The 576716-nt window shown below is 39.8% G+C and overlaps 11 protein-coding genes across 40 annotated transcripts; 3 read left to right on the forward strand and 8 right to left on the reverse strand.

The window, feature by feature from the left end:
- Positions 1 to 11987: 11987 nt before the first annotated feature.
- agpat4 (1-acylglycerol-3-phosphate O-acyltransferase 4 (lysophosphatidic acid acyltransferase, delta)) lies at positions 11988 to 25650 on the forward strand. Its single transcript, XM_026943011.3, is given in 11 exon segments — positions 11988 to 12536; positions 12634 to 12746; positions 13814 to 14039; positions 19931 to 20100; positions 21398 to 21559; positions 22338 to 22491; positions 22636 to 22738; positions 23640 to 23715; positions 24238 to 24294; positions 24296 to 24437; positions 25208 to 25650. Coding segments are annotated over 10 exon segments (1269 nt in total). The 5' UTR covers positions 11988 to 12536; positions 12634 to 12662; the 3' UTR covers positions 25303 to 25650.
- On the reverse strand, positions 25629 to 124399 carry map3k4 (mitogen-activated protein kinase kinase kinase 4). Of its 5 annotated transcripts, none has more exons than XM_034301375.2 (27): positions 123880 to 124026; positions 122427 to 122685; positions 110384 to 110574; positions 101535 to 102847; positions 93887 to 94144; positions 83941 to 84093; positions 81639 to 81796; positions 81321 to 81437; positions 81095 to 81194; positions 57148 to 57231; positions 54349 to 54618; positions 45387 to 45536; positions 44669 to 44830; positions 44392 to 44525; positions 44191 to 44269; positions 43948 to 44014; positions 43665 to 43758; positions 37854 to 37945; positions 35765 to 35845; positions 35340 to 35531; positions 35188 to 35258; positions 34056 to 34172; positions 33769 to 33928; positions 33560 to 33682; positions 33209 to 33315; positions 27798 to 27977; positions 25629 to 26634 (listed from the first exon to the last, which is right to left on the reverse strand). In XM_034301375.2, exons 2-27 carry the CDS (start codon positions 122489 to 122491, stop codon positions 26614 to 26616), a joined length of 4539 nt encoding a protein of 1512 aa, XP_034157266.1. In that variant the 5' UTR covers positions 122492 to 122685; positions 123880 to 124026; the 3' UTR covers positions 25629 to 26613. The 5 variants fall into 5 exon arrangements, with proteins under 5 accessions (XP_034157266.1, XP_034157265.1, XP_053087121.1 ...); XM_034301374.2 differs by having other exon boundaries at positions 43936 to 44014; XM_053231146.1 differs by lacking the exons at positions 122427 to 122685; positions 123880 to 124026 and adding an exon at positions 124194 to 124399 and having other exon boundaries at positions 43936 to 44014.
- Positions 124400 to 124580: 181 nt separating this feature from the next.
- Positions 124581 to 146417, forward strand: LOC113544300 (uncharacterized). 4 transcript variants are annotated; one of them, XM_053231149.1, is made up of 3 exons: positions 124581 to 124900; positions 128608 to 128942; positions 145510 to 146417. In XM_053231149.1, exons 2-3 carry the CDS (start codon positions 128649 to 128651, stop codon positions 146074 to 146076), a joined length of 861 nt encoding a protein of 286 aa, XP_053087124.1. In that variant the 5' UTR covers positions 124581 to 124900; positions 128608 to 128648; the 3' UTR covers positions 146077 to 146417. The 4 variants fall into 4 exon arrangements, with proteins under 4 accessions (XP_053087124.1, XP_053087122.1, XP_034157268.1 ...); XM_053231147.1 differs by having other exon boundaries at positions 128608 to 129020; positions 145510 to 146413; XM_034301377.2 differs by having other exon boundaries at positions 128784 to 129020; positions 145510 to 146407.
- A 681-nt stretch (positions 146418 to 147098) lies between these two features.
- LOC113544297 (5-hydroxytryptamine receptor 1D) lies at positions 147099 to 151676 on the reverse strand. Its single transcript, XM_034301376.2, has 3 exons — positions 151514 to 151676; positions 150298 to 150458; positions 147099 to 148790 (listed from the first exon to the last, which is right to left on the reverse strand). The coding sequence occupies exons 1-3, from the start codon at positions 151674 to 151676 to the stop codon at positions 147429 to 147431; spliced, it is 1686 nt and encodes a 561-aa protein (XP_034157267.1). The 3' UTR covers positions 147099 to 147428.
- An 80-nt stretch (positions 151677 to 151756) lies between these two features.
- Positions 151757 to 210601, reverse strand: tarbp1 (TAR (HIV-1) RNA binding protein 1). 4 transcript variants are annotated; one of them, XR_008301213.1, is made up of 31 exons: positions 209587 to 210601; positions 209410 to 209504; positions 192546 to 192615; positions 192311 to 192459; positions 183738 to 183998; positions 182028 to 182080; positions 181728 to 181825; positions 181434 to 181569; positions 180588 to 180684; positions 180245 to 180334; positions 179923 to 180055; positions 177944 to 178210; positions 177746 to 177843; positions 177493 to 177651; positions 176921 to 177144; positions 173176 to 173383; positions 172166 to 172351; positions 171720 to 171913; positions 171511 to 171582; positions 171247 to 171367; positions 171025 to 171135; positions 170731 to 170883; positions 170011 to 170097; positions 165104 to 165324; positions 164707 to 164788; positions 164363 to 164534; positions 161529 to 161708; positions 160040 to 160164; positions 154121 to 154257; positions 152759 to 152974; positions 151757 to 151895 (listed from the first exon to the last, which is right to left on the reverse strand). XR_008301213.1 is itself a non-coding variant. In XM_026942989.3 (30 exons), the coding sequence occupies exons 1-30, from the start codon at positions 210497 to 210499 to the stop codon at positions 152812 to 152814; spliced, it is 5055 nt and encodes a 1684-aa protein (XP_026798790.1). In that variant the 5' UTR covers positions 210500 to 210600; the 3' UTR covers positions 152592 to 152811. The 4 variants fall into 4 exon arrangements, 3 of the variants coding, with proteins under 3 accessions (XP_026798790.1, XP_026798791.1, XP_053087119.1); XM_026942989.3 differs by lacking the exon at positions 151757 to 151895 and having other exon boundaries at positions 152592 to 152974; positions 209587 to 210600; XM_026942990.3 differs by lacking the exons at positions 151757 to 151895; positions 183738 to 183998 and having other exon boundaries at positions 152592 to 152974; positions 209587 to 210600.
- A 5803-nt stretch (positions 210602 to 216404) lies between these two features.
- On the forward strand, positions 216405 to 248591 carry haspin (histone H3 associated protein kinase). The gene is made up of 18 exons (XM_026943008.3): positions 216405 to 216607; positions 217192 to 217394; positions 217534 to 217662; positions 223817 to 224044; positions 224317 to 224401; positions 228698 to 229263; positions 233521 to 234310; positions 234406 to 234580; positions 234676 to 234818; positions 234931 to 235116; positions 236829 to 236914; positions 237265 to 237327; positions 237451 to 237542; positions 237669 to 237748; positions 239227 to 239315; positions 239615 to 239757; positions 240441 to 240543; positions 243157 to 248591. The coding sequence occupies exons 2-18, from the start codon at positions 217231 to 217233 to the stop codon at positions 243359 to 243361; spliced, it is 3327 nt and encodes a 1108-aa protein (XP_026798809.1). The 5' UTR covers positions 216405 to 216607; positions 217192 to 217230; the 3' UTR covers positions 243362 to 248591.
- Positions 248592 to 255680: 7089 nt separating this feature from the next.
- fam184b (family with sequence similarity 184 member B) lies at positions 255681 to 372511 on the reverse strand. Of its 4 annotated transcripts, none has more exons than XM_026943005.3 (19): positions 372166 to 372511; positions 362966 to 363142; positions 362188 to 362838; positions 356383 to 356518; positions 354430 to 354581; positions 352552 to 352776; positions 348719 to 348814; positions 326406 to 326612; positions 326064 to 326170; positions 300812 to 300929; positions 300546 to 300737; positions 299185 to 299401; positions 298265 to 298395; positions 297933 to 298099; positions 273617 to 273808; positions 273372 to 273480; positions 273185 to 273289; positions 271919 to 272148; positions 255681 to 256337 (listed from the first exon to the last, which is right to left on the reverse strand). In XM_026943005.3, the coding sequence occupies exons 1-19, from the start codon at positions 372304 to 372306 to the stop codon at positions 256247 to 256249; spliced, it is 3444 nt and encodes a 1147-aa protein (XP_026798806.1). In that variant the 5' UTR covers positions 372307 to 372511; the 3' UTR covers positions 255681 to 256246. The 4 variants fall into 4 exon arrangements, with proteins under 4 accessions (XP_026798806.1, XP_026798805.1, XP_026798808.1 ...); XM_026943004.3 differs by having other exon boundaries at positions 352552 to 352815; XM_026943007.3 differs by lacking the exon at positions 352552 to 352776.
- A 10028-nt stretch (positions 372512 to 382539) lies between these two features.
- tasp1 (taspase, threonine aspartase, 1) lies at positions 382540 to 449585 on the reverse strand. Of its 14 annotated transcripts, none has more exons than XR_008301173.1 (17): positions 448975 to 449566; positions 448093 to 448310; positions 446400 to 446464; positions 445229 to 445296; positions 442407 to 442475; positions 436950 to 437070; positions 426317 to 426401; positions 426021 to 426100; positions 425181 to 425287; positions 415415 to 415555; positions 415172 to 415250; positions 414877 to 414987; positions 398441 to 398548; positions 397733 to 397806; positions 396106 to 396186; positions 390084 to 390236; positions 382540 to 388526 (listed from the first exon to the last, which is right to left on the reverse strand). XR_008301173.1 is itself a non-coding variant. In XM_053230844.1 (17 exons), exons 2-16 carry the CDS (start codon positions 448260 to 448262, stop codon positions 390220 to 390222), a joined length of 1353 nt encoding a protein of 450 aa, XP_053086819.1. In that variant the 5' UTR covers positions 448263 to 448310; positions 448975 to 449567; the 3' UTR covers positions 382540 to 388526; positions 390177 to 390219. The 14 variants fall into 14 exon arrangements, 11 of the variants coding, with proteins under 11 accessions (XP_053086819.1, XP_053086814.1, XP_053086817.1 ...); XR_008301171.1 differs by having other exon boundaries at positions 382540 to 389982; XR_008301172.1 differs by having other exon boundaries at positions 389496 to 390236.
- A 10151-nt stretch (positions 449586 to 459736) lies between these two features.
- On the reverse strand, positions 459737 to 480573 carry memo1 (mediator of cell motility 1). 4 transcript variants are annotated; one of them, XM_053230847.1, is made up of 10 exons: positions 479553 to 479978; positions 476359 to 476391; positions 475826 to 475907; positions 475477 to 475545; positions 475283 to 475395; positions 474003 to 474114; positions 472701 to 472843; positions 465784 to 465860; positions 465504 to 465608; positions 459737 to 460287 (listed from the first exon to the last, which is right to left on the reverse strand). In XM_053230847.1, exons 1-10 carry the CDS (start codon positions 479611 to 479613, stop codon positions 460156 to 460158), a joined length of 927 nt encoding a protein of 308 aa, XP_053086822.1. In that variant the 5' UTR covers positions 479614 to 479978; the 3' UTR covers positions 459737 to 460155. The 4 variants fall into 4 exon arrangements, with proteins under 4 accessions (XP_053086822.1, XP_053086821.1, XP_026798692.1 ...); XM_053230846.1 differs by having other exon boundaries at positions 476359 to 476559; positions 479553 to 479977; XM_026942891.3 differs by lacking the exons at positions 476359 to 476391; positions 479553 to 479978 and adding an exon at positions 480457 to 480573.
- A 14514-nt stretch (positions 480574 to 495087) lies between these two features.
- On the reverse strand, positions 495088 to 497323 carry LOC113544402 (E3 SUMO-protein ligase ZBED1). The gene is made up of 3 exons (XM_026943212.3): positions 497052 to 497323; positions 496236 to 496817; positions 495088 to 496147 (listed from the first exon to the last, which is right to left on the reverse strand). Exons 2-3 carry the CDS (start codon positions 496404 to 496406, stop codon positions 495761 to 495763), a joined length of 558 nt encoding a protein of 185 aa, XP_026799013.1. The 5' UTR covers positions 496407 to 496817; positions 497052 to 497323; the 3' UTR covers positions 495088 to 495760.
- Positions 497324 to 502196: 4873 nt separating this feature from the next.
- Positions 502197 to 541829, reverse strand: thbs2a (thrombospondin 2a). The gene is made up of 23 exons (XM_026943022.3): positions 541656 to 541829; positions 541411 to 541448; positions 541070 to 541141; positions 540195 to 540748; positions 538213 to 538297; positions 535955 to 536148; positions 534758 to 534898; positions 534577 to 534670; positions 533683 to 533853; positions 530188 to 530364; positions 529126 to 529299; positions 528634 to 528761; positions 528222 to 528374; positions 521634 to 521852; positions 521431 to 521538; positions 520965 to 521124; positions 520156 to 520274; positions 517108 to 517342; positions 507691 to 507918; positions 507339 to 507610; positions 504269 to 504366; positions 504008 to 504147; positions 502197 to 503692 (listed from the first exon to the last, which is right to left on the reverse strand). The coding sequence occupies exons 3-23, from the start codon at positions 541134 to 541136 to the stop codon at positions 503685 to 503687; spliced, it is 3525 nt and encodes a 1174-aa protein (XP_026798823.1). The 5' UTR covers positions 541137 to 541141; positions 541411 to 541448; positions 541656 to 541829; the 3' UTR covers positions 502197 to 503684.
- Between the last annotated feature and the right edge of the window lie 34887 nt (positions 541830 to 576716).

Genomic DNA, 576716 nt, shown 5'->3' on the forward strand with positions numbered 1-576716 from the left:
AAGCAGAAAAGAACATACAGCATTATCTTATAAACATGGAACAAATAACAGACAACATCTCTCAAAGCTTGTGTATCTTTTCAATTGCAACGAAAATGTACAAAAACCAGAACAATTACTGTAGAGAATATACAAATGAATTTTCAAAGAACCATGGAAATATTTAAACTGGTAAAATGTCAATAAAATAACAAATCAACCAGAAAAAAAAATTCTATTAACTATTTATGTTAGAGAAGTGTAAAAACGAAGGGATCTATGTACAATTATGAAAGAAAATAACTGCTGTTCAAAAAATCATGGAACTGTTTAAACGGGCATAATTTCAGAACAAATGAAACATTTTTATGGACTATTATTTGATTGATTATTAACTCATTTTTTGCAGAAACCATTCCAAGAAATTCATTAACCAAAAATTGTAGTCCTCGGTTGAGAAAAATATAACAAATAGGTTGTATTTTGGTTTTTGCTGAAACACTCTCACCCAGATGATCATATTTTTCCCAGCCAAGAGAGGTTCTTCTGCAGTAAGCCACATAATCTGAGCAATCTTGGGGTAATTTTTTATGGCTTCAGACACTTGGATCTTTTGAAATATAATCCATCTTCCAGTGCTGCTTGCAAACTTTGCAGTGCACCAATTTGTTTGAATATCTAAGTTGACTGGAAGGAGAGAGATGTTCTTAGAAGATTCAACTGCAGTATGGAGAAGAACATTCAGTTGTAATTGTTGCACTTGTTGATGTGATTATGTAAGCAATATTGCAATCTGCGTTGACCTGCCTCACACCTGATTTTAGGGGAACACATTGAAATGTTACCAACAGCATTTTTGCCCTGTTTGCATAAGCATCTTTTCCAACTCCGTTTGTGACAATGGTCTTCACCAAATCAAACATTTTAGTTTTTGTGCGCTCTTTGTTGAGATATTATTTACACTTACAAGCATTTTGTCAACAGTGATGGGCATTTTAGCCTGGTAGTTGCCATGTTTCAAGATATTACTTTTGGGGTCAGGTAGGACAGCTGCTTTTTTGGAGAAACACTGAGGCCTTTCCAGTTTTCAACAGGGTCTTCTTCCACTGATTGTGACTTAAGCTCTGTATCCTGCTCGCTATGGGCAGTTTTGGGCTCAGTCTTCTCATTCTTTGTCTCAGTGTGCTCTGTTGTCTTCAGAGGTTAATGAGTTTCTTGGACTGGTTTCTGCAAAAATGAGTTAATAATCAATAAAATAATAGTCCATAAAAATGTTTCATGGAAGGAAGGAAATGTAGAAGTCTCATGGTGCCCTCAAGGAATTCAAGGTGGCGTATCTTTGCATGTTTCTGAGATAACACATATACCTTTGTCATCATTCCCTTCTGATTCACTGAAGGCAATAACCGCAATTGAATTAATTATCTCCCTCACATCTTCCAGTGAATAAGATTGTAAATGTTGTGCCATAGAATTCTCTAACTCTGTTTCCTCTTTGTCTTAGGCATTCCCACTGGCTAATGAGCTTGATGCAGTATTCAATGTCTACTCTGATGAAGCAAGGTGGTAGCTTGTCAGTATGCCAAAGCACTGATGGACATATGTTTTCAAGTCTGGGTAAGGAGTGAAGGCCTTAACCAATGCTCCAAGCAAAGCCAAGGAGAAATCATAGACTGCCTCTTTGTGCACAGCAGCACCTGTTTGTTGACATTCAGTGAGTCAGTTTGCAACAGAATTGATGGTGTGGTTCTCTGGTAGCATTTCCATGGAACATGATCTTGCTGTGAACACAAAACTCCTTGGTACAGGAAAACATGCCCAGAATTGCCACAGGTTCTTCTCAGTCTTTTCACAACTGTATCTGTTGCATCAAAACTCACAAAAAAGTCAAAATTGAGAAAAATAATGTTTAGAAAGTTATTATTTATCAAATATCCTCTAATACACCGTTTTCTTATAAAAAAAACTTTATATGCTAACAGGAGTGTACAGTTTAGGCACTGAAAACACTATTTAGGCAGTTTCAAGGCCCTTTAAGCCTGGTAAAGTGGTTTTTCTAACAAACGCATATAAGCACATGCATGTATTTCAACAACATTTTCACATGTTTATGATGAAAAATGATACAAATATTATTGTTTATATTAAAATATATAATTTGATTGTAAAATTATATTATGAAAAATAATAATTAGAATCTCATTAATCGTCATAATGAGTTTTTTGGTAGTTTCATGGTGCTAGAAGCTTGAGAAAATGGTTTTTCTAAGAAATACATATATGCACATGCTTGAAGTACTTTTCAATGGCATTCTTATTTTTTCATAATGAAAAATTATACCAAATATGTTTATGTTAAAATGTATAATTGATACGAAAGTGTTAAAAAGTCAACTTTGTGAAACATAATAATTGGAAAGTCATTCATCAATTATATTCTAACAATGTTTTCTTAACAAACCTCTATGTGCTAATACGATTGAGCATTTTAGGTGCTGAACACACTATATAGGCAGTTTCAAAGCACTAGGAGCTTGGGAAAGTGGTTTTTCTAACAAACACATGAAGTACTTTTTAAAGACATTTTTCCCATGTTTGTGGTGAAAAATGATCCTATATATGTTGGTTTACATTAAAATGCCTAATTTGATAATAAATTGTTAAAAAGTCAAAATTGTGAAAAATAATGTTCAGAAAATCATTATTCATCAGACATGATCTACTGCTTTCTACTATGATCACACTGTCCATGGAGGCCTCACCTCGCAACTTAACACAAAGGATCTGCCACTACCGTCTTGGTGTCAGATACCACAGCACACCTTCAGAGGTCTTGTGGAGTCCATGCCTCGAAGGGCCTGAGCTGTTTTGGCGGCACAAGGGGGACCTACACAATATTAGGCAGGTAGTTTTAATGTTATGGCTGATCAGTGTAAAGACATTGTCAATGGGTCACCAATTTCAGGAGTCACCATGGAAACCCAGAGTGAGAAAAAGCGAGCCGCATACTTCAGCGAAGCAGATTTAAAGGTTTTAATTCATGCTTATGAGGAATATAAGTCAATTATAACAAAAATGTAATACTGCTGTATTGGCGAAGGACAGAGAGTTGGCTTGGCAAAAAATAACAGACTGAGTAAATGAGTGAGTTTATAAGTTCATAAATATATGAAAAGCTCCCTTTCATTATGATGCAAAATTGAACAATGATCCTATTAGACCCATGTCATAACATTTATTAGATAAGCCTTTACTTTTTGCCCTCCATCAATTTCTTAACATTGTACATATTACGTACATATTGCATTGGAAAAAAAAAAACAACTCACATTCAGCCAAATGCTACAAAACTGATAGGATGCCGCTTCACAGTGCAGGTGGATAATGACCCTAAACATACTGCGAAAGCAAATCAACCCAATAGAGCATGCTTTTCACTTACTGAAGACAAGACTGAAGGCAGAAAGACTCACAAACAAGTAGCAACTGAAGGTGGCTGCAGTGAAGGCCTGGCAAAGTATCTCCAGGGAGGACACTCAGTGGAAACTTGATGATGTCCATGGGCTCCAGACTTCAGGCAGTCAGTGACTGCAAGGGATTTTCATCCAAGTGTAAATATAGCCATAATTTTAATAATTATGTCACTTTGTCCAAATACCTTTGAGCCCCTGAAAATGGAAGTACTTTGCTTAAAATGGCTGTAATTCCTAAATGGTAAATGCCATATTCTTGTGGAACCTCTTAAAATAAAGCTGAAAGTCTACACTTTGATCATATCTTGATTGTTTTATTTCAAATCTATTGTGGTGGTGTATAAAGGCAAAATCACAAAAACTCTGTCATTGTCCAAATACTTCTGGGCCTAAATGTATATGAATGTAGCTGCTCTCAATAGAAGGGGTGTCCACATATTGGCCATTCAATCAGCAGTTTGCCCCTATAGCCATTATAGTTTTTTGGCTATATTGTTGTCCAATATAGTATTTGTGACTTAGCAAACTGATATCCAGTTTATTTTCACATTAGCTTTAGGACTTAAGTGTAACCACTTTGTAATAGTGTATGAAGGAATTTGCAGTTTGAGCTATAGAACTCACACAGTTAGCCTGACACAGTTTAGCTAAAGATTGACACAAGATTGACAAAGATTGTGAGTGAGAAGTGAACAAAAGAATTTTGTAAATTGTGTTCAGTGAATGGTATTCAAGCAAGGAAGAAAATGTTCGCAGTTTGCTGGGCTGACTGCATGAAGAGTTTTGAAAAAGTACTCAGTACTGAAAACTGTACTGAATACTATAATGAAAAAAAGTAACACATGACCCTAGATTTTATAGTATTCCGTCGGTTATATTACCCCTAGTCCTGCTCTATTGTATTCTATGTATGGCAAAAATACCTTGCCTAAAATGGCCCAATATTAACTGTAAAATAAAATCACATTAAATAAAACCACAGTCAGGGCCGTTTCTTATTATAAACTGTCACTTAGTGCCCTGGACCACAAGGATAGTGGAAAAACACATAATGAAAAATTTAAAAGAGGACGAAACAAACTCATAACACCAGTAGGAAATTAACACTAATTAATTGGATTTAAATGATTTGTCCTCTTTCGTGCTTCCCCTTGTTGATGTAATTGTAGTAGTAAGTGTTAGTATCTAGATTACTTTAGATAAGATATGCTTCTTATGTTAACTTGCTAACTATAATAAGCTTTAATTTGTTGACTTTAATGACAATCGCCACTCAGGTGGTAGAAAGATCAATCACCTACAATTCATTTCAGAACTATAGCAACTCAGACAATTCCTGATTACAAACGTATCACCATGGTAAGTAGCTCAGGTCATTCTCAGGAATGAGGCTTGTGTTGGATGCAAAGGTCTTCTTGATGAACACAAACCAGCAGTCTGTCTGGATAGCAAAATCATAAAACAATTTACAAATGGTACATGGTAAAGTTAGTTTCATATTCAGACATTCGGGGATTTCCGGACAATATCACACGAAAGGCACACCAAACTATTGTAGGACTAAATTTTTTTCAGAAGAAGAGTCGACCACAACCATTTCACCAAGTCAAGAAACTCCTCAGGGCTGTATCACAAAGCAGGATCGCAAGCTTAATAAGCTAATTTTGGGTAAAATTCTGGCGTGAACGTTAACCCTTTAGTGTTTTTAGCGATGGCTTCACCGTTTATGGAGAATCCTCTGGAGCTCGGAGTGCAAATAATAAGGGCACTTCGAAGGGATGGAATCTTTAGGGGAAGACACAATCCCCTGGATTTTCCCGATGACAGTACGAAAGATACTGATATTCGGCAGATCTATGCCGGCTTCTTGAGCAGCACATTAAAAATCTGACACGCCGAAACCACACCCTTACTGTACCGCAAACTGTATGTATTGCTTTGCGGTTCTTTGTGAGTGGTACATATTTTTATACGGTGGTATTATTCCTGTCCTAGTATATTTTCACAAATTGATATACATTTTATTAATATTTAATTTACAAAGAAATTTATATTAAATGAAATTACATGAAATATGTTGGTTATACGTTTTCAACCCGGTTATTCTCATTGTGAGCCTATAAAAGTAAACTTTTAAAGCATTTACACAATCAGCATAAATGCTTGCTGGAAAAGCTGGAGATCGAGGCTGTAAATGTTACGGCGGAAAAACAAACAATTATACATTCTTTTAGATAATTAAAATATGTAAATATATAAACACTACATAACACATATAAATAGATAATCACTACACAGCACCATCTTGGGGTCAAATGACACCAATGTGGTCCTCAGCACTTGGTCCTCAACATAGTTTTCAGTCGATACAAAGAAGCACAGTAGAGATATGGGGGGTATTCCAGAAAGCAGGTCATGCGACTTACCCGAGGCCTGTTGCACGAAGCGAGCTGAACAAACTCAGAAACAAAAACAAACAAAAGTTTTGAGTTGACAAAACCAAACAAATTAAACCCGGGTTAATTAAGGTTAACAGGTTTCTTGCCGCTAGTTATCAACTTTCTCAGTCACCCCAGGTTTCAATCCTGAATCAATGTTTACTCATTGTGCGCGTGGAAAAGCCAGATGTTTGCCGCAAACAGCCAATAGCGTTCAACATGGAAAAAAGCAGGTGTGCAGACTTCCGGCTGAAGAGCAAGAAATTACTATGCGGAAATATGAGGAATTTAGACCTACACTGTCCCCAAAAAGATGCCAAGCCTCGGGAAAATTGCTGATTGTGTAAATGCGTAAGTTTACTTTTATAGGTTCACAATGAGAATAACCGGATTGAAAACTTATAACCCCAACATATTTCATGTAATTTCATTTAATATAAATGTTTTTTTTTTCCAAACAATAATACATTAATAAAATAAATATAAGTTTTGTGAAAATATTAGGACAGGAATAATGCCACCGCATATAAATATGTACCACTCCGCAAAGAACCGCAAAGCAATACATACAGTTTGCGGTACAGTAAGTGCCTGGCTGCGGCGTGTCAGATTTTTAATGCGCGGCTCGAGAAGCCGGCATATATAAACTATGCTATCTGCCGAAAATCTATATCTTTCGTACAGATGGTAATCGGGAAAAGCCAACATAAACGTTAAAGGGTTTGATGCATCAGATTTAGCTCACTTTACTCTCAGCTGATTGGTCCAAGTTGGGTTTGCGTTCTCTTGCCCAGAATAAAACCTGCTCCGGAGCAGGTTAGCCGTGTAGCGTAAGTTACCATGGCGATGAAAACTGCTAAAAACCAATCCACCTTGTTAAGACCGAAAAAACAGAGTTTGCTCAAACTAAATGCAAACGAAACCAGCTTCATGCAACAGACCTCTGGGTAAGTTTACTCAGAGTAAACGAATAACCTCAGACCTGTACTATGAAGCCGGTTTAGGTGGCTAGCCAGGTAGTCAGTTTAGTTTGTGGCAACCCTAAGTTTTAGGTACCATGAAAGTGGCTTGGCTTTTACCGGTGTTAATCGCCGTAGGATTACGCTCCACGGCTAACCTGCACTGGGGCAAGTTATGTTCTGGGTAACAGAACGCAAACCCAACTTGGACCAATCAGCTGTGGGCAAAGTGACAAGTAACGCAACTAATTCAGCTTAGTGTCTGTTGCAATAGCTTCAACATTTCTTCGTAATCCTGTGGACATCTCAGTGCAAATTGCAAGAAGAGCACTTCGCAGAGACAGTTTTTAAGGATAGACAAAATCTCCTGGCTTTCCCTGATACTTACTTTCATGAAAGATATCGATTTTCATCGATCGGATGGAATCTCATATCTTTGTCAACTTCATGAGCCGCACATGAAAAATCTGACACGCCGAAACCACGCTCTTACTGCACCGCAAACTGTATGTATTGCTTTGCGGTTGCGGTCTTTGCGAGTGGTACATATTTCCATGCGGTGGCATTATTCCTGTCCTAATATATTTTCACAAATTGCTATTTATTTTTAATATTTAATTAAAACAATTTACATTTATATTAAATGAAATTACATGAAATATGTTTTCAATCCGTTTATTCTCATTGTGAGCATATTTTTTAAGTAAACTTAAACGGATACAATCAGCAGTGTTCCGCCAGCAATTTTCCCGAGCTTTGGCAGCCGCAGTGGTGTTGCTTTTTTGCAGTTAGTTTATGTTTAATTTCCTCATATTTCCGCAGCATAATTTCTCGCTCTTCAACCGGAAGTATGCTGTTTTTTATGCATGTTGAACGCTGTTGGTTGTTCGGTGCCGGCGTCACGCTGAGTTGACAGAGAACGTTGATAACCAGCGTCATGGTACCAGTAACGCCTGATTGGATTGATTTGGTTTTGTCAATTAGAAACTAATCCCATAACCCTGAGTTTGTTCAGGGTTCAGGTACAGGCCCCTCAAGTTTCCGTTCCAAAAACGGGGGTAACTTTCAGGGTATTTAAGTAGCCATAGCAACTTTCTCTCTTCACTGATTCATTTGTTTCAGAGAGCTAATGGAGCATGGCGTGTCCTTTTGAAGAATGTCCACTGGACGTGGAGGTACAGATTATATGAAATCTACTTCGCCTTGAGAGGATGAGATAGATTTTTGCCTTGAGATAGGTGTGTTATATCCACATTAATATTTACGGGAGCTTTATCGTTTTTCACGAAAATCATTAATTTATTGAAAAAATCCTTTGAAACCTTCCATCGCCAACGTGACACATTGTGAATCACCGAGCACATTTATGCATTGCCCTTTGTGGTTTTTTTTTTTTTTTTTTTTGCTATAGGGAGTTTTCTGTATAACGTGGGGGATGCAGAGCATGGGGTAAAGGCAGCTGTGTGTAGGGCCGTTCGTACAGCATGCCTTGCACTCAAACGGTTCCTACAATTTTTTTTTTTTTTTGCAGTTCCGTGGCCATAAACCTGTTAGACTCAAAAAGAAGACATTATTAGACACTTAAAGAAGAGTTCCACGGTGGCGGGTTTGTCCGTTCTGTGATATTCTACGAGACTTTTTTAGTTGCATATAGCACTACTTCATCTATCTATCCATACATATGTACACAGAAACAATAACTTTAAAATTTATCTAATCATCTAACTTTGAATTTCAGGGCTCCCAAATGGATGCACTGATGGAACCCACATTCCTATTAAAGCTCCTTCAGTCAATGAAGGAGACTATGTTAATAGTAAGTCATTCCATAGCATCAATATGTCAGGTAACAGAATACTGGGTGCTAAATCAAGGTTTAAGGAATTAAATGAGACCACCCATTACTGGTGTCCACTAACCAGTGGAGATATACCCAATAGAATATTGGGTGCTAAATCAAGGTTTAAGGAATTTGGCCTGGGTCTGTACACGATGCCAGAATATTTTGGGAGTTATCATTGTGCCATAAATTCGAACAGGGTATGTTTTGCCTTACACAATAATTTTTTTTTAAATCCTAGATGTTTTATCTAAGTATACATAAAATATTGTACCTGTAATTACAGGAAACCTCAGTGGTTACTTGCTGGGGGACAAAGGGTACCCCTGTCTGCCCTATATGATGACCCCCTATCCTGAACCTGAGCCTGGACCACAGGCACGGTAGAACACAGGCCAAGGTGGAGATGACAATTGGAATCTTGAAGGCCAGGTTTCAGTGCCTGCATGGGCTCAGGGTCAGTCCAGAAAGGGCCATAACAGTGGCATATGTTGCACTTCACAACATCACCACAATAAGAGGTGAGAGGACCCCCCCCCCAGAATGATTCAATATGATCATCATCATTGTCTATAATACATACACAGACCAATTATTTTTAATCAGAACAGCTGCAAACAATTTCTTACACTGCCAAGATTCTGTGTGGAGGTAGATGGACCCTTCTCTGTATAGGAAACTAGCCATAATCTTTAAGGGGACAATGACAAAGATTTAATATCATAGAACATTGTACATTTAAAAAAAAAAGGGAATGCATTACATGTTATCCCTGCATCTTCATTTTCTACCTCTGTCACAGCAGAAGTGGTCTCTTCATCTTCATCCTACAGTGCAAATTACTAATGATTTTTGGTCAAACAGAAAAAATAACTGAAGACAGTAATCGCTTATAACTGTGGCAGGTTGTGCTATTGCAGGAAGGTCAGTTAATACAATGTGTCCAGCAAGTGTAAGAAAATGAGACCAGTAAGATGCTCAGTGTACATTCTCAAACAAATACAATTAATATACAAAAAGGAACATCTAGTAGAGGCACTACAATTAACAATTAACACTACAATAGTATGATACAGTACACAACTTATGCAGTAAAATAAGCATGCATAATATACAACTGAAACATTGACAGTAAAGTGTTATTTCAAAATGCCTTTTTCAAACGGTGGCAATTATGGTCATCTTGAGTGGTTAAGGATAAATTACTTACAGCACTTAAATTACTGGAAACTTAAAAAAAAAATTGTAAGTACTAATATGCTACACCTAAATTTTACCAAGCCACTTGTATCATGGGAGGTAGCTGACTGATGAACTGCCCCCTGGAATCCCAGCTCCTCAGCCAGAGTGAGTGTTGGCTATATATAGAACAGTCAGAAAAGTAATTATAGTAGATCTCCCACCCGTTTTACGGACCTCAGGTGGGAGACCTACTATAATTACTACTATAAATCCTTTTGGCTATGTAGAACAGAGAGAAAAGTAATTGTAGAAAGTTGGGCCAAATAGTTAGGTTACAATAGTTAGGAAGTTTATGAAATATTAATTTTTTGGAGAATGTTATTGTGTTTCATTTTGACTTGGCTCCAAGTTCTTCTGGGTCCAGAAGGATTACAACTGATAGTTTATCCAACTGATAAAGAACTTATCAACTGATAGCGATATACACCTCAGAATTCATCTTGCTACTTCTGTCAGCAGTCACATCATCAATAAACACCAGCCATACATGCCCATGCCATAACACTTCCTCCACCATGTTTGACACATGATGTAGTATACTTTGCATCATGAGCTGTTCCTTTCTTTTGCCATACTTTTCTCTTCCTGGTACAAGTTAATCTTGGTTTCATCAGTCCAAAGAATCTTATTCCAGAATATGGGAGGCTTTTTTAGATGTTTTCTGGCAAAGTCTAATCTGGCTTTCCTGTTCTTGAATGTTACCAGTGGTTTGCACCTTGTTGTAAACCCTCATTCATGAAGGCGTCTCTTGATTGTAGATTTTGACAATGATACTTCTCCAGAGTATTCTTGACTTCTGTTGATGTTGTGAAGGGGTTTTTCTTCACCAAGGAAAGGATTCTGCAATCATCCACTTTAGTTGTCTTCCGTGGTCTTCCAGGCCTCTTGGTGTTGCTGAGCTCGCAAGTGCATTCCTTCTTTTTAAGTATGTACCAATTTGTTGATCTGGCCACTCTTAAAGTTTTTTCTATCACTCTGATAGGTCTTTTTTGTTTTTTCATCCTAATGATGGCCTCCATCACTTGCATTGAGATCTCCTTAGACTTCATATTGGTAGCTCCAGTCGAACAGCTGCCAAATGCCAACTCAGTAGCTGATATCAACTCCAGACCTTTTATCTGCTTCATTTGTCTTGAAGTAACGAGGGAATGGACTGCACCTGGTCAATTAACTTCTTGTCTGTCAATTGTCCAAATACCTTTGAGCCCCTGAAAATGGAAGTACTTTGCTTAAAATGGCTGTAATTCCTAAATGGTAAATGCCATATATTTGTGGAACCTCTTAAAATAAAGCTGAAGATCACATCTTCAGTAAAGTTTGTTAGAGGAGGATAATGGTCTGGGGCTGTTTTTTCAAGTTTTGGGCTAGGCTTCTTATTTACAGTGAAGGATAATGTTAATGCCACAGCGTACAAAGACAGTTAAGGCAACTGTATGCTTCCAACTTTGTGGCAACAGTTTGGGGAAGGCCCTCACCTGTTCTAGCATGACTGTGCCACTGCACCCCACATGTTCACGTCACGCATGAGTCAGATGATCACGAGCACCTGAACCACATTTACGCACAATGAGCACCAGTATACAAGCATTTAATGTTTGCATAGCACTCTTGGTCTAGCATCTGTTGTGAGTAGCGTTATGTTGTTGTATCCATGCCATCATGTATATTTCATGCTTGTCTAATTTATGTTTATGTTATGTAGGCCTAGTCTTTGTTCGCGTGTTTCGCACACACACACTTGCATCTGTCTCCAACCAATGTGTGACATCCACATACTTTTGGCCAGTAGTCGGCCAAACACAGGTAGCAGCCGTGTTCATGCTTGTCTAGTTTATGTTTGTAACAAAGTGCAACAAACCAACGTGCATCATCCAGTGTACATATAAAAAAAAAAATAAAAAAATAATAAAATAATAATAATAATAATAATAATAATAATAGTTATTTATTATTATTATTATTATTATTATTATTATTATTATTATTGTTCAGTACAGTGTTTCTTGTTATCCCGTGCCTTACTCTCCCACACGCTGGGCTGTGGCGTTTGAATTCTGTAGCCAATCCAGTCAAAGAACAATGGCACTGTTCTTTCTGTCGGTCTTCTCCGACTCTCAGTGGTATTGGTTCAACTATCTGGTGTGAAATGTCTGATACAGACCTTCGTATTGGCGGAAATGGTCATAACCATCATCTCTTGAGATCATTCTGAGCTCGTTTTTTAAATTTTTTTATACAGGTTCCTGTCTACAAAAAGGTATACAGTATGTATTTTGTATAAAAGTAGCCTAAATGAACGAAGGTCCATACCCCTTTAAGGGAACGCCAGGGCCTAGTAGTCTAGTTTTTAGAGCCAGGGTGTGGCCTCGGATTACATTCATCGTACCTCTTTCACTTGCATTCTGAGCTCTGAGAGATCTGATACGAAAGCTGAAGACATAGATATCTGAAAGTTGGGATCTATTATGTGTCACAGCGAAACTAAACGCGTTTGATCCCGTTTTAGCGATTCGCATTTCCGAGTCGAGTCATTGTTACCAGAAACGCTTTGCGTGTTATTATAAAGTGATTCATTAATTTTTCTACCAGCAGCGCGAAGAAAGAGGTAGGTTAAACCCTAACCCGTCCTTCAAATGTAAGCATTTTTTTTTACGTCTAAAAAGATAGCTCAACTGTCGCACTCTTCTGTGTTTCTTTCAAAGCTCCCCCGCCCCGATTGAGGGCCTCTGTGATGGTTTTCTTTAAGACCAATTGTCAGGCACAGCAGACTTGGAGAGTCTATTTTTGGCGACTATTTCGGAACACTGGAGTTAAAGTAGGTGTGTATTTGGTGTTGTAACATTTGTATGTAATTGGGTTTTGGATTTACTGTCTAAAAGGTAAAGAATTTAAGTCATAAAATGTTTATTCAGACAGCCTGTGTTGGGTGAGTACTTCCTTGACAGCTGAGCCAGAGATCAGATTGTTTAGAATCTTACGTTATACAAAGTCCTACATGAACTGATAAACTGATGGGTTTCTTCATCTTGCATAAAGGAAAAAAATGTCTCCTACACACACAGCAAAAATGATAATGGATCAGATCAGAAAATATGCTGTGATACTGATCCATTGCAGCACAGTGGTACAGCAGTCAGGGTCCCTGATTTGAACATAAACTGAGGTTACTGTCTTTGTGTAGTTTTACATTGCCTCCTTGTGTTCGCATGTGTTTCCTCTGGGTTCTCCAGTTTTCTCCCACTGTTCATAAAAATGCAGGTAGGTGGACAGGTTATGCTAAATGCAACCCCATTCGGGGTGTACTCTTCTGCCTTGTGCACAGTGTTCCTGGGATAGGCTCCAGACCCACTGCGACCCTGACTAAGAAAAAGAGCTTACTGAAGACAAAAGAATTAATGATACTGATCCAGCAAACTGATGCTCAAACTGTACAATGTTAGTCTGTTGATGAAATAACACTTTAAAAAAAAATGAATGTATGTTATCCTTTTCCTGTGACCAGTAGCACCTGTTGTCAGGTTTGTGCATGTTTACTGCATAATTCAGACCACTCCAAAACTTGTTGGTATAAAAGTGGTATCTAACAGTTGATTGTAACCTCGATAACCTTAAGAATCAACTGTGCGCTTGTGAATTTTTTTGCCACCTGCACCATCCTCTTCACTATGCAGAATTCATCTTCATACTGGGAAAATGTAAAAATATATTCCAGTAGACATTTGAATCATTGTATGTAACATTTCTTTTATACACATTTCATAATATTTTTGCCAATTTTCCTGAATGGTGTCTATTTCTGGAGATGGATGTATGTGTGCTTGTTTTACATGATTCCATTTTATCCAGAGTCATCTAGCATTTTTCTCTTTATCTCCTATGCAGGCATTTGCAGAGGCAGGGGAAGAAAGTCAGTGCTCTACACTTTTAACTATGGAACTCTTTGGGCTGTTGAAGATGCAGTTCATTTGTCATTTCTTCATCTGTTATGTGTTTCTAGTCAGTGGGCTCATAGTCAACTTCTTGCAGCTCTGCACACTGCCATTGTGGGGAATTAACAAACAGCTGGCTCGCAAGGTCAACTGTAGACTGGCATACTGTATCTGCAGCCGTAAGTACGAACAGTTGATGCTTTTCTCACATATAAAGCGGTGTTATGTGTATATTAGTCGGAAGCAGCAAGATGAGTAGACGAGTAATTGGTCTCACAGATTCAGTTAAAAGGAAGAACAGAATTAAATTGCTTTTCCCCATTATTAATTTTTTTTTTTGAAAAAAAAAAAACGCACAGTCATTGATGTAATGCACTTAAGTGGCCCCTGACTGTATCGATTTGCCTCTACACCACCGCCATCTTGTCCCTGCATGCCCTAACACCATCCCATTACATACAGTTTGACTCAACTTATTTAGTATTCTTCTGAAATGTGTACTGCTCTTTAAAGTGATCCATTTCACATCACAGTGCAGAATGTAAAATATTTTTGTCATAATACTGTATATGCTGTATATTATAATAGATTGGCATTTATTTGGCAGGCATTTTCCCCAAGGATGTTTATTATATATAATGAAACATCCAACAAAAATATCATCTATACCTCTGTTTTTGTTCCAATAGAAACTAAATAGAAAGTTAAGCCAATGGAAATTAAATAGTCAAATAAGTATTGCAGTATTACAAACCAGAAATAAATTGATCTTGAAACCAGTGACACTGGTGAGAACATGCACTGCTGCAAGATGACTAAAGGCTAAAATATAATGTGTACTGTTTAGATCATGGGTAGTCATTTAGATTTGACATTGGGCTAAATTCTTTTTTAACAATTTAGTTTGGGCCAAACACAACCCAGCTAAACACAAATAATAATAATCTATTTTAAAGGGGTTCTGCCTAAGGGTATAATGTAATTGCCTTCTTATTGCACTATATGGAGTAGGGGAGAGCTGGCACAATTGTAACATGCTTCTTTTCTGTAAATGCATGCATGCAGCTTCTTTACATATATGTACAAGTGCATCACTTCGCTGTGTCTAGATTTTTCCAGTCTTGTTGGAGATATATGTGAAAGACCCATTTTTATACATATAGGGAATAAACAAAACTAGAAATATTTTTCTAATATTATTTTTTCTGTAAATATTCAAATACTGAAATCTGTGCAGTTGTGCACACTTACGCAGTGTGAACCTAATCTGCACAAAGATGTTATCCTTTTTTTAAAAAAAAAAAATCAAAGAATTATGGCCAAACCATACTCCATACCATAGTAACCATGGTTATTGTTATGGTTGTTATTATTATGATATTTAAAAAAATTAAATAGAAAAATGAAAATAAACACAAATAAAAAGATAATGTCTTTATGAGCTTTGCATCATCAATTAATTTCAATACATGTTTAAATTGGTCATTGGTTTCATTTGCTTCTTCGCATGTGCTTAATGGATAGCCAGTGATTGACTGTAATTACCTAATATTTTTCAAGCTACCCTCAAAGCTACATCACCCAGAGTAATAAACATAAGATGGTTTAACATTGATTTTTTTTTTCCTGAAGTACACGTATGTTTGCAGGATTGTTTGACAGATGTTACAATGTGACCCAAGCAATGTTACAACTGTGCTGCTTTGCCGGTGCAGCACAATTTTCACTGAAACCAAAAGTAACACAGGATTACATTTGGTTTCAGTGAAATTGTGCAATAGTCGCTGATGATTCAGTAAAGTGGCACATGATAAAAGAAGCAGACGTGCATGACGTTACATGGGAAATATGAAATCTGTAATTTAAAATCAATTAGTAATTTAACTCAAACCAAATAATGTTACAATCTTACCAACTTTCCCCTATAAACCATTTGATATTCAGACAGAAAACTGTGGTGGAAAAACAGAACCAAATGTAATGTATTTCTGTCTTTACTCTTGCATGTACAACTTGTAAAAAGCTAAGCCACTGGTGCTTGATATATTTTACACTAAATGTTGTACTGAAATGGTCAAAATGCTGATTTATCTGGTCTAATTTATCTTTTTCAACCTAATTGCTAATGATAGCATTTTGTCTTTTTGCTCTCCACCATGGTCCTACACTGGTGAGGTCATCTGCACTCATGCACGCACATACGCTTCCAGTGCCTCATAGGAGGAACTGACATTGGGGACTGTTAAAAATGCGATCTTATAATTTTTTAATCCTTTATCCTATAACATATTATTCTATAATGGCCTGCTGCATGACCTGAGCCAAATGATTTCAAAATATCACTTAAGCCATATTTGTGGCGTGCTTCTCAGGTTGGCATCTGTAATAAAATGTTTCCTCAGTAACCAGGTTCGATCAAGTAATTTCTTGTGAAAATAAATTATTTTCAGATAACTCTTGCTGCATGCTGGAACTTGAGGCAGGGTTCCACATGGGGAGGTGTAACACACACAAATATATGTGGCCGATTTCATTAAACAGATGAGAAACAATATTAGGATATAATATTAGGAGTTATTAAGACAATTTGGAATATAGATTTATATTTCAATTGATTCTCATTCCAACTAAAAAGATTATAGATAAGGACTAATATCATTTGTTTTTTGGAAATTGGATACCTTTATTTGTAGTCTTGATATTAAAATTCTCTTAATCATTTGATCTTAAATTTATTTTTCAAGAAAGCAAAGATGAAGTTTAGCTCACCATACTCTGCTATTCATAAGAACAGACTTTATGTTATGATAAAGATTCATATTTCAGGGTTTACATTACATTTGTATGTTATAAACTTGGATAGTGGAACTTGGAAGTTCTGTAAAATGTGATGTTATGGCGATGGCACATTGAATTGAGCCATAAAACATTAGTGCTTGCATTAGTGCAGATCTGGCACATTGTCGCTACCCAATATGGGTCCACTGCCTAATTTGCACAATGCATGAGCAGGGACACCCACTTTCTTGTCATTGAATAAATTTTGTGTCATATGGCATTATTTATTTATTTACCAATAGAATCCCACCAGGAAAAGCATGGCACAGGTTTTGTGCTGAAATCTTTCTGCACCTCCACTCACCTTAAGGGCTAATTCACACTGGACACGATGCCTCAGATGTCATGTGTAGCATCATTTGTTTGTACACTACGATAATCATTTTACACTAGCATGGGGAAACAAAACAAAAACAATTCTATTCTATTTATTGTAGAGTTTTCAACAATGGATATTGTCACAAAGCAGGTTTACTGAAATCTGGATGTAGATTTAGATTTACTACCAGTTTAGTTTGATGCCATATGCGTTCTAACTTTCAAGTGGTCTGTGATTGCACCAGGGTGCTAGTCTTTTCTCTCTAAATATTCTTCTTTTTAATTGGGGCTACATTATTTATCTAGTGTAGCGGAACATCGATTCTAAGCATTCAGTCACCTGCGGGGGTTGAGGGTGAACCAATCAACGGTGATAAAGCTGGGAGATTTTTGATAAATCTGGGTATAGTAGCTGACGTGATTGGATGCTGAATGGGGTACCATATATTAAGTCATAATATACGTTTCCCGATGCATTTTAAATGAAACAAAGTAGTGATCGGAGCTAATTTCAGACTAGGGTAGTGTGACATTTTCTGTATTTAATCCAGATGTCAGTGATTGACTCCTAGACCCAGGGACTCTGAGAAAGTCTTGCAGATTATCAAAATGATTATTAAAGTCTCCAACAATTACTGCTTTTTCTGGCGAAAAAAACAGATTTGAGAGGAAGTGTGCTGTAGAAACTAAGAATATGTGGCCTGTAAATACTAATTAGTGAAAACTAATAAATAGGCTTAATTATGTGACCTATTTTCATTATGTTAGTAAAAAGTTATTCAAAAAAGTTAAATTCATATCCAGATTTCTGCGTAACACCTAGGGTATCATTGTAAATAACTGTAAAGCCTACCAGTTAAATGAGAGTGATGTATATAGCTGTATTTGGGAGGGCTAGCTTCATTAAAAGTTATGTACTCATTTGGTCTAATCCAGTTTCATTTGCAATAAGCAAATGAAACTGGATTATAAGAGATCTAATATTTAGCAGTCCTAGCTTCAGATCAAAGGTGCTGGCTATGCATATGGTATGATTTCATTTTTTGTTCATTAGATTACTAGAACAAACTTTCTGGTAATTTCTACATTTCTGTTTATGTTTAGCTTGGGGAACTGACACAGTCTCAATTTGGTGGAACCTGAGTGATTACTCAAGGGAGCTAGCAGACTGCTTTTCTAAAGCAGGTTTAGGCTGTTTGTCTGAAGTTAGGCTCTAACAGTAAGATTGATGATAGTATTCAGGAATCACAGACAGATTCCAACTATCATGATGGCTATCAGGTTGGATGATTTAAATGACATGGTGTCTGCAGCTCAACAAAAAAAATTAGCTTAGACAGAAATCCAGACTGAAAAATCCAGCTTGGTCTGACCAGCTAACAACAAAACAGACTGAGCTGCTCAAGCTGGTAGACTATCTTTGCTAGCTGGTAAGTGCTAGTAAAAAGGAGAGAGTTTTGGAATTACTAATACATGCGACATTGTAGTTCTACCGAAAATTACCTAATTTAATGTGACTGTAAGAAGAGAAAATGTGTATTATGGGCATACACTAGGATAAATGTTGTATTTCATATTATTTCTAGTTCATGTGCATGGAATAAATGTAATAATGCACTTCAAGTTTAGAAGGTCATGTTGCTTAACATGAAAGCCTTTCAAAGCGCCATTCAGTACATGTTTACTGCATCTGGTATAAATATGTGCCTTACAGATTGACATGTTTAACATTTTTAACATGTAACAAATTTATTGTTTTCACTATTATTTGCACTACTTCCTTTGCTTCCTATGCTACTTTGGCATACTAACAATAGAGAGCAACACAGAAAAGGAAGTGGTTAAGTATCTTTAACATATGTTTTCTTCTACTGGACACTTCATAAATGTTGCCTCAGTGAAGTCAAACCTGTTAATTGTAATCGATTTCCCAGACATTTAAGCACAAGTCAACACTTACGCATTTCTGTGTAAGACGTATTAAAACTTTTCACCCATGAGCCCCACTTGCAACAGCCCCCCACCCCACATTTCCCGAAAAAACCCTTGTTAAATTACTACCACTTAAGAACTGGAAAATAAAATTCAATAAAACAAATACACAGCTCTTATACACCAGAAGGAAGTGATAAACGCAGAGAGAAACAGAGTATCTTTTCAATATAATCATTTACAAGATCGCTTGTGTAATGTTCCTCCTGAAATCATACAATGTTGTAACTCACTGGCCAATTATTGCCATCAAAAGATTTGTAAAAGGTTTTACATTTGACACTTTGTTGTAGGTCTATTTTTTTTCTTGTCAAAGTTTTCACCCTTGTTTCTTTTTCAGCCGGAAACTGAAAGTGCCGTTTTTTTTTTTTTTTTGGGCCACAATATATTCCAGTAGAATACCTAATCAATACAGTTAACTGATTGATAGACTTTATTTAACAATATTGACCTCCATTTACCGTCACAGAAAGCGAGGGCGCCATATCAGCTCATCTTTCAAGCAGAGCGTTCAAAACACCTGTTGCCAATCATTGTGGATTGACGTGTCGATTGGCTCAGCTGCCGTTTTTATTAGGGGGAGAAAGAAGACTGCTCTTTTGGCAAATTTTTGCATTCTGTTGTTAAAATAGGAAGCTCCTATGCAAAATGTATTAAGGTTGGCAGGTCTGAAATGGGGCATATAAATATTTATTTTTATATTTTCCATCTTTTCCACTAAAGCCACTGTTAAGACACTACAATAAGAAAAGATGTATGCAAATGTATGCATTATGTTATTAAAGTGTGCATTATGATATTAAATACTTAGTTAATTACACTGTGTTTTTGCTTAATGGCAGTGTTGCTGTTGGCCCACAGTTGTGTTTGAATTATAACTTTACAGGGTAACATTACATTTTCCACTCCTGTTTTTGCTCAGAGATGGTGGCACTACTGGAATGGTGGTCTGGGACAGAATGTACACTGTACACTGATCCTGAATCCTACCCCTTCTTTGGCAAAGAAAATGCAATTGTTATCCTCAACCATAACTTTGAGATTGATTTTCTGTGTGGTTGGACCTTCTGCGAAAGGTTTGGTGTGTTAGGGGTAAGAATCATCCAGCATTTTTACTTACCTGTGGTCTTAAATGTTTTTCTTTGACTAAATGGACATGTAAAATTTAATGATTGCATTTACATTTATGGCATTGGCAGATGTCCTTATCCAGAGCGACTTACAGAAGTGCTTTGAAGTCTCCATCTATAAATACATCCTGATACTGGTTCACTAGGTCACGGACTAAGAGTACTATCAGTCTAAAAGCCCTGCTGGGGTACTGTAGTATGAAAAACACACAAGAATTTTTTTAATAACAAAGTGCTTATTTAAGTACTCCAAGAAGGGTAGGTTATCTAGGGGAATTTTTTTTTTTTGTTCTGGGGTTGGATTAGTTAATCAGGGGGACTTCTGTAATATTTTTACATGTCTCCTCAGTGGTCAAACTCTCATGTCTGGACAGCAATAAAATTACCAAAGGAGTTTCTAGCAGGTTGTATTTTCTAAGAACCCAGATGTTTGTGTGATGTGGTTTACAATATGGCGTCCAAGAAGTCGGAGAGGCATTGAAGTAGAGAAGAGACCCTGGCTCTTACTTCATTTTGGGGTGAAACAAAGTTTCAGGAACAATTTGAAAATACAAGTGCTTAATATCTGGGTGGGGTGGTGTTTCAAAGGTATGTGCGCTACGAGACTAAATACCCAAATACGGGTGGGACTAAAATTAGTCGCGAGGTGAAAAATGGATGCTTCTCATATACTCTGTGATTGTTTTATTGTATTGTATTACTAAACATCCGGGTTCATAGAAAATACAACCCACTAGATATTCTTGCCTCCTGTGGTAATTTTATTGCTGTCTGGATATGAGAGTTTGAAGAAACATTTACATTTTTTTAATAAACAGAAGTCCCCCTGATTAACTAATCCAATCTGAATAGGGCTTCAGAGGAGGATGGATATGGCCGCATCCACCAACATGGCCAATCCGGATGGAAATAAAATCACAGTGGATTGATTGCCTGAAGAAATTACTCCAGGATCCCATGTAAATTTAATCCTGTATGGATAGGGATTAAGTTTTGTATAATATGGTGGTTGTGATGAGAGACAAACAGTAAAATTTTTTTTTTCTATTGAGTTTTGATAATTTTATTACTGTTGTTTAAGAAAGGCATGTTAGAGGTTTACCCAAAAAATCTGAAAATGATTGACGTGACAAAAATTATCTTCTTGTGAAATAGGGGATAGAACAACTGAAATGGTGGACTGTTGGGCTCCTGTTTATAAAAGTGTGAACAATTGTAGTTTTTTAAAATACTAATAGGTAAAACTTTTTCATATACAGAGCTCAAAAGTGCTGGCAAAGAAAGAACTTGCATATGTGCCTGTAATTGGCTGGATGTGGTACTTTCTGGAGATTGTCTTCTGTAAAAGGAAATGGGAAGAAGATCACAAAACAGTCGTGCAGAGCCTTCAGCGCCTTAAGGATTATCCAGAGAACTTCTGGGTAAAGATTCTCTAATAATAATTTGCTTTGAGTTATGCTTTTACAGATTTGAGTTGATGCCAGTGATTTAATTGAAGACAAGAAAGTTGAATGCACTTTACCCAAGTTTAGCTGAGTCATCAAACATTAATTTTTGAGATATTTAATAAAGAAGTCAATTCCGTCTGTATACAAGCATATAATGGAGCAAAATCATGTACCTCCAGGATCAAGGTACAATTTACTGTATACACAACTACCTAAAAACCAAGCAGTGTGATCAGCTGCAATATTATTGAGGCTGACTGTAATGGTTTAAAAAGAAAAAAAAAGTTAAAAGCTCACTGAAGCAGTAACAAGTGTCATTTTCATAAACAGATTATGGCTCTGTCTATAGAAGAATTTATTTTTGTTATTTAGATATACATTTAACTTGAGGAGTTAGGAGCTTAATGGGACAGTAAATGCTGAAGCATTGTATTCCAGGTCCTACACACAACATTTAGTAAAACAAAGTAAACCCATAGAAAACCTATACGGAAAAATGAACAATAAAAAGGAGTTCAAGTTTGCCACCCACAGCTTCATGTACAGCTTAAGTTATGCATTAAAACAAACACATCAGCTGCCTTTGCATTTCTTTCATTACTGTAGCAGAAATCGGACCATTTTGAGTTTAAAATGAGTTAATTTCATGTTGAAAATTAACAAATTTTATAATGTGAGCAAAAGATATGTAATTTACTCACATTGACCAACATTGTATGTTCTGCCTGAGGCTCTGATTATGTTTGCTTAGTTCCTTCTATACTGTGAGGGCACTCGCTTCACTCAGAAGAAACACAAGATTAGTATGGAAGTGGCAGAGAAAAAAGGACTTCCCAAACTCAAGTACCATCTCTTGCCTCGCACCAAGGGTTTCTGTGTTACTGTTCAGCACCTAAGGGGAACAGGTGAGAAACTTACAGCAGACTGCCTGACTATTCAAACTCAGATAATCTTTAATTTATTGTTTTAAAATGTATGTGTCAGTTTCCTATACCAAAAAGTCCCCTATGTAATAGTTTTTCCTGATTCAATTTGTGTCTCCTCTGTAGTTACTGCTGTGTACGATTCTACACTCAATTTCAGAAACAACCAAATACCAACCTTAACAGGAGTACTAAATGGGAAAAAGTACAATGCTGATTTATATGTGAGGTAAGAAAGACAGATTACACAGATTAACATTACAGTTACAGTGCCCTTATTGTTCTCCAGAGAACATGAACATTTATGTTTAAGCATAAATTCAAGCATTAAATAAGCATGTATTAATGTAAGAGAATACTTGACCTTTTACTGATAAAACACTGATAAAACAGAACCCATGCATGAAGTGAAAATTAGCATTAGAGGCACTAATGCCATGGGTTTGGGAATACATTTTGCCTTGTCAGATTATGTTAGCATATAAATTCATTTCAAAATGTAATTTCACTTAACACTGTCTCAGGTGTGCAGAGAAATGCATTGAACAGAATACTGATGCCGCATACTGATTAAACTGGGGACATTAGCCCTAGATTTTCTTTAAACAGACTGGTGCAAAGTGCATCAAACAAAATGCATTTTGGCTGGTAGGTGGATTTTAGTTCAGTTGTTACAGGGTGTATGAAATTGGGTATTTTTGTGACATCCACTGAAAGGCAGAAAATGTGTACTGAATACCATTTTTCTGTGTGAATTCTTAAACTTTGTTTCCCTAATTTTTATAGTCCATTGTATTTGTTTCCATGGCTTGGTGGCAGTTTATAAGACAGTAGCTTCCCACCATGACTTGAACACTCAGTTTGTATGAAAAATAATTTTCTAGCTGGCTGGCTATCTGAATAGATGTCTGATTAACCCTCCCAAAATGCCATCATCACCCATAACACACTGTATCATGACATCACATTCCTAAGCCTAATTTTAAAACTGTAGTTTAAGTTGGTTAAGTATTATTATTAATTCCGTTTAAGGTTATAGTATGTAGAACAAATAGCACAGTCAACCTGCTGTCTGCCATGTTGTATTGATTAAGAGAAGGCATTTTGGATTTTTATGTGTTTTGATTTAGGCGGATTCCACTGGACTTAATCCCAGAGAACGAGTCTGAATGTGCCCTCTGGCTCCACAAACTTTACCAGGAAAAGGTATGAGAAACCCTTAGTAGGAAAGGTACTATGGACTAAGGTACTATGGAACTATAATTTTGAAATGCATAATGAGTTTCACACCACCTAGTAAAGAAATAGGTGGTGCAGTTATGTTTGCACACTCGGTGGCCTTTATTGTACACCTACATTTTGGTTCATTTTGTAGATACAATTACTGTTGCTACTCACAACTAGTCCCCCCTCCCCCACCCAGTGCCATCTATCCATAGAAATGGACCACCGCTGAGCAGATATTCATGGGGTGGTAGCACAAGTGTGACTCTGGTAAGAGTGCATTAGAGCATCTCAATGTCACTGGGTTGAAAGTTCACCAACCAAAATTATCCAGTAAGCAGCATGGAAAATATCATGTCCTGTTTCTGGGAAAAATAAATAGTCTTTCCCTAAGTATTTGCATCATTCAAACCATATATTCTACTTCCCTTTTGATTTGCTCTAATACTTCAACATTCAGTTGATTTCATATTTGAATGAGTGTGTTTGTCTGTTCTGCCATAGGATGAGTTGCAGGAAAAATACAGTCTGACTGGTTGTTTCCCTGGCCCCACACTGACCCCCCCCCCGCCGCCCCTGGGCCTTGCTCACCTGGCTGTTTTGGATCTGGCTTCTACTCTTTCCCCTCTGTCTAATACTGCTGCAGTTGTTCCACTCGGGGTCAGCTTTCACCGTTTTCACTACAGTTGTCCTGTGCTTTGCAGGTACTGGTGGTGTTATAAAAGTGTTATAAAGCTGAATATGGTATTCAAAGTGAGATTAACATCAAAAGCTAGTAAAGTAATTGAATTTGGATTTTTAAAAAAATTGGAATAAAACATGTTAGAGCTACTATAACAATTGTGTATGCAACTCAACTTTACATTGAATTTAAAAATCCCCATGTTTCATTCGGAAGGTGATCAAGTGGTTTGGGAGTAAGTATATCTTCCATTCTCTGAACTGTAATTTCATGCATGTCACTTGAAATATTGATCCCTAATGCTGCATGAATCAATACTGCATTAAAGGTCCTATACGTCTATTTTCTTTTTCTGTTTTCTTCTCAACAAGAAGTCACCTTTTATGTAAACTTGCAAGGGTTCTGTATCTAACTAGGAGTGTAAGCATCATTACATAATGAAAAGAAATGGGCATGGGCCTTTAAGCACAATAGCATGTGCATAGCCAAGATACAACAACAGCATGTTATTATTCATGAAATTATTGCATCTGAAGTAAATCTGAATTTAAGAGAATTGCTGTTTTGACAGAGATTGGAGTCATTTTGCTAACAAAAAAAAACAACTTTGTCTTTTTTGTTAACAAATGAATCATGGTTAAGGCAATCCAAAACTGGTCAATTAAGCTTTTGTGCTGTCCATTTTCACATAAAATTAAGATACTTATGAATACACACATTTTTGTGACTTACTAGAGAATCACAAACTGTGTAAGCAAGTTGTTAACATCCATAATCAACCTTCTTTTCCAGCCTCACTTGGTGTTCGCTGGATGATATCCCAGACAGAGATTAACAAGGGCTCAAGTTATGGAAACAAAGAGGGTCAGCTTAATAACAGTGCCTAAGGGAGCAAAGTCACCAACAAGGACAGCAGAACGTCGATAACATCAGCAGCATGTATCCCAGAGATCAAGAGCGACCAAGAGCAGTTTTCAACAAATAAAGAGGGTAACACCCAAGTGGACCAAGACATTGGCAGCTGTTCAGGTTAAGGGAGTGTGAATCCTCAAAATGGAAAAGAGAACAGGATGTAACAATTTGAAACGAGAACCAATGAAACAGAAATTGTGTGCTAATGCTGCCAAGCAGTTTTGAAATTGTTTTGAAATCAGTTTTGAAATCATTTTTGTCCTGAAAATGTTTTTGTAAAAAGATGCAGTAAGCCATTAAATAAAAACTGACCTGTTTATTAATTAATTGCTCTTTACATTGCAAACACTGTAGGAATAACAGAGGACCAGAAATATTGATGCATGGGTTTTAGTAGGTATTGGCTACTAGGGTTTAGGCATACAATTAGCATATGACTATTTCCTTGAGTAATTTTGTTGGTACATGAAGATGTTCAAATTGAGAACATCAGGTTAAAAGTGAAACATTTTCTCTCCAGATATTATACTAAGGCAGTTGTGGAGGGAGTTGATGTGTGTTCATGCTTTAGAGAGGAAGTGAAACATTTTCTCGTCAGCTGAGTACATTCTTGCACCCAAATATCAAAGGAATACCAATGGCCATTGGGGAAAGTCAACCAATACAGCACAATTTAAAGATTTACGTAAAATTTAACAATTGTCCTTGGAGAATTAAACACAAAATACAATATTTAAAAACAACAACAATAAGAAAAAAAAAACACTTCCCTTGACTAATTTTTAAGCTTCTCTTTTGCGTAAGGGACAAATAAATCCCTAAACAGCGATTTCCTCCAGCTCTCTCCCACTTTGATGATCGCATTTATTATTTGTGCTATGAGTGGGAACATGAAAAGTGCCTTCTGATCTTTTTCCCCCAAAATGTATTCCTTGTTGCTTACTAATCAAAATTGCTGTCTCCATTGAGACACAAGTGGCTTTACAATATGCTTTATACAGAAAAATAAACCTTAACCTTATTCTTACATTATGTACAATGTGCCACAGCTACCTACTACCATTCGACTTAATGCAACCAACTGGCCCTTTAAACCTGTAACTGAACATGTAAGACTTGCTCTCACACATTGCAAGAAGTACCACCACCAATCACTGAGCTATCGATAGATTTATCTTTCTTTGTTACTTGTTCCTTAAGTTCCTTGTACCACAGTTCCTTAAGAATACCATACATAGTAGTGCAAGCATTTGTAAACATAAAGAAAGCGCAGGGCCACCGCTGCATCATTCTTCATCTGTGCAGACCTGTAATTAAAAAGTAGCAGAAGAATAAAGACAGGTAAAATATGAAAATGCCAAGTTACTAATTAACCGTATGTTTAAATGACTAAATACATAGTGAGATGTTTTAAGATTCAAAATGAAAGTAGGTTATTTTACAATAATATTTTACAGCAAAGAATGGCTTGTAATGCTTTTCTAATGGACAGTGTGGCACAGCATAATATAGGTACTAATCCAAACTTAGGAATATCTATATGCTGACTGAGTACCTGGTTGTGAGGTGATGAAGCCCACCAACAGCAAAATACACAAAAATCACAAATTGGAATTGTAAGAAGAGCTAAATATCAGTGACAAGAAAACTCATTAAATCATATAATAAAATTGTTATATTGCCCTCTAAATTTCTCAGAAAAAGGACATTTGAAAGAGAAAGACATTTTGCAGATAATTACCACTACAATCAAACAGAAAAGCAATTCTAGCCAGACAGAAGTTTGAGGACAATTATTTGATGACTGTTTGTCCAAATAATGGTATGGCACCATTTCTAGCCTCACCTATTTGCTTTGCTCAGCATGCATTATATCTGGGCAAAAAAGGGGTAACCAAATTACTTAGATATGGTATGGCTCATTTGGCAATGGAAACAACAATAAAATATTGTTAATTTACTAGGCAAAACAACTGTCTGCAAAAGCTTTATTAGATGCATGTTACAGCTGAGTGGTTCCCTCAAGGCCTACATTGCAGCGATTTGCAAATTATTATTTTTTTTTATTATCTAAGGCTGTTTTTGTGGATAGTAAGTGTTACTGTGCACCCATTCCCTCCACAGCTTTTGCTGGCCAGTATGGACAAGAGACATGGTACTGTTCTGATGACATTACAGCTAGCTTTGATAAGTGGTCACAAGATGGCCATGAATTGTGATTGGTTGGGAAATATGTAATTTTAATAAAGTTTAATACCGGCTACAATTTTTAAACAGATAGCACATTTAAACAGTTGGTCAAAGCAGATTTTATAAATTATAAAATTAATTTTTAACACAGCTTCTGGGTTTTTTATGCAGCCTCCAGTTGGAGAAATGCTGCTACATGGAACATTCCTGCCAAGAGCAAATATTGCCAAGGCAATTTTAGCACTATTTCAAGGGAACTGTGTGTATATGAGATTCAGACCTTGACGAATGGGTGATCTAGCAACACACTGGCAGTCGGACGGCATTTGGGCTCACTCTCTAGACAGTGGGCCAGGAAGTCTTTCCCCTCTGTGCTCAGTTTCTCTGGAATGGGTGGCTTATGTCCCATGCCCACCTTATACATGATCTGAAAATTGTGCTCATACTCATGCCATGGTCTCTATACAGGGAGAAGGAAAAAAGTGCAAAAAAAGATCATATTGCAAGGTTATTCTTTCAGCTGAAGCATACCAGTTTGTATTAAATTTGAAATTGTGAATGTGATGTTTTTGAAAAAAGTTTTGGTTTAAAAATGAAGGTTATAAAAATTCATGTTAAAAAATTCAGTCAGAAATTCAGATTTTAAAAAATTCAGGTAGAAAAGAATTTTCCACTGCTTGAATTTTTAAGCAGTTGCAAATTCAACTAATTAAAGTTATACTGTCATTTAATTTAATTTTGGGTCAAGAAATGGTAGCACAAGCAACTTAAACCTGAGAAAATCTCACTGTGGTACTCCACCTAGCACCAGGCAACACCATAAAATATGACTAAGAAATAAAGCCCCCCTCCATGAGCCTCCCTCCACACCACTCACAGGTCTGTGATTGGCCAGGATTGAGCTTGATTAAAGCACGGCTCATTTGCCCTTTCTGAGTGTCCCGGATGTTTTCTCTGAATTGCTCAACCTCAAATTTTCACTTCTTAAATTTTTTTAACCTGAATTTTTCTTCTACCTACATTTTCTTTATCCTGAATTTCCAACAACTTGAATTTTTTAAAGTGATTTTTTTTTATAACCAGAATTTTTAAAACCTAAAAAAAAAAAAAAAAAAAAAAAAAAATCACATTTACGCATTTTATAAACCATTCGAAATTTGCTTTAAGGTTGTGCTTACTCTGATTTCATTCCATTAAATTGCAAATAGAAAAATCACCTTACATTTAGACATCAGACAGGGCCTGAAAGATGTACACTTTCACCCACCCAAAAGATGCTCTACTTAATTTCAACTCTACTTAATTTAATTGAGCATGTATCAGATTCTATAGACCTCATTTATATGGTGAGTATGCACAAATCCACAAATTAGGTGTAATAGGTGTAGTCCGAAAGTATTGGAACGGCAAGGTCAATTCTTTTGTTTTTGCTATACACTGAAGACTTTTGGGTTTGAGATTAAAAGATGAATGAGACAGATCAGAATTTCAGCTTAAATTTTCTGATAAACACATCTAGATGTATATATCAGAAAATTTAAGCTGAAATTCTGATAAACAACACTAAAGTAAACAACACTTAATATCTGGTTACAAATCCCTTCCTTGCAATAACTGCATCAAGTCGGCGACCAACTGACATCAACAAACTGTTACATTCTTCTTTTGTGATTCTTTTCCAAGCATCGACAGCTCCTTTCAGTTGTTTATTTTGGGGATTCTCCCTTCACTCTCCTCTTCAGGAGGTGAAATGCATGCTCAGTTAAGATCTGGTGATTGACTTGGCCAATCTAAACCCTTTGTCTTTTTTCCCCCCAGATGAAGTCCATTGTTGTGTTAGCACTGCGTGTTGGATCATTGTCTTGCTGCATGATGAAGTTCCTCCCAATAATATTGGATGCATTTCCCTGTAAATTGGCAGGCAAAATGTTTCGGTAGACTTCTGAATTCATTCTGTTGCTACCATCATGAGTTACATAATCGATAAAGATTAGTAAGCCCATTCCAGAAGCAGCCATGCAAGCCCAAGCCAGGACACTACCTCCATCGTGCTTGACCGATGAGCTCGTATGTTTTGGATCATGAGCAGATCCTTTCTTTCTATTTGTCTTGTTTTTGTTTGTCTAAGTGTATACAACCCCTGGCAAAAATTATGGAATCACCACACTTAGAGGATGTTCACCCAGCTTTTTTACTTTATAGCAAACAAACAAATCACAGATATGACACAAAAAAGGTTTTGTTCAATAGCTTAACATTCTGGTTTGTGAAATATACATAAAAAAAATGCAAGGACATTTTTTTTTTATTAATGGCATGTCTTTTTCCAAATCAAGTAGAGGAAAAAATTATGGAATCACTCAATGTTGAGAAAAAAATTATGGAATCATCGACAAAAAAAAACTTTAATACAATTAATACTTTGTTGCTCCTCCCCGGGCTTTTATTCTTTGAGGCATAGACCTCATTAATGAAAAACAATATTCCCCATCAATCTGGTTCCAACTTTCTCGAAGAGCAGTTGACAGATCAGCTTTGCAGGGTGGAGCCTTAACATGGACCAGTTTTTTTACTTTCCACCATAAATTTTCAATTGGATTGAGATCCGGACTGTTTGCTGGCCATGTCATTGAGTTGATATGCCTTTCCTGAAAACAAGCTTTAAAACTGTTTGCTCTGTGGCAAGATGCATTGTCATCCTGAAAAATTATTTCACTTTTTTGTGTCATATCTGTGATTTGTTTGTTTGCTATAAAGTAAAAAAGCTGGGTGAACATCCTCTAAGTGTTGTGATTCCATAATTTTTGCCAGGGGTTGTAAGTGTGCAGTGTAGGATCAGTTGATCATCAACTCAACTTATTGCAAGCAAGGGATATGTAACCAAATATTAAGTGTTATTTACTTAAAGTAAAGTCTAAAGTGGCAACAAATTCCTTGTATGCTCAGGCATATTTGGCCAATTAAGCCAAGAAAGCCAATAAAGCTGATTCTGATTCTGAAGGTTAGTGAGCCCGTTCCAGAAGCAGCCATTCAAGCCCAAGCCAGGACACTACCTCCACTGTGTTTGACTTATGAGCTTGTATATTTTGGATCATGAGCAGATCCTTTCTTTCTCTATACTTTCCATCACTTTGCTAGGTTAATCTTAGTTCCAGAACTTACGTGGCTCATCTCTGTATTTCTTTGCAAATTCCAATCTGGTCTTCTGATTCTTACTGCTGATAAGTGGTTTGCATCTTGTGGTATGGCCTCTCTATTTCTACTCTCGAACTCTTCTTCAAACAGTGGATTGTGATACCTTCAATGGCCCTGTGGAGGTTGGTGATGTCACTGACTGTTCTTTTTGGGGTTTTCTTCATAGCTCTCAATGTTTCTCATCAACTGCTGCTGTTTTCCTTGATGTCTGGTTGTCAGTAGACCAGTGTTTCCTTTCTTTTTCAGGATATTCCAAATTGTTGTATTAGCTTTGCCAATACATGATTTTTCCCTACTTTCTCAGCCTCAAAATGGCATGGCTCTAGTCTTCATGTGGTCTTTTCCTGTAACCACAATTGCAGTCTTTGCAAGCAAAACCCAGGGCTCAAACCAGGAGTAGACATTAGGAGCTATTAATTGTTTAAACATTCAATCTAACAGGGCACACCTGGGCAACAAGAAGCACCTGTCAGTCACGTTCCAATATTTTTGACAACTTGAAAAATGGATGGGTTCGAACAAAAGGTGGAATGTTCCAAGTTGTTCCAAGTTCTAGAGGCAGATGTCAGGAAATGAAAGCTGAAATTCTGGCATTGTCTCATGTTCATCTTTTGATCTCAAACCCAAATGTCTTCAGTTTATAGCAAAAACAAAAGAACTGGCCTTGCCATTACAATACATTTCGAGGGGACTGTATATTTACACACAGTTTTGATGCACATATGCACCGATCAGTCTTAACATTAAAATCACCTGCCTAATATTGTGTAGGTCCCCCTTGTGCCACCAAAAAAGCTCTTACCCGTTGAGGGACATGGACTCCACAATACCTCTGAAGGTGTGCTGTGGTATCTGGCACCAAGATGTTGGCAGCCGATCCTTTAAGTCCTGTAAGTTGTGAGGTGGGGCCTCCATGGATCAGACTTGTTTGTGCAGCACATCCCACAGATGCTCAATCTGAATTTTTGCTGCAGTTTTTTGTGGCAATACTTTACTTTTTTGCAATAATTTGCAGTGTGGAATACGCATTATCTTGCTGAAAGAGGCCATTGCCTTTAGGGAATACCATTGCCTTGAAGGGGTTTACTTGGTCTGCAACAATGTTTAAGTAGGTGGTATGCGTCAAAGTAACATCCACTTGAATGCCAGGACCCAAGGTTTCCCAGCAGAACATTGCCCAGAGAATCACACTGCCTCTGCTGGCTTGCCTTCTTCCCATAGTGCATCCTGGTGCCATCTCTTCCCCAGATAAACGACACACATGCACCCGGCCATGCACATGATGTAAAAGAAAATGTGATTCATCAGACCAGGCCAGCTTCTTCCATTGCTCCATGGTCCAGTTCTGATGCTTATGTGCCCATTTCGGTGGTGGGCAGGAGTCAGCATGGGCACTTTGACCAGTCTGCAGCTATGCAGCCCCATATGCAGCAAGCTGCAATGCACTGTGTTCTGACACCTTTCTATCATAGCCAGCATTAGCCTTTTCAGCAATTTGTGCTACAGTAGTTAGCCTTCATGTGCATTGATGAGCCTTGGGCCCCCTTGACCTTGTTTCTGGTTCACCAGTTGTCCTTCCTTGGTAGGTGCTAACCACTGCATACCGGGAACATCCCACAAGACCTGCTGTTTTGGAAATGCCCTGACCCAGTCATCTAGCCATCACAATTTGGCCCTTGTCACTCAGATCCTAATGCTTGCCCATTTTTTATGTTTCCAACACATCAACTTCGAGAAGTGACTGTTCACTTGCTGCCTAATATATCCCACCCCTGGAGAGATGCCATTGTAACAAGATAATCAGTGTTATTCACTTCACCTCTCAGTGGATTTAATGTTATGGCTGATCAGTGTAAAAGACCTTGTGACTGAAAATAAAACTGAAAATGGAATGCACTGGCTCTGAAGGAGATTTATGCAAAGGATTGTCTGCGCATACCAATAAATTAAATTACAAAAGCCATTAATGTTTTGCGCTTATTGTTAAATACAAGCTTGTTACAAACAAGCTTGTAATTTCACTCAAACTTCAGGAAAAGGCTATCAAGAGTCCGTGTCTGTGACACTGTCTATTGTTAAAATAAATGGAATGTAATACAACTGAATTTAATTGATAATACAAAATGTTGCATTTCTATGAAAGAGGTGCTAATCATCTCTTAATTTACTAATTAAATTAAATTTTAATTTTGCTAATCAGTTAAATACAGTTGTATTACATTCCATTTATTTTAACAATAGACAGTGTCACAGACACTGAGTAGAGCAGGGATCTCCAACCTTTTTAAATATGTGAGCTACTTTTTCCAGTGATAAAACCTTTTCTGAGCTCAGTAGTCATGAACTACAAACATTTCAGTACAGCATGGCCACATTTTTACATAATTAAACAATTAACATAATTACATAATTTATTTTATAAATGGTATTTTATAATCTGGTATGATCTACCCATTAACTACAACAATTATAAGAACAGAAGAAGGCAGCAGGTACCTTTCCAGTGACCATCTCAATAAGAACACAGCCAAGACTCCAGATGTCAGCTGCACGTCCATGACCTTCACCCTTTGCCCTTGTGATGACCTCAGGAGCCATGTATGCTAAGAGCAGGAGAGTGAGAAATAGAAAAGAAAGAGAGATTAAAAAAAGGTGTTTAGCAGTAGTTATGACTTTGGGTTGTAAACACTGGACTATATCAGAGCCCCAAAAATACATAGCCATATCTGTGACCACTGGACTCACTTTCATTAATTTTCTTTCTCAACACCCAGTTTGCTTGCAATTTTTTGCAAGATCAGGAAGAAACAATGACTCTAGTGTTTCAATCCGGCTACTAAGCCTCACCTGCAGTACCCAGTGTGCTGTTCACCTCTCCTGGCATTGTATGAGCATTATTTTTTAGCTTGACCGAGCAGCCAAAGTCTCCCAGCTTTATCAGGCCAGAAGATGTGAGGAAAATGTTGGCTCCTAGAATGGAAAAGATTAGACAATGCATTAGTGTGAAGCAATTTCTCAAGCAAGTTCACATGGTGTAGACATAAGGGACAACAGACCTTTAATATCACGATGCACAATGCCATGTTCATGGAGCACATTGATAGCAGTAGTGATCTGCTTGCAGTATAGTCGGATTACATGCTCCTGCAGCCCCAGTCTGGAAACCTCCTCCAGGGTCCCTTCATCACAATATTCCATAAAGATATACATCTCTTCCTGAGCGATAATAAGAAAGAGGGAGGGAGGTTGGGAGACCATGGGTGAAGGAAAGAATGAGGAAATAATATAGCTAAAGGAAGTGACTGGAAAATGAAGAAGCAATTTAAAATTCAAATTGCCTTACCCGATGTAGCTCAACTCCAAAGTAACGGACCAGGTTTGGGTGTTTAATTCCTTCAAAGATTTTCAGCTCATCTGCAGTCTCTTTTATTGTTTTGTGGTCATTAGGCTGGAAACGTATCTTTATACAAAATGCAAACATTTGTTAAAAACTGGCAGCCACATGATGCAATTTTGGCTGTTATACTTAAGCAATATCATACAAGCAAGAGTGCTGTAAAGTAATATTTCAAAGTCAAAGTCAAAATTCATTATTTGTCAGCATATCTTTCAAACACATTAAAAACTGAAAAATGCTACATTCACCCCCTTCAGTACTTGGTACTTGGTAGAACCACCTTTTGCTTAAACATTAGCTTTAAGTCTATTGGGGTAATTCCTTCCAGCTTTGCACAATGCAGCTGGATGACCCTTGTGGACTGCAATTTTCAAATAGTGCCACAGATTCTTGATTGGATTGACATCTGGACTTTGACTTGGCCATTGTAGAACATTCACTTTTTTGTTGGTCAACCATTCCTGTGTTGCTTTGACCTGTGCTTGGGATTACTGTCCTGCTGAAAGGTGAAGTTTCCCCCCAAGCTAGTTTTTTAGCAGAGTGAAGAAGGTTGTCTTGCAGTATCTCCCTGTGGACCATCTATCCATATTTCAATTTTAACAAGATGCCGAGTCCCCGCACATCCACACAACATGATGCTGCGACCCTAATACTTTACTGTTGGGATGGTGTTTGCTGAGGATAGGGCACTGTTAGGTTTGTGCCATGCATGGCATTATGAATTTTGTCCAGAAAGCTCCATTTTTTTCTCATTTGACCACACAACCTTATCCCACATTTTAGCTGGGTCACTCTGGTGTTTTCTGGCAAACTTCAGATGTGCTTTGATGCAGTTTTTCTTGGATATTATTTTTTAGCCGTTTCCTATCTTGTCCATTTCTGTAACTTTATCTCTAATTTCCTTAAAATTCCTCTAATTTCCTTAAAGGGCTGCAAACAGCTCTTACAATAAACCAGTATCACTTTAAATGAATGAATTCTAAGAAAATATGACAGCAAAACTATTAGTGTCATTTGTAATCCAGACTGAATTTTAAGGGGGTTGAATACTTTTGCAAGGCACTGTATATCACCATACCTCCTTCATAGCCATCAGTTCACCTGTGTCCACATTAATACATGTGTAGACCTTTCCATATTGTCCTTCCCCTGTGTACAGACAATAGAGACATAATGAAATAGCTAAATAAAAAAAGTGTCCATACTAGAGGGACAAATCGACTTCCATACCTATCTTGTTGCCTCTCTGCCATTTAAAGGTGACCTTGCGCAGACCCACATGCATAATGTTGTCATAGGATTTGGGTGTGCTGCACACTTGGCCAATAACATTGCGCTGCCTCAGGGCAGCATAGCGCTTCTCCTCAAAGGAGCGGATAGCTCGGTGTACCATCTCCATTGGGTTCTGACACGCATCTGTGTCTATGCAGAAAACAGGGAGAAAAAAGCAAATACTAAAGATAGGATAATTCGGTGTGGGGAAAAAATGAAAAGCTTGTATGCTTCTGCTTTTTTTTTTCAGTCTGGAAAACTAAGTCAGTGAGAGCATATCTGGTGTCAAAAACCAGAGTAAAAACAGACTGTATGAACACTTATGAACGATTAATTTCATCATTCAAAAGTAAAAACTGGCTTTATTAATTTTTAAATCTAACCTTTTGACTGGCAAATAAAGTTACGGAGTTCCCAACTACGGCGGGTGGCAGCAGTTGGATCTGCTTTTGGATATGATGGCTCTAAACAGGAAAGACAAAATAATTGAGTAATCGAACAGCACAATGACCAATTTAAATCAGCACAAGTATTCTAGGTCTATTCTATGTCAAATTTACTTGAGGACATCTTCCCATCTGTACTGTAGTTGAGCTGTTTTCAACTGTTTGCCAAGCAGATTAGGTTATATCTAAGTTAGCACAAGTCATAATTACTGTGAGAAATGACTGAATTACTGAAGTAAAAAGCCACTTGACACTTGAAAGTACTAAGTACTTGGAGATTTGGAGCATGTTGAACAATAACTGCAAGAAATATGCAATTTATGACAAAAAAAAAAAAAAAAAAAAAAAAAAAAAAAAAAAAGAACAGTCCATATCATACAACTATGTATAAAAGTGTTTGATGTGCACTTTATTTTTTACATTGACAATGTTATTGTTATTTTAGCTGTCTATCACAGTATACTGGAGTTGAAATTAAATAATGAATATTCACTCAAAGTGCAGAATTTCACCTTTAATGTTAAATTCACATTTAAATTGGGTGAACAGTGTAGGAATTACAGCACTTTTTATATGTTGTCCAGATACGCAATATCCATGTGGTAAAGGTCTTAGATAAGTATAAAAACTCTCTCAAGTTAATGCTGAAAGTCTGCACCTTGAGCTCATGTTCATTTTTTTAATGTCAACTCCAATATACTGTGATAGATAAAATAACAATAACTATGTCACTGTTCAAATGGACCAGACTGTATTACTATGCTGGCATTTTACAGGTGTGAGGAACAGTACATTACTACACATTTGAAATATCAGCAATATCAGCAATGATGCATTGTGAAATAATGAAAGACTTTCTGTTTAAACAGTGCCATATGCTAATTCATTGTGTTACCATGGCACTGCCATTTAATATCAATAAATAACATTAAAAATTTGCATTTTCTGCATTTTCAGTGTTTTCAGGTTGCACTCAACACTGACTTTTGAGTGTGATGAATTTCCGTGTATTTTTTTAATTTGTTCTGGAGGAGAAGTAAAATATTGTTGTTTAAACCCAGAGGTGGGTCGAGTAGCTTGCTGTTTGTAAAATTCAGTAAAATTTATGTTTGTGTGGTGTGACATGTTAATTGACTGCATCACCACTGTTTGAGATATCAAAATTCCCTTGCAATTTAACATCATGGATATGTTCATATCATGCTGTCCAAATTTGGTATGTCTCTGATGAGCCATCAAGAAGGAGGATTTAAAAGATTAGTTTTTAAGCCTCACTTCCCATTTACAGTGAAAAATGTCACAGGGGGCACTATAGTGTCCCTGGGCCACACCTGGGCAATCTTTTGCCACATGATGGCATGCACCTCTGACCTGTGTACCAAGTTTTGTGAGGTTTCTATCATGGTAAGCACCTCAAAAATGCCCAAAGTGTTTATTATTATTATTATTATTAATCATCATCATCATGCCAAAAACAAGAGGATCCTTTGCACCCTTGGTGCATGGACCCAAATGGTATAGTAAACAAATATAGATCTGTTTCACGGCAAAATTTTAATATATTACACATTATAGCATAATGTTTCTAGCATTTAATCTTCTCAAAGAAAGTTTTTCCCTGCTTACCATCAGTTTACCATCTCAGTTTATTTTTTCTTTTTAGTTTCATGGTAGATATTTAAAATTGGTTTGAAACAGTGGGAACTTGATTATTTTTCATTCCTGTCATTTATTACCATGTCATATAGCTGTCTACTTGGGGTCAAAATTTGAATTTGATTGAACATTTGAGTGCAGCTTCAAAGAGTAAAATGCAAGCAGTGCACAACAGCCAAGGTAGTGCTGTCTCTAGGTAAGTGTCTCTACATTCTCAACAGGAATAAAATGGCCTCACCAGTGCAAAGAGATTTTGCTGCATATCATCTGTAGGTATTTTAATCACTTATATTTTCCCTGAGCAGTGGGGTAGCCCTAGGTAATTAAATATTCTGAATATAACAGAATTGCTCTTGGACATAGATCGTACCTTCTCTGTCTTCTGTGGGGCTGGAGTGGCGACTAAGGGATCTGAAGTGCAATTCAGCTGCCACTGATGAAAGACGGTCATTCTCGTGGACACTGGAAGAATCCAAACAACACTGTATCAGTGTAGCTGCACTAAAACTGCTAATGTTATTTTTGGAAAGTTCTTTCTTACCAAAACATACAAGTTGCATGCAAACAAAGTCTAAGTATTTATAATGTGCAAATTTGCAATACATTACAGTATAAATGCATCTGATCTGATAAACTCAGTAACCTGCAACTTATAAACTTTAATAACAACAAAGTGCCTCATTTATCAGGCTGGGTATGAACACATTTATGTGTAAATTGTTAGTATGAACATTTACACAAGAAATCTGCTATTCATGAAAATCCCGTAAATTCAGAAAAATGTTTGTATCCCACTCCTTCTCCTGAGTATGTGTAAATTTATCAACTTCAAATCATTTAATTTGCATGGATTACTGCACTTTTATATATGGAATATTCTGTTGAGGTTAAATTGCTTTTTTTTATTATGTGTACAACATTTAACAGACACCCTTATTCAGAGAACCTAAAGAAGTGCTTTGGAGTCGCTATTTAAAACACATCCTCATGCTCGTTCACTAGACTCGGGACTAAAAATACTATCTAGAAAATTTTGTGCCGTGCCGTGCACGTGCTTGGTAATTTAAGGGTGATTTGCATTTGTCAGCATTTCAGCATTTCTGAAACCTTTGTAAATCTGGTAGACATTTCAGTTCAGTTTTTTTTAAACAAACTTTTACACACAACTTTACTAAAAGATTGATAAATGAGGCCCATTGACTGCAAGTAGTACAGAATGAAATTATGCAAATCTTTTAAACAATTCAGAGCTGTTTTTATGTAACTGTTAATTCATGCAAAAATATCAGATGCTTTGAATTTGAAATTTTATTTTGAATTTCTTCTGCAAGGCCTTTTACAGTTAATAGGTAAGTTATTAATACATTTTAGAAGGTCATATGAAGTGTTGCCAAATGATTATTAAAATGATCAATCAAGTGTGTGGGGTTCTAAGTACAAGCTACTGGGTGGTGAGACTTAAATCCTAGGTTCATCATATTCAGTATTGTAATGGTTTTACTAAAATAGACAAACAAGTAATAATTGAATTAAAAAACAAGTAAAAATCTGTTACATGTTATATAAAGTCTGCAGCAGTGTTGTACTCATGTTACAAGGTGGTTGCACTTTACTTTCCAAATCAAGCTGGGGTGGATCTGGCTACCTCTGCTCATTGGGAATGGTGCAGAAAGCTATGTTATTGCTGTTATAAGGGGCAGCACAGGGGCCTGGTTACACAGGTTACATGGAAAGTGGCAACTGAGCCATGTTGCTCGGAAACAACAGCCAGGGAGGGGCCAGCATCAGCCTCTGCCATCTAACAGAAACAGCTGGCAGGCTTTGGACAATTGTGTTTAAAATGGCCTGAATATAGTAAGACACTGTGGCCTAAGCCCTGAAACCAGTTATTTTACAGGCCTCATCTAAGCCATATGCATCAGGACTCACTCACCCAGGGCCCAAATATCCAGGTGCCCTGATCCACCCCATGGGTTGAGCCCTAAGTGAGGCCCACGGAGCCCACCAGTGACTGGCAGGGACTGCTGGCAAGATGTGTCATGGTCGCAAACATCACCAATTGAACAGTGACTACATCAAATGAATGGGTCCTGATGATGATGATGATGATATCCCAGGGATACAAACTCCAGTTCTGCTGTTGCCCAATCTTCTCGGGGAGCGAGGCCTCACCAATTTCAGACCCCAAAAGTATATCTGCTCTGTCTCAGGGTGAACTCACAAAAGAACTTCCTAACACAAAAGAAAATCAGATAATTTATCAGTCTAGAGCTGGATTCAGTGAGTGACCACACTCGTGCCACAGCATGATACAAATCACAGTGCTTGACAGCAAGATGTTAGCCAGCCACTACGTCCAATTGTGGCTGAAGAGGCGGGATTGTTGACCGCAGCCATGGCAGTGGTTTGCTTCAGCCTGATGGAACTAAGGGACTTTCAGAGATAGATCATCAACCATTAGTTAAACTCCAGGATTGATCAACAGACACAAACTGTGATATCAGCAAAAGGGACACAGACCTTGACCCACTGAAGACATGAAACCTTTCTCAAGAAAGGGGTATGCCTAGGAAACCAGAGATAGGAGTTCCCATTGGACAGAGACAGGTACCACAGATGCCTCCCTCACTGGATAGGGAGCAGTGTGGGGTCACAGCGGCACCACATTGCAAGCATGGACCTGCAATGTGAGCTCAAAACACATCAAGGGGCAATCCAGGAGTTAGACACTGGTCTTGGAGGTTAGATGTAGTGAAATAGAACACTGGTTATGGATGTAACGGTGGCTGAGAAAAGCAAATCATTTTGAAGCTGAGAAAAAAGGGAAAATTGAGCCAAGCCATTGTGGAATAGCCAATAGAACAATTTGGAATATGCTGAAAAAGAAAGAAACCACTGGTGTACTAACACCCAGACTCTGAACAGGTCGGTCAAGGAAACCAAACGCAGTGATGACAAACATTGAGAGAGCTGTTAAAAAAAAACGCCCAAAAACAAGAGTCAGTGACATCAACAATAACTCCCACAGGGCAGGGGTGAACGTATCACAATCCACAATTCGCAGAAGTCTTTGAGAGCAGAAATATAGAGGCCATACCACAAGATGCAAACCACTCATCAGCAGAAAGAATTGGAAGGCCACATTGGAATTTGCAAAGAGATGAGCCATTAAAGTTCTGGAACCAAGAATAACCTCTACCAAAGTGATGGAAAGGCCAAAGTATGGAGAAAGAAAGGATCTGCTCATGATACAAAACATACAAGCTCACTGGTCAAGCATGGTGGAGGTAGTGTCATGGCTTGGGCTTCCACAGCTGCTTCTGGAACAGGCTCACTACTTTTCAGAATCAGATTAAGCTTTATTGGCCAAGTGTGCCTGAGCATACAAGGAATTTGTTGCCAGTTTATATCAGTTTATATGTTGATCCTACACTGCACACTTACACAAACAAAAACAAGACAGAGTAATACAAAAACCTAATGACAGCTATCACATAACAGTTTACAGTGCAAACATAACAATCTAATGTGCACTCACACAGAACACAGTGCAAACATAAGACATTCTTAAAAAACACTCACACAGAACAGTTAACATATTGGCACATGACAGTAAAGTGATATTAAAGTGCAGTGATTGCCCAGTTTGTTAGAAAACAGTATATGTATTGCACAATAAATACTGTATATTGTGGGGATGAATTGTGGTTTATGGGAGGGTGTTTATAATCTTTGCTGCTACCAGGAAAAAAAATATTCTGGTGCCTGGAAGTTCTTGTCCTGATTAATCTGTAGCACACGCCATAGTTTTGGAATCTGAACAGGCTATGTGCAGGGTGTGAGGGGTCCTTTATAATTCTCCCAGCCTGTTTCCTGACACGGGACCTGGACAGGTCCTGGAGGGAAGGCAGGTTGGTCCTGATGATGTGCTCTGTCGACCATACTACCCTTTGAAGTCTGCTCTTGTCCAGTTGAGGGGCAGAGCTGAACCAGACGGTAACTGATGAGCACAGTTTAGACTTGATGGTAGTCCTGTAGAACTGGCACAGCAGCTCCTTGGGCAGGTTGTGCTTCCTCAGCTGGTGGAGAGAGTACAGCCTCTACTGTGCTTGATGATGTAACTCATGATGGTAGCAGCAGAATGAATTCAGAAGTCTGCAGAAACATCCTGTCCGCCAATTTACATAGAAATGCATCCCGTCTAATTGGGAGGAACTTCATCATGCAGCAAGGTAGTGATCCAAAACACACTACCAACACAACGTCATCAGGGAGAAAAGGTGGAATGTTTTAGACTGGCAAAGTCAACCACCAGACCTTAACCCAACTGAGCATGGATTTCACCTTTCTGAAGAGGAGACTGAAGAGAGAAACAACCTAAATCAAATGACAACTGAAAGAAGCTACGCTATGAGCCTGGAAAAGCATCACAAAAGAAGAATGCAACAGTTTGGTGATGTCAGTTGGTCGCCGGCTTAAACAGTGTACAGTGTACCTCCATTTAAACAGGCTCAAATGTAATTGGACAAACTATCAATCATAAATATTAGGATAATTTTTAATACTTGGATGCAAATCCTTTGCAGTTTGACTGCCTGAAATCTGGAACCCATGGACTTCACCAAATGCTGAGTTTCCTCCCTTGAGATGCTTTGCCAGGTCTTTACTGCAGGTGCCTTCAACTGCTGCTTGTTTGTGGGTCTTTCTGCTTTCAGTTTTTTCTTCAGTAAGTGAAAAGCATGGTCAATTGGGCTGAGGTCATCAGCCATTTAGATCATTTAATTTCTTTGCCTTAAGGAGCTCTTGGGTTGCTTTCGCGGTATGTTTTGGGTCTTTATCCATCTGTAGTGTGAAGCGAGATTTTATCAGTTTTGCAGAATTTGACTGAATCAGAAAGTATAGGTCTATATGCTTCATGAATTCATCCTGCTATTTCTATCAGCAGTAACATCATCAATAAACACCAGTGACCCATGCCCATGACATAACTCTGCCTCTGCCTCCACATTTTTGACAGATGATGTATGCCTTGCATAATGAGCCCTTCCTTGCCTTGCATACTCCTTTCTTCCCATCATTCTGGTACAAGTTAATCTTGCATCAGGACTGGTCAGGTTTTTTTTTTGTTTTTTTTTAAGAGGTTTTCTAGCAAAGTCTAATCTGGGCTGTCTGTTCTTGAGTGTTACCAGTGGTTTCCATCTTGAGGTAAATTGTTTTTATTTACATTCATGAAGGTGTCTCTTGATTGTAGACTTTGACAATGATATGGCTACCTCCTCTAGAGTTTTCTTGACGTGGCTAGAAAGAATTCCACGATCATTCAGTTTAGTTGTCTTCCTTGGTCTTCCAAGCCTTCTAGTGATGTTGAGCTTGCCAGTGCATTCCTTCTTTTAAATAATGAACCAAATTGTTGATTTGGCCACTCCTAATGGTTTTGCTATCTTTCTCATAAGTCTGTTTTGTTTTTTCAGCCTAATGATGGCCTCCTTCACTTGCATAGACACGTATTTGAACTGCATATTGAGAGTTCCCATGTACAGCTACCAAATGCAAACTCAACACTTGGAATCAACTCCAGACCTTTTCTCTCCTTAATTTGTCATGAAATAACAAGAAAACAGGCTACACCTGGCCATGAAACTGCTTATCAGTCAATTGTCCAATTACTTTTGAGCCTGTGAAACTGGAGGGACTCTGTAAAAAACAGCTGTAATTCCAAAACTGTTAATGCTATATTTTTTGTTAAACCCCTTGAATTAAAGCTGAAAGTCTACATTTCAATCACATCTTCACTGCTTCTTTTCAAATCCATTGGAGGTATACAGAGGCAAAATTATGAAAATTGTGACACTGTCTAAATACCTATGGACCTGACTGCATATAAAACTTTCACTTTTGTTTACTCTCATTTTAGCACTTAGATTTGTCTTTATGGAGCTTTGTGGGCGTCACCAAATGCAAATCAGCTATGTGTTTTTTTGTTTGTTTGTTTGGTTTGGCTTATGCAACCATTTGCACACAACTTTACTTAAATTTATATTATTTCTATTATATTTTTATATTTACCTTTAAGACAAACTATTGCTGACATCTTTAAATATCGGTGAACAGAATTAGCTCCTTAAAATACAGTATTGTAAAATACATAAATAAATAGGCAGAATATGTACGCCTGACCCACCTGGCTCCCTCTGTATTAGGAATGAACAGTGATGGGTTTGGAGGATCACTATGGCATCGAGGAACTTTGACAGGCCGAGGACTATTCCGAGGAGCTGGACATAAAGTATTTAAAAACGACATATTCAAAATGAAGTACTTGAATCAGTTGCTGCTGCTAAGCTACAAATATTATTATTTTTGAATGTGGAGGTAGACACAAATTTATTACACTTGACTTTATGCTTCAGGGTAGAATCACTAAGAAAGAAAGAAAGAAAAGAAAGACTAACCAAGGTACAGACCAGACACAGGGCTGTGCGGCTTCCCAATCACGTGGCCGATACACTCATTCATCAAGGCCTGAAGACTCTGAAAAACAAAAAGTTAAAAAAACAAAACAAAACAAAACAAAAAACACCCATTTTGTCTGTGTCTGTGTATAACAACCTTGAGTGCTATAAAAGCACAATATTAATGGAATGTATTGTTGATATTATTACTATCTAAAAAACAGCTGAAATCAAATTTCAGAGATCACACTTTACCAGGAAATCATCTTCAGGCAGTGCAGAGATGAAAACAGGTTCAATGGCTTGGAGGAAATCAAAGCCTTGCGTTGCCCACCTACCACACCATATACAGAGAAAGCCAACATTATCAATACACCATACATTTTTTTTTTCCCCTCAAATGACAAAATGCCTCCCACCCACCCATTTGATGCCTACAGCAGGAGAGGGGCTAACCTGGGACGGGTACCTCTTCCACTCTCACATTTTGTTAGGACATAGTTCATCCACTTCCGGGCAAAGGCAATGTAGCGTTCCCCGATCCGCTGCCTGAACTCTCCTGACATCAGCCTCACCACCTCTTTATGGTACTATAGATTAAAAAAATCACTTGCTGGTTAGTTATTTTAAGTATAAACTGGATAGATAAGTTATAAACACAAAATCAATAAAGGAATAAAATCTGCATTAATTTTTTGCAAGGAGAGATGAATTAAATCCTATACATGCAAACCTCAAAGGCGAAGTTGTAGCCCTGAATCATGGCTTCTCTGTAGTACTGTTGAAGGGTTACAGACTCAGACTCCTCTACTTCTGCCTCAAACTCAGAGGTGAACATGTATTCTACACGGTCGATGGCACTGTTAATCTTATTGCACAAGTTCAGAGCCTCATTCTAGCATGGAGAAAGACAAAGACAGAGAGGAAAAGAAGGAGAGAAAAACACCAGTATGTAGTTGGTTAAGTGGTGTCAACAATTACAGCCAACCTGAATGTTAATTTCATGCTAAAAGTCTCTTACAAATTTCTAAAATTCTTAAACACGAAAACAATGTTAATATAAAAATTATTTATTAGTAGTGTTTTTTTTTACTTAGCCAAATGTTAATTGTTTATGAATCTCCTGTATGCGTACCAATCATCCTCCATAATTATTTTTTTATTATCCATCTTGCAATACTACACAACACTAATTATCGATTGCACAGAACCATAGCACTGAAAACACTCTGTCCCAAATGCCTTGTACACTCAAGGGCTTACCTGTTGTGAGTGACCAATTGTGCAGGCCATAAAATGTACATATTTAGCACAGGCCCTAAAACACCAACTGAAATGTGAGTGGTTGACTAATTAGGTTAAGTATTGTTTAGCATAATATGGGCCCACCAAAACATTTGCTGTCGAATTCAGCACGATCACATTCTAATTTGATACAGTAACTGTAATACCTTGAGCTGCTCCAGTGCTTTGGCAATAAGGGGCTGGCTAGAAGTCTGCTCACGCCTTAGAGTTAACAGCTCCCCCATAGACTGCTGGAAGGCTTTGCGCTGGGCCACGAGGTGGCCAGACTGCATTACAATCAGTAACATATTCTCCACCTGAAGGATATTCAGAGAAACATTTGAATTCAGATGCAGAGTTGACTGTGAACACATACAAGCAATGGGGGTACATAACCATAATAGAAGTGTATTCATGTTCAGTCTGTGAGTCATTTTGAAAGGCAATAATTGAAATAGCACTGACTATATTATTTTGGGGGGGGTTGGCTCTGGGCAGGATGTCTCGCTCACCCAGAGAAAATGTATGTATGATACATCACCTCTCCTTTACCGGTGTAGTGATCGCCACGTGGCCACTGTCTGGATTGCCAGGCAGGAGGTCACTGCATATGGCCTCTCCTGCATTACTGTGTCCATAGCAACACCTTCTCATCGGTTCCCCCCATTTTTACAGAGCTTGCTACACCTGCTTTATAGGGTGCGCTAGGACTAAAGCTCGCATGCTGGAACATCAGAACTATGCTCGACTCAGCAACCAGGGGATGCCCGCAACGGCGCTCCACTCTAGTTGCTCATGAACTGTCAAGGCGATGTGTCAAGGTGACACTGAATGTCGACATCACTGCTCTCAGTGAAGTCTGCCTCCCAGAGGAAGGCAGCCTTCAAAAACATGGTGCAGGTTACACCCTCTATTGGTCAGGCAAGCCAAAGATTGAGAGATGCCTTTCTGGCGTTGGCTTTATGGTTAGGAACTCCATTGCATTCAAATTTGAAAACCTGCCAACGGGTCATGCAGACCGTATTTTATCCATGCGCTTTACACTTCAAAACAAGCAGCGTGCCATGCCCTTTAGTGTGTACTCCCTAACTCTTCAAGTGGTTCCTACGAAAAAGGACAAGTGGCGGGTGTGGAATAGAACCTAGCAGGATGTTTAAAAAAAAAATTAATTAAAAAAAAAAAAAAAAAAAAAAAGTCCTGCACAGACTTCTAGCTTGAGGATCCCAGCTGCCCTACAGACTCCTCTTCAGAATTGCTTTGGGAACACCTAAAAACCACTATCCTGCAGACCTCTGAAGAAGTCCTAGGGTTCTCTGTAAAGGAGAACAAAGACTGGTTCGATGAAAACAATCAGGAGATCCAAGAATCGCTGGCGAAAAAGAGGTCCAACCACTAAGCGCACCTTGCTCGGCCGTTCTGTCCTGATAAGAAAGCAGCCTTCCTCCATATATGCAGCAACAGCCAGTGCAAATTTTGGGAGATGCAGAACGAGTGGTGGACCAACCTCCTGGTGACTTCAGGGGCTTTTATGATGAAGGCACTGTACGGCCCTTCGCACCAGGTCCAGAGTCCCTTTCGCAGTTCAGACGGCCAAACACTCTTTACAGACAAAGTGTCCATTCTGAACTGGTGGTTGGAACATTTCCAGATTCTCTTCAGTGCCAACCGCATGGTCAAAGACTCAGCATTCCTTCGCATCCCACAACAGCCAGAGAAAACAGAACTGGGCGTGATTGCTACCCTAGAAGAGACTGTCAAGGCCATTAAGCAGTTGAAAAGTGTTAAGGCAGCAGGAGTCAATGGAATCCCACCTGAGATCTAGAAGTCTGGGGGCCCAGTGCTACACACAAAACTCCATGAGTTCTTTGCCAGCTGCTGGGAACAAGGCAAACTACCACAGGATCTCTGTGATGTGGTCATTGTCACCCTGTACAAGAACAAGAGGGAAAAGTCAGACTGCTCCAAATATCGGGGGATAACTCTGCTTTCCGTTGCAGTAAAAATCCTTGTAAGAGTACTCCTGAACCAACTGGTAGCCACCATTGCAGAAGAACTGCTCCCAGAGAGCCAGTGCAGCTTCAGAGCTAACAGGAGCACCATCATGGTATTTGTTCTCAGACAGCTCCAAGAGAAATGTAGGGAACAGAACAAGGGGCTGTACGTGACGTTTGTCGATCTTACCAAAGTGTTCAACACTGTGAGCAGAAAAGGTCGGTGGCAAATCATGAAACAACTAGGATGTCCCCCAAAGTTCCTCAACATGATCATCCAGCTACATAAGGACCAGCGTGGCCAAGTCAGACACAGCGATGATCTCTCAGAACCCTTTCGAATAGGCAACGGTGTAAAGCAAGGCTGTGTCCTCATCCCGACTCTCTTCACGATCTTCTTCAGCATGATGCTCCAAAGGATCACAGTAGACCTTGATGACAAAGACGGTGTCTACATGTGATACTGCACCATTGGCAGCCTGTTCAAGCTGAGGTGACTAAAGGTCCACACCAATACAATGGAGGAACTCATCCAAGAGCACACGGTGACAGCTCTGCAGCGCATAATATCCTTCTTTGCGGAAGCTGCCGAGCTCTTCGGACAAGAAGTCAGCCTGAAGAAGACAGTAGTTCTCCACCAGCCCGCACCTCAGGAAGATTATCACCCTCCCCGATTCACCACTGGTGTGTCAGAGCTGAAGACAGTCCACCAGTTCAGCTACTTGGATGCCAAGGTCGACAAAGAGATTGACAACAGACTGTCAATTGGAAGCAGTTCATTGGGCAGACTGTACAAAAGAGTCTGGAACAACAAACATCTGAAGAAAGGCACAACGATCAGTGTATACAGAGCCGTTGTACTGACCAGTCTCCTGTAGGGCTCTGAGTCACTTACCATCACCACCTGTGACTCGTTGAACGCTTCCATCAGCGCTGCCTCCGTACTATCCTCAACATCCACTGGATTGACCTCATCACCAGCACTGAAGTCCCTAAACAGGCAAAGGCCACATACTGAAGACACAGCTGCGCTGGGCAGGGCATGTTTCCAGGATGGAGGACCATTGCCTACACAAGATTGGGCACCAAAGAAAAGATATAAGGACTCTCTGAAGAAATCCCTTGGTGCCTGTCACATTGACTATGGCCCGTGGTCTGCTCTAGCTGCTGATTGCAAGGTCTGGAGACACAACATTCACCAAGCTGTCTCATCCTTTGAGAAAGCATGCAGGGTTGGTCTTGAGGATAAAAGGAGACAGAAGAAGAACCGTGACACTGCAGGACCAAACCCAGGACAGGCTTTCTGTTGCAGCTGCTGCTAACAGATCTACCTGTTCAGCATGCAGGAGATGTGGACAACCCCCTTCCTAAATCTTCGTTCGTGAAGTCAAGCTATGAGTGAGATGTGGGAGCCGAGGGAAACCGCAAAAGGAAAAGATAAAGGAAAAGCTAGTCTAGTCTTATCTACTATTGTTATATTTTAATTGAGGTTTTGACACACAAGTAAATTTGAATGAAATACACTATATGGCCAAAAGTATGTGTACACCTGACTATCAAACCCATATCTAGGCCTTTCCCAAAGTGTTGCCACAAAGTTGGAAGCACACATTTGGCTAGAATATCTCTGTATGCTGTAGCATTTCAATTTGCCTTCACTTGAGCTAAGTACCTTAGCTCTAGTGAAGGCAAACTGAAATGCTACAGCATACAGAAATATTTTAGCCAACCTACTGCATGCCACGCCTTCTCGTCTGACATCAGGCAACAAGCTCACTAATGCTCTTGTGCCTAAATGGACACAAATCCCCACAGCAAATTCCAAATTCCCCACATTCCAAAATCAATTGGAAATCCTTCCCGGAAGGATTAAAGAGGATTAAAGCATTAGAGGTGCGCATCCAGACTCTAGAGAGAGTTAGTGAGTGTGAGAGCAGCGTAGTTTCTGTAGGGAAAAGTCTGGATGCCTTAGGTGGAGGGGTAGCAATCCCCCAACTCCGGCATTAGAGCCCTCACAGCGGGGCGAATGGGTGACGACTCGGTGGCATAATCGCAAAGCCAAAGCTCTAAGGCTCGCCCGACGGGAGCACCACTCGTCTTCGCTTCACGTGTCTAACAGGTTTGCTCTCCTCAGTGAAGCACCCGGTGAGAAACCTGAAAGAGCTCTGGTTATAGGTGACTCTATCTCGCGGCACGTGAAATTTGCTAGGCCTTTAGGGGTACCAGCAGCTTTAGTTAGGTGTATACCGGGAGCCAGGGCACCAGACATAGCAGGTAATCTTAGGGTCTTGGGCAAGCACAGGTTTTCAAAGATAGTTATTCATGTAGGAGCTAATGATATACGCCTTCGTCAGTCTGAGGTTACTAAGAGTAACATGGTAGAGGTGTGTAAATTAGCAAAGGCGATGTCCAATGCAGTAATATGCTCTGACCCCATCCCAATGCGGCGTGGCGATGTAGCTTACAGCAGGTTATGGTTGCTGAACTGCTGGATGTCCAGGTGGTGCTCTGAAAACCATGTGGGCTTTATAGATAATTGGACCATCTTTGAGGGCAAGGCTGGCCTTTTAGGGCGAGACGGTGTCCATCTCACTCGGGAAGGTGCTGCTCTCATTTCTTGCAGCATAGCACATAGTCTCAGAACAGGCCTAGTTAATTGGTGACAATAAAGGGCCAAGGCCAGGGAGCAGACAAGCAGGCTAAACCGACCGTCTGCTAGCTGCACAGAGTCGTCACTTAGGTTCCACCGTATTGAGAGTGTCTGTTCCACGAGCTTAACAAAATTATAGACGTACTCAGACAGTTTGTTTTAGTAACCTAATTAACATAAAATTAAATCAAACCGAATGCATAGCCAGCACCGTTGATCTGAAGCTATGACTGTTGAGTATTAGATCTCTTACGTCTAAAGCGCTTATTGTTAATGAAACCATTACTGATCAGGAGTCTGACGTACTGTGTTTAACAGAAACGTGGATTAAACCAAACAAGTTTGTAGCATTAAATGAAGCTAGTCCTCCTGGGTACAGTTACATACATCAGCCCCGTCTAACTGGCAAAGGAGGAGGCGTCACAGTCATCTATAATGATAATCTAGGCATCACACAAAAACCTGGTCATAAATTCAATGCATTTGAAGTTCTTTATACTAACATAACATACGTAGCCACTAAAAAGAAGTCTACCCAGGTGATTTCAGTAATTATTATTTACAGACCCCCAGGGCCATATTTGGAATTCCTATGTATATTTGCGGATTTCATCTCTAATCTGGTTGTTCTTTAGACAAAGCATTAATTGTTGGAGACTTTAATATTCATTTTGATAATCCAGATGACCCTCTAAGAACAGCAGTTGTGTCCATTCTTGATTCAGTAGGGGTTAATCAGAATGTAATAGGACCCACCCATAGTGGTGGTCACACTCTTGATTTAATACTAACATTCGGATTAAATATAGAAAATATAGACTCATTTCCACAGTCTGAAGCTATCTCAGATCATTACCTCATCTCATTTAAAATGTGTCTTAATCATAATATATGCACCTCACCACACTACCGCGTCAAACGTACTTTCACGTCAACAACTGCACAGAGTTTTATCAGTAATCTCCCAGATTTATCAACCATGATTGGATCACCGTCTGATCCCAAAGGACTTGACCAGGCAACTCAATGCTTAGAATCAATGTTCTGCAACTCGCAAGATAAGGTAGCTCCACTTAAAAGAAAAATAATTAGGGAGAAAAAGCTAGCACCCTGGTATAGCAATCACACACGAACTTTAAAACAGACCACTCGAAACCTAGAACGTAAATGGCGTCAAACTAAATCGACAGTATTTCAAATAGCATGGAAGGAGAGCCTTTTGAGCTATAGGAAAGCTCTTAGTGCTGCTAGATCAGTGAATCTCTCCACCCTAATTGAAGATAACAGAAATAATCCTAGATTCTTATTTAATACTGTAGCAAAATTAACTAGGAATAAGACCACAACAGAAACACGCAATCATTATATAGCAGCGATGACTTCATGAATTTTTTCAATGGTAAAATTGAAAATATCAGGCAAAAAATTCAGACTATTAATTTAAAACCGGACAGTTTTATAACTAACCCTGTAGATGATAATATAATATAATAATATCAGATCAGCAATTACAGTGTTTTTCTCCCCTTGAAGAGACTGAACCAATTTCGCTAATTTCATCATCAAAATCATAAACCTGTATGCTAGATCCTTTACCTACTTGTTTCTTCAAACAGATAATTCCTGAAACAATCAAACCTCTTTTAAAGATAATCAATTCTTCCCTTAGCATTGGCTATGTACCTAAATCTTTTAAATTAGCAGTCATCAAGCCCTTGATTAAAAAACCTGACTTTGACCCCTGTCAGCTGTCTAACTATAGACCAATATCAAACCTCCCCTTTATCTCCAAGGTCATAGAAATGGTTGTAGCACAGCAGCTATGCTCATACTTACATAGGAATAACATTCATGAAATGTATCAGACAGGATTTAGGCCTCATCATAGCACAGAGACAGCACTGGTTAAAGTGGTAAATGACTTAATGCTGGCCTCTGATCAGGGTTGTGTCTCCTTGCTTGTGCTGCTTGACCTTAGTGCAGCTTTTTATACCATTGATCATGCTATTCTCCTCGATAGACTGGAAAATGTAGTAGGCATTAAGGGAACGGCCCTTTCCTGCCTCAGGTCTCATTTGACTGATCGTTATCAGTTTGTAAACGTAAATGGTGACTTCTCATACTAAGGTAAAGTTTGGTGTCCCACAAGGCTCTGTTTTAGGCCCACTGCTCTTTACTTTATATATGCTACCCCTGGGCAAAACTATTCGTAAACATGGTATTAGCTTCCACTGTTACGCTGATGACACACAGTTGTATGTTTCAGATACAAGACAAAAGTACTTGTAGTAGGACCACATGCAGTTAGAAGTAAGCTTTCTGATTACATAATAACTCTGGATGGCCTTTCTGTTTCATCATGTTCAGCAGTAAAAGACCTTGGTGTAATTATTGACTCTAGTCTTTCTTTTGAAGCTCATGTAGATAATATAACTAGGATCACTTACTTTCATCTCAGAAATATTGCTAAAATAAGAAATATATTGTCACTACATGATGCAGAATGATGATGCTTTTGTCACCTCTAGGTTGGATTATCGTAATGCCTTACTGTCTGGATGTTCCAGCAGGTGCATAAACTAAGCTGCAGTTAGACCAGAAGGCAGCAGCGAGAGTCCTTACTAGAACCAGAAGATATGACCACATCACCTCTATCTTATCTACACTGCATTGGCTCCCAATCAAATTTCGTATTGATTATAAAATACTACTATTGACCTATAAAGCACTAAATGGTCTCGCGCCACAGTACCCGAGTGAACTTTTGGTCTTTTATGATCCGCCACGCCTACTTAGATCAAAACGTGCAGGCCATTTGTTGGTACCTCGAATAGTGAGGGCTACAGCTGGGGGTAGAGCTTTCTCTTACAAAGCCCCGCAGTTATGGAACAGTCTTCCACTTAGTGTTCGGGACTCAGACACAGTCTCAGTGTTTAAGTCTAGGCTGAAACCATATTTGTTTAGTCAAGCCTTTTGTGAATAGTTTTTTTCTTAGGTACAGGGGCAGGTCTGGAGGGTTCACAGGCATAGAGTGTTGTGGTGAACTGGGATGTTTGGATGCTGTCGCCCCCCACTCTCACACGTTCACTCAGGTTTGTCGACAGTGGAGTGGCTGGCTGCCTTATGTCCCAGGGTGCCCTCATGTCTGTGTTAGCTTCTGGCTCTCCCTTTTAGTTATGCTGTCATAGCTAGTCTTGCCGGAGTCTCTGCTTGCACTCGGCACGCAAAGTACATTGTCCTTAGCCATTACAGGACAAAAGCTCACCTAACAATCTCTCCCCCTCTCTCCATCTCTCTCTCCCTCACTCTCTGTTGAGCTACAAATGCTATTTCTGAGATGCCAGTGATCCTGGCCCCTTCTGCTCCCCGGACCTGCCTGATCCTAATGACCTACGTCTGGTTGGAGTTCTCATCGGTTGAGTTCGCTCGCTGCTGCTGGGGGTGGCCCCATATGGACGGCCTGAAGAACCATTTGGATTGCTGGGGATAGTGCCACCTGGGGGCTGTGGAGATGGCTTGGGGATCACATATGGGAAGCTGTACTGTAATGGCTTGGGACTGCGATTGCTGTAGTGGCTTTGGGGCTGCAGTTGCCACGAGCGCCTTCGTACTCAGGACTCCATCAGTGGAGAGTGGATAGATTTTCACCAACCGGACTTCTTGCAAAAACTGTGATGGATTTACTGGTTGCACAATTGCACTATTTGTCCATACAGTACGCAATAATAGAAGGGATTTATTTATAATTACACTATCTGTTGCACCCAGATGAGGATGGGTTCCCTTTTGAGCCTAGTTCCTCTCAAGGTTTCTTCCTAATATTGTCTCAGGGAGTTTTTCCTTGCCGCTGTCGCCTCTGGCTTGCTCATTAGGGATAAATTCACACATTTACAATATATTTTTTGTGAATCCATTTATTTCTGTAAAGCTGCTTTGTGACAATGTCCATTGTTAAAAGCGCTATACAAATAAAATTGAATTGAATTGAAGAGTGAAGGCAATTATAGCAGCAAACTGGGGACCAACACCATATTAATGGCCATGGTTTTGGAATGGGATGTTCAACAAGCACATAGTGGTGTGATTGTCAGGTGCCCACATACTTTTGACCATATCACGTATAATAGCCTAGAAAAGAAATATGCGCCATGTTCAACTGTACAGACTCCCAAATACATACCAGTACAGTGACCTGAAAACTAGCATCTTATTAGCAGACATTAACCCAACACAGTGTATGTCTAAAACCAACATACCAGTAGAATTTTTGTAAAATTAAATACAATACAAAACAATATCTTTAAGTGGGAACATCTGAAATATAACAGGTGATTATAAAATTTTTGATGAAATAAATGCTGAATGATCTGACACCAAACACTGACACTAATCTTCAGCAGTTTTTGTACTTATATACATTATACCTTTTAGGCATAATGTATATTAGGCTTTTCAGGCAGTGTAATATCAGTTGATCTGTTAATTTACCTTCATTGCCTTCAAGGTATCTGCTGTTTCCATCTGTGGTACCAGTTTGACCACCGTCCCATCCCACAGGGCCCAGCTGGCCTCAGCAGGCACATCCCCAGCTCCATGCTTGCTCATGAGAAGGTAGGCCTCATCCTCAGGGATCTCGTCTGGTTCCTTGGAGCACTCCTTCCCTGCTGCTGCATTCAGCAGCTGCAAGATGGTGAGCCTCTGGTCCATCAGACCGCATGGGACAAAGACCTGTAGTTCATCCAAGCCTGGGATATGGACCTGCAGAGTAATGAAAAGCGCACATGCATGCATGAATACACATGTTGGTTTTATCATTGGGCCTTATTTATCAGTCTTTTAGTGGAGTCGTGTGTAGATGTTTGCTTAAGCCAAACCGGACAAAAATTTTCAAAAAGGCTGAATTTCTTCATACTCGTGTAAATATATATATCGATCACCTGTAATGTGCAAAGTACATTATGTTCATGACACAGCTCATTTACATTTAGTGACACCCATGAAACTGCACAGACAGCTGGGAGCACGAAATGAATGATTAGAGTAAAGGCTGAAAGGCAGAAATGGAAATTATTTCCACTTCTATGTCAGTAAAAATATTTAATGATAACAATAATAATAGTAATAATAATAAGTGAGCACTAAATCTTCCATCAGCTGAGGGATTTGTTTACGGACCATCCTCTGCTTATGTGGCAGCATTTTTTTGTTATAATTGAGTGATCAGTTTTATTTGTCTTAATTTATGGGTATGTGTTGTCTCACTTTCTTTTTTTATATTCTTTAATTACTGCTAATAATATAAAACAAGTGGTTTTCACCAAATTTTCTCACTGGTATTCTAAGTCCCTGTCCTACTGAACTAGCATAAGGATGTCTTTTTGATAGAGACTCTTGATGAAGTAAAAACATGTACAAACGATTTATGCATAAATATGTTCATATCTATCTTGATCAATCAGGCCCACTGTGAGGACCTTTCACTGATATACAGTCCAGGCGTATAAGTATTTGGACAGTGACAATTTTCATAATTTTGCCTCTGTACACCACCACAATGGTTTGAAATGAAGCTATCGAGATGTAATTGAAGTGTAGACTTTCAGGTTTAATTCAAAGGGTTTAACAAAAATATTGCATTAACTGTTTAGGAATTACAGTCTTTTTTTTTTTTTTTTTTTTTTTTTAACATAGTCCCTCCATTTTCACAGGTTCAAAAATATTTGGACAAAGTAACAATTATAAATATAAGGATTATTTTTAATACTTGGTTGCAAATCCTTTGCAGTCAATGACTCCCTGAAGTCTGGACCCCATGGACATCACCAAATGCTGAGTTTCCTCCCATTAAATGCTTTTCCAGGCCTTTACTGCAGCCGTCTTCAGTTGCTGTGCTTGTTTGTGGGACTTTCTACTTTCAGTTTTACCTTCAGTAAATGAAAAGCATGCTCAATTGGGTTGAGGTCAGGTGACTGACTTGGCCATTTGAGAACATTGCATTTCTTTGCCTTAAGAAGCACTTGGGCTGCTTGCGCTCTGTGTTTTGGGTCATTATCAAGAGCCGTCCTATGAATTTTGCAGAATTTTACTGAATCTGAGTGGAAAGTATAGCTCTATACACTTCAGAATTCATCCTGCTACTTCTATCAGCAGTCATATCATCAATAAACACCAGTGACCCAGTTCCATTGGCAGCCATATGTGCGCATGCCACAACACTGCCTCCATCATGTTTGACAGATGATGTGGTATGCTTAGGCTCATAAGTCCTTCCTTTCCTTCTCCATACTCTTCTCTTGCCATCATTCTGGTAGAGGTTCATCTTGGTTTCATTTGTCCAAAGTATCTTGTTCCAGAACTCCGCAGGATTTTTTTTTTTTTTTTTTCTTTATTTTTTTTTTTAAAAGATGTTTTCTAGCAAAATCTAATCTGGCCTTTCTGTTCTTGAATGTTACCAGTGGTTTGCATCTTGAACCCTCTATATTTTATTTACTCTCTTAAACCCTCTATATTTACATTCATGAAAGCATCTCTTCATTGCAAACTTGGACAATGATATGCCTACCTCCTTGAGAGTCTTCTTGACTTGGCTGGATATTGTGAAGGGGTTTTCTTCACCTCGCTTCACAACTCTTTAGACCACATATTGAGAGTTCCCATGAACAGCTGCACCTCAATTCAACACTTGGAATCAACTCCAGACCTTTAATCTCTTTAATCTGTCACAAAATAACAGGCCACATTTGGCTATGAAACTGCTTATCAGTCAATTGTCCACCTACGTTTGAGCCTGTGAAAATGGAGGGACTCTGTAAAAAAAAAAATGGCTGTAATTCTTAAATGGTTAATGCAATATTTTTGTTAAACCCCTTGAATTAAAGCTGAAAGTCTACACGTCAAACACATCTTGATTGTTTCATTTGAAATCCATACAGAGTAGAGGCAAAATTATGAAAATTGTGTCACTGTCCCAATTATTATGTTATTAGTACTATGCCTACACCTTCACCTTCTAATCCTGACCTTAGGCTCAGTAACCAAAATTCCAGTCCAAAATCCAGTCTACCCAACTCTCATCTATCCTCTTACAGAAACAGACAATACAAATAGTGATACTGAGGCCCAAATTTAAAGGAAATTGGCACAACAACTTTAATTTTTGGCAAGAATTACTGACTTCTCAATTTGTTTAGCCTTCCTTGACAGGAAGAGCAGCAATGCATCTGGTATGAGCCTGGTCATTGGCAGGGGACTGTAATAACATTAAGACAAACAAATAAAATAAAGTACCTTGACATAGTTTCTATGTTTCAGAGCTTGGAGGATGCAAGGCACTCCACTGGCTAGGATGAAGTCAGCAGCAATCTCAAGGTCCTGTAGAAAAGAAGTATACACACACACACACACACGTGTGTATATATATATATATACACACACACACACTGCCTGGTCAAAAAAAGGTCACTGTTTGGGTTTAAATAAGCAAATACTTAAGAGCCTATGATTGAATCATTACTGCAGTGATTAATATGTTTCAGCTGGCAACAGTTCTTTTAACCTTAACTGATGGAGTCTGTAGCTTCTCATTTCTTAAACAACCATGGCAGATTACGTATCCCATGGTCGTGGAAAAGATGTTACTGAAGGGGAAAATTGTTGGCCTGCATCAAGCAAAGAAAACAACTAAGGAGATTGCTGAAATCACTGGAACTGGGTTATGAAATGTCCAGTGCATTATTAAAGCCTGGAAAGATAGTGGTGAACCGTCGACTTTACAGCAGAAATGTAGTTGGAAAAAAATCTTGAATGATTGTGATCGGAGATCTTTAAAACTCTTGGTGATGTCACATCATAAAAAAAATCAACAGGAGAACTCACGGCTATATTTAATAGTGAAAGTAAGAGCATCTCCACACGCACAATGTAATGAGAACTTACAGGATTTGGACTAAACAGCTGTGTGGCCACAAGAAAGCCATTTGTTAGTGAGGCTAATCGGAAAAAATGACTTCAATTTGCTAGGGAACATAAAGACTGGACCGTGGAGCAATGGAAAAAGGTCATGTGGTCTGATAAAATCAGATTTACCCTATTCCAAAGCAATGGGCGTGTTAGGGTAAGAAGGGAAATGCATGAAGTGATTCACCCGTCATGCATAGCGCATACTGTACAAGCCTCTGGAGGCAGTGTTATGATCTGGGGTTGCATCAACTGGTCAGGTCTAGGCTCAGCCTCATTGTGCGGCAATAAAATGAAGTCAGCTGAGCACCTGAATATACTGAATGACCAGGTTATCCCGTCAATGGACGTTTTCTTCCCTGACAGCACAGGTATATTCCAGGATGAAAATGCTAAGATTCATCAGGCTTAACTTGTGAAAGAGTCGTTCAGGGAGCTTGAGGAATCATTTTCACACATGAATTGGCCACCACAGAGACCTTAACCCCATTAAAAGTCTTTGGGATGTGCTGGAGAAGACTTTACAGAGTGGTTAGACTCTCCTGTCCTCAATGCAAGATCTCAGCAAAAAATTAATGCAACTCTGGATGGAAATAAATGTTGCATAAGGTTGTTGAAACAATGCCAGTACGAATGCGTGCCATAATCAAAGCAAAATGCAGTGCAACAAAATATTAGATTGTGCAACTTTTTTTTGGCCAGGCAGTGTATGTGTGTACCTATGCACACACAAGGTAAGGTACAAGGCGAGGTAAATTTACTGTTTATTACTGTTCAATATTGTTTAGCTTCTTTTTAACCTGAGCTCAGTTCTTAGCCAATGCTCTTAATGTCATTAACATTTGGTAGTGCATTTGGTAGATCATTATCCTTCCTTTTGTGATAAGATTTCGAGTTCAGAGAGGGGGTTTATTGGTATGCATGGCTTCAGTTCTGCCAGCTCTTTTCAGGGTAAATTAAATAAGGCATGGTCAAAAAGTCGCTAGAAGTCGCCAGATGACTTCACAGACATCAGACATAGACACAGCTCTCTCGTATCATAAATCCAGCAGCTGTAGTGTGAGCTGTAGAGCTGTATTGAGTACAGTCTGCAGTGACAGCTGGCCTTCAGGGCTTTTACAGCTTGTGACATATAGGTGAGATATCAGTAGTATCCATGCTGGGAGCTAGTGAGCCAAAAGTAGAGGGCAGAGAACAGGAGCATCAGAACTGTTGGTTTTGACCTAGACCTAGACCTGTTCTAGAGTACATCTATAATAATTTTGATCGATTCGCACAGAATAAATGATCTCTGCATAAATCTCAGAGTTGGTGTCTTTACGATGTACGCATGGTTGTCACAATACAATTCCATGCTTGCTACATATATCTCATGTTAATACAATACATGAGTTTTGTTATACAGTAACCTCCCAAAGAAAAACTTGTCCAATCTGAATTGGACTTTAGAAAGACGTTCTTGAGAACAAATCTTTCATTTAAATTGCATTGTTGTTATAAGCTGAAAAAAGAATGGCATAAAGAAAAGGTGTTGCGCCGAGCCAAAAACAATAATGGGCACAAATGCATTCTAATCAGTACTTTGAAAAAGTCAACAGTGAGGTAAATGTCCAATCATACATGTGACTAACCATGAAATAATGACACCTTAACAATCCTAGTGATGGACATCACTTTGGCTTAATGGCAGGCTGGACGCCAGGGCCCTACAATGACATGGCAGGACACAAGTGGCACTACACAAGCAGCTCTGGTGACATACTTTTGGATGCTAGGCTTTCACAGTGCAGGAAACAAAGTGTCCATTTAGCACTGAGTGTCCAATCAAGGATTTGCTTGATGCATTGATGCAGCACCATCAGTGCATACTTCCACACAGTTTTTCCATTCAAGACCATTTTCCCAGAAGTAAATACTGAGACATTGAAAGCATTCTTCCTCTGTAGTTCTGGTAGACAAAACACCGTGTCTTAATGAAAACTACTGCCCCAAATGTATCTCAGAAAAATGGACAGTAAAGATGTGTTGCTAACAAATCAGTCCAGCTGCAGAGCAAAATGTGGACTTTAATTTCTGACTAAAACCTGGTACGTCAGTGCCCATATCAACATATCAAGGGCAGACGGCAGAACCAATTCCTCAGTGGTCATGAAAGCGTTCTTACACCAAGCAACATGCCTGGCAACGGATCAGAGTTGCGTAGGATTATTATTATTTTTTTTTTTGCAGTAACAGCATCAGCATTTCTTTTTCGTACTCAACAAGATTCGTGATTTATATAGGTAACTATTTGAAACCTGGGTGTAAAAGAACTGAGAAATTATACTTAAGTGAAAATATATATAATGTGTCATTCAAGTCAGAAAGTTGCTACATTTCAATTTATTCAACATCATTCAATCTTTGTAACTTTGCTGGTGGCGGCATCAACACAATATTCTGTCCCTCCTACAAGCTGGTCATGCACAACATGCATGACTAACACTATAAAGTCTGCTAATGAATCAATCAGAAGTAAAATATCCTGTAAATGACCAGAATTTACCATTATCTAGAATTTGACTTGCTACTTAGTAAATTAGGAAGACCTAATATCGGTGACAATCCAGAGCCGGGGTCAGGGAGCAGACAAGCAGGATAAATTGACCATCTGCTAGTTGCCTTGATTCGTCACTCAGGTACCACCACATTGAGACTATGTCTGTCCCCTGAGCTAAACAAAAATATAGAAATATTCGGAAAGTTTGTTTCAGTAACCTAGTGAACATAAAATTAGGTCATACTGAATGCACAACCAGCACCTTTGATCTGAAGCTAGGACTGTTAAATATTAGCTGTAATACATCAAAAGTATCAAAGCAAATGAGTATATAACATCACATACGCATCTTGCAGAACCAGCCACAGTTCTTCTGTAGACTTTGACTGTCGCATTTGCTTCTTATTTTTGCAGCAAAACCCAGCAGCCTTCATTATGTTTTTTTGTCAGAATAGTGGTCTCTTATGTAATATGCTGCTTTCTTTACTGACATACAAACATTTACAAACATTAACATTTACAAACATTAACATTTAATTTTGTGCTAGAAAACTAATATTTGGAAATGTAAAATGTTTTTGTACTGAATCAATAATGTAGAAGTCATAAAATAAAAATCTATAACAAAGTTTGTACTAAAAAAAAAATAGGGTGCCTAAGACTTTTGCACAATACTTTGTGTGCGCATACACACACACACACACACACACACACACACACACACACACACACATACACACACAAGCACAAACACACACAGTATATTGCTCTGCAGCTGGACTGATTTGTTAAGCACATCTTTACTGTTCATGTTTCTTTGATACTTTTGGGACAGTAGTTTTTGTTAAGACATGGTATTTTGTCTACCAGAACTACAGAAGACGAATGCTTTCAATGTCTTAATAATTACCTCTGGGAAATTCTTGAATGACAAAACTGTGTGGGAGTATGCACCAATGGTGCTGCTTCAATGATTGGGAGACACAATTGCGTCATCAATCAAATCCTTGATTGGACACCCAGTGCTAAATGGATACTTTGTTTCCTGCACCATGAAAGCCTAGCATCCAAAAACATGCCACCAGATCTCCTTGTATTGTGCCGCTTGTATACTGGCATGTCATTGTAGGGTCCTGGCGTCCAGCCTGCCATTAAGCCAAAGTGATGATCCACCATTAGGATTGTTAAGGTGTCATTATTTCATGGTTAGTCACGTGTATGATTGGATATTTTCCTCACTGTTGACTTAATTAAAAAAATTAAATAAAATACTGATTAAAATACATTTGAGCCCATTTTTCTTTTTGGCTCGGCGCAACACATTTTCTTTAATGCCATTCTGTTTTCCAGCTTATAACAACGATGTAAAATGGAAAAGTAATTCCCAAGAACATTTTTCCAAAATCCTATTCAGATTGTATTAACATGAGATGTATGTAGTAGGCATGGAATTTTTAGTGTGATAACCACACATACATCTCTGAGATTTATACAGAGATCATTTATTCTGTGTGAATTGATCATAATTACTACAAATGTACTCTGCAAACATTACTTAAAAGACATATTTAAAAAATCTGCAGAAAGAAAAAAAAATTGGGGATTTAATCTTTTTGTTTTATATATAAATGAAGTGAAGTGACGTGACTTGTGGCGAAGTATGGTGACCCATACTCAGAATTTGTGCTCTGCATTTAACCCATCCAAGTGCACACATACAGTAGTGAACATACACACACACAACGTGAACACACACCTGGAGCAGTAGGCAGCCTTTTTGCTGCAGCGCCCGGGGAGCAGTTGGGGGTTCGGTGCCTTGCTCAAGGGTCTCACCTCAGTCATGGTATTGAGGGTGGGAGAGAGCGTGGGTCATTCGCTCCCCCCACCTACAATCCCTGCCGGAACTGAGACTCGAATCCACAACCTTCAGGTTCACCTTCGGGTTGCAAGTCCGACTCTCTATCCATTAGGCCACGACTGCCCCATATATAATCTGATCTTGATCTGATCTGTCTCCAGGTCAGCTTTATTTTCTGTAACCAGTTCCTCCCACAAGGACCTGATTTTGGTCCTTTATCAATGATCAGAGGCAAATCCTGTTTGAACAGTGCCAAGTCTAGAATATTTCCCTCTCTTGCAGCTGACATCGAAAACATATAGTTCACGTCTCACAAACATGAAATACTCCGTCCTCACACACAGATACATAGCAGCACCACTGTATATATGCAAGCAGATATAGGTCTAACAATAACAAAAAGTAAAACTAAATAAATAAAAAATAAATAACAAAAGTAAATAAGTGAATAAATAAATAAAGAGAAAAAGAATGCCAACAGTAATCTTGAGAGCGCTCAAGAACGTGAGCTCGTCTTTTAAAGGAAATCTCTGCTGGCAAGCTTCACTTATTATTCCACTAACAAAATCACTTAATCTAGACTTGCACCAAAATCACTGAGCACCGATTGAGCACTGATTCTATTCAGCAACATACTGGTTAACAGTCTCAGGAGGCTTCTGCATACAGCAAAGAAAGTGGAACTTCTTGCGATTACCAGTGGTTTTGGCTCAAAATGGTTTATCAGAATTTCCACAACCTGGTCAAATGTTTTGTCTTATCTAATCCAATTTCAACCAAAAGTCCATATGCTGAAGCATCCATAGTATTGAGCAACATCACTACTTGCTTTTCTTCATCAACATCATTAGCTATGATGTACTGTTCGACACACTTTACATGCAGACCATGTTTCATTTTCAACTTTATATATGTATAGTCCCATAAATTTAACCATTAAACTCACTGTACCAACCACTATACTTAAAACCTCTCAGCTTTTTTTAACCTCTTCACCAGTTATTTCTTTAATGTATAGAGGGACAAGGGTTTTTTTTTTTTTTTTTTTTTAGATCAGCTCTTTATTCAATTGCACATGCCCATTACATTATTTATACTATAAATTTGTTTTTAACACAATAAAAGGTGCTTGACAAGTAAAAATCTGTTGTTTTTTTTTTGTTTTTTTTACTCCAGTAAAAAACAACTACAGTAACTACTGTAACAACAAACTGGCTTCATCAGGCAGACTAGATTTGTTTCATGTCTGGGAAGTTGAATGAGTTTTTTTTTTTTATATATCACCTGATAATACAATCTATGGGCAACTTGCACTTAAAGGAAAACAGGGAACCGGATATTGAAATGGAATACACATAATCAACTCTTTCACACGGATAATCACCAAGAGACTCCAACATTGTCTACTTAGATATTAATTCTTACATTAACTGCCTTACTAATATGAGTTACTATAAATACAATATAATATAAAAAAATATAGCTGCAAGCAGTAAATAGGGGGGCCAAGCACGTTCTTGTCCCACCACTTAGCAACCAAGAAGACATCTGAACTATCAATGCTTGATCCGATGGAGATATGTTAAATTTGAAGGCAAGAGGTCAAGCTGTTGCTGAGATATCATCTCACTTCCTGTTTTCGGTAGCTCCCCCATGTTGCAAATAGTGTCAAATCTTGTTTCTTAACTACAACTCATGTTGCTAAATATATGTGACAAAATGTACACTACTGGTCAAAAGTTTTAGAACACCCCCATTTTTCCAATTTTTATTGAAATTTAAGCAGTTCAAGTCCAGTGAATAACCTGAAATGGTACAAAGGTAAGCTCTAAACTGCCAGAGGTGAAAAAAAAAAAACCTTTAGGTTACCAAAAACTGAAAAATAATGTAGATTTCAGAGTTACACAAAAAGGCCTTTTTCAGGGAAGAAGTAATGGGTTAAACTTAGAGCTGTTCTGCAGCAATGGAAATAAATTAAACCTTGAAAGTTGATGCTAACAATTCCTACAGGTGTCCCAACGTTTGCTGATTACTTACAAACCCTCTGTCTGTATAAAAGCAGTGTTGGAACAGACTGTGTTACTGCACCATCTTAAGCAATATTTGGACAGTTTTGTACTGCAGGAAGTAGTATATTGCTCTCATAATGGTGAGAAAAAGGCAATTAACAAAGAAAGACAGACAGACCATTATAACCCTTAAAAGTATAGGTCTTTCCTTCAGGGAAATTGCAAAAAAAAAGCCAAGGTGTCAGTGAGTACAGTTTCCTGCACTATCAAAAGGCACTTGGAAACTGGAGGAAACTCTGACAGGAAGAGGTCTGGCAGAGCCAAAGCCACAACAGAATCAGAAGATGAGTCAACAGCTTGCATGATAGGTGGCTCACAGGAAAACATCTTCAAGCACAGCTCAACACTGGCTGAAGTAAGCAAATCTCAGTTTCAACTGTGAAGAGAAGAGTTCGAGCTGCAGGTTTGACAGGTCAAGTGGCAGTAAGAAAGCCATTGCTAAGATGGCAAAATAAGAAAAAGAGGCTTGCCTGGGCCATGGAGCACCACCTAGTAGGCAAAAGGATGATTCCTCGGTGTGTGACACCAACTGTCAAACATTTTTAATTAACGAAATTTTAATTAAAGAAGCGTGATGGTCTGGGGCTCTTTTGCTGGATGCGGAGTCGGTGAGTGGCACCCTGAACCAAAACTACTACCACAGCATTTTGCAGCGCCATGCAATACCCTCTGGTATACGCCTAGTTGGTCAGGGGTTCATCCTACAGCAAGATAATGACCCAAAACATACCACCAGGCTGTCAGAACTACCTTAGAAGAAAAGAACGAGACGGTAGGCTTCATATCATGGAATGGCCAGCACAGTCTCCAGACTTAAACCCCATCAGGCTCGTTTGGGATGAACTGGACAGAAGGGTGAAAGCAACGCAACCTACAAGTGCAACACTTTTGTGGGAACTTCTGCAACAGTGTTGGGAAGACCTTTCTGAACAATATTTGATTTCCGTTGCAGAAAGAATGCCACAAGTGTATTCAGCTGTTATATCTGCAAAAGGTGGCTACTTTGATGAGTCAAAAATTTAGCTTAAATTTCGTTAATTAAAAATGATTCTGTGATTTCTTTTTATGTCCAATTGTTTATTTGTTCTATGCTTTAATTTCAAGTACACTGAGCCATTAAACTGTTTAAATTTCAATAAAAACTGGAAAATGGAGGTGTTCTAAAACTTTTGACCGTAGTGTATAAAAGCGTTACTGAGATATGCCCTCACTTCCTGTTCAGCGACTCTGCCTTCCAACTTATATGCAGATTACGGATGAAACATAGATGTCAAAATTACGACAAACTTTTTTCCCCCCAGCCTGATCTCATGATGCTGTCATCCAAATTTCGCAATGATTTGACAAAATTTGTAAGAGAAGAAGCAAAAATCAAGTCTTGATTTCATGTTGAATGGTTCAAAAATTATGAGTTTTACAAATTTGCAAATTATAGTGCCACCTAGAGAAGATTTGCAAATTATGTCAAATCTTGTTTCTTAACTTCAGTTCATGTTGCTAAATATATTGACAATGTCAATATATAAAAGCATTGTTGAGATATGCCTTCACTTCCTGGTTTGCAACCTGGCCATCAAATTCATTTGCACATTATGGACGAACCATCCGTCATAACAAAAATCTGAGTAAGAAGTTTTGTTCAGGTTGGTCTCCAGATGCTTTTTTAAAAAATTTTCATGGTTATTCAACAAACATTGTAGGAGAAGTGAAAAAACAGCTGACTTCCTGTTTAAGAAATCACAAATTTCAAGAACACTTGGCATCTTCAAGAGAATGAAGAGAAACAAGAATCTGGATTTGATGTTGAGAGGTTAAAAAGTTACAAATTTGCAAATTATAGCTCCACATAGACGTGAATTTAGACAAAACTTCTTAGAGACCCTTAGGATGAGGTCCTTAAGTTATCTACAGAGTTTGGTCAAAATATATCACACGGTCATTGAAATATGTCCTCACGTCATGTTTGGTGGCTTCGCCATCAAATTTGTTTGCATGTTATGGGCAAACCATCCCATATATCAAAAATTAAATAATCAGTTTCTTTTTTGGGATAGTCTCATGATGCTCTGATTCAAATTTGGTGATGATTGGACAAAGTTTGTAGGAGAAGAAAAGAAAAAAAAAAATCCAACATTGCATAAATTAACATCATGGAGTCTGTTGAACACGGCTTGACACAAAGAATCAAAAAGAAGTGGGATCGCGTTTCTACAACATTCTGTTGCAGAGTTATTATTGTAAATGTATATTCCAATTTGCCCTCTTGGTGGCACTAGAGGACTTGTTTGGCATACACTAAAATTGTTGTGAAGAGACGGTCCTCTATACCACTGTCAAAGTTCATAAAAAGCATAGGAAGCGTTCTGTCGGCTGCCATAGGCTCCCATGTGCCACAGACTCCCATTATAATGTATAAGAAGTATAGCCGCAAGCAGCTACTAATACAGCACCACCTTGGGGTCAAATGACACCAATGTTTTGCAACATTGGGCCTCAAAATAGTTTTCAAATTTGGTCCTCAAAATAGCTTTCAAATTTTGTGTCAATACAATCAAGCAATGCAGAGATATGACCTCACTTTTTTTTGCCTATTTCACTATCAATGTCTTGCTGTATTATATTAGATTACAAAAGCAATACAAGACTTTAAAGCAGCAGTCTCCAACAAATTACATGACATTATAATTTTAGGTCAAGCAGTTGAAGAGTTATGAGCATGTTTAAATTATTTTAAAAGTCTGACAGACAAATATTTGCAGTGTTCATAAAGAATGAAATTATTCATTAATATAGGAGTTTTGTCGTTACCTTAACTGTACAATTTTGGTATGGCTGAATTTGCCTTTTTTTTTTTTTTTTTTTTTTTTTTTAAAAACAGTCTAGCAGGAAAGATTTGTATGCTGTGCACATATAAGGCCTTAACATTGCTTTTTTCTGCTTGAAAACGCACATGTGAATTTACACAAGCATGTAGACACAAGCATATACCGTTGGATTCGGTTTGATCAGTCAATGTCATTGTTAACATGTTTTTGTAAATTCACATGTTTTCAAAATATCACCTCACTTCCTGTTTTACACCTTCACTGTCAAAGTTGTTTGCATGCTATGTGCAAACGGTTTCGACTATCAAAAATCCATCTACTAACTTTCGTGCAGCTTGGTCTGAAGTTCTTGTGAGCCAAAAGTTGTGAGGATTGAACAAAAATTGAAGGCTGTGAAAAGTTTTAAAGGGTTTAAAAAAAATACAAAGGTGGCCATGAAATGTTTATATCAACTGTCCTTAGATGCTTCCAAGGAATCAGGGAAGACAAGACTCATGAATCTAACACTTCAAAAGTAATGGGGAATTTTTTTTTCCTTATTATAGCACCACCTAGTGGTCTAATAAGACAAAACCTATAAGGCTCTTTCCAGAACTCATTCTTGAGGTGTCAGCCAAGTTTGGTTCAAAAATATCACAGCCAAACTTCCTGTTTTGCGTAATGGCGGAAATTTAGAAATGGTGGATGGAAAATTTGTGCACTGACATGATGCAACATCATGATAAAAATCAAACAACACCAAAACAAACAAAATTATGAATTTATTCCAAATGGTACCAGATTAAATAACAAAAACAAAGATTTTCATGTTTTAGTTCCCCTAATGCTCAAATGATGTGAAAGTTTTTGTGGAACATGGGGGTGCCATCCCAACAGGTATTCTCAAGTTTCATGTCAATCCATTGCATGCTATTGTCAAGATATGGCTTCACATCCTGTTTGGCGGCTTTGCCGTCATAATCGTTTGTGTGTTACAGAGGAACACTTCTGAATATCAAAAAGATCTTCTGATAACTTTTTGTGGAGATTAGTCTCAAGATGATCTTAGCCAAATTTGGTGAAGATTGAACAAAAATTATGGGAAGTGAAAAACTAAAGGTTTGTCAAAAAACTCAAAATGGTGGAAGAACCAATATGGCAGAAAATGACATTATGGGGTCAGTTGAAATCAGCATGAGCCAAGGATTAATGTGGAACAAGAATTTTGGTCCTATGATAAATCCTTCAAAAAAGGTATAAGTAAAAATGTAAGTTGAAATTTGACCCAATATTGATGCTAGAGCAGCCAACCCTGCGTCTACTGAAAGCCAAGATAAACTGAATAAAGAGGTGGAATCAGATGTGGCTCCTGATTGGTTGAAACCTGCACCCACACTGGCCATTTGTGGAAAAGATTGGGCACACCTGTGCTAGAGGCTTTGAGGGGCAGAGCCCAAAATTGGTGAAATAACTAGGGGCACTATGCCCAGGCAGTGTGCCAAATTTCACAATTTTTACCATACGGTTCTAGGGGCTGCCGTAGACTTTGATCATAGAATAAATATAACAACTAGAAGTTACATATTCTGAAGAAAAAGTGAATGCTTGCCTGTGCAAATTTGACACTGACATGCAGCTGCAGACACCAAGGGTTTTGATGTCATATGTCTATGTAGCAGTAGTTTTGTGGTTACAGTCAGTTTTGTGCTGACGTGCACGTGACGCCATGTGACCCATAATACAATTCTGCACACTGAGCCAATTGTTTTAATGTATGACATGGCTGCACAAATTTGGTGATTACACTCAGTTTATGGCCTGTTGTGTCCTGCTACAGATTTCTCAATGAGTGTCTGAGGAAAATTTGATCAGGAATTTCACAACACATACGTAGGAATGGCGAGAAAAGTAATCGCACACACTTCCTGAGAATTTCGAGAGGTTTGAGGTATGATCCGTGACAGTCAAACAGTGAAAGACTTCTTACAGAGATAATCAATCTAAACAGTGTCTCTGTTTGCCCATTTGCTCCACTAGACTCAGGTTCAAACTCATGTGCATTGAACATGAAATTCCACATGACATGTCCATGGGATCAATTCCCAAATGGGATTTCCTGATTCTCTTGACCAATCCGAACACTTGGACATGCCATTCATGTCTGTGTCTCTGACGGTGTGGGAGTGGGGGGGTCCAAAATTTCCCAGAATAACACCATTTTCCAGACATTTCAGGCAAAAATTCTGAAATGTGATGCATATATGCCAGGGCTACTGCCTAAGACGCATGAGACGGTATGTGATATGAGCCTGTCAGCCGTGTTTTATTCCCCACTCATTCTCTATGCGCTGATAACCCCCATTTTCAGGCACGTGCACAAAAAGTAATAGCACAAGTGTCCCAAAGGGGCTGCACATTTTGAGGTATGGTTCTTGACAGTGGGGCAAAAACTGAGGGACTAGTTTCATGCCAAAAAAGTGTCCAGAACCTAGAAGAAGAATTATGCACAATTAGAACAGCGATGCTTGCATTGCATAGCAAGCACCACTAATAACACAAACAAAAACAGTAGGGTTACAGCACCTTTGGTGCTTGACCCCTAATAGTAAATATAGCCACAAGCAGCGATCTGCAGGGCCCAAGCACTCCTCGTAAATAGTGCCCCCAGTGGCCAGTTATTGCCAAGAAACATAGAACCATAAAAAGACCATTCGGGAACATAAGTCATCAAGTTTTGTGATGATAGTTCAGTGCTAGTTGTTTAAAATGTCTGTTGAAAGCTGATGGGCTAAAAGTGGCCATGTTTTTGATGCAATTCAGTGATGATTAAAAATCCAGTTACAGGTCAGCAGTTTCAACTGAACTTTTGGCTCCTGAGACTCAGTTCAACTGGACTTTTGGTTCCTGAGAAACAACTATTTGTACTTAACTCCAACTTTATTAATATGAATAGAGGCAAATGTAGGTTTTGCATATTATGCAAATTATCATAGATTTCAGTGAGTGTGGCTAAAGAGTCCAAAAGACAATTGTAGTTTCAGCAGTAGAATCAAGCTAAACCCAGGCATCATCAAAAATCCACTTACAGAATAGCACATAGATGCAACGTTCAAAATTTAATCTCGTTCAGACTTATGGTTCCTGAGAAACAGTTATCGGAACTTAGCTCTACCCCCTGTGTGAGACTACGTCCCAACTTCAGAATCCCCTTCTGTATACGCCCTTCAAGTTTTATGCGAATCCATGCACTCATGAGCCGTTTGAGTAAACCAGCTCTGCCTCCTTAGAATTGATTAACGTGGATCAACAAACTAGACAACAAATTTCTCTACAGCAAACAACACAGCGAGAGACGAGGGTCTGCTGCATTTTTATTTTGACAGAAGCGTGGCTCAACAACATCCCTGACCATTCAGCTAACCAGGCTATCCACCTTCCAAGAATGCTGTGTATATGCTGTGTTACTTTCTAAACACTGTTCATCGCTGGTGGAATTCACGGAGGTCAAGTGTTGGCCTTACTATCTGCCAAGGGAGTTCACGGTCATTGTTATTGTGATTGTGTACATTCCCCCCCGCGGCTAATGTTAAGGATGCGCTACATGAACTGTATGGGGCCATCAGTGAACTACAATCTGAATATGCTCACCTTGACGGCCTTCTCATTGACGTAGGGGATTTCAACTATGCAAACCTGAAAACCGTTCTTCCAAAATTATTCCAATATGACTTTGCAAACATGGGAGCAAACACACTGAACTTGGTTTACACAAACAAAAATGACTCCTACAAAGCCGCACCCCACCCCACCTCAGACTCTTAGACCATGTTTCAGTCCTGATAACACCAAATTACACACCACACCACAAGCAAGCTAAACAGAGTATGGTCATAGGGAGCTAGAGACAGTGACTGACTACATTAACAAATGCTTTGATAATGTCACAGTCACAGAAACCATCACCACATGTGCTAACCAGAAGTCATGGTTTAAAGCTGAGGTCCACAAATAGCTGAAAACCCATGACACTGCATTTAGAGCAGTAGATGAGGCAGCGCTAAAAATGGCAAGAACAAACTTGTCCCATGGCATCAGTCTGGTGAAGCTCAATCATGCAAAGAAAATCTCAAAGCCACATCACCACCACCAAAGATGCAAGGTGCATGAGGCAAGGTATCCTGGCCCTCACAGACTACAAATTTTCCACCATGTGTCACCAACACTGACCCCTTCTTCCTAGATGCAGTCAATTCCTGCGTTGCCCAGTTTGAGGCAATAAACATTGTGCTGACAAGGAAACCCATGGACAACCAGGTACTCTGCTTGTCCTCAGTGCAGCAAGATGCTCTCCAGAGTCAACCCACGCAAATCTCCGGGACTCGATAATGTACCTGGACGAATGCTCAAAGACTACAATTCAAATCACATTGTCAAGTTTGTTGATGACGCCACAGTAGTCGGCCTAAGCAGTGACAGAGACATCATACAGAGCAGAGGTGGAATGGCTCATGGGCTGGTGCAATAACAACAATCTCTCTCTGAATGTTGGCAAAACAAGAGAGAGTCTGATTTGGGAATTGCAACATCGCTGATTGCAAGACCCTACAGAGGATAGTGCAGACAGTTGAACGCATCATTGATGTGCCTCTACTCCCTGTTCAGGACATTTTCCACTCATGTAGCATTCGCAAGCACATCACCCTGTGATCCAAGTAACTCCCTCCACCCTATTGCACAGACACTTTAAATCAATCATAATTCACGTCACATTTTTCATTGCTACACAGATGTAGAGTTTAAAGCACAATGAAAATTTGACTATACTGCTTCTTTACAGTACTGCACTGTCACTTTAAATGCCATTCATCTCAGGTTTCTTTTACAAGCATTACTGCACTGACACACTGCACTTCATTCTAGTTGCAGCTTTGTACCCTGTCTTTACTGTAATGTCTTATTGTCATGTTAAGTGTATTTACGCTCTCCCTGCATGCTTCCTATTCCTGTTGCACTTTATTTATGTCCTGTCAGCACTGTGTATGTCATATATGTATACACGTTGGGTGCAAGAGCAATGTTATTTCATCTCAGTGTGTACTGCACACTGTACATGGCTGTAATGACAAAAGGTCTACTTGACCTGAGATGCAACATACCAAATTTCAACTCAATCTGACTTACAGTTCCTGAGAATCAGTTATCTGCACTTACCTCTGCCTCTATGTATGACCATACCCCAAACTTTGCATATCTCCTCTTGTATATGCTTTTCAAGCTCCATGCAAATCCATTCAAGCACTCATGAGTTACAGCTGTTTTAAGTAAATAAGGCTCTGTCTCATTAGTACTGATTGACCATTTTGCTTACAAACGTCAACATGTTTTCGATAATCATTGAGCATCACTCTCTGCAGAGTAGTTTGGCACCAAATTTGTGAAAACAGACCAAAAATCCTAGGACTAGTTCAAAAAAGTGAGTTATGCAATTTAGCAAAAAAAAACCCAAAACAAAACAAAAAAAAAACAAGCGGTTGGAGCAAAATGGTTCCTAAAAGCCTGGGAGAAACCAAGGAAACAGTGTTCCCACTGGTTGTAGGACTCACGGATCATGAGATATGCACCAAAATGTAAACACTTTCGCTCTAGCGCCACCACTGGGCTGATTGGGCCCACCTAGATTTTCTTATACAACCACTGTATTGTAGGAATGTGTCATGACTCAAACATACATGAAAAGAATTTGAAGCAAAGGTTTACATGGCAAATAAACCTTTGTTTAACTGATTATCCAATGTTTATGACGTTTTGAGGGGCCACAATAACAATTATTCATTTTTAAATATATTTTTAAATTGATTAACCTGCTCTCAAAGGAAAAAAGAAGGTGCCTATTCTGTATAAACTATTAGGTGATAACATTTGTTATGCTTTTTTTTTTTTTTAAATAAATCCGCTTTCCAAAAACTGAAAATATATAACTTTTAATAAACAGACTTATGTGTAACTAACACAACAAAAAAATGTTTGTAAAGCTGCTGATTCAGGCTAGATCAAATCACTGCAGGGAGTCTGCTTTGTAATGTCTATAAGCGAGGTATGGTTTAGGAAACAACCAGAGAGATCTCTAATCAAACTCCTTTAATAAGCTGAACTGTGGCTCTGTACACAGGCAGCATAGAAACTGATGAACTTAACATTACAAAACAACATGACAAACTGATATATAAATCTACCTTATTTTGCACTTCAGAAGTAAGAAATAGCGTGTATTTTCTCTTTTTGTGTGAGATTTCCGGTTCAATTCTTTTAAATGTAGTAATGTAACCAAAGTAATGTGAGTTATTGCTGTTATTTGTTATGATGATGCTGTTATTATTATTACATTTTTTCTGTTAAAGTGGCCTGTGGGGGGAAGACATGAACAGCTAACTCATGTCTGCAGTCACTCGTTTCCTTAATAGAAATTGGTCATTAACTGCAATAACTCTCAGTGCTTTAACTTCTGGAACCTTTCCAAGCACTTTTGTACTTTAACTAAAAATATAAAAAAAAAACTACTTTTACGCAGGTACAAGATTTTAATTCTGAACTATGAGCACAGCTATTTGACTCTGCAAGCTACTGAACAGACATAGCTAATGTTAGCTTCCTAGCTAGCCAGTCTCACAAAAAAAAATCCTGAAAATAAAAATTTAGTCCTTCTCTACATCAGCTGCTGTTTAGGGACACTGGACAACACTGGGCTATCAAACAACTAGCCAACCTCAGTAACATTTAACTTTGTTCACATGCAGTTTAACTTAGATTTGACAAGATGCCGCCTCAGAGTTTTCACTGGAGTAGCAGACCCAAACACTTCTCTGTATACGGCTGCTCCTCCGTAGGGCTTCTGACCACAAAGTGAAAAGAGCAAAAGTAAGGTTGCTTCGGTGGTTTCTTTAGATTCAAAGCTTTTAACCAAAGCTGAAGTGCTTCTTCAGACTGTTCTCAAACATGAGGGCTTCATGTGCTGACTGTGTGACTGATGCAGTGCACATGTGCCAGCTATGAATAGCGGCAAAGCTGTATATTAAATAAATATAAATGACAATATCACAAGTCATAAAAACACACTATATCTATTTACATTCTTTAAGTCAACACTACAATTTAAATACAAAGTAGCAGCAGAATTCAGCGTACCAGCCATATGAACGCCAGAAGATAACCACATATATCACCCTAACGTTATTGTATTATGCATTCGACTTAATTAAAATCAAACAATGAAGGAAAGCAAACTAACCAATCCCCAAATAAACTTAATGAACTAAATAGACTTAGCCCTCAGTGGTTCTTCAATGTCACTTGCATTGCTAATCCTCTCACAGTAACCTAGTCAACAGTAAAAATCCTTTCACAGAGTAGCATATGTTTGCAGTACAACAGATTTTAGCTTGATTGGACTTACAGCCTGAGAAACACGTATTTGTATCTAATCCCACTCCTATTAAAATCTGCAAGATGAACTGTGTTTTCTTATACAGAAATGACTCAAACACATATGCACAAGGCATACATGCTGACTGGAACGTTGAAAAGAATTTGATGCAGTTTTACATGCCCGTCCGTTTAATTATCACGCTAGGGTAATGTTTGATGAGATGGATAATTATTCTGAAACTCATTCAAACACTCAAATTCTGTCCGGCTAAGAACAAACATGTCCATGCACTCCCATCTCTCTCTTTTCCTGTTGTGGTATGCACATATGTATGCACACCCCAGGGTCCAAAGGTCTGCCATTTGCATGTATGCAGGTTTTGGTAGGCTATATTTCTGCCCCAAATGTATTAATTAGAAAAATATCTTGTAATAAAGTTTTCAAATTTTGACCAATAAGAAATTTCATCTTTGTATGTCAAACGGTTGAGAAGATATATACTTTTTTTTTTTTCCAAGTTATAATGCCCCCTATGGGCCAATTTTTGAGGGGTGGCCATAGGGCTGTCCTACTGACTATGTGTTGTAAAGTTCATAGAAATGTGACACTGCAATCAGAAGATACTGAAGATGCAATGGCCTAAAATTTCATTGACGTGTTGTGGCCAAATGGTTTGGCCAATCAAGCAGTAGTTTTACTACTACTGTTTGCTGACAGTGGAGTGGCTGGCTGCTTTATGTTCCAGGGCACCCTCATGTCTCCGTTACCTTCTAGCTCTCCTTTTTTGTTATGCTGTCATAGCTCATCTTGCTGGAGTGCCTGCTTGCACTCTGTACATATTCTTTAACCATTACATGACAATTAGCATACCTAACAATCTCCCTCCCTCTCTCTCTCCATACTACTCCTGAGATGCCAGTGATCCTGACCCCTTCTGCTCTCCAGATCTGCTTGATCCATCCTGATGCCCTACTTCTGGTTGGATTTCTCATCATTTGGAAACCACTTGCTGCTGAGGATGGCCCTACATGGACAGACTAAGGTGACCTAAAATGAGATTACTGTGGATGGTATCACTTAGAAACCATGAAGATGGCTTTGGACATCAATTGATATGAACATTTTTGCTACGATGACTTAGGACTACAATTGCTTTCGTAGCTTTAGGGCTTCAATTCCCACGAACAGTTTTGCACTCAAGCCTCCAGTGAACAGTTGATAACTTCAGCAAAACGGACTTCATATGTAAGAACTATAATGAACTTTCGTGGTTACACAATTGCACTTTTGACCATATAGTACACAGTTTAGAAGAGAATTATTTATAATCTAGTGTCACTCAGATGAGGATGGGTTCCCTGTTGAGTCTAGTTCCTCTCAAGTTTTCTTGCTCATATCGTATTAGGGAGTTTTTCCTTGCCACCGTCACCTCTTTCTTGCTCATTAGGGATAAATTCATAAATTTAAAATTTATATCCTAAATATACATATTTATATTTATATTTATTTATACATTTCTGCAAAGCTGCTTTGTGACAGTGTCCAACATTAAAAGTACTACACAAATAAAATTGAATTGAATAGTTTTAGTATGTTTTTCAGCAAACTCTACTTGCTAGATTTCATATTTTATGCTGATCAATGGCCTACGGCTAGTTTGAAAAAGAATTTTTTTTTTTGATAACTAAAGATGGCAGAAATATTAGTCAAAAGTAATTAAGCTATATGGCAAAAAGATGCAGGAGGACTCAGGAATTCTGCTAGTATAAAGATAAGTCTTACTCTCTTCCCTACAGTTGTGAAGATAAACCAAAATTAATATTCATTTGTTATAGCGCCCCCTTCTGGTGGGTATGGGTCATTTCCTTTGCCTCAGTAGGGGGTGGGATATGGGACCTAACTAACAAATTTAGCTGCAATATTTTAATGATAACCCTGTCTTATAGCTGTTTAAGTAAATGTGGTGTCCATATGGTTTACAAACGACAATATGTTTTTGATCATTAATGAGTTTCACACTTTACTGTGTAGTTTGACACCAAAATTGTGAAAATAGGACATAAATTCTAGGACAAGTTCTCAAAAGTTTTGCATAATAAGCAAATTATCACAAATTTGCATGGATAGAGCTAAAGGGTCCCAAAGTCAATTTCTTAGAGCATGAGCAAACACATTAATCTAAACTTTTCATTTGTACACTTTATTTTCCAAAAGATATGCTTATTTTTGTGTAAATAAAATATCAACCCCCAGTGGCCAACTTGAGTGAGAGTGCATCAGATAGTAGTTGGTCTGAGCCCAAACCTACCATTCATGTTTTGTGATAATACTGTCAAATGTCTACTGAAATATGACTGGCCCCTGTCGGCCATGTTTTTTTTTTTTAAGTAACAGTCATTTTCAAATATCCACTTGCAGATTAGCACAGAGATGCAGTACAGCAAGTTACAGCTTGACCTGACGTACTGCTCTTGAGAAAGAGTTCTCTGACCTTAGCACTGCCCTTCATGTATGATGTAGGAATCGAGACTATCAAACTGAAGAAACTGACTGTCTCTCCAACCACACACAGGACAAAGACATCCCTTCACACCCAACGGACCTAAGATGGCTCCAGCCTATCTAGGCTCAACGGCAGGTCGTAAAACATTAAGGGATGATAACGGTCATCGGAATGCAAAAAACCCCAAAAAAAGGGTGTAAATTACTCCTCCGTGGAACCAACCTCGAATTGACCACGCTTAACAGATGCCTTTTGTTTGGATTAGGGAACTGGTTGAGATTTATCACACTACACCCTACTCAGCTTCAAGTGACCTTTGTTCCCAACTGAACCAGTAAAAAGACTCCTCCACTTTTAAGAATGTTCTTTTCTTTCTCTGTATCTGCCTTATTTTATTTCCATATAATCGTTGAGTTTGTGTTAAATCTGTATGGGGAACATGCATTCCCACAACCTGTATTAAACCAGAGGGCAAGAGTTAACTTACACTTCAGCCACGGCGACTTCTCACATGGTGGGAAGTCCAGTGTTACCTCCAAATCACGTACTCTAACCAGCATTATATTACAACCCCACTATTAATGGAATTGTATAATATTAAGTCTGTTTCTTTCTGTAAACATGCCATTATACCCAGTAGCTAATGGCCATGGCTAATGTATGTCATGTGTGGTATCTGCATGCTTGTCTTCATGTGCTGAAGCTGTTGATGATTCGCAATTCTCAGTACCTCATATCATACATTTATTATAAACATTAAAGGTAAATAAGACCACATTACATGGGCATTAAAAAGGAGGCACCCCGGGAGGGGTCGCTTGCAAATTAGCTGGAGGGCCAGCCAAGCCACTCTCCAAATCATCTCCAAACCGGCCTGCGGTTGGTTGAAGACCGGCTCATCAAACTAACATAAAACTGCATGCCCAAGCAAGTACAACAGACACAGAGGAACACAGAAACAGGGGAACGCAACAACAAAGAACAAAGAACAGAGCCGGAGCGGGAGCTGGAGCTGGAGCTGAAACTGGAACGGAGCAGGGACCAGAACAGAGCTGGAACAGGAAGAGAACCTGCCCCAGAAGATTCCAAGACTTGCATCACCGAACCTCGCTTGACTCGACCCTTCGCCCAGCCTTCCAGACTCCAGCCTCCCTCTCCGGCGACGATCAACAACTTCTCTAACACCCTCCAACTCCGGTCCGACTAGAACCTGCTGACCCACACCAACTCCTTCCATTCACCACCTAGGCAAAGCAAGTATTGATACCTCCCAACTTCATTAAGCTGGTGCAGTAAACCTAAAACTCTTTTCACCGATTAATGCTGATTTATGTTGATGGTTCACTCAGGTCAGGATCTCATGATTTGTCAGGTTTATGTCTAAGAACTCAACTCTCTGATTATTCTCACTGGTTCTTCTCATTCCATATCCCTACACGTATGAATGTGTATGTCTTTGTGTGTGTTGGTTGTGTGTAGTAGTTTAGGATATGTGTGTAGTAGTGTAGTATATATGTGTAGTAGTTTAGTATATGTGTATAGTAGCTTAGTATAATAAAGTCTCGTCTGATGTTTAAAGGCCAGTGTCTTGTGTCTCTGTGCTTCAAATTTATTGCCTTAAACTGCCGATCTTGTTACTGTGCTCTCAATATAGTGTTTCACTATATTTAAGATATTACTGCCGGTGGCCACGGAGGTAATATCCCATGCACAATTAATAAATACACTTGTTTCAACTTATCGCTGGACGAATAGTTGATCAGCTATTAAAATTTACAAATTTCACCTTTTGAGCTGATCTGCTAATGTCCTACATTTTGGTGGAGAACACATCAGCTTAACCTAAATGAGCTAAATTTTCCCTACAATGACCATGCCCCAAACACTGCCCATGATCTCAGAATTTTGTCCTGTATATGTTTCATTGATTGACATGGTAGCCATATTGTTTACAAATGTTCACACTAATGAGTAGTTTGACACTAAAATTGAGAAGATAGGACAAAAATCCTAGGATCCTATACAAATTACCTAAAAATGAGCAGACCTAAATGGTTCTTGAGGCTTTTTTTTTTTTTTTTTTTTTTAAAGAGAGAACCCAAGGAGAAAGTATCAAAAATAATTTTCACTGTAGGACTTATGGTATTTGAGATATGAGCCAAAAGGTAAAACGCTTTGCGGATAGGGCTCATCTCTCTCGTCAGAGTAGCAGGAGGGAGTAATATGTGCCTATGGTTTGGTCTGCACAATCAGTTTTAGCAGAGAAGAAGAAGAAGAAGAAGAAATCCTAACGAACTACATGCTTGGCCCCATAATAATAAGAAAAATCTTGACAATAATAATAGAGTTCCAGGACTTCATGCATGGCCCCTTATAATAATAATAAGAATAAGAAGAAAACATACAGTCACTAAAGGGTGCTTATGTACCTAATAATAAATGACAACAAAAACAACAACAATAATAATAAATACAGCTGCAAGAGGTGATCTGTGGGGGTCAAGCACCATGTGCAGATCACACCAAAGGTAGCTAGTTCTCACCAAGTTGCATAGATCACTAAAGTAACCATAGATGAACAAACTATTACAATTGGTAGCTTAATGCGAAAAGTGTGAAGTGTGTGTGCTGTAATGTTACTGGCTAATAGCCCCAGTGTTTTTGAAGTAACCTAGACAATAGAAATCCACACAGATTAGCACAACAATGCAGTACAACAAATTTTAGCTTCACTGGACTTACACCCTGAGAAACAGTCATTTGAATCAACTCACCCCTACTGATATCTGTAAGATGAACTGATGTACTTTCTTATATGACCTTTATATTGAAGGAGTGGACCATGACTCCAACACTCATGCATGCAACTTTTACATCCGATTACTTTACAATCAAAATCATTCATGTTCTATGTAGGAGTGTTTGGGTCATGATGCAGTTATTCCCAAATCATTGCCTTTCATATTCGTTACATAAGAACATGAGAAAGGCCTCATATTTTTGTTTTAATAAATATATATAAATATATTTATAAATTCATGCAGTTTTTTGAGAAGCTATAGTTCTTCCCAAGTGTAGTAATTAGAAAAATAACTTGAGAAAGTTTTCAATTTTGACCAAGAAAAAGCATAGTAAATGCATTTTTTTAGTTATAGGGACCCCTACAGGCCAATTGTTATGAAATTTGAGGGTGGCCAGAGAGTCTCCTACTGAGCGTGTATTGTAAAGTTTGTAGAAATATAACTTTGCAATCAGAAGATATGGCTTTTTAAGTACATACATGCAATGGCCTAAAATATCATTGACCTGATGATTGGCCAAACCATTTGGCCACAAGTAGTAGGTTTAGTATGTTTTTGTCAGCAAACTCTCTACTTACTAGATTTCATATTTTATGCTGATCCAATGAACGGCCTAGGACTAGTTTAAAAAAACTTTTTTTTTTTTTTGAAAATTAAAGATGGTAGAAAGTATATCAGTCAACAGTAATTAAATCATACAGCATAAAAACGTAGGAGTACTCAGGATTTCTGCTGATATAACAAGTTTTACACTATCCCCTAGAAACTGTGAAACATTAGGGTTCCAAGCATGTAGTGTTTGGCCCCCTAATGATAATAAGTACAAGAGGAAAGATACAATCACTATAGGGTGCCTATTCACCTTTGTTTCTTGCCCCCCTAATAATAATAAGAAAACATACAATCAATACAGGGTGCCTATGCACCTTTGGTGCTTGCCCCCCTAAATAACAGACATAAAGAAACAGAAAACAATGTTTTAAGTAATTTAGGTTTCAGTACTACTCAAATTTAGTTTCAATACTCAGCCTATTCTTTCTACTCTATATCACCTGACTCAGCTAATGAAAGATTTCATAATTATCTTGTCCGTTGATTGGGGGTGGGTGGTCAGAACATAGAACATGCTATAAAACAATTTTGGTGGAAACAATAATTGATGAACAGCAACCATGGAAATTAAAAGTGGCAGTTAATTTACAAAATCAAATTGGAAGGAAGATGTGTGGTCAATAACAAACATAAAACATGATTAATTAAAGAGACTTTTGATTGTCTTACCTTACGCAGCATTTTGGCAAAGCCCAGTGCTTTAGACGCCCGCTCCCTAGCCTCATGGAAAAGCTCTTTTAGAGAGCGACTTGTCTCAATCACAGATCGCCTGTGTGGTCAGTCATAAACCATTTGTGTCATATAACACAAACCTCAAGCTGTCAATCTTTTCAAATCCAAATATTTTGTAATGAGCACATCTTGTTATGTTGCAGTGATTTGTGTAACACTCTACCTGATCTCATCCAAGGCAGTACTGCCATCAGCACTTTCCCAAAACTCGTCACAACTCTTCTGAAGGCCTGTGTCCAGAAAGTCCCCAGTTGATCTAAGCAGCATGCCAGCAATGTCACTGAAATGAAGGAAGGAAAACTTAGTTAACTCAGCTAAAAGTAAAAAAAAAAAAAAAATCATCAGAATGATTTCACAAAAAGATCAATTTAGTCAGGGCGGCATGTTTCTCCGTACAGTGGAACCTACAGTCCAACTGGCTTAGGGGTTGAAACGTGGAAAATGTTTAAAGACATTGAAAGGATTACAGACAGTAATTTACCAAAAGAGCTTCCCAGACTGAGCTTCTCCACCACGGATGTACGGAGTGATGACCTTGGTGAAGTTCCACTCCTCCTCAAGTAGGTTTTTCAGGCTGTGGGAAGCTTGTGGAAGCTGCTGCAACATCTCAATCCAACTGCGCATGTAGCCAAAATAAACCTGCATACATCATTGAGCTTTACCATTACTGTTAGGAAGTACTTGGTCATATTTGGTCAGGTTTGGTTTTTGAAATATCTTCCTTTATTCATCACAGCAGGACACAGAGAGCAGACGAGCTGCTGACACCGTCAACCCTTCCAACTTCTTGGCAGCTCAACAGTCTTCCCCCTTTGCAGATGTCACTAATCTCTCCAGTCTTGATGACATGTTCTCTTCTTATAACCTTTTTGTTTCTACTACTTTCAATGACCTTGCTACTGTTAAGACTCAACTAGTCTCATCCACTCATACCTCTCCTTGGTTTACCCTGGAACTTCGTGCCATGAAATCTGCAAGTAAGCATCTTTAGCGCTTATACAGGAAGACTGGCCACTTGCTCAAGTACAAGGAATGCTTTAAATGCTGCTTGCTCCACTCATTACTCCTATGTCATCAGCAGTGGCAGTGATAAGCCCAAAACTCTCTTTGCCACTATAAACAAACTTCTCAAGCCACATGCAGCCACTAGCTCTGTGGACCAATGTGAAGCTTTTCTTAAAATTTTCAGTGACAAAATTAGTGCAATCTACCAATGCTTCTCAGTTGTCTCTTCACCTCCTGTTCACTTAGAATCACACTTTGCTGAACACTCTCTGGCCCACTTTGCACCCACTGATTCAGACTTTCTGTACTCGTTACTAAATCTAATCCTTCTACCTACCAGTTTGAAAATGCTCCAACCTCCCTTATGAAGGCCTGGTCATCTATTATTAAACACCCCATCTCTCATCTCATCAATAACTCTCTTGAGACTGGTTCTGTTCCTCTCCACCTTAAGATTACTGCAGTTATCGCCTTGACCTTTCTGAGCTCACTAATTACAGACCTGTTTCCAATATCCCATTTCTGTCTAAAATGCAAGAATTAGTGGTAGCCAATGAATTACAAAACTATCTTGCCACCAACAATCTTTTCAAGTCATTCCAGTTTGGTTTACATCCTCTACAAAGCACTGAAACAGAATTTGTAAAAGTCACTAATGACCTCGTTCTGTCTGCTGACTCTGGTACCCTCAGTATCCTTATTCTCCTAGACCTTAGTGCAGCCTTTGACACTGTGAGCCAACATATTCTTCTTTCTAGTCTGCCTTCCACTGGTATTTCTGCCACTGCTCTAGCTTGTTTTACATCTTATCTCTCTGGCAGATTTCACTTTGCATCTACTGATAAAGGTCAGTTCCTGGTCCCCTCCCCTTCATCATGTATATTCTCCCCCTTGGTCGCATAGTTTGGCGCCATAGTCTTAGTCGCCATTGTTATGCAGATGGTACGCAGATTTACAGCAGCACTAGGCCCACCATAGCTCTGCCCCCTACATCATTAACTGCATGTCTCCATGATCTGAAAACATGAGTGGACACTAACTTTTTAAAGTTAAATCCAGATAAAACCGAGATCTTACTTGTCGGTACCAAAGCCCGTCTTACTAGAATTCCTGAATTTTCCATTGACTGTGATGACATCACTGTTAAATCCTCACCCCGTGTTTGCAACTTTGCTGTTATTTTTGACTCTGCCCTTCCCTTTGAACCCCATATTAGGTCACTAACTAATAGCGCTTTTCTAGAGCTCCGTAATTCACCCCAACTTCGACCCCTTTTCAATCTGAAAGATGCCAAAACCCTGGTCCGTGCTTTCATTATCTCATATCTAGATATCACTGTAATTCCCTCTTCATTGGTATATCTGCAAAAAACATTAATAAACTGCAACTTATTCAAAACTCAGCTGCCAGGATGCTCACATACACTAAGCAGTTGGCACATATTACACCCATTGTCCATCAGTTACACTGGCTGACTGTGTCATCCCAGGATAAATACAGACTACTACTCCTTACAATTACAGCACTCCATGGTTGTCTACCCCCCTTCCCCATTACACTGTGCTGTAATGTATATGTGACAAATAATGGCTTCTAATTCTTATACTGGCCTTCTTCTGATCATGAGCTTATGGTGGTCTGGTGGTCTGTCATATCTTCTAGTGTCCAAATATATCTAGTCATGAGGTCTCAAGTTAGTATAAAAAGGAGAGAAGACTATTATTTTTTATTAGCTGTACTGCTTGGAAAAATTGAATAAGTGACAACCCCTAACTTGCCTCTAGCATTTCATGGAGGTCTTCCTCAAACTCATCAATGTTGGCCTTGGTCTGCAGTCCTTGTGAGTCAGAAATGATGCCACGTAGCATAAACTGGTAGTACTGTTTCATCAGGAGCCCACCTTTCAGTACTTCCTTACACTCACGTACCAACTGCAACACAGTTACAAACAAATCTTCAGTTATTTCCCAGAATCACAGAAAACATGAACTATATATTGCACACTGAAGCCAAATTCAGAAGTTATATTTAATCTCTGTAATCAATTCAAGTCAGAGTAATGTCTCAAGTTTCTGCGTAAAAGTCTTACTCGTATCTTCAATCTGTAGACATACACTTTAGTTAACAATGAAATTGTTAGCTGCAGGTAGTTTACTGCACATAAGTAAACCATTGCTGAACATTTTTGTAACTGAATGTTATATTAAGGGCTTATTATCTGAAGCAGAGGTATTTCTGCATTTCTGGTATTTGTAGAGGGTCTTTTTTTTTTTTTTTAAATACATTTTACCATCTTCAATCACCATTTTCCAGTATGTGAAATCACAATTCAGAGCCTTGATAAACCCAGAATAAATCTTAAGTTTTGAACCAACATATTTTGATCAAATAGGCCTATTCAAGAGCATCTGTGAGGCACTGATGTCAGGCAAAGAAGCTTGGTGTCCAGTCAGCATTCCAGTTCATCCCAAAGGTGTTCAGTGGAGTTAAGGTTAGGGCTCTTGTGCAGGTCTCTTGACTGCTTCCAAACCAATGTTGGCAAACCATGACTCTATGGACCGCGCTTTGTGGTCAGGGGCATTGTAATGCTGGAATAGGTTTGAGTCCCTTAGTTCCAGTAACAAGAAATCGTAATGTTACGGCATACAAAGACATTCTAGACAATCATGTGCCTCCAACTTCGTGGCAAAAGTTTGGAGAACGGCTGCCAAAATTTGAAGGGATCATGGTCAGACATCCACATAGTTTTGGTTCATATAGTGTATCTGTGTAGTGAAGTGTCTTCTATTAGTCAGTTTTTATTTGACCAGTAGAATTTTACCTGCTAATCTTTTAGATGGTGTGTCTTATACTAAGGTACTGAAACAAATGCAAGAAAGACACTGAATAATTTTATCAGCCAACAAATGAGTGACAATAAACAACATTTACTGTAAGAATAATATGAAATATAGAACTCAACCAATCTATTGTAGGATAATTTTGGATATACACTATATGGTCCACAAGTAAGTGGACACCTGATCATCACACCCATTAGTGATCTTCCCCAAACTGTTTTTGCAAAGCTCACAATTGTCTAGAATGTCTTTGTATGCTGTAGCTTTAAGATTTCCCTTCACTGGAATTAAGGAGCTTATTCCAAACATGACAGTGCCCTTGTGCACAAAGCAAGCTCCATAAAGACATGGTTTACCAATGCTGGTGTTGAAGAACTTGAGTGGGCTGAGAGCCTTGTCCTCAACCTCAGTGAACGCTGTTGGGATGAACTGGAATGCCAACTGTGCACCAGGCCTTCTCTCTCCACATCAGTGCCTGACCTCACTAATGCTCTTGTGGGTGAATGGGCAAAAACTCCCACACCCATGTTCCAAAATCTAGTGGAAAGCCTTCCTAAAAGGGTGGAGGCAGCAAAGGGGGACCAACTTTGTAATGGGATCTTCAAAAAGCACATATGGATATGATGGCCAGGTTTTGGGCTACTTTTGAGGGAAGTCTGGCCTTTTAGGGTGAGATGGTATTCTGTCCCACATGGGAAGGCTAAAATAGACTCGATTTAATAATGATTCAATACTGACATTTGGTATAAACATAGAAAACAATAACACCCCCTGTACTGTTCCCTGTATAGTTCATTTTTACAGCCACTAGGTGGAGCTACTCCATGTATGTTTTTGATGTAGTCTTAGTAACCTCTAACCTTGGTAGCAGCCATCTTGTGTATTCAGTTGATACTGATAGTCACATGGTTCAAGCAGCTATACTCAGTCTATCCATCATCTTTGCAGTCATTTATAGGAGCTTTGTCTGTAAGTATTAATGTATTTACAAGATGCTTATCTTCATCTTATGTTTGGAATTGGTGACATTATTTAAAGTTAAATTTGATTTTTAGAAAGATCATTTCCGGTGCAATGGTACATGCATCTACATCACTATTGTGTTCATTAGGATATTATTCACAGCTATCCTTTAAGCAAACTGTTACATTTCTTTAATGTACAGACTTTGGAAACTTATTTGTTAACTTTTTTCTTTAGTTTCACTTTGTTCCACTTGTATTTGAAGTGTTGGTTCTAATAAATCCATCCTTCAGTTCAGCTGACTTGTGGAAGGAGTTTAGCTGTCTGCCTAGTTGAAGAAGGGGAACTCTTTTACGAGGACAGAATACCCCAACACTGAAATTATCTGATCATAAATGTGGTATTAACTTCCACTGCTGATGACACACAGATATATGTTTCAGCAGAGTCAGATGATAGACACCAGCTTATTAAAGATGAGAGTTGTGTAAAGGACATTAGACACTGGATGCTGAGTAACCTCCTCTCCTCCTCTCCTTAATTATGGATAGAAGTATTTCTACTAGGATCACAAGCAGAAAACAAAAAACATTGAGTGAGTGACTGTTCTGTGGGTGGAAATGTCTTGCTGATAAGAGAGGTCAGAGGAAAATGGCCAGATTGGTTTGAGCTGCCAGGAAGGATAACTATCTATCTCGAATAATCACTCTACAACTGTGGTGAGCAGAAAAGCATCTCAGCATGCACAAAACATCAAACCATTAGGTGGATGGGCAAACAACCACACTGGGTTCCACTCCTGCCAGCCAAGAACAGGAATCTGAGGCTATCATGGGCAAAGGCACATCAAAACTGGACAGCTGAAGATTAGGGAAAAAAAAAACAAAAAAACATCTGGTCTTTTTTCCAGTCTTCAAATGCCCAGTTTCAGTGAGTCTTTGCCCAAGATAGCCTCAGATTTTTGTGGGGTGGAACCTGACGAGGTCTTCTGCTGTTCACCTCATCTCATTCACCTCAAGGTCTGATGTGCTTTCTGAGATGCTTTTCTGCTCACCACAACTGTAGAGTGCGCTTACCTGAGTTACTACAGTCTTCCTGTCAGCTCAAACCAGTCTGGTCATTCTCCTCTGATCACTCTCATCAACAAGGTGTTTCAGCCTGCAGACCCTCAGTTCACAGAATGTTTTTTGTTTTTTGCACCATTCTGTGTAAACTCTACAGACTGCTGTGTGTGAAAATGCCAGGAGATCAGTAGTTACTGAAATACTCATCTGGTACCAACAACCACACCACGGTTAAAGTCAGAAATCACACTTCTCTAAAGTCCTCTAACTTGGGAGGTGGGGCCTCCATGGATCAGACTTTTTTGTACAGCACATCTCACAGATGCTCGATTGGATTGAGATCTGGGGAATTTGAAGGACTTGAACTCTGTCATGTTCCTCAAACCATTCCTGAACAATTTTTGCAGCGTGGCAGGGTGCATTATCCCGCTGAAAGAGGCCAATGTAATTAAAGAATACAGTTGCCATGAAGGGGTGTACTTAGTCTGCAACAGTGTTTAGGTAGGTGGTATGTGTCAGAGTAACAACCAAATGAATGCCAGGACCCAAGGTTTCCCAGCAGAACTGTACCCAGAGCATCATCCTGCATCTGCTGGCTTGCCTTCTTCTCATAGTGCATACTGGTGCCACCTCTTGGCCAGGTAAGCAGCGCACACACACCCGGCCATCCACGTGATATAAAAGAAAATGTGATTCATCAGACCAGACCACCTTCTTCAATTGCTCCATGGTCCAGTTCTGATGCTCACTTTCAGTGGTGGACAGGGGTCAGCATGGGCACTCTGACCAGTCTGCAGTTATGCAGCCCCATACACAGTAAGCTGCGATGCACTATATATTCTGACACCTTTCTATCATAGCCAGCATTAACTTTTTCAGCAATTTGTGCTACAGTAGCTCTTCTGTGGGATTGGACCAGACTGGCTACTTAGCTCCCCACACACATCAGTGAGCCGTGGACGCCTATGACCCTGTCGCCGGTTCACCAGTTGTCCTTCCTTGGACCACTTTTGGTAGGTACTAACCGCTGCATACCGGGAACACCCGGTTACTGGCCAACTGGACTATGGCAGCCTTTGCAATGTGACTACTGCACATGCAATGTCCATGTTGAAATGGCAACATACAGTGGGTATGTAGTATGTGTCATGCACAGACATGGTATGTTAGTATGCAGTCTGTGAAGAATTATGCTATGTTGTTAGCTACCTTAGCACAGAATCATGTTTTCTCTCTAACAAGAGGCATCAAACAAATTACACCGATCAGCCATAACATTAAAACCAGCTGCGTAATATTGTTTAGGTGCCCTTTGTGCCACCAAAACAGCTCTGACCCGTTGATGCATGGACTCCACAAGACCTCTGAAGGTGTGCTGTTGTATCTGGCACCAAGACGTGACCAGCAGATCCTTTAAGTCCTGTAATTTGTGAGGTGGGGCCTCCATGGATCAGACTTGTTTGTCCAGCACATCCTACAGATGCTCGATTGGATTGGGATCAGGGGACTTTGGAGGCCAAGCCAACACCTTGAACTCTTTGTCATGTTCCTCAAACCATTCCTGAACAGTTTTTGCAGTGTAGCAGGGTGCATTAGCCTGCTGAAAGAGGCCACTGCCATTAGGGAATACATTGGTGTCATGAAGGGGTGTACTTGGTCTGCAACAATGTTTAGGTAGGTGGTACGTGTCAAAGTAACATTCACATGAATGCCAGGACCCAAGGTTTCCCAGCAGAACATTGCCCAGAGCATCACACTGCCTCTGCCAGCTTGCCTTCTTCTCATAGTGCATCCTGGTGCCATCTCTTCCTCGGGTAAGTGTCACACACTCACCCCGACTTCCACATGATGTAAAAGAAAACACGATTCTTCAGACCAGGCCTCCTTCTTCCATTGCTCCATGGTCCAGGTCTGATGCTCATGTGCCCATTGTAGGTGCTTTCAGTGGTGGTCAGGGGTCAGCATGAGCACTCTGACTGATCTGCAGCTACGCAGCCCCATACACAGCAAGCTGTGTGTTCTGACACTTTTCTATCACAGCCAGCATTAACTTTTTCAGCAATTTGTGCTACAGAAGCTCTTCTGTGGGATTGGACCAGACGGGCTAGCCTTCGCTCCCCACGGCTAGGGAGCACCCATGACCCTGTCGCTAGTTCGCCGGTTGTCCTTCCTTGGACCACTCTTGGTAGGTACTAACCACTATACCGGGAACACCCCACAGACCTGCCATTTTGGAGATGCTTTGACCCAGTTGTCTAGGCATCACAATCTGGCCCTTGTCAAAGTCACTCAGATCCTTACACTTGCCCATTTTTCCTGCTTGCAACACATCAACTTCAAGAACTGACTGTTCACTTGCTGCTTAATATGTCCCACCCCTTGACTGATTATCTCGCTACAGTGGCATCTATGTTATTCACTTCACCTGTCAGTGGTTTTAATGTTATGGCTGATCGGTGTATATAGAGGCTAGAGTAAACAGTGCCTGTCTTATAAATGGTGGCTAAAATACAGTAATTGATTTAATTTACTTAACTTGAATTAATTTAACTCAGTTTTATTTTTGGAGGAATTCAGTCATACTGATAATTCTCTGGGAATTCTTTGTTTCACTGCAAAGGTAGTATGCGAAAAGGTATGCGAATGACAGGGTGGATAAAAGTTGGAGCTTCAGCACTTTTATTAGTTGGCAATGCTTGCAGGATGATGCCCCAATGCCAATTACTTTAAAATTAAAGGTTAAGTTTTTTTTTATTACAAAATTGAACACAGACAGAACATTCCTAGCAATTACCTTTAAGCCATACAATTTGACAAATAACCAGGTAGAGAACAATATAACCACATCAGTACAGTGATTAGATTCTTTTACCCCAATTAAACAGACTAAATTTAATTTCACTGATTTCCTCTTCAAAATGTACACTGCTCAAAAAAAATTAAACGAACACTTTGAAAACACATCAGATCTCAATGGGGAAAAATATCATGCTGGATATCTATACTGATATGGACTGGGTAATGTGTTACGAATGAAAGGATGCCACATTGTTTGATGGAAATGAAAATTATGAACCTACGGAGGGCTGAATTCAAAGACACCCCGAAATCAAAGTGAAAAAATGATGCAGCAGGCTAGTCCATTTTGCTGAAATTTCATTGCAGCAACTCAAAATGGTACTCAGTAGTTTGTATGGCCCCCACATGATTGTATGCATGCCCGACAATGTCGGGGCATGCTCCTAATGAGACGACGGATGGTGTCCTGGGGTATTTTCTCCCAGATCTGGACCAGGGAATCTCTGAGCTCCTGGACAGTCTGAGGTGCAATCTGGCGGCGTTGGATGGACCGAAACATAATGTCCCAGAGGTGTTCTATTGGATTTAGGTCAGGTGCGCATGGGGCCATTCAATGGTATCAATTCCTTCATCCTCCAGGAACTTCCTGTATACTCTCGCCACATGAGGCCGGGCATTGTCATGCACCAGGAGGAACCCGGGGCCCACTGCACCAGCGTAAGGTCTGACAATGGGTCCAAGGATTTCATCCAGATACCTAATGGCAGTCAGGGTGCCATTATCTAGCCTGTAGAGGTCTGTGCATCCCTTCATGGATATGCCTCCCCCAGACCATTACTGACCCACCACCAAATCAGTCATGCTGAACGATGTTACAGGCAGCATAACGTTCTCCACGGCTTCTCCAGACCCTTTCACGTCACGTGCTCAGGGTGAACCTGTTCTTATCTGTGAAAAGCATAGTGCGTCAGTGGCGAACCTGCCAATTCTGGTGTTCAATGGCAAATGCCAATCGAGCTCCACGGTGCCGGGCAGTGAGCACAGGGCCCACTAGAGGACGTCGGGCCCTCAGGCCACCCTCACGAAGTCTGTTTCTGATTGTTTGGTCACACCAGTGGTCTGTTGGAGGTCATTTTGTAGGGCTCTGGCAGTGCTCATCCTGTTACTCCTTGCAAAAGGAGCAGATACCGGTCCTGCTGACGGGTTAAGGACCTTCTACGACCCTGTCCAGCTCTCCTAGAGTAACTGCCTGTCTCCTGGAATCTCCTCCATGCTCTTGAGACTGTGCTGGGAGACACAGCAAACCTTCTGGCAATGGCACGTATTGATGTGCCATCCTGGAGGAGTTGGACTGCCTGTGGAACCTCTGTAGGGTCCAGGTATCGCCTCGCGATACAGTAGGGAAAAAAATGTCAGTGGCCTCCACCTGTAAAACCATTCCTGTTTTCAGGGTCATCTCATTGTTGCCCATCTAGTGCACCTGTTGTTAATTTCATTAACACCAAAGCAGCTGAAACTGATTAACAACCCCCTCTGTTACTTAACTGACCAGATCAATATCCCAGGAGTTTAATTGACTTGATGCTATACTCCGATTAAAAAGTGTTCCTTTAATTTTTTTGAGCAGTGTACTAGATTTGTGCACGTTCTTAAACAAATACTTCCAGAAGCAATTAAACCTCTGTTAAAAAATGAAACTCCTCCCTTAGCATTATCTATGTATCTAATTCTTTTAAACTAGCAGATATCAAACTATTGATTACAAAAAAAAAAAATTATCTTGACTCATCAGCTATCAAACTATAGGCCAATATCCCCTTTATCTCCAAGAGCCTAGAAAAGGTTGTAGCTCAGCGGCTAAGCTCATTCATGCACCAGAATCACATACAGGCTTTCGGACTTATCACAGTACACACATTCATCACATTCAGGCTTTAGGTCACATCACAGTACTGAAAAAGCACTGATTAAAGTAGTAAATCACCTATTGGCCCCTGATTATGGTTGTGTGTCATTGCTTGTGTTGCTCAAACTTTGTTGCATTCAACTTGTCTTGTAAGTGGTAAGTTGCAGGTAGGAATGAAATTGTTTTCCACCACGGCACTTTGAACCTGCAAAGTGGAAAAACATGGATGCCATGGATGTCTTTTGTTTGCAACAAGCTAGCCAGCTAACTGTGATGAGTGATGTATATTTTCCTTCTCAAACAGTGAACTGTATAGTCAATGTTTTAGATTTAACAAGGGAATATGTCTGCATGGTGATTAATCTAAAGCAAATACACTACATTACACATTTAAAGGTAAGAAGTGCTACTTTGTTTATTTCCAATGCTGTGCACAGCCATGTTGATTTGACATCACTCTGTCAATTGGGAGGAACTCAAAGTTTAAAAGACTACCTCAAGTTGTAGGTCGAGTAGGAATTTAAAGTTGAGGGGGCATTTTCTTTGGCTTTTACTGGTTTTATCTTTCCTGGCTGAAGTCTTTTTTTGACTGAACATTATCAGTTTGTAAATGTTAATGGTAACTTCTCTATGCATACAATAGTAAACTTTGGTGTTCCACAAGGCTCTGTTCTAGGGCCACTGCTTTCCCCCCCAATACCTGCTATCTCTGGGTACATTTATTTGTAAACATGGTGTTAGCTTCCACTGATATGTAGACACATAGCTGTATGTTTCAGCAAAGCCAGATGACAGACAGTAGCTGCAGAATGTGAACTAAAGCTGAACCATGTGTAAAGGACATTAGACATTGGATCCTCAGTAATCTTCCCCTACTTAATTACAAAAAGAGTGAAGTACTTCTACTGGGGCCACTGGTAGCTTGTAGTATTCTTTTTGATTATGTAGTCACAGGATAGAGTCCTTACTAGAACCAGAAAATTTGATTATATTACCCCTATTTTATATTTTTTATACATTGACTCCCAGTAAAATTTCACAGTGAGTATAAAATACTAACAATTACCAGTAAAGCAGTAAAGTTCAGATAGAAAACCTATGTGTTTAGTCAGGATTTTTGTTAAATAGCTTTTGTGTTCAGGTAAGTTGCAGATCTTCATTGGGAAAGAGAGTTTTGGTAAACTCGGATTTTTTGATGCTGTTGCCCTCCCCACGATCACTCAAGCTTGTTGACTCTGAAGTGATGGGATGCTTTACGTCCCAGGGTGCCCTCATGCCTGTGCTACATGTTCTCACACGGATACCCTAAAGATTGAAATTTCTTAAAATAGTTTATGCCTAAGACATACATTTTCGTCAGCAGATAACACCTGGATGCATACATTTAAATCTTTTGTTGTTGTTTTTAACTTGCTAGGGTAAGATTTCCCTTAAAAATTACAGGCTACAGTTTCTCTATCTCTGAGAAGCCAACATTGACTGTATTCCCAAAAAAGGCTCAGCAGAAGATATACTTCTTGTGGCAGCTGACAAAAGACCCAGTTACACACAATCACCACTGGGTCTGTGCTCGCCATCTAAATACGAGTCTGGTTTGGCTCTGCAACAAGTAATGAGCTGAACTGACTGCAGCATACTGCAGCATATCGTCTTCCCTCTAGCAGGTGCTTCAGATAGAATGTAGGACCCACCAGATACTGGAATAACTTTTCACATGCAATCTGAACAATTGATTGCCAGAAACATGGTGACAGTCATTGACAGCATTGTGCTTTTTTGTTCAAGATGAACTTTGTGTAACGTTTATCTGTGCCTTAATCTCCTCTCTGCAATACTCTTCTTTTTTTGCTTACAATGCAACAGTTTCATATAGTATGCACTACTGTTCACTGCAAAATATCTGTTATATTAAGTGCTGCCTATGTGCATTCTTTGTTATCTTTCTGTAACATGTAATGTTTATAAGCAAAACAAGAGCTCTGAGTCAAACAAATGAGGCAAATTCCTTGTATACTGTAGTATACTTGGCTAATAAAGCATGATTCTTATTCTGATTCTAAAGCAAGTGACATGACAAGTTCAGGTTTTTTAATAATAAAATAATATTGATGATACATTGACACATTGTATGTGCACACAGACATGTAAGCACCTGCTTGATGCTGAGCAGTGAGGGCTTTCCAGCAGGTCTTTGTTCCAGGCGCAGTTTGAGGCACTCATGAATGACGTTTAGCAGTACACGGCAGAGCACCAAGAAGGCTGGACGAAATGAGGGTAGGTCCATATTCTGTAGCTCCACACATGATACCCGCCCTGAAGCTGACTCCTCTTCCACATATCCAGTCAGGTGACGAGAGAGCTCAGGCAGGTAGTCACTGTACAGCAAGGAACAGTCCGGAACCTCAGACAACTGAAAAATACAAACAAAAGTCTTGAAACTAATTAAATATAATGTGTACACATGTAATAAATATCACAAATGGAGCTGAACTGAAAACCATCTACTGGTAATACAGAGCAGTGGTTCTCAACTGGTGGCTCACGACCCTCTTTATGAGTGGGTCGGGGACTGCTGGAAAGAAAAAGAAACATTGCTAAATACACAAGATAAAAGATAAAATGGAAAACCATCGAAAAATGACAATAAAGCAAATTCTAATATCAAAAAATTTATTAGCATCTTATAACAATGGCTTGTTCCCGAAAAAGCCTGAATTTGTCCGAGGTTTTGGAAGATTTATTTAGGAATGACTCAGACGAGGAATTTGAGGATTTTTAGGAGGAGGACAGCATGGATTCAACTGAGGAGCAAGCATTCCAGCAAGGTCTGAACCCAGTCCTTGAAATGTACATAAGCTATGTTGCTTTCTATTTTCAATCTTTGCTTGTAGTGTGGAAATGTCTTTTTGCAGGTAGCATGGTACTGTATGTTTGCAAATAACATGGTAGGGCATTTTCGCATGTGGCGTGGCACTGCATTTTTTCACATGTAGCATGGCATTGCATTTTTTCGCGTGTGGCATGGCACTGCATTTTTTCACACATAGCACGTGGTATGTTTGCATGTAGCATGGAAATGTTTTATTTCTTGCACTTCATGTAGCAATAAACAGCAAATGCGCCAGCATGGGCTCTGTAAATATTATACAATATTATAAAAAATATAAATATTATAGAATTATTATTACTATATAAATATAATGGCCAAGTTAGCATTTACTAATGATTTTGGGTACTTATTGTACTTTGTGTTAGTGATCATTGTTGTAGAGAAGAAGAAAATGCCCCTGATCCTCCTCACACTTCTTCTGAGGCCTCCTCCCCCAACACCCACAAGGAGCTTTCCACAGCAAAACTGACAGCTCCAACTACCCCTCCCCCAGAAAACTCAGAGAAGAGGTAGCACTTGTGTCTCACCCATTTGAGTCATTAGGAGAGCCAGTGCTCCTGCACCTGCAACACAACCTGAACAGGACAGGTGGCACAATATTAGTGAGGCTGATGTGCCTCCCATACATCACTTTTCTCCTGCCCACACTTGATAGCCACCAGCAGCACAATTCTCTCAAGCTGTCTCAGTTATTTTTTGATAAAGCCACAATCGAGTCTCTGCAACAACACAAACCTGTATGCAGAGTACAAGCAGAAGGGCATGTAGACACCATGGAGTCCAGTAACTAGCCTGAGGACGTGTAAATTCCTGGACCTAGTCATTTACGGTGGCCTGCTAAAACCTAATTAAAGCTATCAAGAGTTTGAGATTTGTGGAGAAAAGATAAGAGCCATAATTTTCCATTCCCAACCTCTGTCTTGGCAGGCTACAGATTTGAGGCAATATTCTGGAACCTGCACATGAGCAATGCCAACGACGATGAGCATTCTTCTAGAAGCGCATTTGTGAGGTCAGGCACTGATGTTGGACGAGAAGGCCTGGCTCGCAGTCTCCGCTCTAATTCATCCCAAAGGTGTTCTACCGGGTTGAGGTCAGGACTCTGTGCAGGCCAGTCAAGTTCCTCCACACCACACTCGCTCATCCATGTCTTTATGGACCTTGCTTTGTGCACTGGTGCGCAGTCATGTTGGAACAGGAAGGGGCCATCCCTAAACTGTTCCCACAAAGTTGGGAGCATGAAATTGTCCAAAATGTCTTGGTATGCTGAAGCATTAAGAGCATTCCTTTCACTGGAACTAAGGGGCCAAGCCCAATCCCTGAAAAACAACCCCACACCATAATCCCCCCTCCACCAAACTTTACACTTGGCACAATGCTGTCAGGCAAGTACCGTTCTCCTGGCAACTGCCAAACCCAGACTTGTCCATCGGATTGCCAGACAGAGAAGCGTGATTCGTCACTCCAGAGAACATGTCTCCACTGCTCTAGAGCCCAGTAGCTGCATGCTTTACACCACTGCATCCGAAGCTTTGCATTGCACTTGGTGATGGATGGCTTGGATGCAGCTGCTTGGCCATGGAAACCCATTCCATGAAGCTCTCTATGCACTGTTCTTGAGTTAATCTGAAGGCCACACGAAGTTTGGAGGTCTGTAGCTATTGACTCTGCAGAAAGTTGGCGACTTCTGCGCACTGTGCTCCTCAGCATGTGCTAACCCCGCTCTGTGATTTTACGCAGCCTACCACTTCGTGGCTGACTTGCTGTTGTTCCTATTTGCTTCCACTTTGTTATAATACCACTAACAGCTGACCGTGTAACATTTAGTAGTGAGGAAATTTCACAAATGGACTTATTGCACAGGTGGCAACCTATCACGGTACCACGCTTGAACTCACTGAGCTCTTGAGAGCGACCCATTCTTTCACAAATGTTTGTAGAAGCAGTCTGCATGCCTAGGTGCTTGATTTTATACACCTGTGGCCAAGGAAGTGATTGAAACACCTGAATTCAATGATTTGTAGGGGTGCCCCAATACTTTTGGCACTATAGTGTATCATGTGATGCTTTTTTTTCCAGGTTTTTTGCACTTTTGTTCATTGTTTGCATTTACTAGTTTAAATTTTGTACTTTCATATTTGTTGTAAATAGTTATTTTTGCCTCCTAAAATCCAACCCCACATCCATGTCATAGGAGGTGGAAACAGTACCTTCTGCTTATCTATATTACATGAGACATTGCTAACAGGGCTCTGATGCTGATTTCACTAAAGGCTAAAGGAGATGAATAGTTTTAGACCTTTAATTTTTGAAATTGCATATTTTGTATAAAATACAAAATATGTAAATACAAAATATGTATGAATACTGAAATCTGTTGTGTTTTTTTTTTTTTATCACCTGAGATTATTTGTTTATAGAAGTTGCTGAGGACCTCACAATTGTTATTTAGGCCCTGATAAATATAAACATAGAATTGAATGAGGGTGTACTTTCTTTTTCTCATGACTGTACTTACGAGGTACAATCTTGACAACTTAATATGTAAGTTGATTTATTTCCTGTTATCTCAATTAGTAAAATGAATATTATCCAACAAGGAGGATTTTGAAACAAGAGTGTCATTATATGAATTTCAGTCTTCGCCATAGTCATAGATTTTGGTTATGGGCTACACTTCCTCCACACTGCTAACCACTACAAATTATTGTATCAGTGCAGCAAACTGGAACAAACTGTCAGCCATAAACTCCACATGAAAAAGTAAATAATCTGAACTAGCTTTTTCAACCAGGTTAGTATGTGTTTAATGGCTGAAAATGCTGTTTAGAACATTTCAGAACTGTACACTGTTAGGAAATTCACTTTTCACGCCAGGTGCATGTTTTACTTATGCATGTGACATTTTTTCCACATATTATCATGAAAAATTACTTAAAGCAGGACTGTTTATACTAAAATGCATAATGAATATTATCAAAAAGTGACATCGAGTCCAACTCGGTGACTGTGTCAGTGGGGGTGCCTCCGCCACCAACATGTCTGGTCCTTCTTGTTACTAATTTGTATGCCAAAACTTCCCTTGAAATATATTTCAAATGTGAAGGAAACTATTTCCAACATTTGACCCTTCTGTGAAGTTGGCACTGTCTGGATCAATTCCAAAACCTAATCAGTTCATCTGCTCTTTTCAGTGATAACTCCATATAAACAATTATTCAACCACTCGTTCCTTGAGATATTGTGCTAAAGAGAACTTCAAATCTTGGATAAACACATGGACGGATTGATGCATGGACGAACACATGGACAGCCTGTGGAATTATGTGATTTTCCTTTACATTTGCATATTTAGTTAGACAGAAGGGAGACAAGTTGCATGACCAGACTAAAACAACTCCAACTACACCCCTGTATTATTATATCTGAGGAACTTTCTGCAAATAAAATTCATCTGCTGTGAAGATCCTGTCTCTAGATTTATCCTTCTACCCTTTGCATCTGACTAAAGCATTATTCTGGTCAACAGGCCAGACAGCAGTCCTGATGGAAAAATTGTAGGTAGCCAAATATGGGCCTTGAGTTCATGAACGTAAACATGAACATGCAAGTAACATCTCTTAAGACAACCAGGAAGGATGTGATTGAAGAAAAAAAAACTATTTCAGACATTTGACCTTGCTGTGACTGTGATCCTGTTTGGATCAGTTCCAAAATCTAATCAGTTCCTCCGCTGGTTACAATGATAATTTGATATAAATCCTATAAACATTCAACCACTTGTTCTTAAGATATCGCATTAATAAGAATCTCAGACTGACGGACAGATGGACAACACGAAAAACATAATGCCTCCACCACTCAGTGGCTGAGGCAAAGTAAAAAAAAATACCAAAAATATGTAGTCAACAAATATGCCTAACACACTATTTTATCAACAAATCACTATGCTCTGAAAAATATGTGCTTAAATGATAACAGTAATGAATTTCATTGTATACTGTTAGCAAAGTCACTTTTCAAGCAAAAAGAGACATACAGGTACGTGTGTTGCTGTAAAATTACATTTTTCACATCTTATGATGAGAAATGATTTCAAGCAGCATTGTTTACACTAAAATACATAATCTGATAAAGTGACAAATTATAAAGATAATATAGTTTATAAGTGACAAAAAATATATAAAGCTAGTAGTCTTCAAATATGCTCCAACACACTGTTTTCTCTGGCTATTTGCAGCCATTGGTGTACAATGCATTCAATATAACTGGTGTCTGACCCATGCATGAACAGTGGATATAAAAAGTCTGCACAGCCCTGTTAAAATCGCAGGTTTTTCTGATGTAAAAATTTAAACCAACATAAATCATTGTCAGATCCTTTTTCTACCTTTAATGTGATATAGCATCCAAAAAAATGAAAAGTGAAAAAACAAACAGAAACATTTTAGGAGAAAGAAATAGAAAAAGAAAAAACTTACAGTAACCTCAACTAGTCTACCAACATAGCACAACTTGATACAACTTATATTCTACTCTTCTTTGCAGCAATGCTCCAGATCTATCAAATTACAAGTGGATCTTCCTTTGCACACCCCTCTTCAAGTCATTCCACAGTTTTTCGATATAATTTAGATCTGGGCTCTGAATGGGCCATTCCAAAAAATCTGATCATCTTCTTCTAAAGCCATTCCTTTCTTGATTTGGATTTGTGCTTTTTGGATTTGTGCTCTGCTTCAGCTATTTAACAGTGGCTTGCAGTCTTTGTGCCAAAATAGATTGGTATTTGGAGCTATCCATGATTCCCTCTATCCTGACTACAGCCCCAGTCCCAGCTGAAGAAAAGGAGCCCCATAGCATGATGATTCCACCACCATGCTTCACCATTGGTATGGTGTTTTTTGGGTGATGAGCTGTTTTGTTTTTGCACCAAACATATCTTTTAGAATTATGTCCAAAAAAGTTCTACCTTGGTCTAATCAGACATCACACATTTTGCTACATGGTTTGGGGTAATTAAGCAGGCTTGGGTGTTTTTTTTCGTGGGAAAGATCCTGTCTAGCCACCCTACCCCATAGCCCAGACCTGTGAAGAACAGAGATTGTTGTCACATGCAGCAAGTGACCAGTACTTGCCAGATATTCCTGCAGCTCCTTTAATGTTGCCATAGGTCTCTTGGCAGCCTCTTTGATAAGCTTTCTTCTTGTCTTTTTGTCAATTTTGGAGGGTCATCCTGTTCTTGCTGATGATGGCCTTCAACAATATTCCATTGTACATCTAATGTTTTGGAAATTATGGTTTACCCCTCTCCTAATTGACACCTTTCAACAATGAGAGCGCGTACATGCTTTGTAAGCCCTTTGCAGACCATGACTTCGGCAGTCAGATGAAACCAAGATGATGTCAAGAAAATCCTACAGAAACAGCTGATCTTTATTATGGGTTAGTCAGAATCACTTCATTAATGACAGGTGTATGATAATTACTTTCAACCATGATTTTGAATGCAATTGGTTAATTCTGAGCACATGCCCCAGTCTAAAAGGGTGTGCAAATTTGTGCAACCAGGTAACTCTAAGTTTTTTCCCTTTGTTTCCATAAAACGTTTCTATTTGTTTTTCACTTGAATTTTGTTGGTTGCTATAATCACACTAAAGGTGGGAAAAGATCTGACATGATTTATCTTGGTTTCGTTTTTTAAAATCACAAAATCCTGCAATTTTAACAGGGGTGTATAGATGTTTTACATCCACTGTACAATGTTTGGTGTCCGATATCGCTCACCCTATGGGAATAAGGAGATGGCGTGAAGCTTTATTGACAATCCCCTCATTAGGATAAGGACCAGGAAATGCAGAAATGAAAAAACAAAGAAATACAAGAATATGCAAATCAATAAACTAATCAATTCAGGTGTAAAAAATAAAAACAAAACTAAATATAGAAAAATACATTTTAAAAATGTAAAAAAAAAAGTGTATAATTAATTAATATAATTAAGAGTATATAATTATAGTTAATAAGGAAATAAAAATAAAATAAAGAATATATACATAAATTTTTTAAACTTTAATTTTAATATATTTATTAAAATGAAAGTTAAAAAAAAAAGAATATATACATATATTTTTTTTAAACTTTCATTTTAATATATTTATTAGGTCTGGTCCTCTATAGGTACGCAGCAGACTGCAATACATTTAAGGTGGTGCATTTCTGCAGTTGTGCTACAGTAAATCATCATCCATCATGCCAAAGGACAAGGTTGCAAAAATTCTGTCAATCTATTTTTCGTCTGATTTTTTATTTTATTTTATTTTTTTTGGACAGTTGAATAATTGAGATCTTTCTCACAACGTATCTGGTAATGAAAATTAGCATTCTGGTTGCCACTTTGAACACTGTTTAGGTTCAAGATTTTGTCAGTTGCTAATAAACACCACCAATAAACTAATTAGCTAGCTTTAACAACAATTTATAGGATTTTTAATGTACATTACTTACTTTATATTTACTAGCTCACTTATCTGGAAGAGGAACAGCTACATAGTCAGGGTCCCACACACACTGCTAGCTTTTATGAATTTGTCAAAAAGGATTTGCCCATAGCAAAATCTTTCCATTCAAATCTGGGTATAATCCCAATAGCTATGAGAACAAGTACAAAAATTTACCCAATCGCCCCAACCACCCACTCCAAATATAAACCTCAAACCCCAAGCCCACATTCTCCCCCGGACTTCACCCAAAAAAAAAAAAAAAAAAAAAAAAAGCATTTTGAAACAAATGTTGTTTTTGTTTTTTTTTTAATAATAAAAATTCCACCAAACCTGCCAACACACCTTTTAAGGCCATATCTATCTGACAACCAAAAGTGAGTTGCTTGAAATCCTAGAAACTGAATCCTCACCTCTTGAGCAGGCATGTGGCTCAGCAGTGCAGTCTGGGACCTCTGTAATGAGCGGTCCATCAATTTGTGCAGTCGTAGGATAAGCTTGCGCAAACCCATCTGTTTCAGTGCCTTGTCGACAAAGGGTCTGTAGATGCCTGTTGGGCAGCTCTGGATTTCACTGCTACATACAGGGAATAACTCCTCTGATAACTGATGGGTAAACTTAGATGAAAAACAAGTCACGGGATCCCTTTTGACCCCTACCTCATCCCTATCATGGTCCCTTGTATTGGCTGTGAAGTTTGTTGTGGAGTCATTCTCTTTATTGTCCTCTTCTTCACCATCATTCTCATGAGAGCAGCGGGGTGAGGGAATCTCAAACACAGGCCAGCCAATATTAGAAAGGTCTCCAAGGCCCAGCACAGTACCCATCACACGCAGCTTTTGGTTCAGGTCCTGAGTAATGTTAAGCCATAGGCAAAGTGCCTGCACTCTGCCTTGGAAGTCCCTTGCCGCATACTTTTCATAGTCCTTCTGCAGAGTCTGCAGGGATGGGTAGAGAGCTTCTACAGACTCCAGCAACCCCATTACACCCTTCACCTGTTCAAAGGCCAGACGCTGCCTCTGCAGGTGTTCCTTGCATGTCCAACCTGGACCCAGCAAGGCTGTTGCATCAACCTCCAGCCAAGAGCCAGGACAGGTCCCATAGTTAGCCCCTTCTGAGCAACAATTTCTGTGTACTGCAGACCCAAGTTGAGTCTCGGGTGTGGCCAGGCTGCTGTAGTCCACCTTAAAGTGTAGCACCTTGTTGATAATGTCAGGGATAGCCTGGCGGGCTGTGTATAGGAACAGATCCTGTTCAGTGATGCTGCGGCGTGCATGCCAGGCTTGCAGCTCCAACCAGATCACTTCATTGTTCTGTCCCATGAAGGCAGTGTTCTCCAGGCCCCGCTGTTCCTTCTCTTTTTTTTTAGATGACATGGATGTCAGTTTGAGAAGTAGGCGCAGTGTCTCAAAGAACTTTAGGCGGTCAGCAGGACAGTCAGTCCGCGAAGTCTGGCGGTGAGTACGGGGTAGAGAATGAGACATAGTGACGGGACCCAAGCTCAGATATGGCTTCCTGGGGTCCATGTTGACTGTGCTGAAGGGACCAGACTTGGAGAGAGGACCAAACATGAAAGAGCCCTCAAAAGTCTTCTTTTTGTCCCTCTCGTTGGAGCGTAGATTGGAGCGGTGTTTCTTGCCTTGCTTGTAACTGAACTCCTCAGTATATTCATATGATTTAGCTCCTTCCTGCTCTCTCTGGGAGGATGGACTGGACAGAATTTTCTCTAAAGATGAAATAGCAGCAACAATGCTAAATTAGGCATCAGATTTTTAAAAATATAAAAGCATGCATTGAGAACACATACATTAATGACAAATTTTGCTAAACAGTTATTGTATAAAAATCCTCAAAACAGTTAGATGAATACAAGATAGAAATGGAGATCATTATTAAAAAAATATATTTATGAACAAAAGGCACAACGAAAGGCTCCTACAGTAAATGTTTCATACAATTACCATGATTGCCAACTATGGCACAGATATTTTACGCCACATACAGCTTTTATCTAGTTGACCATGCTGTTTAAAGGCTGGGATCAAAACTGAATTTGATGGAACTTTTGAACAATTTTCTATGAGTCTTGCTAATTGGAATAAATATTTCATGTGCCTCTAAAATTAACTCTGTGTAAAATACACAAACAGAGAAAATACTTAGAAGCCACTAATAACTATCATTTTTCATATTTAACTCATTTACTTAATGTCAAGAATTCAAAAGTTCATTATATATATGTGTGTATGTATGTATGTTCTATTAATGACACACAATACTCCTCCAAGAACAAATCACACAGGTCCAAATATCTCATGTATCTGATTATTAGGATCAGTACTTTGTCATTATACAGTGGATATAAAAAGTCTACACACCCCTGTTAAAATTGCAGGTGGCTGTGATGTAAAAAATTAAACCAAGATAAATCATGTCATATCTTTTTCCACTTTAATGTGATACAGCAAACAAGAAAATTCAAGTGAAAAACAAATGTTTTAGGGTGAACATAAACTTATAATAACCTGGTTGCACACGTGTGATTTATAATGCAACATGCGACTTGTCTCGGAATTAACCAATCACATTCAAACTCATGTACAAAAGAACTTATCATACACCTGTCATCAATGGAGTGATTCTGATTAAGCTCAAAAAAAGATCAGCTGCTTCTGTAGAATTTTCTTGACATCTTCCTGGTTTCATTGGACTGCTAAAGCCATGGTTCTCAAAGAGCTTACAAAGCATGTATGGGATCTCACTGTTGAAAGGTATTGATCAGGAGAAGGGTACAAAAGAATTTCCAAAACATTAACAAGTGGAGAAGGCAACAAGGCACCAGGGACATTACAGAGAACAGGATGTCCCTGTCAAGAAGAAAACTTATCACGGAGGCTGCCAAGAGACCTACAGTATTGAAGAAACTACATCACATTAAAGGTGGAAGGAGATAGATTTATCTTGGTTTCATTTTTTATATCACAGAAAACCTGCAATTCTAACAGTGGTGGGTAGACTTTTTATATAATAATCATAAAATTTTATTTATAAGTGCCTTTCACGGTACCCAAGGACACTGTACAGTTACAAGAAAAATTAATAAAATTATACAATCATAGTAGAAATTGAAACATATTTAAAATCTAAAGTGTAAATATTTAAAAATAAAACAGTCAATAGTATAGATAAACGAAGAGGGATAAATATACTACAGCCTCCTCTGAAAGTATTGGAACGGCAATGCCAAAATTCTGTTTTTTAAGTTTTAAAATGATGAAGGGAGGTGCCTGCAAAGAGATGGCAAGCGAGAGAGATTTCCACAGTTTAGGGGCAGCAACACAAAATCCTGTCCCCTCCTGTCCAAGTGGATGGGACAACAAGTAGGTGTGTGTCAGAGAATCTAAGCATGCATGCTGGTGTGTATGTGTGGAGGCTAGATAGAGTCCCTTACAAATGTATTGAAACGGCAAGGCCAATTCTTTTGTTTTTGCTATACACTGATGAATATGATAGATTGGAATTTCTTAGAACATGGCACCTTTGTTGGCAGACCACCCAATTTTTAAGTGATCAAAAGTAACCATAAATAAAATTAAAGTAAATAACACATAATATTTGGTTCCATATCCCATGATTGCAATAACTGCATCAAGCCAACAAACCACATGACATCGCCAAACTGTTGCATTCTTCTTTGTGATGCTTTTCCAGGCTTGTACCACAGCTTCTTTCAGCTGTTGTTTGTTTCTCCCATCAGTCTCATCTTCAGGAAGTGAAATGCATGCTTAATTGGTTTAACTTAACCTGGACAAAAGTTCCATTCTAAATCTTCCATTTTTTTCCCCCCCATTATGAAGACCTTTGTTGTGCTGGCAACGTATTTTGTATCAGTGTCTTGCTGAAAATTCCTCTCATTTAGTTTGGATGCATTTCTCTTTAAATTGGCTGACAGAATGTTTCTGTAGACTTTGGAATTCATTCTGCTGCTACCATCATGAGTTATATCATCAATAAAGATTAGTAGGCCCATTCCAGAACCAGCCATGCAAGCTCACGCCTTGACACTACCTCCACCATGCTTGACCGATGAGCTCATATGTTTTGGATCATGAGCAGATCTTTCTTTCTTCACAATTTGGCAGATGTCCCAAGTTGTTTAACAAATCCAGATGTAAATGTCAGGAAATTAAAGCTAAATATTTTGATCTTAAACCCAAATCTCTTCAGTGTATAGCAAAAACAAAAGAATTGGCCTTCCCGTACCAATACTTTTGGAGAAGACTGTAAGTAGGTGGGGGCCGAGACCACACAGAGACTTAAAGCTCAGAAGTATCATCTTGTCCTGTATACAGAAGGGAACAGGGAGCGAGTATAACTTTTAGAGTATAGGAGTGATGTGTTCCCAAGGTCTTGGGTGGGTGAAACCCTAGCAGTTGAGTTTGCACATACTGTAGCTGGTTAAGACCCTGCACTGGGAATCTGTAAAGAACAGCATTGCAGTAGTCAAGCCTGGAGGTAACAAAAGCATGAATATGCATCTCTGCTGAAGCCGGCAATGTTTCAAAGGTGAAAAAAAGCTGTCCTAGTAGTGTTTTTAATGTGTGCTTGATATGAGAGTGTAGAGACCAAGGACACCAAGGCTTTGAATGTGAGCTGAGGTGGATGTAATAAAATCTGGTACCCCAGATCACCACTCAGATTCCTTAAGACTCTCCAATCATTGTAAACTCCATTGAAACTCCGGACACTGCACTTTGCATCGTTACTACATGTAACATACTTGCATATTTTGTACATCCATTTTTTTGTACATTCCTGCACATACATTTCTAATTTCTTATGTTATTTTTATTCTTATATTCTTATTTTTTATTCATTTCTGGTTTTTAATTTGCCCACGTTCTCAAAACTCAAATTCTGAGGGTCCTCCTTGGAGATGCTCTGCCAGGCCTTCCCTGCAGCCACCTTCAGTTACTGCTTGTTTGTGGGGCTTTCTGCCTTCAGTCTTGTTTTCAGTAAGTGAAAAGCATGTTCTATTGGGTTGAGATCAGGCGACTGACTTGGCCATTGAAGAATATACCAATTCTTTGCCTTCAAAAAGTCTTGATTTGCTTTCGCAGTATGTTTAGGGTCATTATCGACCTGCACAGTGAAGAAGCATCCTATCAGTTTTGTAGCATTTGGCTGAATGTGAGCAGAGAGTATAGCCCTATACACCTTAAAATTCATCTTGCTACGTTTGTCAGCAGTCACATCATCAATAAACACCAGTGAGCCCGTTCCATTGGCAGCCACACATGCCCATGCCATAACACTTCCTCCACCATGTTTGACACATGATGCGGTATACTTTGGATCATGAGCTGTTCCTTTTTTTTGCCATACTTTTCTCTTCCCATCATTCTGGTACAAGTTAATCTTGGTTTCATCAGTCCAAAGAATCTTATTCCAAAACATAGGAGGCTTTTTTAGATGTTTTCTGGCAAAGTCTAATCTGTTTTCATCTGACCTTTCATCTGCTTCATTTGTCTTGAAGTAACGAGGGAATGGACCGCACCTAGTCAATTAACTTCTTGTCAGTCAATTGTCCAAATACCTTTGAACCCCTGAAAATGGAAGTACTTTGCTTAAAATGGCTGTAATTCCTAAATGGTAAATGCCATATTTTTGTGGAACCTCTTAAAATAAAGCTGAAAGTCTACACTTCGATCACATCTTGATTGTTTTATTTCAAATCCATTGTGGTCATGTATAAAGGCAAAATCACAAAAACTCCACCATTGTCCAAATACTTCCGGACCTGACTGTATATACTGTATATAACTGTGTATGTGACAAATAAATCTTGAATTTCTTGAATTTAGGGAAAGTGTCAAGGGAAAACTGTTAGCAGGTTGCAACAGTCTGTTGATGGATGAGAAAAGAGCTCTAGAGTTGTTCTAGCCATTGCTACTGACAGTGGACTAGTATTTCATCTTTGCTTTCTGAAGTGCTTCTTTGTACTTTGTGACATGGCCTCTGTAGACAAGCACATATGCTGTAAGGCCTGTCTTTAAGGTAGCGGTGACAAGGTTATAGTGGATTATCAGAGCAGTGGGATGGAGTTGGAGACAGAAGAATAGGGTTGATGGGCAAATGTTTAAGTTTCTGAAAGTGATATTGTGGTGTTTTAAGTGTTCACATAATAGAGAATCTGTCACACTCAGGTATGGTACCTATTGAACACACAATATCCAGTGTGTGACCTTGTGTGAGTGGGAAATTTACATGCTGAGTAAAATCAATAGACTGCAAGACATTCTGGAAGTCAGCAGTGAAAACACAGAAGTTCAGGGTCAGAGGGTAAACTTCAAATTGTAATACAACTTTGTAGAATAAAGATAGCATCCATTTAGATGATCAGAGTAAGATCTAAACTGATTAAGGGCAGTGAGACAGTTAAAAAAATGCTAAAACAAATACTATCAATAATAAAATAAAATTCAAGCTGCAGACAGCATTTTCAGGGACCAAGCACCCAGACACGGTGAGCTGCACATTCACAGACGTGCTACAATTGTTGTCTAAGCAATCATAGGAAAGCAGAGCCATAACTTAAGTCAAAAGGATTCAAGATTGATTTGTAGTTGCACTCATGATGTGTAGGTTTTGACCATGGACAGTGGTGGAATTCTCTGACTTTCCACCTTTGTAGGAGGAAAGTTCTAGATGAACAAATGGGCAGCAGGGTGGCATTGCTGTTGCAGCTGCCGCTAGTTCTTGCAATTTAAAAACATTTAAGGTATTTATGTTTTTTCCTCATCAGTCTGGGCCTTTTTCCCCCCACTATGTGCAAGTATCTGCACCAAACTTGTTTCTGTCATATTGTTGTTTTTTTTTAATTGAAAATTGCTCAATAAAAATGCTATTTAATATTAAACCCAGTCAGTCATGTGTTGTCTGTATAATAGCACAATGGCTAGAGTGCTAGACAGTTGTTTAGTCAGGTCTAAAGATGATGTGAGCCAAATTTGGTGAAGATTGGACAAAATTTGGATGAGGAGTAGCAAAAATGGCACTTCTATGGAAGCATTTTTGGCATTTAAGTGGCAATGTCATGAAATTTGTTGCATAGCAACAGGGCATGGTCCTGATGATGCCTACCAAGATTTGTGTCAGTATGCAAGGTCGCTGCTGAGATACAGCCTCACGTCCTGTTTGGCGGCTTCGCTGTCAGATTTGTTGGCACACTACAGGCCAGCCATTTGGAATAGCAACATTCTTTTCATAGCTTGTCTAGGTTGGTCTGAAGATGATGTATTCCAAATTTGATTTGATTGGACAAAATTTGTAGCGAAAAAGTAGCGAAAATACAGTTTTTGACAAAATCCAAGGTGGTCGACAGAAAGTACACTTGAATTTAAGATGTTGGTGTGCGTTCACTTCAGCATACTCCAGGGAATTATAGACCAAAAGAACCGTGAATTTAGCACCAAATTTTCAAATGATATAATGGGGAAAAAATGAAAGTTGTTACAGCTATTGACTGTGCCACCTTGTGGTCAAGAACTGTAACAAAAGAAGAACTGAACAAAAGTTATCAAAGGAATTTTGATCAGAGAGTTCTCAAGGTGATGTGACCCAAATATGATGAAGATTGGACAAAATTTGGAGGAGACGTAGCAAAAATGGCAGTTAGGTGTAAGCATTTTTAGCATGTTATTGTAACTTTTGACCAGTAGGTGGCACGAAATTTATTGCATAGCCTCAGGTCATGGTCCTGAAAATGCCTACCAAGTTTTATGTCCGTGCACAAGTCATTGTTGGGATACAGCCTCACTTCCTGTTTGGTGGCATCGCCGTCAGATTCGTTGGCCGATTACGAACAAATCATTTTGAGTTTTCCAAATTTTTTTGCTCACTGTGAAGATGACTTGAGCCAAATTTGGTGATGGACAAAATGTGTAGGAAGAGCAGCAAAAAAAAAAAAACAGTTTTTGACAAAGAAATAAAATTACCTCACAAGTAGCTGGCATTATGCTAAAAATGCTTGACAGGAACCCAAATACTCGATGTAACCTACATCTCATTACTGGATTTATTACATTTATTAGTGGATGCTTTCAAAAACTGACTGGGATGCTCTTTGTGAACCCCATGCTGAGGACACTGATAGTCTAACAGACTGTGTAATAGACTACAAACTTCTGTGTGGATATTGCTGTGCCATCTAAGTCTGTGCATTGTTTTGCAAATAAGAAACCTTGGGTCACTGGTGACCTGAAGGCCCTGCTGAACAAAAAAGAAGAGGGCCTTTAAAGCTGGTGACAGGTATGGCATGAAGAGTATAAGTAGGAATTTGAAGGCGAGGATTAAAGATGGTAAGGAGGACTACAGGAGGTAAATGGAGAGCAATCTTCAAAGGGGTAAGGTGAAAGAGGCATGGAATGGGATGAAGGTGTCAGGCTACAAACTGCCCTGCAATCAGCAGGGTGAGGAAAGTTGGATGATGGGATGGGAAGTGAACGTGGACAGGCTGTACAAGAAGGGCCAGAGCCAACTCTACTTCCTGAGGAGGCTGAGGTCTTATGGTGTGAAGGGGGATGCAGCATTTCAGCAAAGGTCACTAACAGACTGAACAAGATCATCAGAATGGCTGGCTCAGTCCTGGGGGCAAATCTGGACACAGTGGACATGGTGGCAGTGAGGAGGATGCTGGCAAGAGTGTCGGTGATCATGAAGAATCCCTCTCACCCACTCTATAATACACTACAGGGACAGAGGAGTACACTGAGCGGTAGATTGCTCCTGCCCCGGTGCAGGAAGGAACGCTTTCACAGGTCATTTCTCCCAGCAGCCATCAGATGTGCAACTCAGCACTCTAACCCTGTTTTATCCAGTCATCATTGTACATCTTTGCATTATCTGCACTGGACACAATACGGAAACTGTAACTACCAAATGTTGTATCAAATGTTGCACCGCATGTGCCATATGATTATGTACACGTGCCATGTCGTGCCATTACCGCATCATACCTAATTTGCATAAAGTTCAGAAAAACTTAACTCGCATGTTGCTTGTCACGCACCACCATTGCTGAAATTGCAGCTCCATGTTACACACGTACATAGAAAATTTGTTGCTCGCTATTGTGAACACAGGGTTAAGTGTATTAACATGAAGTGGATCCTATCTTTGAATGATCTGTAACTCATTTGTGGCAAAAAAGAACTTTGGCTCATTTCTGCAGTAAAGTTGGAAGAAAATAAGGGCATTTTACCTTTTACAGGGGAGCGTCCTACAGCTCTGTTCTGACTGCCTCTTAGGTGTTTACCAGACATACGTTTCATCTGACGGGGGGTACAAGGAGGGGAGGCGCCATATAGACAGTCCTCTTCCTGGCTGAGCTCGTCCCACAACTCCTCCACCTTAGAGTTCTGCTGGGACACATTTTTTGGTGAGTCTGTTGGCCTGCAAACAAGAAACAGACAAATATGTTTAGAAACGTGGTATGATTACAGTAATATGATCCTGACATTACTATCCTCAACAGTGAGGTAACAAAAAAGGCAAAATTTCAGAAAGTACCATCATAAATCAAGAGATTGTGATTTAAAAAGTGAAGCTAGGCCAAAGCTTATAATTGGAATTTCCTTTAGGGATGTAAATATAGAGCACAATAGAATCTGTTTTCATTTTCCTGTGTTTTCTTTTCATTTTTGACGAATTTCGGATTCATTTTTATGTGATTAGATTTCCAAACCTGCATCTTATACCAAAGCACAACTGAATTCTCCAATCATTCTCAAAGCCCATTGTAACAGTCAGTAAATTTCAGGAAGTGAGAGACTAAAACTCCTATAGAAAAGGTATACTTCAAAATAATGTTGTGGGTTTGAGGTCCATTAAGACTGAAGTTTTTTTTTTTTTAATTTCACATAACTTCAGCCAGAACATTGGTACCTATGCACATTCCCATAAGCAATGAAGCTGTGTTCCAGTATTGGTACTACACCTAAGACTGTTTGGTGACGTTCTTGCACTGAATTTACTACATATTTGGAGACATATATACTGTATAGGCACTGGGTCCATGCAGTTACAGTTCTGTTTAGTCTTTGGGCTTCTTTGGAGTCTTTGCCATATTTTGTATGCCTGTCTAGCACAGATGTAATGGCCTGACTGGATGAACTCGAAGGAGTGGTGGAAGTTGAGTTTTGAGTAAGGAAAATAAAGAGTGCGTACATTCATAATATGAGGTTAAGCTGTACATCAGCTGCTCTGTTTTAAACACTAATATTTTACCTCTTAAACTTAGCCCACTACCTGCTAGATAGCTTATCCCGACACACAAAAACAGTTAAATTATCACCAGAACATTTTCACTAATCAGTAATTTGTTGGCCAAATGTTTAGCCAAGTTGCTGGTGTTGGCTGTTTTGAAGTGGAGGGATTCATAACACCTTTTGCATACTGGTTTTGTCGTGTCTGTTGCTGCCCTTCTTCATCATTAACGAAGGCAAAATATGTCTACGCTTCACTCCTTGAGCCCATATTTTTCCAGAAGCTGCTAATGCAAGAGAACATCTTTCGGTTTTGGTGCAGCCATGCTTGCTAGGTTATTGCCTTCTCGTTACTTGAGCCAGCTGGCTTGTGTGTGTCAACTTCAACTCGTATGTCCAAGTCAACTTCCCATGCAAAGTTTTATTCGCTTATTCAGAATACAGATTCAGTTCCTCAGACTATGTACAGTATTGAAAGCATCAAATGTTACAGAACCAAATCGTTAGCCACATTGTAATATTGAAAAAGCATTGAACTTTCTATCGACTTGTACAACTCTATATTGTATGAATCCACTTGTTAGTAAGTTACTTGGTTCTTATTGGTGTGTGTCAGCATGCAAGGTGATCTAGCAAACTAGTGGACTAGTAAAGTCTGGTTCATATCCATGTTACATGTGATCTCTCTATAAAAACAGATGATGGAGATACTTTAATCATTCACTATCTAAAATTGTCATATCACCCACCCCTGGACTCGTATAAGTGATATTAATGTGCATCATGGCACCAGCTACAGGCACAAGATCGTGAATACTAGACCTTTTAAGATTAAGATAAAAAGTGAACATCAGCCTCGCAAACCCTTCCAGAGATGGAAGGGTTTCTGAAGATAATTATGACAGTACTCCAAGTCACTTACTCTACTGGAGTAGAAAAGAGACACTGAATATTTATTATTTATAGAAAATTAAAGTTGATGATATAGTGCATATGTGAACATAAAGTAAAGTAATGCTTTATACCTGTAGCTGCCATTATAAGGGCCCCTTTAATCAGATCACACATTTCTTAATTATTTTATTCTCTTTCTCCTCCTGAAAATGCATTCCCAGGTAGAGTGTGTGATCAAGCTTTTACCACCCAGACCAAGTATATAGTTGCCTCTATATACATATAAGTGCCTCTTCATTTTTACAAATCGGGAATTGTTTTAATATTTGGGGGAGGGTCACTGACACGTGCAATACGAGACTATATAAGGTAAGTATCAGCAGTCAAACATCGTTTTTTCCAATGTGAGGCAACATCTTAAAAAAAAAAGGCCATTATAAGATGGACACTGTGTTTGGCGAAAAACAGTAGGTAATTTTACTCAACAGTAGGCCTGCAATTTTCTCAAAGGAGGAGGGAGAAAACACCAAATCGGAAGGAAATAAAATCACAGTGCAGCACCTGTAAAATAGGATATTACCCCAGGACCTTAAATTAAAGAAAAAACATAAAAGAGAGAAAAAAGGAAATGTGTCAAAACCAAAAACAGATTAAAATGCTAATTTGTAAAAGTGTGTGTTTAGTCTTGATTTAAAAACTATAACAGAGGGGCCATATCTGATGACCAGTGGGAGGCTGTCCCACAACCTCTGTGCAGCCACTGCAAAAGCATGGTCACCCTTAGCCTTCAGCCAAGATCATGGAACAGCCAGCATCAACTGGTCTGAAGACTTCAAAGCCCTGGCAGATATAGGTGGGAGCAAGAAGGAGGAAAGAAACACAAGTTGCCTTTAAATTTTTTGGCAATGAACCAAATTATCATTCATGTTTTATTTTTGAATTTCTGTTACTTACATGAAAAAGTACAAAAAATACACAGACCCTGAAGTCTACTGCTGCAGGACAGCTGACAAGTTTGGGGAAAAAAGACTGTACCCTGGTCAAAATGTCCATTCTTTGCTCAGCATTACAACAAAACTCCTTAGGACACTGTACCAGACAATGAAAAAACTGGGGCGCTAAACTGCTTCTGTGAAGACACAAAGCCTATCTATCATAACTTTATTTATTAAGCAAGCCTTTGAGGTCATTTTGAGGCATTTTTTTTCAGTGCATCTCATCTCCTTTAATTGGGAAGTAGGAGATACTGTCTCTAAACTTATTAACTAAAGGATAACTAGCAAAATCCAAACAAAATGACACTCAATAGCATAAATATGCATAACATATCTGATTAATAAATGAGAAAAACAATAATATACAACACATTGGATTACAGTTGTTCCATTCAGTTTACTGAGTCAGCTTCTCAATAATCCTCCAGTCTGAACGTAACTTACCTTAGGACCAGATGGTTTCTGATTTTTACCTACTAGTTAACTAGCTAACGTCCACACTAATGACTCAACTACTAGCAGGGAAAAAAAGGTGAGTATAACCTTGCATAAAAGGTGACCTTGCATAAAATTGTTTTTAAATGAAATTATACACCAACCAGCCACCTGCCTAATATTGTGTAGTTCCCCCTTGTGCGGCCAAAACAGCTCTGACCCGTTGAGGCATAGACTCCACAAGACCTCTGAAACTGTGCTGTGGTATCTGGCACCAAGACCTTAGCAGCAGACCCTTTAAGTCCTCTAAGTTGTGAGATGGGACTTGTTTGTCCAGCACATGGCCAAATGCTTTGTCTTGTTCCTCAAACCATTTCTGAACAATTTTTGCAGTGTGGCAGGGCGCATTATCCCACTGAAAGAGGCCACTGCTATTAGGGAATACTATTGCCATGAAGAGGTGTACTTGGTATGCAACAATGTTTTGGTAGGTGGTAACATCCACTTAAATGCCAGGACCCAAGGTTTCTCAACAGAACATTGCCCAGAGCATCACACTTGCCCCCTTCCCATAGTGTATCCTGGTACCATCTCTTCCCCAGGTAATCAACACACATGCACCCAGCCATCCATATGATGAAAAAGTAAATGTGATTCATCAGACCAGGCCACCTTCTTCCATTGCTCCACTGTACAGTTCGGATGCTTACGTGCCCACCGTAGGCGCTTTCAGTGGTGGACACCGGTCAGCATGGGCACTCTGACTGGTACGCGGCTACGCAGCCCCATACACAGTAAGCTGCGATGCACTATGTATTCTGACACCATCATAGCCAGCATTAACTTTTTTTTTTTTTTTAGCAATTTGTGCTACAGTAGCTCTTCTGTGGGATCAGACCAGATGGGCTAGCCTTTGCATCCCATGCACAACAATGAGCCTTGGGTGCCCATGACCCTGTCGCTGGTTCACCAGTTGTCCTTCCTTGAACCTTCCATTTTGGAGATGCTCTGACTCAGCCATCTAGCCATCACAATTTGGCCCTTCTCACTTGGATCCTTATGTTTGACCATTTTTCCTGCGTCCAAGACATCTACGTTGAGAACTGACTGTTCATTTGATGCCTAATATATCCCACTAAAAAGTTTGTATTCATTTCCTGTCATTGGTGACACTCAATAATTTGTAATTATTATTGACAATTATTGCTGCATTTACTTTATTATGCATTATCTATTAATTTATAGTGTTCCAGGTTCTTTAATGTTCATTAAACATATGGTGGTTCCTACCATCACTGAGCATATGACTCACTTTACGTCAAAGCCTTGCTCTGGGCTTGAATTTTTGGGATATCTGGATGTGCCCTTGTGTGCACCATGCCAAGACCTCCCACAAAGTAATGAAATGACTGTGATGATGTATTTGCTATTAATACCAACTGCACCATTACTTTCACTCCCTTTACCTGCTCACTGGCGCTAATTGCTGGCGCTACATATAGAGTTCCGAGCTATCCTGTGCTGCTTGTGACCACGGGCGGAGGTACTTATTTTTTCTGTCCTCCAAAGTTGTGTCTGCCTCTTCTCCCACCTCGGTAAGTGTATCCATTACTCTCTTTGTCAGAGCTACGGTCATGAATTGCTAGCAACTACTGCTACTGACAGCAAGAACTCTCTGTGTCCAAGACAGAGACCTATCAATCCTTACAGACTGTGCTACACAGCGATCAGCTCCCTTCACTGAACGGTAAGCTATGCCTATGTTAACTTGACAACAGCTATCAACACATTTCTGGAACAAGTATCAAGGTTTTTCTTATTTAAAAACATCCTGTGGCGCACCATTAAATCCATTAATAAAAAGTAAAAGAATATGGAAGCTGCTGTCACCCCCACCCTCACGCATTCACTCTGGTTTGTTGATGGTGGAGTGGCTGGCCGCTTTATGTCCCAGGATGCCCTCATGTCTGTGTTACCTTCTGGCTCTCCCTATTAGTTATGCTGTCATAGCTAATCTTGCTGGTGCCCATGCTTGCACTTTGTGTACCGTGAATATCTTCTTAAACCATTACAGGACAAGAGCAAGGGGTGTAACAATACATTGTGACAATGCATAGCGATGCAAAACTGTGATGTGCAACATAGAAATGTGCGATTCACAGTGTGTATATGAGAGTTTATTAATTATGCATCTAATGCAATTGAACTGTTTGAACCCCAGAGGTCCCAATCTGCACAACCCACAGCATTAAAATATATAGATAGCTCGGGATCACAATAGATCACATCATAGACAGCTTCAACACACATTATAGGTTATATGGTTACAAAACCTCGTTATAACTGTTAAAAAGACCTCTTCAGTAGCTTTTAAATGATACCAGCCCCATGCCGCTGTGATCTACAGTGCCCAAGATTGATGCCGTGGAAGTTGGGCATTTAAGCCAAATTTGGAGTGGTATGACACCATAGGCACTGCTACGGAACTAATTATGTTTCAATTGATCATATTCCCTGTAAAATGACACCACAGGCACTGCTACGGAACTAATTATGTTTCAATTGATCATATTCCCTGTAATCAATAAAATTTTTGTGACAATTTATAAATTTATTTATTTTTACGATATGGTGTAGTACATTTTGTTTATAACAAACCTCTGTTCATAGCAATTTTTTATTTATATACAGATAATATGCAGTGTTTTGCATTGTTTAGGAATTCAGGGGAAAAAAAAGTCTTTTCAAGTCATGATTTTTCTTTATTCAAATTTTGTTAAAAAAAATTCTGAGAATCGAAGTGAATCATGAATGGTCAAGCTAGTATCGTGAAAGCTAGTATTTTGTTACACCCCTATTGTATTATCATATTGTCCATACCTACTTAACAGGGCCCCTAACACTCCATAAGAAAGAAAGGCTCCATAAGAAACCACTCTGAAAGAAAGGCACTATTTATTCATCATTACATGCTATATGACCCAGTTACATAAAAAACATGGCTGCCTTCATCCAATCAGCTTTCAGCAGGCATTTGACAGGGTAAACACTGAGCTATTATCACAAAATTTCAAAGTACGGTCCCTCTAAGGACACATGAATAAATGATACAGTCTCCTTACCCCCTAAAATGTGCCTTTTGGACCACTTAGCTCCGCCTACTCAAATGTTTGATAATTTAACTTAATAATTATCAAAAACATGTTGACATTTGTTAATAATACTGCCACCTCATGTTAATCAATTCTAACAAGGCGGAGCCTGATTTACTCAAACAGCTGTAACTCATGACTGCTTGCGTCTATTCGCACACAAAGATTTAGAGGTCATATGCAAAGTTTGGGGTGTGGTCATAAATAGGGGTGGAACTAAGGTTAGATAACTGTTCTCAGGAGCTGTAAGTCCGATCAAGCTGATATTTGGTATGGCACATCTCTGTCATAGTCTGGAACTGGATTTTTGATGATGACCTAATTACTTTAAAAACATGGCTGCCATCAGTCTATTTTAGAAGCAGCAAACTTTGTCACATAAACATTACAGTACAGTGAAATTCTTTCTTCACATGTCCCAGCTTGTTAGGAAGCTGAGGTTATGTCCAAATAGCTGTTTTCCAAAAAACAAAATTCCAACTGAGCTGAAATTTGGTGTGCTGCAAATAAGTTATTTCAAAAACATTGACACCTTCAGCCAATCAGGTTTCAGCAGGCATTTACAACTGGCATTGAGTTATCATCACAAAACTAGATAAGTATGTTCATCTAAGGTCTCTTTATTATTTTAAGTAACTTGGCAAGAACTGGCCACTTGGGGCACTAATTGGAAGAGTACTTGTACCCCGCAGAACGCTTGAGGCTATATTTACTACTATTATAATTATACATTCACATGGAGTGTCTGTGGCAGCCCATAGAATGCTTCATATGCTTTTTATGAAATTCGGCACATTCATAGAGGACAGTCCCAACTACCTTCACAGCAATTTTGGTGTACACCACTCAAGCCCTCTAGCACCACCAATAAGGCAAATTTAGACATATGTTTACAATTATAACACCACAATGCAATGTCATAGAAACACGATTCCACTTTCTTCTGAATCCTTGGGTCAAACTAAGTTCAATGGACACCATGATGGTAATTTCCACCAAACTGAATTTTCTGCCATTTTGATCTTTTTCATAAACAGTTTTTTCACTTGGAAAAATTTGTTCAATCATCACAGAATTTGGATCACAGCATTGTGAAATCAGTCCAAAAAGAACTAGTTCCTTGGATTTTTGATATACGGGATGGTTTGTCCATAACATGCAAATGAATTTGAATATGTCGCCAAACAGGAAGTGAGGGAATATCTCAACAAAAGCTTGACTTTTTGCCAACAATTGTACTAGATCTCCTTGGAAACAAGTGCTTATGGTCCCAAAAGCTTCTGATCATCTTCCATTGCCAAGGAGTGGGGCCAAAAAGTCGTTCGCCCCCTTATTTACTGCTTGAAGCTATATATATATATACACACACACACATATAAATACACATACACCCTTACTTCCCAAATTTACATTAATTAAGGATACACTGATACCATTTTTTCAAACTGAGTACAAGTAAATTTTTTTGGTACTTGCCAATACCAAACAAACAGCAATGATTACACTTTAATCTGTTTTTCAAATCCAGTATTAAATTATCAGTAAAGAGTAGGTGAATTGACATTTCATGGATGAATTTTCATTTTTTGTTTCATGTTTAATAGTTAATGTAATAAGCATAATTTCATAGCTACCAGAATCCCTAAGAGAGTCCCTGCTCGAGAACCAGAAGACCAGGTGGTGGAGCTAGACTCCTCCAATAAGCCTAATCCTAACGGCGGATTTATAAGTTACATCTACAAGTGCGTATCTGCGATGGGGTTGCATTAACCAAGAATTTCCCATGATTTAAAATAGCATTGATGGAAAATTCTGAAGGTCATCCTTCATTTTGATGAATACAAAATAAGGCATTCAATCTATTCAATCCATTTAATTCTTCTTTGAAGGTGAACTAGTTTTTATTAATGTGGAGGCGTATGTGAATGTAGTGATGTTTTAAAACTTCTTATAGCGAACAATGGCAGTGCATACAGCTTGGAGTGGTAATTAGTGAAATGTTTTTGCCAACCTGACATAAAGAGGGTGCTAACACAACTGACTGAATGTAAAGTGACCAAAAACCTTGCTAGAGTTCACAGGTCTATTTTTTCTGCAGCAATCTGCCAGCCGTATTTTTCAAAATCGTGGCAACTTTGTAGATTATAACTTTAAATAAAGTGCACAGCATATAAAGAGTACACTTGTGTGACTTCAATAGATTTTTATGGAGGTTAAGTTTCACTCAAGCACACAAGTGAAAAATACAATAAAGCAAAATGGATTTGAATAAGGTAGCAGCTAATTGTCAAGGACAACATATTGAGTAAGTGTTTGCTGCTGCCACTAGCAATGGCCTCCTTGTGCTGAGTTTTATGTTTAAAATGTTTTATTAGGTTACTTGTAAGAAGATGCTGTAGATCCTACTCTTCATATTTTCAGAAAGCACAGTTTACAATCTGCTTTGATCATTTATCGTGAAACATATCAAGCTCGCCGTCATTTCTTGTCATCTGTTCAATACCACTGCAAAATTCTGCTTTACAGCACATTGTATCAAGTGGTATCAGATGTTGGTCTTGGGGCATCTTAGTAAACAAGCAAGGTTTCGGGACACAGACAGACAAACACACACACGCACACATAGATATACATAGTACATACGCATATTCAGGTCCATGAATATTTGGACATTAAAATAACAACGCAGAACAGTAGAGGACTTACAGCACTTTTATAGACTATACGGCCAAAGGTAATTGTACACCCCTCCTAATTATTGAGTTCAGCCACACCCACTGCTAACAGGTGCATAAAATCAAAAACATAGCCATGCAATCTCCATAGAAAAATACTGGCAGTAGAATGAGGTATACTACAGAGCTCAGTGACTGAAACGTGGCACTGTCATAGGATGTCATCTTTGCCACAAGTGGAGTGGAGTGGTGTAAAGCATGCCACCACTGGACTCTGGAGCAGTGAAAATTTGTTCTCTGGAGTGATGAATCACTCTTCACTATTTGGCAGTCTGGTGGACAAATCTGTCTTTGGTGGATTCCAGGAGAACGCTCCCTACCGGAATGCATAGAGCCAACAGGGATAATGGTCTGGGGCTGTTTTTCAGGGTTGGGCTAGGCCGCCTTAGCTCCAGTAAAGGGTAAAATTTATGCTACAGCAAACAAAGACATTTTTGACCAATGTATGCTCCAAATTTTATGGCAACAGCAAAATCCCTTTCCTGTTCAAGCATGACAATGCCCCTATGCCAATATGAGGTCCATAAAGACATGGTTTGATGCGCAGGAACTCCAGTTGCCTGCATAATGCCCCGAACTCAACTCCACTGAACATCTTTGGGATGAACTGGAATGTTGATTGTGATCCAGCATCAGTGCTTCTCATTCAACATCAGTGGCCAACCTCACAAATGCTCTTTTGCCTAAATGGGCACAAATTCCCACAGACACACTTCAAAGTCAAAGTAGAAATCCTTTCCAGAAGAGTGGCAGCTGTCATAGCCAGAAGGTTTTTTTTTCCCGATTTATTAAAAATCATAAACTGAAATCTCTCATTTAGATAAGTATTCAGACTTTTTACTCTTTTCTTTGTAGAAGCACCTCTGGCAGCAGTTACATCATTGCATCTTCTCTACAAGCATTGCACACCTGCATTTGCGCAGTTTCTCTTACTCCTCCTGGAAGACCCTCTCAAGCACAATCAGATTGGATGGAGAGCATCTTTGAACAGCCATCTTTAAGTTAAGGTTTGGGCTAGTCCACGCAAGGGTATTCAGAGACTTGTCTCCAGGCTACTCCAGTGTTGTCTTGGCTGTATGCTTTGGGTAATTGTCATGCTGAATCTTCAGCAGAGTCTGATGTTGTGTGCAATCTGTAACATGTTTCCTTCAAGAACCTCTCTGTATTAGGCTTCATTCATCCTGGCCTCATTCTGACCAGTCAATCCATGCCTGCTGCTGAGGACGGTATTAGCCAGCTGAAGAGCAGCACCTAGTTTTTGAGAGATGCAGCACTTGTAGTTTAGCCCAAACAATTAAATAAGTTTCATCAGACCTGAGACTCTTTGTCCTCATGCACTCAGAGTCGTTTAAGTGCCTGCCATGTGCCTTTTACTTAGGCGTGCCTTACATCTAGCCACCCTACCATATAGGCCTGATTGATGGCAGCTTCCAGCAGGTTGTCTTATCTGCAGAGGATATCTGAAGCTCTGTTAGAGTGGCCATTAGGTTCTTGGTCCCCTCCATGACCAAGGCCCTTCTAGCCCAGTTACTGAGTTTGGCCAGAAGAGACCTGGTGGTTAAAATCTTCTTTCGTTTTACAATGATGGAGCTTTAGAAATGGTTTGATTGGTCCAACATGCACTGTGAACCGTGGGACCTTATACACACATAGGTACGTGCCTTTCTAAATTATGTCCAATCACCTTAACTTGCCACAGGTGTACCAGTCAAGTTCTAGAGACATCTCAAGATAATCAAAGCTAACAGGATGCACGGGAGCTCAATTTAGACTGAATTCAGACCAAGGGTCTGAATACTTATCTAAATGGGATATTTCAGTTTGATTATTAATACATTTGCAAAAATTTCCAAAAATGTTTTCACTTTGACATTATGGATTATTGTGCATATATTAATGACCAAAAAACTTAACTCATTTTAGCTTAGCTTTATCTTTAACACAATAAAGTGTGCAAGAACTGAAGAGGTCTGAATACTTTCCATTAATTTAAATGTTCCCATTAATAATCTATAGACATAGCCACCTTGGAAGCACTAAGGTTACCTTCTTATTTTAACCACACCCTATTACCAATAGACCTCTTTGGTGCTTGTAAACAAAAAGAGATGAGCACAACCTGGTTGTAAAAAGACCTGAGTAGCCTAGCAACCTGACGGTACTTTTCTAACCTGACTGAAGAACCTGTCAACAATTTTATTTAGGAATCTGATATTAGCGAAAGTGTTATCCATTCATTAAAATGGATTACCACTGAAAGACAGGACATGCTAGTCGGTTCCCTTTCAACACTTTAAAATGGTAGATCTCATTCTAGAAGATCCTTATGGTTTGTCGTCCTGTCAGTGGGTAAATGAAGCCAAGTTCTGTTCTAGCCTAGAATGACTGGACATAAATACATATCTCATAGAAACACTGAGCACTTATACTAGAGAGAATGTTAAGGCATGCAAGTCTCTTGATGCTTACAACCTTGTTGTTTGTGAACACATGTTCAAGATTTTACGAAAGACAATGTTATGGCACTGAATCCTGAAGCACTGCCCACCCAAATGCCATAAACTCATTTGTAGCCTGATGAAAGAAATGTGTTTCAATAGACACATTTAGTTAACTAAAACTTTGTTCATAGAGGCAACTACTCAGAAAGAGCATGAACTAGCTTCTAGCTATTGAGATAGATAGTTTCTTGAGATAATTAGCTTCTTGATGTAGATTTGAGGTTTGTTAAAGCAATATAAATTAGGCATGGTAACTAACTAGCAAGATAAGCCTGTTGACTTCTTTGTTAGCAAGCCAACTACACTGATATGATAGTTAGCTGCTTACCCAAGATGACTGCAAAGATGACGCTCCTCTGACCAATTATCTCTCCTAATTGCCTGTAACCACATCCGTCTTCTGTTAACTTGGAAAGGTGTCTGATTCAATAGGATGTGGTAAAAACTACAGTTTTCCAATTCTGACTCTAAACAGCACAATGCAGCATTTCAGAAAACACATTCTGACATGCTGTTAAAAATCACTATAGACTATACATGTTTCTGTCACCAAGAGTTGCAGCAGACATGATGTCTCACTCCGGGGCCTATAAGAATACACAAAAGGAAATATTCAGGGGGAAAAATACCATCACTAATTGAAAGCTGATACAGGCCAACGAGCATTACACAGTATTTATTGAGATTTCTGTCAATGCTAATTACTTTTAACATTTTATCCCTGAGGCAATACTAAGTTTGATACAATAAATTAAACAATAACAATACATTTGGCAAACACATACAACTACATAAGACTGCTCATTGTACACATCCAGAACTGCTGATTCACAAGCTTAAGTTCTACTGTAAATATTTTGTATTTTCTATCTTTTTACAAAACTCTAGGAAATGTTAAAAAAAAAAAAAAAAAAACAGCCGAGAAAGATCAGTACTTGAAAATGTCGTAATTTCTTCTATAATCAAAACTGATGGGGGCGGGTTTTTTCCCCCAACTGGTGGCGTCGTGCTGTCTTTAGAAAGAATATCAACTCTTGCAGCATGCATTCCATAAACCTTGCTTTACGTGGCTGGCATAACACATACAAGTATTCATATGGTGGTGCTTCCTGTCACAACTGCCCATTAGATGAGTAAATAAAACCAATCATTTGCATGAGAACTGTTCTGAAATTCTGCACTGCATCACAATAGGAAAGAGCAAACAAGCAAAACATGCTGGGCAGTGTGAGTAAACAAAAGATTTTTTTTAAAAACTTTTCACAACCATCAAGAAAGACAGTACGTATCACTCAAGCACCAGCTATTTACATTAAACCGAACCAGTATCAATGAATTTACAGCAACGTTTCAAAGCAGAAATTACTATATCAATCTGTGGGCAATCCACAGATTAAGGGATTCACGGTGTTCACGTTTCCAGAGGCCATTCCGAGCGTTTGGTTTTCTGAGTCATGGCACATTTAGCAAACCCCGCTGTCGGATCCCTTGTTTTCGCAATCCGCCGAAAGCGGTCGAGTAAGAAGAACATACAAATTACACATTTTTCTTTGAGTTTTAAAGTAAAGTACGAATGTACACACACCAAAAGTTTATATTAACACAGTTGCATGCAATTAGATAACAATTAACAGCTTTACAGGAAACAAACAGGCTACTTCTAATTCCACCGAGCTAAATAAGGCCAACGAAAAAAAGTGATAAGAACATGCTCAACTACACAAGTCACTGCCTGCTAACTAGCTAGCTCCTACTGACCACACCATGATAATGCATGTTACCTTTCTCACAGGACAGGCACTTCCATCGATTTTTAAATTTCCCTCGAAAAACAATACATTTATGCATATATTTAAAAAATAGCAATTTTTCGTTTAGAAAAAAAAAGTTTCCAACTTTCACGTAAAATTCGATTAGGTGCACTGTGCTCAGATCACTTTATGGCAGGAAGATTCTTTCAGTCGATCGCGCAGGCGCGCCTGCATTATTGCACCATGTTGTGTTAACAGCAGTTAGCCCGGAGCACTATTTAGCAAGATTTCGGTCCCGGCTGGGTGAACACAAATCTACTGGCTTCTCTCCTGTACTTACCTGCCTTGTCCTGAAGGCTCCATACCAGGCCGATGCCACGATGACTTTTGCTACTTATGCATGGGTTCAAACATGTCTGACCTAACAAAATAATCGCTTCCACATTTGCTTTCTGCAAGTACAGATCTGTTAAATGTCCCCGGAATGCAGTTTCACTATCCGTCTGCAGAGTTCAAACTCGGCCGTGCGTACCCTGACGCCATATTTCCACGACTATGAGGGAGTGCCAATCATTGCTACTACGGCAACTCGTTCAGTACATCGGAAAACCTTAAAGATAGGCGACTGTTCAGTCAGGCTAACCCCAAAAATACGTGTTGAATGTTTTCTTTTAAAAATAAGGAATTAAATTCTACTGATCAGGATAAAACGGTTACTGAAACTGAATGAATGAATGAATGCACTTGTGCAATGACAGTAAACGTATTCTATTCTAGAAGAACTTTGGTATACGGAGTTCCACTGAGGTTTTTAGTGAGACAAACATGATCACACACACACACACACACACACACACACAGAGAGAGAGAGAGAGCATTACAAAATACTTTGATATTGCAAATAAAACATTTTGCAATAAATGTTTAGCGATACCATGTTTTCATTACGTTTTCTGCATCACTCCTCTTTTTTTCCAACAGGATACTTTTCCCCTTTCGCCGTTCATAGATTTTTTATGCTTCAGTGTTGTCCACTTTTGACCAGGGGATGGTATGGCCGTTTTATCTTTTAATCGTAGAAGTGTAAAAAGTCATAATTAAAATTTTAATCAGTAACAATACAATTTTCACTAGTAAGAATTCGAACTGAAGATATCTGCAATTCAAGTTTTTAAAAGTCAGAATTATGGCAAGCTGTTTTAGCTTTTAATCATGGCTTTCATGATAGCAGGAATTCTAAAATAAAAAAAAAATCCACTAGTAAAAATTCACTTTTCGATATCAATATTTAAAATTGTTACTAGTTATAATTTCATTTTCACTTGTGGAAAAAAAATTTACTAGCAAAATAAAATTTTTACTAATCATAATTGAAATATCACATGTGAAAATTCCATTTCTTGATATCAAGAATGTATTTTTACAAGTGGAAATTGCACTTCTGATATCTATAAATTATGACTAGTAAAATTGCATTCTTACTAGTAAGGATAGCATTTCCACTGTAACGATTAAATTATTACATGTTCTAATATTAATGAGCTTGATTTGCATGTGAATATGAAGGTGGGGATCATTTGTTTTGTGCTTTTCTTAAATAGACAACACCATTACCATGTGTTGACGTTTTTCTTTTTAAGTCCATTTCAAAAGAGAGTACAGCTTACATGTTAAGATAAAGTGCAGCATACGCAAGCTTTTTTAAATTGTTTTAAAAATTGCTTAAAAGTTTTGCAGCTGTTTAAAAGAAAGTGCTTCAGATTTGTCCAGGGTGACATGCACAAGATTAGGCCATGCTGTTTCATATTCAAAGTCCAACAAAACACTTTGGCAGTGGCAGACTTAGTTCTTGTGCAAATTATGTGGCAAGTCAGAATAATGGAAAGACATTTCCAGCAAGGCAGCAATATAGCCCTGTGCAATGTTGGCATTATTAGTTCTCTCATTGCTAATCTGTGTCGTATTGAGCATTATTTGAGCCTGGAAAACGTTCACGGAATTGTTTGAGAGTCTGACTGCATTACAGTCTTACATAGTTGCTAGTTTGCCAGCTGCTTTGAACTCTGCCCAGCATAGTAGAAATTCAAGGACCAAGACTCAAAACATAAGCTACCCTAAATTTGTGGAAGTATCTCCGTATTAAAAGTACAAATAAAAATAATCAATAATCACGATAAATAATCATGTTTTCATCTTATCCATTGTCAATTTATTTTGACAAAATATTTTTAACATGATGAAAGTTTGGCAACCCTATATCTTTGGAGACACTCCCACAGGCATTCACAATGAGACACTATTGGATAGATTTACCCAGAGACTTTACTAATTTATTTGAGTAAATTTAAACTAATAAGAATTGAATTTCTACTAGTGAAAATCACATTCTTATTAGTGGAAATATATATTCACATGTAAAAATTCAGTTCCTGATATCAAGAAATAAATTTTCACTAGTAAATATTCAAATTTTTGATAGCAAAAATGCAATATAAAATAATAAAATCACTAGAAAATCAATAATAAAATCACTAGAAATAAAATTTTTGATATAAAAAATTTAATTCTTAGTTAAAATTATAATTTTACTTGTGAAAGTCGCATTTTGCACCAGTTGAAGTTTAAATCCCACGTGAAAAATATATGGTTACTAGTAAAAACTAAATTAATACTAGTAAAAACATAAACTACAAATTTCACTTCTAGTGATAGTATAAATTTCACATGTGAAAATTATATTTTTACTTGTACAAAACACAATTTTACTAGTCATAATTGAATTCTAAAAGATTGTATTTTGTACAACTAAAAATATAATTTTCACATGTGAAATTTATATTATCACTAATTTAGTAAAATAATTTACTAAAAACTAAATTAACACTAGTAAAAACAATTTTACTAGTGATCAGATAAATTTCACATGTGAATATTATATTTTTACTTGAACAAAACAGGAGGATTTATGACTATTCAAAATTGAATTATAGATCTATAGATCAATATGATTTTTTACTAGCAAAAATACGATACAATTCTTATTAGTAAAAAATATAATTCTGACTAGTAAAAATTAAATTACAGATACATTTAATTCCATTCATTGCATCATGCACTGCGACCCAACCTCCCTCCACAGACACACTTGCAATCTGTCTTCTAATGCGCATATTTCAGAGCTGCAGAAAACGTTCATGTTGTGAAAAGTGCCTTTGTTCATTAACGAGTGTGGGGTTATGAATTATGTAGTGCTTCCTAATAAATAGATAGATAGATAGATAGATAGATAGATCTGAATTTCAGCTGTCATTTCCTGATATTTACATCTAGATTTGTTAAATAACTTGGAGCATGGCACATTTGGTGGCAGACCACCCAATTGGAACAGTCTTAGAGTAAATTAGACTTAATATTTGGTTGCATATTCCTTGCTTGCTATATCTTAAGCCAGTGACCTACTAACATCAAACTGTTGCATTCTTCTTTTGTGATGCTTTTCCAGGCTTGTACCACAACTTCTTTCAGTTACCGTTTGTTTTGGGGTTTCTCTATTCAGTCTTCTCTTCAGGAGGTGAAATGCGTGCTCAATTGGGTTAAGGTTGTTGTAGCAATTAACAAAGATTAACCAAAGGTGCAAAGATCACTCCAGAGAGCAGGGGTGTTGAGGCCAATAGACTTTATTCTTTCAAGAATCAAGTTGAGCAGTTCTCTAATGCTGCTCAGCTCTTCAGAAGTGCATTCTTATATACATTTACATGAAAAAACTTCCACATCCTGTTTTTAACAAGACACAATATTCCCATACATGTGTATCTTGTTTTCGTATTACCCCATATGTATATCTTATTGTTTAAGGAAGCCTTACTCACTTAAATTTACAGCTTTTTCCTGCTTTCCCACCTTACGCCGGATACATATGCATTTGTAAGGTCACATAGGTCACTTTTGGCCCTCAGTGTCCCATGCACACAGTTCCTGTTGGCAAGCCTGAGATACTGGGTACAATGATACATTTTGCACTATATAGGTTCATACATCTATAACACTGAGAATTAAACATTATCAAATATAAGTACACATTTTGTGGTTAACATTTTGTGGTTAAAACATTCTATAAGGTCTGGTGATTGACTTGGCCGGTCTAAAACCTGCCGCTCTTTTGCCCTGATGAAGTTAGTTGTTGTGTTGGCAGTGTGTTTTGGATCACTGTCTTACTGCAAGTTCCTCCCAATTAGATTGGAAGCATTTCTCTTTAAATTGGCAGCCAGAATGTTTCTGTAGACTTCTGAATTCATTCTGCTCCTACCATGAGTTATATCATCAATAAACATTACTGAACCTGTTCCAGATGCAGTCATGCAAGCCCAAGCCATGACACTACCTCCACCATGCTTGACCACTGAGCTTGTATGTTTTAAATCATAAGCAGATCCTTTCTTTCTCCACACTTTGGCCTTTCCATTACTTTGGTAGAGCTTAATCTTGATTCCTTCTGATTCTTACTGCTAATGAGTGCTTTGCATCTTGTGGTATGGTCCCTATATTTCTGCTCTTGAAGTCTTCTTCGAATGGTAGATTGTGATACTTTCATCCCTGCCCTGTGGAGGTTGTTGGTTGTGTCACTGACTGTTGATTCTTTGGCTGACCCTGTTTGATGTCTGGTTGTATAAAGGTAATATTGCTAATACATGTTAGCCATGTTAGCATTTAAAAGGTTAAATGTGTGTTTTAACTTTATTATTTAAATATCTGCTCCAGGTGCTCCAGGGCCTAGTCCAGCAGGACTACTCAGACCTGAAATGGGTGGTTTTGCAATGGGTTGGCCACACCCCAGAAGAGTACCATCAGCGTTTCCATACGCTGACCTTCCACGAGCTTGGCCGACTTTCCCTCCCCCTTCCTCTCCCTCAGTGTCTGTCTCCTCTCTCCCTCAGGTGGGTGAATCAGGGGCCGTAGGTGTGGGAGTAAGGCCTGGTCCAGTGTGCTGGCGCTGTGGAGAGGACCACTACCACATGATGGAGATAGGGGTGTTGGCCGAGATCCCCGACACGCCGCAGGCCACCCCTGATCGAGCCAGGTCGTGCCGCATACCGGTGGGTGTTCAAGGGGGTACCACGCACTGGTGGATTCGGGCTGTAACCAGACCTCAATTCACAAATGCCTTGTTTGAGGTAAGGCATTGGGAAAGGCACGTTTGGTGAAGGTGAGGTGTGTGCACGGGGATGTTCATGACTATCCGCTAGTGCCGGTCATTATTCACTTCCGGGGGCAAAAATATAGAGTAGAGGCCGCGGTTAGTCCTTACCTCACCCATCCACTAATTAAGGGGACAAATTGGCCAGGGTTGTGAGCGTTACTGAGAGAAATGTTTGTGGATGGGTCTTACATTAGTGAAAAACGGTATGGGATGTGCACTGCATTGGCTGGGGAGGTGGTGCTGGGGCCGTCGACGTCAGCTCCAAGTCAGAGGGATATCGAGAGCAGGGGGCGCTCCACTCCTCCACTCTTGACTGAGAGCCTCAGACACGCCCTTGACCAGGTGAGAGTAATCGATGGTTCAAAATTCAGCCCAATGCTGTGTTCTCCCACCCCTATTTTTCGATTAGTAAGGATAGGTTATATTGAGTGATGCAGAACACAAAACACAAAAGGAAATGACCCAGTTGTTGGTACCGAAGAACTGTAGGGAATTATTATTCCAGGCAGCTCACGATATTCCGATGGCGGGGCACTAAGACAGGATAAAACACTGGACCATCTAATACCCCGCTTCTATTGGCCAGGCATTCGCAGTGATGTTCGCAGGTGTCCTTTATGTCACGAACACTACATGAGTTTTATGAGTTGTTGGGGATTAAATCTTTTCGCACCAGCGTTTATCATCTGCAGATGGATGGGCTGGTGGAACAGATCAATTGAACATTGAAAAATATGATTCGTAAGTTTGTTCACGACGATGCACAAAATTGGGATAAGTGGCTAGAGCCCCTGTTATTTGCAGTGCGAAAGGTCCCGCAAGCCTCCACAGGATTTTCCCCGTTCGAGTTATTGTATGGGCGGAAGACTCGCGGCATGCTCTAAGTCATTCTGGAAAACTGGGACGAGGGACCTTCCAACAGTAAAAACCAAATTCAGTACATTCTTGACCTGAGAGCAAAACCCCACACATAACCCTGGAGAATTTGCTACAGGTGCAAGAACATCAATCCCGGCTGTATAACAGGGGTACTTGGCTACGGGAGTTTGCACTGGGAAATAAAGTGCTCATTTTACTACCCACATCAAGCTCTAAATTACTCACCAAGTGGCAAGGGCCCTTTGAGGTAACACGACGGGTTGGGGATGTTGACTATGAGGTAAGGCGAACAGATAGAGGTGGGGCGTGGCAGGTGTACCACCTTAACCTCCTTAAAATGTGGAGGGAGTCGGTTCCCGTGGCTTTGGTGACAGTTGTTCCGGAGAGGGAGGAGCTAGGACTGGAGGTAAATCTAAAAACACATTTATTTGTAAATCTGTCCCAAATCACAGATGTGGCTAAATTGCAAGCAGAGTTTTCCGACATGTTCTCGCCTCTCCCTTGTCTCACTGATCTCATAGAGGGTGGTAGTACACAGCCGCCCCTATTGTCTGCCCAAACACAAGAAATATGTGGTTCGGGATGAACTCAAGGCTATGCTCGACATGGGAGTAATCGAGGAGACTGGAGCAGCCCAGTGGGTTTGGTGCCCAAGGCCTATGGGACTGTCCATTTTTGTGTGGACTTCAGAAAAGTCAACGTGGTGTCTAAGTTTGACGAATATCCAGTGCCTCGTATTGACGAGCTGCTTGATCGGCACCAAGCATCACCAAAAGAACACCATACCCACAGTGCAGAATGCTGCAGGCAGCATCATGCTTAAGGCAGCCATGCTGATAGACTCTTACCCAAAAAGACTGAGTGGTGTAATAAAATTAAAAGGTGTTTCAACAAAGTATTAGTTTGTATTAGCTTATTAGGGTGTGCACATTTATGCAACTAGGTTAATGTACGTTTTTTATTTCTTCAGCCAGAACTGGGGCTTTTATCAAGGTGGAGGGAATCATGAATAGCTATAAATACTAGTTGATTTTAGTGCAAAACCTTCAGGTGTCTGTTGATAAGCTGAAGATGAAAAGGAATTTCACCTTCCAGCACAACAATGACCCAAAGCATACATCCAAATCAACAAAGGAATGGCTTAATCAAAGAAGATCAATGTTTTTCAATGACCTAGCCAGAGCCCAGACCTGAATCCAACTAAAAATCTGTGAGGTGACCTGAAGTGGGCTGTGCACAATTAGATGGATCTAGAATGTTTTTGCAAGAAAGAGTGGGAAAATATTGCCAAGTCAAGCTGTGCCATGCTGATAGACTCTTACCCAAAAAGACTGAGTGGTGTAATAAAATTAAAAGGTGCTTCAACAAAGTATTAGTTTAGGGGTGTGCACATTTATGCAACTAGGTTAATGTACATTTTTTATTTTTGATCTTTTCCTTAATTTTTAACTTTATTTGTATACTTTGCAATTTCACATTGAAAGTGGGAAAAGATCTGAAATGATTTTACTTATACATTATTGAGTCACTACAAAAACATTTTAGATTTCCAAACATTAGTTTACCAGCACAAAATTAAATGTTACAGAAACATGTTTGTATGTCAGTAAAGATGTCAGCAGCATATTACATAAGAGACACGTTTCAGACAAGGCTGCTGGGTTTTGCATGCAAAAATAAGAAGCAAGTGTGACAGTCAGTCTCCAGAAGAATTGTGGCTGGTTCTGCAAGATGCTCAGGAAAACTTACCAACTAATTTATAAAACTACACAAATTGTACTTGTTTTTTAAAGCAAAGCGCCATCACACCAGATATTGACTTCGTTTAATTTATTATTGTCTACTGCACTTTATAGTATTTTTTAATGCAGAAACATTACAGCCTTTCTTTACTGTATAAATATATATGATTATATTAGGTTCTATATCCTTCCTGGCAGCTCAAACCAATCTGGCCATTTTCCTCCGACCACTCAGCAAGGAGTTTACAGCCACAGAACTGTCGCTTACTCAATGTTTATAGTTTTTTCACACCATTCTGTGTAAAATCTAGTAGTTTCTGAAATACACAAACCAGCCCAACTGGCACAAACCACCATGCCCCAGTTAAAGTCACAGAGATTACACTTCTGATGTTTGATGTGAACATTAACTGAAGCTCTTGACTTGTACCTGCATGATTTTATGCATTGTGCTGCTACCATATGATTGGCTGACTGGATAACTGCATAAATGAGCAGGCGTATAGGTTCACCAAAACTGGACAGTTTAAGACTGGAAAAACATAGACTGATTGATGAATCTCAATTTCTGCTGAGGTACACAGATGGTCAGAATTTGGCAGCAACAGCATGAATCCATGGCTCAAACCTGCCTTGTGTCAACAGTCCAGGCTGGTGGAGGTGGTATAATGGTGTTTTGTGGCACACTTTGGGCCCTTTAATACCAATCAATCATCACTTGAATGCCACAGTCTATCTGAGTATTGCTGCTGACCATGTGCATCCCTTCATGGCCACAATTTACCCATCTACTTCCACCATGATAATGCACCAACCACAAAGCAAAAGTTGTCTCAAACTGGTTTCAAACTGGTTTTCCCAGGATCACCGGATCTGAATCCAAGAGAACACCTTTGGGATGTAGTACAATGGGAGATTCACAACTCGACTTGATATTGTTCATTCTCTTTGCATCAGTATATATCATTGTACGTTCCATATATATCTGTGTTATATATATTCTATAAAACATATTTTATATAACACCGATATATCAGCCATAACATTAAATCCACCTGCCTAATATTGGGTAGGTCCCCCTTGTGCTGCCAAAACAGCTCTGACTCATTGAGGCATGGACTCCACAAGACCTCTGAAGGTGTGCTGTTGTATCTGGTCCCAATACGTTAGCAGCAGATCCTATAAGTCCTGTAAGTTGCGAGGTTGGGCCTCCATGAATCGGACTTGTTTGTCCAGCACATCACACAGATGCTCAATCGGATTGAGATCTGGGGAATTCAGAGGCCAAGTCAACACCTTGAACCCTTTGTCATGTTTCTCAATCCATTCCTGAACATTTTTTGCAGTGTGGCAGGGCACATTATCCTGCAGAAAGAGGCCACTGCCAATGGGGAATACAGTTGCCATGAAGGGGTGTACAGGGGATGCCCAGAGCAGCACACTACATCCGCCGGCTTGTCTTCTTCCCATAGTGCATCCTGGTGCCATCTCTTCCCCAGGTAAGCGACATACACGCACACAGCCTTCCACATGATGTAAAAGAAAACAGACCAGGCCACCTTTATCAGGCTGTGGACTGTATTCTGCCTTTTGGCCACCAGATGGTGATTCTGAGGACTTTCTATTATGCTTATCATGCCTTGGTCCTCGCTGCTTGTAAGTCTCTGCCTTGCTTTGTTGGATTACTGTGCCGTTTGTGGATTATTGAAATTTTTGTGAGTTTTGGTATCTTTTGAGAGTTGTATTTTTTGAGGATTAAGAATTTTTACCTTGGAATTTTTTTGGTTCTTATTGCTCTTATTGATTCACTGCCACTGATAAAACAAAGAGCCTTGTTCAGAAACCTTCTGTGAATGCCTTCTATTGAACTACTTAACTACTTACTACTTCAGTAGAGCATTGGACTTAGAATCTGGAGACTTGGGTTTGATACCTGCTCTGAACCTGACAACCTTTTTCCATTGCTCCATGGTCTAATTGTGATGCTCATGTGCCCATTGTAGGCACTCTCAGCGATGGAGAGGGGTCCGCATGGGCACTCTGACTGGTCTGCAGCTGCGATGCACTGTGTGTTCTGATGCCTTTCTATCATATCCAGCATTAAATTTTCAGCAATTTGTGCTACAGTAGCTCTTCTGTGGGATTGGACCACACGGGCTAGCTTTCGCTCTCCACTCGCATCAGTGAGCCTCCATGACCCTGTCGCTGGTACACCGGTTGTCCTTCCTTGAACCACTTGTGGTAGGGTGGTAGGTACTAACCACTGCATACCAAGACCTGCTATTTTGGAGATGCTCTGACCCAATCTTCTAGTCATCATAATTTGGCCCTTGTCAAAGTCACTCAGATCCTTATACTTGTCCATTTTTCCTGCATCCAACACATTAATTTCGAGAACTGACTGTTCACTTGCTGCCTACTATATCCCATGGATATATTAGGTGCCACGGTAACATGGTAACTTCATGTGTCAGTGATTTTAATGTATAAAACATGTGATCGGTGTGCGTGTGTATTTCATTTGGGGGAAAAAACCTCCTTCAATTCTATTTTTTATTTATCAGGGCCTAAATAACAATTATGTTGTCCTCCCCAACTTCTACAAATAACCACAGGTTAAAACAAACACATAACCACAGGTGACAAAAAAAAAAACACAATAGATTTCAATATGTAGTCATTTTTTCCCAAAAGTAAACCAACATTCAGAAACCAGGTGGGCAAAAAAAAACAAGTAGACCCTATAATTCAGTAACATGTAGAACCACCTTTAGCAACAATAGCTTGAAGTAAACTTTTTCTGTAGGAGTTTATCAGTCTCTTACATTTTTATGGAGAAATTTAGGCCCACACTTCTTTACAACATTGCTTCACTTCTCTGATGTTTGAAAGAATTCATCTTGTGGCCCAACAGCTTCCAGCCACGAATCTGCTGGAGTACCCGGACCTAAAGCGGACTATTTTGCAACGGGTCGGCCACACTCCTGAGTAGCACAGTCAGCACTTCCAATCTCGGCCATCCATTCACATTCGCCCAACAGCTCTGAGATGCCTGCTGAAGGTGGCTGCTGGTAGACGAGCACTGCACGAAGATGTAGTTGACCTGGGGTTGCTGGAGCAGTTCCTCAGAATGAGTCCAGCATCACTGCCCGGCATTGCTAGAAGATGTGGTCTAACTGGCAGAGGACCACTTGAAACCATAGAAAGGCCATTTCCCTGGAAACCAGTCCTCCAAACCTGGGGTTTTCCCACCCCTCCCTCTCTCCACTGATTGTGGACTTCACGAGGAACTTCCCAGCACTCCCAACATAGATTCCATCATGAAAAAGGCCCAGCAGAGGCTGTACTTCCTTCACCAACTGAGGAAGTTCAACCTGCCACAGGAGCTGCTGACCCAGTTCTACTCAACCCTCATTGAGTCTGTTCTGTGCACTTCAATAACTGTCTGGTTTGGTTCAGCTACCAAATCGGATATAAGAAGATGACAACAGGCAGTCCGGACTGCTGAGAGGATTATTGGTGCTCCTCTGCCCTCCCTCCAGTAACTGTACTCTTCCAGAATGAGAAAACAGGCAAGAAAAATAATTTCAGACCACACTAACCCTGGCCACAACCTCGTTGAACTGCTTCCCTCTGGCAGGCGTTACAGAGCACTGAGCACCAGAACATCCAGGCACAAGAGCAGATTTTTCCCAAAAGCCATCTCCCTCATGAAGAGTTAACTTCCTCCAAGGACCCTCTTAGTGCAATTTTATTACTGTGGATATTATCTTATGTGCAATTGTAAATACACTCCTATTTATTTATTGTACTACCTCTATATACCCTACCTTCTGCACATTGCATTACCCCTTGCGTAGCTTTACATATCATCTATACCATGTCTAGTCTGTCTTAAGCTTTATTGTGTCTTCTATACATTTTTTAAAAAAATCTTTATTTATCCATAATTATTATGTCTCTTGCTGTCATGTTTGTGTATGTACTGGAAGCTTTACTTACCAAGTCAAATTCCTTGTGTCTGTGAGCTCACTGGGCAATAAAGCTCTTTCCGATTCTGATTTTTGATGCTAATGAGGGGAGAAGAATGACTAAACATCCTGCATTTAACACACTGAATAAGCTAAATGTTTGCCTCCTTAGTCAAAGCTTTGTGGTGATTATTTTAGGCAGATCCGTTTGCTGTCTTTAAACAAACAAACAAACAAACAAAAAAAGAGTTCTTCAAGACAATGAAAATGTTACAGAAGGGGAACGTTAATTAAGACAAATAAAAGTAATTCAATTATGACAAAAGAAATGGTGCCATATAAATGGAGCAGCCACCTTCAGCCGTAAACAAGTGCCTGAGCTGACAGAAGATTTAGCACATGCTTTTTTATTAATAATAATAATATCCATCTGTCCTGTGTACCACTTATGATGCATAGGGTTGTGGGGTAGCCTGGAGCCTATCCCAAGGGGGAGCGGGGCACAAGGCAGGGGACACCCTTGATGGGGTGCCAACCCATCGCAGGGCATAATCACACACATTTGGAAATGTCATTCAGCCTACAACACATGTCTTTGGACTGGGCGAGGAAACCAGAGTACCTGGAGGAATTCCCTGATGCATGGGAAGAACCTGAAAGCTCCGTGCACACAGGGTGGAGGTGAGATTCGAACCCATTTTTCATACCCTGATTTTTCATTTTGAGCCAAAAAACTTCTATTTTTCAGGCTTTGCCATGATGGATCATTTCATGCTCACAGCTGTCTGTGCACTTGTCTGTGCTCAGGTTTTATGGAGTTTTGTGGCCATCACTACATGCAAATTGGCTGTGCTGTGACATGCTTTATTTACAGGTGATAAGCATTCCTCAACATACACTTGTAAATACGAACTTTTGTAAATCCGGTGGAAATTTTTAGTTCCGTTCACATTTGCCCACAACTTTACTAAAAGATTGATAAATGAGGCCTAATGTCAGCATGAGGTAGCTGCTCCACTACCTCCATCAGTTCACTGCTGGCTGAGCGCTTGCGACCTGTCTGGAGAATGCAGACGTCCTTGTTGTCATGTAGCATCATGACCTGATGTGCTTTAGCCACCCTTGTACTCCACCACCAATGTTATTGAGAGCTGCAGCTTGCTCCCTGTGTTATAAAGGCAGATTGCATTGAACAAAGATTTTTGGGACTGGCAATTATTTTCCGGGGAACCTGTTAATTTTTTTTCTCCAGTACCTCTACTGTGGACAGGGTCACGTCATGGACAAGCAGTAGCCATGGGAGCCTGGGAAGTACCCCATACTGATAGCCCCAGGCCTTGAACCTACCAGGGAGCCCACTTTTGTCCAGGTCCCCCATCCAAGTGTCTGCCTGGACCATCATTTCCTTTACGCTCTCCCTATCATTGATATATTCTGTATATTGGCCATAAACCACCTCCCCAGGCTCTTTTTGCTGACAGTGGGGATGGAGCCCTCACCAATTTTGAATCTGAACTGATCCTGAACACAGCCCCTCTTCAGGATTAGACTTCTGGTTTTTGAAGGTTTAAACTCTTCTAGCCTCTTCGAAGATTTCTACCAAAATATTCCCAAATCCACCTGCCTTCTGGGACTGAACTTGCTGTAATTGTCGGGTCATCCATAAAAGCCCTGAGTGAAAATTACAGCTTATTAAAACTACCAATTAAGCTATCCAATTTTCATAAACAAATGTTTAATTTTTATCTATTTTTTAAAATAAAAATATAACAACATGAGGTGTATGAGTAACAACATATGGCATATGAGTTATATTGAAATGTCACAAATATGGTAAAGCATAATAAAATGTATGCAATGTATGAGCAACAACTGCAAAGGGTACTTATCACTCAAAAATAGCCATACATTATTAGTAATGTATGGTAATTAGTAGCAGTAGTAAATATTTAGTAAATAATTAGTAATTATTAGCAGTTAAAAACCCACAAAGGAAAACTTTCAGATGTCTTGTACCACCCAGCTCCTCTTCTGGACCAAGTTTATGCTGTTGTGGTTCATGGACAGATCTACCTTGCCACACTATGCCTACTCCAGCTTGTAACAAGCCCTCGCGGTGGAAGGAGCAGCCACAGACTACCGGGAGATCATAGGAGACATTATCATCATGGAAATGATGGTTTGAAGGCATGGATCAGGTAGTAATGACTGCCAGTTTGCATGGTACATTTTCACAGTCACTGCCAGTCCTTGCTCTAGGGGCACTCTGTGGCTTTCATCATATTTCACTACCACATCATTACCCTTGAAATACCATCATCCAGGCCGCATTGCAACAGTTGGTTACTTGACCTTACCTGGGTTTCTGGCTATTTAGGAAGACGACAGGAGGTTTTAATGATAACTATCTGCCCTCCGATATAACTGTGAAAGTGTTTCACAGCCTGTACAGTAGCAAGCAATGCCTTCTCACAGTCAGAGAATTTTAGTTCAACACTACATAATGGCTTGCTTGCATATGTCATCACTTGCTTGTCTTGGTCATGCTTCTGAGAAAGTGTAGCACTGAGGAATGCTGTGAGAAGCTAGCGTCCATATAAAACTCTTTATCCTTGTCAGGATAGACAAGGCTGGGAGCAGTGCACAGATTTTGCTTCAGCTCATCAAGAGCACTTTCTTGTACAACCTTTGTTCTTTTTGAGTAACTCAGTGAGTGGTCTAGCAATCTCAGCATAATCTTCAATAAACTGTTGTATGGGTTGGTGTCCCTGGAGAGGGATTGAACCACTACTCAACTGGCTAGGCTGGACTCAAGTGCAGAGAAACTCCCAGAGACAGAGATGGGGGATAAAACAGAAAAAAATCTTTACTTCAGAAAGATTCACCAAAAGGGCAAACAAAAACAATCCAACCATAAAACAGATGAATGTTAAGTCCAAAAAACAATTAAGGCAAAATTTATAAAGGTCCAAAGAGGCCAAAAATAACAAAAGATTCCAAAAAGGCAAAAAAACATAAAAGATTGCAAAAATCAAAAAAGGCAGGCAGCAAAATATAAAGCACTTTGTAACAAACAACATCTCAGTCCTCCCCACTCTGCACAGGACTGGCCTTTTCCCGAAAACTCTGGGCAAGTGTATCTGAAGTGACCAGGTTTCCCGCAGTAGAGGTGTTATGTATACGTGTATATATGGATTTGCATGTTGTTGTTGAAGTATGCCACTAGGGGCATGTATGTATATGTGTATATATATATGGGTGGCCTGTTAATAAAAAGGCACTTGAAGAAGAAGACATCATGGTTTTGTTGTGTGTATATGTTAATGACTCACTAATTTATGTCATATTTTAAATATGTTATGAGGGGTAGACGTAACATAACTGGTGATGAGGACACTAGTCAATCTCGAACCAAGCAGTGTTTAATTGGAAGCAAACGCCATTTAAGACATACACAGTGTTTAAAAGGGAAACAGTAAGAAGATATGGCTGGTGCCATTGGCCACATTGATGCCTTTGAAGAGCGAGTTGAACAATGGACAACATACATCGAGACGTTTGAACATTTTATTGCTGCTAATAGTATTGCTAATGTGAAGAAAGTATCTTGTGCTATCTATCAGATATCTGGACATATGGACTATTGCGTAGACTCTTTGCTACGGATTGGCCAGGGGACAAAAGTTATGCAACTATTACAACAGTTTTACAGCAGCATTTTTCCCCAAAGACCCTTGTTATTGCTGAGCATTTTCATTTCCACAAAAGAAGACGGTAGCTCAATATGTGGCAGTGCTTAAGAGACTTTCAGAACACTGTGAGTTTGGGGAATATCTGAAGGATGCACTCTGGGACAGATATGTTTGTGGACTAAAAAGTGAAGCCATGCAAAAGTGCCTCTTAACAGAGACGGCACTAGCATTTGAAAAAGCTGTGGAGATTGCAGTTTCAATGGCTCGTGAGTCACAACAACTTAGCAGATAATTAAAAGTAAATGCTCTCTCATTATCCTCAAGTAACTCCCAAATAAATGCAAATGTTGTGGCAAAACAAATCATAATGATGATGAATGTTGGTACAAGGAGCGAAATGGCAATGCCTGTGGCAAAAAGGGACATATTAGCCGCGTTTGCAGAATGAAAAAGAATGCTGTGAGAGAAAGTAAAGTACCACGCCAAGTGAATAAAAAAGAACAAAGAAGGAAGGATTGTGTTGAATGTATTGTAAATTTGTTTGATTGTTTGATGTCATTCTTTCGCTTAGCTATGTGAGTGGAAGGTTCCAAGGGACAGGGTTTACCCCATATAAACAACCCTGAGGTGCTGTCTAGTCAGTCTGAGCAAGTGCCTAGAGGCAGTAGGCCTCTGTCTGTGTTCTGTATACTTGTATAAAGCACTTTTGTTTATTAATTTGGAGTGTCTGCACCTCTCCTTGTATATACACCTCCTCTTTTGGCTCACTGGGATTTTTTTTTTTTTTTCAAATAAATTGCCTTGCCATGTGCTATAGTGCAGTTGTGCCATTCTTACCCTGGACATTTTGAACTAGTCATATCTGCCTTCATCACAATGAATTAAAACATCACACAGAGATTGGGGTACTGTCACCAGTCCAATATTCTGAATGGGGTATTTCAGTAGTTCCACTGGTTAAGAAAAACGGATCAGTGCAAATCTATGGGGATTTTAAAGTGACGTTAAATCCTGTACTATGTGTTGAACGCTATCCATTATCATGTATTGAAGATCTTTTTGCAACATTGGCTGGAGGACAGCATTTTAGCAAACTGGATCTGTCTCGTGCTTATCTGAAGATGAAAGTTGATGAAAAGTCACAAAAACTACTCACCATAAACACACAAAGGGGTTATTTTCTTACAATCTTCTTCCCTTTGGAATAGCTTCGGCCCCAGCTAGTTTCCAGAGGGCAATGGACCAAGTACTGCATGGCCTACCTAACGTACATTGTTATCTGGATGATATTCTAGTAATAGGCTGAACAGATGCTGAACATTTGGAACATCTAAATGAAGTCTTGAGATGACGGAAAGATTTCGGATTATGAGTTGAGAAGGAAAAATGTGACTTCATTAAAAACTCGCTAGAGTATCTTGGACACATCATTGATTCTCCTGGTTTGCACAAATCACCAGAGAAAGTGAGGGCCATAGTTGAGGCACTGACTCCTACTGACCTCATTCAACTGAGATTATTTCCTGGATTGATTAATTATTATGGATGATTTATACCTAATTTGTCAACTATCTTGAATCCCTTGAATGGCTTGTTGGGCAAAGGAAAACCATGGCGCTGGTCAGCAGAAAGTGAAGTAGCCTTTAGGAAGGCAAAAGAAGAACTAGTGTCTCATAAAGTATTGACCCACTATGACCCACAACATCACCCTATAGAGTGGGTGCTGTTATTTCGCATTTTCTACCCAATGGTGACGAAAGGCCCATAGCTTTTGCATCAGGAACACTCAATAAAGCTGAACAGAATAGAGCATGAAGCCTTAGCGATTGTGTTCAGAGTAAGGAAATTTCACCAATATTTGAATGGACAGAAATTCACACTCTTCAGTGATCATCGCCCTTTGACCATCATTTTTGGTTGTCAGAAAGCAATCTCATCCATGGCTGCTGCAAGAAGGCAAAGGTGGCCTCTACTTCTCTCTGCAAACAATTACGTTGTACAGAAAACTGTCACTCCATGCCAATACAGATAGTCTTTCACGACTTTGACTGGCTTTGAAACCTAAAGAAAAAGTAGACACTGTTGATGTGTTTTACCTGAAGCAATACGAGCCACTACCAGTGAGCACTGCTGATGTTTGTCAGGAGATAAAGTTTGATTGCACTTTATCTGTCATATTTGATTTGGTAACGAAAGGAAACAGAACATCAGATCTGACCCATAATCGTGAGTTTGCTTACTAAATTAAAAAAACTAACTGTACAGCAAGGTTCCTTATTGTGGGGCATGAGGATTATTATACCCCCTAATCTGCATTCAAGAGTGCTACAAGAATTGCACATCGGTCATGCTGGTGTGGTGCGAATGAAGGTCATTGCACGCAGTTATGTATGGTGGCCTGGTCTGGATGATGACATTGAGCGACAGGCAAATAATTGTCAATCTCTCAAATATTTCAACAAACACCTCAGCCTTTTAACCTCCTTTTAACCATCCATGGATCTGGCCTAGCCAGCATGCCAGTGAATTTATGTAGATTTTGCAGGGCCTAGTGAAGGTCACATGTATGTTGTAGTGGTGGATGCACATTCAAATTGGCCAGAAGTGCAGCAAAGAATAGAGACATTTTTAATTACTTACTGCAATACCCCACATTCCACAACAAAGAAGTCTTCGGCTATACACTTCATGGGTCATCAGTGGTGACTTCCTGAACTGGACCTGTCTTTTATACTGTAGACCTGACCAACACAGACCTTGCATAAATCACCAGCTTTTTCACTTTCAGAAAAAAGTGGAAGATGCAATAGAAGAAGTCACTCCTTCTCGAGTGACTAAACCACCTGATCATCTGATGTTGTAAGACTGCAAAGAATACAGCTTATATTGAAAGCAACTGTATTTAGTTTTAGTGGGTCTGTTTCATCATGGGGCAGAATAATCCCCTGAGCTGACTCGAGGCTAGGGGTAGTCTACCCCCTACCTCTATTTACAGGTGTTTTTGAAAAGAAAAAAAAAACCCAGATATTTGTATGTCCATTCCACAACGGTAGAGTGGAAATTGTTTTTTCAACTGTCAGTAGGTGATTGTTAAGCACCATTTTCCTAATGACTTCACTATTGGCCACAAGGGGGAGTTGTATGTCAAATTACATTCACAAATGATTTCCTTCTCCAGCAGTGAGCCCAAAATTTCTTGATGGACTCATAAGCAGATTTTTGGTGCATTTGGATCACCAAAAATTGTGCTTGGTCAACCCTGAAACAAAAAATCACTTTGTTTTCACTTATTAAACAAAAGAAAACAACGAAAATGAGTATTTCAACTGAGGAAAAAGTTAGGACACCCTATGCCCTAAAAGCTAGTGTTTCCTCCTATGGCTGAAATAACCTCAGTGAGACGTTTCTTGTAGCCATCTACCAGTTTCTGACATCGACTGGATTTCCCCCACTCCTCAATGCAGAATTCTTTCAGCTGTGTGATGTTTGAGGGGTTTCTTGCATGCACAGTCCATTTCAAATCACCCCACAGGATCTCAATAGGATTTAGATCTGGGCCATTCCAGAACTCTCCATTGTTTACTTTTCAGCCAGTCCTTGGTGGATTTACTGGTATGTTTTGGGTCATTGTCATGTTGCAATTCCAGTTCCGCTTCAGCTTCAATTTTTTTCTGATACAATGTAGAATTCATAATGGGTTCTATGATGGTGAGCTGGCCAGGTCCTGCTGCAGCAAAGCATCCCCAAACCATAACACTTCTACCTCCTTGTTTCACAGTTGGTATGAGGTTCTTTTGCTGAAATGCTGTATTTGGTTTACACCAAACATGCCCTCTGTTATGGTGTTCTGATATTTCTTACTTTTTCCTCACAAGAAATTGGATTTATTTTAAATTATATTTTAAAGATCATTTTAAAAAGACTTTTCTTTGGTTTTATTTGTTTACTTATATTACTTGAATCTCCACATATTGTTAAAATGAAGATCAATCTCCATATGTTTAACTATGTTAAAAAAAACACAGGCTTTGATGGGGTGTCCTAATTTTTTCACATGACTGTATATGGATCACTCTTGAACTAGCTCTTGTGTGTGTCTCATCACTGGCTGACTCTTAGAGCACCCAATACACATTTCACTCCACCTTATGTATCGATCAGTCATAACATTAAAACCACTGCGGGGTGAAGTGAATAACTTTGATTATCTTGTTACAGTGGCACCTGTCAAGGGGTGGGGTATATTAGGCACCAAGTGAACAGTCAGTTCTTGATGTTGATGTGTTGGAAGCAGGAAAAATGGCCAAGCATAAGGATCGGAGCGACTTTGACAAGGGCCAAATTGTGATGACTGGGTCAGAGCATCTCCAAAACTGTAAGTCTTGTGGGGTGTTCCTGGTATGCAGTGGTTAGTACCTACCCAAAAGTGGTCCAAGGAAGGCCAACCAGTGAACTGACAAGAGGATCATGGGCGCCCAAGACTTGCCGATGCGTGTGGGGAGCAAAGACTAGCCTGTCTGGTCCGATCCCACAGAAGAGCTACTGTAGCACAAATTACTGAAAAGGTTAATGCTGTCTATGATAGAAAGGTGACAGAGCACACAGTGTATCACAGCTTGCTGCGATTGCCCATGCTGACCCCTGTCCACCATCGAAAGCACCTACAATAGGCATGTGAGCATCAGAACTGGACCATGGAGCAATGGAAGAAGGTGGCCTCACATTTTCTTTTACATCATGTAGATGGCTGGGTGCGTGTGTCGCTTACCTGGGGAAGAGAATGCACTAGGATGCACTATGGGAAGAAGGAAAGCCGGCAGAGGCAGTGTGATGCTCTGGGCAATGTTCTGCTGGGAAACCTCAGGTCCTGGGATTCATTTGGATGTTACTTTGACACGTACCACCTACCAAAACATTGTTGCAGACCAAATACATCCCTTCATGGCAACAGTGTTCCCTAATGGCAGTGGCAGGACAATGCACCCTGCCACACTGCAAAAATTGTACAGGAATGGTTTATGGAACATGACAAAGAGTTCAAGGTTTGACTTTGCCTCCAAATTTCCGAGATCTCAATCTCAATCTGTGGGATGTGCTGGACAAACAAGTCCAATCCATGGAGGCACCACCTCGCAACTTAAAGGGTCAGATACCACAGCATGCCTTCAGAGGTCTTGTGGAGTCCATGCCTTGATGGATCAGAGCTGTTTTTTTTTGGCACAAGGGGGGCTTACACAATATATTAGGCAGGTGGTTTTAATTTTATGGCTGATGTATATACTACGCCTTGCCTTAACTTAAGGGGGGGGGTTTATCCAGTGTTGGTGGTCATTACTTATGGAACTCACTATAGGGTTAAAGTTGAGTTTGTGTATATCTGACAGCTGGGAGGAGATTTTGATATTGAGTTAAGTGATGTAGCCAGTGCTAATGGGAATAGGTAGAGATTGGGCTGCAGGTACTGATAGCTTCATGTTGAAGGGGAGCATTGTGGATTTGGTCCAGTTAATAGAGTAATTGGATAATCTGGAGTATTCATGGATTGTTCAGTTTTTCTTGTACTGAATCTGTAATTTTTTGCAGGGAAAGTGAAATATCAGCATAAAAACTGATTTTGTGTTCAATGCTTGCTGTCCCATTAATATTTGTATTTTGCGTTATTGCTGCCACTAGTGGTACTATAAAAATGGCAAACAGTGACAGGGAGAGTGGGGGCACAACATCTCCGCGCACACAGAAGAGGCAGAATTCAAACACCCAACCCCAGAGGTGTCAAGCAACAGTGTTAACCACTAAACCACCGTGCCCCCCTCTTAGTTTCTGTGAAGGGAAATTGTAACCCTACAGCATACAAAGACATCCTATAAAATTGTGGGCTTCCAACTTTGTGGCACAGTTTGGGAAAGGGCCTCATATAGGTGTGATGGTCAGGTGTCCACATACTTTTGGCCATATAGTGTAACTTATTTTGGGTTTGAAACTTAGTTTCGATTTTGAGTTCCCTATAGAAATACTGACTGAAAAAAATGCACACATATAATTTAATGTACAGAAAATTGTCAGTTCTGGGTCCACTGCTCTTTTCTATTTATACTACATCTCTGGGGCCTGTGATTGAGTGTCATGGCTTCTCATATCACTGCTATGCTGATAACACTCAGCTCTATTTGTCCTTCCAGCCTGAAGATCCATCGATCTCAGCCCGCATCCCTGCATGCCTGTCTGACATCTTAGACTGGATGAAGGAACGCCACCTTAAGCTTAACTTGGCAATCCCTGCCTACCCCTCATTCAACCACAACCTCACCGCACAGCTAGGCTCAACCACAATCAAGCCAACCAGGACAGCCAGAAACCTTAGGGTGATTTTCGATGACCATTTGAACTTTCCAGACCACATTTCAACTGCACAGTCCTGTAGGTTCATTCTGTATAACATCAAGAAAATCAGACCCTATCTCACTGATCATGCCACACAGCTAGCCCATGTTCATGTTATTTCAAAACTGGACTACTGCAACACACTACTCCTGGGCCTCCCAGCCAGCTCCATCAAACCCCTTCAGATGATTGAGAATGCAACACCTTGTTTTCAACCAGCCCAAAAGGACCCATGTCATACCCCTCTTCATCTCCCTCCACTGGCTTCTTGTATCCGCCTGTATCAATTCAAGGCCATGATGCTCACATACAAAACCTTGTCTGGAACAGCACCCCCTTACCTCAACACTCTCCTTGAGGTTTAAGTTCCCTCCTGCAACCTGCGAACAGTCAATAACCAATGCCTAGTAGTGCCTACTCAGCGAGACATGAGGTCCTGTTCTAGAAACTTCAAACTGACTGTCCCTCAGTGGTGGAATGAACTTCCAACCTCAATCCGGACAGCAGAATCTGTCACTATCTTCAAAAAACAGCTAAAGACCCACCTCTTCTCTGAACACTTAACTTGTCCCCACTCTGAAAAAAAAGTACTTACACTGGCTCTTACACCTCTACTCTGTGCACTTTGCTCCTCTAGAACTCAATTAAAAATCTTACATGGTGGCACTACTTCTATTGTTCTCTGCTTGATATCATCTCCTCATTTGTAAGTCGCTTTAGATAGAAGTGGCTGCTAAATGAATAAATGTAAATGTAAACATAAAATGTTTGAAACTTTCAAGATGCTTGACCCTTTTCGTGAGGAATTGTCTAACTTCAGTTCTTGGAATGGGAGAACTCTGATAGCACGTCTTGGACTTTTCATTCTTATGCCTTTGCATGTAGCACATTCACATTTGGTATATGCAGTATTAAGTGCACAGTGGTAAACTGAATCATTAACCAGCTTTACATATAAAATGAGATCACAATACACTGTGTAGAACTCATCATTAGTGATAGCAGCCCATATCATTACCCCTCTACTACGTTGCTGGAGTCTGCCTCAAATTGTTGCCCTCTGTCCATTAGTGGGCACCATTATTGTCTCTCTCTTCTATTCTTTCATAACTTAATCACTCCATACAAAGCCAGATTTCATAAGCATTACTCTTTAGACTACAGCAAATATTCTGGGAAGTCAGTTTTAACTTCAGGCTTAAAGTATGCTAAAGTGAAACAAAATTAGTTTGTAATATTTATTTAGCTTTTTTAATCAACTGTTATTATGTTTTACTAATAACTGTTAACATTATTAGTGTTCACATTGATTTGATGTTGCAGGGCCTACAAGAACATAGTCTTATTTGTTCAATGCTTTATTTAAAGATGGGTTTCACATAACCACACACCCAAACATAACTTCACAAAAACAGGCCTTTAATTACATAATATTTAATAGTCTTAGTAAAATTACTTCAAAATCTCATGACATGAAACACCTTTTTTAAAGCTTTGGATTGTCACAATTATTTTCTTTTAGTTTTTTTTTAATTTAAAATTAGTGCCATAAGTTAAATATTAAATTCTTCATAAATAGTAATATACACAGTCAAATATCATTTCATGTAGCCAGAAGCACAAATGGAATTAAATTTGTAATTCCTAAAATACAATAACTAAAGTACCATGCATGTTCATTTCCAGCTTGTTTGTAGTCAAATTCTTCAATTCAGGCTCAGCAAATTTCCTGTTCCACTCGTACTGCAATCTGGCCATAAAAAAAAGTTGAATGTCTCTCCTTGATTACAGGGGTACTGTGTAGTTTGTCCCACCCTTTTGGCTTGGAGGGAACCTGCAGGCATTCTGACTTTCCTGGGGTATTTCTGCTGCACTTATGACAAAGGGAACCAGAAGAGGAAGAAGTAGAAAAGGAAGATGATGATAACATACTCCCTGGCAGAAGGACTTCATTTGCTTCTGGCTTATAGCTTCTGGGAAAAGTTGTATTCATTGTGAAAACAGAGGAGTACACAGACCCATTCTGATGGGGTCCACTATCTTGGCGATGCTGATCTGTGACACTGGATATTACATTTGTGGGAGTTGTGAACCTTCGCCTTTCTCCATCTGTTCTTCCCTCTTCTGCCCTTTGAACTATACCCAGCCTGGCCTGAATCTTCTTCCTGAGGTTCTGCAATGCCCCCTGGAATCGCTTGCTGAGTAGAGCATACAGTAATGGGTTGATGTCTGAGTTGAAAAGCACAAGCCAGTAAGAGAAAGTGACAGCAGCAGGTGGCACTTGGCTCGCTGATCGGGAGAGGGCAGTCTCAGTAGCCTGCACCAGAGCAACTCCAATGTAAGGTGTCCAGCACAGGAAGAAGGCAGCAATAACCATGAAAAGCCTCACAACACCATGTTGCTGGGGATGACTGTTCTGCAGAGTGCTACCACCCTGGAGATGAGCAAGGAAGGTATGTAGACGTTGACTGGAAAGTCTGGAGCTGCTTTTCCCTTCAAGTTCTGAAGTTGATTCTCCTGTTAGATCTGCTTTAGGATGAGGAACATTGAATTGAGATTCTGATACAAACCTCCCACTTACATAGTACACAAGCCTGGACGGGTCATGCATTTCCAGGTCCACAGCTGAACACTGGTGGGATGATTCGAATGGTGAAGATATGTGGTGGCCCCTGCTGTGTTGAAAGTGCTGCTGAAGGCTGTGGATCCTGTGAGCATGGTGCTGGGCTACTCGCACAATCTTCACATAGCAAAAGAGAATGACTATGGCAGGAAGGAGAAAGCAGAGAGCTGCCATGAAGACTGTATAACTGGGACTGCTAGCCCAGTTGACAGCACAGCTATACATAGGGCTCACAAAGCTGATGTTACTCCAGCCTAGCAGAGGTGGACAACTGGTGAGCATGGCCTGCAGCCAGATCCATAGTACAGCTGCACCAGTTCGCCATGCAGTACAGCGTGAATTATAGTGCAGACAGTCTACAATGGAGTAATAGCGATCCAAAGCGATAGCTGCAAGTGTTAGGACTGAAGCACTGCAGTAGACGGAGGAGGTGTAACCCACGTAAAGACATAAATCCTGTAGTAGATATAAAGAGGACAATCAGTAATACCATATATATATATATATATATACACACATATATATATATGTGTGTGTGTGTGTGTGTGTGTGTGTGTGTGTGTGTGTATATATATATATATATATATATATATATATATATATATATATATGTATATATATATATATATGTGTGTGTGTGTGTGTGTGTGTGTGTGTATATATATATATATATATATATACACACACACACACAGTACTGTGCAAAAGTCGTAGGCACCCTATTTTTTTATTTTATGACTTCTACATTACTGATCCAGTACAAAAACATTTTAGATTTCCAAACATTAGTTTTCCAGCACAAAATTAAATATTACAGAAAAGTGTTTGTATGTCAGTAAAGAAAGCAGCATATTACATAAGAGACCATTTTTTAGACAAAAAAACATAATGAAGGCTGCTGGGTTTTGCTGCAAAAAATAAGATGCGTGTGACAGTCAAAGTTTCCAGAAGAACTGTGGCTGGTTCTGCAAGATGCTCAGTAAAACTTACAGCTAATTTCCTTATAAAACTGCACAAATTGTACTTTTTTTTTTAAAAGCGAAGGATTGTCACACCAAATATTGACTTTGTTTCATTTATTAGTTGACTACTCTTTATAGTATTTTTTTATGTAGAAACATTTAATTTCATTATTTATGAAGGCACCATTGCTCTACAGCATTTCTTTGCATGTGCCTCAGAGTTTTGCACAGTACTGTATGTGTGTATATATATATATATATATATATATATATATATATATATATATATATATATATATATATAATATAAGCACACACACACAATCATCATCCACTTTAATAGGAAGACCTATACAGCTGCTCATTTATGCTTTATGCTCTTCTGTGGTGAGCTGAAAAGCACAAAACATTGACCCTTGAGGTGGATGGGCTTCAACAGCAGAAGACCACATCGGGTTCCACTCCTGTCAGCAAATAACAGAAATCAGAGGATATCATGGGCTATCATGGGCACAGGCTCACCCAAACTAGACAGTTGAAGATTTTTAATTTTTTTCTGATGTTTGATGTGAACATTAACTGAAGCTCTTGGCCCATATCTGCATGATTTCTTGCATTGTGCTGCTGCCACATGATTGGCTGATTGGCTAGCTGCATCAATGAGCAGCTGTACACATGTTCCTATTAAAGTGGAAAGTGAGTGTGTGATATATATCTATATATATCTCTATATCTATCTATCTATCTATCTATCTATCTAATATATATATATTATATATATATGTATATATATAGTTTTAATTTAATACTTCAGACAGAAAATCAATATGGATAACAATTAATAAAAGCTTCTAGGCTAATACTAGTTTTATCAAATTTCTATAATGCAAGTTTCTTTTAATTTTTTCATTAGGAACTATGAAGGATGTGTGTGAAGTGTGATTTTGTAGGCTTTAACACAAATTTATAATGGCGATGTATGAGTAGCTGGCCTTACTAACAGTGCAGTTCACCCATCCATTATTCATGATAGAAACGGCCACAAATGGCATGACACCAATGCCAACCAGGAAGTCACTGATTGCCAAATTAATAATGAGCACAGACGTCACACAGTGGAATGTCTTTGTTGCCACCACAATCATGATGACCAGGATATTTCCTAACAAACAGAAATTTAAATGACTTTACATTTAAATGGAGTCAGAGCAGAGGAAAATGCAGTAATCTCTTGTTATTTAAATATTAAACATAAATGGAAACGCCAAATAGAAAAGGGCAGTGAATTTATTTATTGTAAGTTTCTATTAACCCTTGTGTTCTATTTGCTAATTAGCAATGAATGTACTGTTCACAGATCATATTGAATTTGGGCAGCTGAGAGATAAATATATCGTAAATGGCCTACCCTGAATGCGTCTATATTTTTGGGGAACAATAAAGACACAAAAACCACTTCTCAGGAGGGGATGCACCTACCAGCAGCTGTGTAATCTGGTATGAGTGCAAATAAGAAAAGTGATTGGCATCCACTGATATTTCACCAATTTTTGTAACTGGTTTTATTCTTGGGCCAAATATAGATTGTGTAATATAAATATAATAGAGGAATAAAGCAAATGCATAAAAATGTAAATTTATCCCATTTCATTTTCAATAGAGAAATGAGCCGAAGAGAACACGAGGGTTAATGGTACCAATAATTAATCGAGAAAAAAAAAAAGCATTTTAAAGTGAGTGTCTAAACATATTTGCTGAAAAATGCATAAAGAAAGAACCTGCATAAGAACAACACAGTTAATATTTCCATTACCTAAAAAGTACAGAATGAAACAGTTTATATCATCACCCAGTTTCTTCAAATAGTCAAGAGAAACGTATACATATACCACAGTGTTCAAAACCACAGAGGCAACAGAAAAACGTCTACTACTGTTCCGTGTTCAATAGCTTGTTAAAGACTTCTTATGGTTCATTCTTGTCTAGGATTGATAGGAAAGTCATACTACAAACTCCTGAAACTAGATAATGGCAACCAAACCAAATTCACAACTGTCTTAAAGAAAAGACCCAAATACATAGACCTAATTATTTTCGTTGCCATGTAGCCTGCCTTTTTGCCTGCATGACCAAGTATTCTATTAACAAACAATTAAGATACTAATTAACGTTATAATTATTTTAAATAATTATGCAGAAACAAATACACGACCGCACCCGTCACTGCGCCGACACACATGAGCACCATGAGCACCTCCAGCAGCAGCTTCCCACGCGGAGAAAAAGACATCACGGAACTCGTCGAGTTTCTCCACGAGATTCGCATTTCACCCAGGAAAGGCTCGCTGGCATCCAACCATATGTTGCCTGGTATGGCCATTTAATTTGACTCAAGGATTCAAGAAAAAGAAAAAAAAAGAGAGAGAGAGAGAAATAATGTTTTCCGAATCTCTCCGCGTTAGTACTTGAAGGAACGCGGCCATTTAAACATGGGCAAACTAAGAATTTAAGAAAAAGCATATACATTAAATTAACTGTCTGCAAAGAACTTGTCGGTCGAAGCTGTGTGTCGGCAAGATCCCTCCCTTCCTCTTTGAACCTTGTGGATATGGCAGGTGTGTGCAGAGAGAGGGGCGGGAGACAAAACTTATGCATGAATACATTTTTTCAGCTGACAAAGGTGGAAAATCAAACACTTAACAAAACAATTTAGCCAATGGTAAACTTGCACAAGATATGTAAACAATGCAGGCTGGTGTCTTCAAACAGGCTATCGCCTCAGATGTTTCGTTTCCCACAGTTAGGCGTTTTAAGCTTCTTATTTAAACAAACTTTAAAAGAATTTGTATGTCATATATGTTATAATGTCTTTAAAAGTGATATTAAAAACTATAGAACTTATTTCAGTCTTAAGAAACAAAGTCTAAACAGAAACATCATTTTGTCATAGTTTTGCTTATAATTATTCACCCCCATTCTCTTACTATTCTCTCAAGAAGGAAAGGCAATCTTATGAGAGCTTTTTTTTTTTTTTTTTGGTAAAACCAGTTAAATCTCTGTCAAAATGTAGACCAAAGAGCTGAATTTTTCAAATAATAAATAAATCAGTTCAAAGCACATTCAAGTACAACAGAATTTTGACATTTTCAAATTTAGGGCTAGCTAATGAAGCACACATTTTGCTTAGGATTTCACTTGCTCAGTATTGGAAAGCCCAACCTCCAATATCAGCATGCCCTCTTCAGATGTTGTCAGAGCATGTTGATATAGGAAGGACAAATCTCAGATAAATGGATCAGTAGATAACTTTATTAACCTTAGAGGGAATTCACACTTTATTGTGAGAAATGTTTAGTGGTACCTCTGTGTAATTTACACTGTCCACCAATCTAAGACCCTTAATAATAATAAACTAATAAGTCATTTCATTTTGAGTTAAGCATTTCAGGACTGGGAACTGACCTCAGCATAAGCATATCTGATCAGCATAAATGGGCAATTTCAAAACAGAGTAGTTAAGAGGTTTGGTCAGGACCCAAGTGCTGTCTGGTGTATTCCCACACCAGTAGGGCGGCGCTCACATGCACGTTGAGAGAACGTGTCACTCCCTGCTGAGGAATCTCCACACATACATCCAACAACTGCAGGAGGTCAGCAGGAATACCCTCTCGTTCATTCCTAATAGAGAAAGATGAGGAGAATCATTGATATTGAAGATCTCATCTGGCTAAAGTAGTTAGGTAAATTAATACATAGAACTGAAAACAATTTAATGTGTGGCCACAAACCAACTTGGTGCTGTACTATGGGCCATTAAACTTCTACGACACTCACAAAAGGCTCAGGAATCCAAACCAATCTTATGCTACTGTGAATATCAATGATAAAAGATTGTTTATGAATAGGTACTTGTACTAGAGAGTACCATGAGTTAGAATGTATATATTGACATTTTAGCCTCAAAATTACATTTTTCAACTCAGGTTTGTTCTAGAAAGCAGGATTTGCTTCTTAGCCTGATAATGCAAATCAAGATGTTCAAAAATCAGGATTTTTCCATGTGAAATTTAGGGATTGGTCAAAATTAAAATCAGTTATCCTACCCTTATGCATGGATTCTCCACCCCAAAATACTGCAGATGAGGTCAGTTTTCTTAACCTGCCATTGTCCTTGCATATATACTGTATAATCACTGTTGTAAATATCATAACAGTAAGACATTAAATAATAAAAAGGCCAAACTGCTTTTCGTGATTTATGTGGAAAAAAAGAAGAGTTGTTTAAAAAAAAAAAAAAAAAAAAAAAATTCAATCATCTTCAATCTGTGGGCTTACATGTATTTTTTTTATGCAGTGTCCTTTTTTTTTTTTTTTTTTTTAAATCCAATAACGGGACATGTCAGGAGAGCCATGGTACACTTAAAAAGATGCTTAGTTATTTAACATGTATATAATGCCCACATAAATTAGTGTTGCAGTTGTATGTTATGTGTTTTTAGTATGTTTGGTGTTGTGTGTGTTAGTTTATGTGTACCATGCTGTTTTATGTGTATCATGCTGCTTTGTGGAATTTTTTGTCATATTTTCATGTGGTACATCTCTGTTAGTCTTGCTGCAGAGCATCCTGCATGCTGGGACAAGCCTGTTCTGTCTCCAACATGTACAGGTAAAGAGACTACCCCTTGGGAACAATGTCAGTTAACCTAATAACATTCAACTGCAATGTCAGCTCCCACAGAGATGCACACAAGATATACAGGGCCTTCTAGTAAACATTAGCGCTTTAGTGACCTCATAACCTCTTGATAAACGTGATGTTATTACCCTAACAGTAGTAGGGTCTTCTCTGGAAACCTATAGTTTTGCAAACTCTGGCTGTTGACTGTCTGCTCTACTCCGATGATACTGTAACCCTCTCTTTGCTTCAGCTGCAGAAAATCTGCCAGGTCCACAGGCTTCACCTGGTAGAAAACACAAATAATGTTAACCATTAGGCAGAAAAGACTATCTAAAAGACTGACTTTATAAGCCTATTGACCCAACAGACCAGATCATTATCCCATCCTTTGAATACTGCTTAAAATACAAGATGTATGGCTTATTAATTGTGATAATTCCATCCTTTGAACACACCTGAGAACTTTATTAGTACAGATAGATAGATCATTTTATTAATCCCAGAGGGAAATTCACAAGCCAGATTAAGTTATCTAACACAACTGAGCACAAGTCTGCCTGGAAAGGGCAGGCACATTCACACTAGATTGGCTAACATGAATGGTATAGAAGCCTGAAAAGACCATTACAATTATTTAGCTACTATATTCATGCTCAATTTGCTATGTCAAGTTCCTGCATTCACAGGATTCCCACTCTTTTTAAGACATTATTTTCCAGCACATTTTCATTGTAACAACTAGCGTGATTGCCAAGCATCATGTCCTTAGTCTTGGGACAATTGGCGACAGTATCGGGAATCATCACTGTCTGCAACTCATTGTGATCTCACTGCGTGCGCTTCCTTTTTGCCTATTTTGTATTCTATATCAATCTTAATACCTTCAGTCTCACTTTGGAGCAGAGCAACAAATCATCTTTCTCTGATGTATCATAGCTTACCTTGTCCATGCTGCCAGATAGATAAAGCCGTATATGTCTTTGCTCTCGAAACATGAACAAAGAGACACATGTTCTTCGGGTGACTTTACCATGTATGAGTGTAGCATAGTTTATATAATTTAATTTAAATTTTATAATGAGCTTAGTAACTATTATTAGTAGCATTTATTTACAGTCCATACTTTAGTTTTGCATGCACTCCCGACCTTATTAACTGGTAATTACGGGGAAAAAAACCTTGACTAAATGCTAACACTAGTAATTGCAGCTACCACTGAGTTGTACACATTACGTATGCCCCTAAAAGTTACAGGCGATACTATCATCCGTCAGTGAAAGTTAGGGGGTATGGTAGGACAATGGCATATTACACACAAGCCTATTTTGCCTAGTCAGAATGCTAATTCAAGATAGATATATGCTTACGGTCCACTTTAATAGTAACACCAGTACACCTGCTCATTTATGCAGTTATCCAATCAGTGTGGCTGCAGGTCAGTGCATAAAATCATGCAGATACAGGTCAAGAGCTTCAACTGTCCTGTTTCGGTGAGTCTGTGGCCATGATAGCCTCAGATTCTTATTCTTGGCTGACAGGAACCTGATATGGTCTTCTGCTGTTGTAGCCCATCCACCTCAAGGTTTGATGTGCATTTTGAGATGCTATTCTGCTCACCACAGTTGTAAAGAGTGTTTATTTGAGTTACTACAAACTTCCTGTCAACTCAAACCAGTCTCTGACCTCTCTCAACAAGGTATTTCAGCCTGCAGACCTTCCACACACAATGTTTTTTGTTTTTCGCACTATTCTGTGTTAACAGAGACTGTTGTGTGTGAAATTCCAAGGAGATCAGCAGTTTCTGAGATACAAACCAGCCCATCTGCCACCAACAACCATGCTACAGTTAAAATAAAAAAGATCACACTTTTTCTCCCATTCTGATGTTTGATGTGAACATTAACTGAAGCTCTTGACCTGTATCTGCATGATTTTGCATGCCACATGATTGGCTGATTGGACAACTTCATAAATGAGCAGGTATACAGGTGTTCCTAATAATTTGGATGGTGAGAGAATGTTAGCTACTCTGTAGAATGTCAGAATGTTAATTCAGAATATCTCCAAAAGAATGTCTTTTTAAGATCCGTTCATTTTTTTTGTAGATATCTTAAAAGGTCTTTTCATGAGTAGTAATTCAAATTCAAGATATCTCCACTTTTGTTTTGACCAGTCAGCTTATTCTACAATTATATATTTATAATTATATTGTATAGAATGACAAATTTCTAGAATGAAAATTAAGATTTCCCTTCACTAGAACTAACAGGCCCAAACCTGTTCCAGCATGAGAATGCCCCTGGGCACAAAGTGAGGTCCATGAAGACTTGGTTTGCAATGGCTGGAGTGGAAGAACTCGAGCCTGGACCTCAACCCCAGTTAACACCTTTGGGATGAATTGGAATGCTGACTACACATAAGCCTCCTCGTCCAACATCAGTGTCTGACCTCACTAATGCTATAGAAATATTGTAACCATAAAATGTGTACTCATATTTGATAATATTTAATCGTCAATGTTATAGGTATGGAACCGGTATAGTGCACAAGGTGACAAGGAGGCCTGAAAGTGATCTATATGACCTTACATAGGCAATGGTATCCTGCTAAGTGGGGAGAGCAGGAACAAGCTGTAAATTTAAGTGAGTAAGGCCTCCTTAAACCATAACATAAGCGTATATGGGAACGTTGGGTCTTGTGAAAAACAGGATGTGGCAGTTTTTTTTTCATGTAAATGTATATAAAAATGCCCTTCTGAAGAGTTGGGTAGCTTTTCTCTGCAGAGAACTGCTCGGCTTGATTCTTGAAAGAATAAAGTCTATGGGCCTCAACACCTTTGCTCTCCTGAGAGATCTTTGATCTTCATTAATTGCTAAGGCAATGCTTGTGTGGCTGAATGGGCAAATCCCCACAGACATTTTCCAAAGTGTAGTGGAAAGCTTTCCCAGAAGAGTGGAGGTAATAATAACAGTAAAAGGGGACTAAATCTGGAATGGGATGTTCAACAAGCACATATGGGTGTGACTGGTCAGGTGTCCACAAACCTTTGACCATATTGTGTATCTATAGCTATATCTATAGATTCCAGTCAGTGTAATAAATATAAAAGTGCTGAACAACTAATTTCCAGTTCTCTAGTTTCCAATGTTGTTTATCCTCAACCTACTCAAAAGCAGTCCATTCAAAATGCCTTCACACTTAAACTTTAAAAAATCTTTACACTCTTAACCTCTCCCTTAATTCTTGGGCACATGCATAACTTTTGTCACAATGCGATTTTTCCCCACGGAACTGATCATTTGACATTCTCTGTCTGTTATTTACTTCGATCTCAAGGAACAACTGAAAGTGGGGAATGACTTATCTGAGCTTGAAAATCTAGATCTAGACTATACTATATACCCGAAATAAGATCAAGATCAAGATCAAAACATCTCAGCTTCACATACCGTATAATATAACAGCAACAGTATGACAATAGTTATTCTGTACTCTGTAGGGGATTAGGGGATGACATGGTGGATCATTGATATTTGATTTGGCACAGTTTTTTGTCCAACACAAACCTCCCCAATTTTACCCTATTTTGCACTGTCTTGTGCAACCCCAGCGGCTGGGGTTGGTTTGCTGGCCAGGAATTGATCCTGGGCCATGGTGGTGAGAGCAGTGAAGCCTAACCACTAACCCTCCAGGGATCCATTCTGCAACTTTACGCATTCTTACTAAAAAAAAAGGCAGAAGCCTTTATTTGTCACATATACATTACAGCTCGGTGAAATTCTTTTCTTTGCATATCCCAGCTTGTTAGGAAGAGCACAGGGTTAGCCATGATGGAGCAGGGAGGGTGAGGGCCCCTGGAGCAGAGAGGGTGAGGCTGTGGCAGCTTGCCAGTACTGGGGCTTCAACCCCTGACCTTCTGATCAGTAACCCAGAGCCTTAACCACTGAGCCACGACTGCGCCTTAAATAGCAAATCAAGATCAGGGCAGGCTGCACTTTATAAGAAATAGTAAAAATTGCTCCCTTATGACGACGACTACAGGTGATTTTCCTTCACCATCTTAAGGCCACCTAACATTCAAGGAGAGCACAGGATTTTCCCTTGACATTTAACTTTTTCTCCCATTTTTCTGTGTTTCTGTTCCATGACTGGAAATGTTGTCAACAATTTTCCAGGATGCATGGGAACCCTGATTAATAAAATTCTGCCACATTTTGTTTTATTTTTGCTCACAAACTTTAGTTTTCAGTTTCATGCCAATATACAAAATGATATGTGGACCCATATGAAAGACAAGACAATTTTATGACCATTTAAATTAACTTGAAGATTCAGAATAGAAAGCGACAGCATGACATAAGACATGCTCATTATTATATCATAACCCTCCATTTATCTCACACACCAAGCACTTTGATGGTGATGAAGGTCATATGAAGGACATATAAAAAAAATCTGGTTTCTCTGGAAATGTTTTAGATGTTTTATGATAAAGAGGCTATTGAAGAATTAATGATGCAAATGTGTGATGAATTAAAGGAAAAACTGGGGGTTTGTTAGAAGGGCATTTTGCTGGGAGAAATGTCACTGCAAATAAATCCAAAATTCTTCTGATTAATTGCTTTTATCTTACAAACAAAACATTTCTATCCTGATGGGAGTAGTGCCAAATGCCCTGGAAACCTTTCCATCATGGACTCCGTAGTAATTCAAAACAAAAAATGCCAATATACAAAAGTGCAAATGTATATCTTTATAATATCTTTATAAAAATCAATCCAATCCAACTAACTCAGAAATCCACATACTAAGAACGGACCCAGATCATTCATGATCATTTTTTCCTACTCTTGATTGCTGGTGAGATCACAGGCTTGAAAAAAAAATTAAGTAAAAGTTTGTGACCTTGCTGAAAGTAAAAACTAACCTTGTTTAGATTGTTGTATAACAAATGGCAAAACTAAGGTTTGAACCTGAGAGGATTTAGAGTGGGACATAACTTTGGAACAAGAAGAATCAGTTGAGAGCACAAAAGTGTGTCTACCCTAAAGCTCATAAAATGTTAAATTCCAATTGAAATATAGTACAAACCAACAAGTTGAATAATGGTTGCGCAAACCTGATTTAGAGAAAGACTGACCCCAAAATGCTATGTGCATAAATTACCACTATATAAATCAAAGTCAGAAAAGTTTTTGAAAACCGTTATTTACAACACATCAGTCTATGCTGTGCTAGACAGTAATAACAGCATTAATTGTTAATTTAAGTAATCATTTACCTTTGCCAAGCATAGCACAAGACTGTCCAGCACTAATCCTGTTAATAATTCAGCAATTTAACTGTAATAAACCACATCTTGTACATTCACAATGCACTCCACTAGGTACACATTAATTAATAGTCAGTGACAGATGGTTTTGCAACCTTATTGGCCTACGACTGCAATAAAAAGCTCTTGCGATATGCAAGCACAATACATTTTTTCAATCTTATCTTTAAGTGTAAATATTTATTCATGAAATGGATTTTCACTAAAAAAAAAACACCAACATGAATATTATGCGTCAGTCAAAAGATATAAAAAAGAGAATACATGGGAAGATGGTGGAGTCATTAAGTCAAAAAAATCTTTTATGATATACATCCTGATGTACTCATGTCAAGTGATACAAACTGGGTATCTCTGGATTGGCTGGCATGCAAATATCTGTTCTGACATTCAGATCAATATAAATCTGCATAAAGATGGTTAATTCAATGAGATTCTCACTCCTACACCACAATGTGGCAGTTAGAATTTTATTCCACATGCTGCTTGTATTATGGGCATACATTTAATAATATGGCAGGAATGATGTATTCTTTATTGTTTTTAGGTAGAATCTATGCCCTATGCACTGCAGAAATAGAACATGCTTGGGTCACACATCGCCCATGCTTCTGCATGAACCATGTGCGCCCAGTCTACAATTTTACAGTGACTAATGTGGGAGAGTATCAGAATCGGCACCACTGTGTGCTTAACGCCTCTTGGGGTAAAATGGACTTGAACATAAACACACCTCCATCAGAGGAAGCCACAGTTCGGAAGAGACACTCAGGGCTTGGAATTGTTTGTCACCGACATGATGCAGGCTACCCAGCACCATAGCACTGGCTCCAAAGATTTCACACGTTCGACAAAGACCTATGACAAACACAAACATAAGCAGATATATGCACATAAAACAACCTAACATTGCATATTTACAAAATTAGAAATAGTAACTAAGGAATAATAATCACTAACAACCACTTCCTGATTACATCAGGAAGCAAATGCTATTTTTGACAGTTTCTTCTTGATGGAAAAGAGATATCAATAAACAAGTATGCCAATGGGAAATAAAACAAAACAACAACCAAAAAAAAAAAAAAAAAAAAAGGTTTACAGTTAATCCACAGTTTTTTAAATGACCTCCCATTGTCACACTTGTACAAGCCAAAAGGTCAAGGAATGTTTCTGAAAAAATTATTTAGAGAGAGACTGAGAGAGAAAGACTGACCCCAAAATGCTATGTGCATATTTTATAACTATACAAACCCAAGCCAAAAAAGGTTTTGAAAACCATGACTTACAGCATATCAATCTATGCTGTGCCAGATATTAATAAGACAGTGTTAACAGTGTTAATTTCAGTAGTCATTTACCTTTGCCAAGCACAGAACAAGACTGTCCAACTCTAGTCCTTTTGGAATGTTAATGATTCAGAAATTTAACTGTATTTCAAAGTCAATAATACTACATGTCTACTTCAACAGTCAGGAAGGAACTACATACAATGATACATTAAGGTAACTTAGAAACCACATCTTGCACATTCACAGTGCACTCCACTGGGTAAATACTGACTGACAGTCAGTTACACATGGTTTTGCAACCTTACTGAACTATATTGATTGCAATAAAAAACTCTAACAATATGCAAGCACAATATCCTCTTTCAGTCTTATCACTACTGGTAAATATTTATTCATTAAATAGATTTTCACTTGATAAAACATGAAAATTAATATTGTGCACCTGTCAAAAGAAATAAAAACGCGAAGTTATGGGAAGATGGTAGTAATTTACGCAATGAAAAACTTATGTATTTTGATGCACTCATATCAAGTGATAGAGACATAGTATTGCTGCCATGCTTAGCAATGAAAACAGCCTGTTATATTTGCACATATGTTAGAGGTTATCAGCTCTCACATGCTTTCTCTCAAACATGCATGCACACAGAGAGATGCCTTTTTTTTCCCTCTGTGAGCACAAACTCAGCTATAGTTAAGCCTAAAATACTTCCAAAAAGATTTTCTAAGGCATTAAATTCAACTAGATATCAATGTCACAGTCCTGCATAACTTTTTTTTTTTTAACATATTTACATAACATTTATTTTTTTTACATAACCATTTTGAATTTTAGTTTTTTTGTCAATATGCATTTGATATAAAAATAAATCAATCAAGCTGACAAAGGGTGCATGTGAATACATGGGTGTAAGAAAAAATGGCTCATACCACCCAGGTTTGTGGGCTTGTCAATAAGTGAGGCAACCACCAGGAGGGCAGTGGTAAGTTTACCCAGACGTGCTACTCTCTGCTGGGCAACAAGGTGTGGCTCCACCTCCTGCACATTCAGACTCCAAGGGGCAATCTTTTTCTGTACATCTGCCCAGCGCTCTTCTTGGTCCAACTCACCTGTAGGACACAAATATATACACTTATGAATATTTAGAACAAGTACTTACAGTGGATATAAGAAGTCTACACAACACTTTTAAATTGCAAGTTTTTGTGATGTAAAAAATTAAATGATAAATCGTGTCAGACCTTCCATTTTTAGTGTGAGATAGCAACAAAAAGATGAAGTGAAAAACAAATAAAAAGTTTTAAAGGAAAAAAAATCTTACAACAATCTGGTTGCATAAGTGTGGACACTCCTTAACTAAAACTTTGTGAAAGCACCTTTTGGTTGTAATACAGCACTGTTTTATGAGGAATCTCCTGTGCACAGCCCTCTTTAAGTCATTCCACATTCATTCCAAAACGTTGATCTTCTTCCTCTGAAGCCATTACTTTGTTTATTCGTGCTTTGTGGATTTGTACTTTGGGTTCTTGTCCTGCTGGAAGTTGAAATTCTTCTTCATCTTCAGCTTTCCAACAGAGGCATTGCAGGTTTTGTTTTTGCCAAAATATGTGTTCGGAGTTATCCATGAGTCCGTCTATTTTGACTAGAAGCCCAGTCCCAGCTGATACGAAGAGATAGTACTACCACCATGCTTCACCACGGGTATGGTGTACTTCGGGTGACGAGCAATGTTGTTTGCGCCATACATATATTTTATAATTAAGTCAGAAATATTCTACCTTGGTCTCATCTCATAACACATTTTGCCACATGGTTTGTGGTGATTGTATTTATTTTTTTGGTGAAGTTAAGGTGGGCTAAGATGTTTTTCTGAGAAAGGGCTTCCATCTAGCCACCCTACCCTGTAGCCCAAGCATGTGAAAAATATATAAGATTGTTGTCACATGCAGGGAGTGACTAGTACTTGCCAGATATTGCTGCAGTTCCTTTAAGCTTTTAAACTGCTATGTTAAAATGCAAAGATTTTCACCATTTGTATGAATTCATCCCGACTGCAGATTGCATATGAACTGTTTATATGTATCCTAAAATGAACAGTCTGTAGACGATCTTAATTTTTATGGATATTGTATAATCTAGTTCAAAGTTATGCACATGAGGGTAGCAATATTGATTTCCAATGTTACCAGCACGTGAGTCTGGTCAGCACGCTAAATTATTGAACACACAGAGATAAGACACTTTATTGCACCAGGAGTGCATCAGGATAAAAACACATGAAGAGAATGCGCACGCTGATTGTGTTTCAATTCATTTCGTTTGGCCTCATTTTATCTATTCTGATGAGGTTTATACATAAACATTCTGATTGACCATTCAGATTATCGAGGGATTATTAGACTGCATGTAAACATACCTATTGAGAGGCAGAAAGCTAAACACTCAAAAACAATTCAAATCAAGCTGATTTTAACAGTGTTGCTGAGTTCAATGTCCATGTTCATCTAAACAAACTTGTAATGATATACACTATATGGCCCAGTTTGTGCACACCTGACCATCACACCCATATGTGCTTTTTGAACATCTTTAGTCCCGCCTTTGTTGCTTTAACAGCCTCCACTCTTCTAGGAAGGATTTTCACTAGACTTTGGAATGCGGCTATGGGGATTTGCTCATGCAGCCAAAAGAGCATTAAGTGAGGTCAGGCACTGATATCAAGCAAAGAGATTTAAGGCGTAGTCAACATTCCAGTTTAACGCAAATGTGTTCAGTGGGGTTGAAGTCAAGTCTCTGTGCAGGCCACTTGAGTTCTTCCACTCCAACCTAGGCAAACCACGTCTTCATGGACCTCGCTTTGTGCACAGAGGCAATGCCATGCTAGAATAAGTTTGGGCTCCTTAATTCAAGTGAAAGGAAAGTTGTACAGCATACATAGACATCCTACACAATTGTGTGATTCCAACCTTCTGGCAGCAATTTGGGGAAGGCCCACATATGAGTGTGACACAAACCTTTGGCCATATAGTCTATGTGATAATCTCACTTTTAATTAAGTTAAATTGTATCCAATTTTGTTTGCTTGGTGATTAGGTTAGCTAGCTAGTGTAGATAGTGTAATCTGATCTCACAAACACAGATTTGACACTAGCTGATTTGCCACTAAGTGAATTAACTGAAATCAGCCAAAAAACTAGATCCTATTGCAGTGTTTAATTTGCCTTCCATGTTATCCCAATCGATATATCCCAGTTGGTTTGCAGCAGCACCCCTTTCCCAACTCCTGAGGCACAGACACTGAGCTGGCACGAGATTTTATACAGTAATTATTATGGAATTTTTTTTTCTATGCATGGTTTGAGATCTAACAAAAACTGCAACCTCCTCCCCATCACTGAGTTCCACCCCCTTCCAAATTCCACTTTAACCCCTGTATGTACATGATGCAATATGCTACACAAACCACATTTATGTTTTCTTTGTACAATTCAGTGGAGTATAACATCCCGCAATATGGCTGTAGCATATTATCTCTGACCCTATATTAATGTGATAGTAACAATCCCCTAGCTCTGTTTAAAAAACTGCGTAATGCACTACCATTATATTGTAATTAATGACATTGTCATAAAACACTACTACCGATTTTTAGCAAAATCAATCACAATATTGATCGCAATATTAATTAATCAGTATATTGAAATTAGGTAAGCCAATTGACCACATGTTGAAGGTGCTCTCTTCTGCATGCTAATAGTGCTACCTCTATCCTGCTGAACCCAGTCACTAGGCTGCAGCTCCTTCAGCTCTCTGCCTGCATTTTTCAAAGGTACAGAGGAACTGTGTTGAAAGTCCACCAGCTTCTCAAACTTCCACATCGGAATGCACTCATCCTCTGCCAATTCTGACAGAACAGGGAATGTGTGGAAAATTGTCTAGACGAGAGGAATGAATGTTTTAATTATGGACTACATTTTTATGTGCCTAAAAACCAAAATGTCAGACAACAAAAGATTATAAAACTCTAGCAAGAGCTATTTTGTCAAAGTGCGAGTGTGGAAAAAGGTAATAAAAGAAAGAAACAGAGTAATGAGAACTAGGGCTCACCTCTACACTGTAATCATTAAGAGGATGAAAGGCACTGAAGAAAAAATGCTCCTGTATTCTGGACCAGTTCTTTACGGCATTGCTGTAGGGTTACATATATGCGCGCATACACACACACGCGCACACACATGGACACACACACATGCACACACAAAATTTAAAAATGATTACAATATACTCCCAATAATATTGTGAGTATGTTGTAATCTTTTTATCAGTATTAATATTAGCAGCCCCACAATTCCATGTTCATTTGTTAGAAGCCACACAAGCTTTCTGTCCCCACATATCACAAAAGCCTAGAATTAGACTGGCAGCTGTTTGCAGGAAAATGTGAAAATTTTTCCTTGGGTGAATGATTCATGTAAAATGGACCATTATAATGAATAATACTTACCCAGTATTCTGCATGACCTCAGTCTGATGTAGGCAGGCCTCAACAACTGTTACTAGTCCCTGCAGAGAGGCTGAACTGCACTGTTCATTTTCAGCTAGGAGTCGTGCCCCCTCTAAACCCCACACTCTCTTCAGAGCCAACAATGCATACAGACGGACAGTGAAGTTATGACTGAAACACCACCGTAAAATCACCTCTATAGCCTTCTGCCATTGCCTTGCCTGAAACAGAAATATGTGGAGAAAAAAAAAAAAGACTTTTCAACTCTGTCCAATAGGCACAAACCTGCAGATATATCCTAAAATTGGATGGTCTAATAATTTTCCCATCTCTTATATAGCTAATACATTAATAGCACTGTCATTAATGTGCCAGTGTTCTGTAATATATAGTGTCTGACAATCCAGTGTGCTGCAAACTTAAAGACACCCGGCAAAAATCAAAAACACATTTTAACAAAATGACGTGCACACCATTTTAGAAACATACTGCAAATTCAGAGGTGTGATACAAATTCAGAAACACATGCAACTTCAGAAATGTAGCAAATCTAGTCACAGTTCCCAAAGACACACACAAGTGGTGGAACCTTATCTGTGATTTTCTGATGGAACCATTTAGACATTCACTACATATTTGAGTTTTTCTCTTGTTTCTCAAGAAATAATCACCCAAATCCCAATAAACATCATACTCAGTCTCCAGCTCTGAAAATAATGTAAAGCCAACCAGAGTAAGTGAAAAAACTCTCTGTGAACTTTAAAGTCTCCAGTATGATTCCCTTTTCCCTTCCCAGTGTTTTACTATCAACATGTTTATGTGGTTGAGAAACGTGTGCCTGTTGTGTTTACATGTTACCTTGCTTTTGAAATATTTTTTTTTTCCTGAGTCAAGCATGTCTGTGTATTATATAATTAGAGCTATGTAGTATTATTACAATTTAATACAGAATGTGAAATAAATGAAATTCGATCTAATTATGACATCAAAATTGTACTGAACCTAACAATATCTGTATTGTTAGAATTTATTTCTGTGTCTTTTGACAATATAATTGCATGCAATATTTCACTTGTATTAGCCTAATTCTTATGCCCCGGGCAAGTATTAAACTAGACTTATGCGATGTTGATTTTCCATGCTCCTCATTTACCATTAAAAAAAATGCAATAAACTATTTAATTGTCCAGAACTGATAACACAAAAAAGACAGGAAAACATGCATTTCCACCATTTAAAAGTTCAGAAAAGTAAGGGAGGGTGTAATAACAATATCAGTTGTGCTTGCCTGCAGCTGCAAAAACTCATATTATATATATATATATATATATATATATATATATATATATATATATATATATATATATATTATATAGTGTGTGTGTGTGTGTGTATTTATATAACATTTTGGATATAATCCTTTTTGGCTATTCGGCTATGTAATGTAATGCATGGCCATGATTTTTCCCTGTTGTTCTGCTGTTCAAAGTGTATGAGCGTATCCCTATTGTGCCAATATCAGGCTTCCTATGACACATACCCTTGGTGGCTGACATAATGTAATGATGAGCACTGATAACTCTTTGAGCTCAAGAGCAAGCTATTCAAATGTTGTAAATTCACCAAGATCAATGTCATTACACACAATCTGTATAGAGAAAATGGCTGCAATCCCTCCTCCCTTCCTGTTTTTTCTGTCTGACTGATAAAAATGATAGTTTGGAGGACAGGCCTCTATCAGTGTTGCTACACCAGTAGTGTTATTTAGCCAAGTGTCAACTAGAAGCATACTATGCAAATCCTTTTCAAGTATCAGGTCATTAACCAAAAAGGATTTGTTAGCCAGTGATCTGACATTAAGAAGAACTAATTTCAGCTGCAAGGATTCTGTAACAGGAAGGGAGCATGATTGCAGCTGAACTTTGACAAATTTAAGATTACTGAGAAAGGTACTAGATGGTCTATGATTGCTACAACATGTTTGACCATGTCACCGGCTGTTTACGATCACTGATATATTCATAGAAGTGGCATGGGGTCTGTCTCATCTCTGGTAGATACCTGAGTGATGATGTCCATGGTAATCGCTCTTTATAGTTCATCAACTTGACTGAGCTTCAGTGTGGCAGCTTTAGCTAGCTCCTTAATTGGTGAGTGTGGTAGAGGAGGGGAAGGGTTGTTGGGTCCATGATTGGGACAGAGACATCCTCTGAGTGCCTAGGGTGGAAGAGATGCACACTGTCTGCCTGCGTGCACTGTCCTCTGCGCTTATCCAGGCTAAGAAGTCTGCTAAAGGATTCAATTCCTTTCCCCCAAATTGAAATGGGGCCTGAGATGAATATATGTAGCGACTGACAGTCGCTCAGCTCCACTAGCATAGAAAAGTCTTTTTTCAGGACCTCACAGCCAGTTTTCCTTCGTAGAATGTCAAAAGACCCAGCATGGATAATAATCCTCATATTACTTGGATGTGTAGAGAGGATGACTAGCAACAGCTCTGTTAGCTCCCTGACAGATGTGTCAGCCATAGTTAGAATTTCAGTCTTTGCCATTCTTACATGCTTGGTTATAGAGTCCCCAATTAGAATAGTGTCTGGCTTATTCGGTGTGGAATTAGCAATGTTTCTTCTGGCCCTCAGCCTAGCAGTGATTTTGGGGCTATTTCTAGAATCAGATTACTGAAAATCTGCTTTGTGACAATTTCACTTGTTAACCGAGCAAAACTAAACTGAATATTTTGCAATACTGTTACGGTGAACACTTCAAAACACGTCACTGAGAAGCTACATGCCGCTAGATCAGCCAAACTGTCTTCAGTTCTCATCCTCCTTGACCTTTCAGCAGCGTTTGACACAGTGAACCACAAGACTCTCTTGTCCACCCTCATGAGCCTAGGAATTTGAGGTGCAGCATGGCAATGGTTTTCTTCCTACCTGGAAGGTCGGTCATATCAGGTGACATGGAGGGGATCCACATCTGCTCCCCGCAGACTCTCCACTGGTGTTCCACAAGGCTCAGTACTTGGTCCTCTCCTGTTCTCCCTCTATACTCAATCTCTTGGTGCGGTCATATCCTCACATGGGTTTTCATACCAGTGCTATGCAGATGACACTCAACTCATCCTCTCCTTCCCTTCCTCAGACACTCATGTTTCTGCTCGGATATCAGCATGTCTGGCAGACATCTCATCACGGATGACAGCTCATCAGCTGAAACTTAATCCCACCAAAATTGAACTGCTGTTCATCCCAGGTGATTCATCCCCATCTCAGAATCTTGCAATCTCCCTAGACAATTCTCTGATCTCGCCTTCGGTTACTGCACGCAACCTTGGGGTAACCATGGACAATCAACTGTCCTTCTCCTCTCACATTGCTAATCTGACAAGCTCATGTTGATTTCTCCTTTATAACATCAGAATAATTCGTCCATTTCTTTTCACACAGGCCCCACAAGTGCTTGTTCAGTCCCTTGTTATTTCAAGACTGGACTACTGCAACTCACTCCTGCCTCTGAGCGCCATTCGTCCTCTGCAACTGATCCAAAATGCAGCTGCACAATTGGTTTTCAACCTTCCTAAATTTTCCCACACCACCCCATTGCTGCGCTCCCTCCATTGGCTTCCTGTAGCTGCCCGCATCAGATTTAAAACACTGATGCTTGACTACAAAGCACTTATCACACCTCACAGAGCACCACGTTCCCTCTGATCCTCTAGCACTGCTCGACTGGTCCCACCATCTCTCAGGGTACAAGGAAGGCATGCATTGAGACTCTTCTCTGTTCTGGCACCAAGGTGGTGGAATGAACTTCCCCTAGATGTCCGAACAGCTGAGTCACTGGCAGTCTTCAAACAACGTCTAAAGACATACCTCTTCATAAAGTACTTAAGTTAGCACTTACACCCAAAAAAAAAAAAAAAAAAAAAACCTCCCCAACAGAGTTTTGGACTGATGGTATTCCTAGTTTGTGACCTAGTGAGCCAATATCAGAATGTATTTTTGATAGACTTCAAAGCACTATTGTAAGTCGCTCTGGATAAGGGCGTCTACCAAATGCCATAAATGTAAATGTAAAACAATATCAAAATTTTATTCACCAGGAGAATACTGTATGTTTACATGGTAGCTGACTGTGTCTTAGCTAACTTTTTTTTTGTTTTCAGTATTGGAGAACCTGGAGGAAACCAGTGCAGACGCCATACAAACCATCACACAGACAGTATACCAATCTCAGTATCAAACATGGGATCCTGGAGCTGTGATGTGGCAATGTCCCTGAACAGGATAAAGCAGTTATTAAAGCTGAACGAATGAATGAGCAATTCTGTAACTGATTTTTGGGTTATTCTTAGCCTCCCTCACCAGTTTTTCACTATGAGGGGGTGAGAGTACGCTCATGTATCCAGTTCTTGAAAAATTTCCAACTTTCCAGATTACAAATGATCTCTTTTGCATTGAAACCTTTTCGATGATCCCCACAGTGATTTCACTGGGATGCATATAACCTCAGTGAAACAGGAAACATTCAAAGGCAAAACCAGAGCTCCTGGAGATTGATGGTAAACACCAGAACTCCAGACGCTAATGTTTGTGGTTAGATGAAAGAAAAGGCTTTCTTCTAGCATGCCTTCTAAATAATTTGTTGATATGGAGGTGGCATCTAACTGTTGATTTGGAAATTTGGTGACCGCAAAATACTACCATCTTCTGCAAATCAATCCAATTGTTTGAGTGGAAAATTTGAAGCATTGTGTTTTTGTACATTTATTTTTCCTCAATCTCTAGAAGAGTGTCTACAAATTAGCAATTGATTTTATTTTGGAAAAGACACAGAAATAACATGTTGAACAAACAAGAGTAGAACATAATATACTTGGTATTTAATGAATAGAGGTAGTATCATACCTTATCCTCTAGTTTAGGGAACAGGATGCCCAGGTGCACCAACACAGAAAGGAACGTGCAGATGCTTGTCTTTGTTTTCTCCTGATCCTGCCAAACCAATCAGACGCATTGCTCTTTAGAATAATACGAGGGTCTCATTTATAAACTGTACTTGCACATAGTTTTGTGCGTAATCCATGCATATGCATGTTCCTATGTGTAGAACGCAATTCATAAAGTTTTGTTTGTGCATGAGGATGTGCGTATATTTCCGCACACTCCAGACTTTGTGATCAAGGAAACTCCTAGTGGTTATTATAAAAAAAAAAAAAAAAAAAAAAAAAAAAAAAAATTTAATAGAGTAGCAAATTAAATAAAGTAAATAAAGTGTAACAGGGTAATTACAGATTTAGGTGCTGACAACAAGGTGCAGAGAGGTGACAGATGAAATGTACAGAATTTAATTGGGACAAGAGAATGTACTCAAAATTTATCCTTAAAATCTCAGATTTTATTTATTTAATGTATTTATTTATTAAACAAACTACTTGTAAATGTGCCAAATAAACCATTTTTGTTTTGCTCTACTTTATGCAACAGTAAGTCTACAGTATACCACTTTTCTTGTGCGTGCTGCGGTTCTTGCGCACAAATTTTTCTATGCACGCTTTAATAAATGTGACCCCTGGTCCCTAATTCCTATTGATCTATTCTATTGAAATTTTAGGAAATAGTGCTCACCACATTAAAGCAAATCCACAGATGCTGAATATGAGAAGGGTTTTGGTAGAGGATCAGAATCAGGGCCCACTCAATCAGGTACTTGACAGAAGGCTGGTTGTTGCCAAAGCCTGCCTCACACACCAGGCCAAACACATAATCCACCACAAACCCCTGAAATTGCAGTCACCATAACAGATTATCTTGTTTTGTTTCATTTTTAATACAGTGAGAAACATTAGGGGCATTTTCTTTGCATTTTTAAAAAGATATGGGCATAAAATTTGAATAAATGCGTGTGTGTGTGTTCCTCACCGGCCTCAGCTTGGGCAGGAGGAGCAGCAATGTTTGCCACACCCTATTCTTTACTCTGTGCTGCATAGAGTTATTATAATAACGCACTTTTGACCTTGATATGTCCTTGTCCTATGAAAGCAGGAGTAAAGGCATAAGGAGTGGGGTAGAGAAAGGAAAGAGTGTATACATCTAAGCTTCTTCAGCACAGGAAACACACAAGAAAAAAAATCATACGCACACCTTTTTCAGTAAGCACTGCACTAGCCTTTCCATCAGCCTCTGATGTAGATTATTGGATGGTTCAAGATGACTCAGAAAGGCCAAAACACACAAGCGTGGGAACTGATCGTCCCTATTCCAACTTAAAAATAAAAGCAAAGGAATACTGTATATGCATACTATATATTTTATTTACACATCATAAAAAGTGTGAGGGGAAAAAAAGAAAAAGCTCGTCTAAAAACTGCATTCTTTGTTTCACTATAAACAAATATGTAGCCCAACCTGTTGATCACCACATTTGCTGCAAGCTCTTCCCCGATCTGCTCTACATAAGTTTGAACCTCATGAAGGAGTCTGCAAGAACAACAACAAGTGCAATTAATACATTGTAACAGTAGATCTCTGGTAGCTACACAGAGTTCAAGCTAGTCAGAGCAACAGACTTACGACCAAATCACTGGTTAATTCAATGCCATGCCTATTGGAGATACCTTTGATCTCTTCTGTAGACTGGCCCATAGATGCAAGCCTCAGTCAGTATGTCCAAGTGATTTAAGGCACTTTGGAAAACAGTGTCTTTGTGGATCTTAGGGTCAGAGGGAAGCCAGGTGTTGCAGCAGTGCTGAATCAGCACATTAAATACTCCCAACTTAGCCTGGGAGAGTTCAATCAGCTCACATATAACCTTTCAAAAGACATTTCATACCATACCTGTTAAAATGCCCTACTGTTGGTGATAACATATAATTGATGTAGCAATGTAAATATTGTGCTTAACATTGTTGAAGGAATTAGCAACATAATAGATGCAAACTTATAACATATGGTATTATAATAAAAGTGGAGGTGCACATAGAATGATATCTAAACCTTATCCACTTTTATAATATTTTGTTATGCAAATTCTAACGCTCGACTCCTACACTACTCAGCTCACCTGTTGGATGCAGGCAGCTATCTTGTGGCTTTGAACATCCTGCATCTCAAGGAAGCTGCGATGGAAGGCCAAGCGTACAAAGGCCCGCAGGGCAGGCCAGAAGTCATGAGCATTTGTACTCAAGGAATGTACCAGCTTCCAGGACACAGATACTGCTTCCACACACAAGGCCTCAATATGTAGGACCTAGTACAATAGACAAAGGGCCAATGATCATAAAAAAGACAGTTTGAATGGATTATATCAATCACAAAACCAAAGCTAACAAAATTTAATATAAATATATAAGTTAATTCTACATGTAAACAGGTTATTGTTAGTCTTATGGGCACACATTCTGCATATTCATATACATGTGTGTATAAATAATTGATGGCTTTTAGTCTGCATGTAATTCACTAGAATATCTCCCCTTTCGATATAAATTGACTGGTCCTAATCTTGCCCTTGTCCCTCCCACAAAAGTCTGATCAATAGCATGTATTCCCACTGAACCTCCCAGTCTTTCACCACCCATTAAGGGTTAAATGGTGGCAGACATTCTGTCTGATGCCTAAAACTGACATTAGTAGTTTTGCACATGTTGGGTTGAACAATGGCTTCTAGTCCTGCATATAATTCTAATGGAATTCTTAGACATAGGGAGTCAATCAAGTGTTCTTAGATAGGTCTGATCAGCAAATTCAGCTGGTGTTTAAGCTGTGTTTGATCATGTTTTAATCTTTTTTAATTAAATGTCACTAGATGTTTAATATAATGATTTTTAAACTCTACACTAAATCTCCTTGGACTATCAAAGTGAATAAAGAAAGGGCCCATTTCATTTTAACCACCACACATTATTATAAAAGGCAATAATGTTAACAATTGTAAATATTAAAAAACTAGAGCGAAAAACTAGAGCAATTAGTTTAAAGCTTTCTAATAACAAAAGTTACTATACACATAGCATGGCGTTCTCCAGCCTTTGAACACAACAAAACAGAAAACACTGAGTGATCAGTTGTGACCTGTGGTAAAGCTGCACACATAAAGTCCAGTACAGGCAGCACCAAATCACTTGGCAGCAAGGAAAGAGCCTCAACAGCAGCCTGAAAGGCCTCTGTAGCTCTGGGGGTCTCAGCAAACTTCTGAAGGAAACTGAGGCATGTCCACTTGTCTCTGATGAAGTAAGCCACCACTCTGCTCCAGTCTCTCAGAAGTGGGTCACCATATGGACTAACAAAATACAAATTGGCAATAGAATCATTCACTCAAAAATGCTTTTGATTGCTCACAGTGAATGAAAGCTAGTTGAAGCTGAATAGTTAATAGTTAGTTGAATAGTTTTGGCCATACAAGTATTTTGCTAGGATTATTACCAATATTAGCATAATGTGGGTTTGCTCCATATTCAATCATTCATCTTCAGTAACTGCTTTATCACGGTGGATCCGGAGCCTATTCCCAGAACATTTGGTGTGAGGCGGGTGTACACCCTGGATGGAAGGCCAGTCCATCACAGTGTACCGTTCACACAGACATTCACACCTAGGGGCAATTTAGGATAGCCAATCAAACTACTGGCATGCGTTTGGTTTTGAAGAAACCCACACAAACACGGAGAACATGAGATGCTCCATATGCTGTAGAAATATTAATAGCAACCACAGGCTTCTTCTGTTATCAACTGTTAATTCTGTTAATTACTGCTTTTTAAACATTTATTTAATTACAGCTTTATGAATAAAATTAAAAAAAAAAAAAAAAAAAAAAATTTGTCTTTGCCTGGCACAGTCATGCTTGTATCAGAAATATTCTCTCAGTAGTTGTTGCATATTGTCCTGTGCTCACTCTGTGTGTGACATAAGAATTCAAATGGGTAAGAACATTTCCCATGAATGTTTGTATATTTGCCTAGACATACTATGTTAGCAAATGAGTAGCACCCCCTGGATTTTTTTGGTTATTGGACAGGGTAGCTAAGGGCCCTTTTACTTGTTTGTTGGAGGCAATCGAACTTTTACTTCAGTTCTGTTTATTTTACAGGTGTGAACATATCTGTTCTTGCAGTTGAGGCCAAAAGTTTACATACACCTAGGCTAAAGACATTCAAACTAAATTTTTCACCGCTCCACACACTTCATGTTACCATACATTTACTGTGTTAAGTCAGTTAGGGTATCTAATTTACTTCCATATCGAGCCATCTCAAAAATCATTGCTAAAAGATTTATTTCAGCTTTTATTTACTATATCAGAATTTCAGTGGGTCAAAAGTTTACATATACTTTAGAAGTATTTAGTGGCATTGCCATTTAATTGCTTGAATCTCCAGTTTGTGGGCCTCCTTGCTCAGACACACTTTTTCAGTTCAGTCAACAAATTTTCTACGGGTTCAGGTCATTGCTTTGTGATGGTCACTCCAATACTTTTAATTTGTTGTCTTTAAGCCTTTTTTTTAAATTACAGCTTTGGAGGTATGCTTAGGATTATTATCCTGCTGGAAGACCCAGTTGTGACCAAAGTTTAACTTTCTGGCTGATGTCTTGAGGTTTCGCTTCTGCATTTCTAGATAATCTTCCTTCCCCAAGATGCAATGTATTTTCTAAAGTATACCATTCCCTTTTCCAGTAAAACACCAGCACAACATGATGATGCCATGATCATTTTTCACAGTTGGGATAGTGTTCTTTGGGTTAAAACCCTTTTTCCTCCATATATAGCGCTGATCACCTGTAAACTTCAGTCTGGCTTTGCTAGGCCAGTCTTTGAATAGGGACTTCTTAACTGCACGACAGCCTATCAAGGCATGGTAACATGCTTTTGCTTAGTCTCTCCCTGTTATGACTAGGCTGGTCCACACACAGCATCCCGAAAGTGACCAGCAGGTGAGTCAAGCCAATCGGGATGTGGGCAAGGATGCAAGTTTTTCTATAGAAGTTTATCTTTGATAGCTTTGAAGTTTGTGCGTGTGATGGTGAATTAAGTGAAATATCTTTAGTTTGTTCCATATCATATGCATGGTGTTCTTTCTCCTGTTTGTTAACGTTATTGGCTGTTTCTGATGTATACAAGTTAACGTATGAGGGCGACAAAGGCGAGTGAGCTTGTAAATCTGTTTTTATGCATATTTGCATAGTGTTTTCCTCACGTATATTGTTGTTATAATTATAAGATATAATTTACGTGTCCTAAAATAAATAGGGTCATATATTTATATTTATATATTTCCAAGCTGTAAAAAAGGCCATTGTTATAATTATCATGCTTTTGCTTAGTCTCTCCCCGTTATTACTAGGCTGGTACACACACAGCATCCTTCAAATCTGCCTAGGCCCTCCAGGGGGACCAGTAGCCATCAAGTCTCTTCTTGGCTGGACTTTAGAGGGGCCAGTACAACATCTACAGAATGAGGTAACTGGTCAGCAGTGTCTCTTCACAAGACCAGGAAGCAGTGGAACTCTTGGAGAGAAAGACAGTGAGGGTAGAGGTGGACAGTGTCAAGCGCTAAACAACCCCCCCTTTTGCGTGTCAAGAACATGCCACACCTCAAGGCCCCCAAGGAGGCGGTTCTCCCACAGCTGCAAGCCATTGAGAGAAGGCTGGCCAAAGAGCAGGCAGCTGCTCATACTGGAGAGATCCTGAAACTGGAACAGGCAGGCTATGCAGTCAAGCTAGAGCCAAGGGCTGAAACACACTCTGCCTACTCCTGATATATCCTGCATCACATGGTCCAGCACATTGGAAAGAACAGTGTAGTACTTAATTGCTCATTCCAATATCAGGGTCAAAACCTTAATGAGCTTTTGCTCCCTGGATCAGTGTTAGGGCCACCTCTTGCTGTGCTGCTCAGATTCAGAGAGCACTCCATCGCCATCAGCAGTCATATCCGGGGGATGTTCCACCAGATAAGATTGCTCCCAGAAGACAGATCACTTCTGCAATTTCCGTGGAGAGATCTAAAGGTACAGGAACAACTCAGGGTTTATGAATGGCAGGTTCTCCCAATTGGCACCACACGCAGCCCTTGCTGTGCAGTCTTTGCACTACAGAAACGTGTCCAACATTCTGTCCTGAAGTCCTTCTATGTAGACGACTGTCTGCACAGCTTCACTTCAGTGGAAGAAGCCAAAAGTCTTGTCTACAAACTCCAAACCAACTGGTAAGCCAGCAGATTCAATTTCACTTCAGTCCCCCCAACTCTGCACACTTTGGTGGCAGCTGGGAACAAGAGATTTGTTTGCTGAAACAGGCCTTGATGACAACCCTTGGAACCCAGTCTGTCACCTGTGAAGTACTCCAAAATGTGCTGGTGGAGATTTAAGAGATCTTGAACTCCAAGCCTTTGAGTTACACCTCTTGTGATGTCATATATTTATACATCTCCAAGTTTTAAACAATTCAGTACACGCATGTGCACAGACTAGACAGAGCAGCTCCCTCCCTCAAAGAACCCACTCCTTGACACTTATTAGGTTCAGCTGGTAAGTTTATGAGACACCAGCAACTACTTAGAAAATAATTTGACACAACCATGACAGACAGACTGAACTTTTCAGAGCCTCCCATTTCCCAGGAGCATTCCCTGTAGGAGATGAACTGAAGGCTCTGATTGGGCATAGCCAAAAGTGGAAAGAGGAGAGAAAAATTCAGAAAAATTGAGAGAGAGGGAAAGAAAACAAATTTTTTATGATACTCTTCAGTAATTTGTCATCAATTTAAATAGTGATTAGCTAAAAAGACACACAATTTGATTTCTTATCTGAAACAGACCAGCTGGAGATGTCCACTGTATAAGCAGGCTTCAGTAAGGTCTGGTTAAAGAACTGAGGTGTGGATAAACAGGATGAAGATGGACAGAAATAGGCAGTCAGTGAGCAGAGGGATCTCATGGCCTCAGACTGGGATTCAAACACACACTGATCAGCCAGCTCACATAGCAAGGCTAATGTTGCCATGCTAACTGCTTTTTGCACCTGCCCAGCAATAGATGGATCCTGGAAAACAGTACAGAAAGGACACACACACACACACACACACCAGAAACAAGCAATAAAATCAATGTTAAGCTGAACTACTACATATGTTTAATAGAGGTTAAATATTATAATAATTGTATAATACATTCAATATATTTATTATATAGGTTAGCAAAAGCTGAAAAAGGCTTAATTTACCAGAAGCAGTTCAATAAAGGGGCTTGGTCAATGACAACATACAAAACTAGCAAATAACATACAAAAATAGCAAATCACTTTTCCATATCTGGTGACTGTCTATTGCGTTTCATTCAAAAGTATAACTTCCTATGACATTAAGAGTACACAAAAAGCACTGTATAGTACCTGTTCAGATGGCTCACTGAGAAGTCTCACACAGTTCACTGTGAGTCTGGACACATAGTTTTTCTGCAAGTTAGAGCCATAGCCTGGGACTTTGCCATAGGTTCTTATCAGCTCACGTAGAAGAGAAAGATACAGATTTGCCCTGTCTATATCAGACAACTGAAAGAAAAAAAAAAGAAAAAAAAAAAACAGCTCAAGCACACACCTAACTCTGTGCTTTTATAATGCGCTTTTGTGCGTATGCAGCCTCCACCTCCTGTAGTTCTCCACTCAGCCTTCTTAGTATGAACTCTTGAACTGGTTCTGCCACACCCAACAGCAGCTGTGTCAAGGCAACTGCCACGTTATCTTCTACAAAAACAGAAATTAAGATTTAACACCAGTCCTTAGAAAATCCAGCCACTATCTAATCTTGGTTGTATTTTCACTTATCTGCACACAGAACACACACCATTCCCCCTCCCCGTCTCTAAATTTTTGCCAAGAAGAAGCAGAAGTCTTAGCATGAGCTGGAGACTCTTGTCGGTCTTGCACAGTGGTAAGTAAATGCTGGTGTTGAGCCGGTGGAGGATATCTACCAGAGGGTAGAAAAGCTGTTCCAGTCTCATGTCCTTGGGACCCTGCTTCTCTCTTCTCCTCCAGTCCAGGTCTGCAGAGAGGAGGAGGGTGCGAGCTAGCAATTCAGCCTCGTCTACTACAGGTACCCTGTCTGCCTGATCTATTAAGAACAAAACCAATGACAAGTCCCACCTAGTTATTAAATAAATAAAAAATAGACAAATAGACACACAAACAAGTAAATAAATTAATAAAATAAATGCATGAATCCACAAAGGTTTATACACACAGTAAATATGAACTGTGAAAAAAACTTAAGGCCAATTTGTTACTGCAGTTATGTAGAAGTGTACAATTTTATTAGATGTTGAAAATATTTATAAATATTCATATTATGAATACTGCCTTAAGACAAAAACAGTAAGACAGTATTTTTCTTTAATTTAAATCTTAATCAGGGTATTATCTCTTCAGAGTACAGTGCTGTATAAACAAAGTACAGTATAGTATACATGTTCATATACACTATATTACCAAAAGTATTCGGTCACCTGCCTTGACTCACATATGAACTTAAGTGCCATCCCATTCCTAACCCATAGGGTTCAATATGATGTCGGTCCACCTTTTGCAGCTATTACAGCTTCAACTCTTCTGGGAAGGCTGTCCACAAGGTTGAGGAGTGTGTTTATAGGAATTTTTGACCATTCTTCCAAAAGCGCATTGGTGAGGTCACACACTGATGTTGGTCGAGAAGGCCTGGCTCTCAGTCTCCGCTCTAATTCATCCCAAAGGTGTTCTATCGGGTTCAGGTCAGGACTCTGTGCAGGCCAGTCAAGTTCATCCACACCAGACTCTGTCATCCATGTCTTTATGGACCTTGCTTTGTGCACGGGTGCACAGTCATGTTGGAAGAGGAAGGGGCCCGCTCCAAACTGTTCCCACAAGGTTGGGAGCATGGAATTGTCCAAAATGTTTTGGTATCCTGAAGCATTCAAAGTTCCTTTCACTGGAACTAAGGGGCCAAGCCCAACTCCTGAAAAACAACCCCACACCATAATTCCTCCTCCACCAAATTTCACACTCGGCACAATGCAGTCCGAAATGTACCGTTCTCCTGGTAACCTCCAAACCCAGACTCGTCCATCAGATTGCCAGATGGAAAAGCGTGATTCATCACTCCAGAGACCACGTCTCCACTGCTCTAGAGTCCAGTGGCGGCGTGCTTTACACCACTGCATCCGACGCTTTGCATTGCACTTGGTAATGTGTGGCTTGGATGCAGCTGCTCGGCCATGGAAACCCATTCCATGAAGCTCTCTGCGTACTGTACTTGGACTAATCTGAAGGTCACATGAAGTTTGGAGCTCTGTAGCAATTGACTGTGAAGAAAGTCGACGACCTCTTTGCACTATGTGCTTCAGCATCCGCTGACCCCTCTCCGTCAGTTTACGTGGCCTACCACTTCGTGGCTGAGTTGCTGTTGTTCCCAAACTCTTCCATTTTGTTATGATAAAGCTGACAGTTGACTGTGGAATATTTAGGAGTGAGGAAATTTCACAACTGGATTTGTTGCACAGGTGGCATTCTATGACAGTTCCACGCTGGAATTCACTGAGCTCCTGAGAGCGGCCCATTCTTTCACAAATGTTTGTAAAAACAGTCTGCATGCCTAAGTGCTTGATTTTATACACCTGTGGCCAGGCCAAGTGATTAGGACACCTGATTCTGATCATTTGGATGGGTGACCGAATACTTTTGGTAATATAGTGTACATATAGCTTAACCTAGTACCTGGTTTGGCACTGAAAACTTCGTAATCAATATCAAACCCTGTCCTTTTATATTGGTGCATGATAACAACTCTGTCACCTGAGATGGCCGGTATGGTCAAGAAGGCTTTTAAAGAGTGGTAGCTGTGCACTGAGACTTTCTGTGGGGAAACACTGGTGGAAGTCGCAGCAGGCCAAAAATTGCCCTCATTAGCCAGCAACCAATCGCAGAGCTGTAAAAGGAAATACGTTTGATTAAGCTGAAAGGAGTACTTGATTCAAAATTGCTGGCATGATTAATAATGAACTGGAATATAGATTTGCATTGTGCTCTTTGTGTTGTGCTTATAGTTATTATACATACATACACTGCAACATTAAGAAAATAAATCTTGTCCTCTTTGTTCAGCCAGGTATCCTACCTTTTCCCAAATTGCTGTGCCTGGACACAGGGACTCCTCAGCTCGGAAATGTGCTAGAAAAGCAAATACTTCATCTAGGGACACCGCTGACTAATGAGAAAGAAAAAACAAACACAATTTGGATACTTACAATATCTATTAAATAGTCATTAACAATTCACCAACTAAATAATACAAACAAAACTGTGTACTGTTTTAGTACATTACACAACAAAAATAAAGCAATAACTAATTCATTTTAAAGTTTTCTAAAAGTAAAATATGGGGACAAATTAGGCAATTTGGCTGAAGGCAGAAGCATAGGTTCTCAAACCAAAACTAAAGGCCATTTATGAGCTCATACCACATCAGACAGGTGGAGAACAGTGTGAAGCAGAAAGCACTGGATGGCCCCTCTTAGTAGAACGTGGTGGGTGACCATAGTGCAGCCAAGCACCTGTCTGAAATTTAAAACACAATAGATTTATCCATGATTTCACTGGCTTTACCATATAGATTTGTGAAACTCTATATTGTTTTATAGTTTGAAGTGTGAGAAGTGATTACCAGGCCAGTCAAATAATTAAAGGTCTACTTCACAAACAATGAATATGGCTGCTATTGTTATGGTATGAGGAGGAACCACACTTAGAAGTCTATTTTTTTTTTTCCTTAGGACTTGGCTGAGTTGCTTGTTTTGTCCCAGGGTATCAAGGGCAAAGATGCACTGGGCCTAAAGGTAGGCCCTTTTACAGCCACAGTTAAACTGCTAAATATGACAATTGGCCAATCAAAAGCTTCTAAAAGTCATTACCCTGATTTTTAGAATCTTCCACACTTCTGATATAGTGAATTAAAGCTAAAATAAATCTGTCTCTAACCGATTGTTTCAAAATTACCTCTGATGTGGATAAGCAGATGCCCTAATTCACTTGCCAAAAGGAATGTATGGTAACATGAAATGTGTGGAATTGTGAAAAACTAAGATTAAATATATTTAGCCTGGGTGTATGTATACTTTTGTCCTCAACTGTATAATTGCTCCTGTTGCATAGATTCACACTTTAATTTGAAAATCAGTTGATCTGATTTTTTTCTTCTGAGTGTTATACACATAACCCTAAATTGCTCCAGTGGAACTGTTCCCTGTAGTTGGTTAATAGCAGTTGCTTTGGGCAAATATGGCAGCTAAATACCTATCTAAATATACCTGAGTATATTTAGCCCATCTGTTTTCAGAAGAGGGCAGGGTGTCAAGCAGGACAGGGCTTGAGAAAGGAATAGCAGAGGGACAGAACACCACCGTCGAGAGCTCAAATGTTTGAGCATCTGCAGTAACGCTGATCCTGAACAGAGATCATTAAAGAACATCAAAATTTACATTAAACTGGATGACATTCAACAATTTCAGGAGCTACTCACACACACAGATGTCATATGTTAAAGACTTTTCTTCATGGAACATAACTGACATTTATTAGAAGGGATTCTCTGAAAACTATACCTTGTCTGTCCTCAGGCAAACTGCCGAAGAACATCACCATGAAATTTTGCAGTTTCAGACCTAGTTCGGGACATTCTCCAATGGTTTGTTTAGAAGACCTTTATAAACACAAGATGTAATCTTAGTACAGACATTGTCTATGATTCTTCCTACCATTTTACTGATTCTTAATAGAAGATAATGGTTTAAAAGAATAAAATGATAATAGCGCTGGCTAAATACTATGATGTGAAATATACTTCAACTTGGAGACCACTAAAACCCAATACTCAGTTTAGATATACTAAGTACCAGACACACCTGTGGTACAGTGACGTCTCAGCTAGGACATCCATGAAGGGACCTACAACAAACTGGGTACACAAACATGCTTTTCACTGTAAGCTTTAAGCTTTTTTTTTAAACAAACAAAACAAAACAAAAAACAGTGTAAACCAAGTAAGTAAATACCACACTGTATAAATCTGCATTACATGAATTTAACAGCATGACATCTGTGCTACTCAAAGACACAAAATACAAAAAAATTGTAAATTTATACGCCTGTTCTACTCCTGTTTTTGGATGTCGAACAGGCTGTGGAATTACAGTCAGGTCCATAGGTACTTGGACAGTGGCACAATTTTTGTAATTTTGCCTCTGTACACACCACCACAATGAATTCGAAATGAAGCAATCAAGAAGTGATTGTAGTGTAGACTTTCAGCTTTAACAAAAATATTGCACTAACTGTTTAGGAATTACAGCCATTTTTTTTTACAGAGTTCCTCCATTTTCACAGGCTCAAAAGTAATTGGACAACTGACTGATAAGCAATTTCATGGAGAGGTGTGGCCCGTTTCATCATTATTTCATGACAAGTTAAGAAAATAAAAGGTCTGGAGTTGATTCCAACCGTTGAATTTGCATTTGGTAGCTGTACTCTCAATATGTGGTCCAAAGAGGTGTTGATGCAAGTGAAGGAGGCCATCATTAGGCTGAAAAAAGAAAAAAGACCTATCAAGGAGATAGCAGAAACTTTTGGAGTGGCCAAATCAACAATTTAGTACATGATTAAAAAGAAGGAATGCAGGGTGACTCAAGTCAGAAATTGACTTGGTCGTGCAAGGCATTCTTGAGTTATTCTGACTGTATGTTTGGGGTTGTTGTTTCAGTGAAATAAGATAAGATAAGATAAGATAAACTTTATTAATCCATCTTCTCCCCAGAGTCTTTTTTTTTTTTGGCTGATGGGATTAAATTCCCCTGTAATATGTCCCGGGACATCTCTCCATTTATGTTTGCAGTACAGTTTGCAGAGAAGCAGCCACATACCATGATGCTCCCACCCCTGCAATTCACTGTGGATATGGTTTACTTGGGATCATGTGTGCAACCATTCTCTCTCCAAACATGGTGAGATGAATTATTGACAAAAGAAGTCCGTTTCTGGTTCGTCTGACCAGACTATATTTTTCCAAGTATCTGATGTGTCTAAATTTTTAGACGGTTGTCTCTGTGCTTCTCTTTTAGCAGAGGAGTTTTGTGTTTCTTTGTTGACTTGGATTTGTACTTTGGTGGTTATCGTGCTTGTCACAAATCTTACGGGTTCGGGCGGAAATGAGGGCTTGGGAGCAACTCAGAGGCTTGTTATTCTCCAATTTCACTTCCACTTTCAGCGGTTTATTTCACTCAAGCACGCACACACACACACACATATATGCAACATATATATGCGTCTCTCTCCTGTTTTATCCTCGCCCCAGCTCACTGCAATACAGAACACTCATTAGTAGAATTCCCCGCAGGTGTGCATTCCTTACCACCCACCATTTCTGGCGCTGCCTTTCATTCACAAACTGGCGCTAGACCACGCCCCCGCTTCCACAAACCCCCATCACCCAACTCAGGCCAGGGAGCCATCCAGCCTGCTGCTGACTGCCCCCCCGCCAAGAGAGGAAATTCACCACAGCCACCTTCGCCCCCGGCCTGTAGACCACCTTGAACTTAAATGGCTGAAATGGCAGATACCAATAAGTTATCTGCACGTTGGCATCCTTCGTGCGGCATCCACTGGAGCGGAGCATGGACCGAACAGAGGGTGAAGGCCCATCCCAGCAGATCGTATTGGAGGGTGAGGACTGCCCAGTTGATTGCCAGACACTCCTTCTCTATCGTGCTGTAAATTGTCTCTTGCACAGTGAGCTTGCGGCTGATATACAGCATGGGGCGCTCCTCCCCCTCCACCACCTGGGACAGCACGGTCCCCAGCCCCCTGTCCGATGCGTCCATCTGCAAAATAAAAGGGAGAGAGAAGTCAGGAGAATGCAAGAGCTGTCCGCCACAGAGTGCAGCTTTTACCTGGGTGAAAGCCTGCTGGCACGGCTCCGTCCACTGGACCAGATCTGGCACCCCCTTTTTAGTGAGCTCAGTCAGCGGGCTGGTGACATCCGAATAATTAGGCACAAACCTATGATAACAGTCAGCCAGCCCCAGAAACTGTCTCATCTCCTTTTTGGTCGTGGGTCTTGGGCAGGCCGCAATCGCTGCCGTCTTATCAATTTGGGAAGGCATCTGCCCATGGCCCCAAGTGGAAGACCAGATACCGTACGTCGACCCACCCAATCGCACACTTCCCTGGGTTTGCCGTGAGTCCTGCCCCCCTCAACAATCTCAGAACAGCCCTCAAGCGCTGCATGTGCTGCTACCAATCATTACTGTAGATAATGCTATCCAAATAAGCAGCGACATAAGCAGCGTGTGAACGGAGGATTCTGTCCATGAATCGCTGGAATGTTGCGGGGGCCCCAAACAACCTAAAAGGAAGGGTCACAAATTGGTGTAACCCAGTGGAAAAGGTAGTTTTTTCGTGAGATATTGGAGTTAAGGGGATCTGCCAATATCCCTTTGTCAAATCCAGTGTCGAATAAAAGTGAGCCACACCTAACCCATCGAGCAGCTAGTCAATGCAAGGCATTGGGTATGCGTCAAACTTAGACACCGCGTAGACTTTTCTAAAGTCCACACAAAAACGGACTATCCCATCGACCTGGTATAGAACTCCTCGATTACTCCCATGTCGAACATAGGAGAGAACACATCGGAAAACTCTGCTTGCAATTTAGCCACATCCATGATTTGGGATGGCGAGAGATGGTCTCCAAAAGGGACCGGGGTGGACTGAGCTGCTGTTTTTAGTGCAGTTTTGCTCTCAGGTCAAGAACATACTGAATTTTGTTTTTACTGTTGGAAGGTCCCTCCTCCCAGTTTTCCAGAAGGACAGAGCACACTGCGAGGCTTCCACCCATACAATAACTCGAACAGGGAAAACCCTGTGGAGGCTTGCGGGACCTCACACACTGCAAATAACAGGGGCTCTAGCCACTTATCCCAATTTCGTGCATTGTCGTGAACGAACTTTCGAATCATGTTTTTCAACCTTTGATTGAATCATTCCACCAGTCCATCCGTCTGTGGATGATAGATGCTGGTGCGAATCAATTTAATCCACAACAACTCGTAAAGCTTGCATAGTGTTCGTGACATAAACGACATGCCCTGATCAGTCAGGATCTCTTTCGGGAGCCCGACTCAGGAGATAACATGGAAAAGTGCCTCCACAACATTACGTGCGGAGATGTTGCACAGAGGCACTGCTTCCGTGTATCACATCCACCGACCGTGCATAATCCACTAGAACCAATACAAAGCGATGCCCTCATGCAGTTCGAGCTAATGGCCCGAAGTGGTCCATGCCAATTCTTTCGAAGGGGACCTCGATTAATGGGAGTGGGTGCAAGGGTGCTTTTGGGGTGGCCAGCAGATTCAACAGCTGACATTCGTGACATGTCAATGCAACACCTGCGAACATCGCTGCGAATGCCCAGCCAACAGAAGCGGGCCATGATACGGTCCAGTGTCTTATCCTGTCCCATGTGCATCCTGTCCCATGTGCATCGGATTATGGTGACCCAACTGGAATAATAATTCCCAACGGCTCTTCAGAACCAACAACTGGGTCGAATCCTCCTGTGTTTGAGTGTCCTGCGTCACTTGATATAACCTATCCTTAGTAATCGAAAAACAGGGGAGGGAGTGTGCAGCATTGGGCTGAATTCGCTGACCATCAATTACTCTCACTTAGTCAAAGGTGTGCCTGAGGCTCTCATCACGCAACTGCTCCAAGGAGCAAGAGGGGAGGAGCAGTGCTCCCCCTGCTCTCAATGTCCCCCTGACGTGGAGCTGACATCGATGGCCCCAGCCCCGCCTCCCCAGCCAATGCTGTGCACATCCCACACCATCTTTCACTACTGCAGGACCCATCCACAAACATTTCTCTTGCTAACGCTTGGATGGGTGAGGCGAGGACTAACCGCCGCCTCTACTCTATATTTTTGCTCCCGGAAGTGAATAATGACAGGCACTAGGGGATATTTGTAAACATCCCCATACACACACACCATCTTCACCAAACGTGCCTTTCCCAATGCCTCACCTTGAACCAAGCATTTGGTGAACTGAGGTCGTGTTACAGCCCGAATCCACCAGTGCGTGGTATGTACCCCCTGTGAACACTCACCGGTATGCCGTACGCCCCTGATTAATCAGGGCGGCCTGCGGCACGTCGGGGATCCGGACCAACGCCGGAGGGGGAGAGACACGAGAGCGACAGAGAAGGAGAAGGGAGGGTCTCACCTGCCCACGGATACGCCACCATGTGGTCCTCTGCCAGCTGGATTGCCTCTTCAAGCCACACCGGTCGGTGGCACTGGACCCACTCCGCCGTCTCTTCCAGAAGTCAGGTGACGAACTGTTCCAGTACCATGAGGTTGATCACATCCTCTGCGCCATGTCCCTTGGCCAGCAGCTCCCTCTGGCAGGTGTCCTGGAGCTTCTGGGCGAATGCAAATGGGTGGCTGACCTCACAGAAGGTCAGTGTATGGAAGCGCTGACGGCGATGTTCTGGGGTGTGGCCGATCCATTGCAAAAGCGCCTGTTTCAGGTCCAGGTAGACCAGTATGTCGGTGACCGGCAGCTGCTGGGCCACGAGTTGGGCTTCCCTAGTCAGGAGCGGTAACAGGCGGGCCACACACTGACCCTGGGGCCAGCCCCACACCACTGCGGAGCACTCATACAGCTCCAGAAATGCTTCTGGATCATCCTGCGGTCCCATCTTCGTGAGGCTGATGTGGGGCGTGGCCACTGTGGTTGCCAGGTCCGCGGCTGGGATACCGACAGGCCCTGGAGCACCTGCTCATCCGCTGCCTGGGTGCCGAACAGCTCTTTGATTCGCTGCTCCTGATCTCGGCACAGCTGGAGGGGGGCCTGATGCTGGGTCTGGTGGAGGCTGGAGAGGGACGTGATGCCGGCCAGTGGTGAGGACACCATGATGGCGTCTTCCTCAACTCCCGGGTTTCGGCAGCAGTGTCGCAAATCTTAAGGGTTCGGGAGGAAATGAGGAAGCAGGAGGCAGGCTTGGGAGCAACTCAGACTTTTTATTCTTCAATTTCACTTCTGCTTTCAGTGGTTTATTTCACTCAAGCCCGCACACACATTCGCACACACATTCGCACACACATTCGCACACACGCGGCTCTGTGCTGGATAGAGTTCTCTCGAGGCGCTAGTCTCTCTCCTTTTTAGCCCCATAGAATGATGCTGCCACCACAATGCTTCACCATGAGCATTGTGTTTTTTGTGTGATGAGCTGTCTTGTTTTTGTGCCAAACACATCTTTTAAAATTTTGCTCAATAGGTTCTACCCTTGGTCTCATCAGACCATAACCTATTTTGCCACATGGTTTGGGGTGAGTTAGGCTTTATTGGATTGTTTTTCTAAAAAATGACTAGCCACCCTACCCCATAGCCCAGACAGATTGTGAAGAATACAAGAGGTGGTGATCAGAATCACTTCATTGAAGACACGTGTATGATAAGTTTTGAACGTGCATCTGAATCTGATTGGTTAATTCTGAGCACAGTCACATGTCCCATTATATAAGGTTGTGGACACTTGTGAAGCCAGGTTATTGTTAGTTTTTTCTTTTTCTCCCCCCGCCAAAAACATTACTATTTATTTTTCACTTGAATTTTGTTGGCTGCTAAATCACATTAAATGTGGAAAAAGATGTGACATGATTTAACTTGGTTTAATTTTTTTTACAACAAAAAAACCTGCAATTCTAACAGGGATATGTAGACTTTTTATATCCACTGTATATTTTTAATACAATATATATTTAACATATTTTTAAAAATTTAATATATATTTTTAATATAATTTCAGTAAATTCTGAATACTTCTTTTAATTATGTTGTTTTGAATATTTAAATATAAATATATTCAGTTACTTTCTGAATCTCCCTTTGCCAACATAGCAGCAGCAAGTCTTATATACTCAAATTCTTAATACTATTATGTTCCCATGCTGCTGTGAGTCATCCCCACATTCCTGTAATAGTAATTCACGGTCAGAGATGTGTCAAAGTTGTCAGGTTGGAATTCATAGGAAATTTGTAAATCGTATGTCATACACCAGCTAAGAAAAGTCATCATGTCATAATATGTCTGATTATATGGTGACTGGCAAAAGCTGCAGCCAATTAGCGGAGGAAAAAAGTAAGAATGTGCCATTTAAGTACACTGAAATGAAAATTAGCCCCCCTCCTTATATTCTCTACTGTTGCATATGTCACACTAAACACTTTCAGATTCTCATACAAAATGTAATATGACAAGAACAACATGAAACACAACCCATAGTTTTTAAATTTAATTAATTTTTTGAAGGAACTAGTAGAATTGCATCGAAAGAGATGCCATCAAGTCTACGCCACCAACAAATCTAGTATCTGTATTCCAGAAATACCCTTAAAATATACTTCAAACAGTAAGGAAGTTATTGAAAAAAAAATTCTGATGTTTGACTTTGCTGTGACCTTTATCCTGTTTAGATCAATTCCAAAATCTAATCAGTTAATCTGATGGTTATATAATATTTCCATATAAATCCTACAAACATTCAACCACTCTTTCTTGAGATCACGGTAACGAGAATCTTGGATGGACGCACTGATGGACCAATGGAAAAATTTTAAGATTTTGTCTCCTGTCTCTTTATTCAGATTACTACGAAGTCCATTATTCTGTGCCTGCCTGTGTTGGCACACGTTACAAACTAACAATGAATTATGGATTTGCTCTAATAAAACTCACACCATACATTTTCCAACGAAGACAACTAGTGAAAAAGTTTTTTTAAAAGGTATGCAACAATATGCTAACGTAACATTTTTAAGGTTCTTTAAACTTGCCCCAGTATTTATGCTTAGTTGGAAATGGGGGATTGAATGATTCACTTTCAAATATCGTTTAAAATGTATGAAAAAAATTGAAAACATTACCCATTTGTTTCTATAGGGCTTACCTGGTGTTACCGGATCAAAGGGAGCTGCTGGTGAAAAGGTGAGCGATGCTCTTTGGATTCATGTTAATTAGGACCCATCCGAAGTAAATATGTTACTATCGAAGAATGTTCCTTCAACATTGAAACTGTTATTTGTGCCTGTTTACTTAATGTTTATGGAGCATTTCTTACTGATTATAAGACCATTCTGTAAAATATGCTTGAAATGTACCAGTTTCTCATTATGTAAATTTCTCTTGTGGGTACCTCATTTCTAAAAGTTCTGAAATTCATGGCGTTCAGTTTCTACATGTTTTGGGAACATTTTTCTTGATTATGAGAACTCACAGAATGTTCTTGTTTTTGCTTATGCAGACATTTCCCCTATTCTGCAGTATGTTTACATACGTAATTCATTAATAATCTAGACTTGAATCTTGAATATAATAATCTGACTGACAGCTTGTTAGCCCAAATTAAAAAATATAAAATACAACACAGTGAAGATGAGTGAGATCAATCCAAAGGAAATTTCTCTCCAATCAAACAAGGTAGATATTCTGTTGATAGATAGGTAGATGATCTGTCAGACTAACATGCGAACTTTTGAATCATATATCAGTTTATCAAAAATAATACCTTCTGTATATGCATTTTTGACCAATATGGATAGTGAACTTCAGGGGGACCTGCAAATCAAATCAAAGAAACAACTGTGGAGAGAGTCAAAAGCTCCAAGTTTCTTGGTGTGCACATGACAAAGGACCTCTCCGGGACTCTCAACACCACCTGACTAGCCAAGAAGTCCCAGCAGCACTTCCAATTTCTGCAGAGTCTGAACAATATAGAATGTCCTGACCACCTGAGTCAAAGCATGGTACGGGAACCCCACAGCCTCTGACAGCAAGAGCATACAGCTGATTGTGAGAACAGCTGAAAAGATCATTGTGATCTCTCTTAGAACAAAGGCTGCATCCTCAAAGCCACCAGTATTGCGGATGACCCCTCTCACCCATCCCATGGACTCTTCTCTCCGGACATCTGACAGAAGGTACAGGAACATCCGTGCCACCACCAGCAGACTCTGCAACAGTTTCTTTCCCGAGGCAGTTAGATCACTCAACACCCTGCTGCCTCCCATTGCTCACCTGGGTCAAACACCTAACCCAGTAGGACTCAATACCACTGCACACCGCACTTTACAAAGCTGCATCAGACACTCTATAGAACGCTACACTTCAGATACACTTATTGCTGCTACACTACTAAATAGTTTACAGTTTACAGCCCATGTTCTGTGTATTTACTGTCCAGTGTATTCATTGTTCGGTTCTGTGTGTTCATTGTCCTGCACTCACCTCACACTGTTGTGTATTTGCACTTTATGTAGTCCTGTGTACTGCTGTGTGTTGCACGATGGAACTGGAGAAACAATATTTCATTCCAATGAATACATGTTATATAGAGGGATAACAGTAAAACCTACTTGACTTGATGTTCATCTGGGTCCTTTTGTAGCTTCCTGGATGAGTCCTCAATGCACTTTTGTAAATATTTTGGTGGGCCGGCCACTTCTGGGAAGATTCACCACTGTACCAAGTTTTCTTGGCTTTCAGTGTGCTTCGCTGGAGTCCCAGAGCCTTAGAAATGCTTTTGTAGCCGTTTCCAGACTGATTTCAATAACTTTCCCTCACCTCCAGAATTTCTTTTAATCACAGTATAGTGCACTGCTTGCTGAGACCTTTTAGCCTACTTCACATTGCTGGAGAGGTTCTGTTTCAGTGATGTTTACATTCAACAGGACTGGCAGTAGTCAAGCCTGGGTGTGTCTAGTTGAACCCAATCCCCCCTGCTGAGCTTCTTTGCAGCTTGTTCGCAAAAGTAGCCAACCAAAGAGCCTTGTTCCTGAACCAGTTGATCCAGACAGCCTAACAGTTGATCCAGACAGCCAACACTTTGCCACTGAAGCCCATAGGCTTGTTTCCTCCCACCAATTCCACCCTGACTGTATCAATTCAACTTGAACCAAGACGTGGTCCGCCTCATCTCAGCAACTGCAAGACTACATTGCTGCCCCATCATGCAGGCTACCTGGATGGGAACTCCCATGCAGAGCTGGCACTGGCTGTACCTAGCAAGTACCTCTATATGACTGGTGCTGCCTCATCTGACTCCTTTGACTGTGGAGCCCTATCGTCCATAACTGCATCATCTACAGATCCCCGAATAGTGTTGCCAGACTGATAATGCTGGTCGATGACGCAACTGACTATCTTTCATCAGACCTGCCAGTTTTTTCCTTCAATAAATGAAATCATTTGTTTAAAAATACTTTTTCATGGCACTGTAAGACAGTGAAAGAGTCTAATACCATATTAGAAGACAAAAAGGATTCAGGACTGAAGGAGTTTCAGCTTTTTTCTTGCTGACCAACTAAAGGCATTTATTCTTTCTTTAATTTGGTGGTAACCATGTGAATGATAAATAATTTAATAATAGCTAATGAATCCTTGGTGCAGAATTTGTAAAGTTGTGAAATGGTAGCTAGAGAACTCAGGACAGCTGGATAGTGACTAAAGAAGGTGCTGTTGAACTCTGTATTTTTATATTTCAAATGCTGTTATATCCAGCAAGCTTGAGTCAACCTCTCTATGCACCTGATCGTTGTCTCTATAACCCCTGGTCTGAGTTTTAGCTACTGTGCACTCCGACCTGTGCTAAACATTTTTTGACAGAAACAAAATACATGAAGACCACACAAACCCACCTTAAACAATCAGTATTTATCTGAAAGCTGTTTGACACGCAGCACCAGCGATACAAACAACACTGTTAGCTTTTGGGAGAGTGCGAGTGTGCTTTTGTGCACAAATATGCAAATATGCTTTAACACAGAAGTATACATAAGACCTTAGTATCACTAAGGCACCCAGCGCCTTTTAATGTTTCTCAAGTACCAGACTATAGCATTTTTCTTCTAAAAGGGACAAATCCCAAAATCATCCTTACATCCAATCACTTGAAGCAATCTTCTGATGCATTGTACTTTAGTAGACAATGCTTCTATCCCCTCAATTTACTAATTTATCCACCATTATCTTAATTAAATATCTAATTAAATGTACTACTGCCAAGCCCTTCAATTAATCTGCATCAGTTTGACAGCCACTAATAAGTCATTAAGAATGTAGGATTTACCTGGGAGAAAGCAATGGCAAAAGCAGGTTGCTGAAGCATTTGTAGTCCCAACAGATGAGTGACACCCTCCTTTATTACAGCCTTGTTCTCACTGTGGAACATGCGTTGATAGACACACAGTACCCAGGATGGATGGACCAGTCCACTGCCTGCATACAGAGTACCAAGGAATCAGGAAGTAAACTGCTAAGAACGTGCAGACCGATCCAATTTGGCGAAAATAAATGTTACTCACCTTGAGTATCTATTGAAGTTGTTTTGACAAGCATGTCAATTCGGCATAGTACAGGTCGAATCACATGAATCTAAACATAAGAGTTGAAATTATTAAACACTAAGATTTCACAAAGTATGTCTAAATAATACAATTATAATCACAAAGGTTTATATTTATTTTTATATTATATTCATAAAAACTCAAAAAAAAGTTTCTCCAGGCCCATGGTGCAACACAATAATAAAGGAGCATGACACAAAAAATTACATAAAGTTATAAACTTCAGAGTGCCAGACAGGAGCAAAACTGTTTCCCCACTCAGAATCTTTTTACTGGAGTCTAGTTAGAGCTAATTAGGGAGTCCAACTGTTAAGGCATGTTTTGGCTTTAGTAGTGTGAAAGCATTTGCCAACAGGTAGTTTCTGAAAAATGGTGACTGTGATTGGAAGGGTCAGCTTTTATGCTTCTTGCTTGCTTCTTTACCCCTGGCATGTACAGTTCCTGGATACATGGTGAGTTGATGATCTTTTCAGAGGCACAGATGATGCACACTATACACTAATGCCTGTCCCTGGCTTGAGCAGAGGCAGAATCCTAACAAAAAAGTTATAGATAATGCTAAGATAGAGTCAGTAAAGGCTGTGTAGAACTGTATGTATTGCCATTAGGAGACAGAATTTCTTTAGTTGTCAGAAGAAGAATAAAGTCTGCTGGGCCTTTTTCTGTAACAGAAGTGATGTCCCAATAAAGGACGTGACAGTATAATTTCCAGAGTCATAAATGTCACAGTTGTACTAACAACTGACCCATTTATAATAAATGTTGGTTGGGAGAGCACTGTTCTGTACTTTTAAGTGAACTGTACTGTTCTGGCTGCATCAAGTTGGCATTGATGGATATGATGCCAGTCAGGGTGGTGTCATCTGCAAACCTGCAGTTTGACTAAAGGGTGACCAGAGACACAGTCATTTATGTACAAGAAGAAGAGCATGAAGAAAAGACACAGCACTGTAAAGAATCAGTGCCAAGAATCAAAGAGTTTGACATGTTTAACCCAATCACACATACTGTTTCCTATCTGATAGAAAGTCAGTGATTCATTTGCAGATGAAGACAGGTAGATTGAACTGACTGAGCTTCTTATCCAGTAGCTCTGGGATTACTGTATTGAAAGCAGAGCTGCAGTGTAAAAACCAAGATCCTCATAAATGTTCCAGGGGGTCAAAGTGCTAGTAGAGTTCAGAATCAGAATCAACTTTATTGGCCAAGTATACAAGAAATTTGTTGCCGGTTTATAGTGGTCCTACAATGCATGCTTACACCCACAAAAACAAGCAAAGAGAAATACAAAAACCTAATGACAGCTACCACAGGACAGTTTACATTGCAAACATGACATAATCTAATGACCACTCACACAGAACGCAAACATACGACATTCTTAAAAAGCACTCATACAAAACAGTTAACACTGGCGCATGACAGTAAAGTGATATTACAGTGCAGTGATTGCCCAGTTTGCTAGAAAACAGTAGATGTATTCCACATTAAATAAATATATTGCACATTGTATTGGTATTCCACGTGAGTATGAACTTGTACAAAAAAGGAAAAAGGGTGTAGTGTAAATGTAATAAACAAGGAATGAATTGAGGTTTATGGGAGGGTGTTTATAATCTTTATATCTGCTGGGAAAAAATATGGTGTCTGGAAATTCTTGTCCTTATTTGTCTGAGAGGGTAGGAGTCTGAACAGGCTATGTGCAGGGAGTGAGGGATCTTTAATAATTCTTCCAGCCTGTTTCCTGACAGAGGACATGTACAGATCCTAGAAGGAGGGCAGGTTGGTCCCGATAATGTGCTCTGCTGACCTTACTACCCTTTGAAATCTGCACTTGGGTGGCAGAGCTGAACCAGACGGTAACCAGAGCACAGTATGGACTCGATGGTAGCCCTGTAGAACTGGTAGAGAAGCTCCTTGGGCAGGTTGTGCTTCCTCAGCTGGCAGAGCAAGTATAGCCTCTGCTGTGCTTTCTTGGTGATGGCGGTCCCACTTCAAGCCCTTGCAGATGGTGGCGCCAAGGAATTTAAAGGGTTCATTGCTGGACACAGTGTAACCGTGGACTGTGAGTGGAGAAAGAGGAGTAGGGTCTTTTTTTTTTTTTGTGAAGAAGTCCACTGTCATCTTCACTGTCTTGCGGAGTTTAAGTCCAGGTCATGTCTGCACCAGAGTGAGAGCCGGTCCACCTCCTGCCAGTATGCAGACTGCCTGTCACCATCCTGGATGAGGCCGATGACTGTGGTGTCATCAGCAAATTTCAGGATCTTGACCTATGAATCCTCAGAGGTGCAGTAATTTCTGTAGATGGAGTAGAGCATCAACGTTCATACCAACATTCACTGTGTCGTCCAACAGTTTACTCTGTAGGCCAACTACAAGTGGTCAGCTGGCCATTTAGTTCTTACCACTGAAAAGTTTGGCATAGCACAGTAACAAATCCAAACCCAATATTTGTATCCTGGCCAAGTTTTTTATGTCAGTTTCCAGATTATACAAGACTGAACATAAAAGCAGGAGTGCGCTGGAGGCTTTTCAGGTTCGACCATTTTGACACTGTGTCTGTTCACAGAGCTAAATATAAAAGTGTAGAAATTCTCAGAAATGTCTAGTCATTCATTATAGTAGCCTAATCAGCAATAATTAAAATCATACCAAATGCACAGCCAGCACATTTGATCTTGATAGGCTTTATAGACTTTCACCTTATAGACTTTAGGATCATGTTTCACACACATTTAAAAAAAAAATGTAAAAATAATCAAGGAGAGAAAAACCACCACCATGGTATAATGAGGCAGTTTAACTGTTCAGGACAAACAATGGACTCTTGAACAACTATCAGTAAACAAAAAAACAGCTGTGGATCATTCAGGTAACAACACAGTATTAAGAATCAAGGGTATGTAAACTTTTGAATGGGGTCATTTTTATAAATTCAACTATTATTTTCTCTTGTGGACTATATGTAAACATCTTTTACATGAAATATCTTATTCAGGTCAGCACTAAATAAACAATAACATGCATTTTGTATGATCCCTCTTATTTTGGTAAAATAATAAACATTTTGCAGATTCTGAAAGGGGTATGTAAACTTTTGACTTCAACTGTACATATTTTCTAAAGGAAATACTAGAAGCAAGTTAAAAATAATAACCGCTTCCCTTAGTACTGGCTATATACCAAAGTGTAATGAAGTATTTAATTATGTTAAAAAGTATATCACCTCTGCTAAAGCCTTCAGCATTTAATACTGCAAAAAATGGAAAGGTGATTGACAAGCAAGTGAATATTTAAATATGTTTAAACATGGAATACTTTAGCAGGGTTGGTTTACGCTTTTATCTACCACTTTAAAATGAGCTATTCATGTTTCATTGTTTTTGGTCTTTACTGCACTTCTCTCTGCATTCTTTGTACAGGTGAGGAATGGTGGTGTTAGAAAAATATTTGCGACACAGTAAGTCACAATGACCAACGATTTTTAGTAGTTGTTCTAGCACCCTTGGTTTTTTGTTTTTTTTTGTTGACAGATTTAACCATTATATTAAGGATATATTGAATATTATATAATGGGTATTATATCCTTGTTCACGTAAAATGTCATGGCATTAATGAGGTCTTTCCAATGCTTACTTGATTTCTCATAAGTAATATCTTTTTTTGCAGCTTGATTCAGCTCCATTTTTGGCTGTGGTGTTCTTGCATTTGTGGTCCCTGTGTTGTCTGGCTTGTGGCACATTCTTTGGGGTGCTTTCTTTTGAGGTTTGGGACGTGTCTGCTCTTGACTATTATTGATTTGTTCTGTTGTCTGTCAGAGAAAATGCAAGCTGGACCAGCTAATAGAGTAACTTCTAGTTCATACAACAACTTTGGATGCCATTCTGATTGTTTTCAGAGCAACCGACAAATGTATTTAGGATCAAGGTACTTGTGATGTCTTGGATTAAAATGGAGACATTTTAATCATTCACAATCTAAAATCATCATATCGCCTACCCCAATGGTGGATAATCCCACACAGATACCCTAAAGTTCGCACTTCCCAAAAATAGTTTATGCCTAAAGCTTACTCTTTCTTTAGTGAATAATCTTTCCTATATATGGTAGACTTCTACTTAGAAACTGCTGCTATAATAAAACTAAGATGCTCATAATGGACATTCTTTCAACACACTTAATACTGTTTGAATTCATAGTATGCAATTATGGGGGAATAATGATTTACAATATATGGCCAAAAGTATGTGGACACCTGACCAATCACACCCGGTAGAACCCTAGGTAGGTGTGTAGAGAAATGAGGACACAAGAGGCAGGCTTTGGAGAGTGTGAATTGAACTTTATCTTTTATTTTCTCTATCAGTGTACCAGGGCGCTTTCAGCACCACGTTCAGGAAATAACAAAAAAGATACACACGCACACGTTTCTGCTACCTCACAGCTCAGTTAATTCCACGTGTTCTCTTGTTTATCTCTCTTCCAGCCACACCCATACTGAGCAAAAAGAACCTCACAGACCTCACTCCTTCTCCCAGACTCTACACTCCATTCACAAATGGTGCTCGCCCACGCCCAAAAAAAGGGAGCTGCACCTAGTCAATCGAGCAGTTTAAAACTGGACTGACCCATTAGCCTTGGTAAACAGGACCACCAGGCTGGACCAGTCACTGTGGGACTCCTTGATTATACCCATATCAAACATGGTCATAACCTCTTTCCAAAACACCTGTTTTTTTTTCTTTTCGAGCAAATGGTAGGGGCGGCTGCATACAACTACTCCCGTGGGCATCAAACTGTGGTGTTCACATTCGGTTTTACTCTGTGATGGTCCCTCCTCCCAGTTTCCTCAGGGCTTGCACATATAGAGTAATTCAAATGGAGAGAACCCTGTGGAGGCATGCAGGACCTCTCATACTGCAAATAATTATTCCATTGTGGATGACCCCACACACTCTTCACCCTCCTGCCGTCTGGAAAACGGTACCGAAGCATTCGAAAAACTGGACTGAAAACTGGAATAAACACACACATACCAATATATACACACAACTGAGCATCCTCTCTGCAATTTATTTGCAAGTTTTTGCACATGTTTATGCTGCTACATTACTCATTATATTATACTGTTCATAGGCTGCTACTCTTATGTTTACACTTATGTATACACTATTTCAGCTACTTGTTTTGTACTCTTGTACTATTTGCACTATTGTCACTAGGTTCACTTTAAACAGAACTGTGTACTGGTCGGCACTGCACTGGGACTTACTATGCTCATTGTCTGTCCCAGTAGTCACTGTACTGTCTTGTACTGTTTTGTGCTGTCTGCACATGTTTGCACTTGTGCACTTTATGTATAAATTATGTAGTCCCTTGTAGTTCTGTGTTGTTCTGTGTTTCTTATGTAGCACCTTGGTCCTGGAGAAACGTTGTTTCGTTTCACTATGTACTTGCATATGGTGAAATGACAGTAAACTCCACTTGACTTGACAATATTGTGCACAAACTTACAAATTATTTTCTTAAGCATCTGATTAAATCGCTCATGCAGTCCATCTGTTTGTCGATGGTAAATTCCTGGTAAATGAATTGATTTAATCCCCAGTAATTCATACAGTAAAAGTGTCCATAACATGAAAGACGTGCCCTGTTCAGACTCAGGAGATAACCCGGAAGACCGCCTCTGCAACTCCAGAGCCTCAAAGAGCCAACGCTTTCAGGTATTACACTGCTTCGTCCACTAACACAAAGAGATACACTCATGTACTCCATTCTAATTGCTTAACAAGGTCCACACCAATTCTTTCAAAGGAGACCTCAAACAAAGGAAGGAGGAACGATGGCACTTTTGGGGTGGCCAGCGGATTCACCAGCTGACATTCGCGACACGAGCCATACCACCTGCAATGCCCAGTCAATAGAAACAGGCCATGAGACAGTTTTATCCTGTTAAAACATGAGACAGTTAATGTCTTATCCTGAGCTAAATGCCCGGCCATAGAATTATTAGGGAGAAGCATTTCCATTTTTCAGTTCAATTTTATTTGTATAGCACTTTTAGCAATGGACATTGTCACAAAGCACATTTAGGATTAAACAGGACATTCAGGATATAAAATTTTAATTTAAATTTATCCCTAATGAGCAAGCCAGAGGCACTGGTGGCTGAAACTCTCTGAAGTGACAAAGGGAAGAAACCTTGAAAGGAACCAGACTCAAAAGGGTACCCATCCCCATCTAAATGACACCAGATGGTGTGATTATAAATCAGTCTTCTATAACTGTATACTGTAATGTAAAGCAGTGCTAAGTGTGTTAAAAGGAACATGAATATGAGTATTATTCAGGTTTTAGTTTAAGCTTCTTGAATTAAACTGAAGTTATCAATTGTCAATGATGGAGATCCGAGTGTAAACTGTTCTTAGCAATTGCTGTCTTAAGGCCATCCAAGAAAGACCACTCACAGCCATCTTATGGGTGTCTGTGTGGTACCATCCACAATGAAAAAAAGACAAAAGGCTTGACTAAACAAACAGGTTTTCAGCCTATACTGAGACTGTGAGAGTCATGAACACTAATTGGAAGGCTGTTACATAACTGTGTAGCTTTGTAAGAAAATCCTCTGCCTCATGCTGTAGCCTTCATTATTCAAGGTACCAACAAACAGCCTGCACTTTTTGATCAAAGCAGGCATAGTGGATCATAAAAGACCAAAAGTTCGCTCAGGCACAAGGCCATTCAATGCTTTACAAGTCAGCAGTAATGTTTCATAATCAATATGAAATTTTACTGGGAACCAAGATAGGGGTGATGTCATATTTTCTGGTTATACTAAAGGACTCTGGCTGCTGCATTCTGGACTAACTAGAGTTTGTTTATGAACCTACTGAGCATTTTGTTACTGATGTAACAAAAGCATGAACTAGTTTTTCTGCATCATATAGTGACATATTTCTTATCTTAGCAATACTTCTAAGATGTCAGAAGGCTATCCTAGAAATACTATCTACATGAGCTTCAAATCAGAGACTGGAGTCAATAATCCATGAAGGTATTTTACTGCTGCATGTGATGCAACTGAAAGGCCATCCAGAGTTACCATGTAATCAGAAAGTTTGCTTTTAGATACCCATGGTCCTAGTAGAAGTAATTCTGACTTGCCAGAATTAAGTAGGAGGAAGTTACTTAGCATCCAGTATCCAATGCCCTTTGCACTTTCCTCAACTTTATTAAGCTGGTGTCTCTCATTTGGCTTTGCTAAACATACAACTGTGTGTCATCAGCATAACAGGGAAGCAACTACCATGTTTATGAATAATTGTACCCAGAGGTAGGATATACAGAGAAAAGAGGAGTCTGCCTAGAACAGAGCCTTGTGGAACACCAAACTTTATGTTGGTATGCATAGAGAACTTACCAGTTACGTTTACACACTGATAACAGTCAAATAAGACCTGAGCTGAGAGAGAGCCATTCCCTTAACTCCAACAACATTTTCTAATCTATCTAGAGGAATTTTATGATCTGTTGTGTCAAAAGCTACACTAAGGTCAAGCAACACAAGCAAGGAGACAACCCTGATCTGAGGCCAGTAGTAGGTCATTTACCGCTTTAACTAGCGCTGTGTCTGTACTGTGATGAGGCCTAAATCCTGACTGAAAAATTTCATGAATGTTATTCCTATGCAGCATGAGCAACTTTTTCTAGGATCTTGGAGATAAAAGGGAGGTTTGATATTGACCTATAGTTGGACAGCTGATAAGGGTCAGAGTAGGGTTTTTTAATCAGGGGTTTTATAACTGGTAGTTTAAAGGACTTTTTTAGAAGAGGTTCAACCGCTTATGATAGTACCTGTTTGAAGAAATGTGTAGGTGATGGATCTTGTACACAAGTTGATGATTTAGATGAGGAAATTAATGAAATAAGTTTGGTCTCTCAAAGGGGAGTAAAGCAGTCCAATTGCTGATCTGATGTGTTTATATTGTCATTTAGTTATCAAACTGTCTGGCTTTAATTTAATAGTCTGAATTTTTTGCCTAATATTTAAAATTTTGTCATTGAAATAATTCCTAAATGTACTGCTACTACATACTGATAGTGTGTATGCTTCTGTGTTGGTCTTATTTCTAGTAAATATTGCTACAGTATTAAATAAGAATCTAGGATTATTTTTGGTATGTTCTATTAAGTCAAAGTCAACTTTATTGTCAATTCTGTAAATATGTACAGGACACACAGAGGATTGAAATTTCATTTCCCTCAGACCCATGGTGTGAGAAACCAGCATAAGACAAGTAATTAAAAAAAAGTAAAATAAAATAGAATACAATAAAATAAAATACATTACGTACACTATAGACATTGACGGCACATGTGAGTGTGTAGATATTTACATTTTAGTGCAAAACAAGAGCGAGCAGCATTTGTGGAAGTGGACCTGGTTACATTGTAGTGCAACAGAGAGAGCAGCAGAAGTAAAAGTGGCTTGTGCATTTGTGTGATTTGGGGTGCGTGTGTGTGCAGTTACAGTTCGGTGACTCTTAAGGCCACGATACTTTCAATGGTGCCACGGTAGAATGAGTACATGATGGGTGTCGGGACTCTGGCTCTTCTCAGTTTGCGGAGGAAATAGAGGCATTGTTGTGCTTTCTTAGCCAGAGATGCAGTGTTGATGGTCCAGGAGAGGTCCTCTGTTATGTGCACACCCAGAAACTTGGTGCTGCTCACCCTCTCCACAGCAGCACTGTTGATCAGAGGAGGGTGCTGGGTGTGTGTGCTCTCCGAAAGTCGACAACAATCTCCTTTGTCTTCTCTATGTTTAGAGAGAGAGATTGTTGTTGGTGCACCATATGGCCAGTTGTTGCACCTCATTTCTGTAGTTTGTCTCATCATTGCTGCTGATGAGACCTACCACTGTTGTATTGTCCACAAACTCTATTAAGGTCTCTATTACTCCAATTAGCAATAAATCCCACATAATTTTCAGAGCACCACCTGCACATCCAGCAGTTCAGTGACCATAACCTACTGTGACCTACAGTTAGGTCCGGAAGTATTTGGACAATGATGGAGTTTTTGCCTTTATACACCACCGCAATGGATTTGAAATAAAACAATGTGATCAAGGTGTAGACTTTCAGCTTTATTTTAAGAGGTTCCACAAAAATATGAATTTGCCATTTAGGAATTACAGCCATTTTAAGCAAAGTACTTCCATTTTCAGGGGCTCAAAGGTATTTGGACAATTGACTGACAAGAAGTTAATTGACCAGGTGCGGTCCATTCCCTCGTTACTTCAAGACAAATGAAGCAGATAAAAGGTCTGGAGTTGATATCAGGTCTTGAGTTGGCATTTGGCAGCTGTTCGACTAGAGCTACCAATATGAAGTCCAAGGAGATCTCAATGCAAGTGAAGGAAGCCATCATTAGGTTGAAAAAAACAACATAAATCTATAAGAGAGATAGAAAAACCTTAGGTGTGGCCAAATCAACAGTTGGGTACATTCTTAAAAAGAAAGAAAGCACTGGTGAGCTCAACATCCAAAGGCCTGGCCACAGAAGACAACTAAAGTGGTGGATCACAGAATCCTTAACTTGGTGGAAAAAAACCTCTTCACAACATCAACAGAAGTCAAGAATACTCTGGAGAAGGTAGGCGTATCATTGTCAAAATCTACAATCAAGAGACGCCTTCATCAATGTAAATACAGAGGGTTTACGACAAGGTGCAAACCACTGGTAACACTCAAGAACAGGAAAGCCAGATTAGACTTTGCCAGAAAACATCTAAAAAAGCCTCCTATGTTCTGGAATAAGATTCTTTGGACTGATGGAACCAAGATTAACTTGTACCAGAATGATGGGAAGAGAGAAGTATGGTGAAAGAAAGGAACAGCTCATGATCCAAAGTATACCACATCATGTGTCAAACATGGTGGAGGAAGTGTTATGGCATGGGCATGTGTGGCTGCCAATGGAACGGGCTCACTGGTGTTTACTGATGATGTGACTGCTGACAGAAGTAGCAAGATGAATTCTGAGGTGTATAGGGCTATACTCTCTGCTCATATTCAGCCAAATGCTACAAAAACTGATAGGACGCCGCTTCACAGTGCAGGTGAATAATGACCCTAAACATACTGCGAAAGCATCTCAAGACTTTTTGAAGGCAAAGAAATGGAATATTTTTCAATGGCCAAGTCAGTCGCCTGATCTCAACCCAATAGAGCATGCTTTTCACTTACTGAAGACAAGACTGAAAGCAGAAAGACCCACAAACAAGCAGCAACTGAAGGTGGCTGCAGTGAAGGCCTGGCAAAGCATCTCCAGGGAGGAAACTCTTAGGAGGAAATTTGGTGATGTCTCCAGACTTCAGGCAGTCATTGACTGCAAAGGATTTTCATCCATGACATATTAAAATTATGTCACCTTGTCCAAATACCTTTGAGCCCCTGAAAATGGAGGTACTTTGTTGAAAATCAAAGAGACATCACCTTCTCTAATTTACTTAATTTATCTCTACAACGTTACCCTTAGTACCCTTTGACTGACAAAGACCTACCTCATTAGCTCCTACATTAATACTATCTTTGAAAACCCATGCTTGCCTAAGACCGTAAGATTGCCTGCTATGTCTGGTTCCCTGGCTCCCCATATACACCCAACAAGTGTTGCTGGTGCCGCTAAAGGCCTAGCTAATTTCATGTGCCATAAGATAGAGTTTCCTAAAACCAGATCTCTTTCAGGCTTCTCAGTGGGTGCTTAACCGAAAAGAGCAAACCTGTTACACATGTGAAGCGGAGAGGAGTCATGCTCCAATTTGCAAACTTCAGCACTAACTTTGGCTTTGTGATTATGCTGCCAAGATGTCACTAAATTTGCCCCGCTGTGCGGGCTCTAATGCCAGAGTTGGGGGATTGCCTAAGGCATCCAGACTTTCCCGTACTGAAACCATGCTGCTCTCACTCTCGCTAACCCTCTCTAGCTTATGGATGAGCACCTGCGTACAGGGGCTGCGTAGCCAAAGACTGGTCAGAGTGCCCACGTTGACACCTGTCCACTGCTGAATGTGCCTTCAATGGGCACATGAGCATCAGAACTGTACCATGGAGCAATGGAAGAAGGTGGCCTGGTCCGATGAATCACATTTTCTTTTACACCATGTGGATGGCCGGGTGTGTGCGCGGATACCTGGCGAAGAGATGGCACCAGGATGCACTATTGGAAGAAGGCAAGCTGGCGGAGGCAGTGTGATCCTCTTGGCAATATTCTGCTGGGAAACCTTAGGTTTGTTACCTTAATAGGCCCTTCCACAGTGCAAAAATTGTTCAGGAATGGTTTTTCCAGTCTTCAACTGTCCAGTTTTGGTAAGCCTGTGCCCACTGCAGCCTCAGCTTTCTGTTCTTGGCTGATAGAAGTGGAACTCAACGTGATCTGCTGCTGTTGTAGCCCATCCGCCTCAAGGTTGGATGTGCTGTGCATTCCGAGATGCTTTTTCGCTCGTCTCAATTGTATAAAGTAGTTATCTGTGTTACTGTAGCCTTTCTGTCAGCTCAAACCAGTCTGGCCATTCTCTGTTGACCTTGCTCATTAACAAGGCATTTCCCTCTGCAGAACTGCCACTCACTGGATGTTTTTTATTTATTGCACCATTCTGAGTAAACTACAGAGACTACTGTGTGTGAAAATCTCAGGAGACCAGCACTTATAGAAATACTCAAACCAGCCTGTCTTGCACCAACAATCATGCCACGTCAAAATCACTGCTGTCACATTTTTTCCCCATTCTGATGGTTGATGTGAACATGACCGAATGCTGCTGGCCCGTATCTGCATGATTTTATGCACTGCACTGCTGTCACATCATTGGCTGATTAGATAATAGCATGAATGAGTAGTTGTGCAGATGTTCCTAATAAAGTGCTCCATGCCTGTATATTCCCACTATCCATTGTCACTTAATAAAGGTTTCTTGCTCTTGCTGCTCTTGCTCATGATTTATGAACACCTACTTAAACTAAACTGTAAACAGCCTGGTCAGATTACCTATTAAATCATGTGCCTATTTTTCAAGTAAAACTTGTTTTCATCCATGTCAGTTTCTGACAACAGCACTACTGCTGAATGGGATATGTTTGGTTTGGTGGACAAGTTGGCACCTGAAAACACCTAAACTCTTATAGCAGCTGCAAATACACTACTATGTCACAGCTGTGCTGAGAATGGTCCACCACCCAAATAATATTTTTTATCCTGTGGTCATAAGATCATAGGATTACAAGTGTCAAGATACTATTTGGGCAATGGACCATTCTGTAAATGTACATTTCTGAAAATCTTTTGTTATAAAAGATACTAACTGTTTAATGTTTAATAATTAATAGAATAATCCTAGTTTGAGAGCTACTTGGTGCCCTCTCTCAACCACGCTGAGCAAACTGTCCCGTTTACTAACTACTGTAAAGTTTTTGCTAAACTGTCATTAAGAGGGCACTAATACATGATGACTGGATGTAAAGCTGCCAAAAAAAAGCAAAAGAAGAAACAAGTCACTTTGCTAACTGTCACTCACTACCAAGTCTATTTGTCTGTTGCGTTCTGCCAGTTACAGTTTGCACAGTCATTATTACATTAAATTAGTTCAGTCATTATTACTTTATTTAAAAGTGCACAGCTTATATATTGTGGTTATGTGATTTCAGTGGCTTTGTAGAGATCTTACACTTCACTCACGTGATTGAGTGAAAAAATGAAATTGAAATAAAATGAAATTGAGTGTGGTCTTCACATGAAATGTCTGGGTGTGCTTTGGCCTTTAGTATTAATCAAAGGCATTAATTAACATTTATTTAGCTAATATTTAGCTCCGATTATGCTTCCCCACTTTAGGTAGTGGCCATGAAAAGTGAGCATGTGGGTGTTACTAGTCTCATTCTTCAAAACATCAGCAAGTTAATTTTAAATGAAGTGCATTAGCTAGCTATTAGTTACCTTGGTTCGAGTGGAGTTGCAATGAAGCAGGTTTTGTTTCACTTTGGAGAAAAGCTTCTATATATCTATGGCAGTGGGGGTGTGGTCGAGCATCAGCTGCAGATAGAGAGAAGGCAGAACGAACGCAATGTATTGTAACGTTTTTGCTGTTAGAAAGTCCCTCCGTCTGTGGATGGAAAAGACCAGTGTGAATTGATTTAATCCCAATAGTTTGTACAGTATGCGAAGAGTGCATGAAAAGCACATGGCCTGGTCAGTCAGGATCTCTTTCGGGATCCCAACTCAGGAGATAACAGGCACAGCTTCCAGGTAGTTCACAAAAAATAACAAAGTGATGCCCTCTTGCAGTCCGTTCTAATGGCCCGAAGAGGTCCATACCAATTCTTTCGAAGGGGACCTTAATCAATGGAAGCGGGTGCAATGGTGCTGTTTGTGTAGTCAGTGGATTCATCAGCTGACATTCATGGCATGCCACACAACATCAATAGAAACGAGCCATGATACAGTTTAGTGTTTTATCCTGCCCCAAATGCCCAGCCATGGGATTATGATGAGCTGACCAGAGTTCCCTATGGCTCTTCAATACCAACAACTGGGTCATCTCTCCACTGGTTTGAGTGTCCTGCATAACTCAATATAGCCTATCCTTAATAACTGCAAAGTACGGGTGGAGTATTCTGTCCATGAGATGTTAAAACATTGCTGGTGCTCCAAATAACCCCAAGGGTTACAAACTGGTGTAACCCAAATGGAACAGAAAAGGCTGTTTTTTCTAGAGCTATTGGAGTCAAGGGAATCTGCCAATACCCCCTGGTTAAGTCCAGTGTCGAATAAAAGCGAACTGTTCCTAACCAATCAAGCAGTTCATTAATGCATGGCATTGGGTACGCATCAAATTTAGACACAATGTTGACTTTCCTAAAGGCCACACAAAAACAGACCGACCCATTGGCCTTGGACACCAAGACCACTGGGTTGCTCCAATCACTCTGGGACTCCTCGATGACTCCCATGTTGAGCATAGCTTTGAGTTCATCCCAGCTCTTCTCCATCCACAGCTGATGCTCGACCATGCCCCCGCTGCCATGTAAGTATATTTTTGTTTTCAATGCATCAGAATCCCACACTGTCAAAAACTGAGTGGCTGATCATCAAGAACCACATTGCGTGTTGTTTTCACTCACCTAGCGTTGTCTATAGAAGTCTCTCTCTCCTAGTCAGCTTTTGCTGCTGTGTGCAATGAACTCCTAGCGCTGAATATTATGTTTAACATATTTTTTTTATGTATTGTAGGACGATTCCCTAGCTCATCCTCTTGATATTTTCAGAGTACACTTTGCAGTCTGCTTTGCTTATTTATCTTAAAATACATACAGCTTGCTGTTATTTCATGTCATCTGTTCATTAGCACTGCAATGTACACCAGATACATGTACATCAGATAGCATCAATAAGTGCATACAATAAATAAATACAATCATAATCTGTTCTAAACAGACTTGTTAAGGGAGCAGTAGGGAAGATTAGGCTTGATTAGTCAACATTAGGTCTTTAATAGTTAGGTAGGTAGAGTTCAACAACATTTGAATGAATTTGATTTTTACTCCTTGAGTCGGCCCCCATTCCTGTCTACGTACACAAATCTCTCTCTCCAGGACCTTCGGTAGCCCGTAGAGTAAAGTTCAACTTTGTTAACTACAGTTAGCATTAGTTTCAAGTTTATTGTTACGTGCATAGAGAACTCTAAACATTTATATATGGTGATATTCTTGTGCAACAGTTGCACATTCCTACCCAGACACAGTACTAAAATGATAATGGCAGTACAAAAGTAGTACATTAGCAAGGACAGTCATGACATCACTTTCAAGTGATGACGTAATACACTTGTCTTGAGGCCACTGGCTTAAACAAATTTTTTTTAATGAATTGCTCTGTTAAATATTCTTTTCCTGATTTATAGATTCAAAAGATTTATACACAATTAATTTGTACATTGGTTCGTTAGTTTGCTTTTTCATAAATATAAAACGTTTTAACTTTTTTATATGTACAAAAGTGTTTTTTTAGTAAAAATTAAAAGTGATACATAAAGATAATTAACTGATCAGTGCTTATGTGACACAAAGCAATGGAGATTTAAGGAATCCTCAAAGCAAATAATTAATAAATAGATAATTATTACCTAATAAATCAAAAATAAACCTAAATACCAAATTTGAGTAAGAAGCAGTTTAAAAAATGTCTATATTTCCTAACATTTCAAACAGTGAATAAGATAAGTAAAAAAAAAAATCTTTAAATTACTACTGTACAGTACTGTATATAAAGTCAGTGACCACCCTTGTTTTCAATCAAATGGCTATCCAGTACTTATTATTAATTATTTGGTGCCAAACAATAATGATGGGAAAATGCACAGTACATTGATCCCATTTTCAGTAAAACAGCTATGCAGTACTTATTGCTATGCAGTACTCATAGTACACTATATTGGCAAAGGTTTTGGGACGTATGCCTTTACATGCACATGAACTTTAACGACATCCCATTCTTAATCCGTAGGGTTTAATATGGAGTTGGCCCACCCTTTGCAGCTATAACAGCTTCAACTCTTCTGGGAAGGCTTTCCACAAGGTTTAGGAGTGTGTTTATTGGAATTTTTGACCATTCTTCTAGAAGCGCATTTGTGAGGTCAGGCACTTATGTTGGACAGGAAGGCCTGGCTCGCAGTCTCTGCTCTAATTCATCCCAAAGGTGTTCTATCGAGTTGAGGTCAGGACTCTTTGCAGGCCAGTCAAGTTCCTCCACACCAAACTCGCTCATCCATGTCTTTATGGACCTTGCTTTGTGCACTGGTGCGCAGTCATGAACAGGAACGGGCCATCCCCAAACTGTTCCCACAAAGTTGGGAGCATGAAATTGTCCAAAATGTCTTGGTATGCTGAAACATTAAGAGTTCCTTTCACTGGAACTAAGGGGCCAAGCCCAATCCCTGAAAAACAACCCCACACCATAATACCCCCTCCACCAAACTTCACACTTGGCACAATGCAGTCAGGCAAGTACCGTTCTCCTGGCAACCGCCAAACCCAGACTCGTCCATCGGATTGCCAGACAGAGAAACGCGAGTCGTCACTCCAGAGAACACGTCTCCACTGCTCTAGAGTCCAGTGGCGGCGTGCTTTACACCACTGCAACCGATGCTTTGCATTGCACTTGGTGATATAAGGCTTGGATGCAGCTGCTTGGCCATGGAAACCCATTCCATGAAGCTCTCTATGCACTGTTCTTGAGTTAATCTGAAGGCCACACGAAGTTTGGAAGTCTGTAGCTATTGACTGCATGCGCTGACCCCGCTCTGTGATTTTACGTGGCCTACCGCTTTGTGGCTGACTTGCTGTTGCCCCCAACTGCTTCCACTTTGTTATAATACCATAATATAATATAACAGTTGACTGTGGAATATTTAGTAGTGAGGAAATTTCACGAATGGACTTATTGCACAGGTGGCAACCTATCACGGTACCACGCTTGAATTCACTGAGCTCTTGAGAGCGACCCATTCTTTCACAAATGTTTGTAGAAGCAGTCTGCATGCCTAGGTGCTTGGTTTTTGTACACTTGTGGCCATGGAAGTGATTGGAACACCTGAATTCAATGATTTGGAGGGGTGTCCCAAAACTTTTGGCAATATAGTGTATTTATGCCGGTCAATATTAATGCTTAATATTACAAAAAAAATTTAAATACTTCATACTGTTTTTACTCTTTAAAGAAAAATCAAAAAGCTACATAATTAAAAGAGAATACTGAGGACTCTACATACCTGGTATTCCTCAAGAGTTTCCAGGACCAGGCAATAAGCTTCCCAAAATTCATGAAGCACTAATCTGTGCTCTGCTGTCCATCTGAAAAAAAAATCTTTTGGAAAGAAGCAAAGTTAATTGACCTACAGTTTACCTAGAATATCTGGATCAAAAAACAAACAAAACAAGCACCTCACCTGTCTCACATATATTAATATCCCCACAACGTGCCTCTGCCAGTGAGACACATCTATTTAGTAGATAGAGTGCCCTCTTGCGGGACATGCTGTCCTTGTGTACAAGTCCAGCTTGGACCACTCTGAAGAATGTGTGTGACTTTTCTGGGTTTGGCCCCCTTTGATCCAATGAGAAGAGGAAGTCAGAAAGAGCAGTAAGGCATAGCAGAAGGCGTGCTGTCACCACTTCTGTGCCCTCCCGCTCATACCAATCCAGTAAATCCCCCCAAAGGAAACAGAGAATGTCTGCCTGCATTTCATTGTTCGATGAGTTAAGACATGTGAACCAGATACGGACAATGATTTTGGAGACCAAAGTGTCCGAAAGGTCCTTAACACTACAAAGTGTACAGGACAGTGATTTCTTAGTTAAGGCAGTATTGGCAGAAATACCAGAGAGCAATACTGCCAGAACCTCTATGGCCACGTCAATATCGAACTGCTGTGTGTCACCCCTTTCTGAAAACGCAGGTAAAACAAAACTTGCTATTTTCTCCAGGGAGTCCGTCTGACACTCCCTCACACATACCATAAGAAGTGCACAAGTAGCATGGAGCATCTCCTTCCTCTTACCACTGTGTGTAACACCTTCCTCCCACGATGTAATGTTTTCACTTGAAATCATTTTCAAAAGTGGTACACAATGGTCCCATATAATTGACTGCACTTTACAAACAAAACGTTCCTTGGTCTTAAACCCATTAAAAACCTCTGCGCTGGAGTGCGACTTGAGGACAAGCTCTCCGATAAATAAGCCAAGGGCTTCAACCCTCTCTACTTCAGGCCACGTAAAACTCGGCCAGCATAACATGTCCAGCGTGCACTCGATATCATGGCATTGCGACACCAAAACTTTCATTAAAAATGTAGACATAGTTAAGTCGATCTAGAGAATGGAGTAATTCTCTGCTGGAGAATTGCACACGCTACCCACGTTGCTTTATTCGCTTCTTCTTCATTATCTTTGCTGTTTTTACGGTGCCTGTCAAGCCGCTGTGGGTGCATTACCGCCACACACTGACCTGGAGTGTGGATTTGGTCAACTTGGACTAAAACGATAACAAAACGACGAAGGACAAAATTTATTTTTATTTACAGTGGAAATTCACAGTACACACACACACACAAACACACACACAGATATGGCAAAGCATCTCAGTGGAGGAAACTCAGCATTCGTTGATGTCCATGGGTTCCATACTTCAGGCAGTCATTCACTTCAAAGGATTTGCACCCAAGCATTAAAAATAATCCTTATATTTGTAATTACGTTAGTTTGTCCAATTACTTTTGAGTCTGTGAAAATGGAGGGACTCTGTAAAAATTAGCTGTAATTCCTAATAAATTCCAGATAAGTACACAGTTTTACACACACACACACACACACACACATATATATATATATATATGTGGCTCCTTTGCCTCCCTAGAAGGCATGAACTCCATCTAATTTGTAAAAACATGTTGAGTTAAGTTTCGTTAGTTTGTTAATGTTATGATATTGTGATGGCGGGCCACCACGCCACTCACCAAAATGACTGTACACCGTCATTTTGCTTTTATATTTTCTATTTGCAGATTTTTCTGATGCAGTTTTTTGCTTCTGGAATCAATCTTCCTCAACAGACAACAATAGACATAAATACTGCCCAACTTGCAATTTTTGCGCTTGGGATAACTGCTGAGGGAGGAATTGCTGTCTTTGCAAGCCATTCATGGCACTACCAAAGCTGAGGATTTGTTTGAGCAAGTTATTTTGACAATGAACAAATTTGAACTTCCATTTGAAAAGTTAAGTGGCCTTACCACAGATGGAGCCCTGGCCTTGGTTGGCCAACAGAAGGGATTAATTGGAATGCATTGGTCTAAAAAGAAATGAGGCATCCCAGTCATGATCCAAGTGATTTAGTTGTATGCCACTGCATCATACATCAAGAGTCTGTGTGCATTTTTCCTGAAGCTAAACAATTTAACAACTGTCATTTTCACCATAAATTTGATCAAAAGGAGAGGACTAAATAGCTGCCAGTTCAAGGAACTACTAAGAGAGCTTGAATCGGAGTACAGAGATCTGGTTTTCCATTGTGAGGTGCAATGGCTGAGTCACACAAATATGCTCACATGGTTTTACAAACTGAGGGAAGAGGTAAAACAATTCATGGAGAGCAAGGAAAAACCTGTTGTGGAACTCAGTGGTAGAAAGTGGCTGTGTGATTTGGAGTTTATGGTGGATATCACCAAATACCTCTCAGAGCTGAAATGATTTCACATCTGAAAGCAGAGAGCTGAGAAGCTGGTTGGGACCTTGGAGCTCCTAACCAGCTTCTCAGCTCTCTGCTTTCAGATGTGAAATCATTTGAAGTGAAATTAAAGCTGTGGCAAGTGCAAGTGGAAAGGTAACACTGTGCAAGGTAACACAAAGGTAACTACTCTGCAAGAACAAAAGCCTGCTATGAGATCTGAATATGCTGGTGAGTGTACAAAACTCCTTCAGGCATTTGGCGAAAGGTTTCAGGACATGAAATTAAACAAGAGGAACTGAACATATTTGCTGCACTATTTAATGTAGAATCATCTGACAACCTACAACATGAAATCATTGAGCTGCAAATCAATGACAAGCTCAAAGCTAGGTACAACAACCTCCCTCTGATTGAGTTCTATAAACTTTATGTATGTTCTGAAGATTTTCCCATTCTGAGGAGACATGCACTGACTTTTGCATCTCTGTTTAGGACAACCTACTGCTGTGAGCAGTTCTTTTCAAAACTCACTCTTGCAAAGATTCAGTTTTGCTCAAGACTGACCAAAACATGGAAAACCAGCTTTGAGTAGCATCATTATCACTACCATCTAACATCAGATGCCTTGCCAAAGAGAAGCAGCTCCAGCCATCACATTAGAGATTAGTTTGAAGCTTGAACAATAATAATTAAAAAAAACATTAATTTAACGGTTAAATTATTATTATTATTATTATTATTATTATCAAAATTATTGATTTTTAAACTCATTTTTAACTCAATAATTTTGTATGGCCCTCAAAGTATGTTACAGAAGATTGAAATTGCCCTTAATAGGAAAAAGGTTCCCATCCCGATTTATATTCATGAAAAAGGTATCGTTTGCCATGTCGGCTGATGATGTTACTAATTCTTCTGTAATACCGGTTTCAATGTAAAAATTGCTAAAATTGCTAGAAGTTCTGTTATACTAAATATCCGGACTCTTGGAACGCACTCTAGCGCAATAAAATTAGTGGACCGAAACTAACTGTTGTATAAATGATATTAGTTGGCTTTATGGTGCCATCTACAGAGGTGAAATCTTGAAATCGTTACTACCGCACCTTTTAATGTAGAACGGAAAATTCGAATAAGAATCTGCAGCCAGTTGGTGGCGGTAAATTCTCCCAAACGCTGGTTCGCCAACCGCCACAAAAAAAAAGACTGCTAACGCGGATAAATTCAGTCCAAATAATTACAGACCCATTGCACTAACCGCTAATTTATGCAAAATGCTGGAAAGAATAATTATTTACAGACTAAATTATAATGGAGCTAAAAGGAATTATCTCTCCATATCAGAGTGGATTTCGGGCAGGTCGGAGAGCTATGGATGCTTTATTATGTCTGGAAACAGATATTAAGAAAGCACAAGCAGATGAAGAAGTAATGGTAGGGGTATTTTTCGACACTGAGAAAGCATATGATATGGAAAGAGGGGCTTCTAATAAAGCTTAAAAATATGGGAATTGGGTTATGGATTGAATGAACAGTACAGGTGAGGGTAGGAGGAGAGTATTCTAAAATTTACAAGATAGTCAGTGGAACTCCTCAAGGGAGTGTATGTACTCCAGTACTATTTAATATAGTGATAAATGATGTTTTTAATAATATTAACGGAGATATAGATAGGTCACTTTATGCAGACGATGAGGCAATATGGAAAAGAGGATGTAGTATAATGTACGTATCACAGAGTTTACAGAAAGCAATTGATGAAGTAGAGAAATGGGCAAATAAATGGAGTTTCAGATTATCAGTGGCTAAAACCCAAGTCATGTGTTTCACAAAAAGGAAAAATGTAAAAATGGGCCAGAGGTTAAATTGAAATTATATAAACGGGTATTGAAACAAGTTTCAACAGCAAAATGTCTTGGTTTTTTGGATGGAACCTAGACTGACATTTGGAATACACGCTAAAAAGCTGATTGAGAAGTGTAAAACAGGAGTAAATATTCTAGTATGTTTATCAGGAGTGGAATGGGGAGCTTGTAGATTGTCACTGAAAAGAACATTAATCAGATCAAGTTTGGACTACGGAAGAATAATTTATGGATTTGCATCTGCAACCATAATTAAAAAGATAGAAGCAGTACAGGCTCAAGCCCTAAGAATATGCTGTGGTGCTTATAGAACATCTCCAGTTCCAGCATTGCAGGTAGAAGTTGGGGAAGCTCCCTTATACCTTCGTAGGTACAAAATGAGAATGAATTTTTGGACTAACGTGAAAGTTCAAGAAGAGAATCATCCAGTAAAGAGCGCGTCGGGGGAGTGTTGGGAATAAATAAATAATAACATAAGCTTTGGATGGACTGCTAATAGGAAAGCACAGATAGTTGGTATTGCAGAACGTGCAGTCAGCCCTACCGTGGTCTTATCTAATGTTCCCCGTGGACGTATCCTATGCCTATAATTGAACTACAATTGAAAAACAAAATCAAGAATGGAAAAGATCTATTTCCCTAAGGAGGTTATTGTCCAGCAGTATTTAGACAGGGCCGGCGCTAGCTATAGGGCCTCCATAACCGTAACAAACCTATACTCAAAACATACAAAGAAAGCGCAGCTCGTGATGCAGGTATGTGAGCTGTCATCATGTATTTTTGATTGTAAATGTATATTAAAATAAACGGAGCCTTATTCTGCCTATTCGCGTCAGCGCCATTTTAAGATGGATCATTATTTGCAGCCGGTTTATTCAGAGTTCAAAACAGCGCGAGCGCCGTGACGCGTTAAATTCACGTATGACGCTTTGAATCCGGGCTGATCGACTGTACAGTGAATCAGCAGGAGCTGATTTTCAAAATACTAAAGAAAATGTAAAAGTTTAATAAAAACAGCAATCGCAGCTAGTCTAGACCATTGTTTATTATTTCAAAAAAGTACCCCAACTGTCTGTATAAATTCCGGTGATGTTTACATTATCATAATAACCTACTTCATACTTTTTTTAGTTTTCAAATAAATTGTGCTGTTTTATTTACTGAATATATACAATTTAAGCATACAAATACAACTGATAAAGTTAACTATTCTTTCCGCTTAGTAGTTTGTCTTCTTCATTTCCACTGTTGATTTGGTTATAGTGCATATTTAGGGTTTATAAATGCAATAGATAATATGACAATCTAGCCTATATTGCTTCAGTAGGAAGGGGAAATTGTGTCCATCTCCAGCTAGAAAAATTACATCTTACCCCCCATTTTACTGTATAGAGTAGGCAAAAATGTTTGTTATCCCAAATAGTGGGTTAGTGTGTTACTGTAAATAAATTACTGAACAAGAAGAAGAAGAAGAGCTGGTCTAGATGACCTTTCATATTTTTCTAGTGTTGATCTTAGTTAAAGTTTAATTAATATGCACATTTAAGTAAATATATACAAGTAATGATAACGGGTTTTGTATAAATAAAAAGGTTAGGAATTTTATCTGTTTCAAGTGCTTTTTATTTATTTTGAAATGTGGAGGGAAGGAGGCCAGGGGGTCTCCAATATAAATTTTGTCTAGGGCCTCGAAATGTCTAGAACTGGCCCTGTATTTAGATCAGGTGTATTCATCAAGGCTACACATATACACTGATGGGTCCAAAGATCCGCTCTCTCGCCGCACAGCTGCTGCAGTATATATTCCAAAATCTCAACAGAATTAATTGCTGTGATGTTAGCTCTTCAGTGGGTAGAAGATGTAAAACCATGGACAGTGGTAATATGTACTGACTCTCATGCATCATTATCAAGCCTTGCAAGTGGATTACATTCTTCAAGGCAAGACATTATATATGAGATTCTTGAAAGTTTGTTAAGAATAAATAGTGTAAGCCTAATAACCTTTTTGTGGGTACAAGCTCAAGTGGGAGTCGAGGGTGATGAAACTGTTGACAAATTAGCTAAGCAAGCACTAAAGCACACAGAAATAGACATACAAGTGGCATTCAGCAAGGAAGAGATTAAAGGGAAAATTAAAGAATTTGTTAATAATGAATGGCAAGAAGTATGAAACAGAGAAACTAAGGGCAGACAATTGTGTAACATTCAGCAGCAAGTAAACAAAGGGAGGAAAGTATACAGTAACAGGAAGGAAGATTCGATTATTACTCGCCTCTGAATAGGACATTGTGGGCTGAATCATTCATTATTCATAACGGGAGAAGATGAAACAGGACAATGTAGTAGTTGTGGCCAAACAGAGACAATAGAGCATATACTAATAAAATGCACAAAGTATGCAAAAGAAAGGACAGATCTAATTAAGTAGTAAGAAATACAGATTAACTAACATTTAATCTACAGAGTCTGCTTAAATAATAAGCAGGACAAAGGAAAAAATATAGTACAATATTAGGGTATCTTAAAAAAAAATAGGGGTAGACAGGAGAATTAATTTTTTTCATCTTTTTTTTTTACTGCTTATTGATGCGCCACACTCCAGTGCAGTCGGTGGCGGTAATGCACCGGAAGCTGGTTTGCCAACCGCCATAAAACCTCATATGAGGAGGAAGAAGACTCCGAACGCAGTAGGGGTTGGACCAAAGTCTACAACCAATCAAAACCTTCCATCAGTTTGAACGAGAAGCGCTTCGCCAACCTTATTAGTGTTATCCACTGTTCTTAGCACACTTTTAAAATTTTAACATTCAGATGGCAACTTTACTTATTGGCGAATGACATATTCATTGAAATAGTCGCCGGTCATTTAAGGTAATTTTTTCAGTGTTTTTAACTTTTGGTTTATTTTTAATTAGGCTACAGATAACACACTTTTAGGTAACCGCCTCAGTTTTTTTTAAAGCTGTAAGCTAATTTGTATTATGTATTTAGCTGTCGTTTTAGCTGTTGTTAATGTATTGGCATCAATACATTTTTATTAGGCACCCAAAACTTCATTAATTTGTAAGTAATAAACGTGGTAGAATGTTACCTGAAGCAGCGTTTGAACCTTATCCTGGCTTACTATACGTTTCAGATCGATCATTAGTGTCATTCTTTATTTTTCCAGTCGTAATGTTTAATCAATGGGCCGCGCTCTGCCCCGTAGACTGCCGCTAAATGTTTCAGTAGCGAGGTTACTTGGTTGCAACATGGCTAATAGGAACATAGCTTTATCAACCGTGTTATTTGGAATACAACGCTCACGCTTTCTGTTCGCTGAGAATGCAGTTATTATCCAACAACAGCCCTTCAGGGACGGTATAATATATTGTTCAGATAAAAGTCGTTAACAAGATGGTTGAATTTAGTGATTATTCTTTTCATTTGGAAACCGTGTTTTTCTTATGTTTCAGTTTACCTTTGGGGAATAAAAAGAAAACCAAAAACACAAGATGAGTGTGTTTGGTCAAAGTAAACCGGTGTATCTGAAGACCTATGGCAAACAGAAGCACAGAGTGGAACAATGGTTCTCTCCCGACCTGAGAAAGAAAGCGTTCTCCTTCTCCAGTACACCATCATCTGATCAGTCTATCCCAGAGCTCACTTCCAAGAAACGGTAATGTAAAGCATCTGTGTGTGAAATTCCGTTGTTTAGTCTCTTGTAGATAAATAGATAGATATATTTGGACACTCTGATTAAGTTGACTTATATGTTTGCCACATGTTTGATTCAATTCTGCTCTCTGTCTCCAAAGAAAGAACAACAAAAAAAGCACAGCTTCAACCAGTTCCAAGACTTTGCGCATGGCAAAGCAGAAAGCTATGAAAGCCTTGAAAGAACTGGAGAGTGAGGAAAGTATTTTTATTCCAGGAACAGCTCCCAGGTAATATTCACCTTTGAGTTTTCTCTTGATCATTTTTGAAGTGGTTGTTATATGGTGATGATTTTGTGTCCCCTTCTACAAAAAACAAGATAAGTACGCAGAACCTGACCAGTCAGAATCAAAGCTTGTCAGCAGAACAGTCTAATCTATCTAATATTTAAGATCAAAGGCTGTGACCACTCACAGCTGAAGCTTTTTACCCAAAGGCAGGAATAAAGTGTGAATATATGTATGGCCTTCTTGATGAGGAGTAATCCTCCTCATATTATTCAGTGGAATTATCACGATGTCAGAGCCAATAGCCTGTACCAAATAGCCTCAACACTATGAAAATTTGTCCCTCTGGTGGCACAGCCATCTTAAGATATGACATCCATAGCCACATTACAATAGACAGCATCTTACAAGCAACAGCAGTACAAAACTCTTCACAAACCTATAACATTGTGTTCCATTTATATACCACCTGATGTTTTTGTGACACTATAAGAGGATGAATGCAGAATTCTTTCCTTGTTGAAGAAAAACCCCTTCACAACATTTAGCCAAGTCAAGAACACTCTGGAGGAGAGACACCTTCGCGAATGTAAATACGGACGGTTTACCTCAAGATACAAACCACTGGTAATATTCAAGAGCAGAAAGGCCAAATTAGACTTTGCTAGAAAACCTTTTAAAAAAATGCCTGACCAGTTCTGATGCAAGATCAACATGTACCAGAGTGATGGCAAGAGAAGAATATGGAGAAGGAAAGGAAGTGCTCATGTTCCAAAGCATACCACATCATCTGTCAAACATGTGGAGGCAGTGTTATGGCATGGGCATGTATAGCTGCCTATGGAACTGAGTCACTGGTGTGTATTGATGATGTGACTGCTGGTAGGAGTAGCAGGATGAATTCTGAAGTGTATGGAGCTATACTTTCTGCTCAGATTCTTTCAAAGGCTGCAAAACTGATAGGACAGCAAATTCCCGCAAATCTAACTTTTATAATGCGAGAAGTTCCTGCACAAATGTATTTGCTTCATCTCAGATCAAATTATGAATTACCTCAACAGACGTGAAAAAAGAAATCACTGGTTCAAACAGTCTGTCTTTATTTTAGAATTTAATTCCACAAAACAGCGCTGCACCGGCCATCTCTGACTGTCGTTGAGCCCTGTAGCGCATCAGCGTGCTCTCCATGGCCTGCGTCGCACTGATCTTATTCACACAAGGCTGTGTGACGCGCTCTAATATTATATAATGTCATAATGAGCTGCTTGTAAAGATAGTATTGGCTTCCAAATTATGTTATTTTGATCCCGAAATTCAAACATTAAATGCTGTTTTGCTCTTTATAGTGTGTGAGCGGATAGAGCGTGCCTGCCGACTCAACACAGCAGCAACAAAGCGCGAGTAAATCATCTCCCTGTCTTAAAATGCGCGTTTTATCGAAAGTTAACATGAATGAACATAAGACATTATGTAAAAATAGTCTCATGCTTACTGATATTCATCATCTCTCACGTAACGACCCATGTTTCAACCGCGAGGAGACGCCAACAGCTTGGTATGAAATATATTTTTCCTTAACTGTTATTTAATTTATGTCGAAATAAACATAATTCACTAAAATGGTTTTTAATCTTAGAGAGCTTTTTTTTTCCCTTAAAATAAAAAAAAATCTGACACTGACTAGATTATTTCACAACGCATAAATATTAGAAAAAAATAATTAGGCTATATCTTAGAAAGCTGAGACATTTCTCACATTCACAAAAACAAAGAAATTGAACTGAAACTGGAATATATGAAATTCACTGATTCTGAAAGACATTAATATATAGTTTTAATACAGTTCTTAATGTCAATTTGGAGGAGAGCATGACAAATTTTGTTATTAAGCTGTTTTGAAAACCACCATACATTAAAATCTGTAGACATAAATAAATGAAGATTATTTTGCCCGATGTGTCAAAATTTATTCTCCCCCCATAATCTTTAAATCCCCCCATGTGACCCATGTAAGGGGGGAATTCCCCCCCAGTTTACAAAATGAAATTCAGGCCCTGCCAAGTATTAAAAATAATCCTAACATTTATGATTGTTAATTTGTCCAATTATTCTTGAGCTTGTGAAAATGAAGCGATTCAAAAAAAAAAAAAAAGTATGTGTGTGTGTGTGTGTGTATATATATATATATATATATATATATATATATATATATATATATATAAGTGTAAACTTTCAGCCTTAATTCAAGGGGTTTAGCAAAAATATTGCATCAACTGTTCAGGAAATATATATATATATATATATATATATATATATATATTTCCTGAACAGTTGATGCAATATTTTTGCTAAACCCCTTGAATTAAGGCTGAAAGTTTACACTTCAATCACATCTTGATTGCTTCATTTAAAATCCATTGTGGTGGTGTACAGAGGCAAAATTGTGAAAATTGTATCACTGTCCAAATTCTTATGGACCTGACTGTGTGGGTGTGCGCATATATTAAAATAAATAAATAAATATATACACACACACACACACACACACACACACACACACGTTGCGTGTATGTATATACATCTGCCATAACATTAAAACTACCTGCCTAATGTTGTGGAGGTCCCTCTTGTGCCGCCAAAACAGCTCTGACCTGTCAAGGCATGGACTCCACATGATGTAAAAGAAAACGTTATTCATCAGACCAGGCCTTTTCTTCATGCCAGGTCCAGTTCTGATGCTCATGTGGTCATTGTAGTCACTTCTGGCAGTGGACAGGGCTCAGCATTAGCACTCTGACCGGTCTTTGGCTACGCAGCCCCATATGCAGCAATCTGCGATGGACTGCATCTTCTGACACCTTTCTATCATAGGCAGCATTAACTTTTTCAGCAATCTGTGCTACAGTAGCTCTTCTGTGGGATTGGAGTACACAGGCTAGCCTTCACTTCCCACACGCAACAATGAGCGTTGGGCGCCCTCAGCCCTACTGTCGCTGGTTCACTGGTTGTCCTTCTTTGGACCACTTTTGGTAGGTACTAACCATTGCATACCGGGAACACCCCACAGACCGGCCATTTTGGAAATGCTCTGTCCCAGTCGTCTAGCCATCATAATTTGGGCCTTGTCAGAGTCGCTCAGATCCTTAGCCTTGCCTATTTTTTCCTGCTTCCAACACATCTACTTCGAACTGACTGTTCACTTGCTGCCTATTATATCCCGCCCCTTGAAAGGTGCCGAGATAATCACCGTTATTCACTTCAACTGTCAGTGGTGTTAATGTCATGGTTGAACTGTGTGTGTGTGTGTGTGTGTGTGTAGTTTTTTTATACATACACACACATAATGACACACATAACTGAATATAGTCCTTGATATTACTAAAAATTTAATTACTACTTTTTAATCCTAGTAGATTATAAACTTGTGTATAGACCTCATTATTAGGGTCCAAGCACCACAGGTGCGTAGGCACCTACTGTTTTTGTCAGCTTTCTTATTAGGAGTTGAAGCACTGAAACCCTGTTGTTTTGTACGTATTATTATTATTATTATTATTATTATTATTATTATTATTCTGCCATAAAACTGATCGTGCAGACCAAACCATAAGGCTTAGAGACTCGAAAATTTTGAGGGATGGTAGTACTCCACCAGTCTACAACTACACAAAGTCTCACCCCAACTGGCCACATGGTGGTGCTACAGTGATTAAAAAAAAAAAAAAAAAAGTACAAAAATGGCCGTAACTTGTGAACAAATGTCACAGAACAAAACATATCTTCGATTCCACTTAAAAAAAATTGTCTGCCATTTTGAATTTTTGAATAACCTACTTTTGCAAACTCCTCCTAGAACTTCACCAAATTTTGCTCAGATCATGTTCAGACAAAGAAGACCAAAAGATATTCAAAGATTTTTTTATAGACCAAACCATTACCGTATAATGCATCAATGAATATGACGGCGAGCACGCCAAAATGAATGTGAGGTTATATCTCCGCAATGCTTTGGCATATTGACACCAAACTTGGTGTGTCTCATAACAACCATGACCTGAGGGTACATGAGCAGTTTCAGAACAGTGCCACCTACTGGTCCCTACTGGTGCTTATAACGTATGTATAATTTATCCTAAAATAATAAGTGATATCTTTAGATTTGTTGAGGCATACAGAGTCGAATGATACCTGAATTTTTACCATTACGGCCATTTTGGGCGTCGGCCATGGTGAATTTTGTGTTAAGATGCTGTATTTAATCGGCCACCAGGAGGTGTTATAATTTTTTGCATAATATACAATAATTTATACACATGTAATGTTTCACACATACACACGTTATTCATATAATGTATTAGACCTCTTAATACTTAACAACTTTGCCTCAATAACTACTGCTGTCAATCAAATCATTAAATATTTGAGATTATTTAAAAAACCAATTTTGCAAACTAGTCCTATGTTTTTCACTTTCTCAACAAGTACAATTCTCTGCATGCAAAATTCTGTAGAGAGCAGGCAATAGCTAGCACTGAGTTGTTATAAATGTTAATAAAAAATGCAATATTTCTATAGTAAATTACCTGAAATTGCTGAAAATGGTCTTCTTTCATTTCCAATTTAAGTGCTTACATGCGCACTTAAAGTAATACATATCTTTTTTACGCATGCACTTAAAGTGCTTGAACCCTGATGATTGCTGCTCGCAGCTATCTTTATTAGGGGTCAAGCACCGCAGATGCGCAAACACCTATTGTTTTTGTCAACTTTCTTCTTCTTATTATTGTTCTGCTTCTTCCACTCTTGAAATCTATGGAAGTCCGTAGAATCGTCATAGAATCGTACATAGGAAAGTTATGAAATTTAGCACACAGATAGGGGACAGTCTGAAATGTTACCATAGCAAATTTGGAGCTGCTATCTCAAACCCTCCCGTGGTGCCAACAGCTCAAAGTTGCATTCATGTTTATGCTAATTACTTTTGAACCATAAGGGCTAGAAACAAAATTCTTTTTTCCTCTGATTCCTTGGATACACCTTATGACATCATTTCTGTCATGAAAATTTTTCCACCATTTTGAATTTCCTGCAAAGAATACTTTTTCGAACTCCTCCTAGACCATTCGTCCAAATTTCATGATAATCGAAGCAGATCATCTTCTGACCATGCCGAGTTATGGAATTCAAGTTAGATTAGTCAAACTATTCTCAAATAACACGCAACTTAATGGCAAACAAACTTAATGGCAAGAATGTCGAAATGGATGTGAGGCTCTATCTCTGTAAAACTTTAGCATATTCAGGTCATAGCCATCATGACTTGAGGGTACCTGCACAGGTTTGAAACAGCACCACCTTGTGCTCATAAGATATGAAAACAAGCATATTTTTGCTTTTCGGACCGTTCATCTGATTTTCACCAAATTTGACTCAGATCATCTTCAGCCCATGCCAGAGATAAGTTATGGATTTCGTGTTGATGGGCCAAACTGAACTGTCAGTCCGACTGACTAAAAATTGGCATGCAGCATTTATTTCCATGAGGACAATTGTGTATCTTTAAAACATGCCTTCCATCTGCCAATCATATTGCAGCAGTTTTTAGACAATATTACCAAAGACTGATCAAAACAAAAAACTGTTGACACATTTGCCTTTTGGACTGAGAGGTTTGTGCAAAATTTGGGGAAAAAAAGAAAGAGAGAAAGAAAGAAAGAGAGAGAAAATCGGTCACCAGATGGCGCTCTCACGTTTTATATGCATATTAATTGTTTTTATGTAATGTAGTTTTTCAGAGAAACGCAAGGACTTGAGGCTGCATCTGTGCAACTCTTTGATGTATTGTGCAACTCTGATGTATAAGTTTATATATACCATTGTAACCGTCCACAGACAATGGCATATCAATTTGGTCACAGCACATCTATTGGTCAAAAGTTATATGAAATTATACTACACCTCAAGTATTTCTCCTTATGGTTTGTAAATTATTTTGCATAAAATCATTATCTCAAACTGTCTGAGAATCTGCGGCAAGCGTCACAGCAAATTTTGCCTCTGCTTGGCCCCATAATTGCTGCTTGCAGCTATATTTTCTCTAAATATTCTTTTTTATATTTGCCCTCACCTGTGGTTAATTAATGGTGTCCATACGCAGGAGGAAACCAAGCACCAAACTAATTAAGAAGACTGCAGTCACAAGCACATCACCCGGCAGTGGGTTCACATCCAGCAAGGAGGAACAAGCCAGTCAGTACACAATGAAGATGAGAAAAAAACAGCCAGTTCTCAGCAACAGTGAGAATGAGAGTGACTCGTTTGTCACAAAGAATAAATGTTCAAATGCCTTTAGGCAGAATGCTTCTTCAAAGTTCAAACATATAAAGTAAGTAGTTCTTCATGAGACTTTAAACTGTATATCCAAAGCATTGCCCTTGAATTGAACATGGGGTATATCCTGATGACCTGAGTTGAAGAAACTGAAGCTTCTTTTTTGTGCTTTTCTTGTCAAAGTTTGTTTTTGCAGGCTCTTAAGACAAAATAATTTGAAAGTATCAGCTTGAACTCCTAACACACATGATGATTCCTATCCTTTATTATTTTTAAAGTGGGTGTTTATATGATATTTACATATTGTGGTTCCTTGTTTTCAATTAGGCAAGAATCAGTTGGTCTGCCCCATGTGGACAGATTCGTCACACAGCGCAAGAGAGTGCTCCGCAAGCGCACTTTTGAACAGAGTGTAAGAAAATCGATGCTGTGTGTGTGTATGTGTGAATGTATAAGTATTTGAACATTGTTAAAGTTACTGTTATTTAAACTTAATACATTGGGTATTTACATCCAAATCAGGTGTATACTGTATAAATGACAGCCCCACCCTCTTTGTAATGGACCACAAGTAATTGGACAATTGGCTGCTGAACTGTTTCATGGCCAAAACTTGTAAAATGGCCAAGTTGTGTGGTAATCCCTCATTTTCATTTACTGCTAAGCAGATAATAGGTCTAGAGTTGAAAAATGTGGCATTTACATTTGGAATCTGTTGCTGTTAACACTCAATTTAGCTGTCACTGCCAGTGAAGCAAGCCATCACTAGGCTGAAAAATAAAACAAACAAACAAAAAAAAAAGATCAGAGAGATAGCAAAGCATTAGTTGTGGCCAATTCAACAATTTGAATGACGGGAAGAGAAGAGTATGGAGAAGGGAAGGAACTGCTCATGATCCAAAGCATGCCATGTTATGGCTTGGGCATGTATGGCTGCTAATGGAACTGGCTTCCTTGTATTTATTGCTGATGTGACTGCTGACAAAAGCAGCAGGATGAATCAAATTGAGCATTCATTTCACATTCTAGCTGAAGACAAAACACCCCAAAAACAAGCAACAACTGAACACAGCTGCAGTAAAGGCCTGGCAGAGCATCAGCAAGGAAGAAACCCATTTCAAGGTCCTGTGATCTCCCTGGAAAACTCTCAAAACTCACCATCTGTCACTACATGCAACCTTGGGGTAACCATGGATAACCAACTATACTTCTATTACACTAAACTGACTCATTCTTGCCAGTTGCTCCTTTACAACATTACGAGGATCTGGCGACTTCTATCAACGGAGGCCACTCAGGTGCTTGTTCAGTCTCTTGTCATTTCGAGACTGGGCTACTGCGACTCACCTAATGGCAGGTCTGCCTCTACGTGCCATCCGACCTCTGCAACTATTCCAGAATGCAGCTGCACGACTTGTTTTCAACTTCCCCAAGGCCTCAAACACTTCCCACTTCCTTCCATGTAGAGTTGCAAGAAAAAGTTTGTGAACCCTATTGAGTTACCAGCATTTTTGCACTGGTTATTCATAAAGGTGGTCTGAATTTCATCTATGACACAATTATAGACAAACACAATCTGACTAAACTAATAACACAAATAGTAGTACTTTTCAAGTCTTTATTGAGCATGTAGTATAATCAGTCTCAGCGCAGGCTGGAAAAAGTAAGTGAACCCTTGAAGTTAGTAACTTGTAGATCCTCCTTTAGCAGCAACAACCTCCAGCCATTCTTTAGTCGATTTACTTGTGCTTTGGGTCATTGTCTTGTTGTATCAGCCAGCCTCTCTTAAACCTGAGGTCATGGACAGTTTCCCTGACATTCTCCTGTAAAATGTCTTGATACAGTATTGAATTAGTTGTTTCCTGAATGATTGCAAAGCGTCCAGGCCCTGAGGCAGCAAAGCATCTCCAAACCATGATGCTCCCTACACCATCCTTCACAGTTGGAATGAGGTTTTGGTGTTGGTGTGCAGTGCTGTTCTTCCTCCAAACATAGCATTGATGAACACCTAGGTTTTCAGAAATGCTTTTAGAACTTTATCCAGCTTTTTGCACCTCTTTAATGTGTCTCCTAAGGTCTTGTGAAAGATGGAATCAAGGCATGGTTTACACTAATCATAAGAATGGATTTGTCAATAATGATGCACAAACTGTGGTTACTGACAAGTCCGTTCTTCTCAAGAACAACTCATTAATTAGAACCATGCCTTGGTCCCATCAACTTTCACAGTACCTTAGACGCATTATACAGGTGCACCAATCTAATTTCCTTATTTGAAACATCTGACTCCAATTAGCTTTTGGAGATGTTGTTAGCACAGAGATTCATTTACTTTTTACAGCCTGCCCTGTGAATGATCAGTATGCTCAATATGCTCCATAAAGACCTTAAAAAAACTATTGTAAGTGTGTTATTAGTTTATTCAAATTGTGTTTGTCTTTTAATTGTGACTTAGATGAAGGTCAGATTACGTTTTATGAGCAATCACTGCAAAAACCCTCGTAATTCCAAAGGGTTCACAAAGTTTTTTCTTGCAACCGTTAAATCTACCCACATTAGATTTAAAACGGTGATAATAGTCTACAAAGCCAAAAATGGACCAGCACCCACGTACCTTAAAGCACTTATCCCACTCTGCATGACGCTCCCTCCGTTCCACTAGCTCTGCTGAATTGGACCCACCATCTCTACGAGTACAAGGAAGACATGCATCAAGACTCTTCTTTGTCCTGGCATGTAGGTGGTGGAATGAACTTCCCCTGGCTGTCTGAACAGCTGAGTCACTGGCTGTCCTCAAATAACAACTAAAGACTTAACTTTTCACCAAGTACTTACATTGTGTATTTTTCATACTATACTAACCCCAAAGGATCTTTAGACTGGTACTCTTAGTCCTTGACCTAGTGAACCAGCATGTGTCTATTGAGTTCAAAGCACTTCTGTAGGTCACACTGGATAAGTGCGTCTTATCCGAATGCCATAAATCTAAGTGTAAATCTCTGATGTCTGTAGGTTCCAAACTTGAGGTAGTCACTGACTACAAAGGCTTTGTAATCAAGTATTAATAATGACGATTTTAATTTATGATCTTATTTGTCTAATTACTTCAGAAGGGGAGACCACATTAAAAAGTGCTGTAATTCCTACATTATTCACATGATTTGGATGAAAATACCCCTAAATTAAAGCTAAATGTCTGCAAACCATGCACAGGGCAGCATATCTCTGCCCAGGTCTCCAAATTTAATTGATTAAAATATATTTGCTTGTATGGTCATTATGCAATTTTGCATTTTTTCTTCTTCTTCTTCTTCTTTTTTTTTTTTTTTTCTTCCTCCATTTCTTCTGTTTTGTTAAATCTTACTGGAAAATCATATAAGTGCTATAATTTGTTATATATATTTTGTTAATGAAAAATGACTACTTCTTTTTTCCAGTATCCCTGTTTGTTTGTTTTTTTGTGTGTGTGTGTGTTTTCAGTTGTTTATGGAGATATAAGTAAATTGTGGTGTAGTCTACATCACTTATGATTAAATCTGAATACAGATACAAATATTTGGAAAAACTGTTACAGATAGTGGCATTGTTTTACACCATTAGGTATACCGTATAGATTTCTGAAGCACTTTGCCTGCACAGCTGATGGGCTTTTGTCTAAAACATCAGAAATGTTTTGTCTGAAACATTTACTATATCCTTTGTTCACTGACGTCACTGCAATCTACACAATTACCCACAATGCAGTGCATTAGTAACTACGTGGCCATTTGGGTTTCCTGGCTAAATACCTAATGGATTGGTCCTGTTATGCAGATAGGCCTTCTTATATGAAATTCTACATATTTCCTTCAATTTTTTTAAAACAATTTGTTAAAATAAAGCATGAAATACTCATAATATCCTGCATTCAACTCATTCACCCAGGTGACAATTTACCTGCATGTACTTTAGGAGGAAAACAGGTGTAGAGATGGAAGATACTGGAAAATATATTGTTAAAATAAATTGTTGAAAATGTTTTTAATTAAAATTGTTAAAAAGTTGTACAACTCATCAAAGTTTGTTTAATCCACCATATCTATGGCGTTATGAGGGTGAATGAGTTAAACAGTGCATAACGTTTCATTTTACCATAATGAACCTTAACCTGTGTGAGGTAATGTACTGAAGGATTGATAGTTCGGCATTTACCATGCAAATTCATACTGGTAACTTTCTATTTTGACATGAGAGTGAAAAGCAAATATTGGAAGAGCAAATATTTTGAACTGACAGTCATTCAAGCCCACTTTTCCTTAGTATATTCTTGGAAATAAAGGTAGTCTTCCATAACCTTTCTTCAGATAATATCTGAGTCTAGGGGCCCTGATTTATAACTTCCAGAACCTTGAAGAATTGTAATTTGCTTGGTCCACCTGTTTGATTGGAACATCCATATATATCACAAATAAGCATATTTACTGCATAGTGAAGCAGTATTTGTGTAGGGAATCAAAATGGCAAATAGCAAAAATACAGATGTTTTTATGATGTCATGTGAAAACAAAGGATACTACTGCAAGTTGATAAAATGGAGCCATAATAAAGAAGGCTGTGATAAAGGAAACTTTGTGTTGAACTGGAATTTTGGAATTGATCTGCTTATGTACTTATTGAATAATTGTTTTTCTCATGGCTTTTGGTTCTTTTTTTCTCCTATCTTCCTCAGCTTGGAATTTCCAGCAACACCTTGAATACATCAAAAGACTTTATTTGTGGTGTTCCTTCATTTTCTCATTATGTGACAAATCGCAAAAAGCCCACCACTCAGCAGGAGTCAGAAACTAAGCCATCTGTAGTGTTTCACAGTGGCACACACCGTCATTCAGGCACAGTTTTATGTGAAGTCTCATTTAACGATGTTGACGAGCGGTTGATGTCCTGTAAACGCCCACTGCTGTGCAGTACACCATCCCTGGTTTCTAAACGGAGCCTACACTGCCTTGAGCCCTCTATCAGTGAGATCTCATCCTTTAGCTGTGATGAGTTGGACAAGCCTCCTCCAATAAATGGAAGCACAGCCAATGGTCTAATGAGCAAACCATGGAAACATGGCACGCTGCAGAAGATCAAACAATGTGCAAAGCACACCCCAAATATTGAGACAGCGCAACAGATAGAGGAGCATGCAAAGTGTGCAAATGCGCAATCACAGCTGAGACTGGAGAAACGTCAGACACGCTCAAGTATTGAATTTGTGTCCGCTCAGCCACATCTGAAGCAGTTGAAAGAGAGGTAAGCCAATTTTTTTTAATACATGTTTGTAAATCTGTATGTGAATACACTAAAAAGTTTTAGACTAAAATGTGGCTTAACTTTTAGTCATGCTCATTGTAAATTTATTAATAATGAAAAACAGTTATCACAGTTACATCACACATATCAGACCACCAAACTGAGCTCAGGGGCATCACATTCTCAGAAATTCTACAGTATGATTCACCTGTGCTAATTCACCTAATTCATTCTTTTGGTGGCCAGTTGACAGTCCATGTCAGAATCAGTGGCACTGAATATGCATTAATGCTGCAAGTAGGACTTGCTACAGCCTTAGTCACTGGGGAAGCCTGTATGGTTCTGGTTGTGTTAGACATTTTATCAAGGCGTGGGGTAATCCGTAAAAAGTAAAAATTCTTGTAAAAGTGAGAACACATCAAATGTTTTGGTCTGTTGCAAGTGAATTCAGTCGATTTGTGTTTTTGTATTCTTTAAAACTGCCTTAACGGTGTTGGACTGCCTGAAAACAGTTTTGCACACAATGCTATGTGGTGCAATACTAGCAGCACTGCTGCTGCCTCCAACGACATCATTGTTGTATTACATTCTATCCAGACAGAGACCTATGTGCTCTTTACATTATAATTCTTTTGTTGATTAAGTAAATGATGCATTGAGTGTAAAAATTCACACTGACCATTTTTCAAAGTCAGTGTAATTGGTTATGTTGACTAATCTTTGGTGCTTTAGTCAGGGAGGTGCTTAAGGATTTGGAAGGTAACTGTAATGGACCCTCAGAGGTCCAGTGTGGTGATGAGAGAACCTGCCAGAAGGACACAGTCTCTTGTAGAGTGGTCAGACGGAAGCCACTCCTCAGTAAAAGTCACATGACAGCTTGCCTCAAGTTAGCTAAAAGGTACTGCAGGATTTTTAAGTGAATAGGCAGCAAGAAAACCATAAAACAATGAATCCTCGCTCAGACACTGTGGAGCAGAGTGAATTACCATCTGCCTAATCTCAGCTATCCTGTGAACAAGAGGGCAAACATTAGAACATCCCTGATCAGAGAATGAACCCTCTCAGCTAAGAAGGACCTGTCAAACTCATTGATATAGGCCACTGGCCAAGACCAGATGGCTCACTCAACAAGATGGTAAAGCTGATAACTTCAGGAAAAAGGGAGGTGACTCACCCAAGGACCCTCATGGAATGAGACCTTTGTTCTCCCAAGGAACAGAGTTCACCACCATTCACACATTCCACAGAACCCAGCTTTAACAAAAGTATCAGGTTACTTTACATCAGCGTGTATTTGATGTTTGGTATGTGTGATCGTTATGTAATTTCCTAAGAGTTGGGATAAAGTAAATTGGAGTACAACATATTACATCCATTTTACAGAATTCGTGACCAAAGTTCTAAGTGCACCTTTTGGAACGTTAGAAAAAGCACATTACTCAGACTCAGATCATACACATTACTGTATGCTAATTAGTGTCAGAGGAGGGGAATACAGTTTACACCCTGCCCCAAGATCATGCTGATTGGAGCAAGCCCTTTGCTGGAAAGGGTTAAAACCCCCTGACACCAAGGAAACTTGGAGTCTCTTTTAACAACTCTGAGTCTCTACCAACATCTTCAAGGAGCTCTCTTCCATCAACAAGTCACCAGGAGTTTTCTTAACCAGAAGTTCTTGCCACTCAGCATCACTTGGAGATCACACTCGCTCCGAGGCTCCGCATTCAGCCTGGTTCCTGCAAATCCTCCAACTCCTGCCACATTTTCTCTCATGAAGTGAAGTGAAGTGTAGCCAAGTATGGTGACCCATAATCTGAATTTGTGCTCTGCATTTAACCCATCCACGTGCGTGCGTATACACACACACACACACACACACACACACACACACCCGGAGCAGTGGGCAGCCTTTTTTGCTGCGGCGCCCGTGGGAGTTCGGTGCCTTGCTCAAGGGTCTCACCTCAGTCGTGGTATTGAGGGTGGGAGAGAGCGCTAGTCATTCACTCCCCCCACCTACAATCCCTGCTGGACCTGAGACTCGAACCCACAACCTTCAGGTTCACCTTCGGGTTACAAGTCCGAGACTCTAACCATTAGGACTGCCATGGTTGCACTTACAAGCAACCAGACCTCCGATGAACTCACATCGCTGGGAAAGCCCTCAGAGATGACGCAACGAGGGCAGCACAAACTCAAGTATAGTACCTCCAGATTCTAGCTGAACAGTTCTACCACTTTAATATAAAGTATAAAGCCCTTTTAAACGAAAAGAAGGTTAAACTGATAAGTTGATGGTTCGTTTAGGTCATGGTCTGAGATACAGCATACAGTCCTAGAAACTCGGGACTTCATTCATTCTCTGTTCAAAGCTCTTGTCTGTGTCACCTTTGTGTGTGTGCGTGTGTGTTTGTGTTAGATTAGTTTTTGTGTCCTAGAATAGTAATAAAGTCTTGTCTGACTTTAAAGGCAAGTGTCTTATGTTTTTGTGCTTATAATTTACTAACTTAAACTGCTGATCTTTTTACTGTGCTCTCAATATAGTGTTTTCACTATATTTAGGATATTATTGCCGGTGGCCACGGAGGTAATACCCCATGCACAATTAATAAATACACTAATTTAAGCTTATTGCTGGGCAAATAGTTTTCAGCTAATAAAATATATTAAGTTTGCAGAATTTCCCCCCTGAGCTGATCTGCTAATCTCCTACATATTTTGTTGGAGAATGCTGGCGGTTTAACCTAAACAGCTAATTTCCTACAGTACCCAGTCCATTAAAAAAAAAAACAAGATTCTGTGGTCTGAATGACAGGGGTAATATTTGATGAAAACAAGGCTCTTCACATCACCAGGCCAGTTACATCCCTGCACTAAAGCACAGTGGTGGCAGCATCATATTGGCAGCAGGGACTGAGAAGCTTGTCAGGTTTGTGGGAAAGATAGATGGGGTCAAAGTAGAGCTTTTCTTGGAAAAGGAAAAAAAAAAAAAAAAAAAAAAAAAAAAAAATTCACTTGCTTGAGTGCTCAGGATCTCAGATCGGGGTGGGGAAAACGCACCGTGATTGACTTTGCATGCACATGCAGAAGCAGTGACTATGCAAATGGCACTGTTCAGACACTTGCCTGCATAGGTTATGTACATCTGGAGGATTAAAAGTGACATCAACTAGATGGGACATCAGAGCCAAAACATCCCTATTCTACTGGTTTTCATGTCAAACTGTAACAGTGAGGGATTTCATGCACAGTAATGTTAAACCCACTGAAGAGCTCTGCTTTATTTATCTGCCTTTGTTGGGTGGGCAAGGAGGAGGCAGGAACCAAGTGAACGTAAACGTAATGTTTAATCATAAACAACATAACGTAAACCACAAACACAAAACATGCGTGCATCTCTCTCTCTCTCCCCCTCGGGGTCTTCAGCTGCTCCTTTATCCAGCTCTCCCACTGATTAGACTCAGTTCCAGGCATGTGTCCCCACAGCCTGGCCCCTCCCTCCTCCTTGTCATAGTCATGGTTGTTGCCATGAACTGTCTCTCAAATCACAAACTCTGCCCTTGTATTCAGAAGTATTTACTAATCTAGAAAATCTAGAAGACTGGTATGCAAAACAGACCTTTTCGTACCTTTGAAGGCTACACGAGTTTATTAAAATAAAAAAATAAAAAATCAGTTAATGTTACTCAAAAAGGTTTAGAACAGTACATGAGTATGTGGTTTGAGACACAACACTAGTTTGTGTAGTCAGTTGTGGACACAGTGTCACATGGTGATATACTGCTTCCATTATTTATGTTGGCATTTAGCCACATGGACACACAGCACAAGAGTGTGCCAAGCTTGTAATTTTCCCAGCCAGGATATGCCCATGTTTAAATCTGTAATCACTGTCAAGATGTTTCAACAAAGTACTGAGTGAAGGCTATGAATACTTGTATGTTAATTAAATGTAAATTTAATATTTCAATTTTTTTTTTTTTAACTTTGAATAATATACAGACCTTTTGTTAAAACCTGTTTATGCATTTTCATTATGTGAGTAGTTTTTGCAGATTAATAAGGAATTGAGTACACTGTATTCTTTGGTTAAGAACATACTGGTGTAAATTAACTTTTTTTAATACTTGATCATTTCATAGAGAGAGGTGATATGTTAATATATATAGCTACTGAAAACAGTAAAATGTGATCCCTAGTTTTGAATTAATACCTGATTTTTGGGTTTTATATGTTTACTTTTTTACTGCGCTCCATTAGGGCTGTCGTCATGCTGGAGGAGCTAGACCAAAGTGATGATAGGAAACAAGAGGTAGAGAAAACATGTTCTCCCAGAATGGAGGCAGGTCCTGCCACTTCAGTGACTGCTATACCAAGCTGCCATGGCAAGCAAACCTGTCACATGTCTTCAGATTATGCCATGTCTGACGCCAGTACCCAAGCTCTCCATCTAACCTCTTCACTCAGCCCATCTTCCTTTTTATCTGTTTCTTCTCTTTCTGCATCTCCAACTCATGAGCTCAGCAGTTCACTCCAAATGCAGATTGATCGTCTTAAGGTAGAGTGCCTGTCCTCTTGCCTCACTGTCTGCCTCCAGCGTCTGAACCTGAACGCCATCTGCCAGGCCCATCAGGAGGTAATAGAGACCCATAAGGCCCAGGTTGCCTCTCCACTTTCTTTACATACCAAAAGAGGCCAAAATGCCAGGAACTTGAAGAATTGTCCCTGCTCGGACACTGAATCAGCAGAGCAATCATCTGGTAGTGAAGTGCAGACTGGGGGGCTAGTTAGACGGCTGTCTGCCTCATTAATGCTATCTGCCATCTCCCCTGCACCTATTACAGCTCCCAGTAAAATGCCAGTGGCAAAAGAACATAATGGTCTTTGTACCAGCCGTAAAGTATGTGTGAGCGGCCTGAATTCTAGCCGGTGGTCAAAGAGAGGTATGGGTGAGCAAAACAGAAAGCAGAGGCAGAATGAAACTAGGACTAAACCAGGAGACTGCTCATCCAATGACCTGCTGCCCACTGGAGCTGATTCATATATGGGGGTAATGTGCTACTTCCTTTATGGAATTTGTAGGAATAATCAGTGTGGATTGTTTGGTATTTTATCCTCTGTGTTGGTCTATTTCTTTAAACACAGGAATCTGCTTGTGGCTGGCTACAGAGCAGCAGAGTGGGTGGATTGCCTAAGACCCCTCTCCGTGTAGAACTTCTGAACCTTTCCTCCTTTCTGACCAGCTTCACTCCAGACTCACTCACAACACACACCTGGGGGCGCCTCAAAGCTGCACTGTCCATACACAAGAAGAAGACAGGTGCATCTCGGAAACATGCACACACATTTGATTCCTCCTCTAGAAGCAGTCTTAAACTTTGTTTGTGTGTTCCCACTTATTCACTTGTTTTGCAGCATTTACAACTCCTCAACGGCTGGCTCTATCCAGTATCAAGCATCCAGGGCTGGTGGACACCAGTCTAGAGCTGTTTGGCACCCCAGTATCTAATCAAGCTTCTTCTCACCTGCCCCGGTCCAGCATAACCAATACCTCCATGGTTAGGTCTTTACCAGTACATTTTATCTCCTTTTTACAACTATATTATCTTAATGCTTCCTGTATTGTTTTTTGAGTGATGTTTCCCCATTTTCTCCCTCTGTTGGATATAGATTTCTTGTAATGAAGACATCAGTGATGCTGAGAAAGTGTATCAGGAGTGTCAGCAGGAAAGCCCCCTTTTCTTTGATGATTGCATTCCTCCAGAATGCATGGAACACTGCATTAAGATTGGAGAGGGCACATTTGGAGAGGTGTTCTCAATGGTCAACGATGCCAGTCAGACCGTGGCTCTTAAAGTGCGCAAAAAAACCTTATGAATTATTAGATTTTGAAACCAATTAAGTTGCTTTGAGTGATGTTAGCAGTTCTACCAAGACCAGTTGCTTTGAGGAATGTTAGCAGTTCTACCACTGAAAAATCATTGGGTCTCATTTATCAAGATGGATGCAAATGAATTTATTTGTAAATCCTTCATTTTGGTATTCATGAAAATCTCATAATTTTAGAAAAAGGTTTGTGTGAGCATGTAAATCTAAGCATAAGAAGATAAACTAATGTAAACCTTGATTGATTGGCTTCAAATCATATAATTTGCATGGTTTACTGCACTTTTATGTGTGGATTATACTGTCAAGTTTAAATTGCTTATTTATTTAGTTTACAGCATTTAGCAGATGCCTTTATCCAGAATGACTTACAGAAGTGCTTTGTAGTCTTTATCTAAAGCATATCCTCATGCTAGTTCACTAGGTCAGAGACTAAGAATACTATTTTGTCAAAGTTATGAGGGAATGGTTATTTAGAGACCAGTATGAGATTAAAAGCTGTCTTATAAATTGGTCACGGTTGCTTTTAATGCTGTGCAACACTTTAGATAGCATGTTGGCTGAGACACTTAAAAACAATTTAAATATAGCAGCTTCCCTGTGTGATGTGCCTGATGTCAATGATCACCTGGGTACAGTGTAGATCTTTTTTCCCCCTCCGTTTTCATGCCAAACCATTTTTCCCCACCTCACTTAATTCATACCTAATTCAGCTTTTTGTAGTTTGCCTCTAGATGTTGACCTTTTCAGGTGCTGTTACACAGCTAATTTTATTTTTATTGGCAGAGTCAAAATAACTTCCACTTCTGATTTTCTGCCTTTTCTTCACCATTTAGTAGAGTCATTTAGTGTTTCCATTCTCTGTGCATTACCTTTTATGGAGTTGTGTAGGTGTCACTAAATGAAAAAGAGCTGTGACAGGGCACTTTACATATGAAGAAAATCAGTGTTTCCAAATTTTTTGTAAATCTGTTTGTAAATATTTACACACAATTTTATAAAGAAATGATAAATGAGGCCCAGTGTTTGCTATTGTCATTCCTCTTTCTTAGCTTCTTTTCTTTCTGGATGCATTCTTTTCTACTCTCCATTTTATGCTGTTTTGTAGAAAAAGAAAGGTTGAAATGCAAATAACTGACAGGCGGGAAAAAATACCACCACCCCCACCCCCCACCCCACACTGAATCTTTGAAAATTACAGAATCAAGATTCTCACAGAGCATCTGTTTTAATAATGGCAATCTTTAAGGGTACTTTTGGGTCAAATGTTTCCTTTAAACTTTTGGCTCTTAATGCAGTGCTTGACTTCAAGCTCCTAGGTCCATATTTATCATTACGTAGTAGTGACCTTGAGTAAATGTAAATTGGACAAAAATTAAAAACTAATTAAATTAAATTTGGTACTATGGTACTTTTAATATTAATTTTAATATTAGTAATGTTATAAGAGTGACTGGCTTTGCTCAAGTGTTTATTCAAGTCTAGTAAGTAAGTAAATTTTATTTATAAAGCATGTATAAAACCAAAGTGCTCTACAAGGTACTCTATATAAATAATAAATAAATGGCACTTTGAGTGTAAAAACTGGTATAAAATGTTTATAAACATTTAGTTCTAGCAAACAATGATTCTGATATTGTTCATATGTAGTAAGTAATTAGTAGTTTTCTGTATTGTTTCAGATTATTCCAGTGGAAGGCCATCAGAAAGTCAATGGTGAACCACAGAAAACATTTGGTGAAGTTCTTCATGAAATTATTATTTCCAAGTATGTTTTTACATTAGTGAGCCCTCAAGTTTTTGTTTGGTTTTCTGTGGGTAAAATTATTAGGAAGTTAACAATTAATTGGCAGTTATACCAGCAAAATACCATTTTTGATACAAGGAAAAAAAAAACAGAAAAATAAATAAAATAATCAAGGTAGAGTTTGGCCATTCATTTTTCTTGTTTGGCCTGAATTATACCCTACTTTATCAAGGAACTGTTTGCTAATATCATGAACATGGGTTAGAGGTTCAGGTCTATCCTGAAGTTACTGTAAGTTTATTTGTGCAAAAATGTGATAATCTGCGTGGTAATGTTTATCTGTCTTGGCCCAATGATTGTTTTTCACATAGGGAGCTAAGTGCACTCAACTCCAGGGAGCACAACAGAACAAATGGTTTCATCGGCCTCATTAAGTATGATACATGTGCTAATTTTATGTATTTGACTCTCAATTGGTTTTTAATGGCTTGAAACCAGTTTAGCATGCTTTAATTTTTGTGTTTAATGGAACTACAATGTTTACAATATTGTTTTAGTCTTCACTGTGTGCGTGGGTGCTATCCCAGTGCTCTGCTCAAAGCGTGGGACAAGTTTGACCAAGAAAAGGGATCTGAGAATGACAGACCTGGTAAAACCACATTTTCAGAAAACACACATACATATGTCATATCTTCAAGAACAGTATCAAAATAAATGCTCAGTTAAATATTTAGATTCTAATGAGAATTTCTTGGTTATTTTTATATGTGTACAGATTTCTTTGGTAAGGAGCAGCTCTTTCTGATCCTGGAGTTTGAGTTTGGAGGCAGTGATTTGGAGAATATGAATGGAAAGGTATACAGGTGTATTTACATCAGGATCTTGGGTCCTTAAAGTCTTCATTTATTTTAGATTATATCTTGCAAATTCAAGGCCTTAAAAGTATTTATTTAGCTTAAATTGTAATATAAATTTTATGCTACACCACAGTGGCTCCTTTTCCTATATACTTCCAGGTTAATCAGTGTGGCCTTTTAAGTCCATTTTACACCAAGGCATGCTGTGGGGTGATTTACAATATAGAATGAGGAGCAATTATTTGTTCCATTGGGTTAGTCAATATATTATATTTGGTGCTGTATATGATTATATAATGCTTGGTAATCAGGTGAGTTTGCTTAGTGGCAGTTAAAATCCTCAAGAAAGTTTGAATTTTAACAGATACAAGGACACATACTGCTATAGTACTATGATAAATAGTTATAGTAGTTAAACAATAGTTAGTACAAATTAACTCATACAATATTTAGTTTTAATATTTAAAAAAAATTAAAAATATTGTTTATTGAGGGTCTAAATATAAAGGTCATGCTAAGATAGGAATGTATTGATGTAGCAGTGTTGCAGTGCTTGCACTGGATCTGGTGAAAATAGGCTTAAAATTGACTTGAAACCTCATCCAAACAGTAATCACTTAAATGTTCTATTGTGTGGCAAAGCCGCAATCTGTATACCCTGGAAAAGCAAAATATAAACAAACATCAGACCTATCAGGTATTATCTCTACTTCAGCTGTGAAAATAGATGTGTTATTAGTAATCTGTAACATTTAATGGCATTAGTTAACTTAGTTCTCCTATGAGGCATCACTATGTCTTTGTATCTGCAAATTAGCTAGCTAACTGGACATACAGGAGCTATAATAATTTTAGTATGAAATGTTCTACACATGTATTTTTATGAGTTTTGCATATGTCAGACTAGGCGACTATTACAAAATTTTATAAAGCTTTAGTATATGGGAGCCTCCTTTTGGTTAATGTCTTTCTAATATTTAGAGGAAAGGTCACGTAGCTCCCTATTCTCTGCCTCATGGATCAGTTTCTCTTCATCATGCTCAACAGTACAGCACAAAAGAGAAACAAGGTGTCCATCAAAAAAGGTACAGCACCTGTAGTTGGTGTTGATTAATTGTTGCACTTACTGTTTAGGGCAAGGTTGAAGAGTATCTGATGCCATAATGGCCAACAGATTAGGACTTTCACTATAGATGTGTTTTGAGTGAGCATTTTCCCTAATTTATTCTGTCATTTCCAGTAACTGCTTTATCCTGGACAAGGTCACAGTGGATCCAGTGCCTATTCTATTCATTTCAAGATACCTGTGAATCTTTTTTTGATTTGATGTTAGATAATTGGCTAAATTGGTATTAAATAAGTATTAAAAAGATCTTGACAATACTTGCAGAACCTAAGTTTACCTACTACACCATTAACACTGAGGAGAAATACATTGTAACCGATCTGTGTGTTTATGTGCTTGTCTGTGTGTAGCTCACATCTATGGCCCAAGCTAAAAGTGTGCTGCACCAGGTTACTGCTGCACTGGCTGTTGCTGAAGAGGCACTTTGCTTCGAACACAGGTAATATTACATACAGGATTACATGTGCCACCAATACACTCCCAGACTGACATTTTTTTTGGAGCAGGAGTACTTGAATAATACAGGGTACTTTGGTAATCAAACTCCAGACATGTAAGTATAAAGAGTTACCTAGTTTAGTGTTTCTCTGTCTACCTCTGTTTTCAACTGATCAAGCAATATTAAGTTGTGCTAAAGTGAACTGAAGGTTATTAGTTCTGTCTATAGTAACCTAATGGATACTATCCATTATTTATTGTATGTATCCATTATTTATCATATGTATTCTGTTTCTGCAGAGACCTGCATTGGGGAAATATTCTGGTGAAAAATACTAAACAGAAGTTTAATCAGTTTATTCTGAATGGCTCAGTACACTCCATAGAGGCACGAGGAGTTCATGTTAACATTATAGACTATTCACTCTCACGTCTTGAGATTGGTGAGTTCAAAATTTCATCTCTGTCACAAAACTGATCATTTGTTCTTATGCTTTCTGCATGTATGTTCTTTCACTATTTAAAGAATATGTTAGCAGTTAACATGGACAAGAATTTCTCTAAACTGAAAAAGGAACAGAAAACCTGATAGGCTTCCAAAATAATGGAAGGGCTGGTCACCTGGTCTTTTTCCAGTCTTTAACTGTCCAGTTTGGGTGAGCCTGTGCCCATGATAGTCTCAGATTCCTGTTCTTGGACAGTGGACAGTTAGTGTATACCTGCAAATATAATGTAAAATAATCTAACAATAAAGGTCTTAAGGTAGTCTGGAAATGGCTTATATGATGTTTTATCCAGCATTCAAACACTGGAGCTTGACTGTAAAACAATTCTGATTACTTATGTTTTCCTTAAAGTTTTGTGGTGCCCATGCACGCTCACAGGATAATTGAGGTACGGTATACCCATCAGTCCCATCTCCTATAAAAGGAAATGTAATGCAGAGTTAGAGTTTTTACAAACCCTTTTGAGTGAGGAGTTCATAAAACCATTCAGTTGTGGTATAGATGAGGCTGAAAAGTACCAGAATAGTTAAATATTTTTAAGTAAAAAGATTAATCTTATTTCAGTGCAAATCACCCTTCAGTTTAAAATGTTTTTTTCTTCCCATCTTTCTTGCTTTTAGATGGCCTAACAGTGTCCTGTGATATAGCAAATGAAGAAGAGTTATTCATGGGCCAGGGTGACTATCAGTTTGAAATCTACCGTCTGATGAAGAAAGAGAACAAGTAAGCATCTCTAAGCAAACTGAGTAACTAGCACTGCTAGTAGGGGTGGGCAATATGACTATTTTAGGTTGTGAACGATTGAAATGTCTCTACCATCAGCTTTCACAGAGAGATCACGGGTACAGTGATACTAAACACATTTTGTCAGTTGCACTGAAAATGCTCAGACATCCCAGGTTGTTCTATGAACCATACTATATTGTCCAGCTTGTATTCTCCCTGACAGACACATGAACAAACGAATAATAATCGAGTAGGCAGTTCCCTATTTATTTTTTCCTAGACATTTCATTTGGCAACATAGTGGCATTGAGGAGTTGATGCCTAAAAAATTCAACATCAGTTATATGGAACTGATGGATTTTACATAACGGACAGGGCACCATAGCCAGAAACAGGGCTAAAGAAAACACAATAATAAATGCATTTGAAAAAGGCAGCCTGTAAGAGAAAAAAAGTAAGTCTGTCATTTTACCTGGCTAAGGATATAGTTCTAATCAAAATGATTGAAAACAAGGGTTTTAAGTGACTTGTAAAAATAGTTGTCATGCCACCATTCCTCAGCTGTACAAACAATGCAAAGAGAAGTATAATAACAGCCAAAACAGTGAAACACAAATAGCTTGTTTTAAAAATTTAGAATAAAAATTTAAACCAACTTTGCTAATGTACGTGGTATTTAAATTGCCTGTCAATCACCTTTCCATCTTATGGCACTTTTAAACACTGAAGACATTAGGAGAGGTGATGAAATAAAATATGTTTTATTTCACATTTTACTGTGCGCTATCCATGCTTGGATGGTTTTCATTTTATAATTGCATTTTCTTGGGAAGTAAAGTTAATTAAACTTCTTTGAAAAGATACTTTGACCTAAGTTGTGTCTGTTATTCTTTTTCAGGGGTTATGTTTCCTTTTAGAGCTATATTTTCATCAATAAGGCCATTAGTTTAGTACAGATGTGGACAAATTTGTTGGTACTCTTCCACGAAAAAAGAAGAACCCACAATTTTCTCTGAAATAACTTGAAACTGATAAAAGTAATTTGCATCCATCATTGTTTATTCCATATTTAATAAAAATCAGACTTTGCTTTTGATTTTTGTTTCAACAGAATATTTTAAATGATAAAACAAATGAAAATGGCATGGACAAAAATGATGGGACCCTTAACCTAATATTTTGTTGCACAACCTTTAGTGTATCTGTAGCTCTCAATGAGACTTCTGCACCTGTCAACAGGTAGTTTGTCCCACTCTTCCTGAGCAAACTGCTCCAGCTGTCTCAGGTTTGAAGTGTGCCTTCTCCAGACTGCATGTTTCAGCTCCACAGATTCCATAGATGTTCGATAGGATTCAGATCAGGGCTCATAGAGGCCCACTTCAGAATAGTCCATTGTTTTGTTCTTAGCCATTCTTGGATGCTTTTACTGTGGGTTTTAGGTCTTTATCATGTTGGAGGACTCATGACCAGCGACTGAGACAGAGCTTTCTGACACTGGGCAGTATGTTTCGCTCCAGAATGCCTTGATAGTCTTGGGATTTCACTGTGCCCTGCAGTCTGGCTTTTTAATGATTTTCTTTCAACAGTAGAGTCCTCCTGGGTCTTCTTCCATTGAGCCCACTGTCGCTAAAAAGTGACAGATGGTGCGATCAGACACTGATGTACCTTGACCTTGAAGTTCAGCATGTATCTCTCTGGAAGTTTTCCTTGGCTCTTTGTCTACCTTTTGCACTATCCTTCTGTTCAATCTGGGGATGATTTTCCTCTTGCGGCCACATCCAGGGAGGTTGGCTACAGTCCCATTTACCTTAAAATTCTTAATAATATTTGTAACTGTAGTCACAGGAACATCAAGCTGCTTGGAGATGGTCTTACAGCCTATGTCTTTAACATGCTTGTCTTTCTTTCTGATATCCTCAGACAGCAGTCTCCTTTGCTTTCTCTGGTCTGTGTTCAATGTGGTACACATGATGATACCAAACAGCAGAGTGACTACTTTTCTCCATTTAAATAGGCTAAATGACTGATTAGAAGATTGAATGCATGTGTGATACTAATTAAAGAAAACAGTTAGCTTGAAATATGACTATAATCTGAATATTTATAATATTTTCTAGGGGTACCAACAAATCTGTCCAGTCCATTTTAGAATATCTTTGTAGAATAAGCAATAATTTCTCTTCTCGCACTTTCTTTGCTTTACGCTACGACATACCAAAGGCATGCAGGTATACATGAGACAATTGCTTTTAATTTCATCACTTTTCAGGAGGAATTAATTTTGTCCACATCTGTAGCTCTGTTTAATAACTTGCAAAAAAATAAATATTAATCGTGATATTGTGGATTGTGATCCAGCCTGAAAAAAATTATATTTTTGCCAGATCACCCACCCCTAACTACTAGCATGAAACATAGCCCTTTTTGCGCAGTAATTTCTTTTCTTCCTTTATACTTATATATTATAAGTATCTTATTTTAAACTTTTCTTTTATTGAAAAGTTTGTTTTCAAATGTTTGATAAATGAGTTCAACTTATGAATTGTTTTTGCTTAGTTTTTAGTAGTTTTAGTTTATTTTACTTACTGATTTTTAATTCTCATCTTGTAGTAACTGCTGGGCAGACTATAACCCTCACTCCAACGTACTGTGGCTACACTATCTGGCAGATAAGCTTTTGACTGTGAAGTACAGGAACAAACCGCAGACCAGCCAGCAGAAGGCCTTGAAGAGCAGCCTCAAGTCCTTTCACTCCGAGATACTCAATTACAATTCAGCCAAAGATGTCCTCTTGCACTCTACTCTATTTCAGTGACCACCAACTTGTGCTGATTTGTTTTTAATCAGTGCTGTCGGGCCTGTTTACATTGTTTACATTGTAAACTGATGCAATTATTTGTAAAAAGATTTGAATAGCAAATAAAGAAAAGGTTTCATTTCTCAAAATAATTTGTATACATTATAATGGGGAACATAGTGCAAAACAGAAATGCAGTAGCATGATACACAGGACTAAATAAAGTGCAAATACTTGAGCGTGAGACAAGAGCAAAATGTACAATTAATACGCAGGACAGTGCATACTAACTAAATAAAATGGAAGAAACCAGTGCAAACAGTTGTCTGTAAACTGTAGATTCTACCATATCATGCAATTGGGTACAAAAAGGAGAAAAGTGCTGCAGCAAGTAAAAAGTTTCCTCCAGTGTCCAGGAAACTTCAGGTATGCATACAACTGATGAGTGTATAATGCAAGATTTAAGAGTATGTCATATGTACAGGAATTCTTACTGTCTTAAGAAATTCCATGTCCTGTTCTGCGAATCTTTCCAGCAACCTCTGACATACTTTAAACAGGACGTACAGAAAACACAAAAACATAAATTACAAATAGTGCAAAAAAGTGTAAGAGAAAGTGTATACATGCATTGTAAACATGAGCCGTTCATGTGCAATACAAAGTGTATATGTGCAACATAAACATGTGAAAAGGCCTCCAGAGGTAGGCTGAGCAGTGGTCCATGGTGATGTTCTCATTTGTAAATATGTGTGTGGGATAAGGCAGGGTGTGGTAAAGCCCAAGATCAGAGGGCGAACTGTCTGCTGTGTTGGGGGGACGGGTAGTGGATGAGATTCATTCACAAGCCTGATGGCCTGTGGATAAAAAAAATTTCAGACTTGTTCTTGCTTTTGCACTTTTGTAGTATCTGCCTGTTCACACAGGCTTGTGAATGGTAGGAGTGTGAATAGGCTGTGTTGGGGATGGCTATTGTCCTTAATGAGGATGTGGGCCCTCCTGATGACCCTGGCCTGGTAGAGGCTTTCCAGTGTTGGTAAGGCTGTTCCCTTACCAAGAGATGGTTTGGGCAGCTCTCATCAGAGGATATTCACCCAGCTTTTTTACTTTATAGCAAACAAACAAATTGCAAATATGACACAAAAAAGGTTTTGTCCAATAGCTTAACATTATGGCTTTGTGAAACATACATTAAAAAAAAAATTTTTTTTTATTAATGGCATGTCTTTTTCCAAATCAAGTAGAGGAAAAAAGTATGGAATCACTCAATGTTGAGGAAAAAATTATGGAATCATCTTTTAATTTCCATTTCTAAAACAAATACTGGGACAAGTCTAAAATGGCAAGACTATAGAGAACTTTAAAAATGCCCTCTGTTTGCTAAATGATAAGTGAAATACCTATCTGCATGTAGGACATGGGACATACTCTGCAATTGATTTGACCCTATGTGAACCTGAATTATTGCTTGACATCTCCTGGCAAAGATGGGAAGAACTATGTGGGAGCAATTGCTTCAGACAGGCAACAGACAGGCAACAAAGAGCACAAAGATGGCAGCTTAAAAAAAAGCTAACTGGCCTTAATTTCAGACCCTTTGCCAGGAGAAAATTAAGATAGAGCCTCAGTATATCCAGGACCCAATAAGGTCGTTCACTGATAATCTAATATCAGTCACAGGTGACGTTATCCCAAAGACATCAGGAAAACCAAATCGAAGATGTAATCTTTGGTTTGATGAAAACTGTAAAACGGCTGTTGAGGCCTGTAAAAAAGCAGAAAGGATTTTTAACCGACACCCAACAACAGAGAATCTAACCAAGTTCAAAATATGTAGAGTACAGACCTGAAGAGTCATCAGTGCAACAAAGAAACAAAGTTGTATTCAATTGGTATCAAGCCTAACACTAAATACACCAGCAAAGAAGGTTTGGGGTATGATGCTCCAGATGAAGGGCAAAGTAAGCAGATCAAAAATGCCTCAAACATCAAGGTATTCACCAGAAAACATGAAATAGCAAACAAGCGAGCAGAGACATTCAAAAAGAACTCCTCAACACAAAACTCCCCCGCACAATATACAGTATGTACAGCAAGAAAAGAAACAACTTGAGTTCTACTCAGACAATACAGAACAATATAACCAGCCCTTCTCAATGACAGAACTCATGAACGCCATAAAGAAGTCCCATGATACTGCCACTGGGCCAGACAAGATTCACTATCAGTTTATAAAGCAACTTCCCTATAGTGCTCTGTCTATGCTTCTTAAAAACTTACATGTAGTCTGGACATCAGGACAGCCTCCTGGCTAGAAGCAGTAATCATACCCATACCTAAACCAGGCAGGGACCACAATGACCCCAACAGTTGCTGCCCTATAGCCCTGACTAGTTGTCTTTGTAAAACCATGTGGAGGATGGTTTATAATCATCTTGTCTGGAAGCTAGAAACTGACAATCAAATAAGTAGACTTCAGTGTGGTTTTAGACAGGGTAAGAGCACACTTGATCACCTTGTTAGACTGGAATCTTTGTTAAAAAAAAGAACATTCTGTTGCTGTTGTTTTTTTATCTAGAGAAAGCATATGACGCAACATGGAAGTATGGCATTTTAAAAGACTTGCACCAAATGGGTTTTAGGGGGTGTCTGCCCATTTTACGCTCCAATTTTTTATCCTGTACACATTTTAAATTCAGGGTAGGCTCTACCATATCAAACTTACACACATGAAAACTGGGAGTACCTCAGGAAGCACTCTTTTTCATTTTAGTATTAAAATCAACAGTATTGTGAATGTGATTGAGTCTAATATATTGCACAGACTTTATGTTAACAATCTCTGTATTTGCTGCAAGGGAAAAAATATGAATACCATTGAACAACAACTACAACTATGCATAAATAAAACCCCTGTGTAGTCAGTCAATAATGGGTTCAACTTTCCTAAAACAAAAACTATCTGTACACACTTCTGCCTACTGCAATCTCTACATCATGAGCCAGAGTTGTACATACTTGGAGATTAGTCTTCCAGTCTTCAACTGGACAGTTTTGGTGAGTTTGTGCTCACAAACCATCAAACTTTGAGAAGGATGGGCTACAACAGCAGATGACCACATCAGGTTCCACTCCTGTCAGCCAAGAACAAGAATCTGAGATTATCATGGGCACACACTCTCAGTCTTCGAGATTAGTCTTCCAGTCTTCAACTGTCCAGTTTCTGTGAGTCTGTGCATGATGTGGACTTCTGCTGTTGTAGCTCACCCACAACAAGGTTTGATGTGTTGTACATTTGAGATGCTTTTCTGCTTACCACGGTTGTAACAAGTGCTTATTTGGGCATTCAATGTGTCATTGACTACAGGCAGAAATATCACCTCACATGTATGAGTGACACCTCTCTACCAGCCACACTGAATGAATTCTATGCATGATTTGAAGCAACTAACTCCAGGAAGATGATCAAGTCTACCCCTCCACCAGGTGCTGTCTGTTTCTACAAGTGATGTTTGGAGGACCCTCCTCAGGGTGAACCCACACAAAGCCAGCAGACTAGTTGGTATCTCAAGTTGCGTACTCAAGGTATGTGCCCACCAACTAGCAGATATTTTTCTGGACATCTTCAACATTTCCCTTGAGCAGGCAGTCATCCCTGTGTGCTTTAAATCTGTCTCATCACCCTGGTGCCTAAGAGGTCTACAGTGTCTTGCCTCAATGACTACCACCTGTCACATTCACCCCTGTGGTCATGAAGTGTTTTGAAATACTGGTCATGGCTCACCTCAAAGCACTCATCCCACCCACACTGGACCCTCAACAATATGCATACAGACATAATTGCTCCATAGGTGATGCATTCACAATTCACCTGGCCCTCTCACACTTGGAAAACAAAGACAAGCATCCCACAGACACTTATTGAAAAACTGTCAGCACTTGGACTAAGCACATCAGTGTGCAATTGGATACTTGACTTCCTGAGCAACAGACCACAGGTTGTAAGCATCAACACACAGACCTCTCAACCCACAGGGCTGTGGACTGAGTCCACTGTTATACACCCTGCAGATTCTTGACTGCATTGGAAAACACAGTTGTGGGGCTCATCAGCAACAATGATGAGACAGCATATAGGGATGAAGTGAACCAACTCATAGCCTGGTATGATTCCAACAATCTCTCCCTGAATGTTAACAGGACAAAATAATTGTTGACTTCAGATGCACCAAGGCCATTATTCATCAATGGCACAGAAGTTGAAACAATGCAGAACTTAAAATTTCTGGGCCTGTATGTCTCCAAATATGGTCACTGAACACCTCCTCCTTAGTAAAGAAGGCCTAACAGAACCTGTATTATCTAAGGAGGCTGAAGAGAGCTGGCATGCCCTGCTCCATCCTCACTGGTTTCTACAGATGTCATTAAGAGTGGACTCACCAGCTGTAACACTGTCTGGTATGGAAACTGCTCAGCATCTTACAGGAAAGCCCTGCAGTGGGTAGTGAAGATGGCACAGCACATCACTGATGCCTACCTTCCTGGCAATGAGGACATTGACATCACAAGGAGTGTGAGGAAGGCAACTTCCATCTGGAAAGAACCCTCTCATCCATCCTACAACTGGTTTAAGCACCTCCCCATCAGGGAAGAGGCAAAGAAGTATTTAGGCCAGAGCGTCCAGACTCAGGAACAGTTTTCCCCACAAGCAGTCAAACTTCTGAACAGCCATGTCTAACTGTGAACACCCCCTCCACCTCATATTTATTGTCTGTATTTACTGTCTTTTAGTCCTTGTCAATGTCTACTACATTTTGCATGGTAGTTTCCTGAAGTTACTGTGTTTTGTTTTTATTCATTGCCATGTAATGTGCTAAAAAGACAATAAATATGACTTTGACTCATATGTATTGCGGTGGTAATTGGATAATCCATAGATCTATTTTGGCGGTTGGCAAATGAAAGTAGGTCTAGTGTAGTTGGGAGCATGGAGCAGATCTTGTCTTTGATGTATCTCCCGAAGCACTTACTGATGATGGGAGTAAGAGTCAGGGCAAATCACAATGCAGCTCTGGTTTTAAAATCCGTTATGGTCTGCAATCCTTGCCACAGGCTCCGTGCATTACAGGTGTTGAACTGAGCTTCCACTTTGTCTCTGTATGCAAACATGGCTGTTTTGATGGTCTTGCAGTTAACTGGCTGATGGTCTTGAATATAACTGAATTCCTCTCCATTCCCAGAGACAAAAGCATTATTTCTACCGAGGGAGTTTACATTAGTTATTATACTGAGTGTTATATTCCCCTATGAGCTGACACAATGATGGCACTTAAGGAACTCTACAGGGCAATCAGTGAGCAGGAAACTGTTCACCTGGAGGCCGGTTTTATTACAGTCAGGGATTTTAACAAAGCAAATTTAAAACAGGCTATCCCCAAATTCTACCAACACATCTCCTGCAACACCAGACACTCAACCATAGTTATTCTCCTTTCCGGAATGCCTACAAAGCCCTCCTTCATCACCCTCCCCCATTCGGCAAATTGGATCATTCCTCCACTCTACTCCTCCCTGTAGGCAGAAACTGAAACAGGATAAACAGTATAGTAACAGTTGCGTTTATAGCTTGCTGAATGCTGCTATTAATCCGGGGTTTCTGATTGGGAAACACCTGGACTGTTTTGGTTGGAACAACATCCTTCACAAATTTCCTGATGAATCTTAAAACAGAATCTGTGTATTCATCTATGTTGTTGGGAGGAGTAGTAAAAATCCCTGAATGTAATAAAACCGGCCTCCAGGTGAACAGTTTCCTGCTCACTGATTGCTCTGTAGAGTTCCTTAAGTGCCATCATTGTGTCAGCTCATAGGGGGATATAACACTCAGTATAATAACTGATGTAAACTCCCTCGGTAGCCAGGATGGTCGACAAAGGAGGAAATCTTGAGGGTTTGTACAAGCCCGGGCTCACGCCTAGATATGTTAATCATAATACATACTCCTCCTCCTTTGCTCTTACCAGGAAGATATTTAATTCTGTTTGCTTGGTGTACAAAGGACTCTGCGGACTCAATGGCCCTGTCTGGTACTTCTTCTGACAGCCAAGTCTCTGTTAAGCAAATCGTGTTGATATCTCATATTACTCATTGAAAAAGAACCTGTGCTCTTAAGTGACAAAGCTTGTTTTCCAGGGATTGTATGTTTGCCAGGAGAATGCTGGGAAGTGAAGGGTGTTTGGTTCTTCTCCTGAGCCTCAGAAAGACGCTGGCTTGCCTTCCACTTCTAGCTATAACATAAAAATAAATAAAAAAACTGCAAAGTTGTTTGGGAGCTCACGACATGGCAGCCATCCTTGGTGCCATCTTGGAACAGATGGGTATGTGTTAAGACTTATTGTCTGTTGTCCAAAGTTGAGGCGAATTTCAGTGCTAAACTAGCATCTAAATCGAAAGGGCCTGCAAAGGCCCTTGAAAATGTAATGACAAGGTTGCTATGTTTGATTACCATGAACACTCTGACAATGTCCACATTGTTAATTTTTAAAGTTTTATGGGTCAATTCTTGGCAGAAGGGGTGGAAGTGTAACCATTGCAAATGATTACACTGTCTCTGTAGGTGTAATGCTGATGGTTCAGGTGCAGTGTTACATTCCTGCCACTAGAGGGCATTAGAACTTCAAGTCAGTAGAGGAGTCATAAAAGAAGAGACAGTGCCATGCTACTTCGAGTGCCTTATTTTTGTTTTGTTCGTAGAAGGTCTTTTATTTCTTTTTCTTATAACAATTTAAACCTGTGTGGACTATAGAGTTGAGGGTCACCTACCTTTTTTTTCAAATACGGAAGATTCCCCAGGGAAGATACTCAAATGTGGAATCTGAGTCCTGGAATTCATGACACAGGATAGCAGTGTTTTGCTTTCTACCTGGAGAGATGCTCATATATGGTGACAGAGGGGATCCACATCTGCTCCACACAGAATCTCAATAGGTGTCCCACAATCAGGCAAGCGCTTCTGTAGTCTGATGGCTAAAACTGAGAGGCTCAGGAGGAGCTTCTTCCCTCAGGCTATCAGACTGCTCAATATGGATATGTGTACCACTCAGATCCCTTAAGACTCCATAAAGATTCTACAGTCACTCTGCATGCCATTGACACTCCGCATACTAAAAATGAAATATGAAAGCAGGCATACAGATTCCATATCCTGTATTTGGCAACTTAAGGTTACTGTAAATGGAGAGACCAAAGTACTCCTGTCCCCAGAGGAAGCTCACCAGTTTCTCTCCTTGTGTGCTCAGCTTGACATTATTCAACAGGTACAGACTGATTAACAAACCGTTCACTGCTACACAGTGCCGCTACACAGGGACTCACAATGCAGCTAGCTAGATGTATTTTGCACTGGAATCCTGCCCCTTTTTGTCTTTGTTAAACATGGAAAACTATTTTCTGACCTAGAATATATGTTGGACTCCTTTTTGTTTTATTGTATTTGTATACAATATGTAAGATATAAAACATGTAATTGTATAACTCAGTGTCACTATACTGCTTTCATTATGCTGTGACACAGTTCTGCTTTTTTTTTTAAATGGGTCTCGTGTCAGGGTACTGAAAGTGAATGTGTTAGACTGATTAAATTAATTATGGGGGTTTAAACTGCCCCATAAACAAGTATATTAGAATTATTGTGAAGTAGAAAGGCTCAATTTAATTAGATTCTTTTTTTAATATTCATATAGTGCTTTTAAAAATGTAAATTTATCCCTAATGAGCAAGCCAGAGGCAATGGTGGTAAGGAAAAACAGATGACAAGAGGAAGAAACCTTGAGAGGAACCAGACTTAAAAGGGAGCCAATCCTCTTCTGGGTGACACTGGATAGTGTGATTATAAATAATGTCTCTTCTATAACTGTATACTATAGAGACAAATAATAGTAATTGTGTGAATATGAACTTCAGTATGAGCATCACTACAGTTTTAACTTTAAGTCTGTCATATCAAACTAAAGTTATCAACTGTGCAATGACAGAGGCTTCAGTGTAAAATGTTCTTAGCAATTGCAGTCTTTTGGTACCAACAAAGAGCCTACACCTTTTTACTGAAGCAGGCATGGGGTATCATAAAAGACCAGAGGTTCACTCAGGTACTGCAGTGTGAGACCATTCATAATTCATTGTTTTATATGTCGTAGTATTTCATAATCAGTGCAAAATTTTACTGGGAGCAAATGCAGTGTGGATATGATAGGAGTGATTTGGTCATATTTTCCGGTTCTAGTTGAGGGTCTTAGGGTTTATCAAAATGAACATTAAAGACTCCAACAATTAATCAGTGAATAATCAGTGGAATGGATCGGGTAGGCTTATTTTTTGTGGCTACGTATGTTAGTATAAAGAATTCTTACTAGAACCGGTAAGGACTCTGTGGCTGCTGCATTCTGTACTAAGTGAAGATTGTTTATGCACCTACTGGGGCTTCCAGACAGCAAGGCATTATAATAATCCAACCTAGAGGTAACAGAAGCATGAACTAGTTTTTCTATATCATGTAATGAAATTATATTTCTTATCTTAGCAATATTTCTGAGATGAAAGAAGGATATAGTAATAATAGAGCTTCAAATGAGAGACTGGAGTCAATAATCACACCACGGTCTTTTACTGCTGCACATGATGCAACTGATGTTATTTCTAGCTGCCTGTGGTCCTAGTACAAGTATTTCTGCCTTGTCAGAATTAAGTAGGAAGATGTTACTCAGCATCCAGTGTCTAATGTCCTTCACACATTCCTCAACTTTATTAAGCTGGAGTGCCCAGTACCCAGAGGTAGCATATATAGAGAAAAAAGTAGTGGGCCTAAAACAGAACATAACAGTTGACTTGAAGGTACTTTTGAAGTGGTAGCATGGCAAAGTGCATATTGATCTGAGACAGACTGTGGAATTCTAACTATATTTTCTAGTTTATTTAATCTGAATATTAGTATTAAATCAAGAGTGTGACCACAGTTGTGGGTGGGTCCTATTACATTCTGATTAACCCCTACTGAATCTAGAATAGACACAAATGCTGTTCTCAGAGGGTCTTAGGGTTTATCAAAATGAACATTAAAGACTCCAACAATTAATGCTTTGTCTAAACGAAACAGCCAGGTTTGAGATGAAATCAGCAAATTCATAAAGAAATTCAGAATATAGCCCTGGGGGTCTGTAAAAATAATTAGTGGAATGGATCGGGTAGGCTTATTTTTTGTGGCTACGTATGTTAGTATAAAGAATTCCAAATCCATCAAATTAATTTCTCATGCCCAGTGTTTTCGTTAGTTATGCAATGACCCCATTTTTTTCAGACTAATAATAATAATAATAAGTTATATTTATATAGTGCCTTTCTCAAACCCAAGGTCACTTTACATCAGTGTGATAAAAAGACAATTCTTAAGTAACAGACTCATAAAATTTAATCAAAAAAAAAAAAAAAAAAAAATCACAAAATCACAAGTTAACAGAAGTGAAGGATGAAGGATGAAGTAATGGAAAGTATTATGTCAAAGGGGCTAGAGCTACAATTACAATTAGGGAGTTATAGCACTGAGTGAAGAGATGAGTTTTGAGTTGTGTACTGAAGGAGGAAATGGAGGCGATTTCTTGGAGGCTCTGTGGAAGTGAATTCCATAACCTGGACACACCAATACTGAAGGACCTGCCACCCATGGAGGAAAGTGTGAGTCTAGGGATTGTGAGAAACTGCAGCCAGGTGACCTTAAGAAAGTTGTCACATGTATAATCACATGAATAATCAGTTTTTGATTATTCCTTCTGAACACAGCCAACCAGGTTATTGTAACTTTATTTTTCCTATTTTTCCCTAAAATGTTTCTGATTGTTTTTCACTTAATTTTTATACATTGTAATTTCACATTGAGGGTGGAAAAAGTCCTGACATGATTAAGCTTAGTTTCAATTTTTTATTTCACAAAAATCTTCAATTTTAACAGGGGTGTATAGACTTTTTATATCCATTGTATTGAATACAGTAGGAGATGGATGACCAATGTAACTTAAAGAAAGTGGATGAAATGGGAGGTCCAGTAGTCGAAATGCGAAGAAATAAAGGTGTGGACTTTTGACAAGGACTCTATCAATATTAAAGCATAGATATGAGTGTTTAGAGAATAAAGCATTAGGACCAACTAAAAGGACATCTGTTTTATCTGTGTTGAGTTTGAGGTAATTATTGTGCATTCACTCCTTGATCTCATGGATGCCACCTAGTAGCAATGGTGGTGCAAGGGCTAAACTGAGAACAGGGCCTAGAGGGACACCTTGAGAAACAGCAGCAGAAAAAGTTTTGTAATTTCCAGTTGCAATAAAATGTTGGGAATCTGTGAGATATGATTTAAACCAGGATAGAGCTGTACCAGTAATACCAATAGCTGATAAATGTGCAAGAAGTGTAGTAAGACACTATCAACAGCAGCACTTAAATCAAGAAGCAGAAGAATACTGAGAGCCCCAGAATCAGCAGCCCAAAGGAAATCATTCAAAACTCTGATAAATGCGGGTTTTGTGCTGGGGGGGGGGAACCTGAACCCAGATTGAAAGGGCTCATACAGATTGTTTGAGATGAGATGTATTTGAACTTGAGATGCGACCACCCTTTCCAAGAGTTTAGCTGCAAAAGAGGGATTGGATATCGGTCTATAGTTGATTGGCTCTGCTGGATCTAGACCCAGGTTTTTCAAAATCGGGTAACAGCTTCCATTTTTAGATCTGCTGGCACAATTCCCAGAGTTAAACTAAAATTTATTAGGTGAGAAATAGGGTCCACAATATCTGACATACAGTTTTTGAGAGGTGCTGTGCCAGTAGGATCTAGTTGGCATGATGATATTTTAGCTTTCTTTTGTAACTCAATAATAGAGGCTGGTGTAGTGGGAATAAAGCAAGAAAGATAACAGATAGAATGTACAGACTGGGAGATACAATCAGGAAAAGAGGAGGTGCGTGAAGGAAGGTGATTGTAGAGTCAATTGTTGAGTCAATTTAACTTTTTTCAGTCTTGGAAAAAAGTGCACAAATGAGTTGCACAGCTCCTCAGAGGCAGCAGCTACAGAAAAACAGAGGCAGAGTTTTGAGAGTCAATTGAGACAATTGATGAGGAGAGCACGATATTTTACTAAATGGTCACTAAAGGCCAATGCATGCATTGGGTGATGACTCGGCAACATAATAGCAAAGCCGAAGCTAACGCTAAGGCTCGACCACGGGAGCACCACTCCTCTCCATTTCACGTGTCCAACAGGTTTGCTCTTCGCAGTGAAGCACTCACTGAGAAACCTGAAAGAGCTCTGGTTATCTTGCAGCACGTGAAATTATCTAGGCCCTGAGGGGCACCAGCAGCTTTAGTTAGGCATATACCGGGAGCCAGGGCGCCGGACATAGCAGGTATTCTTAGGGTCTTAGGCAAGCACAGGTTTTCAAAGATAGTTATCAATGTAGGAGTTAATTATATTCAATTCAATTCAATTTTATTTGTATAGTGCTTTTAACAATGGACATTGTCACAAAGCAGCTTTACAGAAATAAATGGATTCAAAAAAAATATATTGTAAATATGTGAAATATGTGAAAGCCAGAGGTGACGATGGCAAGGAAAAACTCCCTGAGACAATATGAGGAAGAAACCTTGAGAGGAACCAAGCTCAAAAGGGAACCCATCCTCATCTGGGTGCAACGGATAGTGCAATTATAAATAAAGCCCTTCTACTGTTGTGTACTATATGGACAAATAGGTGTTATATACACCTTCGTCAGTCAGAGGTTACTAAGAGTAACATTGTAGAGGTGTGTAAATTAGCGAAGGCACTGTCCAATGCAGAATATGCTCTCGCCCCATCCATATGCGGCGTGGTGGTGTAGCTTACAGTAGGTTATGGTCGCTGAACTGCTGGATGTCCAGGTGGTGCTCTGAAAACAATGTGGGCTTTATAGATAATTGGAGTAGTTTTGAAACATTGTGTTAAACTTTTAATGTTCAAATTGTCCAATTTCAGTCTAATACTTTCCCCTCATTCATTTTAGTTGTTCATTTCTTTATGTCTCTTCCCTAGGTTATAGGTTTTCATGTTGATTTATTGACAATGTTCTTATGTTAATATTTTTACAATAATAATGGTTTGATCTGACTTGTCTGGCCAGTAGGATATAATATACCTGTGTGCACCTATTTGAAGAGTTCAGTTTGCTGTGAATATTTTAATTTTTTAATTCTCTAAACAGTTGCTGATATGACAAATTTTGGTTAGGCACTTGGTATTCCAAAATATGTGCAATAATTTGCAAACAGTTTTTAATCAAGATTTTTTTTAAAAATGGTTACACATTAATATTCATTAAGTCATGCAGCATACAATGAACAATAAATCGTATTCTCCATATCAAGATATGAACACAAACTGTACATGTTGCATCATTTGTATGTGAATTAATCATTAATTATCATCTTATCAGGGGAAAATACAAGTTTGCCTACAAATAAATACAGAGTGGTATGTTTCAGGTGGATTTATGAGGATTCGTGTTTTTACTTCCCTCTGTTTGTTCACAGTCATGATGTGTGGCAGCATAACTTTGTACACACAGGTGAAAAATTAAAGGAAAAACATCATTAACTATCATAATTTGTTGTGCCCTGATAAGCGGCCACACACAGCATAACAAAGGCACCATTTTTTCCCTTTATTTTGTTACCAGTCTGTATGTGCTTGTGTGAAAGATGTTGGGCAAATAGGTAATGAGAGTTCCTGTTGGTAACCTTTCCAACCTTTTTTGGACTCAGTGTAGATTCAAAGTATGTTTGAATAGACATCTATATCAGAAAATTATGATCCAAGTATGCTCAGAAAGAGAAGTATTTGGTGAACCACTCTTGCCTCTTGGGGTCTTGGCCATCAGGTCCTGCTTCAATCACCCTCTTTTCAGAAGGAGCCCTAAAACACAGATAAGTACATCATTTAACAACACAAGAATACATATAACCACAAGGAGATAAAGTATGTACCATTATAAAATAAACTCTTTGGAGATGGTGACATGGTTGAGATGCAATACTGTTGTGCTGGCCGTAATTGAGGGTTGATACAGTTGAGAGTTTAATTAATAATGCTTCTCACTGGTTGGGTGCAGGAGAAACCTGCAGAATTTTTTTTAGTCCCGGTTCCTCTGATTCTATCCCACTGGCGAATTCCTGCAGGCCAGTGGCTAGTGGGCTTAGCAAGGGTGCTCTCTCCATATCCATGTATTCATTCATCACAGTATGCATACACCTACATAAAATATCTAATGGGAAGTTGAAATAGATTGTATGAAACAATACTATTGTCAAGCAAGAAATAAAAACACTAATATAGAGGCAAATATAAGGTAACATTTTACACTTCTCTGGACAAGATACTTAATAGCAAAGGAAACGCAGCAAGGTAGGTGTTGATATTGAGTGCCTTTCATATTGTGCCCCTAAAAGAGCAAATTCCTTAGCACAAAGCTTCAGTTTTGAAAGCCTAGTTGTGACACTATAAACATGCAAAATTCTGCTCCTAATGATTTATAGGGATGTTCACAAGAGCAGTTGTTGTATTTTTTTCTTTATAATGAATTAAAAAAATATGTATCTACTTGATTAGTTATGGAAAGCCAGTCAAACAAGTTACAGCTTTATATAGATTGTATTTACAGACGTGTCCAGGAGCAATGTCCCCACAGTCACTGCCAGTGTTCATTCTGGTTTTACTATATTTCTTGTCATTAATTTTTTGTGATATTTATATTGCTCATAGGTTGAGATAACATAGGTTGAGATACATATCCAAAAACAAACTACCCTTCTGGACTGGGAAGCGACTTTTCAAACAGGTTTTTTTGCAAACATGTAACCTGTGCAGAGGCCATGGTTTAAACCATTTAAAAAATAATTTCTACATATTATTTCATGCTATTTGTATTAGTAAGAAACAAAAAATATACAGTGGACATTAAAGATCTACGCACTCATGTTAAAATTGCAGGTTTTTGTGATGTGAAAAAAATGAAACCAAGATAAATTACATCAGTGTCAGGCAGCAGAGACAGCTGCAGTTGCAGGAAATTTTTTCTTAAAAAGACAAGCACACAGATCTAAAACATGAGACAATGGAGAAGTCTCATGTGATAGATTGCCTATGGAGATTAGCCCTGCTGCCGCTAGCGAGTCAGCCATTAGCGCGTCTCCACCACTACGGGACTCTGTAATCTGTTTCATACAGTTTGTGTGGATATTGAGTTCCCTGTTTGTGAGTAAAGACTGTGAACCTGCTATTGTTTTTCTGCCTGTTGCTTTGTCCTTTGCATCAACTCTGCCGCCATTGACTGTGTGTGAACCGTTGTGCTCTTTAAAGACTCTTAAAGTTGAATCTCTGTCCACATTCTGCATTTGGGTCTGACTCTGGCTTTCTGACAGTACCATCTGGCCAGGCCTGGACCCAGCGAATGCTCAGAGTTTGCAAGCGCTGTTGAGCTAGCTATCCAACACCACAGCCGTCCACGAACTTTGCCTTAAGGACTTAACCAGCGTCACTAAGGACCTGGTTCACCGCATGAGCCAGCTCAGCCCTCAACCATCAACAGCGATGCCAGCTCCACAGCCTGTCCGGGAATCTCATCTGCCTCAGACGGAGCGCTTTCCTGGGGAGCCGGTCCTTTGCCGCTCCTTTCTCATGCAGTGCTCTGTGATCTTCGAGCTACAACTATCGTCTTTCCCTACGGAGAGAGCCAAGATAGCATATGTCATTTCTCTGCTGAGAGTGGGAACTGCAGTCCACCAACTGCACCTCATACTACGCTTTCACCAAAGAGAGAAGCTTCACTGGCGCTCTTCAAGATTGCCCAAAGGAACCGCCCGGTTACAGAATACGCTGTGGACTTCAGAACTGTGACAGCCGAAAGTAAGTGGAATCCAGCAGCGCTTTATGACGCCTTCTACAGGGGCCTTGCAGCGGATACCAAGGACGAGCTCGCCGCCCACAAATTACCTGACCAACTTGAAGGTCTGATCCACCTGGCCTCCCATGTCGATCATCATCTCCGAGAGCATTGCCATGAGAGATCGGTGAAGACGACTTGGCGATCCAGAACCCAGGGTGCCATTTAAATGCCTCCTGGCTCGCGTCCCCACTGGAAGCACTGGAAGCCATGCAGATTGGTCGACACAAGCTATCCACCGCCGAGAAGGAGAGACGTCGCTCATCCGGCCTGTGCCTCTACTGCGGCGGCTCGGGACATGTGGTGCGGACCTGTCCAGCAACAGGGAAGGCTCATCATTGAAAGATCAGTCAGTGGCGAGCCGACCCGTTCCGGTCCCCAGGACCACCACCTAGCCGTATTTATTGATTCTGGCACCGACTCTGAATTCATGGATGAAGAGCTAGCAGAGCAGTTAGGCGTCAAGACGGAACCCCTTCCTTCAGCTCTACTGGTAAGGGTCTTGGATGGCTACAGCCTGCACCAAGCCCAACACAGGACTAAACCCTTGCTGGTAACCCTTGCTGCGCCTTCTTTTCCGGTCTGCTGGGCTAATAGGCAGGCCTGTTGGGCACTCTTCTTTGCAGGCTTCAACTTCTTGTTGTCGTATCGCCCTGGTTTGAAGAACGGCAAGCCCAACGCCCTTTCGTGTCAATTCTCATCAGTGGGAGAGGAACACCCTGAAGAACGAATCCTCCCGTCCTCGGTCCTGGTGAGAGCTCTTTGCTTAGACATTGAGCGGAAGGTGCAGCAGGCCACTGTCAATGAACCCACAGAACTGTCTGGAGGGCAAGCTCTTCATCCCTAATTCCATGCATTCACAGGTTCTGCATGGATATTCTTGATGTTCACAGCTCCAGGATATTCTGCCACCCTGGTATCGCCCTTACCCAAGCACTCGTCCACCAACGCTTTTGGTGGCCCTCCATGAGGAGGGATGTCAGAGAGTTCGTAACCTCCTGCCCTGTCTGTGCTCAGCAGAAGACGTCCAAGGCCCATCTGGCAGGACTCCTCTGACCCCTGCCTGCACCCAAGAGACCCTGGTCGCACCTGTCAATGGACTTTGTCACGGGCCTCCCTCGCTCCGCGGGAAACACCGCCATACTCACCGTGTTGGACCGGTTTTCCAAGATGGCCCACTTCATACCACTGCCCAAGTTGCTCTCAGCCAAGGAAACAGCCCAGCTCATGGTCCAACATGTCTTTTGCCTCCACAGACTGCCATGCAACATTGTGATTGACCAGGGGCCCCAGTTCACATCTCTCTTCTGGAAACAATTCTGCCAGCTCCTAGGAATCACTGTCAGCCTCTCATCCGGTTTTCACCCACAGACCAACAGCCAGACAGAACGCCTCAGTCAAGAGCTCAAGACGGGGCTGAGCATTCTGTGCTCCGAGGACCCATCATCCTGCGAACTTGATCTGGGTAGAATACGCCCACAACTCACTCCCATCAGCTGCCACGGGCATCTCGCCATTCCAAGCCGCCTATGGGTACCAGCCCCCACTCTTCACCACGCAGGAGTTGGAGGCATACCCTCGGCCCTGGCCTTCATCAAGCGATGCCGCCGCACCTGGAGAAAAGCCCGCCTCATGATGCTGAGGAGTTCCAGGAGCTATGCTAAGTGGGCCAACCGCAAGTGTCGCAGGGCTCCACCCTACCAAGTGTGGCTATCCACCAGGTACCTGCCCCTCGAGATGGCCTGCAGGAAACTGGCTCCTCACTTCGTGGGACCATTCCCCATCTCCAAGGTGCTCAATCCCGTGACCGTGTGCCTTAAGTTACCCAGTGCCTTGAGGATCCATCCCACATTCCATGTGTCCAAGCTCAAGCCTGTCCAAGCCTGCTTGTTGGTACCTGCCTCCAGACCCTCTTCACCCGCCCGGTTCATCGACGGAGGACCAGCTTACACCGTCCACCGCTTCCTGTGCTCCAGATGTTGAAGAGGAAGAGTAAGGGGTAGAGGACTCCAGTACCTCATGGACTGGGAAGGTTGTGGCCCTGAGGAGCACTCCTGGGTTCCTGCCCGGCACATCCCTACTCATCGCCCAGTTCCACAGATACCACCCGGAACAGCCTGGAGGGACGTCGTGAGACACCCGTTTTTGTTTGGGTACTGTCATGACTTGCACTTCCGGGTCGGCGGCCATTTTGTATCTCCAGCACTATATAATGCCTCAACCAGCAAGTGCTCATTGCCAGATGGTCTCCTCAGTTTACCTCGCGTGCCTGAGTAGCTATCCCACCCTGTTTCCCGTGTTAGTCTTCCCAGTTTTGACCCTGCTTGCCTTCAGTATTTCAATTAAGTCTGCGTTAAGTAAGTTAAGTTTAAGTAAGCCCTGCGTTATCATTTGTCTGACTGTCGGTTTTTGGATTATTTGAAACTGTTGCACTTGGATTTCTGCCTGCTCCTTTGGATTTGTCTGCCTACGGAGATTTGCCTTGCTGCCGCTAGCGAGTTAGCCATTAGCGCGTCTCCACCACTATGGGACTCTGTAATCTGTTTCATACAGTTCGTGTGGATATTGAGCTCCCTGTTTGTGAGTAAAGCTGTGAACCTGCTATTGTTTATCTGCCTGTTGCTTCGTCCTTTGCATCAACTCTGCCACCATTGACTGTGTGTAAACCGTTGTGCTCATTAAAGACTCTTAAAGTTGAATCTCTGTACGCGTTCTGCATTTGGGTCCGACTTTGGCTTTCTGACATTATCATGGCAAAAACCAGAATTGAAAAAACAGATAGCAGAACAAGAGCGTAAACAAGGCTTGATATGTCAGTTGAATAACACTGAACGATACTTTGCGTCTGTGGTGTGTTTGGATTGTGTATGTATGTATATGTATATACACTGTTCAAAAAAAATTAAGGTAAAACTTAAATCACACGTTGGATCTCAACAAACGAAATATTCAAGTTGAAAATCTTTGCTTATATACATTGTGTAATTTGTTGAGAACAAAATGTTGTTACAATGGTCAGTGGAAGCCAAAGTCTCAGCACATTGATGACAGATTCAAAAATCACACCAAAAATCAAAGTAAAAAATTTAAATTACAGACTGATACAACTTGCATGAATTTCATCACAGCAACTCATAATGTAAGTCAATAGTGTGTATGGCCCCCCACATGCCTGTATGCACTCCCGACAATGTCTGGGCATGCTCCTGATGAGTGGATGGTGTCCTGGTGGATCTCCTCCCAGACCTGGATCAGGGCATCAGTGAGCTCCTGGACAGTCTGTGGTGCTACTTGTCAGCTTCGGATGCTCCGATGCTGCTGGGTTGTTGCCCTTCTATGGCCCTGTCCAGCTCCCCTCATGTAAGGGCTCGTCTCCCGGTATGTCTTCCATACTCTTGAAACTGTGCTGGTAGACACACCAAACTTCCTTGCGATGGCATGTATGGAGGAGCTGGACTACCTGTGCAACCTGATTGGGTTGCAGGTACTGCCTCATGCTACAAGTATTGACAAGGACATATCAGTCAGAAAGGATAAGGAGAGAGCAATTGTCTTTGGCCACCACCTGCAAAACCATTCTCTTTTTGGGGGTTGTCTTGCTGTTGCCTCTCCGGTGCACCTGTTGTCACTTTCATTTGTACCAAAGCAGGTGAAACTGATTCACAATCACTTATGCTTCCTAACTGGACAGGTTGATATCCTGACGTTTAATTGACTTGGTGTTATACTGTAATGTATACATATATGTAATTATATAGTGTAATGTCTATAATATAATGTATATATACATTATATATAATGTATATATACATTATATATAATGTATATATACATTATATTCCTAGGCACACACTCGAGTAAATGAAGTCGACTGACACAGCTGTGAATATAAAGCTGTCATTGCTAGCAAATCTTTTGTTATCCACAAGGGGGCAATCTGACTAGTCCCCCAGCGATACTATTGAGCTAATCAGGCAATCTCTATGTATCCTTGTTGGCTGCGACAGTTACAACAGAGTTGGCAGTGATTGAGTGTTCAAGCAGTAAATAACAAAAACAACAAAACAAAATGGACCTGTGGCTTGCAAAAATTAAGAATACCAGCGATGGTTAAACTGTTGAACCGACTGACAAAAAACAAGAAGAATCCCAGACTGGGCCCATATATCTTCACCCCACTGATAGCATGAACCCTCCACATCAGCAGGGCTTTCCACACAGAAGAGAACTGCTGCAAAAACCAAAGGTCTGGGTGCATCAAAACAATGGAAGTATGATGAACAGTACACAGAATACGGATTCATGTGCATCAAACTAAATAACGAACCATGTCCACAGTGTGTTGTATGTTCTGAGGTGCTTGCAAATGACAGTTTGAAACCTGTGAAACTGATAAGACACTTGCAATGCAAACACCTGCCATTTAACAATAAGACAGTTATTTTATTTGCCGTAAAGAATCACGCTTAACAAACCAAAAACAAACAATGGCCAGAAAAACTACAGTGACAGTCAAAGCAGAGAGCACTATTCATCCAGCAGTAATGGCTATCTGTAGAACTGTGTTTGGGGGTAAGTTTGGCAGTGACACTGAACAAATTTCGCTATCAGATAACACCATGAGTCACTGTATCACTGACATGGCAACTGCTGCTACTGCTATGAGAGCAAATTGCTTGAGGATCTGTTATTTTGCTCAGCACTGGAAAAAACATGCAGAGAGAGAGATATTTTTGATAAACTTAATGGCAAACTGAATGAACTGGGTCTGTCTTGGGACAATTGTGTCGTTGTGTGCACAGATGGAGCGGGAGCCATGGGAGGGAAAAATAAAGGACTCACGGCATTGGTTCATGATGTAGCTCCACGTGCTCTTTAAAGGCACTGTTTAACTCAACCACACAGAATTCTTGCTGTCAGTGGAGACAGAGTATACTGAACTTGCAAGACTTGCAGTTGATGTACTTTTGCCTTTCACCTCAATTTGGCTCTGTGAATCCACATTTTCTGTACTTGCTTACATCAAAAGCTCATGCTTATTGACAGTGGATGATGATTTACGGTTATCTGTATCAGGTATTGAACCACAGATTGACATGATGTGCTCTCAGAAACAGGCTTAACCTGTATCACACTGAATACAGTAAGCTGTTTATATATTTTATGTATCAATATATGTTATGCGCAGTATATGCATACTAAGTAGTATGACAACGGTGTTATCATGCATTACTTTGGATATTGGGGGTCAGGGGCGCAAGTGAAATTAGACAAATGGAGGGGGGTAGCATGTCCTAAAAGGATGAAAACCCCTGGGTTAAATTGTTGATTCTTTGCAATACATTAAATGGTCCGATGTATTGCTGGGTTAGCTTGTGGGCTAGGTGATGGGCTAGGAATGTTTGAGAGTGTTCTGGGCATACTTGGCCCAGGGGAAAAAGTGTGACCAGTCCTCTTGATTGTCTGCACAAAAGGTTCTTAAAAACCTGCCTTGGTTTTTAAGTCTTGGGTTACTCATTCTACTTGTCCATTGGATTGTGGATGATAGCCTGATATGAGGCTGACACTCCCAGTTTCTCCATAAAGGTACTCCAAACTCATGACTTGAACTGAGTGCCTCTGTTGCTGATTGAATTCCTGGTTGAAGAGACTCTTGGATATCTCAAAAGTGGAAGTATGGGCAGAGAGATAAGTTGTAGGGACTTTGAAAATTGATGACCATAATGACTGTGTTATTGTGGGAAACAGTGTTCGGTGATTAAATCAATGAGTTAAATCAGTGATCATGGTCATTTAACAGTGAGCAGTTATCTGTTTCGGATGTCATAGTTCCTTTCTAAATCATTGTGATAACCCAGGAACACCCCTGTTTCTGAGGCATCTATTGTCAAGTCAAGTGGCTTTATTGTCATTTCAACCATATACAGCTAGTTAGTACACAGTGAAACGAAACAACATTCCTCCAGAACCAAGGTGTTACGTAAAACAAAACACAGAACTACAGCAGACATTGCATATATTTACATAAAGTGAACAGTGCAAACATTTGCGGATGGCACAAGACAGTACAAAAACTATCAAAACATGACAATGGGCACAGTGAGTTACAGTGCAGCGCCGACTAGCACACAGTACTAATAAAAAAAGTGAATTAAAAAGTGAATCTACCTCCACAATGAATGGAAGGGTCTGGGTGCTTTAAGCTGACCCTGCTTTATGCTGTGGTTAAGGCTTCATTGAGCTGTGTAAGGGCTTGTTCAGCAGGTGTGTTCCACTTCAGTTTCCTCTGTCCTTTAGCAGTGAGGTGCCACAATGGAACCAAAGCATTGGATAAACCTCCTGTAGAAGTTTATAAACCATAGGAATCTGTATTTCATTGACTGTGGATGGCATGGGCTATTCCTTGATGGCAGTCACTTTGTTTGTGCCATGAGTACTCCTTTGGAGCTAATAATATATTCCAGGAATGGAACATTTGGCACATGAAATGCTCTATTCTCTCCCTTAATATACAGGTGATTTTGGAGAAGCCAGGCCAGAGCTTGCTTGACATGATCAACCTGACTGGCTATGAAAGGGAAATAGATCAAAATGTCAATATAAGCAATTACAATCTTTCTCAGCATGTCCTTGAGGACGTCACTGATGAGACATTGGAACACTGTAGGCGCTAGATAGCCCAAATGGCATTACACAGTACTCATAGTGGCCAGAAGTGGTGCTAGAGATGGTGCTATCTTCCATTTAATCCCCCTCTCTGATTCAGATGAGGTTGTAAGCACTGCGCAGGTCCACTTTTGTGAAGACACAGAAATTGTGTTGTTCCACTGCAGAGGGGACAAGTGGCAGAGGGTGTTGATACTTGACTGTGAGTTTGTTCAGTCCTCTATATTCAATGCAGGATCTGAGTCCACCCATTTTTTTCTCCACTAAGAAGAATCCAGAGGATGCAGGATATGTGGATGGTCTAATATAGCCTTGCTTAAGTGCCTCTCAATATACTCCTCTTTAGCTTTGTTCTCTGTGGCAGACATGGATGCAGTTTTGAGGAGGTTTGGTGCTGGCCATGAGTACGATTAGGCCAGTAAGGAGACAGGCTGCTTGCCTTTGGCCTTGCTGAAAACCTCATTGAACTCTTGATAAACTTTTCAGGCAAGCTGAGAAGCCACAGTGCGGCTAATGACCCAATGTCGGTCTGGAAATGCCTCCAGGAGATTACCAACTACAAAGTGAGAAGAAACTTACCTGAATGAGTTCAACTGTAGATTTGAAAATCCAAAGGATACTCTTTTCCTCCTCCCAACCCTGTCTCTCACACCTCTCCCCCCTGCTCATTTCGCTATCATTGAGCAGGATATCTATGGGCTCATCAAAATTAGCACCGGTTTTCACAACCATCTTCAAAAAAAATCACTAGAACTTTGATCTGTTCCTACATGCTTCAAGACCTCTACCATCATCCCAGTCCCCAAAAAGCTAAACATTATAGGATTACATGACTACAGGCTTCAGAGAGGATCATTGGATGTAGTCTGCCAATGCTTGAGGACCTTTACAACAGCAGGGTCATTAAGCTCACTAGAAAGATATTGATCTTCCAGTCATTTCCCCAGAGCTCTCTTGGTGCAGGGCGCTGAATTGGAGAATAATGGGATCAGTGCAATGGGTGATGGATCCTCCTCTGAAGGATCCACATTCTAGTGCTTGAATATGCATTGGGTTCTGGATAGGCTGGGTGCTGAGGTTGAGCTTCTTGAGAAGGGCTTGGAATGTGATGAGCTGATGGCACTGGTGCAACTAGCATGGTAGTGGTGGCAGTGTGTTGGTTAGCTTCGTGAGATTAGCGTAGTAGGCTGTTCCCCTACAAGCCAGCCTTGGGTGCCTGTGAAATCAGAAGTCAAGTTACCTTGAACATGGTAGTAAGGCTGTGAGCTGCGGAGGGTAGTCCTGGGCCTCAGGTGCAGCTTGAGAATTGGAGTTCAATGCCAATTCCAGCATTACCGTTAGATTACATTACAGTCAGATCTTTTTCCACCTTTAATATGATATAGCAACCAAAAATACCAGTGAAAAAATGTGAAATGTTTAAGGGGGAAAAAAAGAAAAATATACAATAACCCAGTTACATAAGTGTGCACACTTGGAATTGGTCATGTGACTGTGTTCAGAATTAACTAATCACATTCAAAGTAATGTTCAAATGTAATTATCATTCACCTGTCATCAACTAAGTAATTCTGATTAGCCCCAAATAAAGATCAGCTATTTCTGTAGGATTTTCTTGACAGTGTCTTGGTTTCATCTGATTGCTGAAGGCATGGTCTGCAAAGAGCTTACAAATCATGTACGGGATCTCATTAAAAAAGTCAAAAGTTATCAATCAGGAGAAATACAAAAGAATTTCCAAAATGGTAGCTGTAACATGGGCCACCGTGAAGGCTATCATTGACTAGTGGGGAACATGGGGCTCCAATGTGACATTACGAAGAACTGTATATTCCTACAAAATTGACAAAAAGATAAGACAAAAACTGTCAGGGAGGCTCCCAAGAGACCTACAGCAACATTAAAGTAGCTGCAGAAATATCTGGCAAGCACTAGTCACACCCTGTATGTGACAACAGTCTCTCATAGGCTTCACATCTGGGCTAATTTTGAATTAACCATTTAGGAATTACAGCCATTTTTACATAGTCCCTGAATTTTCACTGGCTCAAAAATAATTGGTCAAACTTGCATAATTATAAATATAAGGATTATTTTTAATACTTGGATGCAAATCCTTTGCAGTCAATGACTGCCTGAAGCCTGGAACCCATGGACGTCACCAAATGCTGGGTTTCCTCCCTTGAGATGCTTTGCCAGGCCTTTACTGCAGCCGCCTTCAGTTGCTGCTTGTTTGTGGGTCTTTCTGCCTTCAGTTTTGTCTTCAGTAAGTGAAAAGCATGCATCAAAGCATCACCTGGGTTGAGGTGAAAAGCATCAATTGGTTTGGGGTCAGGTGACAGACTCGGCCATTTAAGAACATTCCATTTCCCAAGTAGCTCTTGGGTTGCTTTTGTGTTATGTTTTGGGTCATTATCCATCTGTACTGTGAAGCGCTTTCCTATCAGTTTTGCAGCATTTGACTGAATCTGAGCAGAAAGTATAGCTCTATATACTTCAGTATTTATCCTTCTACTTCTATCAGCAGTCACATCAATAAACACCAGTGACCCATTTCCACTGGCAGCCTTACATGCCCATGCCATAACACTTCCTCCACTATGTTTGACGGTTGATGTGGTATGCTTTGGATCATGAGCCCTTCCTTTCCTTCTGCATACTCTTCTCTTCCCATCATTCTACTACAGGTTAATCTTTCATCACTACTGGGCAGGCTTTTTTTTAAAGAGGTTTTTTAGCAAAGTCTAATCTGGCCTTTCTGTTCTTGCATGTTACAAGTGGTTTGCATCTCGAGGTAAACCATCTGTATTTACATTAATGAAGGCATCTTTTGATTGTAGACTTTGAAAATGATATGCCTACCTCCTCCAGAGTGGTCTTGACTTGGCTAGATGTTGTGAAGGGGTTTTTCTTCAACAAGGAAAGAATTCTGCTTTAGATGTTTTCCGTAGTCTTCCAGGCCTTTCGGTGTTGCTGAGCTCTCCATTGCATTCCTTCTTTTTAAGAATGTACCAAATTGGTGATTTGGCCATTCCTAAAGTTTCTGCTGTATGTCTCAAGTGGCATTTTCTTTTTTATATTTTAAGACTTTTATGAAAAAAAATTCTAAAAATATAGTTGCACACAACTGTTGATCTATGGTGTTTTTTCCTCTTTATTCTGAATAGTACTGTTCTTTATCACTACTATAGAGTTAACGTATACTAATCATGTTGATTCTGTTGACTTAGGACTTAACTTAAAGATTCAAGGATGGGCAAAAGTGTCCATTATGATCTCCAGTTTTGCTGCCATCCTGTCTGTCCAGTCCAATCTACAGTTCAGGTAGACCCCAAGGTTCCTGCAGGACTGTACCATCTTCACCTCCTCCCGTTTGGTTACTGGTCTTACACTCTCTTTAACATGATGGGAATCCACCACCAGTTCCTTTAATTTCTGATGTTAAGCTGCATGTTGTTTTCCCTGTGGCATGAGACAAAGGCATCCTTCAATCCTCTGATTCGTCTCCATTGGACATAGTTCTTGCGATGTCATTACTGTGAAATAGTTCCTGTTTTTGAACTGTTTGCCCTGAGTTTCTTGCCTGTGGCAGCATTTAAACTACACCATTTTTTTCTTTTTCAGTAATAATTTTGTGCTATCGTTTTCATTTGTTGTATTTTTCACTTTCCCCTTCTGCATTCTTAGGCAGAATTATCAAACCCCAAACTGCGGCATTAAAGCCCTCACAGCATGGTGAATGGGTGATGACACGGTGGCATAATCACAAAGCCAAAGCTAACTCTATGGCTTGCCAAAGGGAGCACCATTCCTCCCCCTTTTCACATGTTTAACAGGTTTGCTCTCCTCAGTGAAGCACCTGCTGAGAAGCCTCTTGAAAGAGCTCTGGTTATAGGAGATATTTTACAGAACACAAAATTAGCTAGGTCTTTATGGGCACCAGCAAAACTAGTTAGATGTATTAGCCAGAGCACCAGACATAGCATGTAATCTTGGAGTCTTAAGCAAACATATAATACGTGCCTTCATCAGTCAGAGTTTGCTAAGAGTAACATTGTAGAAGTGTATAAATTAGCAAAGGTGATGTCAGATGCTGTAGTATGCACTGGCCCCATCCCAATGTGGCACGGCAATGTAACTTCAGGTTATGGCCACTGAACTGCTGGATGTCCAGGTGGTGCTCTTAAAACAATGTGGCCTTTACTGATATATGTGAAGTAGTTTTGAGGCAGTTAGAAGCAAGCTTTCTGATTACATAGTAACTCTGGATGGCCTTTCAGTTACACCATGTGCAGCAGTATAAGACCTTGGGGTGATTATTGATTCCAGTCTCTCATTTGAAGCTCATGATGATAATATTACTAGGATAGCCTACTTTCATCTCAGAAATATTGCTAAGATAAGAAATTTACTGCCACTACATGATGCAGAAAAACTAGTTGCTTGCTTTTGTTACCTCTACGTTGGATTATTGTAACGCCTTGCTGTCTGGATGTTCCAGTAGGTGCAAAAACAAGCTCCAGTTGGTCCAGAATGCAGCAGCCAGAGTCCTGACTATATCACCCTTATCTTATCCACAATGCACTGGCTCCCAGGAAAATGTCACTTATAAAATACTACTAATGACTTATAAAGCACTGAATGGTCTAATGCTGCAGTACCTGAGTGAACTCTTAGGTAAAGGCACAGATCTGAAGGATTCATGGGCACTGAGCGTACTGGTAAACTGCAATGTTTGGATGCTGTCGCCCCCTCACTCTCACGCGTTCACTCAGGTTTGTTGATGGTGGAGTGGCTGGCCACTTTATGTCCCAGGGTGCCCTCATGTCTGTGTTACCCTCTGGCGCCCCCTATTAGTTATGCTGTCATAATGCTATGTTATGCTAGTCTTGCCGAAGTCCCTGCTTGCACTCTGCGCACATTCTCCATCTTCTTAAACCATTACAAGACAAGAGCATACATAATAACGGGGCTCTCTCTCTTCCCCTCTCAGCTACAGATGTTACTCCTGAGAAAGCAGTGATCCTGACTCACCTGAAAAATCACTCGCTGTTTTTGAGGATTAACCCGCATGGATAGCCTAAAGATCACCATGAGATTACTCTGGATGGTACTACATGGACACCTTAAAGATGGCTATGGATGTTCTTCTTTGAATAGCCTAAAGACTGCAATTCTAAGAACAGTTTGCAGTTTCAATCACTGAACAGTTGATAACTTCAGTTTGGTATAATAGATTTAAAGTTAAAACTCTAATGATGCCCAAACTCAAGTTCCTTTTAACACACTTAGCACTACTTGACTCTAGAGTATACAGTTATAGAAGAGAAATGATTTATAATCGCACTATCTGGTGTCACCCAGAAGAGAATTGTTTCTGTTAGAATAAAGAAAAACATCCAGTGAGCAGCAGTTCTGCAGACAGAAATGATTACAGTATCTCAGATAACCACTCTGAACAACTGTGGTGAGCAGGAAAGCATCTCAGAATACATATCACGTCAAACCTTGAGGTGGATGGGCTACAACAGCAGAAGGCCACGTTGGGTTCCACTTCTGTCAGCCAAAAACAAAAAACTGAGGCTGCAGGGACACAGGCTCACCAAAACTGTACAGTTAAAGACTTGAAAAACATAGCCTGGTCTGATGAATCTCAATTTCTGCTGAGGCACACAGATGGTAGGGTCAGAGTTTGGCACCAACAGCATGAATCCATGGACCCAACCTGCCATGTCTCAACAGTCCAGGCTGGTGGAGGTGTGGGCTGGTAATGGTGTGGGGAATGATTTCTTGACACATTTGGGCCCATTAATACCAACCAATTATAAATCGAATGTCACAGCCAATTTGAGTTGCTGCTGGCCATGTGCATGGCTACAATTTACCCATCTTCTAATGGCTACTTCCAGCATGATAATGCACCAATCAGAAAGCAAAAGTCATCTCAAACTGGTTCTGTGAACATGACAATGAGCTCAATGTTCTTCAGTGGCCTTCCCAGTCACAGAATCTGAATCCAATAGAACACCTTTGGGATGTGGTAGAATGGGAGCTTTGCAGCATATTTGCCAATAGCTTCTGTTAATTTTCACATCAACATTTTGAGTATTTCAGAAACTGCTCATCTCCTGTGAATTTCACAAACAACATTCTAGAGTTTACACAGAATGGTGCAAAAAACAAAAACCACTGACTGAGTGACAGTTTTGTAGGTGGAAATGCCTTGTTGATAAGAGAGGTCAGAGGAAAATGGCCAGATTGGTTTGAGCTGCCAAGAAGGATACAGTAACTCAATAATCACTCTTTACAACTACGGTGAGCAGAAAAGCATCTCAGCATGTACAAAACATCAAACCTTGAGGTGGATGGCTACAACAGCAGAAGACCACATTTGGATCCACCCCGTCAGCCAAGAACAGGTATCTAAGCCTGTAAAGGGCACAGACTCACCCAAACTGGTTTGATGTTTTCCGCATTCTGAGATGCTTTTCTGCTCAACACATTTGTAAAGACTGCTTATTCATACTATTATAGACCTACTGCGTGCTCAGACCAGTCTGGTCATTCTCCTCTTTTCTCTCTCATCTTACTCTTCAAACAAGGTGTTTCAGACTGCAGACCTTCTGCTCACAGGATGTTTTTTTGTTTTTCCTACCATTCTGTATAAACTCTAGAGACTGTTGTGTGTGAAAATCCCAGGTGATCAGCAGTTTCTCGACTACTCAAACCACACTCAAAGGGAAGATTTTGTTATTAGCATTGAAATGTGAACAAGGTCCAGAAATTGCTTTTAAATATTCTTGTTCGTAGAACTTTTCAAAACAATTATGTTTATTATGTTTTTTTATTAGGCCCATGTGTACTGATTTGCATGAGTGTCTGTAATTACCTGATGTGCTGGCTGTTGTTGAGTTGCACCTGTTGCAGGAGATCATGAGGGGGAGAGAGAGTATGTCGAACAGAAGTATTGGCTTCAGGATGAGGGGAAATTGGAGTTTGTGACTGTGATGGGAGGATTGCCCAACTTAACAATTGTGATGACTTGGGGGATGCCCCCTCCACTGAACTGAGAGTTGGTATGCTGGTCCCACTTGGTGGGATGTCCTCAAGGATCTTTTTCTGTAAACATGACAAAGAACATTTGCTTTGCTTGGCTGAGCGCTTTTTCCAAAATACTAATTCACAGTACATAGCACAACTGCATATTTCATGTGCTCATTCAGATAATTAACTTCTCTTATTATAATAGGATATTTCCAGACAGATATGTGAAACTGCATTATTTTGCATTTTAAAGTATGTCCATTTTCAAAGGCGGGCTATATTGTTAAAATCATCTTTTGTTTTTATGAAATATGTACAGTCCTTGTTTGTGTGTGTGTTTGTATGTGCTTTTTTCCCCACCATTATCTAAGTTGGTCATCTACCAATTTCCACTTACTAGCCAGCTTTTCCCATCACATGACAGATTCCTCTCAGACATGTGAAGCGAACTACCGCTTCTTTACAAACTGCTGCTAATGCTATGCCACAGGGCAGCATAACACACTTGGAGGAAAGCACTATCTACCCACTTCCACCTACATAAGCTCACAGACAACCATGATTGGTTAGGGTCACAATTATAGATGGGGATATGGTAATGCCATCCCTCCCACCCAGACAGCACATCCAATTTTGCTGTTTAGGACGCTCATTCACAATAGCTGTGGCATTGTCAGGATTTGAACTTGTGAACTCCTGACGATAGGGCAAATGCTTTTCTGGGAGCCCCATATGTATGGTTTTTAACTAATGGGTAAATTTCGGTTTTGGCAATTCACCATCTCCTTATTCTCCAATGTGCGCAGTACTTTTTTGTCAGGAAAGTGGGAACATACATCAGTATTTCTACATGCAGTGGTTTCATTCATCAAGCAGTGAGTCATGAAACATTTACCAGTTAATATGAGTCAACTAAATATTATTAATTAACAATTTGAGTCTACTTATGAATATCAATGACTAAAGCTGGACAAAAACATGCTGTGATGTGGGGAAAGGCATAAACATCACTCTTTACCACACTATCGGTAATTGTGAGATATACCATTGTTTGGCTGAAACGCATCCCAAAATCTCTCCAAGCACTGTGTGTGTGATGTGTGAAACTAACCTTAATGGTAGGTGTGAGACTCCCTGATTGTGTTCTGGGGTGGTAGGACTTCTCTGTCCCATCACTGCTAAGAGGAGGATGTTGGGATAACTGATGGAGGTCTTCCTGGTGGACAAAATAACAAACATTGTTAGTGTACACACTTAAGCGTCATTCACCTGCATGTATGTATGCCTTTTGTACTAACCACCAGTCTCTTGATGAGCTGGTCTCTTTCACTGAGCTTATCTTGCAGTTTAGCAATGATGTGCATATCCTCTACTCTTCTTTTACCCGTCTCCTCCCTCTCTTTCAGTCTACATTTATACATATACATACATACAAAGAGTTATTTTTTATGATCTAATATAGCCTTTTTTGTGCGCATGCTTTAGCTATGTGTGTTTGTAAAAATGTGCATTATTGAAAAATATATATAAGAGTAGTGCATTCTCTGTTTCGCAGGCAACAATGCGGGCATGTAGCTGTGTTTGGGCAGAGCTGAAATCAGACATTATGGTCTTTATTTCCATTCTCTCTTCATTTTTCATGGTCTTTATTTTGTCCTGTATTTCATCATTCCTGTCCTCCTCCCCATCCCTTGATCCGACTTCATCCCCTTTCTCCTTCCAGGAACTGGATGACCTACAAAAAAACAAAGATGTAAAGTACTGAAATTTTTTAAATTTATGTTCAATGTTCCAGGTTCATGTAGTTTGTGGTCATTCAAGTAATTCATTTTTCATATATATTAAATAAAATTATTCACTCAAATCTAATAGTTTCTACTTGTTTCACCTCACCAAGTCTAGAAATCAAATATACATAAATCCAAATATGAAATGCACACTGCAGTACATTTCAGTGTGAACAAACTCGACCTGGAACTACAAGTAGGCTATTCTACAGGCTATTATCTGGAATGTGTGGCTATTCTTCTTATTCTGTTTTCATCAAAAGATATGATAAATATGGGCTCAACATATGCAGAAATACATTTTTGTCTGATTAAAATGTTCTTAAATTGCAGGATATGGAAAATCCTGATTTTTTTTCCAGCTGCCATGTGTCATCATGTTTAAAGAGCATGATTCATATCAGCAGTACATCAGGCACTAACAGCAATATTCAATCTACCCTTCTTGCTACTAGCTACCCAGTAACTGCTGATGTGCTGATAAACTCCATAAAAGATAAAGCTCACAGAAAGCACAAAATAAGGACAAAGCAGCAAAAGAAAAGGGATTTCTCACAGGCAAAAGTGGAAGTTGTATTTGGACTCATGTCTACACGAATAAAAAATATTATTTAACAAGGTAACTGCACCTAAAAAAGGCTAAAATCTGGAGAAAAGATGAATTAGGTATGAATTAATTGAGATGGATACAAAATGGTTGAAAATGGCATAAAAACAGAAAAAAAGGTATCTGCACTGTACCAAGGTGATCATGGACACATCACACAGGGAACATCACACAGGGAAACTTTTAATTGTTTTAAGTGTCTCTGTGACTGCCGGCCAGAAGTTTTTCACATAAATGTGCTTGTTAGCCTCTCAGACACCTTGGCCTCCATGTTGGAAAAGCAGGAGGACACATGTCGTATAGAAAAGTGATGTATTTGGGATGCCCAATGATGGCACGCAGAACAGTAAGGAGTATAGGGCACAGTGCAAACTGAGACATACCAATCGGTCACTAACGGGTCACTTAGTCCTGGCCCTAATTTGTTGCACAGCATTAAAAGAAGATTCCACGGCAAACAAAGCTGACTTATACACTATATGAGCCATTTAAATCACAGTTTATGGAAGTTTGTTGGCTTGCTTTCTTTAATTTTATGATTGAAAGATTATATGACTGAAAATCGAAACTCCAATGATACACAGCCCATCTCATCACATGACATTCAGTCAAGCAGCAATTCCTGCTCAGTCATTTGAATTCTAATGCAACTCAACTCAAATAAACTAGATTGCGAGTGTTATTTTAAGAAGTCTCACTCCAGGATCGTGTCTGTGTATTCCCAGCCTTTATTATCTGTTGTTGTTTTGACCTGTTGTTGTTGATGCTTGTGTTTGTCTGTCCACTTTGAGACATTCAGTCTCCAGTACTTTTTCAAAATAGGAGTACAAAATTTTATTGTTCTGAAAGAAACAATAAAAAATTGTCATAAGCAAGGTTATGACAGGAGACATACACTCACTGGCCACTATAATAGGAACACCTGTAGACCTGCTTGTTCATGAAATTATCAGCCAATTATGTGGCAGCAGCACGATGCATAAAATAATGCAGATATAGAGCAAGAGTCTCAGTTAATGTTCACATCAAATATCAGAATTGGGGAAAAATGTGAAATCAGTGACTTTGCCTGAGACATGGTTGTTGGTGAATAAACACTCTTTACAACTGTGGTGAGCTTAAAAGCATAACCTATTGTGCCTGAAAATCCCAGGAGATAGCAGTTTCTAAAATACTCAAAGCAGCCTATCTGGCACCAGCAATCATGCCATGCCTGGCAATTGCACACACACAACAGTATCTAGAGTTTACACAGAATGGTGCAAAAAACAAACAACACTGAGTGAGCGACAGTTCTGTCGCTGATAAGAGAGGTCAGAGGTAAATAGTCATATTGATTTATGCTGCCAGGAAGGACATAGTAACTCACATAATTATTCTTTACAACTGTGGTGAGCAGACAATCATCTCAGCATGCACAAAACATCAAACCTTGAGTGGCCAAGCAGCAGAAGACCACAACAGGTTCCACTCCTGTCAGCCAAGAACAACAATCTGAGGCTATCGTGGGCACCAACTCATTGATACTGGACAGTTGAAGATTAGAAAAAGAAATCACTTGTTTTTTTTTCCAGTCTTCAACTGTCCAGTGTTGGTGAGTCTGTGCTCATGATAGTCTCAGATTCTTGTCCTTGGCTGGCAGGAGTGGAACCTGATGTGGTCTTCTGCAGTTGTAGCCCACCCATCTCAAAGTTTGATGTGTTGTGCATTCTGAGATGCTTTTCTGCTCACCGTAGTTGTAAAGAGTGCTTATTTGAGTTACGATAGACTTCCTATCAGCTCAAACTAGTCTGGTCATTCTCCTCTGATCCTTCTTGTCAACAAGATGTTTCAGCCTGTAGACCCTTTACTAACAGGATGTGTTTTAGTTTTCGCACCTGTGACGAGCGAGACCTTAGCACACAAAGGAACACAGCACAGAGAGGTCTTTGGTTAGGGGAATGTCCTCTTTTATTTACAGTGATACGTCGTGCAGCAGTAATTCAAATGTGAAGGGACTGGTGAGGTTGAGTACAGGTGAGGTCGTCTCCGAGGTTGGTGCGGCAATCTCCGTGTAGCAGTACGCTGAGGAGATGGAGGGTTAGTGGCGGCAGCTTTTGGAGAGCCCCAAGTACAGCAGGAGGAGACAGGGGACCGTCTTCCTCACTGACATTACCTTCTGAAAGCAGAGAGAAAGAAACAACCATTAATGGTGTTGATTACTTCTCCTACCTTATCTGCTGCACTGCTGCAGGCTCCTTTTATATCCCTCCGGCTCCTCCAGGAGGTTAGATTGCTGCCGTGGCGGAGACTGTCTGCCAGCCGTGAAGATTTAATTCGCTCCGCCTCGTGGCCATGCGCACTCTGGCTATCCAAAACAATAGGGGTGCTGAAGTGGCGCTGTCCTATCAGCACCCTGCCAGCAGTCGTGCGAGGAGTGATGTGTGCCTTTTGTGTGTGTTCCATCTGCCCGCTGTCACAGACCATTCTGTGTAAACTCTAGTGACTGTTATGTGTAAAAATCCCAGGAGATCAGCAGTATCTGCAATACTCAAACCAGCCCATTTTGCACCCAAAACCATGCCAAGATTAAAGTCACTGAGCTCACATTTTTTCTTCATTCTGATGTTTGATGTGAACATTAACTGGAGATCTTAACCTGTATCTGCATGATTTTTTACATTTCCCTGCTGCCACATGATTGGCTGATCAGAGAACTGCATGAATGTGCAGGTGTTCCTAAGAGACAGTGAGTGTATGCTCTGATTATATAATGCTATATAATGCTATTATCATTCATACCATCTCAACTCAACAACTGTGTTTTTAAACTAAGTTTTAAATGGCTTGTTTCTACAGAGATCCTGCTGTCTATTATATACTACTGCATCTCACTTATATAGCAGTATCTGATGTCCGAACACAAACAATATGTAAGGCCAGATTGGACAAAAAAGTATTGTATAATTTTTTTTATACAAAAAAATATTCAACCCAAGTCAGTGCCCTTAGCAACAGCACACTTTGATTCTAATCTGTTTTGGCAACTCCAGCATTCAATTATCAGTAATGAATGGGTGAATTATTTTTGAGAGATATTAACTGTTTAATGCTTAATAATTAATGGAATAAGCCTAGTACAAGATCTACCATATACCCCAATAAAAACCATGGCCTAAAATCCACACCCAGCCAAGTCAATCAAAATCTCCCTTTTATTAATTACTGGAACATTTTTGAAGAGGGCGCTAACATACCAGACTTATAGAGTTAAAAATAAGAGAGCACTGGTCACACTGGTCAGGTGATCACATTCTTTCATGGAGAGCCTGCACCATTACCACTTAAATTTGTGATAATTTGCATAAATTAAATTTAATTTAATTTGCATAAATTAAATTGCATGAAACCTACTTTTGCTTCACAGCTATTCATGTTTATGCACACCAAAATTCAATTCAATTCAATTTTATTTGTATAGCACTTTTAACAATGGACATTTTCACAAAGCAGCTTTACAGAAATAAATAGATTCAAATTAAATTAAACCAAAATAAATACAAAATATGTCACAAAAAAGCAAATCTCTTGGAAAATAAGCCCTACAGTGAAAAGCCATACACCAATTCAGTCTAGTAGGCAGAGCTGGATTATTCAAATAGCTGTAATTCATGATTGGTAAAATGGATTTGAACCAAATATGAAAGACGTTTTGATGACATCTGCAAAGATTGGAGCGTGGTCATCAGTTGGGGGTGGAGTTACATCCTAATAACTGTTTCTCAGGAACCAAAAGTCCAACTGAGCTGAAATTTGGCGTGCTGCACTCAACTGCCAATCTGTAACTGGATTTTTAATCATCACTTATTTATTTCAAAAACATGGCCACCTTCAGTCAAATAGGTTTCAGCAGGCATTTTACAATTTTTTTAAGTGGCCATTTTATAATTTCAGCTTGTCCCTCCCACTTGGGCGCTAACTTAGCAGAGAATTTGGTTCTGGCACTGAAGAGAGGGTGAGTCCAAAGCCAGACCAAATCTCCTGGCTGGAAGTGCGCATCTTTCCTCCGGGTATTGTAGTATCTGGCTTGTCTGGCCTGGTGCACGGCCATTCTGCATTTTGCCTCCTCCACCATGATGTTCTGTCTTTCCAACAGGGGGTAAGAAGGCTGGTCAGGTGAAGATGGCCTGTTTATTAATCTTTCCAGTGGGCCCTTGATCTGTCTGCCCACCATGAGTTCTGCTGGAGTTTTTCTGGTGGTTTCTTGTTGGGCAGTGTTGATGGCAAAGCTTAACTCAGGAAGCCATTGGTCCCAGGTATATCGATGCTCTCCCATATATAATGATATCATGATTTTTAATGTCAATTTACTTTCTCAGTCAGGTTTGTCTGAGCATGGTAACTGGTGGTGAGTTTCTGGATGCTACTCCAAGATTTGCACAGATCAACAAGGATGGTGGTAGTGAACTGTTGTCCTCTGTCAGAGATCAGGCATTGTGGAACTCCCCAACAACTGAAGATTTCTTCCTGGAGGATTTTCACAATTTTTGGGAGCTGTTACTGTCTCTCAAAGGGAACATCTCTACCCACACAGGCAGTCGTGGCCTAATGGTTAGAGTCTCAGGTCTGGCAGGGATTGTAGGTGGGGGGAGTGAATGACCAGCACTCTCTCCCCCCCTCAATACCACAACTGAGGTGAGACCCTTGAGCAAGGCACCGAACCCCCCAATTGCTCCCCGGGTGTTGCAGCAAAAAAAAAAAAGGCTGCCCACTGCTCCGGGTGTGTGTTCACTACTGTGTGTGTGTGTGCACTTGGATGGGTTAAATGCAGAGTACAAATTCCAAGTATGGGCCACCATACTTGGCTACACTTCACTTCACTTGGTAAAACAGTCCACAATTACTAACAGGTAGGTAGTTTGTTTTCTGCTGGTGGGGAATGCCACCTAGCTACCTCCAACAGCCTCAGTAGCATCTTCAACGTCCCCAGGTGTCCCTTAGAGGGTTGTTGTGTTAACGTTTGTGGTACAAATAACTGGAACTTCTCTCCATTGTTCTTAAGTGGAATTCGGCAATACAGCTACCTGCTTGTCTTTGACTTTCCATCTCCTGTTCTCCACCTGCAGGTGGGTGATGATAGGGTCCTTCGGTTCAGCTTGCAGGATTTATTCTAATATATGGGGTATGTGGGATGAATGGTTGATTACTGGTTAAACACGTGGCGGCACGTGACACGTGACTGTTTTCAGCAGTTCGTATGCTTGTGACAATGCATCGGGGCCCAGGTTGAGAAATCGTTTTTGGTGTTGGGCCTAGAAGGTGAACTGCTGCAACTTTTCATCGGGTCAGAGGTGTGGTCTTAAGGCAGTTGAACACCCAGGCGAGTGCCGCATGGTTGGTGAAGGCCTCAAATGCTGTCCCTTCCAGGTAGTGCCTCCACTTTTCCACCGCCCATACCACCACTAAACATTCTTTTTCAGAAGTGGAATAATTCATTTCAGTGCCTTGCAAAGCTCTTGAAGCATAAGCCATCACCTTTTGTCCTTCTGTAGTATGCTAGGTAAGGATGGCTCCCAGTCCCACGTTGCTGGCATCCATGTGGACCTGGAATGATTGGAGAGGGTTGGGCTGGGCGAGAACTAGCAGATATTCTAGGGCCTGTTAGTGCATCCATACTGGCTTGGCACACGTGTGTCCATTCCCATTTAACTCCCTTTTTCTTGAGGTGGTTTAAAGGAGCAGCAATATTGGCAAAATGAGGAATGAACTTGTGGTACCAGCCAGGCAGTCCTAGGAAGTGCTGCAGCACTTTAAGATCATGTGGGATCGCATGTTGGGAAATTGGCATTGGCTCAGGTCTTCTCCCTATCGACCTCAACCCCTTTCTGTGAGATGATGTGCCCTAGGAATTTCAGCTGGGATTTGAAGAAATGGCACTTCTTCACTTTCAAGGTCAAGTTGGCTTGTGTGAGTTTATATATGACAGCATTGAGGTGTTTGATGTGTTGGTCAATGGATTGCAAGTAGATTATTATATCATCGAACGAAACAAATCTTTCCCCTCAGCTCTGTCAGGACCTTCTCCATGAGCCTCTGGAACATCACAGCAGCATTGCCGAGGCCAGAAGGCATAGATTTAAATTGATATAGGCCCCAGGTGGTGACAAATGCTGTCTTTTCTTTCTCATCTCATCTTCTCCATTTCCACCTGCCAGTACCCAGATTCGTCCAGATCCAATGTGCTGAACCAGGAGGCGCCTTCCAGTGATTCAAGGATGTCATGAATTAGCGGCATTGGATACACATCTGGTACGGTCTTGCTGTTCATCTTCCTGTAGTCCAGACAAAATCTGTATGGGTCATTGGGTTTCGGCACAAGGACCACAGGAAATGACCATGGAGAGAAGGAGGGCCCAATGATGTTGTCTTGGACAACATCAACTAATCTTCAATAATTGTTGTCAACTAATCTTCAACTATTTTCTTTTCAAAGGGAGAAACTGTGCAGGCTCTGCATTTGATGGGGATGTCATCACTGAAGGTGATTTTGTGTTTTTCCATCGCTGTATGACCTGTCGGAATCCCAGATCGGAGAACCTCTGTGAGTCATGGGAGTTACACATGGGTACAGAGGGGTAGGTGTTAAGGCATAGTAGAGGTTCATGATTATAGGCCGGTGACTGAGAGAGTCTGCTGTTGTCGTTGAGCCCAGGGTTACCTGGGGTGGAAGGAAAGGGTGGTATGTGTATCCCCCAGCAGTCTTCAGGCCATAGCAGCCATGTCCAACATCCAGGATGGCCCCTACAGCAGTAAGAACTTCCTAGCCCACAATGAGAGGAAATGCCAGGTGAGCGTCTTTCATAAGTGTCCGCCTTACAGTCCATGGTGTGCCAAGTGTAGCTGATGGACCTCTTGTCTCTGGCAAGGTGAATCTTTCCTTCGGCCATAACGAACCTTTATGGAGAGTGACTACCAACTGCTGGAGTGTCTCTACCTAGCTGTCTCCACAGGCTCTCCTGCATCAGGGTGTAGGTGTTACCAGTGTCCAGCACAGCTTTAAGCTCCTGCCCTCTTGGCATCACAGGCACCAGGAATAGTGTTCTGACATCATGGTATTGGCAATCATGGAGGCTCCTGCCAGCGTTTTGGGGCAACCACTGTCAGTGGGCATCTTGTTGGTTTTTCCTTTAATCAGATTTCTCACCTTCTGCCAGTAGTCTTATGCTTCTATGCAGTCTTTCTCCACCATAGATCCAATTTTGACCAGCTGTTCTATGGTGTTCACAGTTCCTCTCAGACAGCCTGCAACCCTGGGGTTGATGATGATGAGTATGCGGCTCAGTATGTGCCTCCTCTGAGTACCAGGGCCATATTCTGAATTCCTTTGTGAATTTGCAGCTTTCATCACTAACCTGCTTATTTCTTTAGACAAAGCATTAATTGTTGGAGACTTTAATATTCACCACTTCGGACCCTCTGTCGCACCTTACTATGTGTAAGGAAATTTAGCTCATTTAGGTTAAGCTGATGTATTCTCCACCAAAATATGTAGGACATTAGCAGATCAGCTCAAAAGGGGAAATTTGTAAACTTACAAAAAAATATTTTAATAGCTGATCAACTATTCGTCCAGCGATAAGTTGAAACGAGTGTATTTATTAATTGTGCATGGGATATTACAGTCAGGTCCATAAATAATGGGACAGTGATACAGTTTTGGTAATTTTGCCTCTGTACACCACCACAGTGAAATTGAAATGAAGCGTAGACTTTCAGCTTTAATTCAAGGGGTTTAACAAAAATATTGCATTAACCGTTTAGGAATTACAGCCATTTTTTTACAGAGTTCCTCCATTTTCACAGGCTCAAAAGTAATGGGACAAACTAATATAATCATAAATATTAGGATTATTTTTATTACTTGGAGGTAAATCCTTTGCCGTCAATGACTACCTGAAGTCTGGACCCCATGGACATCACCAAATGCTGAGTTTCCTCTCCTGAGATGATTTGCCAGGTCTTTACTGCAGCCATCTTCAGTTGCTGCTTGTTTGTGGGTCATTCTGCCTTCAGATTTGTCTTCAGTAAGTGAAAAGCAGCTCAGTTGGGTTGAGGTCAGGTGACTGACTCGGCCATTTAAGAACATTTAATTTCCAAGCTCTTGGGCTGCTTTCACGGTATGTTTTGGGTTGTTATCCATCTGTACTGTGAAGCGCTCTCCTATCAGTTTTGCAGCATTTGACTGAATCTGAGCAGAAAGTATAGCTCTGTACACTTCAGAATTCATCCTGCTACTTCTATCAACAGTCACATTATCAATAAACCCAGTTCCATTGGCAGCCAAACATGCCCATGCCATGACACTGCCTCCACATGTTTGACGGATGATGTGGTATGCTTTGGATCATGAGCCCTTCCTTTCCTTCTGCATACTTTTCTCTTCCCATCATTCTGGTACAAGTTAATCTTGCATCAGAACTGGTCAGGCTTTTTTTTTAGAGGTTTTTTAGCAAAGTCTAATCTGGCCTTTGTGTTCTTGAGTGTTACCAGCGGTTTGCATCTTGAGGTAAACCGTCTGTATTTACATTCATGAAGGTGGCTCTTGATTGTAGACTTTGAAAATGATAGGCCTACCTCTTCCAGAGTGTTCCTGGCTTGGCTAGATGTTGTGAAGGGGTTGTTCTTCAATAAGAAAAGAATTCTACAATCATCCACTTGTTTTCTGTGGTCTCCCAGGCCTTTTGGTGTTGCTGAGCTCGCCAGTGCATTCCTTCTTTTTAAGAATGTACCAAATTGTTGATTTGGCCCTCCTAAAGTTTCTGCTATCTCTCTGATAGGTCTGTTTTGGTTTTTCAGCCTAATGATGGCCTCCTTCACTTGCATCAACACATCTTTGGACGGCATATTGAGAGTTCCCATGAACAGCTACCAAATGCAAAAATCAACACTTGGAATCAGCTCCAGACCTTTTATCTCCTTAATTTATCATGATATAAGGAGGAAACAGGCCACAGCTGGCCATGAAACTGCTTATCAGTCAATTGTCCCATTACTTTTGAGCCTGTGAAAATGGAGGAACTCTGTAAAAAATGGCTGTAATTCCTAAACTCAGAGACTCAGATTTTCCTTTGTGTCAGGGGGTTTTAACCCTTTCCAGTTGGGCTGACCCCAAAGTGTTTGCTCCAATCAGCAGGATCTTGGGGCAGGGTGTAAACTGTATTCTCCTCCTCTGACACTAATTAACATTCTGGTCTCTGAGTTATGTGCTTTGCAAACTTTGCATAAGGTTAAGTTAGAACTTTGTTAAGGAATTTGGTAACATGCATGTAATACATCGTACTCAACTTTACATTATACCAACCCTTAGGAAATTCAATAGTGATCACACACATACCAAACATGACATACCTGCTGTTATTGATACACACACGAACACTATGGTCCCTGTTAAATGATCAAAAAGCATCATAATGACCTGGTGGCTATAAGCATGACACACATACGGAATGACATTAAAAGAGGCAACAAGTTTCCAAACTATGGTGCATCATCTTAAAAGTCATTGTCCTTATAGGAGATGTAAAGTAGCCTTATGTAGTCTGTTAAAGCTGGGTTCTGTGGAATGTGTAAAGGGTGGTGAACTTTGTGTTCCTGGGGAGAACAAAGGTCTCATTCCATGAGGGTCCTTGGGTGAGTCCCCCCCCCTTTTCTGTTGTTATCAGTTTTAGCATCGTGTTGGTCGAGCCATCTGGTCTTGGCGAACAGCCTAGATCAATAAGTTTGACAGAGGTTCCTCTTGGCTGAGAGGGTTTGTCCTCTGGTCAGGGATGTCCTGTCCGTTGCTGATTGTTCACAGGACAGTTGAAATCCAGCAATCAGTAAACAAGTGGTAATTAACTTGGGTCTGCAAAGTCTGGGAGCAGGATTCCTATCTTTATGGCTTCTTTGCTTTCCTTGCCTGTTCACTTCAGATCCTACATATGCTACTGCGTCAAACGTACATTCACGTCGGCTACTGCACAGATTTTTATCAATAATGTCCCAGAGTTATCACCGTCTTACCTCACTGTGCTTGATCAGGTGACTGAATGCTTAGAGTCAATGTTCCGCTACACGCCAGATAATATAGCTCCACTTAAACAAAAAGAATTTAGAGAGAAAAAACTAGTACCCTGGTACAACAATCACACACACAACAATCACAAAGATTTTTTTTAATGACAAAATTGAAAATATCAGGCAAAAAAAAATCAGACTATAAATTTAAAACTAGATAATTTGATAACTAACTCTGTAGATAATAATACAACCATAACAGATCAGCGATTAGAATGTTTTACTCCCCTTCGAGAGACCGAACTAATTTCACTAATTTCCTCATCAAAATCATCAACTTGTATACTAGATCCCTTACCTACATGTTTCTTCAAACAGATAATTCCAGAAGCAATCGAACCTCTTTAGAAGAATTAATCGGTTCTTCCCTTAGCTTTGGCTATGTGCCTAAATCTTTTAAACTAGCAGTTATCAAACCCCTGATTAAAAAAATCTGACCTCGGACCCTGTCAGTTGTCCAACAATAAGCCAACATCAAACCTCCCCTTTATCTCCAAGATCCTAGAAAAATTTGTAGCACAGCAGTTATGGGGGGTTGTACAAAGGAGGTCGGGGGACGTCACTTCCTGTTTTCGAATTGTTTTGCCGGGAGTTTCTTGCCTGCATCGGCGTCTTAACTATACTGTTTCTTTCTTTTTTTAAATCAATAATATCGCGCTATCGTTTTCATCTGTTGTATTTTTCACGTTCTCTTCTACCGTATTTTCATTTTTCTTTCTCTCGAAGTGCGCTTTTGTATTTTGTCAAGACAGCGAGCGGAGGCCATTCACACCGGATCCACGCCGTCTGCAATAATATCAACAAATCTTCGACTAAGGTGCGTTAAACAACATGTCTAACATTCAGCTTGTTCAGTGTGTTGAGTGCAGGATGTTTAGTCACTCTTCCTCCGTCGGTAGTATTAGCTTTATTTGTGATAAATGCATGTTAGTTAGCTCTCTGACGGAGAAGATTGCAGCATTAGAGGTGCGCATCCAGACTCTAGAGAAGGTTAGTGAGAGTGAGAGCAGCGTAGTTTCTGTAGGGGAAAGTCTGGATGCCTTAGGCAGAGTTAGTAATCCCCCAACTCCGGCATTAGAGCCCTCATAGCGGGGCGAATGGGTGACGACTCGGCGGCATAATCGCAAAGCCAAAGCTAACGCTAAGGCTTGACCACAGGAGCACCACTCCTCTCCGCTTCACGTGTCCAACAGGTTTGCTCTCCTCAGTGAAGCACCCGCTGAGAAACCTGAAAGAGCTCTGGTTATAGGTGACTCTATCTTAAGGCACGCGAAATTAGCTAGGCCTTTAGGGGCACCAGCAGCATTAGTTAGGTGTATACCGGGAGCCAGGGCGCCGGACATAGCAGGTAATCTTAGGGTCTTAGGCAAGCACAGGTTCTCAAAGATAGTTTTTCATGTAGGCGCTAATGATATACGCCTTCGTCAGTCTGAGGTTACTAAGAGTAACTTGGTAGAGGTGTGTAAATTAGCGAAGGCGATGTCCGATGCCGTAGTATGCTCTGGCCCCATCCCAGTGTGGCATGGCGATGTAGCTTACAGCAGGTTATGGTCGCTGAACTGCTGGATGTCCAGGTGGTGCTCCGAAAACAATGTGGGCTTTATAGATAATTGGACTAACTTTGAGGGCAAGGCTGACCTGTTAGGGCGGGACGGTGTCTATCCCACTCGGGAAGGTGCTGCTCTCATTTCTTGCAGCGTAGCACATAGTCTCAGAACAGGCCTAGTTAATCGGTGACAATCCAGGGCCAAGGCCAGGGAGCAGACAAGCAGGCTAAACCGACCGTCTGCTAGCTGCACTGAGTCGTCACTTAGGTTCCACCGTATTGAGACTGTGTCTGTTCCCCCAGCTAAACAAAATTATAGACATACTCAGACAGTTTGTTTTAGTAACCTAATTAACATTAAATTAAACCAAACCGAACGCATAGCCAGCACCGTTGATCTGAAGCTAGGACTGTTGAATATTAGATCTCTTACGTCTAAAGCGCTTATTGTTAATGAAACCATTACTGATCAGGAGTTTGATGTACTGTGTTTAACAGAAACATGGATTAAACCAAACGAGTTTGTAGCAGTAAATGAAGCTAGTCCTCCCGGGTACAGTTACATACATCAGCCCCGTCTAACTGGCAGAGGAGGAGGCGTCGCAGTCATTTATAATGATAATCTAGCCGTCACACAAAAACCTAGTCATAAATTCAACGCATTTGAAGTTCTTTATTCTAACATAACATACGTAGCCACTAAAAATAAGTCTACCCAGGTGATTCCAGTAATTATTATTTACAGACCCCCAGGGCCATATTCGGAATTCCTGTGTGAATTTGCGGATTTCATCTCTAACCTGGTTGTTTCTTTAGACAAGGCATTAATTGTTGGAGACTTTAATATTCATTTTGATAATCCAGATGACCCTCTGAGAACAGCAGTTGTGTCCATTCTAGATTCTGTAGGGGTTAATCAGAATGTAATAGGACCCACCCATAGTGGTGGTCACACTCTTTATTTAATACTAACATTCGGATTAAATATAGAAAATATAGTCTCATGTCCACAGTCTGAAGCTATCTCAGATCATTACCTCATCTCATTTAAAATGTGTATTAATCATAGTATATGCACCTTGCCACGTCACCATGTCAAACGTACGTTCACGTCAACAACTGCACAGAGTTTTATCAGTAATCTCCCAGATTTATCAACCATGATTGGATCACCGTCTGATCCCGAAGAACTTGACCAGGCAACTGAATGTTTAGAATCAACGTTCTGCAACTCGCTAGATAAGGTAGCTCCACTAAAAAGAAAAATAATTAGGGAGAAAAAGCTAGCACTCTGGTATAGCGATCACACACGAACTTTAAAACAGACCACTCCAAAACTAGAACGTAAATGGCGTCAAACTAAATTGGTAGTATTTCAAATAGCACGCAAGGAGAGCCATTTGAGCTATAAGAAAGCTCTTAGTGCTGCTAGATCAATGTATCTCTCCATCCTAATTGAAGATAACACAAATAATCCTAGATTCCTATTTAATAATGTAGCAAAATTAACTAGGAATAAGACCACAATAGAAACACGCACACAATCATTATATAGCAGCGATGACTTCATGAATTTTTTCAGTGGTAAAATTGAAAATATCAGGCTAGAAATTCAGACTATTAATTTAAAACCAGACAGTTCTATAACTAAACCTGTAGATGATAATATGATAATATTAGATAAACAACTACAACACTTTACTCCCCTTGAAGAGACTGAACTAATTTCACCAATTTCATCATCAAAATCATCAACCTGTATGCTAGATCCTTTACCTACTTGTTTCCTCAAACAGATAATTCCTGAAACAATCAAACCTCTTTTAAAGATAATCAATTCTTCCCTTAGCATTGGCTATGTACTTAAATCTTTTAAATTAGCAGTTATCAAGCCCCTGATTAAAAAACCTGACCTTGACCCCGTCAGCTGTCTAACTATAGACCAATATCAAACCTCCCCTTTATTTCCAAGGTCCTAGAAAAGGTTGTAGCACAGCAGCTATGCTCATACTTACATAGGAATAACATTCATGAAATGTATCAGTCAGGATTTAGGCCTCATCATAGCACAGAGACAGCACTGGTAAAAGTTGTAAATGACTTACTACTGGCCTCTGATCAGGGTTGTGTCTCCTTGCTGGTGCTGCTTGACCTTAGTGCAGCTTTTGATACCATTGATCATGCTATTCTCCTCGATAAACTAGAAAATGTAGTAGGCATTAAGGGAACAGCCCTTTCCTGGCTCAGGTCTTATTTGACTTATCGTTATCAGTTTGTAAACGTAAATGGTGACTTCTCTTCTCATACTAAGGTAAAGTTTGGTGTCCCGCAAGGTTCTGTTTTAGGCCCACTGCTCTTTTCTCTATATATGCTACCTCTGGGTAAAATTATCCGTAAGCATGGTATTAGCTTCCACTGTTACGCTGATGACACACAGTTGTATGTTTCAGCAAAGCCAGATGACAGACACCAGCTTAATAAAGTTGAGGAATGTGTAAAAGACATTAGAAACTGGATGCTTATTAACTTTCTCTTACTTAATTCTGACAAGACAGAAGTACTTGTACTAGGACCACATGCAGCTAGAAGTAAGCTTTCTGATTACATAATAACTCTGGATGGCCTTTCTGTTTCATCATGTGCAGCAGTAAAAGACCTTGGTGTGATTATCGACTCTAGTCTTTCTTTTGAAGCTCATGTAGATAATATAACTAGGATTGCTTTCTTTCATCTCAGAAATATTGCTAAAATCAGAAATATATTGTCACTACACGATGCAGAAAAATTAGTTCATGCTTTTGTTACCTCTAGGTTGGATTATTGTAATGCCTTACTGTCTGGATGTTCCAGTAGATGCATAAACAAGCTCCAGTTAGTCCAGAATGCAGCAGCGAGAGTCCTTACTAGAACCAGAAGATATGACCACATCACCCCTATCTTATCCACACTGCATTAGCTCCCAATCAAATTTCGTATTGATTATAAAATACTACTATTGACCTATAAAGCACTAAATGGTCTCGCGCCACAGTACCTGAGCGAACTTTTGGTCTTTTATGATCTGTCACGCCTACTCAGATCAAAAGGTGCAGGCTATTTGTTGGTACCTCGAATAATGCGGGCTACAGCTGGGGGTAGAGCTTTCTCTTACAAAGCCCCACAGTTATGGAACAGCCTTCCACTTAGTGTTCGGGGCTCAGACACAGTCTCAGTGTTTAAGTCTAGGCTGAAAACATATTTGTTTAGTCAAGCCTTTTGTGAATAGTTTTCTTAGGTACAGGGGCAGGTCTGGAGGGTTTCACAGGCATAGAGTGTTGTGGTGAACTGGGATGTTTGGATGCTGTCGCCCCCCCACTCTCACACGTTCACTCAGGTTTGTCGATGGTGGAGTGCCTGGCTGCCTTATGTCCCAGGGTGCCTTCATGTCTGTGTTAGCTTCTGGCTCTCCCTTTTAGTTATGCTGTCATAGCTAGTCTTGCCGGAGTCCCTGCTTGCACTCTGCATGCAAAGTACATCGTGCTTAACCATTAGAGGACAAAAGCTCACCTAACAATCTTTTCCTTTCTCTCCATCTCTCTCTCTCCCTCACTCTCTGTTGAGCTACACACGCTACTCCTGAGATGCCAGTGATGCCAGTGATCCTGACCCCTTCTGCTCCTCCTCGCTGCCTGACCCATCCTGATGCCCTACTTCTGGTTGGAGTTCTCATCGGTTGAGTTCGCTCGCTGCTGCTGGGGGTGGCCCCATATGGACTGCCTGAAGAACTGTTTGGATTGCTGGGGATGGTGCCACCTGCGGGCTGTGGAGATGGCTTGGGGATCACATATGGGGAGCTGTACTGTAATGGCTTGGGACTGCGATTGCTGTAGTGGCTTTGGGGCTGCAGTTGCCATGAGCAGCTTCGTACTCAGGACTCCATCAGTGGACAGTGGATAGATTTTCAACCAGCCGGACTTCTTACAAAAACTGTGATGAATTTATTGGTTGCACAATTGCACTATTTTTCCATATAGTACACAATAGAAGGGATTTATTTATAATCGCACTATCCGTTGCACCCAGATGAGGATGGGTTCCCTTTTTGAGCCTGGTTCCTCTCAAGGTTTCTTCCTCATATCATCTCGGGGAGTTTTTCCTTGCCACCGTCGCCACTGGCTTGCTCATTAGGGATAAATTCATGGTGATAAATTCAAATATTTACAATATATTTTTGTGGATCCATTTATATCTGTAAAGCTGCTTTGTGACAATGTTCATTGTTAAAAGCGCTATACAAATAAAATTGAATTGAATTGAATTGAATTATGCTCATACTTACACAGAAGTGGCTGGCCACTTTATGTCCCAGGGCACCTTCATGTCTGTGTTACCATCTGGCTCTCTCTTTTAGTTATGCTATCATAGCTAGTCTTGCTAGAGGCCCTGCTTGCACTCTGTACATATTCTTTAAACATTACATGACAATTAGCATACCTAACAATCTCTCTCTCTCTCTCTCTCTCCCCCTATCTCCCTCCCTCTCTCTCTTTGTTAAGCTACACATGCAATTCCTGAGATGCCAGTGATTCTGGCCCCTTATGCTCTTCAGACCTGCCTGATCCATCCTGATGCCATACTTCTAGTTGGATTTCTCATCATTTGGAAACCACTCGCTGCTGCTGAGGATGGCCCCAAAAGGACAGCCTAAAGTGACATGAGATTACTGTGGACGGTACCACTTAGAAACCATGAAGATGGCTTTGGAACTGTTCAACTGATATGAACAGTTTTGCTATGATGACTTAGGACTACAATTGCTTTGATAGCTTTAGGACTGCAATTCCCACGAACACTTTTACACTTAATTTTCATGGATACATAATTGCACTTTTGACCATATAGTATACAGTTAGGAGGGAATTATTTATAAATTTGAGTCTGGTTCCTCTCAAGGTTTCGTCCTCATAGAGGTTTTCCTTGCCCCTATGGCCTCTGGCTTGCTCATTAATGATAAATTCATAAATTAAAATTTATATCCTGAATGTATATATTTCTATAAAGCTGCTTTGTGACAATGTCCATTGTTAAAAGTGGAGCTTGCTCATCAATGATAAATTCATAAATATAAAATTTATATCCTGAATGTATATATTTCTGTAAAGCTGCTTTGTGACAATGTCCATTGTTAAAAGTGCTAACAAAGCTCCAGCTTGTATGGTCTGATGCGGCAAGTGGAGCCTCCCTGGCGAGTAATCTCTGAGCACGATCAGTTCTTGATAACCCCTCAATGGATAGGACATCCAATACAAAAAGCCCAAAGGAAAAAAGGTACGCCATATCAGCAGGCGGTTGCTCATGGGGCTTGTAAAAAAGGGGAAATAAAAAATGTCTCTCAGATGCCGGTTCACCGGCTCCTTTTATGGCAAAAGTAAGCTGTACTTCCCACTTGCATCCCTGGTCACGTGACGGGAACTGTCACTTAAACTCTTGCAATAGTAGAAAAGATCTAGCCAGTCACTGGGTCATTAGGCTTAAATACAGCACAAGGGGTAAACAATAACAATAATTACCATTAAAACACCTTATCACATAAATTGGTATAAAGGTAAGTGTACAAATTGTGCCCCTTATGTGACCACGCTACAACTTGAAAAGTATGTTCATCTATGGTTTCTTTATTGTTCTATGTATCCTGGCAAAAACAGGCCACTGGGGGTGCTATTTGCATGCAGCACTTCGACCCTGCAGACTGCCAATTGTGGCTATATTTATTATCATTGTTATTATTAATATTATTATTATTATTACTATTATCTGCTAAAATGGTATGGAGACCCCGAGTCATAGAAACACCAAATTTGGAGGAAAGGCACAGATTGCCCCCGCTACTCAGACACATGAATGGACCCACATAGGTGGACCACCTATCACATAGGAGATGGTATTAGAATAGCACCAGGTTTTATGTTGTGGTCCCTATCTCATGAACTGTAAATCTTGCAAAGAACATTATTTTCGCCACAGATTCCTTGGCTTCCCCCAAACACAAAGGACCATTTAGCTTTGCCCACTCTAATTCATGATAATTTGCATAGTATGCAAAACTTACTTTTGCAAAGTAGTTCTATAATTTTTGGATTGTCTTCACAATTTTGGTGTCAAGCTACTCAGCAGAGTGTGTTTCTCAATAATTATCAAAAACATGTTGACAATTATAAACAATATGGCCACCATATGTCAATCAATTCTACTCAGGTGGAGCCTAATTTACTCAAACAGCTGTATCTCATGATTGCTTGTATGGATTTGCACCAAACTTGAAAGCTTATACAGGACAAGATTCCAAGGTCATAAGCAAAGTTTGGGGTGTGGTCATTCATAGGGGGCTGAGCTATGGTGACATAACTGTTTCTCAGGAATCGTAAGTTGCATCAAGCTGAAATGTGGTATGCTGTATCTATGTGATAATCTGTAATTGGACTTTTGATGATGACATAGTTAATTAAAAAACATGGCTGCCATCAGCCAATCAGATTCAAGCAAGCAGGCATTTGACAGGGTTAACACTGAGCAATTATCACTTGAATGGTAGATTCAGGTAGGGATCCACTACTATCTGATGCAATCAATCAAATTGGCCACTGTTTGTGCACACAAAACCAATCATATCTGTTAGAAAATAAGGTGTGCAGTTTTAGCTTACCTTTGCCTATCTTTGAAAAATCTGTTTCGTTTTATATATTATTTATAAATATATATATATAAGTTATAATCATTAATAAAAACATCACAACTGTCAGTGTGGCACATGGCAAAAATTCATACGAGTTGGAGATTAGTTTATGATTAGTTGCATGGATTTGAACTAAAAATTTATATATCAATCATTATTTGGAAGTGGAGACAAATTTACTCACGTAACTCACTGCATTACTTGCATGGTTTCACACAAAATTTGAAAGGCATATACAGGACTAGTAAGCCATGCAAATCACTCAAATTTGCAACTGTTCATGGTTTTTCATGCAAAATCATATCTCTGGAAAAATAAGGTTAACAGAGAAATTTCATTTTCCTTGTAATCATTTGGCTGAACAAATAAATATGTGCCTTTTGGACCTTTTAACCACACCCATTCAAATTTATGAAAATTTGCATAATATGCTAAATATACTTTTTGCAAACTAGTCCCAGGGTTTTTTGGCCTATGCTCCCAAAATTGGTGGCAAATTACTCAGCAGAGTCTAATATTCAAGAATTATCAAAGACATTTTATGTTGATTTGCAAACAACACAGCCTCCACATGCCAATCAATCTTGATAAATCTTGATAATCTTGAGCTTGTTTTACTAAAACAGCTGTAACTGAAGACTAGTTGTTTGGATCCACGCAAAACTTGAAAGGCACATTCAGACCAATGTTAGGAGGAGGTGTGCAAAGTTTAGGGGTATGGATGTCAACAGAGGGCAGAGTTAAGTTCAAATAGCTGACTGAGGTGAAATTTGGTGTACTGAATTTTTACTGCTAATCTATAACTGGATTATAATTATCTGGTTTTGATCCTAGCATGTTATCTTGTTTCTGGATTTTTGCCTAGTGATTTGGATTTGTTTGCTATTACCAGTTGTTTTATATGAAAACACTCATTACAACTGTCACCATTTCTGCTGTCTGACAAAACACTTCTTCTGTCACATGGAGGCAGCAGGAGTGGTCAACTGGCAACAGGGCAGTGAGGCGCAAGGATAATTAGTAGGTGAGCAACAACAGCAAATCGCCATGCTCAACATCAAGACTGGTGGCAACTAACCCCATTGCTCCCTCTTCTATCAAATGCCTGGAGAAATACTCAGGTGACCATGCTCAGTGCAAAGGATTCTTACACCCAGAGAAAACAAAGTGCAACCGAATACGCCTTGGAATTCTGGAACCTCATTGCTGGCGGCTGGAATGAGGCCACTCTGAATGATTGTCTGTTATGTCCACACCAGAACTCCACTTCCCATAATGCACCTCTGCCTACAAACATGGACACCTTGGACTGCAATACCTACACGCCATGCTCATTGCCATGTTCACAGTCACCCAATTACTGATTGCACACACCTTGATTCAATCACCTTTACGCACATAGAAGCACTCTCCTGCACTTTCACTTCGCGAAGTATTCGTTCAGCTCTGTGTATTCACCTGAGGTACCAAGCCTTCTATTCATGTTTGTTGTTTCTGGTTTTGACTGTAGCATGTTATCTTGTTTCTGGATTTTTGCCTTGATTTTGGATACCATGTTTACACATCGTCTGACCCACTGCCTGTTCTCTGTTTTGGATTGTTTTAAATAAAAACACTCTCTGCAATTGTCACCGTCTCTCTAAATGTGTAAGAACATGTAATTAAAACAAATAAATACAATTTTATTTATTAAAATATTATTTATTTTATTACAGATCTATTTAAATCTCTGCTCTTCGGGACTGTTTTGAACACACTGACTGGCACATGTTCCGGGAAGCGGCAACTGACGGCGACTTCACCAATCGCCGGAATATGCGACATCAGTGACTAGCTATATCAGCAAGTGCATTGATGACGTCACTGTCTCCAAGACCATCTCCACACGCTCCAACCAGAAGCCGTGGATGACTGCAGAGGGGCATGCGCTACCGAGGACCCGAGACTCCGCCTTCAGAGCAGGCGACAAGGCGGCCCTAAGAACAGCGAGGGCCAAACTGTCCCGGGCCATCAGAGAGGCAAAGCACACACATGCTCAGAGAATCCACAGGCACTTCAAGGCCAGCAGAGACGCGCGGCGCATGTGGCAGGGCAGCCAGACTATCACCAACTACAGGACAACACAACCTGCCTGTGACAATGATGCCTCCCTCCCAGACGCGCTGAACGACTTCTATGCTCGTTTTGAGGCACAGAATGGCATGACGGCGAGGAAGACCACCCCTCCTCCCAGTGACCAGGTGCTGTGTCTAATGTGAGGAAGGCTCTACACAGAGTCAACCCGCGGAAGGCTGCTGGACCAGTCAACATTCCTGGCAGGGTGCTCAGAAGATGTGCAGACCAGCTGGCAGATGTTTTCACTGACATCTTCAACACCTCCCTGAGCAGCACTGTTGTTCCTACATGCTTCAAGGCCACCACCATTGTCCCAGTGCCAAAGAAGTCTCCAGTGTCCTGCCTCAATGACTACCATCCTGTTGCACTTACACCCATCATCATGAAGTGCTTCGAGAGGCTCGTCATTAAGACCCTGCTGCCCCCCTCACTGGACCCCCTGCAATTCGCTTACCATCCCAACCGCTCAACAGATGACGCCATCACCACTACCCTCCATCTGGTCCTCACCCACCCGGACAATAAAGACACACATGTTCGAATGCTGTTCATAGACTTCAGTTCAGCATTCAACACAATCATTCCACAACACCTGATTGGAAAGCTGAACCTGCTGGGCCTGAACACCTCCCTCTGGGAGACCTCAGTCAGTCCGGATCGGGAACAGCATCTCCAACACCACGGCACTGAGCACTGGGGCCCCACAGGGCTGTGTGCTCAGTCCATTGCTGTTCACTCTGCTCACTCACGACTGTGTAGCAATGCACAGCTTGAATCACATCATCAAGTTCGCCGATGACACGACCGGGGTGGGTCTCATCAGCAAGTCAGCATACAGAGAGGAGGTGAAGGGTGAAGCAGCTAATGGACTGGTGCATCTCTGAACGTGGACAAAACTAAACATGGATAAAACTTCGTCAAGAGCACCAAGTTTCTTGGTGTTCACCTGGCAGAGAACCTCACCTGGTCGCTCAACACCAGTTCCATAATGAAGAAAGCCCAGCAGCGTCTCTACTTTCTACGAAGGCTGAGGAAAGCACATCTCCCACACCCCCCTATCAAGAGCATCCTGAGCAGCTGCATCACTGCCTGGTTTGGGAATTGCACTGTTTCGCAAGACCCTTCAGCGGATAGTGAGGACAGCTGAGAAGATCATCGGGGTCTCTCTTCCCTCCATCATGGACATTTACACCTCACGCTGCATCCGCAAAGCCACCAGCATTGTGGATGATCCCACACACCCCTCTCACACACACTTTTCCCTCCTGCTGTCTGGTAAATGGTACAGAAGCATTCGGGCCCTCACGACCAGACTGTGCAATAGTTTCTTCCCCCATGCAATCAGACTCCTCAATACTCAGGAACTGAACTGAAGGAACACACTCACACATACCTCCAATACTGAGAGACTGGACTGAAGGAACACACACACACATACCAATATATACACACAACTGAGCATCTTCCATCGTCTCTGCAATTTTTTTTGCAAGTTTTTGCACATGTTTATGCTGCTACATTACTCATTATATAATACTGTACATAGGCTGCTACTCTTATGTTTACACTTATGTTTACACTATTTCAGCTACTTGTTTTGTACTCTGGTACTATTTGCACTATTGTCACTAGGTTCACTTTAAACAGAACTGTGTACTGGTCGGCGCTGCACTGGGACTTACTATGCTCATTGTCTGTCCCAGTAGTCATTGTACTGTCTTGTACTGTTTTGTGCTGTCTGCACTTGTTTGCACTTGTGCACTTTATTGTATAATTTATGTAGTCCCTTGTAGTTCTATGTTGTTCTGTGTTTGTCTTATGTAGCACCTTGGTCCTGGAGAAATGTTGTTTTGTTTCACTATGTACTTGTATATGGCTGAAATGACAATAAACTCCACTTGAACTTGAACTAAATTGGTTCTATAATCAAAAAGTTCTGCTTTTACAGAGAGAGTTCCTCACTGTCTTGAGTAGGTGGATCAGAATCACCTGCTTTTACAAAGAAACTTTTAAGAGTTGACTGTTGATTTTTCAAATGCACGATTGTGCAGTGAGTATTTGCTGGTAGCATTTGCCAGCATTAGCATATTTAGCTAAGATGTGTACTTTGCTAGATCTCTAATTTTCTCAGATAAAAATGGATATTAAAGAGAACTGGGAACCATTTACCAAACTACATGAATCCTGTTTTAATTCCTGTCTCGTTTTTCAACATAATGCATGACCATTTAAATTAATATAGATGATATGCTGAAGAAAAAAGTCACTGTTAAAATGTAGCTGTTTAAGCATGATTGGTCAAGTGGCTACCACATATTATTATCTGCTGCTAGGCTCTAATTCATAGATCCACTGCTGTAGAATCTGCTTTCTAGCAAATCCTGGCTACAGTGGTCACACTCAAGACAGGAATTAAAATGAGATTCAGCAGTTTTTGACAGAAACACTGTAAGCCCTGTGAAGAAAAACACAAAAATAACAGTCAGTAACATCAACCTGCATGAGTTGTTGTAAAATGTTAGCTAAAGAATCTCTTCTTAATAATATGATGTAAAGTGTTAGCTAAAGAGTCTTATCTTAATAATATGACTGCCATCTGCATCAGTGATTGCAAAGCAGAGCATAATTAACGGAATATGAAAATGAGATGGATCCCCACAAAATGAAGATGGATCCCCCACAAAACATGAAAGGACTACACTCTGAGGCGGTTTGCTATAGTTGGTGTGTGGTCACCCTTAGGGGTGGAGCTAAATACAAATATCTCTTTCTTAGGAACCATAAGTCTGATCGAGCTGAAACATCCTAGAAGCCACTTAGCAACACCCTAGCAACACTTTAGCAACACCAGAAACTTGCTTATGCTGTGTAAACACTTGCATTTTCTTCAGGAAATGCACATTTCTAATTCATTTTTACTACTCTCTTAGTCAATGCCAATTAGTATACTTCTATTGTAAAACAATACCAGTTTGAATTTTTGAACCTTAATCTGACCTTCTGCTGCTCTTTTGTTTGTGGTTCGTGATGGTTTCTCTCTCTGTGTTGAGTTCATGCACTCGCTGTTTCAGTTCCTCATTCTCTCTTTTCAGCTCTTGCACCTCACTGCTCCTCTCATCCAGCTGCCTCTCAAGTGACTGTAGTCGGTTCTGCTGTTTCAGGTCCTTGCAGAGAGAGAGGGAAATGGTTGTTTTATGTTAAGCTACATCAGTGTTGTGTTTGTGGGTACTTGGTAGGTGCATTTGTATGCTGGCATGTTGCATGTCCATAAATAAGCAGGATGTGTTTTTGTACTCAGGGGTAGTAATGCCAGGGTTAGCAGATTTTACCTGTTGCAAAGCCATCATCTCTGTATGTGTCTGGAGTTCATTCTGCAGGTCTTCTATCTGCTGCATATGTCTCTGCGTTACCTGCCTGACCCATTCAGTGTGCTGTTGTGTTAACTCTGCTTTCTGTTTTTCTACAAACACACAGAAAGAGGGAGAGGGACAGAGAGAAACACACAAGGAAACACAGATAAAACACTCCCAAAACATTAAAAGAAGGACATGGTGGCATGGCATACACAGTCAACCCCATAATTATTGTTACTCTTAAGGAGAATGGGCAAAAATTATTGTATTGTTACATCACAGTGTTCTCACTGCAAAACCTTCCCTGTAAAATATGGTCAGCTACTGGGAGACAGGAGACAGTCAGGGTCACAAAAATATTGACACCCTAACTAAACCTCACTTTTTGGCAAAAAGAATAAAGTTGTGTACAGTTGGTGTAAATCACGTTCCAATGCAAGGCTGCTATGCTCAAGTTTTGTGAATGGGTGAGGATCTTGACAATCTGGGATAGCCTTGAAGTAGGGACATCTTGGTTTGGAATTGTTTAGGAAACCACCAGGAGGAGCTGGAAGCTGTAGTGCAGGATAGAGATGCCTTGACTGACCATCTCAGCCTATTGCCACTGGGATCCTCCACCAAGTGGAAGGAAACTAAATGAATGAATGAAATTCACTGCTTAAGGAAAGTTTTAAGCTCAAAATATCACACATTACATGTGTTATTTCTTTTATAAGTTTATTTTTCTTATTTTAACTAAAGGTGTCAATAATTCTGTTTCTGTAACAAGTCACTTAAATTTATTTGTGTACTATACACAACTATACACTTTCTGAGTCTAATCAAAAATTCAAATTCTAATAATAAAATTGATCTTTTACAATAGTTAATAATAGTGTCTAGGTTGTCATGCTTACCCAGCTGAAGTTTGTACTGGGTGTGAAGGTGCTGTCTTTCTGCCTGCAGCTCTTCACATGCATGTTTCTCTAGAGCCTGTAAGGCTTGCTGGTGGCTGAGTCTCTCTACCCATAACAACTCCTGGTCTCGCTGATGCCATCCACACTCATCTCTCTTCCCATCTGCTAATTCATTTTCCTTCATTGGTTCCTCATCTTCATCTTCCTCCTGTACAACCTATAACACACACAAGACGTAGAGCATCATAATGCTCCATGTTATAATACTATGTCAGCTTAAGTTGCATCAAGATCTTGTTACTGTAGCAAAAGCCAGCCAGATTTTATTTGATCTGATAATTTTGATGTAGACATTACCTATGTACTAAACATTCTCATTTATATGGCCAAAATGTGTATATGGTTACTCTGGTCAAAACCAGGGGTATTGTCAGTGACACACTTTAACTCTTTTTACCAGAGGCCAAAAAACGGAATTTACACCTGTTTTGGGGGGTGCCCGTGTTCAGTATTTATCTGTGATGTTTAATTATTTGCTGTTTTTCATAAATATTTCTTTTTTTTTTTTACCTAGCCAACTAGGGTTAAAAATTTATAATTTCATTGTGACAGTTGTATATGGTGTTTTACTTTCAAAAAAGCTTTAGTTGTTCTGTCCGTTTTATCTCTGTACCAATGTTATTTTAGAGAGGTGGGAATGGTTGCCCAGTAGGGGGGCTCACACTCCCCCTTTTCCCATTGCCCTGATCACCAGCAGCTAAATACAGGACAGTTTACACAGCTCTTGTAAAAAAAAAAAGTCGATTTCCATTCTGTGGCAGAATGGAATGCCAGTGCACTGCTAGAAAGGGTTAATTTGGTGTTCTGGTAAATCTGGGCAGCTCTGTGGCCATACTTGGAAAAGGTGACATAATTTCCATATTTTGTAGTGTTACAACCTGGAACTGAAATGGACATAATTGTGATTTTGTCTAAGATTTGAAGGTACAAAGTACATTTATTAGAATTTTATTTTTTATAAAGGTTATTTTAATAGACATATGTAAGCTATCAGTCACAGTGACACTAGACAATTATGGGTATTTATATTTTGGGCCCATGTATGCAATAGAGGGCAAAGAGCACTTTCTGTGCATGTTTTGCTGCCCTGTGACAGCATGAGCAGTAGTTTGAAAAGATGTGATTAGCTGGCCTCATACGTCTTGGGGAAAAGACGTTAGCCTTTACTGCCCCAGTTGGCATTTGTCATATGATAGGGGAGAGCTGACTGGTGGGTGGGAATTAGAAAGTGACCAAACTGGGAAGAAAATAAAGAAAAAATGACTTAAATTGTACAGTATTTTCCTGGCTTTTCGATTTACCTGTAACTGCTGTTTCTTTATTAACTTCTCTTTCTCCTGAATTGTGGCATAAAGCTGGGCACTGAGTGAGCTGTTCATTTCTATTGTTTTTTGGATCTCCAGCTTCATTCTCTCCATTTCTTCATCATTATGGCAATCCTCCCTATCTCTTTCTTCCTTGCTCCTCTGGAATAGCACTTTTTTCTCCTCCAGCTATAGATACAGCATGAAGTAAGTTTACAGAAGACAAACAACTATGTGTGTAACTGTATGTGAGTGTGTGTTACCTGTGTCTGTAGTTCCTCTACCCTGTGTTGCCAATGCACATTAATGTCTCTGATCTCCTTTTCTCTCTCTTTCTGTAGATCTGCTACATGATCAGAGAAATGCTTCTCAAACTGCAGCCTAAACAGACATAGTATAATGTTTTAGATTGTACCCATCACTCAAATTAAAGAGCAAGTTTTCATGAAATTTTTTTTATAAAAATATGATCTAAACTGTATAACCCTTACTTTGGTAATTTCTGACTTTAAACAGACAACAAAAAAACGTTAGGGGATAGCTTTAGCTTTAGTGAATGCCACACTATAATGTTAGCTCATAATGGGAGCACATTTTAGGGCCCCTGTTTTAGTTAGAGAAAACACACACACACCCACATACATACATACACACATACATACAGTATATACATATACATATAAAATATATATACATATATACAGTGGATATAAAAAGTCTACACACCCCTGTTAAAATGCCAGGCTTCTGTGATGTAAAAAAATGAGACCAAGATAAATCATTTCAGAACTTTTTCCACCTTTGATGTGACCTGTAACCTGCACAACTCAATTGAAAAACAAACAAACACAGCCCTCTTCAGATCACCCCACAGATTTTCAATCTGATTCAGGTCTGGGCTCTGGCTGGGCCATTCCAAAACTTTAATCTTCTTCTGGTGAAGCCATTCTTTTGTTGATTTGGATGTATGCTTTGGTCGTTGTCGTGTGGAAAGATGAAGTTCTTCTTCATCTTCAGCTTTCTAGCAGAAGCCTGAAGCTTTTGTGCCAATATTGACTGCACAAATTTGGAACTGTTCATAATTTCCTCCACCTTGACTAAGGCCCCATTTCCAGCTGAAGAAAAACAGCCCCAAAGCATGATGCTGCCACCACCATGCTTCACTGTGGGTTTGGTGTTCTTCTGGTGATGTGCAGTGTTCTTTTTGCGTCAAACATACTTTTTGGAATTATGGCCAAAAAGTTCAACCTTGGTTTCATCAGACCATAACACATTTTCCCTCATGCTTTTGGGAGACTTCAAATGGGTTTTTGCAAAATGTAGCTGGGCTTGGATGTTATTCTTTGTAAGAAAAGGCTTCTGTCTTACCAGCCTACCCCATAGCCCAGACATATGAAGAATACAGGTGATTGTTGTCACATGTACTACACAGCCAGTACTTGCCAGAAATTCCTGCAGCTTCCTTAATGTTGCTGTACGCCTCTTGGCAGCCTCCCTGACCAGTTTTCTTCTCGTCTTTTCATCAATTTTGGAGGGACATTCAGTTCTTGGTAATGTCGCTGTTGTGCCACATTTTCTCCACTTGACGATGATGGTCTTCACTGTGTTCCATGGTATAACTAATGCCTTGGAAATTCTTTTGTACCCTTCTCCTGACTGATACCTTTTAATAATCAGATCCCTCTGATGCTGTGGAAGCTCTCTGTGGACCATGGCTTTTGCTGTAAGATGCGACTAAGAAAATGTCAGGAAAAGCCTACTAGAACAGCTGAACTTTATTTGGGGTTAATCAGAGGCACTTTAAATTATGGCAGGTGTGTACTGACTCCTATTTAACATGAGTTTAAATGTGATTGCTTAATTCTGAACAGAGCCACATCCCCAGTTATAATTGGGTGTGTACACTTATGCAACCACATTATTTTGTTTTTTCATTTTTACTCACCCAACCTAAAAGATTTCAGTTTGTTTTTCAAATGAGTTGTACAGGTTACAGGTCACATTAAAGGTGGAAAAAGTTCTGAAATGATTTATCTTGGTCTCATTTTTATTTTATTTTTCATTTTTTTCTAATTTTGGTCTCATCTCAACTGATGTTCAACTGTTCTTTTTAATAGTCAACTTATTTTCGGGTCATCATCGTAAAAGCTCTGTAAACACAAACACAGACACAAAGATATATCTTTCATTTCATCAAGCTGAATGCTCACTAAAAACTAACAGTCATCACGTTTTCAGGCCATTTCAAGTTTTCATTTTTGATGTGACACAAAGCAGTGATATCTCAGTGGGTGAGTTGTTTACTTACTTTATAATTAGTAACGCCATCATTTTGTCCATTCAGGCCGAGAGCTCGCACGAAAACAAGAGGCGGGATTTATCTAATGAACCTATCACATCCAATCATAACCGATCATATCCAATTATAGCGCGATGGAGGCATTGCCTCCTCTCACGTGACTTTCCCCCGTTCATTCTCAATTACCCCCCACTAAACCCATGGCACGTTATGGGGTCTCTGTTATAAGTCAATGGGCTGAGGGGAGGCAAGCCTCCGCTGTAACTTTACCTGTGGGTGTCGCTGTTGGACAGTGTTACTTTATAACAATGAGTGACTTTTATACTTTTAATGTCATTTTTAGTAATATTTGCGTCATTTTATTTTTGCAATATAGATTATTTTCTCATCCAATTTTTTGAGGAGACGCTGCCTCCCTTGCCTCCTCGGAGGAAACGCCCCTGGTATGTATAGTTTTAGAACCCACTTAATGGTCAGAGGTTTACCAGCAGGCCAAAGTCAAGTCAAGTGGCTTTATTGTCAGTTCAACCATATACAGCTAGTCAGTACATAGTGAAAAGAAACAACGTTCCTCCAGGACCATGGTGCTACACAAAACAACACAGAACAACACAGAACTACAAGAGACTACATATTTTTTACATAAAGTGCACATGCAGACATGTGTAGACAGCACAAGACAGTACAATGACTACCAAAACAGAACAATAGGCACAGTAAGATACAATGCAGTGCAAAAGAGTAACATAGAAGTTGCTGTAAATGTAAACATAAGAGGTAGCAGCCAGGTAGAGAGTATAAAAAATTATATACAGTATTTTATAAATTTTGTAGCAGCAAAAATGCAGGTACTGAATACAGAGAATTGCAGAGAGAATGGGATGGTGTTCAGTTGTGTGCGTGTGTTTTTTCAGTCCAGTCTCTGAGTGTTGAGGAGTCTGGTGGCTTGGGGGAAGAAACTGTTGCACAGTCTGGCCGTGAGGGACTGAATGTTTCGGTACCGTTTGCAGATGGCAGGAGGGTGAAGAGTTTGTGTGAGGAGTGTGTGGGGTCATCCAAAATACTGGTGGCTTTGCGGATGCAGCATGAGGTGTAAATATACAATGGAGGGAAAAGAAAATCCGATGATCTTCTCAGCTGTCCTCACTATCTGCTGCAGGGTCTTGCAATCCAAGATGGTGCAATTTCCAAATCATGCAGTGATGCAGCTGCTCAGGATGCTCTTGATAGTCTCTCTGTAGAATATGGTGAGGATGGGGGGTGGGAGATGGGCTTTCCTCAGCCTTTGCAGAAAGTAGAGATGCTGCTGGGCTTTCTTGGTTATGGAGCTGGTGTTGAGGGACCAGGTGAGTTTCTCTGCCACATGAACACCAAGAAGTTCAGTGCTCTTGACAATCTCCACAGAGGAGCTGCCGATGTTCAATGGAGAGTGGTCACTCCTTGCTCTCCTGGAGTTAACAACCATCTCTTTAGTTTTGTCCACATTCAGAGACAGGTTGTTGGCTCCACACCAGTCCGTTAGCCTCTGCACCTCCTCTCTGTATGCTGAGCTAGGTGAACTTGATGATGTGATTCGAGTCAGCAGAGTGAACAGCAGTGGACTGAGCACACAGCCCTGGGGGGCCCCAGTGCTCAGTGTGGTGTTGTTGGAGATGCTGTCCCTGATCTGGACTCACTCCAGTCAGGAAGTCCAGGATCCAGTTGCAGAGGGAGGTGTTCAGGCCCAGCAGGTTCAGCTTTCCAATCAGGTGCTGAGGAATGATTGTGTTGAATGCTGAACTGAAGTCTATGAACAGCATTTGAACATAAGTGTCTTTTTTGTCCAGGTGAGTGAGGGCCAGATGGAGGGTAGTGGTGATGGCATCATCTGTTGAGTGGTTGGGACGATTTGCAGGGGAATTGAATTTGAATTGCAGGGGATCCAGTGGGGCAGCAGGGTCTAGATGTGCCTCACGATGAGCCTCTCGAAGCACTTGATCGGTGTGAGTGCAACGGGACGGCAGTCATTGTGGCAGGACACTGAAGACTTTTTCAGCATGGGGACGATGGTGGTGGCCTTGAAGCATGTTGGAACGATGGCACTGCTCAGGGAGATGATGAAGATGTCAGTGAAAACATCCGCCAGCTGGTCTGCACATCCCCTAAGCACTCTGCCAGGAATGTTGACTGGTCCAGCAGCCTTCCGTGGGTTAACTCTGTGTAGAGATTTCCTCACAGCAGCCATGGTTAGACACAGCACCTGGTCATTGGGAGGAGGGAGTGGTCTTCCTCGCTGTCACGTCATTCTGCGCTTCGAACCTAGCGTAGAAGTGGTTCAGTGCATCTGGAAGGGATGCATCACTGTCACAGGCAGGTGGTGTTATCCTGTAGTTGGTGAAGGCCTGGATGCCCTGTCACATGTGCCACATGTCTCTGCTAGCCTTGAAGTGGCTGTGGATTCTGTGTGTGTGGGCTTTGCCTCTCTGATGGCCCAGGAGAGTTTGGCTCTTGCTGCTCTTGCCACCTTTTCGCCTGCTCTGAAGGAGGAGTCTCGAGTTCTCAGCAGCACACGCACCTCTGCAGTCATCCACGGCTTCTGGTTGGAGCATGATTATCTTGGAGACAGTGATGTCATCATTGCACTTGCTGATATATCTGGTCACTTATGGCGTGTATTCCTCCAAGTTGGTGAAGGTGCCTTCAGTTGCCGTTGAACATGTGCCAGTCAGTGTGTTCAAAACAGTCCTGAAGAGCAGAGATGGCTCCTGCTGATCAGGTTTTCACCTGCTTCAGAACCGGTTTGGAGCATCTGAAGAGCGGTCTCTATGCTGGGATTAGCATAACAGAGATGTGGTCTGAGTAGCCGAGGTGGGGGCGGGGCTCTGCCCGGTATGCGCCAGGGATGTTTGTGAAAACAAGATCCAGCGCGTTCTTCCCTCTTGTTGTCCAGATGCTGATGGAATTTAGGAAGCACTGACTTGAGATTTGCATGGTTGAAATCTCCGACAACAATAACCAGTCTGTCAGGATGTGAATTCTGCAGTTCGCTAATAGCCCCATACAGTTCACAGAGTGCCTCCATAGCATTAGCACTGGGGGGATGTATACTGCATCTAACAGTCACAAACTCCACCATTGATGAGCAGTAACTAGAAACAAGCACCGTGTTCTTGTACCATTCCGTGTTGGTGTAAACACACAAGCCACCGCCGTGAGCCTTACCGCACAGAGCTGCATTTCTGTCGGCACAAAACAAGGCTAGCCCATCTAGCTGAATGGCGGTGTCTGGAACTCTGTTGCTGAGCCACGACTCCGTGAAAACAAAGACACAACAGTCTCTAAACTCACGCCGCGACAAGCACTGCCTGTGCAACCTCTGTAGGGTCCAGGTATCGCCTCATGCTACCAGTAGTGACACTGACCCTAGCCAAATGCAAAACTAGTGAAAAACAGTCAGAAAAGATGAGTAGGGAAAAAAATGTCAGTGGCCTCCACCTGTAAAACCATTCCTGTTTTGGGGGGTGTTAATTTCATTAAAACCAAAGCAGCTGAAACTGATTAACAACCCCCTCTGCTACTTAACTGACCAGATCAATATCCCAGAAGTTTAACTGACTTGATGCTATACTCTGATTAAAAAGTGTTCCTTAAATTTTTTTGAGCAGTGTATATCACCGCTTGAAGAAGCCTTCAAGCGCAGAAATAGACACGCCAGACCACAAGATGCAAATCACTCATCAGCAGTAAGAATCAGAAGGCCAGATTGGAATTCACAAAGAGATAAGCCACAGAAGTTCTGGAACCAAATATTATGGACTGATGAGACCAAGATTAACCTCCACCAAAGTGATGGAAAGGCCAAAATGTGGAGAAAGCATCTGCTCATGATCCAAAACACACAAGCTCATTGGTCAAGATTGGTGGATGTAGTATCATGGCTCTGGCTTGCATGCCTGCTTCTGGAAGGGGCTCATCTTTATTGTTGAAGTAACTCATGAGGTATTTTTCACTTTCCCTTCTGCCACATTTTCATTTTCTCTAAGAACGCTTTTGTTTTTTGTCTAAAGACAGTGAGCGGAGGCCATCCGAGCAGGATCTGTCTAAAATAATATCAACAATCTTTGATTAAGGTACATTAAACACACAACATGGTAATCATTCAGCTTGCTCAGCATGCTGAGTGCAGGATATTTAGTCATTCTTCTTCTGTCATTTGCAATAGCTTTATTTGTGATAAATGTATATTAGTTAGCTCTCTGACGAAGAAGTTAGAGGTGTGCATCCAGACTACAGAGAGTCTCGATAACCATCGAGAGTGAGAGCAGTGTAGTTTCTGTAGGGGAAAGTCTGGATGCCTCTGGTGGAGTTATAAATCCAGCATTAGAGCTCTCACAGCGAGGTGAATGGGTGACAACTCAGTGGCATAATCGCAAAGCCAAAGCTAATGCTAAGGCTCGCCCATAAGAGCACCACTCTTCTCTGAGCCATGTGTCTAACAGGTTTGCTCTCCTCAGTGAAGCACCTGCTGAGAAACCTGAAAGAGCTCTGGTTATAGGAGACTCTATTTTACAGCACATGAAAATAGCTAGGCCTTTAGGGGCACCAGCAGCACTAGTTAGGTTTATACAGGGAGCCAGGTGCTGTACATAGCAGGTAATCTTAGGGTCTTAGGCAAACATAGGTTTTCAAAGATAGTTTTTCACATAGGAGCTAATGATATATGCCTTCGTCAGTCAGAGGTTAAGAATAACATTGTAGAGGTGTGTAAATTAGTATAGGTGATGCAGTAGTATGCTCTGGCCCATCCCAATGGGGCGTGGCAATGTAGCTTACAGCAGGTTATGGTCCCTGAACTGCTGGATGTCCAGATGGTGCTCCAAGTACAATGTGGCCTTTACAGATTATTGGAGTAGTTTTGAGGGCAAGGCTAGCCTGTTAGGGTGGGACGGTATCCATCCCACCTGGGAGGGTGCTGCTCTCATTTCTTACAGTATAGCACATAGTCTCAGTACAGGCCTAATTAATCAGTGACAATCCAGAGCCAAGGCCAGGGAGCAGACAAGCAGGCTAAACCAACCATCTGTTTGTTTTAGTAACCTGTTTTAGTTTGTTTTAGTAACCTAATTAACATAAAATTAAATCATACTGAATGCACAGCCAGCCCCTTTGTTCTGAAGCTAGGAGTGTTAAATATCAGATCTCTTACATCTAAAGTGCTTACTCTTAATGAAACTATTACTGACCAGGAGTTTGATGTACTGTGTTTAACAGAAACGTGGATTAAACCAAATAAGTATGTAGCATTAAATGAAGCTAGTTCTCCTTGATACAGTTATATACATCAGTCTAACTAGCAGAGGAGGAGGTGTCACAGTTATTTCTTATGATAATCTAAATGTCAGACAAAAATCTAGTCATAATTTCAATGCATTTTAAGTTCTTTATACTAACATAACATATGTAGCCACAAAAAAATAAGTCTACCCAGTCGATTCTAAATAAATTAATTATTTCAGAACCCAATGGCCATATTCGGAATTCCTCAAACTTGGTTGTTTATTTAGATAAAGCATTAATTGTTGGAGACTTTAATATTCATTTTAATAATCCAGAAGGCCCTCTGAGAACAGCGGTTGTGTCCATTCTAGATTCAGTAGGGGCTAATCAGAACATAATAGGACCCACTCATAATGGTGGTCACACTCTTGATCTAATACTAACCTTTGGATTAAATATAGGGGAAAAAAAGTTACATTTCCACAGTCTGAAGCTATCCGAGATCATTATTTCATCTCGTTTAAAATATGTCTTTGTCATAATAAATGCACCTTGTCACACTACCATGGTAAACGTACATTCGCGTCAGGTATTGCACGGAGTTTTATCAATAAACTTCCAGAGTTGTCAGAACTTGATCAGGCAACTGAGAGTCAGCTTTCCTCTATACTCTAGATAATGTAGCTCCACTTAAAAAAAATAATTAAAGAGAAAAAAACAGCACCCTGATATAACAATCACACATGCACCTTAAAACAGACCATCTGAAAATTAGAACGTAAATGGCATCAAAATAAATTGGTATTATTTCAAATAGCATGGAAGGAGAAGCTTTTGAGAACCTTTTATAGAAAATCTCTTAGTGCTGCTAGATCAACATAATTCTTCACTCTAAGATAACAAAAATAATCCCTAGATTCTTATTTAATACTGTAGCAAAATTAACTAGGAATAAGACCATCACAGAAAAACACAACATCAATATGTAGCACAGGCTATATACCTAAATCTTTTAAACTAGCATTTATCAAAACCCTGATTAAAAAAACCTGACCTCGACCCCTGTCAGTTGTCCAACTATAAGCCAATATCAAACCTCCACTATATCTCTAATATCCTAGCATAGCACAGCAGACAGCGCTGGTGGGAAATGACCTGCTACTGGCCTCTGATCAGGGTTGTGTCTCCTTGCTTGATCATACTATTCTCCATGATAGACTAGAAAATGTTGTTGGCGTTAAGGGAACGGACCTCTCCTGGCTCAGGTCTTATTTGACTGATCATTATCAGTTTGTAGATGTAAATGGTAATTTCTCTACACATAGTAAGGTAAAGTTTGGTGCTCTGCCAAGTTCTGTTTTAGGCCCACTGCTTTTTTCTTTATATATGCTACCTCTGGGTAAAATTATTCATAAACATGGTATTAGATTAAACTATTATGCTGATGACACACAGTTGTATGTTTCAGCAAAGCCAGATGAGAGACACCAAGCTTAATAAAGTAGAGTAATGTGTAAAGGACATTAAACACTGGATGTTTAATAACTTCCTTCTACTTAATTCTGACAAGACAGAGGTCTGGATGGCCTTTCTGTTTCATCATGCAGCAAAAGACCAAAAGACCTTGGTATTATTATTGACTCCAGTCTTTCATTTGAAGGTCATGTAGATAATATTACAAGGATAGCCTTCTTTCATCTCAGAAATATTGCTAAGATAAGAAATATAATGTCACTACACGTTGCAGAAAAACTAGTTCATGCATCTGTTTCCTCTAGATTGGATAATGATAATGCCTTACTGTCCAGATGGAGCTTGTTTATTCACCTATTGGGATTACTTTTTTCTTAAATAAAGAAGAAGATCTGGAGGGTTCATGGGCATGGAGTGTTCTGGTGAACTGGGAGGTGTGGATGCTGCTGCCACTCAGGTTTGTTGATGGTGGAGTGGCTAGCCACTTTATGTCCCAGGGCACACTCATGTCTGTGTTACATTCTGGCTCTCCCTTTTAGTTCTGCTGCCATAGCTAGTCTTGCCAGAGTCCCTGCTTGCACTCTGCATGCAAAGTATATTGTCCTTAACCATTGTGGGACAAAAAGCATACCTAAAAATCTCTCCCTCTCTTTCCCTCTCTCTCTGTCGAGCTACACATGCTACACCTGAGATACCAGTGATCCTGACCCTTTCTGCCCCAGGACCTGCCTGATCCATCCTGGTGCCCTACTTCTGGTTGGAGTTCTCATCGGTTGGAGATTGCTTGCTGCTGCTGGGGGTGGCCCCACATGGACAGCCTGAAGATCGTTGGGATTGCTGGGATGGTGCCGCTTGGGGACCATGGAGATGGCTTTGGACTGCGGTTGCCATGAGCAGTTTTGCACTCAGGTCTCCATCAGTCGGCAGTGGATAGGTTCAGCAAAACCGACTTCATGTGAAAACTGTAATCAGTTTCCTTGTTACACAATTGCACTATTTGTCCATGTAGTACACAGATATAGAAGGGATTTATTTATAATTGCACTATCCATTGTCACCCAGATGAGGATGGGTTCCCTCTTGAGTCTGGTTGCTCTCAAGGTTTCTTCCTCATATCGTCTCAGGGAGATTTTCCTTGCCACTGTTGCCTCTGGCTTGCTCATTAGGAATAAATTCATACATTTATAATTTATACCCTGAATGTTTTAACTTCTGTAAAGCTGCTTTGTGTACAATGTCCATTGTCATTTCATTTACAATAAGAGTGCTACATGTAAGAAATCTAATACTTTGCAGAAACAAGTTTCTGAGATTTCTTTCTTTTTTTTTTTTGTTTAGTCTCAATATGGATTGTACCTGGGTGACACCTTAAGGCACCTAGTGGACTGTCAGTTGTAGCCTCTTTCTCTGCTTCCTGGCCCTGGCTCTGGACTGTCACCAATGAACTATGCCTGTTCTAAGAGACATGAAATGAGAGCAGCGCTTTCCCAAGATTACTTGCAATGTCCATGTGATGTATCAAATAAAATATGGCATGTCTGAACTTGTGTGGTCTCGTTTTTACTTATGCATACATCAGCAGAATATTTCCCAACATTCCTAAGCCCTCCTCAGCAACGGAATCTCTAATGTTTCAAATGCAAAACTGCAAAGATTTAATACATCACATAACCCCCCCCCCTATTCAACTACACCCTAATAGCAATCTGCACATAACAATGAACAATTACTATCTTTAGCAACAACATAACTTAGCACAGCATCTATATATATATATATATATATATATATATATATATATATATATATATATATATATATATATATATATGTATGTATGTATAGAGACAAGAACAGTCCTATACTGAGGTACTTTTGCAAGGTTGTTGTTTCAGCGTATCAAGGTTCAATGCATTTAGGCGGTTTCCCAATTCTGGATGAGTGATGTGGACTCTGTCCTCCTCCACTGTCCTCTTGTGCAGGCTCAGGAACTGCTTACTTTTCCTCTTCTGGTGCACAAGGTCAAATCAGGGTGTCAGTCACTGAACAGTAACTCTCTTTACCAAGCTGATCCCCTATAACCCAGGCTCTCAACTGATCACCGTGTCTCCTGAATATGACATCTGTGTCTAGTCCCTGAACCTTGTAAGACACTGGCTCTGTTTGCTCTACTATCATTCCTGGAATCCATTTGTGTCCACCTCCTATGGTATTATGCAGGTACACTGCATCATTCACAGAAAAGGTGATGGTCATTATAGAACTTTTGGAGGTATTGCTTCCTACAAGCAGTGGCAGTGACATCTGAACGAAGTCCAGGCGAATGCATACATGTCTGTTTAGAAAGAGATCCGCCAGCTTGGAGTTTGGAGCAGTTTGGAGTAGTGCAATACTGCATTAGGAAGAGAGAGACCTTCCAAGTCCACTGTCACGTGTGCAAGTTTCTTTATTTCACCTTTACATGTTTGCACATACCTTCCGCAAGGCCATTGGTGGCTGGATGACCTGAGGTGCTTGTAAAATAAAGGATGCCTTTTTGCTGCATAAACCTTTTGAACTGTGTTCCATTGTCTGTGACAATGTGGTCAGGGAGTCCATATGCCACAAACAGCCTCCTCAGTCTTTCAATGGTAGCTTGCATTGAAGTTAGGCATTATAAACACCTCAACCACTCTGAATATGAATTATCATAAATGTGTGTCCTAGGAAAGGACCAGAAAAGTCTATGTGCAGTCTTTTCCAGCTTTGGCCAGGAAATTCCCAACGGTAAAAAGGAACCTGGTGTGGGGCCTTTTGTTCCATATGGCATGACTCACACGCTCTGCTAACCTGCTCCAGATCCACATCAACTTTAGGCCACCATACATACTTGCGAGCAAGAGCTTTCATCTTTACTATCCCTTGATAACCTACATGCAGAGTTTTTTCTCAGTTTATCAGGTATTATCACCCTGGTACCCCAGAGAACACATCCTCGCTCAGCAGACAATTCATTTCTGCATGAGTGGAAAGCTTTCAGTCTTTCATCCTCATCCAATGGTCAACCCTCCATGACATAATTCAGCACCCTGAATAGCACCTTGTCTGTGCGTGTCACATTTGCCACCTGGTCTGCATTCAAGAGAGCTTGTTCAAAGTGTTCAGTTATCAGTGCATTAATATTCTCTGACAGGGCTGCTGTACCCACATCACTCATGTCAGGCAGGGGAACCCATGAAAGGCCATCTGCATTACTGTGTTTTTCTGAAGGACAGTATTCAATATGTTAGTCGTAAGCTGAAAATTAAATTAATTAAATTCAAATATTTACAATATATTTTTGTGAATCCATTTATTTCTGTAAAGCTGCTTTGTGCCAATGTACATTGTTAAAAGCGCTATACAAATAAAATTGAATTGAATTGAAAGAATGATCTCTGGATCCTGGCTGCCGCCATGGTGGGTAGACTTTTATGTTCTCCAAAGTCAGCAAAGGTTTATGGCCAGTCACGATCTTGAATTTCCTTCCCCACAGATATTGGTGAAACCTTTTTTTAGATAGATATCATCATCCAAAGATGAGTGCCAGCCCCTCAATTTGTGTATACTTTTTCTCGGCAGGCGCCAGAGTTCTCAAGGGATACACAATGGGACATTCCTCTCCAGTGAGCATTGTGTGTTGCAAGACAGCTCCAATTCCATTTGCTGATGAATCACAAGCAAGACTGAGTGGTAGATTTGGATCATAGTGTACCAGAATCTTTTTGTTCGTCAGCAAATGGAATCAAAGAATCAAAAATCAAAGATTGGAATCAAAGATTCTTTGCCCTGATTGCTTCCACTCCCATGGTACATTATCTCTCAAAAGTCTGTAGAGGGGGGCTACCAGAGTACTTTGGTTTGGCATAAAATGTCCATAGTAGTTTACCAAACCCAGAAAGGCTCTCAGCTCCTTCACACAGGTGGGCGCTGGTGCATCCTTGATTGTGGTAATTTTGTCTGGAGATGGATGAAGGCCCTGGCTGTTTAACACAAATCCCAGATATTCAATCTGCCTTTTCCCAAACTCACATTTTAACCTTTTCACTCTCAAGCCATTCTTCTGAAGTCTCTGCAGCACTTTCAGTAGCCTCTGCAGATGTTCCTGATCTGTTCTCCCAGTGACCAGCAGGTCGTCCAAGTACAATACGACATCAAGATCTTTTATGATATTCTCCGTAATTCTGCGAAAGATGGGGGGTGCTGAACTGACACCAAATGCCAGTCTATTGTAAACAAATAACCTTCTGTGTGTGTTGATGGTTAGCAGCTGTTTTGACTCGTTGTCAAGAAGAACTTGCTGGTATGCTGAAGTCAGGTTGATCTTTGAGAAAACGGTTCCTCCACTCAATGTAGCCATCAGCTCCTCAATCCATGGTAGTGGGTAAGTCTCTGTAGTAGCTGCCTCACAGCTGGTTACAATCACCACATTATGGTTTTGTCTTTCATCACGAATTGCACAATGGGTGCTTCCCATCCACTGTGTTTCACAGGTGGGATTGTTGGCCTTCTCCAAGCAGTCCAGTTCCACGTTAACTTGTGCCTTCACAGCAAAAAACAGTGGGTAACATTTACAAAAATGTGGAGGAATTTCAGGGATCACCAGTATCTTTGCCTTGACACCAAGGACCATGCCTAATTCATCTTTGAATACCTCAGAGCATGAATCCAGCACCTCTTAAAGGGACCTTGCTTGGTGCACTTGACTGACAAGTTTTATCTTTTGACAATTCAATATGAGCTTTTGCAGCCAATTTCTGCCACACAATGCTGGCCCTGCCCTTTTAACTGAGAAAGTGAAAACATGGGCAACTTCTTCTGCCCCCATATACTTAGTGTTTTTCTCAGCATGATGTTTACTCTTTCCAGCTTCCCCATTTCCTCTGCACGCTCTTTTGATATGGCCAGTTTTTCCACAGTTTTTCCTATGCCTATGGTTAAAGCCGATGAGTACTTCCACTTAATTGAGACACAACTGAAAAAACCTTACACATAAATCATACACACATACACACACTTTAACTGAACAGAAACACAGCTAAAACAACAATTTCCTCCTAAGTACGTGCATCAGTAAGAAAAAAAACCCAGAACCTTAGCACACAGATGGTGGAGAAAGACATGCAATATTTAGAGTCGATACCAGATAAAAATAGGGAGATGGGTACTTTCATATACGTTTATCCAGAGTGTTTTACAGGAATGCTTTGTAGTCTCCAAAGAAACACCATCATACTAGTGCAATAGGGTCTGAAAATTAATATCAAGCTAAAACTCTGTTAGAGAGAAGTTAATACAGGAAGGAAACACAGAAGTCAAGGGATTTTTAAAATTTTTTTTAAATTAGTGATCATTTAAGTGCTTGGTGAAGAAGTATGTCTTCAGTAGTCATCTGAAGACAGCCAGGGCTGTTCTGAGAGCCAGGGGAAACTTGTTAAACCACCTGGGTGCCAAGACAGAGAAGAGAGAAGAGGTGCATGTCTTCCTTGAAGGATGGTGGGTCCAGTTGAGCTGTGGTAGAGGCTCAAATGCAACATAGTACAGAGTGAGGAATGATAAATGCATTCATGTAGGTGGGGGATGGCCCGATTTGAGCTTTGTAGGCAAGCATCAGTCTTTTGAATCTGATGTAGGGAGCTAGAGAATACCAGTGAAGGGAATGGAGAAGTAGTGTGATGTGGGAGAACTTTGAGAGATTGAAAACAAGTCATGCAGCTGCATTCTGGATCAGCTGCAAAGCACGCAGTGGATGACTTGCCAGGAGCGAGGTGCACTAGTCCAATCTCAAGATCTTAACAAGCACCTGAGTGGCCTCCATGGGTAGAAATGGCCAGATCCTGATGTTATAAAAGATAGATCTGCATGAATGAGTCAGGTTAGCACTGTGAAGAGAGAAGGAGAGTTGGTTGTCCAGAACTACCCCAAAGTTGTGTGCATTGCCAGATGGTGTGATCCCATCACAAGAATTTGATATGGGGATGCATTTCCAGGGATATACAGCAGCTCAGTCTTTCTCGGATTTAATTTTAGCATGACATAATCTCTGTCAGACGTGCTGAGATCCATACAGACATATGACTGTCTAAGGAAGGAAAGGAAGAGTTGGGTGTCATGAAAATAGTAGTGTTATATAAGAATGTGAGAATATTAAACTATGTGAGAATAATACCTCACTGAGAGAGTGGGTGTGATGGTAGAATTGAAGAGGACCTAGCACTGAGCCATATGGGACACCAATGGAGAGTTTGCAGAGCAGATTTAGATTCCTACCATGTCATCTCATATGGCTGAACCACCAGGATAGAAGCAAACCACTGCTATGCAGTGCCACTGTTTCTAAGGTTCATGAGGATGGGCAGGAGAGAATTGTGATGGACACTGTCGAATGTGGCTGAAAGGTCACAGAGAACTGGTGACATTTTGGCCAATCTAGAGGCATGAACTTTCTCAGTAACAGCTGCTACAAGAGCTGTTTTGTGCTGCTTTGAAGCCAGACTGGTTAGGATAATGGAGGGTGAATGGTGAATGAATGGTGGGTAAGAAAGAGAGACATATCATTGTATACAGCCATTCAAGAGTTTAAGAAAGAAAGGAGAGACATGATACTGCTTGGTATTTGCTGATGTCTGAGGTATTTAGTGTGGGCTTTTTAGGATGACCAGATGTTATGGAGTCATTTATGATTAGGGGTGCTAAAAACTAATATTTTAATAGGCTATTATTCATGTGAATTAATCAACAAACAATCTATTAATCGGCTTAACTGTGGCACCTAAAGAGCAAAATTGGCCATGCTCTTTAGGTGGGCGGGATGTCATACTCTCTCCTCTATCAAACATGTAGGCAGATGGAGGAAGTTACGCTGCCTAGTGATGCTGCATGAGCAAATGTCTTGAAGAAAGCATGTGTTTGCCTTTGACCCCTCACTGGTTGGTGGCTGTCATGTGATGGGGAGAGTGTTAGCTAGTGGGAATTGTCAAAAAAAAGTTTAACAAATAAAAGTTCAAAATTAAACTTAACTATGTAATTGCTACACATATTTTACATCAAAAAATATATAGTATCAATCCCCTTGAATCATATGTAATATGAGTCTGTAACATCAACCTTTTAGTATATTTTACTCACTAAGCACAAACCTTTGGCTGATTTAGTTTTTTCAATGGTCAGTGTTTTAGACTTGCTTTTTTAAAATTCCTCTCCTGTTGCCATCATCATTCAAAGTTGTGTTTGCGAGAGAGAGCATGGCTCTCACCCTTGTGTTTTCTGTTGTTTGTGTTATCTCCTCTTCCATTTATGTTATTGGTAAATAACTAGTTGAATTTCAAAACCCATGTCTACATTTTTTTTTAAATAATTGACTATCAATTATCTAGAATACTCATTGCAGCTTATTTGTGATGTAAATAATGAAGGGGAGGAGGTTGCACAAGATGGTCTGGAGAATTGGGCAGAGGTTGGGATCCAGAGGGCTGGTGTTAGGATTGCTAGACAAGAGAATGTACAGAATCTCTTCTGTAGAAAGATAAGAAAAATATGGTGAGGTGAAAAATGTGTTAAGGAGATAGGATAGCAAAAGTGATTGTGCAATCTTCTCAATAATGTGGGAGTAGGGTAAAGGTGCAGGGAGAAGGTGTGTATGGATGTATTTGCTTCTAGCTTTCTAGAACCACTACACATGCCCATGAATTTCTTACTGTCAGAGGAAAAGGCCATTTGAATGGCAGTGACCAACCACACTTACTCACCACAAATCTCTAAAGATGTGACACTGTCAACCTTTTTAACACCCATTTTTCACAATTCCATCACTTGCCAATTCCAACGCACTAACTAGCTCACCCCATCACATAACAGCTACGAACTGACGAGAGTGAAGAATAGTACGTCACAAGCTGCCTCCCATATTTGTTTTTCAGATTTTATCCAAAGTGACTTAAAATTGAGACAGCATGCAATCGACATCTCTCCAAAAGAATATTTTCAACACCACAGTGTGCCTACTATTACATTAGTGAGATAGTCAGCAACTTTTCTAGCAAATTAGGCTAAAATGGAACAGAAAGAACAAAATTAAAATGACATACATTGGCTTGTGAAAGTATTCAACCCCCCCTGGAATTTATCAGATTTGTCTGAATAACAAATGATAAATACATATATTCTTCATCCTCAGAACCTGGGCATTTTGTCAAAATTGAAGAGAGAATGGATGGCAAAAAATACAGGGGGATATTACAAGAGAACTGCTTCAGTCTGCCAAAAAAAAGCTTGGGAGACATTTCACCTTTCAACAGGACATTGATCCAAAACACAATGCAAAAACAATGCAGGAGTGATAGTCCAGTGTCCAAGTGATAGTCCAGATCCAAATCCCAATGAAAATCTATGGCACTGAAAACTGCAGTCAGGACTGCCTAAAAATGAAAAGGTCAGCGTTCTACAATGTCCAAATGATAGTCCGGATCTGAATACCATTGAGAATCTATGGCACTGAAAATTACAATCAACCGACATTATCCAACCTACCTGAAGAATCTGCCAGGAAGAATGGGCAAAAATCAAGCAGTGTGCAAAGCTGGCAGGAACCTAAAACGCCCCCCTCAAAAAAACCCCACTGTCTGGAACATTCTGTGTAACTGTTAGTTGCAAAGTCTGATAACTTTTCAGGGGGTTGAATACTTTTGCAAGGCACTGTACATGTCAGCGAGGGTGTGGTTGAGTGCCGGCTGTGAACGGGAGGTGTTGCAGAGAATGGGCCGGTGTTTAATTAATTGGATCCCAATATACTGTATATGTCTTGCAGTCAACTGCTAAATGCAAAGACAAAGAGAGCTTGTGTGTAGCAGAACAGTAAAACCAACAGAATCCTGCTGAGCCTGTGTGTCAAGTGTACCCTCTTGAGTTCTGATATAATTTAATTTCCTGAAAGTTGAAAGTACTCATGCTGAAACGCACGGAGCAAAAACAGAAAATTAACACAGCACTGCAATCTCTCATGCCTGCTTCCAGTGTCCTCACTCCCATCACACCATAATACATTATTATGTACAGGGTGTCCAAAAAGTCTCCATGTATAGGGGAAATTAACACTTTTTAGTAAAATGTTTTCCAAAATATTTCATACTTTGTATATATTTTTTTCAGATAGCCTTTAAGAATGCCTTTGACAAAAGAAGAACATATTGGAATCATTCTCAAGGCTAGATCGAGAAGCTGTTGCAAGGTTGCAATGGACTTTAACAGGAAGCATGGCAAGCACATCACACATGACACTGTTGCCAAACTGTAAGCCAAAGTTGGGGGACACATCTCCACGTGTGTTTTTTAGGTTCCACCGTATTGAGACTGTGTCTGTTCCCCCAGCTAAACAAAATTATAGACATACTCAGACAGTTTGTTTTAGTAACCTAATTAACATAAAATTAAACCAAACCGAATGCATAGCCAGCACCGTTGATCTGAAGCTAGGACTGTTGAATATTAGATCTCTTATGTCTAAAGCGCTTATTGTTAATGAAACCATTACTGATCAGGAGTTTGATGTACTGTGTTTAACAGAAATGCGGATTAAACCAAACGAGTTTGTAGCATTAAATGAAGCTAGTCCTCCTGGGTACAGTTACATACATCAGCCCCGTCTAACTGGCAGAGGAGGAGGCGTCGCAGTCATTTATAATGATAATCTAGCCGTCACACAAAAACCTAGTCATAAATTCAACGCATTTGAAGTTCTTTATTCTAACATAACATACGTAGCCACTAAAAATAGGTCTACCCAGGTGATTCCAGTAATTATTATTTACAGACCCCCAGGGCCATATTCGGAATTCCTGTGTGAATTTGCGGATTTCATCTCTAACCTGGTTGTTTCTTTAGACAAGGCATTAATTGTTGGAGACTTTAATATTCATTTTGATAATCCAGATGACCCTCTGAGAACAGCAGCTGTGTCCATTCTAGATTCTGTAGGGGTTAATCAGAATGTAATAGGACACACCCATAGTGGTGGTCACACTCTTGATTTAATACTAACATTCGGATTAAATATAGAAAATATAGTCTCATTTCCACAGTCTGAAGCTATCTCAGATCATTACCTCATCTCATTTAAAATGTGTATTAATCATAGTATATGCACCTTGCCACGTCACCATGTCAAGTGTACGTTCACGTCAACAACTGCACAGAGTTTTATCAGTAATCTTCCAGATTTATCAACCATGATTGGATCACCGTCTGATCCCAAAGAACTTGACCAGGCAACTGAATGTTTAGAATCAACGTTCTGCAACTCGCTAGATAAGGTAGATCCACTTAAAAGAAAAATAATTAGGGAGAAAAAGCTAGCACTCTGGTATAGCGATCACACACGAACTTTAAAACAGACCACTCCAAAACTAGAACGTAAATGGCGTCAAACTAACTTGGTAGTATTTCAAATAGCACGCAAGGAGAGCCTTTTGAGCTATAAGAAAGCTCTTAGTGCTGCTAGATCAATGTATCTCTCCACCCCTAATTGAAGATAACAGAAATAATCCTAGATTCTTATTTAATACTGTAGCAAAACGAACTAGGAATAAGACCACAATAGAAACACGCACACAATCATTATATAGCAGCGATGACTTCATGAATTTTTTCAGTGGTAAAATTGAAAATATCAGGCTAGAAATTCAGACTATTAATTTAAAACCGGACAGTTCTATAACTAATCCTGTAGATGATATGATAATATTAGATAACCAACTACAACGCTTTACTCCCCTTGAAGAGACTGAACTAATTTCATCATCAAAATCATCAACCTGTATGCTAGATCCTTTACCTACTTGTTTCCTCAAACAGATAATTCCTGAAACAATCAAACCTCTTTTAAAGATAATCAATTCTTCCCTTAGCATTAGGCTATGTACCTAAATCTTTTAAATTAGCAGTTATCAAGCCCCTGATTAAAAAACCTGACCTTGACCCCTGTCAGCTGTCTAACTATAGACCAATATCAAACCTCCCCTTTATTTCCAAGGTCCTAGAAAAGGTTGTCGCACAGCAGCTATGCTCATACTTACATAGGAATAACATTCATGAAATGTATCAGTCAGGATTTAGGCCTCATCATAGCACAGAGACAGCACTAGCAAAAGTTGTAAATGACTTACTACTGGCCTCTGATCAGGGTTGTGTCTCCTTGCTGGTGCTGCTTGACCTTAGTGCAGCTTTTGATACCATTGATCATGCTATTCTCCTCGATAAACTAGAAAATGTAGTAGGCATTAAGGGAACAGCCCTTTCCTGGCTCAGGTCTTATTTGACTTATCGTTATCAGTTTGTAAACGTAAATGGTGACTTCTCTTCTCATACTAAGGTAAAGTTTGCTGTCCCGCAAGGTTCTGTTTTAGGCCCACTGCTCTTTTCTCTATATATGCTACCTCTGGGTAAAATTATCCGTAAGCATGGTATTAGCTTCCACTGTTACGCTGATGACACACAGTTGTATGTTTCAGCAAAGCCAGATGACAGACACCAGCTTAATGAAGTTGAGGAATGTGTAAAAGACATTAGAAACTGGATGCTTATTAACTTTCTCTTACTTAATTCTGACAAGACAGAAGTACTTGTACTAGGACCACATGCAGCTAGAAGTAAGCTTTCTGATTACATAATAACTCTGGATGACCTTTCTCTTTCATCATGTGCAGCAGTAAAAGACCTTGGTGTGATTATCGACTCTAGTCTTTCTTTTGAAGCTCATGTAGATAATATAACTAGGATTGCTTTCTTTCATCTTAGAAATATTGCTAAAATCAGAAATATATTGTCACTACACGATGCAGAAAAATTAGTTCACGCTTTTGTTATGTTCCAGTAGGTGCATAAACTAAGCTCCAGTTAGACCAGAATGCAGCAGCGAGAGTCCTTACTAAAACCAGAAGATATGACCACATCACCCCTATCTTATCCACACTGCATTGGCTCCCAATCAAATTTCGTATTGATTATAAAATACTACTATTGACCTATAAAGCACTAAATGGTCTCGCGCCACAGTACCTGAGCTAACTTTTGGTTTTTTATGATCCGTCACGCCTACTCAGATCAAAAGGTGCGGGCTATTTGTTGGTACCTCGAATAATGCGGGCTACAGCTGGGGGTAGAGCTTTCTCTTACAAAGCCCCACAGTTATGGAACAGCCTTCCACTTAGTGTTCGGGGCTCAGACACAGTCTCAGTGTTTAAGTCTAGGCTGAAAACATATTTGTTTAGTCAAGCCTTTTGTGAATAGTTTTCTTAAGTACAGGGGCAGGTCTGGAGGGTTTCACAGGCATAGAGTGTTGTGGTCGACTGGGATGTTTGGATGCTGTCGCCCCCCCACTCTCACACGTTCTCTCAGGTTTGTCGACGGTGGAGTGGCTGGCTGCCTTATGTCCCAGGGTGGCCTCATGTCTGTGTTAGCTTCTGGCTCTCCCTTTTAGTTATGCTGTCATAGCTAGTCTTGCCAGAGTCCCTGCTTGCACTCTGCTCTCCATCTCTCTCTCTCCCTCACTCTCTGTCAAGCTACACATGCTACTTCTGAGATGCCAGTGATCCTGACCCCTTCTGCTCCTCCTTGCTGCCTGACCCATCCTGCTGCCCTACGTCTGGTTGGAGTTCTCATCGGTTGAGTTCGCTTGCTGCTGCTGGGGGTGGCCCCATATGGACTGCCTGAAGAACTGTTTGGATTGCTGGGGATGGCGCCACCTGGGGGCTGTGAAGATGGCATGGAGATCACATATGGGGAGCTGTACTGTAATGGCTTGGGACTGCTATTGCTGTAGTGGCTTTGGGGCTGCAGTTGCCATGAGCAGCTTCGTACTCAGGACTCCATCAGTAGATTTTAACCAGCCGGACTTCTTGCAAAAACTGTGATGAATTTATTGGTTGCACAATTGTACTATTTGTCCATATAGTACACAATAATAGAAGGGATTTATTTATAATCGCACTATCCGTTGCACCCAGATGAGGATGGGTTCCCTTTTGAGCCTGGTTCCTCTCAAGGTTTCTTCCTCATATCATCTCGGGGAGTTTTTCCTTGCCACCATCGCCACTGGCTTGCTCATTAGGGATAAATTCACAGTGATAATATTTACAATATATTTTTGTGAATCCATTTATTTCTGTAAAGCTGCTTTGTGACAATGTCCATTGTTAAAAGCGCTATACAAATAAAATTGAATTGAATTGAATTGTTTGCAAAGAAATGGCAATCACACAGAGGATGTTTTGTAAAAATTTACATTTTGCTAATTTTGTATGGAGACTTTTGGGACACCCTGTATATACTACACTTCATACAAAATTACCAACAACAAAGGAAAGACTTATATACAGAAAATATAGACAGCACAACCTAGAGGGAGGAAAGACTTATATACAGAAAATATAGACAGCACAACCTAGAGGGAGGAAACATGGGATAGCAAAGTTTGTCAATAAAGATGTAGTGGAGCTGAAATGTTTCACAATGCTTTATACAATCAGTTAATCATTCCCATTCTGACATTAAATAAATAGTCTTGTACCTTTGACCTTTTCTCAATTTTAAAATAAAATTATACTTTAAAATGTATAAAGTCTTTACTTACAGTGAATATAAAACATCTATACACCCCTGGAGGTTTTTGTGATGTAAAAAACGAAACCAAGATACACCGTATGGCCAAAAGTATGTGGACAGCTGACCATCACACTCATATGTGGGCCTTCCCCTAACTGTTGCCACGTCTTTGTATGCTGTGGCATTAAGATTTCCCTTCACTGAAACTAAAGGGCCCAAACCTGTTTCATAATGACAATGACCCTGTGTACAAAGTGCAAAAAAAATAGAGTGGCCCGAGTCCTGACCTCAACCCCACTGAACACCTCTGGGGTCAATTGGAATGTTGATTGCGCACCAGGCCTTCTCGCTTGACATCAGTGTCTGACTAATGGCGCGATCAGCTCCGTGTTAATGCCCATGGTTATGGAATGACCACATATGAGTGTGATGGTCAGGTGTCCACATACTTTTGGATATACAGTGTAAAAAGAAAAAAACTTATAATAACCTAGTTGCATAACTGTGTACACCCCTTAGCTAATACTATGTTAAATCACCTTTTGCTTGTAATACAGCACTCAGTCTTTTTGGGTGAGAGTCTACTAATCTAGCACAACCCGATTTGGTAATTTTATTCCATTCTTCTTTGCAAAAATGCTGATCTATCAAATTGTGAGGGAAGCTCCTGTGCACAGCCCTCTTCAAGTCATTCCACGAGTTTTTGATAGGATTTAGATCAAGGATCTGACTGGGTTAGTCCAGACCTTCTGATCTTCATCTTTTGAAGCTATTCCTTTGTTGAGTTGTATTTGTGCTTTGGCTCACTATCATGCTGGAAGGTGAAAATTTTATTCTTCAGCTGTTTAACAGAGGCCTGCAGGTTTTGTGCCAAAATACACTTGCCGTCCACTTTATTAGGAACACCTGCCCATTCATGCAATTATCTAATCAGCCAATCATGTGGCAGAAGCGCAGTGCAAAAATCATGCAGATACAGGTCAAGAGCTTCAGTTAATGTTCACATAAAACAACAGAATGAAGAAAAAGTGTGGTCTCTGTGACTCTGTGACTGGCATGAATGTTGGTACCAGAAGGGCTGGTTTGAGTATTTCATAAACTGCTGATCTCCTAGGAATTTCACACACAACAATATCTAGAGTTTACAAAGAATGGCATGAAAAACAAAAATCACTTTTTACAACCATGGTAAGCAGAAAAACACCTCAGCATGCACAAAACATTGAACCTTGAGGTGGCTACAACAGCAGAAGACCACACTGAGCTCCACTCCTGTCAGCCAAGAACAGGAATCTGAGGCTATCATGGGCACAGGATCACCCAAACTGGACAGTTCAAGATTAGGGAATAAAAAAATCACCTGGGCTTTTTCCAGTCTTCAGCTGTCCATTTGCAGTGAGTCTGTGCCCATGATAGCCTCAGATTCTTGCACATGGCTGACAGGAGTGGAACCTGATGTGGTCTTCTGCTGTTGTAGCCCATCCACCACAAGATCTGATATGTTGTGCTTTCTGAAATGTTTTTCTGCTCACCGCTGTTGTAAAAAGTGCTTATATGAGTTACTATAGACTTACCGTCAGCTTAGTCTCCACTGATCTCCCTCATCAACAAGGCATTTTAGACCCTCTACCCATAGGTTGTTTTTTGTTTTTCATTTACATTTATGGCATTTTGGCAGACCTTATCCAGAGCGACTTACAATTATCTCATTTATACAACTGAGCAGTTGAGGGTTAAGGGCTTTGCTCAAGGGCCCAGCAGTGGCAGCTTGGTGGTGCTGGGATTTGAACTCTCAACCTTCTGATCAGAAGTCCAACATCTTAACCACTGAACTACCACTTCCCACTTTTTCGCACCATTCTGTGTACACTATAGAGACTGTTGTGTGTGAAAATCCCAGGAGAGTGCAGTTTCTTAAATATTCAAACCAGCTCATCTGGTACCAGCAACCATGTCATAGTTAAAGTCACTGAGATCATATTTTTTCCCTTTGTCATGTTTGATGTGAACTTTAACTCAAGCCCTTGACCTGTATCTGCACGATTTTATGCACTGTGCTGCTAACTGGATGATTGGATAACTACATAAATGAGCAGGTGTACAGGTGTTCCTATTAAAGTGACCAGTGAGTGTAGATTGGTATTTGGAGCTATCCATGATTCCCTCTATCTTGACTGGAACATCAGTCCCATCTGAAGAGAAGCAGCCCCATAGCATGATGCTGCCACCACTATGCTTTACTGTGGGTTTGGTGTTCTTTGGGTGATAAGCTTTTTTGTTTTTGTGCCAAACATATCTTCTAGAATTATACCCAAAAATTCTACCATGGTCTCATCAGACAATAACAAAATGTTTAGCCAGGCTTGGATGTTTTCTTTGCGATAAAGCCTACCACCCCATAGCCCAGACATGTAAGGAATACAAGAGATTGTTGTTATATGCAGGGATTTACCAGTACTTTCCAGATATTCCTGCAGCTTCTGTAATGTTGCCGTACATCTCTTGGCAGTCTCCTTGATAAGTTTTCATCTTGTCTGTTCATCAAATTTGGAAGGCTGTCCTATTCTTGGTTACATCACTGTGGTGCCCTATTTTCTCCACTTGTTCCATGGTACATGTACACCTCTCCTGATCAATACTTTTCAACAGTGAGATGCTTTGTAAACTGTTTGCAGGCCATTCTGTATCACAGTAAAGATGGGAAAAGATCTGACATGATTTATCTTTTTCATTTTTTACACCACAAAAACCTGAAATGGCTGTTATGGTAATGAATTGGGGAGAAACTTCCAGAATGAAGGGCACTGAAAAAGCAGATGATCAGATAAGTTCTTTTTTTGCCTACGTTTGACTTCTAATGACCACATACATACCTTATTCTTTCCTCCACACTGTGGCTTGACTGCTGTAGTACCTTTCTCTCTTGTTTGAGAGTGGAGATTTCCATTTGCAGTTTTTCCTTCTCCAAAGCAAACTCAACCTGAAAGATAGCTTTGTTCATCACAAGATGGATGGGTTTCAGGGATTAAAAAAGTGGTTTAGTGCTACATGTGTGAATGCAGCTGGCATTCTCTCTCTCTCTCTGTCCCTCCCTCTCTCTCTCTCTCTCTCTCTCTCTCTCACACACACACACACACACACACGCACACACAGCCTATCTATCTCTTTATCTGGGCAGCATAATTATTTGAAAATGTTAGTGTGTGTATACATACTTGCATTTTCTGTATGGTATGCTGTGTGCTTTTCAATTCTTCATTTAGTCTCTCACACTCAGACTTGCACAGAGGCTCCAGCCTAGTCATTTCCTTCACTTTTTCTTGCTCTTTTTCGCTTTCCTGTTCATGCTCTCTTTCCTCCTCTCTTCTGGATTTTTCTCTTTCCTTCTCCAATGCCTGGATCACTTCCTCTAGTTTATGTATCTGCAGAAGAAACATTTACCTTAGATACATTTAGGGCAGACAATGCATATTTATGGTATAGGTCAATGTATATGCCACATTTCCGTAAAGCATTCCAATAAAGAATTAATTCTGTAAAGAACATGCAGAACATGCACACAGAAGAAAGGAAAAAGATAAAACCACCCTTTCTTTTGCAGTTATTCACAAAAACTGGCTTTTAATTGTAACAATAAAGGATGAATAAAGGCATTGTGCATTTTATATTATTTTCAACAACCAGAATGTCTTTGTATCTCAGGCAAAAATCTCACAGCCTTCCAGCTCTAAACAAGAACCTCTAGTGCTAGGAATGGTGAATACCTAGGGATTTCCTTCTGAGAAACTGAGGGTGAACCTCAGTTTCCCAGAACATTTGTACAATCATTTGTACCACATTCATTTGAGCTTCATTACAGATATCATGGCGGAAGTTTCATAAGCAAAGGATGAATATTCTTCAGCTTGTGCATCACAAAGCTGGTTAAAGCTGTTGAGAATTGAAGCCAGCAGTGTCTCTATGAAAGTATGGACTGTTCTGGAAGTTGTTTTCCAGATAAGCTTGACATTCTCTAGCTAAGTGGAAGTAAGGCAAGTCAAGAAGGCAGTGTTTAATTTCTCTCTTCAATGTTATGGTCACATTTTTTGGGATCAAAATATTCAATGCCCTTTGCAAGGGCATCAAGCTGTTTAAAATGTAGGCCTTTGCAGGTTTCCTAAGCCTGGCGACAGGCATGAATTGGAACATCGCCAGCTCTTTGGTATTCGTAGTCAGAATCAGAAGATGAAAGGTGATTGGTGTCTCCACCTCAAGGGCTGTGACGTCCACCTGATATTAGTTTTGATAAAAGGTTTTGCTCCCCTGTGGAGGTGCCTCATGCATGCCATGTTCTCTGTGACAGCAAAAGGACATGTTGTAGGTCTTGTGGTTTATTTAAATATGCTTCTCCTTGGTGACCCAGGATGCAAACAAGAAGAGTCTTGTCAGTCCACCATATGATCGTGGGAAGTGCAGAGGGGTGTAGGTAAAATAATGAGATTGATGCCCTGCTGTAAGTTCTTGATAAGATGATAACGCAAAATGGGGCCCTACTCTAGGTTCTTGTTGGGCTGAATAGCTCTCAGTCCCAGGACAAAGAGTTTCTTTTCTGAGGGAAACCAACTGGGACCACCATTTCTTAGACTCTGATTCTTCTACTTTGTCGGAACTATTTGTTTCCCATCTGTGTTGAGATTGGGACAGATATTCAAGTTTCCCATGCAGAATATTGAGCTCTATGCTGGTCTTTCAGTAGAACAGCAAGAATATTCTGCCAATAGCATCCTGAATGCTAATGATTTGAGGTCCATTTTGGATGAAGGACATTATCTTATTTATATTATCATCACAGTCCTTTATTAAGTCTGTGGATTCCCTCCCTGATGAAATTCAGTCAGCTTCATAAATCATGGAGGTTTGGCCATCCAACAAAGATAAAAGCAGCTATTTTGAATATTGTTAAAAGTGAAAATGAACTTGCACAGAAAAAAAGAAGACAAAAACACGCTGGATGCTACTGGGTAGCACTGGTTGATTTTATGCCATCAGGAGATGTAAGCATTTCTCTCATTATGATGTCAGACGAGAAAAAAGTAGGCCTCCTCTTTTCAGCCAGATTGCACATGGCAATCAGCCTAACAGAGAGAGAGCGTCTCTCTTGTTATGATTCATCCTGGTTGCCTGTTGGACCCAGAGAGAGAGAGAACATGGGCTGGTGAAGTCCTACTGATGGTTCGCAGGGTGATGTATACTCGTCTTACATAATTACAGTTGCTGTAAATTACTTTAATAAAAGTGTGCCCCCGATTTGTGGATGCCTTGTATCTACATGTGTAACTGCCTTTTCTGTTGTCACTGTGTATATATCCACCAGGTGTAGTTGGTGGTTTAAACACTGCAAATAGGGTACTTCAGTTCACTTCCCTTTTATTTGTATACATGTGTAACTGCCTTTTTTGTTGTCACTGTGTATATAACCACCAGGTGTAGTTGGTGGTTTAACCACTGCAAATACGGTACTTCAGTTCACTTCCGTTTTATTTGTATAGTGTTTTTAACAATGGACATTGTCACAAAGCAGCTTTACATAAATCTGGATAAACAATTTTTATTTAAATTTACCCCTAATGAACAAGCCATAGGCAATAATGGCAAGGAAAAACTGTCTGGGGTGACAAGAGGAAGAAACCTTGAGAGGAACCAGACTCAAAATGGAACCCATCCTCATCTCTGTGACACCAGATAATGTGATTATAAATCATTCCACTTCTATACTTTATACTATAAAGTCTAGAAGTGTGAAGTGTTAAAAGGAACTTGAGTATGAGCATGATTAGAGTTTTAAGTTTCTTGTATCAAACTGAAGTTATCAACTGTTCAGTGATGGCATGTAAACTATTCTTAGCAATTGTTGTTGTTAGGACTTGGTCTATCTTGGCCTCTAGAGGCTGCTATTGCTTCCGTGTTTTGTGTTTTTGTTTTGACAGCCATGTGCTTTTGTTTTTCCATGTGCCTTGTGCCCCGCCTAGTCCTCATTACTTACACCTGTTTTCAGTTTGCCCCCTTGATTTGTTTGTGTATTTATACCCCCTCAGTTTGGCCTCTTGTCATGGAGTCTTTGTGTTGTTATGTTTAAGACTAGTAACCTCTGTTCCGTGTTCCTTACTTATGTCTTTGTGTTGTTTTTGGTACTTTGCTTTCTTGTGGACCTTTTGGACTTTGTATTTGCTGTTGTTGGATCTTCTGAGCGTTTGGATTTTTGCCTCTTTTTCTGATTTTTGGTTTCTTGGACTGTGCACTTTTGGATTTTTTAAAAAAATTTTTCCCCTTGTATCTTCTGAGTGTTTGGATTATACTTTTGTTATTTTTTGCCTTGGATGTTGGATCTTAATTAATAAACTGTTTCCTTTACTTTACTCTCGCCTCACTCCTCTGCACTCGCGTCATTCCCCTGGTGGCCTAGTGGGGACAGACCATAAAAGACAAAATATTTTATAATATAAAACCCATTTATCCTTCATCCCTCGAGTCTGTGCTCTGCTTCTGGGTCCTAAACTCCCATGGTTATCACTACTATTTACATATAAAACATTGAATTGTTTCAAGCCACAGCACCTGAGCAAAATATGGGTCTTTTATGAAAATATAGAGTGTGAGAGGAATGTGTTAGGAGAGAAGTGTGGCTAGGTGTGTCTGTTGAGGTCAGGGTTTTAACTTGGGTCCCCAGAGTGAGGGTCGGATGCTTTGAAGAACCGGAGTTTTTGTATGCTGCCATCTGATGAAGAAATGAGAAGCAGGTGCACTCACTGATGCAGACAGGAAGCGAGGGATACAAAACACACAGGAAACATGAGGAAAGGGAAGAAAAAAATGTGAAAACACAAGGAAACTGTGGAAGGTAAGCCCTGACCATGACACTACCCCCTCTCAACAGGCATCCTCAGCTAGGTAGGGTGGGGGGGGGTGAAGTGATCATCCAGGCAGGGAGGCCAAGTACCGTCCTCAGCAGAGCCAGTAGGCAGAGCAACATCCTCTGGAGAGAGAAGTGTGGCTAGGTGCATCAGCTGAGGTTAGGGCTTGAACTCAGGTCTACAGCATGCAGGTCAGACACATTGCCAAGGAACCATGGTAGGAGGAACTGAGATGGAGCACAGACGTGGCCCTGTGTTGTCAGCAAGGCCGAGGCTCAAACTTGTGGGACGGTGACGGCGACAGTGTGGGAGTTGAACGCTCTGCTTGTGAGCAGCAGGGAAGGCGAAGTGGGGCTGGATGTGAGTGGACTGCAAGCTGGAACGATCTGGCAACGAGTGACTGAAGAACTGGGGTTTTTATGTGCTGCCGTCTGATGAAGAGATGAGAAGCAGGTGTGCTCACTGATGCAATCAGGAATCAAGACAAATGGGGAATGGGGAAACTGTGGAAGGTAATCCTGGACCATGACAAGTAGTATTTTATAATCAATGCAAAATTTTACTGGGAGCCAATGCAATGTGGATAAGATAGGGGTGATGTGATCATATTTTCTGGTTCTAGTAAAAACTCTGGCTGCTGCAATCTGGAGCTTATGCACCTAATGGAGCATCCGGACAGCAAGGCATTACAATAATCTAACCTAGAGGTAACAAATGCATGCCCTAGTTTTTCTGCATCATTTAGTGGCATTATATGTCTTAACTTTTATTTCTGAGATGATAGAAGGTTATCCTAGTAATATTATCTACATAAGCTTCAAATGAGAGACTGGAGTCAATAATCACACCAAGGTATTTCTCTGCTGCACATGATGCAACTGAAAGGCCATCCACAGTTACTATGTAATCAGAAAGGCAGCTTCTAGCTGCTTATGGTCCTAGTAGCAGTACTTCTGACTTATCAGAAATAAGTAGGAAGAAATTACTTAGCATCCAGAGTCTAATGTCCTTTACACATTCCTCAACTTTATTAAGCTGGTATTTCTCATCTGGCTTTGCTGAAACATACAACTGTGTGTCATCAGCATAGCAGGGAACACTAATACCATATTTATGAATATTTGTAACCATCGTCTGCCTAAAACAGAGCCTTGTGGAACAAAAAACTTAATTTTAGTATGCATAGAGAACTCACCATCTACATCAACAAACTGATAATGATCAGTCAAATAAGACCTAAGCCAGGAGAGGGCCATTTCCTTAAATCTAACATCATTTTCTAGTCTATCTAGAAGAATGTTATGATCTATGGTCAATTCAATTTTATTTGCATAGTGCGTTTAACAATGGACATTGTCACAAAGCAGCTTTACAGAAATAAACATATTCAGGATCTAAGTTGTAAATGTGTGAATTTATCCCTAATGAGCAAGCCAGAGGCGACAGTGGCAAGGAGAAACTCCCTGAGACAACATCTGAGATGATATGAGGAAGAAACCTTGAGAGGAACCAGACTCAAAAGGGAACCCATCCTCATCTGGGTGAGAAGGGATACTGCAATTTTAAATAAATCCCTTCTATAACTGTATACTACATGGACAAATAGTGCAACTGTGTAACCAGGAAATTGATTACAGTTTTCACATGAAGTCTGTTTTGAACCTATCTACTGTCCACTGATGGAGACCTGAGTGCAAAACTGCTCGCGGCAGCCACAGCCCCAAAGCCACCACAGTGTAACTGCCCATATGAGCCGCAGTCCAAAGCCATCTCCACGGTCCCCAAGAGGCACCATCCCAGCAATCCTAATGATCTTCAGGCCATCCATGTGGGACCACCCCTAGCAGCAGTAAGCGATCTCCAACCGATGAGAACTCCAACCAGAAGTAGGGCATCAGGATGGATCAGGCAGGTCCAGAGAGCAGAAGGGGCCAGGATCAGTGGTATCTCAGGTGTATCATGTGTAGCTCGACAGAGAGAGAGGGAGAGAGGGAGAGATTGTTAGGCATGCTTTTTGTCCTGTAATGGTTAAGGTCAATGTACTTTGTGTGCAGAGGGCAAGCAGGGACTCCAGCAAAACTAGCTATGACAGCATAACTAAAAGGGAGAGCCAGAAGGTAACACAGACATGAGGGCGCCCTGGGACATAAAGCGGCCAGCTACTCCACTGTCAACAAATCTGAGTGTATGCGTGAGAGTGGGGGGGGTGACAGCATCCAAACATCCCAGTTCACCAACACTCCATGCCTGTGAACCCTCCAGGTCTGCTTCTTTACCTAAGAAATAAAAACATTCACAAAAGGCTTGACTAAACAAATACGTTTTCAGCCTAGTCTTAAACACTGAGACTGTGTCAGAGTCCCGAACACTAATTGGAAGGCTGTTCCATAACTGTGGGGCTTTGTAAGAGAAAGCTCTGCCCCCTGCTGTAGCCTTCACTATTCGAGATACCAACAAATAGCCTGCCGCCTTTGGATCAAAGTAAGTGTGACAGATCATAAGAGACCAAAAGTTCGCTCGGGTACTGCGGCTTGAGACCATTCAGTGTTTTATAGGTCAATAGTAGTATTTTATAATCAATGCAAAATTTGATTAGGAGCCAATGCAGTGTAGATAAGATAGAGGTGATGTGGTCATATCTTCTGGTTCTAGTAAGGACTCTTGCTGCTGCATTCTGGTCTAACTGGAGCTTAGTTTATGCACCTACTGGAACATCCAGACAATAAGGCATTACAATAATCCAACCTAGGGATAACAAAAGCATGAACTAATTTTTCTGCATTGTGTAATGACATTATATTTCTTATCTTAGCAATATTTCTGAGATGAAAGAAGGCTATCCTTGTAATATTATCTACATGAGCTTCAAATGAAAGACTGGAGTCAATAACCACACCAAGGTCATTTACTGCTGCACATGATGAAACAAAAAGGCCATTCAGAGTTACTATGTAATCAGAAAGCTTACTTCTAGCTGCATGTGGCCCTAGTACAAATACTTCAGTCTTGTTATAATTAAGTAAAAGGAAGTTAATAAGCATCCAGTGTCTAATGCCCTTTACTCATTCCTCTATTCCTCTATACTATTCCTATGTAGGTATGGGCATAACTGCTGTGCTACAACCTTTTCTAGGATCTTGGAGATAAAGGAAAGATTTGATATTGAACTATAGTTGGACAATCGACAGGAGCCGAGGTCAGGTTTTTTAATCAGGGGTTTGATAACTGCTAGTTTAAAAGATTTAGCTACATAGTCAATGATAAGGGAAAAACTGATTATTTTTAGAAGAGGTTCGATTGCTTCTGGAATTATCTGTTTGAAGAAACATGTAGTTAAGGGATCTAGTATACAAGTTGATGATTTTGATGAGGAAATTTGTGAAATTAATTTGGTCTCTCGAAAGGGAGTAAAACATTCTAATTTTGATCTGATATTTTTATATTATTATCTACAGGGTTTGTTATATAACTGTCTGGTTATAAATTAACAGCCTGCATGATTTTTTGCATGATATTTTCAATTTTGTCATTGAAAAAAATTCATGAAGTCATCACTGCTATATAATGATTGTGTGCATGTTTCTGTTGTGGTCTTACTCCTAGTTAATTTTGGTATAGTATTAAATAAGAATCTAGGATTACTTTTGTTATCTTCAATTAGGGTGATACATTGATCTAGCAGCACTAAGAGATTTTCTATAGCTCAGGAGGCTCTCCTTCCATGCTGTTTGAAATACTACCAATTTAGTTTGACACCATTTATGTTCTAATTTTCAAGTGGTCTGTGATGGTGCTAGCTTTTTCTCTCTGATTATTTCAGACTGCGGAAATGCAATTATATTTTCTATATTTAATACGAATGTTAGTATTATATCAAGAGTGTGACCACCACTATGAGTGATGCTATTCATTCTGATAACCCAGAAGATCCTCTGAGAATGGCGGCTGTTTCTATTCTAGATTCAGTAGGGGTTTTGAGTGACCCCTACTGAATCTAGAATGGACATAACCGCCATTCTCAGAGGAGCCATTCTTCAGGGTTATCAAAATTCACAAATGAAACTGACAAATTCACAATTCAGAATATGGCCCTGGGGGTCCGTAAATAAGAATTAGCAGAATCAACCGGGTAGACTTTTTTTTGTGGCTACATGTTATGTTAGTATAAAGAACTTCAAACATGTTGAATTTATGACTAGGTTTTTGTTTGAATAGATTATTATTATAAATAACTGCGACACCTTCTCCTCTGCCAGTTAGACGGGGCTGATTTATATAACTCTATGCAGGAGGACTAGCTTCATTTAATGCTACATACTCATTTGGTTTATTCCACGTTTCTGTTATTTTCATTAACAATAAGCGCTTTAGACATAAGAGATAATAGTTAGCAGTCCTACCTTCATATCAACGGTGCAGGCTGTGCATTCAGTATGATCTAATTTTATGTTTGTTAGGTTACTGAAATCAATTTTCTGAGTATTTCTACATTTTTGTTTAGCTTGGGGAACAGACTATAAGCTTTGCTGCAAGAAATGAGAGCAGCACCTTCCCGAGTGGGAGGGACACCGTCCCGCCCTAACAGGCTAGCCTTGCCCTCAAAACTACTCTAATAATCTATAAAGCCCACATTGTTTTTGGAAAACCACCTGGACATCCAGCAGTTCAGCAACCATAACCTGCTGTAAGCTATATCGCCATGCCACACTGGGATGGGGCCAGAGCATACTACTGCATCGAATATCGCCTTTGCTAATATACACACCTCTACAATGTTACTCTTAGTAACCTCTGACTGATGAAAGCATATATCATTAGCTCCTACGTGAAAAACTATCTTTGAAAACCCGTGCTTGCCTAAGACCCTAAGATTACCTGCTATGTCCGGCACCGTGGCTCCTGATATACACCTGCTGCTGGTGCCCATAAAGGCCTAGCTAATTTCACATGCCTTAAGATAGAGACTCCTATAACCAGGGCTCTTTCACGTCTCTTAGTGGGTGGTTCACTGAGGAGAGCAAACCTGTTAGACACGTGAAGCGGAGAGGAGTGGTGCTCCAATGGATAAGCCTTACCGTTATCTTTGGCTTTGCGATTATGCTGCCGAGTATGTCGCCCTGCTGTGCTGGCTCTAATGCCTGACTTGGTGGGTTGCTATCTCTAAGACCTTCCATTACAGAACCTATGCTGCTCTCACTCTCACTAACCCTCTATAGTACGGATCTGGCATGGATGGCCTCTGCTCACTGTCTTTAGACAAAAAAATAAAAGCATTCTTCGAAAAAATGAAAATATGGCAGAAGGGAAAGTGAAAAATACAACAGATGAAAACAATAGCACAAAATTACAAGAAACCCAAAACAATTCAAAAACAGGAACTACATCACAGGAAGTGAACAATTCACACGGCACACTGCAAAAACTCCTCATCTAGTCAAGACTAACAATCTTATTTCTAGCCATAAAATCTTATTGATCTTATTTTAAGAATAAAATACTATGCAAAAGCAGATCATGTAAGATTATTATGATTGTTTTGAGATTATTTATCTTTTTTTTCTTACTTAGTTAGCAAAGCTTAAAGTTAGTTATTTTACCTGCAAATTAAGCTTATTTACCATCAAAGGCATCATTTGAGGCCAGCCTTGTATCTTTTTAAGACTTTGTTTTAGCTGTAATAACTGGTTTTAAGGTTGCCCAGTAAAAAAGGCTCAATAATCACACTTAGGACTTGTTCATTAGTATTATTTATTCCAATTGCTTGTTTTATGTCTACATCAACACATTTATTTACAACCTAACAACAAATTATAAGTCTCTGCAGTATTAAGTCACCACACTCTTTCCAATTACCCAGTATGGTTTTTAATTTCCAGTTTTAAGTGCGATGATATCTACCCGATTATATTTTGTCAATACATACACACATTTTTGAAACTGACTTGACAATATGACATAGGATCAAGGAGCTTATCAGCATCTATAAACTCTGTTGCTTGGTATTTTGAGAAGCATGCTTACAAGTAATGATTTTGCTTTGTTTTTGCATGGTAACTACTGTGTGTTACAAGAGTCTTCATGTGAATAAATAATTGTTGACAATATGTATGCGTGATCTTGATTTTAATAGTCTTGTTTTAAGTTTAAATGCTTTGTCTCATTTTAAGTCAGAATATATAATGATGACAATTCTTAAATTAAGAGGAATTATCTTGTTTAGTAGCTCTAGTTTTAAGATATTTTCACACAAATTAAGATAAACAAACTGTTTAAAAATTAATTAAAAAGCTAGTTTTAATTTAATTAGACTAAATACACTGCTTGGAATAAGTGTTTTAATGCTTATTTTAAGACATTTTGTTCTTTTCTAAAGCCTTGATATGTTTTCTTATTTCAAGAAATCTTACCAAGTATAATTATCTTACTGCACTGGCAGATAATTTGACTTGTTTCTAGTCTGTATCTTCTTAAATCATGCATTTGTTTCTTATATTTAGACGGTTATTTTTTGCATTGCAAACAATTCGAAAAAACAGGAACTACGTCACACGAAGTCAAAAACTGCACTAAAGTCAAGGTGGAAAGGTATCCTGATCTAGCAGTGCTAAGAGCCTTTCTATAACTCAGGAGGCTCTCCTTCCATGTAATTTGGAATACCAAGTTAGTTTGACACCACTTATGTTCTAATTTTTTGAGTAGTCTGTTTTAAGGTGTATGTGATCATTTTTTCTCTCTTAACTGTTTTTCTTTAAGTGGAGCTACATTATTTGAGTGCAGCAGAATGTTTACTCTAAGTATTGAGTTGTCTCATCAAGTTCTGTGGAGTCAGATGGTGATCGAAGCAAGGTTGATAACTCTGGGAGACTCTGAGAGACACATTTTAAATGAGATGAGGTAATGATCTGAGATAGTTTCAAACTGTAAACAGTTATCAGAAGACGATGTCAGAATGGAGCTGTTGCTCGTCTGATAGTGCTCCATAACTGCCCTTATGCTAAGATGGGCATATTTTGTTGAAGTGGAGAAACCACACATTAGGGTGCTCTGGGTGGTAGTGGTTGAGAGACACTTCACAGAAATTCTCTGGCTGCAGCATTTTAGAATTTCATGGTCCATATTTGAGATGCTGTGCCAATTAATTGGTCCTGATGTAGGTTGCCATCAACCACTGGTTCCGACCTGAAAGCGGATTGTTATTGCCCTGTTCAAGCTGACAACCTGCGCCAAGTACAGAGTAGTGGGAGAAATTTTCGGGGGTTAGTAAAACAACCGTTCATCGACGTGTATACGCTGTGTGCACAGCTATTAAAGAAAAATTGCAGCATTATATTAGGCTGCTAAATGTAGCAGAGGGAAATGAAATTGCAATGAAATCAATTGCAATGAAATCGTGGCGAATCTTGTGCCACAGGTTTATGGTACGCTGGACGGCACGCACATCCCCATTCTTCCCCTGATGGATGGATAAATTCTGTCATGTGACACTTTTTTTTGCGTGAATGCCATTTTTATTGACAAAAACTGTTGCCAAACTATTGTTTCGCAGCACTTGAAGTGAAAATATTTTGAATCTTAGCAAGTGAAAATATCTTGAATATTGTCAGATTTATCTAGTATTTCCTATCGTAAGATTATCATAAACCTAATAAAAGATTATTAAACCTATTTCTAGACTTTTTTAAAACTAACTTCAAGCTTCAAATAGCCATTTTGAAGTCATTTCACAACTATTGGGAGATATTTTTTCCCATTTTAAGCATTTATTTCTAGAAAAAAGCAAAATTATCTGCCAACAGAATTAGAAAATGTAAAGCTCTAAATGAGTAAAAAATGTCTTAATAATCTTATAATCTTAATAATAGTTTTAATAATCTTATATTTGGTTTATTGTAATGTTATAATAGGAAATACTATATTCAAGATATTTTGGTCCCTGGAGGATTAGTGGTTAGGCCACAGCGCTCTCACTGCTGTGGTCTGGGTTCAATTCCTGGCCAGGGAACCGTGTGCAACAGTGCACTCTCAGTGCCGGTCCAAAGCCCGGATAAAATTCCAGCATAAAAACTGTGCCAAATCAAATATGCGGACCAATGATCCGCTGTGGCGACCCCTAATGGGAGCAGCCGAAAGAGGAACAACAACTATATTCGAGATTTTTTCACTAAGATGCCAGTTTTTTGCAGTGTATGTTCCACATGCTGTGTTAACTGGCATGACTTTTATGCTTTTATGTAAATTTAACTTATAGCCAGAGACTTATACCATATTATTGAAGAGCAGCTAGCAGTGAAGGAATAGATCTATTCAGATCTACAATTTACAATAAGAGATCATCTGCATGTAATGCCACTCTATGGTTCTGTTCTCTGCTAGAGATGCTCGCATTCTCAATGTTCTACCTGAGTGTGATTGCCAATGGCTCAAAAGCTATAGCCAACAGCAAGGGGGAAATTGGACACCCCTGTCTCATCCCCTTGCAAAGAGGGAAATAATTAGAATAACTGTTGTTGGTATGTACAAAGAGGGCAGTCCCTTATGTATATAAGCCCCCTCCAGCTGGGACCCTGACTGAAAATAAGAAGAAAGAACCAGTGGCCAAAGATGATAGAAATGTATAAGGTAATATACAGGGAAGGGTCCAACTCCAGAGGTGAGGCAAGGACCTGACTGCCAAAGACTTCAGCAATGAGCTTTGAGAAGAATGATGAAGGGCTCCTGCTATGGCCTTCTAGATCAGCAAGTTTGTTTCTTAACATAGCATTGTTGTCATTCTATTCTCCCTATACCTGCTCTCTGGGTGAGGTCATATCCTTACATGGGTTTTCAAGCCACTGCTATGCTGATAACATTCAACTCATCCTCTCCTTTCCTCCCTCAGACACTCATGTTTCTGCACAGATCTCAGCATGTCTGGCAGACATCTCATCATGGATGGCAGCTCATCAGCTAAAACTTAATCTCAGTAAAACTGGGCTGCTGTACATCCCTGGAGATGCATACCTATGTCAAGATCTTGTGACCTCCCTGGATAACTCTCAGATCTCACCATCTATCACTGTACCAACTTTCGTTCATGCCCAACATCACTAATCTGACTCAAGCTGGTTTCTCCTTTACAACAAATGGATTCAGCCATTTCTATCCACAGAGGACATTCAGGTGCTTGTTCAGTCCCTTTTCAATTTTTGAGACTGGGCTACTGCTTGCTCCAAGCCATCTGACCTCTGCAACTAATCCAGAATACAGCTGCACAGTTTGTTTTCAACCTGCTTCAACTTGTGTTCTCCCACACCATTCCATTGCTACGTTCCCTCCACAAAAAATACTCGTCTTGTGTTTCAGAATGTAATAAAATAACAAAGTTGGTGGGAGCAAGCCAAAAGCATGTCTACACCATTCACATCATACTGGAAGTGCCCGAAAAAGCTATTCCATTTAACCCAAACAAAATTTTCTAGTCTATATAAAGAAGAATATTGTCACTTATGGTATCAAAGCCACACTGATATCAGGCAACAGAGGCAAAAAAAACAGACCTCTGATCAGAGGCCACCATTACACACATTATCTACTGCTACTGGGGGAAGCCCACTGGCTGTGCAGCATCTCCCAGTAGAAAAGTAGCTGTAGGAAAACTGAGGGCTATTACATCACAATTTTTCTCTCTCTCTCTTTCTCATGCCCTCTCAGATCCCTCCTATTCCTTCTCCTTCTCTCTTCTCTCTCCACACAGGTAGGCAATCAAGGGCATACATATCACACTTTATTGAATTCTGGTTGCAACCAGACCTCTATTCACCAAAGCCTGATCAGGTGAAGGGTGATTGGGGATGTGGGGATATTCACAAATATTCACCAATGCCCATGAACCTGTTCCTAAACATCAGAAGTAACTGGTTGTGGACTTCAGAAGGGACCGATTTATCCTGGTCTCTTCACACTTGGAATGTGAGACATGCTGTCTTTAGTACCTCCAACAGCTGAGGAAGTTCCACATCTTCTCAGCTATCCACTGAGGATCACTGGGAGCATCACCTAGCATGGTAACTGCAGTGCTGAGGACCACAAAAGCCTGCAGAGGGTGGTAAGGTCTGCTGAATGGATCACCAGGTCACTGCCCAGCCCAGAGGACATTTACATTAGGTAGTGCAGGACCAGAGCAGTAAAGATCTCCAAGCATCCCACACATCAACAATAGACTGTTTCAATGGCTATGGGCTGGAAAGCACCTCCACAATCACATGTCCAGGACTATGAGGCTAAGGAGGAGCTTCTTACCCTAGGTCATGAGAACCCTGAACTCCTGAACAGTATTCCAGCTCCTATGCACATACCACTTAAATGAACACACAGCACCAGCACATAGCTTTACATACAGTCCTCTCTGAAATGTGTTAAACACCTTAGAACGTGGCACCTGTGGTGGCAGATCACAAAATATCTTATGGTGAGCAAAAGTAATGGAACAGATAGTAAACTAGATTTAAGTAAACAAGATTTGATATTTGTTTGCATATCCCTTGATTGCAATAACTACATCAAGCTGATGAAGTCCTTTGCTGTGTTGGAAGTGTGTCATTGTCTTAATTAAGAATAATAACAGTGACCTATAAATTTATCTGAAGGTTCAGATTTCTTTATTAGTAGCTTGGCTTCAGCTTTGATCTGGGAGACAGCAAACACACAATCGGTTCAACAAAATAACATTTATTGAACACAAATCAGCAAACACAAATTACAAGGCAAGTAGAAATGGTAGTGAATGTTTTGAATGAGTAGATATTTAGATCTGCGTATGTGTGTATGTGTCAAAATAATGCTGTTTGGGGATGAATGTTATCAGCTCTGAGTGTGATAAACTAAGCATAATGCGGAGCTCAAACATAAAACTAGCAACGTTAGTACATCTAGTGAGATGCAAGGGGAGAAAGAGAAACAAAGATCAAAGCGACACTTTATATAGGCCTAACAGATTTATATATATATATATATATATAATAAAAAACAACATACAATCAGGTTAAATTCAGGATACTAAATGAATAATGAATCACTCTACTAGCAATAGAAAACGAAGTATATTTCCTATAGTTAATTAAGCCCAGATGCTCAGTCTCACTTTGAGTTGATCTTGCCTGCGCGCGACATGTTGAGTCACTTTGGCTGGCTCATGTGGTCCAAGGTGCGCCGGGCTGAGGAGGCACAGAAATTGATATGTTGACACTCTGGCGTGATTTGCAATCCGAGGAATGATACATCTTGTCAGGATTCTTATGAATCCATTCATCCCAAGGAAAAATAGAAGTTTTCAATTTGAAGTGCACAGAAGAATCCGGTCGCTTTGCACGTTACTCTCAACCGTTTTGGCAGCAGTTGGGTTCAAACTGCAAGTGAAAATAAAGTATTAGCAAAGGACAGATGAAATTTTGGTTGAGTGGAATGTATTCTTGCTGCATATATGGCCCACGTGCACACAAAGACCATGTCCACTAAGGTGCTGGATATGAGAAAGAGAAACTATCCCTTGGGGGCTTTTATCCCAGTAGGTCTCAGGTGGAGTCACCTTCCCCCTTCTTCCCATAAGATGCAGAAAGTGGTAGCGCCTACTAATGGTTAATGGCAACTTAGGTACCTACACCATCAGAGTTACATCATCAATAAAGATTACTGAGCCCGTTCCAGAGGAAGTCATGCAAACCCAAGCAATGACACTACCTTCACCATGCACTGATGAGCTTGTATGTTTTGGATCATTAGCAGATCCTTTCTTTCTCCACACTTCGTCATTTTTATCACTTTGGTAGAGGTTAATCTTCGGTCCAGAACTTTTGCATTTCTGTATTTCTTTGTGAATTCCAATCTGTTCTTCCGATTCTTACTGCTGATTATTGGTTTGCATCTTGTGGTATGGCCTCTACATTTCTGCTTGTTGAAGTTGTTGGTTACGTCACTGACTGTTGTTTTGGGGTTTTCTTCATAGCTCTCACAATATTTGTCATCAACTGCTGTTGTTTTCCTTGGCTGACCCGTTCCATGTCTGATAGTGTGTTTTTTCCCCAAATTGTTGTATTGGCTATGCCCAGTGCCATCAATTTTCTCTTTTTTCTCAGCTTCAAAATGGCTTGCTTTTCTCCCATAGACAGCTCTGTGGTCTTCATGTTGGTTCACCCTTTTTAACAACAAATGTAGTCTTCAGAGGTAACACCCAGGGCTCAAAACAAAAGTAGAAATTGAGCGCTATTAATTATTTAAACAATCAATCTAACAAGGCATACCTGGGCAACAAGAAACTCTAACCCTCTCAGTCACATGTTCCAATATGTTCCATGTTCCAATGTGGAGATCACTTGAAAAATGGGTTGGTTCAAACAAAAGGTGCCATGTTCTAAATCGTTCATGTTCTAAGTTGTTGTGAATTACAATCTGGCCTTCCAATGTACATATCAGAAAATGAAAGCTGAAATTCTGATCTATAGTCACATATTCATCTTTTGATCTCAAACACAAATATCTTCAGTGTATAGCAAAAAAAAAGAAAAAAAAAAGAATTGGCCTTGCCATTCCAATACTTACAGAGGGGTCTACATCAAGCTATATCAAGTGAGAATCTAAGGAAGAGATGACCCAATTGTTTGCACCGAGGAAAAGTATTTCTGCATTTAGGAGATGATAAGACACTTAAACTTCTTATGTGACATTTCTATTGGCTGGGCATTTACAGCAAAGTATTCCGGTGTTGTGTCACTTGCAAAAGTGCCATTGCACCAACTAGCATTAATCGAGGTCCCCTTTGAAACAATTATTATGGACTTCTTCGGGCTATTAGAAGTGCACAAGGGTATCGCTTTTAGTTCTAGTGGATTATTACAGCATGATACCCAGAAGCCGTGTCAGTGTCAGACGTGCCTGATCCATCCTAATGCCATGCTTCTGGTTGGAATTCTCATCGGTTGAAGATCACTCGCTGCTGCCGCGGATGGCCCCACATGGACGGCCTGAAAATCATTGGGATTGCTGGGGATGGTGCTGCTTGGGGACCATGGAGATGGCTTTGGGATCTCATATGGAGAGTTGTACTATGATGGCTTGGGACTGCAATTGCTGCAGTGGCTTTGGGGCTGCGGTTGCCATGAGCAGTTTTGCAGTCAGGTCTCCATCAGTGGATAGTGGATAGGTTCAACAAACCAGATTTCATGTGAAAACTGTGATGAATTTACTGGTTGAACAACTGCACTATTTGTACACATTTACAGAAGGGATTTATTTATAATTGCATCGCACTATCAGTTATTTCCCAGATGAGGATGGGTTCCCTTTTGGGTCAGGTTCCTCTTGAGGTTTCTTCCTCATATCATCTCAGGGAGTTTTTCCTTGCCACCTGATTATTCTGATTGAGCAGGGCACTAATTTCATGTCACATACACAAACTGTACAAATTAAAAAGGGATTAAGTGAGCAATTTAATCAAATGCTTAAAGCTATGATTCATATGTTTGTACACCTTGACACTTGAAATTGGGATAAGTGGCTCGAACCCTTATTATTCACAGTCTAAGAGGTCCCACAAGCCTCCATGGGGTTCTCCCCATTGAATTGCTGTATGGGCATAAGCCCTGCAGTCTTAGATATTGTTCAGGAAAACTGGGAGGGTTGACCTTCACAAAGCAAAAATGAAATTCAATACATTCTTGACATTCTTGTATGGTCACACATTGGACCAACTAACACAGGAGAATTTGCTCCGGGCAAACTCTAAACTGAGATTTCTGATGTGCTTTTGCTTCTGCCTCAAAACTCTAATCTCACAGAGCACTACATTTAAACTTCCCTGGGGTGCCGGTGTGCATCTGCCCCTATTGTTGCCTGAACAAAAATAAGGTACTTCTAGAGGAGCTCCAGGTCATTGTAGCAATGTTGCCATCATTATAACCCCTAACATATGACCTACCCTATGAAACACATAAACCAAGAAAGGTCGACAAAGGGTTAGGACGAACACTTTTCGAAGGCAATGGGACAGAAAGTTATCCAAACCTTTTTCATATACTGTGTTGTTTGTGTGACAGTTGTATGCTCCATGAATGTGTAAGCTCTCTGGTTTCTAAAAGGCACAGGAAACACAACAACTAGGTCATGTTTGGTGTCATATGGTAGTAAGTTTCAGAGTAAGTTTTGTAAATGCATAACACACAGAGTCACAAGCTTTTATCCGCTATCCACGGAGAATCATGCTACTCGATGGATAGACTTTCAGCAACAATTTCTGCCGGACTGTGCCACGCTGAGGACTCTTTCTCTGTGATCTCCATTGATGACACGGCTTACTCTGCTGAAGTCACTTCAAGGATCAGAACCACCAAAGAGACACCATCAGACACAATTATTAAGCTTCTCTGCATACCTTCTTCAATGTTGGCATGGTAGTTTAACTAGAAATTAGTATGTTAAGTAGATCCACTCTCAGCAGGGAACGAACATACGTAACCTCTAGTACAATGGGCCGAAGTTACTTCCTCGGGGCTGAGAGGGCGGGCAACGACGTCCTCCCCAGAGTCATGGGGCAGAGCGGACTCAATGTATGAGGTCATGCAGGCACTGTGCGGGGCTTATGGGGCCGCCTCATCTTCCTCTGGCTTGGGCGTCTCTTGGGAGGCTCCTGCTCGGCCTCTGACATGAATGTCCCTTGGGAGGGCGCCTGGTCTGCTTCTGGCATATATTGAGGTGTTGAGTACACCCTGTCAGCCTCTGGTGTTGGATCAGCTGGGGAGGCTGCCCTGTCGGCCTCTGGCATTGGCTGAGCTGGTGAGGTTGCCCTGTCGGCCTCTGCTGGTGGCTGGGCTGGAGAGGCTGCCCCATCAACCTCTGGTGTTGGCTGGGGAGTTGCGGCTGCCCCTTCAGCCTCTAGTGTGAGCTGGTGGGGCCCCCAAGTCAGCCTCTAGCGTAGGCTACACTGGGGAGGCCACTTCCTCAGCCTCTGCTAAGACCCCCGCTGTCGCCCCACTGCCTGTGTTCGCCCGACTTGGCTCAGCTGATGCACAAGTTGTAGCCCTCCCCTAAAAAATTCTTTGAGGGAGCCCAGCCTGGATCTGGTCCAGGATCATCTTGATTTGGTCAAGCAGCCATTGGTTCTCCTGGATTGGATTAAAATGATTTGGATTAACTTCGCTGCATCCATGGTTAGGTCTAGCATTCTGTCACGACTGGGTTGGATTTGGATTAACTCCGCTGCATCCAAGGTTAGGTCTAGCATTCTGCCACGAATGGGTTGGAGATAGATTTATTAAAACATGTGAACAAAGACTAAGCCTATGTAACAAACATAAACTAGACAAGCACGGAATATACATGAACATGGCATAGATTCGACAGCACACAGCAATGCTACTTACAACAGATGTTAGAAAAGTGTGCTATAAAAACGTGTCTTAAATACCAGTACTCATTGAATCAAAATGTGATTTAGGTGCTAAGACGTCAGTGTGACATCATGATCAGGTGAGATGCAGTGGCTGATGGGAATCATAGTCCTGTATACATACATACATACATATACATATATATATATATATATATATATATATATATATATATATATATATATATATATATATATATATATATATATATTAGTCAGGTCCGGAAGTATTTGGACAATGACGAAGTTTTTGTGATTTTGTCTTTATACACCACCACAATGGAATTGAAATAAAACAATCAAGATGAGATCAAAGTGTATACTTTCAGCTTTATTTTAAGAGGTTCCACAAAAATATGTCATTTACCATTTAGGAATTACAGCCATTTTCAACAAAGTACCTCCATTTTCAGGGGCTCAAAGGCATTTGGAGAAAGTGACATAATTGTAAATATAACCATAATTTTAATACTTGGATGAAAATCCTTTGCAGTCAATGACTGCCTGAAGTCTGGAGCCCATGTTCTCAAAACTCAAATTCCTCCCTGGAGATGCTTTGCCAGGCCTTCACTGCAGCCACCTTCAGTTGCTGCTTGTTTGTGGGTCTTTCTGGTCTTCAGTAAGTGAAAAGCATGCTCTATTGGGTTGAGATCAGGCGACTGACTTGGCCATCGAAGAATATACCATTTCTTTGCCTTCAAAAAGTCTTGAGTTGCTTTTGCAGTATGTTTAGGGTCATTATCCACCTGCACTGTGAAGCGGCATCCTATCAGTTTTGTAGCATTTGGCTAAATGTGAGCAGAGAGTATAGCCCTGTACACCTCAGAATTCATCTTGCTACTTGGATTCTGCGAGCCACCACTTTAGTTGTCTTCTGTGGTCTTCCAGGCCTTTCGATGTTGTTAAGCTCACCAGTGCTTTCTTTCTTTTTAAGAATGTACCCAACTGTTGATTTGGCCACACCTAAGGTTTTTGCTATCTCTCTTATAGATTTATGTTGTTTTTTCAGCCTAATGATGGCCTCCTTCACTTGCATTGAGATCTCCTTGGACTTCATATTGGTAGCTCCAGTCCAACAGCTGCCAAATGCCAACTCAATACCTGATATCAACTCCAGACCTTTTATCTGCTTCATTTGTCTTGAAGTAATGAGGGAATGGACCACACCTGGTCAATTAACTTCTTGTCAGTCAATTGTCCAAATACCTTTGAGCCCCCGAAAATGGAAGTACTTTGCTTAAAATGGCTGTAATTCCTAAATGGTAAATGCCATATTTTTGTGGAACCTCTTAAAATAAAGCTGCAAGTCTACACTTCGATCACATCTTGATTGTTTTATTTCAAATCCATTGTGGTGGTGTATAAAGGCAAAATCACAAAAACTCTGTCACTGTCCAAATACTTCCAGACCTAACTGTATATATATATATATATATATATATATATATACACACACATACACACACAGGTCCCCCTTGTGCCACCAGTACAGCTCTGACCCTTTGAGGCATGAACTCCCCAAGACCTCTGAAGGTGGTCTTCAAGTCCTGTAAGTTGCGATGTGGGGCCTTCAAGGATTGGACTTGTTTGTACCGCACATCCCACAGATGCTCAGTCGCACTAAGATAAGATATGTCATGTTCCTCAAACCATTTCTGAACAAATTTTGCAATGTGGCAGGGCGCACTGTGCTGCTGAAAGAGGCCATTGCCATTAGGGAGTACCATTGCCATGAAGGGCTGTACTTGGTCTGCAACAATGTTTAGGTAGGTGGAACGTGTCACAGTAACATCCACATGCATCCCAGGACCCAAGGTTTCCCAGCAGAACATAGCTTGCCTTCTTCCCTTAGGGCGTCCTGGTACCATCTCTTCCCCAGGTAAGCAAAACACCCACACATCAGTCCATGTAAAAAATTCATCACACCAGGCCACCTTCTTCAATTGCTCCATGGTCCAGTTCTTATGCTCACATGCCCATCGTACACACTTTCATCTTTGGGCAGCGGTCAGCATGGGCACTCTGACCAATACGCGGCTACGCAGCCCCATACGCAGGAACCTGTGACGCACTGTGTGTTCTGACACCTTTCTATCATACAGCTTTCAGCATTAACTTTTTCATCAATTTGTGCTACAGTAGTCCTTCTGTGGGATCGGACCAGATGGGCTAGCCTTTACTCCCCATGTGCATCAGTGAGCCTTGGGTGCCCATGACCCTGTCACCGGTTCACTGGTTGTCCTTTCTTGGACCACTTCTAGTAGGTAATAACCACTGCATACAGGGAACACCCCACGAGACCAGTTGTTTTAGAGATGATCTGACCCAGTCATCTAGCCATCACAATTTGGCCCTTGTCAAAGTCGCTCAGATCCTTACGCTTGCCCGTTTTTCCTGCTTCCAACACATCAACTTCGAGAACTGACTGTTCCCTTGCTGCCTAATATATCCCACTCTTTGACAGGTGCCATTGTAACAAGATAATCAATGTTACTCACTTCACCTGTCAGTGGGTTTAATGTTATGGCTGATTGGTGTATATAAATATTTCAGGTTTTGTCGCCTGAAAAAAAAAAAAAAAATATATATATATATATATATATATATATATATATATATATATAATATATATATATATTTCAGGTGTTGTCTTCGCTTTACAGGCTTTAGCACGAGTGTCCTTTATTTAAACAATTATATACAGTATATTGTTTTAACCAATTGTAACCAACATTTTTAACTTTGATTATGTTTTTTTTTTACTTTTTAAAGTGTCTGCTGCATCTAAGATGCTATGCAGCAGCCATTGGGGGATTTACCCTTCCAGCACCTATGACTGTACCACCATGCTGCCCCCTGAAGATATATGAGGTGGATCCATAAGTTTCCCAAGAACACTGGGTGTGAGGCAAGAATACACAGTGAATGAGTCCACTGCAGGGCATCACACAGTCACACATTTATTCACACCTAATAAAGTAGCCAATATAACTACCATTACATTTTTCTGGGAGGGGAGAGGAAGCTGGACTGAAAACAAAGGAAACCCATAGGCACAAGAGGCATACACGCTAATGTCAATGCTCAGCATAGAACTGAAGCATAACAGTGCTGTGCTTATTTACTGTTATATTATGAAATCCTATTTCATTATTTTAGAGTTTTATGTGGATAATGTCTTATGAATCACATATAATTACTTTTTCTTTTTTCTTATTCTCACCTTTATTGTAGACACCTCTAGTTGTTTGTGTAGTTCCCCTCTCTCCGTCTCCAGGCAATGTCTTTCCTCCTCTGCAGTCTTTCTGCATTCCTCTGCCTGTGGTGGGATATGGCCACAAATTCTGAGTAGTAACAAACATTAATGCCTATATAACTGAGGCTTTCACACTACAAAGATGCAGAAAAAAGGCAGATTTTATATATAGGCTTTTGGTCTGGACAGCCAGGGTGGTTTCTTTTGAAACAAGTGGAGTATACCTGTTTATTGGTTTCCTTGCTGAGTACTAATAGAAAAGTTGCCACCTTGAGATTGTGATCCCACATGGATGGATTATAGAAATTCCCTAAAATGACACACTTGTCCTTTTTCACATTCTTGTCCTGTCAAAGAGTTGAGGAAGGATTCAAGATGCTAAGCATCTATAATTTTTTTCTTGCAAATTCTATTATTAAATCTGCATCATAGAAGTCTGGCTTGTGAGACTAGATGATGATCAGAAGACAATGATCAGTGTCCAAACTGTTTCTGATATTGAAGTGATTAAAGTGAACAGCTGTCATGCAGCCTTGGCTGCAGAGGCCTCTAGGTTAAAGAAAAAAAAAAAGTAAGCTGTGAGTTGTGTGTCACGACTGAAATGGGCAGAAGGTGTGGTTACTCAGCTCACTGAGTACAGGAATTCTGCCTTCCTGTTTGAAATGAAGAGGAGTTGGCAGAAGAAATGAGACAAATGCAAGAGCTGTTAGCAGCAATGCAACAGTGTAGAATTCAGGAGCTTAGTACAGCTGCCTCGCAGACCCTGATATAATTGTACTCTACCATGGTGAAGAGTGCTGACAGCCCACCATTGGAGCAATCCTCATGATCAGAACATAATGCAGGAGTGCGGGTAGGCAGCAGTAATGAATGTGCTGCAGACTGATAAAGTGTGCCTAAGGGAAACTGAAGCTGGATCTTTCAATGAGGGTCTTGGTTATCAACCTGATTACCCCTTCAAGTGAATGTACACTCAAAAGCAAATTCAAGCTGTGATTTGAGAAAAGTGGATGCATACTCTATGCAATGGTAGATGCAGAAGCACTAAGTTTCACATTAATGCCTCTAGTATGCATGCCAGTGATCTCACTACTGCATGGCCCATTTGCTCCTTTCCATTCATGAGAAAATGCCCATAACTGCAGATGCATTGGGCAGAGAAATACTATCATCAACATTCTAACCATTGAAAGACACACCAGTGGAGTGTGGAAGATTGTTAAGAGACATCACAATTTGAGCAAATTGAGAGTAAATAATTTATTTACTGATAGTCACTCTGTGAGCTACCCATCAGACCTGTGATCCTCTTGGAAGAGACCACAGCATACTGACAGCGTACTGACATCTTGTGAGTATATATGCACCATCTAGGCACCAGTCAAATGAAGATGGAGGTTTTGGATCTACTGCAGAGTTAACTAGTCTCTTTGCTCTTTCTGAGTCTATCCTAAAAGTGTACATTTTAGCATTGTCTGCACAACAGGCACAGACTGGTGGTTAATAAACTAGTCAAAAGTTGTCTTAAAGGTGCTGAAACTCACCAACCTACATGCAAATAAATGTTCCTACAGTGGGACTTGGACTTGGGGCTAGGCAGTTTGTGCAACTTGCCATGTGAACCAATGGAAGACGTAGTTATAAAGTGCTTTTCCCTTAAAACAGCTTTTAGCTTTAACAACAAGACAAGAAACAAACAAGAATACTCCGCTAGTTCCAAAGGAAATATATATAACCTGTTTTCATAGTGATGAAGTGAGCAGAAAAAATAATTGCACAATTGGTTTGAAACTGATGCCATTGTCCTATGATGAAACGTTTTATTCTGATAGGAGTGGTCGTTTTCAGGATAACAATGCCCCATCCACAGGTCACAAGGGGCCACTGAATGGTTTGATGAAAAAGAAAATTATGTAGATTACACTATATGGCCAAAAGTTTGTGGACACCTGACCAAACCAATTGTAGGTCCATTCTGAACATCCCATTCCAGTTTTACTTCACCCTTTGCTATTATAATAACCACCATTCTTCTGGGAAGGCTTTCCACTAAATTTTGGAGCATGGTTGTGGGGATTTGCCCATTCCGCAACAAGAGCATTTGTGAGGTCAGACACTGATGTCGTGACAACAGTTTGGGGAAGGCCCATATAGAGGTGTGATGGTCAGGTGTCCACAAACTTTTGGCCATATAGTGGGTATGCTGTGGCCTTCACAGTTAACAAATTTCCCCTAAATGAACACCTACCCTCACCATCCACTTTATTAGGAACATCAGTGCATGTGCACATTCATGTAGTTTTCTAATCAGCCAATCACGTGGCAGCAGCACAATGCAAAAAAATCATGCAGATACAGGTCAAGAGCTTCAGGTAATGTTCACACCAAACATCGGAATGAAGAAAAAGTGTGATATGTGTGACTTTGATTGTGGTATGGATACTGGTGCCAGATGGGCTAGTTTGAGTATTTCAAAAACTGCTCATCTCCTGGGATTTTCTCACACAACAGTCCTAGAGTTTACACAGAATGGTGCAAAAAACAACAACAAAAAAACTTTGAGTAAGTGACAGTTCTGTGGGTGGAAACATCTTGTTAATTAGAGAGGGCAGATGAAAATGGCCAGATTGGGTCGAGCTGCCAGGAAGGATATAGTAACACATATAAGCACTCTTTACAACCGTAGTGAGCAGAGGATGACATCAATCTACAGACTGTTGTGTGTGAAAATCCCAGGAAATCAGTAGTTTCAACAGCACCAACCAGTACCAACAGCCATGCCACGGTTAAAGTCACAGAGATCACATTTTTCCCCCATTCTGATGTTTGATGTGGACATTAACTGAAGCTCTTGACCTGTATCTGCATGATTCTATTCTAGTCTAGTCTAGTCTAGTCTAGTCTATTCTGGCAGCTTATGGTGACTTAAAAACTTACTAATGCAATTTATGTTGTTTTTTTTCCCATTACTTCCATTTCAGGAGACTTGAAAGACTACAACATTCTGTCCATACACTTGAAATGATGTTTGTGTTAAGTTGAACAGTAGAATATAGAAAGTAGAATATAAATCAAATTGGAATGGGAGACATACAGTCAGGTCCATAAGTATTTGGACAGTGACAAATTTTTTTAATTTTGACTGTACACCACAACAATGGATTTGAAATGGATTCAAGGGATTTAACAAAAATATTAACCATTACCCGTTTAGGAATTACAGCCACTAAGTCCCTCCATTTTCACAGGCTCAAAAATAATTGGACAACCTCACATAATTATAAATATAAGGATTATTTTTAATGCTTGGATGCAAATCCTTTGCAGTCAATGATTGCCAGAAGTATGGAACCCATGGACATCACCAAAAAGCAAATTCAACTCTTGGAATCAACTCCAGACCTTTCATCTCCTTAATTTGTCATGAAATAATGAGGAAACAGGCCACACCTTATTAGTCAATTGTCCAATTACTTTTGAGCCTATGAAAATGGAGGGACTATGTAAAAATGACTTTAATTCCTGAACAGTTAATGCAATATTTTTGTTAAACCCCTTGAATTAAAGCTGAAAGTCATCATTTCAATCACCTCTTGATTGCTTCATTTCAAATCCATTGTGGTGGTGTACTGAGGCAAAATTCTAAAAATTGTGTCACTGCTCAAATACTTATGGACCTGACTATTCATTTCCAAAGCTTTGCACTTAGATGTAATTATAGTGTACGAATATGACAATTGCCCAAGTATGCCTCTTATAAGTTTTCATAACTCTTGACTACACAAGTCAAGTTGTTGTACCTGCTTTCTCTCATTTTCCAGTGAGGCTTGGGTTTGGCGCAACTCACTGGCATGTTTACAGATCAATTCTTCCAGTGCTTTCCTTAATTTCTCTTTAAGATGGACCTTTTCCTCCTCCATATTTTTCTGTACTTGTTTCTTTTCCTCCTCCAACTCCTGTTTGTCATTTGATCGTTCTTTCTCCATTTCTTGATGGAGCCGCTGAATCTCCTCAGCATGAGCACGCTGCAGCTCAAGGCGCATGGAAGACAAAGCATCTGCATGCTAAGACACACACTCCAACAATAAATAGCATGTACAGCACATTGTATATACATACGATATATGGGTTTAGTTAGTTCAGAGACAAGTTTACAATTAAGACCTGTTTAATGCGTGTGTTACTGTATAGCTATTTAAACATATGCATAAGTACATAAGTCTTGTGGGTACACAATATACAAATTCAGAATATACATATAATTAGTACACTTCCAAAGACTACATGTACTCTGAGGTAAATTAGTCTATTTTAATGTTGGCTATTGTTTGTGAAAACTGCCTTAACCATTCACAAGGCTGATTTTCCATGACACATTGCTTTTATCAAAACTATGCATTCCCAATTAAACTTTCTTTTTCAATCTGACTGGTTTAGCCAGGCTTCGCATCAATGGAGGAAATATTTGCCTTTAATAATTAGCATTTAATTATCTTCACGGCTAAATTCAATAATAATAATTAGCTTTTAATTATCTTCACTGATTAAATTCACAACCATTATCTATAGTTTTTATGTTCATCTCTGACTTTCTATGTTAAGTATGTAAAATGTCTTATTTCTCATTCCTTGTACCTCAGTATGGTCTCAGAATGCGGTATGATCTCAGAACACAACAAAGTCTCAGCCTCCTTCGATATTATCCCTCCCCCCTCCCTTCTATCCTTCTTTTCCTATATATATTAGGCCTGTTCAAAATGTAGATTTGAGTGGGTAAAACATTTCTAAAGTTATACTTCTGTTGATAAAAACTGATTTGACGTTTCTTCAAGCAAGTAATAAACAACAGTGTCTGAAGATCAACATGAGTCTCCTGGTTCCTAACTCATAATATCTTACAGCAGGAAGGGAGTGCCCTGGGACAAGCAGAAAACATAGCCAGAGCAGAGAGTGAGGCAAGAATGATGAAAAGAACTTGCAGAAAAGTAATGTTATGTTCATTTTAATAATTTGCATAGGTTCATGTGCTCAACAGAAAAGTTAAAGCAAACACAGCTGTCATAGTATCCTGGACACAGTATCTCCAGTATCTCCGTGTAACAGAATCTCCAGGATACTGTGAGTCGTGAGTCCAAAATCTGCTTCATTGGTGTCCAAACCCAGGAGCTCCTTGAACACCAAACCAACGTGGTCATGGAGCAGAATCTTCTGGCTTTCACAATTTCACTGGTGAAATTGTAGGACCTGCTGCTGTTTTATCCACACCAGGACTAGGTGCTCTTATGGCTGAATGGGCACAAATCCCTGACAGCCACATTCCAAAACATAGCATAAAGCCTCCCCAGAAGAGTAGAGGCTGTTATAGCAGCAAAGGGGGGCAAACTCTGAAATGGGATGTTGAACATCCCATTTTTAGTCTTGTGTTTGTTTTTTATTTTAATCAGGTAACTGAACATAAATATGTAGGCATAGTCAATTGCCTAATTTACCTGTCTGAGCATTGAGAATTGTCTAGGGGCATAATTGACCTGCTCAAGTACGCATTCATGGTTTACCTGCATGTAGATATTGTTTATCTCTCAGAGCATGTTTGAGCATCCAGATGTGATTTTCCTAATTGAACATGTTTGAACATGCAGGCAAGATTCATCTGTTTGGTGCGTGGTGGAGGGGGTTACCTGTTTCAGCATGCGAGCATGGTCATTAGAGCGGCTGCTGTTTTGAAGTTCCAGTTCTTTGTTCCTGATGTTGAGACGACTCAGTTGAGATCTCAATTCCTCCACTTCAGCAGACACCCGCACTTGAGAGGAGCTTTGGTTCAACAGTTCCTCTAAAGAGTAATGAAGACTTGTCTCAGTATTTTCTCAACCACTTTGAGAGTGAGGCATAATGACATAACTTAGGACAGGGGTTCTCAACCTTTTTTGGCCAGTGACCCCATTTTAAGGGCCCAAAATTCTCACAAACTTTGACCCATAAATAGTGAATTCTGTGTCCTATAAATAGTTGGGTTCATGTATAGCATTTCATATAATTATACTTCTTTCATCCTCTCTGCCTATCTCCAACTTCAAACTTATTAATTTAAACTTATTGGTGCCAGTCAACTGCAGACTCACAGAGTGCTCAGAGTTACAGTAGCTGGTCCGCTGAGTAGCCAAATACAGAAAAGCTTTACACAACTAGCATAGCTTGTTATTTTATCTTTGTAAATCGTAAATATTGTAAATAAATTGTAAGTACAAAGTTCAGTTTGGGTATTTGAATTTGTTTTGGAAATCTGTTGTTTATTTTTTAGGACTAGTTAGTTAGTTGTCGCTACCTGCTTTAGTGAAATTTAGCTATCTTAGCTGCTTTTTAGCACAAAATGGCAGACACTGCTAACATTGTCAACCTGATATTGGAAAAGTCTTTTGATGCTCTTACTTATGAGACTGACAAATAAACAGGAGGGCCAAAGATTGATTTAGTTCAGAAATCAGGGAGCAAAAGCAGGTCCTTTCAGCTCTCTTGGTACAGTAAAGATGACTGGCTGACTGGGAGTGCTGTGACCAAGCGCATGTACTGCTGGCTTTGTCTGCTGACAGATAGTTGTGCTTCCCCTATTTTAGAAAAGAACACCAGCTGCTACTGATTTGTAAATATAATAAACATGAATTACCACTGGATTATGTTCACAAAATTCTATAATCCTATGAGATTTTCACTTCTAATAATAATCTGACAGATTTTATTATTATTAAATATTCAATAAATCAGATTTGTATATTATTGCATTATAACCACATTATAAAAATGGCTGGTAAAATCCCCTGCAATTCCATCCACATCTCAAGCAACCTAGTAAGGGGTCACGACCCCAAGGTTGAGAACCTACTGTATGTCTTAGGAAGAAAGCCCAAATGCTCACAACTGCCACATTGATTGAAAACTGCCTAATGAGCAAATTCTTAAACCAGGGCAAAGCATTTGGGTTTGCTGTCCATTGTCTGTAGTTCTTGGGCAGTTAACTAACATGATAATGGCATGGTACAGGATGTTGCATGATGTGCATATATCAGGCACAGCAGAAATTCTGTGTTTTTCAAGCAACTGTATGTTCTTATTAACCAGTTTATCAAACACACCTCCCTTATTAGTTCACTGTGTAGCTGTACATAGACTATTGTCCTACTTGGAAAATTTGCATTCTCTAGAACTTTTATCAGCAGTCATTTTATGATCATAGGACTGCTGTTTAATTTTTTTAAGCAGACTGACTATTCTAAACCCACAAGGTGATAGTGTGGTATTAATAAATGCCAGCAACACTGCCCTTCTTTATATCCTTGGACCACTGCAAAACCCATTAACTAGCCACTACTACATCAGTGTCACTACTATGCTGAGAATGGCCATCCAAATAGTATCCGGTCAGTGGTGGTCCCGTGGTGATGCTTTTCTCTGATCGGCAAGGTAGGGGTAAGTAATTTTATATCTACAATGTGTGTCTATATGGTAGTTGTACTTGATAAAAGGGCCAACGAATGTAGGTATAAATTGGGTGTACTAATAATGGGAATCAAATGTATATAAAAAAAATAGTGCCTATAAAATACCAGAACCAACATTTTTTTTTTTTTACTGTTTACCTGATTTGTTTTGCAGTTCATTTTCCTGCAGTAATAATCGTTCTTTTGCCACGGCTAGCTCCTCCTCTGCCTTCCTAGTTATTCTTTCTGCCTCTGTAACTCGATGATGGCAATTTTCCAGCTGCTCCTCTAGATCCTAATGCAACATGAGAGAAAAAAAGTACATTTGGTGCCTTCCAGTCAATGGTATATACAGTCAAATCCATAAGTATATGGACAGTGACACAATTTTCATAATTTTGCATCTGTATACCACCACAATGGAGATGTGCTTTAAGTGTAGACTTTCAGCTTTAATTCAAGGGGTTTAACAAAAATATTGAATGAACCATTCAGGAATTACAGACATTTTTTACATAGTAAAAATTTTCACAGGCTCAAAAGTAATTGGACAAACTAACAGTTTGAGGTCAAGTGACTGACTTGGCCATTTAAGAATATCCCATTTCTTTGCCTTAAGAAGCTCTTGGGCTGCTTGCGTGGTATGTTGTGGGTCATTATCCATCTGAACTGGGAAGTGCCATCCTATCAGTTTTGCAGCATTTGACTGACTCCTGCTACTTCTGTCAGCAGTCACATCATCAATAAACACCAGTGACCACCCAGTTCCACGTTTGGCAGATGATGAGGTATGCTTTGGATCATGACCCCTTCTTTTCCTTTGCTATACTCTTCTCTTCCCATCATTGTGGTACAAGTTGATATTAGTCAAAAGAACCTTTGTCTTTTTTTTTAGATGTTTGCTAGCAAAGTCCAATCTGGCCTTTCTGTTCTTGAGTGTTACCAGTGGTTTGCATTTTGAGGTAAAATCTCTGTACACACATTCATGAAGGCATCTCTTGATTGTAGACTCTGACAATGATATGCCTACCTCCTCGAGAGTTCTTGATTTGGCTAGATGTTTTGAAGGGGTTTTTCTTCACGAAGAAAAAAATTCTGTGATCATCTACTTTTAGTTGTCTTCTCTAGTCTTCCAGGCCTTTTGGTGTTGCTGAGTTTGCCAGTGCATTCCTTCTTTAAAAATGTACCAAATTGTTGATTTGACCACTGCTAAAGTTTCTGCTATCTCTCTGATAGGTCTGTTTTGTTTTTTGAGCCTATGGATGGCCTCCATCAGTTACATCAACACCTCTTTGGACCGCATATAGAGAGTTACAATGAACAACTACTAAATGCAAATTCAACACTTGGAATCAACTCCAGGGCTTTTATTTCCTTAATTTGTCGTGAAATAATGAGGAAACTGAAACATGAAACTGCTTATCAGTCAACTGTCCAAATACTTTTGAGCCTGTTAAAATGGAGAGACTATGTAAAAATGGCTATAATTCCTAAATGCAATATTTTTGTTAAATCCCTTGAATTAAAGCTGAAAGTATACACTTCAATCACCTCTTGATTGCTTCATTTCAAATCCACTATGGTGGTGTACAGAGGCAAAATTATGAAAATTGTGCCACTGTCCAAATACCCGACTGTACAGTACTATGAATTTGCAGATACAAAAATTTTCATGATCAGAGCATATTCAGGTACGTTTCTGAATTCACCACTGTCTGAGCAGTTATCAATGATGAAGGATACTTGTGGGTTACTTCATTTTTCTGTCTACTTTGTCACACACACATTCTGTTGGAATGAGCTCTGGTGAAAGTGAGGCCAGGGCAGTATATATAAAGGTGCTCAGTGTAAAATTTTGTTCTTAAGTGGCAAAAAATCTTAAAATTAGGACATTTATTCCTATATTTAGGCCTAAGAATGGGAGCAAAATACTAAATCTTAAGAGTACTCTTAAAAAGGTCAATGTTTTAGAGTGCTTCAATGGTGTCTTAAACTATTAAGAATAGTGAAATGTGGCAGTACTGAGACAGAAAAATTCTTTCCACACTCAGAAAGATCCAATGCAATTGATGGATGATACAATTCTCAAAAGAAGCTCCAATTCAGTCATGAAGTTATCCTTTTTTTTTTTTTTACACATTGAATCAAAGACCATGTGTTCATACAAACAAAGGGGATTCCTGACCTCTCTAAACAGTGTATATCTGAGTATATCTGAGACCACAGCAAACTGTTATGAAACACCAAGCATGTATTATACATATGATACAGATGCAACAACAAACAATCAGAAAGCACAAGAAAGTCACAGTGTGATGGCTTGTGTGTATGTGTGTGTGTGTGTGTGTGTGTGCGTGTGTACAGAGTCTTTCAAGTCCCCAAAATCCTATGTATAATTAATAGAATGACTGGAGCGCTGTCATCGGCTTGGCGTGTCCTCGGCAGCTTACTCCAGCAAAACGTTTGATTGAGGGTGGGTGGGTGGGTTGTTTTTGGTTGGGTGTGGGGTATGGGGAATCCTTCCCTGGAGAACAATCCCGGCGCGAGATATTCCAGCAGCAGCAACAGGCAGAAGCAAAAAAGTATTTCGTATCTGCAGCGATCGCTCAGGAGGCAAGAAGAAGGTGGAGGAAAAAATCCTTTCCTAGTGCTGGCGTACCTAAACTCCCTTTATGGCAAACGTAAACAGTACCTCCTACTGCAGGAGGTGCAGACCTGACCAGAAGCTGATCATTTTGGGGCAAATGAAGCACAAGGGTGAACAATAACAATTATTAATTATTTAATAATTATTAAAAACAATTATTAACATGCTATCACATTATTACATAAACCTGTGTGTTGGAATATGTTGGATTGCTGTCTAGAGCTTTGACACTCAGTGGGCCTGTTAGAGGAATGAGAAGGATATTCAAAATGTCAGGTACAGTTTTGTCCAGGAAATTTCCAGTTGTGCCTAAATCAACAAGGACATGGAGGAAATGTGACTCAGAGCACAAGGATAACTTTACAGACAGTGAGATGCATTTGCTATCAATCATGGGAGTGACATTATGGCTCACCTAGTCAGGACATTTGTTCTCTGGTCTGAGAGAGCAGGAGGGGTGGATAAGTCCCTTGTTCCCACAATAAATAAATAAAAACACAGGCCCAGATGCTTACTACATTCCTTTTACCCTGAGGATAGGCTGGTTTGGGATATTTCCATGGGTTCATGTTTTGTTCCCAGATGAGATGGGTTGGAGAAGCCTGGTAGGAGAGGGATTTGTCAGGTTATTTGTCAGGCTCTAGTCAGGTTATCTGTGCAAACAGCGAGCTGGATGAACTGGTGAATGAAGTGTCAGGGAATCATCTCAGCAGGCCAGATCAGCTTGGAGCATGTCATTGACATTGGGGGCAGTCGTGGCCTAATGGATAGAGAGTTGGACTTGCAACCCGAAGGTTCGAGTCTCAGGTCCGGTAGGGATTGTAGGTGGGGGGAGTGAATGACCAGAGCTCTCTTCCACCCTCAATACCATGACTGAGGTGAGACCCTTGCAACCTTTGAATGCATAGGTTTGGTTCAGCAGTGTGAGGTTAAATGTAGTGGTTGCCCAGGTAAGTGCTCTGCTGGTGAGAAGGGTTTATACTTGGTGCATTTTGTCTATATCTCGAGAAGAATGCAAGGGAGCACTAGCAAAAATGATCTCATATCGCACAACAAAGCCTCTGCATTTTCCTTGAGAACCATCATGCTTTTCAGGAAGTATGAGTGGTACATGTTCTGGAATCACTTGCGGGTTTGTGGAAGTCGTTGCGTTGCTGATATGAGCACCTGGATGTGGAATGGTAGCTGTTCACTGGTCTCCAAGTGAGCAAGTTATTTATTTTTTTCACACAGATATATTCACCTTATGAAACATGACTATTCTCATTTGCTGCTAGTAGTAGTAGTAGTAGCAGGATGATGATGATGAGGATGATGAGGAGGAGGCAGCACAGTGGCTTAGTGGTTAACACGCGTGCCACGTTTCCTCCCCCTGTCCAAAGACATGCATTGTAGGCTGACTGGCATTTCTAAATTGTCTATTGTGTGTGTGCAATTGTGCCCAGTTATGGGTTGGCACCCCATCCAGGGTGTCCCCCACCTTGTGCCCTGAGTCCCCTGGGACAGGCGCCATGGTCCCTGTGTATGATAAGTGGTACAGAAAACGGATGGATGGATATCATAGTCTCTGACCTATCAGGATGTATTTATTGATAAAGACTTCAAAGCACTTCTGTAAGTTGCTATCGATAAGGGTGTATGTAAATGTATTAAGTATACTTCTTTTTAAAAGTAATTCTCAGGAGCTTCATACATACTGGTCCAGGTCAAGTACTGTCTCCTTTAGGCTTAGCAATAGGAACTATGTGTCATACACACTATGTTACCCTCTTTTTCTATTATTCTTACCAAAGAATTTTTTCAGTATTTTTTCCAATTGTGTAAGCATCACATAAACTCTTCTGAAGAAGTGATAGCATTTGGATTAGAAAAAAAAAAACAGGCACAGTCGAAGGTTAAATGCATCTTTTAACTTTATGACCGAAATATCTGACTTCACTTTATAATAATTGTAAACTTAATTATCTGACTCCAATTTACCAGGCTAACTTAATGAAGCTGATTCCAGACAAAAGCCTTGTAGTTAGTGCTGGAACTGTATTTCTGCGTTCAATTATACGTTTAATTTAAACAGCTTTCTTATTTTAGTTAAACATAGTTTAGTTCACCAGATTTAGTTCACATGGTATCTCTGAACCACATTCCCGATAATTTTAATCTGACCAGTCCAGCATCATCTACTACCTATTCAACTTTAAATTTTGGCATAAGAGTTACAGGCATTCAGGCTTTCTTTCCAATTTGCATCCAAGTCATTGCAGCCTTTTTGTATCTATATGTATGAGCAAAATGAATACTGTAAGAAAAGTGAGTACTGATAATTATCTGTAATTTTAGGTCTGGCCCCTCTAATCTCTGTCTCAGTTAAAGATTGAAGTGTCACTCACACAAGTAGCCTAACTATCTCTGCACATGGACAGACCCATGATGAGATAGCCCATGCACAATCAGGCATAAAGCCAGGCATTTCCATGTTTACTTTGAGCTACGTTGAATACATTAGTAACACATAAATCTGAAAAAGTAGTACTATCTTTGAAATATGAATTATCATATTTAAAGTTCAATTTACAAATACACTGTATGACAAAAATATGTAACCTGATCATCACACCCATATATGGGCCTTCCCCAAACTGTTGCCCCAAAGTTGGAAGTACACAAATGTATAGGATGTCTTTATATGCTGTATGCTTTGTATTACAGTTTCCCTTCAGTGGAACTAAGAGGCCTAGACCAAACACGTTTCAGCATTACCACACCCCTGTGCACAAAGTGAGGTCCACAAAGACATGGTTTCCCAAGGCTGCAGTGGAAGAACTCAAGAGGCCTGCACAAAGCCCTGACTGCTGACTGTGTGCCAGGCCTTCTCGCCTGACATTAGTGCATGACCTCACTAATGCCCTTGTGGCTGAATGGACATTTCCCCACAACCACATTCCAAAATTTAGTGGAAAGCCTTCCCAGAAGAGTGGAGGTTATTATAACAGCAAAAGGGGGACCAAAACTGGAATGGGATGTTCAATTGTACATATAGGTATGATGGTCAGTTGTCCACAAACTTTTGGCCATATAGTATACCTTTAGCTGAAGAAAATGTTTCAGGTGTTTCATATAAAAATAAAACTTTACTGACAGATCCAACAAGTTACCCAACTTTTTGTTCCTTTCTCAGTACAGTGAGCTATCAAAATTCTTATTATCGATAATAGTGACCTATACTAAGCATGATGAGGGAATAAAAAAATAAGCTGAAAAATGCTGAAGTACTCCATTAATGCTTGAAGCTGTGTGTGTGTGTGTGTGTGTGTGCATACCTCTATTCTTGCTTGCAATTTACTGCTGTGTCTGTTGCACTCGATCAGTCTCTCTCCTTGTATTTCCAGCTCTGCCTCTGCTTTCTTCAGTCTCTGTTGCAGCAGTGAATTCTGGAATTTACAGTTCTCTTGCTCTCTCTGCTGCCACTGGCTTATGTGTTCATTGAGGCTCTGCTGTAAAGCTTTTCTTGCTTCTTCCTGCTCTTCCCTTCTTTCCTTCTCTATGACCTTCATTCTGTTCTTCCATTCCTCCTTCTCTATCTGCCACTGTTCTTCTAATCTTTCTCTTTCCTCCTCTAGTGTTTTGAGTGCACTTCTCACTGTGAGCAAACGTTTCTCCCATTCTTCCTCCACTTTCTTCCTTTCTTCTAAATCTCTCCTCTTCACTTCACCTTCTTTCTTCCTCTCTTCTTCTTCTCTTCTCTTAGCATCCTCCTCCCTCTTTCTGTTCTCATCCCTCACTTGGCGTAAGTGCTGGCATTCTTCTTCTAGGCATTTTTTTTCATCCTGAATTTGCTGCAGTAGTCTGCATTGGTTGTCTCGTTCCATTTCTAGACTGTGGTAGTTTCGGCGGAGATCTGCAGCCTCTCGGGTTAGCACAGCCATACGCTCAGCATGCTCTGCCTCAGCCGTCTGTTCCCGCTTCTCTATCTGAGAAACACATACCATTTAATAAGAAATACAACTTCTAAATTCATTACTTACCCTTTGGCATACCACATATTTTGAATTTATGTGAGTTTGCAGATGTGTATGCATATATGTATGTGTTTTCAACCTCTTCTACTGTAGCCTGGAGCTCTAAGAGACGGGTCCTAAGGGCAGATGTGGATTCCTCTCCCTCCTCATACTGACTTGTGGTTGGCTGAAAGTTTTCTGTGTCTGTGGTAACATGTAGTAGCATTTGCAAAGTTGCTTCCTGCTCCTCATTCTTAGTGTTGAGAGAATATATTACCTACAAACATACAGTAGAAAACAAAAAAAAATTAATCAAACCAAAAAATCAACTGACAGCTGGTAAGTGGTCAGACTTTGAATAAAGACTGCAAAATTTCCCTATGTTTTCTTTATCAAATATACTAAATTCTAAATTCTATATTTTATTCTAACTATAACTTAGTTTATTGTAATGCATTACTAGCTGGAGGTACTGCCATATGCATCAAGTTTCAGTTGGTCCAAAATGTGGCAGCTAAAAAAAAAAAATGTTCAGGTATAATTTGCCTAATTTACACTGGCTACCTGTCAGGGAAAACCATAGCTTGCATAAGTATTCATGCCTTTTAATCTTTGACATATTTTTTTTTGTGTTATACCCTGGAACTGAAATGGACTTACCTGGGATTATATGTCATAAATCTATACAATATAGCCCATAATATAGATGTGCCAAACTAGGTTACCAATCTATTGCTATCATGTAATTTCCCGTTTAACTGTATGCTGTGGCATTCACTGGGAGCTGGGCATGGTGTGGCTTCCAGTGTGAACAGCACTTCTGTGTTTTCTTTTGATCACGTTCCATGTGCATTTGATTTGATTTGTGTATATGTCAATTCTGCCATTGGTGTGTTGCCGCAGTGTGTCTTGATTGTTCTTGTCACACTGCAGGTAGGACTCGAGACACAGAGATGGTAGATTGAACAATGGTGTTTTATTAATAAACAAACGGAGAAAGAGATGAGAGGAAGGAAGTTACCGGATGGTGATGACTGGCTGGAGAAACAGACGAAATGGGGGCAGAGTAGGAAGCGTGAGGAATCGTAGGGAGGAATAGTAGTAGTTGGCTTTCGTGGGTTGCTTTGGTTATCGCCGAGACAAGACCGGACAGAGAAGAGGGAGAAGTGAAGAGCTTGAGTAGGGGAGAGATGATGAGGAAGGAAATAAGAGACAGGTGTGTGTGATTAGAATTCCAGCGAGGGAGTGTGACAATTTGTGTTTTGGTCTGGCGTGGCCGTGACAGAACCCCCCTCTCCACGGCTCGCTCCTGAGAGAGAATTTACAGTTCTCTTGCTCCCTGGTCCTGAACCAATGGTCCACTGCCGGAACATCCGAAGGTTCTCCCGACCATGCAAATAAAGGTGGTTGAAAGCCTAGAACGCATTGAAATGGAGTAAGGTTGGTGGTTGACTGTTTGAGGGAGTTCTGGGCATACTCAGCCCATACGAGGAATTTACTCCAATTCTCCTGATGGCAATAGCAGACAGTGCGGAGGTAGTGGTTGATTTCCTGGATCTTCCGCTCAGCCTGCCCATTGCTCTGTGGGTGATACCCTGAAGTGAGACTGACTGAGACTCCTAGTAGACGGAAGAAGGCTCTCCACAAATGGGATATAAATTGAGGTCCCTTTTTGGACACGATATCCTCTGGTACACCAAAATTGCGAAATACCTGATGGAAGAGTACCTCTGCTGTTTCCCAGGCTGTTGGTAGACCTTTCAACGGGACCAGTCGACACGCCTTGGAGAGCCTATCTACTGCCACCAGGATGCAGGTGTGACCGTGGGAATCTGGCAATTCTGAAACAAAGTCTATTCCCAGATGAGACCAAGGACGTTTAGGCACAGGCAATGGGCAGAGCTCACCTGCAGGAGGAGGGTGTGGAGTTGTCACCATGGCGCATTCTGGACAACGTACGGTTTTCTGGACATCCCGGAGGCGTGGGCTCCGATGCTGTCTGGGAAGGCGCCCCCGCTGGGCTCCACTGGATGGGACAAACTACTAGACTTGAAGGGATAATGGGCTCTGGTGAATCAGAAGGGTCTTCCGGGGAATACAACCGGGAGAGAGCGTCAGCCTTTCCGTTTTTCGACCCTGGGAGAAGTGAAGAGCTTAAGTAGAGGAGAGATCATGAGGAAGGAAATGAGAGACAGGTGTGTGTGATTAGAATTCCGGCGACGGAGTGTGACAATTTGTGTTTTGGTCTGGCGTGGCCGTGACAGTTCTCAGTTTGTTAATTTGTTTATTTAATCCTTTCTGTTTCTATGTCAGATCACTAGGTCTTATCATGCTTTATGTTTGTTTAAGTTCCAAGTTGTGATTCCCGCTTCCGTAGTTTCTTTGTTGCTTCTTGTTTTTGACCTGTGCTTATTTAAATTTTTTTTTTTTGAATATGAATTTGCCTTGTCTGTTGTTGCCTTCCTGTGAATCAACCCACACCTGGAATAATTGACAAGAATTTTTTTGAACTGCCCTAAATAAGTTAAACACTGAGTTCTATGTCACGTAGTTCCCCCTTTCAGCACGCACTACACCGTTCTTCATGTTTGTTTCTTGTATCCACCCAAACCTGTCATTGGTATATTTCCATAGTGTGTCTTGACTGTTCTCACTTGTTTTGATTAATTTGTTTATTTAAGCCTTTCTGTTTGGACAACTTATATTTTTAACAGTTTGATTTGTATTCACTTGTAACACAGAACAAGTCTCACAATAACCAAGAAGGTGGTCCTTGAGAGGTGCTCAATGGCCTTGTCTTTGGCAGGCATACTGCATGTGTCCAAAGGCCATTAGGCATGACTGACAGCATCATCACAGTTTTGTTGGTTTCTTGCAAATATTCAAGCCATGTCAGAGGTTCAACTGAATAATCTTCTGTTTTTGGCATCTGGCTGAAATTAACATACAGCAAGCAAGTGCATCATGCAGGATGCTTTTGAATATATCACAGTGATTCGCCCAGGGCACAAATTCTGAGAGGTTCCAACAAGGTCATGTAGTGACGTATGATTCCCATAAATACCGCAGTCATACAGCATTTTCTTTCTTCTCACCTGTATGCATATCAGACTACATGAATGCAATATGAAGCTACACTATATGGCCAAAAGTATGCAGCACCTGACCAATCACACCCATATGTATTTGTTGAACATCCCATTCCAGAGTTAGTCGTCCTTTTCTGTTATAATAAACTCCACTTTTCTAGGAAAGCTTTCCACTAGATTTTGGAAGGTTGCTGTGGTGATTTGCCCATTCAGCCACAACAGCATTAGTGAGCTCAGGTACTGGCATCAGGCAAGGAGGCCTGAGGTGCAGTCAGTAGTCCAGTTCATCCCAAAGAAGTTCAGTGGGGTTTAGGTCATGGCTCTGTACAGTCCACTTCCACTCCAACCTTGGCAAACCATGTCTTCAAACCATGGATTCATAACTTCGCTTTGTGTAAAGGGGCACCATCATGCTGAAACATGTTTGGGATAAGCCCCTGAGTTCCAGTGAAGAAAAACTGTAATGCTACAAAGATATCCTATACAATTGTGTACTTCCAACTTTGTGGCAACAGTCATGTCCTAGTGTCTGAACAAGTTCAGAGCAGTTGTGCTCATCATTAATAGAATCACTGGGATGCAGAATAGTTGTAGGAGGGTGTGGCTTTCTCAGTGACAGCATTCCCAGAGCTGTTGACCGTTTGTGCATCTTGAAGCTGTAACATGTGAGGTTCACCCCAGTGTTAGAGGGGCATGTGCACGGGACCACCCCTTAAATAGCTTAAAGTGTCAGATATATTGCTTGCATGGCATGTAAGCAAGGGCCACCTACAAGCAATGGGGTCCAGCTGTGCAGAGAACTATCCCAAATAGACAAATGATTGCTGGTGCAGCTGGGCTTTCTTTAGGTTAGCTTTTTGTCCTTTAGATGCTAAAATTTCAAGAGACAGGAGACATCTAGTTCATGCTGCTACTCATATTCTGAGGCAATCAGGATGTCATCACTGTACTGGATTACAGTGGAGGGTAGGTAAGGCAGTTTGTGGATGTGTTGCCTGAGAGCCTGGTGATGAATCTTAGGATAGTTAGGGAGACCCTGGGGCCATTGGCCATGTCAATCAGAGAGAACTAACCATGTTCAGGTTTTAGGGCACAGAAAATAGTTGTTAAGTTCATTTTGGAATTGAGTGAAAATATATATCCAGGTTCTTTGTTTGTGAAGTCCATACACTGCTCCTACCCAAGTTGGTGCTGCTGGTTGTAAAACCAGTGGAGAAAGATTGTTAAACCTGCACGGATCTAATCATCAAGGTTGGATGCTGAGTTCATTCATTCAAGGACACCTGGGAAAAGCCACAATGTGGTGTTCAACTTTGAGACGCTACTGGTAGGACAAAGACACTAGATTTTTCTAGTAACTACAGACTGTTTATGAGAACGCTATGTTGACTTGCAAATTGTTTGTATTGTAAGCGGTTTAGCATCTAATGTGCTAATTAGCCATGTGCAGTAACAGCATTTGATTTAGCACTGCTGTTGAATTTCTATGTTTATATGTTCTTTGATAAGTGATTTGTGAGTATACTAGCAGGTTTGTAGTTAATATCTTTAAATGTACTTGATTATTTCACTACTATGTATTGCCTTTGCTCATATATAATCATATTTATATATGGTTTGTGCTTCCTGTATAGGTTATTAAGCTAAACAGATCTGATTGAACCACTGAATTTATGCAAGATCAAGTTATTGTTTGAATGATCTTCAAATAAATTGCATCAGTAATCAAGAATCACATGTTTTGAGTTATTCCATGTGCCCTTCATTGTTGAATAAAGCCTTTGTCAAGTTTGGGCCGACATTGAGGCTGAGAATCCCGAAATAACTTGACAATAGTAGAGGAGTCAGCTACTAATGGGGTGCATTTATGGATAAACTTGTTAGCTACCCAGTAGTCCACTGTGGGTCCCATCAGATTTCTTCACTGGCCAAACAGGGCTTTGCTGGAACTGTTGATTTTAACTATACTGTCATTTTTCACTAACTGTTCAATGATGTCATCAACAGCATGTGGATTTAGATGCTACTGCTTGGTACATGCTGGTGGTGTACCATTAAAGGTGGCAGGTTCCATCTGTAGGTTCCCATATTCATTCTTGTGTGTTGCCCAGATAGACTAACTAAGTTCTCTTCAGTGAGAAAACAGAGGTGCCACTTCATTTTCCAACTTTAAATTCCATACAGGAGTCAGTGTCGGAAAGAATATTATTGCTAGAAGTCGAGTGTATACTGGACCTTGCCAGACAATGGCAATAATGGCCCCAATAGTCAGTTTTAGTGGCACTGCTTCATGCAGAGTTATAGCTTCTCCAGAAGCACCATGGCCCTTTGTCTATTTTGGAGATAAGGGAATTTTGGGGGTGGTGGGGATAACAGTAAGTTGAGCTCCAGTGTCAATGAGGATGTTTAATGCCTTAATTACACTTTCAATAGTCACTTACACATAGAAACTGTCAGCTGGTATGCAAAGTTTTCGAATCACTCTACACAGTTCTTCACCTTCTCTGTATGTAATAATTGGCAGGCTCATAGGATGTAACCTGGGAGCTACTGTAACATCCCGCATTTCACTGCCTGTGCCAGGACTGGAACATGAACTATGCTCATTTCCACCACCAGGGAATGCCATAGCTATCTTACTCCATGGGTGAGGCTGGTGAGGTATTTGGTCAGCTGGAACCAGTGGTATGACAGTTTTACCATCTCCTCCAGTCATCTCATTAGCTTTCTGTAGTGACTTTAGTTTCAGTCTCAAAATCTCAATTTCCCTTTTATGTTTCTTAAGTTGCATGGTGAGCTCCTGGAATGTTTGAATGGTGAAATGGCTTTTGAGAATTAAATGACCAAACTCAGGAGACAAGAAGACTGAGTTCTCAGGATTTTATTAAAGCAGACATGAGTCAGGGTGGGTTATAGGAAATGTTGTCTTGGTAATGTCTTTTCTGAGTTAACAGTGAGATGAATCCTACCATATATGTTAAGACAATTGGCTACACAGGCATTTTAAGGTGAAAAGACATATGACTTGTCAAACAGCTGAGAAAGCAGTGTGATTTAGGAAGTCTCAGTTTGCTCACACAGGTATATAACAAACATGATTAAACACAGTAGTATAGCACAGTAGCCCAGCCCCTACTGGGACATGTCACTCTATGAGGAGTTTCCTCTCCTCATTAACCTTGCATGCCCTTGCATGTCGTTCTGCAAATGCTGTTGAATCAGTCTATTACAACCTTGCAACCTTCAATGAGCATGAGCCTACAGAGCATTCCTTGCAGTGCAGTAAATGCTCTACAGTGTTACTTGAATTGTTACTGAATGATAGCCATCCAATCTTCAGACCAACTGTTTAATGACTATGTTGTAAGACACCGAGGGTTCCCTTGTCTACCCAGAGGCTGACCCCCTGCATGATGGATGTCATCACTTTGACCTATAGATGGGCTGGATATTAGCATATTTCTGCTTAGATGTTAAACAGCAAGTTACAAAGAATTTCAAAGAATATGTTTGCTTATATTGCAAAATAGTCTCCCTACATTGAGATGGATATTGGGTGTTGTCATGGAACACTAGCTGTGAGATAAGACAAATAAAGGTACTATACACAACGGTTTACTATAAATATAGGCATTATTTTTAGAGTAAAATATTGGGCATTTAAATTGCTTTGATCTCATATCCACAATGCTCTTTGTATCCACTTATAGACACACTGGCAGTACTTCTTTTTTTTTTTTTTTTTTTTTTTTTACTTGTGTCAACTGTATGACAACTTTAGTGAGAGCCATGCATCAAAGATCACTTTTTCATTTTTGGAAAATAATATTTTGTTATTGATTTAATTTGAATTGTAGTAATGTAGTAATTCATGTTTTTGCAATTAATCTCCAAGTTTTACTTCCAAGTAAGAGGCGTTAGTGTGGGCACTAAAATGGAACACTCCTTTGCAAACCTCTTCAGAGGATTTGTCGAGCAACGGTTATTTGAACATGTTACTATGTTACCATACAAATTCTAAATATGTATTAGAATTAAAGATGTATTAGAACTAAAGATGTAGAATTGATTATATCTTTGTCATCTAACTGCAGAGTCAAGCTTTTCATTTCTTCCTTCTCCACATTTTACCCAGCCCTGGAATACATATTGCTCACCCTGGCTCAAGCATAGCAGATTTACTGACACAGCCACTAACATTGCAGGCCCTAATGGATTATTTTTATTGCCCAAGACTCCTTGTGCATTAGTGCGGGAGCTGTTTACATCTCTTACAGGAAAGACAATAATCAGCCATACACTGGAGAAACCAAGAAGAGACTAACCAAGTGTTTTGTCAAGCGCATTCGTACCATCAGAATAAAGGATTTCTACTTTCCAGTGGCAAGACAATTCAAAAGCAATGGACATAATATTAACGGCATGTCTTGTGTGCCATGCCAGCTGTTGGTATGAGAACAATGAAGTGAGAAAGCGTAAGGAGAATGAGCTCATCTACAGTCTCAGAACTTTAGAACACCATGGAATGAATGTCATGTTTTGAATACAGCTACTTCGTTATCAAGCATTTCAAATATCCAGTGGTTTCACCACAGCCCCAGAAGCTTATACACTCTGCTTATACAGCTGACAAAGGACAGGAAACTCTGTGTACTACATTGAACTTTTACCACCTCTACCATTCCCATTACCATGCCAAACAAGAAATACTATGATGAACATATCAATAATGAACACTGAGATATACTGAAATTTTTGCATGCAAAGAAATAGTCTTTGATATGTATAATGAATAATTAGTATTAATACATTAAATGATTTTGATCAATTGTAATATATACTCTAAGAACAGAATTGATATTGAGTGAAAAACATTGATACATACATACAATGAACTTGGATTTATCATTAGTCACTGCTATGGGCAACTTTGTTGGGTCCTCTATTGCAAGGCACAAATAGTTTGCAGGGTGGAGGGGGGAGGGGCTCTAGCATCTCATCTAAACGAATCTCTCTTAAATCAGCAGTGCTTTACTGAAATATAAAGCAGTTGTACAAATATTGCAAATATCCATACAAATATTGCAAATATCCATACATCGGTTGACAGTGTAGAGGATGAAGGGGCCTGCAGAGTATTGGGGGCGATCTTGTTCCAATGGGGCTAATGAGGTGATACGAAGCTTTAAACTTTCGTATATCAATTAAACATTTGTTTAATTGTCAAGCATTTCATTCATTATTAAGCATCAAGTGGCATTTGTGGAATGGCCTGAATTTATTTGTGGATTTCTGAAACATTTCTCAAGGAGAACAATTTCCATCCATTTTCTGTACCACTTAGCCTAGCAGGGTCGTGGGGGAGCTCGGGGGACATCCTGAATGGGGTGACAACCCATCGCAGGGCACAATCACACACACATTCACACACTAGGGACAATTTGGAAATGCTACAATGTATGTCTTTGGACTGGAGGAGGAAACTGGAGTACCCAGAGAAAACCCCCGTAGCACGGGGAGAACATACAAACTCCGCACATGCATGGCAGAGGTGGGATTCAAACCCCAAACTCCAGAGGTGCGAGGCAAACGTGCTATGACACCGTGACCCCAGGAGAACAATTTTTCGCACTTATTCATTACTGAGAGATAACATTACAGAATAACTTGCTAGTTATATTTATGCCAACAATGTTTTCTCACTTGCTTAAAACTTTTAAACTTATAACCTTTTCCCTGATATTTTCCTATGCTTTAACTTGGGGAACTAATTGAAAATTTAAATTTTTTTTTTTTTTTTTTTTAAGTATTGTCAGTTCAACATTAACATGTAATTTGTCTGAATTTCATTAGTCACTCTTCATAATGATTAAAAGTTATCAATTTTTTGTTCTTTTATTCGTTCATTCATTCACACATTTTGTTTGCAAGAGCCTTTAAACCGCGAGCTTTTACATAGCACACAGAAAAATTTATGTTTATGACGCTTTATTTATGACGCTTAATTTATGACGCTAACCCTAACCCTATGTATTGTACTTACTTACAATTGAATCTTTGCATAAACCCACGTCATATAGTATACCTAATTATTTTACAATCAAAGCGTTTTAAATGCAAAGGTGGATAGATTACTGATAAGAGGCGCAAATGATGTGCACAGTGTCAAGATTAAGCACCGTGCTTTTGACTCTTAGTGCCTTTGTCCTACCTTCGTAAGCTGCGCTATTTTCTTGCACATTCTGGTGTGCATCTGATAATCGTAAAGCTCCTCTTCTACGCTAGAGAAGTCTGCAGCAGTCCCGTTACATGCATCCGGTGGCAAGCTCATCTTCCCCGAGCTAGACGTCATAACCCTGGAGCCAAGTCTTCCTTTAGAATATGCTGACAAATCACAAATCCGGCGATTTCGGTGCGCTCCTTAAATCACTTCTACGTATTTCAACGATAGTCTTTTAGCCTAAGAAAACGTTCAACGACCGACTGTAGCGAACGATATTCTATGACAATGATTGTCCGTTGGTTGACCCCAGTACCCCGTGAAATCAAAGTCTAATTCTATTGGCTACACGTTCACAGACGTTGCTTCTCCCCCGCCCCACCCCACTGTACAGGACACGCAGCAACGGCATGTGCGCCTGGCCAAGCGCCTGTATTCGCAAGGCCTTTATGGAAGGCCAAAACACTGAATCGTGATTAAGGCGCATCACATACGTTTTCACGTCCATGCATTTTGATGATTCGTATACTCGTAGTCGGCGGTGGAAATTACTTAAGTGATTATTATTTTGGTGTATTTATACTTTACTTGAGTATTACTTAAACTGAATAATTGTATTCTCTCTTAATTATTTTCCAGGAAAATAAAAACTTTTTTACACCTTATATTTGTATTTAGACCTTCAAAGTAGTCAACACAAATCACAAAGGTCTCCTCTTCTCTCATACAGCCAATAATTGTATGCTTTGAATCAACTGAATAGGCTCAGTTTAGGATTTAATCAAGTTCAACAATGCAAAAAAACTATCAAGAATCATTCATTATCTGTGGTGATCTCCTCAGTGTAGTTAATGCTATAGCTATCTGAGTGTGTTTTAAAGTGTATAAGCCACCAGACTGAGCCAAACTTTAGGATGAGCATCCTTGGCCCTACCACATAAAAAGCTTCCACATACTGGAGTAAGCAAAAACCCACCTAAAATACATATCATATATATATCTAGGGAGGCCCTTTGGGAGGCATGAACTCCATTTAATTTGAAAAAGTATGCTGAGGTAAGTTTTGCTAACATAGCATTAACTGGTTATATTTAATTAAATTGGTCTGTTTTCATAGCATTGTTTCTAGCACAGAGTAGCTATCATAAATTGCCTAGGCAGCAAGTCAAATGGTAAATTGGCTAATGGTAAATATTGGTTATTTGCATGATACCTTACTTCTGATTAAGTCATTAAACTATTTCAGATTAGTCATGCATAACTCCAGCAAACATACAGAGATTGAATGATGTTTCCGGTTGAAACAGCATGGTTGCTTTAAAACAAAATCTTCTAATAGTTTTAGGTAAGTAATGTATGTTGCATTGAAGTCAGAGCTCGGAATGACATAATTTTTGACTGTGCATTCAAGCATTCAAGGAAAAATCATGGATGCCTCCATGTTCACAGCTAACTGTGATGAGTGATGTACATTTTCCTCCAAAAAAACAGCAAAGTGTATAGTCAATGTTATAGATTCAAGTGAATATGTCTGTATGTTGCTTGATCTAAAAACAAATACTTGTACATACGTACAGAATAAGTCATTTAAGGGTAAGAGTTGATGCTTTGTTTACTGATGTTACCTTGCTCAGCCATACTGATAGATGTTACCTGCTGAACTCAGAGGGAACTCAGAGTTGAGGAGACACAAGTTCATGAGTAGAAATTCCAAGTTGAGGGGGCATTTTCTTTGGCTTTTCTTGGTCAGAGGTCAGGAACTACAAGTTAAAACCTCTAGTCAAATGCAGCGTAAGTGTAATTTCTCAGTACTTTTTGCACCCCTGCTTGCAGTTAATTACTAAAAGGACAGGATGTATTTCCAAGTACATGGGCACTTATGACCCTTTTGTCCCTCCACCTGATAGAGTTACATTAGGATGGCAACTTATGTTACTGCAATATAAGCTGCCCATGCCCCTCCCATGCGCACTTACACAGGCACACACTTTTGTCTTACTATTCTTTTGAGGACTTTTTTTTTAGAGTTACTCGTGAGTCTAGTCCTAACCTCAGCAATGAAATGAAAACCTTTTGGCTCTTTCAGTATTTTTTAATACAAGCATGTGTGCACACACAATTGCACACACACACAGCCTTATAATAAATTTAAAGTAATAAAAAGTTATTTTATCTTGTGTTACAGTAGTGTTAACTGATTATCTGCAATATGTGGACATCATATGCAGAACCTGGCAACCCTGATTGCGGGACCAAGCTTATTAACAGATACAATTAGGAGATTATTTATATCATATACATTTATATGCTATTTGTTTTTCTTTGTCAGCGGTTTGCTCTGGTAGCTCAACTTAAACACTGCCTTACGGAGCTCCAAAATAAAACAATATTTCTGTACTAACAAAAGAAATATACTTATTATATATTGAGCTGCCACTCCATATACCTCATGCAGATGGTGCGCTTTGTACAGCTGGGCTCACCAAAAAATAATCATCTAGTTTATCTTAAAAAATATTAACTTGTACATTCACTGTTTGCATACGATGAAATGAATCATATTAGACCCGCTGCAGCACTGTTTCCAATGAGAGGTAAATAAATTTTTTAATAATTATTTTATTTTAAAAAATATTAAAAATTATTTAATTAAAAAATTAACATTAGTGTTGTAAATAAAAATAAAATCCAAATATCAATTTGTCATTTCATTTTCTTCCTCATATCAGTATTTCGTGGCCATAATTAAAATTGAAATGCTAAAAGAAAATACAAAACACAGTTTGGCTTTTCATTCTTAAAGAACTGAAAAATGAGTGAAAAGATTAAATGAAAATGTGTATTTTGTCAGCAATTATACACTTGATGTCTGACCATATCACACCAGCATTGATGTTCTATAATAGTACACCTATGTTGTGTTTTCTTCCTCATATAAAGCACAAAATGTCCCCTTCCCATAGTAGCTAAATTATGACCTGCAACGTATGCTTAAATCAGAAGGTGCAGGTTCTTTATCAGTACCATTCTCAAAGTTTAAGCCACCTCATCGGCCTCTGGAGGGAGCTCTGCAGGAGAGCCTGCTTCATTGGCCTCAGGCTGGAGCTCAGCAGTGGAGGCCGCCTCGTCGGCCTCTGGAGAGAGCTCTGCAAGGGAGGCCGCCCCGTGGGCCTTGGGATGGAGCTCTGCTGGAGACTTCACTTCCCTGTCATCTCCAGCCCTCCTCGCCTCGTACTAGCTACTGATTGGCTGAGTGGGTTTGGCCGACAGGCTATCTCTCCCCAAAAAATGTTCTAAATCAAATTTAAATTCACCCATCCCATAAATCACACTCATGAGAGCTATGAATTCTGCCACGCTTCCTAGGCCCATGGTTCCTGTGGCAACCAGAAGCTCCACCCACTGGTGGGCTCGGGCAATGAAACGGAACAAGAACCTAACCGAACCAGCTAGCAGTCACCAGCATTTTTTCTTCTCTTGCTCAACAACCAGGGAAAGAAAAAACCCTATTCACTGTTTATTTGGTATGGATATTTAAACAAAGCACTTCACTGTGGCACATGCTACTCATTCTGAATCCAGCCTCCTGCATCATACATATTGGCTTTTGATTAATTAATTAATTAATGCATAGATGCATTATGAACTTTTCAGAATAAGGAGCATGCATGTATGTGGAAACACTGACAAAACTGAGTAAAATAAAGTACAGTGTAAAGCTGTCATAAGGTAACTCTCTTGCTAGCAATACATGCAGTCACCTCTTGGTTAAACATGTCAAGAAAAAATGAAGACAGACTGTATGTGCAATGTGAAATAAAAATGCTGCAGCTCATAGCCAAACACTGGACAACAATGTTTTACTGAGGGTGCAAACACGTGCTATCTTTCTTAGAAAAGGATAATGACTATGAGTCGATCCTCCCAATTCAAGTATGTAAGCTACCATAATTTAGCCTGGCCAATTAGATTTCTGGGCAACCAAAACATGGATCTGGGACTGGGTTAATGCCAGATCCCTGCCTGGGAGTCCCTGATCACAAGCAAGTGTCAACCCTAAAGATTGGGAGTCAATTCCACACACCAAAATGACTTGTGTTTGGCAAAATCTGCAACCAAAATTAATTTAGCATCCGAGTGTTTCTATTATCAAGACAGCCAGTGGATATTGGCTTTATTTTGAATTTGACTTGCCACAATTGAACACATCAGAACTTGAAATGCAGATAAGGACCTTATGTTAGTTTGGTTTTCCAATTTAAAAAAAGCAAAGTGGTCAACGTGCAATTGATACTAGGCTCATATCACGGAAGATATCAGTGATATTGTGTTGTACCTGTATATGGTAGTAGTAGATTGAAATTTTTGAAAGAAATATTTTTAAATAAATATAAAAAAAACTATATTTAAAAATATCAAAAAATCCATGTAATCCATTATTCAATAAATTTATGAATTATCAAAATAATCAGCCCTAGAATAGTGTACACTCCATCCCATGCACTGCCCAATCCCCAAAGTACTAACATTTCTTCATGGCTTGACAGAGGCAAGCCCCCATCTATACTAAAGCATTGGCAAGGCCAGAAATTGAACAGTGAATGGGCCTGGGTAAAACAGGGTAGGCAAGGGTTTGAAAAGAAACCTCAAATGACATGACATGGTGTCTGTTTCAGAGAAGGTAAACTCATAATTGAATGAGCCAGTTATACCTGAGGTGTAACCCCTAGGTACAAGAGTGCTGTTTTTGTGGGGACCCACCCAGGTCCCTCTATAGCTTCGCCAGTGTACTAAAGATGGCAGTTTTTGAACTGTCACACAGTACAGTGGATAGCACCTGCATGGGGGCTCATACGCTTTCTGAAGGGGGCTGTGTGCCTCCCCCACCATGGTTCCCCAGAAGTCTGCCATGGGATCTCTCCCTTGTGCTGGATTTCCTTAACCCCTTCCTTATGAGCCTATGCAAGATGCCAAACTGAAACAGGTTTAAAAACATTCTAAAACATTTTAAAAACTGCCTTTTTGTAAGCAATTATTCCAGCAAAAAAAAAGAGTAGTAGAACTGCATGCTTTGGTGATGCAGTTCATCCTACATACAATGGTGGCTAGATGACTCTGGGGTGACTCTGCGGTTGAACCCAAGATTTCTATCCAAGGGCATATCACACACTCCATACATAGTTTCCATACATAGAGGACTATGTATAGCAATACCATGTCTGTGCCTTCGTCAGTGGATGTTCATGGACATCCACTTCTCGGTTGGTCCGCAACATTTCCAGTAATTTTGAATCTGTTAATAAGTTTGGCAACAGTGTTGTGTGTCATGTGCTTGCCATGTTTCCTGTTAGTCCATCACAACCTTGTGACAGTTTCCTTGATCCTGCCATGAGAATGATTTCAATACATTCTTATTTTGTCAGTGGCATTCTTCAACTCAATTCAATTATATTTGTATAGCTTTTTTTAACAATGGACACTGTCACAAAGCAGCTTTACATAAATATATAAATTCAGAATATAAATTTTAAATTTATGAACTTATGAACTTCTAACTTAAAATGAGCAAGCCAGAGGCAATGGTGGAAAGGAAAAACTCCCAGCGAGGAACCAGACTCAAAAGGGAACCCATCCTCATATGGGTGCCACCGGATATTGCGAATATAAATAATTCCCTTCTAAACTGTATACTATATGGTCAAAAAGTGAAATTGTGTAACCACGAAAGTTCATTATAGTTTACACATGAAGTCTATTTTGATGAAATTATGAAGAGTTCACTGATGGACACTTGAGTGCAAGTCCTACTGCAGTCCTAAAGCTTTCAAAGCAATTGCAGACCTAAGCCATCGTAGCAAAACTGTTCATATCAATTGAAGTCCAAAGCCTTCTTTCATGGTTTCTAAGTGGTACCAGCCACAGTAATCTCATGTCAATTTAGGCCATCCTCAGCAGCAGTAAGTGGTTTCCAAATGATGAGAAATCCAACCAGAAGTAGGGCATCAGGATGGGTCAAGCAGGTCTGGAGAGCAGAAGGGGTCAGGATCACTGGCATCTCCGTCTCTGTCTCTCGCTCTACACGTGTAGCTCGACAGAGCGAGAGAGAGAGATGGAGAGAGGGAGAGAGAGATTAGTTAGGTATGCTAACTGTCATGTAATGGTTAAAGAATATGTACAGAGTGCAAGCAGGGACTCTGGCAAGACTAGCTATGACAGCATGACTAAAAGGGAGAGCCAGAAGGTAACAAAGACATGAGGGCACCCTGGGACATAAAGTGGCCAACCACTTCCACCGTCAACAAACCTGAGTGACAGCATCCAAACATTCCAGTTCACCACAACACTCTATGCCTATGAACCCTACAGATCTGCTCCTTTACCAAAGGAAAAAACTATTCACAAAAGGCTTGGCTACGCAAATATGTTTTCAGCCTAGACTTAAACACTGAGACTGTGTATGAGTCCTGAATACTAATTGGAAGGCTGTTCCATAACTGTGGGGCTTTGTAAGAGAAAGCTCTGCCCCCTGCTGTAGCCTTCACTATTCAAGGTACCAACAGGTAGCCTGCACCTTTGATCAAAGATGGATCATAAAAGTCCAAAATTTCACTCCAGTACTGCAGCGTGAGACAGTTTAGTGCTTTATAGGTCAATAGTAGTATTTTATAATCAATATGAGATTTGATTGGGAGCCAATGCAGGGTGGATAAGATAGGGGTGATGTGGTCATATTTTCTGGTTATAGTAAGAATTCTTGCTGCTGCATTCTGGATTACCTGGAGCATTTTTATACACCTACTGGAACATCCAGACAGTAAGGCATTACAATAATCCAATCTAGAGGTAACAGAAGCATGAACTAATTTTACTGTTTAGTGACATTAGATTTCTTACCTTAGCAATATTTCTAAAATGAAAGAAGGCTATCCTAGTAATATTATCTACATATTATCTACATACAGCTTCAAATGAAAGACTAAAGCCAATAATCAACTTTATTAAGCTGGTGTCTCTCATCTGGCTTTACTGAAACATTCAACTGTGTCATTATGTCATCAGCATAACAGTGGAAGCTAATACTCTGTATACAGATAATTTCACCCAGAGGAAGCATATAAAAAGGCAAGAGCAGTGGGCCTAAAACAGAACCTTGCAGAACACCAAACTTTACCTTAGTATGTGTTGAGAAATCACCATTTACATCTACAAACTAATAACAATCAGTCAAATAAGACCTGAGGCAGGAGAGGGCTGTTCCCTTAACACCAACATTATTTTCTAGTCTATCAATGAGAATAGTATGATCAATGGTATCAAAAGCTGCATTAAAGTCAAGCAACACAAGCAAGTTGACACAACCCTGATCAGAGGCCAGTAGTAGGTCTTTTACCACTTTAACCAGCACTGTCTCTGTGATGAGGCCTAAATCCTGACTGATATATTTCATGAATGTTATTCCTATGTAGGTTTAAACATAACTGCTGTGCAACAACATTTTCTACAATCTTTGAGATCAAGGGGAGGTTTAATGCTGGTCTATCATTGGACAACTGACAGGGGTCGAGGTCAGGTTTTTTGATCAAGGATTTGATAACTGCTAGTTTAAATTATTTAGGTACATAGCCAAAGGTAAGAGAAGAACTGATTATTTTTAGAAGAGGTTCGATTGCTCCTGCAATTATCTGTTTGAAGAAACATGCAGGTAAGGGATCTATTATACAAGTTGATTTTGATCAAGAAATTGGTGAAATTAGTTCGGTGTCTAAAGGGGAGTAAAACATTCTAACTGCCGATCTGTTATGGTTATATTATTATCTTCAGTTAGTTATCGAATTATCTGGTTTTAAATTTAGTGTCTGAATTTTTTTGCCTGATATTTTCAATTTTGTCATTAAAAAAATTCATGAAGTCATCACTGCTATATATTGATAGTGTGCATTTTTCTGTGGTGGTCTTATTCATAGGTAATTTTGCTACAGTATTAAATAAGAATCTAGGATTATTTTTGTTATCTTCTATTAGGGTGGAGAGATATGCACTAAGAGCTTTTCTATAGATCAGGAGACTCTCCTTCCATGCCGTTTGAAATAACACCAATTTAGTTTGACGCCATTTACGGTCTAATTTTCAAGTGGTCTGTTTAAAGGTGCGTGTGTGACCGTTATACCAGGGTGCTAGTTTTTTTTTTTTCAATCTAATTATTTTTTGTTTGTTTATTTTTATTATCTAGCGTGTAGTGGAATGTTGAATCCAAGCAATTAGTTGACTGATCAAGTTCTGTGGGGTCGGATGGTGATCCAACCATAGTTGATAACTATGGGAGAAATCTCTGACCTGAATGTACTTTTGACATGGTAGCATGGTAAGATGCATATATTATGACTAAGACACATTTTAAACGAGAAGAAGTAATGATCTGAGATAGCTTCAGATTGTGGAAATGTAACTATATTTTCTATATTTAAGCCGAACGTTAGTATTAGAAGGCTATATTAAAAGCTATCTTAAAGGCTGATCTTCGAGCCTATCTGAAAAAATATAATGTAAGTATGAAAAATTTTGGAAGACATTTTGCTAAAAAAAGTGTTAATTTCCCCTATGTATGGAGGCTTTTGGGACACCCTGTATTGATCTTGGAGCGTTCCATAAAGGTCAGGCCTACAGAGTGTCTCTTGCTGTGCCAGTGCATGGTCCTATTTAGAATGGACAGTGGCCATCTGATCCTCAGAGCAGTTGTGTTATGTGTTAACAGTTTCATATGTCACAAAAGAAAGTTACGAGGAGCTCCCTTGTCTAAACAGACCCTGGCCCACTGGATGATGTACTTCATCACAATGGCCCGCAGACAGGCCAGACACCCAGTCCCTACCAAAACTTGCCACTCCAAGAGAAGTTGCTCCTCCTCATAAGCATTACTTAGAGGAGTGCCATGCCAGGAGGCATACACTGCTGCTACCCCAATGTCACTGTGCACTTTCTCCAGGTTGTACATCAGTTTCTTGCAGTGGCATAAGCACAGCAGTCATCACTTTTCCAGTTAGTCATAAGGTGTGTTCATGTCTCATGTGATTGTGGCAAGTTATCCAGGTGATTCTCACTGTTCCTGGGGTTTATGGGGGTAAATAATACTAGTTACATATGTAACTGTGGTTCTACACTACATGGCCAAAAGTATGTGGACACCTGACCATCATGTCGATGTTGAACATCTCATTTCACAGTTGGATCCCCCTTTGCTGCTATAAAGGCCTCCACTCTTCTGGGAATCTTTTGGCAAGCATGAGTCAGTACACAGGAGACTGGTGTGATCAAAGCCACAGGAGACTCTGGATGTTTACTCGCATGATTGTTGAAGAATTTTCAGATCAAGTTTTCACCAACAGAAGCATAACTTCGGGGGGGGGGGGGGTGTACGAGAGAAACAGAGCTAGCCAGACAGTATGACACCTCTGACCTTGGTGTGTTCTGATATCATACAGTATTCTGAGACCATACTGAAACACATTGAAATGTGAAACATGACATTCAGCATATTAAACATAGACAGTCATAGATGAACAACTTATGTGACTATAGGTCTAGTGTGAGTGTCATTGAGAGCAGTGTCATTGATCAGTCGATCTACTTGCCTGGACAAGATGTGAACCTGATTTTATAGTTTGTAGGCCATATAGTTTGTTTACAGGTAAAACCTGAAATACATGGTTCTTCTGTATTACCACCATTTTAAAGTGTGTGCTTTTATTATCTAGAAGCGATAGTTCCGAATTCACACTATGTTTGTTTCTCATAGAAGGATATAAGTACACCAAAGTGCATCTACCATTAACTCTAGAAGGAAAATCAGGCCAAGCTGTTGTTCCACACAGCCAATAGGTGTGGGTGGCGCAGAAAGTCTGCAGAAACAAGCCAAAGATAACAGATTGAGCAAGTGTTCAACTGGCTCCTTAAGTGTGGCTCCTCAACTGGCTCCTTAAGTGTGGATTGTTTTGAAAGTTTACCAGGAAGTGTATGCGATGCATTTTTGTGAGTAATGCTATTCTCATTGTTGATATATGTCTGTTCACAGGCTTTAACAAGAATTTTACCTGGGAATGAAATGAAAACCACTTACTGGGAAAAAAAACTGGAGTGATAAGATCAGTAATATTAATCCTAGGGATCGAAGTATATTGTATACAGTATATTTTTGCCCTGGACACAGCATGCGTTAATTACAGGTACTGTGATATTGTGACAGCTAGGAATATCAACTGGTTTAGTAACATGCACTTGTAAGATGACCATGTGTAGCAGCTAGAAATCATGTGGCAGACCAAGAAATTTCCTTGTGTACACTCAAATTTTAGAACACATGCAGATGGATTTCTGTCAAATACGTTTTTTATTCAGTCATCGAATAACCTTACAATAATCACAAGTTCCAGTAGTAATTTTCTTATATGCACAAAAACCTACAAATAAAATAAATATGAATAAAATGAATGAATGACTAAATAAATAAGTAAATAAAAAAACCCACATGTAACACCCCTTCCCCAGCCTGTTAATATAAGATACAGTGACATTCAAAACAACTTTTAAGTTACAATACATTGCATTAAGGAATAGAATTCCTCTTGAGGTAACAGAAGAAAGGGTCCCAAATCTTGTGAGACTGTCCAATGTTGCCTTTTAAAAGATATCTGATTTGCTCCAAGTGCAGAGTAGATATCAGCTCCTCAAGCCATAGTTTGGCAGCAGGAGGATTAACCTTTTTCCAGAACAGTAATAACAGTTTCTTGGCTGTTATCAAACAATATGCAAGGAATTTCTGTTGAGCACTGTTCAATGAATATGTATAATTAGAATGTCCTAATATAATGAGCACTGGGTCTGGATCCAAGTTTACATTAAGGACATCTGAAAGCACTTTAAAAGCCTCATACCAGAATCCCTATATTTTATGACAGAATATAAAACTATGAGCTAAATCAGCATCCTCTGATTTGCACTTATCACAAATAGGAGAGACACTGGGGAAAATCCTATGTAATTTCTTTTTAGAAAAGTGTAATCTGTGTAGAACCTTAAATTGAATGAGGTATAATCTAGCGTTGACCGACTGTTTACCAATATCCTCCAAGCCACTCTGCCAAATCTCCTCAGAGATTCCAATTCCAATCTCTCGCTCCCATTCCTCTCTGATCAACTTTGTAGAGCGGGAAATAGCTGCTATTAACCTTTCATAAATTAAAGATAGCTGACATTTGTTTCCCCTGAACTGTATGAGACAATCATCAGTAACTGAGGGTGGGACCTCGTCTAGGGAAACATTATGTGTACGCAAGTAATTCCTTATTTGTAAAAATCTGAAAAAAAAGTTTTTTTGGGAGGTTATATTTCTGTTGTAGTTGCATAAACGAAGCTAAAGCCCCATCAAGATAAAGGTCCTTGACTGTGCATATACCCAATTCCTTCCATTGATTAAACGTTGTATCCAACCTTGAAGGGGGGGAATGATGGTGGTGGATAAACGATGTTTGATCGAAAATGACTTCAAATGAAACTGGGGCATGGTCTGAAATCAGTATATCGTGAATTTTAGAGTTTAGGATATTGGAAATAAGATTGCTGTCCACTAAAAAAAATCAATAAGGGTGTATACATTATGTACATGTGAGTGAAATGTATAATCTCTTTCGGTTGGGTGCATATGTCTCCATATGTCTACCAAACTAGAATTATTAACAAAAGCATTCAAAAAATTTCTTGAATTAGATTGCGGAGAGATTTTGAGCGATTATCTATCGAAATATGTGTCAAAGACACAATTAAAGTCCCCACCTATAACAAGATTTGTTTGGGACAATTTAGGGATAAGAGAAAAGACCTTCCTAAAAAAAAGTCTGGTTCGTCATTATTTGGACCGTACACATTTATTAATGTAATCGGGAAACCATAAATCTCACCAGACAGAATAATACAACGACCTTCCCTATCTGTTCTCAGAGCGTTTTGTTTAAATGGAACCCCTTTTCGAAATAAAATAGCAACCTCCCTAGATTTAACTGAAAAATCAGATTGATAGATCTGTCCTATCCAACTACCTTTTAGTTTGTCCTTAGAGTCAACTTTGAGATAAGTTTCCTACAGAAAGACTATATCTGAGGGGAGAGATTTTAGATGATTTTAGATATTTTTGTGATAATGTCTTGCTTCTTTTAACAGGATGATTTAATCCTTTAACAATCCATGAGATAAATTTGAGTTTTACTTTGAGTTGTTATTTTTTTGCTTGATTAAAAATCAAGCCGATCATCTTCACTGCTTGTTTACTACCTTGGAGTATTTTAAACAGGCCCTCATTCCACATTCCCCAAAACGTAAACATTAATCCCGTCATCTAACCGACTAACTAGAACTCGCGGCGCGATACGAAATTACACAACAAGTTAAGTAAAAAATAATAACAAATTATATAAAAGATACAGTCAAATAAAACCTAACAAAACCCTTCAAAAAGTATCAAACCTTATACTTCCAAAAACTCATATCAGCACAGCTCCGTAATAAGGAGTTCAAGGGGAGCATCTCAATATAACATAACACAACAAGAGTCATGTAAACAGCCATGTAAAGAGTCAATGCTTATGATTAAAGTTCGTCGGTCACATTATTCTGATCTTACTTGACTCAGTCCAATGACATCCTTTAAACTGGTTCTGGAATTTCAAAGTTGCTTTCAGCAAACCTGACCACTTTATCTGGACTGGTGAATTAGAACTCTTTGCCGTTGTGCGAGACCCTCAGTTTAGCAGGGTATTGCAGACCGTATTTGACTCCGGGTTTATCCTTCAGCAACTCCCTCGCGCATTTGAAAAGTGCGCGTCGCTTTACCACAGTAGGCAAATAGTTGTTGATTCTTTGGCCCCTGAAGAGAATCTGCTGCATCCTGACCGCCTTTTGCATTATTTCTTCCCTCTCGTGGACATAATGCAAGCGCAGAATGAAGGCTCGAGGTGGTTCATCATTTCCAAGATGGGCGCGTAGAGCTCGGTGGGATCGGTCCACGTGCGGGGGTTTCTCTAACGACAGGGCCTCTGCGAGGAGTTTGGCAATGAAATCTCTAGGCTTTACTCCAGATTCAGTGCCCTCTTTAAATGTTCAGTATGCAGATATTTTATACATGCCCTCTTTAATGTTCAGTATGCAGATATCAAATGTCCGATTTGATTGAAAGAAGTTCTGCGCGAAGGGAAGAGATCGTGTTGAGGATGACTGAACTACCCGCCTCTGGAGAATCTTCTTCAGGCGCTTCTTCAACATTAAAGCCGGAGGCAGTCGTGGCCTGGTCCGGTGTTTTCCGAGATTTGGCCGGCATGTTTGGAAAACTGGACAAATTAAATCCTAAAGTCGGCTAGTAGTTTCTAGGACGTGAGACTATAATTTTATCAATGTTCACAATTGCTAAAAAGATGTTCTGACGAAGTTATATTAGATTTTTTACGGAGCTGTCGTCAAGTGCATGCTACTCTCTCATATCGAAACCCGGAAGTCCGCAGATGGATTTCAGCTTAGGGCTAAACTCATCGAGACATCGCCATCGCATGATTGTTGTTTCTTCTGCTTGTGTCAGAGCACTGAAACCCTGGAAACGGGTAACACTTCTGAGGGCTGGAGTGCCACTAGGCATGGTGCCCTCTCGTCGGGAAGTGATCACAACCGATGCTTCACTGACAGGATGGGGGGCAACATGGAACCAGAGGGGGATTGGTGGCCGCTGGTCAGTGAAGGAGGCCTTAGAACATATCAATGTTCTGGAACTGAAGGCGGTGTATCTAGCGCTACAACACTTCTTACCAAGCCTGTTAGGCCGCCATGTACTTGTCCGGTCCAACAACGTCAACAGTTTTTCATTTGAATCACCAGGGCGGCACCAGGTCTCTCGCTTCCTTACAACTAACTCGCAAGATCCTCAGATGGTCTCAAGGCCGACTGGCTTCATTAAAGGCAGTTTATCTTCCAGGAACGGACAATCAAGTAGTAGATGCTCTGTCCAGGGATCTACTGCTTCCGGGCAAATGGAGGCTTCACCCGGATGTGGTGCAGCTGATTTGGCAATATGTTGCTGCCATCTCTACTTATCATGCCCCGGTCGATGGTGCATCCTTGGGGTCTCACAAACTTGTATGTAGTTTTCTGAAGGGAGCAAGGCGTTTAAGGCCTGTTCGTTCTACTCTCGTTCCTGTTTGGGACTTGCCGCTTGTTTTAGATTTTCGTTGTACACCACAGTTTGAGCTATTGGATGCTGTGGATATTAAGTGGCTGTCCCTGAAAGTGTCTTTTCTGTTAGCCATTGCTTCCGCTAAACTCATTGGTGAGCTTCATGCTCTGTCAGTGAGTGAATCGTGCTTACGCTGGTTACCAGAGAATTCTGGGGTCATTCTTCAGCCTAATCCAGCTTTCCTTCCTAAGGTCTTGTCACCTCAATTTGTGAACCAGTCTATTCATCTCGCTGCTTTTCAATCTCCTCTTTCTTCCTCTGATGCGATTGGGAGGATGTCTCATCTGCTGTGTCCCGTAGGAGCTTTAAGGTGCTATGTTAAGTCTACTGCTTCTTTCAGACAGACGGATCAGTTATTTGTCTGTTATGGTGAGGTACGCAAGGGTGCTCCTTTGTCTAAGCAAAGACTGGCACACTGGATTGTCGAGGTGATAAAGCTGGCGTATAGTCATTCTACCCAACCTTTACCAGTGGGTATCACTTGTCACTCTACCAGGGCTGTCTCTTCATCTTGGGCCGCTTTACGGGGAGTTTCCTTGGCGGAGGTCTGTGCAGCTGCTACCTGGTCCTCTCCATGTACCTTTGCGTGTTTCTACAAGGTCAATGTGGCTGCTTCCCATAATGTGAGTTCTGCAGTCCTTCTGGAGCATCCTTGATGCAGGTGGGTGGCATTCCTCATGACTATGTTGGTATGTGTCATACAGTAGTGCTTAGCACCGCCTCTGGCGGTCAGGAGGAATGAAACAGAACGCTTGTTACGTATGTAACTGTGGTTCTGTGAATTCCGGATGACCGCCAGAGTTCCTCGTCATTTGAAATGCGCGAGAAAGCATTCTGAGGCTGGGCACCGAGCTGCTGTGGTTTATATCCTCGCATCTCGGTCTACGTCATGACGTGAGACTGTTGGTATTTCCTTCTCGACCTATCGAGCTGGCGCAGCGATTATCCAGTAGTGCTTACCACCACCTCTGGCGGTTATCCGGAATTCACAGAACCACAGTTACATACGTAACAAGCGTTTTTAGCAATGAATTGCATTTGTCCTTAACTATTACACAACAAAAAGCATAACTAACAATCTCTCCCTCCCTCTCCCTCTCTGTCGAGCTGCACACTCTACTCCTGAGATACCAGCATTTCCAGACCCATTCTGCTCTCCGGATCTGCCGGATCCATCCTGATGCCCTACTTCTGGTTGGAGTTCTCATCGGTTGGAGATCACTCACTGCTGCTGGGGGTAGCCCCACATGGACGGCCTGAAGATCACTGGGATTGCTAGTGAAGGTGCTGCTTGGTGACCGCAGAGATGGCTCTGGACTGCAGTTCATATGGGCAGTTGTACTGGGATGGCTTTGGAGCTGTGGTTGCCGCAGTTTTGCACTCAGGTCTCCATCAGTGGAGATGAAATTATAGTGAAATTGTAATCAATTTCCCGGCTACACAACTGCACTATTTGTCCATGTAGTACATAGTTATGAAAGGGATTTATTTATAATTGCACTATCCGTTGTCACCCAGATGAGGATGGGTTCCCTTTTGAGTCTGGTCCCTCTCAAGGTTTCTTCCTCATATTGCCACTGTCACCTCTGGCTTGCTCATTAGGGATAAATTAATACAGTTACAATTTATATCCTGAATGTATTTATTTCTGTAAAGCTGCTTTGTGACAATGTCTATTGTTAAAAGTGCTATACAAATAAAATTGAACAGCAAATATTTCGTTTCATACGGAATCACAAAAAATTGCATATCTGCCTGACTTGTATGAAGCTGTGTCTTTTCCCTTTGCAAAGCAAACTATCAGCTTCCTAGGAAGTAGTTTAGACTTTACTGTGGTGTCTGTGTTTTTGCAAAAATGCCTTGTATGCATGGTGTCAGCAGGCAAGAGTTGCTCATTTTTCATGCAGTTCATTTATGGAGTGGTGGTGTGTGTCCGCATGTGGCATGCGAATGCAGTCCCACAAAGCCAAGCAGATCAGCACGATTCATCCCATTCTCAGTGGCTATCAGAAGTTCCACATCCACAGCTGGTTGTCCTCCCTGGTCTCCTCTCACAGGCAATGTCAGCTTACCTGGGCTTCAGCTCCTGTGGTAATAAAAAGAAGAGAAGGAGAGTGAGGGAGGGATGGGGAGAGAGAGAAAGAGAGAGAAAGAGAGAGAGAGAGAGAGAGAGAGAGAGATAGTGAAGTGTTCATCACTATGTTGAGGTTCGAAGCTCCATAGTTGATTTTGCCAGTAGGGAAGGTAGTACTCTGGTAGTAGGGTAGTAGGGAAGCTCTACTCTGATTTTGATCCCCGGATCCTAACATCACTGGATCCTCTCAGAGCACTCTCCCTGATTAACCCACTTTTCCTTCCTGGGGTGGTGGTACAACTTTCCAAAGGGAGACATGTGTCCATGTCTTCTTTCCTTCACACTTTACAGCAGCATCTGTAATCAACCCATGCATCCTGAACCTGGCCCATGCATCCTGAAACTGTCTTTGAGCACTGTATACTGCCTGAGTTAGACTATGGCAGTAATTAGCCAATGCGTCTGACAGCAAGTGGGCGTCTGCTTTCCAGAGATCAAGCACTCCTGGGACCATCATTTGTCTCCCAAAAATGATTTTGTAGGGGATCAGACCTACCATCTTGTTACTGGTTGCCCTTATAGTACAAAGCACTACAGATAGGACATCAGCCCATTTTACCCCTTCTTTGTGGAATTTGTTAAACTGCTCTTTGATGACATGGTTCACACATTCCACCTGTCCTGAGGCTTGCGGCCTGTAAGGGCAAGGCAACTTCCAGATTATTTTCAAGAGAAAAATTCTTGTACTACCTGCCCAGCAAAATGTGTGCCCTGTTCTGATTCAATCTACTGAGTATTTACCCAACAAAGAATAAAATTATGCATTAGCATTTTAGCTGTGTGTGCTACAGTGTCTCTCACTGTGCAATAGGCTTTTACCCAGTGAAAAAATGTGTACACAACCACCAGGACATCCTTTTTCTCGGCCGAGAAGAGTAATCATTTTGCAAACAGGAGTCGCCTTTGAGGTGTTGCACTGACCTTGTGACAAGTTTCCCAATAGCCAGCTCACTTTTGCATGTTTCAGTTACAGCCACAAGTTCAGCTTGTTGAGCTGAGAAAGTGGGCGGTAAGGGACCACAGGCATAGAGTTCCATGGCTGTTAATTACTGCTGGGTGGGGAGTAGACAACACAATCATGATCATCCCTCTCCTCTGGACCATCAGCCAATGTAAGGCCTAATTATTGGACTCCTTTTGGAAGTTTCTGGAACATAACTGTAGGGATTTTTTGCTCATTCAGCTGCAAGAACATTAGTGTGGATGGGCACTCATGTTGGGTGAGAAGGCCTAGGGTGCAGTCCATGTTCTAATTCATCATAAAGGTGTTCAGTGGGGTTGAGGTCAGGGCTCTGTTCTTCCACACCAACCCTGGCAAACTATGTCTCTATACACCTTGATTTGTGCACAGAAGCACTGTCATGCTGGAACAGGTGTGACTTTGTTGATGGTATCTGCATGTGTGTGCCTGTGCACAAGAAGATATGCAGGTGATTCTCACCACCACTGCTAGTTATCCAGGGTTCATAGAACTACAGTTACATATGTAAATAGACTTCACATACTCACATTGGAGGACAGGCAAGGGTAAGGTTCCTACCAACATAGAGACTTCATTATGTCTAGTCACAGTTCTGAATGAATTTGGAGTGACAGACAGACCTGTCTTCATGTTGCTTTTTTTATGTCCTTCTTGTTGCACATGTCAAGAACTGCGGTGCACTAAGTGAACAAAACAACAAAAGAATCAAACTGAGACCAATTCTCATAACCAGAAAACCAAATCTGATTTGAATTTTTAAATGTAAAATACTGAGCTGGCAGCTGTTTTGAGTGATGAGGTACATCAGGTGTATGCTGGACTCTGGTTTAGCTGATATTAGAAAGTGATTTGTCCTCGCTATCAAAATACTGTTTGTTATAACATTGCTATAACTATGCTTATGTTACAAGAATAATATTTGTTTGAATTCACACTCTATTTCATAAACTTTCTTTGGGAAAAATCACGACTAAATCTTGAAACCTTATGTGTGCTGCAAATTTACAAAAACACAGATGTCCATAACAACATATAACAAGAATATTTTGATAACATGCTTATTCAGTGACAAATGCTTGATAAAAGCTAATTGCCACACACGGCTGTGGCAATCCAGTAGCAGTAATATGACACCAATTTCTGTAGTCCAATTCAACATTTGGGAGTGGATTATTTAATAAATTTGAAGATGATAAAAATGTTAAAAGTTCCCTTGTATCCATATTGCTGTAATAGAGAATGACACATTGCAAATTGTGTAATCAAGGATTCATTTTGGTGTTCTGTATAACATGCTTTCTGATAAAGATATAACCCAAAAAATAAAAACTTAACTTCAAACTTTAACTCAATTTCATGTGTGAGCCGAAATTTATTTCACTATTTCACTGAACTGAACAAGCAAGGGGAAGTAAAAGCATAAGGACAAAATTTAATACAAAGCTTTGAAAAGACACTGTTAATTGTATTCTGGCAATATAAAAAAAAACATTTCATCTTACAGATTTTATCTTTTTTCAAGCTTGACATGCCTCTATGTAGTAGCTGAAAAATATTACTGAAAATGGAAATTAATAAATATTGCCAATGATAGATAGTTACAGCCTGATAATATATGCCACTGGATCTGTCATATATTATGAGAATGGAATTTATAACCCTCCTTACAATAAACCATCATTTCTTAAATATAAATGAAATGTCACTGCACCAAAATACATGTGAAAGGTGTATAGCAGACATTAGGCCAAGTTTAATACAAAAATAGTGCAATTATCATTTCTAGAGAAATCAAATTCAAATTCAGTCACGCTATCTAAAGATGATATTTCCCTGCCCAGCAAGATGTATGGGACAACGTACAATCACAGCAAAAACTGTACTAAAATATTATACTACTGCAATAATACTTCAGTGTCAGCTTAAGTTAAAAGTTAATTTGCGCAACAGCAAAGAGAATGATTAATAATAAACAACATATAACACAATTTAATGTTGTATGCAGTGATTTTTGATAAACCATTCCCAGACAAATTAAAATGTCAGTACAGAGACTAGTGGCCTACCAAATAAGGTGCATTTATGATCCATAGTCTCTTTTTAAAATTAGCACTAAGGTGCATTAACAATACAAAGATACCATGAAAGCATTTTGCAGTAGTCAGAACAAGCTTTGGTCAAGATGCAGTATGGTTCATTTTAAACAGTTTATTTAATAAATGGGCAAAGCAAAATTATTTAAATATGGATTGTACAATACATTCAAGTAATACAACTGAAAAACTTTTATCTGTGCAAAACAAGAGCAGCAGCCTGAATGTTTGCGGTAAGCCTATTAAATCCTGTTTACCTTCATGTTGTTTGCATACTCCCAAAATAAACAGCTGTAACTTTATATTATATATATATATATATATATATATATATATATATATATATATATATTAGTACCAGTCAATAGCTTGGACACACCTTCTCCTTCAGTGTTTTTTATTTATTTTTTTTTTAATAAAATAATTTTTATTATTTTCAACATTGTACAAAAAGGTGTTAAACGACCCAGAATATGTTTTATATTTTAGGTTGTCCAAAGTAGCTACATTTAGCTTTGATGACAGCTTTGCACACTCATGGCATTCTCTCATCAGATTCACAAGGTAGTCACTTGGAATGGTTTTCAATTCACAGATGTGCCTTGTCAAGAGTTAATTTGTGACATTTCTTGCCTTCTTAATGTGCTTTAGACCATCAGTTGTCTTGTGCAGAGGAAGGGTGGGTACAGAGTCAATAGCCCTATTAGTGCTACTACAACTACTGTACAAATCCATATTATGGCAAGAAACATTCAGTTAAGTAAAGAGAAAAGACAGTCCATCATTACTTTAAAAAATGAAGGTCAGTCAAGGCCAGAAAAATCTCAAGAACTTTGAATGTATCCTCAAGTGCAGTCGCCAAAACCATCAAACGCTATGATGAAACTGGCCCTCATGAGGACCGTCGCAGGAAAGGAAGACCAAGAGCTACCTCTGCTGCAGAGGATAAGTTTATTAGAATTACCAGCCTCAGAAACCGCTGATTTACAGCACCTCAGATTACAGCCCACATAAATGCTTCTTGGAGTTAAAGTGGCAGACATATTTCAACATTCACTGTTCAGAGGAGACTGTGAGTGTCAGGCCTTCATGGTTGAATTGCAGCAAAGAAATCATTACTTCGGAAGAACAACAAGCAGAAGAGACTTGCTTGGGCCAAGAAACACAAGGAATGGACATTAGATCAGTGGAAAACTGTCCTTTGGTCTGATGAGTCCAAATTTGAGATTTTTGGTTCTAACCGCCATGTCTGTTAGACGTAGAGAGGGTGAATAGATGGTTTCTGAATGTGTGGTTCCCACTGTGAAGCATGGAGGAGGAGGTGTGATGGAGTAGGGGTGCTTTGCTTCTGACACAAAACTAAGGGCACACTTAACCAGCATGGCTACCACAGCATTTTGCAGGGACATGCCATCCCATCTGGTTTGCACTTAGTGGGGCCATCATTTGTTTTCCAACAGGACAATGGCACAGAACACACCTCTAGGTAATGTAAGAGCTATTTGTCCAAGAAGGAGAGTGATAGAGTGCTGCATCAGATGACCTGGCCTCCACAATCACCCGATCTAAATCCAACTGAGATGGTTTGGGATGAGTTGGAACGGAGAGTGAAGAAAAAGCAGCCAACAAGTACTCAACACCTCTGGGAACTTCAAGATTGTTGGAAAACCATTTCAGGTGACTACCTCATGAGGCTGACTGAGAGAATGCCAAGAGTGTGCAAAGCTGTCATCAAAGCTAAAGGTGGCTCCTTTGAAGAATTGAAAATATAAAACATTCTGGGTTATTTAACACATTTTTGTTTACTACATAATTCCATACGTGTTCTTTCATAATTTGGATGTCTTCAGTATTAATATACAATGTTGAAAACAATAAAAATAAAGAAAAAACTTTGAATAAGAAGGTGTGTCCAAACTTTTGACTGGTACTGTGTATATATTTATATATATATATATATATATATATATATATATATATATATATATATATATATATATATATATATATATATATATATATATTTATATTTAGGTCAAAAGTTTACATACCCCTTTCAGAATCTGCAAAATGTTTATTATTTTACCAAAATAAGAGGAATCACACAAAATGCATGTTATTGTTTATTTAGTGCTGACCTGAATAAGATATTTCACATAAAAGATGTTTACATATAGTCCACAAGAGAAAATAATAGCTGAATTTATAAAAATGACCCCGTTCAAAAGTTTACATACCCTTGATTCTTAATACTGTGTTGTTACCTGAATGATCCACAGCTATGTTTTTTTGTTTACTGATAGTTGTTCAAGAGTCCCTCGTTTGTCCTGAACAGTTAAACTGCCTGCTGTCCTTCAGGTCCCACAAATTCTTTGGTTTTCCAGCATTTTTTGTGTATTTGAACCCTTTCCAACAATGACTATGATTTTGAGATCCATCTTTTCACACTGAGGACAACTGAGGGACTCATATGCAACTATTACAGAAGGTTCAAACGCTCACTCATGCTCCAGAAGGAAAAACCATGCATTAAGAGCCGGGGGGGTGAAAACTTTTGAACAGAATGGAGATGTGTACATTTTTCTTATTTTGCCTAAATATCATATTTTTTCATTTAGTACTGCCCTTCAGAGGCTACAGAAGATAGTTACATGTTTCCCAGAAGACATTCAGGTAACAACACAGTATTAAGAATCCAGTGGATGTAAACTTTTGAACAGGGTCATTTTTATAAATTCAGCTATTATTTTCTCTTGTGGACTATATGTAAACATCTTTTATGTGAAATATCTTATTCAGGTCAGCACTAAATAAACAATAACATGCATTTTGTATGATTCCTCTTATTTTGGTAAAATAATAAACATTTTGCAGATTCTGAAAGGGGTATGTAAACTTTTGACCTTAACTATATATATATATATATATATATATATACACACACACACACACACACACACACACGCACGCATGCACGCACACCAAACAGCCATAACATTAAAACCACTGACAGGTGAAAAGAATAACACTGATTATCTCATTACAGTGGCACCTATCAAGGGGTCGGATATGTCAGGCAGCAAGTAAACAGTCAGTTCGCAAAGCTGATGTGCTGGAAGCAAGAAAAATTGACAAGCATAAGGATCTGAGTGACTGTGACAAGGGCCAAATTATGATGGCTAGATGACTGGGTCAGAGCATCTCCAAAACTGTAGGTCTTGTGGTGTGTTCCTGGTATGCAGTGGTTAGTGCCTACCAAAAGTGGTCCAAGGAAGGACAACTGGTGAACCGACAACAGGGTCACGGGTGCCCAAGGCTCACTGATGCGTGTGGGGAGTGACAGCTAGCTCATTTGGTCCGATCCCACAGAAGAGCTACTGTAGCACAAATTGCTGAAAATGTTAATGCTGGATATGACAGAAAGGTGTCAAAACACATAGTGCAACGCAGCTTACTGCATATGGGGCTGCGTAACTGCAGACCAGTCAGAGTGCCCATGCTGACCCCTGTCCAATGCCAAAAGCATCTACAATGGCATCTACATGTGAGCATCAGAACTGGACCATGGAGCAATGGAAGAAGGTGGCCTTTTCTTTTACATCATGTGGACGGCTGGTGTGTGTGTTGCTTACCTGGGGAATAGATGGCACCAGGATGCTCTATGGGAAGAAGGCAAGCCAGTGGAGGAGGTATGATGCACTAGGCAATGTTCTGCTGGGAAACCTTGGGTCCAGGCAGTCATGTGGATGTTACTTTGACACATACCACCGACCTAAAGACTGCTGCTGAGCAAGTACCCCCCTTCATGGCAATGGTGTTCCCTAATGGCAGTGGCCTCTTTCAGCAGGATAATACGTCCTGCCATGCTGCAAAAATTGTTCAGGAATGGTTCAATGAACATGACAAAGAGTTCAAGGTTTTTACTTGGCCCCCAAATTCCCCAGATCTCAATCCGATCGAGCATCTGTGGGATGTGCTGGACAAACAAGTCCGATCCATGGAGGCCCTATCTCGCAACTTACAAACTTACAGGACTTAAAGTATCTGCTGCTAACACCTTGGTGCCAGATACCACAGCACACCTTTAGAGGTCTTGCGGAGTCCATGCCTCAATGGGTCAGTGCTGTTTTGGCAGCAGAGAACTTAACAATATTAGGCAAGTGGTTTTAATGTTATGGCTGATCAGTGTATACATATATTTGCCTGTTCATCCCGTAAGACTGTGGATTATTAAAAAGAGACTAAAGAGTAAGCCTAAAGCTACCTTGACTGAAAATTATTCCTTTCATGGTTAAAAATGTGACCAAAATTAACAAGATGTGCCTTTAGGTTGTCATCCATTAAAACCTTTTACATGTTGAATAATTGATGCCACATTTCCCAGATTTGTCAATAATGACTTTAGCATAGGTATATTGCTATATAAAAAAGTGATTTATTCTTTTCAGTCACTCACACCCCCCAGTCGACACACTCCACCTTCAATCGCCAGTGAGTGTCCTGCCACAGCCCCAGGAGGCAGTCTGGATATATGAGCCTAGACATAGTGAGTGAGAGTGAGAGAGTGAGAGAGAGAGAGAGAGAGAGGGAGATCACTTAAGTGTTCACTTCCATCAGTATTCCATTAACTGATTTTTAAAGTAGCTTTCTGATTCAAATTAAAAATATTAATTCAGAGAAGAGTGTTACAAGCTATAAGATTGTTCAGCATAGACAACATTTATATAGAAGTGTCCAAGAATGCTTTAGACATACAAGTAATATTGAATATATTGTAATAGTAATTCTAGGTAAAGACATTTCACCAGATCACACCACCTTGGACACCTCCTTCATCCAAGGAGTTTCAACAGTGATTAGAAGGAAATTCACCAGAATTTTAAACACCATGTCTAGACATAAGGCATCACTCTGGGGCCTGACATTCTAAAATCTAGTGGAAATCCTTCCCAAAAGAGTGAAGGCTGTTATAACGGCAAAGGAGAGGGGAGGTGGGGAGGGGGTAACTCCATATTAATGCCCATGGTTTTGGAATGGGATGTTCAACAAGCATATAGGGCAGTGATGGTCAAGTGTCCGCATACCTCTGGCAATATAGCGTATGTGGACACCTGACCAATCACACCCATATGTGCTTGTTAAACAACCCATTATTAATTTAGTACCCCATTTGCTGTTATAACAACCTCCACTCTTCTGGGAAGGCTTTCCATTAGATTTTGGAGCATGGCTGTGGGGATTTGTGCGCATTCAACCACGAGAGCATTACTGAGATGTCAGAAGAGAAAGGCTGCTGTGCAGTCAGTGTTCCAATCCATCCCAAAAGTGATCAGTGGTGTTGAGGACAGGGCGCTGTGCAGGTCACTCGAATTTTTCTACACCAAGCTTGCACAGGGGCATTGTCATTCTGAAACAGGGTTTGGGTTAGGCCCCTTAGTTCCAGTAAAGGGGAATTCTTAATGCTACAGTATACAAAGGCATTCTGAGCAAATGTCTGCTTCCAACTTTGTGGCAACAGGTTGGAGAAGGCCCACAAATGGATGTGATGGATACGTATCCACATGTGAGGACTTGTATTTTGTTGTTTGTTACTGTACTTTTAAAATGTATATGATGATCATAACTAGCTAACTATAGCCATATAGATCATTTGATTGACTAATTAATCACATATTCAGGCAAACAAACCACTGGACTGGGCAAGCACACACATTTTTAATGCATTCTCGATTTGCATAGACCTGTAACTACTGCTACTGCTGAGTGCATGACACCTAAAGTGAAGGTCAACAAAAGAAGCATTCGCTGAATACATCTGGCTTGGTCTAGCTCCCTAGGTGTTCAGGACTGTTTTTCACTTTATTGATGTACAGCATAGCTGTAATGTTGGAATTTCCCTCCATTTAGTAGAATTTATAAACGCACCTGTAAGTGGAAAAATCTCTTTTAAATTAAAACCAAGCTCCAATGGATAGACTTCCTATTACATATTTATGTACAATTTCATGTTCATATTAATGGTACCAGTAATTTGAAAGGATCTATAATTCCTTACTCTGGTTGTTTGTTTGTGATGTTCTTACCCTAGCTTTCCTGTCATTTGCAGACATGTACCCCACACACATACTCTCTGTAGTGTGAGTCCACAGAAACTCCACTGTATGAAAGAGGGGCAAAAAAAAAAGAAAACAGACAGTTATTAACAAAGAAATACACAAAACAAAAAGCCAGAAATACCAAAATCCCAGCTTCCCAGCTATGTAGTAGATGAGATGCAGATGACCAGCATATCAGTGTTACAATATCAGTACAGTACCCTGACTGTACTTCTATGTCACAGCCAAATTAAAAATAAAATGTGTTTTCTTTGCACTGAATAACAACTTTTTCAGGGGTGTAAACACAATGCTATTATCTGTTTTTGTATCTGTTTATTGCTCCAAATATTTGGAGCTGCATTCCGTTTTAAAATTGTGAGTGGTGTATTTTTTTTTAGTTGTTTGTTTTTTGTTCCAGAAAAACTGGAAAAAACAGGGATGTAGAAAAGGAAGTTGTCTTCCTTTAACAAATTTAACAAATAGCAATTTGCATAACATAACTTGTTCAAATCCTGAACTTGTACACTTAGTCAAAGAGCAAAACAAATATTTTTATTTAATGCCCAGGTGCCCTTACGGATGGTCCAGATTTTTAGTATGGGTTAAGTATTGTGTTGCTGAAATATATAATTTCTACAATAATTGTGTCATTAACGTGCGAGTGCTGTGCTGTGTTATGAATACAGAACTTACCCAGTAAGGCCTGCAAATTACCAGAGCTGTGGTCCTCTCCACATCTACAGCATCTCAGAACAATTATTCCACCCAGAACACCATCCTCACTGGCCAGAAATGGTGAGCCTGTAAAAGACATATGGTCTCCACCTTCACACATGCAGCCTTTTGTACATGCAGAATTTTGTAAACATAGTTCTAGCTTTGAACAGGACATATTCCTTTCTGTGCAATGCCTTTTCTGACCTTCAAGAAAACATCTCATATTAATGGAACATACAACGTTTCAGACTGTTTTCAAAAGTTTTATTTCTGTTAAGCTGTATATAAATTAATAAAAAAAATTATATTAATGCATTTTTACCACTTGTCATTGTATGTTGTCCTCAGGCAGCAATTGCCACTTTTTTGCTAGATACTCGTAATAATAGTGAAATAGTATTCTAATATTCAATTAAAAGTATTATTAGTATTCTAATAATATTCAATAAAAAATACATTATCCCAATGTCCTGCTTAAGTTCTTTTTAGTAAACTTTATTTATATAAGTATTTCATTTTCTTAATTATTTAATATTGATGCCTTGATTTAACCTATTTAACATCAAAGGTGCTTAATCAAAAGATGAGCTCTTGCAATAACCGTTGCTCCTATCATAACCAACTCATTACGTGTCTCATTACTCCATGGAAAACTTTGAGCCATGTGATGGACGGGTGTCCCATCCAGGGTGTATTCCCGTGATAGGCTCCTGATCCAACATGACCATGTCTAGGATAAAATGGATACTGACAATGAGTTGTGTTGTCTCACAAAAGATTGTTACCTGCATCGGTACCTGAATCATTATGAGTGAATTTCATACGACAGCACAAAACAGGTTGCTGGTGGCCAGGAATGGACAAAATGTACAGGACTACTGCCTGTTCGGACTGATTTGAACCTGAATGAAACCTTCTCTTCGGACTTTGGAGACTAGTGCACCTGGTGAAAGAATCTTAGACAAATCCACTGAACAAAACACTGAATTCAACACATTTCAAATCATGTGGCAGCAGTGCAATGAACAAAATCATGCAGATACAGGCCAGCAGCTTCAGGTAATGTTCATAACAACTATCAGAATGGGGAAAAATAAAACATGATGTCAATGATTTTGACCATGGCATGATTGTTGGTGTCAGACCTGGTCTGAGTATTTCTATAACTGCTGATCTCCTGACATTTTCATGCACAACAGTCTCTAGAGTTTACTCTTAATGGTGCAATAAATAAAAAACATCCAGTGCGTGGCAATTCTGTGGACGGAAACACCTTGTTGATGAGAAAGGTCAATGGAAAATGGCCAGACTGGTTCAAGCTGACAGAAAGACTACAATAACTCAGATAACCACACTGTACAAATGTGATGAGCAGAAAGGCATCTCAGAATGAATAACACATTCAACCCTGAGGTGGGTGGGATGTAACAGCAGAAGACCATGTTGGTTTCCACTTCTGTCAGCCAAGAACAGAAAGCCAAGGCTGCAGTGGGCACAGGCTCACCAAAACTGGACAGCTGAAGACTGGAAAAATGTAGCCTGGTCTAATAAATCTAGATTTCTGCTGAGGCACACAGATTGTAGGGTTAGAGTTTGAACAGTATGAATCCATGGACCCAACCTGCCTTGTGTTTTTTTTTTTTTATTAGGAACATTTAGTATACTATATATAAAGACCAATCTAGGTTAATTCATGTGATATTTCTGAAATCTCTGCATGCACATTTTTTTTTTTTTAACTCTGCATGTCCGTCTGTGTGCTGCGACTCATGCAGTGACATGTGTGTTGCCAATGTGCAGCAAAGATGGTGTGTTTTTTGATTAAAAAGAATAAAATCAACCATGAAAACCTGGACACACCATTAAACACTCCAACAACACAAAAACCGGAGACATCCAAATCCAGATACTGAAAATATCTACTATTGAGTTGTGGAAAATGGACTGGCTTGATTGGATGCTGCTTCAGCATTTTAAAGACAATGCAAACCAAAGGAGGTGATCTAGAGGCAGCAATGGCAGAGTGGTCGAGGCTTAAATTGTCCCAGTGTCATGGAGTTGACAACATGCATCAACTTAGGGCTCCGTTGTTTGGGAGTTGGGTAGACCAATTTACTATAATTTGTCACCCTATGAAATAGCTGAAATACTTCTACTAGCAACAGCAAAGATGGAACGAGCTTTCTCTTTAATAAACAGACTAAAAATGACTGGAGAAGTCAGCTCAACATAGCAACAGTCAGTGAGCTCATGATGATCCATGTTGAGGGGCCACCAGAAGAAAATATGGATTTTAAACCAGCTGGACAAACTGGTAAGAGGGTTAAGAGACCTCGTATAGAGCCTTATGGGGCAAGGTCTGATGAACAGAGTAAACTGTGTGGTAGTTGTGGTTTTTATTTCAGGATATTTCTTTTGAGAAGTGAACATACATGTAAATATGAATATTGCCTTTCTAAATCTCAGTAATTAGAGGTATTGGTTGCTTGCCAAAGACTTGACGAAAGACCAACAGCTCATTATATATATAGTCATTGTTTCATGAAAATGAATACAAATTAAAAATACAAAAAGTTTGACATAAATGGGTGACACTGTGTGTTTTATATGGTTAGAAAAAATGCCTTCCAAGATAATTAATGCCCCTGAAGATTAATTCCAGATGGCAAATATTGCCTCTTAATAAAAAAGTTCATTTCTTACCCTGTTGCTGACCATGTGCATCCCTTCATGGCCACAATTTACCAGTCATCTAATGGCTACTTCCAGCATGACACACCATGTCACAAAGCATAAGTTGTCTCAAACTGGTTTCATGAACATGATGAGCTCAGTGCTCTTCAGTGGCCTTCCCAGTCACTGGATCTGAATCCAGTAGAACACCTTTGGGATGAGGTAGAACGGGAGATTTGCAGCATGAAAGTGCAGCTGAAAAATCTGATGATGCAATCATGCCAACATGGACCAGAATCTCAAAAGAATGTTTCCAACACCTTGTGGTGTCCATGCCATGAAGAATTGAGGTTGTTTTGAGAGCTAGTACAGTGTTCCTAATAAAGTGCTCTGTGAGTGTATACTATACTATATGGAGTCAGGTCCAAAAGTATTTTGGACAATGACACAATTTTTGTAATTTTGCCTCTGTACACCAACACAATGGATTTGAAATGAAGCCATCAAGATGTGACTGAAGTGTAGATTTTCAGCTTTAATTCAAGCAGTTTAACAAAAAATACCGAATTGACCTTTTTTTTTTTTTTGCATAGTGCCTTCATTTTCACAGACTCAAACGTAACTGGACAACAGTTTCATGGCCTGTTTCCTCATTACTTCATGACAAATTAAGGAGATAAATGGTCTGCAGTTGATTCCAAGCGTTGAATTTCCATTTGGTAGCTGTTCATGGGAACTCTCAATATTTGGCCTTAAGAGGTGTCGACGGAGGTAAAAGAGGCCATCATTAGACTAAAAAAACAAAACAGACCTATCAGAGAGATAGCGGAAACTTTAGGAGTGGTCAAATCAACAATTTGGCACATTCTTAAAAAAAGAAGGAATGCACTGGCAAGCTCAGCAAGACCAAAAGGCCTGGAAGACCACAGAAGCCAACTAAAGTGGATGATTGCAGAATTCTTTCCTTGGTGAAGAAAAACCTCTTCAGGTAGGTGTACCACTTTCAAAGACTACAATCAAGAGATGCCGTCATGAATGCAAATACAGATGCAAACCACTTGTAACACTCAAGAACAGAAAGGCCAGATTAGACTTTGCTAGAAAAGCCTCCCCTTTTCCAAAACAAGATTATTTGGACCTATCAAACCAAGATTAACTTGTACCAGAATGACGGGAAGAGAAAAGTATGGAGAAGGAAAGGGAGGGCTCATGAACCAAAGCATACTACATCATCTGTCAAACATGGTGGAGGCAGTGTTATTGCATGGGCATTTATGGCTGCCAATGGAACTGGGTGAAGTGCATGCCAAACAGGGTTAAGGTCGTTGTGCTGGCAGTGTGTTTTGGGTCATTGTCTAGCTGGATGATGAAGTTTCTCCTAATTAGATTGGATGCATTTCTCTGTAAATTGGAGGACAGAATGTTTCTGTAGACTTATGAACTCATTCTGCTGCTACCATAATGAGTTACATCATCAATAAAGATTAGTGAGCAATGGAAAGGCCAATCTTGTTTCCAGAACTTTTGTGGCTCATCTCTGTATTTCTTTGTGAATTCCATTCTGGCCTTCTGATTCTTACTGATGATGAGTGGTTTGCATCTTGTGTTATAGCCTCTATATTTCTGCTTATGAAGTCTTCATCGAACGGTAGATTGTGATACCTTCACCCCTCCCCCATGGAGGGGTGAAGGTATCACAATATTTTTGAGTTTTCTTCACAGCTGTCACAGTGTTTCTGTTATCAACTGTTGTTGATTTCCTTGGCCAACCTGCTTGATGTCTGGTTGTTAATACACCAGTGGTTTCTTTATTTTTCTGGACATTCCATATTGTTGCACTGGCTATACAAAGGCTCTGATCGATTTGCCCTCTTTTCTCAACTTCAAAATGGCTTGCTTTTCTCCCACAGGCAGCTTTTATCTTCATGATAATTTATTCTTTTTAACAACAAATGCAGTCAAACCAAGAGTAGACATTCAGAGTTATTACCCCTCTGGGGTCGAAAAACGTGCTGGCGCGTTCTGTGGCATCTTCTCCTTATAACGCCGAAAAGAACTTAAATTAATCTGTCAGTTTTGATCTTACAGATAAGAGCATACATCATTCGAATCTGTAAAGGGTCTACTTTTATTTGTATACACTCATAATAACAACAAAAGGCTTTGCTTTTGTAGAATAAAGAAAACAGACAGGGTGCGTTCTCTGTCTTCTCTGTCACCTCTCTTCACAGACACGTAAATAAAACACCCTGAACCTCAGCAAATACTTGCCTCAAAGACATGAGAAATATATGTATAGAAAGCTTGAAATGTCTACTTTTAAATTAAAGTCGAAAACAAATCTCTTTTTACGTAATCTGTATTAAAGTAAGGAGTTGTACAGTTTCTCCTGTCTCACTTCATTATAGCTAATGTGATCCCTCCTCGCACTGAGCACGCTGTTCATATGGAAATGATCTGAGGTGAGCCAGGTAATTGTGTACACGCCCCCGAGAAATGGCATAAAACGTCAAGCTTCATCACAGAATTTAGTCACTTTTTCTGCACGTTTGGATGATGGCACGCTACACGGGTGAAGAAGCACTCCGGCTGGTTCTGGACAGCGACGAAGAGACTACTTTCTCCTCAGAGGAAGAACGCGACTCAGACGACGAATGTTTGCATTTTGAAGAGCGACTGGACCCAGCGGAGGATATAATTCCTGACGAGTAAGCCCTTAATTATTACCTTCATTATTTAAAATGTTGTTCGGCTATATATATATATATATATATATATATATATATATATATATATATATATATATATAAATTTGATTTACAGTAAATTGTGTGCTATGTGGCAATTGTGTTCTTTTTTCTATAAATTAGTACTAGTATCAGTGAACATCACAATAATGTAGTTTATTTGTTTACTTTTTTTATTTCAGACGTGAGAAAAACAGTGCAAAAGAACCTGTGGCAAAGAGAGTCAAAGCAGATAAGCAGCCCACTCTGTCATGGAACACAGAGACTGATGGTGTGTCACAGAAAATAACACCAAAATGGACCAGTGTTGACCATGTGCCAGTTCCAGGAGCTGAGCAGGCCTCAGATGCCACTGCTGGTCGCCGGATCTGTGTGCTTTGTAACGCAAAGCATGGTAAGAGGTAGGACACTCCTTGGAAATGCCAGGCATGTGATGTTCACTTGTGTGTTCAGCTGAAAAGGAACTATTTCCTAGAGTGGCACAAAGTTGTATAGCTGTTCAATTCTGTGTACTATGTGAGAGAGTAGGTTATACATAAGGTGTAAGAGTGGGCTTTTACTATATTCTAAATAAACTACAAACAAAAAATATATAAATTTCTTTTGTCCTCACATTCTTTTTCATAGCACTTCCCTCTCAGCCACATTCCTGACTGAAAGGCTCATTGTGCAGTTCATTATGCGGGTCTTTTTCTTCTCAGGTGTCAATCACATTATTATTCATGATCATTCACGCCCTCTTGCATATGCCCTTTCGAAACAAAAAGTGTCTTAGAAAATTTAAATCAGTATATTGTTTTCTGTGAATGAGTGAACAAGATGATTATCACTTCATTTTGATGCAAAAACTCTAGGCTACAAGATCCAGTTCTCAAAAGTCTTGTGAACCAATGTTCTGTATGTGTTTTATGGCCTTATTTCAGTGACTTAAAAATTTTAGTTTTTCACTAACCACGCATAAACACTGTTTTCTCAAAACACAATCATGTATAAACATGCTGCTCACATTCTTGTAGCCCAGTTTGTGCTGATTACAGTGTTATCAGACTTTAGCCATTAATATGTTTAAAAGCAACTGAAAAAAGAACAAATGTCAGGGCATGTCAAAATTTGTCCAGGGCCCCAAAACACCCTTAGACCCCAGAGGGTTAATTGTTTAAACAACCCCAAATTCCCCAGATCTCAATCCGATCGAGCATCTGTGGGATGTGCTGTAAAACAAGTCCTATCCATGGAGGCCCTATCTTGTAACTTACAGACTTACAAGACTTAAAGAATCTGCTGCTAACATCTTGCTTACATATATATATATATATATATATATATATATATATATATATATATATATATATATATATATATATATATACACACATACTGTGATATAAGTTATCACTAATATATAATTTGTTAAAAAAAAATTTGAGGGTGGGGAGGAGTTGGAATTCCACAATTTGTTTTATTAAAAATGTCTCATGACACTGCCTAGAAAAAGGCTGATAACTATTAAAAAATATAGAGAATGGTTAAAAGTGCCCAATAACTTGTATTTTGAAATATTCAATATCATAATATTTGTATATTCAAATGCAGACACGCTTCTTGGAATTTAAATTCATTTGTTGTGCTTCACATAATATCCACCAGGTGGTGCATGGAACAACATACTGTAGCTCTATGCACATGTTGCTTGTTGCAAAACAGTTCTGAGAGAGGTTCACAGATCTCCTGGCCAAGCACAAGCAGAGCATGGGCTTCAGTACAAGAAACAGCACAGTTTGGTTGGAAAAGAGTATATACACTCTACATTACATGTCCTTGCAGAGCTAATGCATCTACTAGCAAGTTGTTTTTTTTTTGTGTTAGGATTTTTGCTTTAGCACTATTTAAGCCATTTATGTACATAATAGTTTTTAATCTATCTTGTTCTTGTGTGCATACTCTTTCTGTACTGTACCCCTGCTGTTGCTAAAAGCAATTTCCCCACTGCCGGACAAATAAAGGAATATCTTACTCTTACTTAATCTTAAGTTGTGTTTGTTCAAATGAAACATGACTGCCCCCAACTGGTCTTGATTTTCCTGCACCCGCAGCATGCGCATGATCCTGTGTGATACTGCATGAAATTGCAGGATCCCTTTTCCTTTCATGTGCATTCTCAATGACCAAATCTGTGTGCTTTTGTTGATGTGAGAGGTTAGGGGAGAATGACCAAGAGCAGGCCATGACCCAGCGTTTGCTCCAGATGCTGCTGCAACCCACCACATCCCATCTGCAGCCACTCCAGCCAGCCCCACTCAGGAAGATGTCCTCCACGGATGATCTGGAGACCTTCATGGAACACTTAGAGTGCATGGCAGTTGCCTGGGGATGGCCCAAAGATGAGTGGGCCCTACAACTCCTTCCCTTGCTGTTGGGGGAAGCCAAGCTCGCCATCCAGCGCCTGCTGCTGCAAGCACATGTGAAGTACTAGGCTGTGAGGTAGGCGGTGCTGCAATAGTGTGGCTGGTCCCATGAGGAACATCAATGATGCTTCTGGGACCTGAAATATGTGGAGATTGGCTGCCCGTTTGTGTTTGGCCAGCAGCTCAAGGACTCCTGTAGGCAGTAGATCCAGCTAGAGGAGGATCAGCTGGCAATGTCTGCTGCAGCAGGCAGCTCTCCTTTCTCTCTTTCTCACCCTCTCCTCTGTCCTCCCCCTCCAGCTCCCTTGAGCCGAGTTGCCAGGACCCTGAAACCTGCATCTCGAACCTGGTTTTTCCCTCTGGTTCCTCTCTAATGGCCCCCCCATACTCCCTCTCTGCACACACGGTGAACCTCCTGTCCCCAACAGGACTGGGGAAAAGCCCAGGTTGGTTTGCTGGCATGGCATGCATTTTCAGGACCCGCGTTCCCTAACCGAAGCCAGGAACACTCACCCAATCGAGCAGGAACGTACTGCGTGTCAGTGAGTATACAAGGGAGTGCACATCAGACCTTGGTGGACTTGGAGCGTAACTAGACCACCATCCGTCAAAGCCTGATTCAATGCAGGGGATTGGGAAATGCACGATTAGTAAAGGAGAGGTGTGTGCACAGGAATGTTCATGATTATCCGCTGATGCCAGTCATTACTCAATTCTGGTGGCAAAAGCATAGAGTCGGCGGTTAATCCTCACCTTACCCATCCACTAATTCGTGGGGCAAATTGGCCAGGGTTTCAGGCATCAGTACAAGAAATGTTTGTGAATGGGTCCTGCAGTAGAGAGGCACAGTGTGGAGTTTGGTGGTGCTGGGGTCGTCTATGCCCCTCCACACTTCGTAGGGATTCCCCTCAGGGATTTCCCCTTGGAGCAGTCATGTGTGACAAGACTCTGTGAGAGTAACTGATGGTCAGCAAATTCAGCCCAATGTTCTGCTATCCCACCTGTATATTTCAGTTATTAAAAATAAGTAATATCGAGTGATGCAGGACACTCAAACCAAGGAAGATATGATCCAATTTTTGGTACCGAAGAGCTGTAGGGAAATGCTATTCCCTGCAGCTCATCATAATAAGATGGCTGGCACTTGGGCCACTTCAGGGCCCGTTTCTATTGGCTGGGCAGGAAAAAATTCACAGATGGTGTGCAGCATGTTACGAAAGTTAACTGATGAATCTGCCATCCACCCCAACAGTGCCATTGCGCCCCCTTCTATTGATCGAGGTCCCCTTCAAATTGGCATGGACCTTGTCAGGCCATTAGTACAGACTCCATGAGGGCAATGTTTTGTGCTAGTTTTAGTAGACTACACAACGCGATACTCAGAATCAGTGGCTCTTCACAACATCTCAGCATGCAGTGTTGTGGAGGCACTCTTACAAGTTATCTCTTGTTGGAATCCTGAAAGAGATCCTGACCAGGGCACTTCTTTCATGTCACGCATTCTTTTTGCAAACTGTACGAATTATTAGAGATTAAATAGATTCATAATACCAGTGTTTACCATCCACAAACAGATGGGCTGTTTGAATGGTTTAATCAAACCCTAAAAAACATGATTCTTAAGCTTGTTCACAATGAAACTTGGAATTGGGATAAGTGGATGTTTTTTTTTTTTTTTGATGTTTTTGGATGTTTTCAAGAATTCAGCCATAGAGACAGGCATTCACATGCAGCTTCACATACAGTCAGGTCCGGAAGTGTTTGGACAATGACAGAGTTTTTGTTATTTTGCCTTTATACACCACCACAATGGATTTGAAATAAAACAATCAAGATGTGAACGAAGTGTAGACTTTCAGCTTTATTTTAAGAGGTTCCACAAAAATATGGAATTTACCATTTAGGAATTACAGCCAATTTATGCAAAGTACTTCCATTTTCAGGGGCTCAAAGGTATTTGGACAATTGACTGACAAGAAGTTAATTGACCATGTGCGGTCCATTCCCTCGTTACTTCAAGATAAATGATGCAGATAAAAGGTCTGGAGTTGATATCAGGTATTGAGTTGGCATTTGGCAGCTGTTCAACTGGAGCTACCAATATGAAGTATAAGGAGATCTCAATACAAGTGAAGGAGGCCATCATTAGGCTGAAAAAACAACATACAGTCAGGTCCATAAATATTGGGACATCGACACAATTCTAACATTTTTGGCTCTATACACCACCACAATGGATTTCAAATGAAACGAACAAGATGTGCTTTAACCGCAGACTGTCAGCTTTAATTTGAGGGTATTTACATCCAAATCAGGTGAACGGTGTAGGAATTACAACAGTTTGCATATGTGCCTCCCACTTGTTAAGGGACCACAAGTGATGGGACAATTGGCTTCTCAGCTGTTCCACGGCCAGGTGTTTTATTCCCTCATTATCCCAATTACAATGAGCAGATAAAAGGTCCAGAGTTCATTTCAAGTGTGCTATTTGCATTTGGAATCTGTTGCTGTCAACTCTCAAGATGAGATCCAAAGAGCTGTCACTATCAGTGAAGCAAGCCATCATTAGGCTGAAAAAACAAAACAAACCCATCAGAGAGATAGCAAAAACATTAAGCGTGGCCAAAACAACTGTTTGGAACATTCTTAAAAAGAAGGAACGCACCGGTGAGCTCAGCAACACCAAAAGACCCGGAAGACCACGGAAAACAACTGTGGTGGATGACCGAAGAATTCTTTCATAATACCTGTGGTGTATTATGTATTACATTCCAGTAATTATTATATTATTTACAGACCCCCAGGGCCATATTCTGAATTCCTGTGTGAATTTGCGGATTTCATCTCTAACCTGGTTGTTTCTTTAGACAAGGCATTAATTGTTGGAGACTTTAATATTCATTTTGATAATCCAGATGACCCTCTGAGAACAGCAGTTGTGTCCATTCTAGATTCTGTAGGGGTTAATCAGAATGTAATAGGACCCACCCATAGTGGTGGTCACACTCTTGATTTAATACTAACATTCGGATTAAATATAGAAAATATAGTCTCATTTCCACAGTCTGAAGCTATCTCAGACCATTACCTCATCTCATTTAAAATGTGTATTAATCATAGTATATGCACCTTGCCACGTCACGTACGTTCACGTACGTACACGTCAACAACTGCACAGAGTTTTATCAGTAATCTCCCAGATTTATCAGCCATGATTGGATCACCGTCTGATCCCGAAGAACTTGATCAGGCAACTGAATGTTTAGAATCAACGTTCTGCAACTCGCTAGATAAGGTAGCTCCACTAAAAAGAAAAATAATTAGGGAGAAAAAGCTAGCACCCTGGTATAGCGATCACATACGAACTTTAAAACGGCCCACTCGAAAACTAGAACGTAAATGGCGTCAAACTAACTTGGTAGTATTTCAAATAGCATGGAAGGAGAGCCTTTTGAGCTATAAGAAAGCTCTTAGTGCTGCTAGATCAATGTATCTCTCCACCCTAATTGAAGATAACAGAAATAATCCTAGATTCCTATTTAATACTGTAGCAAAATTAACTAGGAATAAGACCACAATAGAAACACACACACAATCATTATATAGCAGCGATGACTTCATGAATTTTTTCAATGGTAAAATTGAAAATATCAGGCTAGAAATTCAGACTATTAATTTAAAACCGGACAGTTCTATAACTAACCCCGTAGATGATAATATGAGATAAACAACTACAACGCTTTACTCCCCTTGAAGAGACTGAACTAATTTCACTAATTTGATCATCAAAATCATCAACCTGTATGCTAGATCCTTTACCTACTTGTTTCCTCAAACAGATAATTCCTGAAACAATCAAACCTCTTTTAAAGATAATCAGTTCTTCCCTTAGCATTGGCTATGTACCTAAATCTTTTAAATTAGCAGTTATCAAGCCCCTGATTAAAAAACCTGACCTTGACCCCTGTCAGCTGTCTAACTATAGACCAATATCAAACCTCCCCTTTATTTCCAAGGTCCTAGAAAAGGTTGTAGCACAGCAGCTATGCTCATACTTACATAGGAATAACATTCATGAAATGTATCAGTCAGGATTTAGGCCTCATCATAGCACAGAGACAGCACTGGTAAAAGTTGTAAATGACTTACTACTGGCCTCTGATCAGGGTTGTGTCTCCTTGCTGGTGCTGCTTGACCTTAGTGCAGCTTTTGATACCATTGATCATGCTATTCTCCTCAATAGACTAGAAAATGTAGTGGGCATTAAGGGAACAGCCCTTTCCTGGCTCAGGTCTTATTTGACTGATCGTTATCAGTTTGTAAACGTAAATGGTGACTTCTCTTCTCATGCTAAGGTAAAGTTTGGTGTCCCGCAAGGCTCTGTTTTAGGCCCACTGCTCTTTTCTCTATATATGCTACCTCTGGGCAAAATTATCTGTAAGCATGGTATTAGCTTCCACTGTTACGCTGATGACACACAGTTGTATGTTTCAGCAAAGCCAGATGACAGACACCAGCTTAATAAAGTTGAGGAAGGTGTAAAAGACATTAGAAACTGGATGCTTATTAACTTTCTCTTACTTAATTCTGACAAGACAGAAGTACTTGTACTAGGACCACATGCAGCTAGAAGTAAGCTTTCTGATTACATAATAACTCTGGATGACCTTTCTGTTTCATCATGTGCAGCAGTAAAAGACCTTGGTGTGATTATCGACTCTAGTCTTTCTTTTGAAGCTCATGTAGATAATATAACTAGGATTGCTTTCTTTCATCTCAGAAATATTGCTAAAATAAAAAATATGTTGTCACTAGACGACAATATATTTGCATGAAAGCATGAAAATTAGTTCATGCTTTTGTTACCTCTAGGTTGGATTATTGTAATGCCTTACTGTCCGGATGTTCCAGTAGATGCATAAACAAGCTCCAGTTAGTCCAGTATGCAGCAGCGAGAGTCCTTACTAGAACCAGAAGATATGACCACATCACCCCTATCTTATCCACACTGCATTGGCTCCCAATCAAATTTCGTATTGATTATAAAATACTACTATTGACCTATAAAGCACTAAATGGTCTCGCGCCACAGTACCTGAGCGAACTTTTGGTCTTTTAAGATTCGTCACGCCTACTTAGATCAAAAGGTGCAGGCTATTTGTCGAATAATGCGGGCTACAGCTGGGGGTAGAGCTTTCTCTTACAAAGCCACACAGTTATGGAACAGCCTTCCACTTAGTGTTCGGGGCTCAGACACAGTCTCAGTGTTTAAGTCTAGGCTGAAAACATATTTGTTTAGTCAAGCCTTTTGTGAATAGTTTTCTTAGGTACAGGGGCAGGTCTGGAGGGTTTCACAGGCATAGAGTGTTGTGGTGAACTGGGATGTTTGGATGCTGTCGCCCCCCACTCTCACACGTTCTCTCAGGTTTGTCGACAGTGGAGTGGCTGGCTGCCTTATGTCCCAGGGTGGCCTCATGTCTGTGTTAGCTTCTGGCTCTCCCTTTTAGTTATGCTGTCATAGCTAGTCTTGCCGGAGTCCCTGCTTGCACTCTGCATGCAAAGTACATCGTGCTTAACCATTAGAGGACAAAAGCTCACCTAACAATCTCTTCCTTTCTCTCCATCTCTCTCTCTCCCTCACTCTCTGTCGAGCTACACATGCTACTTCTGAGATGCCAGTGATGCCAGTGATCCTGACCCCTTCTGCTCCTCCTCGCTGCCTGACCCATCCGGATGCCCTACTTCTGGTTGGAGTTCTCATCGGTTGAGTTCGCTCGGTGCTGCTGGGGGTGGCCCCATATGGATTGCCTGAAGAACTGTTTGGATTGCTGGGGATTGTGCCACCTGGGGGCTGTGGAGATGGCTTGGGGATCACCTATGGGGAGCTGTACTGTAATGGCTTGGGACTGCGATTGCTGTAGTGGCTTTGGGGCTGCAGTTGCCACGAGCAGCTTCGTACTCAGGACTCCATCAGTGGACAGTGGATAGATTTTAACCAGCCGGACTTCTTGCAAAAACTGTGATGAATTTATTGGTTGCACAATTGCACTATTTGTCCATATAGTACAAAATAGAAGGGATTTATTTATAATCGCACTATCCGTTGCACCCAGATGAGGATGGGTTCCCTTTTGAGCCTGGTTCCTCTCAAGGTTTCTTCCTCATATCATCTCGGGGAGTTTTTCCTTGCCACCGTCGCCACTGGCTTGCTCATTAGGGATAAATTCACAGTGATAAATTCAAATATTTACAATATATTTTTGTGAATCCATTTATTTCTGTAAAGCTGCTTTGTGACAATGTCCATTGTTAAAAGCGCTATACAAATAAAATTGAAATTGAATTCAATTGAATTTCCCTGGTGAAGAAAACACCCTTCACAACAGTTGGCCAGATCAAGAACACTCTCCAGGAGGTAGGTGTATGTGTGTCAAAGTCAACAACCAAGAGAAGACTTCAACCAGAGTGAATACAGAGGGTTCACCACAAGATGTAAACCATTGGTGAGCCTCAAAAACAGGAAGGCCAGATTAGAGTTTGCCAAACGACATCTAAAAAAGCCTTCACAGTTCTGGAACAACATCCTATGGACAGATGAGACCAAGATCAACTTGTACCAGAGTGATGGGAAGAGAAGAGTATGGAGAAGGAACAGAACTGCTCATGATCCTAAGCATACCACCTCATCAGTGAAGCATGGTGGTGGTAGTGTCATGGCGTGGGCATGTATGGCTGCCAATGGAACTGGTTCTCTTGTATTTATTGATGATGTGACTGCTGACAAAAGCAGCAGGATGAATTCTGAAGTGTTTCGGACAATATTATCTGCTCATATTCAGCCAAATGCTTCAGAACTCATTGGACGGCGCTTCACAGTGCAGATGGACAATGACACAAAGCATACTGCAAAAGCAACCAAAGAGTTTTTGAAGGGAAAGAAGTGGACTGTTATGCAATGGCCAAGTCAATCACCTGAACTGAATCCGATTGAGCATGCATTTCACTTGCTGAAGACAAAACTGAAGGGAAAATGCCCCAAGAACAAGCAGGAACTGAAGACAGTTGCAGTAGAGGCCTGGCAGAGCATCACCAGGGATCAAACCCAGCGTCTGGTGATGTCTATACGTTCCAGACTTCGGGCTGTAATTGACTGCAAAGGATTTGCAACCAAGTATTAAAAAGTGAAAGTTTGATTTATGATTATTATTCTGTCCCATCACTTTTGGTCCCTTAACAAGTGGGAGGCACATATGCAAACTGTTGTAATTCCTACACCGTTCACTTGATTTGGATGTAAATACCCTCAAATTAAAGCTGACAGTCTGCAGTTAAAGCACATCTTGTTCGTTTCATTTGAAATCCATTGTGGTGGTGTATAGAGCCAAAAATGTTAGAATTGTGTCAATGTCCCAATATTTATGGACCTGACTGTAAATCTATAAGAGAGACAGCAAAAACCTTAGGTGTGGCCAAATCAACAGTTGGGTTCTTAAAAAGAAAGAAAGCACTGGTGAGCTCAACAACATTGAAAGGCCTGGAAGACCATGGAAGACAACTAAAGTGGATGATCGCAGAATCCTTTCCTTGGTGAAGAAAAACCCCTTCACAACATCAACAGAACTCAAGAATCCTCTGGAGAAGGTAGGCGTATCACTGTCAAAATCTATAATCAAGAGACGCCTTCATGAATGTAAATACAGAGGGTTTACAACAAGGTGCAAACCACTGGTAACATTCAAGAACAGGAAAGCCAGATTAGACTTTGCCAGAAAACATTTAAAAAAACTCCCATGTTCTGGAATAAAATTCTTTGGACTGATGAAACCAAGATTAACTTGGACCAGAATGATGGGAAGAGAAAAGTATGGTAAAAGAAAGGAACAGCTCATGATCCAAAGTATACCACATCATGTGTCAAACATGGTGGAGGAAGTGTTATGGCATGGGCATGTATGGCTGCCAATGGAACGGGCTCACTGGTGTTTATTGATGTGACTGCTGACAGAAGTAGCAAGATGAATTCTGAGGTGTATAGGGCTGCACTCTCTGCTCACATTCAGCCAAATGCTACAAAACTGATAGGACTCCGCTTCACAGTGCAGGTGGATAATGACTCTAAACATACTGCAAAAGCAACTCAAGACTTTTTGAAGGCAAATAAATGGAATATTCTTCAATGGCCAAGTCAGTCGTCTGATCTCAACCCAATAGAGCATGCTTTTCACTCAGTGAAGATAGCAAGAAAGTAGAAGGCAGAAAGACCCACAAACAAGCAGCAACTGAAGGTGGCTGCAGTGAAGGCCTGGCAAAGCATCTCCAGGGAGGAAACTCAGAATTTGGTGATGTCCATGGGCTCCAGACTTCAGGCAGTCATTGACTGCAAAGGATTTTCATCCAAGTATTAAAATTATGGTTATATTTACAAATATGTCACTTTGTCCAAATACCTTTGAGCCCCTGAAAATGGAGGTACTTTGTTGAAAATTGTTGAAAATTTATTCCTAAATGGTAAATGCCATATTTTTGTGCGGTTATTGTCCAAATACTTCCAGACCTGTCTGTATATGATAAGGTCAGAGGTACTCACCAATAAACTTGTTTTGCATAGCCTCCAGGAGAGCCTGATGAGCGCTGTCAGCCTGCATAGCTGTGGCGCACTCTCTAGCTAACATGGTGCGCATCAGATGCTCTCCACAACCTGTGACAATCAGCAAGAACAAGAAGATTCAGCTACAGGTTACAACCTTTAGTTAATGCATGTATACATACTTAAAATTTGGCTGACTGAACTAAAATCTATGCAGAAAGTTGTACTTTCTTGCTATCTTAAGTCTCGGAATAGGCCAAACATATCATATTTCACCACAAGGTTGTATTCATACCTGAGGTACTCACGGCTGTCGAATAAGTTCTAGCATCATGGGCATTTTCAGCCCAACAGCCACACCCATACTGCGCAGCCTTAGAAAAAGAAAGTAAGATACACAAAGACATAACTCTAACATACACAACGACAGGAGAAAAATTATTCCAAGAAAGTAAAAATAGTATTCAGCAGTTTTAAATGTGGAGGATTCATTGTCTTCAGCAAATTGCAGTTAGTATTGCAAATTGCAGTTACTTACCTGGCCTACTCGCCCTGGGTGTTTCATAGCTAATCCTCCACTAGAGACAGCGGCTGCGACATTCCCTTGCTGGTCCACAACAACAGCTCCAACAGTATCCAGAGAGGCAGGCTCCTCTAAATCAACCATTTCATTCACCTGCTTAAAGAAATCCTAATTACTGTTCTATGCACCAAAATTAACATACAGATGCAGTTTCATACACAGAAGACTGTCTTATCATACAGTAATATTTAACAAAACCACATATCACAATTACTGGCATCACTGAGGGTTCTTAGAATGCTCATGAACAAAACGTAACTGAATGTTATTTACATTTTACTTTTTATTTTAACTCTACCTGAATGTTTAGGAAGTCTTATGACTTCTTGTTTGACTTTCTGTTTAGGGTATAAATATGAGGTGACACCAAGGACAAATTCCTTTACTTATTCACCATCAGCCTTTTTAAAAATATAATCACAATCACATTTAGGGCGAGTGTTTTTTTTCAATGGGAAACAACAAAGCATGCGTATCATGGAGGTGAGACATCGGTCCTCCTTTTCCAGCTGTGGAATATTTCAAAGCCCTCTGACCATATCAAAACAACCTACGAAACAAATTATATGCAAGAAAAATTTGCAAGCAAGCTTTGGATGGATGTTGTACTGCATACACGAGAAATCTTAAACTAAAGTCTGTTCGTTTCCAGGTGAAGTCTGATTGGATGGATCTGGGATTCAATAGTCTGATTTCAAATTACGGGCTTTAGTAGTACTGAAAGCATTGAAAGTGTTACAAATGCTAAGTGTGGAACACTGCAAAAGACATATAGTATATTCTATATATGTGTAATGCTCATATGGGAAAATAACTTCATTAAATTGCTGGATCTAAAGGTGAATTAGCTAAAACTTATTCAGAAGTGTGGGCTAGTCAAACAAACCTTTGTTGTTTGGAAAGGAGATCAGAAAAACCTATGAGAAAACTAAGACCACAAAGAAGTTAAAGAGATGCCAGAGAGCATTAGTGGTTCTGTCACACATTTGTTGATGCAAAGACTAAGATGGGAAGAAAAGTTAAAGATTTTGAAAGACATCAGCCTGCAGTGAGTGAAGTCATCAGATTTGAAAGAGCTTTGAGAAAAAATACTGAGAAAGCCCTCTATACATAAGAGCTAAGAAGAAAGGAAATAGAGTTAAAGGCAAAAGTAGAGCTAAAGACAAAGCTAGAGCCAAAGGTTAAATGGTGCATCGCTTGGTTAGAAAAGAATAAGCGGAAAACAGCCAAGAAAATGCCCGAGCATAATGCATATGCAAAAGAGAACTTTGCATTGCAGATACCCCACCTTATTCTGAAGTGGGAAGCTCTGATCAGAAAGCAGAAATCAGAGTAAACTACACTGCCTCCCAAAGGCTAAAGTGACCAAATGAATTAATTCTGGTGAAAAGGGGGAAAATAGAACACCTGCTGTCTGAAATGGCACATTCTTGCAGGTCAGAGCTGGACCAAAGTGATTCTGATGATGAAATTCAAGGCCTCTCAAAATTACACACAGAAAAATAGAACTGATTGATCAACATCAAGTGCCTGCACCGGCTGACACTGACAAATAGATTAAAGATGTGAAACATCATAGAGAAGCTGGGATGAAGACAAGGTATGATCTTTGGCCCAAAGCTATGTGTAACCTACATCCATATGATGGTGTGAAGATACTGAGTGCTTTCACTACACCAAGAGAACAAACTGAACTCAACAGAGCCCTTGCCAATGCCATCAGTGAAGTTAAGCAAAACCTAGCAGCAGCATGGACTGCCCTTGAGAACTGGATTCGGAACCAGGCAAGTGCATGTCAACAAGCTGCATACAACGTCTAATTGAGTGTTTCCCGTTATAATGAGAGTTTCCCAATTATTCGTAAACATAGTATTAGCTTCCACTACTATGCTGAGGAAACAAAGCTACAGTCCCCTCTGAAAGTATTGGAAGGGCATTGCCAGTTCTTTTATTTTTGCTATACACTTGGACTTTTAGGTTTGGTGATGTCAGTGGCTTGATGCAGGTATTGTAAGCAAGAAACATGCAACCAAATATTAAGTGTTATTTACTTTATGAATATCTGTTCCAATATTTTTGCTCACCAAAACACTGGGTAGTCTGTACCAAAGCTGCCATGTTCTAAATTGCTTAACACATCTGGATGTAAAAATCAGGAAATGAAAGCTGAAATTCTCATCTATTGTCTCATGCTCATCTTTTGATTTCGAACCCAAATTTCTTCAGTGTATAGTAAAAACAAAAGAATTGGTCTTACCATTCCAGTACTTTCAGAGGAGAATGTATATATTTCAGCAAAAGCCAGATTACAGACACCAGCTTTATAAAGTTGAGGAATGTGTAAAGGACATTAGACATTGGATTTTGAGTAGCTTTCTCCTATTTAATTCTGACAGGACAGAAGTACTTCTACTAGGATCACAGACTGTTAGAAGTAAGCTTTCTGATTATGTAGTAACTCTGGATGGCCTTTCAATTACATGATGTTCAGCAATGAAAGACCTTGGTGTGGTTATTGACTCCAGTCTCTCATTTGAAGCTCACATAGATAATACAACTAGGATAGCCTTTGTTCATTTCAGAAATATTGCTATTGACATAATAGACATTATTGCTATAATCTCACTACATGAGGTAGAAAAACTTGTTCATGCTTTTGTTATCTCTAGGTTACACTATTGTAACATATTGCCGTCTGGAAGTTCCAGCAGGTACATTAACAAGCTCCAGTTAGTCCTGAATGCAGCAGTCCCCACTGCTCCCAGTAAAACTTCACATTGATTATAAAATACTACTACCAACCTACAAACACTGAGTGGTTGAACACTGCGATACCTGAGCAAACTCGATCAAAAGTAGCAGGCTCTTTATTGGTACATAGGATAATGAAGACTACAGCAGGGGGCAGAGCCCTTTCTTACAAAGCCACATCATTATTGAATAGCCTTCCAATTAGTGTTCAGGACTCATACGCAATTTCAGTATTTAAGTCTAGGCTGAAAACCTATTTGTTTAGTCTGGGATATTTGGATACTGTCATATACTGTTACATAGTCTTGCCAGAGTCCATTCTTGCACCCTGCACACAATGTTCTTCCTCTTAAACCACTACATGACAAGAGCATACCTAATAATCTGTGTTATTTCTCTCGCTCTCTCCCTCTGTCCCTCTCTCTCCATCAAGCTACATGTTACTACTGCTGCGTGATGAGATCCTGATTGCTTCTGCCCTCCTGACCTGCCTGAGCCATCCTGATGCTCTACTTCTGCTTGGAGCTTCCTTCACCTGAGAATGACTTGCTATAGCCATAAGATTGCAGGGAGATGCTGCAATGATGCTGAGATGCTGTTTATGGTACCACACGGATACCCTAAATATGGCTGTGGAAGGTCTCACAATTGCATTTACTGAAAACAGTATACACTCAAGTCTCATTCGTTATTCAGTGAATAACCTCACTTGGATACTAGAGTTTTAAAGCTAAAAATGCTAATGAAGCTAAAAATGACTCAGATGCTCATACTGAAGATCCTTTAAACACAGAGTTTGACATTATAGTATACAGTTGTGAAAGATTAATGACTTATAATTACACTATCTGGTGTCACCCAGAAGAGAAGGTGTTCCCTTTTGCTCAGGAAGTTTATCCTTGCCACAGTTGCCTATGTCTTGCTCATTAGGGATCTAAATCTAAATGCATATCCAGATTTCTGTAACGCTGCTTTGTGACAATGAACATTGTTAAAAGCGCTATATAAATAAAACTGAATTGAAATTAAAGCAAATATTTGGGATATGGGTGGTCATTTATGGCACGATGGTCAATGGGCTGGTATGCCTTGAGAGCGATGTAGTGACATCAGAGAGCAAAGTGATGGGAGTACATGTAACGACTGAAAAAACTGAAGGTTCGCAGACAAAAATTAAAGCAAAACTAGTCTTCAAGTGTTTCAAATGTGGAAAACCAGGACATTTTGCCAGAAATAGCAGGACAAAAAAAGAAAGCATCGAATATATTAACACCTTAGCACACTGAGTCAAAAGACCAGACAGCTGAACTTGGTACTCAATGCTGTGAGAGAGACTCTGGAGGAATAGATTTCCCTTCCTCCAGGCCCCTGCTAGTGTTAATTCAACATCAAGCAGATGGCCTGTGTGTGTATATGCAAATGGACAAAAAGAACTTGACTTTCTATTGGGATACCACAGCAGAACTAACAAGCATTCCTAACAATATGGCAAGGAGAATTGGAATCCCACTGACAGCAAGATCTTCAAGGGCTGTTGGGGCAGGAGGAGATGACATCTGTCTACAAGAAAGTGAGCCGATAACACGGTCATTTACTCCAACATCTATCACAGCTCCAGTATGGGTCGGTAACCTCACAGACCAATTGTTCAGCCTAGACATTCTGCTACAACTCGAAGGCAGTTTTGAATTCAACCAAGGCAAAGTCATCTGGAGAAACACTGAATCTGGTCTATGGACAAAGCAGATTGCAGATAGAACCAGTGAAATTCACAAACTAAGTTCCTCCCAACACAAAAAACCCTATCAGCAAGATGGATGGAATTCTTCCCATTATATGACATAATCCCACAGTTTACAAAATGGCACTCCACCGCCACCTGAAAGAGGTACCAGAAATGTCACCAGTCAAAACTCTTCCTGAAAGAGGTACCAGAAATTTCACCAGTCAAACCTTGTCAAAAAATCTCCTTAAAAGACCTTACTGAGTAACACCTTTGTCTGACATTAAAAGCAGAACAGTTCAGTAAAATGTGATTTAGAGTCAGAGGACTTATACATGACTGACATGATGGTGCCTCTTCACCCACTAATACAAATATGTGTTAGTCTTGAGTGACCAATGCAATATCTTGTGTACACAGTCTGATCCCAGCAAGTTTTAAATGAAGGAGTCCGTCTTTTGCCAATAACAGGACTGATTTCCTGCAGTTGTTATCCTCATTTTTGTCCCATTTCACTTGCCACTTTCTGACAGTATAGGAGTTCAAGATCGGTCAGAGGTTGTCAACATAACGTCTGCACAATATATTAGACCCAATCACATTCACAATATTGTTGATTTTAATACTAAATAGGGTAACAGAAAAATGCTTCTCTGAGGTATTCACAGTTCTTGTGTGTGTGAGCTTGAGAGGGTAGGGCCTACCCTGACTGCAAAACATCTGTTAGATAAGAATTTGGAGATAAAAATGGGCATGCGCCCCCTAAAACCCATTTGTTACAAGTGCTTTAAAATGCCATACTTCCATGTAGTGTCATATGATTTCTCTAGGTCAAAAAAAAAAACAGTTACAGCATGTTTTTTTTTTTTTTTTTTTTGTTTTTTTAAACAAAGGCATCATGTACATAAGATTCCAGTCTAACAAGATGATCTATTGTGCTCCTATCCTGTCTACTGCCACACTGGAGTCTACTTATTTGGTTATCAGTTTCTAGCTCCCAGACAAGACATTTATTAACTATCCTCTGCATGGTTTTACAAAGACAACTAGTCAGGACTATAGGTAATTGTTAGGGTTAATATAGTCCTTGCCTGGTTTAGTTATGGGTATAATTACTGCTTCTAGGCAGGAGAGTGGTATGTGTCCTGATGTCCAGACTATATTTAAGATGTTTTATAAACTGATAGTGAATCTTTTCTGGCCTGATGGCAGTATCATGGGACTTCTTTATGGAGTTCAGGAGTTCTTCCATTGAGAAAGGCTGGTTATATTGCTCTGTATTGTCTGAGTAGAACTCAAGTTGTTTCCTAGTGTACACATATTGCTTGGAATTCGGGGAGGCAGTTTTGTGTTGAGGAGTTCTTTTCGAATGCTAGCTTGTTTGGTATTTCACCTTTTGTGGTAAGTAGAGTGCCTTGATGTTTGATATGCTGCACTTGTGCTGCACTTCCTTTGCCCTTCATCTTAAGCATCATACCCCAAACCTTCTTTGCTGGTGTATTTAGTGTTAGGCTTGATACAAATTGCCTCCAACTTTTTTTTTTTTTTTTGCATTGATGCCTTGTCTGGCCTGTGCCCTAAATATTTTGAACTTAGATAGATTCTCTGTTCTTGGGTGTCAGTTAAAGAGCCTTCTGCTTTTAGCTTAGTTAGCTTTTTTAAGCTGCCATCTTTGCATTCTTTGTTGCGTGTCTGCTTCTGCCATGGTTATAATCAAGGGGAAGTGACTGCTCCCACACAGGTCGTCCCAATAATTCAGGTTCACACGTGATCAAATCAATTGTAGAGTATGTCCCATGTCCTGAATGCAGACAGGTATTTGAGCTGTCATTTCGCACACACACACACACACACACACACATAGCATTTTTACTGATAAAAGTTTTCTATTGTCTTGCTTTTAGTGTTGTAGTGGCTGCTTCCCCATTGAACTGTGGCTGTTAAAATCACCCATGAAGGCATATGGGGATTTCAGCTGACCTGTGAGGTCTTCCAGGTCTTGTAATGTCACAGAGCCATCAGGTGGTACATAGATAGAGCACAGTGTGATGGGTTTGTGGAGTGTTATGTGTACTGCTGATGCCTTTTGGTTGGTGTTCATTGCAATGGGGCTATGGATGATATCATGTCTTATTAAGATGGCTGTACCACCAGAGGGACGTTGTGTGTTTGGGCAATAAGCACTGAACACTATAAAATTTTTCAAGGCAATGGAGCTATTTGGTACCAGGTGAGTGTCCTGAAGACAAAAGGCAAGATAATTAAAAACCACAGCTAAGCACTGCAATTCTTTATAGCTGGCTCTAAGACCACGACAGTTCCACTGAATAATATTACTCCAGATCATGTAGGCAGTACATGTACGCACACCTTATTCCTGCCTTTGGGTGAGAGGCTTCGGCTGTGAGAGGCCAGTCTCTGCCATTTCAATAACTTTTGAGTGTTCAGTTCAGTTTTGTTCAGACCGGTTTCCTGGCTGCCATTTGGTTGTTGTAGAGTTGATTTCTTTTTGCTCTTACTAATGTATAGATTAAAGTGTTCTCTTGATGAGCTTTCATTCTGGCTGGTCTGGATCGGGTTAAGTATGCTTGAGTTCTGAGTGCTTATTATCTTGTTTTTTTTCTAGAGGGGGGACACTTATTACCACTAATTGCTTGTAGTTTGTCTTTGTTCATCCAGGTCAAGTCTGTCTGGTTTTCGACTGTTCATGTGGACTTCACTATGGATGCAAATGATCTCTCTAGTTTAAAGGATGGAAGGACTTCAACCAGTTTGCGTGCTTCAGGGTAGCTAACTAACACATTTCATTCTCTGGATCTCTTTTCCTTTGACCCAGACAGGGCAGTCTTTTGTGGAGGCACTTTGTTCACCTGCACAGTTGCAACACTTTGGTGGTTTTTGGCGCATACATTCATGTCCTTCCTCTCCACAACTGCAGCAGATAGCTTTGTTTTTACAGCTTGCTAATCCATGACCAAATTTCAGGCAGTTGAAGCATCTTAGTGGGTTCGGTATATATGCATCATCCGGTACTCTTCAGTAGCCTATTACAATCTTTTCTGGTGGTTGTGGCCTATCAAAATTTTTTTTTTTTTTATTGTTATTCATTTGACATCTGCCATACCCTGGTCAGTTCTGAGGTTATTTCAGCTTTATCCATTTCCTCCAGCTCTCTAGTGTAAATTATTCCTTTACTACGGCCTTCCCTCATCCATGTTCTGAGATGGACGAGGGAAGGCCTTTAAACGAGTACCAACCAATTCAATGGCACGTAAAAGATTATCTGCTTGTGCCTTCTTCGAGCACTCCACTAGAATCTGGCCAGACCTCAACTTTTTTTGCATCTGTCTGTCCCAGCTATTTCTGAGATGCCTTTTTGTATGATGAAAGGAGATTGCTAAAAGGCATGTCTGGTGATAGATTCTAGGATTACGGACTTCTTCCAGGACTTATTTAAATGACAGTTAAAGAGAATCTCTTGTTACTGTATCAAGATCTAAAAGGTAATCCAGAATCATTTTTTTGGATCATTCTGTGCTGGAATTATGGTAGCTGCAGCAGACCACATTCCTCAAGTGCCAGGACCTCTTCCTCCACAATCACAGGTTGCAACTCATGGCAAACAAGTCACCCATTTTTTCGCCTCTTATGATGAGCAAGGGACCTAATTCATAAGACACCACTAACTACATTACCACATGTATCAGATAATCTGTTGCAGCAAAAGAATTTATTTAAGTGCTTTTGCCAACGAAATTAATGCAATGTTACCAGTTCCACACACTTTATTAGTTTTTTTTATTTGCAGTTCAAGCCCTAATTTGTTAAATTCTGACCAGACAAATATAAATAAGGGCAAAATAAATATTCACTCAATAACAATACAAATTGTCACAATAACAAACACTCTGAAGCTAAATATTTTTTGCTTGCAGCATTTGGTCAAAGTGAATCATTTGCAGTGTATGGAATTGACCATGAAACTTTGGAGTAGGCACTTAGTTTTCAAAGCCTAGAATTGAAACTTTTTGGGATCAACTTCAATGTGAACTGAAATTAGGATGTACAATGTAATTTCATCTACAAAAGAAAAATTTAACTACTTACAAGCTTGTTTTTTGGGGTTTTTTCTGCCTCAGATGCAGCCAAGAGACTGACAAATCCTACAGTTCATAGAAATTATATTTGGTCTATATAATCAAACACAATTGGTTAAAAAACCATAAACTCACTAGTCTTGCAATGTTATTGTTCATCAATTCAGTCTGGCTTCTATAAATAAAAGCAATGTAAAACAATAAGCAATGTAGATGTACTGAAGACTCACAAGCTACTAGGTAGAGCTGAGATGGAAGAAATCCTCCAAGACAGTGCTGCAAATGCGGCAATATAACAGACATTTTTAAATTTACTTCAAGTGCAGTTTGATCTGATCTGCAAACACATAGCTAACATTATCTAATTAGGCTGTATTAATTGTATATCACTATCTAGCAAGTAAAACTGCAACTTGCTGCAAACAATCACCATCCACTCTAACAGGAACACCCGTACACCTGCTCATTTATGCAGTTATCCAATCAGCCAATCATAATATGGCAGCAGCACAATGCATGCAGAGCTTCAGTTAATGTTCACATCAAGCAACAGAATGAGAGAAAAAGTGTGATCTCTGTGACTTTAACCATTTGCCAGTGCCAGATGGGCTGGTTTGAGAATTTCAGATACTGCTGATCTCCTGAAAATTTCACACACAGCAGTCTCTAGAGTCTGGTGCGAGAAACAAAAAATATCCTCTGAGCACAGGGTCTGCAGGCTCAGACACCTTGTTTATGAAAGAGACTGGAGGAGAACGGCCAGACTGGTCTGAGCTGACAGGGAGTCTATAGTAAATCAAATAAGCCATGATTTGATTTTACAACCATGGTGAGCAGAAATGCATCTCAGAATGCACAACACATCAAACCTTGAGGTGGATGGGCTACAACAGCAGAAGACCACATCAGGTTCCATTCCTGTCAGCCAAAAACAAGCATCTGAGGCTATCATGGGGAGGGACTCACCGAAACTGGACAGTTGAAAACTGGAAAATGACCCCCCCCCTAATCTTCAACTGGTAGTCTGTACTACCAAAAAAAAAACAAAACAAAAAAAACAAAAAAAAAACAAAAAAAACCCACAAAAAATACCGCAGGAGATCAGTATATAGTGCCGACTATAGTAATTAGCTTTTATTACTTAACTCACAGTTCCACTTGATTGTCGCCGTCTCTTAAAAGAGTTATGTTCTGGTTCCATCTTCTCTGCCATCTCCATCTTTCGTTTATTCCTTTTGTAGGCTGACAAACTAAATTCTGAAATATTTCAAAACAAATATCAGTATTTGATTTTAGATGTGATATGATACTAGATTAGATCCCTCTCCAAAAGATTTCTGCCCTTTACAATACATCATCAAAAACATCTGGTCTCCACTTGGTTATAATTTGCTGCACTACTACTTCTAGGTCTAGAGTTTGCAGATTCAACCCATACATCATCAGCAGAATATAAACCTTACTGAATATGAACTCTATTATGGCAAAATGGACTTCTGCAACTCCCTCCTTGACTGGTTTCCCTCATATGCCACCACTCTTCAATAAAACATTCACAAAGTGTGCAGTTTAAGGCTCAACATCATACCATTAGCACATTCTCATTTGACCTTTCTCTTGTGATGACTTCAGAGGCTCCCCATCATATTAAATATTACTCTTCGCACTGTATTCTTGTGAATATAGTCTTCTTATTACTATATTACAAAACTATGTACAGACTCTTGGCAAACACACAAAAAAGCAGAAGTAGGTTGCCATTAATAAAGTTTAAGTAAGTACTTTAAATCAATCATTTATTATTGCATTAATAGTCATCTGAGCTAATGAAGACCATGGTGCTCAGTTGAAGAAGACCTAGCAAGCAGAGTATACAAAATATAGAAGCCACTTAAGTTTAATATTAGTTTGACTGAGGTAGTTTTTTTTAACTGACTGGAAACTGATATATTCTGGTTTAGTTATTGTAGTTATTTTACAAAATACTTACTGGTGGCCATCTTCTCCGAAGGACATGGAGGTATACCATGACTGATAGCCCATTGTTGAGCTCCAATTCCAGCTAAAAAACTAAAATAAAAAAGCATGAACCTATTTACTTTAAACAGTGAGACCTGAGATACATCTCCCAGAATCAAAACAGCACTAAGCATGTAAAATGAGGTACAAGTGATGAACATTAGATATCTAACACACAAGCTCTTGCTGAAGGGGATACAAAATCATTGAATTTATATTAGATCTTAGTAAATCAGGGACATCTGTCTAATAAAAACATGAGCTCACCAGGGAGGAATTCTTCCAGCTGAAAGTTTCCCTTTCTGTGCTTCATTCAGTAGTGTTCTGGCCACCAATACTGGATTCTTGATTCCTGAGAAATATCAATAAAATTGGCGATTTTAAATACCTGTTGGCGTTGGCATATATGTCTGATTAAGCTGAGAGGATTTAAAATCAGTATGCCAGTATTGTATGGAATCTATGTCATAGTTTCCTCGTAGTTGTACTTGGTTACCCCCTTTAGTGCTTTGAGTAGAAATTACTTTAAGTAGAGAGGGCATTTTCTTTAGACATAACACTGATCCAATATGCAGGATTGGTATGGGGCCAATACCAGCAAAATATGGTGGATCGGATATTAGAGGAAAAAAGAACTAAATTAAATAACATTAACGTTTTTTGGTTAGGATTGATTTATATTTATATTTTATACTTAATTATATTTTTTATACTAGCAATACAAGTGATTTCTGCTTGAAAGAGTTGAACTTAATAAACAACACCAAAAAAAAAGGCTGTGGTTTTGTATGTCATGTTTTTAGCTATGTATTCTTTTCCTGTATTTTTTTTAACTAAAGTGCGACAGTTTTTTAAAAAAAATCATTTTAAAGCTTAGTTGTTTTTAAAGAAAACAATACCGGATAGGTATTGGTGTCAGATGATACTCAAGGTTTCACTACTGTGCAGGCAAAAGTAAAGAAAAAGTAGAATCATGCCATTAGAAGTAACATCCTATCACCCAGCACAACTGCAACATTACTGGTTCAATGCCCGAAACATATGCTTGTGATCTTATTTTACAGCCAATCTCTACATTACTATTGTTACTAATTAAAATCTATGGGGTATTACAGGCTGCATAATATTTTTCAGAAATTTTAAAGAAAGACAGTATAATTTTCACCAATTCTTTTATTAATAACCAAAATGTGTACAGCATGTGCACATCGAGAGGCAGGTTTTGAAAAATCAGTAATTTTCTACATTTTTTGAGTTCTGTCTATGTCCCTGCAAATGCTAATGCTAGATAGCCATGAAAGAACTCAATGCCGCTATTAGCAAGTTACAAACAGTGTATCCAGATGGAGCCTTTATAGGTTGCTGGCAATTTCAATCATGTCAATTTTCAAATAACCCAAATTCCATCAGAATGTCTCCTGTCCTATGAGAGGAGACAACATCCTGAATTATGTTTACACCAATGTTACTGAAGCTGCAGAGCCATTGCCCTTCCACGCCTTGAGCAATCTGATCATCTATATCTGCTTCTACTCCCAAACACACCCCCATCATCAGACGTGTGAAGACTGTAAAAGTGTAGCTAAGGGGAGCAGACTCTTCACGAGTTCCAGCACACGCTGGAACACATTTGCTACTAAGGCCACCGTGAACTCCCACACAGACATTAATATCTACATCAACTCTGTTCTGAGCCACAACAACAGGTGTGTAGATACGGTCACTACATGTAAAAGAATTAACATTCCCCAGACTCCAGAGTGGTGCAACAGAACAGCGTTCGCCCTATCATCTGGAGATTGTGAGCTTGAATCCCGATGATACCATGGCCATCTGTGGCCGGGAGCCCAAGACAGCAAAACTGGCTGCCCACTCAGTGAGGGAGTGGTGGCATACTCTCTCTCCCCTATTAATCACAGTGACACTAACCATTAATGGGCCTCTGTGATCTCATGCACACAGAAAGTGTGTTACGCCGCCCCCTGATGTTGCGTGATACGGGTGGATGGCTTCATGTGCCTTGGAGGAAACACGATAGCCTCCCTGGTTGATGTGAGATGCCTGATGAGTGGAAATTGAATAAATGACTAAATTAAGGAGAATCCATAATAATAATTAAAAAAATAACATCCTACTGAAGGCAGGAGAGGCTGCTTTCAGGTCTGGAGAGCTAAGCTCCTGAAAGGGGTCTTCATGGATATTTTCAACCTAGCCCAGTGGTCCCCACCAGCTTCAGAACAGCGTCCACCATGCCACTGCCCATACATACCACTGCCATGACCCTCAATGACTTCCGTCCTATCGCCCTCATCACCATCTTTCCCAAGAGTTTCGAGAGGCAGATCCTTCTGCATCTGAAATCCTGCCTGCCCTCAGTGCATCCCTATCAGTTTGCCTACCGCCCCAACAGGTCAACATAGGGCACCATCACCAGAGCACTCCATTCTGCCCTGACCCACATGGATAACAGCAACTCCTATGTTAGGATGCTATTCATCGATTTCAGCTTTTAACGATTTCAGCTTTTATGCTGATCTCTAAGTTCACCTAACCTGGCATCAGTACCTTCCTCTGCATTCCATGTATTGAGTGCCTGTACATGGCTACATAATCTAGTTTATATTATACAGTGGGGCAAAAAAGTATTTAGTCAGCCACCAATTGTGCAATTTCTCCCACTTAAAAAGATGAGAGAGGCCTGTAATTTTCATCATAGGTACACTTCAGCTATGAATAACAGAATGGGGGAAAGAATCCAGGAAATCACATTGTAGGATTTTTAATGAATTAATTGGTAAATTCCTCGGTAAAATAAGTATTTGGTCACCTACAAACAAGCAAGATTTCTGGCTCTCACAGACCTGTAACTTCTTCTTTAAGAGGCTCCTACACATTGCACCTTACATTCAGTTTACCATGGTGTCTTCGGATTCCATTTATGTCACTGGATCCGTGTTCCTTTGTATATCATTCCATTTGCATCAGGTCCATAAGTATTTGGACAGTGACACAATTTTAATAAATTTGCCTTTGTAACAATGGATTTGAAATGAAGCAAACAAGATAAAACTGAAGTGTAGACTTTCAGCTTTAATTCAAGGGGTTTAACAAAAATACTCCATTAACCATTTAGGAATTACAAACATTTTTTACATAGTCCCTCCAATTTCACAGGCTCAAAAGTAATTGGACAATTGACTGATAAGCAGATTCATGGCCTGTGTGGCCTGTTTCCTCATTATCTCATGACAAATTAAGGAGATGAAAGGTCTGGAGTTCATTCCAAGTGCTGAATTTGCATTTGGTAGCTGTTCATGGGAACTCTCAATATGCGATCCAAAGAGTGAAAGAGGCTGAAAAAAAAACCCCAAAACAGTTCTATCAGAGAGATAGCAGAAATTTGAAAGTGCCAAATCAACAATTTGGTACATTCTTAAAAAGAAGGAATGCACTGGTGAGCTCAGCAACTCCAAAAGGCCTGGAAGGCCACAGAAGACAATTAAAGTGGATGATCACAGAATTCTTTCCTAGTTGAAGAAAAACCGCTCCACAATATCTAGCCAAGTTAAGAATATAGACAAGTCACAACATCTAGCCAAGGATAAGGTAGATGTATCATCGTCCAAGTCTACAATCAGGAGACGTCTTCATAAATGTAAATACAGATGGTTTACCTCAAGATGCAAACCACTGGTAACACTCAAGGACAGAAAGGCCTGATTAGACTTTTCTACTTAAAAAAAAAACTGTTTAGTTCTGATGTAAGATTAACTTGTACCAGAATGATGGGAAGAGAAGAGTATGGAATAGGAAAGGACGAGCTTATGATACAGAGCATACCACATCATCTGTCAAACATGGTGGAGGAAGTGTTATGGCATGGGCATGTACTGCCGAGTATTCTGCCAAGTCAATCATCTGACCTCAACCCAATTGAGCATGTTTTCATTTACTGAAGTGAAAACTATTTTTGTAAAACCCCTTGAATTAAAGCTGAAAGTCTACACTTCAATCACATCTTGAATGCTTTATTTCAAATCCACTGTGGTGTTGTACAGAGGCAAAATTACGAAAATTGTGTCACTGTCCAAATACTTATGGATCTGACTGTATGCTCAATTGTACTGTACTGTCTTAGATTACATTAATCCATGTCTCTGGACTCATGTTATTCATATACACGATATACAGCCAAATGTTTGTGGACACATGACCATCACAACCCTATCTGTCCTTGAACATCTCATTCCAAAACCATGGACTTTAATAGGGACTTGGTCCCCCCTTTGCTGCCAAATTTTGATTTTATAATGTGGCTTTAGGAATTTGTGCCAAATCAGCAACAAGATCTTTTCTGAGGGAAGGCTCCAATGTCCAAAAGGATCCACATATGGGTATGATTTTCAGGTGTCCACATACTTTTGACCATATCATTGATCATCCCCTTTGCACTGTTTGTCACTTTGCACTTTACTGCCATCCAACCTCATTTGTCTCTTTCTTGCACTTCATCACTCAATGTTACTTTGCTAATTGCACTTCTGGTTAGACTCTAACTGCATTTCATTGGCTTTGTACTTGTGCTCTGTACTCTGCACAATGACAATAAAGTAGAAACTAATATAATATTAAAAAATTATGTACATGCTCAAAACCTCTCTCTCTCCCGCTCCCTCTCTAAGCTACACATACTACTCCTGAGATACCAGTGTTCTGATTGGAGTTCTCATCACTTGGAAATCACTCGCTGCTGCTGAGGATGGCCCCAAATGGACAGCCTCAAGACTGCAATTGAAGATAAAGATAAATTTAGGGATAAATGTGTAAATTTATAATTTATATCCTGAATTTATATATTTCTGTAAAGCTGCTTTGTGACAATGCCCATTGTTAAAAGCGCTATACAAATAAAACTGAATTGAATTGAAGCATTTCACAATACTTTGCCAGAATTTTAGCCTATACCTCCACACAGGATTGATGTAACTCAGTCAAGTTAGTGGGCATCCTTGCTCAGACATGCTTTTTCAGTTCAGTCCACAAAGTTTCTATGGGATTCAGGTCAGGGCTTTGTGATGGCCACTCCAATTATTTCAATTTGTTGCCTTTGGAGGGTAGAATGGAAGAGCTATGACCTAGTTTTAACTGTCTGTCTGATGTCTTAAGGTTTTGCTTCAAAATTTCTAAATAATCCTCCTTCCTCATGAAGCCATCTAGTTTCTGAATTGCACCAGTCCCTTTTCCAGCAAAACATCCCTACAACACAATGCTGCCACCTCCATGCTTCACAGATAGGATGGTGCTCTTTGGCTTAATAGCATCACCCTTTTTTTCCAAACATAGCACTGATCATTATGGGCAAACAGTTAAATTTTTGCTTGATATGACTAGAGAAGATTCCTCCAAAAGGTTGGTGATCATCTGCAAATTTAAGTCTGGATTTTTTTATGTTGGTCTTGGAGTAGGGATGTCTTCCTTGCACAACAGCATCTCAGGCCATTGAGATGTAGGTTTCTCTTAATGGTAGATGTACATACATACAGTACCTCAGGCCTCCAACTCCTTCAGCAGTTGTTGTTGTCTTGGGATTCAGTTGAACCTTTCATACCAATGTTTGTTCATCCCTGGAAGTTTGTACTGCTTCCCTGAAAGATGCAGTGTCTGTATGGTTCCAAGACTTTTATATTTACATACAGTTGTTTGCTTGTGGTACATTCAGTTGTTTAGAAATTGCTCCTAAGGAGAAATCAGACATGTGGAGGTCCACAATTTTTGTCTGAGGTCTTGCCTGCATTGCTTTAGTGAATTAAAGCGCAATTAAGTCTGTCTCTAATTGATTGTTTTAAAATGGCATCAGATGTGAACAAAGTAGGGGTCATAACTGACTTGCCTTAAGATATGTACTGTAAAATGAAATGTGTGGAGTTGTGAAAATGAGATTGAATAACTACTAGCTAGGTGTTTGTAAGCTTTTGGTCTTAGCTGTATCAATAAATCATTTAAGGCCTCATACTTTTTGAAGTACTGTCTCTAGTATATGCCAAAGGATTGAAAAGGATGTAAAAGAAAAATATATACAATCCTCTTCGAAAGTATTGAAAGGACAAGGCCAATTCTTTTGTTTTCACTATACACTGAAGACATTTGGGTTTGAGATCAAAAGATCAATATGAGATGATGAGATTTCGGTTTTCATTTCCTAATATTTACATCTAGATGAGTTAAACAACTTAGAAAATTGCATGTTTTGTGATAGACCACCCAATGTTTAGGTAAGCAAAATTAAAAAGTAAAGTAGATAACTTAATTTCATTGCATGTCCCTTGTTTGCAATAACTGCGTCAAGCCGGCAACCCACAGACATCACCAAACTAATGCACTCTATTTGTGATGCATTTTTAGGCTTTTACTGTAGTTTCTTTTAGTTGTTGTTTGTTTTGGGGCAGGGGGTTTCTCTCTTCAATCTTCTCTTCAGGAGGTGAAATGCATGCTCAATTGGGTTAAGATCTGGTGATTTACTGGGCCAGTCTAAAACCTTCCACTTTTTCCACCAGACAAAGTCTTTTGTTGTGTTAGCAATGTGTTTTGGGTCATTGTTTTGCTGCATGATAAAATTCCTCCCAATTAGATGCATTTCTCTGAAAATTGGAAGGCGGACTGTTTCTGCAGACTTCTGAATGTATTCTGCTGCTACTATTAAGATTACATCATCAATAAAGATTAGTGAGCCTGTTTCAGAAGCAGTCATAAAAGCCTTGACACCACCTCCACCATGCTTGACCAATGAGCTCATATGTTTTGGATCATGCGCAGATCCTTTCTTTCTCCACACTTTGGCCCCTTCCATCACTTTGGTAGAGGTTAATCTTGGTTCCAGAACTTTCATGGCTCATCACTGTATTTCTTTTCAAATTACAATCTCGCCTTACAATCCAATCAGGAGTGGAACTTGTGGTCTTCTGCTGTTGTAGCCCATCCACCGTTTGATGTTTTGTGAACTCTGAGATGTTTTTCTACATCACCATGGTTGTAAATAGTTTATATGAGCTCCTATATCCTTCCTGGCAGCTCAGACCAATCTGGTCATTTTCCTCTGACCTCTCTTATCAACAAGGTGTTTCCACCCACAGAACTCTCACTTACTAAATGGTTTTTTGTTTTTTGCACCATTCTGTATAACAATCTAAGTCACAAAGTCTCTTTTTCTTCATTCTGATGTTTGATGTAAACATTACATGAAATTGTTAAATGAAATAATGTTCATGTCATCTTCTGCAACACCATTCTTTTTTTACCACTACAATTGAAGGCCACGTGCATGCAAAGATTATATTGTGTAAGGAGCCAGTTTACCAAACAGAGCCGTTAAAACAGTCAGTCTGCCTGCAGATGTCCAAAACCTTGCTAGATAATTAAGATTTCTTCACACAGTGAATTCATGATTTGAAGTTTTTGGATAGCTTTGCGCTATAGTGAAACAGACATAAGCCTAATTAATTTGGTTTGTAATCAGATAGCAGCTGTCAAAATGTCCTTTTGCTTACACACGGTATATACAACAGTGAACAAAGATTTAAAATGTTTAATTGACATTATATAAAGACTTTAATGATAACTGAACTTAGCAGAGCTGATGGGAGTGAATGAATCAGCGATTATTTCCCCACAGATGTTAGCATGAACAGAGATCAGTTGAGTGAAGTGAAGATATTGAGGCTCATGTTTTAATGCCCCGAGCTTTTCCACTGATGACTTGTACTTCTGGTGATGTGGATGATGCTAACAGACAAAGTGAGAACTCACTTCCCATTGTAAACTTACAACCCATTACAATTTGGCAGTAATGTTTTTTCTACAAGAAGATTAGGTTATAAAATCTAGAGGTAGGTGGCATGTTTTTCAATGGAATTGTGATTTTATCCTTAGTCTACAAACACTCACTGGCCACTTTATTAGGAACACCTGTATACACACCTCATTCATGTGTAAGGAGCCAACCAGCCAATCATGTGGAAGTCTACTGTAACTCAAATTACCACTCTTTACAACCATAGTGAGCAGGAAAGCTTCTATGAACACTCAGTGTGTCTAACCTTGACCGAGATGCACTACAACAGCAGATGCTCATATCGAGTTCCTCTCCTGTCAGCCAAGAACAGGAATCTGAGGCTACAGTGGGCACAGGCCCACCAAAAATTTCAATGAATTCTAAAATAATTGACCAGCAGGTACCATCAGAAGTCACATAATTAGTTGAATGGAGTCAACTCCTGTACAATTGTGTCACATGATCTAAAATAAATATACCCATTCCTGGAAGAACCTAGAGTTTGTTAGATAACATACCTAAACAAACAGCATCATCAAGGAGCTATCAAAACAGGTCTGGGGCAAATATTTACCAAAATGAATAATTAATAAATTAACAGGCTTAGATCATTTAGTAAACATACACATGAAGTGTTAAAAGCTGTTATAAATATTTCAAATCAACAATCCACTTTACCGTATAGGGTCAAATGTTTTTATGTTGCAGTAATGAGATTTTATCTGAGCAGCATCTAGAAAATGTTTATAGAAATATGGAAAATTATCAAAATAAATCTCCGTTATATTAACTGTTTGTTTCCAATCAAACCAATTACTTCTAAATCTTCAAATTTGATCAAAACAAAATGACTAATTTTTGAGAATTACCTAGTCACTTAATTTGTCTGGGAAACTACCAGCAGTGCAATGCAGGGATCCACAGGGGCATGAAGTTTAGACTGAAACGCCTTCCGGCACTCTACATGCACCATGATGCCTCAGCTATATAGCTGCCTATGTAATCTTTGCACTTAGGTTCAGAGAATTCAGTGGTGACCAGCAAGCTGAAAAAGCACATATGGTGTTATGGGTTCTAAACCTATTCATACCAATGGCACATTAAAAGGTGGCTGTCACGGCTGGTTCAGAGCTTGCCAAATGTGTGAAATCAGGGTGGACTCAGAACTGTGGTCTAAGTCTGCTGGTTAGGTTTGACAAGTTGGCATTGGCGTAGTTTCCCATTCAGTGCAGGTAGCCTCCAAGTGCCTAGTGCACCGTGGAGACGCATGCTCCTATTCCGCAACTAAAGGAGCAACCGAGTCAGCAGGGATGCAGGACAAATGGCGCGCACACGCACACACACACACACACACACACACACACACAGGCCCTGTTAATGCCAATAGCCCCAGTGGATGAGAGGGAAACAGACACATACATGCTCCTATCCTGCGAGCAAGAGCGAGCCACTGAACAACACTGAGCTATCTCAGACACCACAGAGTTTCAGCAAACAACCTGAGCTAGCAACTAGAAAACACAGTAAGCCAGAGACGAGGGAAGGAATTTTACATTGGGGGTGGTGGTATTTTAAATCGCATACATGTGCTAGGACTTCTCACCTGAATGACAGTCAAATAATATTTCTGTTATCAAGAAATGTGTGTTAATTAAAAGAACAACATGGTTAAATTATTGAATCAGAAGGTGTTGGTTAAATTTCTATAACGACATGGCTCTGACAATAGATACAACTGTAACAAATGATTTTGGTAAATGACAAAAAGGTTTATATATAGGTTTATATATAGTTAGGTCTATATTGCTCCTATTTCACCGTCATTCCTATAGTAACAGCTCATTCAAATAATCTAAGCCTATAAGGTTATAGGCTTAACCTTAATAACAAACAAATTAAAAAAGTGTTATTTAACAAAAAAAATTTATAATCGCTGATATGGTGAAGTTTCCTGTAAATTTATTTAACATTTAATGGAAGAGTCTCAAGCGTCAGCGCTTTGTAAACGTTAGTAAGTTTCATGACACGGGCGTTAGTTCCTGTTGTCATGTTACTGAAAAACCAGAAAGTGCAAACTCCTCTGGCCTGAAGACTCTAGAATTACAGAGGTTATGTAACTACCAGAAAAGCCCAATGTGCCGTTCACTAATAGCCTAAATTAAAAATTCTTATTGTTGGCAAATCACTGTAGAGAAATAATATCTCAGAAATACAAATTCAAAAACTCATCAGTTGCAGCTGCAGTTGTAGTTAAAGGAATCCTGAAAGTCTTGGGTGCTGCAGCACCCTCAGCATCCCTACTTCCTGTGTCCTTGCTGTAAGCTAGCAAGTCACAGACGCAAAGGCCTCAGACAGAGAATCAAATGGATAACTCACCATGGTGAAGAGAAAGCAAAGGAGAAAAAAACAGAAGTCCATTGCATCTTCCGAAGACAGAGAAATTGTAGCTGTGACTGTATTAACATGGGGTTTGGAATGTGTACAAAGGTGAATACAAAAAAAAGGGAAAGACGTGACATGGCATGAAGGTATTTATAGCAAATTTCACTGTCAATCCATAATGTTGCTGAAGATCTTGGCATGTGTGCTCGCACATTAGAGAACATCCAGGTGTAGGACAGCATCCCTGCTGCTTATAAGGGGTGAATTAACACTCTTCTGACTCACAGACAATAATGCATAAACAAACGTTTCAGTTTAGACACTGGACTCGAATAAAGAAAATGAAAGGAATAAATGAACAAGTAAAGCCTAAACTATACCAAGCACTTAGTTGCTTTCTGTACGCTCCTGTTTCTTTTATTCCTATTATACCTATTTATTAAACATTATTCGTTGGTGACTTAAAATTTTTTCTTCCTCTGTGTTATTAAACCTTTGTCTAGTACTTAATATGATCAATTCCAAAGACCTTTTAACAACACCAACTAAAAGCATTCATACTTCGCCTTGAAACGTATTTGTACAGGTCATGCGCAGTAAGTAGTACTAAAAAAAAAATCCAGAACTTGCTTATTTCTGAGTATGTAGAAGAATATGTACTTCTAAAAACCTTAACATTAATCAACCCACCGCTTAAAGCACCAACTGCTCCATAATCTAACGATTTTCCCTCCATGATGCTGGCATCACATTCAATATCCCCAACCAGGTTTAGATTGGAGCCTGTACCAGCATTGGTGAATGGTGAATCCTGTAAACAAAAGACAATACTAAAGATAACCTTATGCTTGTCCAGATTTTGCATTCCCTGCTTGGATTTTAAAGATATATACAATAAGTCTGATGTCATCTATATTATTTCAGTTGGAACTGTCTTTTATTTAATATTAATTATTGATGTAATATTTCTTAAGCTATATCTATTTATGGAAAAACATTACTGACATTAGGCAAAGATTCTAAGTTTACAGTGGAAAACAAAAAGGCTCACAACTTGCCATCCTTACAGGGTAAGCAATGGCATGTCTGCATTAAGGGTAAATTGACAGCTATTTAGACTGTTTATAAACTGAATTAGTTAGTCTTACATGCATTTCGCTGTGGCACATGACCAGCAAATTTGATCAAAGCATGACATTCACTGTGCAAGGAAGGCACACTTACCTAGCAAGCTAATTAACATCTTTAGGCAGATCAAATGTTTTTACCACAGTATTTGTTAAACTGGCTCCTTTTTTTTACCTAATGAGTTATTTGCAGAAAGCCTAGGCAAGAAGGTTTCGCAGGTTTTGCTTTAAATGAGAGTTGTCAAATTATGTTATAGATAGAAAAAACCCAATCTGGGTCAAAACACAATTTTTGACTTTTTTTTGGCTTTCTGCCAAATCAGACCGGTTTTCTTATAGCACTACATATTTATATGGCACATGTCATATGCAAACTTCAATTTTCCCTCATATACATTTAATTTACATGAATTACTTCCTAATTTATGCAAGTGTTTTTATTTTTGCAGTGAATTTATGCAAGTTTCAGTGAAACTGAGTTAGCAGTGCTTTTGTTTGAGGCTGCTGCAAATAAAGACAGTTATTGAAGTGTGCTGTGTAAAGCAAGGCAGCTAGAAAACTGGACCATTTTCCAACCTCACCGGTAATTAGTCACATTTAAAAAGCTTTACTAATAAATGTAGGCAAGCCAAGTTTCCATCCTGAACAAACAAATACGATCTTTATTTCATGGAACAAAACACTGGAAGAATTAAAACAATGAAAAACATACTACCAAAATTAATAAAATTGTATCTGGTCTGTTTTAGTGTTGCTATGACACTGATAAGCTCAAGAAAATGTGCAATGATATCGAAGTGTCTATCTTTGAATATCCCTGGTGGGTGGTTCATTTGTCCAATACCCAGCATCAAGGTCAGAATTCTATTACTCAACTGAAAGACGTATGATCAGATCAGTAAATGTTAGTCAGAATGCATGAATTGCATACTGAAACTATACCCCATTGTCAACATTTTAGTGTAAGGTTCCCACATGTGAAATTCTGATCATCAATGAATAATATTTGCTATTTTTATTGTTATGTTCTACTTGCTATACGTTCTATACTTATTGATTATACTGACACTGTGTTTGATTTTTAGGTTCTTTAAAATTGGGAAGTATTGATACCAATACTGAAGGAAAAAAGGCACCCTACACCTATATCTGATACCACATTATTCTATGTGCAGTAAGGTTAGTTTATCCTGAGGCACTAACAGACCAGACAAAATGCAATAACAGAAAACTGGAAATATACTATATATTGCCAAAAGTTTGTGGATACCTGAGCAATCACAGGAATGTGCTTCTTGAACATGCCATTATAGATTTAGTCACCCTTTGCTGTTGCTGTTAATGACCCCCACTCTCCTGGGCAGGCTTTCCACTAGATTTTGGAGAATGGCTATGGAGATTTGTGCCCATTCACCCACAAGAGCATTAGTGTGGTCAGGCACTGATGTCGGGCGAGAAGGCCTGGTGTGCAGCCAGCATTCTTATTCATCCAAAAAGTGTTCAGTGGGATTGAGGTCAGGGCTCTGTGCAGGCGAAGAATAAGCCTAGTAGTGTATGTGCATATGTGCACATGCGTATGTGATTGTACGACGTAACAGGTAGGACAGACGTTGAGAAAACAATAGACTAGACTAGACAAGACGTAACATGGACATGGTACTTATCAGGATTGTGGGTTGGGAGGGGTTTGGGGGTGGTTATGGGGGTGGGTATGGGCGAGGGGTGTGCAAAGAGTAGTTGCTGGAATGTTGGTTCACTTAGTTAATATGTATAACACCAATTTTGGTTTCTGTGAATACTGTGTGTGTGTGTGTGTAAAATTTATTTGCGTGTGTTTGTGAGCATTATGGTTGAGATGTGTGGTATAGCTTTGATAGGGACTGTAGTTAGCTATTGCAAGGTGATTCCCTGGTGTATAAAGGTGTTGTTTTGACATATGTTTAAGGTGTGTAATGCATTTTCTACCCATGTGGAGATGTTTGTTATCTTCACGATGTTTGCGTGCCATACTGAAGTGTGTTTGATTGGATAGAGTGGTGAATTTATAGTTTTATAAAATTTCCAACAAGCTGTTAAAGTCTTTGCAGTTGTTGAGCTTTTGAAGCAAGGATGGTGCTTGATAGCTGTGCTGATGAACGGTAGCTGATGAATGATCCGAAATTCTGATTTCTTTGCATAGTTCCTGTTCAGCATCTAGCCATATCTCATTTGACTGGGTTTTACCCATTTGATTGTATATTGGAGTTGTTTTTGAGGTAATATTGTCAAAGTTTGGGGCATCAAGTCCTCCATGATATTTGGGTCTTTGTAAGGTGGTTAATTTGATTCTGGGAGTAAAATGTAGTGATACCGGAATTGAGTGATTTGAACCAGGAAGGGAGAGGTTGAGCAGGGATCATTGAAAATAAGTAATTTATTTTAAGCAGTATGGTCATTTTTATGGATGCTTTTCTGCCAGTGAGAGAGAGGGGAAGGTTTATCCAACATTGGAGATCATTATTTATGGTGTAATAATGGGTTAAAATTGAGCTTATGCAGGTCTGACAGCTTGGCAGAGATTTTGGCAACAAGATAAGTGCTGTAGTCAGTGCTTATGGGGATAGGTACAGATTGTACTGTAGTTTCAAGGAGTTTCATGTTGAGAGAGAGCATAGTGGATTTAGTCCAGTTAATTGAGTGATTGGAAAGTTTGGTATATTTTTCGACTGTGTGGATAGTTTCTTGTATTGAATATTTTTTTGAATAGGTTTTTGCAAGAAGAGTAAGATGTCGTCAGCATATAAATTGATTTTCTGTTCCATGTTTGCTGTCTGACTCCCATTAATGTTTACATTAATGTTTTTGTCTTATTGCTGCAGCTAATCTTTCTATGAAAATGGCAAATAAGGATGGTGACAGTGGGCATCCTTGTCTAGTGTCTCTGTGCAGTGTGAAACTTTGTGATATTAGTCCATTAGTGATAACTGTGGCCTTTGGTGACATCTAGAGAATTTTTGTCCAGTGAATGAAGTGATTCACCGAAACGTAATCAAAGGTTACTATTGCTGAGTCTAGATTTTTTGTGATGTGCAATGTATCAGGTTGAGGAGTCTATACATGTTGGTGGCTGGCTGACTGTTTTTAATGAATCCAGTTTGATCTGGGTTTATTAATGAAGGAATAACTGTTTCAATTCTATTAGCTAGTCTTGCTTATTATTTTTGGGTCTGTGATGAGTCAGTGATAAAGAATGGTAACTAGAGGGTAAAGTGGGGTCTGGCAGTATTCATTTCTGTCGGTAGTATCATATTCTGTTTAATTTCAGATACTAATTTGTTAAATAGAGGTGCCAGAATAGTCAAGAACTGTTTATTGAATTCAACCAGAAAACTATCAGGACCAGGTGTTTTATTGTTAGGCATATTGTTAAGGGCACTATACAGCTCTTCTGGTTCTATTGGTTTATCTATGGAATTTGCTTGTTCTTCAGTTAACTTTGAATAATTTGTGTAATTTGATATTATTTAAAAAAAATTTTGATCTCTGTGTCTCTTTTTTTTGTTTATGAGGTTATTGTATTCTAGTTTGAGTTTCCTTAATTCCTTTCTGTGCTTTCTGTGGGGTTCATTGCTGTTAGTCTCTCCAAGTCCCTAATCATTTGCTATAATTTATTTGCATTTTCAATATTTTTCTTTTTCTTACATGATGCACAGGATATTATTTTTCCTCTGAAAACAGCTTTCCCTGTTTCCCGTAGTAGCATTGGTAGGGTTTCTAGTGAATCATTTATTTCAATGAAGGATGCCATTCTCTTTTGATGAAGCTATCAAATTCCAGATCTTTGAGTAGTGATGTGTTAAATAGCCATCTTAAAACTGTCTTCTGAAAGTGATTTCTGTTCCAGAAATTTGGATTTCTGTTCAAAATTTTCATAGAGATATAGGAGCATGATCACTGATCCTTAGTGTTTGGATGATGCAGTTGCCAACAATTGCCAAGTCAAAGGTCAAACATGTATTGCCTTATTGTTTATGTGGTCTACCAGTTCCATGTTTCATGTATACTAATGGTTTTATCTAATTTTGGGTTGATGAACTGTGTTAAAGTCTCCACTGATTATGACTGGGGAGGCTGGGAAGTTTGCTAGTTGTGTGAAGAAGCTACAGAAGATCGAGGGGTTGTCTGTATTTGGTCCATATATATATTTGCTATAGTTATTGGGCTGTTGTTGAGATATTTATTATGATATATCTGCCTTCGAGGTTGGTGCTAGTAGCGTTGTGTGTGAATGAGACTTTATTTATCATAATTGCTACATCTCTTTGTTTGGTATTGTAGTGGGCCGAGAAAATGTGGTTGAATTGTAGGGTGTATTTGTGACTGTCTGGTTCTGAGAGATGTGTTTCTTGGAATAAGCATATGTCTGCATTTAGTGTAATGAGATGCTGTAGTACTTTGTAGTACAGGAAATAAGAATTTGCTTATTTATTCAGAATGAAAACTTGGCTCACCTATATTTATAAATATAGCTTTATATTAAAGTTTAAGACTTCTGTTAAATCTAAAATGAATGAAAACCCAGATATAAATAGAGTGTATTTACCAACAGTTGATGCTAGAAACCAGTTCGGCATCCTAGTTTATTGTGGCCTTAAGCAGCTTTACATAAAACAGGCTATTCTTTCTTTTCTCAGTTCTGGTTAGCTGGCTGAAAGCTTTGCTTTCATTGTCTCATTATCACAAACACCACCATAAATTATAGTATGTTTCATATGAATTAGATCTACAGTATATGAGGGTAAGCTGGGATGTGCCATAGGCATATGACATGTAAAGAAGGGTCTAGTGGGAGGGAGGCTAATTCATCATTTGCACTCAAATAACTGCTCATTTTTATGTTATTCAAAAGTGCAGATCTGTTCATACATCATTTCATGCATGCAAATTGGTGCTCATTTTTATACAACTTTGATTAATAAGGACCAATGTTACTAAATAAAAACAGGCTTAGGAGAGAGACAAAAATTCACAGAGCCATCACCTCTAGCTCTATAAGAGCTGCAGTCACTGCCTCCACTGCCATGGCACCATTTCTCAACCTCTCCATGGCCTGCAAAAAGAAAAAAAAAATTATATATATATATATATAATTTGAAGAACCACTCAAAAATCTTTTAAAGCTAAAATTGCAAAGGGTCAAAATGTCATAAAGGGCATTACAATTACTGAATTTACATCATTCACATCAACATTAAACCCCTGTATTATTAGGTTCTAACATAAAATATACTTTATAAAGGCAAAACACGGGAAATTGTCTACAACCCTTATTCTTAATATCCATTATTCTTATTATTGGGTGTCAGGTATAGCCTTTTTGACTACTTAAAAATGTGCATTACAAAACAGTGCATTAAGTACATATAGATAAATAGCTTGACAGACAAACAGAATCAGACAGACAGATCACTTTATGCCTCCCATAGGGAAGTTCACCTATTACAGCAGCACAAGCGTTAGAAGTATATTAAAAGTAATTTAACATTATAAATGAAACAGAACAAAAATAAATATATAAAAAAAGAACACAGTGTAAGAGTGTGATCTGGTAGTGCAGTGGGGTCTGAACACTCTAAATTGACACCAAGATATCTGTAGGTGTCAACCAGCTCAACGTCCTGATTCATAATGGTAACGGGGCTGGTTGTGGTCCTCTTCCTCCTGTAGTCCACCATCATCTCCTTGGTCTTGGCCACACTGGGGAGCAGATGGTTCTTCCTGCACCACTCCATGAAGTTGTTGACCAGGTCCCCGTACTCCTCATCCTGTCCATCCTTGATGCATCTGACAACCACAGAGTCGTCAGAAAAATTCTGAAGGTGGCAGAGATCCAACCTTACTGAAAGTCTGCGGTGTACAGGGGGAAGAGGTAGGGGGACAGCACAGTTCCCAGTGATGCTCCAGTGCTGCTCAGCAGGCACTCAACCAAGCAAGTTCCCAGCCGCACAAACTGGGGTCTGTCCACAAGGTAGTCTACGGCCCAGGAGATCATGGACGTGTCCACCTTCATTCTTCTCATCATTTCTCTCAGCTAGAGAGGCTGGATGGTGTTAAATGCGCTCAGGAAATCAAAGAAAGTGATTCTCACTGTGGTGGTGTTGTAGTCCAGGGAGTGGGCCTTTTGCAGTAGATATATGACTGTATATATGTCCACACCTACCTGTGGCTAGTAGTCAAAATGCAGGGGATCCAGAAAAGAGCTGACCTGAGGTCTGAGAAGGAACAGCACTAGTCTCTCCAGGACCTTCATGACATTTGATGTGAGAGCTACTGGTCTGTAATCATTCAGGGAGGAGGAAGTTGTCTTCTTTAGGACATGAACCAGGCAGGATGTTTTCCACAGCTCTGGCACCTTTCTCCTGTTGAAGGCTCAGCTTGAAGAGGTGCTGGAGGATCCCACACAGCTGGTTGGCACAAAGTAGCCTGTGACTGATTCCACTAGGCCCTGCACCAAGCACTAGGGGGGTGCTTGGTGGGTAGAGTTGTGAGTCCCTTGAGGATGGCTGTTGGGTGAAGGGGGAAGGTAGAGGTGCGAGTCCTCTGAAAAAGGCTGTGGGATGAGGGGGCGTGAACGGTTGTAAGATGAGCAGAGGAGAACTGGTGTAGATGACAGGGTGGGAAAAGATGTTTGATCTTTGGGGGAGATTGGGGGGGGATTGGGTGGGAGATTGGGGGCAAATTCAGCTTGTTAGCTCTTTCTAGACTGCATCTTTGGAGAGCCAGCAGCTGATAGCATGTGTACATGAAGTGACCTGTCCTCTCCCCATGGTTCTCCATTCCAAACGTAGACTGCACAAAGTTTTTTTAAAAACTTTGTGCCTAAACAGACTGAAACTCACAAAGTAAGAAAAAGAAGAGTTGAAGAAAAAGTCTACACACCCCTGTTAAAATTGCAGGTTTTGTGATGTAAAAAATGAAACCAAGATAAATCATGTCAGATCTTTTTCCACCATTAATGTGATATAGCAACCAACAAAATTAAAGAAAAAAAAGGGGGAAAAAATGACCATAACAAGTCTGTCACATGTTAAGCATGTGACAACAATCTCTCATATTCTTCATACGTCTGGGATATGGGATAGGGTGGCTAGATGGAAGCCCTTTCTCACAAAAAAAAGCATCCAAGCCCAACTAAATCACAGTAAACCATGTAGCAAAATTTGTTATGGTCTGTTGTGACCAAGGTAGAATAATTGGGTATAATTCTAAAAGATATTTTCGGCACAAAAACAAGACAGCTTATCACCCAAAGAACGCCATACCCACAATGACGCACGGTAGTGGCAGCATCATGTTAGGGGCTGCTTTTTTTCAGCTGGGACTGGGGCTGTAGTCAAGATAGAGGGAATAATGAATCCATTTTTGCACAAAACATGCAGGTTTTTTTTAGACAGCTGAAGATGATGCAAAATTTCACCTTTCAGTATGATAAAGTCTCAAAGCAATGGCTTCAAAGAAAAAGACCCTTACCCAAAAAGTGCTATATTACAAGCAAAAGATGCTTTAACAAAGTATTAGTTAAATGGTGCGCACATACTTGTGCAACCAGGTTATTGTAAGTGTTTTTTTCCCATAAAATATTTCTATTTGTTTTTCACTTGGATTTTGTTGGTTGCTATATCACATTAAAGGTGGAAAAATATCTGACATGATTTATCTGCATTTTAACAGGAGTTTGTAGACTTCCAATATCCACTGCACATAAATACATAATAATAATAATAATAATAATAATAATAATAATAATAAAACATGCATGTTGCTGAACCAAAATCTTGATACCAAGATAAGAAATTCACTAACTTTCTGACAGGCTCGTTTGCACACATGTTTATACTCCTTGGCTTTGGATTCGGAATGATACCCTGCCCCTGCATAAAAAAGAAGGAAAAAGCATTAATATTTCAATATTAAATAATAACCTAATAAGTAACATTGTTCGGAGTAACTGATTTCTTGAGACATATACTATATGGTCAAACATGCGGGCCTTCCCCAAACTGTTGCCACAAAGTTGGAAGCACACAATTATATAGGATGTCTTTGTATGTTGTAGCATTACAACTTCTCTATACTATTGCCTGGAATTAAGGGGCCTAGCCCAAACCTGTTTCAGCATGACAATGCCCCTGTGCACAAAGTGAGCCCCATAAAGACCTGGTTTGCTAAGGTTGGAGTGGAAGATCTTGAGTGGCCTGCACACAGCCCTGACCTCAACCCCAATGAACACCTTTGGGATGAAATGGAATGTCGACTGAATTCAGGCCTTCTTGCCTACCTGACCTTACTAATTCTCTTATGGCTGAATGGACAAATCCCCACAGCCAAGCTTGAAAATCTAGTGGAAAGCCTTCCCAGAAAAGTGATGGTTATTGTAACAGTAAAGGGGGACTACTTCTGGAATGGGATATTCAAAAAGCACATATGGGTGTGATGGTCGGGTGTCCACAAACTTATATATACGGCCATATACGGTTAGATTACTCTGTAATTGTTGTTTACATGTAGTTTTTTTTTTTTTTTTAATTACTTGTCATATAATAACTTTTCTGCAAGCATTTTTGTTACTTCTGACTCATGTATCAGTTGTGGCTCATTTTTTATTTTTGGCACAAGAAAACTTTTGATATTTTTCATTTTTCTTTTGATTTTTGTTCCATTTTATTCTTGGCCACTTCCCACCTCACTGCCTCTCTCAACCGTGCAATAAAGACAAATCTGGGACACTGAGGGCTTACTCTGAGACATGTGAAGACAGGCATTGCAACTGATGCCCATGCAACATCACAGAGCAGCTGAATGGACCTAAAGGATAGCACTAAATGGCCTCTTGTGTATGAGCTCACACAATGCCCACAATTGGCTAGTGTTGGTCTAAATAACAGGGAAGGGACCAAGGACAACCCTCTCATCTAGAGAGCAAGGCCAACTATGATCCCCCAGACCCCTCGTTATCATCAGGATTCAGACTTACATAAGGCGCGCGCTTTATCACTGCACCATTTGGAAGCCCAGGTATTTAAGTTTTGCTTCTCAAGGCTAAAATGACAAATGATAAATAACAAAAATGGTTGCTAAAATAATACAGTAACACAGATGGAATAAAAAAAAATTACAATATAAAGGAAAAATGATTCCTAATCTACTTTTCTAAAGACCAGATTCCATTTTAATGTACTTGCTTCTTCACTGTTTTCCTATTTATTAAAGATGCATGACCACCGGGTGTAATTATGGTAAGTTTGCAAAATGAATAATGAGTTAACTCTTTGTTGATGAGAGCAGTCAATGGAGAATGGTCAGACTGGTTCGAGCTGACAGAAAGGCTACAGTAACTCAGGTAACCACTCTGTACAATTGTGGTGAGCAGAAAAGCATCTCAGAATGTGCAACAAGTCGAACCTTGAGGTAGATGCACTACAACAGCAGAAGACCACATCGGGTTCCACTTCTGTTAGCCATGAACAGACAGCTGAGGCTGCAGCAGGCACAGGCTCACCAAAACTGGATAGCTGAAGACTGGAAAAACGTAGCCTGGTCTGATGAATGTTGATTTCTGCTGAGGCACACAGATGGTAGGGTCAAATCCAAGTACCCAACCTGCCTTGTGTCAACAGTCCAGGCTGGTGGAGGTGGTGTAATGGTGTGAGGATTGTTTTCTTGGCACACTTTGAGCCCATTAATACCAATCAATCATCACTTGAATGCCACAGCGTATTTGAGTACTGTTGCTGACCGTGTGCATCCCTTCATGGCCACAATTTACCCATCTTCTAATGGCTACTTCCAGCATGATAATGCACAAAGCAAGTCATCTCAAACTGGTTTCATGACCATGACAATGAGTTCAGTATTCTTCAGTGGCCTTCCCAGTCACCGGATCTGAATCCAATAGAACACCTTTGGGATGTGGTAGAAGGGGAGAGTCATAGCTTGAAAGTGCAGCTGAAAAATCTGCAGGAATTGCATGATGCAATCATGTCATCAATCATGCAATCATGTCATGTCATGGACCAGAATCTCAAAGGAATGTTTCCAATAGCTTCTGGAATCCATCCCACAAAGAATTGAGGGTTTTGAGAGCAAAGGGAGGCCCTCCCTAGTATTGGTATAGTGTTACTAATAAATAATAAATAATAAATAGGCCTCAGTGAGTGTACACACACATTTTTCACTCTCTGTAAATGTGGATTCAAGAACAGCAAACATGGATGGCAACAGAAATGTATGATCATTTAGGAGTAACTATTTGACAACATTTGTTCATTCACAATTTTAATTCACAATACCTAGACATTCAATGGTTCCAGGAAAATGTGGCAAACCTGAAACATCAGGTAATGTGATCCTCTTATATGTGTATTTAGTTAACAATCATATTTTTGTTCTGAAATTATAAGTCATTATAAGTCTGCAGCTGATACTGTGTAGCATTTTTTTTAACTGACAAAAGATTAGCCAATTATTCAATCAGATAATGAGCTAGCTCTGTAAAAAAAAAAAAAAAAGTAATAAAAATGATGTGTGAATATGTCATGCTCACACCTAGGAATGTTTTGAAAAGTTTGAAAGGGAGGATCTTTTTTGTTTAGAATGAGATGATAGTAAAGGCCTACTGAATCTGCTTTTTCATGTTCAAAATTAAAGTAGAAAATTAAAACACATACCTGCATGCACCAACACAAAGCCCACAGCTCTGCACTCTTTGCTGGAGATCTGTACAGTTTGCTCTTTGCTGTTCTGTATAGTTCTTAAATAATTTAGTGGGGACGCGTTCCCTTTGCAACCAGCTGATTTTATTGCTTTCTCCATGACCCGTGCACAGAAGCAGTTGCATCTTGGTCTACCAATCACTCACAGCATTTGCATAGTGGCTCTTTGATCCCTAAGAAAAGAAAAACATGAAAGGAAATTAGCTAAAATCTATTTCCATAATGCATAGAATATAAATAATGAGTAATCACGTTTGATCTAATTACTGCATTCATTAGATATTCTTTTGTTCTTTTGTAATGGTACAGCTTGATTGTTGCTGCATCATGATCGCCATGAACAACTGTGAAAAAAAAATATCTCCTGTGGATCTCAAGTCTCAATTCTATAGAATACCATGCACTTTGTCCTGCACGAATATATCTATATCTATATCTATATATTAATGGTTAACATTCAAGCTGAATCCGTTTTTTTAACGGTTATACTTTATTGAAAAGTCTTAGAGCATGGGACCCAGTAAGTCTGGGACAGAAACCGGGTAGGTTGTAAGTTATACTCTCGCAAAACTTCTTAAGTGTAAGCTCAGGTAGCTAGAGAAATTAAAATGTAATGACGTCTTAGAAGCAAAAGCACTACACAGAAGACTTTTTCAATAGTAAATCATGACACTGCGCAAAACGTGGAGTTTTACACCCTAAGGGTACAGAGTAACGCGTTTCAATTAGCGTCGCAGACATTCATACAATTTCGTTAATCGTTCAAAAACATATATAAACCAAAACATATATAAAATTCAGTACCCCAAATAGTGTGCATAAAAGGTAAAGACATACCTATATCTTATGTTTTGCTGTACTACCTATTTAAATATATTTCCAATTTAGCTAGCAACGTTATTCACGTTTATTTTTATTTTTATTTCTTCTTCTTCTTCTGCCGCTGCTCCTTCTTCTTCTTCTTCGCCGTAGTCGTCGCCTTCTTCTTCTTCGCTAGTTTAGCTAGCGTCTCGCAAACCGATGACAAGTGCTTTTACCGCCATCTATTGTGCTGGAGTATAATAGGGTAACGTTTCGCTCCTCAAACAATAGTAAGCATTTAACAAGTTTTTAGTAAAGTTGTGTGTAAATGTTTGCGTAAGTGAACCGAACAAAAAATTTACTGCCGGATTTACAAAAGTTTCAGAAAGTCTGATTTTCTTTGTACTCGCTTGCATCTAATGATCACCCGTAAATCACAAAGCGCGTCCTGACACAGCTTGTTTGCATGTATTAGCGCCCAAAAAACTCCATGAATGTTCAAGTGCACAGAGAGCTGGGAGCACGAGATGAACGTTGAGGCTGAAAAACAGAAATAAATGTTATTTTGCAAAGCTCTGGATAAGGGCATCTGCCAGTTCAAGGTTTGCATTAGTTACAGACACTCACGAGCGCAGGCAAAATACGATTTCCCCCCCCCAAATTTACTGGAATTTTATGAATACCAATTTTTTTTTCTCTCGTACAAACTATTTCTGAATAAATTCTATGCATACAACTTGCTAAATGCCTTTATTTTTGTACTAATAATACTTTAGTAATTTTAATTAAGGTATCCACTCTGGTTTAATGATGAAAGTATTCCCCTAAAAGACAGAATTGGCAGCTGAAGGCCCTACAACAAATAGCTCTTTAATTTACTGCAGTTTTGTGGCAAATATGTTATTATATTTTGCCCAGAAAAGGAAGACAATATTATCAAAATGCTTACACTGGAAAGACACAGTTGCAGTGAGGCTATTAGGTTCACCCACCATCAAGGAATTATAAACATGCATATGATAAAGCAGTAGCTAGGACAAACACTAGGGCATACCATAAATTTTGCAAACAATATTGATTTCCCCCCTTCCCTCTCCCCCCAACCTTTCAATTGTCATGACATTTAGCTTCAATTTTGTGTAGATTCATTGGGAATATTTCAGTTGCTTCCATTTCAGTTTCAGTTCCATTTTCACTACACCAAGAGATAGCACAGTACAACAACAATTGCACTACAAGTAATTCTCTCATATTTTGGGGGAACTAAAACTGTACAGTTTTTCAAAGGATACTGTATAATAATAATAATGATAATAATAATAATAATAATAATAATAAATAAATAAAGCAAGCTTCAATCTGTGATTTGCGGGGTCCAAGCACTCCTTGCCATTTCATGCCAAGATACATAGAACAATAAAGAGACCACTGATGAACATACTTATCAAGTTTTGTGTCAATAGCTCAATGCTAGATGTGAGAAATGCCTGGTGAAAGCTGATTGGCTGAAGGTGGCCATGTTTTTGAAGTAATAAAGTGATGATTAAAAATCCAGTCTCAGATTAGCTGATTGATGCAGCATACTAAATTCCAACTTTTGGTTCCTGAGAAACCGCTAGTTGCACCTTGTGATTTTTCACCTTGTGAAAATTGGACAAAAATCCTAGACCTAGTTTGCAAAGTAGGATACTCATATTATAAATTTGAGTAGCCATGGCTAACTGGTCCAAACCGCATTTTTTAAATAGTTTCAGCAACAGAATCAAGCAAAAAAAAAGAAAAGAAAAGAAAAGAAAAAAAAAAAGAAATTTTACTGTATACATCATTTTCCTAGAGATATTATTTTTGTATGTGCAAATACAAATAGCACCCCCTAGTTGCCAATTTGAGACAGATTTCATCTGAATGTACTGTGTTACTACCCGAACCTACCATTCATGCCCAAAGATCTTAGGACTTGTTCACAAAAGTAGGTTTCACATATTATGTTAATGAGCAAAAAAAGTCCATTATAGAGGAAATTAGTGGGGGACCTGAATTCAGCTTAAGCCAAGAAATAAGAAGAACAATGTATTTTGAATGTAAGACTTACGGTTCTCGAGATATGGGCCATAACATGAACGCTTCCTCTCTAGTGCCATCAGTAGGCCAACTGGGCCCATCTCACTTGCCCGTTGGCCAAATTTCACATTTGTACAACTTAAAATATGGTCTGCACCTGCACCTAGCAACCACCTGGAATAACATATCAACACCCTAGCAACCACAAGGAATATCATAGTAATAACCATAACAGACACTTCCAATATAATAGCTACCATCTAGCAACACCCTAGCAACCAAATGGAATATCATAGCAACCAGGTGGTATATGATAACCATCTAGCAACACCCTAGCAAACACCTGGAATACCATAGCAACCACCTAGCCACACACTAGCACCCACCTGGAATATCATAGCAACCACCTAGCAACACTCAAGCAACTACCTGGAATACCAGAGCAACACCCTAGCAAGCACCTAGAATAACATGGCATAACACATAGCAACCACCTGAAATGTCATAGCAAACACCTAGCAACACCCTAGCAACCAAATGGTGTAGTGTAGCAAGCACTTAGTGATTCACTAGCAACTGCCTGGTATATCATAGCAACCACATAGCAAAACTGTAGCAACCAACTGCAAAATCATAGCAACCACATAGCAACACCCTAGCACCCACCTAATATATTATAGCAACCACCTAGTAACACCCTACCAACTAACTAGGTTAGCACAGCAACCCCCTAGAAACACCCTAGGAACCACCTGAAATATGATACCAATCACCTAGCAACACCATACAACCAAGAGGTTTAACAAAACAGCCACCTAGCAAAACCAATGACCTCGGATATCATAGTAGTCACCTAGAAACCACCTGGAATAACATACTAATCAACTGAGTTGGTATAGCAACAGCCTAGCAGCCACCTGGAATAATATAGCAACACACTAGCAACCACTTGGGATCTCATAGCAACCGCCTAGCAATACCCAAGCAACCAACTGGGTTAGCATAGACACCACCTAGTAACACTCTAGTAACCATCTGGACTATCATAGCAAACACCAAGCAACATCCTAGCAACCACTTGTAATATCATACCAAACATCTAGCAACTAACTGGGATAACATCAATCACCTAACAACACCCAAGCAACAAGATGGAATATTATAACTACTACCTAGCAACAACCTAGTAACCACTTGAAAATATCATAGAAACCACATAGCAACACCCTAGCAACAACCTAGCAACACCCTAGCAACCACTTGGGATATCAGAGTAACCACCAAGCAATATCCAACCAACCACCTGGTATAGTCTAGCAACCACTTGGAATGTCATAGCAACCACCCAGCACCACCCAAGCAACCACCTGGAATACCATAACAGCATCCAATAGACAGCATCCAAACATCCCAGTTCACCACAACACTCTGTGCCTGTGAACCCTCCAGACCTGCCCCTGTACCTAAGAAAAAAAATATTCACTAAAGGCTTGACTAAACAAATATGTTTTCAGCCTAGACTTAAACACTGAGACTGTGTCTGAGCCCCGAATACTAAGTGGAAGGCTGCTCCATAACTGTGGGGCTTTGTAAGAGAAAGCTCTACCCCAGCTGTAGCACGCACTATTCGAGGTACCAACAAATAGCCTGAGTAGGCTTGATCTGAGTAGGCGTGGCGGATCATAAACGACCAAAAGTTCACTCAGGTACTGGGGCGCGAGACCATTTAGTGCTTTATAGGTCAATAGTAGTATTTTATAATCAATACGAAATCAATATCATAGCAACCACCTAGCAACACCTTACCAATCAACTCGTTTAGCACAGCAACCTCCTAACAACACCCTAACAACCACCTTGAATACCATAACAATGACCTAGTAACACCATACCAACCGAGTTAACATAGCAACCACCTACCAACACCCTAACAGTGAGAACTGTGTGTATTTGTGTGTACCTCTGTCTGAGAACATGAGTTAGAAAGAAAAGCCTTCAGTGAAAAAAAGGAAAATAAAAAGCCTTGTTGAGTTGTTCCAAGCCTGCCTCCCATGTCCTCTTTTTCTTCCCAACCTATGAGATCGTTACAATGTCATATTGACATTTATCTCACTTTGCTTCACAAACCATTGTAAACCATTGGTAAGCCTCAAAAACAGGAAGACCAGATTAGAGTTTGCCAAACCATCTAAAAAGGTCTGTACAGTTCTGCAACAACATTAAGCAGATAAGACAAATACCATCTTGTACCAGAATGATGGGAAAAGAAGAGTATGGAGGAGGGAAGGAACTGCTGATGATCTGAAGCATACCACCTCATTTTATGGTATGGGTGTGTATGGCTGCCATTGGAACTAGGTCGCTTATATTTACTGATGATGTGACCGAGGACAAAAGCAGCAGGATGAATAGTGAAGTGTATAGGGCCATATTATTTGTTCAGATTCAGTGAAATGCTTCAAAACCCATTGGATGGCGCTTCAATGTCCAGATGGACAATGACCCAAAGCGTATTTCAAAAGCATCCCAAGACTTTTTAAGGCAAAGAAGTGGAATTCCACTGAGCATGCATTTCACTTGCTGAAGGCATGATGAAATCACCTGATGAAGACCATGGACAGGATCATCCTCTGTCACCTCCGTTCCTTAGTGAGCACAGTGCTCGACCCACTGCAGTTTGCATATCGGCCTGGCATCGGTGTGGACGACGCAGTGATCTACCTGCTGCACCGGGCACTGACTCACCTGGAGACCACGGGGAGCACTGTGAGAGTCATATTCTTTGACTTCTCCAGTGCTTTAAACACGATACAGCCAGCACTGCTGCGTGGGAAACTGGAGCGGTCGGGGGTGGACGATCACCTGGCTGCATGGACAACTGACTACCTTACCAACAGACCACAGTATGTAAGGTTGCGTGACTGTGTGTCTGAGGTGGTAGTCTGCAACACCGGGGCTCCACAGGGCTCGGTGCTCTCCCCGTTCCTTTTCACACTGTACACCTTGGACCTCAGTTATAACACCAACACCTGCCACCTCCAAAAGTTCTCAGATGATACAGCCAGTATCTGATGGGAATGAACAGGAATACAGGGACGTCATCAAGGACTTTGTTGACTGGTATGAGTGTAACCACTTGCACTTGAACACCAGTAAGACGAAGGAGATGGTGATTGACTTCCGGAGAGTGAGAACACAGCACCACATACCAGTGACCATCCAGGGCTTGGACATTGAGTTGGTGGATAGGTTCAAGTACCTAGGTGTCCACCTAAACAATAGACTGGACTGGCTGGATAACACTGATGCTCTGTACAAGAAGGGCCAGAGTCACCTCCACCTGCTGAGGAGACTAGGGTCCTTTGGAGTGTGCAGGACATTATTAAGGACATTTTACGACACTGTGGTGGCCTCCGCAATTCTGTACGCTGTAGTCTGCTGGGTGGGAGGCAGTGCAGAGCGGGACAGGAAGAGACTGAACAAGCTGGTTAGGAGAGCCAGCTCTGTCCTGGGCTGCCCACTGGACTCTGTGGAGGTGGTGGGTGAGAGGAGGATGTTAGCCAAGCTGACATCTATTATGAACAACACCTCTCACCCCCTGTATAGGACTGTGGAGACCCTGTGTAGCTCTTTCAGCAGCAGACTGCTACACCCCCAGTGTAGGAAGGAGCGCTACCGCAGGTCATTCATACCAGTGGCTGTCAGACTTTACAACACCGCATTACTGTAACGTTCAAATGTGCAATATTTTATAATTTTATATAATTTTATTTCTTACAACATTGCATTACTGTGATATTCATCTGTGCAATATTTTTAGAAATTTTATATAATTTTATATAATTTTATTTCTTTTATTATTCCTAAGAGTGCATATATAGTTATAGTTTTAACCTTTCTTTCTTCCTTCCTTTTCTTTCTTCCTGCACTTTAACTGTCTGTGAGCTGCTGTGATAAGTGAATTTCCCCACTGTGGGACCAATAAAGTTTATCTTATCTTATCTTATCTTATCTTGAAAGCAAAACACTCCAACAAAAAGCAGGAACTGAAGACAGCTGCAGTAAATTGCTGGAAGAGCAAACTACATCAGAATGAGTTTCATAGATTTCAGTTCAGCATTCAAGACCATTACCCCCCAGCAGCTGAATGATAAATTGGACATGCTAGGTGTCCGCACCTTGCACTGTATCTGGATCCTGGACTTCCTCAATGGAATACCCCAGTCAGTTTGGGTCAGCAGCAAGACCTCCAACACCATTAACCTGAGCACTTGTCCCCCCCAGGGCTGTGTGTTCAGTTCACCGCTGTTCACACTGCTGACCCATGACTGCACTGCCTGATCATGTTAGACATCATACACAAAATAGGTGGAACGGCTCACTGTCTGGTGCTTGAGCAACAGTTTGTCTCTGAATGTTGACAAAAAAAATGATTCTTGACTTCAGGAATTCCTGCGCTGATCACTTCCCCCTGTGTATAAATGGCTCAGTGGAGAGAGCAATGGGCAATTCAATTCCATTCAACTTTATTGTCATTATACCAATACAAGTGTTTCACAATATAACAAAACACTATCAGGCTACTTCTATGGTGCAAGACAATAGACAAAGTCAGTAGTTCAAAGACAGCAGACAAAAGACAGACAATAGGTGCATAGGCAGTGAATACAAGATATGTGCAATGAACAGTAACTGCAGGTAAACCATTATAACCACTACTGCATTGACGCTTTATACTTTGTACTAAATTTTATTCTAGTCACAACTACGGACCTTGTGTTTACTGTAATGTAATTGTTATATTAAATGCCTTACTGTCATGCTAAAGGTCTTTTGTGATTGGAGTATTTATGCTCTACTGCTCCTCTACTGTACCCCCACTGTCTCCCATACCCCCTACCTGCATGCTTCTTATTCCTACTTTATTTATGTCACGTCATCACGGTGTATGTCTTACATCTTGCACTTTGGGTCCAGAGGAAACATTGTTTTACTGTCATTTCATCTGAATTAGTGTGTGTATATACATCCTCATACATATATATATATATATGTGTGTACACACACACACACACACACACACACACACACACACACACACACACACACACACACACACACACACACACACACACACACACACACACACACACACACACACACACACACACACACACACACACACACACACAGGCTCAGTGGTTAGCACACTTGCCTTACACCGCCGGGGTTGGGGGTTCTACTCCTGCCGTTAGCGGTACAGAGGATGGATGGAGATATATCAGCACAGATCAGCCATAACATTTAAACCACCTGCCTAATTGTGTAGGTCCCCTTTGTGCCACCAAAACAGCTCTGACCTGTTGAGGCATGGACTCCACAAGACCTCTGAAGGTGTGTTGTGGTATCTGTCACCAAGATGTTAGTAGCAGATCCTTTAAGTCCTCTAAGTTGCAAGGTGGGGCCTCCATGGATCGGACTTGTTTGTCCAGCACATCCCACAGATGCTCGATCTGGGGAATTTGGAGGCCAAGTCAACACCTTGAACCCTTTGTGATGGTCCTCAAACCATTCCTGAACAATTCTTGGCAGTCTGCATTATCTTGCTGAAAGAGGCCACTGCCATTAGAGTATACCGTTGCTATGAAGAAGTATACTTGTTTAGGTAGGTGGTATCTGTCAAAGTAACATCCACATGAATGCCAGGACCCAAGGTTTCCCAGCAGAACGTTGCCCAGAGCATCACACCACCTCTGCTGGCTTGCCTTTTTCCCATAGTATTTCCTGGTGCCATCTGTTCGCCACACATGATGTAAAAGAAAATGTGATTCATCAGACCAGGCCATCTTCTTCCATTGCCAGTCCTGCTGCTCACACGCCACTGTAGGCATTTTCTGTGGTGGACAGGGGTCAGCACTCTGACTGGTCTGTGGCAACGTAGCCCCATACACAGCAAGCTGCAATGCACTGTGTGTTCTGACACCTTTCTATCATAGCTATGAGTATGATTATCCTATCATAGATACTCAGACCCACTCATCTAGCCATCACAACTTGGCCCTTGTGAAAGTTGCTCAGATCCTTACACTTGCCTGTTTGTCCTGTCAGTGGTTTTAATGTTATGGTTGATTGGTCCATCACAACTGTTCCACTCCATTTAATGTGCCCTGAACTGTATCCAGCTGCTATTTCTGCCTCCACTGTAATGTAAATTACAACTAAGCCTATCATTTCTAGTTAAGCTGTGTTGTGACCAAGCACCAAGAAAAATTCCTAATACATGTAAATGTATATGTAAATGTATATGTAAACGATTCTGATTCTGTTTCTGGGTGGAAATTCCCAGGAGATGAGCAGTTTATGAAATACTCAAACCAGCCCTTCTGGTACCAACATCTGGTACAAACATGCATCCGAGTGGGACAAGTGCTCACTGTCCAATAAACTTATTTATATTTTTAGAAATAAATCTTTTATTTATATTTTTCTAGACAAACCAGTGAAACTGTGCATCCAGACAGGATCCAAGCTGACTGTAAAAGCCTTATGCTCAATCAGTCTTAATCTTTGCTTGAATCTACTTGAATCTGCCACAGAATCCCATTGAAGCCATGTGCGAATGGACTTGTGTCAGATGTGCATCTACTGCCTTCAGAGGTGATTTTCACGCATGTCCACCAAAAACAGTCTAAGTTAAAGGAGTGGACAGTGTGATATTGCAGTGAGATATTTGATACTTTGATTTGCTAAAATATTGCATCTTAACAAAAGTGATGAATAATATAGACACATTGGTAAACATTTCATTGCCACATGCTTATGTTTAATGAAATTTTAAGGGAGACCATGCTTCGCATGTAGTCTCAAAGCTTGCCTGTGGTGCAGTGAGCCCATTTGCTACAAGCTGTACGCCATAGTACCAAAGAGAGGAATATTTCATAAAAGAAAATAAGAATGTAATGTAATTTTCACATACTGTATACTAAAAATTATATAAGAGTCCAGCAGACCTGTATCCTTAATCTCTAGATTTATTGCAAATTCATCTGAAAAAGAAGTGACAGCAAGCCAGAGAACAAAACTGGCCACTTTTTTCTGTCACAAGCCTTTCAATATTTCTGGTGCTGGACAGGTTTTATTAATGCTTCATTGATGTAGTTTGAGACTCAAACATGTGCAAAGCAAATTACCTGTAAGCATTATCAAGATACTGGAGTAAAAAGGCAGACAGGAGGAAGTCTTTTTGCCTGTGGCTTAGACAGTGGATACAGCACAAAAAAAGGAAAATCTTCATACATAAATGAGGCATCGAGGACACAAACCACATCTGCGTGGTAAAACCAGCTTTAAAAGACAGCTTACTTCCTTGTGATACAATCTTGAGAATGTTTTGCCACTGAGCTGACTTGAATTAACTGATACTTGGTGAACTGTCCCTGGTGTGAATGGTCAAGCATTGTAAAAGCTTCTAACATAGGTTGAACATACCTACATTTGCTACTACTCTTCATTCCTTTATCTTCAATAAACACTTTATCCTGGTTTGTGGTGGATCCCAGGAACAGTGGGCATGAGGTGGCGATATATCCTTACATATATAAAAACTGAACAATGCAACATCATTCATTATACAAGTTAGTTCTTGTCCACTAATTTGATTGAACAAGCGGCGTTCCAAGAGTGCTGCACTGGTACATTTCACTGTTTGTATCTCTCTGCTTGTTCTAGCAATAATTTGTTACACTGCCACCATTACTACATTTACTATGGGCTGTCTGTAAGTCTGTGTTACCATGCAACGTTCTATGCAGTAGCAGCTTCTCTGGGAACTATTTTTGTTGATGGAGCAAAAGTAAACAAAACTTGTGACCATATTATGTCTGAAAAGTCAGTTACTCAATATTAATTTCTTGTTTATAGAACTCTTGTGTAAAAGCAATATCACATTTGCAATTGTGCTGTTGTAGTGAATACCTGTGCCACTCTGAGTACCTATTGCTGAATAACAGTCATGCTGATATTTAGAATAACAGCACTATTGCTTGTGTGATACTGCTGAATTATGTTCCACTTTAAGACCACGTGTGATTCTCATATCACTCATACCAGGGAAGATTAGTCCTAGTTCTAAATGGGTGTCAAAGGTGGTGATTATAACCATTTGAACCCTGACAGTGACTAGTGGCAACATAATTTAGCATACCAGTAAAAGGAGCTGAATTTAAATTAGGTTTCCCCTCTATGTTATTTTTAGGAAAATGTGAAACTAATTCAGGATTAGAACACTTCACTTTCAAAGCCACTTTTTTAGTGTAGACACTACTGCCTGACCATATTGACTTTAGATTGTAAGCATCTGAGAAGCTATTCAATTTAAATATGCTACTAAACTGTTGATAATAAAAGGTGGTTAATTTAAAAAATAAGAAAAGGGAAAAAAGTATATGGATAAGCAGAAAGATATTTTAATTGACTGAAGTAAAAAAAAAAAAAACTTTTTGACATATTGTAATCCAGAAAGATAGGGGACTTGATATTGTGTAGCCCTTTACTGACAACTGAAACAGGTATATGAACAATGATGATAGCATTACTCATCACTACTATTCAATAATGTAGCAAAGAAGTCTGTCACCTCATTTTTCTTTCATTACTGCAGCATTATATGGTTTTATGATCATTGTATTTTTATTTACTAGGTAAGTTACATTAACAGAGATCTGCAAAGAGGGCAATGTCAATATGGATATATCGATTACTTTATTTCAACTTTAACAGAATCAAACGTTCTTACAGATATTTAAGAACTTGACAGGTAAAGTCCTTGCAGATTCCATCACACTACAAAATCCACTGCTGGAAAGCTTGCAAGAAAAACTGAAAACTGAACACCATCCATAGCAGCATAGGCTGCTACTGTACTTCAATCTAGAGCATTAACCAAGTTGACTAAGAAATAAAAAGGAAGGGGTTGCAATAGTTGAAGATATTTAATTAGTATTTAATGCTTTATAGATCATCTCAGCAAATCTAAGGTCCTTCCACTGGAAAAGGCAAGGAGAAAATAAGAAAACAGGGTTAGAAGGTGGAGAGGTTGAGGGCGCTTGGGCTTATTAAAGTAGTTGGGAAGTTTCTGGGGTCTTCGAAGAATTCACCTCAATGAACTACAAGAGCTCCAGCAGCATAACTCACTGAGCTGTCTGACCAGTTTCGGCACTGGCTTGACTGAGCATAATTGAGGAAAGAAAAGTTCATGTCTAGACCATTCTTTTTCAGCTCCGCCACAGCCTAGAGAAAACACAAGAGAGTAATCTTTCAGAATGTAATTTCATGAAATGTACAAACCTTTCACAGGTACTGTAGATCGAGAGATAAGGTAATCTAAAAAATGATATATATACAGTCATGGGGAAAAAGAAAGTACACCCCCTTCAATTTTTTGAAATTAAATGTTTTTATTTATCAGGGCCTAAATAACAATTGTGTGGTCCAAGTTCTATAAAAAACAACCTAAGGTGACCTAAAAAACACACACACACACAATTTCACTATGTAGTCATTTTTTCCAAAAAGAGAGTCCCACCAAAGGCAGTCCAAGGTCTGACTGTTTAATGCTCAGGCATATAAAGAAAAATCCAAGAGCTACATCATGCGACCTACAGGCCACTGTAAGCACATTAAATGCTTATGTTCATGGCAGCACAATCAGAAAAAAACTGAACAAGTATGGCTTTCATGGAAAGGTGGCTAGAAAAAAGCCCTTCTCTCCAAAAAGTATATGGGAGCATTAGGTTTGCAAAACTGCATCTGAACAAACTACAAAAGTTCTGGACCAATATTCTTTAGACAACCCGCTGAGATGCTGTGGCAGGATCTTGAGAGAGCAGTGCATAAATGAATGCCCTCGTACATCAAAGAACTGAAGTAATGTTGTAAAGAAAGATGTAAGAGACTGATAAACTCCTACAGAAAACGTTTGTGTCAAGTTATTGTTGCTAAAGGTGGGTCTACGTTACTGAATTATAGGGTGTATTTATATTTTGCCACCTGGCTTCTGAATGCTGGATTACTTTTTGGAAAAAAGTACTGTGTTGTTTATAGAAGCTGGTGAGGACCACACAATTGTTATTTAGGCCATGATAAATAAAAACAGACTCAAAGGAGGGTTACTTTCTTTTACTGTGTGTGTGGGTGTAATTTATACATTTTTTATATATATATATATATATATATATATATATATATATATATATATATATATATATATACACACACACACACACACAGCATCCACTTTAATAGGAACACGTGTACACCTGCTCATTTATGCAGTTATCCAATCAACCAGTCATGTGGCAGCAGCAAAATGCATAAAATCATGCAGATACAGGTCAAGAGCTTCAGTTAATGTTCATATCAAACATCAGAATGGGGAGTGTGTGATCTCTGTGACTATCCATGGCATGGATGTTGGTGCCAGTTTCAATGAGCCTGTGCCCACGATAGCCTCAGATTCTTTTGATATATACTGTATTTATATATACACTATGTGTGTATATACACACACATACAGTCAGGTCCATAAATATTGGGACATCGACACAATTCTAACATTTTTGGCTCTATACACCACCACAATGGATTTCAAATGAAACGAACAAGATGTGCTTTAACTGCAGACTGTCAGCTTTAATTTGAGGGTATGTACATCCAAATGAGATGAATGGTGTAGGAATTACAACAGTTTGCATATGTGTCTCCCACTTGTTAAGGGACTAAAAGTGATGGGACAGAATAATAATCATAAATCAAACTTTCACTTTTTAATACTTGGTTGCAAATCCTTTGCAGTCAATTACAGCCCGAAGCCTGGAACGCATAGACATCACCAGACGCTGGGTTTGATCCCTGGTGATGCTCTGCCAGGCCTCAGTTTTGTCTTCAGCAAGTGAAATGCATGCTCAATCGGATTCAGGTCAGGTGATTGACTTGGCTATTGCATAACAGTCCACTTCTTTCCCTTCAAAAACTCTTTGGTTGCTTTTGCAGTATGCTTTGGGTCATTGTCCATCTGCACTGTGAAGCGCCGTCCAATGAGTTCTGAAGCATTTGGCTGAATATGAGCAGATAATATTGCCCGAAACACTTCAGAATTCATCCTGCTGCTTTTGTCAGCAGTCACATCATCAATAAATACAAGAGAACCAGTTCCATTGGCAGCCATACATGCCCACACCATGACACTACCACCACCATGCTTCACTGATGAGGTGGTATGCTTAGGATCATGAGCAGTTCCGTTCCTTCTCCATACTCTTCTCTTCCCATCACTCTGGTACAAGTTGATCTTGGTCTCATCTGTCCATAGGATGTTGTTCCAGAACTGTGGAGGCTTTTTTAGATGTCGTTTGGCAAACTCTAATCTGGCCTTCCTGTTTTTGAGGCTCACCAATGGTTTACATCTTGTGGTGAACCCTCTGTATTCACTCTGGTGAAGTCTTCTCTTGATTGTTGACTGACACACATACACCTACCTCCTGGAGAGTGTTCTTGATCTGGCCAACTGTTGTGAAGGGTGTTTTCTTCACCAGGGAAAGAATTCTTCGGTCATCCACCACAGTTGTTTTCCATGGTCTTCCCGGTCTTTTGGTGTTGCTGAGCTCACTGGTGCGTTCCTTCTTTTTAAGAATCTTCCAAACAGTTGTTTTGGCCACACCTAATGTTTTTGCTATCTCTCTGATGGGTTTGTTTTGTTTTTTCAGCCTAATGATGGCTTGCTTCACTGATAGTGACAGCTCTTTGGGTCTCATCTTGAGAGTTGACAGCAACAGATTCCAAATGCAAATAGCACACCTGAAATGAACTCTGGACCTTTTATCTGCTCATTGTAATTGGGATAATGAGGGAATAACACACACCTGTTCATGGAACAGCTGAGAAGCCAATTGTCCCATTACTTTTGGTCCCTTAACAAGTGGGAGGCACATATGCAAACTGTTGTAATTCCTACACCGTTCACCTGATTTGGATGTACAGTCAGGTCCATAAATATTGGGACAGTGACACAGTTTTGGTAATTTTGCCTCTGTACACCACCACAGTGGATTTGAAATGAAGCAGTCAAGATGTGACTGAAGCGTAGACTTTCAGCTTTAATTCAAGGGGTTTAACAAAAATATTGCATTAACCGTTTAGGAACTACAGCCATTTTTTACAGAGTTCCTCCATTTTCACAGGCTCAAAAGTAATGGGACAATTGACTGATAAGCAGTTTCATGGCCAGCTGTGGCCTGTTTCCTCCTTATATCATGATAAATTAAGGAGATAAAAGGTCTGGAGCTGATTCCAAGTGTTGAATTTGCATTTGGTAGCTGTTCATGGGAACTCTCAATATGCCGTCCAAAGAGGTGATGATGCAAGTGAAGGAGGCCATCATTAGGCTGAAAAACCAAAACAGACATATCAGAAAGATAGCAGAAACTTTAGGAGGGCCAACAATTTGGTACATTCTTAAAAAGAAGGAATGCACTGGCGAGCTCAGCAATACCAAAAGGCCCGGGAGACCACAGAAAACAACTAAAGTGGATGATTGTAGAATTCTTTTCTTATTGAAGAACAACCCCTTCACAACATCTAGCCAAGTCAGGAACACTCTGGAGGAGGTAGGCCTATCATTGTCAAAGTCTACAATCAAGAGCCACCTTCATGAATGTAAATACAGACGGTTTACCTCAAGATGCAAACCGCTGGTAACACTCAAGAACACAAAGGCCAGATTAGACTTTGCTAAAAAAACCTCTAAAAAAAGCCTGACCAGTTCTGATGCAAGATTAACTTGTACCAGAATGATGGGAAGAGAAAAGTATGGAGAAGGAAAGGAACAGCTCATGATCCAAAGCATACCACATCATCCATCAAACATGTGGAGGCAGTGTTATGGCATGGGCATGTTTGGCTGCCAATGGAACTGGGTCACTGGGGTTATATATCTCCATGTTCTGTTTTATCTGTTTCATTTATTGGTCTGGCCTCCTGATGTTTGATGTGAACATTAACTAAAGCTCTTGACCTGATTTTATACACACACACACACACACACACACACGATCAGCCATAACAGTAAAACCACTGACGGGTGACGTGAATAACATCAGATTATCTCGTTACAATGGCACTTGTCAAGTGGTGGGATATACTAGCAAGTGAACAGTCAGTTCTCGAAGTTGGAAGTATTGTATTGGAAGCAGGAAAAATGGGAAAGTGTAATGATATGAGCAAAAGTGGTCCAAGGAAGCACAACTGGTGAACCGGCGACAGGGTCATGGGCGCCCAAGGCTCATTTAAGGAGTATGGGGAGCAAAGGCTAGGCCATCTGGTCCGATCCAACAGAAGAGCAGCATCGCACAAATGGCACATATTGTACAAAACTGCACATATCTGCTGCTGCCACCATCCATAAACACTAATATATATATATATATATATATATATATATATATATATATATATATATATATATATATATATATATATATTTTTCTTTATATTTAATATTTTTCTATATTTTTTCTATGTTGGAAGATTTGTACAAAGCATTTCACTGCAAGTCGTACTGTGTACGGATATGCATGTGACAAATAAAATTTGAATTTGAGCTACTATAGCACAAATTGCTGAAAAGGTTAATGCTGGTTATGATAGAAAGGTTTCAGAACAAACAATGCATCACAGCTTGCTGCGTATGGGGCTGCGTTGCCGCAGACTGGTCAGAGTGCCCATGCTGAGCCTGTCCACCACCAAAAGTGCCTACAATGGGTATGTGAGCATCAGAACTGGACCATGGAGCAATGGAAGAAGGTGGCCTGGTCTGATGAATCACGTTTTCTTTTACTTCATGTGGTCGGCCGGGTGCGTGTGTCACTTCCCTGGGGAAGAGATGGCACCAAGGCTGGGAAACCTTGGGTCTTGGCATTCAGGTGGATGTTACTTTGACAAGTACCACCTACCTAAACACTGTTGCAGACCAAGTACACCCCTTCATGGCCACGGTATTCCCTAATGGCAGTGGGCTCTTTCAGCAGGATAATGCACCCTGCCACACTGCAAAAAATTGTTCAGGAATGGTTTGAGGAACGTGACAAAGAGTTCAAGGTGTTGACTTGGCCTCCAAATTCCCCAAATCTGAATCTGATCAAACATCTGTGAGATGTGCTGGACAAATAAGTCCGATCCATGGAGGCCCCACCTCCGACTCACAGGACATAAAGGATCTGCTTCTAACGTCTTGGTGCCAGATACACAGCATAGAACTGTTTTGTTGCACAATATTAGGCAGGTGCTTTTAATGTTATTGCTGATCAGTGTATAATTACTGATTAATTTACACCGTTAATGTTACTTAAGGCTAAAAGCTCATTTTGAATGTAGTCCCATACTCATACAATCAGCTGCAAAACCGCTTCATATATTGTTACTGATTTTGTAAAAAAGGAAAAGCAACTTGCATTTAGTAGAACTCCAATGGGGTGGCGACCACAAATAGTATTGTGATATTTCCTCAAGTAGTTGCTGAAGGAGACAGGGTCCAGCTGTTCTATAATTCCCATACCCTAAAGAAAATGAAATGTTAATATAACACTATGCTTTTTATTACAGGTTTCAAAAAGCAAAAAATTATTTGGTTATGCACTTAATCATAACAATAATGAACCCATTCTTTGCTGTGTGTAAACTCCAAAACACTGACTTAATGCAATGTGGAAAACCACAAAGAAACAGGTTTACCATCTTGTCCAGATGCTCAATGGATCTATAGATTTCGCCCTGATTTTCATCATAGTATGTGTAACGGAACCGTTGACCTGAAAAGATCACAAACATGGTTGAGAAATTCTGATAAGGCTCAATGTTAAATCTGTTCAAATCGTTCACACTTTATAGGTTCGCTCTCTTTTTATCCAAAAGGCAAATCTACTAATTAACTTGCAATTTACAATTTTTGTGATGTGCATTATTTTTGTATAACGGCACAGTCTGGGGTGTGTTATTCCACTTATACCACAGTGATTTGCCAATGATTACAATGTTTAATTTATTAGCGTGTGAAATGTCAAGCATGTTAATGGTTTTATTTAGAGTCCAGGAGACAAGCGAGTTCCTGTTCTCACTTATGTTATAGTTGCAATTAACATTCCCTCACCAGCCTCACTCCTTTCTCTCTCTCAAAAAATGCAGTTTGTCATTTTACCAAGAAATCCAAAAGCATGAACTCATCTCTGCTGATAAACTTCAAAGCTCTGTAACTATTACAAACCACAAAGTTTTACTTTGTTAAACATGTTTGTTTTTATCTGTTTATTATTAGTTTTAGATTATGTGAAGCATCCGTTGTACAAGTCCCTGTGTACAAGCTGTTACTAACAGTTACCCTATTATTCATGTTATAGCCGGAACTACCCATGCTGTTACACAAAAATAATGCACGCCTTCTTAACTTCATACACATACACATATACATACATACACACAGACAAAATGCATTTGTGTTATTGTGAGGAAAAGCAAGTTTCAATTACCAGCAGCAGGTGCATACACTGACAGACCACAAGCTTTATGAGTGCCCTCTTGCAGAGTGTGTATAATAATTATATTTTGTATGGCCTAGAGGCATCTCACAGCACAACACGCTGGGCCTGAAGTATAGCTGTGAGCCCCGAAACTGTGCCACAGTCTACAATCTGTGTTAACCATGCACACTGATGTGGGAATACAGCTAGTAAGTTGAGCCAGCTTGGGTTATTGGTGCAGTACAGTCTATGAATATTGTACCTCTGTCAACTCCTATCTGTCACCGATACACACATCACCAGAGTGATTATAAGTTAACTAGGCTAGGCTTTTGCATCATTGAGAACATCATGTCTAATTTTTCAAAACTGTCTAACCACAAAATCCTGGTTAAAATAATAGCATTTACAACCATGTTGTTAACGAAAGGATCCACTTAATGAAGTAGGATATTTAGCAATACCTCCTTAGTTAAATCAAGTGCTTATGTTTTGTCTAAGTGAGGTATGTTAGTAATCCCTTTTTTAAAACAATGTTATAGATACAATGCATTGCAAAGGTATTCACCCCTTTGCCTTTTTCCTATTTTGTTGCATTACAACCTGGAATTTAAAGGATTTTCATTTGGCTTTTATGTAGTGGATCTACGCAAAATACTCCAAGTTGATGAAATGAAATGAAATAAAAAATTAATTTCAAAAAAATTTGAAAAATATAAAAAAAAATTGGTGTGTGAATTTGTATTCGCCCCTTTTGCTATGAAGCTCCTAAATAAGTTCTGGTGCTACCAGTTAACTTAAGAAGTCACATAATTAGTTAAATTAAGTCCACCTGTCTGCAGTCACATCATCTCAGCTTACATATATACCTGCTCTGAAAAGCCCCAGAGTCGGCAACACCACTGAGCAAAAGGCAGCATCAAGCAAGCAGCACAATGAGAACCAAGGAGCTCTCCAAACAGGTCAGGCCAACATTTTGGAGAAGTATAAATCAGGGTTGGGTTACAAAAAACTATCCAACACTTTGAATATCCCATGAAGCACCATTAAATCCACCACAGCAAAGTGGAAGGAATACAGCACCACAGTAAACTTGCCAAGAGAGGGCCGCCCACCAAAACTCACAGAGCGAGCAAGGAGGGCATTAATTCGAGAAGCATCCAAAAGACCAACAATAACCCTGAAGGAGCTGGAGAGCTTCACAGCAAAGACTGGAGTGTCTGTCCATAGGACCACTATTAGCCTTACACTCCAGAGTGGCCAGAAAAAAGCCCTTGCTTAAAGAAAAAACAAGAAAGAACATCTTGAGTTTGCCAAAAGACACGTGGGAGACTCTCCAAACGTCTGGAAGAAAGTACTGTGGTCAGTACTATAGTAGACTATAATTTAACTTTTTGGCCATAAAAGAAAATGCTATGTCTGGCGCAAACCCAACACCTCATCACCCCAGAACACCATTCCCACAGTGAAGCATGGTGGTGGAAGTATCATGCTGTGGGGGTGTTTTTCCATCAGCAGGTACTGGGAAACTGGTCAGAATTGAAGGCGTGATGGATGGTGCTAAATACAGGGCAATTCTTGAAGAAAACCTGTTTCAGTCTGCCCAAGAGATGAGAATGGAAAGGAAGTTCACCTTCCAGCAGGACAATGACCCTAAACACACTGCTAAAGCAACACTCAATTGGTTTAGGGAGAAACATTTAAATGTGTTGGGATGGCCTATTCAAAGCCCAGATCTCAATCCAATAGAGAATCTGTGGTCTGACTTAAAGACTGCTGTACACCAGCGGAACCCATCCAACTTAAAGGAGTTGGAGAAGTTTTTCTGGAAGAATGGGCAAAAATCTCAGTGGCTAGATGTGCTAAGCTCATACAGACATACCCAAAGAGACTTGCAGCTGTAATTGCTGCAAAAGTGGCTCTACAAAGTATTAACTTTGAGGGGGTCAATAGTTATGCACACCCAAGTTTTCTGTTTTTTGCTCTTATTTTTTGTTTGCTTCACAATAAAAAATATTTTGCATCTCAGAAATTGTAAGCATGTTGATCAAATCAAATGTAAATCAATCCATTTAAATTCCAGGTTGTAATGCAACAAAATAGGAAAAGGCAAAGGGGAGTGAATACTTTTTGCAAGGCACTGTAGATTATTTAATTAGTAAGTTATAGGGTATTGTTCCACCAACCATGGCAGACACACCTAAATTTTGTTGATGTACAGGGCAAGTGTCACAAGTTTGTTGAGAGAAGTTTGGTGCCAACACACAAAGGTACTGCAGAGATTTAGGCCCATTTATGCTACAGCTTCACCTCATCTAGTGATCAAATGACATGAAAGGTACTGAATATTGTCAGATCATGGTCCCACAGATACATGTCACATTCTTTAACAATACAGAAAAAAACCTCTCGTCCTGTTAGAAATATTGCTACCTAGGGTTTAAATACCAACGGTACTTTGGTACCCTCAGGACCAAGGGCTAGAAACATATCCCATTTACCATGCTCTGGCCAACAAAGAACACTGAAAATTCCTGTCTATGGCCAAGATGTGGTCACAAATGCATACTCAGAAGGTGGTGTTAATCATTGCTGATACATGACCTTAATTACTGTACTGGTGTTGCATTTACCATGTGGCAGAATAACAGCAAAGTTCTTGGTACCAGAAACAACTACCTAGTTTGTTCCATAGTGTTGCAGAGATTATGGCTTGTTTCCAATAGCAGCACCTGGGGAATATTACAGAAAGTGAGTTTTAAAAAAAAAACCCTCAACTTCAACGTGAACTAGACATATCTATTCCTGTGATCAAGATTAATTAACTCTGAGCATGCTGACCTAACCAAAGGGCACTTAGGGTGAGTGTTAAAAGTCTTCATCCTTGAAACCCTGATAAATGGATTTATAATGGCTGCATGAGACAGAAGTATTAATCACAACTGGAGCGAAAATACGTGCTCTATGAAAATATTATCAGATTTTGAAGATATTTTTATATTTTTAATGAACTAGGTGAGCTGCAATAATAAAGAAATGGCTGGATTCATCACTTAATATTTTGAGCAGTCTGGGTTTCCATAATAGAATTGAAATAAATTCAGTTACAGTAAATGAATTACCTGCAAATTAAAACAGTAGATTAAGCACACTACACAACTTTCAGTCTCAGAATCCCTGATCCTTTCACACTATACAACTTTAGTCATTTGCGATCTGTGGTTTGGTGTGGTTTGGTCAATAAGTTTTTTGAGGAAATATTGGTTGGGGAGACGCAGGCAGTGAGAACTGACTGTTCTGCAAAAAGAACTGCAGGTAAAGTGCAAAGAAATGTAGCTCTCTTTAAGCTGGGTACGCCCAGGAATCACATCATTTTTATATTTTTATTTGATTTCCCTGAAGACTCTCATTTGCTGTTTTTCAGCTCTGATCTTGCTATTAGTCGCAGAGGGTTTTACATTACACATGAAGAAAATCAAACATGCTTGAATATATCAGACCCTCAGCAATCACTTGTAGACTAACAAAATCACGTCAGTGAACCATTCACACTACACACGCAACTGCCGTGGTAGGTATCTTTGAATTGTTGGGATTATCAGAGCCAACTACTACTACTTTTCAGGACAAGGGTGCCTACATAAAGTTTAAGTATATCAACATCTTAACATTTAATCTTTTACCAGTTGTCAACCTGAAGGGGTGCTAAGTTTAGACCCCAGCAGGCTGCATGTAAAACAACTCAAACCATCTACCAAATGGGCAAAATCTAACCACATCTTCCCAAAGTGACTGACAAACTACCTGTCATATTCCACATTTTATTGTAATTATATGTATATTATTTTTCCCTTATTTTGCCCAATGGATTTATGTAGCCTGTTTTCATTACAAGCTGAAGAAGATGAGACTGTTGTCTAATTTTGAGAGAAATTAGTTATTTCCTCATTTAGATATATGTGGAAACCCTGTAGCATTTTATTGTCATCTGTGAACACTGGGGAAACAAACTTTAACACAGAAAAAACGAAATTCAGTACATTCTGGATCTGAGAACAAAACCTGACACACTAGGCAGGAGAACGCTGTAGTCCATTGGATTATTTTGTTTTCATGTATGCCACAAGCAGAAATCTTTCTTTAATGTTTCCAGAATGGACTTTTCATTTCACACTCCCAGTAAGCATAGAAAGATGGGTGACAAAAGAAAAACATGAATCAATCAGGGAGAAACATATCAAGTGCAGATGTTTCCAGCAGACATGTGTCAAACACAAAGAATGCTCAACTGGTTTCAACAGGAATAGTGACTAAGTGAAATCTGCATTAGGTCTGTGGGAGAAACATCAATAAACAGGGTTTGAAATTGGTCAGAAGTGCACATTCAATGACTGCGGTGCTCATGCTTTAATGTGATACATAAGGGAAAGACAGAAAGACTAACTCTCTTATGCAAGATATGATCAGACTGTCTGTAAAAACAATTCATTACCAACTACATAAAGAGGGATACAGCAGGGCTGCACTGTTATGGACCCAAACCATTCCAGCAAAATACCTTCACAGCATAACAGTCACCACTTTTGTCTCACCCACCTGTATATTGTGCAAATTGTCTGTATTGGACCATCGGATTGTTACTGATTGTTAAGTTTAGTAACTCAATAAAGTAAGTTTGGTATGCACAAAGTCATTCTGAAGATTCAAAATGAAGACACAAGAGAGACAACCAGGGTCTTATAGACCCCTGAGTGAGACGTGTCACTATGACATCAGCTGCACCTCCTGGTTGCAGAAACATAGCCTATAGTGATTTTTAAGAGCAGCCATAATTTGTTTTCTAAAATAGCGTGTTGCGCTGTTCAGTGCCAGAATTGGAAATATGTTGATAAGCACATTCATTTTTACCACATACTATCAAATCAGACACCTTTCCATGTCAACAGAAGACATTTGTGATTACAGGCAATTAAGAGGGATAACTGGTCTAAGGAGATCTGTTTTTGCGGTACCCATTTAATCTCAGCTAAGTTGCTAACTATCAGATCAGTGAACTAACTAAGAATTTAACAGGCTTAGCTTGCTAGTTAGCCAACATTCTTAATTTATATTGGTTTAACAAAACTAGCTTGCCTAAAATCTACTATCGCCTACAACAAATGCATTCAGCTAGCTAGCTTTGTTCACCTTTGTGATGATGTAATCATAAAACATTATGTGTTTAACATGCCTACAAACAACACAGTTTCAAGTAAGCATGAAGAAACCTGTATGGCTTAATTTCTCTCTAGTTATACTGAGTAAATACTAGTATTTCTATGACATATGTATGTGTGTCCAGCTATTCCAGGCTAGACCACCGCTTAGGATCATATAGACACTAACAGGGCACCAAGCCATAAGGCTGTATCAAGTTACACCACTTGAAAGTGTTAGCTTAGCAGAATAGCACTAACTGTATTAGTGGTACTCCATAATAATAAGTGGCTAATATTTTAGCTAATGTCAGTCTGATTCCCAAATTCCAAAAAATTTTTTTGATAGATTCTTGAGTCAGGTTACAACCAAGTAGCATCAGATTGTAACTACTCAGGTCTTTTTACAACCAGGCTGCATGTATCTCTTTTTGTTTACAATCACCAAAAAGGTCTATATAGAGCAACCAAAACAGATGTAAACACAATGCGCTTTTGCTGAGAAAGCAAAAACAATGGGCAATATAAAATCGAGATCAGTCTCTGAGAATAAACTATTAATTAACTATACGTTAAATCTAAATTTTAACAAATACGCATCTAGGTCATGCAAGCTTTCTAACTTCTCTACCAAACCTGATATGTAGTGAGCTCAGACATGACAAATTATAGTGTATGTTTCAGGTTCTTAACATTTTCAGATGTTAAAGGTTTAATGTTTATTGTGTGAATTCGTGATTGTGCACACTGCACATACATAAGCATTTACTGATCATTTATCATGTTTGTTTCAGAGACTCACGTAAGCTTAACTGCTAGTCCCAATTCTGTGTGAATCTCAGAAAAGTTGTGTGTGTGTGTGTGTGTGTGTGTGTGAGAGAGTGATAGAGAGAGAGAGAGAGAGAGAGAGAGAGAGAGAGAGTGATAGAGAAGAACCCACCCCAGTGGCAAAAATCTGATGAAATAATAAAAAGGTTGGAGGGATCAGCAAGGTATTTGCTGAGCAGCTTGCCATACTCCTGCTCTTTAGATTCACTCAGAGCTCCCACCAGCACCGGAACAATGCTGAACTCATCTTTGCAGCTGTGATTTAGAAGGAAAACAACCATAACCATTAATCATTACAAGTCTAATTTATATGAAATATACACCCACCATCCACTTTAATAGGAACATTTGTACACTTGCTCATTTACACAGTTATCCAATCAGCCAATCATATGGCAGAAGCGCAATGCATAAAATCATGCAGACATAGGTCAAGAGCTTCAGTTAATGTTCACATCAAAATGGGGAAAAATGTGATCTCTTTGACTTTAACTGTGGTACTAGATGGACTGGTTTGAACATTTCATAAACTGATCTCCTGGAATTTTCACACACAATAGTATCTAGGGTTTACACAGAATGGTGCAAAAAACAAAAAACATTGAGCGACAGTACTGTTGGTGGAAATGTCTTGTTGATAAGAGCGGTCAGAGGAAAATGGCCAGATTGTATACCCGTTCTTGCAGCTCAAAACAAAGTCAAATAATCATTCTTTACAACTGTGGTGAGCAAAAAAGGATCTCAGCTTGCACAAAACATGGAACCTTGTGGTGGATGGGCTAAAACAGCAGAAGACCACATCATGTTCCACTCCTGTCAGCCAAGAACAAGAATCTGAGGCTATCATGGTCACAGAGTTGCCAAAACTTGTCAGTTGAAGACTGGAAAAAGACCAGGTGATTTTTTTTTTTTTTTTTTTTTTTTTTTTAATCTTCAACTGTCAAGATGTTCCTTTTAAAGTGGACGGTGAGTGTATAATCCTGTGAGTGTAAAATTTAACATTTTAAAGGTTTAGTCGCTTTAATGGTGCATTTCCACATAAACGTTCCTCAAAATGTTTAAGTTTCTGTAAATGTCTATGAGGACCTAGGCTAACATGGAACTGTGGAGAAGTCTAACATCTCCAGCACTAAAACTGGCTTCCCTATCTTCAGGAAACAGCATGGTAAAATCATTTTTAAAAAGTCAGAACAAACTGCCAAAAACTGGTAAAGAATGATTGCCATTAACCCCTCAAATAAGCAAGAGCTAATAATGGATGCAGTTTACTACCATTTGACATGTGTTGCATGCTTTGAACTTTTCAGGATGGTATTACATGCACTACTCGTTATAGTACACATTACTGCATTTTTGAACATGATGTTTTTATGAGACTAGGGTGGTTCATGATTTCAAACCATGCGATCACTACCTTTCCATTGCTTTGGCAGTGTAAGGCAGGTGCATCTCAATGCTGTGCTCATCCTCATCTGTTTGCAAAGTCATCCTCTCAAACATGCCTGTTTTCCAGAGATCGGCATACACTAAAACAAGGAAATACAAAGGGGAAACAGTTTTTTGAGGCACCCATCCATATTAGAGATGCTACAGATTATTATTCATGAAGGACAAGTTTAAATAGATGATTAGTTACCTAGTTAGAGCTAGGTTACAACACAATATTCAGGGAGGTGTTGCGACAAGGGGAATACTGCTAAATAAGGAAACCTAAATCTTTTTGAAACTTATTAACTGCTCACTCACAGATCCTAATGGAACGATAAATGAGTGCTTTATTAAAAGCACTTGCTTGAAATCATGCATAGCTCTAATCCCAACAATGCAGCAGCCATCCATGGCTGGGAGTCCAAGAGTGCAAAATTGGCCATGCTCTAAAGAAAGGAGGGGTGGCATACTCTCTCTCTCCTATCAATCACAGAAACACTAGCCAATCATAGGCATCTGTGAGCTCATCCGGAAGTGGGTGGATATCACTTTCCTCAGAGTGTGTTACACCACCCCCTGATGTTGCTTGAACAGCAGTTCGAAAAGATGCGGTTAGCTGGCTTCACGTGCCTTGGAGGAAGCATGTGATAGCCTTTGCCCTCCCAGGTTGGCAGCTATCGCGTGATAGGGGAGACCTAACTGGAGGACGGGAATTGGCCAAGAGTAAATTAGGGAGGGGAAGGGGGGGAAAAAACCCAGCTCACATGGAGAGTAAACCTGTGAAGCCTATACGTAAAAGATTCACAGACAGTGTTAGCAGAAAGATTTTGGCTTTTCTGATTTGACTATATACAGATTGCTCTTTCTTACTTAATTACAAACTAATTAGTTACTTACTTTCAGTATCTTTAACACTGACTGCATTATCATATCCTCAGATATTTATTTAACAGCAGCCAAGCCTGTCAAAATACACTATAACCAAGTAATTGTTCATCACCTGACATTACACACAGTGGCTGTCTATCTTGCTTGGAGATTCTGTAGCTAAATTTTTGTCGGTTGAGACCAGATTGGTCCAAAATTCAATATCAACTTTCTGATAAGCTACAAAAAAAACAGTCATTTGTGAGGCAAAATGAACACAATTTTTTGTCCAAGTAACCTTTATGTTATAAAAAAAAAAAAAAAAAAAAAAAAAAAAAAAAAAAAAAAAAGTATTTTAATAATTCTGACATGTTGAATGAAATGCTATCAGAGCTTTACCCTTCTGATCGATCCTCAGGTCATACAGTGGTGTTCTGTAGACCTCAGCAGGGGACAGAGCACATCGAGACAGGGGCACATGGTGGGAAGGTCCAAGAATAAATACCCTTCGGCTACCAAACAAGAATGCGGTCAGTTATCCTTACGTGAAGAACTTCACCTCAACACTGCAGTACATAATCATTTAAACTCACGTAATAGAAGGGTCCACTTGCTTGTAGGCATGTGCTGCACAAGCACCACAATAGGTATAACCAGCATGTCTGCAAAAATAGATGGTGGGGCTTAAAGCTCATCAGTAAGAATTTCAGTGCTAATTTATATGAATTATAAAGACAAATTTATATAAATTTATATTCATACATTAATCAACTGTTTTTAATTGGTTACCATGTTCAGTGTAAAGCTACAAAAAGAAGGTTGTGTTAGGAAATCAAAGTCAAAACCAACTTAGCAAAATGAATGCAGGACATATTAGATCACAAATTAGAATTCCACAAATTATTATTTAAAATGCTCTCCTTTTATAAAATTATCACATACGGTGCTATAATGGCTCTAGCAGGTCCTAATGTAGATTGTGCTTGAGATAACCAGCCCTCCAGCTGTGCATTCAGCTGGGATCCTGAAGTAAGAGAAAGAAAGGAAAAAAAAAAAATCCAGATTACAACTCGTTAAACAACAATGGTTTAACTAACAAGAGTTCAGTATTGTATTTAGTGCTCTAAATACAATATTGATCTATTGCTCAAAACACATTATATCATAAAGTCTTATATTTTTATTCTTTTAGGAATACATTGGTCAGAATTTCCTTGTTTTTGTCTTATTGGCATTCTTTCTTTATTTAATTTGAAAAACTGCTGCCCATAGGCATAATATAATATGTCCATTACTTAAATTACCAATATGTGTGTAAGGTTGTAAACTAACCTACTAGATGAACTCTTAATTGTCATTTACTAACGAGTAAATGATTTACTAAATAAATATAAGTTGGGTAAATACTAGTATAGTTATATTTACCATAAGACCCACTGTGAAAATTATAGCACCTCATGTTTTTGATTACTCACCTTCCTCTGAAAACAGCTGGGGACATCTTAAATCTACAAAATCATACTCATTCATACAGCATTTATAAGCCACTGTGTTACCAAGATTTCTATTATTGGCCTTGCTGTTCAATTTCATTCATTTAGTGCATTATCTTTCAGTACGAGGTACCTCCCCTCAGGCTGCATTCCAAACCACATGACAAGCACTATATAGGATGTCTAAAGGGGGGTGGAAAAAAAAGTACTTAAGTACTTAAGTATAACGATTATTTTGGTAATCAATTAATCTATTGTTGATTTTTTTCCACTGACTATTTGAAAACATTAGATTATTCTTCAAAATACAAGGGGCACAAGGCAGGGGACACCCTTCACAGGGCACAATTGCACACACATTCACATAATTTGGAAATGCCAATCAGCCTACAACGTATGCCTTTGGACTAGGGGAATAAACCCCTGAAGCACAGGGAGAACATGCAAACTCTGCTCACACAGGGCGGATATTCAAATTTAAATGTACAGTCGAAAGAGGAGTAGGCCAGGCTTTCATTTCACTGCAAGTTATATACTGTACATAATTGTGTATGTGGCAAATAAAATCTTGAATCATATATTTCATGACATTAGTTTTGAAATGAGAAAACTTTTGGCTTGTAAGCTAATCACTCATTTGAGACCACGTTCATTTTCAACCCATCAAGTTGTCATACATACTACTGACTTTTGGCCAAAGTAGGTCGAGATAATGTTTTCTGGTAGGGCAGGAATGATTGATAAATATGGCCATAAATGTGCAATACAGCTAGAAAAAATGGATAAGGTAGTACAAGCCAGCCGTTAATATGCCGTTAGCATGATTCAAGCTGGTACATTGTGCTTGTACCTGCTTCTCACATTCCCACAAACAAATTATTACAAATCAAAATATTATTCACATGAACACATAATGTCATTAAGCCAACAGTGTAGCATAATGTAGAAAGCACCAATACTTTGGAGTGCTGTTATGTGCTCTGTCATTTCCATCAAATGCATTTTTAGTCTAAATCAGGTGATGTAGCACACCGCATCAGAGATCTATTTATTTTGTGGATTAGTTTTGCAGCCCTAAAATAAATTGTATCTGTATTGAGGTCTTTCAACTATTACAGAAGTGTAATAAGAATAAAAATTATATTGTACACATTAATTTGACTGTTACTGAATACAAAACCAATAATAGGATTCTAGCTGGCTAATTCTAGTCCACTAGTTAAGGTTGTGGAAGTCTGTTGAGTAAGCTTACAAAATTTCCCCAGGGCTCTGTGTGCCTTTGATCATTATTCTGGCTATCTGGCTTCAAGACAGTTGAAATGAAAATTATTCTGTTATGATACCTGCTCTGCAGGTCTGTTAAGTCATACCAAAAATTTGTTAACCCTGCATAACATTTATCAATTTCCTCACAAGATGATTCAGGCGTATATAGCAATTTGTGAAATTACAGCAACTCATTCATGCCATGTTCCCACCCCTCTCTCCCAGATTTTCCCAATTTATTTATATCGAAAGCCATATTTTAGTAAACATTTCTGCCAATGTAAGATATTTATATGCAACTAATAACTACCCCAAGAACTTTGTTCTCAAATATATAAACACTTATACATAGCTGCTAATTACAAAGAGCCGGAAGTATTAAAACCCTTATTGTGATGTTTAGTACTTGAGGTCACATAAAATCGTAAGCACACGGATGCCTGCGTAGGCACACAGATGTCACATCACATGATTAGTATCTTTTTTTGATGAACTGCTGGACTGAATGCCTTCACAAGTATTTCATTGTCAGTTTTTAATTGTTTTGTCTTCAGAAAGTGAAATGTATGGTCAACAGGGTTCCAGTTGTCCCAGAATTCTACAAGCTATTATGTACTTTTTTAAGCAAACTGCAACCTGGTTTTGTGTTCTTAATGTTTACCAAGTGTTTGCATCTTGTGGCAAACTCATAAAGGACATGCTGGTGTAATATTCTATTTATGGTAGCTCACCAGTGAGTGCTTGCTTGTCAGTAATGTACTGAACTTCTGATTTAGACGATAATGAATTTATGCCGATTTTAAAAACATTGCCTTCACTGCTTCATTGATATCAATCCTGTGCAATATCCTAGCACACTGAAATGTAAAAGAGATGCTAATACCAAGTAATCGCACTTTTTTTACACTGGTGATTAAATGATTCGAGTGCACGCAACTCACATAAAGAAGTAAAAACATGTTTTAAGTACCTTAATAGCTGACAACGCTGAACAGACTATAGCTACACTGACGTCAGAAGGGGCCAGGTTTTGCTTGCCAGGAGCATGTAGACAAAGGCCAGGCAGTAAAATAAGTTCTGATTTGCCAGTGCCAGGAAACTGACACACTTTAAGCTAGCTTCAAAATCTGCTGACTAATAAGATGCCAATTTGGAAACAGCATAGCTAGCCAAGAGCCCTAATCAGAGGTTAGACTTAGACGAAAGATAGCTTGCCCATGTTGACACATCTAGGCAATAAAAAAAATCGAGTTATGTTTAATTAACTACAAAACGGTCTAGCATGTAAACCTATATATCTAGGCAACATGCCGTCTTATCGTTTTCGCAGGTAGCTAATGATTGAGAACCTACGCAAGCGTGCTCGTGTTATTTTTTCTCGTACAATGGCTAGTTAGCTACAACAAATAGCTACTCATATGCTACGTTGGACACCAACAGGAAAATCAATTTAAAAGATGTTCGCAACATCAAGGCCATCAACTGATGTTTGCTTTTAATCTGACACTGCTTTACTAACTAAATTCACTTGTAACGTAACAAATTAGAGCTGTTAGGCAAACCGTCGACACACTTTAGCTTACGGGTTAGCCAAAAACATTCTTAGCTAGCAAGCGCCTTTGTCCCTTAACTCACTCAGCAATACATAGCCGTAACTAAGGTGAGTATTCGTTAAACGAATCACTCCATGTGACGTGATCAGCTGCCACTGGGCCCTAAAAGTTAGTGTTAATAATACTTGCCAACCAAAGTAATAACATCGACGAGCACTCGAATGAAAACCAAGGCCTTGTTATGTAGACCGAGGTATTTAAAATTCACAGCTGATCACGCAACCCCCGCCCGTTGAACGCCAGCTAGCTAATGTTAGCTAGCTTGCAGGACATCGGCCCCCTTTCCCCTATCTCTACCTGAGGCGGTGTACCAGCTGCCGGCGTGGCTCGCTTCTCTGCACACCATTCGGTTCGACATCTTGGTACCCGAGCCGCCTATCTTGGTTAGATAAAAAAAAATATCCGATTGGTCAGCGGGGAGGAAACTCAATAACACTTGGGGAACAATAGCCAAACCGCTAGCTAGCAACAGAATGAACAAAGTAGTTTGGGCAAAGCCGCACACAAACGCTGAGGATGTCAGAAAATACTTTTAACCTATACGTGAAAAAGAAAATCGGAAGATCATATCAAAAACTGAAAGAAAGGTCACTTGATAGAACTGATGGCTTTGTAGAACAAAGCGCGAAGTAGTTCGTCCACTCGCAAGCAAGTTAGTACGGTAACCAGATGGGTTGGTTTGCAACACTCTGTTGAGGTCCTGTCAGAAAGACTGCAAATCTTATTGGTCCATGAAGTTAAAGACATATTGACTTCTGATTGGCCGATGAAGGCAAAAGCGTGTATCTAAGTGTCTTTGAACATCCAATCAGCACTTTAGTGAGACCCTGAAGGACCGGAATCTTAGTCTAGTTTTTACGGGTTCAAGTGCGAAGCGCTGAAACCCTGGTGTTTTTGTAAGGATTATTATTATTATTATTATTATTATTATTATTATTCTGTACTAAAACTGATCGTGCAGACCAAATCGTAAGGCCTAGAGACTTGAAACTTTGAGGGATGGTAGTACTCCAGCAGTCTACAACGGCGCAAAGTCTCGCCCCGATCGGCCACACGGTAGCGCTACAGTGATAAAAAAAATTACAAAAATGTCGGTCACTTTGAACTGTTTATCACAGACTCAAATGTCTTATATCATTGGAATCCTTGGCTCAGGACGAACAAAACGTATATCTCTGATTTCTCTTTTTGAAAAGCTTACTTTTGCGAACTCCTCCTAGACCGTTCATCGGATCGTCACCAAATTTTGCTCAGATCATCTTCGACTTGGCGTGTCGTTGCGAAATCTGTATGTCATCGGCACTACGCCCTGAAGGTACTCAAAACGTTTCAGGATAGCACCACCTTGTGGTCAAAAATCATAATGGAATTTCAAAAAATGCTAATAGCTTTTGATTACTTTTGCCTATTGTCATTAGACTAGTCTTGATAGATTTCTTGGGTCATGTGAGTACAATGATACCAATTATGCTATGGTCGGCCAAACTTGCTGTCTGCCATTTTGAAATACTTTTTTTGAAAACCTACTTTTTTCAGTTCCTCCTAGACCATTCGTCCAATTTTCACGAAAATCAAATCAGATCATCTTCAGACCATGCCGACAAACGAATTCGAGTTGATTAGTCAAACTGTTCTCCAATAACACTCAGTTATATATACTCAGTTATACTCAGTTGTATATACAACCCCTGGCAAAAATTATGGAATCACCACACTTAGAGGATGTTCACCCAGATTTTTTTACTTTATAGCAAACAAACAAATCACAGATATGACACAAAAAAGGTTTTGTTCAATAGCTTAACATTCTGGTTTGTGAAATATACATAAAAAAAATTCAAGGACTTTTTTTTTTTTTTTATTAATGGCATGTCTTTTTCCAAATAAAGTAGAGGAAAAAATTATGGAATCACTCAATGTTGAGGAAAAAATTATGGAATCAATTTTCAATTTCCATTTCTAAAACAAATACTGGGACAAGTCTAAAAATGCTAATAAGTCAGCAGTTAAAAGGGAGTGCTTACACACTTTAATCGGCTGTTGGACTTGGCTAATTGAAAGGAAACATGGCTCCAAAGAGAGAGTTGTCAGTTGAAACAATGGAAAGGATTATAAAACTCCTTCAACAAGGAATTTCAACATGGAGTGTGGCCAAAGAGGTTGGTTGCTCCCAGTCAGCTGTGTCTAAAATTTGTTGCAAGTATAAACTTAATGGGAAGGTTATGAAAGGTAGATATACAGGCAGACTAAGGAAGATGTCAAAGCATCAGGATAGAAAACTCAAAGCACTATGCCTTGAAAATAGAAAATGCACAACAAAACAAATGGGCGGAAACAGGAGTCAATGTTTGTGACAGAACTGTAAGAAATCAGCTGAATGAAATGGGATTTACATATAGAAAAGCCAAAAGCAAACCAGCACTAACACCAAAACAGAAGAAAACAAGGTTACAGTGGGCTAAGGAGAAGCAATCATGGAGTGTGGATGATTGGATGAAAGTGAAATTCAGTGATGAATCATGAATCTGCATTGGCAAAGGAGATGATGCTGGAAATTTTGTCTGGTGCTGTTCTAACAAAACATATAAAGATGACTGCCTGAATCAATCAAATTTCCCAAATTTGATTGATTTTGAGATTTGAATTCAAATTTCCCAACTCATTTATGATATTTATGTTGCATGTCAGGTAAAGGACCAGAGGAGATGGCAGTCATTACCTCAGCAGTCAAAGCACAGTTGTACAGTGAAATTTTGGACATTTTCTCATTCCATCCATAGAAAATAGGTTTGGTGATGAAATAATTTTTCAGGATGACAATGCATCTTGCCACAGAGCAAACAGTTTTAAAGCTTTTTTTCAGGAAAGGCATATCAACTCAATGACATGGCCAGCAAACAGTCCGGATCTCAATCCAATTGAAAATTTATGGTGGAAAGTAAAACAACTGGTCCATGTTAAGGCTCCACCCCGCAAAGCTGATGTGTCAACTGCTATTCGAGAAAGTTGGAACCAGATTGATGGGGAATATTGTTTTTCATTAGTGAGGTCTATGCCTCAAAGAATAAAAGCCAGAGGAGGAGCAACAAAGTATTAATTGTGTTTTTTTTTTTGTTGATGATTCCATAATTTTTTCCTCAACATTGAGTGATTCCATACTTTTGTCCTCTACTTGATTTGGAAAAAGACATGCCATTAATAAAAAAAATGTCAGTAATTTTTTTTTATGTATGTTCCACAAAGCCAGAATGTTAAGCTATTGAACAAAACCTTTTTTGTGTCATATCTGTGATTTGTTTGTTTGCTATAAAGTAAAAAATCTGGGTGAACATCCTCTAAGTGTGGTGATTCCATAATTTTTGCCAGGGGTTGTAGTCATATTGACTTGAGGGTACCTGCACAGTTTCAGAACAGTGCCACCTAGGGCTCACAAGATATGAAAAAAGCATATTTTTACTTTTCGGACTGTTTGTCCAGTTTTCACAAAATTCAACTCAGACCATCTTCAGTCCATGCTAGCAATAAGTTATGGAATTCATGCTGAATAAAACTTTTTGATATCTCAAACCGTTTCCATATAACGCATCGTCAAAGTTGACATAAGCGCCGCATAGTGTTTTATGCAATACCATGGCAACACTACTGCCTATTGCACTGAAACTTGATACTGTTGCCTCTGTTGTGCTTGGCCTTGTAATTGCTACTTGCAGCTATATTTATTATTATTCTGCTTCTTCTTCTTCCGCCCTTGAGTTTATGATAGCCTATAGAAGCAACATGGGAAAGTTATGAAATTTGGCACAAGCTGAAATGTTACCAATGCAGGTTTGGAGTCACTATCTCAAAACCTCTAGCGCCACCAAAAGTTTAAAATTTCACTCATTTATGCTAAAAACTTTTGAACTGTAAGGGCTAGAAACAAAATCTAATCAGATCATCAGACCATGCCAACAAAAAGTTATGGAATTCAAGTTGATTAATCAAACTGTTCTTGAATAACGCACAAACGAATTAGATGGCAAGCATGCCTAAATTGACATGAGGCCATATCTCCGTAACTTTTTAGCATATTCAAACCAAAGTTAGTATATGTCATAGCCATCATGACTTGATGGTACCTGCACAGTTTCAGAACAGCACCACCTAGTGCTCACATGATATGAAAAAAAGCATATTTTTTTTGCTTATAACTTCTGAAATTCTTAAATTCTGTGGGGCATATCAAGTCTAATGATATGAAATGCCATTTGTCCAATTTTCAAGAAAACTGAATCAGAACATCTTCAGATCATGGAAAAAATTATGAAATTTAAGTAGATTAGTCAAACCATTCTTGTTCTCCTTCTTTTGCTTCTTCTTCTTCTTGCTAGGGTGTCTATGGCAGCCCACAGAACCATCTGGTAAAAAGTTGTGAAATTTGGCACAGTGATTGGGGAGGGTCTAACGAACATTCTGACCAATTTTGAGCCAAATGCTGCCAACACTGTAGTGCAAATTTGGGCCTAATTTGGAAGTACTTTTATGGTCATAACTTTTGAACCATGTGGCCAATGCCATCAATGGATTCCTTTGGTTGAGTCGAGTTCAATGACATCAATTTCTGGTTAAGGAGATTTTTCTGCCATCTTGGATTTTGTCAAAAACTGTTTTTTCACTACTTCTAAAATATTGTCCAATCATCACCAAATTTGGCACACGTTGTCTTCAGAGTAAGGCTCACAAAAAAGAATTTTGAATACTCCAAATGGTTTGCCTGTAATGGGCCAACGAATCTGACAGCAAAGCCGCCAAACAGCATGTGAGGCTGTATCTCAGCAACCACTTTGAGCACTGACACAAAACTTGGTAGACATCTTCAGGACCTTGGCCTGAGGCTATGCAACAAATTTCATGACAGCACAACTGAAACCATATCATGGTTTCAGTTTCCACCCCACTAGATTTTCCACCATTTTGAATTTTCTGAAAAACCTACTTTTTTTTTAGAAAAACCAAAACGTTATGGAAATCAAGTTGATTAGTCAAACCGTTCTCGAATAAAGTGCAAAAGAATTTGACGATGAGCACACCAAAATGGATGTGAGGCTATATCTCCGTTATGCTTTTGAGTATTCAGACCAAACTTAGTACGTCATAGCCATCATGACTTGTGGGTAGGTGCGCAGTTTCGAAACATCGCCACCTAGTGTTCATGATATATGTAAAAATCTTTAAATTCCTGAAACTCCTGGGCTCTTTAGCTTCTCTGGGGCATACTGAGTCAAATGATATGAAATGTTCCTATATTGGCCATTTTGGGTGTTGGCCATTTTGAATTTAGTTGTGAAATGTTGTATGTCACGACCGTCTTGGTGTGTTGTTATGAAAATAAGTATGTGTCAAGGGCACTATGCCCTGAAGGTACACAAAAAGCTTCAGGACAGCACCACCTTGTGGTCAAAAATTATAATGGAATTTCAAAAAAATGCTAATAGCGTTTGACTACTTTTGCCTATTGTCGTGAGACTGTCTTGATAGATTCCTTGGGTCATACCGAGAACAATTATACCAATTATGCCATGGTCAGCTGAACTTGCTATCCACCATTTTGAAATGCTTTGAAAACCTACTTTTTCAAACTTATCCTAGACTGTTGGTCTGATTTTCACGAAAATCGAATCAGATAATCTTCAGACCATGTCGACAAAAAATTATGGAATTCAAGTTGATTAGTCAAACCATTCTTGATTAATATGTGAACGAATTAGGCAATGAGCATGCTGAAATGTATGTGAGGCTATATCTCTAACGCTTTAGGATATTCAGACCAAACTTAGTAGCCTTCATAGCCATCATAATTTGAGGGTACCTGCACAGTTTTGGACCAGTGCCACCTCGTGCCCACGAGATATGAAAAAAAAAGCAGATTTTTGCTTTTCGGACTGTTCGTCCGATTTTCACCAAATATGACTCAGATCATCTTCAGTCCATGCCAGCAATAAGTTATGGATTTTGTGTGTGATAGACCAAACCAAACTGTATACTAATAACTTTTCAACTGTAAGGGCTAGAAACAAAATTCTTTTTTCCTCTGATTCCTTGGCTCGTGCCAAGTCGAATGCACTTATTTCACCATGCTGAATTTTCTTAAAAACCTATTTTTTCAAACTCCTAGACCGTTTGTCCAATTTTCAAGAACATCGATTCAGATCATCTTCAGACCATGCCAACAAAAAGTTATAGAATTCAAGTTGATGGAGTTCAAGCCATTTTGAATTTCTGGAAAAACCTACTTTTCCTAGATTTTCGTCCAATTATTTCAGACAATGAAGACCAAACGTTATTCAAAGATTTTTGATAGACCAATCTGTATAATGTATAATGCGTCGACGAATATGACGGCAAGCATGCCAAAATTAACACGAGATATGAAAAAATTACTATTTTTGCTTTTAACTTCTGTATACTTTGGCCTAAAATCATGGAACTAGTATACATAAATATCTTTTTACACATGCACGTAATGTTCTTAAAGTGCTTGACCCCCGATAATTGTAGCTCGCAGCTATATCTTTTATTTATTTTTTTTAATTTTTACTTATCTAAAAAAGAAAGGCTAACAGAAACTATTAAAGAGCACATTTATTACACTGATTAAAATAAAAGTTCTTTTAATTTAATTTTTAAAATCACATATTATTGAATACCAACCTGTGATGAGAAACGTGATTAGCCAGTTGAGATGATACATATTTCCTGCTTCTGTTTAAAAGCTACGCCATAAGCAGAGATATGGAGGTGAGAGCTGGTGAAGTAGCTTGCTGGAGTTTACTGCAAAAGAAAAGTATATCAGTCGTTATAATATAAGGTGTAATTTTTCCTTGTTATCAACATGTTATTTTAATCCATCTTTTTCAGTGGAACTGTCATTAATATGGGAAGATTGTTTGATGGTAGATTGTGCCTTAAATGATTAAATAAAATATGTGGGTCATCACTGCTCCTACTGCTGTCTGATATCTACCTGAAATGCAATTTAATTGTACAGATCGTGAGAACAAATGTTATTTTATTTTGTATATTTCCTTATCACACCAAAATTAATTTCTGGTTACACCACTGCCAGCACAACACACAATGTGGTTCTGAATCATTTTTAGATACGACTTACATCAAGCGCAGCACACACGCGATGATTTTACTGAGTCCATGCATACTGTACAATGGCAGATGCTTTGTTACAGATCTGCTGTGATTTCTAGATAGTGTGAAAATTTTGAGCCGTTTCAGTATTATTTTTTTCCAAGTTCACACAGGGCAATTAAAATGAAATTTGGCCTTCAGATTTGGCCTTCAGGCCTTGTGTTTAACATGTGATGTAGGGTGTAGAAGCTATTATTTCATACCCAATATGGTACATGGCATTTTGCATTCAAGTGCTTTTGTTTGTGTGTTCATTTGTTTATTTGGTTCTTTCTTTCTTTCTTATTAAAAATAGCTAATAACTTCAAAGAGCTAGACAAATCAAAGACCTTAGTGTCATCATTAGTACTTGATGTTAAATACATGTATCTGATGACATCTAAGACACATGGAGAAAACATCTTAGTATCTTGTTTGATGACCTGCTTCTACTGCATGTTTTGTAGTTCAGCCATTTTTCAGCTTATGTGTATTTCAGCCACATTTGTCTTTGTATCTTGTAGTTATTTCATACCCAATTTCCTTCCTTCTTTCTTTCTTTCTTCCTTTCTTTCTTAATTGACAAAAAATGTTTAATAAGAACATGAATAGCTTCTTCCCCTAGATGTCCGAACAGCTGAGTCACTGGCAGTCTTCAAACGACGGCTAAAGACTTACCTCTTCATAAAATACTTAAATTAGCACTTTCACAAAAACAAAACAAAAAAAACAAAAAAACAAAAAAAAAAAAAAAAAAAAAACCTCCCCAACAGAGTTTTGGACTGATGGTATTCCTAGTTTGTGACCTACCGAGCCAATATCAGAATGTATTTTTGATAGACTTCAAAGCACTATTGTAAGTCGCTCTGGATAAGGGCGTCAGCCTAATGCCATAAATGTAAATGTAAATGTAAATGAATATAATTAAACATTCTGATATTGGGTTTCTCATCACAGATACAGGAAACCTAAATTAACCTAGATTCAGGCGACATGCTTGGTTCTCTTAATGAGTGAGGTCATGTCCTCACATGACTTTTCATACCATTGGTATGTGGATGACTGTCCCTGGAGATGCAATACTACATCAAGATCTTATCATCTTCCTGGAAATGACACCATTTCACATCAATGCATAAAATCTTGGGGTAGTTCTGAACAGTTAGTTATCATTTTCTGCTCATTTTGCTAATCTGAATTGGTCATGTAGCAACCATATAACAACAAATCATGCTGCTGTTGGTACACAGTAGTACTGCATGCGAGTTGTAGATCTTTTTTGACAAGGACATCTAATTAACTGTGAAAAAACAGGTTAGTCTGCTTCTGCATTATTGTTAGGATCTGCTGTACACTACTGTTGTATGTGCTATTTTAGTGATATTTTATAGGCTGGAGCCAGTTAATGTTGGTGGAGCCCATATGGTTAAATTGAGGCAAATTAATGTGATAACAATGACTAGGACTATTCATGATAAGCATCTTCATACATTAATCATAAATTAAAGAATATATATATTAATAAGCATTAATCATATATAAAATAATATATGAATCTCCTGTTAGATATTTTCATATTTGCATTCTTATTATTTGTATATTGTCCTAGTTACTGTAAATGTGACACTCTTATAGGAATGAGGAGATGGGAGGCAGGCTTGGAACAACTCAAAAGGGGGCTGTTTATTTTTTCTGCAAATGGAGGATTCTGTCCATGAGTTGTTGGAATGTGTCTTGGCTCCAAACAACCCAAAAGGACGGGTCACGAATTGGCATAAACCAAAGGTGTGGAAAAGTCTGTTTTCTCACATATGGAAGTCAAGGGTATCTGCTAATATCCTTTTGCCACTTGTCAAGTAATTTGGGGCTCTATGTGGGTAATAATACAAGCATTTAAATCTCCCTGTGAAACCTTACGTAGCCAAGCACCCCTCTTATACAGCCAGGATTGACGTTCTTGCACCTGTAATATATTCTCCTGTGTTAATTGCCCCAATGTGTAAAGTTTTGGTCTCAGGTCAAGAACGTACTGAATCTCACTCTTGCTGTCCGAAGGTCCCTCTTCCCAGGTTTTCTGATGACGTCTAAGATGCTGCGAGGCTTGCGCCCATATAATAATTCAAAGCCTGTGGAGGCTTCCAGAACATCTAGTACTGCAAATAATAGGGGTTTGAGCCATTTATCCCAATTCTGAGTGTCCTTGTGTACGAACTTTCGAATCATATTTTTAAGGGTTTGATTAAAACGACCAGGCCATCCGAGAATGGTAAACAATGTTATTATTATATTATACAACAGTTAGTTCCAGTCCACTAATTTGATGAGCAGTGTTCCAAGAATGCTTATATTTAGTATCACCACGCTGGGATGTTTCACTGTTTGTATCACTCAGCTTGTCTGTGCTCTCCACATAAAATTCCAATTCTAGCAACAGTCTCACTGGAACTGTTACTACAGCAGAGTTAGCAACATCATCAGCAGACATGACAAACCAAACATTTTTCATGAATATAACTTCTGAAAATATGAAAGGCCATCAGAAGCAGATGAAAAGCAAGAAGGGAAGCCAATTTCACTGGATGCACCTTTGTAAATAAACAAATTATTTGGCCATATTGTGTCTGAAATTTCAGTTACTCAAAACTGTTGTTGTGATACTGTTGTATCACTACAGTGGTGGGGCTTATTTCTGGCAGGGAGGAGTCTGCCTATAGAGAGGAGGTGGAGCAGCTGTCGGCATGGTGCACGACCAATAACCTTTTCCTCAACACTTCAAAGACCAAAGAACTCATAATAGACTACAGGAGGAAAAATTACACAGCTCCCGTTGTCTTAAAAAAACAGAACATAGCTAAAGACACTTCACATCCTGGACACTCCCTGATTGAACTGTTGCCTTCTGGCAGACGGCACAGGTTAATTAATGCAAGGACAAATAGACTCAAGCACAATTTTTATCCAATTGCAATAACTGCTCTGAATGCTGCTAAAAAATAACATACAATATTTCAATCTGTATCTTGCTGGATCTGTAAAATGGTGGAGGTATGTGTAGGATGTAGAATCATGTTCAACATTTTTATATATTGCATGTGAGTGGGTATGCTCATGTGCAGTTTAAGGTATTTATTCTTATTTATTCATATTTTTAGGAATTCTAAAGTATTTAAATTATTATATTTTAGCATTGTTGTCATATTAAATTATTTAGGCACTGACTGAAGAGCACTTTTAAATTTCATTGTACCTGTGACAATGACAATAAAGGCATATTCTATTCTATTCTAAAAGGACTTCCGGTTCCGCCATATGTGAGCTGTGTGTGCTACACGATAGCTCCACAAACAAACCATTAAAATTCCCTTTGAACTAATTCTGTAGGTTTATTATACTGATAAGGGTTTAATTTACCTACCTGTTAGTCGATCTTCTGTGATTAAATTTCTTGACCAATCATGCCGGGTAGATAACACAAAACCCCCGATCAGGCCACGGCTTTTTGAAGGGGGGGACCACAAGCAACATAACTTACTAATGTGGATATATTGTTTTTCAAGTTTGGTTTTTCAGCAAGAGTGAATGGTTTTGGGTGTAGAGCTTCATTTTGACCTGAAAATAGGATGTTTGCGGAATTGGGTGAGACGTTATGGAGTTATGAGTTTGTGTTTACTGTTTTGAGAATACGAGGCATAGTTTCAAGAAATGTGTTTAAGCAATCAAGAAAAACTGTAATATAACTTCAGTTAACAGTCAAAAAGGGCTTATTTTCACCTCCTGAAATGTCAAGGGTCTGAGTCACCCTGTTAAAAGATGCAGAATACTTTCTTATTTAAAGTCTCTGTCTGCAGATATAATTTTCCTTCAGGAAACTCACCTGAAAAATGATCCACATACTAAATTGATGGATAGAGCATTTCCACCACTCTTTCTGCCAAGGCAAGGTATTGCTATTCTGATCCAGAAATGTGTCCCATTTAAACTTAAAGTCTCTAGAGCAGACAGCAAGAGTCGATATCTTATTGTATCTGGAGAGATACACTATATTACCAAAAGTATTCGGTCACCTGCCTTGACTCACATATGAACTTAAGTGCCATCCCATTCCTAACCCATAGGGTTCAATATGATGTCGGTTCACCTTTTGCAGCTATTACAGCTTCAACTCTTCTGGGAAGGCTGTCCACAAGGTTGAGGAGTGTGTTTATAGGAATTTTTGATCATTCTTCCAAAAGCGCATTGGTGAGGTCACACACTGATGTTGGTCGCGAAGGCCTGGCTCTCAGTCTCCGCTCTAATTCATCCCAAAGGTGTTCTATCGGGTTCAGGTCAGGACTCTGTGCAGGCCAGTCAAGTTCATCCACACCAGACTCTGTCATCCATGTCTTTATGGACCTTGCTGTGTGCACTGGTGCACAGTCATGTTGGAAGAGGAAGGGGCCCGCTCCAAACTGTTCCCACAAGGTTGGGAGCATGGAATTGTCCAAAATGTTTTGGTATCCTGAAGCATTCAAAGTTCCTTTCACTGGAACTTAGGGGCCAAGCCCAACTCCTGAAAAACAACCCCACACCATAATTCCTCCTCCACCAAATTTCACACTCGGCACAATGCAGTCTGAAATGTACCGTTCTCCTGGCAACCTCCAAACCCAGACTCGTCCATCAGATTGCCAGATGGAAAAGCGTGATTCATCACTCCAGAGAACGCGTCTCCACTGCTCTAGAGTCCAGTGGCGGCGTGCTTTACACCACTGCATCCGACGCTTTGCATTGCACTTGGTGATGTGTGGCTTGGATGCAGCTGCTCGGCCATGGAAACCCATTCCACGAAGCTCTCTGCGTACTGTACTTGGGCTAATCTGAAGGTCACATGAAGTTTGGCGCTCTGTAGCAATTGACTGTGAAGAAAGTCGACGACCTCTTTGCACTATGCGCTTCAGCATCCGCTGACCCCTCTCCGTCAGTTTACGTGGCCTACCACTTCGTGGCTGAGTTGCTGTTGTTCCCAAACTCTTCCATTTTGTTATGATAAAGCTGACAGTTGACTGTGGAATATTTAGGAGCGAGGAAATTTCACGACTGGATTTGTTGCACAGGTGGCATCCTATGACAGTTCCACGCTGGAATTCACTGAGCTCCTGAGAGCGGCCCATTCTTTCACAAATGTTTGTAAAAACAGTCTGCATTCCTAAGTGCTTGATTTTATACACCTGTGGCCAGGCCAAGTGATTAGGACACCTGATTCTGATCATTTGGATGGGTGACCGAAAACCTTTGGTAATATAGTGTACATTCCTTGCCTATTACTTTGGTGAGTGTCTATGGCCCTAATTTTGATAACCCAATTTTCTTTAGGAAGTTGTTTTCCCTGATTACAAATATATCCCAGACCAACCTTATTACTTCAATTGTGTGCTTGATCTTTATTTGGATAGATCATCCTCTAACAGGTCTCCACAGTCGACTTCAACAGATTTTTTAAACGCATATATTCTACAGTTATGGATGGAATATAATAAAATCATCTCAGCTAAAATATGTAGGTCTTTTCTTTACACACAAAAAAATATTTTGAGTTTGGGGAGAACCCACATAAATTACTTGCCAGGCAGCTACATAAATTAGAAAATGACTGGACAATTCATAAAATCATGAACAAATTCAGACTGCATCATACCTATTGATATTAATGAATGTTTCAAGGAATTTTATACAATTCTTTATTCCTCTAAGTCTTGTAATAACCCACAAGCTATTGATAAGTTTTTAAGCAGTTGTAATCTTCATTCTCTTTCCCTAGAGGATCGCACTTTTCTAAATGAAGACATAACCCTGGAGGAATTAAAAAATACTATAAATTCCTTAAAAGTAGGCAAGACACCAGGCCCAGATGGGTTATCCTTTGAATTACATAAAACATTTGCAGATGTTCTTTCTCCCTATTTATTAAAAATGTTTTCACATACATTTGAGGTTGGATTTATGCCACAAACTCTGAATGAAGCAGTTATAACAGTCATTCCCAAAAAGGACAAGGACCCAGAAGAGGTTGGAGGGTATAGGCCCATCTCTCTTCTCAATATAGATCAAAAGTTATTGACTAAGACCCTCACAAATAGACTAGGCAGGCTAATTGGTGGGCTAATTCTGACCATTCTGACCTTGACATTCAAGGTTTCAATATATCAAGTACATTTAACAAAATATCTCTTTATGCAGATTATATTCTCCTCTATGTCACCAAACCTCATGTTAGCTTGTTAATTATTCTGGACAGAATTTAAATATTTTGGATCCCATACTGAGCAAATTGAAAGTTAATATACGATTCTCTCCCAGTTTCATTGATTGGTAGAATTAGTGCAATTAAAATTATATTTTTGCCTCAATTACTGTATCTTGTCAGGTCAAACCAGTCTAGTGACTCAAGTTCCCAACATGCACCGTGGCCTCCAAACATGGCCACCCTGGACTCCATTTCCCACAACACACATACTACCATGCTCTCAGTCACCTGACTTTTGATTGTGCACACATGCTTGCAATTACACACATTCACGGCCACCCCATTTAAAGAGACTCTCATTCACAGGAACTTTGTGAAGTACACATCCAGTTCCTCTGTGTCTTTAATGTTACCAAGCTTGTTTATTCTCTGCTTGATCTTTGCTGGTTTTGACCTTAACTTTGTTCTTTGTTCTGTGCCTTTTTGCCTACTCTCTGACATCCTGTCTGGTGATTGACTTCTGCTTGTCCCTGGTTTTTGATAATTGCTCTTTGTTTTGGATTGATTGCATGAGCTTTATTAAATGCTGCCTTACCTGCAATTGCATCTGTCTCAGCTATCTTGACATATCTATTTCAGAATATCCTACTCTTTCGCCCAAATCTTCCATTAAATGTCTGGACTCTATTTTTCTTCCTTTATTGTGGATTTATAAAAATCATGGAATTAAGAAGGCACATCTTTAAGCTCAAACGAGAGGGTGGACTGGCCCTTCCAGATTTCCACCTCTATTATTGGGCTGCTAATATGTGAATTACCGTTGTATATGCTCAATGTTAATGGATAACTCTGCTGACCCCCCCCCAAAATTGGCTACAGCTAGTACATGAACAATGTCACCCCTATGATCTTGGGGCTGTGATTCTGTCTCCTCTGACACTGGACAAGTTTATCTTTGGTGGCAGGGTCACAGAATACAGTTCGTATCTGGAAGCAAATTAAGAGTCATTTTAAGATTCAAACTTTGTCTTTTCTTACCCCTATTGCTCATAATCCATTGTTTCCACTGTCTCAACTTGATGGGGGGGTTTCACAGTGGAAGGACCTAGGTATAAGCACTGTTGGGAATCTCTACATTGATGGGGTATTTGCCTCTTTTACTCAACTACAAGAAAAATCTAGGTATCTACAATTCATAAACTACATATTCACCTATGATCCTTCTTTTGTGGTGCAGTACCTACTGTTCTTGACAGATGTCTTGACTTTGAATGAATGTAAGTAAAAATGAATGGGAAAAAGAACTAGGGATACATCTTCTTGAAGAGGTCTGGCAGAGCGACCTTGAGGAAATTAATGAGCATTCTATTAATACCAGACATACATTTATTCAGTTTAAAATCATTTATAGACTGCACTACTCAAAAACAAATTTACACAAGATTTTTCTAGATCTTTCTCCTCTCTGTGACAAATGCAATTTGTATGATGCTGATCTGTCTCATAGCCTTGTCCTATGTCCCAAAATACAGTGTTATTGGTTTACAGGTTTTTAAAATGCTTTCAGAAATACATGGAAGTATTCCAAAATTGGTGTTGGTTCAGTATTACCTATTGATTGGGGGCAGGATAAAGAATACTTTGGAAAGTAATGTGTGGAATTTGATTTTACAAATCAAATTTTTTAAAATCTTCTTCTTTTAAAGGTTTGGAGTGAAATGGCAGTGTTGGTGGAGGACATAAGAGATGCAGTGCTGGCAGTGTCACCTGGCTTACCAAAGCAGACGCTTCTGTTTGTCTTGAACAAGTTGGCAAGCATTGGAGTTTAATTGAATTTGACCTACATCAAAGAGAAGGATCTTCCAATCCACATCATACAGTATAAGGCAGGCCAAAGTGTTTTATTAAAACATACAGAAGAAATCGATAAAATGTTATATGTATGCATCTATAAGATTATAAATGACAGATACATAGAGAAGTAGATACGTGGATAGATAGATAGCAACATAAATTTTCTGTTATCTGTGGACTTATAGTGGTGGGGGCCCCTGGGTTTGAATCATTGTTGGGGGCCTTCAAGTGTCCAACCTAAGGGTTATAGTGTAATATAGAGAAGCTGCATAATATTGTCCTTTTGTAAAATTGACATGTTGGGGCAACACTGTCAACCTTGTAGAAAATATCATAAGATAAGGAGATAATTTATCAGTTAATAATATTGGAACTTAGGTAAAAAAAATTAAAAAAAAATCCATTACATGTTGTTTACAAATAGGTTAAATGTGCCCAGTATGTATACAGTGTATATATACATACATACATTTTATATATACATATGTGTGTGTGTGTGTGTGTATATATATATATATATATATATATATATATATATATATATATATATATATATATATATATATATATATATATGTTAGGCACATGCAAAGAAATGCTGTAGAGGAAAGATGCTAGGGCTGCACGATACTGGGAAAATATGCAATATTGTTGTTGAGTATTGTGATAATATTTCTTGCGATTATAACATTTCCCTAGAGAAATGCTATTTTTATTAGCTATTTTAAAAAAAAAATTATATATGTAATGATCATACTAAAATAAACAGGTAATAGATATTCTTCTGATCTAATTAAATCTAATTCAGGCTAAAAAAAAAAAAAACTATGTCAGGGAATGTGCAAACATTTAGACTTTAAAACACTATGAATGACTGAAAACCTCGGCAGATGTTCTGATTTCTGGTTTGCTGTTACCATAGACCTGCAAACACAAAAAAATGCATTACTCTCAAACATTACTTTTTTATTCACATGTAACCATGCAATCATCAAGAGCATCTTAAAACAAGAGCATCCTTTAAACAAAATATTCCCTTGCCTTGCCTGTTTTTTAAATAAAAATTATTACACAAAAATTAAATAAAGAATACTATTAAACAAAGTGTACAGGCCTTAAATAAAATAGTATGTAGTGTAAATATTAACATCTTGTCAACATTCACAAGAATAAAATAATTAAGTATTAACATGTTATTAAGTAATAACATGTAAACCTATGTTTTAGCACAATGCAATGCTATATGTGCTTAACTGTGAAAGCAATTTTATTCCAGGTTTTTTGCCAGGAAAACTAGCATATTGACTTGGGTAGGTTTTAAACATGTGCGTTGGCATGTCACAACATTTCCTGATGTACTAAAAAGTCTCTCTGAAGGTGAACTACTTGCAGGTATACAGAGATACTTCCTGGCTAGTATACTCAGGTGTGGGAAGTCAACCTGATGGAGTTGCCACCAAGTGAGAGGGTCCATCTCACTGTCTATTGTGGGAGACATCATGTAGCTGTTCAGTTCAGCCTCAGTGTGTGAGGGTTCCATAGATGATGGAGCTGGGGATGTCTCGAAGAAACTGCCCAGGGATTTTTTGGCCTTCTTTAGGGTGGCATCAGATGGACCCACGCCTTGGTGATCTTGATTACTTAGGCTTCGCTCCTAAAATAGAGAAATAAAGTAAATATTGTAATCAAATCTAGTTATAGTGCATTATTTTATCACTTACTATTGTTATATTAACATTTACCTTTGGCACAGTTGCTTCAATTTCAGACATCACCCTGGCTCTGATGTCTGACACCTTGTCAGAGCTGATGTAGTCAGCTTTGAATCTGGGGTCCATTAACCAGGTCATGTCCAAAAGTTCTTGAGTTGCTGGGTTGTCATACTTTGTGTTCATGTAGTCTAGAATCTTCATCTTTATTTGTTAAATCTTTGCAGCAAGAATTGAGGTGTTCATCAAGTGAAGTACAGGTTTCACATAGGAAACACTTACATAACTTTTACCTGACAGAGCATCTGTAAATTCTTGCAGAGGCTGCAATGCCTGGTTTATAGACTCAAGTACATCTAGGTCCTGCCAAGAAAGAACCAAATGTCTTGACTTTCTGTCTGCTGACAGGGTTTATGGCCCTCTGCTGCTCCAGAACTCTCTGAATCATTTTCTGCCTCGAACCCCACCTTGTAGGGCATTCTGTGATGAGGGAGTGCTCTTTTGTGCTTTTTTCAGGGCCATCTTCCCCTTCCAGGTGTGGGAGAAATCTCCCACTAACTTTTTTGCAAAGACCAACAGCTCGAGTAATGCGCTCATCACCTTTAACAGCATTTTCTGAAGAGTTAAGAAAAAAAAAAAAAAACAGGGACATAAAGGGTGAAATAACATTGCAATATTATAATTACAATTTTATATAACAGCATTGTGGATTATATTTCCTAAATAAACACATTATCTTAAATATTAAAATATCCAAAATCATGTCTATACTACATGCAACTATACAAACAACTATACCTTTTTTCTGTTTTCATTTTATTATTGCAAATATAAACATTCAACACTCACCAATGGCCAGATGCAAGCGGTGACCAAAGCATTGTAGTCTGACCCAATTATTAAGTTTGGTAGCCTTCACCACATTAGCGCTGTTGTCTGTTATAATGGACACTTGATTTTCCTCTTTTAAGTTCCAGCTGGCTAAAACTTCCCACAGTCCATGGGCTATGTTTTCACCAGTGTGGGATTCGGAGAAATATATAACGCCCAGACAGCGTGCTTTTAATTCAAAGTCTTGAGTAAGAAAGTGAACGGTAAAGCTCATGTAGGGCTCAGTTGTACAACTGGACCACAGGTCAGTGGTGCTTGCATAGAAGTCCACTTGTCACAGCTCGGAGCTCACTGTCTTCAAAATAATTTCTCGATGGCAGCTGATATCTCCGGTCCAATTTGTTAATTAGACTCACAAAGCCTTCTTTGCTCACGGTGTTAACAGGCAACATGTCAGGCAAAAAGCGTGTGATAGCTTCTGTTAATTCCTTGTGGTGTTTCAACGTTTTTCCATAAGGCATTACACTTGCAAAACTTTGATCAATGGTTGTCTGTACGACTCCCTTATTGTTACTTGGCATTTCGTTAGCACTTTTGGTAGATTTGGCCTTATACTTTTGGAAGTCTTCATATAGCTCCCTGTGGTTGTGTTTCAGATGACTCTGGAGATTAGTTGTATTTCCTCTCGACGTGACCACAATTTTTCGGCACGACTTACACAATACCTGCATTTGTGACACGTCTTCTCTCTTGAAGCCAAAATATTGCCATATTTCAGACATACAGTTCTTTTTAGGCATATGTTTTTCGCTGCTGTCATTTTCTTTGCTTGTTTCTACTGCCGCCATATTTATTTTCCACTCTCTGCTCTGTGCAACACACAAATGCTTGGCACATAAAATAAATTTAATTTATCGCACCTCTCTGCGATATGGATATCGCATATACTATTATCGCGATAACGATAATTTTTCAAAATATCGTGCAGCCCTAAAAGATGCCTTCAAAAATAATGAAATTAAATGTTTCTACATTAAAAAAAATACTATAAAGAGCAGTAAACAGTAATAAATGAAACAAAGTCAATATCTGGTGTGACGATCCTTCGCATTAAAAAAAAAAAATAGTAGTCTCAGTTACAATTTGTGCAGTTTTATGAGGAAATTAGCTGTAAATTTTACTGAGCATCTTGCAGAACCAGCCACAGTTTTTCTGGAGACTTTGTCACACTTGCTTCTTATTGTTGCAGCAAAACCCAGCAGCCTTCATTATGTTTTTTTATGTATTTTTTTTTTTGTCTGAAAAGTGTCTCTTATGTAATATGCTGCTTTCTTTACTGACATACAAACATTTTTCTGTAACATTTAATTTTGTGCTGGAAAACTAATGTTTGGAATCTAAAATGTTTTTGTACTGAATCAATAATGTAGAAGTCATAAACTAAAAATCTATAACAAAGTTTGTACTAAAAAAAAAAATAGGGTGCCTAAGACTTTTGCACAGTACTGTGCATATTCTGTATATACTGTATATATATATATATATATATATATATATATATATATATATATATATATATACATTAAGAGGTGGGGTGTACTTTTGAACAGGATGATTGGTGTAAATTGTTATCATTTTGTTTAGATCTTAAAGATCTTTTTTTTCATTTAGTACTGCCTGTCAGAAGCTACATAAGATATTTACATTTTTCCCAGAAGACAAAATAATAACAGTTTACATTGATCATACTGTTCAAAAGTTTACACCCCCTGGCTCTTAATGTAGTGTTGCCTTATTGAGCATCAGTGAATGTTTCCACATTTTGTACTAGTTGTGTATGAGGTCCTCAGTGTGAAAAGATGGATCTCAACATCATATAGCCACTGCTGGAAAGGGGTCAAATATGCAGGAGATGCTGGTAAAGCAAACAATGTGCAGGACCTGGGGGATTTTTCTTAAGAACAGTGGGCAGTTTAACTGCTCAGGACAAACAAGGGACTGGAAAACGATCACAAAACATAAAAACAGTCAATGATCATCCAGGTAACAAAATACAATATTAAGAATCAAGCAAACTTTTCAACTGGTTCATCTGTGTATATTCAGTTATTATTTTGTCTTGTGGATTATATGTATACATCTGTTATGTGAAATAGCTTACTCAGGGCAGTACTAAATAAAAAACAAAATGCAATTTTTATGATCCCTCTTATTTTAAAAAAATTATTAACATTTTACAGATTCTGCAAGGTGTATGTAAATTTATGGCCCCAACTCTATATAGTCCCCTCCAAAAGTATTGGAATGGCAAGGCCAATTCTTTTGATTTTGCTATACACTGAAAGCGTTTGGTTATAAGATCAAAAGATGAATATGAGATTATGGACCGGAATTTCATCTTTCATTTCTTGATATTTCTTGATCTAGATGTGTTAAACAGATTAGAACATGGCACCTTTTGTTTAAACCCACCCATTATTAAAGTGATCAAAAATATTGGAACATGTTACTTACAGGTGTTTCGTGTTGCCTAGCCGTGCCCTGTTAGATTGATTGTTTAAACAATTAATAGCTCTTAATGTCTACTCTTGGTTTGAGCCCTCAGTTTTTCCTGTGAAGACTGCATTTGTTGCTAAAAAGGATAAAACTACATGAAGACCAGAGAGCTGTCTATGGAAGAAAAGCAAGCCATTTTGAAGCTGGGAAAAGAGGGAAAATTGACCAGAGCCACTGCACAAGCATTGGACATAGCCAATACAACAATGTGAAATGTCCTGAAAAAGAAAGTAACCACTGTTGTACTAACAATCAAACGTCAAACAGGTCAGCCAAGGAAAACAACAGCAGTTGTTAAGAGAAACACTGAGAGCTGTGAAGAAAAACCCAAAAACAACAATCAGTGACATCACCAACAACCTTCACAGGGCAGGGGTGAAGATATCACAATCCACCATTAGAAGAAGACTTTGTGAGCAGAAATATAATAGATAAATATATAAAATATGGTAGCAGCAGAATGACTTCAGAAGTCTCCAGAGAAATGGCAGAATTTACAGAGAAATGCATCCAATCTAATTAGGAGAAACTTCATCATGCAGCAAGATAATGATCCAAAACACAATAATGGACTTCATCAGTGGAAAAAATTGGAAGGTTTTTGGCTAAGTCAATCACCAGACCTTAACCCAAATGAGTATGCATTTCACCTACTGAAGAGGAGACTAGAGGGAGAAAAAAAAACCCAAAACAAATAACAACTGAAAGAGGCTGTGGTACAAGCCTAGAAAATCATCCCAAAAGAAGAATGCATCAATTTGGTGATGTTTCTGGGTCACAGGTTTGATGCAGTTATTGCAAGCAAGGGATATGCAACAAAATATTAACAGTTCTCTACTTCAATGTACTTTAAGACTAAGTTCTTTAACACATCTTGATGTAAATATCAGGAAATTAAATTCTGATCCATCATCTCATATGCATTCATTTATATCTCAAACCCAAAAGTCTTGAGTGTATAGCAAAAACAAAAGAATTGGCCCTTCTGTTCCAATACTTACAGAGGAAACTGTACCCAATTCAGTCTGATAGATTCACAATAATCCACAAAAAGTTGTACAGTGCAATTATATAATAGATTTGCAGCAGTGGCATAAATAAAATGCAAACAAATGCAACAGATGTCCAATAAGCTTGTCCAGTAAGACTCATCTCTGATATGTAATGATGTCCTGGCACAGTGATGAACTGTGTACTGGGTGATCACTGTTGGTAAAAATGATCTCCTGCACCGTTCCTTGCTACAGTGGAGCTGTAGTCAGTGGAGTCTGTTACTGAAGGTAATGAAGTCCCTGATGAGGTAGGGATAAAACATGTCCCTACCGGCAAAACAAATTTCAAAAGTGGGGATTTGCACCCAGTATACTGTTAGTAAGACCAGTTTTTGTTCATCCTTCTTTTTCCTAGAAATGTCCTATTCTACTGTCATGCCCACATGTGCTAATACTTCCGTCATACATAAATACTTCTATCATACCTCCTAGAGTGGGACATCATGGTATGTGGTGGGCATTCAACTCGTCTGGTGGTGACATCCACTACACAGTGGTCCAGTCTTTGCTTAAACAAGGGATCCCTTTTTTCTTTCTGCCATGACAGATGAACAGTTGGTCTCAGGTGCATAGCAGGCACAACAATTGATTTACAAACTGGTGTGATAGGAATTGTGCAGAAATATGGGTACCACCAGGTCAGCCCAGAGTCATCTTGCCACCAGCACATGCAAGGAGAGCTTAATGCCAGAGCTTGTAATTCTCCCACTCTTTTTAGTGAAGTGACCACTAGTAAAAAGACAGTATTTAGAGACACCCACTTCAGAATCTTGAAGTGCATGCAGGATCTTGCATAGGTTTGTCAGCAGGAGCAGTATGGGGGAGATTCCACCCTAGGCTCTTATGGAAATGCTGTGGACACGTGCCATGCCTCTTTCAGAAAAGTTGTTGAGTTTATGAGACCTAAGAGAGATGCCATCCTTGGTGCTGTGGTGTGCTGAGATGGCCGCCACATACATAATGTATATGGGAACTTGTGTATATGGGGGTCGCTGTCTATGGATTAATTGATTAATTATTCAATTGATTAATTGCAAAACTAAAACATAAACCACATTTTTCGCTTTTGTTATCTAAAGGAAATAGCCCCTCATGTTGAAAGCTTTGACTTCCTCGTGCTGGAATCAAAACTACGATCTAGATAACACATATCATCTTGTTTATTTCATTGTTGTTGTTTGTTAAGGTTCCATGGTAACCACAGTTTACTTTAATACTTTAATATTTTCTGGTGCCAAGTCCTGGAGATTGTTTGTGTTACTTTCATCATTGGTGTGATTAACTGCAAATTCTGAAGGATACATACAAAGATACATGCAAAATATAAGAACTTATATCAACTGAAAACAATGCAAAAAAAAGTGATCTGCATTAGAGTAATTTTCCACTTCCAATGCAACTATGTGACATGAAAAGCCATTTTGGCATCAGACTTTTAAATGTGTTAGATGTTCACATCTGTCTTTAATGTATTTATTAGATTTTATCATGGAAAGTTATTTGACCTAGATCTTACCATTCTGATGTAATATTAAATGCATACAGTTAGCATGTGTATAAATTAGTCTACAAATATTTATTGAAGGAACAATATAATAAAAAATTGTGAGGCATAAAAATGACAGGTTTTAACAAGACTAAACAGCTGGTTTGGAAACCAAACTCAAAATACATTTGCAAATCTGATATACTACTACACATCCATAAAGTAAGAACACTGGTAAATGGCCTATTGGCTTGATATCATTTCAAAACAATCTTTGGTTTATTACCTAAGAGATGCAAGTGAAACACTAACAATGTGCAATTTATATGACTTGCAGTAAGCATCCTATTATAGTTTCTCTGGAAAATACTGACTATATAAGTTCTTCCAAGGAAAAACACATAACAACAAAATACAGATGACATGCCTTAAAGATCACATTCTGTCTCACATTGTGGTGGACATACTAATCAAGCACTGAATCATGCTGTGTATACAAAGAACTTTTTAATGCCTATTTGAAAGAAAGAAAATAATAGTTACTATTAAACTTTCCTAAGTCTGTAGTTGGTGTAAACAAATAAATAATTATATACAATCTCCTTGTGCTAAAAGCAACATCTAGACATATTCTCATAAAATTGCCATATAAATAATTTACAAATGAAAATAAATCTTAATATTAACATCTCCACTGCAAAAGGCACTAAAATATATTTTTTAAAAAGTTCCTTGCTAGAATGTACATGCTCCCAAAATTACAGAATAAACAATGTAAACTGCAAACTAAAACTACAAACTAAAAAAATAAGAAACAAAACAAAAAAAAACAACTAATGACCTATACCAAACACAAGTAATTCATACCATTTGAGGGAACAAAAAAACACAAAACATCTTGTGAGTAGTGTGGTGACTGCTTCAATGTAATTGGAATGTAAATTAAGTGATTTGCTTGATTCTGCCTGAGCAGACAAGAAGCAAAAACCTGACACTTCACTGACACTTTGAACTTGAAGGCCAATCTATTGAATATTTGCCCTTTAGAAAAATCTTATAAAACAGTTATCCTGTTGCAGCAAGTTGGATAAATTGATGTGCTGTAAACGTAATATTGACTCAAAACAACCTTTTTAAAAAAACACATTTTAAGTATTATTCAGGTGTTTATTAGACTACTGGCTTATGAATAATTTAATGATACAGATTGTGGATACAACATGAAAACAATTCAGAAATGCTATTGGCCTATAAACTTGCAGATACTATTTTAATTAAAAATATTAGGTTTACATGTATTTTCAGTGGCAAACAGGTGAAAGAACCAGTTGTATAACAATGCTTCATATGCTCAAGACTGGTGTGAATTTATTTTTTTTTATGAATGCTGATTTGAAGGTTGTAAAGGTGGTGTTGAAGTGGTGCAATTTTCCATGTCCTGTGTGAATTTTGGTTCCATTGCAATTCATTTTACTTCACCGCTTTCATTCCTACTCATATAAACACAGACATTTCATCTAGCTGAAAGGAATCCTTAGTAACCATGACTTGTCTTGTTCAATTATCTAGGGAGAAAAAGAACTCTATGTTTGTATTGCAACTGTTGGTGTTCCAAAGGCATAATGAATTATGGATCATACTGAAATCATTATTAGCAGACAGGAGTCACCTTAAATTACCTTATAAACACTATGTTTTTATCATCCCTCAGTTTTTCCCATTTTTACTCCATGCTGGTATGTAGCAATGCTGGGAGTGTTACTTGCTAGAAATGTTACATCTTCAAAATTTCTGCATGTTCAAATAAACTACACTAATATGAGCTTAAAGCTTCCTATTACATTACTCAGATGTCATTGCAAAGTAAGTAAATTACTTACCTTGACATTCATATTTAAGGTCAGAAAAGAACACCAGTTCCTGCGAGAAGACAAACAACCCCAGTCGTCCTCCTGCAAACGTCTCATCATAGATTGGCCCTGAGTCTGCCATGATCTGTTTCCCCTCATATACTACCACTCTGAACAAAGGCATATATTATGTTTGTTTTAAAAAAAATTATATGTATATGTATGTAGATATGTGAATGTGTGTGTGTGTGTGTGTGTGTGTTACATATTATTTGGTGTTGTGTTTCTCACCTGATGAATCCAGTCATAGGTCTATGAATGAGATGCCATCTATATGCAGTATAGTCCTTCCAGCCAATGTTCTTAGGGTCATGCCACAGAGTGCGAACCTGGAAGAAAGTGATCATCACTTATTAAACAAAAATTTTACTTCTAATTATCTAATGATATACAGTTTATTAAGTACATGAATAAAAAAAAGTCATACATGAATAAAAGTAATCAAATTATATATATATATATATATATATATATATATATATATATATATATATATATATACACATACATACATACATACATACAGTCAGGTCCTGAAGTATTTGGACAATGATGGCGTTTTTCTGATTTTGCCTTTATAAACCACCACAATGGATTTGAAATAAAACAATCAAGATGCGATCAAAATATGGCATTTACCATTTAGGAATTATAGCCATTTTCAGCAAAGTACCTCCATTTTCAGGGGCTCAAAGGTATTTGGACAAAGTGACAGAATTGTAAATATAACCATAATCAGTCAATGACTGCCTGAAGTCTGGAGCCCATGTTCTCAAAACACAAGTTTCCTCCCTGGAGATGCTTTGCCAGGCCTTCAATGCAGCCACCTTCAGCTGCTGCTTGTTTGTGGGTCTTTCTGCTTTCAGTCTTGTCTTCAGTAAGTGAAAAGCACGCTCTATTGGGTTGAGATCAGGTGACTGACTTGGCCATTGAAGAATATTCCATTTCTTTGCCTTCAAAAAGTCTTGAGTTGCTTTTGCAGTATGTTTAGGGTCATTATCCACCTGCACTGTGAAGCAGAGTCCTATCAGTTTTGTAGCATTTGGCTGAATGTGAGCAGAGAGTATAGCCCTATAACCTCAGAATTCATCTTGCTACTTCTGTCAGCAGTCACATCATCAGTAATCACCAGTGAGCCCGTTCCATTGGCAGCCATACATGCCCATGCCATAACACTTCCTCCACCATGTTTGACACATGATATACGTGGTATACTTTGGATTATGAGCTGTTCCTTTCTTTTGCCATACTTTTCTCTTCCCATCATTCTGGTACAAGTTAATCTTGGTTTCATCAGTCCAAAGAATCTTATTACAGAACATGGGAGGCTTTTTTAGATGTTTTCTGGCAAAGTCTAATCTGGCTTTCCTGTTCTTGAATGTTACCAGTGGTTTGCACCTTGTTGTAAACCCCCTGTATTTACATTCATGAAGGCGTCTCTTGATTGTAGATTTTGACAATAATATGCCTACCTTCTCCAGAGTATTCTTAACTTCTATTTATATTGTGAAGGGGTTTTTCTTCACCAAGGAAAGGTTTCTGCGATCCACCACTTTAGTTGTCTTCCGTGGTCTTCCAGGCCTTTCGATGTTGTTGAGCTCACCAGTGCTTTCTTTCTTTTTAAGAATGTACCCAACTGTTGATTTGGCCACACCTAAGGTTTTTGCTATCTCTCTTATAGATTCATGTTTTTTTTCAGTCTAATGATAGCCTCCTTAACTTGCAGATCTCTTTGGACTTCATATTGGTAGCTCCTGCCGAACAGCTGGCAAATGCCAACTCAATATCTGATATCAACTTCAGACCTTTTATCTGCTTCATTTGTCTTGAAGTAACGAGGGAATGGACCACACCTGGTCGATTAAGTTCTTGTCAGTCAATTGTCCAAATATCTTTGAGCCCCTAAAAAAGGGAAGTACTTTGCTTAAAATGGCTGTAATACCTAAATGGGAAATGCCATATTTTTGTGGAACCTCTTAAACAACGTCTTTGACAACGTCATCGCCAAAGTCAGGAGGCAGAGCCAGGGACATGGGAAGGCATTGTACATTGGGGTGCTGGACAGCACCAGACACGTGATGTGTGCTATGACATCACACCTGAATGATGATCAAATCATTTTTCTTTCAGCAGACAATGTGTGTTAATTACAATTATATATACACCACATCATGGTAAAATTTTCGAGTCAGAAGGTGTTGATTAATTTCATATAAGAGCACAGCACTGACAATAACATGGAACTTAGTTCCTGTTCTTGATTATAATAGCTATATACAGTCTTCTCTCATCTTTTTTCTCTCTCATGAAGTTAATGAGACAAAAAAATGCATCTTGTCATGCTACTGAGAAACCAGAAAGTACAAACTGTGCACAGGTGCACTGTCATGCAGGAACATGTTTGGGCTACACCTTAGTTCCAGTGAAGGGAAACTGTAGTACTACAGCATACAAAGACATCCTATACAATTGTGTGCTTTCAAATTTGTGGCAACAGTTAGGGGATGGTCCACACATGGGTGTAATGGTCAGGTGTCCACAAACGTTTGGCCATATAGTGTCTCTTGGTTCACACATGCATTTACCAACTCAACACTTCAATTTTAGGACATAAGTGAACACTTACTTGTAGTTTAAACATACAGACTTTGTTTCATCCTTTGCTGAAAAAAATCTTTTTGTTCAAAACAGCTTACAGCTTAAAAAATCTAAATAGTGCTCTGCACCAGTCAATGCTATGACAAGATTTGCTAGCAAAAAAACAAACAAACAAACAAAAAATATTTTTTGCATGGAAATGTGGAAAAAACATAGTAATAACCAATCACCTTTCTTACCTCAGGTACTTAAACTTGGTGTTTTCTTTGAAATTGATCCTATAACAATACATATTATGACAGGGTTGTCAAACTCAAATTCTGCCTGGGCCAAATCAGCATTTTTATGAGACCCTGAAGGGCCATAATTGAAGTCTATAATTTATTATTTTTCTTTACTTATTCTATCGATTAACACCATGAACCTAGGCTCTGAATCTACTGTGAATTCTAGATAGTGTAAAAAATTTTGAGCAGTAGTGTACTACAGGCTGTTTTGGTATTATTTTTTTCAAGCTCACGCAGGCTGAATGAAACGAGACTGTGGGCTGCATTTGGCCTTATGTTTGAGATGTGTATTATGACATTCTATAAACAGTAAAAAGGCTTTTTAATGAACAAATATACCAAGACAAAAGTAAGAGAATTTGTATTTCAGTGTAGTTTCTGTTTTTAGAAAATTACATATGGTACATATGGCTCACCTGGCCAGGGGTGTCACCAGTGTGCCAGAGGGCATTGCGTAAGTTTTCCCCAGTGCCTGTGGTGGAGTTAACCACTTTGAGGGAGACACCTGAGATTCCAAAGGCCTTTGATGGCTTCTCTTCCCAGTATGTTTGGGTGATCTGCTTCCACATAACCACATAGAAACGCCCACTTGACTGGTAACCAAACACAAAGCCAGCATAGTCATCATCTCTGTCCGTGTTCACATAGAAGGTGCCGCTGAAGTCCACAGCATTGAACTCATCATAGCCTAGAGAAGAAATCCCACCATTTGAAGATACCAGGCCATGTTGAGGCTATGAGGTGCTATTTGAGGACTTTTGAACTTACCTACTGCAATTCCAGGATCTGAATTGGCAGTCTGGACCAGTTCCTTGCCCTGATGCCTGACTACCCAGTTGGGATCGATTTGAGTGGTTCCTTTGGGATCCAAATGCACCATCTGGAACTTTCTGAAGTCGGTTATAGTTATAGCATTATTCTCTGGACACGTGTCCAAAATGTCAGGGATGCTATCATTATCAAAATCGTCCTGGCAGTCATCACCTCGACCATCACCTATAAAAAGATACATCTTGTCAAAATGTACTCTCATTCCTTGTAAATTTGCTAAAGACATCAGCAAAAATTACAAAATGCTAAAACAAAATTCCTGGATCAACTACACTAGCAAAAAACCAGTGCCATTAGCCAAAATCATAATAGGTCCAGAGCTTGACATCAAGTAAGGTAAGGTATTATAAGTTAAATTGACTATAAATTCTTGAAAGCAAAGTGCCTCTTATAGAAATTATTTTGCTCATCAGACATGTTGTGGCAGCGGGGGCGTGGTTGAGTATCAGCTGCAGACGGAGAGAAGGCGAGTTGAGATTCTCACCTGTTATGATTTTCACCTGTGTCTTATTACCGCTAGGCTACTTACTTGTGTTTCTTTGTGTTTTCAGGATGAGAGTAAGAGAGAGTGGGAAGAGAGTAAGAATATCTGGGAAGAGATCTAGGAAAACTCAGACGCTGCCATGGAAGCTTCCCCACTCTCTGAGATTGTCAAGTCCCTTGCCAGAGCAGCAGCTGCGCTCTTAAGCCCTCGTGCAGGAGTAAGCTGAGAGCCAGTGGGCACTCCACAAGCTGCTGCAGCCCACCATATCTCCAGGTGTGTCCCCTGCAACCATCCAACATGTGATGCTCACGAAGATACGGATGCCTTCTTGGAGCCGTACAAGCATGTGGCAGCTGTGTGGGAATGGCCAGAGGAGGAATGGGGTCTGTGAATCGTCCCTTTGCTATCGGGAAAAGCCCAGCCTGCCTCCCAACAGCTGCCACCTTGAACACAGCTGGAGTGTTTAAGCATCGAGAGGGCAGTCGTGCAATGCATCGGCCAACCACCTGAGGAGCACCACCGATGCTTCCAGTCGCTGCAGTACGCAGAGGTCAGCCACTCCCCTGGTTGGTACACCAGCTGAAGGACTCCTATCGCTGGTAGTTGATGCTGGTGGTACTGAAGCAAATTTTCACTTGACTCCTGACAGGAACAGCGGAGGGGGTCCTGTGCCACCAGCCCACATCCCTGGAGGAAGCCGCTCAGTGGGTGGAGGATCACATGGCGGTGATTGCTGGTTCAGGGGTCTCCCTTTTCTTTCTCTCTTTCTTTCTCTCCGAGTATCCGCTGGTGCTCTTGGTTTGTGGGCTATGCATTAGCCTCAGTCTGTGAGAGCACGCTGGTGTTAACAGATGTCTGTGTTGTGGCTCTCCCCTTGGTTAGCTCTGGTATATTGAAATTTGACACCCAAGTGCTATTTTATTGCTGGTATGCGTGACAAGCTATTGGAAGTGTTAATTGTGTTGACTGTCATGTTGGAAATATATTATTTTAATTATGACTTTTTCTTTTAAATGCCTTGCAGCTCTAGCTAATTAGCATTGTATGTTTAGTGCACCCAGAAGGAGAAGCCTTTACTACACTGAGGATATTTCCCTTTTTCAGGTATGTTGCTTAATTAGTTGCATATTTTATAAAGGAGGTCTAGTGACTTGTTTGAATTAACAGTATGAGTCGTAAGATGTTGTGCGAGAGTCCATGATTTGTGCCACGAGTGATGCACGTGTGTGCCCATTTGATATGTAGCATATGGAGGTAGAAATACATATATATATATATATATATATATATATATATATATATATATATATATATATATATATATACAGTCAGGTCCAGAAGTATTTGGACAATGATAGCGTTTTTGTGATTTTGCCTTTATAAACCACCACAATTGATTTGAAATAAAACAATCAAGATGTGATCGAAGTGTAGCCTTTCAGCTTTATTTTAAGAGGTTCCACAAAAATACTTGGATGAAAATCCTTTGCAGTCAATGACTGCCTGAAGTCTGGAGCCCATGTTCTTAAACCTCAAATTCTGAGTTTCCTCCCTGGAGATGCTTTGCCAGGCCTTCAATGCAGCCACCTTCAGCTGCTGCTTGGTTGTGGGTCTTTCTGCTTTCAGTCTTGTCTTCAGTAAGTGAAAAGCATGCTCTATTGGGTTGAGATCAGGCGACTGACTTGGCCATTGAAGAATATTCCATTTCTTTGCCTTCAAAAAGTCTTGAGTTGCTTTTGCAGTATGTTTAGGGTCATTATCCACCTGCACTGTGAAGCAGAGTCCTATCAGTTTTGTAGCATTTGGCTGAATGTGAGCAGAGAGTATAGCCCTATAACCTCAGAATTCATCTTGCTACTTCTGTCAGCAGTCACATCATCAGTAATCACCAGTGAGCCCGTTCCATTGGCAGCCATACATGCCCATGCCATAACACTTCCTCCACCATGTTTGACACATGATATACGTGGTATACTTTGGATTATGAGCTGTTCCTTTCTTTTGCCATACTTTTCTCTTCCCATCATTCTGGTACAAGTTAATCTTGGTTTCATCAGTCCAAAGAATCTTATTACAGAACATGGGAAGCTTTTTTAGATGTTTTCTGGCAAAGTCTAATCTGGCTTTCCTGTTCTTGAATGTTACCAGTGGTTTGCACCTTGTTGTAAACCCTCTGTATTTACATTCATGAAGGCGTCTCTTGATTGTAGATTTTGACAATGATACGCCTACCTTCTCCAGAGTATTCTTAACTTCTATTTATGTTGTGAAGGGGTTTTTCTTCACCAAGGAAAGGATTCTGCGATCCACCACTTTAATTGTCTTCCGTGGTCTTCCAGGCCTTTCGATGTTGTTGAGCTCACCAGTGCTTTCTTTCTTTTTAAGAATGTACCCAACTGTTGATTTGGCCACACCTAAGGTTTTTGCTCTCTCTCTTATAGATTCATGTTGTTTTTTTCAGTCTAATGATGGCCTCCTTCACTTGCATTGAGATCTCCTTGGACTTCATATCAAGGTCAATGTTCTTTATTTGTCAATGCCACCATATGTGCATACATACAGAGGAATCGAAATACCGTTTCTCTTCTCTGTTATCAAGTGTCTACAATCAGTTCAGTCAGTGCAATATAGAACAGATTTTGTATGAAGGTAACAGCAGTGTACTTGTGGTGGTGAATGATTATACATCTGAGTAAATGTAAATGTAAACAGTGAATTCTGTTAAATATACAAATATACTTCCAAAGGTGCAAATATATATGCAGATAAATGTAAACGTTTAATATACCTCTGAGTAAATGTAAACAGTGAAGTCTGTTTATATACAATATACTCCCAAGGGTGCAAATATACAAGCAATAAATGTAACGTTGAGTAGTTCTGGGTATAGAGTCCTATTGTAAGATACAATACAGAATAGCATCAGTATGACAGTAGTGCAAAAAGACTGTAAAGTGTAAAAGTGCAAACAGTGTCAAATTTAAATAGTTTGTACATGTAACGTTTTGAATAGGTGTTTGTAAACAGGTCCATGTGTGCAGAGTTCTGCAGAAGTATAAAGTGTCTTATGTGCAATGAAAGAAGTGTGGGGTGAACTGTAGATTTTAGAGTTCAGGAGTAGGTGGGGGAGGGGGAGCTAATCCTGACAGCATCCTCACAGCATCCTGACAGCCTGATGGATGAAGCTGTTAGAAAGCCTTGTGGAACGAGCCTGGAGGCTCCGGTACCTTCTCCCTGAAGGCAGTAGGCTGAAGTGGAGGTTTGACGGGTGTGAACCATCTGCTGCGATGCTGATGGCTCTGCTAGTGAGGCAGGTGTGGAAGATATCCACTAGGGAGGGCAGAGAGACTCCGATGATCTTGCTGGCTGCATTCACTATGCGTTGCAGAGTCTTCCTCCAGGAGGCAGTGCAGCCTCCGTACCATACAGTGATGCAGCTGGTGAGAATGCTCTCAATGGTGCCCCAGTAGAAGGAGCACATGATAGGAGGTGGGAGTCGTGCTTTCCTCAGTTTGTGAAGGAAGTAGAGGCGTGACTGAGCTTTCTTGGCCAGCGATGTGGTGTTCATCACCCAGGAGAGGTCCTCAGAGATATGCACCCCTAGGAACTTGGTGCCGTTCACCCTCACAACTGGTTGATGGTAAGTGGGGGGTGCAGTGGAGGTCCTCTTCTGAAGTCAATGACAATTTCTTTGGTCTTCCCCACGTTGAGGAAGAGATTGTTGTCGTTACACCACTGGACCAGTCGGCTCACCTCGCTCCTGTAGTTGGCCTCATTGTTGTTGGTGGTGGGACCCACTACAGTCGTGTCATCTGCAAACTTGACGATGTGGTTGGTACTGTAACTGGGAACACAATCATGGGTCAACAGGGTGAAGAGCAGCAGGCTGAGCACGCACCCTTGTGGCGACCCTGTGTTTAGTGTGACGGTCTTAGATGTTTTTCCGCCGACCCGTACATTTTGTTGTCTTTCCTACAAGAAGTCCAGCACCCAGTTACAGAGAGGGAGCCCGTTTAGTCCCAGGTGTCTCAGTTTGTTTATTAGCTGCTGGGGGATGATTGTGTTAAAGGCTGAGCTAAAATCTAGGAACATCATATGCACATAGGAGTCTTTGGAGTCCAGGTGTGTAAGGGCTGGATGGAGAGCGGCTGAGATGGCGTCTTCCGTGGACCTGTTGGTTCTGTATGCGAACTGGAACGGGTCGAGGGAGGGAGGAAGAATGGATTTTATGTGCTGCATGACCAGTTGCTCAAAGCACTTCATAATGATGGGGGTCAGTGCAATGGGCCGGTAGTCGTTGTGACTGGATGGGTGCGGCTTCTTTGGGACTGGGATTATTGAGGTTGCCTTGAAACACTTAGGGATGACTGCCTGACTCAGCGAGATGTTAAAGATGTCAGTTAGTACATCCTTGAGTTCTTCAGCACAATTCTTAAGAACACGACCAGGTATGTTGTCTGGTCCAGCTGCCTTGCATGGGTTGATCCTCAGGAGGGTCTTTTTCACGCTGACTGGGGTCAGACACACAGCCTGCTCGTGTGGGAAAGGTGGGATCTTCTGTGCCTGTGTGTTGTTATAGGTCTCAAATCGGCCAAAGAATTCATTGAGGCTGTTAAGCAGAAATATGTCACTGTCACAGGTCCATGGTAGGGGTTTATAGTCTGTTAGAGTTTGGATGCCTCACCAGAGACTCTGTGTGTCTCTGGTGCTGCTGAAATATCCAGATATTTTATTGCTGTATTGTTGTTTTGCTTCCCTGATTCCTCGGGACAAGTTGGCTCTTGCTGTTGGCTCTTGCTCTTGGCTCTAAAGGCTGCATCCCGTGCCCTCAGAAGTTTGCACACTTCTCCTGTCAACCATGGTTTCTGATTAGCCCGAATAGTGATGGTCTTTCTGTGTGTGACATCGTCAGTGCACTTTAAGATGTAAGCAGTAACAGTCTCAGTATATTCCTCTATGTCTCTGTGGTTGTTATAAGTTGCTGCTTCTTTGAAGATGTCCCAGTCTGTTGTGTCAAAGCAGTCTTTAAGGGTAGACTGGGCCCCCTCTGGCCACACACGTACCTCCTTCTTGGTTGGTCTGGTGACTCTCACCTTCGGTCTGTACTCAGGTCTAAGCAAGATGGTGATGTGGTCAGAGAGTCCAAGGTGGGGGAGGGGGAGGCTTTGTATGCTCCTTTGCTATTTGTGTATGCTAAGTCCAATGTGTTATTGTCCCTTGTGGGAAGGTTTATGTGCTGATGAAGTTTTGGTAGAAAGGGCTTTAAATCTGCGTGCTACTACTGCGTCCCCAGCAGTAATGAGAAATCCGTCTGGGTGTGCTGTCTGTTGTTCGCTGATAGCTTGGTAAAGTTCACTGAGTGCCTCAATTGGGTCGCCGTTGTTAGCGCTGGGGGGGATGTAAACAGCGACGAGTAAAATCACTGAAAATTCCCTCGGTAAGTAGAAGGGTCGGCACTTGATAATAACAAACTCTACCAACGGAGAATAGTGATTACAAACAACAGCAGCATTTTGGCACCAAGCATCGCTGATATAAACACAAACACCCCCGCCATGAGTCTTTCCTCCCTCAACACAGACTCAGTCAGCGCGGCAGCATGTTATCCCAGCTAGCTGGATAGCGGAGTCCGGTATATACTGAGGGCCCGAAATTCGTCAGATACTGTGTTGTCCAAGATGTGGTTTATTGTCCTTGTTTCAATTTCAAAAAGCAAGTAACGACTGTACCTAGCTTTGGATAGAGATTACGGCGAACTATGCGAACATGAACATGAACAAAAAGCACTCGAAAATGCACAATTGAACACTGATGTCGGAGAGAGAGGGGCCGCTGCATCCGTACGCGCCGCCATCTTGTCCAATATTGGTAGCTCCTGCCGAACAGCTGCCAAATGCCAACTCAATACCTGATATCAACTTTTATCTGCTTCATTTGTCTTGAAGTAATGAGGGAATGGACCGCACCTGGTCAATTAAGTTCTTGTCAGTCAATTGTCCAAATACCTTTGAGCCCCTGAAAATGGAAGTACTTTGCATAAAATGGCTGTAATTCCTGAATGTGAAATGCCATATTTTTGTGGAACCTCTCAAAATAAAGCTGAAAGTCTACACTTCCATCACATCTTGATTGTTTTATTTCAAATGGTGTATAAAGGCAAAAATCACAAAAACTCTGTCATTGTCCAAATACTTCTGGACCTAACTGTATGTGTATATATATATATATATATATACACACACACATATGTGTGAATAGTGTTGATTATGTTATTACGTAGTCATATAGTATATAATTATCTATATAATATAATACACAGATCAGCCTTAACATTAGTTCCCCCTTGTGCCACCAAAACAGCTCTGACCTGTCGAGGCATGGACTCCACAAGACCTCTGAAGGTGTGCTGTGGTATCTGGCACCAAGACGTTAGCAGCAGATGCTTAAAATCGTGTAAGTTGCGAGGTGGGGCCTCCATAGATCAGACTTTTTTGTCCAGCACATCCCACAGATGATTGATCGGATTGAGATCTGGGGAATTTGGAGGCCAAGTCAACACCTTGAGCTCTTTGTCATGTTCCTCAAACCATTCCTGAACAATTTTTGCAGTGTGGCAGGTTGCATTATTCTGCTGAATGAGGCCACTGCCATTAGGGAATGCCACTGCCATGAAGGAGTGTACTCGGTCTGCAACAATGTAGGTAGGTGGTACATGTCAAAGTAACAGCGACATGAATGCCAGGACCCAAGGTTTCCCAGCAGTCACCCAGAGCATCACACTGCCTCCACCGGCTTGCCTTCTTCCCATAATGCATCCTGGTGCCATCTCTTCCCCAGGTACGCGATGCACACGCACCCAGCTGTCCACATGATGTAAAAGAAAATGTGATTCATCAGACCAGGCCACCTTCTTCCATTGCTCCATGGTCCAGCTTTAATGCTCACGTGCCCATTGTAGGTGCTTTTGGTGGTGGACAGGAGTCAGCATGGGCACTATGACCGGTCTGTGGCTACGCAGCAAACTGCAATGCACCGTGTGTTCTGACTCCTTTCTATCATGGGCAGCATTAACTTTTTCAGCAATTTGTGCTACTGTAGCTCTTCTGTGAGATCGGATCAGACGGGCCATCCTTCACTCCCCACATGCACCAGTGAGCCTTGGGCTTCCATGACCCTGTCACCAGTTCAGCAGTTGTCCTTCCTTGGACTACTTTTGATAGATGCTAACCACTGCATAATGGGAACACCCCACAAAACCTGCCATTTTGCAGTCTTCTAGCCATCACAATTTGGCTCTTGTCAAAGTTGCTCTGATCTTTACACTTGCAGATTTTTCCTGCTTCCAACACATCAACTTTGAGACCTGACTGTTAATACTAATATATCCCACCCCCTGACAGGTGCCACTGTAATGACACAATCAGTGTTATTCACTTCACCTCTCAGTGGTTTTAATGTTATGGCTGATCTGTGTATATTGTATATTTTACTTCATACATATCTGTTATTATTGTGAGGCATGTTTAAATATTATTGTATATGAGTATAACATTTCCTGTGTTACAAGGAAATGGAGAAATTTTGTTGGTTGTAACTGATTATTTCTTTACGTTTTATGTATTTTATTTTCTAATTTGAATCAATCGATTGTAAATGAGTACGTGAGTGCACGCTGGGGTTAACAGACATGCGTGTTGTGGCTCTCCCCTCAGTTAGGTCTGTGCACCCAGAGGGAGAAGCCATTGCCCGCTACCACACTGATGATATTTCCCTGTTTTAGAATAAAAGACCCTAGACCTCATGGAGTCGTGGCTGTCTGATCTTTAGAAGTCAATGGTGTCCAGTTGGAATCTGCTACACAAGGCATTGGGAAATTCATGATTGGTGAAGGTGAGGTGTGTGCACGAGGATGTTCATGAGTATCTGCTGGTGCCAGTCATCGTTAAATTCTGGGGGCAAGAGTGGAGGCACTGGTTAGTCCTCCCCTCACCCATCCACTAATTCTTGGGACAAATTGGCCAGGGTTTCAGGCATTAGTATGAGAAATGTTTGTGGATGGGTCCTGCACTTGCAAGGCACAGTGTGGAATGTGCAAAGCGTTGGTGGTGCCTGGGGCTGTCAATGTCAGCTCCACAACGGGGGACAGGAAGGGTCAGTCATTAAAGGTTATATCAAGTGACACAGGACACTCAAACCAAGGAAGAGACAATCCAATTGTTGGTACCAAAGAGCCATAGGGAACTACTGTTCCATGTGGCTCATCATGATCTCATGGCTGGGCATTTGGGGCAGGATAAAACACCAAACCATTTCATGGCCCATTTCTATTGGTGGCTTGCCATGAATGTCAGCTAGTGAATCCCCCGACCACCCCAAAAGTGCCATTGCGTCTGCTTCCATTGATCGGGGTCCCCTTCAAAAGAATTTGTATGGACCTCATCTGGCCATTAGAACGGACTTCACGAGGGCATTGCTTTGTGCTAGTTTTAGTGGACTATGCAAGTGATACCCAGAAGCTGTGACTCTTCGCAACATCTCAGCACCAAGCGTTGCAGAGGCACTCTTCCGTGTTATGTCCCAAATCGGTATCACTTGTTTGTATGTTGTGTGTGGATGTTTGTGTGGATCAGACCTCAGCTGATTCAAGGCATAGACATACACTGAACATCTAACTTATAGCTAGCACCGAGCTATTTTAATTTATAGACCATAGAATTATGCTATGATTGTTTTGGACATTTGGACAAAGTCAAGCCTTTAGAGAACTGCTAATGCTGTAAATAATAAAAGAAAGTGATCATGTTAATTGGTTTGAGGAATACTGAAGGAATGATAAAATATTATAAAGCCTCTATGACACTTTGACCCACCATCTGAATCCATCTGTTCTTTGTTGGCTACCAGCCTGCAGTTGTCTTTGTCATCAGGAATTCCATCATTATCATCATCAAAGTCACAAGCATCTCCTTTTCCATCCTTGTCATGATCTGCCTGGTTGGCATTAGGAACATAAGGGCAATTGTCTAGATTGTTCTGATGGCCATCCTCATCAATATCATGGTTGTTGTCACACTGATCTCCTACAAGGTCATTATCTGTATCAGCCTGTTGAGCATTAAAAAAAATATATCAGCTAAAGTGGTCACATTACACTACAGTGAGAATGTGCATACAATAAATATAACAATTTTCAAAACTAAGAACTGTTACATAAGAATATTTTACATATTACAATCTAATGTTTCTGATGTATACAAAAGTCTAAAGAAGTACTGTAAAGTGAAGATGCTTTCAAAAATAATGAAGTGAAAATTTTCAAAATAATTATTATGTAGTGCAGTAAACAGTAAAACTATTAAAAAAAAAAAAAAGGAACTGAATCAAATTTGCCTTAACATTTAAAACATTATTCACTTTCTTAGGGACACTGCTAAATTGTTCCTAGATAATCATGATAATATCAGAAATGTGGATTACTACTTAATAAAGTGAATTACTTCACGAATGCCAGCAAAACAAAATATAGGACATATTGGATATGGTTGAAATTAGGCATAGTACACAAAGTTTCCAGAGAACACACACACACATACACACAGAGTCAGGTCCATAATTATTTGGGCTTTTCAGGTGTTATTGTTATTTCAGGTGTCTACCACAGTATATTGTGTATAATTTAGTTATGGATTATGCCTTTTTGATGATGCCTTCCTGTGTTTTGTCCAATGCTACAGACTTTGAGGAGATGTCTGGTTTGCCCCAAATATACAACTTCCAATCAAGTGGTTAAACAGACAGTGGCGAAACAGTCAACCCTTAAAAGTTTCTTCCTAAAAGCAGGTGAATTGAGGCAGTGAGGAACACGGAGACATATGATCCTAATCTAGCTGCAAAGAAGCAGAAAAGTTGTACATTTGAGAATATGTTGCAAGATAATATTACATGCTATTTACGTGCTTCTTTAAATACAGTATATATACATATATAACATTTTATGTTATATTATATGCATAACATTAAAACCCCTGACAGGTGAAGTGAATAACATTGAGTATCTCATTGCAATGGCACCTGTCAAGGGGTGGGATATATTAGACAGCAAGTGAACAGTCAGTTCTCAAAGTTAATATTTTGGAAGCAGGAAAAATGGGTAAGCGTAAGGATCTGAGAAACTTTGACAAGGGCCAAATTGTGATGGCTTGACGACAAGGTCAGAGCATCTCCAAAATCACAGGTCTTGTGGTGAGTACCTACCAAATGAGCCTGTCTCATTTCCCCGTGTGTTTTTAAGTTGCCCTGTTCCTCAATTTCTTTTCTTGGTGTTCAGTTGTGTTAAGGCCAGCCCTCTGTGCCTCGTGTAAGTTACCCTGTTTTTCTTGCCTGTTGTACTAGTGAAAACGTTTGTGATTTTTTCTTTTTTCTCGTGAGAAACTATTTATGTAGGACTACTCCTTTGATGATATGTTTTGCATTGCCTTCTTACACTGGATTATTTCTTCGGATTTTCCAACTGAACTTTGTGGATAACCTTTGTTTCTTGTTTTTGCCTTTTTCTATCTTTGCATTTTTTGAATTTTGGACTTCACTGATAGAGCGTCTGACTCTCAAGCTGCCGCCCAGAGTTTGAGTCCTGGCCCTGACAAAAAGTGGTCCAAGGAAGGGCAACTGGTGAACCAGCAACAGGGTCATGGGTGCCCAAGGCTCACTGACACGTGTGGGGAGTGAAGGCTAGCTCGTCTTGACTGATTCCACAGAAGAGCTGCTATAGCACACATTGCTGGGAAGCTTAATGCTGGCTATGATAGAAAGGTGTCAGAACACACATTGCATTGCAGCTTGCAGCTTGCAGCAAAAATACATGTGAAGACTGCATTTGTTGATAATTGTCTAGCTAATTAACTATGGCTGTTTAAAAGTGGATTTTTCTATTTTGCTGGAAATAAATCCAGTCTCTCTTACTGTGGTAAAGTCAGTTTCACATTGAAACATTCAGATCTGGTCTGAATGTTTCAATCATTTCTGGTCAATAGCACATGAACAGCACGGCAAACTATATCAAGACTACATATTTGAATGTGACAAATCAACTGCACTTGTTTAAGCAAGTTAGGAAACACCTGATTCAGAGTCAGTGATACATTTTCTCTCTCCGAGTATCTGTTTTACTGAATCATTAGGGACCATTGCTAAAGTTCGACAAATAAGAAAAGTGTGAAAGGTTTGACGTTAGCAACCACCTGATTTCAGCAGGGTCTTGCTGCACAGGAGCTGTGAAATATTTGTTGAACAATAATTGTTCAGCTGGAAATAATTAGAACATGTCATTAAAACAGTAGCTCTGAAACTAGCTGTATGCCAAAAATGCCTTCATATTTGTAATGAACATGTAATGGATTTTTTAAAGAAATAGAAACATTTTAATCAGGTACAATTCATGTAAGAGAGTGACTGAGTAGATAGTATTATAAGTTTTCTGCTAATCCTCTGTCACTGTGATATTATCTGCAATTATCTGATATCATCTCTGTCTCTCTCTGCTCAGAGAATAACTGCTGTTCTTTCTTACGGTATCTACTAGCAGCCTTTCTTCTTCTGGTTGTAGCAGTTGTAAATTCATCTCATGGTGTTTGCATATGGCCCCAATATTGTTCAAGCCCAGGGTCTCCCGAAACCCTCCAATGGTTTTCAGTCTCGGCCTTAACTCAGTCTTGCATTCATCTGGACTTTGCCTGTATTCGGTCTCAACCCCCTTAAGACTCTGTCTTGACTTGATCTCAGCTAGACTTGATCTTGCGTTCTTGACTCAATCTTGGCTCCGTGACCTAGTGAACTAGCACACCTAGTGAACTGCACATCTGTTTCGTCACTCTGTATAAGGGAGTGGTGTCTACTAAATGCTGTAAATGTCCCACTAGTACCTGATCAAGGTTATGAAGCAGAGGACAATTGTCACACTGGTCTCCCACTCCATCCATGTCAGTGTCCTTCTGATCACTGTTGTATGCATACGGGCAGTTGTCATTTTCATTTAGGATGCCTGGAACACAAACGGCAAGAGTCCATATAAAGACTTACTTTGTCACACTCATAGATGATGTACAAGCTTTTGCAGTATCATAACCAAAGCTGTCTGTAATCTTGGCAATACTTCTAAAGCCAGTTTTAGACTGCGTGATTACAGCAGCCTTTTAAGATGTATTACTTGTAACACTGTATGAGATAATCATAATAATTCAATAACAAACTGTGCGATAATCTGTTCTCCATGCCCGATTATACGCTGAAGATATAGACCTGCGATTAAAGAAAACTGTTACATTACATAAAACTTGTCCTTCTTATGTCATCAATCAGTAATATGAATATTTTTTCTGCCCATTACCATGTGTGTTAACACTGCAATGCACTGTATGAGCGTGGGGCCAGGCATGTAGGCTGGTAAGATTATATTAATTAATGTGATTAATTTGTAGTTGTATTTGCATTTTTCCCACGACTTTTGCATCATCCTATGCCATTGTTCTTTTGGCTCTTACTTGACCATCATAGCATGGTCACATACTTTGATTTTAATAAAAAAATGACTCTAGAACTTTGCCGTCAGTTCTTTGTCACAGAACTGAAGACCCAGTGTTATAAAATGAATATTTAAAATTGCAAAAAATGTACAAATGCTGGTTTCCCATTTTTATTGGAATTAATTGGAATTTACAGGGTTAGGCCATACCATCCCCATCAATGTCCACAGCACAGGCATCTCCTTCCCCATTGTGATCGGTATCTATTTGAGCTGGATTGTGTTCATAAGGGCAGTTATCACACCGATCACCCACATCATCCTTATCATAATCAAACTGCCTGGGATTAAACAACAGAGGGCAGTTGTCCTGTTGAGAACAAGAAATTTCAGTTCATGAACAAAAAGGAAAGACAGATTTACTGAGCTAAAGGAAGGATCATATTAAAGGATCATGACTAGAAACTAGGTGACTTGCTGACAATCTTCAATACTTGATGTAGGTAAGTAATGAAAATTGCAAACAGTTCTGAAGGTTACAAAGCAAAATATATTCATAGGCTTTACCCATTCCAAGCATGCACATCTTGGAATTATGAAATAGCATTGCACTAACATTACAATTGTATTAACACACATTTATATCTTAAAAAGAGTAGCTGACTAGATCTCTCACTCTCTCATCCATAATTCCATCGTTGTCATCATCCTTGTCACATGCATCTCCTTGGCCATCCTTGTCAAAGTCCTCCTGGCCAGAATTGGGAAGGCTGGGACAATTATCCTAGAGGATAAAAGGGAACAAGAAATCAAAGCCATCAATGAATCGTATCTCTTCAAAATCATTATATTGTCACGCATCATGTATTGTCCGTTTACCTTCTTGCAGTGGTAGGTGGCATTAGCTCTACACACCAAGTTCTGGTTGGGCCAACCATCCAGATCAGAATCTTCTCCACAGATAAAGCCATCTCCAGCATAGCCAATCTTACATTGACATTTATACATAGGGTCACTGAAGTGGGTAAGGTAGATGCACTCAGCAAACCTATGACAACTATGGGTCTTGTCCTTGCAAGGGTTCTCAGGTTCACAAATCTGTGGGATTAAAAAGATGATATATCCTTTTTGGGTCTTTTATTATATTATACTGGTTGTAAGTAGTTTAGCTCATAGGTGACTAAAATGATCTAATTTTTAATATACTGCAAAAATCACAGTAACATTTGTAAAAATTCTGTACAAAATGTTCTAGGAAAATGCCTATATATCTCATTGTGTTCTTATTGGTCCCAAATAGACCACTCTTGAATATTACATCTACTGTGAATTCCCATCAACCCATATTTTTGTGTTAGGTACCTCCAATGAAACTGATTATTAGTTTTTAAAAAAAGCACCAAAGAATCTCCAATTCAAACTCAACACAATTTGACACATTTACATTAAAAATTCTTTTAATATTTGCTGTGTAATCTGAGCTGTGAGATGAGACAGTCATTTCCCAACAGTAATAGCAATAGCAATTTGCTATTCCATGAAAGTTCCTGGAAAATTAACCTGGCAGATTAGTCAGATTTAAAAATTTTTTAATAAAGCTGATTAGAAAAATATTCTAAATCTCCAATTTTTTAAACATATAATAGGAACATTTTCTGTGAACAAATACATGAAAAAACATTTGTGTTAATATCAGAAGAAAATACAATTTGAACACATGGAATTCAGACATGTTAGTCTGTCACTGTCACTGTTTATGATCTAATTTCTTCCCAGCTCTCATTGATAATGGATTGGCAGACAACTTCCTGAATGAAAAAAAAAGCACAAATTTTGATTCACAAATGAATTTCTTCTTGTCCTATTCAAAAAATAGCAGTGTATGCACTAGATGGTTTGCCACTGAGTCTAGGAAATAACACCTAAAGCACCATTCCTCTCCTGATGCACTCTCCACATTGAAACCATCTCATTCATGATCACCAATTCTTCCCAGGACCTGGTGATCCTATGCTCACCTTGCCTCACAAAGCACAACCCATATAATCTCCTGGAAACATGGTGAGCTAACATCATAGGATCCACAATGTTTAATTCCTGTCTATCTCTCCCTTGCCGTGCAACCCAGATTGAATGCCCTCAAGTTCAAAATATGGTGGAGATCTTCAAACTCGCAGAGGTCTTAAACCAAGCCACCAAATTACCACCTCACCAGTCTTGTGATTGCATCACATTAGAGAAGGTGATGAATAGAAGACCACCATATGGCCATACCATATGGCTCATAAAGGCTCCTTCAGTCTTTCAGATGTTTATTAATGAGGTGTCTTCCAGGTGTTCACTAATTCCTAACCCTGTTTGTGATAGTGTACACTGACATCATTCTCATGTTTCATCCTCAGAAAGTATGTAGCTCTTTGTATGGCTGTAGAAGTGTGAGTTTCATCATTCCTCAATAGGGTTCTGTGACTATATCCTCTCCAAGAATGGAGTGGAGATGGACAAATCGAAGGTCGATGCTGTAACATCTCAGTCTCAACCCAGCACCTGAAGGAACGTCAAGGATTCCTGGGATTTGACAACTTTTACCAGCGATTCATAAGGGGTTTCAGCTCAGTGATCACCGTGTTGACTTCATTCCTAAAAGGTAAACTAAAAACTCTGAGATGGACCAAAAAAGCCACTCAAGCATTCAAGAATCTGAAGGAATGATTTACCAGCCCCCATTCTCCATCACCCAGATCTTTTGCTCCCATTCACTGTCAAAGTAGATGCCTCCAAAAGTGGAATTAGACCCATCCTCCCACAACATCAAGTTAACAAAAGTTAAGTTCTGCAGAAAGAAATTATGATGCGGGAAACTCTTAGCAATCAAAGCAGACCTCCTGATAATCAAAGCCTTCAAAATCTGGAATATGACTGAATATCTGCCAAAATACTGAATCCCAGACCAGACAGATGGACCCTCATTTTTTTCTCACTTCTTACTTACAGACCAGGACATAATAATATTAAAGCTGATACACTTTCTCCAATATCTGAGACATCATGGAGGACATCCAACATGCACAACAAGAGGACCCAGTCTCCCCAGAGTGCCCTCCAGAAAAGACCTAAATACTTCTGAGTATGAGAGGATCAGCAATCCAGTGGGGCAATACCTCACTCAGTTCCAGACACCCAGGCATTCATAGAACAATCGAGTTTGTGGAAAACAAATTCTGGTGAGCCATGATTTCTCAAGGTTGTCAAGGATGTCACAAGTCTTGCATACTCTGTTTACCGTCTTGTACCCCAAGATAGCAACCTGCTAGACTAGGAACCTCTACCTATCCCACAGCGGCCTTGGACTTGCATACACTATCTGGCCAAAAAGGTTGTGGACACCTGACCACCACACCCATATGTGCTTTTTGAACATCCCATTTCAGATTTATGCACCCTTTTGCTGTTATAATAACCACCACTCTTCTGTGAAGGCTTTCCACTAGATTTTGGAGAGTGTCTTTGGGGATCTGCCCACGACATAAGGTCAGGCACTGATGCTGGCCGAGAAGGCCTGAAGTGTAGTCGGCATTCCAAATTATCCCAAAGGTATTAAGTGGTGTTTAGTGGGATTGAGTTCTTCCACTCCACCCTTGGCAAACCATATCTTCACAGACCTTGCTGTATGCACAGGAGCATTATCATGCTGGAAGATGTTTGGAGTAGCCCCCTTAGTTCCAGTGAATAGAAATTGTAATGCCACAGCACACAAAGTCATCATATTCAACTCTATGCTTCCAACTTTGAAGTAACAGTTTGGGGAAGGCCCATATATGGGTGTGATGGTCAAGTGTCCACAAACATTTGGCCATGTAGTGTAGATGTAGCATTTATCACTGATCTCCCTGCTTCTCTAACACCACCATACTGACAATCACTCACCAATTTTCAAAGTGATGCTGCCTAATTCCTCTGCCCAAGCTCCCTACAGCCATGGAAACCACAGTAGTAATCTTCAGGGAAGTGTTCAGGGATTACAGTCTCCCAGGAGATATTGGGTCAGACCAGGGAGTTCAATTCACATCATGGGTATGGCAAGGATTTTGCAGGCAATTAAATATTAACATTAATCATGTTATCCCCCACAGTTAAACAGCCAAGTAGAACACCTAAAGCAAGAAGCTGTGAGATTTTTGAGAACATACTGCAGTAACAACCAGCACAAATGGAGCCGCTACCTCCCTTGGACTGAATATGCCCATAATTCACTCATTTACTGGTCTCACTTGCTTCCACAGGTTGCACAGGACATTTCTCTGCCATGCCACCTGAGGATATCAGCACATAAATATAAGCTAAACTGCGTGTGAACAAAGTTAAATGTTACTGAGAGTAGTAGGTTGTTTGATACCCCAGTGGTGTCCATTGTCCCTAAACAGCACCTGATGCAGACACAGAGTTATTTCAGGAGTTTTCTGTTCTCTGGTACAACCGTGAGACTGGCTAGCTAGCAAGCTAACATTAGCTATGTCTGTTCATAATAGTAGCTTGCATGGTCAAATAGCTACTCTCTTAGATCAGAATTAGCAGCTAATGCAAAAAAAAATCTTCTACCTGAATAAAAGTAAAGGATTTCACTTTATATATCTCTTCTTGAGTTAAAATACAAAAATACTTGGAAATGTACTTAGGAATCAAATGTTAAAGTACTGTGCATTATTGCAGTTAATGAGCCATTTTTATTTAAGGAAACCTGTGTGACTTCAGGCATGAGTAAGCTGTTCATGCCACTCAGGTCACCTTAACAGAAAAAAAACTAATAAATATAGCTGCAAGAGGTTGCTATATCTGCAGGGTACAAGCACTTCTCGCAAATAGCGCCCTCGGTGGCCAGTTCTTGCCAAGATACATAGATCAAAAAAGAGACCATAGATGAACATACTTACGAAGTATGACAATAGCTCAATGCTGTCTGTGTGAAATGCCTGCTGAAAATTGAGTGGCTGAAGGTGGCCATATTTTTGAAGTAATTCAGTGATGATTTAAAAATCCAATTACAGATTAGCAGTTCGATGCAGCACACAAAATCTGAGCTCAATTTGGACTTTTGGTTCCTGAGAAAGAGCTATTAAGAGTGCCCTCTTTTGATGATCACACCCCAACCTTTGCAGACATACTCAGAACTTTGTGAGTGAGATTGGATCAGTTACTAGTGGGTCACCTACCCCCTACCTATGCCCCAAACCTTTCAAGTTTCATATGAATCCAAGAAAGCACTCATGAGCCACAACTGGTTGACTAGTTCACAAAAATGTACATTTCACATATTATGCAAAGTAGCAAAAAATCTACATGGGTGGAGCTAAATGGTTCTTGAGACTTTTTTGTTTGGGAGAACCCAGGAAATCAGTGGAAAAAAAGAATTTTGTATGTAAGACTCACAGTTCAAATCGGGCCCATCTCGCCTACTTGAGTAGTGGGAGACCGCACTATCTATTGACAATTAGGCCATTAGGCCAGTTGGGCCCATCTTGCTTACCTGAATTGCGAGAGGGCATGCTACCTACTGACCAAGTTTCATATCTGTAAGACTTACGGTTTGGTTTGCACAATTTGTTTTATGGCAGCAAAAGAAGAAGAATGGCATCATCATAACAAATAACAGCATTAACTCAAAGTACGTTTGTTACTTTACTACATTTGTAAGCAAGCACTTGCGAATTGAACCAGATATCTCACACAAAAAGAGGAAATATGAGGTATTATTTACTTCTCCATTGCAAAATAAGGTGGATAGAATGCACATAGACTCAAACACAGATCACAAAGTCTTGCTGTTTGTTCTAAATCATGTAAGTTCTGAGCAGTTGAATTCTACCTTGATCTATGTGTATGACCTTGCTTTGTTTCTTTGATCTCCCATTTGGCAATTTGTCTATGTTTATGATGTTCTGACCTGTGCCCAGCTTCTTCCTATTCTTTGGATCTCCCTGTCTAGCCCGAGGTATATATATGTATTGACCCTGGCTTGCTATTTTACATTGAGTTTTAGATTTTGCATTTATGAATCTCTATTGTTTTGTTAAATATCACTAAATAACACTGTTTCAGCTGACCCCACACTGTCAACCATCACAAAACCTGATATGCTAGCTAACCATCATCTATCAATCATATTAACTGATCAACTGGTCAAAATGTTCTCCAAAGAAAATTACTTTTATACCTCAAATAGGACTTTTGAGAGTAAATCTTCAGAGCTGTGATTAAGTTGCTGTTCTTTTACAGGAAGGCAGAAGAAGCTACTGAACATGTGCAGAGTGTCACAACTGTCTTTTTGCTGATTGGAGCAACTGATAATGTTCCAACAGACCCCTGTTTCACCTTACCCCACTCTCCCCTATTTGACAACCACTGTAAAGGATGATTATCCAGACTTATTGGCGCCACTTTTGAACCAAAGTAGTGCTCAAGGAGGGAGTGTAGTGTAGTAGTTTACTAATAGATCATGGGCCACGAGAGTAAAAAAAAGAGGATTTGTTTCTGAAAATAAACCATATAAAACAACATATTCAGCTGTAAACTGTAATCTCAACTTTGAATACTTCCTCACATAGCCAAACATGTATAGCAATGTAAATGGAATAGTTCAGTAGTCTGTACTGTTCAGCAAATTGCAAAACTGTGACCATGATAAAGCAATTACAGAAAATGAATGAGGTAATGAATGAACAGCATACTGTTACGTTAGCAGTCAATTGTCTGCACTATTCAGTTAACCTAAGTTTAATCCAAATTGGAAAATTTGCCTGAAAATTTGCCTCCTCCCCTCATTTTTTCCAAGTCTTTGCATTTCAAATGCATACTTCTTTTTGCTTTGAGTTGTATTAGCAATGGTAAACATTTGGGTCTGGATTATTAAAAGTTCATTTTAACCTACTGTCTATAAAAATGGTGAGGTAGGTCTCTTGTTGCCTTCTTGTTATTCACAGGAAAGCCACTGAGGTTTATCCCACAAGTATGAGCTTGCTCATTTTTTAAATATCTTCCATCTTCCTTAAATATCTTTCAGGTAATTCATTGTTATTTGTATAGATATTGTCAGAAAGCAGCTTTAAAGAAGCCCATAAGTAGATTTATAATTAGATCGCTAATGAGCAATCATTACTTTTTCACAGTTGTATACTAATTGTATACTAAATATTACTGAGTGTGTTGGAAGGCTAGGAACTTAGAAAGGCTATAACCATACTACAAATAATGGACAATTTAGCAAAGGATGGTAATTATGGGGAAGTGAAAATATGACATATTAGTAGTGTGAAAAGATGCATGATTTGGCCTGTTTCTTCTCTTACTTGAGTACTTTTAACAGCTTATCCTCTCATGTGTGTGGAAATTGAAGACTCTAAAACGAGTACAGTCACCTGAATTGAAAGTCCAATTACTACCACTATACAATGGTGCCATGGTTTTCCTAACCTGCTTACTGTTCCTGGCTACTTCCACTCCCATGCCAAAGGGCTGGTTGCCTTTGTAACGAGGAGGACAAGGAAGGCAGTGGAATCCTGGGTCAGTGTTCATGCAGCGCTGTTTCCCACTGACTTTAAAGCACAAATCCGGCACCAGATCACACTACGGATGAAACACACACACCCACACAAACACACATGGAGATGCCAGTGAAATTAGGAATATTTTGAACAAAATAATACAACAGTGTGACATTATTTGTAGGCATATTGTTGCACTCATCACTTCGTTAAAATCCTGAAAAGAACAGACTATTTATGAAAGCGTACTGATATGAGCATTCTGGAAAATTGCAGGGCCTTTCACTCCATACTGATTGCATTGGCATATTCTTTCCAGTTTCCTTTGTCTCCTGCCTTACCTCATTGACATCCTCACAAAATGTTCCATTGCCCTGGAAACCAACGGGGCAGGGACCACATTCCCATGAGCCATCAGGTGTGCTGGTGCATTCCACCCCTCCAAAGCAGGGATTGGACAGACAGCCATCTGATAAAGAGAGAAACAAAAAGAAAGAAAAAATGACCCAAAACCTTTTTTTTTTAATGCATTAGAAGAGCAGACATCAAAAATAACATAAATGAATTTTATTGTCATATATCAATATATATTCACATAGTAAGATGAAATCAGAAAACCATGCTTCCAAGAATATGATTTAACATACAATACCTTTTTTCAGACTACCTAAAGTGTAAATAGTCTGAACAGTGTATGACAGGAATATGTGAAACATACAATAAATGCATAGCACAGTGCAGGTAATTGGATTGTACAAAACGACTACAGATAACAACAGGAGCAGTGTCAGGATAAGCTAGATAGCAAACAGAAGTAACCACCATCAACTTACCAGCAGGGCAGTCCTGCTTGTTGCATGTCCCTGTGTGCTCAGCTTCTCCTGAGCACCCTTTTCCTCCATGCTGTGGCCAAGGGCTATTACACACACGTATTCGACTCCGCACTCCTCCACCACATGTTGCTGAGCATATAGCCCAGGGGGACCATGGTCCCCATCTTCCATCAACTGCAAGCATGTCAGGTCAAAAAATTGTTCCTTAATAATGTAGTAGTTTATGTGTATGTATGTCTGTGAGAGTTTTCAGTCTTCCAGGTCAGTTTCAATGTCTAGTAGTAGTAATTGACAAATTATGTAGACACTTGACCATCATACTCTTATGTGCATGTTGACCATTCCTTTACAGATTTAGTACCCCTTTGCTGTTACGAAGTCTTTCCACTAGATTTTGGCACATGGTTGTGGGGATTTGTGCCCATGCAGCCACAAGATCATTAGTGAAGTCAGGCACTGATGTCGGACAAGAAGTCCTGGTGCACAGTCAGTGTTCCAATTCATCCCAAACGTGCTCAGCAGAGTTGAAGTCAGGGTTTGGTGCAGGCCACTCAAGTTTTTCCACACAACCTTGGCAAACCATGTCTTTATGGTTCTACCTTTTTGCACAAGGACATTGTCATGCTGGAGCAGGTTTGGGGTAGGCCTCTTAGTTCCAGCAAAGGGGAAAGCTTAAAGCTACATCATACAAAGACATTCTAGATAATTGTTGCTTGGAACTTTGTGGCAACAGTTTGGGGAAGGCCTACATATGGGTGTCATGGTCAGGTGTCCACATACATTTGGTCATATAGTGTACGTCTAGTCATATACATATATATGGCAATATTTTATATGATCTCCATATGAAAGTATCATTATTTTAATCAGTGAATCACTCAACATATTGACCATTTTTCAGATGTCAGGAGTTAAATGCAAAGGAAGAGCTCACCAAAAATGAATCAAAGCTAGTTTCCATGCAGTTCTCAACAGACAGCTGAATTCAAGTTGAATTCAACTTCATGGAATATATAAAGCCAGATCATATGAAACATAAGAAGTGTGAATGCGGTCACTCACTAGGGCAGGGCTTGGTATCACAACGTTGCGTCTCTCTGCCACTTCCTTCGCAGTCCTTCCCCCCCAACTGGGGCACTGGTGAGTTGCAGTGGCGGATTCTGGTAATCTGGCCTTCACCACATGTTACTGAACAGGATGACCAAGGAGACCAGAGGCTCCATCCTCCATCCTGATGAACTGACAACCAATGTGGCATTTATTATTTTCAATACATTAGACAATCCAGTACACACTTATTATAGCATGTAAACTGAAATATGACCTGCCAAATGTTTTGGAGAATTTAATTAAAGGCAGTTCTCACATCTGTTTTTTATACTTAAGAGCCAGCCCTATTTTTGTCTTTGACCATTTCCTGTTCCTCTGGTGTATAAACATGAGGTTGAACAGGGGGAAGAGACAAAGAGTTTTCAACATAAAAGAGAGAAAAGATTAGTAAGCTGCACGTGGCAGGTAATTAATATAAAATTTCACAAGCAGATAGAAATATAGCAGAATTAATTCTATACTAAAAAGTTTCAATAGTTTACCAGGAATAGGACACAAGCATACAGCCTGCATTAAAATTGAAAAAAAAAAAAATTGAAAAAAATTGAGTGTGGTGAAGTAGGCAAAAAAAAAAAAAAAGTTTTCAAGTTTCAAAATCAACTATTAAATTGTTTGGTAGGGTTGTACATAAGAAGTAGCCTATGTGTTGGCATCATGGGTTGGAGTCAGACCAAAACCAAACTTATCAGATATACACACCATTGCCATATTTGGACAAAACAAGACTACAACAGGTGCTCTTGTAAAGATTGATGGTGTCATGACAATATAGTGGTTTGCCACTGCCAGCAGATGAAGTCCATTTGATGTCCATAAATGAATATTTCACTAAAATAATGAGTTGAACATACATACAAGTCAACACAGAAATTATTTCAGGAACCTTAATTCAGTGTATTTGCAACATGCATCTCACAGTCTCTGATTTTAAATTTTTATTGAAAGTCATCATCAGCTGTGGATGTGAGTACTTTGTTACACAATCACAAATTTCATGTACAAGGAATTAACAGATCTGTGCTAAGAGCATGAGCTGTAGGAAAACAAGGCAACTGTAGCAATTGTCTGTTTAGTCATTGAGAACTTTTGTGATTTACACTTACATTTTATTGACATGATTATGACATATGTGCTTTATGAGAAAGGAGGGTTTTTTTCTGCTGAAGCCAGACAGGTGGCATGTTAAGTCTGTGAAGGAAGAGTTGGTCTTTCCTCTTGTTGAAAAAAAATCCTTAGTAACATGTGATCCTCTGTAGAGCCTAATGGAAATATATACAGTGCTGTGCAAAAGTGTTAGGTACTCAAATTTTTTTTTTTAATATTAATTTTGCCTTAGATGTTTATGATTTCTGCATTATTGGCTCACCAAAAAAAAAAAAAAAAAAACATTTCAGATCTCCAAACATTACTTTTTTCCATCAAAAATTAAATGTTGCAAAAAAATAAAGAAGGAGAAGGTAAGGAAGGTAACATATTATATACATCGCTTCTCAGACAAAAAATAAATGCTGGCTGTCAGGTATTAAACGCAAACACAGATGCAAGTGTGATAGTCAAAGTCTCCAGAAGAACTGTGGCTGATTCTCCAAGAGTCATAGAAAGAATTACCAGCACAAAATGTACGTGAGATTACTGATGCATTTTTAAAGGGTTGTCATGTAAAGGGTTGTCATGCCAACCGTGTTATATGTGTTATATGGTGTTTACTGCTTTTTAGGGAAACTTTTTTTTAATGTAGAAAACATTTAATTGCAGAATTTTTGAAAAATATTTGCTTTACAGCATTGCTTTACATACTTTTGTACACTTGTGTGTATATTTATACATCAGTCAACCATAACAATAAAACCACTGACAGGTGAAGTGAATCACATTGATTATCTCATTACAGTGGCACCTGTCAAGGGGTGGGATATATTAGGCAGCAAATGAACAGTCAGTTTTCAAAGTTGATGTTATGAAAGCAGGAAAAATCTGCAAGTGTAAAGATCTGAGCAACTTTGTCAAGAGCCAAATTGTGATGGCTAGAAGACTGGTTCAGAGCATCGCCCAAATGGCAGGTTTTGTAGGGTGTTCCCCGGTACAGTGGTTAGTGCCTACCAAAAATGGTCCAAAGAAGGACAACTGGTGAACCGATGAAAAGGTCATGGGAGCCCAAGGCTCAGTGGTGCATGTGGGGAGCGTAGCCTAGCCCATTTGGTCCGATCCCACAGAAGAGCTACTGTAGCACAAATTGCTGAAAAAGTTCATGCTGGCTATGATAGAAATGTGTCAGAACACACATTGCATTGCAGCTTGCTGTGTATGGGGCTCTGTAGCTGCAGACCAGTCAGAGTGCCCATGCTGACCCCTGTCCGCTGACAAAAGTACCTACAATGGGCATGTGAGCATCAGAACTGGACCATGGAGCAATGGAAGAAGGTGGCCTGGTCCGATGAATCATGTATTCGTTTAAATCATGTGGATGGCCGGGTACATGTGTGTCACTTAGCTGAGGAAGAGATGCCTCCAGGATGCACTATGGGAAAAAGGCAAGCCTGCGGAGGCAGTGTGATGCTCTGGGCAACGTTCTGCTCGGAAACCTTGGGTCCTGGCATTCATGTGGCTGTTACTTTGACATGTACCACCTACCTAAACATTGTTGCAGACCAAGTACACCTCTTCATGGCAACGGAATTCCCTAATGGCAGTGACCTCTTTCAGCAGAGTAACGCGCCCTGCCACACTGCAAAAATTGTTCAGGAATGGTTTGAGGAACGTGACAAAGAGTTCAAGGTGTTGACTTGGCCTCCAAATTCCCCAGATCTCAATCCTATTGAGCATCTGTGGGATGTGCTGGACAAACAAGTCCGATCCATGGAGGCTCCACCTCACAACTTACAGGACTTAAAGGATCTGCTGCTAAAGTCTTGGTGCCAGATACCACCACACAGAGATCTTGTGGAGTCCATGCCTCGATGGATCAGAGCTGTTTTGGCAGGGGGACCTACACAATATTAAGCAGGTGGTTTTATTGTTAAGGTTGATCTGTGTATATCGCCTATGTTGTGTTACACACCAAAGTATTTAGTCAATTTAGCAGGTTTAAAACGTGCAGAGGATGCACAACTAAATACAGTGCATGTGAAGAAAAAATACCAGTTCTATTCTAGAATCAGTTCTATCAATCAAGTCAGTATTAAAACACAGATAATAAGGAAATGACCCATTAGCACAACCATTGGCATTGAAACAGTGAGCTACACTGATGTTTTATATTCCTACCTACCTAACAGTGTTTTAACCAGCCTGATTAAACAATGACAATCAGCTGTCTGGTTGAGTGACTGGAATGTGGAAATGGAATATGCAAAGTATTATGGATGCATCAATACCAGTCTGCATATATCTGCAATCTTCAGTAAAGCCGTAAGTAGTAATGTTGTACTTATGTACTTAATGTCTCACCTCTACTGTCACATTTAGCCAAGCTACATGTGCGCGTCTGGATAGAAGGACCACTACAGGGGTTGCTGGTCGCATCACATGACCTGCCTCTCTGCTGGGTGCCCGTTCCACATGTGACTGTGCATTCTGTCCACTCAGACCAGGGTGACCAGCCATCCTCACTGTCCTTAGCTGTAAACAGTCAAACACAATTAACAATACAAGTCCATTAAGTTTTTTCAGCTCCTGATAACAGTATAACTATTATTGCAACCAAACCCAGGCAGAGGGTGGATAATGTTGACCTCACCACACCCTCTGCAGAGTTATATAACTGATCTGCACACACTCTGTTGGCTCAGATATACTCTGGATAACATCTCAGTTTGTTTCCAACCATACATGCATGGTAGCTAACTTCCTTCATTCATTCATCTTCAGTAGCCACTTTATCCTGGTCAGGGTCATGATGTATCCGGAGCCTATCCTCTTAACACTGGGCAGAAGACGAGGGAGTCCACATCACAGTCCATCACAGGGCACCATTCACACACATTCACACACTCATTCAGACCTAGGGACAATTTATCTCAGGCAATCCACCTACCTGCATGTTTTGGATGCTGGGAGGAAACCGGAGGACCCGTAGGAGCATGTGGAGAACATGTGAGGCTCCATACAGAAGGTAACCCAAGCTCAGGATCAAATCCAGGATCCTGGAGCTGTGAGGTGGCAACACTATCTGCTGTGCCAACATGACAACCTGGCAGCTGACTTAATCTCTTCAATTTCACACTCTAGTCTGAACAGATGGTACTGTTGGTATACTGAAGGCCTACCTCATATTGTGAAAGGAAACAGATTCATATCTGTGCTGTGTTCTGTGTCTGCCTTATCAAAAATAATTCTACTCACGTAGACACATTGGACAGCACTCTCCATCCAGGAAAACTGGAATGGCACAGGCTACAGGAGGACAAGTAATCTGGTGGCACACAATCTTTGACTCCTACCAACAAAAAAGAAGGGCTAATAAAGGGGAACACTGACATTTAAAGCCTATATTACCCAAATCTCCTTCATCTATGTCTTCTACCTGACAAGTGCATTTGGTGCAGCTATCCACCACCCAGTCTTCTTTATCCTCGAACAAGCGGCCATCTTGCCAGCACATACGGTTATGTTTGATATTCTTAATGTTGCCCAGGGCTTTCTTTATGACTGTGTTCTCCTGACTCTGAAAGACAGACAAGTATGACAGCATAGAAACCAAAATGTTTCTGATAAAAACAGTGAAATGTGGCTATGTGACTGGATTTACAGCTAATTACAGTGAGAAATATCTGACTAAACAGTTCTGTAGTATATAAGGTCCCCACAAATAGGGAAGCTAAGTTATTTCCATGGTAACTGATAATGGAGGAATCTAATGGGCATTATATATTTCTGTGACACATTTGTATATACAGAATATGTGATTAATAGAGGAATAAAAGACTGAGAGACATGAATAATCAGAGAGATGCTGTTTGTAATATCCACTCCTAATCTGCTATTTACTCAGTGACAGACACAGGTTTATGAGTGAGTATATGCCAAAACAGGCATGTGTGTGTAATTGTGTGGAAAAAGACTTAGGAAATTAACAGCATGTGTTTCTGAGTGTGTGTGTGTGTTAGAAAGAGAATGACAGAGAGAGAGGGAAAGACAGAGAGTGGTGTGAATCCACAAAGTGGCACACCACTTGGTCTGCAAGAGCCTCAGGGACCAAGTGTGTTCAGCAGCAGCTGAATTTCCCAGAGATCGTGCCAAAACTCTTTCACTGCTGGGATGCTCCCAAAGGAAAAAAGAGAGTGATGTTTAAACACAGCCAGACATGTCTCGGCTCCCACTCACAAACAAGGGAACACTTACCCTGTCCTGATGAAATGAATCATAAAAACCCAACTGCTGCTGGAATTCTATTATTTAAGTTTAGTTAACCACAAGTACTGTTCAGTGATACTTTGAATAAAAGCAGATTAACATATTTATGTTTACACATGCCAGGAGTCATTTCTGGGTGAAGTTTAATGAGTGGTTTTGTTCTCTGCACCCAGTAAATTTATGACTGTTCCATTAACCCATACAGAACTAATCAAATTCAATATTAATATTTCAATTTTAATGGTCATAACTATATGTAAGTATTTAAAACATTTTAAAGTATGTCTGTGTCTGTATCCAGTAAACACCAGGAAAAAACTTATTAGATTGTTAGTATGATTTGTCCATACAAAACACTGCAGCTTACCACTTTCTGTAGGCCATCCATTAGGTTTCCGACCACTATGCGGAGTCCTTTGAGCTCCTGCAACATGGAGCTGAGCTGCTCACAGGAGTGCTCACATGTGTCCATTTTCTCCATATTTTGCCTGATAAAGTTAGTGGAGATGGCTGGACTGACTTCCATCATGTATTCACCCTCGCTCACCATGTGCACATCATCTGAGAGATTTCCAATTTAAACACAAATATATATAGTTATATAATTTTATCAAGATAGATAGATAGACAGACAGACAGATAGTCAGACAGAAAGATAGATAGATATATATGGACATAATAAATAGGTTAAGGTTCAGAACTATTTGGAAATTATGTGCATTTCACAACTATGGATTTAAGAATTATATATTGATATGTCACCATAGGAGAGGAAATAAAATTTTGTAATGTGATCACTCTTTCACAAACTCTTGGAAGGCACATGTGTCACTTAGGTAGATGGGTGGAAACCATATTTTTCCATTAGGCAGTGCAAATCTAGACCTAAAAATCAGCAATGTTGCTTGGTAAATGCAGATGCTAGAATGACAGTGCAGAATTTACAAATGAAGATTTGAAAGTACCAAAATAAACACCATGACAATATTTGGAAATAAGTCAGTCTCCCAGATTTATTACTCCTTTTCCCCTCCAACGTATACATGATAAATATTCTGTAGAAGCTACATAGAAACAACATTTTTAAATTAATCAAGAGACCCAAGGCCTGGCCCAAGAGATGAAGAATACGAAAAAGCAAGGGAATTATGATCATTTGTCCAAGACTTGCATTATTTGGGAAAACAATCCAAGATAAATGGAAAACAGGAAACTTCACACAGTCAGGTTGGTCCAGAGCTGCAACCATTTCCTCTGAAAATAATGCTTTCTATAAGAGAATATATATATATATATATATATATATATATATATATATATATATATATATATATATATATATATATATATATATGTATGTTTGTGTATTTGTGAGCACAGCTGTCTTTGTGTTTATGGCTCGTTTATGCAGGTACTCAAAGTCTCCTATGCTTGAAAGACATGTTTATATGAAGAAGGCTCTCCTAAATATATATCTGAACACAAGGCTTGTTATTATGGTGTGTATACAGGGTGCTAAAATACTTAAATAAAGACAATTAAAGAAAAAAAATGCACATGTTGTGGAGATTAGTGTTCATCTTTGAGAAACACTGACAGACCATTATCAGTCATTCCGGTTCACAGTCTGACATGGCACTGCTAAACTGGACCATTGCAAGGTACCTGCAATGGTCCAGTTTAGCACGCAAAGGTTTAGGAAATCTTCACATCTATATATTTAGCAGTGTGAAACTAGAAGTCACAGTTACTTTAAACGTTCAATGCAAAGAGACATTCAATACTAAGTTAACCACATATAACTGTACTATTGACATAAACACCTCCCATGTACAAGTTCTCCATGTAGTCATGGTAAGACCTTCTAAATTTCATTAAAAGGAAATTAAATCCATGTCAGATGATGCTTGGTTTGTGGACAAAAAGGACGGTCAATCCAAATGGTATTGATTTAGCTGAGTGTATGGACTTTCCTGGCCTGCTCCACGTGTTAGCAAAGGACCACAAGGCATACTTCCCAGTGTAACGTCTTAGCATGGCGTCTGCCAATTCATGATCTCACTGCACGTGTGTTTATCTGTGTGCATGTATAAAGGGTAAGTAAAAGGAATCTTAACTCTGCAGTATTAGGCGGATTTTCCCCCAAATGGCCATAGCACATAACTGTTATATAAATCTTTGGAATAAAACCCTTCTTTAAAACTTCTTTATAATATGTGCATCCTGACCTCAGTGTAGTCCACAGCCATTGTCAATTCCAATAAACTTGATTTAATACAGGCTGATCCACAGGCTTGTGACCCACTTTTGCAAATGCCCATAAGATTCAGAATGGAAACATTCCAACAACAAAAAAAAATTAAACAACTAATGCAATTTTAGCATGAGTTGACATCTCCAGCAAAAACAACCAAAGAAAACTGCATGATAATAGTAATGGAATTATGCAGCACTTGATCATTTCCCTTGATCAAACAGTTATTGGCTGTTTAAATGCCCAAAAATCTTGAAGGAAATCAATATTATGCAAACAACCTCATATTAACTTACTCTAATAAACATTTCCTTATGGTTAGTCTCATTAACTTTTCTTTTATCTTTTAGGCATGGTTACTCCATTCTTACCCGGGTTGGAAATCTCACAGCCCTTTTTTCTCAGAATATCTTCAATGGGTGTATCAAAGATGAAACAAACATTCTGCAACAAACCCTGCAAGATGTCAGAAGTGTTAGTACTGGGGTAATCTATTATACCAATATTCTCCATTCTTTTCTGCTAAATTACTATTAGCCAGTCTTTTAAGTACAGAAAAATATAATACATTCTCTACAAATACAATCTGTCAGACATTCTGAACAGAAAATTCAAAGCACATACTGTAGCAGAATTGCCTGAAACAGATGAGTATGAATGGAGCAAAAACCACTCGCAATTGTAAGATCATGAGATAATGTTGTGAGCAACTGAGCAACACTTAGTCAATGCTGGTAAGTGAATATGCAATCTTTAGTTACAGTGGGTTCAAAAAGTACTCAGGGCATTAAATGTACTTTTTTTGGCCATTAGTCTACACACAATAATCCACAATCACAAATCAAATACATATTTTTAGAAATTCTTGCAACTGTATTAACAATCAGAAACTGAAATATCTCATTTGGCTAAGTATTCAGGCTTTTGACTAAAGCACTTTGAATTAAGCTCATGTGCATTCTCATATGCTTTGTTTATCATTTGTCTCTAGAACTTCACTGCAGTCAAATTGTGTGTATAAGGTCCCACAATTACAATTACAGGGGTTAGAGAGCTGACCAAGATCCTAATTGCCACTCTAACAGAGCTTCAGAAGTCCTCCACAGAGATGGGACAACCTGCTGGAAGAACAACCACCTCAGAAATACTCCATCAATCAGGCCTTTATGGTAGAGTGACTAGATGGAGGCCACTCCTGAGTAAAAGGCAGGAACTTAAAAGACTCTGAGACGATGAGGAAAAACATTCTCTAGTCTGATGAGACAAAAATCGTACTTTGTGAGCTACATCTGGTGAAAACCAGTTACTGCTAATAAATTGGTAATACCATACCTACAGTGAAGCATGGTGGTGCCAGCATCATGCTATGGGGGTACTTCGATGAGGCAGGAATGGGGAGACTGGTCAGAATTGAGGGAAGGATGAATGGGGCCAAATACAGAGAGGTTCTTGAAGAAAACCTGTTCCAGAGAGCACATGACCTCAGACTGGGGTGAAGATGCACCTTTCAGCATGACAATCTATTAAGCATACAGCCAAGGCAACACTGCAGTGGCTCTGGGCCTACTCAAAGCCCAGACTCAAACTCTATAGAATATCTGTGGAGGGATCTGAAGATAGCATATCACACATGCTCCCCATCCAATCAGATCGAGCTTGAGTGGATCTGCCAGGAAGAATGGGAGAAATTGCCCAAATCCAGTTGTTCAAAGCTTGCACAGACTTACTGAAGGAGACTCAAACCTGTAACTGCTGCTGTAAAATAATGTGCTCCTACAAAGTACTGAATAAATGGTCTGAATACTTATACGAATGAGAGATTTGCACAAAAAAACTTAAAAACTTGTATTTTTTAAGCTTTGTTATTATTAGTTATTGTGTGTTGATTGATGGTCAAAAAAGTCAATTAACCAATTTTAAATAAAATCTAAAACACAATAAAGTATGTAAGAACTGAGGGGATTGAATACCCTTCTGTACCCACTATAACAACATAGAAATAATGAGGACTGTATCCGTGTAATAAACTGGTTGGCCAGATGAGAATGAGACTATACTACTGTAGATTTCAGATGTGGGGTGATAAATTCAAGTCTTGAATAAACAATAGACTGGTGTCCCATCTAGGGTGGCGTGTGGTCTTGTCTCCCACCCACTGTTCCCAGATGAGGCTCCAGATTCAAATTAACTATGACCAGAATAAAGCATGAATGAATGAATGAATGAACTAGGTAGCAGCAAAAAACAACACAGCATAAAGGGTCATCGTTAGACAAAGGGTCATTATTAGACTTCACAAAAAAACATTGCTGGAGGAAAGACACTATTTGAGAATGGGAGGAATGCCTCTTACCCTGAAGTGGCTCTCCCTGTTAGATCCCTTAGCCACATACATGCGGCTACCCTCGGCTTGCAAGTGGTCATAAAAAGACTCATCCAGGGTGAAGCTATCAATGAGGCTGCAGTCCACATAGAGGTTGGCATTCTCTCCATGCACATGCAATGTGATGTTCTTCCATTGTGAGTCTGATAGATCCACATCCTCAAAGGACACTACGTTCTGGGAGCCCTCCACCCAGTAGACTAGGTCCAGACTGTTGGCACGTCCATTGGAGATTATCTCGAAATGTCGACGGCCACCAGAACCCTCTAAGCCCACAAGGGTGCCACGAGAAGACCGATCCTGACGTATGGAAGCCACAAACACAAAGCCGTCATTGTTCTGGATCTGTCTTAAGAGTTGCTGGAGGACTGGGGAGCTGACTGGAGGAATGTGGTCAAAGCGGATGAAGCGGTACGCTGGAGAATCCCAGTCATGACCCTTGAAGACTTTAGCGCCAATCGTCTTTCTTGTGATGTTGCTGATCTCAAACAAGTTAAAACTGGATTCATCGTCCACTTGGCCTCCTTGGGAGTAATGTAATTCAGACCTTTTACCATTTACTAGTAGTCATTAAGACTATTGAACCAAATGCTCCAAGATATCAGCTCAATAGCTCATCATGAATACAGTAGGCTATCAAATCATTCTGAACATCTCAATTCCTAGACTTAACTGACCTACTGAGTTATCGATATATATATATATATATATTACATTATATAAAACATACAGTACATATGAAGATCATGTCAACAAAAATAAAGGAAAACATTATTTTAATAATGGAAATCCCTTTAGACTTTTTTGTCATAATGCTATGGAAAATAAGTACGTTTTGCACTTACCTTGTGGTATTGCTGTCGTGCGCAGTAACAGCATTGGTAGCAAGATATGAATTGTCCTGAGTATCATAACTCCTTAAAAGAACAGATTTTTTTTCTAATTAGAATTCATCAAATATTCAGCATTCTAGAGTGAATATTAACCACTTATTCAAGTTGAGTTCTAAGCACAACACTGAGAAAATAATACGTCATGCAATAGTGAATAGTATCTATTCCACTACCAAATGTGACTGGCACGCTGAGTCACAACGTTGTCTCATATGTTTATCAAGAAACGACACTTCATGTACAAGCTGGAGGAAAACCTCAGCAATGATAGTTGAAAAAAAAAATCCATATACCTGTTAAAATGAAATCCCCAAAAAAGCCAAATTATCCTCTGAGAAAAAAAGGAACACAAATATATGTTCTACCAAAAATATTCATTTAGTTTATTTTTTATAAAATTGTATAAAATATAGATAAACCGAGAGAAAAACACGAAAGTGAAAAACGAACTAAACGAAGTCATACAGCAGACACAAAACGTTATCCAGAAGACACAAAAGAACAGACCAGCGTTAATATAAAAATACCGGTGCCTCACATGCAAAATCCAAGTCGACTAAATCCAGGAGTCATCGACTCCGTCTTATATATAGTTTGAAAAAGGGCCTGTCAATTGTATCTAAATGGTATTTGCGTCTACTGTAGAGCTTTCGTAATTCGATATTGTAATAAACCCGTAGCCCACTACGTTTTGGCTCCCTCCTACTTTATATATACAATTCATCTTTGTGAAATCTTATTGAAGGAGGAGCATAAAAGGAAAACGACACTCTGGATACGTCTTAAAAGGCGTACTACCGTTCTGAAAAGTATGCTATTTAGTATTGCGCCATACGACCTACTAATCAGTAGATACAATACGATAGCTTATGTCTAAACTAAAAAAGCCTTTTGGCGTACTGTTCAGGCATAATATAGTAGATTTACTTACGACATAGTTGTGAATTCGAATTCAGATATACTGGATTTTAATTTTAGTTAGAAAAAGTTCCACATTGTCTAAGCTTTCTTGCCATTAGTAAAACAAAATAGATGATATACTGTATTTCTCAAATCCTCTACGTGCTGACTATTTAAATGTAATGAAAATGACATGTTTGGTAAAATGTTTCATATAATAAATAAATAAACAAGAATAAATAAATAAATCAAATTTCAATAACATTTTTTTTTATTTTATGAAAATCCATGATCAACATATTCTAATATTGTATGAGCATAGTAGACTAAAAAAGGGTACATATTAAGATGTTGGCCTGACATTATATAATTAATTTCTTACAGCAATAACACGGTTTAGAAAATCTTCAATATTTTACAAATTTGTAACCAGTCTCTTCTAAAAAATTAAGTATGGACAGATTAAGAATCTTGAAGCTTGAATCAAATTATTAAATTGGAAGAAGGTTGGTAAGGTGGGTCTTCTGGAGATGGGTAAAAACCTACAAGGTGAGTGTATTATTTTTCAATATTAATGACCAATAACCTTGAGAAACAATCAATGTCTTTATAGCCTCTGTAATACAGAATGCTAAATTTGCTGATAATGTCTTTTTTATGAAAAAAGGTGGGACACAATATAAATCAACTTTAAACAGGCATTTTGGTGGTTTCTCTTTAATTATTATTATATTTTTACTTTTTATTTTATTTTTTATAGTTTTATTTAATAATTGTATTATCAGCACTTTGATAAGTATTTATGATTCAAAGCCTTCAAAGCAACCTGATGGAATTAACACAGCTATTTGTACAATTGTTTTGCAGAGGCAGTATAATCTGAAATAGCATGTGCACTAACACCACTATTACAGAACCTATCAAGAAAATGGTTTAAAAAAAAAAATTACTGAAAACAATTTTTCTGAATGTTCTTTTGAAAAGAAAGAAAGAAAGAAAGAAAGAAAGAGCTTTCTATTCCTCAAATAATTTTTTGTTTAATAATAGTTTAGTAACAGCCTTTTTAAAAAATGAGATTTTATTTTGTTAAATATGCCTTCAGTCTGCACTTCAGCCATGTTGAGGAAGTTATTATATGTGTGGATTGCACTTAATTGGATTTTTCAAGGAATCTTTGGCCATTATATGAAATGCATTTTATAGGATGAGGTGGAAACAATATTTCAAGATGATAATTTCACCACATATTAACTGAAAAAATAAATCAAGGATAGTTTGAAGAACACTCTGATGAACTTCCATAGTCTTACACGCTTAAAAAATGAGTTCTTGAAGGATTCTTTAAGAGTTTGTTGGATAATTAAGGGTTCAACTTGGAACTGTCCTGATAGGGAAACAGACTGTTGTAAGGTTCTGCATAGAAACTTTAAGTTTTTCACCAGAGGGACAACCAAAGAATTTGTAAGCTTTCAACATTTTCTAAGATCGTTTAAATCAGTTAATCACTGAACCTTTATGGGAATTAAGGATGCAGCACAATCCTAAATTCCATATCCTTAAACTGAAGACTTTTCTTATTGAAGAATGGTCCAAAATATCACTAAACACAGTTTGTGGCTTTTATGGTAGCTTTAGAACGATATTCACCAAAGATGTCGCAGTCATTACTAGATGCTTGATATTTATAATTTATAATTTGCAACTGATGTTGAAAATGCATGATTTGTCAGAATGGAGAAAAATGGTATTAGACCACAATAAACAAAGCTTAGAAAGTTTGATTAGTTGAGGCTTTGAAATTTAAAATGAATTGATCAAGATTTAAGGTAATCAAAGTTATGCCTGGGTACAATTCATACCTGTAGGCAATTCATACTTGCTTTTTCAGGCAAGGCTGCCGGGCATCCACAGTGATGTATGAAGGTTGTGTGCATCTCAAACACGTCATTGCGCCTCTCCCTCTCTATCGAGATCCTCTTTGAACAATTGGCATGGATCTTGTCAAGCCTTGAGACTGGTCGGCATGGGAGGGAGGTGGTCCCTGTTGCTCTTGCAATGGCAGTGGCAGAGAGAGTGATGAGCTATGACTGGAGTGTCCAAAAACGGCTGATTCCATTCCAGTCCCAGTTGGAGAACATCTTTCACCATCCCAGAAGACAGAGGTCGCCAAGTTGCAATCTGAATTTTCGGCCATGTTTTCCCCCTGTCCGGATGCACAAACCTCATAGAACACCACTTAGAGACTGCTGTAGAGAAAATACCAGAGATGGGAGTAATAAAGGAGGCCCGCAGTCAATGGAACTATTGGCAGATTCTGTTGTCGCTAAAGTCCAAGGAAAAAAATGGCTTTCTCTACCCCATTCAGTTTATGCCAATTCGTCACACCTCTGCTCTGGCTTTTCGGGGTGCCAGCTACATTTCCGGTGTTATGGCTGCACAGTGCATAGACTGCTGCCTATGTAGATGACATAATAATCTATAGTAATGATTGGGAGTAGCACATGCAGCATGTGAGGGCAGTCCTAAAATGAGACATGCCAGCCACACAGTGAACCCAGTGAAATCGGATGGGTGGCGGTACAGTATCTGGGCTTCCACTTGGGTCACAGGCAGGTGTGTCGGCAAATTAATAAGACTGCTGTGATTGTGGTCTGTCTGAGACTCAAGACCAAAAAGGTGGTGAGACATTTCCTGGGGCTGGCAGGATTTTATAGCAGGTTTGTACCTAATTATTTGGACCTCATCAACCTGCTGACTGATCTTACTCACCAGCCTGCTGACAGATCTTACTAAAAAGTGGCACCAGATCTTGTCCAGTGGGCAGATCAGTGCCAGCGGGCCTTGATGAGTGTTAAAGCATTTCTTTGTGGGGGCTCTCTTCTTCAATCCCCTAACTTTTCTCTGTCTTTTGTGTTGTGGACCGAAGCATTCGACAGAGGGCTGGGGCCTGTTCTGTCCCACGTAGTGGAGGGGGAGGAACACCCAGTGCTGTACATCAAAAGGAAGCTCTCAGTACAAGAGTCAAATACAGCACTGTGGAGAAGGAGTGTCTGGCCATCAATTTGGCAGTCCTCACACTCTGACACTATTTATTGGGGCACCCATTCACTCTCTGTTTGGACCACAACACTTTTGAATCAGTTCAACCAATTGACATTTTGTGCCCAAGAAGCTTTGCACTGTCTTTATGCTGAATGAAAAAATGGCTGCAGCAACGAATGTTAAATGTAGGTCAAGTCCAATTAAGAAACATTAGATTTAGTAATAAGTAAGCTATTTGATGTAGTTTTTTTTATATCGATGCGTTTGCCTTCTGTTTTTCATGGTATATACGTAAAGTACATTGGCCAAGTTGCATGTATTAATGATCTGCAGATAAAAATATCATAACTGACTTACGTCACTCATTATTTTCAATCTAGGACCGTAGTAAGTATTTTCTCTGAATTATGAAAGGCAGTTCACAGTGAGAGGTAATAAAACTAGTGCTCAAACCAGAATTTGTTCAGACACATTTAGGAATGTAAGTATGTCAAGTTTAATCCAAAGAAGTTCCGAAAAGAAATCAGTCAGGCAAACATGCAACACTTTCATGCACTTTCATTTATTATGGAAAATACTATTACATGCATACTTTATGAGCAGATCAGCATGAGATTTCTTTCACTCTGTGTGTGTGTGTGTGTGAGTGAGAGAGAGAGAGAGAGAGACAAAGAGAGAGAGACAAAGAGCACAAGGGAGAGAGAGTGATACAGAGGTGGAGCTTTGGACTTGGGTCCCTGGGCTCAGAAGGGGCTGCAATACTGCATAAAATCTCTCTCTTTCTCTCTCTGTCTCAATCTTTCTTTGTTTAATAACTTTACTCCAACACAGCCACAGAACACAACATTTGCCACTGTTAAGGTTTTAATGACATTTTTTCCGTGGCTAAACACAGTGCTCTATCTCAGTGCCCTAACCTTTCCAAACACAACGAAACACCACAAATTATGTCAATTCAATAGTTACACTTATTGAGGAAAGAGAAAACTTAGTGTTTAGTGATTTTCAACTACTATATTGAATACAGATATTTGTATTTGTATTTTAGTCAGCTATTGGAGTATAATTTTTTTTAAAGCTCAGTGAGTATGTGGCAGATTTTGTGTGGGACAAAATGAAGGAAACCATTTCTGGCATTTCTGACCTGGAAAAAAAAAAAAATTGTTAGTCTGAGCTCTTGAAGCAGATGCTATGTGTTGTATGAATAAACTGTCTTTGGGCCAAGGTAAGTAAATTTAAATTACACATAAGCCAAGTGGGAACATTCTTTAACGTGTCTGCTAGGGCAGTAGTACTGACCATAAATAATGAATGTCATTCGTGCTGGAAAACATCATACTACCACTACTACCACCACCCCTCCAACTACTACAGCTTTATATTTATGTATGTGCATGAGTTAAGTAGAGTATAAATCAGTCCAGTACTGACTGTCATACTTTATGCTGAATATTTTTCAGTGTAGTGCTACTAATACTAATGATGTATGAAAGCATTACATGCACATAAAACCCCCAAAATGTGGACAACAATTTGTAGCCCCAGTGGGCATGTCTAAAATGTACGGGCAGGTAGATTCTGAAGAGTATTTAAGTGCAAAATATTGCTGTCATGCTCAGGGAAACAGTGGGAGTGTTCAGGAGGAGAGGTGGTTAGAGCGGTTCAGGAAATCAACAATGTACTAGGGTGGAAATGTCACACATATCAAAAATCCGAGAAACAAGGTTTTTTTTCCAGACAGGTCTCACTATTCTGGCACCTGAGTGCATAGTGAGGCACACATCACCAGATAGCTAAATACTCTTGACTGATTTGTCTGAAGTAGCACTAGGTAGCTTCAGTGATGAAGAAGCATAAATTGAGTTAACAACATGCACTTATACGTCCGTTTAATGAAAATACAGCACGTCCATGTGGTCAGGTTATAGTAGTGGGAGACTCTAAATAATACAAAAGTGACTACGAATAATGTAAACAAACATTATGAAATACAATGAAATGAGCAGAAATAATTTCTAAAAACACAGATGAACTACTCTACTCGCAAAAAAAAAGCTTCTCCAAGGATCGCACAGGCACGTGGAGCAAGATTAAAAGAGGTCTGGAATCATGCTGTTTTCTAGCTTGTTTTACAAGAAAAATGGCTGCTCTTGTCATGTGACTAACAGATCATGTGACTAACAATGTGACTTTAAACAACCAATGAGCATGCAGACACCTAAAATAACAGGAATAAATGACATTCACATAATGGCCTATAAAAGGTGCTAGAAACATTTAAACAGAATGAATATAACATTACACTCCTCGCCTGGTATTGAACACAATACCACTATTAAAGACTAAACACGTGTAGGTTAAGTAAGAGGTCCATGTAACCCTAAGGGACATAAGCAGCACCACCTCAGTAATCCTGGAGGTCCTTCCTCTGGTGATCTTGAGCTCCAACTTCCTGACCTTACTGTTGCTTGCAGGGAAAACTTTCATGACTAAAGCCATGGGCCACTGGTTTCTCTTAACCTGGGTATCACAAAGAAGCACTAGTTCTCCTTCCTTAATGTTGGGATGGCCCTTCTGCCACTTGGAATCACTCAGGAGTGTAGAGAGATACTTGTGCCTCCACAAAGATGCTTTACAAGTCCTGCACATTGCTTGTGGTGTAGATCTGCAGTGTAGATCTGCGGTGTAGATCTGCAGTGTAGATCCATGAAGCACCCTGAAGGAGGATGAGGACTGCAGACTTTCTAAGGATCATGGATGGAGTAAGAAGGGATGGGGCATTCACATCCCCTGAGATGGTTGTCAGAGGTCTGGCGGACACCTCTGCCATGAGAGTAGACAGAACCTCGTGGGTAAGATGAGAAGGTTTAATCTGGGACAACATGGAATCCCGAATCCTCCAGGAGACCCCAATCATCCTTTCCCACACACCACCCATGTGAGAGGAATGCGCCAGATTGAACCTGGAGACGTTGGGCTCCTTGTCATCTTGTAGGAGCACTTTCAGCTCTTTGCAGGCTCCACTGAAATTCATGCCACAGTCAGACCCGATCAGCTTCACGAGACCCCAGATGGGAAGGAATCAGCGAAGAGCATTTGTGAAGCTCCATGTGTCCATGGCCTCTATGAGCTCTATTTGAACAGCACGCATGCTGAGGCAGGTGAAGATCACTCCCAACTTCTTGGTGTTGACAGTGCCACCATGGAGATACTCCAAGGGCCAAACACATCAATGCCTACATTGGTGAAGGGTGGCAATGTGCTTAGCCAATTGGAAGAGAGGTCAGTCATCTTTTGCTCAGTTGTCTTACCTCAGAGTTTGTTACATGCCATACACTTGTGGAGATGTCTCAAAATGCACCTTTTGGCTCCAACAAGAGCCAACAATATGCCATCTGATCATATAGCTCCCTCTGTGAAGACCCTGCCTTGGTGCTTGACCCTCTCATGGTAGTAGTTGATGAGTAGACTGCCGATGTGGGTGCAACCAGAGATGATGAGAGGGTGTTTCTCCTCTGCTGTAAGAGTTGAGTGATAAAGCCAGCCCCCAATTCTCAGGAGTCCATTATCACCAAGGACAGGACCCTAACTCAATGGATTGTTATTTGAGATGGCCATCACTCACTTCAGACAAAACATCTCAGTCCAATATGCTTCATTTTGGGCACCTCTATTGATGACCTGCTTCACTTTTGACAGACTGTCAGGTGTGTGGGCTTTCAAACATTGATGCCAGCCTTTACATTCCATGTTCTGCTTTGTAGTCTTGGCTCTGGTGGATCAGAGTGCCTGTGACTCTGATGAGAGACTGCCATGTTGAGAATCTTTCAAATTGCTGAGAGCCCAGTTTTGTGTTGGTACATGCTTTGAGGTGAGATCAGACTTCTACATCAGACTCTGGGTTTACGAGGTTGTAAGATGTTTCCAGAAGAGCATCTTTTTTCGTAGGTAGCAGCAGGAACTTGGGCCTGGTGAGCCAGCTGGTGTTTGAGAGCAGCATTGCAGGTACTGACCTGGTTGCTACATCTGCTGGATTCTGGCTGGTGGGTGCCACTTTTCAGTGCCACAGTAGTGCCACTGTTCAGGGCTCAAGAACTTGCGAACTGATGTGTTCTACTCTGTTACTGATGTACATTTAGAACCTGCGGGCAACATTGCGAATGTAACCCAGCACGACCTTGCTGTCAGTGTAAAAACTCATGTCTCCATCAGTAAACAATGGATAAGTTCAACAAAACAGTCTTAATGTGAAAACTGTAATTAATTTCCTATTTACACAATTGCACTATTTGCCCATGTAGTACACAGTTATAGAAGGGATCTGTTGTCTGTTGAGGATGGGGTCCCTTTTGAGTCTGGTTCCTCTCAAGGTTTCTTCCTCATATCATCTCAGGGAGTTTTTCCTTACCACAGTGCAAGGTGCCACCGTGCAAGGCTTGCCACCATGCAAGCCACCATGCAAGGCTTGCTCATTAGGGATAAATTCATATATTTAAAATTTATATAGATATAAAGTTTATATTAAAATAAATGTATATTATAAAAATGTATATACAATTTATATTCATATATTTAAAATTTATATCCTGAATGTATTTATTTCTGTAAAGCTGATTTGTGACAATGTCCGTTGTTAAAAGTGCTATACAAATAAAATTGAATTGAATTGAATGTCATTAATTTTGACATCCAATTCTCTGGACACCAGTTCTACAATCTCAACTGCTAGGATGGCAGCCCCTACCTCGAGCTTTGGGACTGTATGGACTGACATAGGAGCCAACCTGACTTTCCCCATGATGAATCCTACATGGTCCACACCGCTGTCATCTAACACCTTCTGGTAGGCCACTGCAGCAATGACAGAAGCATCTGAAAAGACGTGCAGTTCCATGTGCTGGGCGTTAGAGACAGATGTGCTTATAAAGGAATGAGGAGTCTCAAAGTATTCAAGGGCTTGTAAGGAATCTCTCCAAGTGATCCACTCTGTTTCGTTTTCAGGTGGGACAGCCTTGTCCCAGTCAACAGGATTGTGGGTGAGTTCTCCCAGCAGGAACGTTCCTTGTATGGAAATCGGTGCCACTAGACCGAGTGGATCGAACAAACTATACACAGTAGCAAGCAAACTCTGTGTATGAAGTGCTTTTTGGTGCTGGAGACCCAGAAGGTGAACATATCTTTCCTCAGGTCCCAGTTCAATCCTGGAATGCTCTGCACTGGAAGAGTCAATGTCTAGGTCGAGGTCCTTCAAGTCCTTGGCATACACAGAAGATGGAAATGTTTGCATAACTGCTGGACAGTTGGATACAATCTTGTGTAGGTATAAGTTGGACATAGCCAGCATACCTTGTGCTGCCCCAAACAGGCTGACGCCTTCAGTTACAGAAGATTGAGATTTGAGGCCCTCAACCACAAAGAACTTTCTATGAATGAACTCCTTTGCTGCATGGCCAAACTCATTTTCTCCATGTAGAGCAGCTCGTCAGAGGCTGTAGATTGCTGGAGAGGGGCTGTTGCTAAATACGGGGACCCGGATGTGGTATTCGACAACCTCATCCATAGGGTTGTTGTTCTTGAACCATTAGAATCTGAGGGAGTTCCTGTGATCTTCCCTCAAGATAAAGCCATGGAACTTCTGTTTGATGTCTGCAGTGACAGCGACCTGTTCAGGTTGAAAACCCATCAACTTCCAGCAAACTGCTGCTCAGGTCTGGACCTGTCAGCAACACATTGTAGAGAGACACGCCAAGATGTTTGGTGCTGGCGTGAAACACGACTCAGAGTGGAAGTGATACACTCCAAATGTAGGGAGGTACCAGCACTCTTCTCCCTCTGCCAATGGTGGAGCCAGCTCTGCATGATCTTGGTCAAAGATCTGTTGCATGAAGTGCTGCTTCCTCTCAGCCTTTCTTTCAAGAGTACGACAAAGAGAGATAAAGCAACTCAGAGCTTGTTCTCTCTCATGTGGAAGGGGAGTGGGGCTACCCAGCTGTTTCCTTCATCAATGAACATCTCCTTATCCATTAGCTTGATGAACTGCTTGTCCTCAATAGAGGTAGCAACCTCATTGTCAACCTCTGTGTGTGGAAAGATCTTACTGCCCAAGGAGTCATCTTCAGAACATGGAGCTGGAAGACGAGCGAGCTGTGAGCTTTGCAGGTCGTTCACAGTAAGCTTTTCTTCTAGAGTGAGATGGTTTGGGCAGAGCATGAAGTGAGAGTGGCGCCCATTCTCAAGAACATAAGTGCAGAACAAATTTGTGTCTTTGGCTGTGTGAGCTGTGCCTAGACAGGCTTCACTGATAATGACTCACCTGAGATCCAAGCGTTGGGCATATGTCGCGATATTAGGTCCGTTGTGCTGGTCTCTCACCCTATGGACCTGTAGGATGTCACGCCCAAGGAGAAGTAGGATTTGAGGCTCTGAGTCAAGTGGAGGAATGTGCTTAGCAATGGAGTTGAGGTGAGCATGATGCTTTGCCACTTCTGGAGTAGGTATCTCTGACCTATTCTCAGGGATGTAGTTGTGGCTCTCCTTCCAGGCATCTCTGTGTGTAGACAGCATCTGTGCCTTTAATGCCAAAGAGGTCAAAGAAGTGGCCGGTTGCTCTGGTCATCAAGAATAGTATAGAGTCTCACTGACCTGTCCAGTTGTCCTTTAAGATGTACTGTGTTGAGGCAGATTTTAAAGCAGGAGTGTGGGCTGTTGTTTTCTCCACAGACCTCTGTACACTTACAGTAGGAGATGGCTCACCCTTTTTCTCCCCGCCATTATCTGACTCAGGGATCTGGCTATTCCATGGAACTGGCCCGGGGCGAAGAGCTGCTATGTGCACATCACTATTTACATTGAACTGTGATTTTACAGTCACTGGTGAGATGTTTACTTGAGGAACAACATCTAAAACATATGCCAGCTTCTTTTAGAAATACCTTGCATTCTTCTATGGTTTTGGTTCTGAAGTCTCCACAGTGAATAAGGGGGTGGGGCTTTTTGTGGATAGGACATTGGCTACTGACATCTGGCCTAGCACTGGGAGTCTCTGTAGTGTCAGAGTCAGACATAGAAGATATCTCTGTCTTGTGCAAGGAGGTGAAATTCCTGGGGCTACTCATCTTCTTCACTGCATTGCCTGGCTTCATTGTTGTAACAGCTGAAATAGACAAAGAGAAACCTGGATCGTTGCAGATTTAAGCCTCCCTGCAGACAAAGCCGGCAAAGCAGGTGAATGGTGGAAAATGCACCTTGTATTGTAGCTTGTAATTAATCCCTAGAGAGATCCATTTTTCTTGGAAGTTGAATGGCAACTTCTCTACTATGAGGTCCAGGCATCTAGCAGTGTCAAGGTAAGTCAGCCCAGGTAGCTTGCCCTTACACTGCGCTGATCCTAGCTCCTGTAGTAGGTCACTAAGCTCTCTGAGTTTCTGTGGATCCTTATTGTTGATCCTCCGAAACCTCTCCGCTCTGTCTAAGGGAGCCTTTTCGATCCTCTCTGGAGACCCTCGAAAACGAGACCATGCCATTCTCAGGCCTAGAGCTGAGTCATTGATGTGGATGCCTCAAATCCTCTTGACGTGTGCTGAAGACTGAAGACCTAACCACTTAGTTAGCAGCTTGAGCTCTTCACTGCAGGTAAGTCCTGTCCCTGCAATGGAGCTTAGGAAGCTTGACTTCCATGCCCAGGAGCCTTCAGGTCAATCATCGTGTGCCAGCCAGTATCCAGTCAACACGATTAGGTAAGTATGCTCCATTTATTTCCATCCAAGAGTTTGACAAAAAAGAAAAAAAAAGAAATAAAATGGATAAGGTACCCTACCACCATGTTGTTGAAAAACTGTTTGATGCCTGACAGGCATCCTAGACTGACTACTAAATCCCTTTAAGCAGGACCCTACAGGCATTATCTAGATGCAGTGACCAGTATGCAACACTAGAGGTAGGTATTCAGCTCAAAGAAATGACAAGGTAAATTGAAATTTCACCATCTCAATAACCAGACAAATATTCTGCTCTAATTCAAATAGACAACTCAAAGAAAATTAAGATGGCTCTAAGACCCGGCCCCTAACTGTGGACTACACAATTACGTACTTAAACAAACCAACAAACAAAAAAAATTCACAAATTCCCAATAAACATAATTATAGACATATTCAATAATAGCAGTACATGTATTCTTCAATCATTATATACATTGTCATTCTTATTTATAGAATAGAAGTTCGTAAGCTCATAAATTCATTAGATTCAACATAGCTTATAAGAGTTCATCAAAATTTCATAATAGTTCATTTATTTTAGGGATCAGATGTCCTTAGTATGTGACCCACTGTTGGGGCTTAGTTTTTACTGCTGGCCCATTAAGTGGAAAGTGGAGCTTCCCTCAGCAAGCAAAGCTCATAGGATAGGCCTCAACAGTGTACTTCATTTTGTTTTGCTAAGAGCACTCTGCACTCGTCCTTGGTTATCTGGAAAGGTCTCAACAATTCGTCCTAACAACCAGGAATTTCGTGGTGCTTTCTCATCAGCAGTTATTACCAGGTCATTATGTAACGGGGGTTTTTATCGCGTTGTGTAGGGGAAATGGATTACGGCTGCCCTGGAAGTTTCGGACAACGAAAGGATCTTGGTCCCCGCTGCCCAAGCTTTTTAGGCTCTTTACACACTAACGTGTGTATGTGGTTTCTTACCTTATTGTGTTGGGACACGACTGATTGACAAGGGTAGGCTTCAGGTATGTTAATGTTACACGGTGGCTTCCTGAAGTGAAATTGAATATGTGAGAGTACAGTCTGATATGCTCCTCCCTCCCCAGATCTAATAAAATAAGTGAGACTCCCCTACTCCCTGACAGCTCAACAAAAAGGTACACTATAGATAGGTGTAAAAGGAATTAAACAGAATTTATTCTTTTAAATTCCTTTTTCTTATGATTAATTATTTCTTCTGTTTGAGTAATCAATTAAATGAAAGAATCTAGTCTTTGTGCTGTCTTTTGAATTCACACAATCACCTTCAACACAGTAAAAAAAAAAACCTTTCACTTGCAGTACGACAAATCCTTTATGTGACTTAAAAAAAAATGAAAACACTTGCAATTTGTCAATTTGTAAACCCACTTTGGAAAAATTCTCACTGTTTCAAATGATCACCTTCAAACAATCACATTTGAAAACAACGAACAAAAAAAAAACAAAGCATACAAAGAAACCACACCTCAGAGTGAGCACTTATATGAAACGTCCCTTTCAAATATTTACTCACAGTTCACGTCAAGTTCTGTAGTCCACTTGAATTACCACAGTTCACTGTTTATCAGTTCAGTCATCCAAAAAAAAAAGAAAAAAAAAAGAGAAAAATACTACTTAACAGAACGATGAATTGGACTGCGTTGTCTTGACGTGGGGTGCGTTGAAATAAACTGAAGATCACGTAGTTGGAATGTGCAAGTTCAAAAATTCACTCAACTTTGTAAAAAATATCCCACAGCTAAACTATCTCAAAAAGGATCAAACTGAAGATGAATCAAACTGAGATGTCACTTGGATGGCAGGGTAGCAACACAATCTTCAAAGTTACATCTCTGTATTAACTGCACCACACAGCGGTCTCGATCTCGCGCTAGACACGTGCGAGAAACTCAACCACACGTGAACAGTCCCATTGAAATGTTAGCTCTTAGCGATGCTTTTCAGTCAAAACACGGGAAGTGCAAAATGCAGCAAAAAGACATGTAACGAGTCTCTCGATGACAAAAATCAAGCGGGGTTTGAACTTTGCGCGTACTCACAGTGTCCGTGGCCTTCACAATATGTTACTGCATCATTCTAACAGCCAACACATACCACGAGAACAAAACTGGGAAAAACTCTTTTCCACTATGAAATGCGGGTCACTGTCCACACTTTCACTTTACTGTCGTCCTTTATTCGACTTAAGCCTTGATAATATTGAAGCAACTTTATCGAACGAGCTTCTCAATCACAACACTGCACTCACTTCTGTGTGCGACACACTCATACACCGCGCTCTTCATTTCTCTGTGCTGCACTTCCGGTACGCGCCAAAAAGCGGATCACTCGCCAAAACAAAAGTATCCCAAAAATAATCTCCTTTCAAAATAATATACCCGTTACAATTAGGTTGAAAGTTTCTTTTAGCTGAAGTCCATTTTGCTCTCTCTTGCATGCTAGGAAGATATTCTCTAACCCACCATTTCCATTGGGGGATTGGGGGATTGGGGGCAGTCGTGGCCAAATGGTTGAGTCTCGGACGTGAAACCTGAAGGTCATGGGTTCGAGTCTCAGGTCCAGCAGGGATTGTAGGTGGGGGGAGTGAATGACCAGTGCTCTCTCCCACCCTCAATACCACGACTGAGGTGAGACCCTTGAGCAAGGCACCGAACCCCCAACTGCTCCCCGGGCGCCACAGCAAAAAAAAGGCTGCCCACTGCTCCGGGTGTGTGTTCACGGTGTGTGTGTGTGTTCACTACTGTGTGTGTGCACTTGGATGGGTTAAATGCACAAATTCCTAGTATGGGTCACCATACTTGGCCACAAGTCACTTCACTAATAATCATTTTACGGGCTAAAGCATTGTACAAGGTATCCAGAAACACTGGTGGAGTTTGGATAACATATAATTTCTTCCAGAATCACCTGTGTATTGATGAATGTGTCTCATGATGAGTTTTGCAACATGAGAATCTTTGGGTAAGATAGTTGGATGTTGTTGTTTAACTGGCATAGCCAACTTACTAAGACAACCTCCTACCTTCAGTGTTCCATCATCGTCAAGAAATGAATCCAAGATAGAAATGCTGCTTGAGGTGTTAACAGACTTTTTTCTTTGTAAGGATTCAATGTCAGTTTTGAAATATTGCTGTTGTACATGAGATATAATCACCCTGTCTGCTCTGCCTAAATCTTCTATGGAAAGACGGTTAGTTTCCACATGATATACAGCCACATTTTTATCCCCATCTTTTCCTTTCAGTTTTGTTTTTAGGATGTCCTTCAATTTCAGTAGCCATGCCACTGCTCTTTTCAAGTAATTCCACTGCGAGAAGTGTTCAATTAACTTGTTTATGGGATTTTTCATAATCGTTACGACATTCGCTTCTGTAATTCTTTTGAAATTCTTTGGTAACTTGGGACCACTGGCTTTGACTTTGCAGAGAAAATCTGGACCATTAAACCACAATTTTGATCTCAAGAATGCATTTACATGCAGGTCTCTTGATGCTTTATCAGCCAGGTTATTCTCTGTACTTACATATTTCCATTGATCTTTAGTTGTTAAATCTCTGATGACAGAAAAATGGTTGGCCACAAAGGTATGAAATCTTGTCTGATCATTATTTATATACTTCAACATGGACTGGCTGTCAGACCACAACACTGACAGTTCCAGTTGCATTTGCAGTTCTCTTCTCAACATCTTATCCATTTTTATCCAAACTAGGAATGCTGATTTGTTGTAATGGAGCTACTCTTGCACTCTTTTCCATGACAAAAGAGACATGAATTTCATTTCTGTCATTCACATACCTCAAATAGCTAACAGTGCTATTTGCTATTATCCTACTTCACTTGCATCACAAAAGTGATGAAGCTGGGAAGCCTTGATTTGATAGAATTTATCAGGTTTAGTACACCTTTTGATCTGTAAATTGGAAAGTTTGTCGAGATCCACAAGCCACTGTTGCCATGACTGAAGAATGGTGTCTGGAAGGATTTGATCCCAACCATACTGACGTTTGCAGAGTGTTTCAAGTATGCCTTTGCTTTTTAAGGTCAAAGGAGCAAGAAATCCTAATGGATCATAGACAGAACCTAGCATGGAGAGAATTCCTCTTCTTGTCATTGGCTTATTGTTCACAGCAATTTTGAAATTGGTGTCATTCTCTATATTCCACCAGATACCCAGTGCACTTTCAATTTGTGTACCTTTTCTATCCAGATCCAGATCTTTTACACGTTCCCCTCTGTCATTTATTGAAATTGACTTGATCACTCTTTTGCTATTACTTGTCCATTTGGTAAGCTTGAATACTCCCTTTGAACATATCTCATTGAGTTCTTTGTATAAGTTAATGGTTTGGCTTTCTGTGGATTTCAAACAATCATCTAAATAGAAATTGTGCTGGATGGTATCTACAGCCTCGATCTTGGCTACCAAAATTCCATTTGCAGTTGTTTAGCTTATTTCATCATTTTTGGCCAAACTGATTGGACCACTGTCTACCCAATCAAGTAAAGTATGTACTGCGTAGGGACCGTCTCCTTCACTATTAATAATTTGCCAAGGTTCCATTGCTTTTGGAATATTAGCTCCAATCAGAAGTTCTACATCCGCATCAATTCCCATGACTTCTACATCCTTTAGTAAGGCCATTTCATCTACTAAAACAATGTCTTCTCTTGAAACCGTAATTGCATCTTGGGTGAAAACCTTTGGCAATGAAATTAAGTTATTACCATCTATATCCCCTACTTCCAGATCTCATAGGTGGTAACAAGTTTTTCTTGAGATATTGTTCTGAGTAGGATCTCTGTTTTTCTTCCCACTGCTTTCAACTGTCTCATCAAACTCTTTGTGCAAAATGTAGCTGAGCTGCCTGGAAAGGCATATGTGGATATCAATTTGTGTCCATTTTACACTTTAATCTGCATTGGAACTATTGCTAGTAAGCAGTCTTTTCTGACCCCAGTATCTTTACCAGATCCAAGTGAAACAAGAGCACTATTTACAAGCGTAAGATATTTGGGCACCTTTGGATCCCTCTAGTAGATCCACTGAATTGTGAGATCTATTTTTCTCTTTGTTGTCCATAGATATGTGCAGGAGAGTAGGATGTTTGCATTGGCAGATTTCATGTCATCCTTCTTTTGCAGCTTTTACTTAAATGTCCCCTTACAAGACATCCGAAACAAAATCCATTTCCTTTCAGAAATTCCACTTTCTTCTCATGCTGCTGTATCTTAAAACATTGACAGTTGGTTAGTACATGATCACCTGTACAATATGGACATTAAGTATATAGGATATTTGATGTTCCTCACTGTCTAGTATCCTCCTTGTTCCCTGGCAAAGGGATTTGAATAGCTACTGGTGATACTATTGTTACAAAGCTTTTCCAGCTGCTGTTCTCCCTTGTATGGGGAATCTTGATTCAGCATTACTAGACTTTCTACCTCCTTGGTTTTCCTGAATAGTACCAAACATGGGGTCTGAACTTATTCTAACCTGCGTCTCAAGGCAGGTGACAAGGTCCTTTAGGCAGGCCCTCTGACGTCATGGTTTTGTCCATGACGTCATTTGCAGCTGTTCTCCATTTTTCCTTAATTTTATAAGGTAGTTTTGAAAGAATTACCCTTAGGTTGGCAGCAATATCCAATTCCTTCATATAACGTAACTCATGCATCACATTACAACACCCTCTTAAATACAGAACGTAACTTTGCAATGCTTGACAGTCTTCAGTCTTGATGTTAGGCCACTGTCAAATCTTTTCAATATATCTCCAAAATACTCTTGTATTAGGTGTTTTGCCTCAATTTAGCCTCTACTGGAATCCATGTGCATACAACTCCAGACTAGATCTCTAGCCTGTCCAGATGTAAATTGTTAACGGTAGTCTAGTCGTTACTTGTTATTTTTTGTTTCATTCTCAATGTTGTAATCAAAGGCTTGCATGAATGGAATAAAACTCAAAGGATCTCCATTATAAAAAACTATTTCTTTTGTTGGCAGGAGAGCCATGCTCTGTTGTTTAAGTAACAGTTCAGTCAGATCAGTCTTTTGTTTCATTATGTTGAGAAGAATATTTTCACTTACTGGATTATCATTCTTTTGTTGATTTGTGGCTGCACCATCAACTTGCTTCTGATTTACTGTGTTCAGCGGTTGCAAGAATTGCTCGCTTTGCATGGTTCTTTGAAGAGGAGTTTTTGGAATAACATTTATAGGTGCATATTCAGTAGTAATGGATACCTGAAAAGGCCTTTGCTGCTCTTCAAGGTTCATGCAATCAACTGGATTGTCTTGGCTATCTTGAGGAAATCTTTCATAACTTTTGAAAACATTAATTTCAGCCTCTGAGGCAGCTAACTCAGTTTCAATTTCCAATTTTACAGTTTTTACTGTCTTCGTTCTTTTCCTCTTTTGACATCATTGGTTGCAACTGACTGTGAACATAATTTAAGTCTTGCAGAGCAACTTTAAATTTCTCTGTAAGTGCTTTCACATTGTCTGGACTTCCACTTGTTTTATAAAGTTCTTTTATTTCATTCATTTTCCGTGCGCATGCACCCAGTTTTCCTCTACGACTTTCAATTAACTGTGCCAAACAATCTTCTGCTTCCTCTGCTTCATCCATACTTCAGTTCAAATGCAACAATTTATAAACGTTGCAAATGCTTTCTGCTGCAGCTAAACAATGCTCACTCTGCACAGTTCAGTCAAGCTCTTCATCAAGTCAAGACTGCAAAGGAGATTACTCACATCACAGTCAGTCACAAGTTTGGCTTCCAGCTAGTTAAAACAGTTTTTCAACTTGTGCCAACCAGTATCCAGTCAACACGCTTAGGTAAATATGCTCCATTTATTTCCATCCAAGGGTTTGACAAAAAAGAAAAAAAAAGAAAAAAAAGGAATAAAATAGACAAGGTAACCTACCACCATGTGGTTGAAAAACTGTTTGTGTTTTTTTCTGACAGTGTTTTTCTAAACACTCTTGACTGACTTGACTAAAGTAGCACTAGGTAGCTTCAATGATGAAGGAGCATAAAGTGAGTATGTTCAACTCTACTTCACGAATGTTAAAATGTTGTTGCAATGCTTTTTGTTTATGTTGGAAAACTGCTCAAAATGTATGATTTAAGTTCACATAGGCTAGCTGTGTAGTTATAGCATTTTGAATAATCTTGGATGATTATTATTTAGTGATTGTATGTTTTATTATTAGGGCGCAAACCACCAAAGGTGTGTAGGCACCCTTTAGTGATTGTATGTCTTCATCTTCTTCTTCTGGCTAGGGTGTCTATGGCAGCCCATAGAATCGTCTGGTAAAAAGTAGTGAAATTTGGCACACTGATTGGGGGGGGGGGGGGGGGGGGGGGATGTCTAAGGAACATTCTGACCAAATGTGGGCCTAGTGCTGCCAATGCTCTAGTGCCACCATCGGGTCAAATTTGGGCCTAATTTGGGAGTACATTTATGGTCAAAACTTTTGAACCATGTGTCCAAAATTTGAAATCCAATCCCTGGATTCCCTGGGTTGAGAAAAGGTCAATGCACCCTATGACGTCAATTGCCACCTAATTACTGTAGACTTTCCATAATGGGCCAATGAATCTGATGGCGAAGCTGCCAAACAGGAACAACTTTGCATAACGTGCTGGCAAATGCAAAACACAGGATTTGAGGATGTATCTCAGCAATGCATCTACCTATCATAACGAAACTTGATAAGTATCTTCAAGGCCATGCCCTGAATGTAACCAAGATGTTTTGTGACTCTGCCTCCTTGTGGTCCTTGTTTTTTTCCTTATATCATTTGAAAGGTTTGTGCTAAATTCACAGTTCATTTTTTGTATAATTCCCTGGAGTATGCAGAAGTGAACGCACAACAACATCTGAAATTCAAGTGTACTTCCTGTCAACGATTTTGGATTTTGTTAAAATTTTCTCAAATTTTCTCCAATCATCACCAAATTTCAAAATCTTGAGAGTAAGCTTCACAAAGGATATCAAAAGTATTTTGAATATTCCAAACGGTTTGTCCATAATGGGCCAACAAATCTGATGGCGAAGCTGCCAAACAGGAATTGAGGTATATCAGCAACGACTTTGCACACAGACAGAAAACTTGGTAGGCATCTTCAGGACTATGACCTGAGGCTATGCAACAAATTTTGTGCCAGCGCCACCTACTGGTCAAAAGTAACAGTAACATGCTAAAAAATGCTTACATCAAACTGCCATTTTTGCTACTTCTCCAAATTTTGTCCAATCTTCACCAAATTTGGCTCACATCATCTTGACACCTGTCTAAACAATGCTGCAGCAATGCCACCCTGCTGCCCATTTGTTCATCTAGACCTTTCCTCCTACAGTCAGAGAGTTGCAACACTGTCCTTGGTCAAAACATACATGAGTCAAACTACAAATCACTCTTGAATCTCTTTGCCTAAAGTTAAGGCTCTGCATTCCTGTGATTGCTTAGGCAACAGTTGTAGCTCATCTGGGAATGTGTGGCTCATTGAGTCTGGGTGCTTGGCCCCCAAAAATGCTGTTAAAATATTTAAAAATATTATTATTAGGGGGCCAAACAGTTTTTTTGCTACTTCTCTTACAAATATTGTCCAATCATCACCAAATCTGGCATGCTGCATTATGAGACGAGCCAGAAAACAACTTCTTCCTCTGATTTTTGATATAAAGGATGGACCCACCATAATGGGCAAACAAAACTGATGGTGACGCCATCAAACAGGAAGTGAAGGCATATCTAAGGGACCATTTGATGGATTTTGACCAAACTTGGTAGACCACTAAAGACCTCATCCTAAGGGTCTCCAAGAAGGTTTGTGTAATTCAACTCAAGGTTGTGCTGTAATGTGCAAATTTGTAAACCTGTTCACAATTTTTGAACTGCTTAATATACAATCAAGAATCTTATTTCTCTTGATTCCATTGAACATGTAGAGTGTTGCACATGTAACCAATTTGTGATTTCTTAAACAGGAAGACAGCCCTTTTGAATTTTAAGAAAAACAGTCTTTTCGCTTCTTCTTTTTGTCCAATCATCACCAAATTTGGCATGTTGGGAGACTATTTGGGGGATGTTACAACCCCAATTAGTCTAGGGGTACGTGGGGAATAACACTTATTGGATTATTAAAATATGAGTGGTGTGTGGGTAATCACGGACCAGTGACCAGAAGTGCAAAAACAATCCACGTGATTTATTTATCAATATACAAGTGAAGTGTGTAGTGTCGGATGAGAGTGGTTATATTTACAACTATTTACAGTAAGACAAAACAGGACACGAAAGGGGAAAAAAGGACGCGAGCGGCACCAAAGCAAAGAAATGAACAAAACAAAACCAATCTACCTAATTAGCCCTCTAACCTAACTACAAACAAAGATAGAAAGTAAATCTTCAGCGTCCAGGACGCACTAACTACCTATACTAACTAGCCAAACCAAAAGTACAGAGGGTGGTGCTCGCTCCTAACCTAGTGTGTCTAATACAAACGGACCTCCTGCGTGCTGCACCATGTATGTCACGTGACGTACTTACCTGTCCCCTTTTTCCCCCCAACACAAACAAAGTCACAACTAGGGTAACAAACAACAAATTTACCAGACAAACACGTGACTATCACCAAGCGGGGAAACATGGAACAAATGACATACAAGGACACAGTAAGGCAGCGTAACTCAACACAGAACAAACAGAGACACAACAGCGTTTTAGTTTAACGTAACCAGGACAACAACGACTTCTTCTGAATGAATGGCAGCGGGTTTTAAATAGGCGGGGTCAGAGGTTGATTGGATGTCACGGTCGATGACATCAGCGGGGTTAATTGAGACAGACAGGAACGTTATCCAGTGGGGCGACCGCTGCAGAGAGAGAGAGAAAGAGAGGGAGGGCGAGAGAAAAGGGGGAGAGAACAAAACACAAAAACACGCGAACATACCCCAGAACGTAACACCCCACCCCCATAAGAACAAACACCTGTTTGTTTTAAAGAAACACACACAGCTGATCTAATTACGGCCACTAAGCTCTGGAGAGCGCATCCGCTACAACATTCTCTACCCCTGACTTATGCTTAATTTCTAACTTGTGATTTTGAGTAACTAGAGACCAGCGCATTAAGCGCTGATTCTGATTATACATGCGGGACAAAAAAATTAACGGGTTATGATCAGTGAACACCATGATAGGCAGAGGTGAGGAACCAACATAGACTTCAAAATGTTGCAACGCAAGTAACAATGCTAATGCCTCTTTTTCTATTGTTGAGTAATTAACCTGATGTTTATTGAACTTGCGGGAGAAATAGCAAACAGGATGATCAATGCCCCGCTCATCCTCTTGGAGGAGAACGGCGCCTGCACCAACAGCACTGGCATCAACTTCCAGCTTAAAAGGTAATGCAAAATTAGGTGCAGCAAGGACAGGTGCATTACATAACAAACACTTAACAGTTTCAAAGGCGTATTGACATTTCTTTGACCAGGTGAAGGATTTTGTTGGACTAAGCAGACTGGTGAGGGGATGAACAACGGTGGAGAAATTTTTGCAGAAACTGCGGTAATACTCAGCCATGCCCAGGAACCTGCGCAGCTCACGCCGCGTGGTCGGAGCGGGGAACTGGGCAATGGCTGTAACTTTTGCCTCGATAGGGCGCACTTCAATTCAATTCAATTCAATTTTATTTGTATAGCGCTTTTAACAATGGACATTGTCACAAAGCAGCTTTACAGAAATAAATGGATTCACAAAAATATATTGTAAATATTTAAATTTATCACTGTGAATTTATCCCTAATGAGCAAGCCAGTGGCGACGGTGGCAAGGAAAAACTCCCCGAGATGATATGAGGAAGAAACCTTGAGAGGAACCAGGCTCAAAAGGGAACCCATCCTCATCTGGGTGCAACGGATAGTGCAATTATAAATAAATCCCTTCTATTGTGTACTATATGGACAAATAGTGCAATTGTGCAACCAATAAATTCATCGCAGTATTTGCAAGAGGTCCGGCTGGTTAAAATCTATCCACTGTCCACTGATGGAGTCCTGAGTACGAAGCTGCTCGTGGCAACTGCAGCCCCAAAGCCACTACAGCAATCGCAGTCCCAAGCCATTACAGTACAGCTCCCCATATGTGATCCCCAAGCCATCTCCACAGCCCCCAGGTGGCACCATCCCCAGCAATCCAAACAGTTCACTTGACCACGCCCAACCTCCTTACCGAGGTATGTAACAGTAGCTTGTCCAAACTCACACTTGGCTAGATTAAGGGTTAGGGAGGCTTCTACAAGGCGTTCAAAAACAGTTTTCAAGATGGACATATGCTCTGACCACTCTGATGAGTAAATCACCAAATCGTCCAGGTATGCATTACAATTAGGAACCTCTGCCAACACCAAATTAACAAGCCTCTGAAAAGTTGCAGGTGCATTCCGCAGTCCAAAAGCCATGACATTATATTGTAGGAAGCTATCAGGAGTTACAAATGTGGAAATATCAGATGCACGTGGGGTAAGAGGAACTTGCCAGTATCCTTTTAACAAATCTAATTTGCTCACAAAGAATTATGCAACCGGGCACACTGCTGAGGAGCGTTGCGCAGCACAATACCATCCTCCTCTGCCCCATCCACAACCGCGGAGGGTTCGGCAGTACAGACTACTGCCATCAAAGAAACAACAGGCTCTTTCACCTCTTCTTTAGCCGAGACCTGCGCATTTCTATCATGATAAGCTTTTAACATGTTGATATGGCATACACGAGACTGGCGCTTCCTGTCAGGAGTACGTATAGCATAATTGGTCTCACTGATTTTCCTTATGACTTCATAGGGCCCAGCAAAACGTGCCGACAGAGCTGAACCAGGGACAGGCAATAAAACCAGAACTTTGTCACCAGGTTTAAATGAGCGAGAAACTGCCTTCTCGTCAAAAAGGCGCTTCATGCCTTTCTGTGCAGCAGCGAGAGACTCTTTAGCAAGAGAACAGGCGGTATGTAGTCGTTCTCGGAACTTGCACACATAATCCAAGATGTTAGTTTTACGATCTGTCTCGTTTATCATCATGTTCTCTTTCAGAACCTTTAACGGCCCTCTAACCGTGTGACCAAATACGAGTTCCGCGGGACTAAAACCGAGACTTTCCTGTACCGTCTCTCGGGCAGCAAATAAAACTAAGGGAAGTCCCTCGTCCCAATCTTTGTTTGTGTCACAACAGTATTTCCGGAGCATAGATTTAAGTGTCTGGTGAAACCTTTCCAACGCGCCCTGGCTTTTGGGGTGATATGCGCTGGCAACTCGGTGAGTAATATCAAGGGTTTTCAACACTTGTGTAAAGATTTTGGAGAGAAAATTTGTACCCTGATCAGTCTGTATAATTTTCGTTAATCCAAACGTAGAAAAGAATTTTATTAGTGCTCTGACTATGACAGGTGCAGCAATCTTACGCAGAGGAACTGCCTCAGGAAATCGGGTGGCAACACATCATTGTGAGAAGGAATTGGTTTCCCGACTTTGTTTTAGGCAGTGGGCCCACACAGTCCACGATAATGTGCTCAAAGGGCTCACCGATAACGGGAATGGGAAAGAGGGGAGCAGGTGGAATCACCTGATTTGGCTGTCCCACATACTGACAGGTATGACAGGAATGACAAAAGTGAGCTACATCTTTCTTTAACCCAGGCCAAAAGAAATGTCTAAGTATTTTATTGTATGTTTTAGTGATGCCTAAATGACCAGACAACTCGTGATCGTGAGCTAACCTCAAGACATGTTGGCGGTAAGGAGTAGGAACAACAATCTGACACACAGCATCCCACTCTTTATCCATAGCAGTATTAGGGAACCATTTACGCATCAGTAAACCGTTAACAACATAAGCAACATTTGTCTCTTTAAGATTGTCAACTGTAGCAAAGCACTTAGTGAGACTTTGATCCTCTTTCTGTGCAGCAATAATTTGCTCTCGTGTCACCGGCCAGTTCAGTGTTTCCACAACTGAATCTGCACACACTGACTTTTTACTACCCTGCTTTTCAGGACAAACACTTTCTGGAGGCGCATCACGCATCAGAACCGGGGCAATACATGAATCAGCCAAGGTGACTACATCCCCCGTTTTGCGTGACTGCGCGCGCGTAACCACGCACGCCGGGAAAGCATTAGGGTAGGTTTCAGACAGTTCATCAGCCTCACAAATCATCTCAGGTTTATCCAAAACCTCTAACACAGGCATTACTTTGCCCCCTGCCAGGTCATTCCCCAGGATAAAAGTAACGCCATTAACGGGAAGTGACTGCCGTACTCCAACTCTTACGAAACCGGTAACCAGCTCACACTCAATATGCACTCGGTGCAATGGTACATTTATTATGCACATTTCCAATCCCTGCACCAGCACACTGGAGCCACAGAATGTTTCATCGGACAGAGGCAACACATTAGCAACAATAAACGACTGTGCAGCACCAGTATCTCGAAGCATTTGTATCTCTTTCTGATCCTTAGGGTTGCCAGTTAACGAAATTAACCCCTTCAGCAAAAATGGGCTATAACTAGGATCAGGCACATCACATACAGGTAATGTTCTAACAGGATCAACAAGAGTACTAACAAACCCAACACTTTTAGGCTGTTGTTGCTGTTTGCGTTTTAGCGCAACACAGTCAGCAATTATATGTCCCTGCTTATGACAGTAAAAGCATTCCCTTACCTCTCTAGGACGCTGGGAGGCAGATTTTGAGGTTGGGGACTGAGACTGGGCAGCCGAGTTCTTTTCAGTCCGTGCTGAAGAGAAAACATTTTTGTGCGTTAGCACAAACTCGTCCGCCAACACTGCGGCTTGAGAGAGAGACGTTTCCTTCTGTTCGTTCAGGTAAACCACCACACGTTCTGGCAAGCAATTTTTAAATTCCTCCAACAAGATTAATTCACGTAGTGAATTGAAATCATTAACCTTGCTAGCAACACACCACTTATCAAAAAGGATACCCTTTTCCCTAGCAAACTCCACAAAAGTTTGATTAGACATTTTTCTACAGTTTCTAAATCTTTGTCTATACGCCTCAGGCACCAGCTCGTAAGCGCGAAGAATAGCAGCTTTTACACAATCGTAGTTTAAGCTATCTTCTACGGAGAGTGTAGAACAGACCTCCTGAGCTTTACCCATCAGTCGACACTGCAACAACAGAGACCAAACATCTTTCGGCCAACGGAGGGAAAGTGCAACGCGCTCAAATGCACTGAAATAAGAGTCCACCTCCGTTTCTCTAAACTGAGGCACTAAAGCAATATGTTTGCTCACGTCAAAGGTTGGTGAGGACGAATTGACACCCGGGGAAACATTAGAGATTGGTGCGGGACTCGGTTGTGCAGCCGAGCTGGCAGCAGCCTTCAGCGATTCCAGCTCGAGCTGTCGCAACTTTATCTGCGTATCGGCCTCTATTTCCAATTTGCGTATTTTCAAACGCAAATCTATTTCAGCCTGCCGTGCTTGGGCTTTCTCGTGTGCATCCATCTGTAAGCGGGCCAGGCGGACCTTCAGTCGCGCCTCTTCACGGGACCCAACAGACGCGGGAGAGAACGGTTCAAAGGGTGACAAGCCGACTTTGGCGTTGGACTCCTCCTCGGCCTCAGCTGCAGCCAAATCCCCCCCGCTCGTTCAGCACATTCCCAACGGCAGAAGGCTGGGCCTCGGCACCAACAGAGTGCGTCTCCCCATCGGTCTCCTCATCAACCGTAGCAGACAACGCAAGCACATTTAACTGAACCAAATGTTGCAATACTGTATGCTTGATTTCTTTTTTAAGGGCTTGCTTAGCAACGGGGATTTCATAATGTGCCGCTATTGCAAACAAATCATCCTTCCTGCACTTGTCAAGCTTGCCTATGGTGGGATTTTTACTAAATGTCTCTAAATCAAACAAAGCCATTTTCTTTTCCCTTTTCAAGTCCACACACGTAACACAATCCACCGCACTACCGCCACTATCACGAACCGGTATAGCGCAACACTACGACCAATACTACTCTAGGCCGAGTCAGTGACACCAACACACACGAATATTTTAATAATCACGGGAAAATGGGTTTTTATTATCCCGGACGAGCCCCCAAATAAATGTTACAACCCCAATTAGTCTAGGGGTACGTGGGGAATAACACTTATTGGATTATTAAAATATGAGTGGTGTGTGGGTAATCACGGACCAGTGACCAGAAGTGCAAAAACAATCCACGTGATTTATTTATCAATATACAAGTGAAGTGTGTAGTGTCGGATGAGAGTGGTTATATTTACAACTATTTACAGTAAGACAAAACAGGACACGAAAGGGGAAAAAAGGACGCGAGCGGCACCAAAGCAAAGAAATGAACAAAACAAAACCAATCTACCTAATTAGCCCTCTAACCTAACTACAAACAAAGATAGAAAGTAAATCTTCAGCGTCCAGGACGCACTAACTACCTATACTAACTAGCCAAACCAAAAGTACAGAGGGTGGTGCTCGCTCCTAACCTAGTGTGTCTAATACAAACGGACCTCCTGCGTGCTGCACCATGCATGTCACGTGACGTACTTACCTGTCCCCTTTTTCCCCCCCAACACAAACAAAGTCACAACTAGGGTAACAAACAACAAATTTACCAGACAAACACGTGACTATCACCAAGCGGGGAAACATGGAACAAATGACATACAAGGACACAGTAAGGCAGCGTAACTCAACACAGAACAAACAGAGACACAACAGCGTTTTAGTTTAACGTAACCAGGACAACAACGACTTCTTCTGAATGAATGGCAGCGGGTTTTAAATAGGCGGGGTCAGAGGTTGATTGGATGTCACGGTCGATGACATCAGCGGGGTTAATTGAGACAGACAGGAACGTTATCCAGTGGGGCGACCGCTGCAGAGAGAGCGAGAAAGAGAGGGAGGGCGAGAGAAAAGGGGGAGAGAACAAAACACAAAAACACGCGAACATACCCCAGAACGTAACAGGGGACTAGCTGGATAAAAACTTCTTTCTCTGATTTTTGATATATGGGACAGTATGTCCATAACACGCAACTGTATTTGATGGTGAAGCCACCAAACAGGAAGATCTCAGCAATCGTGTGACATATTTTGACCAAACTTTGTAGATAACTGAAGTACCTAATCCATGAAGATTTGTCTAACTTAACCTCTAGTTGGTGCTATAACTTGCAAATTTGTAAAATTGTTTGTAACTTTGGAACCACTCAACATTAAATTAAGATTCTTATTCCTCTTGATTCCCTTGAAGGTGCCGATGTTGATGTAATAAATTTGTGATTTCTCAAACAGGAAGTCAACCAATGTGAATTTTAACAAAAGATGGGTTTTTTTGCTTCTTCTCCTACAGATTTTGTCCCACAACCATTACATTTGGAACAGAGCATTGGGAGATCAACTCAAACAAACGTTGTTTCATAGACTTTTTCTATTTGATGGATGATTCGTCCATAATGCACAAATGAATTTGATGGTGTCACCAAACAGGAAGTGAGGGCATATCTCAGCAATGATGTGACGCTTTCTGACCATTTACTTTTTAATTTGAGTTTTCAGATTTTTGATATTTGTGATGTTTCATCCATAATCTGCAAATGAATCTGACAACGACGCTTTTAAATATTGACATTAAACTTGTCAGATATGTTTACCAACATGAGCTGAAATTAAGAAAGATTTGACATCATTTGCAACTTGGGATGGCTACCAGAAACAGGAAGTGAGGTGATATCTCTGCAACAGTTTGACCTGTAGCCTTCGAAAAAACCTTGTAAAACACAGCTGTATAAACATCTCTGTATTTATTGGCCGAAATTCTGCGACCAGTTGTGTTTCCTTTTGTGATTTTCTGTTAGGTGTGATGAGTTCAGTTGCTGGATTTAGTTGCTACGTAATGTTAGGCACTACACAGTGCATTCTGTGACAGCCATGCCATTGTGTTTATGTTAAGCCTATAGATTGGCAAAGTTCCTGAAATGTGTGGTCTGTATTTTTCACGTTCTCTTCTACCGTATTTTCATTTTTTTTTTTCTCTCGAAGTGCGCTTTTGTATTTTGTCAAGACAGCGAGCGGAGGCCATTCACACCGGATCCACGCCGTCTACAATAATATCAACAAATCTTCGACTAAGGTGCGTTAAACAACATGTCTAACATTCAGCTTGTTCAGTGTGTTGAGTGCAGGATGTTTAGTCACTCTTCCTCCGTCGTTAGTATTAACTTTATTTGTGATAAATGCATGTTAGTTAGCTCTCTGACGGAGAAGATTGCTGCATTAGAGGTGCGCATCCAGTCTCTAGAGAGGGTTAGTGAGAGTGAGAGCAGCGTAGTTTCTGTAGGGGAAAGTCTGGATGCCTTAGGCGGAGTTAGTAATCCCCCAACTCCGGCATTAGAGCCCTCACAGCGGGGCGAATGGGTGACGACTCGGCGGCATAATCGCAAAGCCAAAGCTAACGCTAAGGCTCGCCCACAGGAGCACCACTCCTCTCCGCTTCACGTGTCCAACAGGTTTGCTCTCCTCAGTGAAGCACCCGCTGAGAAACCTGAAAGAGCTCTGGTTATAGGTGACTCTATCTTGCGGCACGTGAAATTAGCTAGGCCTTTAGGGGCACCAGCAGCTTTAGTTAGGTGTATACCGGGAGCCAGGGCGCCGGACATAGCAGGTAATCTTAGGGTCTTAGGCAAGCACAGGTTCTCAAAGATAGTTATTCATGTAGGAGCTAATGATATACGCCTTCATCAGTCTGAGGTTACTAAGATTAACTTGGTAGAGGTGTGTAAATTAGCGAAGGCGATGTCCGATGCTGTAGTATGCTCTGGCCCCATCCCAATGCGGCATGGCGATGTAGCTTACAGCAGGTTATGGTCGCTGAACTGCTGGATGTCCAGGTGGTGCTCCGAAAACAATGTGGGCTTTATAGATAATTGGACTAACTTTGAGGGCAAGGCTGGCCTGTTAGGGCGGGACGGTGTCCATCCCACTCGGGAAGGTGCTGCTCTCATTTCTTGCAGCATAGCACATAGTCTCAGAACAGGCCTAGTTAATCGGTGACAATCCAGGGCCAAGGCCAGGGAGCAGACAAGCAGGCTAAACCGACCGTCTGCTAGCTGCACTGAGTCGTCACTTAGGTTCCACCGTATTGAGACTGTGTCTGTTCCCCGAGCTAAACAAAATTATAGACATACTCAGACAGTTTGTTTTAGTAATCTAATTAACATAAAATTAAACCATACCGAATGCATAGCCAGCACCGTTGATCTGAAGCTAGGACTGTTGAATATTAGATCTCTTACGTCTAAAGCGCTTATTGTTAATGAAACCATTACTGATCAGGAGTTTGATGTACTGTGTTTAACAGAAACGTGGATTAAACCAAACGAGTTTGTAGCATTAAATGAAGCTAGTCCTCCCGGGTACAGTTACATACATCAGCCCCGTCTAACTGGCAAAGGAGGAGGCGTCGCAGTCATTTATAATGATAATCTAGCCGTCACACAAAAACCTAGTCATAAATTCAACGCATTTGAAGTTCTTTATTCTAACATAACATACGTAGCCACTAAAAATAAGTCTACCCAGGTGATTCCAGTAATTATTATTTACAGACCCCCAGGGCCATATTCTGAATTCCTGTGTGAATTTGCGGATTTCATCTCTAACCTGGTTGTTTCTTTAGACAAGGCATTAATTGTTGGAGACTTTAATATTCATTTTGATAATCCAGATGACCCTCTGAGAACAGCAGTTGTGTCCATTCTAGATTCTGTAGGGGTTAATCAGAATGTAATAGGACCCACCCATAGTGGTGGTCACACTCTTGATTTAATACTAACATTCGGATTAAATATAGAAAATATAGTCTCATGTCCACAGTCTGAAGCTATCTCAGATCATTACCTCATCTCATTTAAAATGTGTATTAATCATAGTATATGCACCTTGCCACGTCACCGTGTCAAACGTACGTTCACGTCAACAACTGCACAGAGTTTTATCAGTAATCTCCCAGATTTATCAACCATGATTGGATCACCGTCTGATCCCGAAGAACTTGACCAGGCAACTGAATGTTTAGAATCAACGTTCTGCAACTCACTAGATAAGGTAGCTCCACTTAAAAGAAAAATAATTAGGGAGAAAAAGCTAGCACCCTGGTATAGCGATCACACACGAACTTTAAAACAGACCACTCGAAAACTAGAACGTAAATGGCGTCAAACTAACTTGGTAGTATTTCAAATAGCATGGAAGGAGAGCCTATTGAGCTATAAGAAAGCTCTTAGTGCTGCTAGATCAATGTATCTCTCCACCCTAATTGAAGATAACAGAAATAATCCTAGATTCTTATTTAATACTGTAGCAAAATTAACTAGGAATAAGACCACAATAGAAACACGCACACAATCATTATATAGCAGCGATGACTTCATGAATTTTTTCAATGGTAAAATTGAAAATATCAGGCTAGAAATTCAGACTATTAATTTAAAACCGGACAGTTCTATAACTAACCCTGTAGATGATAATATGATAATATTAGATAAACAACTACAACGCTTTAGTCCCCTTGAAGAGACTGAACTAATTTCACTAATTTCATCATCAAAATCATCAACCTGTATGCTAGATCCTTTACCTACTTGTTTCCTCAAACAGATAATTCCTGAAACAATCAAACCTCTTTTAAAGATAATCAATTCTTCCCTTAGCATTGGCTATGTACCTAAATCTTTTAAATTAGCAGTTATCAAGCCCCTGATTAAAAAACCTGACCTCAATCCCTGTCAACTGTCCAACTACAGGCCAATATCAAACCTCCCCTTTATTTCCAAGGTCCTTGAAAAGGTTGTAGCACAGCAGCTATGCTCATACTTACATAGGAATAACATTCATGAAATGTATCAGTCAGGATTTAGGCCTCATCATAGCACAGAGACAGCACTGGTAAAAGTTGTAAATGACTTACTACTGGCCTCTGATCAGGGTTGTGTCTCCTTGCTGGTGCTGCTTGACCTTAGTGCAGCTTTTGATACCATTGATCATGCTATTCTCCTCAATAGACTAGAAAATGTAGTAGGCATTAAGGGAACAGCCCTTTCCTGGCTCAGGTCTTATTTGACTGATCGTTATCAGTTTGTAAACGTAAATGGTGACTTCTCTTCTCATGCTAAGGTAAAGTTTGGTGTTCCGCAAGGCTCTGTTTTAGGCCCACTGCTCTTTTCTTTATATATGCTACCTCTGGGCAAAATTATTCGTAAGCATGGTATTAGCTTCCACTGTTACGCTGATGACACACAGTTGTATGTTTCAGCAAAGCCAGATGACAGACACCAGCTTAATAAAGTTGAGGAATGTGTAAAAGACATTAGAAACTGGATGCTTATTAACTTTCTCTTACTTAATTCTGACAAGACAGAAGTACTTGTACTAGGACCACATGCAGCTAGAAGTAAGCTTTCTGATTACATAATAACTCTGGATGACCTTTCTGTTTCATCATGTGCAGCAGTAAAAGACCTTGGTGTGATTATCGACTCTAGTCTTTCTTTTGAAGCTCATGTAGATAATATAACTAGGATTGCTTTCTTTCATCTCAGAAATATTGCTAAAATAAGAAATATATTGTCACTACACGATGCAGAAAAATTAGTTCATGCTTTTGTTACCTCTAGGTTGGATTATTGTAATGCCTTACTGTCTGGATGTTCCAGTAGATGCATAAACAAGCTCCAGTTAGTCCAGAATGCAGCAGCGAGAGTCCTTACTAGAACCAGAAGATATGACCACATCACCCCTATCTTATCCACAATGCATTGGCTCCCAATCAAATTTCGTATTGATTATAAAATACTACTATTGACCTATAAAGCACTAAATGGTCTCGCGCCACAGTACCTGAGCGAACTTTTGGTCTTTTATGATCCGTCACGCCTACTCAGATCAAAAGATGCAGGCTATTTGTTGGTACCTCGAATAATGCGGGCTACAGCTGGGGGTAGAGCTTTCTCATACAAAGCCCCACAGTTATGGAACAGCCTTCCACTTAGTGTTCGGGGCTCAGACACAGTCTCAGTGTTTAAGTCTAGGCTGAAAACATATTTGTTTAGTCAAGCCTTTTGTGAATAGTTTTCTTAGGTACAGGGGCAGGTCTGGAGGGTTTCACAGGCATAGAGTGTTGTGGTGAAATGGGATGTTTGGATGCTGTCGCCCCCCCACTCTCACACGTTCACTCAGGTTTGTCGACGGTGGAGTGGCTGGCTGCCTTATGTCCCAGGGTGCCCTCATGTCTGTGTTAGCTTCTGGCTCTCCCTTTCAGTTATGCTGTCATAGCTAGTCTTGCCGGAGTCCCTGCTTGCACTCTGCATGCAAAGTACATCGTGCTTAACCATTAGAGGACAAAAGCTCACCTAACAATCTCTTCCTTTCTCTCCATCTCTCTCTCTCCCTCACTCTCTGTCGAGCTACACATGCTACTTCTGAGATGCCAGTGATGCCAGTGATCCTGACCCCTTCTGCTCCTCCTCGCTGCCTGACCCATCCTGATGCCCTACTTCTGGTTGGAGTTCTCATCGGTTGAGTTCGCTCGCTGCTGCTGGGGGTGGCCCCATATGGACTGCCTGAAGAACTGTTTGGATTGCTGGGGATGGTGCCACCTGGGGGCTGTGGAGATGGCTTGGGGATCACATATGGGGAGCTGTACTGTAATGGCTTGGGACTGCGATTGCTGTAGTGGCTTTGGGGCTGCAGTTGCCACGAGCAGCTTCGTACTCAGGACTCCATCAGTGGACAGTGGATAGATTTTAACCAGCCGGACCTCTTGCAAATACTGTGATGAATTTATTGGTTGCACAATTGCACTATTTGTCCATATAGTACACAATAGAAGGGATTTATTTATAATTGCACTATCCGTTGCACCCAGATGAGGATGGGTTCCCTTTTGAGCCTGGTTCCTCTCAAGGTTTCTTCCTCATATCATCTCGGGGAGTTTTTCCTTGCCACCGTCGCCACTGGCTTGCTCATTAGGGATAAATTCACAGTGATAAATTTAAATATTTACAATATATTTTTGTGAATCCATTTATTTCTGTAAAGCTGCTTTGTGACAATGTCCATTGTTAAAAGCGCTATACAAATAAAATTGAATTGAATTGAATTGTGGTCTTTACCTTGCTGTTAGTAATTGGTGCCATTTAATAGCTGCTTACAGCTATAGTTATGGGTTCAAGCACCAATTTGTTATGATTTTTAGGAGGCCAAGGACATAGTGCTTGGAATCCTATTGTTTTCATTAGGATTTTTCTTCTTGTTTAATTCTCCAACAATACTGACTGTGCAGACCAAACCATAGGTCCTACAGACATGAAACTAGGTTAGTACGTGGTACTCCCTCTGGCTACTCAGGCAAGAGAGATAAGCCTGATCAGCCTAATGGTGGTGCTAGTGAAGCATTTTACATTTTACACCTCGAATACCATAAGTCCTATAGTGGATATTCTTTTTGCTACTTATTCCCTGGGTTAGCCACAAAAGATAAATTTAGCTCCACCCACTTAGATTTTTTGCTAATTTGCATAATATGCAAACTTTGAGAAATTTTTTCAAACTACTCATCAGCATGTGACCCTCAAAAATGACCAAAAACATGTTGACGTTTATAAACAATATGGCTGCCACATGTCAATCAATTCTAATGAGGCAGAACATAATTTACTCAAACAGCTATAACTCATTTTGCATGGCTTTGCATGAAAGTTGAACCATACATATAGGACACAATTTTGAGGTAATATGCAAAGTTTGGGGGTGGTCATGCATAAGGGGTGGGGCTAAGGTCAGATAACTGTTTCTCAAGAACTGTACGTCTGATCGAGCTGAAACTTGGTATAATGCATCTGTATGCTAATCAGCTTGTGAAGCTTCGATGATGAGCTGGTTACTTAAACAAACATGGCCACCATCAGCCACTCAGCTTTCAACAAGCATTTGACAGAGTAAACAGTGAACGCATTGTCACAAAACTTGAAAGTATGGTCCCTCTAAAGACCCTCTAATAATTGATAAAGTTTTGCTCATCTTGGCCTCTGGGGGGCACTATTCATGGTTTTGCACGTAAAAACAAGCACACCATTTATCTCCATTCACTCAAATTTTTAATGATTTGCTTAATATGCAAAACATACTTTTGAGAAAGTGTCATAGGATTCTGTCCTATAGGATTTTGTCCTATCTTCACAATTTTGGTGTCAAACTACTCAGCTGAGTGTGAACCAAAAACACGCTGACATTTGTAAACAATATGGCCACATGTCAATCAATTCTAATGAAGTGGAGCCTAATTTACTTAAACAGCTGCAGTCGGGTCCATAAGCAATCACAATGTGATTGAAGTGTAGACTTTCAGCTTTAATTCAAGGGTAACAAAAAATATTGCATTGACCATTTAGGAAACATTCCATAGACATTTTTACATAACCCCTACATTTTCTCAGGCTCAGAAGTAATTGGATAATTGAAGGCCTAAATCAAACTAAAAGGCCTAGAAGACCACAGAAGGCAACTAAAGTGGATGATCGCAGAATTTACCTCAAGATGCAACCTCTGGTAACACTCAAGAACAGAAAGACAAAATTAGACTTTGCTAGAAAACATCTAAAAAAGCCTGCCCAGTTCTGGAACAAGATTCTTTGGACAAATGAAACCAAGATTAACTTGTAGTAGAATGATGGGAAGAGAAGAGTACGGAGAAGGAAAGGAAGGGTTCATGATCCAAAGCATGCCATATCATCTGTCAAAAATGGTGGAGAAAGTGTTTTGGCATGGTGTGGGCATGTATGGATGCCAATGG

This window comes from Pangasianodon hypophthalmus, chromosome 28, assembly GCF_027358585.1.
Source record: "Pangasianodon hypophthalmus isolate fPanHyp1 chromosome 28, fPanHyp1.pri, whole genome shotgun sequence".
Taxonomy (NCBI): Eukaryota; Metazoa; Chordata; class Actinopteri; order Siluriformes; family Pangasiidae; genus Pangasianodon; species Pangasianodon hypophthalmus.

Excerpts from the sequence above, each read along its gene's own strand:
- map3k4 (XM_034301374.2), bottom strand. The coding sequence starts at position 122,491 with ATGTGGTTACAGGCAATTAGGAGAGATAATTGGTCAGAGGAGCGTCAT. Across the intron at positions 54,619-57,147 it reads AACATAGAAACTATGTCAAG|GTCCATATCCCAGGCTTGGA; the intron begins GTACTTTATTTT and ends ATTACTCTGCAG. Across the intron at positions 34,173-35,187 it reads AACTGATGGCTATGAAGGAG|ATACGTTTCCAGCCTAATGA; the intron begins GTATGGTGATAT and ends TTTTGTATAAAG.
- LOC113544300 (XM_053231147.1), top strand. The coding sequence starts at position 128,649 with ATGGGTGGTTTTGCAATGGGTTGGCCACACCCCAGAAGAGTACCATCA. Across the intron at positions 129,021-145,509 it reads TCACAAATGCCTTGTTTGAG|CCTGAAGATCCATCGATCTC; the intron begins GTAAGGCATTGG and ends TTGTCCTTCCAG.
- LOC113544297 (XM_034301376.2), bottom strand. The coding sequence starts at position 151,676 with ATGGCCATACCAGGCAACATATGGTTGGATGCCAGCGAGCCTTTCCTG. Across the intron at positions 150,459-151,513 it reads GTGTGTCGGCGCAGTGACGG|GAAATATCCTGGTCATCATG; the intron begins GTGCGGTCGTGT and ends TCTGTTTGTTAG. Across the intron at positions 148,791-150,297 it reads ATGGATGGGTGAACTGCACT|GATTTATGTCTTTACGTGGG; the intron begins GTTAGTAAGGCC and ends TATCTACTACAG.
- tarbp1 (XM_026942989.3), bottom strand. The coding sequence starts at position 210,499 with ATGTCTACATTTTTAATGAAAGTTTTGGTGTCGCAATGCCATGATATC. Across the intron at positions 178,211-179,922 it reads GACCATACCGGCCATCTCAG|ATCAGGCAGACAGGGTACCT; the intron begins GTGACAGAGTTG and ends TGTTCTTAATAG. Across the intron at positions 160,165-161,528 it reads CAAGCCCACAAACCTGGGTG|GTCTTTGTCGAACGTGTGAA; the intron begins GTATGAGCCATT and ends TGTTTGTCATAG.
- haspin (XM_026943008.3), top strand. The coding sequence starts at position 217,231 with ATGAGTGTGTTTGGTCAAAGTAAACCGGTGTATCTGAAGACCTATGGC. Across the intron at positions 224,045-224,316 it reads TCAAAGTTCAAACATATAAA|GCAAGAATCAGTTGGTCTGC; the intron begins GTAAGTAGTTCT and ends GTTTTCAATTAG. Across the intron at positions 237,749-239,226 it reads TGGAGAATATGAATGGAAAG|CTCACATCTATGGCCCAAGC; the intron begins GTATACAGGTGT and ends GTCTGTGTGTAG.
- fam184b (XM_026943004.3), bottom strand. The coding sequence starts at position 372,306 with ATGACGTCTAGCTCGGGGAAGATGAGCTTGCCACCGGATGCATGTAAC. Across the intron at positions 300,738-300,811 it reads TAGAGGAACTACAGACACAG|CTGGAGGAGAAAAAAGTGCT; the intron begins GTAACACACACT and ends CTGTATCTATAG. Across the intron at positions 256,338-271,918 it reads AACAACAGCCAGCACATCAG|GGCTCCTTCTGAAAAGAGGG; the intron begins GTAATTACAGAC and ends TCTGTGTTTTAG.
- tasp1 (XM_053230839.1), bottom strand. The coding sequence starts at position 448,262 with ATGCAACTGCTTCTGTGCACGGGTCATGGAGAAAGCAATAAAATCAGC. Across the intron at positions 445,297-446,399 it reads TGATAAAGCGCGCGCCTTAT|GGGCAGGGTATCATTCCGAA; the intron begins GTAAGTCTGAAT and ends TTTTTTATGCAG. Across the intron at positions 437,071-442,406 it reads CAGCTCTTATAGAGCTAGAG|GATTCACCATTCACCAATGC; the intron begins GTGATGGCTCTG and ends TTTTGTTTACAG.
- memo1 (XM_053230846.1), bottom strand. The coding sequence starts at position 476,476 with ATGAAATTGAACAGCAAGGCCAATAATAGAAATCTTGGTAACACAGTG. Across the intron at positions 475,546-475,825 it reads GCTAGAGCCATTATAGCACC|ACATGCTGGTTATACCTATT; the intron begins GTATGTGATAAT and ends CTATTTTTGCAG. Across the intron at positions 475,396-475,476 it reads CAAGTGGACCCTTCTATTAC|CCGAAGGGTATTTATTCTTG; the intron begins GTGAGTTTAAAT and ends CTTGTTTGGTAG.
- LOC113544402 (XM_026943212.3), bottom strand. The coding sequence starts at position 496,406 with ATGAAGATTCTAGACTACATGAACACAAAGTATGACAACCCAGCAACT. Across the intron at positions 496,148-496,235 it reads TTGAAGCAACTGTGCCAAAG|GAGCGAAGCCTAAGTAATCA; the intron begins GTAAATGTTAAT and ends TCTCTATTTTAG.
- thbs2a (XM_026943022.3), bottom strand. The coding sequence starts at position 541,136 with ATGATACTCAGGACAATTCATATCTTGCTACCAATGCTGTTACTGCGC. Across the intron at positions 529,300-530,187 it reads TGATACCAAGCCCTGCCCTA|TTGATGGAAGATGGGGACCA; the intron begins GTGAGTGACCGC and ends ACATGCTTGCAG. Across the intron at positions 521,853-528,221 it reads TAGCCAGGAACAGTAAGCAG|ATTTGTGAACCTGAGAACCC; the intron begins GTTAGGAAAACC and ends TTAATCCCACAG.